The following is a 576,596-nucleotide window of genomic DNA, read 5'->3' on the forward strand; positions in this document are numbered from 1 at the left end:
TGGCACATATTCTTAACCCCTTAAGGACGCAGCCATTTTACAGCTTAAGGCTCAGTCCCATTTTTTGGATTCTGACATGCGTCGCTTTATATGGTTATAACTTTTGAACACTGTTACTTATCAAAGCGATTCTGAGATTGTTTTTTACCCACGTTGTACTTCATTTTAGTGGTAAATTTTGGCTGATAAGTTTTGCGTTTATTTACAAAAAAAAAGAAAATATGATGAATTTTCTGAAAAATTTGCCATTTTTGAAATTTGAAATCATTGCGTTTTCAGACAGATAGATTTACCACCTAAATAAATTGCTGAATAACATTTCCCATTTGTCTACTTTACATTTTCACCATTTTTGAAATGTCTGGATAATTTATTTTGATGTCACGCGGCTTACAAATCGAATAGCGCTTTTCCGGATTTTCAGAATTGACTATTTTGGGGATAAATACAGTTTTGAATGAAAATTTACATATTTAGCATCAAAACCCCCCTATATAATCAACCCAATTTCAAATCTGCACCCCTCAAGCTATCAGAAACAGATTTTACGAAGATTGTTAACCCCTTGAGATCTTCATAGTAATTACATCAAAATGGAGGCGAAATTTAGAATAGTCAAATTGTGCCGGTTATACGTTCATTTAGCCCTAAAATTTACACATTTCCAAAAGATAAAAATACAAAACCCACCATACAATTTGTTCTACAATTTCTCCCGAGTACAGAGACCCCCCACATGTGGCCGTGACTTGTTTTATGGGCACACAGTGAGGCGCAGAAGGGAAGGAGCACCCTACAGCTGCCAGGATTTTACTTTCCTCATTGGCCTCTTTTGAAGGCTGTAAAATTTTCGCTTTTGCGCTATTAGGGCCGTGTGATGCCATTTTTTTTTCCGGGATGAGATGCTTTTTCCAATGTTACCATTTTGGGGTTGGTATCACCTATTGTTGAAAATTTAGGAACTTCTTTTTGAGAGCAGGAGTAGAAAAGCATCAATTCTCTACTGTTTTTTTTACTTTTTTTTTTGTGATGTTCACCGTATAGACTAATAATCATGTTATCTTTATTTATGGGTCGATACGATTACGGGGATACCAGACACAAATATATTTTCTTGCGTTTTACTAAATTTGTAAAATAAAACCCTATTGTGGGGAAAAATCTATCATTTTTGTATTGCCATCTTCCAAGTGGCATAACTTTGTTACGTTTTTGGCTACGGAGCTGGTTGATGGCTTGTTTTTTGCGGGACACGTTTTACTTTGCACCAGTATCATTCTAGAGTACATATGTTTTTTTGATCACTTTTTATAGCATTTTTTGTGGGATTGAATAGGTAAAAATCATAATTTTTGGAGGGTTTATAACAGTTTTCTTTTACGGCGTTCATCGTGCGGGTTCAATAATTATTTATTTTTATTCTACGGGTTGTTACGGACGCGGTGATACTATATATGTGGGGTTTGTGTTATGATTTAGACTTTTTTTCAGTTATATGTCTCTTTATATGTTTTGGGGCTTTTGGGCATTTTTGGTGATTTATTACTTTATTTTTTTATTGAATAATTTTTTTTTTTACTTTTTCACTTTTTCCACCATGGGAAATGAACAAGCAATCATCTGACTGCTTGTTCATAATAATACCCTGCAATACTTATGTATTGCAGGGCATTATCAGTGTCAGCCTATGCACTTGCATAGGGTGGCACTCTGCCAGTAAAATGACGTCATAGACACCATCTTACCGGCAGTTCCTGCAGGTAACACTGGGGTCCAGATCGGACCCCAGTGATACCGTAGCAATGATCGGTGCCCCCCGAAAATGATTCGGGGGGGGGGGGGGCGATCGTGGGGGAAAGACCCCCCAGATGCAGGTTAGATGCCGCGGTCGAGATGACCGCGGCATTTAACGTGTTAATCACCCGCGATCAGAGACAACTCCGATCGCGGGTGTTACACTGGGGTGCCGGCTATCAGTCACAGCCGGCACCCCGTGTTTCCCGATGTCGGTTCGGCTCAAATCTTGAGCTGAACCGGCATCGGCTCAGCGTCCGATATATCGGACGCTGAGCGTTAAGAGGTTAATATTGAGCAGTTTGGCAATGTGTGTAGCCCATCCCTGGCCTAAATCCTTAGATCATGAACAGAAAGGATATTCAAAGAAAATTTAAGAATTTGTATCATTTATTATATATTTGTTAAGTGGGAATCAGTCTATTTCATCACAACTCCGACTCTACAGTTCTGTTTGTAAGTTTAACTCCAGCCAAATTATTTTTTGGTCCCGGTTTTTGGATTTTCAAAACGTTGGGCTATTAATTATTTACAATAAAGCTTCAATGGATAACTCTAATAGTTGATAAGTGCAGCCCAGGACTGAAGTTCAGTAAATTACTGGAATCCAGAGAGATTCACCACAAGTCTCAGTGGCCAGTAAGATTTGTATATTATTAGGAGTCGTCTTGTAAGTCAGGTGCTCCTGTATCAGATACTTTGTAATATAACTTTTCCATCTCAGCATTAATCTAATTACTCCAAAATCTGTGTTGAATTCAGTATTTCTAGCCTGGGGGGAGGTATCAAGCTGTTAAAGAATTGTGGAGTAAAAAAACTGTCTACCATACCTTGCACCACATTTATTAAAGCCTTCGTCTCCAGAAAGACGGCGTATCCTATCTGGACAAAGTGTGTGCGCCCAAAAACTAATTATTGTGGTGCAGCAAGCTAGTACAACTAATAGGAGGTGCAAAGTATAACAGTCTTATGCTACGCTAGAATTATAATAAAGCATCAGCAGAAGATTGTGGAGCAGTGATTCACTGGACTCAATATTCTCTACATCTGCAATATTAATAGTAGAGAGAATTACTTTAATAACGGTATATATGGCTGATAGGACTGGATACTACAAAATAGTCATCATGAAGAACTGACATCAGTGATCCTGCAAAGCAATAGGATTTCTGCACTCTGTAATTTTGTAATACTAACACTATTACATATAACCATGCGCTCTTCAGTTAAATATGCAGATTCTTTTAGCTGCCAAGACTTCACGCTCTGCTCTGGGACACTACTTTGCTTTCCTGTAAGCAGCACAAATCTCTCCGACGGCTCAACCATCTTCTCTTGGACTGACCCATAATTAGATGCAGGTGCTGGTGATTTTGGTTGAACAGTAAAGCAAAACCTGACTTGAACTTTTTTTTAGAGAAAGATTCTATACTGTGACATTTTGTGATTTTCTGTAAAATTGTAAAGAATAATAACCTTATGGGGATTGTGACACTAATGGCAAATATCCATCATTCACAGGATAGGGGATAATTTTCTTATTGCTTTTCTAAATTTGTCCATCTGTTTAAAGGCACAAAGGCCATTTTCACAAACATGGGCTAATTCATATAAACTTCTGGGGGTCATATCTTTTGAGTGGGTTGTCATAATTAAAAAAAAAAACCTAAACTGATCTGGTGTACAGCGCCAACCAAATGAAGTATACTTTGCATTGTAACACTTTGTCACAAGTCCCATTAAAGAGCCACTATATACAGTACCTCAATCTCGGGCCACCTTAGAATGTTTTAGAACAATTTTGAAAATTGCTCAAAACCTGCCAATAACTGTCCCCTATGTGATAAAGATACACTGCATTGCAAATGTAAAGTGTCATTCAAATTCCAAATCAGATATTTTCAGGGTAAGATCAGGGCGAGATCATGTTGGATCATCTTGTATATTTTTTTTTAAAATGAAATCTTTAAATCGATACCAAAATGTATACACGAAACACTTCTGCATACATCATATTTCACACTCCCATCGCCTTTCTTGTATAACTTTCCATCTTTTGGATAATATTAAGTAGCTGTTGAAGCTGAAACATGTTTAAGAAAACAAGAAATTAAACATTTTAGCAAGGTGGGGTAATGCTACCCAAGATGTCCTACACGCATATGATCCGACATTGACAAATGACTGTGACACATTAGCAGTCCAGAGCTGTTCCCAGACACTACGCACTCATTAGGTTTACAAATATAACATTGCTCAAAAGAACCAATTTCCCCAGTGTTTTCTTGACAAGTCAAACAAATTACAGAGGAGCAGGGACTTGTGGTTGAACATACAGTAAACTGTGTTTTGTTGCTTTCCTCAGGGAGTTCTCAAGAACTTTCCTAATTTATTTTTGGGAGTTTCTATGAGATCATTTACAAAAACAAATAAAGATGGCAAACAACAAGCTACTTATATAAAGTTACATATGAGCAGCAATGTCCTGACTACACATTCAGTTCATGACTTAACTGGTGTCAGAAGTGACAAGGTCATTTGAACTGGACGTGAGTAAATTTTATATTGTAAATGTTAGAGCCAAGAATCCTAATGAGCTCCATGGACTTCAGTTATAAGACAGAGAAGCACAAACATTTATATATACAGTAACATCCATCATACCATGCAAGCTATGGTTTTATGGTCAGCAGTTAGTAACGTAAAGGGACTAGTAAAGCAATATGTTCCCACACGACCAGGAGGCACAGTACAAGAGAGTAAGTGTAGAATGTACAAGTTTGGGAATGCATGAGCGATCGTTCTGTGTTTCTCGAATTACTGTTATTGGACCTGATGTTTGGTGGAGGGTGAACCTTGTGGCATCCCTTCCCACCTGGTAGGGCCATATGATGTAATTAGGGAGTGTTGGTGCCAAAGTGAGGTAGACAGTATTAGGCTGCATTCACACTGCCGCAAGGGGGGCGTATATATGGCCGATATACGTCCCCCATAGACGGTAATGGGCACACGGCCGGTAATGCGCTCACCACCTCCTCCTCTCCTCGCGCGCTGCCGTTGCTCGTTGTGCTACAGTACGGCGGGAAACGGCAGTGTGAATGTAGCCTTAGGCAGGGTATAGTAAAAAAAGGGCAGATTCATGACATGTTAAAGGAAGAGCATTACACACTGCAGCAAGGGGACATAAAGGACTAAAGTTTGGGGTTCCCTCCAGCATAGTGGACTTGATGAGAGATCCAGAGCTTAAGAAAAAAAGATAGGCCATCATAGGTGCAGTAGTTTCTTGTTAAGTAAAAGGCAACACAAGCAGCCATTTCAGAAAATTCAATTATGGGTGTGGCAGGGAACCTAGTGTCAGGGAGGTAGTGAGTATAAAACATATTGCAATGACTAAAAGAACCAGCATTGGTTGTTAAAAAGTTATTTAGTTATTTAAGATAGTCCAAATCAATGGTCAATGGGGGTCAAACCAGTGACCACAGGATGCGTCAACAAGGAACTGCAGGGCAGCACTCTGGGAACTAATAGATACTTAATTTTCATTCCTCTCTTCCCCCCTCGCCATCCTTTAAGTTATTAAAAGACAATGGCAACTTCTGGATTGTGGAATTCATATGCATTTAATCTGTTTCCCCAAAATAACACAAATTTTGTTTAAATTAAAAGTGAAATTGGCATCAACTCCTAAATACAATTGGATTGCCACATCAGAAGAAGACATTGAACCAAAGTTTGGGTAGATGTGTGTAGATCAAAGAAAAGAAAGTGCGTCTCCGGTATCTCCGGTAGGTCTGCTTTTGCTGTTTTGCTGGGAATAGGGAAATGTGAGGTGTGCTATGTGTATGTGCAGAAAGCTTATAGGCGCTGATTGACTCCTTTTAATGACATAACAACGAGCACCATTATAGTATGGCTAAGTAGTTACATTCCTGGGGTTGTTAATTAACCCCTTAACGCCGAAGCCACTTTTCACCTTCCTGACATGGCCCATTTTTTTAAATCTGCCCTCTGACACTATAAATGGTTATAACTAGAGATGAGCGAGCACTAAAATGCTCGGGTACTCGTTATTCGAGACAAACTTTTCCCGATGCTCAAGTGCTCGTCTCGAATAACGAGCCCCATTGAAGTCAATGGGAGACTCGAGCATTTTTCAAGGGGACCAAGGCTCTGCACAGGGAAGCTTGGCCAAACACCTGGGAACCTAAGAAAAGGATGGAAACACCACGGAAATGGACAGGAAACAGCAGGGGCAGCATGCATGGATGCCTCTGAGGCTGCTTAAATGCACCATTATGCCAAAATTATGGGCAACAGCATGGCCATGACAGAGTGACAGAATGAAGCTAGATAGCATCTAAAACATCCAATAATTGACCCTGACACTATAGGGGACGGCATGCAGAGGCAGCGGCAGCAGCGGCAGGCTAGAGAGTGGCATGGCGACATACCCTAAATGGACTCAGGCTTCAAACCAATGGGTGGCAGAGAGGAACCAAAGGAGGTGAGCAAGAAGCGCTCAAATAATATCGGTACATGATAAAAGTTTGCCAGTATATTTTGTGGATTACACAGCAGGGTGGCGACAAAGTTAACATGGAAGCCATGAAAAGAACCCAAAATTCTGCCTGACACAGCTCGTTTGATAAGGGGACCATGTATGGAGGCAGTGAACTAGTAGTAGATTAAAGTTGCTGCAGTTAAAACTATGTTAGTTGGATCTTGGCATGGAGCTGGCGCTCCGCTGCCAGGCGAGCTTTCGCCAATCCAAGCCCCTGTCTCTAGGCTACTCCCCAAACAGCACTTCTAAGAACCTTTTGTATAAGATCAAGTGTAGTAGCGTTCTTATAAGTTTAGGATATGGCGGGTGAGGGGAATGTAAACAGATGTGCAAGAAGCGCTGAAATAATATTGGTAAATGATAAAAGTTTGCCAGTATATTTTGTGGATTACACAGCAGGGTGGCGACAAAGTTAACAAGTTTGTTGTGGAAGCCATGAAAACAACCCAAAATTCTGCCTGACACAACTCGTTTGATAAGGGGACAATGTATGCACACAGTTCATGCCAGTCGCTGCACTGGCTGCCAGTCTCCTTTCGAATACAGTTTAAAATAATAACCCTCATCCATAAAGCTCTGTATAATGCTGCACCCCCCTACCTCTCCTCTCTTATCTCAGTCTATCGCCCAACCCGTGCTCTTAGATCCGCCAGTGATCTTAGATTAACCTCTACCCTAGTCCGGACCTCCCACTCGCGTCTCCAAGACTTCTCTAGAGCTGCACCAATTCTATGGAATGCTCTGCCCCGGACTATCAGACTAATACCTAACCTCCAAAGTTTCAAACGTGCTCTTAAAACCCATTTCTTTAGGCAAGCCTATAACACTCATTAACTGCATGAAGTTTTAACTCTTCTACTAACCCATCCTGTGTCGTCCTCCCATCTGTTATCCAGCAACCAACAGGCACCAGACTTCTCTGCAGTCCCATTCACCCTGGACCTGGTATATAAGATGACGGCTGAGTGGTTCAAGCGACAGCAATTCCATTTATTATATTTTGTTCTATTCCCTAAGAAGAATGGCTTGACCATTAAATATTCTTTTACCTCGTGTTACCCCATCATCTTCATAAACCGTAAGCTCTGGCGAGCAGGGACCTCACTCCTGTTGTTCCATACAAATGTTGTGCTCTGTTACATTACATTTGTATTTGTTTCCTATGATTTGTAAAGCGCTACGGAATATGATGGCGCTATATAAATAAAGATTATTATTATTATTATGGAGGCAGTGAACTAGTAGTAGATTAAAGGTGCTGCAGTTAAAACTATGTTAGTTGGATCTTGGGATGGAGCTGGCGCTCCGCTTCCAGGCGAGCTTTCGCCAATCCAAGCCCCTGTCTCTAGGCTACTCCCCAAACAGCACTTCTAAGAACCTTTTGTATAAGATCAAGTGTAGTAGCGTTCTTATAAGTTTGGGATATGGCGGGTGAGGGGAATGTAAACAGATGCGCAAGAAGCGCTGAAATAATATCGGTAAATGATAAAAGTTTGCCAGTATATTTTGTGGATTACACAGCAGGGTGGCGACAAAGTTAACAAGTTTGATGTGGAATGCCCTGTAATAGCTCTTGGCCGGTGTGCCTTTTATCGCCTAGGCTCAGCAGTTTGAGCACCGCATGCTGTCGCTTAGCGACGGCACTGCTGCTGTGCCTAGAGCTACCGACTGATGGCGCCATGCCCACAGATGGTAATTCGGAGGAGGAGGTGGAGGAGGGGTGGGAGGAGGAGGCGGCATAGTATGCCTGAAAGACCTGGACCGAGGTAGGCCCCGCAATCCTCGGCGTCGGCAGTATATGACCAGCCGCAGGGTCAGACTCGGTCCCAGCCTCCACCAAGTTAACCCAATGTGCCGTCAGCGATATATAGTGGCCCTGCCCGGCAGCACTCGTCCACGTGTCCGTGGTCAGGTGGACCTTGTCAGAAACGGCGTTGGTCAGGGCACGGATGATGTTGTCTGACACGTGCTGGTGCAGGGCTGGGACGGCACATCGGGAAAAGTAGTGGCGGCTGGGGACCGAATACCGAGGGGTGGCCGCCGCCATGAGGTTGCGAAAGGCCTCAGTCTCTACTAGCCTATAGGGCAGCATCTCCAGGCTAAGCAATCTGGAGATGTGGACATTAAGGGCTTGGGCGTGCGGGTGGGTTGCACTATATTTGCGTTTCCGCTCCAGCGTCTGGGGTATGGAGAGCTGAACGCTGGTGGATGCTGTGGAGGATCGTGGAGGCGACGATGGGGTTTTTGTGCCAGGGTCCTGGGCAGGGGGCTGACTATCAGCTGACACAGGGGAAGGAGCAGTGGTGTGCACGGCCGGAGGTGAACGGGCTTGGTGCCACTGAGTGGGGTGTTTAGCATTCATATGCCTGCGCATACTGGTGGTAGTTAAGCTAGTAGTGGTGGAACCCCTGCTGATCCTGGTTTGGCAAAGGTTGCACACCACAGTCCGTCGGTCATCCGGTGTTTCCTTAAAGAACCTCCAGACTTCTGAAAATCTAGCCCTCGTCGCGGGAGCCCTCGCCACGGGAGCTTCACTACGTGACAGATTTGGCGCTGATGCACCTGCTCTGGCCCTGCCTCTCCGTCTGGCCCCACCACTGCCTCTTCCAACCTGTTCTGGTCAAGGACTCTTCTAGGTCTCAGAAGCACTGTGTTCACCCGGCCTCTCAACCCAGCTTGGGTCTGTCACCTCATCATCCTCCGATCCCTCAGTCTGCTCCCCCCTCGGACTTCCTGCCCTGACAACAACTTCACCACTGTCTGACAACCGTGTCTCCTCATCGTCGGACACCTCTTTACACACTTCTTCCACTACGTCAAGAAGGTCATCATCACCCACAGACTGCAACTGGTGGAAAACCTGGGCATCGGAAAATTGCTCCGCAGCAACCGGACAAGTGGTTTGTGACTGTGGGAAGGGTCCAGAAAACAGTTCCTCAGAGTATGCCGGTTCAAATGCCAAATTTTCATGGGAGGGGGCAGACTGGGGGGGAGGAGGCTGAGGTGCAGGAGCTGGAGGAGTGCCGATTTCGGTGACATGGGTGGACTGCGTGGAAGACTGACTGGTGGACAAATTGCTCGAAGCATTGTCGGCAATCCACGACATCACCTGTTCACACTGTTCTGGCCTCAACAGTGCTCTACCACGTAACTTCAGACATGAACCTAGGGAGTGTAGCTCTGCGGCGTTCCCCTGCTCCCTCATCAGCAGGTGGTGTCTCACCCCACCCAGGACCACGGCCTCTGACCCCTGCAGTAGTTGGACGCTCACGTCCCCGCCCTCGTCCTCTACCCCTAGCCCTCGGGTTAAACATTTTGAAAATGAAAGTTATAACTTTAATTTTTTTTTTAACTTTTTTTTGTGTTTTTTTGTTTTTTTTTTGTGTTTTTTAGTTTTTAAAACCAAACAATGCTATCCTATTGCTATGGCTATTTTCTAGCCAAGTATGAAAGCACACTGCTATGCCAGATGAGATGACGCTGAGTTATGAAAAAATAAACGTAAAATAAAAAGGAAATGGCAGACTGTGCCTAATTGAAATCCAACCCCTAATAAATTTTCCCACTTCGGTCTTTGCGATGGATATGTGCGTCACTAAGCGCTAAACACAAAGGTCGCAAGTCTCACTACAAATTCCTCACAATTTGGTAGTAGATGCACTGCAGCAAGGACAGCCACCAGCAGATCAACCAGAAATAAAATATATATAACGCTATTGTAGGTGTAAGTAAGCCGTTTGGATTCTCCTTTGGCTATTTTCTAGCCAAGTATGAAAGCACACTGCTATGCCAGATGAGATGACGCTGAGTTATGAAAAAATAAACGTAAAATAAAAAGGAAATGGCAGACTGTGCCTAATTGAAATCCAACCCCTAATAAATTTTCCCACTTCGGTCTTTGCGATGGATATGTGCGTCACTAAGCGCTAAACACAACGGTCGCAAGTCTCACTACAAATTCCTCACAATTTGGTAGTAGATGCACTGCAGCAAGGACAGCCACCAGCAGATCAACCAGAAATAAAATATATATAACGCTATTGTAGGCGTAAGTAAGCCGTTTGGATTCTCCTTTGGCTATTTTCTAGCCAAGTATGAAAGCACACTGCTATGCCAGATGAGATGACGCTGAGTTATGAAAAAATAAACGTAAAATAAAAAGGAAATGGCAGACTGTGCCTAATTGAAATCCAACCCCTAATAAATTTTCCCACTTCGGTCTTTGCGATGGATATGTGCGTCACTAAGCGCTAAACACAACGGTCGCAAGTCTCACTACAAATTCCTCACAATTTGGTAGTAGATGCACTGCAGCAAGGACAGCCACCAGCAGATCAACCAGAAATAAAATATATATAACGCTATTGTAGGCGTAAGTAAGCCGTTTGGATTCTCCTATGGCTATTTTCTAGCCAAGTATGAAAGCACACTGCTATGCCAGATGAGATGACGCTGAGTTATTAAAAAAATAAACGTAAAATAAAAAGAAACTGGCAGACTGTGCCTAATTGAAATCCAACCCCTAATAAATTTTCCCACTTCGGTCTTTGCGATGGATATGTGCGTCACTAAGCGCTAAACACAACGGTCGCAAGTCTCACTACAAATTCCTCACAATTTGGTAGTAGATGCACTGCAGCAAGGACAGCCACCAGCAGATCAACCAGAAATAAAATATATATAACGCTATTGTAGGTGTAAGTAAGCCGTTTGGATTCTCCTTTGGCTATTTTCTAGCCAAGTATGAAAGCACACCGCTATGCCAGATGAGATGACGCTGAGTTATGAAAAAATAAACGTAAAATAAAAAGGAAATGGCAGACTGTGCCTAATTGAAATCCAACCCCTAATAAATTTTCCCACTTCGGTCTTTGCGATGGATATGTGCGTCACTAAGCGCTAAACACAACGGTAGCAAGTCCCCCTGCAAATTCCTCACAATATGGTACTAGCTGTAAATAAAAAAAAAAAAAGTATAACGTTATTGTAGCCCTAAGAAGGGCTGTTGGGTTCTTGTAGAATCACTCCTGCCTAACACTACTCTAATTGAACAGCCTAACGCTTTCCCTGACCAGCAGCAGCTCTCTCCCTAGCGGCATCCAGACACAGAATGATCCGAGCAGCGCAGGCAGGGGCTAGTCTATTCCAGGGTCACCTGATCTGGCCAGCCAATTACTGCTATCGACGTGTAAGGGTACCACGTCATGCTGGGTGGAGTGCAGAGTCTCCTGGCTTGTGATTGGCTCTGTTTCCGGCCGCCAAAAAGCAAAACGGCGGGAGCTGCCATTTTCTCGAGCGGGCGAAGTATTCGTCCGAGCAACGAGCAGTTTCGAGTACGCTAATGCTCGAACGAGCATCAAGCTCGGACGAGTATGTTCGCTCATCTCTAGTTATAACTTTGGAACGCTTTAACATATCCAAGTGATTTTGAAATTGTTTTCTCGTGACACTTTGTACTTCATGTTAGTTAAAACATTTGGTGAAAATTTGGTGAAAATTTGGAAAAATTAGCAATTTCCGAAATTCAAAATGTTCTACTTTTTCCACACATGAGTCATAACACCAAAAAACGTAATAACTAACATTCACCGAATGTCTACTTTATACCTCCGTGGTTTTTTATGCATACTGTTATTTTTGTAGGATGTTATGGGGCTTTGAACGTCACGTGCAATTTTTCACATTTTCATAAAAAAAGCAAAATCCTGCTATTGAGGGACCTGCTCAGGTTTCAAGTCACTTTGAGAGGCCTAAATAAAGTAAAACCCCATAAATTACTCCATTATAGAAACTACACCCCTCAACATATGTAAAACAACTTTTATGAAGTTTGTTAACCCTTTAATTGGTTTACAGGGGTTAAAACAAAATCGGATGCAATTTCGAAATTACATTTTATTTGGCTAAATGGATGTGTTTTTCATAAAATGTACAAATTCTCAGTGGATAGAATACCAAAACGCTCCACAAAATTTGATACCCAATCCCTCCTGCGTATAACAATACCCCATATGTGGTGGTATCCTGCTGTATGGGCACACGCCAGGGCATGGAAGGGAAGCTGCGCCATTCAGAGCAGATTATTCATGGTCACTTTATAATGGCTATACAATCTTTATTTTTTTGGCAATTTGGACATATAAGGGCTTATTTTTTGCGACATGAGATGCACTTTACAAATACTTCATTTAAGTGGGTCTGTAGCTTTTCGATGAGATTTTATTAACTCTTTAATGTATGGAGGAAAAGAAAATTGTCAATTTGGGGTTTCTTTTTTTTGTATATTTTGGGAGTCGTACACCATACACTAAAAATACTATAATATTTTCATTCTATAGATCACTACGATTACGGTGATACCTCATTTATATAGTTTTTCATTTATTTTTACAATTTTACTGGAAAAAAACTAATATAGAGAAAATCTCATTTGTTTCTGCATCGCCATCTTTTTGGGAACTTAATCTTAATATTTTTTGGTTGACAGAGCTAGTTTAGGGCTTATTTTTTACGTGTTGAGTTGTTCTTTCCATTTGGTACCATTTTGGGGCACATAACTTTTTTTGATCACTTTTTAGAACATTTTTGTGAAGGGATTTTATGAAAATTTATATTTTTGGCGAGTTTTTCGGGTTTTGTTTTTACGGCGTTCACCGTACGGGTCCAATAATGTTTCTGACTTATTGTACAGATTGTTTCGGACGCGGCGATACCAAATATGTGGGGGGTTTTGGTATAGGGAATGTTTGTGTTTAGGGGAGTTTAACTCTATTTAATTAATTATTTTTATTAAAAATTGTGTTTATTCAGTGTTTTTAACTTTTTTTTTCTTTACTTTTACAGATCCACTGATCACTTGTTCAAGCTATTCTTCACCTAATACAGTGTAATACATGCTCAGTGTGTCACAGCCGGGTCCTGCCAGAAGGCACGGACCCGGCACCCGGAAGAGGATCGCGCAGCCCCGGGCACCGGCAGTCCCGGGGCTGCGATCAGAGCAGCGGGACCCCCCCGGTAAGCGCCACGGGGGGGTCCGAATCCAGTTAAATGCCCCTAGCACACCGCGGTCAGCGCGACCGCGGCGTGTTAGGGGTTAGCATCCGCGAACGGAGAAATCTCTGATCGTGGGTGTTAGAGGAGGGTGTCGGCTATAATATATAGCCGACACCCGCAGCTTCTGGCACCGGCTCCATTTAGGAGCCGGGGCCAGAAGTTTGACATACTATTACTGCATATTGCGGGAACGCACCTCCCGCCATGCAGTAATAGTACGTCAAATGTCGGGAAGGGGTTAATAAACACACTAGGACTCTGCATCTCCCCAATATTAGCTGATCTAGGGAAAAAAAATTACCATTCATATTTTAAAATCTTTATTCTGTTGTATTTTTTTAGTGTAAACTCTAACCACTTATAAGTGGTGTAAAATGCAGCATAAAAAGTACTAGAGTTATCATCCAACACCAGCCACTGTTATAGATCTACATTGTATACTGTATTTCAGGGCCACATCTGCCATGAGGCGGGATGAAAATCCAGCATCGGGCGGAAGATTCTGGAGCCCAAAAGGGAGGAGGGTCTTGGCTGCATATATCCATCTATGGAGAGGATTCTGTCTGTATATACTATTTATGTTTTTTCCCCCATATATACTATCTATGGAGGATTTGCTTGTATATACTATATTTTTTTCCTGTATATTCTATCTATGAGGGGGAGCCTAGAAGTATATACCATCTAAGGGGAGGAGTGTCTGGCTGTATATTATCTATGGGGATTTGCCTGTATATACTATCTGTAATTTAAAAGGGTCCTGTCTGTATATTGTATTTAGGAGGATTGTATTGGCTGTATATACCATCTATGGAGAGGATACTGTATATACTATGTTTTTTTTCTTGTACATACTATCTATGGGTGGATGTCTGGCTGTATACTATCTATGGGGTTTGCCTGTATATATATGATCTATAAGGGGAAAGGGTCCTGCCTGTATATACTATCTATGAGGGAGTGTCTGGCTGTACATTCCATCTATGGAGAGGGTCTGGCTGGATATACTCTCTATGGAGGGGGTCTGGCTGCATATACTCTCTAAGGAGGGGGCCTGGATGCATATACTCCCTATGGAGGCAGTATGGCTGCATATACTTTCGATGGAGGGGGTCTGGCTGCATATACTTTCTATGGAGGGGGTCTGGCTGCATATACTCTGTATGAAGGGGGTCTGGCTGCATATGCTTTCTATGGAGGGGTCTAGCATTATAGTTCTGTTCAAATTACACATTTTCATTTAGCTTTGAAACACAGTAAACACATCACACAAAACAATATGTGTTGAGTAGTATTATGAATTGTTAATTATTACAAATTGTAACACGCTAAACGCATATGCATTTGGTGATGAGTTTTAGCTAATTAGAATTTGCATTGGGTTTCCAAATACATATATATAATAAATTGTGAGTGGTGTACATTTATTTGGGGACTATATATAGAATGTTTTATTTGTGTTGTGTTGTGAAGGGTACAAATTATTTAGGAGCACAGTGTTATCTATGTGACATTGTAAGTGACTGTTTTTATTGTGGAGCAGATGGTCAGCTGTACTTCTGGTGTGTTCCAGCATCGGCATGTGTAGTGTCAATGACCCGGTGATGCTGTGTGCTTTTGAAAGATTTGGTGAAGCAAGTATAGCAGGGGATCAGGACTGGGTTGCTAGTTGGGGTCAGCATTTAACTTTTTGCCTCAGGCAGCATAAAGGCAGGAATCAGCCCTGATGTATATTCAGCAATGTATCTTGATGCTGACAGAAAACAAGTTGAATTTAGTACTTTATTATATTGTTTCCTTACTTTTTGCAAACTCACCGTATAAACATTAGCAAGATGTAAAATATAAAGAAACGATGGATAATGATGCCTTGCATTAATAGTTAATCTGTAGCCAGTTACTTGGATCTCTAAATGAAAAATTGGTACTTGAGTTTAATTCCATTGTATTATTTTTAATAAAAGATTTTGTTGCTAAAAACACAAAATTAGAATACATAGCGGCTGCCTTTTTTAATCGGCTTCTCTGAGCACTTTTCTCTCTCTTTCTCAGGTTCAGTATAGTTAAGGATCTTTTGTGGATTATGAAAGCCTTGCCAAACATTATCTCTACAATTTGATACTGTTTTTGCATTCACAGTAAACCTCCCCTCACCATTACACTAAAAGATTAAACTTACAGTTCTGTAGCTTTGTGATTATGTAAAACATTTACACAATGAATACACTTAGTATACTTGCTCACAGGCTAGAATAATCTACTTTTCAGCAGCAGTCCATTTATGAGAAGTGAATTGCGAAAGAATGTAATGTGGGATACAGTGAATTACCGAGATTGCCATCGCACGGCCCATATTTCTATAATGTAGCATTCTTCTAAATCTGCATTCTTAACAGTTCTTAGAGATGTAAAGTGCCGTAAACCAGAAAACTAGGAGATAAGCAATGCCGGAAATACATTCTGTATTGTACTATAAGGTTTTATTTTGCAAGGGGACTGGGGACAATGTTTTCATTAAGTATACGAGTAAAATAGTTGATGCATGTATCGACCCACCTATCTATTGTTTTTTTGTTTTATTGATATGAGCTTATCGCAATCTCTGGAGCATCGGGAAGCCAATAGATTTATTTTGATTTTTAGCTATTTTGATTCCAGCACTCCAAAGGGCATTTTAAACAAAAATACAAAACAAAAATGTGACTAAAAAATGTCAATATGACTAAAAGATAAATTCAAAGCAGAGTAAAAGGACCTGTGTGTTAGGGCATGAAGCCTTATTCATGAATCACGAATGACTATATGTCAAGGTGCACTGGTTCTTTTCTCAGCTTTGTACCAAACACCTATGTTTACCAATATATGTTTTAATCAAAAGGAAAATATATATATTTTTTAATTTGCTGGAATTCCAGAATTGTCCTAATGCAGATAATATAGCAATACCCTAAAACAGATTAAGTCTACCACAAATGTTAAGATGTCTATTTTAGGTTAGCTGGGTGTGATGTGATAAAGCAATTTCTTGAGTCAGCTTTTTTGTGTATATTTTTTAAATTCTTTTTTAATCTTTATTACCGTATATACTTGAGTATAAGCCGACCCAAGTATAAGCCGAGACCCCTAATTTTACCACCAAAAACTGGAAAAACCTATTGACTCAAGTATAAGCCGAGGGTGTAGTATACAGCCAGCCAGCCCCATGTAGCATACAGCCTGCCCCAGTATGCCAAGCGAATACAAAAAAAACAAACTTAATACTCACCTTTGATGCTCAGCGCGGCTCCCGGTCCTCGCGGCGCTTCTCTTTTCATACTTCACTAGCCAGCAGTCGCACACTATGATGCGGCGGTGTCGCCACTGATGATGTCATTGGCGGCGGCACCGCCGCATCATAGTGTGCGCCCGCCGGCAGATCGCATGGACGCAACTGCCGGCTAGTGAAGTAAGCAAAGAAACCGGGAGCCGCTAGTGAAGAAACAAGAGAGAAGCGGAGCCGCCGCCGAGAATCGGGAGCTGCCGCCGAGGAACCGGGTACTGAAGGGTGAGTATTATTTTTTTTTTTTTTTAGTCGACTCGTTTATAAGCCGAGGTGAGGTTTTTCAGCACTTTTTTGTGCTGAAAATCTCGGCTTTTACACGAGTTTATACGGTATACACTTTAGCTGCCAGATTTTTATACCCCGCTTTCCACTGTTTAGGATACCCTGGGTCTATTTAAAGGAAATCTACCATTAATCCTAATCAAAATGAAACTACACATACTCACCTACACTCCTCTTCACCCCGATCCCACAGCATGGGGATGTGATGTCCGGCACGCTAATTTTTCACGCTTCTCGAGTGACGTGACGTCCCTCTCACATACTGTCACACGAGAGGTGTGTATATATCAATATGTGTATGATGAGTATATGTGAGTATGTGTAGTTTATTTTTACTTTACTTGAGTAGTAGATTTCCTTTAAACCCAGAAGCATTTTCCAAAGGTGTAGAAACAGACCTGTGTGCTGTTCAGATCCCAAAGACCGAGTTGTTACAGTGTTTTGGCCCAAGGTTGTTGCATCATATTCACTTCCACTGACCAACACAAGGGACCGTTTCCATGGACCTACTTGCATGTTTGTTGTGCCCCAGCAGAAGGGTGGCCCGTGCCGAACTCGACACCGGAGGGGGAGATGAGCTGGCATTATCCTTTTGCTTCTCACCAGTTGGGTGCAGAAAGCCTTACACTGGGATTACGTATTCTCTCGAGTCTCCTGCAGCTTCTTACAGTAGGGGACATCACATTCGGCTGTCCAATTTCTTGGACAGTTAGCTAAAACTTGTGCTATAAATACACTATTGGTGTGGGATTGTGAATGGGTTTGGGAGCACACGCTGTATACATACAATGGGAAGTTCTTTACCAGTAAATGGGTCCAAATATTCGTGATTGAAGATCTTGTTTTTTCTCATTTAGAGCCTCTAAACCTCTATAAAAACAGATAACAGTAAATAAATAATGAATATAAAAATGTAAGATGCATTAAGTCACTACTAGTTCAATATTTTTGGAAACCTATAATAGCAGAATAGAACTCAGCGTCCTACATATGGCATCCTACATATGGTGGACATATTATGTGTTTCCTATTGAGAGATAGGTATATCACAAATACAGCATGTCACTAATAATAGTGGATCCAATCACCTTAATTTAGTAAAAATATCCCTACTTAAATGTAAATGAAAATTGTCTACCAAAGGCCTATGCGTCTGGCAGCTGCTGACTTTAAAGTTGTATTTTCTTAGTTATTTAGGAAGATTTATCTGAGGAGATTAGTAAGACTAGCCTAGTGTAATCCTTTGGAAAGTACTTTATTCAGCTCTCCAGACTTATTTAGAATATTTAGCTCAGTAGACAACGTATGCTTTCTAGGAAACGTGTGACTGTTCATTGCTATTACAAGATCATTTTCTGCTGGAATGTAGGAATATATAATGTGATGTGTGTAGAAATGGTGCTGCAATTTACTATCCTGGAGCCCAAAGCTTTAACCTCACATCATGTTCTTTGAAGCTTCGTGAAGTTCCAAGCAGTTGGAGAGTTTATAGTGAGAAATAAGGACAATTTTGAAACCTTTGTTACATAAAACAATAGTGCACATAAAAGGTATATACTGTATCTTTATTTATTTCATCCTACTGCCTCAAATCAAACCTACCAGCAGCGACCAGGATAAGAAGGGGGAAAGTGCTTTTACTAAACATGAGAGATTGGGACCAATGATTCTAATATAAAAGGAGTCACAAGAAATACAGCATGAAATTCAGAGTTTGGAGAGTCATAAGGATGTTGATTTTTTATTCAACGATAAATGTAAATTATTGTTCGTGGAAAAATAAGACCTCCCCTGAAAATAAGACCTAGTACCTCTTTTAGGAGTAAAAATTAATATAAGACACTGTCTTATTTTCGGGTAAACCGGGTAGAAGCCTATGCCGAGAAGCTCTGTTTTGAGAGAAATAACAGATGCTATAGATGCTACAGATGATCCCATGCCCTATATCTCACTTCAGACTTAATTACAAACTGTTCTGAGTATTGACTTCTGTGTCTAAACCCTAGATGACTGCCTTATACGCAGTGGCGTAACAAGACCACAATGGGCCCCGATGCAAATTTAGACTCAGGGTCCCCATGTACCTAAACCCTCGCTGCCGGCACCAACCCGCCCCTAATACTTCAGAATACACATATATTATATATACACTTTACAGACATATAAACACATAGGGGGAGATTTATTGCTGCTTCTACTCCAGTTACCACCCGATGCCTGCGTGATTTTAAAAAACCTGCATTTGCAGATTTTTATGCAAAACTACGACAAGTCCTAAGTCTCTTGATTTTTCTGGCAAGATACCCTGCACTCCATCATTAAAGCAGCATAACTGCCTTCTCTTCATAGTACCCCATTAATTTATATGTAACCCTGTACTCCAGAATTTATGAATTCACCATATGAAGTCAGCATTGCCTACAGCAATTACTATGAAGTAGCTCCTCTTACTAGTTAATTCAGTTAATTTAGTTAATAAATATGATGTTTACTATCTACCAGCCTCCAATTGTCCAGCAGTATTCTATTATTATTATTATATGGTTCAGGAACCTGCCTCCCCTTATGATATACTGTCCAGGAGCCGGCCGCCCTATAATATACTGTCTAGGAAAAAACTCTTTACTTGCCTCCCCAGTCTGCACTCCCCACGTGTTCTTATGTTCTCCAGCAGGCAAAGGCACCTCTCGGCGCTTATCCTGCACACAGGCAGAGCATGTGTCTATGTTGCTCTGATCATCAATTCTATGTGTTTCTCATTGATGCACATAGGATTGACCTGTCTTGGCCCCAGATGTGGGCCCTGGAAAGGGCAGAGCCAGGTCACACACCCTGCGACCACGATCATTATGCCCCTGCTTGTATGTGACCAGGATCTATGGACCAACATAGGAAACATTTAAAGGATTCATTTTATTGAAAGTAGAGCTGCCACTGTTCAAATGAAGCCTGCAACCTTCTAAAGTCTCAAAGGCTTCATTACTGTCTATGTGAAAAAAGTAGTATTGCAGTAAATGTATATGGTATAGGCAATCAGATCACAAGTTAAACTATGATAAAGGGGCTTTTAAATACATTTAAAAACAAGTAAATACTGAATCAATGAACGTGACAGTCCATCCCTAGGAGGTTACTTTATTTCACCTATAAAAAGCAACAGGAATCCTGCATTAAATGACCCTTTACACAACACCATACCTCAAAATATAAAGAAGGGATGGCAAAATATGGCAAAATATATATTTTTAAAAAAAACTGCGGTATCTCCATGATTATGCTGACCCAAGGAAATAAAGGATGTTTAATTTGGACCTCATGGTGAAAGGCGTAACACAGTCAGGTGAATATCTGTCAGCACTGAGGAGGACAAGGGACAGGAGGAGGCTATCCTGTGGTAAACCTCTGCTACAGGCTAAATAAAAGAAAAAAAAATCCTTTAGCATATCAACCAGATAAATGGAAACTTAGGGAGTCTTACCTGAAAATTCCTTTTTTTCACCAAGTATTCAATGCTGCGTATATTTTAAATATTTTTAAAAATATGTTTCCATACATAAATTTAATAAACAGCAGCATATTTGGTCATTCTTGCTCTGGATAGCAGCAGGCTTTCACAAACTAATCCTGTAAGGGATAGTGTGCAGCAGTCATCTCAATTACTATACATTACAAGCAATACTGATACTTTACAATAGAAGATAACATCTCTATAGGGAACACCATCATTGCCTCCATTACTGGCAATACGTGATGCTACCACTTATTTACACAGAACATGTCTAGAAATGCTGCCATTGATCATGAGGGTGCTGTAAAGCAGATCACTGAATGCTGTTAGTAGAATTCAGGCAAAATGAAGGCCCCCCATATCCAAGAACAGAAAATGAAGGAAAATAAATACTAGTAAAGACAACCCCTAGTTACAGACGGACCCCTCTGCCCACCGTGACCTCTGATAAAGCTCTCTGGATGTTACTATAGTTGCAGGCTGCAATGATCAGCTGTTAGGTGTCTGTTATTAAACTTTATTGATAATCCTTGGTCCCATTACAGTAAACATTTTTGAAACTCTGATTGTCACTGGGGCAAAACATTTTTTTGTCTGGATCTACAATTATAAACTATACAGTTTTGAATTACATACAAATTCAACTTAAGAACAAACCTATGGACCCTATCTTGTATGTATCCTTGCCTGTATCCTTATTGTAACTGACCGTAGAAATGAAAGCGCTGCTGCTACACTGTGGCCAATATGAAGGAGCTGACACAGGAAAGGACAAGGGACGGAGAGCAGCACCCTACACCTCTGTATGGTCAGAAGATGCCATACTTTCACTTGTTCATTATTATAATTAACACTTTGAAGTCTTTGCACTTTATTGTGCCTTGAACCTCCAGAACATCATAAAAATATGCCTATATAAATTTCCAGGTTTTATCATTTTAGGGTAGTTAGGCATGGTCTTGTCTTCCGGTCACCTTGGAAGAGCTGCATGTATGACTTGCAGCAGGGTCTTCTGCGCTGCTGTTCATCTGGCAGGCTGGGACTCCTCACATCATATTTCTCTATGATACAAGGAATCCTGTCCCTTGTGCTGTGCTTGGCCTGTGGCATCACACCACCACATGGGTACATTTTCATCTTCTACTGCTTGTGTGTTAGGGGGCCAAAGATAGTAATTTTCTACAGTGACACCCCTGTCAGAGCAATAGTCTCACACAGATCTTTTCTAATGCTTTCTTATGTAACAGCACTTGGCGAGCAGCCCTCAACTGAGTACAGGTAATAATGGCTCTCTCTTGTGCTACACGTCAAGTTGTAGCTTTGCCCACTATGGGCCTGAGTATGCTGCTCAGTTGTATGGGTAGTTCAGTGTGTGCCCCAGAACTACTCATACAACACACATACTTTTGGAGGAATACAGAATACGCACAGAGCATTTGCTGAAGGCTGTGATTGAGGAGCATTGTCTGGCACTACACTTTGAAGCAGCCAAACACATAGAAACATAAAGGCACATGCATTTTAAAATGTCACATGTGAACGCACCCTCAGTATTCCTACCAATCTATTCTCACCGCTCCCATGTGTACTTTTTATCTATCACAGAGCATATCACGGATATAAATATAGAGATACAAGAAGACTGCATTAAACTTTTCAACTACAGGGTCCAATACATAAAGAGACAGCTGGACAATATGGATAAGCAAAAAGAAACCAGGTAACCATTAGACCAGAGACTATATAAATACACACACATATATATAGTACACATGGAGTCCTAGTATCATAAGTCTGGCGTCTGGCTTTTTTTGGTATTTTTTGCCTTTTCTGCTAGTCAGATGTATCTTAGCGGTTTTCCCTTATGGATACATGTGGCATTTTGTCTTTAGTGAAACTGTGACTTTTAAAAAGTCTCCAAAAGTTGGAATCAGTTCTAAGCTAATTTCTACACCTGTTCAGCGGCAGCCTTAGATTTGTGCCAAAATTAGCTACTTTTTAAAAAACTTGCAACTTTCACATCTGGATTCAGGTGATAACTAGCAGAAAACTAGACAACGACGAACTTGGAAGGGAGACCGTCTTAGGCGAAAAAACAAAAGGCACAAGCACCATGAAAAGTCTCATAAATTAAAGAAAAAGGCAAGCCAAAAGTTTGATACATGTGCCCCATAGTATGAAGTATAGCAATATAATTATTTACACCTATAGGACACATATATCTATAGTACAGGCTATGTACATCTCATATCCAGCACCAATAACACAATTGATGTGAACAACTTATAGTCAAAGATGTCAAATAAAAACTATATTTTTTTAATATTCCACTGTTGCTTTAAGTCTCAAACCCTTTAAATCCTAAATGTTTTCCTATCCTGTGACATAGAAAGGACATTTGAAGCTTTCCCGGCTATCAGCAGTTTCTGTCAGTGGACCCCGGCCAATTACTTGATGCACTCATGTAAAACTAATCCAAAATAAGTGCCTTATAAATAATAAAATTGTAGCCATTCCAGGGTGCCCATATAGGCCAAGCACATGACTCTCAAGCAGATTACAGATCACTGTGAGAATAAGAGGCAGAAATACCATGGTTCTTATAATGAAAACATTTATTGTACAATAGTTTCCTTGTCCTGAACCTCGCTCAGTATTGATTCCGTAGCTGATTGCTGCTTTCTTGAATCTCTTCGATAAGACTGTCCATTGCTTTCACATCATCAGCTAATTCTCCAGATACCTCACCCGTTGCCACATCTGTGAAAAGTTGCTAGGAAGAAATTGGAAAGAGACAAAATGTCATTGGCAAGATCAGAGGTCATAGAAGTCATAAGATTTCTGGACTATATCGATGAACAGATTGGGACACTCCTCATTAATGACTCACAGTATTAATGTCAGCACAAAAAGTGTGCAACAAAGGCTTCATGGGAAGTTCTTCCATAGGCAATGCCAATAGTCACATGCAGTGCCACAGCCACTAGACTCTGAAGAAGTAAAAACTGGTGTATTCAGTCTTACTTACCGCTGTTATTATAGGCAACAGCTCCACTTTTTGTAATATTATATTACTATATACAAGGAGGATGAGCATTCTTCAGTACGAGGAAGATGAAAGTCTTCTCTGAAGCTTTATTTTAGCTGAAGACAAACTCATTCAGGAAGGAACGTCTGGCTCTAAGCAGACGGAATGCTCTGGATATTTTCCTCTTTCCTTCCTATTGTTATGGAGAACAAGGACACCTCAGAAGAACTATTATTTGTTGATGTATAAATGAGGTATTTCTAAATCGAACTGATGCCCATCAGAGACATGGGGGGAGATTTATCACTACTTCTACAAAAGTTTTCTGGTATAGAAACAGTCAATTAATTGCCAATTCATGCACAGTGCAAGAATTTGCAATTAGAATTCTGAACATGCCCCCTCCACGCCATGTGGGCGTGTAGGGGCATAGAGGGGCGTGTCAGCCAGTGGAGGAGGCCCCGTGCCTCCGTTATTTTGAGAAACCAGCAAACTTTTGTTCACTGGTTTTCATGCAAAACTATGCCACGTTGGACCGGGCATAGTTTTGTACCCGCCAGGTACATCAAGGGGCCTGTGCTCGCAGGAGAGTGACCGCAGGAGCGCCAGCGTATGAGAAATCTCCCCCATGGTCTCAATGTATAATCACTTACTCTCCCTAAACTATGTTTTCAGTACTGAACAACCACAGAAACACTGTAAATCCTTTTTCTCTGTATATTTTATTTTGGATCTATTATTTTATTTTCCTTCCACCAACTCATGATTCTTAAAGGGGTTTCTATTACTATGATACTGATGACATGACCAGGCTCAAGATTGGTCCCATTTACATGAATCAAACTGAGTTGCTATAACGCCACACTAGTGGCACAGGATTGCAGTACTTCTCCTAGTGCCAATGTTTCTTCAAACAGTAGATCAATAGAAAAATGTATTAAATGGTTAATAACTTTTTCACAAACTGTGCATAAATCAGGAGTAGAAGCTAATGGATGTGTTAGATTATGTAAAAGCTCTGTGAAGAACCGAGTTACAGCTGAGAGTGCACAGCAAACTCATTGCTAAGACTACAGAGAAGGGAAGTGTTATAAGATGAAGACTTCAAGTCACATAATTTTTAGAAATGGTGCTACTCCTCATGTACACAAACTGGATTCCTGCAAAGTTTGGTAAAATTTTCCTGAGCTTTAAAGGGAATCTACCTTCATAATCAAGAATGATAAACCAGAAGCACCTACTCATAGATCCATAAATGTTATCCATGACCTCCTCCCTTCTAAGATCAACTTTTAAAATTATGGTAATGAGCCTACAGGGCTACCGTAGCCCTTCTGTGATCTGGCTTTACAGGTTGGTACACTGTCTCACCCTCCCCCCTGCTCCCTCAGCACTTGTGCAGTTAGCAGGAAGTTATCACTGCAAAAATGCCGAGGAAGCAGGCAGGAGGGTGAGAGAGTGTACCAACCTGTAAAGCCAGATCACAGAAGGGCTACGGTAGCCCTGTAGGCTCATTACCATAATTTTAAAAGTTGATCTTGGAAGGGAAGGTCGCCATGGATTACAAATATAAAAAATGACAGTCACAGAGTCCCTGGTTAATCATCATTTGATTTTGTAGGTAGATTTCCTTTATGCATTCATATTTTTGGTCAGGATTTAGCATTGATGGAACCATTGTACAAAATCTTGTCCGAGTTTCCTGAGAAGACAAAATGACTATATAGTACAATACAAAATGGCTAATACTTAATGTAAATGCACTGTTTGCGCTTGGAAATATCAAGTACTGTGATAAAAACATGAAAATATACATGGAGCAGAAGAGCAGCTCCCAGCTTTCGGGATCATAATTAGGAAACAAGACTGAGACAAAAGAATGGAATTTCCTGTTTTCTCTTGTAATTAAACCAAAGGCTTTAGTTGAGAGCCAGGGTATAACTAAGATCATAGAGCGCAATCACTTGGAGAGGCGCCACAACCTCATTAACTCGTACGGGCTAATCAAATTTTCATGTCATTAAGACCAGGGATGGTTAACCAATGAAGCCGGCGGCTTCAAACAGATGGCGGCGCATCTGGGAGCGGCGATCCGTTGCCAAGGTAGCTTCGGGTCTCACGAAGACCCGAAGCTACTTCGGGTTAACCCATTCATTACAATGTGCTATCAGCACATTGTAATGTATGAGGAGTAAAATCCCCATATACTGCCATACTGTAGTATGGCAGTATATGGTAGGATCGATCAGACAACCTAGGGTTAAAGTACCCTAGGGAGTCTGAAAAATAGTAAAAATAAAAATAAAAAAAAAGTTAAAAAAAAATTATAATAAAAAAACCTAAAAATTCAAATCACCCCCCTTTCCCTAGAACTGATATAAATATAAATAAACAGTAAAAATCATAAACACATTAGGTATCGCCGCGTCCGAAAATGCCTGATCTATCAAAATATAATAACGGTTTTTCACTGCGTTTAACCCCGTAACGGAAAATCGCGTCCAAAGTCAAAACTGGCACTTTTTTGCCATTTAAAAAAAAATAAAAAATTCTATAAAAAGTGATCAAAAGGTCGTACTGTCCTAAAAATAATATAATTGAAAACATCATCAAAAGTCGCAAAAGATGACACCACCCTCAACTCATACAACGAAGTATGAAAAAGTTATAAGCACAAGAAGACGGCAAAATAAAAAAAAAAATTTTGTTCATGAGGTTTTAATTTTTGTAAATGTATGAAAACATTATAAAACCTATACAAATTTGGTATCCCTGTAATTGTACTGACCCAAAGAATAAATTAGATGCATCATTTGTGGCGTGAAGTGAAAGCCGTAATATCCAAGCCCACAAGAATACGACACAAATGCGTTTTTTCACCAATTTCACTGCATTTGGAATTTTTTCCCCGCTTCCCAGTACATGGCATGGAATATTTAATACCATCACTGTGAAGTGCAATTTGTTACGCAAAAGACGAGCCGTCACATAGCTTTTTATGTGTAAAAATAAAAAAGTTATAGATTTTTGAAGGTGGGGAGTGAAAAATGGAAATGAAAAAACGGGAAAGGGCCCGGTCCTTAACCGGTTAAAGGTGAAATCCAGTTAAAACAGATATTCTGTTGTGTCCAGTATAGACCTGAGAGGTAGTACATGACTATAATTAACACCATGACAGAGCAGTTAATCCGTTCTACAAAATGTAATCAGTAAATGTCTATGTACAACTAACACATTTATAAAAGAGACTGCTTGAAGTGCAAAGGTGGTTTTTTATTTTAGCCTAAGGGAGCTGCCATACTCCCCATTTCAGATGAGAATCATAAAAGTGTAACCTCCACCTGTCAGACGTATGTTAATATGCTACAAATGTTACAAATGTAACAATGTTACAATGCGCTCTCTGACCAGAGGTGGTTGGGAGCTCTTACAAATCATAGATTCAAATACTTTTGGAATAAATATTGTGGTTTGGCCTTAATCCCACATCAAGTCAGTAGGCTTCCTGAAAGTCATGCTTGATGGTAAAGGGTATTACAAGGTAGCCAAAAGAGGCATTGTTTTCCGTACCCCATCCTGGAAAGGTATTTCCCAAAATCCCTCAGTGGACCATCAATGGCTATAAGTCTCCACACACTTGCAAGGTGGACTTAATTGGTAAAGGCTCCATAAAGAAAACTCTTACTTCCTGACTCTAGTTAATAGCCTCTCACTCAGCTAAACCAGTTCCCTACACTGTACGAGATACAACCACATCAAAACAGCACTGACTATAGTTAAGAATCTGTTCCATCTGGAATAGACAAACTGATTTGGCTTTAATTCTGTATCATATTACTAGGCTTTCTGAAAGTCATGCTTGATGGTAAACGTAGCCTTACAAGGTAGCCAAAAGAAGCAATGTTTTCCGTATCCCACCCTGGAAAATATAATATTGTATGTAATCTTTCTTCAGTGGTCAGTGAAGAATATTTCATCTGAAGTGAAACATTGTTCCTGTATGTGTTTTTGTTTTAATTTTTTTTGTCACTAATATTTTTTCTTTTGTAGAGACATTCTTATTAAAGCTTTGACAATGCAATATAGCCGAGGTGTAGTCTATGAGACAATATGTTTGAATTCAAATTGTAGTATACAGTAGCTTGTAGGAGCTTTGTACTGAAACCAATAAGGACTAACCTTCGCTTTTGATGACAGGCCTCGTAGATTTAGACGAGCTGAGGACAACATCTGAACAGCTTCCTGTGGGTTAGATTTATTTTTGCTGCATTTTATTGCCACTGTAAAATATAAGTATATTAGAAACAGTAAAAAAATATACAATTAGAATACATTTTTTTTTTTTTAGAAACAAAGCCGTGGAGGTTATTAAATCACTTTAATCAGGTGTGTCAGACTCAATTTTACTGGAGGGTTACTTTAGCCCTATGTTTTGCTTTGAAAGGGCTAAATTTAACACTCTTTTTTAACAAGGGGGTTGTTGAAGAGTTTGGACTCTTACTATATTTAAATATTTAGGACTTTTGGCCACATTACCAAATTAATAGATTACAGAGCTGCAGAACTACACATTTTTTTGACCTACTAGAATGGAGGATGTCAACCAGACCAAAGCAAAACTTAAGATTTTAAAGATTTGAGGATTGAAATCAGTATTTTTTTGTTAAAATTTCTAAATTTTGATATTTTACAGATGCCAGTAGAGCAACAATGTAAGGGGAAACACATTTGTCTGTTTATAATTACACTCGCCTATAAAACGAATTGTTGAGAAAGTGTTCATTCAGTAGACAAATAAACTGCAGGAGCGTGGTAATAAATGAATCGTATGCACAGAGATGACATATGGAGTGTATGCATACGAGTTGTACCATGTTACATGTTTATAATGGATGGAGTAATTAGCTATTGCCTATTCTGCTGATGATAGGTCTCAGTAACACAGGTCAAGTGAAATAAGTGATTCACTTCTGCAGTCAGAGCTGGGCAGAATTTCTGATGTGGCTGACACCGTGAACTGGGGGCAGGAAGTAACTGTAAGACATAAACTAATTACAGGATGCCTGGTAGTAGCTTTAATGAATCAATTAAGCAAGACGAATCTGGAGAGAGAGAAATCCATAACGGAAAGGTTGTTTTTTTTCCATCCCTTTGAAAACCACATTAAAAGAACCAAACACTCAAGAATTAACAGATTCCACTTTCAAATGTACCACTTTTCAGCTAGAGCTGTGAAAATTGTCACAGGAAATATTTTTAAATGACTGAAATAAATAATATTAAACAATATGATTCCAACTGAATTACATGAAATATTTCATACAATTACAGATTTCCAGCCACAATATATTAGTGGTTTGTCTACAGATAGGTCATTAATGTGGAATAATTGGGGAACCCCATACCCTCCCCCCACGTGCACTTACTTCCTACCTGCAGTAAACATGAATTACAATACCACAGTGGAGATGACTGTTTGCCATGCTGCTACACTCTGGGCAGGGCTATAAGCGACAAGTGATCTGTGTTTCCAAGTGTAATATTATTTATTCCATTGTGGCACTGCAAAATCACAGCATTTTACACATTAGAAACCAGCAGATTGCAGCTGACTGTGACACTTGTATACCATATTTTTCAGCCTATAAGGCGCACCTCTAATAAATGCCTGCTAAGACATCTAGGTTCATATATAAGGCGCACTGGAGTATAAGGCGCAGGATCAAATGCAGTACCTGAAAATGACCAGCAGGTGGCAGACCTGTGCACAGTTCAAGCCAGCTACACTTCCCGGGAAACTTGTCTTCAGCGTGTCAGAGAGCTCCGATCTCAGAGGTATGGGCTACTGGGGGTTAATGCAGGGTGATGCAGCAGGGGTTAAGCGGTCTCCCTCTGCCCCTTCTCCTTCCCTCCTCAGCCAGGGTGTTATTCCTGTGGGGTTCCTGTGGCCCCTTCTCTCTCCCCTGTTACAGGGCTGTCAGGTATGGGGGATTGTTTACTGATGATGATGATTGTCTCGTGGTCGGCACTATGGCAGCTCTGGTCTCTCCGTGATAGGGGAGGGCAGGATGGGCACAATGTTAGTTGTGGTGCCAGGGCACTTCAGGAGCCAGGGACCCTGTATACTGTGTGGGAAGGTGCAGGAAATTTCTGGGGATGGAGCTATTAAACACTGGTAAATGTACAGTACATCTTGTCTGTAGTACATTTCTGTATAAGTTCATATACAAGGCGCACTGGCCTATAAGGCGCACCTTTGATTTCTGAGAAAATTAAAGGATTTTTGGTGCGCCTTATAGGCCGAAAAATACGGTAATACCTTTGGGTTTACCACTGGAGTAAATCCAGCAGCGACTCTACTAACGTGTGCAGATACCTGAATTATTTTTGTTTAATTCAATGGGTGCGTTACAATAAAATGGATGACACACATGTTCCATTTTTCATGCATCCTTGTTGACAGGGCCGGTTTTAAACAAAGTAAGTTGAAGATATATATGATAGATTGATAGATAGATTTATAGATGCAGAAATATTAAGTAGATTATATAAAGATACTTATATGAGACAGATAGATGAAGGATATATAGACAGGAAATAGGCTATAAGCATCTTCACCCGGGCATTCAACCAGGGGGTATTAAAGGAGCAACACATCCTCTGCCCACAAAAGTCCACATGCAGGGGGCCCTGGTCAAATGCCCAGTTTGCTGCCGTCTAACACCAGCCGTGTGTTGCAAGGAGATTGGATGTGAATATCTAACACGCTCTGATGACACTCAAGTACAAGCTGGATAGCAATAGGATAGCACAGTTTCCAAAATGAACGCCATTGAGTTAACCTCTTCAAAATCATTTACTTTGGGAGTGTTTCTAAAGTTTTTGGTGCAGAATACCAGCAATAGGGAAAGCCTCCAAAATCCATGATGTGTTCCCATCATTTCACCTCTGGTGCAGAGCCCAAAGAATATGCAAGAAGCACACATAGGGCATCCCCAAATGTGGCAGAAAGATGAGAACTTGTGGCAAGATGATTTTTTCCCCAAGTGCACATACCAAAGGTGAAAAATGGCTTCAGAATCCAAATATTTTTGGGGAAATACTGAATTTTCCATTTTTGTCCTCACAATTTCATTCAATTCCACAAAGCAATACGAAATTCAAAAAGTACACATTTTCCTTTAATGAATACCTTTGGGTGTAGTTACTTTGAGTGTGTTTATAATGTTTTGGGGCCTTCAAGGTGTAAAACTAGTAAAAGAAAAAAAAGGCCTCCATAATGCACTCCAGTTATTTCATGTCTTGTGAACTGAAAAAATAGCCTGGTAAGGAAGGGGGTAAAAACTCCAGTAATGAAGTGATTAAGAACTATTATGACCTTTGATGGAGCATGAAAACATATCAATACTTACAAAACAGATGACATTAACAGCAGAAGTTAGAAATTAAGATTAGAGAATGAGAGAAGATAAGTCAATAGTTCAGGATGCGTCTGCCTAAACCAGCAACGGGCTACATACAATGTACAGTTCCCCTACCAGGAGGGTATTTACTCAAAACCCAAGCAGATCCAAAATGCAAAACAGGAGGGTTCAAGTCTCTCCATGGTTATATGTTTCCAAGCACAAATATTTAATACCGTATATACTCGAGTATAAGCCGACCCGAGTATAAGCCGAGACCCCTAATTTTACCACCAAAAACTGGGAAAACATATTGACTTGAGTATAAGCCGATGGTGGGAAATGCATTGGTCATAGACCCCCCCCCCAGTATATAGCCAACCAGCCCCCTATAGTATACAGCCAGCCCAGCCTGCCCCCAGTAGTATACAGCCAGCCCAGCTTGCCCCCAGTAGTATACAGCCAGCCCAGCTTGCCCCCAGTAGTATACAGCCAGCCCAGCCTGCCCCCAGTAGTATACAGCACTGCCCCCAGTAGTATACAGCACTGCCCCCAGTAGTATACAGCACTGCCCCCAGTAGTATACAGCCTGCCCCCAGTAGTATACAGCACCCTAGCCTGCCCCATGTAGTATACAGCCTGCCCCCAGTAGTATACAGCCCAGCCCAGCCTTCCCCCGGTAGTATACACCTGCCCCCAGTAGTATACAGCTTGCCCCAGCATTAAAAAAAAATAAAAAATTTATATACTCACCCTCCGGTGGCCCCAATGTGCAGCGCTGCTCCCCCGATGTCCACGCGGCTCTCTTCAGGCTTCCGCTCCCATCTTCTTTCTTCTGCTGGGCGCCGCCATTGCTCTCTCTCTCGGCCGGCGCCTGGTATGACTAGGCGCCGCCCGGGGGAAGAACAATGGCGGCGCCCTGCAGAAGAAAGAAGACGGGCGCGGAAGCCTGAAGAGAGCCGCGCAGACATCGGGGGAGCAGCGCTGCACATCGGGGCCACCGGAGGGTGAGTATATAAGTTTATTATTTTTTAAGTATTTTTAACTCGTGTTTAACTCTTATATGACTCGTGTATTAGCCAAGGGGACGTTTTTCAGTACATTTTTTGTGCTGAAAAACTCGGCTTATATTTGCCAACAAATATGACTTTCTTAGAGCTGGATCCTTCAAGGACACTTGATTATCATCAGGGTGTATATGCAGTGTTTAAGGCTTTCATGACAGTTCTCCTACTCTACAGAACATTAAACACTACATTTACCCTAGAACACTGAAATGACAGAAAGAAGACTGAAGAAGAAAAATATATCTTTTCAAAATGCAAAATTCAGAAACCAGATGAGGAAGATGGATGGATGTGGACAAAGACAAATGAAGTGCACGTTGAAGGAACTGACTGATAACTGAGAAGGAAAAAAGTGATAGGCAGCGGAGAGTTTCAGAATGATTTTTTTGGAAACATAACCTTTAATACATGAATGAAGACATGGAAACTGTGACTTTGTTCAAACTAAGGATGTAATTAAATGTCTATTAATGTTATCCGACTGATACAAATGTGAATGGTATTATGGTACATTTTTGCATCTATTTTCTGGTAGACTGTCCAGGAACATCCAGCTAAATTCCCATTTCAGACACTGACTGCTCATTTTCATCAATTATAACATGTATATTAGGCAATGTTATTCATTTAGGACTCAGTTTCTTATCACTAATGACACTACAATTTATAGTATGTATTTGGCCAACAAAATCTTCTGCTTACCGAGTCCTTCAACACAGACATCTAAAAATATTCATTGATGAAAAGATTTCTTAGAGTTGAAATAAAATCTAGTTAAGTCTATAGACACTACAAAGACTAAGTAACTGGGTGGCAACTCTGCAGGAATTGTGCATTTTTGGTGGTATGCTAAAGCAAACTGAAGCATTCAGATGATTACGGAAATTCTTTTTTGTGGATCAAAAGAATGTTCCAAATTAATCTACAGAACGAAGAACAGATCTTTGTCCTTTCCAGTGGGTCAATGGCCAAATGAAAGGGAAATGTCAATTGAATCGCAATTCCTAGGGATTTTTATTAATGTTTTCTTTTACCAGTTTCTTACATCTTAGTAAAGTATGGTTAATGCAGAACACATGTACACCACGCGTTCTGTATTTTATAACGTGCCCTCAAGCCTAGAATCCCCTCAGGTGCTTTTGGAATTTTTCTTAAAGATAATGACAGCAATTTGGCCTAACCAATACCTCTTTCTTTGAAGTCAACCACACGCTTATGTTAAATCTATATGTAATATTACAAATATTCAGGAGTTTTCGACTATAATACAAAAATCTTAACTAATATGTAGTGCTAGATTTGTAAGGAAATTCACTATGATCGGGTTCCTGAAGCAGCGCCTAGAGAACATTTATTCTATCAAGAAAAATAAGCTGAAATCTAATAACACAAAGAATCCCTATTCGCCGAACAGGACAGGCACATTGAGATAAGCTCCTCTTCACCTCCAATATATAATATTCTTGTTGCTCCTGTATGAACCACTCTCATTTAGGCCTTATTTTAGGCTCCAGCTAACATTCTCATTTGCCTAGGATTTAAAATTAATTATGCTATTATATTTTATTGTGTATCACAAGAATAAAAATAAGATATTTAAATACAGATATAGTATTGCCAAGCTTGTTAATTAAGTATGGTAAAGTTTGTGATATTGCAACTTTTTGTGACATTTTTGTGACATATTAAGTACAAAATATCTGAAACTATTTAAATAGAAAATGAATCAAACTCTGCATTTATTAAAAAGAGTGCTGCATCATGCAAAGCAATATGTTGATATATTCTTGGGCCTTTGGTTATTTTATATGTACATCTGGTTAAGATGACAATAATATAACATGGAAGTAAAACAAAAACATATGGGTTACTTTTTCTGCTCTTCAATCTAATTACAAAGCAAGCGGCAAATCCATTTTGTCAGGCACAATCTGGTAACATATGGCAGGAAAGTTTTACAGAGCATAGTCTTATGAGTGTCATTTATCAGGCTGTTGCAGTATCAGGGCTGCAGATTATACTAGTGATATGAATCCTCATAACACCACAATTTTTGTGCGTGTATACAAGTAGATCAAAATCAAGTATATTTTTGAGGCTTGCATAATTATTTTTCTTAAATTGTCATACACAATATCACATTTAAAAACAAACATAACAATGCCTATATTGTTGTACTCTTCTTTTTCTTTTCAAAGTTATGAGATTTTGTTTAATAAAGCTACTTGCCAGAAATCTTCCTCAGAAGTAGTGAAGTGAGCAGAGAGTAACCTCCTCCTGGCTTTGCCCTGAAGTTCTCATGATGCCTTGTGTTCTCTAAGTAATTTAGCATTAAATCCTGTGAAATTTCTACAAGTAAATGCACTGAGCTATGCATATTGGGGCCTATTTACTAAGGGTCACGTGCACACTTTTGTAGGACTGTGCATCGTTTTCGGTGCTAAAACTGCTTGCACGGGTATTTAATAAGTGTGTGCGTGAGTTGGGATTGTGGCGCACGTGACCTTGTTTGTGACGCAGCTGTGCTGGCTTCCACGCGTCATAAACTAGGTGATTAGGCTGATTCGGACTGAGTGCGGGATTTAACTTTCAAATTGTGTCGCAAGCCCTAGCAATCAAATGCACCCCCCAAAAAAATTGTGAACTCTGTCGGACTGGAGTGGGGAAGCGACACATTTATGACTTCGGTCTTACTGAATCGCGACATGGTGCATTATAGTTGAACAATGCACTTTCTGTGAACTCTGGTGACCCTGTAAGTAAATGTACTCCAAATGTGTACATACAGGACTATATAGTGACGAGCTGGGCAGCATTAATCACATGGAGAAGCACTGTGTATGTAGCCACAGAAATATCTCTTCTGCTAATACAGAAAGCATGACTTGACAATTACAATTTGCAGTATAGTTATCAGTATCTGTTACAAAAACGTTTATAACATTTCAAGACTATTCCCTTTAGGTTTGTTCTTAAGTTGAATTTGTATGTAAGTATTTTATATATAATATATTATAAGTGTAATTCCATCGAAAATGTATTTTTGTCCCTCTGACAACTATTTAAAAATGGATTGTCATTAGAAGAAGAATTGGCAATAAAGCTTCTTTGCAGACACCTTACCTTATTCTAATCTTTGCTTATAACGTAGATTCTTCTTCAGGGCTGAACAAAGTAATGGGACCTGATTCTATCTCCTTAAATCTGACCTAACATACTAATTACGTCCACATGAATGATTGATTTTGTATAAAATCCCTTCATTTCTTGACTTGACCATAACAAACTGAACTCATGTTAACACAAACTTACCATGAGCAAGGTCAACTGCCCCTCTAATTATTTCCTTAAATGCTGGAATGTCATTTTCCCAGCCACTTTTCTGAGTATCACATTTATGAGCCTTCATCAGGAACTGTAAAGCCTAGAGAAAATTAAAGACATCATAAAATGAATTATGGAATATTCCAGCTTCTAACAAGACATTATATTTAGCGCTACCTCAGATGTAGCAGTGTTACACTGCTAGCTTTATAGGAACCCTCCGATAACACTAGCAGACACTGCTGCACAGTACAATAGGAGGGGGCGGTCCGAGGAGCTGCTTCCCTATAGGCACAGCAGCAGAGGTAACGAGATATCAACAGGAAATCAGACTTGTGGTGATTAGCCAATCTTGTAGAGACTTCCCTTTAACCACCACAGAACAGTATCTTGGAGAGGGGTAGGCCCTTTCCATACAGGACAGGTGTCATCTGTATTTTACAGCAGAAAACCTGCTGTTTACTGCTGCAGTCATCATGGACAAGTCAGACGTTGATTGTTTGTCTTGATAACTGGAAGTCTCTCCAAAATTATAAGGCCTGTTATTCAACCACTTTCCGGTTTCAGACAACCGGCTTTCCCCTATTCTCCAGGTTATAGGAAAAATATGTGTATATTTTATTTATTAAATATTTGTTAAGTTACAGAGCAATGTAATTTTGAGAAAAATGGGGGTTGGGAAATAAATAATAATAATAGTTTCAATGATTAGGAAATCATGGCTGCTGTATTCCAAAAACAGCAAGACCTGCCAACAACAACTTCTTCATAATGTGTATTGCTGCACAGGGTACTTCTTATTTTTAAGCATTGAAGAGAGAGACACATGTGTGGTGACCACTCACATCTTTGGCAGGAAAAGTCATAGAGATGGGTAATAGATATCAAGATATTTTCTAGCCCAGTGTTTTAGCACTTTGAGTGGCTACTAGATCATACAGAACTGATACACAGGTGAAAAACATACAACTCATTCCTACAAAGGTTTTGGATAAACCTAACACAAACTTTCTTTCTACGTCTGTGTTAAATTTAGAAAACAATCCCTTACAATAAGAACATGTCCTGATCACTATGAACCATTGCCTAGATGAGGATTTTGATTAAGCTCTTGTATTTGTGCTTTTAATGGCTTTCAGCTTTTTATATATAGAGCAGCCTATGAAAAATATATAAAGAGGAATTGCCTAGTGCAGCTGTACAACAGATGTTTAAAAGTATACGCTGAACAGAGAAAGGATTATATGTGTGCTCCTGAAAAAAAAATAGTCTAGACGGTAAGATATGATCCATGTTACTGAACAATTACAGCTCATCAGAACAATTCTACCAAATGAGTATATGATCATTCAAAAGGTATAAGATCATATCTATAGAACTTAATGTAAAGGATGGAGACTTGAAATGGGTGTGGAAACCGGTCATAAATGTCATACCACAGCTCATCCAGACATAAGCACTAACCATCAGCTTAAGCCTCAATAATGTTCACAATTCTGCAGTCTGGGAAATACCAGAAGAGATACCTTTCTAGTGGTGAGCCACGGATTTATTAGACAGAGAGAATTAATCACTGTTTAATGGAAAAGTGAAGTGAAGTGTACATGTGACACTGAACATTACCTTTTCATTCTCTTCCGCTTTTTCACTTTCCCCATTCCCATACAGCTTGGCATATGCTTTCCAAATTTCAGCATCACTAGAATCCCCTGCAGTTATTCTTCCAAACAATTCTTGTAACTTGCTCTTCAGGTTACCTGTAGACTCCCCTTTACAATCTTCAATTCCTTCCACCACTGCTTTCACCAAAATTTTTAGAACCTACAAAAAATGAACAAGATCCCCAGTTATAGTGTAATGCATATCAATTATTTCTACATGTAAACAAGGATGAATTAAAATCTGAATCTGGTAATCCTTAATGAAGGACATTTCTATGCAGAAAAATTATAAACAACAAAATGGAAGATGAAAGGACACTTTTATAGCCTATGAGACCTTAGTTGGCTCTTATGGTGCTAGTCATTCTAAATATATGGCGTACAGAATATTTCTGTTTTGCGTTGTTCTACTCCTGAACATAGAGCAGATGTGAGCCCAATTAGTTATTTCCCTATTTGTTAATTGCTGGAGAATATGATAGTGACATATGCATAAAGGTACTTATTCTATCACAAATATTCATAACAGAAAGGAATGGGTTCATGAAGCCTTATATTTGCCCATTTAGCTGAAAGGTTGGAAGCTGGCAATTTGAGCTATAATGGCAGAATCATTCAGAGCAACTTAAAAGAATGGAAACTCCAAGTTTCTTGTGGGCTTTGACTCTTCATATGCCAAACTGTGCTGAATTTGTAAGTTTTGTTAACAAAACTTTAGGATAACCCTGGCTAAATCAAGACCGTTGCCAAACATACCACTAACACTATCAATTGACTGCAGAGCAAGAAAAGGTAAGGGGATCATCAGAGCATGTACGCTGGATAAGCAGGGATCAAACAGGCATTTTTATTACCAGTATTTATTTTTAGAAACAGTTTTAACTCCTTAATATGCGTAGCCCATATAAAGGCATCTCTGGTCAGAAATTTTTTATATTAAAATGTGGTTTTTAAACTCAAGGAGGGCTTACTTACACAAACTGCTGGCAGACTGGACATTATCCTCTGTTCCTGGCTGAATTTTAATATATGCCTCTTTCTTCATTCATACGCAAGACAAGAGTTCCTTATTCCCATCTTCTGAATGAATGATTGGCCAAATTCTATTGCACATGTGTGGCAATATATACAATGCAGACGAAAAGTTTGGACACACCTTCTCATTCAAAGAGTTTTCCGTAATTTAATGACTATAAAAATTGCAGAGTCACACTGAAGGCATCAAACTATGAATTAACACATGTGGAATTTTATAACTTTATCATTTTTAACAAAAAAGAGTGAAACAACTGAAAATAGTCTTAAATTCTAGGCTCTTCAAAGTAGCCACCTTTTGCTTGGATTACTGCTTTGCACACTCTTGGCATTCCCCTGATGGGCTTCAAGAAAAGAAAAGTTGTGTTCTAAAGAAGTCCAGTGGATACACAGCTGATGTACTACTGAATAGACTGTTAGAAGTTGTATTATGGCTAGAAAAAAGCAGCTAAAAGTATACAAAAACTAGTGGCCATCATTACTTTAATAAATGAAGGTCAGTCAGTACGAAAAATTGGGAAAAGTTTGAAAGTGTCCCCAAGTGCAGTTGCAAAAGGAATCAAGCGCTACAAAGAAACCGGCTCACATGAGGACTGCCACCAGTAAGGAAAAACAAGAGTCACCTCTGATGCAGAGGATAAGTTCATCTGAGTCGCCCACCTTAGAAATTGCAGGTTAACAGTGACTCAGATAAGAGACCAGGTCAATACCACACAGAATTCTAGCAGCAGACACATCTTTACAACAACTGTTAAGAGAAGACTGTGTGCAGAAGCCTTCATGGTAAAATAGCTGCTAGGAAACCACTGCTGACAACAGGCAACAAGCCCAAGAGACTTGTTTGGGCTAAAAAAACACAATGAATGGACATAAGACCAGTGGAAATCTGTGCTTTGGTCTGATGGGTCCAAATTTGAGATCTTTGATTCCAACCACCATTTCTTTATGTGACGCATAAAAGTTGAACGAATGTACTGGAAGAGGAGGTGTGATGGTGCTTTGCTGGTTACATTGTTGGTGATTTATTAAAAAATTAAGGTATACAGCTTATACAGGTATAAGGTTACCACAGTATCTTGCAGCGGCATGCTATTCCATTCGGTTTACATTTAGTTGGACCATCATTTATTTTTCAACAGGACAATGCCCCCAAACACACCTCCAGGCTGTGTAAGGGCTATTTGACCAAAAATGAGAGTGATGAGGTGCTATTCCAGATGACCTGCCCTCCACAGTCACCAGACCTGAACCCATTTGAGATGGTTTGGGGTGAGTTGGATGGCAAAGTGAAGGCAAAAGGGCCAACAAGTGCTAAGAATCTCTGGAAACTCCTTCAAGACTGTTGGAAGACTATTTCAGGTGACTACCTCTTGAAGCTCATCAAGAGAATGCCAAGAGTGTACAAAGCAGTAATCAAAGCAAATGGTGGCTACTTTGAAGAACCTAGAATATAGACATATTTTCAGTTGTTTCACACTTTTTGTTAAGAAGATGATTCCACATGTGTTAATTCATAGTTTTGATGCCTTCAGTGTGAATCTACATTTTTGCAGTCATGAAAATACAGAAAACTCTTTGAATGAGATGGTGTGTTTTTGGTGTATATGATTTATATCTTACCATTAAAGGATATATTAACATTTTTTTTTAAATTTCCAACAATTACGCCTCATGCATTTATCCCTCATTTACATAAACATAAAACATTATTTATAGGGAGTCTTCCACACCCTATATTTTAATAGTAATTGCCTTTTATTAAAAGTTTGTTGTTGAAAAGCAACTTTTAGTTTGTTTGCAAATGACCTAAATAGTGCAGCTTGTAGTGTCACCCAGCCTTCCTCCTTATCAAAGCCTTCCCATATCCATCCTGAACAGATGTGCCTGGTTCCATTACTATGCTCTCCATGTCAAAATCACAAGAAAGCTTGAATATAAATGATGCTTTGGTGTGGTGCTGTATGTCACGCTAGCCAAAGATCAGCAGGGTCTCCTAAACCCTGAAGGTACATCCTGTAGTAGTAGAGTATGTGGTGCTGTGCAAAACTCTTTGGATGCTTTAGTATGTCTAAAGGAGATGGTAGCTTCCACACCAAGCTCTCTAAGGGTATGTTAAATATATATTAAAAAGACACCTGACAAATCACACAACGCGCCCTCAGCTCTAATGCTTGAGATCAGTAATCCGGACTGAATTTCACACTTGATATATCAAGTTTGAGCACGAGCTTTAAGAAATAAACCTTTACAGTGGCATCAATGCAATAATTACAGACTCAATGAGTAATTACACTAATAAAAAAAGCTTTACGTTTTAGCATGAGTAATAAATTATATCAACTAGCGATCAATAATCCATAAGACATTAAAATAAAAACGGCATCAATCAATACATAGCTGAATATTTATGTGTTAATGAGCTAGGTTTTAACCAAGCATTCTCTTCCTACTGCTGAGGACCTCTGTCTTATTCCAAATGGCATGTTAAAGTAGGAGTTAGGGTTATTTTGCTCATTAAAAATAGAATTAAAAATCATGTAATTAATTATTAGAAAATAAAACATTCAGTTATCAATAAAAAATTAAGCAGCTCTCAAGTATTTTTTATTAAAAATCTACTACTGTTTTGTGCATGAAGCTCTAATATAAATATATGTGTATCCACGACTACAGACTACAAACAAACGTATGTAAAGTCTGATCATGATATTGTGCTTCTCTACAATTTTTTGTTTCTTTACTTGTTCTTTGGTTTTCAAAAACAGGAGTAAGAACTAAATAAGTGGACTACATACTAAAGAGATGAATAAACTTATGGTAGGTTGACACTCTCATATGTCCCGTGCAATACCATAACAATTTACAGATATGAGACTCGCCCCAAACCAATCAGCATGTTGTAAATTACCCTACCTGCACATCTTTATATTTGTCTCGAAGGTCCATTAGTCTGTGGTAAGCTTTAACGGTTTCAGCGAATTCTCCTACATCTGTGCTGGTTATTAGATAGTTCTCCCATATTTGCCAATGCTCAAAGTTGCACTTGATGGCTTCTTGAAGTGTGCGGAATGCCTTGTGCCTAAAAAAAAACAAGAGAAAGACATTTTTTAAACCAAAACTTTAGGGAAAAGTAATGTTTTCCATGTGCCTATTATGGTAGTCCATGTGGAGTGTTTTATCAAGCGGAAAAGAGGCAGCACTACAATAAGCAAGTGGAAAGAAATTTATAGTGTCATAATACAGTCAGGTGTTGGAGGAATGGATGAAAAAGTTTGTCTCCTCTTGAAGTCTTATTTATTTTATCACAAAATCATACAAAGAATTTCCCTTGCCATCAGTAGCTCTCACACCTGGTCCAAAAGTTACATTTCCCTCTAAAATATAGTAGAGGACATTTACTCTGTCATAGGGGTTGTCTCAATAGCATGAATTGTAGGGAGATCAATATTCTATTCATCCATGTAAAGCTATCATATTCCACATAAAAGTAAGAATTAAACAGTGGGTACGTAAAGTAAATGTACACTCAGTAATCCACCTTGACAGAAAAAAATACAGAAATGTAAATATTTCTACTATATATTTAACAAGAAAAACTGAAATCTCACATTTCTACAGAGGTATTCAGGCCCTTTGCTGTGACACTCATATTTAACTCACATGCTGTCCATTACCTTCTGATCCTCTTTGAGATTGTTCTACTCCTTCTTTGGAGTCCAGCTCTCTGATTTTACTTGACTAGGAAAGGCGCACACCTGTCTAAATTAGACGTCACAGTGCATGTCAAAGCACGTGAGAGTCATGAGGTCTAAGTTACTGCTCAAGGAGCTCAGAGACAGGATTGTGGCAAGGCACATATCTGGCCAAGTTTACAAAGGAACTTCTGCAGGACTCAAGTTTCCCAAGAGCACAGTGGCCTCCATAATCCTTAAATAGAAGACCACAATTCTTCCTCGACAGTGCCATCTAGCCAAATTAAGCAATTGTGGGAGAAGAGCCTTGGTGAGAGAATTAAATAAGAACCCCAGGACCACAGTGGCTTATCTCCAGAGATGCGAGAAAGTACCACAAAGTCAACTATCATTGCAGCCAGTCGGCCTTTATGGCAGTGTGCGCCAATGGAAGCCTCTCCTCAGTGCAAGACATTTGAAAGCCTGCATACAATTTGCAAAAAAAAAAAGAACACACACACAGAAGACTCCTATGAGACGAAGATTGAACTTTTTGGTGTTAATACTAAGCGGTACATGTGGAGTAAACCAGGCACTGTTCATCACCTGCCAAAAACAATGCCTACAGTGACATGGTAGCGGCAGCATCTTGATATGGTTTTTTTTTCAGCTGCAGGGACAGGACGACTGGTTGCAATTAAAGGAAAGATGAATGCGGGCAAGTACAGAGGTATCCTGTATAAAAACCTCTTTCCGATTACTCTGGACCTCAGACTGGGCTAAATGTTTAACAAGCTAAAATAACAAAGAAGTGGCTTCAGAACAACTCTGTGACCATTCTTGACTGGCCCAGCCAGACCCCTGACCTAAACCTGATTGTGCATCTCTGTAGAGATCTGGCTGTCCACCATCGTTCACCATCCAACCTGCGGGCAGAGAAGAGGATCTGCAAGGAAAAATAGCAAAGATCCCCAAATCCAGGTGTGAAAAACAAAGAGTGAAAAAAGGGATATGAATATTAATAAGTAATGTATCTCAGGACAATGAAGCAGAATGACAACAAGCAGAGATCTAGAAAAATGTTTTCATGACACAAATTGTTTGCAGAAAGTCCCTTTAAGTAAAATAGATTATAAATGATATGTTTATCTATATTTATATGTTCAGACATTACAAACTATTAAAATTAAAACTCAGAATCTTACAAACTCCATGTAATTTTAGTTAATCCACCCAATGTAATTGGCAGCAAAATACATGGCAATAGTGGAGATACAGGAGATAGTGAATTTTTATGTTAAAGGAAATCTACTATTTGTTTTTATGCATTGTGAACCAAACATACCTTGAGAATGCTGTAGCTACACTGATGCTGGATGCCTACAAAAATACATTACACGTGGAGCTTCCTGAACTGTCCAGACAGGACTAATCAACCTGAGCTGGATGATTCATACACAGCAGCTGGAGGATGGTGCAGCAATTGATTACTTCTGCCTGTCAGGGACAAGTGATTACAGTGTTCTCTGAAGCAGTGCACAAGTAGGGTAAGAGGAGAAGCGCTGGGGCAGCCACAGGAGCAACAGAGCCTCTTTGGCATAATTTTTAATTATTTTCTCAACTAAACCACGCAGTTCAGGGATTTAACAAGATATGTTTCTGCACCAGTGTAGCTACAGCATGCTCAAGGTATGTTTGGTACATAATGTATAAAAGCAGATTTACTTTAAATTATCAAAGAAGGGAAATGCTGATGCAAGGACAGGTTATCTTGTAGCCACAAACACATGCTAACAAAGGGAGGTTTATAACTTGTCCATATGTGGTCAGTGGATGCCAGAAAAGTAAATACCATAAACACTAGCAAAGTAACTGTGTTTTTGATGCAATTTATTTTTGCTGCTGATTTAACATAAAACAAATAAAATAAAATGATCCTCAATTACGTTGGTGTCATCAACAAATGGTAAAAAAAAAACCTTAACTTTAGAGAACTGGACCACCCTACACAAGGCTTAGGATGACATCACTATTTGAATAAGCTTACTAAATGGAGCTAATCAGAAAAAGAAAATATGGCAGGCTTACTGTAGTCATTAAAAATGAAAGAAACTAATAGTATGTAACATGTTAATTACCTAGAATTTAACATCTCATGACATAATGTAGTTTTAGACTTGTAGATTACTGTCCATGGCTCCTACTGAGAACAAATCTTCTGGATGAAATATTCACTGCACTTTTTAAAATAAACCTATATTAAAAAGGCCATGTGTTAACAGTATTTCTTATGGGTCATGTCAAGTCTCAAAACCAATGCGTCTCCAAGTACCAAGAGGGAAGATTGGATAATATTTAGAAAAATGCCGCAAACTTTGACAAAGTGAATTATAAAATACGGTAAAGGGTTTGTCGAAGACTGTAAAACATAAAACATTGGTGTCCGGGAGGAGGCAGCTTAAAAAAATAAACATGTGCTCACCTCCACGGTCCCTCCCGGCGTAGCCATCTCTCCGGTCTGTGCCCCGTGTAAACAAACAGGAGCACAGAAGCCACGTTGCTGCTCAGCTTCTGGTTGTTTAGCGGCTTCCATGTCCGTGTTTGTTTACATGGGGCATGGACTGGAGAGATGGCTGTACAGGACCACAAATTTTGCAACATATATTGCTAAAAGTAAAACTGTTACAAAGTCTGATCCGCACATTATAGAGAAGAGGGAGCTGAGCAGATTCAAAGGAACTTGACTAAATACAAATCATTTGAAATGATTGCTTTCTCTACGTTTCAGGGCCTTTCCACACAACATGTTGAGTTCCGCTCATCTGAGCCAGGTTTGGGGCAATAAATGCAGCAGACACAAACTAAGTACCGTATACCAATCTAAACATGGTTCTTGGCAAAAGCCCTAAGACATGATATTAGATCCCCACTAATCTCACAATTATGACCTATATTAAGGGTTAATTGTAGCTGATTAGCTAAATATCATGGTGACCTCTGTATTCTAAATGGTAAACCTTTGCATCTGACATACTCCTTCAATAATATTAGATGACATACAGTATTGCACCATCTTTTCCTCTTTTAAGTAGCATCAAAGTGAGATAGCAGTCACCAAAATTCATTCTTATTATTTCATCTTTTATGGCCGAACACGATTGGAACATGAGCCAAAGTAAATCTGCCTTTATAGGAAGGAGTTTAAGAATTCTGATACTTAGCAAAAGGAAAAAAAATAGCAAGATAGTCTCCATAATAATCATGTGCTAAATAATTGTTTTTTCACATGTGTAAAGCAAAGAGCTCAAAACTTTCTGAAAACTCACAGTATGCTCTAAGTGAATATTGCATCATAGTTTAAGGAAACCTATCATCACAAGCAATAATAACAAGGGACCCTTACTCATAGATCCAGGCACCATGACTGGTAATCTTCTGATATTTGTTATCCAAGTTTGTTATTCCTTCTAATATTAACTTTAACAATTATGATAATTAGCCCAAAAGGCTACTGGCACTTACCAGAGCCCCATAAATTAACCGGCTATTACTTTGTCTCACCCTGACCCACTGTTCCTGCTTAGCACTTCCCTCCACCCTCTTCCTGATGTAATCACAATACAGCACAGGAAATTTCAGCACACAGTGGGGGGGGGGGGGGAGTGCTCCTTGCACACTGTACAATCTTGTGAATCTGGAAGCATTAGCATAATTTGTAAAGTTGATTTTAGAAGAAAGGAGGCCATAGATAAAAAATAAGAAAATTACTAGAGTCACAGTGGCTGGCAGTATGATTCATCCCTGCTGGATTTTGATGATAGATTTGATGTTAGAAAAAAAGAATTTCTTTATAAGGAGTCTATACTCTATATATTGCTCCTGAGCTATTCAATGTGGACTAAACCACAGCCTGTATCATAGTCTATAGTTAGTCTCAATTGAGCTGGCTTTACACTTTACTCTGCTGGGGTTATTATGTTGGTAACAGGAAAACCTTTTAAATGAACAAGACATATTGGTATTTTCCCTTGTCTAATGCAAAGAGCACTAACTAGCTTATAGAAGGACAATGTAGATGTATGAGGGTCTGTTATTTATAGCATTTTAAGTGAGTCTACCTCCTTCACAAAGAGTTAAAATCTGCTGGCAGCATTTTGTAGAGGAATTCACTGCGATTTCAAAAAATACTTCTATAGTTTCCATCCATTGTGCGGTTTCTGAAAAATTCTCATTTTAATCCGTATGCTAATGAGGCAGTTGGTGCATCCTGGATGTGTCCCAAGTACCACTACCCTCTTCTCACATTAGCAGAAGATTTGTCTTGTGAGAAGCATGGGGCAACACTATAAAAAGAGCAAAGTGATGCACCAACTGTCCCATTAGCATGCAGATCAAACTATGAATTTCAGAAATGATATAATAATAAAAAGAAATAATAAGGGGATGCTGGGAATCACAGTGCATTCCTCTACATCAGTGGTTCTCAACCTTTCTAATGCTGTGACCCCGCAATACAGTTCCTCATGCTGTGGTGACCCCAAACCTTGCAACTCGCAGTAAAAACACAGTAAAATTGTGGCTCCGATGGCTTTAGGTGACCCCCGGTTTTTGTCGTTTGACCCCCACTGGGGTCCCGACCCACAGGTTGAGAACCACTGCTCTACATCATGCTGCCAGTAGATCATAACGCTTGTAGGAGGTAATAGCCTTATAACAAGCCCTCATACATCATCAGATAACTACTTATCACGTTTTGCAGCAGCCAAGGAAAAAAGGAAATATTGCTTATTTATTTTCATAGTTCATAAAAGGGGTTTCCCTTTACCAACATTTTTTTATTGGGATATCCTTTGCAACTCAAAACAGGCTGGTCAATGAATAGTTAACTGCAATGAAGAAAAATGACTGGCAAACGGTACTCAGCTTTGCCAGCTCTACTCTACTGGTGTGAAATAAGCAATAAAGATTGCTTACAACAAAAGATACCCCAAGCATCTTTCAGTGTATCTTTTGTATTCTATGGTACATTATTTTATTTCTAAACATGAAGCACATCTCACGCCAGTGGAGAAGCTTAGTAAGGCCCTCTCTCTTGGTCAACCTTCATCTTTCCATCATGCTCTCTTGTTATGTATAGTGTGGAAAAAAAAGTCAAAAATTGTGCAAGTTTTCACACTTTAAAAGATGAAAGAGGCAAGTAATTGACATCATAGGTAGACCTCAACTATGAGAGACATAATGATAAAACAAATCCAGAAAATTACACAGCGGAATACATACTAGCCCTCCTCTGAATGGATAAGTCGTGAATCTGCCTCACAAATCCTTCCAACGGATGGCTACGATCTGATGACATGATCTGAACCTAGCATAAGACTTGAATACTACATGCCAGTCTTAAAACCTCTGCCCCATTCTACTACATGACATTTTGAAATGTCACATTAAAAGAATAACATGTAACAAAATATAGTTGTTCTATATGAAGTGGGAATTTTTTTGTTTTGTTTTTTTATCAAGTCGGCTCATACTTTGATATGGCAGCATTGCTGTTTTGCTAATTAAAAGCCATTGTTTTATGTTGAAGTAAGCTTCCTGGAAGTTCAGGGAACGCTCACTGTTTAGCAGCCGTCTACATGCCTAATTGACATTCTTTATGCTCTGCCTCTTTGAAATGTTCCCAAGAGTGCGGGCACTGATAGGATAAAGAGAACCACTCTTACGTCTGAACGAGAGCAGACCAAAATGAGGTAATGGTACATTACATCTGCAAGATTTATTGTACGATTTAGGCTTAAACAGGGAAATACCAATTGGTACAACAGTAGTAAACGCTCTGTTCAAGTTATTCTTCATTAACCAACTCTTTACATTGGTAAAAAAGTGTATTCACGTGTTGTGGTCATAGTGTATCTGTTATCCAGATTTCCATTTCAGTAAAACAGTGAAAAAAATCAGCACATGACCACTGTATATGAATGGAGGCCCTAAGGGAAACGGGGCCGCTTGACCCGCTACTGATCCTGAGAACAGGGGTCCCTATGTAATCGGGCATAGATATTGCCATACCATTCTCTAAGGGTGTGTCAGAAACAGCTACGTGTTGTACTGCATCCTCAACTATCAGAATGTTAAGCCCTATCCATTGAATAGGGAATAAATAATGCTTTTCATACTTGGCAACTGTAGAACAAATCTAGACCCACGCATTACTGGAGCAAGTCAGAAATTGAATTTCTACCTTTTGAACAGTCCAAATTGTGTGGCACCTGGTATTTATAAAAACTGTCTTGGCTGTGTAGAGGTGGAGCCAGATTACTGTAGCTCTGTTCCCATTCTCACAAAAAACCTTTTATAATTTACCATATTTTACCTTAAAGGGCTTTTCCCACCAAAGAAGCTAGGCCCTTGCGTCAGTCGTCAATCTCCGTCAGCTCCATAGAGATGAATGGAGCAGAACAGACATGCGCAGCTGTCTGCTCCATTCATCCTGGGGAGTGAAGCAACGAGGGGTCCAACGGAGGTACACCACTGAGACCCGCACCGATCAGCCTAACTTGTTTGGTAGCAGAACCCCTTTAACAAACTTTAGTTTGGAGAGCTTACAAAGTGCCCACCACATAATACTGATATTATATTATTGTATTATTATTATTATATATTTGGGTATTTAGTAGCTGGTACAGTTTCTATAAGTAAAAATAAATTTCATAGTTCTGTTCAATTAGTAAGTATTAAGGAATATCTTTGACTATGTTATTCATATTGTTAATGTATAACTTAATCAATAAATTAGCATTACGATTTGATATTGCAGAGAGCACGGCAAGGATTTGTCCAATCATGGTCAGATAAGTGTGCGGACAAATCTTAAGATACACCTACAAATGTATTCATATGTTCACAGGAGATATAACTATGAACTGATACTCTAAAATTGTTATATCAGAAGGATTAAATTGGAATCTGATAATTAGAAAAATATGGAGCATATGTTTGTACAGAACTGTCAACAGCGGCTGGAAAGCAACCTCCATCCATCGTGTTGTACTTCTCATGAACCAACACATTACACAGGGGTGCTTTACATTACATATTTACTCCCTGCTTCATATCTGAAGGAAAAGTCAACCTAGTTTTGAAAGTTGTTTGTCTACATCATCGATCATTTTTATGGTCTGCTAGTAAAAGATATGAATCTTACAATGAAATAAGGAGGCCTTGATCCTAATACTTTTTGGATTTACCATTGTGGCATATTTTTAAAACACAATGATAAATTGTGCTGAAGAAATTGCAAGTGCAAAGAGCCAACATCTTAACATCCATGGTTGGAGACACATCTGTTGTCATTTTTATTACCACGTAAAGTGTTTCCTAGAAAATGTAATGCCAGTGTGAACAGAGACATGGAAAAAAGGCAGAAAAAGATAAATCAAAACGTTTTCAATTGGTAAGACCTCCACCCTCTGTCTGATACATGGTCTGAAAGTGAATGAAGTGAGAGTATATGGGTTGTAAGTGAAACGCTACAGCTGCTAGACATTACTGAAGAGCAACACACCTTAGATATTTTTCATTGATAATGGATCTTTCCAAAGCTAGTGATGTATGGTGGCCTTTATTATTTAAATACAGGGCCTGGAGAGAGGTGCTGAGCTCAACCCTCTCCACAGCTCCACTACAGCCTGATGCCTCAGTTTGTATACGTAGACTCAGTGGTAACTTCACCACAACAGATGCACACCTGCTTCAGCAGCAGTTGCAGGCTGTTGCAGGTGTGCACTGCTGGGAACTGGACTAACCCGGAGCACTGGAGAGGGGTAAGAATACCAGACATAATTTCCCTGTGCCCTTTATTCAAAAATTCTATCCAACTGTTTAATAGAGAAGATAAAATGTACATGTATGTGATATAAATTATCACTTCTAAAATAAAAGAAATATATGCTTTAAACCCTTTATACTAAAAACATGTGATAGTAAAAAGCTAAAGCAGTCAAATCATGTATAATATTTAAAAAACAACAAATAAAGGAATGGAGCTGGAGATAAAAAAGGTTTTAAGTCCAAAAAGACCAACAAAGTGTCGAAATATAATTAATGTGTTTTTTTCTCTGTTACATTCCATTAGAGGAGATTATAAAGTTAAGATTCTGTGCTATTTAATGTGGTGGAAATAAGAGAAAAGATGCAGGAACTGTATTTATCACTTACCATACAGAAAAACCGTGTTGCGAGAAAAAGCTAGTACAATAACTTTTTATTCCTGGACATCATCCACTCAAACCTCATAAAGGTTGTAGAATTGTCACTTATAGATGTGTGGTAGCAGCGACCCTTTGTAGTTGATAGACTGGACTACTAAATGCATAAAAATTTGTAGATTTTTTGGTTTTAGTAAGAAAATGGTAAATTCAGGACACTTACTTCTGCCTCAGTCTGATGTATGCAGATGACAAATTGTTCCAGGCTTCAGCATTCTACAATAAAATAAAAGGAGACGTAAAATGCAGGAAGCAATATGTAATAATAAGCGTTTCCCTCCATCCTCATGAATGTGACCCAAACTGCATAAAATATCACACCTATCTTATGCAAAGCCTCTAAATCATTCATATGTACTGACAAAATCTGAAATGGCTTAGTATTTAATGCATTTATTTATCCCATGGGATGTGTGAAAAGTTCAGGAGACAGCATTGCCATCATGAAGTCGCAAAACAGTTCAACACTTGCTAAAAAGAAACGCTGACCGTCTGACTGCATACCACAAGTATGGCCTACCACAAGTTATTTTTCTGCCTTTAGTGGGTCTTTGAAAAAAGCAAGTCATGCAATTACTGCCTTAAAGTGGTACTAACGTGAGAAACAACAAGTAGATGCCTTTCCTGTGATATCCCTCACTAAGATTTCTGTTGGATAAAAGTTAGAAGATTGCCCAATCTTATATTGGTAAATATAATATACCCTTAACAGTCCTGAGGAGGTGCAGTTTTGTGCAGAAAAATCTTCAATTCTATTTATATATACATGACCATTTTGGTGCACCATGGGTATGGCCATGTGCTCCAGTACACCCTTCTCTTGCCAAAAATCAGTATTTCTCTAACGCCTGTTGCCCCCGAGTTGATGTGAAAAACGTGTTCATGGTGCATGCACATAATGTCCATAATGCTAGCTTTGGTAAATGTAAAAGCACAGGCCTTTAGGCTAAATTAATATTGCTTATTTAAGGATAATTTAAAACTTAAAGGGGTTGTACTAAGTTTTCAAGTAATCCCTTATCCACAGGCTAGAGAATAAAATGGTGATAAGTGAGGAGCTGACTGTCCTTTCTTACTAATGGGTATATTGGCAGGGCGAGCTGGCATCCCACCACTCCATTCAATAGTATAAAAGTGTTGTAAGTTGCTTAGCACAGTGAATGGATCCTGCCACTTCACTCATTAGCGAGAACTGGACTCCTGTTCTTTGATTTGCTTGGAGCTTGGTTCTCTGGATTGTGTGGCAGCAGTCGGACCCTCCCCGATTTGAAAACCCGGTAGAACCCCTTTAAAAGCCAACCCTCACTGTTTCAATTGGCATGTATGTTGGTTATTTGACACATATCAAAAATGGCAATAGACTATAACTATAAGTATAAATTTATGGGATACCATTTATGGGACGCTAGGTAAAAAAGAGTGTGCCCACTATGTGTAACCCTTTAGAGCCCTTCAAATGAGGTGACAAAAGATAATAAAAAGCCCCATAAATGTCACTTTCAAATACCTAAGTCAATAATTTAAAGGTAAACGTAAGAAAGAATTTCCAGAGGCATGTTTAAGATGCTAGATCAGAGAAACATTAACTTTATGTAATCTTTGGATGAATATCAATATTATCCATTTTCTCATGCAAGAAAATGTACTTCTGAGAACAGTTTTATGGGCTAGTTAAGTCAAAATCTGGAATAACTTGGCTACTAAGAACAGAATCTCAGTCAAAGGTATATTTATGAACATAATTCCATGTCCAGGTCCAGATTCCCACAAATAAATGTTACCAAGTACATACATGAGGTATCATAAAGGCACAACATAACACAGCAACCACAAACTTCATTAAGTATCGTGGAGCATTAAGAAGAATGCCTGTGTGATCAAACTATGAAATGTCAAAAGAGTGGTCAGATTTTAACCAGGATACATTACTAATCATAGTGAAGTGATATCAGAAAAGCTTTTCTATGTTAAGAATCACAGGGTATTTTTAGACTATGCAGCACCATTCACCTAAATGTATTTTAGCTTCTTCCATTGTAAAGCAAATTTCTTTAATGAAAAAGCAGAAATCCATTTAATCAACCAAATTAAATAAAACTACATGAACATTTCAGTATTTTGATTCAACTGCAAAAAAATGTAGCACAATTTCCTACATGTTGAAGTCATTTTGTAGTCCTATGTTATACTCATATACATGAGTAAAACAGCAGTATTTTATAAATTGTATATAGAGGAGGTCCCCTACTTAAGAACACCTGACTTACAGACGTCCCCTAATTACAAACGGACCTCTTGATGTTGGTAATTTACTGGACTTTAGCCCTAGGCTACAATAAATAGCTTTTATCAAATGTGTCTGCATTAAGCTGTATTGTTAATCCTGGTTATGACAACCCAACATTTTTAAAATCCATTTGTCACAGAGAGCAAAAAAAAAAATTGGCTGGGGTTACAATTATAAAATATTTAGGTTCCAAGAAGCTATCTTGGACATAACCAGGGGACTGCCTGTATTCTAAAGCACAAAATAAAAACGTAAATGAGTTATTTGTAGTAGAACACTGATCAAAATTAAAGAAAACTTTCAGATACAGGCAGTCCCCGGGTTACATACAAGATAGGGTCTGTAGGTTTGTTCTTAAGTTGAATTTGTATGTAAGTCGTAACTGTATATTTTATCATTGTAATCCCAGCCAGAACTTTTTTGGTCTCTGTGACAATTGGATTTTAAAAATGTTGGGTTGTCATAAGAATCAATATTAACAATAAAGCTTCATTACAGATACATTTGATAACTGTTACAGCTGATCATTGTAGCCTAGGACTAAAGTACAATAAACTTGCAAGTTAATGGTATTAATCTGGTACCTGGTACTATTTTCCTTAAAGGAAACTTGTCATTAGGCCACTTTTACATGATCACAGGTGACAATAGCCTCTGCCGTTGATTAAAAAAATGCCTGTTTCGTGGATCTGTATTATTCCAGTGCTTTTTAAGTGCTTCTTTAACATTGCTTGGTTCCCTGCCAGCACTGTGTGGTGAGTCCCTGGGGGGAGCAGTTCAAATAAAAAATGCTTGTGGTAGTAAGCTAATATAAGAAGGAGGAGAGCAGAGGAGAGGGAGTGGAATGAGTGAGAATAAGGGGAAGAGAAATGGAGGAGAAGATGATTTGTGCCATATGAACTGCCCCCCTCTCACCACACAATACGATACACACTTCTGACAGGTAGCAAGGAAATTAAAAGGCATTGGAATTATTCATATGCACCACAAAGTCATATTTGCAATCTACATGCCAAAGGCATACATGCCAAAAATAACCTTCTTGATTCCCTTTAACCTCTTAACGACCTGGCCCTTTTTTGTTTTTTCATTTCCATTTTGCACTCCCCACCTTCAAAAATGTATAACCTTTTTATTTTTTACAAGTAAAGAGCACTGTGATGGCTTGTTTTCTGCGTAACAAATTGCACTTCATAGTGATGGTATTAAGCATTCCATGCCATGTACTGGTTGGTGGGAAAAAAATTCCAAATTCCGTGAAAATAGTGAAACCGACGCATTTGCGACGTTTTCTTGTGGGCTTGGATTTTACGGCTTTCACTGTTAGGTCAGTATAATCACAGGGATGCCAAATTTGTATAGGTTTTTATAATGTTTTTATATATTTACAAAAATCTCCTGTACAGTTATTATGTACTAATAACTTTTTCATACTTCGGTGTTCAGAGCTGTGGGTTGTGTCATTTTCGGCGTCTTTTGATGACATTTTTAGGACTGTTCAACCTTTTGATCGCTTTTTATAAGTTTTTCGACTTTGGGCACTTTTTTGATTTACAGGGTTAAATGCAGTGAAACCGTTTTTATATTTTGATAGATCGGGGATTTTCGGACGTGGTGCTACCTAATGTGTTTTTTATTTTTACTGTTTATTTATATTTATATCAGTTCTAGGGAAAGGGGGATGATTTGAATTTTTATGTTGTTTTATTATAATTTTTTGTAACTTTTTTAATTTTTACGTTCACTGTTTTTCAGATCTCTAGGGTACTTTAACCCTAGGTTGTCTGATCGATCCTACCGTATACTGCCATACTACAGCCACCGCATTCATTAAAATGTGCAAATTGTACATTGTAATGAAAGGGTTAAAACGAGACAGCCTCGGATCTTCGGAGGCTGTCATTGCGACTAATCACCGTTCCTCGATGACGTCACGGGGAACGGCGTTCGCCACTAAGATGGCGGATAACACCCGCGATCGGTGCAAGCTGCAATATGCAGCAAAGACTAACCGGCTATGGAGAGGGCTCAGCCCGTGAACCCTCTCCATGTACCCTCACCCGACACGCACCAGTACCGCACCAAACAGGTTAAGTATCTGTCTCGTCATACAGTGTCACTTCGTTTAAGAGCATTTGGACTGAAAGCCCAGTCTGCAGTAACCAAACCTCTCATTAGCAGAAAAAATCAAAAGGCTAGTCTCAACTTTGCTGAGGAACATGTTGTGTGGACAGAGGAGAAGTGGTCCACAGATCATTTTAGTGAAGTTCAATTGATTTAGATCTAATGGAAAACATTATGTTCTTCAACAAACTGTGGAAAGACTGAACCCAAAATTCTGTACAGAAAACAATAAAACAATGAAATGGTCATCCCAGAGTCCTGATCTAAACCCAATAGAAAACCTCTAACTTTGGTGACAAAGCTATGACCAAGAAATCCACAAAAGTTACAGAACTGTGGAAGAGACTGGAAGATGAATTAACCCAAATCACACCAAAGCAGCGTGAGAGGGTAGTGATATCCTTTGGCAGCAATTGAAGCCATTCATAGCAAAGGCCTGTTCACTTACTACTGATTGGTGACTGTCGTAACCTTCAGAAAATTTTATTATAATTGTGTACTACACTCTTTTCTGTTCTTGAATTATAATCATCACATTTTTGAAAAATAAAAGGTTTATGTTCATATACTTTTGTTATTTTGTAAAACACTGTTCAAGTGGCATTGTGTAACCCTTACAAAAACCCATCAAATGTTGATCAATGAACATTATTTCTTAAATATAATTATAATATAATATATTATATATAATATAATTATATATATATATATATATATATATATATATATATATATATATATATATATATATAATGATTTATGGGGGTGTATAATTATATTATATTCCCTGGCATCAGAGGGGGCATGTCCTGCTCAGCTGGCCACTCCTATATACTCCTTCTCATGTCCATATCTCTTCTCAGTATGTCATGTGACCAGATTGACATCATTACCGGTCCTTTAGCCCCCTAACATACGCAAACTGTATATCATGCATATATCTAATTGCTTGAAATCACAGCAGCCTCCATGGACTTCTACTCCACATCATACACACATAGGGGGAGATTTATCATACACCAGCCCCTTGAGGTGCCTGTCAAGCAGCGCAGCCATCAGCAAAACTATGCCAGGTCCGACCTGGCATACTTCCGCACAAAAACCTGTGGACGAATGTTCGCAGGCTTTTGAAAAGTATGCAAACACAGGGCAAGAACGCCCAATGCATGCCTACTCTGCTGGCGGCCATAACCCTCTAGGGCTACATGGTGTAAAGGTGGTCTAGGCGCATAATAATTGCAAATTCTTGCAGTGCGAGAGAATTTGCAATTATTTCATTGTTTCTACACCAGAAAACTGGTGAAGAAGCAGTGATACATTTCCCCTATAGTATATACACATATTATACACACATTCTCTATAGTACATGTACTTTATAAACACATTATATACATAGACATACAGTATATTCACAACCATTTATAAATATAAATGCACATACAGAACATGATCACATACATACAGTGTGTAGACATCATACACATATATAAATAGTAGATAGACACTAAACATCATATAAACACACATACAGAATATACAAAGCATATACACACCATTCACACACAGCTAAAATAAATGTATGTATATATTACATTATGACCAGACGGAGGGCAAACTAGGTGGTTGGGGGCCTGGGGGGAGCAGATGAGAGGGAACATCACTGGGGCTGGGACAGACTAGGCTTCCTTCTCCTCTCTGTAGGGGTCATGGGATGCCCGGGAGTGCCCAAGCAGCCCAAGATGAATAAATCTCCTCCTCTCCGATGGCAATAGCGGGGGGTTGTTGTTTGTGTAGGAATTTGATGCTCTGCCAGGCCCGCAAATCATTGGGCAGAGACAAATCGAAGGATGGGCCCGCAGCCTGGGAATCATAAACTTAATAGAAAAAACTGCCTGCTCCTCAACGCCAGGCCTGTGGACCAGCCAGCCCCGTAGCAGCTGAGCGGTAGTTACGCCCCTGTTCTCAGCTCTCTCCATACACCATTCATATGGACCTGTTAATTTACGTAGTAAAGGATGCGTAGAGATGGCCTGTGACATAAATATCTATCCATTTTCAAAGGTGCTCGATGGCTTTATAGTTTTGGAAATCGGAGAGGTCACAGCTCATTGGAATTCACCAATGCATTCTCCTGATATGTCTATATGATGATCCAGACCATTTTTGGGTGAACTTCCCAATTGAATAGACATAGAGGACAATACTTACATCAGGCTCCAGGGTAACACAACGCTGGAAAGCTCTTGCAGCCCCTTCGTATCCTTGTATAGTGATATAGGCACAGCCCAAAGAAAACCATATTCCAAGCTGTAAAAGCAAAATAGGAAACATGAATAATAATGTTCAAGAAGGCTATATACATGAAATTACAACAAGGGACATTGCGAAATGATATTATAATTAGAAACAGGGACTAACATGAGTGACAAACTGTGTAAAGTGCTTTGCAGTATGTTGGAGTGATGTCAATAGCGGTAAAGAAATAAACACTGATGGAAAAAAAAAAAAAAAAACAGATGTGGAAATTTTCCTCGAGCAGAAAAGTTTTAAAACCTTGCACTGTACATATTCTTGATGAAAATGCTATTTATACACATATAGAGCAATTTCCCCACTCTATAGTGGTCCAAAACTGAAGACCAAAGGCACTATCCTGAGGTCACATCTAATGTACATGCCAGTCAAAGATTACACATTACAGAGAACAGATATGCAAACTATGAAAGCACCACCATTGCAATTCACTCTACAGAGGTCAGGTTCACTCACTGAAAATACTCTAGTGAATGAGGAGTTGTCAGGATTTATAGCAGTGAGCTCAACCATGATTGCTCCAAGACACCGAATGCTGGATTAAGTGGAAACCTGATATAGCCATTTGTAAGGAAATAGTAAGTGTCATTTCCATTACTCGGAAGCCTGCAGTATGCACATCCCTGATGCGCTTCAGTCAATACCCACTGCAGAGTGAAATGACAAAAATATTCATATTTAAGGGGAGGTTTTACAGTATAGAATCAATACCCTATTTTATAGATACTTATACAAAATTGTTTTCGGTCTGACAAAATAATTTCAGTGGACTCCTGATGAAATAATAATGACTGCTTTAACTATGCATTAAACTACGACTAAAGCAGGAATTTATTCATACAATTATAAATCTCAGAAATGATAACAGCAGTGCTTTGAGGAACTGGTAAAAAAATGAAAAAAGATATTTGGGATATTTGAGGAAGCTTTTGTATTGATGACATATTTGGCCATGGGGAAGGGCATGTTCTTTGTGCCATAAACGTCCATTTGTGAATTTTCTTTCCATTGCCATCTGTGATCGCTGTATTGTGTCCAGCAAGTAAGTAAGGATAATGATATATTTAATTGAAGCAATAGAGCTGGTTCTAAAGCATATTGATCACCTAACCTTAACCCCTTAACAACAAGCCACTTTTTTGTTTTTGCTACTGGTATTATAGGTAAGTAATCTTATTGGGTAGTAATCGGGTTGTCTGTATTTTGGACTTCTAAACTGTTGAGGGATTTATGTGGAAAGTGGCCCGTTTACATTTCTTATTATAAATTTGTATAATAGGTATAGGTAGAGTAGACAGCAAAGGTTTGGGTGGGTGCTAGGAGAGAAGGTTCTAGCGTAAAGATGCTATTCTGCATAGGTGGGCGGAGTTTTATGTACTAAATTGTGAGGCTCTCAAGTGTTAGTGCACCCCATAAAGTGACCTGAGAGTAGGGGTTTGTCACATATAGTAAAAAGAATTTGAGAGAAAAATATCATAAATGGCACAAATGAAGGCAACTATTAACAAATGAACGTAATAAAACGTAATAAAACGTAATAAAATAACATAAACATACCAATATACAGGGCCGGATTATAGGCGGGGCTCCCGGGGCTCGAGCCCCGGGGCCCCCACCATCTTGCCCCCCAGGGGGCCCCCACCGGGTGACTGTCTCTGACATATTTAATTTCCCCCCGCTGCCCGTATGTGCTCCGCAGCCTCCGCTGATGCTCCTGCACAGAGAGCGGTCTCCCTCTGACCCTGGGAGCGGTGCGCAGCGGTGGTTCTGCAGAGCATCACTCCCAGTCACGCAGAGACAGGCAGCTTGCAAACACAGCAAGCTGCACAGTGCACCGTGCCCCCCCATCCCAAATAGCCAGTCCCGAGTGAAAGACAGCTGTGAGCTGTCTGTCTCTGGCTGGAGCGATGTGCTGCAGCTGCTGCAGCACATCGCTCCCAGTTACCGACAGTCAGCTCAAAGGGACAGGGCAGCGCACAGACCTCCAGAATGCAGGCAGATACTTCTACATCGCACTGGCTTCTGGAAGGTGTGATGTCACGGGAAGGGGCGGAGCTTCCCGGGACAGTCTCTTCTCAATGGAGGAAGCAAAGATGCTGTAACTTCTGACTACACGTGGATGGGAGAGAAGTGACAGACGCTGTATAGATGTGTATGGAGGTGAGGGGTTGGCAGTGTCTGTATACATGTGTATGGAGGTGAGGGGCTGGCGGTGTCTGTATACAGGTGTACAGAGGTGAGGGGCTGGCGGTGTCTGTATACAGGTGTACAGAGGTGAGGGGCTGGCGGTGTCTGTATACATGTGTATGGAGGTGAGGTGCTGGCGGTGTCTGTATACAGGTGTACGGAGGTGAGGGGCTGGCGGTGTCTGTATACAGGTGTATGGAGGTGAGGGGCTGGCGGTGTCTGTATACAGGTGTATGGAGGTGAGGTGCTGGCGGTGTCTGTATACAGGTGTATGGAGGTGAGGGGCTGGCAGTGTCTGTATAAATGTGTATGGAGGTGAGGGGCTGGCGGTGTCTGTATACAGGTGTATAGAGGTGAGGGAGCTGGCGGTGTCTGTATACAGGTGTATAGAGGTGAAGGGCTGGCGGTGTCTGTATACAGGTGTATGGAGGTGAGGGGCTGGCGGTGTCTGTATACAGGTGTATAGAGGTGAGGTGCTGGCAGTGTCTGTATACAGGTGTATAGAGGTAAGGTGCTGGCAGTGTCTGTATACATGTGTATGGAGGTGAGGTGCTGGCGGTGTCTGTATACAGGTGTATGGAGGTGAGGGGCTGGCGGTGTCTGTATACAGGTGTATGGAGGTGAGGGGCTGGCGGTGTCTGTATACAGGTGTATGGAGGTGAGGGGCTGGCGGTGTCTGTATACAGGTGTATGGAGGTGAAGGTCCTGACAAGGAAAAAGGATGATTGAAGTAATGTCAGGGGAGCTTATTAGGGACAGCATGGCAAGTGGGGAATGGGGTGTATGTTACATGAAAATGCATGGCTGGTAGGGGTTGAGGTAAATATAGATGTATTACTGTGGGTTGGCGGCTGTTACTGGGGGGGATTGTGAGAAGGAGTATGTGTACCTATGGAACATTCAGTGGGGGCCTCCACCAGATTTTGCGCCCAGGGGCCCCCACCAACCTTGATCCGGCCGTGCCAATATAATACACCAATCACTGTGCATTCACACGACTATTAGAAATTGACAGTCACTGAGCAATGGGACAAAGGAAAAGGCTCTGTGCAAAAATCCTTAAATAACCAGGTAGTAAAATCTATTGAGATAAGATCTTAATATGTACTGCAACTGACAGGACACAAGTGCAAGAAAAACAGCTTATATAAAAATCACACTCAGTGAGGCACATTCTGTTATTCCTGAATGCACAGCAGCTAATCCCACTGTAAAGTTTTATTGAAAGTTGAAAAATGTAGGCATGCCCATTGGTGCCATACATCTCCGTTTGTCTTTCGCCATAGCTCAATGTAATATCCCCATTGTTTGTACTGTGGGGCTGTGCTCAGAGTGCCACTTATTTTTGTATTTTGAAATTTTACTATGAACAATCAAATGAAAAATAACAGAGAATTACAAATATCTGCAACTTAATGAGCCACATTAATGTAGTACCTTTTGAGTATTAAAAAGGAATGTCTCAAGGACATATTACTTACGGAATATCATGTTATAAAGTCATACATTTCTCAATTAAGAGGGAGGGATTAAAAAGGAGAGATTTTAAAGGTTATTAGACCAAATATATATGATGAATTTCCGCAGTCTAAGAAAATGTCCCCCTTATGCAAACTCAGAGACATATTGAAAGATACAATAAATAGAAAAAAATATGACAAAGAATCAGAAATAAAGGAAAAAGAAAGAAACATATAATTAATAAAGAATTGCTTTTAAATCTAAGACCACCAAAACATTTCTTTGGGAATTTAGAAAAATGTATGCCAAATATTAGAGGAGTAGTACGGTACTTTATATATCAGTCTTCAGGTCCTATACTAACTAAATTCTGGGAAAATGTTACAGCAATAGTAATTCATTCAAAAAACAATTCATTAGATTCATGTTGGATATATATATATATCTATCTATATCACAAAACTACTAAAAAACTGCAGAATACAGGATAATTTTATCAAACCAATTATTTGTCACATGGTCTCCCCATAAGCCACAGGGGGAGATTTATCAACACATGATAAAATGATCTGGGAGCCTGTGTATTCATATTACAGCCCGTACAACTATTGGCTGTAATATAAATAATTTACAACTGGCAAATGATAAGTTTTTGGTGTAAATTATCATAAATCTTTGTGCCACTGAAGTCTTTCTCCCTGTTTAACAAAAAAGTAAAAGAAATGATAAAACCTTCTTTTAATTCAATGATAATGCAAGCCCTGAATAACCTGGAAGGTATACTGTCAATCACCTGAAGATGTGTCTGGTTTACATCTGTTTACATCATTACCTGCATTGGATTAATCGCTAGTGATTTCTCGAAGCACTCTATACATTGCTCGAACTCACGATTCCGCAGATAGAGAAGGCCTTTAGAGCGTTGAGCACGAGCACTGCGATGTTTGGACATTTCCCATGCTTTGTCATAACACTGATGATCCCGCAGAACATCTCCAAGTAGGCAGTAAAGATGTGGCGTCTCCTCTTTCTCTAATTCCTGTCTCAGAATTAGCTCAGACTAGTGATGAAAAAAGTGAGAGAAGATCAAAGTGATGAGATGAAAGCATAGCAATGAGGAAGATACTTATGAATATATTCAAAATCTATTGTAACTTATAGTGACTTACCTTTCCATGTTGTCCACTTCGTTCATAGCAAATAACAACATCTTCCCACATGCCCAACTTCTCAAAAATTTGTAGAGCAGAGCTAGTACATCCAAGGTCAAATAGTAAACTTGCGAGTTGTCGCTTTAAAGCAATGAGAACATTGAAATTATTTCCTATGTTTATGTAGATAACTACTATAGTGTAAGACACTAACAGCAAACCGTACATCATTATTTACTTGTAGATCCTGACATCAGACATGCCCTCTTTGTTTTGGCTACAGAAAATTTCAATTTATATGTAATAGATTATGCTTTACTGTGTAAAGAATTGAATGATGGGATATTAAAGCTGTCAGGCACCTGCTTCATAGCAATTACAGATTCTACAAATTAACTTGTACAGAATCACCACACTACTACTGTTCCTATCTTTATACTAAAACCTTGTGGCTATTTCTTTTTTCACCCTCCAACGTTAACTCCTTAACTTTTGTTATTTTTGTATAATAAGATTTTTTTTTTTTATATTTTGATCATTCTTCGAGAATGAGCTTCAAATCCTTGTTCTTAAATGGAAGGCAGTACAAGTGGGGCCCAATATGCTAAAAGCCCAAAACAAGAATCGCTGATCTTCTTCTCCACCAAGAAACCGTTAGTAAATTCTCATCAATAAGTACAGTAGTATCTGTAAAGTGCCTCTTCTCCTGCAAAAAAAGAAACCATTATATGTCCACACTACCAACTATAGACACGCTGACTGAAGTGGGGCGCTTCTTTAGCTAGTGTGCGTCACAGATGTGTTGTGCTTGTTCCCGGTGATGCGCCCTAGCCGGACACTCGGGCAGGTGCCGACCGCCGGAAATGGAGGTTACCCCACCAGGTGAGACCACTAATGATTTTCCTATGTTACACCTTGGTGTGTTGCTTCATCCCCTTAAGGAAGCGTTAATAATAATAATAATAATTCTTTATTTATATAGCGCACACAGATTACGCAGCGCTGCACAAAGCATGTCAAATTGGTCCCTGTCCCCATGGGGCTCACAATCTAAACAACCTACCAGTATGTTTTGAAGTGTGGGAGGAAACCGGAGGACCCGGAGGAAACCCACGCAAACACGGAGAGAATATACAAACTCTTTGCAGATGTTGACCTGGGTGGGATTTGAACCCAGGACACCAGCGCTGCAAGGCATAAGTGCTACCCACTCAGCCACCGTGCCGCCCTAACCATGGGTAAGATTACATATGCATTTTCTTGATATATACATACCTTGGACAATAGGCACCTTATGCACTGGATGCATTTTGCACTTTACTAGAACTTTTTTTTTGCTCTAGTCATTTGTGATGTATTGGTAGAGACTTGGATTTGTGAGGTGTAGCTTGGTTCCACCAAGAACACCCATGATTTATTGGTATTATTATATGTTTTTTATTAAATGCTTTGTTTTTAATACAAAATAAAGACTGTGTTTTTAGAACCTTATGTTTACTCCATTTTTCAGTGGGTTTTGATGTTATTATAGGAGTTGGTCTATTGTTCACAAGGGGACCTCTCAGGTAGATAATTTTTGATGCTTTCTGAATATTTTCCTCTGTTTTTGATCTTATTGGGGATTCTTATGAAATATTGCACCTTAAGTTCTTATCCTCCTGTGTGTAGCTATGTATAGAGCTTTGTATGAGCCCATTTATTATATATGCATTGGTTTTTGACGTTGTACCCACCAGTCAGAACAGACTAGGTAACCCCCAGGAGTAGGAGAACAATACATGTTTCCAGGAAACTGGTAAGATAAAACATGAAGCTTAAACTTAAATTACTAGTACTGGGCCGAGAGGTAGGCTAAATGCAGCTCATTTATGTAGAGTAAAGAGATGACTGTCAGGTGGATCTTTAGATCCAAGAATGTATATTTGGATTCCAAATGAAGTACGTAGAGTGGGGAAAGCCTCATATGTGTTCTCAAAAGGAGGGATTGATAGGGATGGATATCCTGTTATACATCCCCTTAATGAGAGACTATTTCTCTTATTCCCTTAGATTATTCCCGACCGAAATGGGGATCCCGACCGAAATGGGTTTATTGCACAATTTTATTTTTGTACCTAAAAGATTACCTATGAAATAAGGTTTCATATAGAACATGAACATGTGCAGATGACCAGAATGAACATTGATCGGTTATTAAGAATGAGAAGATGCGTAAATGAGAGGATGCATAAAAAACCATGCCAACATAAAGCAGACATTAGGAAAATGTTAGTAATCAAGTTATTTGGATGGTCTGACTATCTGCCTGAAAAGTAGAAAATTTCAAACTTTGAAAATGGATATTTTTAAGAATTTTCACCAAATTTTCATTTTTTTCCAGAATGAAATGCAAAACTTATCACTGAAATGTACTAACATAAAAGTACAATGCGTCACAAGAAAACAATCACTTAATCACCTGGCTATGTTAAAGTGTTCCAAAGTTATAACCACTTATAGTGGCACATGTCAGATTTGAAAAAAAATGGGCCTTGTCGGGAAGGTGCAAGATGGCCAAGTCGTTAAGCCAAAATTTTGCTTAAAAGTAAAAATTCAGACTAAGAATAATATTAGAATCCTAAAAGAGAACATTTTAAATAATTTGACACAGAGTCATCGAAACAAATACATATTTCTAGCGTCCCAGCATTAATAACCCAAACAGACGGTCATATCAATCAATGATATGCTATATGAGGGTGCAAGATGAAGGCATTCCACACTTCATAGCCTTTCCTTGGTAGAATTACCTTTTTAATCAGAAGTGATGGTTACAATAAAACCGAAAATTCTAATAAATTCCAAGATGTCACCTACTTGAATATCCCAGATTGGAGGCATCTGTGAGCAATAGAAAACCTTCATGCGCTCACTGGTTGGGGGGCTCTTTTCTTCAAACTGGTCTGCCAAAGCCTAATAATGAGAAAGTGGTTTATGACTTTAAGATTTAAAGGTAGTTATAAATTGCCAGTAGAATGTTATTTGACAGATCTTACTAAAAGTGAGGACACCAATTTCTAGTGCACCCCGCATAAGCGCAAACAAGGCATATGTTAATTACATGGAGAATACTGTATCTGCTTTCTCACAATAAAAACTGTATTTACTTAAATTGCACTCTTAAGAATGCAAATATTTTATAGCCTATACTGAGTCACAAATTCCAATCAAGCAGAATATGGCTTTTGGAAAGTGATTTACTACTTTTTTTTTTTTAATGAAATCTTTTTTTATTGTTTTTGTTTAACAATTTATACAGAACCACAAATCTCCAATTCCCCTTCCCACCCTCTGACACAGACACCCTCCCCCCTAGCCTGTAATAATAATAATGGCATTACAGGATTTCGATACAATATGTATACATAGCTAAGACATACATAACATTCAGCAACTACAAAATATCATAACCATTACAGTACAAACACTCTACATGAATGCTGATAGGGGATGACGCCTCAAGTGTATCAAGGGGAGTCCCGGCGAGTCTAGCCAAGGGCCCCAAATTCGTTCGAATTTTGTATTTGCTTTACATTTACAATAAACATTCTTTTCCAGCCTTATAATGTTGTTTAGTTTTTTTAACATATGCCTCCAGACAAGGGCGAAGCCAGTACATAGCAATAAGCTTCCTCGCTTGATATAGCAGGTTTACTACTTTTATCACACCAAGGCTATGTGATGAGCAATTCATGAGAAACCCAAACTAACCAAGCTTACCCAAATTGACTTTGCCTTCAAGGGTTCACTGGTAAAAGGAATTTTCTTAGTAAATGACACATAGTGGGTTAAATAGGTGTCAGTCACAGAGAAATTTCCAAATCTAGTTCAAATGGTTAGTGGGACCTTTTGGACACACAGGGAATGAAGCCTCTAATAAATCACTGGCCAAGCAAGTCATAGTTGTGGATACTGAATGGCTTCAAGAGCGTAACCCGTGTGTTGAGGAAATTAAGGACCCAATAAACATTAGCATGCCAGTGGCAGGGGATCAGTGAGTTGAGTATCACTTCTTATGTTAATTTTTAACCAACTTTGAAGTAACAGTGATAGTTCTAATATGTCTGATATGATTTAGTAGTATTGAAATTGTGATCCAGTAAAGTGGCGCACTCAGAGTAGGATTAACAAATAGAATTTAATATAAGTCTAAAAACACAACGCATTTCGGGGTTAGGAAAACCCCTTTATCAAGTGAACAGAGACTATAGCGGAGAGAAGATTCAGATACTCTGATCTCTTGATATCTCTCCTATATGATTTAGAGCTGGATTAACTCTGTAATCTTACTGTTCTTCACCATAGTCACTGTGCTATGCAAGGGACGGCAAAAGAGAAGCATGTTGAAAAGGTTCTTTTCCCAAAAGCAAGAAGAAATCTTGAGTAAATTAAGAAACTGAAACTTAGTAATTCTATATACAATGAATGTTTTTGTTTTCTTTACATAAAACGTTAAACTTATTCAATAACATATGCATTTCTGTTTCATAAAGTAGGATCTATAGACTGTCCTATTCCATAGCTTTGGTCTTTTGCTTCCAAATCATCTATTGAAATAGTTTGCTGCAGCCAATATATTCATGCTAGGTCAGGTAGGTGCTCTGCCTCTCCAAACATATACAAAATACCTCATGCGTTTGATGAGACACCTAAATTGTGTTTTGGCTTTGGGCAATGTGCTATGAAATAATCTTTTATCACACGCTCAAGCCAAACTTTTATTTCACCAGTGATTTAGTAGAAAAGAATAGTGTGAGAAAGCCTTGGACTATTTTGACATTGTGTATTACTTGAATTTCGCTTATTTGATATGAATTATTTCTTAATTTGAGTTAAAGATACACCTCTGGAACTCTCCTGTGGTCCTCCTTCCAAAAACGTATGTTTCCATTCCAGAGAATGGAAGAAAATGTTTCTGAAGAGCTCTTTATCAAGTTGAGAGCCCCCAAAACCAAGCCAGTCAGTACAAATTGAGCTATAACCTGACTGTTAAATAACACAAGCAGTCAGAGTAGCGCTTGTACAGTCTGGCTTTACTTCACAGAAATCTGACACTAATGAAAGGGAGGCTGCTTGCCTTTGCCACATCTCCCCCACCTCTGAACAAATCTTTGAGTGATACCATATGTTTGTAATACACCACATAAAAGCAATTAAAAAGTCATCATGGAGCCTGCTCTGAAAGGTAATGTATTATCAAAACTTTAATTGTCTAACTCAAACAGGAAAAATGTGCCGTTGTTAGGGCGATACATCTAGCATGGCGCTGAGCAAATTAGATGTATTTCCCGCTCTATAAAGCAGCCTTGTGCTGTTTATTATGTGCTAAAACAACGAACAACCAAGGCATTATTCTAATCACTACTGGTTCCACACTTAAGGTAATAAAACCTCAACGGGAAAGCCTCCAGCCATTTGTAAGCCAAATTTTTTTCCAACTGTGTATAACATCTAGCATGAAAGCTTGTATGGAGGCTGTAAAAACTGAATATGGTAAACCTTAAAAAAAATGAAATGTTGCTTGATGGCATCATTGACACAGAATGCCTTTCTACTAAAGGACTTCATTTTCTTTTTAATAAAACAAAATTTAGGGCACATACATAAAATTGTATATGATAACCTTTAATTGTTCTTAGTCTTATCGCCATTATTTACCTTCTGTCATGCTGTTATTTATTACAACCTTAAGACCACTTCTTTTTTGCAGAAACATGACGGAAGGGAACCACCTTTTATTAACCCTTTGTACTCAATCATAACGGCCCTTAGCAGATATCATCTTTTGTGACCGCTATCTCCATTTTTGCTAAAATTAGCATGGCCTTAATCGGGACATGTAATCCTCATCCTCACACACAAATAAGATGGGATTTTCATACTCTTGTCAAAATACACATTGTTGGCATTCAAGCTACCTATTGGTATACCTGTGAGGTATATCAATAACCTTAGCTATACTTCACCAAGTGATTGTGTTCAGACGTGGAGTTACACAACCCTGTCTTCTCATAGTACGTCAAAAGCTTAAAAGGGGTTGCCCATTGACAACAAGTTAGCCCCTATGCACCGGTTAGGGTCTATTTAGCTGATTAGTGGGAGTCTGAATGATAGAACCCCTCACAGATCACAAGATTGGGGGGATGAAGTACCCCAGATGAATAGAACAGCCAGTGGAACATGTGGCTAGTTCCGTACTCGGCTATATCCATCAGTGGCCTAGCTGGCTTTTGTATTCATTGGGGGTACAACGGATCCCCAGTTCGCATGATCTGTGTGGGTCCCATCACTGAGATCCCCACTAATCAGCAAGTCAGCTGAGGGATGGAGAGAGCTGGGCGAGTGTGGAGTAGAGGAAGAAAGCATCAAGGAGAATGCAAGAATAGAGAATGTTGTAGCTCAATACACAATACTGGCAGGGAGAAAGGTACGTGAAATAAAGTTTTATAAAGTAGTGGCAGTATTAACAATTCTGACAAAGGCATTTTTAAAATCAGCATAGCATAGGCGATTGGAACCTGTCACCAGTTAAAAATTAGTAACGATTAGTGCTCGCAAAACGACGGAGACTCTGTGTTCACTGAAAAACAACCAAATCTATGAGGTGTAAAATTCAAGATGCTTTTAAGTCTCACTGAGGGACCACATTATATAGTGACAAGATGTATAAAGTAAAAAGGATAATGTCTCAACTCTCTGTATTGGCTACTTTACTTGCTTCTTGGTTTTTGCAGATAAGATCTTTTGGCTTGGGAACTTACAAGGGTATGATTGCAGAAGGCAAGTTTTGTGACAGGTCAGTAGCCTCTCTGAGTTGGGGATGTGTCTCATGTGCCAATTGGAGTGACAGATCACCTTAATAATCTTCTGCTGGAGCAAACTGTGGTCAATAGATTTATACAGGCTAGTTTAATATGTATATTCTGAAACATTCTGTGATTTTGCGGTAATTCAAGAATGCTAGGTGAGTTTTCTGGTGGAATAAAGTTGAAATAAAAGTATTATAGATGTTTAGTAAAATATGTACATTTCATTTTAAATATATATATAATTTAGTTGTCCCTGTTCCATATGTAGTGTAAATCCTAAAGCCTAGGGTCCCTTCTAAATTACTATTTTCTATGCAAACTATACTATTTGTACCATGCAAACGACTGACTTATGATAGGAGGCAGTTACCACATAAATGGGAATTTCCTCACTTTTGACCGTATGCGAAAACACTAAAATGTTTGTGTTATTTTAATAAATTTCCCTGACAAAATGAAGCAGATAAATATACAGTAAGGGAAGAAAGGGAGGGAACTGGACACATTACACACAAGCTACTAGTGCATTACAAATAAAAATAATTCATTTCTTACAGAAGGTTAAAAGTCAAGGAACTCAATTAGGGGTTAACTCACTCCCATAAATCATTACCAGGGATGTGCACAGAAAAGGATAATTTAATAAATGGAAGATGAGTCAGGATAATAATGGACATCAAGGCAAACCATGCCAAGTCCCCCTCACTTTCTAAATGAGCATTAGTGATTTCATACAAGTTTAATGTGTATTTCTATGTACCACTATGTCATCTTCATTATACTAATGATGCAGGGAATTACTGTAGGTTTATCAAACTCATTTGTTATAGTACTAGTCATGTACATTGATGTGCAGCAATAACAAATCACCCAATAGATAAATGTCCAAATCACCACATAAACCACATGCTTTCTATCCTCAAAGTATTAGTCCAGCTGGAGAGTGGCTGCAATAGAGGCGTCAAAGGTTTCAAAACACAAAAACAGAAAACTAATCAGAAGAGCTAAGTGAGAATAAACTTCCTCAAAATGTGTAAAGGACATCTACCAGCAGCATCAAGGATTGTAAACCAAGCACAATTACATGCTGGTGTGTGTCCCCTCTGTCAGGATCTCCTCTTCTGAGTAGTCATATGCCTGCACTTCAATAGTTGCTGGTGCTCACTGCTAGGGATCCTACCTCGATACGAAAACTGGTAAAGAAAACTGAAGCACTCCTTTAAGATGCTGAAGGTTATTTTTGTTCAAGTGGCACAGCAAACTCCAGGGTAGCATCTTCGGCTGGAGTGTTACAAACCTATCCCCTCTCCATAGGGAGGTGTTCTGCTGGGCCGTACATATGGCTAATGCATGCTATCCCTTTTTTTACAGCAACCGCACAGTGGTGACGGAGACATAAAGGGATACAGACGAAGACCTTTTTTTTTGGCATTGGAAGGTTGCAGCAGCACGTGGGATCCCATATTGTGACCTTTCAGCAAAGACAGCCTTTGTCAAACAGAGCCGTGGAGGGATATAGACCAAGACCGGTGTTTTGGCATTGTAAGGGTGCAGCAACACGTGGGATCCAACGCCAAAACACAGCTCCTCATTTAAATCCCTTTATGGCTCTGTCACCGCACTGTGCAGTTGCTGGAAAAAAAAGAGATAGCGTGCATTAGCCATATGTACGGCCCAGCAGAACACCTCCCTATGGAGAGGGGATAGGTTCGGAGCACTCCAGCTGAAAATATGCTACGCCCAGGTCCTGGCCTGGGCACACAATACGTTCATGTGAAAGCCGCCTAAGATGAGACAAGCTGTCAGAAGGACATCCGGCATCACGGGTTATTCCAAATGCCCTAAAACATTAGTGGGTTGCTGCTTTTAATATCCAATGATAAAAACAGAGTATGATATAACTAAGCATATCAGAGCATTGTGAACCCCCATTTTATCCCCAATGATGTGATAACAACAGTGTAGAGGGTATTTATTTTCTACTGAATGAGTATGACAGAGTTGTGGCAGGGTTTATGATTATCTGTATTTGGTTTCTCCAATATGTTTTAATTTATCTTGCCCTTTTAGAGGCTGATTTGGGTAATACTTTTATAAGGGAACCTGTCACATACTTTACTACCACTAACTAGTTGCCCCCTAAGGTAGAGCAGGAAATATCCTTTCTAGCATTACTTCTTTTATGTGAAATCTCATGTATATAAAAAATCCTCCTAAGTGTTGTGAGCATGAGCAGATAACTATTAATGTTTCCAAAGAAGAGTCAGGCTCAGATGCTGGAGGTGGAGCGTCATTTTATATGTTTATCACTTGGTTTTATCGTAGCTATAACCAAGGTTCTGATTTCAGATAAAAGGAGAAATTAATGTTTGAAGCTGCAGGTAAATTCAGTTATAAATCTGCAGATATAGGTCCAATTCCTGTATTTTTCTTTAGCTGCATGCATCTCCGGCTCTGTAGTTCACAGGAAAATTCTTTATTGAAAGTTCTTTATTAAAAGTGTAGATCAAACACTGCAATAAGCAAAGGGATTCAGAAGTACAATTGTTTCCTTATTTCTGTACAAAGCAATGTAAATAGCAAAGCATATAAAATAATAAAAAAGAACAAAGTGCTACTTGCAGACCACAGATATACCAAGGTATCAGAATACACTCACTAAATGCTACAAAAAATAACTATATTCCACCTCATGCACAGACCCGGACTCCCCTCAGTCGTCTCCCGTCTTTGGTTCAACAATATCGTGTCCGGAAATGACCAAATTAATTCTACAATGCCTTAGAATTATTTCCATGGTTGCAATACACACCAAGATATAGGCGTCTAATGTGATGATCCCATCCAGCCTCTTTTTTTTGGTTATTTTTACATGACTTTGGAGTTTATTTTTTCTTAGAGGTAAAGAAATTTCACCTAAAAGAGAGAGAGATGCTGGATAGAATATATAATACCCTATGTGCAATGGCGGATCTTCATTAGGGCGTTATGGGCGGTCACCCGGGGCCCGATGCTCATGGTGGGCCCATGGCCGCCCATACACTTGCAATCTGCATGCGCTCCCTTAGAGCCGGCAGCTCTGTTTGTTAACTGTGGAGGAGGGGGAGGTAGCAGGGCTTACCACTGCTTTCTATCTCCATGATAGGTAGGAAGAAGCAGTCTGTGTTACACAGTAACCTTTCCTCCTCTTCATCACATCAGGAGCTTTCTGCTGTCGGTTCTAGAGGAGAAGGAGGGGAGCTCACAACACAAAGCAGCTGCCATGACAGGTTAGTATATGTTTGTGTGTGTAACCTGTAATAGCATTATGTGTTTGTGTGTATAGTGAGTGTATACATGTGAATATATGTAGGTGTTTGTCATGTGTGTTAGTATGTTTTTGTGTATAGTAAGGTATATGTAAATAATGAACTTTATGTATGAGTATATAGTGAGGTATATGTATATAGTAAGATGTACAGTATGTAGTGAGGTGTATCATATATAGGTATATGTATGAGTTTACAGTATTGAGTGAAGTGTATTTATGTGTATAAAAAGATAGGTATAGGTGTTTGTGTATAGTGATTTATATGTGTGTGTTATAGTAGTATACACTATATAGTCAGGTGTATATACATATATATAGGAGTGTAAAGTGATATTATAATAGGGTACATAGTATGTGTATGTGCATAGTATGTGTATATAGTACAGTGTACAGTATATAGTGAGGTGTACTTATGTGTATATATAGATATATATGTATATAAGATAGATATATGTACAAGTGTATAGTGAGGTATATATGTGTATATATAGTACAGTGTACAGTATATAGTGAGGTGCATTTGTGTATATATAGATATATATATATATGTATGTATGAGTGTATAGTGAGGAACATATGTGTATATAGTGTACATAATATAGTGAGGTGTACTTATGTCTATATAGATAAATAGCAGCGCTAAGTATAATCATGATAACAGTTTAGTGCGGTTATTTTGTGGAGCAGCAGGGATTCCTTGCATCATATCACTATGATACTCAGTGTCCTCTTACACATGAATGTATATGGGGGCCATCTGCTAGCTGTGTGAATGGCAGCTAGCATATGGCAGCCATATAAGTGCATTCTGCACTGCGCAGTAAGGTGATCACACACACATATCACTATACCATACCATCGCTGGAAACAAGATAGAACATGCTGCACGGCTCCCTATGGAGAGGGGAGGGGTGAGCAGCGCAAGTGATCAGGAACAAACAATACAGGTTTTGCATTGTTTACACGCAAAACACGTGGTGCATATTTCCTATTGCAAATGTTGCAGTGTAAGTGAATATAACTGAGCCAAGCTCCTTCCTACTGCCTTTGAAATGTGTTTCAATACGCAATTCAAACACAGCACGTGAATTCGGTTCAAGGGGCCCCAAACGTCTTATACAGCCCAGGGCCTATGATATCCTTAATCTGCCCCTACCTATATGGAGGTAATGCTACTTTAGGGACTGCTAGAGGTAGAACATATACAGCCTGTGGTTGGCTATATGCAGAAAAGTGCCAAGTTAATTAAATAAAATTGTATATTTTAAGAAAATCTAAACATGGTGGAGACAGAAAGAAAACAATAAGGAAAAACATAGAAATACCCTTGAATGTAACTCTGTATGCAGTCTGGTGCAACATGTGGAGAAAGCAAGTAAAAGTGGATGTTTGAAATCGAGCAAAAACTTTCCAAAGGCAGACAATGTATGATATGAAGTAGAAGCCTATACTCTTTTTCAATTTACCACTTCTCAAGGGCCACCCCAATTGTACCTTCTGCCTTGGGCGTGACCACAGTGGTAGCAGACATAGCAGCTGCTACGTGGCCCGTGATCCAAACTGACACACTAAAAAAAAGTGGAGGATCTGCACCAATATATATTCATTTTTAACCCATTCATTACAATGTGCGATTTGCACATTTTAATGAATGAGGAGGAAGGTCCCCATATATGGTATATGGTAGGATCAATCAGACAACTTGGGGTTAAAGTACCCGAGGGGGTCTGAAAAATAGTAAAATTCCCTAGAACTGATATAAACAGTTAAAATCATAAACACATTGTGCACATTTACTAAGGGTCCGTTGGACGCACTTCCGTTGGGTTTCGCTATTTTTTTCCAATTTGCCCTGAATTGCCCCGGGTTTTTGGCGCACGTGATCAGATTGTGCCGCATCGGCACTGGCCTGCATGCAACATAAATCGGGGGGCGTGGACGTCGGATAACCCGACTGATTTGGACAAACAGTGGAAATTAAAAACCAAATTGTGTCGCAAGATCAGCATTCACATGCACTGGGAAGAAGAAGGTGAACTCCGGCGGAACTCAGCAGGGGAAGCAACACATGCAGGAAATTGGACGTAGGATCTTAGTGAATTGCAGCAGCTCCGAATCCTAGTTGGACATTCCGGATCGGCGGCGTCAATGGGACAGGTAAATAAATAAAGTTTTTCACTGTGTTTAACCCCGTAACGGAAAAAAAGCCCAAAGTTTTGAAAAATCTAAAAAGTTCAATAAAAAGTGATCAAAGGGCCCACAAGAATACAACGCAAAAAGTGATCAAAGGGCAAATGCATTTTTTCACCATTTTCAATGCATTTGGAATATTTTTCCCGCTTCCCAGTACATGGCATGGAATATTCAACACCATCACTATGTAGGGTCATTTGTTACTCAGAAAACAAGCTGTCACAGAGCTCTTTACGTGTAAAAATAAAAGTCATAGATTTTTGAAGGAAGTGAAAAATGGAAATGAAAAATCAAAAAAGGTCCAGTTCGTAAAGGGGTTAAAATATTGAGATCGGCTATAACTTTATTTTACAGTTTCCTACCCTACTCAATTATTGAAAGCTCTTCTACAAACTCTTCCAGCCCAAGGCAACTCACGCATATAGAAGAGGATTGTTCTAACTACACATAAACATGTCATTCCGTCCCAGGTTTTGATAGGGATAAGCAATCAGGACTAGCGTTACATGTCTTTTACTACCTGTTAAATCCCAATTTATGCTGCCGTTAACACAGTATATTGCCTGTAGCATTATACTTCAGCAATCTTTAAAAGTCTATCAAAAGCTCCGCGATGCAGAAGAAACTGCCAGTGCTTAACATGTGCATGCACTATAAACTTACATACTTGAGCGGTTTGTTAAGGGAGATAAATATCTGCATTTACTTTTTCAATAAAAATGTTTCCTTATAAGTGGTTGTGGTTAATGAAATTTGGCAGTCATTCATTTGTGTTATGAAGTTTAGCAATATGAACAGCAGAGTTATTAACTTTTCTGAGATCATTCACTTGGTCCCACAGAATAAAAGAGACATCAAATATACCCAGCTATATTCTGAAGCCAGTTGGGAGAAGAACATTTTTTATTTATTCTATTTCATAGCTTCTGATTTACCAGTGACTATAAAATGGTAGAAATAAATTGTCTCATTACTCTCATATTGCAAATTCCATGTTCATTATAAAATTTTACGCTACTTTAAAGTCAAAGTCCACCTTTTGACATTATGTTATTTAAGATCCAGCATTTGCAATGACCGATTTCTTTATACAATTTTTACAATAGTTCTAATAGAGGGCTGGAAAATCAATGAATAGTTATAGAGGTCTTCTACAAGCAGACAGGGTGACAGGGTATCTGAACCTCTGTAACCAAAAAGCTGAGCTTAGAGAACTATAATAATCCTTTATAGTCTAGCCGAGTGATAGATGCCTATAGTCCATAACCCGTCTAGAGGTGTGAACAACGTTTAAGGTGTTTTTCCAGGCTATTTATGAACATTTATGAATGATATTTATAACCTGTGATCAATAGAAGATCAGCTAATCAATGCACAGAGAATGGAACAGGAAGCAGACAGCTCCATTATTGGTGTAGTGGTGATACATGGTTACTGCAGATCAGCTGCAATTGCTCAGCCAGGACACACAGAGAGTGTCGGCTTCATGATTTGTGCATTGACTGCTGAGGACAGATGATCAGGGGAGTGGCATGTGTCAGAGATCAACCCATTAAGTCATAAATATTTTAGAGAAAACCACTTTAAGAGGTTACACAATGGAGGAGGATACCAAGGAGCTAGAATTTAAGGTTACTTTAAAAACTTTAATTTATTTTCATTGATAACTATACAGTATAGAGAAAACTTTTAGAGGGTGTCACTTTTTTTTTTCACTTCATACATATCATTTGCCACCATCCAAAATGCATTTATAAATAAAATTCCACTTATTGATCATAGATGTAGTCTCATTTTCTAACTATCTCAAATTGAATTATTGTAAAAATAAATGGAAAACAACGCATCAATCTCTGTAAACAAAACCTCCTGCCAACTAACTATTACATCTCACTTCACTTCTAAGTACAATATAAATGCAGACTGTTTTTGGGATGTTTTCTCATCAACAGGGTAGCTACAGAAGTTATGGACAAATACATTGCTCAGTAAAATGAAGGGAACACTCAACTTACACATCCTAGATCTGAATGAATGAAATATTCTCATTGAATACTTTGTTCCGTACAAAGTTGAATTTGCTGACAAAAAAACACACCAAAAAAACCTTAAATGGAAACAAAATTTATTAACCAATTCAGTCCTGGATTTGGAGTCACCCAGAAAATTAAAGAACACACTACAGGCTGATCCAACTTTGATGTAATATCCTCAAAACAAGATGGTCTGAGGTGCAACGTGACGTTAGTGGATGGAGCGAGACATGATGTCCCAGATGTGCTCAGTCGGATTCAGGTCTAGGGAACAAGAGGGCTAGTCCATAGATTCAATGCCTTCATCATGCAGGAACTGCTGAAACACAACAGCCACATGAGGTCTAGCATTATCCTACATTAGGAGGAACCCAGGGCAAACCGCACCAGCCTATGGTCTTACAAAGGGTATGAACAGGGTCGTCGCTAGGTCAAAAGATTCGGGGCTCTTGCCCTGGATATTTTGGCTGGAGCCCCGGATCTCCCCGGGTCACCAGGACACGGACATCCTCCCCTCTCTCATCAAGATCCGTGTCCTCAGGACACAGATCGTGATGAGAACATGTGCAATACTTTCCCCTGCAGGTCCTAACCTCCGGGAGAATAAGACTCCCAGAGGCTTAAGGACCTGTGACCATGCACAGAGTTGCATTTGTGAGATGAGTAGGAAACATAATAGCGGCTAAGGGAAGGGGGAGAACATGGAGGGGTAACTCTGTGTGGGCACATTACTTAACGAGGGGCTGTGCGAGGACATTTCATACAGGGGGCTGTGTGGTGACATAACTTACTGGGGGTCTGTGTAAGCACATTACTTACTGGGGGGCTGTGTAGGCACATTACATACTGGGGGGCTGTGTGGGGACATTACTTACTGGGTGGCTGTGTGGGGACATTACTTACCACCACGTCTCTCACATGCTCCGTGTGAACCTGCTTTAATCTGTGAAGAGCACAAGGCCCCTGTGTCGAATTAGCCAATCCTGGTGTTCTCTAGCAACTGCCAAGCATCCTGCATTTTGTTGGGCTGTGAGCAAAACCCCCATCTGTGGATGTTGGCACATCATTCCATCCTCATGGAGTCAAGTTTCTAACCATTTGTGCAGACACATGCACATTTGTGATCTGCTCAACATTTACTGGACATTAGTGGCTTGCAGGGCTCTGGCACTGCTCCTCCTGTTCTTGCACTCCTCCTACGGCCCCCTTGGCGTCTCCTGGTAGCGCCTCCAGCCTCTGGACACTACCCTGACATAGAAAACCTTCTGGTCACAGCTCTCATTGATGTCCCATCTTGGATGAGCTGTACTACCTAAGCCACTTGTCTGGGTGACGAGGCAGTGTAGGGAGGTCATACAGGGACGTGGAAGCCACACACAATACTGAGATGTAAATTGTTTTTTATAAAGTTAGAGTCCGATAATGTACTACTAAAGTCAAGACCTCAGGATGTCCCCAGTTATAGACATCATGCACCAGACGTCAAGAGAGCCAGTTACTGATGTGACTGGATTCCATACCCTTTATAACAACAGATGGAGTGTTCTGAGGTTGGAAAGCTTTACCTCACTGCTAAACTATCCTTCTCCATGCAATTATACAATATTCAGTAGAAATCAAAAGTTTCATTCAAAGAGTTTTCTCTATTTTCTTTAATTAACAAAAAAGTGTGAAACAACTGAAAATGTCTTATATTCTAGGTTCTTCAAAGTAGCCACCTTTTACTTTGCATACTCTTGGCATTCTAGAGGTAGTCACCAGAAATGGTTTTCACATCACAGGTGTGCCTGTCAGGTTTAATAAGTGGGATTTCTTGCCTTATAAATGGGGTTGGGACCATCAGTTGTGTATTGCAGAAGTCAGGTGGATACACAGCTGATAGTCCTACTAAATAGACTGTTAGAATTTGTATTATGGCTAGAAAAAAGCAGGTAAGAAAAACCAGTGGCCATTATTACTTGAAGGTCAGTCAGTGCAAAAATTGGGAAAACTTTGAAAGTGTCCACAAGTGCAGTTACAAAAACCATGAAGCAACTAAGATTAGGGACTAGTTCAATGCCACACAGAGCTTTAGCAGCAGACATATCTCTACAACAAGGGGAGACTGTGTGCAGTAGCCTTCATGGTAAAATAGCTGATAGGAAACCACTGCTAATGACAGGCAACAAGCACAAGAGACTTGTTTGGGCTTAAGAACACAAGGAATGGACATTAGACCAGTGAAATCTGTGATTTGGTCTGATGAGTCCAAATTTGAGATCTTTGGTTCAAACGACTTTGTCTTTGTGCGACGCAGAAAAGGTGAACAAATGGATTCTACATGCATCGTGAAGCATGGAGGAGGAGGTATGATGGTGTGGGCGTGCTTTGCTGGTGACACCGTTGGGGATTTTTTTACTTTTTTTACTGGCCTCCACAGTCACCAAACCTGAACCCATTCGAGATGGTTTGGGGTGAGCTGGACCACAGAGTGAAGGCAAAAGGGCCAACAAGTGCTAAGCATCTCTGGGAACTCCTTCAAGACCATTTCAGGTGACTACCTCTTGAAGCTCAGCAAGAGAATGCCAAGAGTGTACAAAGCAGTAATCCAAGCAAAAGGTGGATACTTTGAAGAACCTAAAATATTAGACATATTTTCAGTTGTGTCTCACTTTTTGTTAAGTATATAATTCCACATGTGTTAATTCATAGCTTTGATGCCTTCAGTGTGAATCTACAATTTTTAAAGTCATGAAAAACAGAAAACTGTTTAAATAAGAAGAAATTATCAAAAAGCGAGAAAATGCATTCTGAATAGTTTTTAAAATAAACTTGAATATTTTATAATCCTGTAGCCTCCTACAAATGAAATTCACATTGACTACAGTTTAATGCAGTAATGGAGTGCATCACATAGGTTAAAGACAGAGCATTCTCTTAACAATAGCTTTCCCCAGTTTTCAATTTTCTAAGCAGAAAACACGCAAGTAACATCTGTTCTCAAAGCCAAAAGGAAAGAATTTCTGCTTTCCCTTTCATTGAAGGCTCCGCTATCTCCTTTGTAATTTGTAAGCTTATTAAATATTAGACTAAATTCATAAACTATTACACGGCCTGCTCATTTTGGCTTACAAGGCAAAAAGTATTCATGCCTTAAGTTTATTATGGATGGGGATGAGTAGCTCCATGAATAATAATACTGAAACATCAGAGGTTAGCATCAATACAGAACATGAATAAGTTGAATAAATAATTTTTGCAAGCAAAAACAACCTTTTAAATGCCGATAAGGAAAGTATTGTTTCCTATATCCTGGCAGGATGCAACTACAACAACATTATAAACTTAATATATGTGCCTATGCAAATTATTAAGTCTATCTCCAAAATAAAGCAGAATTAATCATGGGACACTCACTCGTAGATGCAGACACCATAACTGTGGTAATATTCTTATATCTGGTATCCCATTGCCTCCTTCCTTCTAAAATCAGCTTTTAAAATTATGCCAATGAGACAGAAGGACTATGGGGGTGTTAACAGAGCCCCTCCATGCTCTGACTTCACAGGGTTGTCTCCCCCCTCTGCTTCCTCACCACTTCCCCACCCTCTGGGGGAGGGAAGTACTCACTGTAAGAGCCTGTGAAACTGCCGAATGGTAACGCCACACACACACTTGTTGATTAGCATAATTTTGAAAGTTGATTTTAGAAGGAAAAAGGCCATGCAAAACAAATATAAGATTACCACAGTAACAATGCCTGGATCTATAGTTGAGTGCAATATTTGACAACCTACTAGACGGACATTTATTAAAGGTGCAGGCCACTTTACCTCATGTTTTTTTGTAATGTTTGTGTAAAGAGTGGGGGTAGGATATTTGGTAATTTACCAATATACATCTATTAAAAGTTCTGCTCTTCTTTCTTGAAATATAAAGTGAAGCCTCCTGTCTTTTACCTAATCAGCCAGACAATCCTTTGCATAAAATGGCTGCTGATAGAGGGTCATGTGATCTCTAACTGACGATTGTTCATGCATAGTTAGAGATCACATGACCATCCATCTGCGTCCATTTTATGGTCTGGAATGTCTGGTAAAAGACAGGAGGTGTCACTCTACATATCAAGAAAGCAGATCAGAACTTTTAATAGATGTTTGTTAATAAATTAAAGGACAACTACCACTAGAATGAAGGACTGTATGCAAATAAGCCTGAGGGGCTCTAGGCTCCATACTTGATCATGGAGCCTGGAGCCCCTCAGGCTCTTTTGCATTCCGTCTTTCATCCTGGTGGTAGATGTCCTTTAATATCCTGCTTCCCACACTTGCACATACATTACAAAAAAACATGAGATAAAGTTGCAACCCCTTTAGGTTTTTCAAAAAGTCACAAATTTAGGCATAAATTCACTCCAGTCCTCTCCTGTTGAAGGCGATACTTTGTTTCAAATATATCAAATCCAATGTAGTCATGAACACCTCCCGTCTAAGCCTCTTTGCCTCTTTTATAAATCGACCACGAACAAAGTCATTCATTTTCCCTGGGATTATTTCTCCAATGTTGGGAGTAATCTACGTTTTGAATGTTTTTACAAATTGTGATGTGATGATCTATATTTATACAATATTTTCTCCATTGATTTAAAGCACAATTCCTGTATTTTTTTTTACACCGTGTTCAGTTGATTTACTTCTAGGAATCCCACTGGATTTAATACTAAATTACTTAATGAGAAAACATTAGGCATATGGCTGCCTACATTTTACTCAGGTTCAGGGCAAACCCAAGAAGAGGTTTGTCTTCTCTCACTTCATGTCGAGAGCTCTCCTTATACAGTGCTGATACCAGCTGGCCAGGTCCCAAATTGATATAAATGAAAACATTGGCTTGTCTAGCAAAAGATCTTAAACAGCTCCTGTTAAAGATATTACACTGGACTCGGACGCCATCTTACGTATTGTCGGACATTTTAAAGATTCAGCATTATTTCACATAACTTTGTGTAATGATAACTAAGTTTGGGTGTTTCCCTCCTGCAAACAAAGACTTAGTGCTCACTAGCACCACCTAGAGGAAGGTATCCAGGTGGACATCTGGACATTTGGTTTATGTGAAGTTTCAGTATTTGCATGTAGCCAATAGTATTAGACTCCTTTGTGTGCTTACATCCAATAGTGTTACATTTCCTGGGTGAGAACACCCAATTATAGTTGCTGCTTTTCTAATTACACGCCTTATGTAAAGTGCCTTATGGTTTTCTATAAATGTCCGCCACTCAATAAAGTATCAGTCTTGTTGCTAACTTCCTGCAAGGACAGGTCTTGTCTTTTCATTCAAGTTAGTCAGATTCCAGCGCTGGACACAGACTCATTTAATTTGGAAGTCACCTTACAATGATTAGGGGTTTGAGCCCCAGATATAAATCTATAAGAATTGGCGTCTTCCTGGGTGGCCATACTTTTTATGGACATCTAACCATCGAGGTGACCTCCGCAAGAGTCCAGGCGGCCAGTGACCAGAACTGACAATGAGCGCTCGTCGGGGTAAGTCAAGTCTATTTCTGTCTACCTTGACTGTAGTTCTGTTTCACTGGCTGAAAGGGACTGGGTAAGGTCATCTCCTTGTGTGATATTATGTACTTTGCCTTACATGTCCATATATAATAGTATGTGCTCGATGATTTCGGCAAAGGATCACTTGTACGGTGACCGACAGAGACTGGACGTGACAATGTATGTTGTAGAAAAAGGTCTGCAGTGCCCTCTTGTGAATTGTTGATGTAGTTCAGAAAGTTTGTGATGGTGTTGAGATTTTGTTCATGTAAGCGCGGATAGAATCTGGAAGTTTGCAGAGACAAATTCTGGCCAAATTTACGTATCATTCCTTCGGGATTGATGCGGCCCCGTGATGCGGAAGGACAATAGAGACAAGAGGGACACTGACGGGAATTTTACAGTTGAGCATAATCTCCTTGATTTCTGAAGTATTGTGTGAAGGTCTCTAATTTGTACTTACTGATAGGTAGCGGGGTAGTCTGGAGCTGTATGTACGGAGGATATCTATAGCCCTTGAACAAAATCAGGTATTCCACAGATTCCACAAAATGGGTAGTGAGCAAAGTAAGACTGTAGCTGGACACTGCAGACCTAAAAAGACGACTGACATAGTGTCACACAGGAAAGGTAAAGAGTGGGTAAAAGGAAGTTATGAGGTATTGAAGTTTTTGAGTATGTTAGATGATCCCCTGAGTGTGCAGAGGTGGGAGACAGCACTTGATGAAAATGGTGGCTGGCTCAAAGACAAAAGTGGCACACCCAGGCAGAAGGTTGTTTTGATGTAAGTAGAGAGTTAATGACAAAGGAAAGTGGATGGGGTTGATTACTGGAGACTTAGACCAGTGACTACGGACGGACCAATGGCAGAGGGACAGGAATCCTAGAGAGTGCTCATTAAAAAAAAAAAAATCTTTTGGAATGCAACCAGCACCCTCTTAGACTCCACCCCGTATCTGGGGGTTAGAGAAGATGACACGCCCTACCATCTTTTAGTGGTGGCCATCTTAAGACAGTATATTCCCTTCAAGTCCCTGAAAGTTAATTGCCTATGATTCTACACTGTAGGCTGGTTGTAGGATAGCAGCTGAGTCACCCTTGAAGGCATCCTGGCGGACATTTGAAATATAAATAAAATGCCGGCAGGTAAATATTTTTACCAATTTCAAACATTTGCTAAGAGTCTTGAGTGTGCAACGCTGTTTGTTTATTTTATTTTATTTTTAAACTTATTTGATCTTGACAATTGCAGAAAAATTACTAGAGAAAGTGTTGCAATGTCTCTGGTACCTGCTTTCTGGAGTTGAAAGAGTTAATCAGGGGGAGATCTCTGTGCAGCTGTGCAGCTGGGCTTTGTCTTATCTAAGTCTGTGAGAAATGGCCTTGAAGCACACAGAAAGCATCTGTGTTGAGTGGGGGAAACAGAGCTGACAATCTAAAAGACTTAAAGGAATTTGCTTGTGATGAGAATACAAAGAGACACACTCTAGGAAACGTAGACGGCCCCAACAAGGCGGGACAATGGGGGGGTTGGAAATGGACAAGCATGTCAGCAAGAACAGTCCCCCTCTTCTGAAAGCCCCCCCAAATAGAGTTAGTGCCTTTCATTGTAGAACTCTTCCCTGTTGGTAAATGTTTTCCTCTCTGTGCCCCTACATGAGGATTACCAGGACCTATTTGCCTTTACCAGTGTAGTATTCCAGTATATCTGATGTAGACTCCCACAAGGGGGGTAAAACTCCCCCAGCCAGTACTCCATACTACACGGCCCTACAGGGAGTAGACTGGCAGACTAGCCCCTTACTGGATGTTCTTTTCAGTATGCGGAGGACCTACTGTTTTGTTTGCCAGGATGCATTTATTGACCTTGTGTTTTCTGTTCCAGAAGGGTTGCAAAGTTTCCGGAGACAAACTCCAGTACTGCCAGGAGAACGTGGTCTTCCTAGGCCACTGCTTCTCAGCCACAGGCAGATACCTGACAGGAAAGAAAGCTGGCAGTCCAGAATGTGCCCCTGCCCTGAGGCCCTAAGCCTCTTCACATGTTTCTAGGACTGGCCAGCTCCTGCAGCCTGGGATAAGGTCTGCTGCCTCCAGCCTGATGTTGCCCCTTGATAATTGAATTGCCTCTTCTCCATTTGCCCTTAGTCAGGAGGCAATTGATGCCTTCTATAGCCTTAAGGTGGCAAATCCTGTCTGCACCGGCCCTAGGCACATCCCACTGGATCAAACTTTTGTTTTATTTTGCACGGGGTATCTAGGCCACAGGTGTCGAGTCCAGGAACGTGGTGGCCTCCCTAGTGGCCCATTATAAGGCCCGGTTAGACTCAGTCATGAGGGGAGCCCCTCATGTGTCAGTAGCTGCAGCAGCAAGGCCAGTGAGTTGATCCCAGACCCTAGATCACTCAGTTACAGTGAAAACCCCACATACCTTGCACAGTGTCCTCACCCAAGGCAAAGGCTCCAGTGTGCACTCCTGATGCCCCAGGATACACTGATAAGGTGCACAGCTCTGAATCCTTCATTCTGTCACCAGTCTTCCAGGATTCAGAGAGGGGGGAGGGAAGGGTGATTAATGCAGATGTTGAGTTTTTTCTCATAGATGGCTCCAGGTCTGCAGGAGAAGACAGACGGTTCTACACTGGATATACAGTAGTCAGTGGCGCACATGAGGTAGTACAATCCAATGAATAAGATCAGGAAAAGAAGGGAAGGGGGGTGGGGGGGAAGGAAAGATGACTCAACCATCCACTGCTTGTGGTGGATAGTCCCGGTAATTATGATGGGACCCCTCACTCCAGAGTATCACACCAAAACAGTGCCACAAAATGACACAATAGGAACCAAAGTTACCTTCCCTGAGGGAAGGAGAAAGGCACTGATACAATTTTAGAAATGTCAAAAATATCCTTTATTGATACAGCAATACATAATGCTATTAAAATCTATTAAAAAGACCATGAAAACAGAGAATGTGGCCTCACTGTGAAGGAGGTCCACAGGATACAGTATGATACAAGGTGGTAGGACACAGAAACAGAAGCAGTGGTCAACCGATGGGCAAGGTGGAACTATATTGTATATGTATAACAGGGGGAACAAGGGTAGCAAATAATATAAACGTTGTTCATGGACAGTGCCAATGTATACAATGAACAAGGGGTGCTTGGCGAGTTGTGTGTTGTCACACCAAGTACCCTTAATGGGAGCTACCACTTCTTACCTAGATCGTGATTATGTTCCAACGCCCGGGAAGACCACCTCCCCGACGCGCGTTTCGGCTCGGGCTGAGCCTTCGTCTGGGGGTGGCGTCCTCCCGGACGGGAATCTCCTCTTAAATCATGAATGGACCAATGAAACTGCATGTGGCCGGTCACGTGACCGAGATCGTGTGAGGCCTATGACATGGCCATGTCACATGACCGATCGGTCACGTGTACCGTGTCTATGGGGAGCCGCGGTTGCGGTGGAGACTACAGCATGGAAACCGGCGTACCATGGCGCATGCGCCGATGCTGCAGTCCGACCAACAAGGTAATGGGGACATAGAAATCAATCAGACGAGTTATGATACCGGACACTCGAAAGTAGAGGTACTATGTGTTTGAGTTACTACGGCCATGGAGTGTATATTTGACACAGTTATGATTAAAATACGTTTAATGAAGTCCGTGCTTTAAAGTAACAAAATTTAAATGTGTCTAGCATGTCTTGTGTATAGCGTGATGCCCAAGGTATAACGTGCTTCGGCAAATGTGAGTATAAAGTGCTGTAGTGACGTTGTATCTAAAATATGTAGTGTATCTATAGGTGTGTCTGATGATATAGACTAGTATGATGAATCTATGGTGTAATTAGAGTAATAAGGTGCATGTGCTATAATAAATACATAAAAATGGGAAATGACATACAGAATCGACATATACTAATATTAATGTGTCAAGAGGTGACACTGCATTATACTGTATAAAAACATTATTAACAATACAACCATCCTATAGTACAACATCATCGGCTACGGTCAATCTAGTTCAATAGCCATTTATGGCTGGATGTGATACCCTTGTCGTTAGGTAAGTCCTTAATGGCCACAAAATCTTTAGTTCGTTAAATCCCAGACAAGCAAATCTACTTTGTATATATACATTAACACACTGGTATGTGTGTAGTGAAAGTGAAGGGGGAAGGGGGATAAACGTGAGGAAGGGAAAGTGAAGTGCCAAAAGGTGGGGGAAGATTGGGGTGTATGGGGTGTGATAACAGTGATGTATGGCCAAAGCAAGATTTACCATTCTCACATTCCATATACCTTTATAACGTTCCGTATAATAACTCGACATATGTCAATGTAAGCTGGACTGTAGATATAATACCTTAAACGCATATAAGACTTTTGATTATAAACTAGTGCTAACTATTCACTTTTTGTTGTTGTTAAGACCTGTATCTACTGTCACACCTTCCAGTATCTTGTTGCGACGTAACTTAGACTATATAATGCTGAGGCATTGGATGCTTGTTTGGTTCAAAGGTGGGTGGATGCCCACAGTCTGGTATAACCAATGATGTACTCATACTCAGCTGTCCCAGGATGTAGATAACCTCATGGCTCTATGGGTACATTGCCGTTTTATTTCTTTAGGTAAATGGTCCGTGATCTTCATATCTGTAGCATCGAAGTGACTCAGGAGAACGGCCGGGAGAAAAAGTATCTGGCTAGGATACAAAAATTGCAAGGTATGGTTAGTTAAAAACACTTAAAAGCTGGTGTATGATGACGCCAGTGCGCAAATGCAAGTCGTGACCCATATAGAACCAATAAGGTCCAATGGCCCAAAAACCTATGGGGTGAGGATATGGTGGGTGGTTTGCCCATTAGAGGAACGGAGCAAAGCTCAGTGTCTCATTGAGCCCCTGGGGTTTCAGAGTATTGAGGGTCCAAATCCATCGGGCCTCGCACTGTGCCAGTCTTTTTTGAACTGGACCACCTCTGATACCCACCTCAATTTTATCGATGCCGCGTACTTTCAAGAGCTTGGGGTCTGAGTTGTGTTTATCCTTGAAGTGTGCTGCCACCGGTTTACCTTCAAGGTCAGACTCTGTATCTCGAGTAGCCCTGATGTCACGCATGTGCTCCCTGATCCGAATTTTCAGAGAACGGCTTGTCAAACCCACATAGATCAGATTGCACGGGCACGTTGCATAGTATACAACTGCCTTTGTGCTGCATGTGATACTGTGTGTAATGTTGAATACTCTCTTTCCAGAGGAATCCAGAAATGTATTTGCCCGTTCCACATTCGGGTATGCGATGCATCTCCCACACGGTTTGCATCCCCAGGGTGGTCGTGGTGCCCCAAATATTGTGCTCGTTCTGCCTGATACATAATGGCTCCTTACCAGTAAGTCACGAAGGTTTTGTGCTCTCCGGGCTGTCACAGATGGGTATGGCGTTATGTATTTGTTTATGATGGGGTCACTTTGGAGTATTGGCCAGAAACGTGTCAGTATTTGGCGCATGTCCTGCCACCGAGAGTGATAGTTCGTGACGAACCTTACCTGATCTGTCGCTGGGCGTTTTTCTCTAGGTACCAAGAGAGTTATTATACGGAACGTTATAAAGGTATATGGAATGTGAGAATGGTAAATCTTGCTTTGGCCATACATCACTGTTATCACACCCCATACACCCCAATCTTCCCCCACCTTTTGGCACTTCACTTTTCCTTCCTCACGTTTATCCCCCTTCCCCCTTCACTTTCACTACACACATACCAGTGTGTTAATGTATATATACAAAGTAGATTTGCTTGTCTGGGATTTAACGAACTAAAGATTTTGTGGCCATTAAGGACTTACCTAACGACAAGGGTATCACATCCAGCCATAAATGGCTATTGAACTAGATTGACCGTAGCCGATGATGTTGTACTATAGGATGGTTGTATTGTTAATAATGTTTTTATACAGTATAATGCAGTGTCACCTCTTGACACATTAATATTAGTATATGTCGATTCTGTATGTCATTTCCCATTTTTATGTATTTATTATAGCACATGCACCTTATTACTCTAATTACACCATAGATTCATCATACTAGTCTATATCATCAGACACACCTATAGATACACTACATATTTTAGATACAACGTCACTACAGCACTTTATACTCACATTTGCCGAAGCACGTTATACCTTGGGCATCACGCTATACACAAGACATGCTAGACACATTTAAATTTTGTTACTTTAAAGCACGGACTTCATTAAACGTATTTTAATCATAACTGTGTCAAATATACACTCCATGGCCGTAGCAACTCAAACACATAGTACCTCTACTTTCGAGTGTCCGGTATCATAACTCGTCTGATTGATTTCTATGTCCCCATTACCTTGTTGGTCGGACTGCAGCATCGGCGCATGCGCCATGGTACGCCGGTTTCCATGCTGTAGTCTCCACCGCAACCGCGGCTCCCCATAGACACGGTACACGTGACCGATCGGTCATGTGACATGGCCACGTCATAGGCCTCACACGATCTCGGTCACGTGACCGGCCACATGCAGTTTCATTGGTCCATTCATGATTTAAGAGGAGATTCCCGTCCGGGAGGACGCCACCCCCAGACGAAGGCTCAGCCCGAGCCGAAACGCGCGTCGGGGAGGTGGTCTTCCCGGGCGTTGGAACATAATCACGATCTAGGTAAGAAGTGGTAGCTCCCATTAAGGGTACTTGGTGTGACAACACACAACTCGCCAAGCACCCCTTGTTCATTGTATACATTGGCACTGTCCATGAACAACGTTTATATTATTTGCTACCCTTGTTCCCCCTGTTATACATATACAATATAGTTCCACCTTGCCCATCGGTTGACCACTGCTTCTGTTTCTGTGTCCTACCACCTTGTATCATACTGTATCCTGTGGACCTCCTTCACAGTGAGGCCACATTCTCTGTTTTCATGGTCTTTTTAATAGATTTTAATAGCATTATGTATTGCTGTATCAATAAAGGATATTTTTGACATTTCTAAAATTGTATCAGTGCCTTTCTCCTTCCCTCAGGGAAGGTAACTTTGGTTCCTATGAGGTAGTACAAGCAGAACCACTCCCTCCACACAGGTCAGCGCAGGAGGTGAAGTGATGGCACTCAGGGAAGTGCTACAGCTGGTGGAAGGTAAAAGGACAAACATCTATACTCAAGGTATAGGCCTGGGGTCTAAACACGACTATGAACCCATATGGAAGGCTAGAGATTTCCTCACCTCTGCAGGGACCCCCGTTAAGCATGGCACGCTGGTTATAGAGCTCATGGATGCTCTCTTACTTCCACAAGAGGTGGGGATAATAAAAGTAAAAGCACACACAATTTGGTAACTCCACAAGCCAAGGGCCAGTATGTGGCTGACGGGATGGTGAAGGCAGCTGCACAGATGGAGCCCGGAGACCGTCCTGAAGTCTCAGCGGTGAGTTATGAGCTAAAAGTTTGATCCACAGGTGTTCCAGTCCCTGGTGGCCCGAGTGTCATCAGAAGTGAAGGGAGTGTGGAGGAAAGCTGGAGCCCAGATGCCTATGGGACCTGGATGCTGGGAGAGAGGGTGTGCCTGCCCGGAGCCCTGCACCCGACAGTAAGTCAAGTAGCCTACGGACACATACACATCCAAAATGGACATGCTAGTGCTCATAAACCGCAAGTGGTTTGCCCGGGCGTTACTACCCCTGTCACTAGACTAGTGAAAGCCTTTATAGTCTGTGCCCGCCACAACCCGGGTAAGGTGGTAAAGACCCCACAGAAGGTGACACCCAAGCTGCTGTATCCCTTCCATAGACTGCAGATGGATTTTTATCCAGCTACCAATAAGTGGTACGTAGGAATACGTGCCTGTGTGCATTGATCTCTTTCCAGGGTGGCCAGAAGCTTCTCCCATGACCAAGGCTACTGCCAGAGCCGCAGCCAAGAAGTTGGTGAGTGAGATTTTTCTGCAGGTTTGGACTTCCAGAGACCATAGAGTCCGGTCGCAGAACCAACTTCACTGGACAGGTAAAAACCTAAAGCCTTGTCCCTCCTGGGTGTAGAATAGGCCCTGCACACCCCTTGCCCTTCCCAAGTTAGTGGTGGGATTGGAAAATTAAGCTGCACTCTTAAGTTAGAGATCCATGAGGCCATGGAAGTAAAAGGGAAACCATGGCGCGAGTGCCTTCCTGCTGCCGACCATTCAGTTAGGACCACCCCCAACAGAAAGATGGGATTGTCCCCCTTTGAAGTATTTTTTGGCTGTGCACCCAGACTAGACCTCTACTAGGAAACCAAGTGGAATATGCCATACAGTTGAGCCAGGCCTTGGAAAAGGTCCGCAAAGTGTATCTGATTACTTTTTTAGGTCCAGACAGAGACCTCAGGATGCATAACCTGAAGCCTGGAGACTACGTGGTGGTAAAGAGACACCAGAGAGAGAGTCTGGAGCCTCGCTAAGATGGTCCTTTCCAAGTCCTGCTGACCAGTGCCACGTCTGTGAAGCTAGAGGGAAGTCAGCACGCTTCCCACACTTACTGTTGCAAACTTACTTATTCTTCTTGCTAGCTGGTCTCTTCTGACTGACTGTATGCTCAGGGACACCCCAACCATGACTATCACTGTATCTATAGGGCTAACCAGGATGCCCCCAGGGTAGGAGACTTTACCTACGGTTGGTGCAACAAGACAATGACCTTCTATAACAATGACAGCACAGGTAACCCTGTATTAGCAGTGTCTGATGTACTGGATTTGTGGGGATAGGAGAGTCAGGTCAGGCCTAGAGGCTGGGAAGGTGAGTGTACGGTGATAACACTTGTGTATTCCTTCTTCGTGATCCCCAGGGATAAGTTTGATCAGACACATAAGAAAAGGTGGAGAATCCCAAAGGATTCTGGAGGTCTGAGAGGAGCACCTAGATGACAATGTTTATATAGATACAGTGGGAGCACCAAGGGGGGTCCCAGATGAGTACAAGGCCCACAATCAGATATGGGCAGGTCTAGAGTCCATTATTCCCCAGAGAGCTATGAGTAAAGATGTTGGTTGGGTTAACTGGTTTTATTGTAATCAACAGAGATTTGTGATTGTATCCGAGATGCTTCCCAGAACCGCACGGCTTTGGACATGATCCTTGCTGAGAAGGGAGGAGTCTGTAAGATGGTGGGAGTGGCTTGTCGCATGTACATCCCGGATGACATCGCCCCCTATGGATCCATTACCCATGCACTTGAAGAGATTGAAGGACTGTCCAGGGAACTCAAGAGAAACTCTGGGGTGGACACTTTGTCCTTCACTTTGTAGTTGGGGGATTGGAAGGGTTTGCTTTAAGTGGGGGTGATATTAGGGATTGTGATTTTGCTCTCGTCACTTATTACGTGTTGTGTGGTCTCCCTCATCAAGTCCACCATGTCCCAGATGGCTGTCCAGGTGGTAAGAACCATGACAGGAGAAGTCCCGGTGTGGAGGATACCGTCTTGTTGAAGAACCAGCCTGTTAATAAACCCATAAACTATGTAATTTGAGTATGCAGGCCTGTAACCCCCGAGTGACTGGCCTCCAGGGGATCTGGTGAAGAGTTAACAAGTCCAGCAGGTAAGGGCTTAGCCTACCTGTATGTACCTGGAGTTTGAGGAGGTCACTCTGGACAACAGTTACAGGCCATGCAAAGCTCAAAAGGGGGGAATTGTTAAAGATATTACACTGGACTCGGACGCCATCTTACGTATTGTCGGACATTTTAAAGATTCAGCATTATTTCACATAACTTTGTGTAATGATAACTAAGTTTGGGTGTTTCCCTCCTGCAAACAAAGACTTAGTGCTCACTAGCACCACCTAGAGGAAGGTATCCAGGTGGACATCTGGACATTTGGTTTATGTGAAGTTTCAGTATTTGCATGTAGCCAATAGTATTAGACTCCTTTGTGTGCTTACATCCAATAGTGTTACATTTCCTGGGTGAGAACACCCAATTATAGTTGCTGCTTTTCTAATTACACGCCTTATGTAAAGTGCCTTATGGTTTTCTATAAATGTCCGCCCCTCAATAAAGTATCAGTCTTCTTGCTAACTTCCTGCAAGGACAGGTCTTGTCTTTTCATTCAAGTTAGTCAGATTCCAGCGCTGGACACAGACTCATTTAATTTGGAAGTCACCTTACAATGATTAGGGGTTTGAGCCCCAGATATAATTCTGAGCTCCATACACCCAAGCATGTGAAAGTTATTGATGTCAAAATATGGCGAGAATGCTTTTTTTTGTACAAAAGATTCAAATTTTTTAAAAATCTATTAAACATAATAAAAACAATATCAATTTGGTTTCTCTGTGATTGTTCTGAGCCAAAGAATAAAGAGAGACGTCATTTGGAGCACACAATAAAAACTGTACAAACAGAGCTCACAAAAAAGGCCACAAATGTGTTTTTGTCAAATTCACCACATGTTAAATATTTTTACAGCTTTTCCAGTATGTTTCATGGAAAATTAAATGGCGCCACTAAAAAGTTCCACAGATAACATGCCATCATAATAAAAATAATAAAGCTTTTAGAAGGAGGGCAGCAATAAACACCAATGTAAAAATGAGAATTTTAACAGCCAGTACAATTAGCAGATGAAAAGTACTAAATAAAAATGAAAAGAGCAGTTAACTCCATCAAAAAAGAAACTACAATGAACTAAAAAATGAACACACTTATTGCAGTCTACGTATGGTTTACAGTTTCCATTTTCTTCTAGACTATTATACACCCTATCTATTAGTTCTAGAATTAAAGGGGTCCTCACAATTAGGAAGTGTAACGGCATGACGTAGACCCCACAGCTGCTTCCGCCCTCCCGGCGTTCCCGTGCTGGCCATGATGGGATTCGTGATGCTGCCCCGAGTGCTGTGAGGCGCCGGGGTCGGAGATTTGGCTATGCTAGATGCTCTCTCTCTCGCTGTGTTCCGGAGTTTTACTGGTGCCGAGATCTAAGAGGAGCAGCGCCGCAGCTCTGTCGCATGATCCTCCGGGGTCGCGCGAAGCAGGGAGGATCCAAGCCAGGAGGAATTAAGGTCGGCGGGTCCCGAGATCCCGAGTTCGGTGGAGCGCAGGAGTTTCTGGAGCAGGTTCGGGCCACGCTGTGGAGGCAGTGTGGCTGGAGTGGGTTCCGAGACGACGGCGCAGCTGACCCAGGAATTACAAAGTGGATCAAGGCCAGGCTGGATTCCCCTTAAGAGAGCCCTGTCTTCTACCACGAGCGGCTTCCATCAAGCACCTAGAAGCCGATCTACGGGTGGTGAGATGAATTCGCAGCTTATTGATTTCTACAAGCACACTAACCATATATAACCCCTTTTCCTATCAATTTTTGCTACTTATCAATTAGAGAACCTCTGGAAGCGGTCTTTCTTTCTGGCGACTTTAGTGGCTGCATTAACTGCTTCAACGCTGTACCGCAGGATTATATTAACTTCCCTCTCCTTACTAATTTACTAACATTTGCTTACTAACATTGGCGGATTTTTGACCTTTTGAATTTTCAGTGCTCTTATTGGTGCGCCCATTGCCATCATAGTCATTATAGCTCTTTAACTGTGTAAGGGCGTCCATTCTACTTACAAGGATAGAGGCTATTTGATTTGATGTGTTGTTGATGTTTTGTTGCTTTATTGCTTTGCTTATGTAATTGGGGTCTTTTCTCCTTTGTACTTGCTGAGGGGTGCAACTATTCTGGGCCCAAAGTAGGAAGAAAAGTGGTTGGGTTCCCCCCCGCGGTGGTCCTATTAGGTTTAAATTGCTAAAAGGATAGCAGATCCAGCGTCATGGGCCCCAAAAATGCAGCCTCTGGGGACCCCAAAGGAAAAAGGAGGGGGCAGAGGGGACCACTCTACGAAAATTGATAAGCTGTGGAAGTCCCCATCTGTCAAAACTCGTACTGGCCTGAATTTGCCGAAAAACCCTGGCAATGAAGGTCAGGACCCGAAAAGTAAAGCTCAGAGATCACAATTTACGGTCTTAGAGGACGAAGGAGTTGAGGGGGAAGACTCTGAGGGAGGTGATGAGAAAGCTATGCTAAAAGAAATTCTGTCCTCTATTAACCCCTTAACGACTTGGCCTTTTTTAGTTTTTTCACTTCCATTTTTCACTCACCAACTTCAAAAATCTATAACTTTTTTATTTTTCCACATAAAGAGGTGTGTTATGGCTTATTTTCTGCGTAACAAATTGCACTTCATAGTGACGGTATTTAATATTCCATGGCGTGTACTGGGAAGCGGGAAAAAAATTCCAAATGCAGTGAAAATGGTGAAAAACCACATTTGCAACGTTTTCTTGTGGGCTTGGATTTTACAGCTTTCACTCTGCGTCCCAAATGACAGGTCTACTTTATTCTTTGGGTCGATACGATCACGTGGATACCAAATTTGTATAGGTTTTATAATGTTTTCATACATTTAAAAAAATTAAAACCTCCTGTACAAAATATTTTTTTTTATTTTGCCATTTCTGGCACCAATAACTTTTTCATACTTTGGTGTACGGAGCTGTGGGTAGTGTCAATTTTTGCGAATTTTGATGGGGTTTTCATTGCTATAATTTTTGGGACTGTGCGACCTTTTGATCACTTTTTATTAATTTTTTTATATTTTTCAAAATGGCAAAAAATGCCATTTTCGACTTTGGATGCTATTTTCCGTTACGGGGTTAAATGCAGTGAAAAACCGTTATTATATTTTGATAGATCGGGCATTTTCGGACACGGCGATACCTAATGTGTTTATGATTTTTACTGTTTATTTATATTTATATCAGTTCTAGGGAAAGGGGGGTGATTTGAATTTTTAGGTTTTTTTATTATAATTTTTTTTTTTTACTTTTTTTTATTTTTACTTTTACTATTTTTCAGACTCCCTAGGGTACTCTAACCCTAGGTAGTCTGATTCATCCTATCATATATTGCCATACTACTGTATGGCAGTATATGTGGATTTTACTCCCCATTCATTACAATGTGCAATTAGCGGGTGTTACCGGTAAGTCTTTGCTGCAATATGCAGCAAAGACTTACCGGATATGGAGAGGGTTCGGCCCTTGAGCCCTCTCCATGCACCGGGACCTGGCACGTGCAGTACTAGTACGGCGCACGTCGGGAAGGGGTTAAAACATGTAACAACGCAATTCTCCAACTCACAGATCAGATTGGTGCCCTGAGAGGAGATGTATCTCTACTGAGACGATGTAAATAAGATTAGGGAGAAACAGAAACAGGTAGATGAAAGAATAACGAAAATTGAGAAAGATGGAGGCTCTAAAAAAGGACACCCGTAGTTGGGAAAAAGAAAATGCAGCTCTTAGAAGCAAATTGGCAGATATGGAGGACCGCTCTAGGAGGTCCAATTTAAGATTAGTAGGGGTCCCAGAAAAAGCAGAAGGGGATAATGTTGTGAGTTTTGTGAAAGGATGGCTCCTTGAAAATAGGGAAAGAACACTTATCAGCAAATTTTGAAATTGAACGTGCACATAGAATCTCCGTGGCTCCACATATACCCGGTAATACCCCACGGACTATAATCTGCAAAACATTGCTCTCGGGGGACCGAAATATGATATTGAGACGTTCCCGGGAGTTAAAAGATCCAAGGCGCAAAAGTTTCATTGTATCCAGACTTTTCTAGGGACACTTTACATAAAAGAAAGAGTTTTATAGAAGTCAGAAGAAGGCTGAGGGAGAAAAGTATTATTTATTCCTTGATGTTTCCGGCGAAACTAAAAATATATCAGGGTCAGTCCCATTTTTTCAACTCCGATGAACAAACATCGGACTGGTTAGATGAGAAAGGATTCTGATTTGTAACATCGTAAAAGAATGCATTAAGTGTTGGATAGGCCAGCATGGGGGGGCTTGGGTTTGGGTGGGGGTGGGTAAGTGACTTTAGTATGAAGAGTTCTACCATGGTAGGACATGTAGGGGTCGGGGGAGAGGGAGGGCACAGTGGCAGGGGTGGGAGGGTGCTCTGGAGATGGAGATGCTATGTTTTCTTTCTTATGCTGGGGGCATTTTTTTCTTCCATTTTTTCACCGCTATAGAGAGATGGGTTCTACTAGGCTTATATCTAATAACATCCTAAGGAAAGAAGCCCAATGGATCTTCCGCAGGAAATGTGTAAAACCGGAGGGTTTAAATGACAACATTTCTTTCGCACCTTTTATCTAAACCAGTCCCCTCTTCTGTGACCTCTTGAGGACAGCACGAAAAGGGCTTTTTATATCCCATGATGTGTGCTATGGCACTTCAGCTACTGCTCTTTACTTAATACATTTGACTTGTAGACACATCCATCTGTACTGTACTGATGCATCGGTATGACGGTCTGATGCATTGATATGATGATCTGATGCATCGATATGACAATCAGATCTAAACTTCTGGATATGTACATACTGGTATATAGGGCTGCATCGTTCCCCCCTTATACCATGATTTTCACCCTGCTATTCTTTTAGTCGCGATCCACAGACATGACACCTACTGGAGTAATGACATCCAGACACGCCCCGAATAATGAAGGGATCATCCCTTCCTAGACGCTGGTGTTCTGGGCGGTTTGTTATTGCCACCGCCCCCTGCCGTGACGCCCTATCATTTTCGCAGCGGCGGTCCTACAGCGTCACAAATCAGAAAGGCGTGGTTTGGCTAGATAGTTACCACCTACCGGTTTGTGCCAACCAATCATGTAGAAGTGGGTGGGTCTATGACGTCATAAGCACCACCCATGAACTCTATGGGACGGAACTAAAAATTCCTTTCTCCAATAGCGCAACGCGCCCGGCCCACAAGGCGGAGCCTCCTGGATTTATATTCCAGCTGCCCCGCCGCACCGGCGGCTACGACTATTACACGCTGGCGCCCACCATCAGGACGCCAGCGTTCCTTTTCTTTTGTTTTTTGTATGTCCTGAATGAATTGAGGATACAAATCTTCATTCTATTTACCTCATCCTCTAGGTGTCTCCTGATGAGCCCCACTATCAGGGGCGAAACGCGTAGAGGTGGAGAGATGAGAGGCTAGGACATTAGTCTATGTAGCACACTAGGACTTGTTATATGCAGGGAATTACCCCCTAGCTGCCTTAACGTATCCATATTAGAATACGGGGCAACGGGAACATCTCCTCACATTATAGATGTACCTGCCTCCAGGCCACTGAGCTAACCAACACCTACCAATGATATTTGTAGGTTACACTCTTTGAGCTGGAACAGTCCGTTTTTACTTAACATTTGCGACAGTGCGTCACGTCTTCACCAATCCTGTACACACTTTTGCATACATTGGAGAGTCTTATTTTAATGTATATCTATTAAAAGTTACATTTTATATTTTTTCCCCAACGATACCTGTGATTCCCTCTCTTATATTTGTATCTTTGGGTGACATCAAACCTAGCTCCTCAGTGATTCTAGGCTTATATCTTGGAATATCAGAGGGTTGAAAGATCGTTTGAAACAATGTATTATTTTTGATTATATTATTAAGCAACTCCCCGCAATTATAATTCTGTTGGAAACTCATTTAGATAAAGAGACCCAGTATCTGATAGATAAGAAGTGGGCGACCCAGATATTCAATTCCGTATTTTCACCTCTGGCCAGAGGAGTGTCTATTTTGATACTATAGATTTCAAAATCCTGGATGCCCAGTGTGATGTAGAGGGCAAATTTGTCTTCTTGTTTGGCATATTAAAGGGGGTTAAATGGGTTGTGGCAGGGATTTATATCCCTCCTCCATTTAAATATGAGGTCCTGTTAAGACTAATTCAGTTTGTTGAATAAGTGGGGGCGTGCCTCGTTCTTGTCTTAGGGGACTTTAATAATGTGTTCTCAGATAAGAAGGACCGACTGGGGAAGAGTAAGTCTACTAGTATAGCTACGCCGGACACCCCCTTCTCTAGATTCTGCCACGAAGTAGGCTGGATAGATATGTGGAGATCTCTGTATGGTGATTCACAGGCATACTCCTGTTATAACAGTTCTTATAACTCGTTTTCCAGGATAGATTTCGTTCTGGCAAACGAAGTATCGGCAAGTTGGGTCAGAAAAATGAGATATGACAATCGCTCAGTCTCGGACCACTCTCCCATAGTACTGGAGCTATCCGGAAAAAAAATATTCCTGCCTGTAAATTCTGGAAACTTAATCCACACTGGCTGTCTCTTTTATCGAACGAGGACAAGATAAAAAAAGAGCTTTGTTATTTTATAGAAACAAATAGAACTGGGAAGGACCTTAGGCTATTATGGGACTCATTAAAATCATTTTTCAGAGGAATTTTAAATTCTGAAATTATTTTTTTACGTAAACAGTTTGCTAGACAGGAAAGGTCTTTAAAGGAAGTGGTAAAAAGAGAGAAGGTATTTCAGGAGAATAGGTCCCAAGCAGCCCTTGATAGCTTTGCTTAGGCACAAGATGAATATAATAAGTTTATTCCGAATAAGGCTATGCATAAACTTTTTTTCCTAAATCAGTCAGCTCACTGTGAGTGCAGAACGCCAACTAAGAGGCTTCTAAAGAAGATCAGGAAACAACAAGAGATTAATAGAATACAGGAGATGCAAAACAATTTGGGGGATATTACACGTGATGAGGGAGAGATCAAGGATATATTCTTGCAGTTATTCCAAAAAAAGTATAGGTAAAAAAGTATTATTTTACCTCAGATACTCTATGTGATTTGTAATTGTCCATGCTGGATAGACAAAAAATGGTTCGGCATCATACGTGCTATTATAAATAAGTTACTGTGGGGGAGGAAAAAGGTTCGTATTAAATTAGAAACATTAATGAGAGATAAAGGTAAAGGGGGTTTGTCCCTTCCTTCCTTTTACCACTATTTCTTAGCGGCTCAGATTCAATTTATCGTGGAAAATAAATCAGGCCCCCTTCTTCAGGTGCTTCTACGCTTGGTGGGAAGGAGCTTTGACTCCAATTTTGCCCTATTGGAATCGGGACAGCTGCTGAGTCGCAGACTGAGGGAATATCCCCTAGTACAGCCGGTTGTAAATTCCTGGAAAGATCTGAAGAAGACATTGGGGACTGAGGGAGGTTTTAAGTTCACCCCTCTCTGGGGCAACCTTAATTTTTTGAAACTTCATAAAATGGATGGGTTTTGGATAAAAAAAGGTATAACCTCTTTAGGGCACTTGGGAGATAATGGGGTGTTACCCACATTTCAGCACTGGGTGAATATGGGTATTCTGGTTGATAAGGATTTGTTTAGATATTGGCAATTTTATCACGCATTTAAGCAAGAAAAAAATCTTATAGGTGTTAAGGTGGAGGAGAATGATATCTTTACGGCAATACTGGATTTGGGGGGTGCATCTAAAACCTATATCTATAAATTTTTACGGAATAGTATTGATTATAAGTTTGATCACATTACTCAAGTAAAATGGTCCAATCAGGTGGGCCTGATCACCAAGGTGCAATGGGGTGGCGTATATAAGAATGTGTTTAGAAGTTCTATTAATTTAAATCACAGGTGTACACAATTGAATATTTTATATAGGATTTATTTTTCACCAGGTTTACTTTTTAAGATCGGGTTAAGAGAGAACTCTAATTGTTGGAGATGCAATAGTGCTGGTGCCGACATACTACATGTTTTATGGGAATGCCCAAAGATTGTGAGATACTGGCATGCAATATATGAGACAGTTGAGGCTACGGTCTAATGCAGTTTACCACACACAGCCACTTTGGGTCTGCTGGGACTTCTCCCATGCAACCTGAGCTCAGGACTTAAGTTTGATTTGCTGCTGAAACTGATGTTCCTGGCCAGATTGGTGCTAATTAAGCATTGGAAAGATATAAAAGCCCTAGGGGTTAAAAAGAATGGCAAAACCCGGTGGTGGCTGTTAAATCCTACAAATGTGCATATGAGTCCCGCTATAGAGGGGAGAAAAAATTAAAGGCCATCTGGAACCTGTGGAGATAATAGGTGGAGGGTTACATTTATGGGCTAGTTTTCTTCCTCTGTTTCTTATTAAAAAAATTTTTATGGTCTGCGGTTCTCTCCATCTCCAGAGCAGGTAAGGGGTGGGGAAGGGGGGGGGGGGGGGGAGTAAAAGTTTTGTATATACAGCCATTTTTTCCCGCATCATTACTGTTACTATTACTAGGTCACTTTGTTGGGCTAATTGTGTGATGCTGAGATAGATGTAGATTGTTATGTCATTTTAAATGGTGTATGTTTTAAATGTTAACACTCAATAAAGCTTTTTGGAAAAAAAAAAAAAGAATTTAAGGGGCTGTCTGGTCATTACAATCCTTTTGAAAATGAAGTAGCGCAATGTTCTAGACACAACAAGACATGGGGGCCCATGTATTGGCAGGAAATAATATATGAAAGTTACACTTTAAGTGTTTGGATATGGGAAGTTAAATGATCTTGTGTATGGTACTACAGTGTTCTGCTACAGTAGGAACTGGCAAGCAAACTTATATTTAGCCTGTAGCTGAGCAGGAGCTATGAAGACATGGTAGAGGGAATATATCGCCAATTTTATTTTTGACGTAAAAAGACAAGTCAAGCATGTCACTATTTTTCGAACCTGTACAGGCAGTCCCTGGGTTATGTGATAGGCTCTGTAGGTTTGTTCTTAAGTTGAATTTGTATGAAAGTCAGAACCATATACTTTATAATTGTAACCCCAGCCATATTTTTTTTGGTCTCTGTGACAATTGGATTTTAAAAAATGTTGGATTCTCATGAGAACCAGGATTAACAATAAAGCTTCATTGCAGACACCATTGATAACTGTTATAGCTGATCATTGTAGCCGAAGGCTAAAGTACAATAAATCACCAACATTCATTCATTCACAGGTCCATTTGTAACTAGGGGGTTCGTCTGTAAGTTGGGTGTTCTTAAGTAGTGGACCGCCTGTATTTATTTTCAGGTCTTGATTCTGGTGGCTGCCATCTTACATGTGTCCTGTCAAGTAAAATGATTTACAACAACCTCATGGCTATTGATCCTCAAAGACCTGAGCTGACATGGTAGTAGAGTTTTCTAGACCTGCTTTTCTTTTTTTTTTTGGGGGGGGGGGGGGGATATAAATGAGACTAGACTGCTGCAAACAGAACACCTAATGCCTGATTTATTAAGTGTTAGTCTATCATCAGGTTTGGTGGCTACTGTAAAAACTGGAGGATTACCGGTACATGGAAAAATTGACATTTAACATTTTTATTTTCTTAAAACTCCAAGATATAAAAGTAACTTTGTAAATGTATTACATATAATTACAATTAATTTCATTATTTCTTACTAGTTAAATAACATTTAGGTTTTCTTGTAAGCACAGCGGTACCAATCCTTTAATAGCTAATGAGTATAATTACATTCTTCAGATCTAATATAACCCAAACAAAGGGAATTATTTACTAAATACTAAAATGAACTTCCTTTGATCAAGATTAAAGGCACAATGGGGGGGATGTCAAAACCAACACTAAATGGAAAAAAACAGCAATGAAGGACCATGGTTTATTTAGAAAGTTAAGCCCCAGCACAATTCACAGCAGTTTCTTATTTCAATTAGTAACTACAAACACCTTTTGTTAAACTTATCAGGATGGGAAAAAGGATCTCCTGAAGTTGGGATGTTCAATAGGTAGACAGATTCATGTTCTACGATCTTTTACAATAAAGTACTTACTAAAGTATATTCAAAAATCATTTTCCTGGGCAAGGGAAACAGTGTGCAACTTCCAGAATTTTTAAAAGAACTTTCATGGCCATAAAACACATAACCTCACATATTTTTCATAGATATGACATTTACCAAATTCAAAAGATGACATGGCCCTACGGTTTTTAACCCCTTAACGCTCTGCGCCGTAGCTCTACGGCGCAGAGGTATAAGGGATGTATGAAGAGGGCTCACGGGCTGAGTCCTCTTCATACAAAGGTGGGGGTTTTTGCATATTGCACAAAACCCCCACCGCTAATAACCGCGGTCGGTGCTTGCACCGATCGCGGCTATTAACCCCTTCAACGCCGCCGGCAAAGTCGCCGGCGGCGTTTAAAAGACAGCGGCGCGCGGGCGCCGCCATCTTTTTTCCGATCGCCACGCCCCCGAACGTCATCGGGGGGCGGCGATCAGTTGCCATGGTAGCCTCGTGTCTTCTTTTGACACGAGGCTATCTGGCAGCTGCAGATTCGTTACAATGAGCCAGTGGCTCATTGTAATGAATGTGCTGCAAAAATGCCATATATTGCAATACAGAAGTATTGCAGTATATGGTAGGAGCGATCTGACCATCTAGGGTTAATGTACCCTAGATGGTCTAAAAGATAGTGAAAAAAAAAATTAAAAAAAAAGTTTAAAAAATAAAAACAATTAATAAAATATTAAAAGTTCAAATCACCCCCCTTTCCCTAGAACGGATATAAAACATAATAAACAGTAAAAATCACAAACATATTAGGTATCGCCGCGTCCAAAAATGCCCGATCTATCAAAATATTAAAACGGTTACAGGCGGCGGTGACCTCCGAGGCGGGAAATGGCGCCCAAATGTCCGAAATGCGACTTTTACACCTTTTTACATAACATAAAAAATGAAATAAAAAATGATCAAAATGTCGCACAGACCTCAAAATGGTAGCAATAAAAACGTCGCCTCATTTCGCAAAAAATGACCCCTCACACATCTCTGTGCGCCAAAGTATGAAAAAGTTATTAGCGTCAGAAGATGGCAAAAAAATTTTTTTCTTTTTTGTACACATTCGTTTAATTTTTGAAAATGTATTAAAACACAATAAAACCTATATAAATTTGGTATCACCGCGATCGCACCGAGCCAAAGAATAAAGTAGGCGTATTATTTGGAGCGAAGAGTGAAAGTCGTAAAAACTGAGCCCACAAGAACGTGACGCACGTGCGGTTTTTTTTCAATTTTTCCACATTTGGAATTTTTTTTCAGCTTCACAGTACACGGCATGTTAAAATAAATAACATTACGGGAAAGTAAAATTTGTTACGCACAAAATAAGCCCTCACACAGGTCTGTACACGGAAAAATGAAAAAGTTATGGATTTTTGAAGTTGGAGAGCGAGAAAAGAGCCGGAAAACCCTCCGTCCTTAAGGGGTTAATGACTATTACATCACTAGTACCGTATATACTCGAGTATAAGCCGTCCCGAGTATAAGCCGAGACCCGTAATTTTACCACCCAAAACTGGGAAAACCTATTGACTCGAGTATAAGCCGAGGGTGGGAAATGCATTGGTCACAGACCCCCCCCCCCAGTATAAAGCCAGCCAGCCCCCTGTAGTATACAGCCTGCCCGGCTTGCGCCCAGTAGTATACAGCCAGCCCAGCCTGCCCCCAGTAGTATACAGCCTGCCCCCTACAGTATACAGCCTGCTCAGCTTGCCCACAGTAGTATACAGCCAGCCCCCAGTAGTATACAGCTTGCCCCCAGTAGTATACAGCTTGCCCCCAGTAGTATACAGCCACCCCAGCCTGCCCCCAGTATTATGCAGCTTGCCCCCAGTAGTATACAGCTTGCCCCCAGTAGTATACAGCCTTCCCCCAGTAGTATACAGCCTGCCCCCAGTAGTATACAGCCTGCCCAGCATTAAAAAAAAAAAAAAAACTTATATACTCACCCTCCGGTGGCCCCGATGTGCAGCGCTGCTCCCCCGATGTCTGCGTGGCTCCTCTTCTTGCTTCCGCGCCCGTATTCTTTCTTCTGCTGGCCGCCGCTATGTTTTTCCCCCGGGCGGTGCCTAGTATGACGTCAGGGAGAGGTGAGGCGGTGCCCAGCAGAAGAAAGAAGATGGGCGCGGAAGCAAGAAGAGGAGCCGCGCAGACATCGGGGGAGCAGCGCTGCACATTGGGGCCACCGGAGGGTGAGTATATAAGTTTATTATTTTTTAACTATTTTTTTACTCTGCATTGACTCGTGTATAAGCCGAGGGGACGTTTTTCAGCACATTTTATGTCATACAGACTCAACATTTAAGAGCATTTGGATTGAAGTGACCAAACTTGTAAGAAATAATGAAATGGCTACAAAACAATATGTTTGTAGACAAACTGGGAAAAGGAATCATTGAAAGGAGATGGAGAAAGTGTCATGATTTCAGGAATGTTTTCTGCAGCAGGAGATGGACCTCTCATACAGCTACAAGGCAGATGAATAAGTGTATTTCAGAACCTTCTTCAACAACACATGGTTTCATACTTGTTTTACTCACTCAACACAATTTTCATGCAGGGCAATGACCCCTGTCACAATGGGTAAAGCAGTTTCTTGAAACAAAAAAATATTGAAACAATGAAATGGCCAGCCCAGAGTCCTGATCTCAACCCAAGAGCAAACCTCTGGAAAATCCTTGGTGACAAAGAAACTCACAACATTCACAGAGCTGTGGAAGACATTGGAAGAAGAGTGGAGAGTGTCCTGTAGCTGCAGATGTGCTGAAGCCATCCAAAGAAAAGGCCTGTGCACTTCCTACTGATGGTGACTGTTGTAACTATATGTAATTATCTTTCTGTGCTACAGTCATTATTGTTGTCCAATTAAGAGCACATTTTTTTGCAAAATATGCTGATATACTTTGGTAACTTTGCAAACATACAGGGGCATGGCTCCAATGGACCATAGCGCGGGACCCCGGGAGCGATGAGGCGACTTCTGGTTTATTTTCTTTAGAAAGTCCTCCCCAGCTCAGCTCTTCATTTGTTATAACAATCCATCAACCTTTTAACTACAGCCTGTGCCAGGTAATAGCTCATGTCTCATAGCTTATGATAGGTTATGTCTCTTAGTGTATCTGGAGTCATTGGTAGGAACATCAAGACTGGCACACAATGGACCACCTCTTGATAAATTGAATTCACATTAACTATTCTTTTACAACAAATATTTGAAATGACAACGACTTATGAATCATGGTTTAATAAACAATGGTACTAGTAAGGCTAACAGAACCTCATTTCTATATTACATTGCTCGCATTACATACAAATGATTATTGTATTTTGTATATTTTAAAAACTAAATCCTGTGGTAGAAAAAGGTACAGTAGTTCGTAAAAAGTTGTATATGCAGCACACAAACTGGTCCATGTACATGTGCCGTTGATAGCAGAAAATTAAATTATTTTCGACAAGTTAAACGGAAACTTCAAAGAGCTGCCTTGTGACCATATTAGGTCTCCTCCTCATCCCTCCATCAGATTCCCCTGAGATATTACTTGTTAAAAGAAAAATGTACCAAGGAACGAATGTAAAATTGGAGTAAATCATACCAATCTGGCATTTAACAGACAATCATAAGGGTAATAGGTGTCATAACCTGAGAAAGTGGTAAACCATGAATGGAGAGGCTCAGCAAAATCCTTTATGCTGTGTGAGACACTGAAGGGGTTAACTGTGGATGGGCGGTATGTTTCCCCTAGGTTTTGCTTCTATGCAAGGCCTTAGTGCTGAGGTGGGTTTGTCCAGCACCTTGGACACAGGTGATGGGTGCAGACTAATGAGCCTGGATAAAATGACTCAGCAGAGTTGAGTGGGTTGTCTCTCTGTGGAAGGAGGCTGAGAGGACACAGCTCTGACCTGTGTGTCTGGAGCAGCCACGTGATCTTTTGTTAGTGTGAGCTAGTGGACTATTGGTATAGTTAGCACCCTGACGGGTAGGTTTTCTTTTGTTTATTCAAATACCTGAATGTAAAGGCTGGTTTTATTTTCCTGCAATAAACGCAGGCGAGACCTGTTTGGACTGTACCCTGGTGTCCCTGTCTTGAACTGCATCCCAGCACCCCGCTACCACGGTCTCTACTGGGCCAAATCCTCCACATATGGTGCTTCGGATTGCGGGCAGTTCAAAAAGACACACACCTGAAAGGCTCGCTACATCCTGCAACATTGCATGGCCTGGGTGAAAGCAGCAGGCAAAGTGCAGGATAAAGCCAAGATGGAGGACTTTATTAAATACCTGCAAGAGGAGGCCAGAGCTAATCGGCAGCAGCAGCAGGCCATGCTCCAGCGGCAGGAGGAGAGGTCCCACCAGCAGCAGGAGGAGGCCAGAGCTAATCGGCAGCAGCAGCAGGAAGAGTCCCTGGCTAATCGGCAGCTGCAGCAAGCCATGCTCCAGCAGCAGGAGGAGAGGTCCCGACAGCAGCAAGCCATGCTCCAGCAACAGCAGGAGGAGTCCCGAGCCATGTTCCAGCTGATGATGGAGAAGTTTTCTGGCATTATGGCAGCACCGCAAGCGTCGGCTACTGAGGGGTCCCATACTGGTCTACAAGGGTACCCGGTTGTCCAGCGTTCCGCACGGGCTGCAGTACAAAAGGCTTTACAAAAAATGGCGGCGACCGACGACGTGGAGGCGTATCTCACAGTGTTCGAGCGAGTAGCTGAGCGAGAGGAGTTACCGGCTGAGCAGTGGGCAGATGTCCTGGCACCGTTCCTGACCGGAGAGTCGCAGAAGGCTTACTACGACCTGAGTGAAACGGAGGCCCGTGAGTACCCCCAGCTAAAGGCGGAGATTCTGGCTCGTCTTGGGGTCACCGTTCAAGTTCGCTCCAGCCGGGTCCACCAGTGGGCTTTCTCAGAAAAATTACCCCCACGCTCCCAAATGCATGACCTGATCCATCTTGTCCGGAAGTGGCTACAACCAGAGGACTGCACCCCCGCACAGATGGTAGAGAGAGTGGTCCTCGACAAATTCACCCGTTCTCTGCCCTCTCGGCTCCAGCGGTGGGTTGGACAGGCCGGTCCCACAAAAGCTGAGGAGCTTGTGTCCCTAGTAGAGAGGTATCGGGCTACGGAGGACCTGCTACTTACCTCTCCGACACGAAGCAGTGCCAGTGACAGGGTCACCAAACCAGCTGGTAAGACTGCTACTGCGGAAAAGGGGAGACATGTCAGGTTGGGAGGGGGTTCATTGGGGGGCGTGGAAAACCTGAAACCCAGTGAGGCTCGTGACAGAGGTCATGGCCGCATCCAGTGCTGGCGGTGCCATGAAATGGGCCATATTGCTGCCAACTGTCCACTGTCAGTGGAGCCAATGGACTGCAACCAGACCCGGCGAGTGTCACTGTTTGCCCGGCCAGTTCTGGCGGCTGAGTCAGTCACGGATGCAGAACCCCAAGTATGCATGGTCACAATCGGTGGTCACACAGTGGAAGCCTTGCTAGACTCAGGGAGTCTGGTCACCCTGGTGCGGGGAACTTTGGTTGATCCTGGACTATACAGTGGGCGGAGAGTGGGAGTGTTGTGTATACATGGGGACACTCGCGAATATCCCACTGCTGTCATCAACCTACATACCCCTTGTGGTACTGTTACCCATGAAGTGGGGGTGGTGGGGACCCGTTTTCATGAGGCTATTATCGGCAGAGACTTACCGGTGTTTTGGGACCTCTGGAGACGAAGACCCACCTCAGGTGCTGTTGCAGATAATGGACATCAGGTATGTCCGGCCTTGGCCCCTGAACCCTTTGAGGCCGATGTACACACACCAGCAGTAGGGGTGACCCCATGTGATGAATTCTCTCCCCTAGAGGTCCTAGCTGGTGAGGTCGAGGGCCACGAGGAGGTGGCCGACATGCTGGACCTTGAGGTTTCCCGTGAAAATTTTGGGGCTGCACAGCTACAGGACCCTACCTTGGTTAAAGCACGGGAGAACGTTAAGGTGATAAATGGGGTACTCCAAATACCAGGGGCTGATAAAATATACCCCCGAATGGTGATTATTGGGGAACTGTTATTAGGTTAATGATTAATGTGCATGATGTACGCGATTTCACCAGGGCTATGTTTTCCTGAGCCTGGCTATAGTCATATGAATTAATGGGGCTGTCCTTATAGCTGTATTGTGCACAGTATGAAGGCCACACACGTACTTTATAGTGTTGAATTTCTGCGGTATCCTATAAATAGATATACCTGGGGTCTTCTCTTTAGCCCTGTCAGTCAGGGGTACCAGCCAATACCCTTTCGTCAGGTTCTTCTCCAACCTGTGAAAGGGTATTGGCTGGTACCCCTGACTGACAGGGCTAAAGAGAAGACCGCTTTTGTTACCCCTGATGGGCTTTTTCAGTACGTGGTACTCCCCTTTGGGCTACATGGGGCTCCCGCCACATTCCAGAGGTTAATGGATCTCGTGCTAAAACCTCACCGGAGTTATGCATCGGCCTACTTAGATGACATCATAGTCTATAGTAGCGACTGGGAGAGTCATCTAGCCAAAGTACAAGCAGTGGTAGACTCCCTGAGGGCAGCAGGGCTGACAGCGAACCCCCAAAAGTGTGCACTGGGTCTGGAAGAGGCCCGTTACCTGGGGTACCGTATTGGGCGAGGGGTCATCAAACCCCAAGTAAATAAAGTAGAGGCGATCCAGCAGTGGCCACGACCTTTGAGCAAGAAGCAAGTGAGGGCTTTTCTGGGCATAGTGGGCTATTATCGCCGATTTATCCCCGATTTTGCTACCATAGCGGCACCCCTGACTGACCTGACCAAGGGTAGCAGGGCGGTGATGGTAAAGTGGAGTGAAGAGGCTGAGGGGGCGTTTCAGCGACTTAAGACGGTTTTGTGTGAGGGACCGATACTGATCACCCCTAACTTCACCAAGACCTTTATTGTGCAGACTGACGCTTCTGACGTGGGCTTGGGGGCTGTCCTGTCCCAAGTAGTGGAGGGTGAGGAACATCCTGTAACATTCCTGAGCCGCAAGCTCACACCTCCTGAAAAGAACTATAGTATAGTTGAGAGGGAGTGCTTAGCGATCAAATGGGCTCTGGAATCCCTGAGGTATTATCTGGTAGGGCGGCAGTTTACACTAGTGACTGATCACTCTCCCCTAACCTGGATGAGTCAGGCCAAGGAGAGGAACGCCAGGGTCACAAAGTGGTTCCTAATGCTCCAGAATTTTAAATTCACGGTGGAACATCGAGCAGGAAAGCTGCATGGGAATGCCGATGCCCTATCCCGTACCCACTGTCTGATGGCCAAAAATGTTCGTCCCCACAGGGTCAAACAGAGGGGGAGGGTATGTGAGACACTGAAGGGGTTAACTGTGGATGGGCGGTATGTTTCCCCTAGGTTTTGCTTCTATGCAAGGCCTTAGTGCTGAGGTGGGTTTGTCCAGCACCTTGGACACAGGTGATGGGTGCAGACTAATGAGCCTGGATAAAATGACTCAGCAGAGTTGAGTGGGTTGTCTCTCTGTGGAAGGAGGCTGAGAGGACACAGCTCTGACCTGTGTGTCTGGAGCAGCCACGTGATCTTTGGTTAGTGTGAGCTAGTGGACTATTGGTATAGTTAGCACCCTGACGGGTAGGTTTTCTTTTGTTTATTCAAATACCTGAATGTAAAGGCTGGTTTTATTTTGCTGCAATAAACGCAGGCGAGACCTGTTTGGACAGTACCCTGGTGTCCCTGTCTTGAACTGCATCCCAGCACCCCGCTACCACGGTCTCTACTGGGCCAAATCCTCCACAGCTGTTTTGGGTTAAAATCAAACTGGTGCCAAGATACAGTAATAGTGATGAAATAAGAATCCAAAAAGTAAGGTGCTGCCATTGCAATATACAGTGACATGATGCAGATTAAATGCAGTTTGTACTATATATGTTATCAAGGCAGTCAGTGTTGGCCTCCTCCTGTCGTGTAGGATGTAATCTGCTAGTAACAAAAAATTTGATATAAAAATAATATATGGGATCCAGTTGAATTTATGTTGGAACAGGTATATTTTATGATTGTAAATCCAGATTTAAAAAAAAATTGTCCATGAGATAATTCGATCTTCAACATTTTGTGCGGTCATGGGAACAAGGATTAAAAATAAAAATTCATCTTACAGCTGATCATTGCAGCCTGGGACTAAAGTAAAGTATCAAGAGAGCCTTACCAGAAATCACAGTGGGCAAAGAAGTCTGTCTGTAACTAGGGGCAGTCTGTAAGTCGGGTGTTCTTCATGTGCCTTAGGCCTTAAGTACATGAATTTGAAATGGGGCCTTATGCAGTTAGCACACATTCCGTTTTCTTTTTATGGGCTTTCCACAGCCTTGTGCATGGCCACAAAAGTTTTTGCAGCCCAGGCTGTCATTTTCTACTAGAGTTAACACATGAGCGGCGCGCACCCACCGATGAAAGATGGCCGCAAACAAGGGATTGTAAAAATGGTTTTATTCTGAAAATGAATCATATATAAAATCTTGGCACACACCATTAAAAAAATTACTTTTTAAATTGTTATCTATAACTATGTAAAAATAAACCATATTTGCTATAAAACAATATATTACTTCATAAACGGGTGCATCAGATACACTAATAAATCTGCTTGGTATGAATACATTTTTCTGAAAGCGATATCATGTAAATCTCTGGATATAAAGAAGGTCCAGCACCCCAGGTATATCTATTTATAGGATACCGCAGAAATTCAACACTATAAAGTACGTGTGTGGCCTTCATACTGTGCACAATACAGCTATAAGGACAGCCCCATTAATTCATATGACTATAGCCAGGCTCAGGAAAACATAGCCCTGGTGAAATCGCGTACATCATGCACATTAATCATTAACCTAATGATTTTCAAACACTGGCAATATATCATAATTTATTACAAGTCACTGTATGTATACAGTTATCATTTCAAAGTGGTTCAGCATTTTTAATTTAAGAAGAAAACTTCTATTTATATTATAGCGTGGGCAGCACGGTGGCTGAGTGAGTAACACTTCTGCCTTGCAGCGCTGGGGTCCTGGGTTCAATTCCCACCCATGGCTTTTACACCTGTTATTTAAGGAGTTATGTTAGGAGAAGGATCAAGTGATTTATGAGTCAGCTCAAGGATAGAGCTAGATAAGGCAACTTGGCCCATACTAGCATATAGGTAGCCCACTGTTTACCCATATATACTTGTGTATAAGGAGAGTTTTTTCAGCACAAAAAATGTTGGCTCATACAGAAGTCAATAAAAAAATAAACTTACATACTCACCTTCCAGCGTCCTGATGCTCGGCGGGGCTCCTCTTCTGTCTTCTCCGCAATGCTCTGGTCCCCGCGGCTCCTCTTTTGTCTGCTGTAACAGCCGGCGCATATTATGACGTCATCATCGGCCGCATTTCTGCAGCCACGTCTCTGCCTGCTGTTACATGAAACAGAAGACACAATGGGAGCTGTGGGGACCGGAGAATCGCGGAGAAGGCGGAAGAGGAGTGGCGCCGACCACTGGGACCACCCGAAGGTGAGTACATTTATTTTTTTTTTTAAGTGCTGGGCAAACTGGGGGCTGGATGTATACTAAAGGGGCTGGCTGGCTAATAGAGGGGGCTGGCTGGAAAATAAAGGGGGCTGGCTGGCTACTAAAGAGGGCTGCCTGGCTGTATACTCCAGAGAACTGGCTGTATACTACAGGGGGCTGACTGGCTGTATACTACGGGGGCTTGCTGGCTGTATACTGAGAGGCTGTGACCAATGCATTGGAACCCAATGGGACCCCAATTTCAACAAAGACAGGTTGCAGATTCCCATCACACCTGTATTGCAAATATGTTTTCTGCTTTCTCTTTCTACCTGGCTTCCTGAAAAAATCCTCTGTTTAGTCCCAGGTGTTGGATTTGGTTTGGATGCATTTCAAAAAACAACATGTGACTGACCTGTGCTGCTCACTCCTCAGCTCTCAGCCCCTTTACAGAACACACATGGGGGTGAGCCGACATCAGTGGGGGAGGGTGGAGCTGTACAGGAGCACCAAGGTGGGGACTGAAAGCTGAGGAGCAGCACATACAAGTCACATCTTTTTTGAAATACATCCAAACCAAAGCCAACCACTGGTACTAAACAGTGGGGTGCATATTTGCACCCCACTGAAGATTTGCAATAATCTTCGACTGCATTGGTGAGGTGTCTCTTATTCCACAATGTTTCACCATGAGGTCAATATGCATTTAATAAACATGTTAAAAGGTGTTTGCAGATTTAGTTACGTGACCTGTAGTTCTATGGACAACCAGATCTAGCAGGTCTAACTGACAATTCATGAAGCTATTATCAATAATAGACAATGAACCAACGCAGCTAGTGATATTTTTATTCCTGCTACATTCCTGAGCACCTCTCAAGTGAATTCACGTCCTCAGATTACATGAGAGTATGGAGCTGCCTTTTTAACTTCAATTTAAGATGAAAACTGGGCCCTGAGTGAAAGCAAAACAAAATACTGTCTGGCAGCGCCAAGGACTTAATTTAAAATGTTTAAATTCTTTTGCACAAAAAATTAGATACTTTATGGTTTTACTACAAACTGGCACTGAAATGTTTCTTAATCTGTAACAGTAAAGTATTTTTTTGCACTACAAGGTTTTCAAATAGCCATCAGGAAGACCTTCCTAAAGGAAGGTGGAAAGCCTAACGATTACAACCAATAATTGTGTTTATAAGGCCTTGGCATGAATACAATGGAATAGGTCAAGCAGGGCACGTCCAAATACTAAGAAAAGGAATTGCATCATTATAGTATAAAACAAACCAAAGTGAAACAGATTGAAAACAAAACCTGTTTTATACCGTGTATATATGTATGTGTATATATAAATATATATATACACACAGAGTTCTAGGAGAAGAAATCTCTCTAAAACAACTGCTAAGAGGAGACTCTGTTCAGCAGGTCTTCATGACCTGCTAGGAAACCACTGCTAAGGAAGGACAACAAGCACAAGAGACTAAATAACACAAGGAATGGACATTAGACCAGTGGAAATCCGTGCTTTAGTCTGATGATTTTAAATTTCAGCTCTTTGGTTCCAACCACCGTGTCTTTGTGTTATAGTACACACACCCCTTTGGAGGGGTCCTATCTCTGTGTCTAACACTCATAGGAACTGATAGCTCCCCCTCTCTAACTGCTTTGCCACTGTATCATTCCTCTCTGTAGTTATGGTATTCATGAAATGAATTCTGCTATTCATGAATTACAAAAATTGGAATAAATACTTCCTTCTACTCATCGCATAAAGTAAGGATTTGAGTGAGAAAATTCAAGAAAAAAAAAAATAAGGAAGCACTTGCAGTAACGAAATTTATATAATGGCAAATTGATAATCCAATCAAATCCACAGCAGTCTTCTGAGATATAACGTTAGTTCTGGATGTGACTGGAATATCAGAGATGATCTAAAGACTGCTGCTTTTGATATGACTGGAGTATCAGAGAAGGTCTAATGGAAAGGAGAAAACTGCTGCTATGTGACTGGGGAATTAGAGATAATTGAATGCAACAAAGATGGCTAAGTATCAGATTAAAAATTATATTAACGTACACGTAAGGTGTCTTCTACTAAGAATGTACTTTGATGTATATAGCAACATCAAAATTCAGAGCTCATATTAATGACCTATAGCAAAATAGAAGCTGAGCTGTGATTAGTTGCTTTATGCAACCTGATGAATATCAAATCTAACAGCCACCAGAAAATGTCTCCCGTAGTTTGGCATCAGATTACCAAGAATAATTTGGAAAGCACTATTTCCTCTCAGTCAACAGTCTATGACGTTCCATGGATTATAAATTCAGATGGATTCCTTTAGCGAAAATACATACATTTATATACACTAACATAGCTGTCGGTTACAAAAGAACCTCATCTGGGCAAATATGGTTCATAGAGAGACATTGGTAACAGTGTTGTTAGACAAAAAAAAGCTTATATTTAACAGCATAGATATTATAGAGAGGAAATGGCAGCAAGGTGAATCTTCATGATGGGTTAAATCCTGCAACTGCGGTTGCTACTTTTCTGTCCTTTTTCACACATTTTAAGTATAAGCCAAGGTACCTAAATTAAAAACAATAAACTGGGAAAACCTGTTAACTCAAGTGTAAGCCTAGGGTGGGAAACACATTGGTCACAGTATCCACCCAATATATAGCTATTCAGCCCCAGCTTCCAGCATAGAGGCAGCCAGCCCCTGCCCCCCCCCCCCCCAGTATATAGCAAGCCAGCTCCTACCCCCCAGTATATAGCCCATGCCCTAGTATAAGCCAAAAAACTCTTTTAGGTGTTCATAAAATATGCATGTAGGGAGTGTCCAAGCTATTCTCCGCCTCTCTTAGGTACACCAGGGCTATCATGTACACATATTTTAAAAGTCTTTTTCTTCAAATAGAAGGTTCCTGGGATTAAGCTTTACAGATGCTTCTTCTGCAGAACGACAGTAGTGTGTATGTGAGCCCTGCTCAAAACCACTATAGCAGTGGTAGATTTGATTTAAAATTCATTACAGTTATAGTTCTACCTAAATAACTTGGTTATTGTATCATAATGGTGATAAAAAGCTAAATTTATTTCCCAAATGTAAAATGGGGAAAGCAGAAGTCTCAACATACATACACAAAATGTGTGACATCTAAAATAACATCATCATAAAGTCATTTATGGAATAGGCACACAAACAGGCAATAAACCTGACCAAAAGGGCCCACTCCAAATGGAGTTCTTAGGAAAAAACGGAATGCTTTACCTTTTGTTGCAGGTAAAATGTATTTTGGAACATGAATCAACACTTCATTAAAACTATATGCACACAAAGTTCAGTACAGGCAGTCCCCAGGTTACATACAAGATAGGGTCTGTAGGTTTGTTCTTAAGTTGATTTTGTATGTAAGTCGAAACTGTATATTTTATCATTGTAAATCCCAGAACTTTTATGGTCTCTTTGACAAATGGACTTTAAAAATGTTGGGTTGTCATAAGAATCAATATTAACAGTAAAGCTTCATTACAGACACCTGTGATAACTGTTACAGCTGTTTATTGTAGCCTAGGACTAAAGGACAATAAATTACCAATATCCAGAGGTGCGTTTGTAACTAGGGGTCGTATGTAAGTCGAGTGTTCTTAAGTAGGGGACCGCCTGTAATACTAAGACCTCTGTATGTTTAAAGATCAAACATGATTAACAAGCTATAAAAACCTCAACATAGAAACTTAAAAAAATTATATAAGAGTTCATAAAATCATCACTTCATAAATCACGGACAGTAAAAACTATGGATAGGTTTGATGAAGGAGGTAGTCCACCTCTCAAATAGGTTTTCCATACTCGACCTGCTCAAGCTTCCGCGCCACTTCAGGACTTCTGGAAACTGGAAGCACCAGAGTGACATGGGGCCAGGGACCTGGAATGGGGTAAAAATGTGCTCCTTTTTTACTCACTTGGGCCAAAGCTTTTTTAATCTATTTATGGCATCATTTTAAGTGCCTAATGGCCCGAATTCCTCAGACCTCTCAGGCGCCACAAGAGGGTTGCTTTTGCATCAGCAAAAAGACTAGAGATTCCAAGCATAGACTATGACCCATTAATAGGAAAATATATAGATTGTTCATTGGAACAGATGATTTTTACATCTTAACAGTACATGAGCAAGCGTTGACAGCGAAAGAAGACATTCATCTATAGTGTCAGCATTAGCTAATTGAGCTTAAACCTTTCGGCTCTGTACCACACATGTAACGACAATGCATCAGACATTCCGCCTGTCATTTTCAAGAAACAAATATGATTCCATTCAATAATTACAGGGAGGAGTCATTTGTTTCCACTCTAAGTAAGACAAAGAGCGGCTGACTTGTACATGCAGAGACAGCGGACGGCAGAAATGCAGAGACGCTGGCACTGATCTGACAGAAAAAAGGACTTGAAAACAAATCTAGGAACAATGTAATGCTTTCAAAGTGCATTGAACCTGGGCCAAGTCTCTCTAATATATGATCTACACAACAGAGCAATGAATAGGCATTACATTATTATACACAGACCCCAGCATGCTAGCCAGAAATGATATCTCCAGACAAAACAAAATACTTTAAGAAAATTAAAAACAGGGTGTATGCGGAGTAAGAAGGACCTCAGCTAAACAATACAGTGCTACATTCTAACCTCATCAACTAGAAGGTCAATATTATAAGTTCCATTTTTATTTAACCTCCGACAGGTCAGTGCATTATAGAACAGTGCTAAACAATGTTGTACCTTGACGAGCTCTGAGTATTCTGGTCTTCCTGGTTCATAAAGTGAATTAAATAACTATAATGCTTACACACAACATTGATTTGCGGGCATTTGAGAGTATGTGAGAGGACAACCTGTTAGGTAATTAAACGTGACATATTTTTGAGTAAAATATAAAGAAGCCAGAATTTGAGGATGTACTTGAGGAAAAACCTAATAGGACATCTTGAAGAGATGCTAAGAGGACTTTTATGATGCCTTCTCTGCCAGTTATTTGCGGTCAAGAAATGGTCAAGGGAGAAAAGTAGAGATCTTTGATATACAGGGTTATAAGATAAGAGTTGGTTTTCTCCCGCCATAACAAGCTTGCATTAGCGGATGCACAGAGGTAACGGTTAATCATTCTCTGTGGGTGGGGTGATCAGGACTCTAAGGGCCTGTTGGACCGATCCCCTGCGCTGTACACGGTGCAGAGGATGGCGGACCCTCCATTATAAAGAAATGTACCAAACATCCGACAATATATTAACTATTACAGTTTGGTCCATAAATATTTGGAAACTGAAATTTTTTTTTTGTACCCATTTGCTGAAACATATTAAGTTATAGTTCTATAATGGACATGGTCATAAAGTCCAGACTTTCAGATTTCATTTGAGGTTGCTGAAAAGTGGATGAAGGGTTTAGGAGTTTCAGTTCCTTAACATGTGCTACCCTGTTTTTAAAGGGACTAAAAGTAACTGGATAAAGGCTGTTTCATCCGCCGGTGTGGCCAACACCTTCATTATATAATCTCAGTTAAGCAGATAAAATGTCAGCCTATTGATTAGATGTAGGGTGCTTGCATTTAGAAGATTTTGCTGTGAAGAAAACATGCAGTCAAAGGAGCTCTCCATGCAGGTGAAACATGCCATTCTTAAAGGGGTTTTCCCATTTGGGCATTCACATTTAATTTCATTCATTTGCCTTATGTAAACATTTCTTCAATTGGATGTTATTAAAAAAATGTTCCTGTGTGAAGATAATTTCTCATAAATGTTGTCCCTTAGAAACGAGATGGCTTCCTCGGATACGACCACTCACATTTTGGCAGCAATGGCCAGAGTTGCGTTATTGAGTCCTGTCTGACCACTTGGCTTCTGCATTCATCAACTCCTGGACTTTTTAAATACTAGAAAGCTTTTGTTTCTTTGTGGAATTACTCCAGCAGAAGTGGCCGTATCCAGGGACACAGTCTTGCTTCTAAGGGACCATATGACTACATTTATGAGAAATTATCTTCACACAGGTACAATTTTTTTAATGACATCTAATTGAAGAAATGTTTATGTATGGCAGATTAATGAATATGGATGTGAATGCCCAGACAGGAATACCCCTTTAAGCTGTGAAAACAGAAAATACTCTACCAAATAACTGCTACAATATTAGGAGTGACAAAATCTGGACACCCACAGAAGACAACAGTGGTGGTCGATGGCAAAATAATTTTCATGGTGAAGAGAAATCCCTTCACAAATCAACCAAGCGAAAAACCTTCTCCAGAATGTAGGCATATTAATATCCAAATTATTATAAAGACTGCATGTATATAATACAGATAGTTCATTACACAGTGCAAGCCTAAGTCTCAAGAATAAAAAAGGCTAGATTGAACTTTGCAACAATAAAATATCCAGCACAGTTATGGAAGAACATTCTTTGGACAGTTTAAGCCAAGATCAACCTCTACCAGAAAGATGGAAAGACAAAAGTATGGCGAATGTGTGGTACAGCTCATGATCCAAAGCATTATATATCATCTGTAAAACAAGCAGGAGTAATGTAATGGCTTAGGCATACATGGCTACCAATGGTATTGGGTCACTAGTGTATATTGATTTAACACAGAAGTAGCAACATGGATTCAGAGGTCTTCAGAGACATATTGGCGCGGACTTTGTTAATCGCACCGTACCCCAATCCTTGTCGGACAACGCAACGCAGGATCGCGACAAGGCCGGGTAAGTAAATCTGCCCCACTATGTGCTCAAATTCAGCCAAACTTTTCATAATACAGATAGACAATGACCCAAAAAATAAAGTCCGTAAAAAAAACATTCATGTGCAAGGGAACTAAGTTTTATTGGTAAATTTTCAGAAACAGAGCCAATATTAATGTTGTCAATCTGGTGGCAAAATAGTGATTTACTAGCCATCAGCTCCAAATAAAGCTACAGGCTTACCTGTGTCTGCATCATTGCTCGTTCCACTCGTCGGGTACTTCCCTTCTCTAATTTGGTCCTCAAAATGAGTGCAGATGTTTGGATGGCCCAGAACTTGGGTTGGGATAATAAACACTAAAACAAGAGTAGATCATTACATGCGTGTTATTAAATATACAGAAACTGATAAAACAAATTGTACAGGAAAGTTACATTTTAGGAGATGTGCGCCGAGATTCAGCATCGTGTATGTATGAGGTGTAATACTTAGTGCTCCATAGTGAGTCAATTCACATTTGTCCTACAATGTTGTTAGTTTGGATCATTAGGTTATGGTGACTGGTCATTAAGGCAAAATAAATGAAAGTAATACAATTGTTGAAAACCAGAGCATGTAAAAGGTTCTTCAGCTTTTTGACTGAAAGAGTCAAATATGTAATTTACTGGCTTTATCGGGTTCATCTGTGAGGTAGGGAAATGCTGGCAGCACTTGAGTTCCTGTTCATTGGGTGTTTTCAGTTCAGGGATATTCACTGCCCTTCCTATGGTGTCAACAGTTTTGTACTACAAAAATTCCCATGAGACTAAAAAGTCACTCACAAGCAGGACATAACTATAAAATATTACTCAAATATGTTTTATTGCACAAAACTAGAAAGTGACATCAGTGTAAAAGTTTCAGGATACAATTCTGTAATGGAAGCTGATAGGAAAGAGTATCTGTTCAGTCTGCACTGGAAACCTGGATCGTCTATCTCCATTACTAAACCAGTAGAAAAATTCAAGGTAGTCTAATACCTACCAACTTACCCACAAGTCAACATAGCATTGTGTAGAGCACTTAAAAAGCTTTCCAGAACCATAATTTCTGTTTTACAATGATATGTCATTTTAGAGAAAATTGTGTTTGAACTTTATGCAAATGAGCTTCCCGATGCACCAAGAGGTGCACCTGTTTTTTTCTTTTATGCTTCCCCAAACCAACAAGTGCGCCCCCTTTAAAAAAGACCGACATACCATACTTCGCAGAGAGAAGGTGTAGAAAGAATAATACAACAGACACTGACAATTTCATAGTACACTGAGAAGCTCATTTGCATAAAGAAACTGAAATTTCTTTAAATTGACAGCTTGCTAGCAAACAGGAAGGTGATGACTGGACATCTTTTAGAACGCCCCACACAATACTGGATTTTCTTGTGGTTGAGAGGCAAGGTGGAATTTACTTTTAAAGCCAAAAAAACTAATTGCAATTTAACATCCATTCAATTTTAGACTACGCTCATATACTGTTATTGCCTTCCTGACCAGTCTGTACAACCATGGGCTAGGACATACCCTACTTGTATGTTCATGCAGTAGGTTACATCCTGATGTAAAAGCCCCTTCCACCCTAAAAAGTGGAAGTGGCGTGAACATCGACTGTTCAGAAAGTTTCCCCAGTGATGTAACTTGTAGGCCATAATGGATTACAGTTGCTTAATGGAAACTTCACACTTGTCTTAAACCTAAAAGGCCAATGAGCCATGAATGGGAGGTGACCTACTTTTTTATATGGCCACATTATTACGGTAATTCTTTTTAATTTAAGATAAAGTAATGTTGGCAGGAGATTTTAAAATCTGACAGATTGGAAAAAGGTTCAGATATTTTTTTACAATTAAAAATCAAGAGGGTGAAAAATAAAAAAAAAAAAGCTGATGAAATAACTGTCAGTGGTTGTGGTGCTAAAACCAGGTGGAATTAGGCTGGGAACATTGTGCAGTTATATAATAATTCTTTATTTATATAGCGCCTACAGCTTACGCAGCTCTGCACAAAGTACAACCACCTGATACCAGTTCGGTATACATGTAGATACTACCGCAGATGAGAGAGGACTCTCCCCTCAAAGAGAAACTGCTCCAAGGTGCAGCACTTCATGATATTAGAGATTTATCAGTCTTCTCTCCCTTAATTTAAAAAAATGTAAAACCTCACTGAGTCAGTACACTCAAAGTGTACCTTGTTTGTTATTTTAATAATCTAATTAAAAGTTATATTTTATTGGTATAAAAGGATTCATTTGCCAAACCAAGTCGGTCCACAGTATGGTGAAACTGACACATTTACACACTTACTGAAGTCAAGCTGTGTTATTACGGATTTGGATTTAGTTTTAAAGTTTTTCATTTCACAACATAACTGATAACTCAAAATAGGTGTAAACTCCTGAAATGTGTATTCACATGTGGTAAAGAGCCTGCACCACGGGGTGATGTGCATTGATCTGGCTATAAATATACAGTGGTGTTACTGGGAGGTAATGACAGTGCTGCGCTCTTATTTCACTAAACAACGAGATGTACAGTAATTTATTACAAAGGATAACACAATAGCTTGGCCAGACTTGTTTCCATGATCGCAAGACGGGACTCGACTCAATAAGCATTGTCTCCTCCCACATCCTGACACATGTCAATTAAATGGTGAAATAGTGACCGCAACTCATGAAAATTCACAGTCTGTCCCCATTCTTCCTATAGAGAATGCAGCAGCTAAGAACATACTGGGTACAGGCTGAAAGAGAGGGAATGAAAGTCAGTGTTCTTTATCTGCCAGTCTTTCTTGTTTCTTTCTTATACACTTATAGAGTATTTCAGAAACATGCAAATTACATTTTAGCTATTAAATGGAAGAAAGTCAAGGGTCAGTTCCTTAAACTTTCCTCCTTCCACTTTGGAACTGTTAAAAATAAGTTTTACTAACAAAAGGCAGCAGTCTTCATGCCTTGTTATTACTCAAAACACCATCCTTAACCAGCCCTACATAAAAAAGAACATTTTTAATAAGGCTTTAATAAGGCTTAAAAGTTGTGTTTTGTCATGATGCAGTGTACAGATGGACAAGGCTGCTCGCAAATGCAATGAAAGTGAAGTTTGTAAGGGTAGATAAATTCTTAAGTGATTTTGTAAATTAAACGGAATGAATTTTAGAAGGTGCAAATTAAATCCAGCCTCAAAACAGAGACCTGCAAGGGAAATTATTTATTAAAAGGACGCCATTTTATACCACCATTGAGGAGAAGTCTTCCCAAGGGCACCATGTGGATATGAGAAGTTCCGCTGATGAGCTTTTGTTTGCAAGAGCTATACAAATAGTTTCAATGCAGAAAATTCCCTTGGTTTAACATTGACAATACAAAGAACATCCATTAACCAACACGAGCGTTGTTCTATACACATTAATTGTTTTTTTTTCCCCTGGTATCTAAGACTGAATTTGTAAAAAAACAAAAGGTTAAAAGCTGTGTCTTTTGTAAGAGGCTATGAAATTGGACATGCCACACACATTCATAGCCAATGCTCATTAATTGCTTTTTGGCTTCAGCAGACGCTATCGGTCACAATTACAGATCATTACACAAAGTGAGGATGTAAGACAAAGTTAAAGAAAACGGAGATCCATTTAATTCATACAAAGTGCTGCAAAGTGCCTTGATACATAACAGAAGACGTGGTTGGTAATGCCTTTTCTCTCTTAAAAGGTTTGTGTGTGTATGGGATACCAATCTTATTGGTGGGAGTCCGATTGCTGGGACCCACCAACCTTCACTAGAACCAGGTCCTGTTCTGATTAATTGAATGTAGTCAGTCTGAGCATACATTCTACTGTCCCATTCAGTAATATGGAAGAGTTGAAAATTGACAAGCACTTTGCTCTTCCTGGCAGTCTCATGCACCTTCTATGGGAGAGCTGGAGGTGGCCAAGAGCTGAGCTTGGGAAATCCGGACTACTCACATGCTATTAAATGGAACTGCAGAGTGTATGCTCAACCTGCCATTTCCTTCAATTAGTGAGGACACTGAAGGTCCTCCATCTATCAAAATTGGTAAATCTCCTTACTTTTTAGGATAAAAAAACTTTTCTAATTTTAGGTTTCTATTTTTACTATTTATTACGTTTATTTTTCCCCTTTACATGGCTGTATAATTGTATAGTTTATGTAGTGTATTGAAAAGCTTGAAAAAGAAAAGAATTCTGTTGTTATATACGGCACAAAAAAACTGCGTGCAATTTATAGTGTACAGATACTTTTACAATTAGTACAACAAAAGGTTTGTGGCTTATGAAAAGAGGACATGGCTTCATTGCAAATGTCTGTATGCAAAAATAATGTCAACATACCAGAACTTGTCAAAGCATAAACTAAAATCAGACACAGTGATAAAACTGGTGCAGCATAAGACTGTCAAGTATAACACTGCACTTTTTATATACCATTACAATCCTGAATATTACATTTGTTATGTAAAAAAACATTTTTAAAAAATATATTGGAAACAAAAACATTTTTTTACACTACTGTAATGTGTCATTTTTGTTGTACAAGCTAATGTTTTCATCAATATTATTTCTTTACCTGTAGGTCCTTTTGGGGTGATTTCAATTTTTAGGGTGCATCTTATATTAATTTTTATTTAAATGGCCTCTACCATTTATGCGCTGGAGTTGGACTCTGAACTAGGGTCTTGTCTAGGGTACCATATGACTAGAGTACTGAAGCATTTCCTTGATCAGTACTCCATTCATCTCATCAGGTCTGTTGGAGAGAGCTTTCTGAAGTCCAGAAGACATATATGTAATACTGGCTGAGGTTACACGCCAGTGCTCCATTCCTATGGGCCACTACTCTGTACATGTTTATAATTGTTTTTGTAAAATCTTGGGTTCATAGCTGTAAGACCAGCAGGGATCAGACACTTAACCCCTTTCCTAAAAAAAAAATATCCTTCATTTTAGAACATAAAACAACTGGTGGTCACCCCATTCTCAAAATTTTAAAGTCATCAGGGACCTCATTTTTACTAAAGACAGGTTACAGAAGCCCATTACAGCTGCATTGCAAATATGCCTTTCTGCAAGCATTTGCATTACAATATAATTGTGTGTTATAACTTACCTTGCACTCTGACAAAACCCTCTGTGTAGTCCTAGGGGTTGGCTTTGGTTTGGATGTATTTCTAAAACAACATGTGACGAGTCTGGGCCAAGATCTGAGCATTCTGCAACACACACACACTTTGTGCTATTGTACAGCTCCTCCCTCTCCTACTGGTGTCAGTTCACCAGGCTGGGAGCTCTGTGAAGGAGCAGGTGGGAGGAGCTGTACAGGAGCACAAAGGTGGCGACTCAGAGCTGAGCAAGTCAGGTGTTGTTTTTTGAAAAGCATTCAAGGGAGCAAGGTAAGTTATAACACACAATTACATTGTAATGCAAATGCTTAGAGAATGCAGAAAGGCACATTTGCATTGCACGTGTGATGGGCTTCTGTAACCTGTACACAAAATTAGATCCCTGGTGACAGGTTCCCTTTAACAGGTCATATACTACAAAACAAAAATTCCAAAGAAATTGTTAATTTGTAGATTATTAACACAGATTTTACGTATACCATATACCACAAATTCATATAGTAGATACAACATTTTAATATGTGGAAACAATTTGAATACAAAAATATTGGAGACTTTTCATTTTGTTTTTTATTTTAATTTTAAGGGAAAGTTTCTTCTAGCCAAGAAATGTTTCCAAATAATTATAGGAGAAAATGACCAACTTCAATTGAATATAAGGAATTATAACTATGTGCTTAGTATAGGGAATATGAGAGGGATTTTGTACAGCTCTGAGCACGCAGGTGTTGCCAAAATTGGCCAGAGGGCACCTTTACTGCATTTAGCTACATACCCTGAATGACATGGCTTTATCTTTATTGTTTACTAGATGATGACACTCAAGTACATGTTTAAGGAGAGAGGGATTACACAACTCATATCAACTACTCATCCACACAGTTTAAAAGTTTATATGACTTCATTGGTGTAATCCAAATATTCACGTGATAAAAAACAGGCGTATATATCAGTGCATGTAACACCATGGTCAATAGTGACTGCAGCATTCAAAGGACCCAAGTTTTTGTTCACCATCATCATCATGACAGAGGAGTGGCGATGCATTGTGATGGGAGTTGGGGGCCTGAAAAGTCACCTCCATTGCTGTTCCCCGTGGCTTTACCACTGTATCTTTGGAAATAAACTGATCCAACCAGCTCGTTGTGAGTGGTTATTTATTTGGTTTGTGTACACCGGACTGCTATTTCTAATTCATCCCAGGCATTCAGATTTTGATTTGCCGGTAGATTGTGTTTCTTTAGATCTTTTGTTACTATTGCCATCTTTTGTCACTCACACCTCTGTTTTTCATCAGTCTTAGTTTATACATATATTGTCATTACTGCTTTATATTCCTTCTAGGGGCGTTCTTTCTGTTAACACTTGGGGGTTTGGGAGGATCTGTGGTTTCCAGGTCTGGATGCAGACTCTTACCCCAGAACTTATGTGCAAAGCGTGAACATATTTATGTTTTTAACTTTTTTTGTATCTCTCTTTAAATAAAATGTATCTTATGCTTACAGTTGCTTGTGTCATTGTTTTATTCCAGTGAATGTTAGATCATTTAAAAAAACAAAACAATATAAACTCAGGAAAAAAAAATCCCACTATTTCTGTGTAAAACATTTTTCTAAAAAAAAAAAAAACACTCCTGGAAAAATAGTGTCCATGAAGACTGTACGATTAAATGTACCTTGCTCCTACATAAGATCATTCTGGAGGAAAGTTTGGACCCTCTTAAATGAAATACTCCTTACCTATGTCCCCTGAGGTTTGTTTGCTGGAAGTTCTAAATGAGGAAGTATGTCTGATCTAGTTAATATAGTGTATAAGCACTGTGGCTACTGACAGAAAATTTTAGAAGGTTTGAGACTTCTTGCGCTATTCTCTGATGCTTCCCTTAGATATTCCCTATATCATTTCAGGTCATCTTTCCAAGGTCTGTGATGTTTTTTTATTGTAAAGAATCCCGCAGCTACACCCCTTTCCCTCTATACTATGTATTTTATGCTGTGATAATGTATTATGTGATATATGTATCTCCACTGTTAATTTTTATGATTCCAAAAGCATTAGATATATTTATCCCATGGCTGAAAAAATGCTGCTTTACATCACCTTGCCAAAAAAATAGTAATACATTTTGTAAATTAATGATACAAAAAAAATACACAATATACACATACAAACTGTCCATAATGTAGTTATCTCAGATTTGAAAAATGCTGGGTACCAATATATTATTCTTTAATTTCCCTGAGAAGCTGTTACCCAGCTTTTACAGAATCCTGAATTTTTGCTACTCAGCTAACCTAGTTTGTGGATTCTATTAAGGTTCCATTACTCTACAGAGTAAAGGTTGTGAATATTATACCGTCTGACAAACGTCAAGCAGTCAAAAGCATCATCAAAAGGTCTATCTGTACAACTTACCCTATACTGCAATACATCTATATCTGTATATTCCTGAAAAACCCCTTTAACCTCTTCAATATGTGAGACAGAAACTGCCTGTGGTAGAATGTATTTGATAAAGGATTCTAAAGATAATCTGCGCCTCTGAGGATGATTTTTGAGGACAATTTATAACTTTGGTACTGTTTATAGAAGGCATAAAACAGAAAACTAACACTGACTTCCGATCTGTACAATTATAACATTAGTTGGTGCCCTGGGAAGTAACACTACAAGACGCAAATGGTCAAGTTCACATATGTTCATAAACACAAAACCCAAGTGCCGAGTGACATTTAAACATACAAGATCAAAAGGACGTCTATAACACCAGGGCGTATGGGTCTACTAATGCCTTCAGCAAACCCTGGCCTTTCACACTAAGTGGAAAGAAAATCCCATCCAGACTTCAAACAACAGCTTAGTATAACTGCTGCCAAACTTGTTGAAACCAGAGCCCCCTGGTGTTTCCAGCCCCGACTACCAGGCACATTGCCAGGATATCACCAATACTGCACCAGGCGATTGGCTCTAGTTTTAGAAATATACCAGACACGTGTGCTTTATATGCTTATATTTATTCACCTATGTGATTTTTATTCATAGTAGTTTCAATAACAATTCATGTATGCGTTCGCATGTGCTGCCTATTGTTGGACTAATATTACATAAAATACACCAGGGTCATAACCAGATTGTAAAGTGATTGCATCTTGACCTCTATGGCCACTACCAACACATATGATAATCCCCAGTAGCTCCATCAAGCTACAGTTTTATTTTGCAGGGCAAGCGCAGAGTGCACATGCAGTAGAGTCTTAGCCCTCCTCCACTCAAGCTTTGTTTGTGTCCATGTAATACCCTTTGATCTATGGGTACTGTGAGACACTGAAGGGGTTAACTGTGGATGGGCGGTATGTTTCCCCTAGGTTTTGCTTCTATGCAAGGCCTTAGTGCTGAGGTGGGTTTGTCCAGCACCTTGGACACAGGTGATGGGAACAGCCTAATTAGCCTGGATAAAATGACTCAGCAGAGTTGAGTGGGTTGTCTCTCTGTGGAAGGAGGCTGAGAGGACACAGCTCTGACCTGTGTGTCTGGAGCAGCCACGTGATCTTTGTTTAGTGTGAGCTAGTGGACTATTTGTATAGTTAGCACCCTGACGGGTAGGTTTTCTTTTGTTTATTCAAATACCTGAATGTAAAGGCTGGTTTTATTTTGCTGCAATAAACGCAGGCGAGACCTGTTTGGACTGTACCCTGGTGTCCCTGTCTTGAACTGCATCCCAGCACCCCGCTACCACGGTCTCTACTGGGCCAAATCCCCACATATGGTGCTTCGGATTGCGGGCAGTTCAAAAAAACATACACCTGAAAGGCTCGCTACATCCTGCAACATTGCATGGCCTGGGTGAAAGCAGCAGGCAAAGTGCAGGATAAAGCCAAGATGGAGGACTTTATTAAATACCTGCAAGAGGAGGCCAGAGCTAATCGGCAGCAGCAGCAGGAGGAGGCCAGAGCTACTCGGCTGCAGCAGCAGGAAGAGTCCCAGGCTAATCGACAGCTGCAGCAAGCCATGCTCCAGCAGCAGGAGGAGAGGTCCCGACAGCAGCAAGCCATGTTCCAGCAGCAGGAGGAGAGGTCCCGCCAGCAGCAGGAGGAGAGGTCCCGACAGCAGCAAGCCATGTTCCAGCAGCAGGAGGAGAGGTCCCGACAGCAGCAAGCCATGCTCCAGCAACAGCAGGAGGAGTCCCGAGCCATGTTCCAGCTGATGATGGAGAAGTTTTCTGGCATTATGGCAGTACCGCAAGCGTCGACTACTGAGGGGTCCCATACTGGTCTACAAGGGTACCCGGTTGTCCAGCGTTCCGCACGGGCTGCAGTACAAAAGGCTTTACAAAAAATGGCGGCGACCGACGACGTGGAGGCGTATCTCACAGTGTTCGAGCGAGTAGCTGAGCGAGAGGAGTTACCGGCTGAGCAGTGGGCAGATGTCCTGGCACCGTTCCTGACCGGCGAGTCGCAGAAGGCTTACTACGACCTGAGTGAAACGGAGGCCCGTGAGTACCCCCAGCTAAAGGCGGAGATTCTGGCTCGTCTTGGGGTCACCGTTCAAGTTCGCTCCAGCCGGGTCCACCAGTGGGCTTACTCAGAAAAATTACCCCCACGCTCCCAAATGCATGACCTGATCCATCTTGTCCGGAAGTGGTTACAACCAGAGGACTGCACCCCCGCACAGATGGTAGAGAGAGTGGTCCTCGACAAATTCACCCGTTCTCTGCCCTCTCGGCTCCAGCGGTGGGTTGGACAGGCCGGTCCCACAAAAGCTGAGGAGCTTGTGTCCCTAGTAGAGAGGTATCGGGCTACGGAGGACCTGCTACTTACCTCTCCGACACGAAGCAGTGCCAGTGACAGGGTCACCAAACCAGCTGGTAAGACTGCTACTGCGGAAAAGGGGAGACATGTCAGGTTGGGAGGGGGTTCATTGGGGGGCGTGGATACCCAGAAACCCAGTGAGGCTCGTGACAGAGGTCATGGCCGCATCCAGTGCTGGCGGTGCCATGAAATGGGCCATATTGCTGCCAACTGTCCACTGTCAGTGGAGCCAATGGACTGCAACCAGACCCGGCGAGTGTCACTGTTTGCCCGGCCAGTTCTGGCGGCTGAGTCAGTCACGGATGCAGAACCCCAAGTATGCATGGTCACAATCGGTGGTCACACAGTGGAAGCCTTGCTAGACTCAGGGAGTCTGGTCACCCTGGTGCGGGGAACTTTGGTTGATCCTGGACTATACAGTGGGCGGAGAGTGGGAGTGTTGTGTATACATGGGGACACTCGCGATTATCCCACTGCTGTCATCAACCTACATACCCCTTGTGGTACTGTTACCCATGAAGTGGGGGTGGTGGGGACCCTGTTTCATGAGGCTATTATCGGCAGAGACTTACCGGTGTTTTGGGACCTCTGGAGACGAAGACCCACCTCAGGTGCTGTTGCAGATAATGGACATCAGGTATGTCCGGCCTTGGCCCCTGAACCCTTTGAGGCCGATGTACCCACACCAGCAGTAGGGGTGACCCCATGTGATGAATTCTCTCCCCTAGAGGTCCTAGCTGGTGAGGTCGAGGGCCACGAGGAGGTGGCCGACATGCTGGACCTTGAGATTTCCCGTGAAAATTTTGGGGCTGCACAGCTACAGGACCCTACCTTGGTTAAAGCACGGGAGAATGTTAAGGTGATAAATGGGGTACTCCAAATACCAGGGGCTGATAAAATATACCCCCGAATGGTGATTATTGGGGAACTGTTGTACAGGGTTGACCAGATACGGGGTGAGGAGGTTGAGCAACTTGTAGTACCCCAATCTCACCGTAGGCTGGTGCTAGAGTTGGCACACAAACATGTGCTGGGAGGGCACTTAGGTGCTGAGAAGACCAGAGAAAGGATCCTGCAGAGATTTTTCTGGCCCGGGGTGTGGGAGGAGGTAAACCGGTATTGTAGCTCCTGCCCTGAGTGTCAACTTACTGCCCCGGTCTCCCACTTCAGGAGTCCTTTGGTCCCGCTACCGATCATAGAAGTGCCCTTTGAACGGATTGCAATGGATCTGGTTGGCCCCATAGTCAAATCCTCCAGGGGGCACCAATAGATCCTAGTTATCCTGGACTACGCTACGCGGTATCCCGAGGCGATTCCATTAAGGAACACCTCCTCCAAAAATATTGCTAGGGAGCTGTTCCAGGTGTTCTCACGCACAGGCCTCCCCAAGGAAATCTTGACTGACCAGGGTACCCCATTCATGTCTAGGGTAATGAAGGAGATGTGCAAGTTACTACAGGTAAAACAGCTCCGCACCTCTGTGTATCATCCTCAGACAGATGGCCTGGTCGAGAGGTTTAATAAGACCTTGAAGGGGATGCTTAAGAGGGTGGTCAGCAAAGATGGGAAGGACTGGGATTGTTTGTTGCCCTATTTGATGTTTGCCATACGTGAAGTTCCCCAGTCCTCCACGGGTTTCTCACCCTTTGAGCTGTTATATGGCCGTTCCCCACGTGGGCTTTTGGATGTAGCCAAGGAGACCTGGGAGCAGGAGAGAACCCCCCACCGTAGTGTGATAGAACACGTCTCCCTTATGCAGGACCGCATAGCGGCGGTAATGCCCCTTGTAAAGGAGCACATGACAAGGGCACAAGAGGCCCAGTCTAGGGTCTACAATAGGTCAGCTAGACTCAGGACCTTTAACCCAGGCGACAGAGTGCTAGTTCTGGTGCCCACCGTGGAGAGCAAGTTCTTGGCCAAATGGCAAGGGCCATATGAGGTCATGGAGAGAGTGGGGAAGGTAACCTACAGGGTATCTCAGCCGGGGAGGAGGAAGCCCGAACAGATATACCACGTGAACCTCCTAAAGCCATGGAGGGAAAGAGAGTCCCTGATGGCCATGGGAATAGAGAAGGCGTCTGTCTCCAAGAAGGGGACACCGGAGGTAGGTGTACCCAATGCCAAGGTGCCTGAAGTACGGATCTCGGAGTCCCTCTCCAGGGCCCAGATTCAGGAAGCGAAGGAGTTTGTGCTCCGAAATATGGAGGTGTTCTCTAAGTTACCGGGACGTACTTCAGTCATCAAGCATGACATCATAACCGAACCCCACATCCGGGTACACCAAAAACCTTACCGGGTCCCTGAAGCGCGCCGGCTTGCCATATCCGAAGAAGTCAGGCAGATGTTAGACCTGGGGGTTATCGAGGAGTCTAAAAGTGACTGGTCGAGTCCTATTGTGTTGATTCCCAAACCTGATGGTTCCCTACGGTTCTGCAATGATTTTAGGAAGTTGAACGAGGTGTCCAAATTTGATTCCTATCCCATGCCCAGGGTTGACGAGTTGATAGAACGACTTGGACAGGCTAGGTTCTTCTCCACCCTTGACCTGACGAAAGGGTATTGGCAGGTACCCCTGACTGACAGGGCTAAAGAGAAGACCGCTTTTGTTACCCCTGATGGGCTTTTTCAGTACGTGGTACTCCCCTTTGGGCTACATGGGGCTCCCGCCACATTCCAGAGGTTAATGGATCTCGTGCTAAAACCTCACCGGAGTTATGCCTCGGCCTACTTAGATGACATCATAGTCTATAGTAGCGACTGGGAGAGTCATCTAGCCAAAGTACAAGCAGTGGTAGACTCCCTGAGGGCAGCAGGGCTGACAGCGAACCCCCAAAAGTGTGCACTGGGTCTGGAAGAGGCCCGTTACCTGGGTTACCGTATTGGGCGAGGGGTCATCAAACCCCAAGTAAATAAAGTAGAGGCGATCCAGCAATGGCCACGGCCTTTGAGCAAGAAGCAAGTGAGGGCTTTTCTGGGCATAGTGGGATATTATCGCCGATTTATCCCCGATTTTGCGACAATAGCGGCACCCCTGACTGACCTGACTAAGGGTAGCAGGGCGGTGATGGTAAAGTGGAGTGAAGAGGCTGAGGGGGCGTTTCAGCGACTTAAGACGGTTTTGTGTGAGGGACCGATACTGATCACCCCTAACTTCACCAAGACCTTTATTGTGCAGACTGACGCTTCTGACGTGGGCTTGGGGGCTGTCCTGTCCCAAGTAGTGGAGGGTGAGGAACATCCTGTGATATTCCTGAGCCGCAAGCTCACACCTCCTGAAAAGAACTATAGTATAGTTGAGAGGGAGTGCTTAGCGATCAAATGGGCTCTGGAATCCCTGAGGTATTATCTGGTAGGGCGGCAGTTTACACTAGTGACTGATCACTCTCCCCTAACCTGGATGAGTCAGGCCAAGGAGAGGAACGCCAGGGTCACAAGGTGGTTCCTAATGCTCCAGAATTTTAAATTCACGGTGGAACATCGAGCAGGAAAGCTACATGGGAATGCCGATGCCCTATCCCGTACCCACTGTCTGATGGCCAAAAATGTTCGTCCCCACAGGGTCAAACAGAGGGGGAGGGTATGTGAGACACTGAAGGGGTTAACTGTGGATGGGCGGTATGTTTCCCCTAGGTTTTGCTTCTATGCAAGGCCTTAGTGCTGAGGTGGGTTTGTCCAGCACCTTGGACACAGGTGATGGGAACAGCCTAATTAGCCTGGATAAAATGACTCAGCAGAGTTGAGTGGGTTGTCTCTCTGTGGAAGGAGGCTGAGAGGACACAGCTCTGACCTGTGTGTCTGGAGCAGCCACGTGATCTTTGTTTAGTGTGAGCTAGTGGACTATTTGTATAGTTAGCACCCTGACGGGTAGGTTTTCTTTTGTTTATTCAAATACCTGAATGTAAAGGCTGGTTTTATTTTGCTGCAATAAACGCAGGCGAGACCTGTTTGGACTGTACCCTGGTGTCCCTGTCTTGAACTGCATCCCAGCACCCCGCTACCACGGTCTCTACTGGGCCAAATCCCCACAGTACATACAAATGACTGTGGTTTACACAGCCCTGTGGGTGAGCAGACTGCCTGAGCATGTCCTATTCGGGATCCTGGTTGAAACTTTCAAGAGTCTTCTCTAGCATCATTGGCGCATGAGCAGACCTCTCATGACAGGGTGCAAACAATGCAGAGAAGACCTGTTCTTTGCATCTTCATAATGCACATATAGGGGCACATTTACTAAGCGTCGTGCTGTGCACTTTTGTTGGACTGTACACTTTTTCGGGGCTAAAACAGCTTGTACAGGTATTTAATATGTGTGTGCGCTGGGATTGTGTTGCACGCAACCCTTTTTGTGGCACAACTTCACTGGCTTCCATGCGGCACAGTGAATTCCAGTGACCCTTTAAGTAAATGTGCCCCATAGGGTTAGTCTGCTTACACTGTGCTTGGAGTTTAATGGTCTGAGGGGAAAACCTAATTTAAATGTTTCATTGACAAGCATGTCCAACTCTGTGGCACAATTTTGCTTACATCAAGTGTGCACACTTCATTAAGAAAAATCAGCTTATTGACAGCTGATTTTTTTTAACCCCTTCCTGACAAGTGCCGTGCTAGGAAGGCGCACGCTGGGTCCCTGTGCATGGAGACGGCTCGCGGGCCGAGCCCTCTCCATAGCCGGTAAGTCTTTGCTGCATATTGCAGCAGACTTACCGGTAACACCCGTGATCGGTACTAGCACCGATCGTGTGTTTTTTCCCCGCTGATCGCCGCCGCTGGCGGCTTTAAAAAGATGGCGCTGCCATCTTGCCGAGGATCGTCGCTCCCCGAGACGAGCAGAGATCCGTCACCATGACAGCCTTGGGTATTCAGAAGACCCGAGGCTGACTCGTATTAACTCTATTATTACGATGTGCCATAAAGCACATTGTAATGAGTGAGGAGGAAAATCCCCATATACTGCCATACTGTAGCATGGCAGCATATGTTAGGATCGCACCGACCCAAAGAATAAAGTAGAAATGTCATTTGTGGCGCACAGTGAAAGGCGGAAAATCCAAGGCCACAAGAAAAAGGCTTTTTCACCATTTTCACTGTATTTGGAAGTATGAAGTACAAATTGTTAGGCAGAAAACAGGCCATCACACAGCTCTTTACGTGGAAAAATAAAAAAAGTTATAGATTTTTGAAGGTGGGGAGTGAAAAATGGAAGTGAAAAAACTAAAAAGGGCCAGGGGTTAATAAGCATTAAGCAGTATCTACTCAACCATGGTATGAAGCACGTTAGAGTCTTTGGGAGTCTCACCATTTCACTCATCTAAGTATTATTGGTTGGCATTAATAAAAGCTGTGATTGAATAAAACACAGAACCTTGAAGTTCTTCATCACTTACATTACTGTAGAATGTAGATAACAAGAAAGCTTAAATGTAATAACCATGTCATCTACTTGAGAGATTATATTCTATATCTCCCCATTTTCAATATACCGAGGGCTGTAGAGTCATTGAATCGCAATCTATACATATGCAACAACCTATCTCTAGAGAAATCAAAATTCTGCACAAAGAAGAGTTAATGGGTTAGTTGAACTAAACTACGTAGCAATGTAACATTATATTAAAGGGAACAAGCAAGATGTAAAAGTGACACAAAACAGATGCAGCCCCTGGTATGTTTTCCTTTTCTAAACTAAATCCTAAATTCTTTAATGAATGACATATTGACAATTTAAGGTTATTCCACTATATGAGACTCACACTTATTTTAATTCCTTGTACACTTTTAAAATATTTTTTTCCACTTGATAAAATTCTTTAAAATAGAAAAGTTAATATGAATCCAATACATTTTTGTGTTTACAGGTCAGAACTGAAAGTTTCTGAAGACTTATGTGTCACTATGGTTACATGCAACAAACAACATACAACAATGCAAAATAAACATGCAGACCTATACCATCTGCTTGATAGGTTCCAAGTTTGTATAAACTTTATGTAAACATGTCATACCACAAGCATAAAAACAAAGTTATTTTTCTAGTCTATCTAACCAAATCCTAGGTCATTAGCTCAGGGCATGTTAACCACTTTATTGCACTAACTCAGTTAAACAGAGACTGGAGCCTTCTGCTTGTAGCTCCTTCTCCATTTTATTCAATGAACTGCATGAAACCATGAACAGCCAAAGAAGGTGTTTGAAGTCAGACACTGCTAATATGAAATTGATATGCTATCGTACTGATAGGTCATCATTATTCCCTTATGTTCTTATGTGGAAGGGCAAATTAAACGTAAGTGTTGGTGTGAACTTTTTTTGTAATTGTATTCAAATAAAGTCTGATATTAAACAAAAAATAAATACAGTAAATGTTAGTGTCTGTGCAAGCTGCAGAATGTCTCAAAAGTATGTGGACACCTGAAAAATTGTGGTGGAAAATGCCATCCTGTGTATGAGAAGGTGACTGGCAGCGCCCAACACAGCACTATTTTGTAGGCCTCCACTTTTTAACCAAGTTCATTTTCAAATGCGAAGGTTTGCATGTTAAATTTCACAAGGATCAAAATCTGACCTGAAATGTGGCCTATCTTAATTCCTGCAAAAGTTTTTTTTACAAACACAGAAATGGCTGCAAGAACATACAAGGGTAGGAGAGAAATTTAGCTGAAAACAGAACCCGTCTCACTACCCTGCAGTTCAAGTCTCAGCACTCACACCACCCATCCTCCAAGGCACAGTTGTCCAACTGCTTGCCAAATTTTGCCAGTTTCTATGTTGGACCTGCCCCAAAGTGGCCACAAATGAAGCAGCAACAATGGCCAGTTAACAGAGTCCAAATCATAGCTCCTGCCATCAGTCAAAAGAAACAGAATTCAGAAAAAAAATACAAAATGGTGCAAATAGGGACTACACACAAATGACATCTGTAGTTGTTGCAACTAAAGAAAACTATTTTGTGAGCATACAAGATAGGTTCTGTAGGTTTGTACTTGAGTTTGTATGCAAGTCGGAACTGTATACTTTATTATTGTAACCCCAGTCAAAAATTTTTTGGTCTCTGTGAAAAATGGATTTTAAAAATGTTGGGTTGTCATAAGAACCAGGATTAACAATATATCTTAATTAGAGACACCTTTGATAACTGTTATAGTTGTTTATTGGAGCCTGGAACTAAAGTGACAGCAAATTACAAAAAATCCAGAGGTCCGTTTGTAACTAGGGGTCCTATGTAAGTCAGGTGTTCTTAAGTAGGGGACCGCATGTACTTAAAAAGGGTTATGAAAGAAAGTGCTTCCAGAGAGAAGTATTCAGCAGCAAATTTTTTAGGACATAAGACACCTATCTCTTAAATTAGCAAGTTCAGTGACAACGGAATCTTTCCCTGCGATACTTAACCCTCCACATGCTTTTAAAGCAAGCCGCCATGTCTGGGAATCATTTCCTCAGTGCAGCATAAGGCAGATTTATTTCTGTTTATATGAGAAATCAAATTATACTACAACAGGTGTGAGCTGAGGAAAGCTATCCACGTGTCACACAGGAAAGCATGGCAACTGCGTATAGGACACAGAGTCCCTAGAGATACATAATAGGTCAGTGATCACTTGTCTCTTGTGTCCAGTTCAGGTGGGGTTATCATAGTTGGATGATATAAAAAGAAGTGAAAAGACATTATTACACAACTACACCCGAAAGAACTTAGTAGTAACATATTTTTGTCTGGGATATCTTATTGTTTCTTTTTATCACACAGCATGGATACAGAGCATATCAAAAATTAGACCACAAGCTCCCTAGAAAAAAAAAATGTCATTGCAAACCTGAAGTCCCAGAGGGCCCTGCTCGCAAGAGCTTACAGTCTATGTACAGTCTATTTATAGTAATACAAAGCATATTGGAAAGCTCCCATGCCAATTAAAAGAAGTGAAGATGGATTCAAACAAGCCGACATGATATATATATCTGTTTAAAAAGTCTTAAATCTCCATGAAATGGCTTCCTGTGAGCTTATGCTGGAGATCCAGGAGCCCATCTAACGGCAATCTAGGCTCCAGTGGGAGGAGCTAGAGAAGCCAAAAGAATGTGTTTCTAAATACTGCGTCACCTCCATATGCATAAAAAGTCACCCTAACCACCGCCATGACTCAAATTTGTAAAAAAAAAAATCTTTTTTTTCTTATTTTCTAACAAGTTTTTAGATGCAAATTAAAAAACACAGAATTTGTATCGTGAACTAATACTTTTGGTGGTTTCACTTTGGTGGTTCTATTTCTGCCAGAGTGTGTGTCTCGTGCAGTATCTTCTACAGTCTTTGGAATGTAAGCAGACCGATGATTCACAGGTTTGTTGTTTGCGGCACAAGGTTGTACAAGTTTGTGTGCAGGTGCTCTAAATCAGTGGACTCTTGCACTTGCCCAACCTTCCTAACCCCTCACACCAGAACTGAATGATCTCAGTCTCGATGAGGACAAAATCTAAAAAGCAGTCAAGGTGGGAAGAAAAATATAAAAAACAAAGGAATATAAATTCTTTACAGTCACAACTGTAAAGAATGCAACTCAAAAAGTCACAACGTCTAAAAAATATTAGAGTAACAAACCGAACAAGGAAAGCTAAATTATTATCATAAAATATGAACAACTCATTCTAGCGAATAAAACACAAGTAACTAAAGTGGTCTTTTTACATTGGCATCTCATAGGTCAGTGATGGCGAACCTTTTAGAGGCCGAGTGCCCAAACTACAACGAAGACCCGCTTATTTATTGCAAAGTGCCAACACAGAAATTTAATTTATGATTTATACTCCCTGCTGTGTCACAGCTTTCATTGATACCAGCACCCTGAGGACACCAATACAGCAGAAAATAGTCCCAGGTAGAGCTGTCACTTTAAAATAGCTCTGTGCACAGCAAGTCCTGGGCTGTCTGGGATTGCAGGAAGATACCTGGAGTCATCTTTGGTGATGGCCTGAGACCCCACAGAAAGGGCTCTGAGTGCCACCTCTGGCACCAGTGCCATAGGTTAGCCATCACTGTCATAGGTGATACATAAATGGTTTACATTTTAGTACATGGCATTGAAAAGGGAAGCAACAATGATGCACATGCAGAGGATTGTAAACTATTACTGATGCACATCTATGACCATACATCATGGTGCAATTAGTTAAGATAATATACAAACCTCAATAACGTTAAATCCTACATGGTACGATGAGCCAATGAAAAATAAACAGGTTTTTGAATTATACTACAAACTGGGATTCCCAAAATCTAAGTCTGAACACAGAATGAAATATTTTAGCTAGTCCATAAATCTTAAGTGCCACCAGGAATTTCCCCGTTCTGGAAAGGAGGTCAGCAAAGTTCATGAATATACTTCTTGGCTGGGACACATGTTACATCAATATGCTGGACAAGATTTACAAGAAAAGTAGGAGTGAAGATGATTTTTCTTTTACTGAATCATCTTGCTTCTAAGTCAAATCACACTGGGGCACTAAGATTGTGATACTTCATTCACTGGCTTTTCAGGAATCTATTCATGAAACTATGACAAACTCCAATGTCTCCTATTTGAGACTGCGATTCAAAATTTGCAATACAATCTTTTAAAAAAAACATATTAGTATGTCTCCTGTGATAATATTTGCATCACCTTAAATTTATGACTGGTTAGAGGAGCACATGTTAATTACTGTTACAGCTGGAATAGCTGGAGCCAACACTACAGGGTGCTTCTCTGTGACCAGAGACCAAGTGCAGAAATTCACACCTCTAGCTCATCTCCGGAAACAAAGAGATCAAAGGAATAGGGGACACGTGTGTATGGTTTTGCCGCAAAAAAAAAAACAAGAAAAGAAATACCATAGCAGTCCATAACTGCATAATTCATAATTATGGGTCAACAGTTACACGAGACAGTTAGGGGTCTAGATACCCAGCCAATTGAGAACATCCCTAATATTAGGCTTAGACACCCTGAGTTTGGTATGGGGTAAATGGTAATAAGGTATCCGGTTGATTGGAAGCAATGGCACAGTTGTGCCATCATCCAATCAAAAGTTATGGGGTTTTAATAAAACCCCAGACCCAGAGAGTACCTCTCTGATTGGAGGGGGATAGAAAAAACTTGCCCTCACGGTGACTTGATTGCTGTCCATGCCCTGTCCTCGGGGCAAGGAACTTCTACCCATTTCCATAGCAAAAGATTTTTGTTTCCGTTTTTCCTAACTGTTTGTAAGTATCGTAAGTGTATTGTTTTTAACTTTATTTTTTTTCTGACAATTTTGTTTTGAGTGTACTGTATTTTTTATGTATATTAAAGTGTTAACTTTAATAAGCCTCTGCTTTTAGTCTTAAAGAATCTGAGTATCCGAAGGGAATTACATTGTAGTAAGCATCGCATGTTCAGTGTGAATTGATAATTTTCATAGTATAAGTAGCAATTACATGTGTTAATCATCAGTGTGCATTGTCTGTGTGGTTGAGGTGCCTACGGCCTTCTTTGTGAAAGTAACTCTTGGTTGGTGGCAGTGACTGGATCTGGGTGCCAAGATTGCACGGAGTAAATTTAGCATCAGGACGCCTTTTTGTGGAAGTGAGCGGAGCTCAAGGGCTAACTTCTGGGACTCCGTAGAGTAGGTGCACCTTGTGTTTGAACTCCAGTGTGTGGGGTTCGTGACATCTCGTAATAAAGCCCTCACATCCATCTGAACAAATAATATAAGCATTTTCATAAATTTACATGTGTAGAGCTAATTTTGTTGCTAAAATTCCTGTAGCTCAACTGGAGCAGTTAAAACACACAGGTCACATTGGCAGCCAATCATTTGCCTCAGCAGTGACCACTGTTTGAAGACACATCTATACAGCAGTCAGTCACACCGTGCTGGGTAGTAATGTCCACGGTTGGGAAACCATTCCTTTCGGGGCCAACTTACTGGTTTGGTTATTATTCCACGTTGTGTCAGTGGTAGCTAGTCTACTGGTAGCCCTGTTTTTCTCCCTTTGACACTTTAATTGCCTTACTGAGTAACTTTCCCAGCCAAAGGCCAGATGCTGCAACCTTCTAATTACCCTCCAATGTTACTATTATACAGTACAGACCAAAAGTCTAGATACATCTTCTCATTCAAAGAGTTTTCTGTATTTTCATCACTGTAAAAATTGTAGATTCCCACTGAAGGCATCAAAACTATAAATTAACACATGTGAAATTATATTCTTAACAAAAAAGTGTGAAAACGAAAAACTGAAAATATATCTTATATTCTAGGTTCTTCAAAGTAGCCACCATTTGCATTGATTACAGCCTTCCACACTCCTGGCATTCACTTGATGAGCTTCAATAGGTAGTCAGCTGAAATGGTCTTCCAACAGTAATGAAGCAGTTCCCAGAGATGCTTAGCACTTGTTGACCCTTTTGCCTTCACTCTGCAGTCCCACTCACCCCAAACCATCTTGGGTTCAGCTCTGGTGACTGTGGAGGGCAGGTCATCTGGTGTAGCACCCCATCACTCTCCTACTTGGTCAAATAGCCCTTACACAGCCTGGATGTGTGTTTGGGGTCATTGTCTTTGTTGAGCCCCTTTCACGTGGTCACTATCTGATTAGTTTTATACACCAGAATTTAAAAGCCAAAATTAGGGGAATGGGGGGACTAGAATACAATGACAGATTACAAAATTTGGGATTATTCAGTTTAGAAAAAAGACGGCTGAGGGGAGACCTCATTACAATGTACAAATACCTGAACGGACAGTACAAGGATCTCTCCAAAGATCTTTTTATACCTAGGCCTGTGACCAGGACAAGGGGGCATCCTCTACGCCTAGAGGAGAGGCGATTCTACCATCACCATAGACAAAGGTTCTTTACTGTAAGAGCAGTGAGACTATGGAACTCTCTGCCGCAGGAGGTTGTTATGGCCGACTCTATGTACATGTTCAAGAGAGGCCTGGATGACTTTCTGGAGAGAAAAAATATCACGGGTTATGGGGATAAAACATTTATTTAATTCTTGAAGGTTGGACTTGATGGACTTGCGTCTCCTTCCAGCCTTATATACTATGATACTATGATACTATACTATGAAAACCAGAAGTGGAACGTATACAGAGAAATTGTATTTTGGAAAACTTGCACCTGTTATGTCTTCTTCACCCACTACTGCTTTATTTTACAGATGCAAAATACTGAATAAATAACAACGAGGTGAAAACAGCTTTTAGCTGGGTTTACACATTCAGGTTTTAAGCAGTTTCTAAAGCCAAACCCAATATTAGAATAGAAATACAGAAGAGAAGCAGCAACTATACTGTCTCTCCCTGAACCAAGGCTAGAAACACAAGACCGTGGTCTGTCAGTGAATCCTGGACTGTGTGCTGGCCACATTTCACAGTCCAAACTCAATGCCGATAATGGGACAGTGATATATGATGCAAGGAATACCTTATTTCCTGCAAAACAGCAGTTGCAAACTGTAATTATGATTCACAGACCAATCACTGCCATGTGTTTTTAGGGTAACCCTGAAAGTGCAAACGCAGTCTAAGGGCTTGGTCACACACCACTTTTTGGAACAAATTTTCGCTTTACCATTTTAATCAACTGGAAGCCATCAAAATCTGTGCCAAGTACCGATGTATGAACATACCCTAAAAGTATACAATTAAAGTATAAAATGACACATTTTCAAAAATGTTCAAATTTAGACCTTCAAAAACATTCCACCTGTCAGCAGAAATTGACCTAATAAACCACTACCAGTATGTTTGTCAAGCAGCTGAACACCTTTCAGATCATGTTTCATGACCCATTATAGTGGAATCATTGAGCTTGAAATTGGTTGTAAAAGTGAAGTTTAACCTTCCTCTCTCTTCCTCAGAAAGGTCCCTTCACTGTAACTGATGGACCTGCATCCTGTGACATCACTAACCAGATCTCCTGAAGTCCGATGCATAATGTCAAGAGGAGAAGACGTACAGAACTTCCCACCTTGACTTTAATGTTAAACTCTCCACCTCCTTGACTTTACACAACTAATTTACATCTCACTTCAAAGATGATTTTCCGGATGATGCCACCAAAAAGGACCATGAAAGAAACAATAATTAGAAGGTGTTACAATGCTTAACAATATTCTTGCAGTGGTTTATTAGGTCAATTGGTGATGCCAGGTTCCCTTTAAGACAACACTGCTGTTTTTTCTGCCCCATCTAGTCAAAAGTTCAAAAATAACAATTTGCTGTCCCAAATTAAAAAAAAAAAAAGAGTGAAAAAATTGAGTTTAAAAGACTATTATCATTTTCAGCAGAAGTGAGATGAATGTATGACAACCATCTAACCAGCCTGCAGATCTGGCAATCTACATGTAGGCTGAGAAGATGCCTGCTCACACACCCACAGTTTCCTAGGTATAACTGCACACAGCCGTAGCTACAATATGCATGGGAGAATTTACATTTCACTCCTTGTTATTTGTCTGGTAGAAAAAAAAAATAGTTAAATTGTGCATATACATTTATACATCATCCACATGGTGATGTTGGGCTAAAAAAAACCCCAGACAACTTGATTTACATAAAAAAATATTATATTAAATGGTGGACGTTAAGTTTTACATGTAGAATTCTGCTACCAATTCATTAAAGGCAATAAAACAGATCCCTAGTAAGGCCTAGATCAGTGATGGCGAACCTATGACACGCGTGTCAGCACTGACACGCGTTGTCATTTTTGCTGACACGCGGCCGCCCAGCGCCCGCTGTCCCCCCCTCCCTGTGTAATGTGCTACCCCTATGTTAATGTCCCGCCGCCCCCGTCCTTGTGTTTCTGTCCCTGTGCAATGTGCACCCCCTGTGTTAATGTCCCTGTGTAATGTGCTGCCCCTGTGGTAATGTCCCGCCCCCGTGTTTCTGACCCCTGCTTACCTGTCCGGCGCCGCGTTGGTCCGCCCACCTTCTGCAACTCCTCCGGCTCCTCCAGGCTGCAATGCGCGCTGCTCGTCACGTGACTGAGGCGACCTGACGTCACGTCAGTCACGTGACCCGAGGCGCGCGGTGCAACCTGGAGGAGCCGAGCCGCCTGCAGTAAAGCTACAGGGAAGAAGACATCACTGGGTAAGCATGTAAGTTTATTATATTATATTTAAAGGGAGGGCGCTAGGGGTATTTTAGTAGTAAAGGGAGGGTGCTAGGGGTATTTTAGTAGTAAAGGGAGGCCGCTAGGGGCATTTTAGTAGTAAAGGGAGGCCGCTAGGGGTATTTTAGTAGTAAAGGGAGGCCGCTAGGGGTATTTTAATAGTAAAGGGAGGCCGCTAGGGGTATTTTATTTGTAAAGGGAGGCCGCTAGGGGCATTTTAGTAGTAAAGGGAGGCCGCTAGGGGTATTTTAGTAGTAAAGGGAGGCCGCTAGGGGTATTTTAATAGTAAAGAAAGGCCGCTAGGGGTATTTTAGTAGTAAAGGAAGGCCGCTAGGGGTATTTTAGTAGTAAATGGAGGCCGCTAGGGGTATTTTAGTAGTAAACGGAGGCCGCTAGGGGTATTTTAGTAGTAAACGGAGGCCGCTAGGGGTATTTTAGTAGTGAAGGGAGGCCGCTAGGGGTATTGTAGTAGTAAAGGGAGGCCGCTAGGGGTATTTTAGTAGTAAAGGGAGGCCGCTAGGGGTATTTTAGTAGTAAAGGGAGGCCGCTAGGGGTATTTTAGTAGTAAAGGGAGGGCGCTAGGGGTATTTTAGTAGTAAAGGGAGGGCGCTAGGGGTATTTTAGTAGTAAAGGGAGGGCGCTAGGGATATTTTAGTAGTAAAGGGAGGGCGCTAGGGGTATTTTAGTAGTAAAGGGAGGGCGCTAGGGGTATTTTAGTAGTAAAGGGAGGCTGCTAGGGGTATTTTAGTAGTAAAGGGAGGCAGCTAGGGGTATTTTAGTAGTAAAGGGAGGCCGCTAGGGGTATTTTAGTAGTAAAGGGAGGCCGCTGCTGGACATGTTATTAATAAGGGGAGGCCGCTGCTGGACATGTTATTACAAAATTAGGTTTTTCCTAAAGGTGACACAGCACCCGAGTTATGCTCGTTTTTTTGGCGAATTTTGACACACCTAGCTCAAAAGGTTGCCCATCACTGGCCTAGATGGTACTCAATGGTACAGCTAAAAAGTTTGTCCCAAGCACACTAGTAAATCTACAACAGAATGTCAGAAAAACAAATCAAGGAGTCAGTAGCAGTTTTTCCTTCTACCTAAATCTGGGTAGGAACTTTTTTTTTTGTTGCCTTCATCTGGAGTTTTACATGTCATGGATTCTATCACCTCTTTTTATTTGCATTCTTATTGCTATGACAGAATTGTGCTTTTTAGAGCAGGTTTGTCGGCTTTAAGTTCATGCACCCACAATAAATGTGCCCCTGGCATATTTATGTGCGCCGTCAGGCATCTTAGCTGCTGTATGAAGGTTGCTCATCTGCAAGACAAAATGTACTCTCTGGTGGCACCTTTTCATATTCTGTGCCTTGTACAGGGGAACTGAAAAAATGCAAATGTGGTGAAATTGGGAAAAACACACAGCACCAAATTATAATGGGCATTATTTTTATGTGACAAAAGTAGTAATCAAATAAAGTGGGAACATTGAATAATCAGCATTAACTTATCAAAAGAGCATTTAAATGTAACATAAAACAAACACCTGTACAACAGGAAAAAGTACAAATTGGTAACAATGAGGGGAAACTTAAAAAGATTGTGTTCTGGAACAGATTTGGCTGACCTGTAAGGGAAACACCACAGATAGGCACACTGATACAAACTGTACAGCGTAGTTAAAAGGCAGGGAGCCGATGTAAAACAATATACTGTATTTTTATAATGATTCATTAAGCTTCCTGAAATGGCTTGGAACACACTAAGTCTTATCACATGAATGAAGAGATTCATATTTGCTAAAACTTGGCTATACGAGTACCAGTATTAATATTTTGGTGCCTGCTAGGCTGTGAAAGCTAGGACACCTGGAAAATACACTGTGTAAAAAAATATAAAAGGGAAAACTAAAACAATACATCCTCGACCTCAGTGTATAAAATATTTCAGGTGCAATTCTTTACTCATAATGGAATGTGTGGAGGACAAGAAAACTTAAAAATGATCAATACAAATAAAAATTAGTATCCCATGGAGGTCTGGATTTGGAATGATCATCAAAATCAAAGTGGAAAATAAATTTCCAGGCGGATACAGTCTAGTGGAAAATCCTTAAGACAAGAAACAATGTTCAGTATTGTGTGTGGCCTCCATGTGCCTGTATTGCCTTCCAACCACTCCTCGGCATGCTCCCGATGAGGTGGCGGCTGTTCTCCTGATCTCCTCCTAGCTATGGATCAAAGCATCAATCAACTCCTGAACAGTCTGTGGTGCAACATGGTATTGGTCGAATAAACAAGAGATGATGTCTCAAATGTGCTGAATAGGATTCAAGTCTGGGGAAAGGGCTGGCCAGTACATAGCATGCATGCCTGCATCATGCAGGAACATCTGACACACTCTAGCCACATGAGGTCTAGCATTGTCATAACCCAGGGCCCATTGCACCTGCACATATGATCTTTCAATGGGTCAGAGAATCTCATCCTGGTACCTACTGGGAGTCAGGGTATGGCTCTGTATGTGCCTGCTTCCAGCTGTGAAAAGCACAGGGCATCAATGTAAAATCTGCCAATATTGGTGTTCTCTGGCAAATTCCAATTGTAATGCATGTTGTTGGGCTGTAAGCACAACACTGACTTGCGAACGTCAGGCCCTAAAAGAACCATAATGGAACCCATTTGTGACCATCTGAGCAGACACATGAAAATTAGTGGCATGCTGGAGGTAATTTTGAAGGGCTCTGGTAATTCTCCTTGCATAAAGGAGGATGTATTGGTCCTGCTTTTGGGTTGTTAACCCCTTAAGGACGCAGCCATTTTGTAGCTTAAGGCTCAGCCCGATTTTTTGGATTCGGACTTGCGTCGCTTTATATGGTTATAACTTTTGAACACTGTTACTTATCAAAACGATTCTGAGATTGTTTTTTCCCCACATGTTGTACTTCATTTTAGTGGTAAATTTTGGCAGATAAGTTTTGCGTTTATTTACAAAAAAAAGAAAATATGATAAATTTTTTGAAAAATTAGCCATTTTCGAAATTCTAAATCATTGCGTTTTCAGGCAGATAGATTTACCACCTAAATAAGTTGCAGAATAACATTTCCCATTTGTCTACTTTACATTTTCATAATTTCTGAAATGTCTGGATAATTTATTTTGATGTTACGCGGCTTACAAAAAGAATATCGCTTTTCCGGATTTTCAGAATTGACTATTTTGGGGATAAATACAGTTGTGAATGAAATTTTACAGATTTAGCATCAAAACCCCCTATATAACCAACCCATTTTCAAATCTGCACCCCTCAAGCTATCAGAAACAGCTTTTACGAAGATTGTTAACCCCTTGAGATCTTCATAATAATTGAATCAAAATGGGGGTGAAATTTAGAATGGTCATATTGTTCCCTTATACGTTCATTTAGCACTAAAATTTACACATTTACAAAATATAAAAAAAGAAAACCCACCATACAATTTGTTCTGCAATTTCTCCTGAGTACAAAGACCCCCCACATCTGGCTGTGACTTGTTTTATGGGGGCACAGCGAGGTGCAGAAGGGAAGGAGGGCGCTGCAGCTGCCAGGATTTTAGTTTTCTCGTTGCCCCCTTTTGAAGGCTATAAAATTTTCGCTTTTTCGTTATTTGGGCCATGTGACGGCATTTTTTTTGCGGGATGAGATGCTTTTTCCATTGTTACCATATTGGGGTTGGTATCACCTATTGTTGAAAATTTAGGAACTTTTTTTGAGGGCAGGAGTAGAAAAGCATCAATTCTGTACTGGATTTTTTACTTTTTTTTTTTTCGTGTTCACCGTATAGCCTAATAATCATGTTATCTTTATTCTATGGGTTGATACGATTACGGGGATACCAGACTTGAATATATTTTCTTACGTTTTACTAAATTTGTCAAACAAAACCCTAATGTGGGGAAAAATCTATCATTTATGTATTGCCGTCTTCCAAGTGGCATAACATTGTTACTTTTTTGGCTACGGAGCTGGTTGATGGCTTGTTTTTTGCGGGACATGTTGTACTTTGCACCAGTATCATGTCTGAGTACATATGGTTTTTTGATTGCATTTTATAGCATTTTTTGTGGGATTGAAAAGGTAAAAATCATAATTTTTGGAGGGTTTATACCAGTTTTTTTTTTACGGCGTTTATCGTGGGGGTTCAATAATGATTTCCTTTTATTCTACGGGTTGTTACGGACGCGGTGATACTATATATGTGGGGTTTGTGTTATGATTTAGACTTTTTTTGAGTTATATGTCTCTTTATATGTTTTGGGAGTTTGGGGCATTTTTAGTGATTTATGACTTTATTTTTTTATTGAATAACTTTTTTTTTTTTACTTTTTCACTTTTATACCATGGGACATGAAGAAGCAATCTTCTGATTGCTTCTTCATGATAATATTCTGCAATACTGATGTATTGCAGAGTATTATCAGTGTCAGCCTATACACTTGCATAGGCTGGCACTGTGCCAGTAAGATGACGTCACAGACGCCATCTTACTGGCAATTCTTGCAAGTAACTCTGGGGTCCAGATCGGACCCCAGAGTTACTATAGCAACGATCGGCGCCCCCCGAAAACGGTTCGGGGGGGCCGATCGTGGAGGAAAGACCCCCCAGATGCAGGTTAGATGCAGCGGTCGCGCTGACCGCGGCATTTAACGGGTTAAGCACGGGTGTTACACTGGGGTGCCGGCTATTAGTTACAGCCGGCACCCCGTGTTTCCCGATGCCGGTTCGGCTCTGATCCAGAGCCGAGCCGGCATAAGCGCCGTGGCGGATATATCCGCCACTGAGCGCTAAGTCACTGCGCTCCGTGGCGGATATATCCGCCACGGAGCGTGAAGGGGTTAAGGACCCCACCACATCTCCTTGTGTAGTTGCCTGTCTCCTGGCATCAGCTCCATGTTCTGGATATTGTGCTGAAAGATACAATTAACTTTGTTTCCATAGCTCACATTGATGTTCCATCCTGGATGAGCTGCACTGCCAGAACAACTTCTATGGGTTGTAGACACTACCTCGTGCCACCTCTAGGGGGAGGGCAATGAGAAAATGCAAAAGTGACCAAAACAACAGTCAAAAAGGAAAAAAAAAAAAAAGACAGTCAAATGTGATTGACTTACATTGCATTGTTTAAGTGTTCCCTTTATTTTTTTGAGTGGTGTAGGATATTTTATGAAAAAGAATTTCCTGTGCTTTTAAGGAATTGTTAGGGAAATGGAGCAAATGACACAATTCATGCCATTAAGGAAATACAGTTTCCTTCAAATTAATGGAAATGTATATTAAACAATTATATGCCTGCAGTGAGATAAGGCAAGTGATTTACTGAAAAAAACACTGATAAGCGTGTTGCCAGAACCTACACAAAGGCCGTGTGAACTTTGGCTATAAGGCCTGCATGCAGTTAAAAGCTAACTTTATGCCCAGGGAAATATAAATAAATCAGTGTTATATTGTAGCAATAATGAATGCAGAGGGAGAAATTGTATTGAAGTAGCCTTGCATAGTGTCTAACCTTCCCACAAGCTCTGCATTAATGAACAGTATGGGTTGTAATAAACTGTAAAAATTGTTCTTCCATCACTTATCACTTATCCATTTACCCTCTTCTTCCTAGACAATGGGGGTCATTTACTAAGGGCCCGATTCGCGTTTTCCCGACGTGTTACCCGAATATTTCCGATTTGCGCCGATTGTACCTGAATTGCCCCGGGATTTTGGCGCACGCGATCGGATTGTGGCGCATCGGCGCCGGCATGCGCGCGACGGAAATCGGGGGGCGTGGCCGAACGAAAACCCGACGTATTCGGAAAAACCGCCGCATTTAAGAACCGAAAATGTGTCGCTCGGGACCCGCTTACCTTCACTCAGACGGCCTCGGTGAATTCCGGCGCGTTAAAATGCTTTTCAGCGCAGCAGCGCCACCTGGTGGACGGCGGAGGAACTACCTTATTAAATCCCGGCCGGACCCGAATCCAGTGCAGAGAACCCGCCGCTGGATCGCGACTGGACCGGGTAAGTAAATGTGCCCCAATAACTCTCCAGTAAAAGGTCCCATCTCAGACATTCATTCCAGCAATGTAGCCAGATGTAGTTGGTGGTAAAGATAGATAACATTACTTTGCACCCTTTTACAGGTTAAGAACTGCCCTTAAAGGGATTTTAACTGCAAGGCCCAAGATATTACTAGAACCACTTTAACTCCCTCATATCAGGGGACAAAATGAAAATCCCATGGAAAATGGAAGTCGGATGTGCTCTCTTTTCTCCCAGGCAAAAAAAAACCCTATAGACAATCATTAACAAAGACTCCACTAGTCCCTTGTGCCCTTATTTAAACGCTAAATAATCTTTTGTTGGGTATTTTAATATATGTGCCTCTCAGATTGATAATTTTTAGTTTAATAGACACATTTACCCTCTATACTTGAATTTTACCACCAAAAACTGGGAAAACCGATTGACTCAAGTATAAGCCAAGGGTGGGAAATTCATTGGTCAAAGCCTCCCCAGTATATAGCCGGACAGCCCCTGTATATAGCCAGCCCCCTGTAGTATATAGCCAGCCCCCTGTAGTATATAGCCAGCCCCTTGTAGTATATAGCCAGCCAACCCTCTGTAGTATGTAGGCAGCCAGCCAACCCTCAGTAGTATATAGCTAGCCCCGTGTAGTATACAGCCACCCCATGTAGTATATAACCAGCAAGCCTGTAGTATCCCTGTAGTATATAGGCAACCAGCCCTCTTTAGTATATAACCTGCCAGACCCTCTAGTATATAACCTGCCAGCCCCCTCTAGTATATAGCCTGCCAGCCAGCCCACTTTAGTATATAGACTGCCAGCCAGCCCCCTATAGTATATAGACTGCCAGCCAGCCCCCTTTAGTATATAGACTGCCAGCCCCCTTTAGTATATAGACTGCCAGCCCCCTTTAGTATATAGACTGCCAGCTCCCTTAAGCATATAGACTACCAGCCATCCCCCTTTAGTATACAGCCTGCCAGCCAGCCCCGTGTAGTATGTAGCCTGCCAGTCCCCCAGTATGGCCAGCACATAGCTGCTGACACCACAATTGTGCGCTGGCTTGGCCGTGCACACCAAGCTGTTGCGGTCACGCACAAAAATTGTGCTAAAAAACTTGCGTTATTCTCGAGTATATATGGTAAGTGATATGAATATTTTTTTAATGAATAATTATACTAATTTATTATTTAAGTAAAATAATTTTGAGTAAAATAGGCACTTACTGATGTGAATGCCAGCAGCTCTTCTTCCGTTAACTTGTGCACTGGGTTATTTTTCTGGAAATCAATGCTGTGAAGAGAAAAGAAAACATCAGAACAAATAGGAGGTGCAACTCTTATTAAACCTCTTATTTTCAACTCAAATCGACACATTTCCACAAGTAGATTCCAACACTACAAAATACTAATAAATCCTCTACTACTCCCATGCCAATACTTCCCTCATCCCCTGTAGGTCTTAGTTTACCAGGCTCCAGTGATGATGTGGTGTCAACAAGTAGCCGCTGAAAAACAATCAGACAATAACTGGCTGTAGCACCAAGCCACCATCAGTGGGATCACTGGATTTTTGTTCTGTAGAAGATCAACTCTGACATGAAAAATGACAATCCTAGGCCTCTAGGTTGACAATTTAATTAAACTACCAGCGTTAATTCCTCCTTACTACCACTCTCAAATGCAGACGCAACAGCGGGTAGAAAGCAAAGAAAGATCAGCAGCATTAACCATTTAGGCGAGTCAATAAGTTGTAGTTTATGAGTCTCCGCCTTTGGGAACACAATGCCTGCATTATATTTGGTATCTAGGGGCCAGATGAAGGCCCACATGTATACCTTTGCATATGGCAATGGAACAGCCTAATATTATGCCCGTCAGCGCTGCACTGTCACAGGCGCCAAAATAAACATAAATTTCACTAAATAAGTAGTGAAATGTATTATGGAATTGATCATAAAGTCTTCTTGTGGGACTAAAAAATAATGTAAAACCACTTAAATTACATTTTTTTTAGTTTAAAAAATTACATTTTAAAAAACACTTTGCCCCCATTATATATTAAAAGTAAAAAAAAAATAAAAAAAAAATGTAGCCACCCAAATCACCTGCCGCTGGCAAGTCTGTACTGTCCATGTAATATCACTTCACCTGTGTCTTTAAGACACAGATGCAAGTGTTAGAGTGACACAGTGCAGGGCAGATCCATATTTCTGCGCTGCTCCTTTGCTCTGGAGGACACAAGTGGGATGAGATGACATCATGAACTGCAAAATGGCAAAACGGCAAAAGACCTGGGAGAACAGAAGGATGGGGTTGTTAATGGGGCTCTTGTATATGATCAAAATGGGGGGGGTGGATGTCAATTAAACTGGGGGGCTGTTATGGGGTACTGTATATAATTAAAATGGGGGGAGGTCTGTCTATAGGTAAAAGACTAATTATACATTACATATTTTATATATAAATATATATATTTATTTTCGGTGTACTCCATGATAACTTATTCAAGGGGAATACAGTATATATTATAATACATTAGGAGGGCAAAACAGTGTATGTTTTTAATTTTGTGGTATGTTTTAATATTGTGTAGTTTGGGATATATATACCATTATATATATTTATTGGATATACCGTATTTTCCGGACTATAAGGCGCACTTAAAAGCATTGGATTTCCGTGGAAATCCAAAGTGCGCCTTATAGTCCGGTGCGCCCTATGTATGGCGCTGGGCACAGGGCAGCGGACCATACTTACATAGGTCCCCGCTACCGGAGATCTCCAGCGGGAGATCTGCTGTCTCCGGTAGCGGGGACCTATGTAAGTATGGTCCGCTGCCCTCCTCCACCTCCCCCTCACCTTCCCCGCTCACCTTCCCCGCGTTCCCCGTCGCGTCTCGGCATCGCGTCTCGTCGCCGCGTCGGGTCTCCGCCACGCCCCCGGACCTCCGCCACGCCCCCGGCCGCCGGACCCCGCGCCTTATAGTCCGATGCGCCTTATATATGTAATTATTACATATATAAGGCGCATCGGACTAATGCGCCTTATAGTCCGGTGCGCCCTATAGGGCAGAAAATACGGTACTCTATGGTATTTTATTCAAGGGGAATATAGTATATATTATAATACATTTGGAGGGCTACAAAGTGCATGGTTTATATATGGGGTAGGTTTTAATAATAATTAATAGCGCACACAGATTATGCAGCGCTAAACAGAGCTTGCTAAATCGCTCCCTATCCCCTCACAATCCAATCAAACTCCCAGTATGTTTTGGAGTGTGGGAGGAAACAAATGGACCCAGAGGAAACCCATGCAAACATGGAAAGAACATATAAACTCTTTGAAGATGTTGACATGGATGTGACTTGAACCCGGGACTCCAGCACTGCAAGGCTGTAGTGCTAACCAATATTGGGCACCGTGCTGCCCAATATTGTATAGTTTGGGATATGTACTATTTAGAAGCACAGTGTTGTTATTCAGCTGACATTATGCTGTAAGTTACTGTCGTATTTTTTGGGCGCAGTGAGATGAGCTAAGACAGCTGAAGACATCTGGCTGGGAAAAGTGGTAACTCTTCCTGATGGAGCCGATTGTCACCTGTAAAGTACTAGATACCACTAATGTCTGTGTCAATAACTGACTACTAGCGTGTGAGACAGCATCAGCAGGTGTAGTGTCAGTCAGTGTAGTGTTATCTGGTGGCTCTGTGTGGGGATGTTTTAACAATGTTGTCCGCATACTTTAATCAGGTTTAAGATCAGGTTTATTTTTTGGTTTTTATTAGTTTATTTTTTCTTAGGGGGAAGGGGCAGCATTTCAATTTCCCCCTCAGGCAGCAATAAGGCTAGAATTGGCCCTGGGGTCTTGTTCTTACCCTGGTAAATGTTGTTATCAGTAACCAATTCATTCTGTAGAAAAGGGTGAGCCATAAATTCTTAGTTAACTTTAACCCCTTAACGCCGAAGCCACTTTTCACCTTCCTGACACGGCCCATTTTTTCTAATCTGCCCTGAGTCACTATAAGTGGCTATACCTTTGAAACGCTTAACTCTTGAATGTATGGGTGAAAATAAAATTGTCAATTTTGGTTTCCTTTCTTTTTGTAATTTTTGGTGGTCGTACTCCGTTCAATAAAAATACTATATTATCTTTATTCTACAGATCACTACGATTACGGTGATATCTCATTTATAAAGTTTTTCATTTATTTTTACAATTTTACTGGAAAAAAAACTAATATAGAGGAAATCTCATTTGTTTCTCCAATCTCCGATCGCGAGTGTTAGAGGCTATAACATATAGCCGACACCCGCAGCTTCTGGCCCCGGGTCCGTTCAGGAGCCAGGGCCGGAAGTTTGACGTAATAGTACTGCATTTTGCGGGAACGCACCTCCTGCCATGCAGTACTATTACGTCAAATGTCGGGAAGAAGTTAAATAGTTTACACAGGGTTATATGTGCATAAATGTGTTATATAAGTGCACTTTGAACATAACTTAAACAAATGCATCATAAATATGTTCAGAAAAACTAAATTGCATAATGTAAAATATAACAACATGCTTTCCTTGTATGAGAAGTGGTTCGTTCTAAGGTCAGATAAGCAATGGTTTTTGTTAATTTCCAAAATCTTTACACGCAAACAGCTGTAGACATATGTATGTGCACGATTAAACACTGACAGACATGTGTGCATAAACAGTGTCAGGAGTAATATCTTGATCATCTAAGAACTATTCACAATGATGTCACAGAAAGATCATGTCATAGAAGGGATTCTTTAACTATTCCCCATTGTGTCATTGAACGCTGCACTGAAACACATGGTTTATTAAAAAACATTAAAGCTGGGAAATTGTGTTTAATCATATTATTCAATTTCCTAAAAAGAGGCTCAAAATTACAGATTCACTTTTTACTTTACTTTATGTAACCGATTATCAATTCTGTGCATTTCAGATTTTTTTGATATTACGTATTCTAAGAAACTTTCTACAGCTCCCAGAACTTCCCCGTAAAAATACCAAAGTGTATTTTGGGTTAAAAAGCCATCACAAATCAATTTCAGCTCTACCCCATTTATTTAAGGGTAAAGCAGAAAACTAGGCTTTTTTGTGCAATAGCAGTGGGGCTCACAAAGGGAAACTGAAAGACATTTCTATTGAACAAATTATTACAGTACATCACTGGGAAATGTAAGACCATGTAAAAATATATCAAATATGGTAAACTTGGTCAGAAATAGTATTTAGATATGCTGCATGTTGAATCTTAGGAATCTCTTCTATCAAACTTTAAGATTTATAAAACAAAATATAAGAAAATTAGTCCAAGAATTATTTAATTGTGAAAAAACGGCAAAACAAAATTGTGATGTTTCAGAAACGTGTAGCTGTCCATTCCTTGTGTGTACTCATTATATTACTGTTATTAACTACAGCAGTGTTTGAAAAAGGTAGTCCAAAACGTCACAATTTTGATTTGCCATTTTTTCACAATAAAATAATTATTTGCCATTTTAAATTAGTGCTAGGATTTCTCATTTTCTTATTGGTAAGGGGTTGGGTACCCTAACCCTGAAGTTATTCGTGGTGCGACCGTAGAATTTGAAAGCTTATAAAAATACTCCACTTCATACAATAAAGTATTAAACTTTGCCAAGTTTACTAAAGAGCCAAGCCACGTAAGCAAATTGTAAAATTGACTTAAGACTCTTTCTTACTGCTAGAGAATAGACTTTCCTCACTATTCATTTCTAAGATCTGTATTAAAGGATACCTTGATCGCACCTTTGATGAGCTGCAAGATGATTTACAGTTTACAGCCTACAGCTAACAGTCCATATTTTAGGTCCATTGGAAATTTTGGCAGGCCCTCCCTACCTGCTGCTATGGCAATGCATCAACATTCTCCAATAGCGGCGTGGGGGTTCCTATGCAGGGGAAAGAACTTCATATAGTCTTAGACGATGTGGTTGCACCGACCACGGCCACTGCAGCAGGAGCCCGATTGTTAGTATATACCGGACTTCTGCTGCAAGCGTTCAGGCTTAGCTTCTGAGCACATACAAGCACTAGGACAGTATACTACCTTGTGGTACACTAAAGCATGCTTTACCATGACATACTATGATGTCCTGGCATACTTAGGGTAAAAACCTTAGAATATTGCATAACAATGCTAACCAGAATGTTTATTAAATACATTTAAAAAATGGTAGATAAAGTGACCATAGGCACAAAAATTTCTATTACAGGCAGTCCCCGGGTTACATACAAGATAGGGTCTGTAGGTTTGTTCTTAAGTTGAATTTGTATGTAAGCCGGAACTGTATATTTTAGCATTGTAATCCCAGCCAGAACATTTTTGGTCTCTGTGACAATTGCATTTTAAAAATGTTGGGTTGTCATAAGAATCAATATTAACACTAATGTTTCATTACAGGCACCTGTGATAACTGTTACAGCTGATCATTGTAGCCTAGGACTAAAGTACAATAAATTACCAATATCCAGAGGTCCCTTTGTAACTAGGGGTCGTATGTAAGTCGAGTGTTCTTAAGTAGGGGACCGCCTGCATATAAAGTCAGTAAGTTGACAAAATGTATGCATTTTCAAAAAGTTTCTAATTTTAAAAAAATGTTAAAAAAGGGGTTTGTCATAAAGGCAGATATGAAATTAGCCGTTAGCAGTATGAAATTAGCCATTAAACAGTCAATTTAACTTAAAATACAGAATTATGTCATGTGGTTAGGAATGAAATTTCACAAATTAGCTGCTTAATGTTCTGTTGTAATGTTTGTCATACGCATTCTCAACTACAGATGTTAATTATCCAATATTCTAGAGATGGCACAAGACAAGTATCCAGTTCAGTTACAAATTCTTAAAAGGAATGAAATAATAACACAAAAAATCATAAATACTTTTCTAGTGCCAGTGAATATGTAGAGGGTGAAATGAGTATAACACCCCAACAATTGTCAAAGTAAATTTATCCAAAGGTGCAAATAAAATTAATTTCTCAGCAGATGTTGATAATAACACAAACTACCCACACTAGAAAATAAATAAAAAAAATATCCATAAATTAAGTGTAATAATAAGAAATGACAAAGGTAAAATAATTTAACAAGCTTACTGACATCTTCAAAATTCCTCCTTTAAGGAGAAACTAGTCCAATGCAATGTAATCAGGTGTAATCTTGGCCAATTCTTAGACAAAAACACTCTACAAATCCTAAATGTTAGGTGGGCTCCTTCTATGAACTCTAAACTTTAGTTCCTCCTTTAAATCTTCTATTGGATTCAAGGTCATTCTAACAGGTTTATTTAATTTCTATAAAACTAACAGAGAGATTCCTTGGCTGGGTTTCTGGGATCATTGTTCTGCTTAAATGTCTATCTTCATCATACTGGTAGATTTTTTTTAATGAAAAAATGTCTTGTTACATTTGTTTATTCATCCTTCCTTAAATTATGTGAAGATTGCCAGTGCCAAAAGGTGAAAAAGAACTCCATACCATGGTAACCCACTTCCGAACTTCACTGCTGGAATTGTGTTTTGGTGGTGATATGTAGACTAAAATTTCACTAGCATTTCACAGGCTCGTCTAAAGTGTTGTTAAGCTAATTTTAAATGTGCTATGGACTCTTGCATAGTGAGCAGGTAATAGGTTGAATGTGTTACTATTATTTTCTTTGAAACAATTATAACTGCAGATTCCAGGTCTTTCTGTAGCTCTTCACAGGTGTGGAATCTTGCAAGTAGCACTTGGTCTTGGATGGTTTATGGTGAAATTATGTTCTTTCCACTTTCAGGTACTGGACCTTTTATTGGTTAAGAAATTCTTCTGTAACCAATGTTCAGTTTGTTGTTGTATCGATTTTTGCTGCATGAAGTTTTATTCTTAAAACTGTAATGTTGCTGACAAAAAATAGTTTTAGCACAACTGGAGAGAGCCCTTGAAAACAATTCCAACCAGTATCATGCTGCTGGCTTCTTCCTAGCCTTAGACACAGCCTGGTATATCTGTCAGCCCTTTTTATAAAATCGTATTCAGTTTCCTGAAGTTGGTGCTACTTTGTGGTTGTGACATCAGCTAAGGAATCTGAGACCAGAGCACTGAGGGCACTCATTTGAATCAGGAGAGCATGCAAATTAGAGTAAATTAGAGTAAAATTGCTTAATTTTGGTTAGTGCAGAGTTAGGCAAAACTTTTTATACTTTACAGTTTTCAGCATCGCCCGTATTGGTTATGAGCCCGACTGTGTTCTCGTCACTTTAATTTATCAGTATGTTTTACAATAAAGGTGTGTTCACATGATGCACTGAAAACCATAGCTATAATAAATCAGTTTTGACATGGTTATAGGTGCAGTTTTTTTGATTTAACAGGTTAAATTGGCCTTATTTGCACCAGTTTGCTGCCTGACTCTGCACTATAAAGAAAGTGCAAACTGGTTGCACATTTATTTATAAAGTGTCTGCGCCAGTTTTGTGTCCCGACTGCAATGTGTCCGACATGACCTTAAAGAGAACCCGTCATGCAAAATAACCCCCCTAAACTAAATATATTTTCATAAACTGCCATTAGAGAGCATTGCCTCTATCCCTTTATTGTCCCTCTACATGCCTGTAAACCTAAGCAATGAGGTCCTAAAGCTGTATGCAAATGACCTGTGAAATGTCCAATAAAGCATTAGCATATTCAAGCTGTCCATCTTATTCATGAGTGGGAGGCACAGACACACCCCCAGTGCATGACTGGCAGCCTGTATAATGATGTGCTTCCTGGTGCTGGTGCCCCCTGCAGCCTGTGTGTGCATGTGTGTGTTTAGGAGAGATACAACAGCTCCAGGCAGCCATGTTACAGCAGAACATGTCAGATTCATGTGTAGCTGATGTCTGTGTATTAGGAGGATGCAGCATGTCAGCAGATGCAGCAAACACACTAGCCATGCTTTACTATACATTACACACAGACATGAGCAGGGGGAGGAGAGGGGAGGGGTAACAGGGGTGACATCACTGCCTCTGACTATGTGACCAGCCTCATTTACATAATAAAGAATAGATGATTTTATAATGATTAATGTATGAAATAACTAGATAAAGGCTGGGATGGGATCCTTGTGAGCTGCTCCAACAGGTAGTAGTGACAGGACAAGTGACACAGACCTGATGACAGGTGTCCTTTAATACTTAGTTAGACAGTGCGCCACGATTCTGTCTGACTTGCGCCACAATTTTGTCTGCGCCTCTAATCTGCAGCATGAACAAAATGCACAAAAAAAAAAAAAAAAAAGATGCACACTTCCAGAGAAGTGAAGGAAGCACCAGATTCATGAAGAACGTGCACCACTATTCACTAATCTGGTGCACTCTGCACAGTTCCAAAAGTGCAGTATGCACTGTATTTGATAAATGTGGGCCATTAATTGAACAGGATAATCACATTTATTGAACAGTTTTCACCGACAAATTAAAATTCATTTATTCACAGTTCATTCGCAGCTAATTCCTTTTACCTATTAATTTAAAAAATTAAGATTGTAATGAATGATGTGGTAAATCCCCGTACAGTAGTTTGGCAGTATATGGTAGTATCAATCAGAAAACCCTGGGGGTATAATAAATAGTAAAAATAAAAAAATTATATTAAAAACCTAAAAATTCAAATCCCCCCCTTTCCCTAGAACTCATATAAATAATAAATATTAATATATATTAAAAATCATAAAAATGTTGGCTATTGCCGCATCCCAAAATGCCTGAATAAAATATAATAATGGTAATTCCCAACGTTTAACCCCGAAATGGAAAATAGCACTTTTTTGCCATTTTGAAAAATATAAAAAAATTCGATTAAAAAAGGTCAAAAGGCTTTACAGTCCTAAAAATGGTAGCATTCACAAAGTAATCAAAAGTAGCAAAACCTATAGAAATGTGGTATCCCCGTGATCACACCGACCCAAAGAATGCAGTAGACATGTCATTTGGGGAGCACAGTGAAAGCCGTAAAATCCTAGCCCACAAAAAAATTGTTAAAATTATTTATTTCACCGCATTTGGAATTTTTTTCCCGCTTCCCAGCACATGGCCTGGAATATTAAAGTGTAACCGTCATTTCAAAAAACTTTTGATATGTTGTAGGGCAGGTAATTTTAAGCCCTTTTGCAAATGGATTAGTTACCCGAATCGTGCTCCTTTCTCTTGTATTCTGCAGACTTCCCCTAGATGTCAGTAATCTCACATATGGCTGTTGCTAAGCTCATCCCGTCTTCACAAAGGAGCAGAGACTACGGAGGGAGAGATGCCCCCATCTCTCTCCTTGCAATCAGCTGATCACCTCATGTGTCACTGCTCCAGTCATGTGCAGGGAGAAGCCCTCACTAATGTAGTAACAAAACACCTACAGTCATCTCTCCCCTCGGCTTTCCCTACACTTGTATATAAACAAATAATCCATACAGACAGAAACTGCAGCCCCCCATCACCTCACACAAGGAAGTGGCAGGAGGGACTCTGACGGAATGATAGATGTATAGATAGATAGATATAGATAGATAGGAGATAGATAGGAGATAGATAGATATGAGATAGATAGGAGATAGATAGATATGAGATAGATAAATAGATAGATATTAGAAAGAATAAAGATAAGATAGATAGATAGATAGATAGATAGATAGATAGATAGATAGATAGATATGATGCAGAAAATAAGCAGCACTCCAGGACATATTGTGGTCCACTGCATTACAATGCATTTCATTGCATTACAATGAAAATAATGGATGCACTAGCACTTTGGATACTTATATATGCTTTTTTTTACAATCTTGTTGTATTTTCACCAACTGCACCTTTGACACCTGATGTCCTGGAGTGCTGCTTATTTTCTGTATCATATGTATCTGGAGGATCCGTAGCCCGATCTCAGTGAGCTTGCACCCACCCTTCCTTCTCCCTATTGTGTGCTGTTTGAAATTTCTACAAGTAAATAGATAGATAGATATGAAATAGATATTAGATAAATATATAGATATGGTGTCACTGGTCAGCAGCAGGGGCTTGTGATGAGGTGACAGGAGGCAGGCCCTGCCCCTCCATCTTGCCGATTGTAGTTTTTTTGAGAGCTGAAATACTTTGAGGAATGATTCCCGGGGACACCTGGAGCAGAATTATGGTTTTTTTTAGTTTTTTTTTTTGCTCAGAATGACGGTTACACTTTAAATAACATGACTATATGCACTACTAAGTGCCATTTGTTACGCAGAAAACAAGCCCTAAATAGCTCTTTAGATGTAAGGTGGGGAGTCAAAAATGGAAACGCAAAAACAAAAAAGGGCCCTGGAGTAAAGGGGTTAAATTGTTCCTGCTTGCCACATTTTAAAAGGCTTCATTATAGATTGAGCCAATAAGCAAAATAAAAAAAAAGTTTTCCACTGACTGTATACTATTTGAATTCAAATGTTGGGAGGAGAATTTTTTCGAAAAGTAAAAAAAAAAAAAAAATGAAAAATAGAAAACCCATTGAAACCTCCACCCCTTTCCATAGAACCGATATAATAAAGAATTTAACAACAAGTTAGGTAACAACGCATCCCAAAAGTTCTAACCTATGAAAATATAAAAACCTTTTATTCGTACAAAAGATTTTTTTTTAACAAATTTGATGTCTTTCATGTTTAGGCAGTCAACTGAATTTAATACCTTTGCGTAATAATGTTATTATGTCCCGTCTACAACTAGGTTGCTGAACCCTTTATCCCTCAACTGAACCCTTTATCCCTCCCTCTCCCCCAACTTCCTGTTCTTTTCTTTCCCATGTTACCCCCCATTTATAACACTCAAACTTCTGAGGGCTTAACATAGTCTGTGAAAGACAGACTTTATCTTGCAAACTTGGCTCACTATTGCCCTCACAATATGTGCACTACATAAGTTCCGCTGGTTATTATAGAAATTTCATTTGCATGTATGCTCTCTTTGATATTGCTTTAATGCTCTATATCAGGGGTCAGGAACCTTTTGGGCTGAGAGAGCCATTAATGCCACATATTTTAAAATGTTATTCCGTAAGAGCCGTACAATAAATTCTTTTTAGAGGAAATAAAAAATTCAAAATACATATTTATTGAATAGATTATTATTGTTTATTATTCATAAATTACATAGTCTAAATTACAAATATATATAAACAAGTATGATTGTGATTTTGGAACCACAAAAATCACACACCAGTTGCAATTTATTTTTCCTACCATAGCAGCTACCATATATACCCGAGTGTAGTCCTACCCTAGTAAAAGCGAGACCCCTAATTTTGCCACAAAAAAAACTGTAAAAACCTATTGACTCAAGTATAAGCCCCCTCGAGTATATAGAATGCCAGCCCGCTCAAGTATATAGCCTGACAGCCCCTGCCTGTAGGAAAGAAACAGTGTACTCACCTTCCTGCGCCCCCGGCTGGTCCTCTTTTATCCATCGCGGCTCCGGCATCGGCTCCGTGTCCTGGTCCGTCACAGGCACCATGACATCAGCCGCTCGCTGACATCATAGTGTGTGCCGATGCCGGCACATTCATTGGAACGTCAGTGTGCGGCTGATGTTACGAAGACTGTGATGGACCAAGACACAAAGCAGATGCTGCTATGTATCGAAGTGGACCTGCAGGGTGGGGGCGTTGGAAAGGGAGTACACTTTTTTTTTTCTGGACTCTAGTATAAGCCGGGTTAGGGTTTTTCAGCACATTTCTTTGTGCAGAAAAACTTGGCTTATACGAGTATATACAGTATTTTGACTTCAGCCTGCATTTTCACTGCACAATTTCAGCATATTCATGATTTGTTGTTATACTGTATATTATGAAGACAGTATCACCAAAGTAGCCCCAATGCATTCTAATATAGTTGAAAAAAAGAAATAACTGGGGTAAAAAAAGAACCACTATGTAGGTAAATGGAAAAATATCGGTGGTAAGAAGATATTCGTAAAAACATATGTTAATCTGCACATCTTTTTACCAGTAATCCATAAAAAAAATTTCACCAATGCCTTGTGAAACCAAAATAATGACAGAAGTTCAGAATAGTGACACAATGTAAAAATGACGTATACACACAGTCCGATACTTAGGCAAATTAACAGTGCAATATAAACATGCATCTATGCAGGGATCAAAATCAGTAATACTGCAGCTTAAACAATAAATATATTGTAAATTAACATTTTTCCAGTCCAATGCTTTGAATTATTCATAGGCTGTTCTTGAGAATTATTCCCCAGAAAGTTAGTTTCCAGCACTTGAAATAGTTTAACTGACATAAATTCTCCGATATGCAAATGCTTGAAATTCAGATTTTAGAACCTCTTTCAAATGTATGTCATTGTCATTTGCAACTACTTCATAAGTCAAGTCTAATCATTAGGAGCCAGAGATTGGAGCCGAATGCTCCGATAAGAGCCGAATGGAGCCGATAAGGCATGCAGTAATCTCTTCAGAACAGAAACATTTGGTTCATATCTGGAAGACCAACTTTTTAGCTGTTGAACATTAGGGCAAAAATAAAAGAAAAAAGGAAATCATAGCTCAAGTAAGAACATTCCAGACTTGCTGAAATTAAATATGGCCCTTTGTAAAAGTTAATTCTTTGGGATTCATATCCTATTTATATATTAGGCTTTCTTTATTAAAATAAGGAACCCATGTTATTTATATCATGATATTAAAATGTAAAACCAAAAGATCATAATGTAAATTAATGTATAATATTACAACATGGGCAGTATATTTCACCTTACTGGTAAATTCTAAATGGGCTGGTACAAAGTGTCCCATATAATCCACATTCAGCCTCTGCCTCCTTTTGCTTAACATTAAAGCTACTCAGGGTGCCAACCAAGAAAAGTTATACACAGCATGATTTTGCATCATTATTTAACCCCTTCCCGCCGCGGCCCTTTTTCGATTTTGCGTTTTCATTTTTCACTCCCCACATTCAAAAATCTGTAACTTTTAAAATTTTCCATGTACAGAGCTGTGTGACTACTTATTTTCTGCGTAACAAATTACACTTCAAAATGGTGGTATTTAATATTCCATGCCGTGTACTGGGAAGCGGGAAAAAAATTCCAAATGCAGTGAAATTGGTAAAAAACGCATTTGTGCCGTATTCTTGTGGGCTTGGATTTTACGGATTTCACTGTGCACCCCAAATGACATGTCTACTTTATTCTTTGGGTCGGTACGATTACAGGGATACCAAATTTGTATAGGTTTTATAATGTTTTCATACATTTAAAAAAATTAAAACCTCCTGTACAAAATTTTTTGGGGGGATTTTGCCATCTTCTGGCGCTAATAACTTTTTCATACTTTGGTGAATGGAGCTGAGGGTGGTGTCATTTTTTGCAGATTTTGATTACGTTTACAATGTTATCATTTGTAGGACTGTACGACCTTTTGATCACTTTTTATAGAATTTTAAATTTTTTTCTAAATGGCAAAAAAGTGCCATTTTCGACTTTGGGCACGATTTTCTGTTAAGGGGTTAAACGCAGTGAAAAACCGTTATCATATTTTGATAGACCGGGCATTTTTGGACGCGGCGATACCAAATGTGTTTATGATTTTTACTGTTTATTTATATCTATATCAATTCTAGGGAATGGGGGGTGATTTGAATTTTTAGGTTTTTTTAATATAATTTTTTTTATTTTAACTTTTTTTTTATTTTTACTATTTTCCAGACTCCCTAGGTTGTCTGATCGATCCTACCATATACTGCCATACTACAGTATGGCAGTATATGGGGATTTTACTACTCATATATTACAATGTGCTGACAGCACATTGTAATGAATGGGTTAACCCGAAGTAGCTTCGGGTCTTCGTGAGACATTTATGACGTCACGGGGAGCGATGATCCACGGAAAGATGGCGGCGCCCGTGCGCCGCCGTCTTTTTGGAGCCGCCGGCGATCAGCGGTAAAATATGCAGCATAGACTTACCGGCTATGGAGAGGGCTCGGCACGCGAGCCCTCTCTGTGTACCGGGACCCGACATGTGACGTACTATTACGTCACATGTCGGGAAGGGGTTAAAAGACAAAACCAGGAGTGGGTCCAACAGCCAAAAAGTATAATTGAAAAATACTGATTAGAATACTTCAGGTTAAAACTGGACTCATTTTTAGCTAGTGACAGGTTTCAATAGCCGTGGCTATGCAGATTTTACAAATGCCTTTGTCGTCAATATTTTGAATCATTTCAATAGTTTATAATAGTTTATTTCCCATAACCTGGTTCCTTGCCAGCAGCATGTGGTAAATTCCCGTGGAGGCGGGACATGGTGATGTAGAATTTTTCTTAGCCTGCCCTCCTCCACAGTCATCCCTGACCCTTTTCACACTTCCTGTAAAATGAATTGAGCACACAGGGGAGTGAGGGGGTGGTATGGAGAAGAGGAAGAATGCATGAAAAGACAGACCCATACACTGCTGCAACTGCCCCCACCTGGGACTCACATTCTGTTGGCAAGGAGCCATTCAATGTGGCATATATTATATGGGTTAAAGGGAACCTGTCACCAGGAGACCCATTTTTAGCACTCCCCCAGTCCCCACAGAGCATAGTACATACGCTGCCAAAGTGTTTTTGTATTAAAAATTGGTTTTACAGAAAAAAAAAGATATGTTATATTGTACCTTTCATTAGCATCTGCTGTGTGACTAGGCAGTTGCCAAATGGGAGGGTCTGGAAAGGAGCAGTTCCCCCCCACCCTTGGGGAACAGCTACTCCATGTGACCTTTTCAAATATATGAAAACACCCATCACTTGGCTTAGCGACGCCCCCTGCTCCTCTACAGCCAATCCCTAGTGAAGGGAGTTATTCATATATTTGAAAAGGTCACATGTTTCCCAAGGGTGGGGGGGGGAACTGCTCCTTTCCAGCACCTCCCATTTAGTAAAAAAAAAAAAAAAAAAAAAAAAAACATGACTCCTCCTCATCTCATTAAGGCATGACTAAGAGCCTGTCGCTCAAAACACGTAATCACCAATGTAATGCCTTTTAAAAAGCTAAAATAAAGGAGTTGTGTGTTTTTTACTGGCGTGCAGTGATCAACCTTTCTTTACTGGATTATCTCGCCTGCTGGTCAGCAATATATATCATGCTGCAGCGGGTCTTCTAATTAATGAATCTAGGTTTGGATTTCGCTCTATACTGGTGGAAGAGGATGAATGTCTGTGTTAGTGAGCTGCAACAATCTCTGTTTTTCACCATGTATTTGTGCTGTTACAAAAAACTGATGAAGCCTGGTCCATAAGGGAGTTAGTCCAGTTTGCCATTAGCAGTACAGTACACCACTAAAGTACTGTCAAAGGCAATTGATGGAGCAAGCTGCAACATCAATTGACAACATCAATTCACAGGGGTACGCGTATCTGAAATTTAGGTCTGTGCTCCTCCCTTTATTTTTATGCTTTTTTACTGCTTAGATGTGTCTTATGATTTTTTTAATACATCTGTGTTAAGGTCTTTAGTGAATTTGCAACTTTTTAAAAGGGGTTATCCGAGATTAGCAATAAATTTGTGACAGGCTTTTTAAGCCTTTCAGCCCATGAGCCCTCTACATACCCCCGCAGTTGGCACGTGACAGAATACTACCGTGACAAGTCTGTAAGGGGTTAAAATTACCTTCCTTTGTATCAATGAAATAGTTTTGTTTGGGGGGGGGTGTTTATATAACTTTTAAAATTTTTCTGTCAACATTGCAGTTTGGGTGCTTATTATTTGTGTAAAGACATGTAGATTTATTTGTACACACTTGAGGTTCATTAAGTATGTGTCCTGAAAAAGCTATCTCAAAATCACATGGGCATGTTAAGGGAAATCGACCAAAATCAATAAAAATCTATTTATATTGTTTTTCACTTACGGTATGTGATACAACAACAAAACGGTTAGATAAAAAAAAAACATTAATGCAGGAAGACATGCACATTCTCCCTCCTCTTATGCATCATGTAAGTGGTCCATGGACAAGTTATGAAGTAATACAATAGATCAAGTGACACAAGTATCTATGGTAAGCGTAAGGTACTTCGTAGATTCCCCTGCAGGTACCATTCAGTCAATGTAAAGGGAAGCATTACCTGTTATATCGCCTGTGTTATAGGATTATCTACTGTCTCCATTTTTTAAAAAATCCTTTACATTTTGCACTTTTCTTGCTTTCTGTTTTAATGTATTCTAAATTCGTAAGAATTATGTTCCAGAACATAATGTAGTGTGGGCACTTCCTCCTGTAACTGGTAATGCAAAATACTGCGTGTAACCACAATACTAATAACATGAAACAACTGGGGTAAGTATGTATGTGCAGTGGTCTCATTTTCGCCATCTTCTATGAAATGAAAAAGATATTCTGAGGGGCTCACTGAAAAGTCTCCAATCAACAATGATTGATATACACCCCTAACCTGTGACCACAAGGCCTGAATCCCTGGACAGGATGAAGGCTTTTAATGGGACATTATGGATTGTTAAATGGTTTATGCTTTTGAGGATAATTTCTGGGGTCCCTTTAATGGATCATTTCATGGTAGTTGTCCGAGGATATTAATGGGGCTATTGTGCTATTTACTAGGTCGTTAAAGCCTATACTATATATTTATTAAGCAATATTAATATGGCTATATTTCCATTCAATTTGGCATATGTATTAGCTTATATTATTATTTAAGTATATAGTTGAATTTAGATTATTTTATCTGTATAATAAAATAACATTGTACAAAAACAATTTAATCAATGTATAGCGTATATGGTACAGGTACTAGAGGAGTAGAAAAACCAGTCATATCAATAAACCAGTGCAAATTCTAACATATCAGTAGTCACCAGTTCACTTACTCGATAAAATTAAAAACTCTGTCAGAACTATAGGTGTAGGTGAAATGTGCATTTCACAAGTTTGCTTTTTGATGCCATTTAGTTGGAAAGAATTTAAAAAAACCTTAAAATTATAAGGATCTGATTAATAAAAGAGGTTAAAAGGTTTTTTTTCCTCCAGAAAAACACTATTGAGCAATTAATATCAGATAGATAGAGAAATGAAATCAGACCCCTATAGATCAGCTTATTTTGGCACATTCACAGCAAGGAAAGAAGTCCAGTTCCATTTTTTGTGTAGAGGCTGCCTCCAGGTAGATGAGCTTCTTCTATCTCAGTGAATAGATATGGACAAGAATTCCAAAAGCTGCCAAAGTCAGCTTCTCATGGTTGTTCCAAGTGTTGGATCTCCATGAACCTGTATATACTCGAGTATAAACTGACCTGAGTATAAGCCGAGGTACCTAAATTTAACACAAAAAACTGGGAAAAACTATTGACTCAATTATAAGCCGAGGGTGGAAAATGCATTGGTCACATGCCCTCCAGTATATAGCCAGTAGCCTCCTAGTATATATCCAGCCCCCTTGTATATAGGCAGCCACCCCATAGTATATAGCCAGTGCCTGACCTCCGTATATAGCCAGTGCTTGCACCCCCGTATATATCACCAGTGCCTGCCCCCCCTTCCGGCATATAGTCAGTGCTTGCATGCTCCATCTTTTTCCTGTGCATGTTACGGTACAGTGGCAGACTTATGAGTGCACCGTACCACGGTTGAGCGCCAAAGCCATCTATGGGGAAGTGGATATCCGTCCTCGCAAAGGCAGTGTGAAAGGGGCCAAAGTCTGCATGGCCACTATGCAAAAGCCGTCTTTTTCTGGTTCTGTCCAACATGTGGCACATTCTACCAGAAGTGCTAGAAGCGGCTGATTGGTGTGTGGAGAAGAGGACAGCAGATGTAGCTGCCCCATTAATCTCACAGATGGATAGGTCTGGAAAACGCCTTTAACCTCTAAATGTGAGAAAAGGCTGAGGAACTACAATAACAAATAAAAACTGATTAAATGCTCTTTTGTTTTTAAATGTTATTTTTACTTTTGCCAACTAATGCAAGTTTATTTAGTAAAATCTGCCAAAAGAAATGCAAGTTAAAGAAAATAAGAAATCTTTGAACCTACAAGATAAACACGTGGCCTGAAATAATAAGCTGATATAAGAAATATCTGCTCTTAGGGCAATTAAATGGCTTAGCAAGAGAGAGAGCATATTAAATAAAATAGATTTGGCTAGGTACTAGTTTGCCAAATCCAATTTCTTGTGCACATAAATTAGGTCTAGTTACATTTAATCCTTATACCTCTCAAACCTTTATAATGCTACATTCCAAAATAATTTGTCCTAGAGGGGAAAGCGAGTATTTCCTTGAACTTGGCACTCAATTCTACATTCTACACTCTACAATTATAAATCCATACATTAAGAAATGAAGAACACACTTTTGACTAGTCCATAGTGACTGTAACAGATTTCAGTTTATTTTTAAAATATGCCACTTGTTGAAATTTAAAGTTCATCATTCACTGGTCACAGCATGGAGTGAAATGTGAATGTAGAATGGTGATATACATATTACTAAGTAAGATGGAATTACTGCGACTACATCAGCCCAGGCAATCATTACCAGTCTCACTCTCCTGTTACTAAAGAAAAGTGAAATGCATAATAATTTTTAACTACACTTACAATGGATATGTCACTATACTATGCTACATTTCCTATCATATTTCCCAAAAAACAATTTCCCCAAAAGTAAGCCCTAACATGATTTTTGCAGCATTATTAAGAGTACCCTAGTTAGAAGAAGGTGCACTTCAAACGGCTAGATCTTCCAAGGTATAAAAAGGTCAATTTAAAGGGCTGATTAAAAAAAAAAAAAAAACTTTACTCAGATCCTCCAGCACCGCATTGTTCGTTTGTTGTTTGTTTACCGGGGTACGACATCTCGGCTTTCACAGCTTCCAGGGGACTGCCACCTGTTATCAGGTGGTGGGACAGAAGACGGGTGGGTGTGCCAGGATCGCTGGAAGCTGTTGAGGTGGAGAAGCCATCCCCCTGTAAACAAACAAGAGCACAGCTCCAACAGACCATGGCACGGGAGAAGTCAAGTCAAGGGTCATTGTGTTCATCAGCCGTACCCAGCACACCAGCAACGTTTTTGAAATAGAGTGCAATTTTCATATACAGCTGCCTCTCCTGACACGGTTTTATTTATCCTATTATTTGTGTCACTAGTGGTAAGGACCAATTTGGCAAGCCTTGTGTAGCGCTGTGTAATTTGTGTGCGCTATATAAATAAAGGAATTATTATAATTATGATTAGTATTATATCTTTGGCAAGGGTTTACATATCCAGGTGATTTTGAGGCTATTTTCTTGTAAAACTGTGTACTGAGTGCCATTGGGTTTTTAGGAAGCATATTGGGCATAGATAATTTTTGGATGGATACATTTGGGGAACCCTTGAGCTCCCAGAATAACGGAAAACTTAAAGGAAATCTTGAAAACTATACTCCACAAGGGATTTGACCCCACAGGTGTATCACAGAAATAGTTGCAAAAATGCTACTGTACGTCCTTTTTATCACTTTTTATGGAATTCTTTCTATTTTTTTGGCAAAAAAAGTGGCCATTACTTTCCGTTATGGGGATAAACGCTGGGAATAACAGTTCTTATTTTTTGATAGTTCGGACAATTTGAGAATCATCGATATTCAACATGTTTATTATTTTTACTGTTTATTTATATTAGTTCTAGGGAGAGGGGGGAATTTGATCTTTTAGGGTTTTTTAATTTAACTTTTTTTGTTTTTTTTTTTAAATGATAAGGGACACCCTAGGTTGTCTGATTGATCCCACCATATACTGCCATACTACAGTATGGCCGTATATGAGGATTTACCACATCATTTATTACAATGTGCAAATCACACATTGTAGTGAATAAGTTAAAACGAGACAGCCTCAGGTCTTCCTATGACCTGACACTGTCAAAGCAACTGATTTAATCCAATATGGAAGTGCCCACGTGCCGCCGTTATTTAAATGCCTTCGGCCGTGGGTATACCAGTGGGTGTTTGCTGCAATATGCAGAACTACAACCTTTAAATTATTGTTAAAGTAGTGTAGTGAGCATTTTGCTCCAACTGTTGCTTCACAGAAGTTTTTTAAAAGTAGTCTGAGAAAATTAAAAACAATTTGTTTTTCAAATGAATGACATTTTAGATCCAACTTTTTCATTTTCACTAGGAGTAATGTAGCATTTGGATATAAAGGGCTGGTTGGGCACACAGCATGGCCCAGAAGGGAAGGAGCACTATTTGACTCTTGAAATGCAGATTTATGTTGATTCTTGGATGCCATTCAAAATTAGAGAAATAAATGGTTTTATGTTTTATTATTTTGTTAACATGGATGGGCTTATTTTAATGAGAAGAGTTGTTCTTGTCTTTTGTACCAATTTGGGGCACTTTTAGAATGTCTCTTTGTAAATTATTTGAAAAATCTAATGATTAGCAAGTTTTCTTTCCTTCTTTTTAAATAGCTTTCACCTTATGGGTCAACTAATGGTTCTGATTTATTGTAAAGATTGCTATGGAGGCAGCGATGCCAGATAAGTGGAGTCTTTTATATTTACTGTTTTTTATTACCTTATTTTTATGTGGAAAGGTGGTATTTATGAACTTCAACCTTATAGTGTTTATTTTTTATTAAAAAAACCTTTTCTCCCACTTTTTAAATTTTTTCTCACAGTATGCAGCCCATGCTCACAAACAAGCACCGACGGTTACATTGACAGATCCTAGTGGTGGCAGGGCATTGGGCAGCTGTGTGCCATAGTTGGACCCCAGGGCAGTAGTTGTAGTGGGCAGATCCCCCAAAAAACTGTGCAGAGTGTCCCATTGTGACAACACAGTTTTCCAGAGTAATTGTCCCTGTAGACTTTGACAGGAAGCACTACTGGCTGCAGTGATGGCATAACCCACATGGTCAATGTAGCCAATTACTGTCCTCAGCATTCTGGTGCTATCACTGAGTGGCTAAAACAGAGATGAGATCATAGAGGCACATCATCATAGAAGCCAAGCAGGCCAATGTGGTGGTTTAAATAATGAATATAGTCATTTTTAAATGTTATCACAATTCATTATCTTGAACACATGTTGATTATGTAGTTCACAAATACGCTGATTTCCATACAGAGTCTTGACAGAAAATATATAAAGCTTCACTCCCTCTTCTGTGCAACTTGGGGCATCTCTGACTTAAAAACATGGTGCCCGACAATGGTACCCAATGTAATGTATAAAGCGTGTGTGTTTGTGTGTGTAATTTTCACCCTGCAATTTCCAAAGTACACTTATTACCCACCATATACAGAAGCCATTGTATGCTGCTGCTGTGGCAGTTAGAAGTGGAGCCTTGATTTTTTTAAAATTTTGCAACAGGTCATTAATATGAGCTCTGAGCTTTGGTTGGTTACTATAGGCAATGAGCATAAAAGACAGTTTACTGTATGTGTGAGGTAAAATGGATAGGGATGGCGACAGAGCGACAGGCAGGGGTGAGCGAGCGAGTGACAGAGCGACAGGCAGGGGTGAGCGAGCGTCGGGCAGAGAGAGGGGCAGAGAGAGGGGCAGAGAGAGGGGCAGAGAGAGGGGCAGAGAGAGGGGCAGAGAGAGGGGCAGAGAGGGGCAGAGAGGGGCAGAGAGAGGGGCAGAGAGAGCGAGAGACGGCAGAGGGAGCGAGAGACGGGCAGAGGGAGCGAGAGACGGGCAGAGGGAGCGAGAGACGGGCAGAGGGAGCGAGAGACGGGCAGAGGGAGCGAGAGACGGGCAGAGGGAGCGAGAGACGGGAAGAGAGAGCGAGAGACGGGAAGAGAGAGCGAGAGACGGGAAGAGAGAGCGAGAGACGGGAAGAGAGAGCGAGAGACGGGAAGAGAGCGCGAGAGACAAGCGGGTAGAGCGAGAGACAAGCGGGTAGAGCGAGAGACAAGCGGGTAGAGCGAGAGACAAGCGGGTAGAGCGAGAGACAAGCGGGTAGAGCGAGAGACAAGCGGGTAGAGCGAGAGACAAGCGGGTAGAGCGAGAGACAAGCGGGTAGAGCGAGAGACAAGCGGGTAGAGCGAGAGACAAGCGGGTAGAGCGAGAGACAAGCGGGTAGAGCGAGAGACAAGCGGGTAGAGCGAGAGACAAGCGGGTAGAGCGAGAGACAAGCGGGTAGAGCGAGAGACAAGCGGGTAGAGCGAGAGACAAGCGGGTAGAGCGAGAGACAAGCGGGTAGAGCGAGAGACAAGCGGGTAGAGCGAGAGACAAGCGGGTAGAGCGAGAGACAAGCGGGTAGAGCGAGAGACAAGCGGGTAGAGCGAGAGACAAGCGGGTAGAGCGAGAGACAAGCGGGTAGAGCGAGAGACAAGCGGGTAGAGCGAGAGACAAGCGGGTAGAGCGAGAGACAAGCGGGTAGAGCGAGAGACAAGCGGGTAGAGCGAGAGACAAGCGGGTAGAGCGAGAGACAAGCGGGTAGAGCGAGAGACAAGCGGGTAGAGCGAGAGACAAGCGGGTAGAGCGAGAGACAAGCGGGTAGAGCGAGAGACAAGCGGGTAGAGCGAGAGACAAGCGGGTAGAGTGAGTGAGAGACAAGCGGGTAGAGTGAGTGAGAGACAAGCGGGTAGAGTGAGTGAGAGACAAGCGGGTAGAGTGAGTGAGAGACAAGCGGGTAGAGTGAGTGAGAGACAAGCGGGTAGAGTGAGAGACAAGCGGGTAGAGTGAGAGACAAGCGGGTAGAGTGAGAGACAAGCGGGTAGAGTGAGAGACAAGCGGGTAGAGTGAGAGACAAGCGGGTAGAGTGAGTGAGAGACAAGCGAATAGAGAGTGAGTGACAGAAAGAGAGTGAGAGAGACAGGCAGAGAATGAGTGAGAGAAGGAACCAGAAAAGAAAGCAGGGAGGGTGAGTGAGTGAGTGAGACACAGACAGGGAGTGATAGATATATAGATAGATATAAAATATTTTTTTGTTAACTAATTCTATTTGGTTATAGCCAAGAACAGTTATTTAATATCCCGGGCAATGCCAGTAACCACAGCTAGTAGACTATAATTGTCATACATTTCTAGCAACAAAGCTGTTAGACATAACTTACATCTGTTAGCACTGAACTTTAAAACTTGTCACTGCTCTATAAGAAAAAGAGAATTAGATTTTGAAGGTCAACATTAAACTTTAATATAAACTTTTTGGATAAGAAAAAATCCCAATGCAAGAAATCTACATATTTTGAAAAGATGTTGTAGATTGATGGTATTGCACTGATGCACCTAAAGTGATTCTCATTAAGGAGTACAATAAAGTGAACCGAACAATATGCATGACATGCACAGCCAGGAAGGGTGCCATATAGAGAAAAATATCAGTATGGTGACACAAGTACATGCTTACAGTATTCCTACATATTTACAATAAAGAGTTTTCACGTACCTTACTCTAATAGCAATGCTAGTTCAGACAGCTAATGAAACTGTTTGGGATACTCTATTTGCTAACAATTAAGGTACAACAAGAGGAAACTTGAAAATCAAAATCGACTTATATTCATTTTGAGAATTTCAGAAGCTGAATGCTGAATAATATCAATCTTGCTATTTTCTTATGGAAAGAATCAATCTTAGATGTTAATAAGAATACTGTACTCATACACTAATAATAATGAGGACTACTACGATAAGCAGAATATGCTTAAACCATAACCTTTTAAGGACGCAGAACTTTTCCGTTTTTACTCCTCCTCATAACTTTTTTTATTTGTTAAAAATAAAATTACAAAATTCTATACACATATAAAAGCTACATACTCGGAAACTGAAAAAAAAATCTCCTTTTGGTCAGTACAATTATAAATTTGTTATGTTTTTAATACCTTTAAAAACTCTTTTTTTAATAAAATTTTAAAGCTCCCTAGGATGTCTGATCACAGCACATATCAGCTTAGCTTCCACTGCTGTTAGTGGCAGATATTAGCTGAATAATAGGGCAGTCACTTCCTCTGTGTGGAGAGGGGCTGTGGGGGCCCTCTCCATATAGGGTTAATGCCTGTGCACTGCATATGCACATTGTGCATCCTTAAATTGCTGTGCAGGTTTTCCAGGAATTTTTTAAAACAGTGTAATGGCTAGGAGGTGGGTGGCAAATCAAAAAAGAAGTGTATTTTACCTTCTCTGGAATGGCAGTGGTTATCCTCACTAATGGCTCAGCCAGAAGCGTTGCAGGTCACAACACCCATTTTGGCCAATCAGTGTCCTACTCAGACAATGGAGGAATTGATTTCATGTAGTTCGAGGAGGCCAAAGATTGCAAGAAGCAGGTCCTGTAAACCCCTGCAATTTTGGTCAAAGCTGAAGGCATTTCCCTTACCATGATAGAATACTGCCATGAAGAGGCTCTATAGGTTTTACAAGAAATCCTGGAAACCCCCTTCAAAGTGTACAAAGCTTTTAACTTAAAATTGCATAAATTGCACAGATCATTAAAGTAAACTTTGTAATATACAAAAATGTTTCTTTGTCTTGTTTTCCCTCATTTTCTTCTTGTTTTTAGCAGTTTGTCTAAATCGGCTGTCATTCATTACTTATCATAACAATGATGGTTTTGTTTGTCACTTCAGAATCAATACCTACCAGGTTAACCATATTGTGTCAGTCAAGCGTTGTAGTGGGATACAAGAGAAAGATGATGCAGCAACGGTGCATATGATTTGTAAAAGTCACCTGCTAAAGCTGACAATGAGAAATGGTTTGGGTGATAAACCAAAGATTCATCTAGACCAGGCCAAAAACTAAACCTACTGTAACCTGCTACAAGAAAATGTCAACTATGAGATTATAATATATATATATATATATATATATATATATATATATATATATATATATATATATATACACACACACCATATATACTTAAGTATAAACCGACCAAAGTATAAGCCGAGGCCCCTAATTCTACCACAAAAACCTGGTAAAACCTATATTTTTTTTCTCGAGTATAAACAGAGTTTGGGTTCTCAGCAAATTTTTTTGTGCTAAAAAACTAGGCTTATACTCGAGTATATATACACACACACACACATATATATGTTGCAAGCAGTGCTAGTGAAGTATGTATTTTCTTACCAAGAGTTTAAATATATGTATAATACACAAATACTTTTACAGTAGAAGACAAAATAAATTTTGAGGTAATGGCACTGTGTCCAGCCCATCAAAATAAATCAAACTTTCCTCAAGCAATACCATTCATTTTTCAACTTCAAGGGCATGTCACATTTGCTTATCTCGTTCATATGTTAAAACAGCTTTCAGTCTTTAGCCAATTCATTACAATCAGGTTCTGGCTGCAATCAGCGTCTGGCGAAGCTGTCATCATCACTTGGGAATGTCAGGGATCACTATCACACTGATCGGATCTCACAGGGCCTCCATCTTCAAGATTGATGTGGCTGTAATGGATTGTGTATGTTAGTACTAAGAGGGGCGGCTGCCAGAACGCTGCATATTACCGTGCTGGATCAATCTGTTGGCAAATAAACCCTTTTAGGCCTTTGCAAACAGTACACATTGCCAATTAAACCAAACTTAAGCTACATTACAGTAATCAAAATCTAATATTAAAACCAAACATCTCAACAAAACCAAAAATTATGAAGGCAAATTTTTCAATACAAACAAAGGCACAGACCAAGCAGGGGAATCTTGAGTTAAAACAAAAACTCTAGTATAGCTTTATCCCCCTAATAACCTTTAGTAATCTCACATGGCATATCTGTATACATGGCTACTCGGGTTATCTATACTGACACATATACAATTATGCTGATCTTGTACTAATCCCTCTCCCATGTTTCCAACTACCCGGTGACCCCCCCCTTTTCCTCCCCCCTTCCGCTTTCTCTCTTTTTTTGATTGATACAGTAGCTGGCTATGTATCATACCAAACTCTGTGAATTCCCCCTGCGAGGAATATGTGTTTTGCCGTGACCTATTTGTAAGGCACCATTCTGTTTTCCTTCAATAAAATTTTGTTGAAACTAAAACGAGGCACAGAGATGAGCTCTCCAAGCCATCTCTCAACCACCCCTTCTGCTGTGATTGACGTCATTCACAGACTTCAAAAGTGCCATATAATAATAACATCTCTCAATGCAGGACCATCAATTAAAGCAGAGTTAGGCCCCTTCCACACTCACGTTGCATTTCACGTAAGAGTTTGATCAGGGTGCGATCAGGGTTTGGTCAGTGAAAAACGCGCAATTTGCATCAGAGTGCAATCAGTTTTCAGTCAGAGTTTGTTCAGTGTCTCAGTTTTTCACGTGCGTTTTTGATGCAATTTCAATGCAATTTCAATTTCAAAGGACTCGGGACTGAGCTCTATCTTTTCGATGGCAATTGATGCGTGAAAAACGCATTGCACTTGCATTGCACTTGCAAGTGTCTCAGAGTGCGATGCGTTTTTGATGCGTCTCCATAGACTTGTATGGTGACTTGCAAAAGTAGAGCATGTCGAGATTTAAACGCACTGTAAAAAAACCGCCTGTGTGTGCGTGAAAAAGAATGCAAGTCTGAAAAGACCCATTGGTTACAATGGGTCAGAGTGCAATGCAAGTTCTGCGCGTCAAAAGCACACGCAGAAAACGCGCGTGAAAAATGCAAGTGTGAAAGGGGCCTTAGCATTCTGAGGTGTGAAGAGCTTCAAAGTTGATTTTCTGGATAATGCCACCACACTGGGTCATGATAGAACCATACACTGTCGTGATTTGACAACCTGCTGGTAGTGGTTTATTGAGTCCATTTCTGCCAATTTTGAGCAAGTTTTGTAAATCAACTTTGTAATCTGTACACCACTGAGAGAATATGGAACTTGATAATGTTTCATAATGAATTCACTCTTTACAGACATTCCCTGGATAGTTTTATTTCCTTAGAGAGCTTAATCATAAAGGGAAATATTCTATAGGTATAGAAAGAGTTCATTATAAGGCTCCTTTATCTGTAAGAAACCGACAGAACTCAGAAGGAGAGACACAGATACACTGCTCACTGCAGGAGAATGAAGTAGTAAAAAGGCACAGAAAATCCACTTTTCTTAATTCATTATTTTACAAAGATTACTATTATCACCTGCTCTATTTATTTCTGAAAAAAAAATGGTTTGAAATGCTGGAAAGAGCATTACTCCTCATATGTATACATAATTAATAATTGCTGCAATGTTTGTTGAAAAGTGAAATACACTTAAATTACATTAATTTAAAAAAAATTAAGTCTGGTACCAACATTTCAATGTCTTTTAACAATTGAAATCTGTGTCTGTTTATATTAGAGTGCATTCTTCTATTTCAATGGGTGTTTTCTCAATTTGAACCTCATAAACTCGGGGTCATTTTGACTGAACTTAACCTGTTAAGAAAACCTCTGAAGGCCACGTTTAATTTACTTTTCTCTGGAGACATGCACTACGAAATCACCTTGACTGACATCGCTTTCAAGTTATCCCATAAAGGAGACACAATTCCTAGAATGCAACAATTTATATCAATCTCAAGTACACTCTTTTGTGAAATTAGAAAGTTCCGGCTGGTCATATAAAACTCTGCAAATTGTAATCAAAGCCACTTGTACTGCCATCTTTTCTGAAACATAATCCCTAAATTCCCATAGTAAAAGAATATTCAGTGCCAAGTCTACTCTACAAAGGTATTTGTTGAATTAATGAGTAGGTATTATGGTATTTCTAGCAGATGGGAGGCCATTCAGAGAGTTTACAGAAAACATAGGTAAAGCCTATGGGCTCTTTCAGAAAATGTAGAAATGGGAGTAGATTGTATTCCCACTTTCACTACACATTAACAGAATCTACAGCTGACCGAAGCAGATCGAGCAGAACAAATACTGCACACGGCCCTATAATATGGCCACATATAAAATCAGTCATCTTCTGTATGATACATTTTGCTACAAATTTTTTTCTTTTGAGATTAACCTGAATGATTCTCATACTTAAGCGATATCTTTCAACATCTGAATGCAGGCACTGAAAACTTTAAAGCGTAACTGTAAAAGCTATAGTGATTTTACCAAATTATTATATGTGATCCCCCCTTTGAAATCAAACAGAACGATGCCTATTTTGTGCTGCTCGTCCTATTCTTTCCAAAGTTATGGCATTTTCTGTGCTGAAATTGTTTGACAAAAAAATCTTTTTCACCCGAGGTGAAGTGGGGGAAACTAATATCTCTAAAATGTCATTTATATATTGTTTAATCTCCAGTTGGTATACATTGAATATACTTTCCTGTAAAAGGAGAAAACAATTCCAGTAGGGATTTGATGCTCGCCATCTACTAAATCACAATTATCCACTTTTCATGGATACATCTGCTAATGTTTTTTGTAAAAACTGGAAAGATATAAATAACTTCTTACATTAAACACTCACAAGCTACAAGTAGAAATGCATATTTAGTCATACAAGAATATGGACATTTTAATGTCTGTATTATGTCCATTTAAATTCCTATTCTAATTTACAAATCCTAATGATACTTTAGGGAAAAGCAGAGATGAATCAACCTGTCATTAAACCTCTTCATGGTATCTGGTTACTGAAAGGGGGCACAGAATTCAAGGGAATTAATCCAGGTCCTGCAACTCCGTAGCGTAGCATCTCACACCTGACAAAGTCCATCTTCAAAATAGGATCAAAGGAAGGTCCATTCGTATGCAAAGGGAAAATTTGGCTTGGTCTGTTTCCGCCAAAAGGAGGACAAAGAAAAAATATATAATGTCTAATAAAATTGACAAAACCCATAGTTATAGGCCCCACTACCAGGATTCAGCTCATATCCCTTACAAATTTTGGGACTGAATCCCTCTGGGAAACCCACTAGATAACATACCCACCCCGATTTTAGGTGTAACACCCCAATTTGGTAGGCGGTGATGGAGAATGGGGTACAAAATGTACCTCACTGAGTGGGTGAGACGTTACAAGCTGTGCGTCAGGAGAAAAATCCCTGAAGTATTAAATTATTGGGTCAGTGCCCTTATTCCTACTGTTTCATCATATTAATACTCTGTAATGTCTTGTGTGATTTGTATATGTACCCCATGTTCTGTACAGTACTTTCGGAATATGATGATGCTATAGAAATAAAACTTTTATCAGATGTAGGCAGCTGTAGCTATGTATTTAAACCAAAATATTAATGAGGGCCCACAAGATTTATACATCCTGGGATCCAAGATAGCCTTGGCAAGGAAAATAGTACTAACCAGTAATTAATTGTTTTTTCAGAGGAACAATACTAGATTGAGAAATTATATTCAAATGAATAGGAGTTGATCTGCAGTGACCTGGTCCGGCCACTAAACTATGCTGAAAAGTAAAACTAAAGCGCAAAAGTAAAAAGAACATAATAACATCTAATCCAGAGGTGTTAGGTGATAACTGCATTAAACTCACTGTATACAGAAACATCTATAGTCAGAGCAGTAAAGGAATTAATGTTATTTCAAATGCAGTAAAAAGAGGGATTTGCACATTATTAGTTGTGCAATCTCTCTCCCATATATGTATGTGGATATTGTACGAAAATGACAAGAAATACTGTGCAGTAATCTTTGCAGTCTTCCCAAAGCATCTGTGACTATAGAGTGGCTCAGGCATCCATATAGCCATTTTGAAACGGGATATCTTTAGTTTCAGAAATATCAGAATGCTCAGTCTTACAAAATGTTCCACGCTTCAGAGATCAAAACCGATCATCAAATTACATAGACAGTTCATGGCATTAAAGGAAATGACCTACATTACAGAGGTCTTTTGTAGCAGACAAGTTAAAAAGAAAATAATGCGCCCAACTGTAATGTCATCTACTAGACAAAAGGGTAAGCTTTTATTTTATCTTGGGGCCTTTCCCTGTGCGTTGCATAAACGTAAAGGTCAACGCCCTCATGGCTAATATGAGCTAATTATCATATAAACTAATAAACTGAAAGGATGGACAGACCTTAAAATAAACAGGCACCTTATTGATCACAGCATAAGGTACCATTAACATGGTGACAGCTGCTCTGTCAATAATAAAATCTGCATTCATTTGTATCAGTGATTATATGCTGCATAGACATTTTAAATTAACAAAAACATGTGCTCGGCCTTGTATTATTGAGTTAAGGTGCATTAACCATATCCAATGCATACTGCCAGACAAACACTCAAAATCTGCCAGACATCCACATATTCTTCATAGACAAATAATGGCAACGTAACATGCTTCTGTTAGTCTGTGGCGTAGCTCGTCACTTTTGGCTCCCGTTTGTAGAGAGGTTGATGGTGACGGCACATTACCAGCCGTTTGCTTGCGACTGCCTAAAACTCCTGCTGTACCTGGAGCGTGGCTGTAGACAGCATATCAACGCTACAAACAGAGACCTTCAGAAACGAGCAGTGCCACGGCTGTACTGCTACATTGGGAAAGAAGAGTTTAAGAGGTTTATTATTGTTAAAGTCACACAAAGCCATTTATAAAAAGACTCTGTATCCCTGTACAACCCCTTTAAGGTCAGAGACCTAGTCCCGTTTACTGCAACTACTTTGGAGCTTCATTTGATTACTTACATATGTCTAAGTAGTTAAGTATGTCTTTTATAAGTGGCTACATCTTCAGAAGGTAGCCATTCAATGATTTATGCATCTCAAATACTCAAAATGTTTGTAGTCAAAAAACCACATATGCACAAATGTTCCTGTTCCCATTATACATTTTTTATGCCTTTCTTAATATCTTCTTTACTAAAACATATATAAAATATTCCTTTTAAATAAAAATGATATTTTTCACCAATAAATATTTTGGCTACAGAGATAACATGTTTTTCGTCCCTACCTCATATTATGAGCTCCCGTACCTTGTACATTTAGGGTATACAACAGCAGTACAATTATAGTTTATAAAAGTTTCCACTTATCTTCTTAGAAATGTAAAGTGGCTTCCACCTACATGGAGTGAGAAATAAAAAAAAGAAACCGCTTTGCCAGAGCCTTTTCCTTCTAAGCAGTGCTGGATTTAAACAGTTTTGGTGCTTTTTTTAAGCCAAAACACAATATATCTTTTAGATATTTCTGTATACAATATGGTATAAGAATTTTAACAACCTATATGCCATCATTCAGGCAACCATAAAATGAATTCTGCCTCAACAATGTTCCAAATGACCCAAACTAGCAGCAGTTGGTCCATATAGCAAAGATATATTACCAGTGTCTGAGAAATAAATCTTATAAAAGCAATAGAAATAGACTTAGAACAGAGAAACTCCAAGCAAGTATCAGGTAGGAGGAAGTTAGTCCTGAACACTTCTATTGCTGAAAAATCTGGTGAAGGAAAAAAGCAACAGATATGCAAAAATCCATCATGCCTGGTGCAATCAATTCTCGAGTCAGTCTAGTTTGCAGTTGTTCTACACTCTAGCAATGTCCAATGGAAATTTCTTAAACTTGTAGTAAAAATAAAACATTTAACAAGGAGTTGAATAACCTGTCCGCTTTAATGTGTATGGCTACCTTAAAAAATCCTTAGACCTGTTAGCATGTCAATAGTCAACGAGATTGAAAATATTTGATGCATTTTACCATGATTTGCTTTGGGGTTGAGCATCTTTGGCACCAAAAAGTATTTACAACCACGTTGATATTGACAGCCTACTCAAAGGTAACCCCCACTAGTCTGCTTATTCTGACTGAGCATAGCACCAGAAAGCAATAGCGAACACAGGTGGAAGAAAAACCATCCTATGAGTTGGAACCAAGCTGCTGTTAGCCTGCCTGGTTGCTGCACAGAAAATTAGTCTGGGAGCAAGTTAATATAAACTTTTAAAGGGTGTGGATTTAAAGCCGGGCATGCAAATTAACCCACCCGAAATAAATACTTCAATAATAATTTTGTAAACTTATATGCAACTCACCAACTTACTAATGATTGTAATGGAGTCCCGTATATACAGTGATCACTGCACTGCCCTGCCTCCTTGTTCCTGATTGACAGGTCTCTGCTAAGACATGCTGCTGTGTTGAACATTGAGAGAGAGCTCTGTTACATCATTGGCCACTTCAAGTCATGTGACCAGGGTCCTGTTGCATTGAAACGTCTACCACATGTGATCATAGCATGCCTCCATGGGGAGAAGTAGAAGTTAATCAAGGTTTTCTGTGATGTTATGTGATACATTTGAAAACTCTACCGCATGTATGCAACTGGGTAAAGGACTTAGATGACATCACCCTGGTTACTTGACATGCTGAGAAGAGGCATCGGAAATATGGAGGAGTAGATGGGATGGGCCCGCTGAGCAGGAACAACCCCCCCCCTGGTGCCCGGTGTCAGGTAATATAGCAAAGTTGATATATGGGGCTGTAATGGAAACAATTTTTAGCTAAAGGAAGTGTGTTAGTTAGTTATTAGGACTCTTTGGAAACCTGTAACTATCTGTATTTGTGAAAATGTGGTGACAGGTTCCATTTAACGCACCAAATACTGGATCGTGAACAGGGAATATACAGTATTAAGTCAAAAGGTTTCAGTGTTAGGAATAATTTGATCCTAAACTATTAATCGTGTGGTGTTTTTAAAATTATTTATAAAGTACAGCATTGTTTGTTGTATCCTATGTGGAGTTGGGGCTTTTACTTTTAAATAACTGTACCCGTAACCTATTTGTAACTATGAATTGCCTGGACTTCTGATGTGTTTCCAGACAGACCAGAAATGCTTCAGAAGTGAGCATTTAATTTTCTTGATGCATGATGATCTTAAACTGGATTAAATAAATCTACGTTTTATCAGAATTTGCTGAGAACTCCTGGACACAGTCATATGTTTTAAGATAGGTGAAGATCAGCTTAGATTTCGGGGTGGGCTTGGCTGCCATTGTCCTGTTGCTGCTGCACTATCATTCTCGTGTTCCTCAATGTTGTGTCCAGATGCTTCCTACTGAAGCTGGTCGGTGTCGCCGGGGTCCTAATTTCCCAAATCTGATATTTATGAGCTATAATATGAATAGGCCATCAATATGAATAAAGTGGAAAACTGCTTTAAATTATTAAGAACATTTTTGAATAGAAAAAAAAAGATTTCAAACTGTTTCTTGCTTTTGAAATTTGCTTGACTTGAACCAAACTTGGATCATTACGGAAAGCACAGTAAAAGCGGTGAAAAGAAATGCAACGCTATTTTGTCAATTTTACCAAAATATTTTCCAACTTCCTGCTACATTGGGCTGAATATTAAACTGGGTACAATATGTTACACAGATAACAACCTATGTAAACTGAAAAGTAAAAAAGTTATGGCTGTTGGAATGCAGGGAGGGAAAAAAATACCCCAAAACAAAAGGGTCTGGTCCTGCATTGGGTTAAAGGAAACCTACCACTTGGGATAGGGCTTATAAGCTGGACATGCAGTGCACCAGCTCAGGGTGAGCTGGTGCCGGCGCTTATCTCCGTTATGTTTTTAAACAGTTTTAAAGTGTTTTAACAGTTTATTAATGTTTATATCCTTACTGGCTTTCCCGCACCGGGGTCCGCGCTCGGCGCACCATGCGCGCTACCACTTCCTATTCAGATGCACGCACGGTCGCGCGCATGGTGCGCCGAGCGCGGACCCCGATGCGGGAAAGCCAGTAAGGATATAAACATTAATAAACTGTTAAAACACTTTAAAACTGTTTAAAAACATAACGGAGATAAGCGCCGGCACCAGCTCACCCTGAGCTGGTGCACGGCATGTCCAGCTTATAAGCCCTATCCCAAGTGGTAGGTTTCCTTTAAGGTTTTATGGCTTAACATTGCTTTATGTAACTTCAATAAAAGCCAGGGGAACATTCTTTGCCATTTATTTAATATTTAGGTTAAATATGTTGTGTGACACCATGGGGCTTATTTATGAAGGGTCCGCGGATTGCATTTCCGTCAGACTTCCCGACATTTTCGTGGATTGCGCGGCTGTGACAGCTATTAAGCAGGGGATTGTGTTGCATAGGATTGGATTTTGGCGCAGCTGCACTGGCTTTCATGCGACATAAATCAGGGGGCGTGCAGTCAGACGATCCGACTAATTTGGACTAAGCGCGGGATTTAACTTGTGTTAAATTGTGTCGCAAGATCAAGCACTTACATGCACCAGGAAGAAGGTGAACTCTGTAGGACCTCAGAGGGGAAGCAACACATGCAGGATATCAGGCACATCTTGGTGAATCATGGCAGAGTGCATTATCGTTGGAACAATGCACTTTCAGGGAACTCCTCGGACAGGTAAGTAAATGTGCCCCCATGTATCTTAAGGAACAGATATCCCCTTATCCCCTACAGTAATGTGCACCCGCAATAAAAAGGTATAGGAAGCGTTTTGTTGATATAACCTAGCAAAAATAAAATTCGTATACTAGTATGTTTTGTTTACTATTACATATTTAACCCCTTAACGCTCTGCTCCGTAGCTCTACGGCGCAGAGGTAAAGGGAATGTATGAAGAGGGCTCACGGGCTGAGTCCTCTTCATACAAAGGTGGGGGTTGATGCATATTGCAGCAAACCCCCACCGCTATTAACCCTTTCATTGCCACCGGCATTTAAACGACGCAGCCGCCATCTTTATTACGATCGCTGCGCCCCCGAACATCATTGGGGGGCGGCGATTGGTTGTCTTCGTTTGACCCGAGGCTATCTGGCTTCTGCAGATTCATTACAATGAGCCAGTGGCTCTTTGTAATGAATGAGCTGCAAAAATGCCATATATTGCAATACAGTAGTATTGCAGTATATGGTAGGAACAATCTGACCATCTAGGGTTAATGTACCCTAGATTGTCTAAGAATTAGTGAAAAAAAAAAAAAGTTTAAAAAAAGTTTAAAAAATAAAAAAAATTAATAAAATATTAAAAATTCAAATCACCCCCCTTTCCCTAGAACTGATATAAAACATAATAAACAGTAAAAATCACAGACAAATTAGGTATCGCCGCGTCCAAAAATGCCCAATCTATCAAAATATAAAAACGGTTACGGCCGGCGGTGTCGTCCGACACGGGAAATGGCGTCCAAATGAGACTTTTACACCATTTTACATCACATAAAAAATGGAATAAAAAATGATCAAAATGTCACACAGACCTCAAAATGGTAGCAATGAAAACGTTGGCTCATTTCGCAAAAAATGACACCTAACACAGCTCCGTGCACCAAAGTATGAAAAAGTTATTAGCTTCAGAAGATGGCAAAAATTTTTTTTTCTTTTTTGTACACATTCGTTTAATTTTTGAAAATGTATTAAAACACAATAAAACCTATATAAATTTGGTATCACCGCCATCGCACCGAACTAAAGAATAAAGCTGAGGTGTTATTTTGAGTGCACAGTCAAAGTCGTAAAAACTGAGCCCACAAGAACATGGGATCAATTTTTCCACATTTGGAATTTTTTTTCAGCTTCGCAGTACACGGCATGTTAAAATAAATAACATTACGGGAAAGTAAAATTTGTTACGCACAAAATAAGCCCTCACACAGGTCTGTACACGTAAAAATGAAAAAGTTGCCTGCGTCCTTAAGGGGTTAAGAATCATTCATTGTTATTTTGTGTTAACAGAGGGAACCTGAAATTATTTATGGTCACAATATGGACAGCACAGCTGGAGGGTTGCAAACTTTTATATAACTGAAGAAAATTCAAGCCCCCCCCCCAAAAAAAAATGTTTCTCATATATGACCTGTGGCCATCTACAGCGTTTTTGTTTAGACTCAGAATCAGATCCTGAAACTTGCTTGGACGAGAAAAAAAAAAAAGAAGGGAAATGGTTTACTATGCTGTTACGCTGGTAATGAAAGGGTTATGTAACCTGAGGCAGAGGCATCCAATCCACAGCAAGCAAGCTGCCAAACCACAGATTAGGCCATTTGAATGAACACATGGAAAAGTCCTTATCAAAGGGAACTCCAAAACTAAAATGTATGCCTTGCCCGAGGTAGAGAGGCTTTTTCCGTTTCACTTTACACTTCATAGTCATAAATGCTTAGGAACGCTTGCAGCTGAATACTGGATTATAATGCATAATATTCATTTTTTGGTTCCACAAAGGGGTTAAATATGTTTTCCTACAGGGAATATATCACCATGTGTCAGCATTTATTTGGCTTTATAACCAGATTGAAAGCCAGGAGGAGGTCTTAGGCCTCTTTCACAGTGCTGTATGAGCGCCCTGCCATAGTCCGGGCAAACATGGAACCATAAGCGCTGCTCACCCCTCCCCTCTCCTTAATGAGGCTTGGTGCTCGGCCGTAAACATAGGGAAATATAGGGTATGCTCTATCTTTATCCTGTACACAGTATGGAATGATGGCACACTTGGCCGGGTGCCAGAGGCGTCTTTGCTGCCGGACATACATCCCCACACGGCAGTGTGAAAGGGGCCTTATGCTTACCCTGTTGAAGTTTGCTATGAGACCCTGATAGGGTCAGTATAATATGGGTGACCATATTAAAGTTTGTCCATCACCAAGAGGAGCCATGGGTCACAATGTTGTTTTCACTTGTAGGGTGATTTTGAGAACTGGGACAACCTTCCAAGAACCTTTTATCCCCTTAAAGCCGCGGGTAATACACTGGGGTGTCGGCTAGTTACAGCTGGCACCCCATGCCAGTTCGGCTCAGATCTTGAGCTGAGCCAGCATCAGCTCTGCGTCCGATATATTGGACGCTGAGCGATAAGTCACTGCGCTCAGTATCCGATACATTGGACGCAGAGCGCTAAGGGGTTAAAATACAGGGTTAGAATACAGATGTTCTACCCAAGTTTCTGTTCCTATGCTCATGGAAGGAGCGTATTGGAGATGACATACCCAATCTTCTGAGCCCATGGAATGAGAACTTTATTTACCCTGGTATCCATGGAGCCAGTGGAGAGGCCGCTGGTGAAGGTAAGTCTTGAAGAAGAGATGCATGTAATGTGCCGGTCATTAGACCAATGTAAATAAAGAACTAAACAGTTCTCAGCTGAACCACAGTTATCTTTGTGTCTAATGCTGGATGATTAATCTGGTGCAGTATAAGACTGGTGAGTTGTATCTCCTATTAATTTATCAGTTTTGCTGCACCACAATAATGAAATTTCTGGAGTTTAGGTTATTTTCTGTCCAGTCAAGCCCCCATTTTCGGAGGGGTCAGGAAACAGGGAAAAAATTGTCTAAACCCTTCAGTAAATGTGGTGCATGACATTTCAGGTGCAAATAGACAGATTGATACATCTCCCATATCAGGTTTATGAAATTTGGAAGAGGAAAACCCCTATATGTTTGTGAAGGTCGGTACATATATGTGTTTTTTTCTTCTCATTAATTTTATATTCAGGCTTGATAATGCAATACATATGATTACTGTCATATGCATAGCTGTATTAAGAGAATATTTCTGTTATCGACCTAACATTAGTATTTTTTTTTCAGAAACATCTACTCTCTTTCTTAAAATGAAAGCTAGCTGCTTTAGCATAAGCAACATGGAGTAAACTATACAAAAATCGGGCTGGGGGCCTAAGGCAGCACAAGCTGTAAATACAGCGCTGGCTTAGGCGTGTGTGTTCAGAAAACTGCCAATGATTTGTAACAGGTGTGGAAATTAAATTAAAGGTTATATTCAAATCCACTTGGAAAAAATTTCTTAAATTCAGTCATACGAGAAAACTTTTGGTTTTGATCATTTGATTTTCCCATTCACTGAAGTGATGTATGTCAGACTGTATCAGGAATTTTTACCTGATTACTTCCTGCAACACTACTTCTCTTATAAACATGTTGATACTACATTCCCACAACACATCCATGTTATTCTTTATGGTCTCTAAATAATGGATGATGCTATGATGCTACAACGACACAAGAGGAAACATTAGAGTTTGCCTTAGAGTGGAGAAAACACTGTAGAGACTTTACCATAAGTCCACGTACATTTTATATTTAGGCATTTCCACCACAGTGCCATTTTTGGAGTTGAAACCTGTGAAGCAATTTTATTTTACACATTGAATATAATTTATTAAAAAAACGGATTCTCTTTTTGCATCTTTCTCCTGCAGGGAGCAGTATACAAAAAGCCTTCCTAGGTCCTCTTTACATACATTGAATATTTCACTTAATGAATCAGCCCACTGAGGAGATTAGGACAGTGACTCTGTAAAGATGTAATTAGAACCTGTCATCTACTTTCATCCCACTAAACTGGGGTAAAAGTAGGTGACAGGTTTCCTTTAAAACACTAACACTGTAAGGTTGTAAACCTTGAGGACTCAAAAACAATGTTGAGACCCTTAACCACACCCATCCCTGGCCAACTCCAGAGGGAGGGGTCACAGTAAGGCAGCGCTGTGTATCCTGCAGGAAGCAGGTAGACTTTGGACCAGTTGGAGAAAGTAGGTGATATGTCCCAAGAGGCCTGGAATCCAGAAGGTACTTGGCTGAGCCCAGTAAGAGCCATAGTGCTGAGGTGAGACGGTTTTCTCGCTCCTACAAGGTAGCTAGGTAGTGCCCTAATGTGGGGGCTAGGCTGTTTGTGGTTTTCATACATGCAATTATTTAAAATCTGAATAATTCTATTTTAGACATCTATACTATTTCATAGGTACTCGGCACCACAAGGTCACATGTAAGTGCAATCAAGCCACTGTCAGAAGTGTATAGGTAGAAAGCTTTTTTACACAAACTAAAATGGCAAAAATAACTGCCTATAAAAAGGAAGTAAAAAGACACAATAACATATTTCTTTAAAGAGCTATTCCTACGAAGACAAGTTTCTTAAATGTATTCCGGATACAAAACAAAATAACACATTCTCTAATGGGGAAGTGTACCATCAGGAAGGATCTTAAAGGGGTATTCCCAAGAAGACAAGTTTCTTAAATGTACTCAAGATAACATAATAACACGTTCTCTAATTCACTGATATTAACAAATATACAGTATTCCACAGATATAACTCCAACCTGTCTATCAGTCCAGGTGTGCACAATTTTGGTTGCCCCTTGTTTTTCATCTTGTTTTTCTTCCGTCGCTGAGCATCTTTCTGCTCCTTGCCTCTAGCCCCTACCCCTTTCATTCCACGAGCAGCTCACACAGACACACACACTGACTTCCTGCCAGCAAACAACAACACATCAACATAATGGGGCAAATTTATCAAGCAGTCTGAAAGTCAGAATATTTCCAATTGCCCATGGCAACCAATCACAGCTCAGCTTTCATTTCACCAGTGCTCATGAATATTTTAAAGGGGAGCTGTGATTGGTTGCCATGGGCAATTGGAAATATTCTGACTTTCAGACACTTGATAAATCTGCCCCAATGAGAGGAGAGTAAAGCTACAAGCTACTGACAGATAAGATCTTTTTATCAGGGGAGGGAGGTATATAGCATAACTGTGTATGTTATAAGTGAGTTTGCACAGCTGAAATTGTCATTGCGTGTTATATCCATCTCATGGATCTCATCATCTCTCATCCTTCTCAACTCTCATTCTGTGTGTCAGATACTAGTACAATGTTCAGAAGCTAAATGAAAGTGTATATAAATCTGTACCCTGATCATTTAGCCACATTTTCACCACAGAGAACTAGAGGAATCACGAAGTGTCTGCTTACAGTGTCCTCGTCCACACTCTGGAATCTCTGTCCATCACTGAGTGCTAAAACGGCAATAAAACTGCGTAAAAAAAAGTTAACATCACTAGTGGATTGAAATTTAAACATTTTAATGCATGTAATGTAAAGTTCTGTTTTCTTCTATCCCTTTTCCTTCTAACAAACTGTTATTTTTTCAGTGTACGTTTATGTTTGCTTAATTTTATAATTTTATAATTTTTGTATAAGCAATGTCCTTTTGTTATTAAACTTCCATTTAATAAGAGCCATCTTGTATTCTAACCATTCCATAACTCTCCTGATTGCAAGAAAAAAAAAAGATAAGGAAGCCAAAAGTTGAAGGCTATACATCTCACATATGAGATTTATTGACAAACAAGGTTGCATCATGGGAGAATGTATGCAGGGCAATGCAGTACAACACAAGAGAGCCTACCACAGTACATGTGCTCTTTGGTGTGTAATATTATTCAACAAATATATATGAACAGATGTTTACTTGAATCAGTGGCATAACTACCACCGTAGCAGTTGCTAGATCCCCGTTTCCCTGCAGTGCTTTGCCACAGACCCTGTGGTGGGTGCCTGCTGGATCGCGCCCCCGCACCCCTCCCTCTGTGTCCCGGCTACCGCCCACCTCTCTCCTGACCCACCTCTCCTGGATAGCCTACTCGCCACCTCCCTCGCCCGCCCGTCAGCCACCTCCCTCGCCCGCCCGCCAGCCACCTCCCTCGCCCGCCCGCCAGCCACCTCCCTTGCCCGCCCGCCAGCCAGCCAGCCACCTCCCTCGCCCGCCCGCCAGCCACCTCCCTCGCCCGCCCGTCAGCCACCTCCCTCGCCCGCCCGTCAGCCACCTCCCTCGCCCGCCCGTCAGCCACCTCCCTCGCCCGCCCGTCAGCCACCTCCCTCGCCCGCCCGTCAGCCACCTCCCTCGCCCGCCCGCCACCCACCTCCCTCGCCCGCCCGCCACCCACCTCCCTCGCCGGCCCGTCAGCCACCTCCCTCGCCGGCCCGTCAGCCACCTCCCTCGCCCGCCCGTCAGCCACCTCCCTCGCCCGCCCGTCAGCCACCTCCCTCGCCCGCCCGTCAGCCACCTCCCTCGCCCGCCCGTCAGCCACCTCCCTCGCCCGCCCGTCAGCCACCTCCCTCACCCGCCCGTCAGCCACCTCCCTCACCCGCCCATCAGCCACCTCCCTCACCCGCCCATCAGCCACCTCCCTCACCCGCCCATCAGCCACCTCCCTCACCCGCCCATCAGCCAACCCCCTGACCCGCCCGTCAGCCACCTCCCTGACTCTCCCATCCCCCTGCATAGTGGAACAGCCGGACGCTGACAGAGTATATGAAGGTGTGTATATATCAGTGTATAAATGTGTGTAATTGTATAAACATGTCTGTATAAGGGTTCATTCACAAGAATGTATGGGGGACATATATCTACTTCCCTCATTGACGTCTATAGCGCCTGGGCTTGGTACGGTGAGCACACGAGTACTCATTGTTTCGAGCTGTGGCCGCAAATGAGATAGAGCCTGCTCTATCTTAGGCTGTAAGAATAGCCATGTGGCTCTATTCTGTATGGAGAGGGGAGGGGTGGGGTGAGACGCGATCACCTCTCCTACTCTCCAGCGCCCGACGTGTGCCTGCCAGGCAGGCACATGTTTATGTGAATGCAGCCTAAATATGTATATATTTTTTTTACTGGGAAAGAGGGCCCCATGCAGAAATCTACTATGGGGCCCAGCCTCTCCTAGTTACGCCCCTGACTTGAATCAATAATAAACCACTGTAAAATTACCAAAAGGGAGAAGTAAAAGCTGAATACTAAGAAAAATAACAAAAATGCTGCTGTTCTGGACATCTTTGCTTATTACTTTCACTACAAATAAGCAATTGCCCCTTTTTTTATCCTCTATCTCCATCCTTTTACCTCCTCACTATGTGCTGTTGATCTCTGTGAATCCACAGAGTTCTATGACGGTAACTGTAAATGGAAGGAGTTGCTCCCTTACCACTCCTAAAGTAGCTATTTCAAAGCCAGTTTCTACTCCTTATACCATGTTGTGACACTACTCTTGTAGCCCACCCCATGGTCAGCTGCCAATCTATTTCTCTAACTAGATACTATACTAGAATGTATAGACTATGCAAAGCTCAGCAGATTAACTTGTGGATTTAACTCTGGATTGTCCGCTGAGCTGCTCAGGAAGATTTTTAACCAAGTAACTTGTAAACAGCAAATGTGTCGTGCATCTTAAAAGGAAATGGTTAATGACCCAATGAAACTCATTCCGTCTGTAAATGGGGAATCACATATTACAAATTAATTATCTGGCTTGTAGAAAAATGTAGAAAGTGTGAATTGGTTTTTATTAAATACAATAGTTGATTTCAAGCAGTGTTTAAAAATAAAGAATTCTGTTCAAAATAAAAGGAACAGGAATAATTTACCACTTACCAAATCCCGAGAACAAGAGCCAGCTCTTCTGCACACAGATCAGGCATCTGGAATTGATCTGGATCTGCCAGTTTGATTTTATTAAGGACCGTGTCATCCTGTAACTCATGGTTCTGTCGGTAAAAAGTACATAATTAAAACCATAAATGTGAAGATATTGTAACATCGCATAATTCTTCCAGAGATTTAGTCTGGTAACAGATAAACTGGATAAAGAGTGGCCTGCTCGGCCTTTCTTGTCATAAAACTAAAATGCAGACAGTCTGAAAGTGCCTCTTCCAACAACTACAGACAATAATATTACTGTGGAAAACTGTTTTTATAGACATTGCTTAAAGGGTTTTAACCATCTCACAACTTCCACACAAGTAAAACTACAATTGTGTAAGGCATTTTATAAGATTCCCAGACATATCTTTCCTGCTTTCCTACAAGTTGTCATTTTAGATGAAAAATTCAGTTTTTCAGTAAGCAAATTATCATCTTGGTGCACCACATACAGGGTGGTGTTTGCCAAGACACATTGGGGAGATAAATTAACCCATAGCAGACTAACAATAATGGAACCCCACCCCAAAAAGAATAAAACTACTAATACTACCCCCAGAAAAGGCAATTTCTAGAGACCTACAGAAGAGAATTCAGAGCAGTATGGACGTCTCAGCTTCACCCACCACTACCCAGCCTCCTGCACCAATGAAAGCTTCCATCAGTTATGGAAGCACTCATGGAACTGTGACTGTCAGAAGGCTGCGGACCGCAGCTCATGGCTTGATATGCCCCATGTGGCCGGAGGCTATGATGAGCTGTGCATCCTCTTGTAAGCTTTTAGTTGCGTTTTGCACAATATGAACATGCTCAATAGAGAAGCTCCTCTGCTACAGAGGAATAAGGTGTGGGGGAGGAATCCCCATATTTATCTCAGCACCTCTAGAGTGAGCAGGAAAACAGGACTCAAGAGTCAGATTCGGGGACCATTTTGGAGGAGCAAGGGTGGAAGCAAGAGCTAGGAAAAATTGAAGAGTTGGAAGTTTGGCGTACTGAATCCAAAGCCCAGCAAGCCAGTTTTTCTGTCAAATTATTTTAAGTCTGTGTGCCTGTGCCTCAGTCTCCCTCACCGCATCTCACCACCCTGCATACAGGGAGCAATTTTAAAATAAGCATGACATAGACTATTGGAACCTGTCATCAGCTAAAAATAACACTCCTGGTGACAGGTTCGCTTTAAATCAAAACAGTAGATGGGTTTCTGTTGGGGAAACATTTTATGAACCCGACTTGACCCCCAATCACAACGTCTCTTACATTGGCAGACTTGGCAGGTCCACTGGAATGACTAAAGTGTAATAATACTTTTATCATATTTTCCACATTCTTTTTGAAAACGCTTTCTGTTATACAATATAGCAAATATAGACACCATCAGACCACGTGTACATCTGGAGCAGCAAATAGGCCTCAGGAAGAAGATGTGTTACACATAAAAGGAAAACAGCAATCATTTTCAATATGATTATAGGACAACAAAGTTGTTTTCGGATCGCATTATGGCAGTGATGCAGGTTTACAACTTGACTGTCATTAGAAAGACATACAAACGCATAGATAAATAGATAGTGCTGATAAACAAAAATACAATGTTAGTATTTTGAACCATGGGACCTAGGACTAAAGAAACATCCTCACAAGCTTGCACTTTATGACAAAGAAAAATGCAGAGACGTTAGAAGAAAATACTGTACAGCAGTTTGTAAAATATTACCTGCATCAAAATGTGAAAGCCTTTTTAACTATATATACACACAGAAGATTCTTATTTTTTGTGGCTTAATCAGATACAATCAACAAAAACAAAAAGGATATAATTTTGAACATTAGATTATGTTATCTTTGTGTTAAATTATTTTTCTTTCCAACACTCTAAACATTACACCGTGTTCAAATTATTGGGTCATTTGTATAGTATATGTACAACATAACACAACATAGCCCAACAACATTCAGCAGCCAGTGTAAAAAATCAGCAGAGACAGATGAGGGATACAAAGGGTGGAAGGTAAAGGTGGCACGGTGGTGATGAATGGGTTAATCAAGATGCAAGAACTACTGATCATTTTTCTTTTCATACCTTAGGCAAGTTCTCTACAGGGGTTGGAGCGGGCGTCAGTCCATTGCGTAAGAAGGAATCTCCTTCCCTTTGCACATCTAAAACAAGTTGAGCCAAGTCGTTTTCCTGAAACCGTGTCCGTTTTCCCAAAGCACCTGCAGGAAATGAAGACAGAATTCACATCAATTTACTGCCTGTCAGGGAACAGTCCCAGATCCTCTTTTTTTGTCTTTTGCTTTATAGGAGAGAGAAAATGCAGCCATTGAGACAGTTAACTCTTCCAGTGTGGAAAGAAAGGAGAGTGCATGGTGCAAGCATCAAGAGAGACACTGCAGGTGACAAGTGACCAGGTCTGTTACTTAGTCACTGTGCAGCATTGTAATGTTTCTATCCGGCTCACACCTAATCATTCCGTAGGGACTCTCCCACAAAGCACAATGAGAGACGCCAGCTCGCACACTCCTTTGTTCTAAATGTGTCCAACATAAAGAATAATCACAAATTTATGATGCTACCAGTCAGCTGCCTAGGAAAAGCGCATTTTTAATTGAGAAATAATAGCTTCTAGATTGTATCTCTCTGGTGTATAGGACCATTTCTTTCTGTGCAAGTAGTAGGATAAAGATGCTGATGAAAGCTAAAAATAAAGGGCTACGACGAAGGGTAGGTGCGACGTTCATGTGATTCCCAGATATCTAGTATGGAATCCTGTGCAGTTCACATAACAATACATTTTTACTCGCATAAAGCGCTAGTTATGTGTATATTAAAAGAGGGGGGCACACAAGCGCGCTGAAAGGAGCAACTGCAGCTATTTCATGCAATACAGGAGATGCTATTACTATTTAGATGCAACCATCACACACATTCACTAGCATGTGAAAGGCAAACACAATGAAAAGGATTCTTTCTACATCACATCTATACGCAGCACCATCCCTGGTCTTAGAGGGTTCTAAGCTTAAAAAAAAAAAAAAAAAATTGGGGTACGCTGTCAGCAGAAAAAAACCCCAGATTTATTATGTAAAATGAAGAGTTTATTAAGGTTTTCAAAAATAGTAATAAAACTAAAATATTGCTACGGTATATAATGACCAGTTACATTCCCCTCAGGCTCAGTGCTGCCACTTGGATGTCTTTGCTGGATTGTACAGTTGTGATGACTACATGTCACTGTTGCAGTCAATCTAATGTCAAGTGACTGTACTGTTATTGGTCTTGAGGTCAATAAGCGGCTGCAGTGCTCCTGCATAGGCAGTGCCTACATCTTTAATGGGGGAGCGCTACTGCCATATACACCCAGGAGGATTTTGCAGCAGCGTTGTTTTGTTTTTTTCTTCCCAAAATACAAGAATGGGATCTTCAGAGAGAAATTGTAACAGAAAGATTGTCATCCTTCCTCAGGGCTCCTCAGGAACACTGGGGGGGATCATCCAGTAAGTAGAAGTTTTTTTTATTTCATAAACTGTCCTGCCTTTTGGCTTCTTTTTCACAAATCTTGTACAACCCTAGACGTCCTGAAAGAAAATCCACCTTGGCATTAGGTTGCAAATAGGCAGCGCCCTATCAGACCAAAATTCAGGTAATCCTACTGACAAAAAAAAAAAATTGGACCTTGGAATTCAGCAATGCAAAACATTTATTTCATATAAAAATTGTAAAGTAAAAGAAAACATTATAGTATTGTTAATTCATTAAGCCATATAATGAGTAGCACAAAAGGTGGCTACTTTGAAGAACCTAGAGTATAAGACATTTTCAGTTGTTTCACACTTTTTTGTTAAGTATATAATTCCACATGTGTTCATTCATAGTTTTGATGCCTTCAGTGTGAATCTACAATTTTTATAGTCATGAAAATACAGAAAACTATTGGTCTGTACTGTATATACTTAGGTATATACAGGTAGAACTACAAGTTTCAGAATGCAGTAGGTTGGTTACCTTGTGTGGGCCTAATGGGAATTGATAGCCCACACCTTAAAAGGAGTTTTCCCATCAAAGAAAATTCTCGATTTTCAATCCCAAAAAGATTATTTTTAACCCTTTACTTCACAATTTTACTCAGTTTTATTGCGGTTGTAGCTCATATCACTCAATGATGGTCAGTGCAAAATTCCAGGGTGTGGTCAGGGACTCTCTAAGCAGGCACATTATGATCCATCTAGTACTGCGAGCTGACAATGTGGTTAGATTATCAGGGTACAGGTTTGTATACACTTTCATTTAGCTTCTGAACACTGTACTAGTATCTGACACATACAAAGTCAGATGAGACAGACCAGAGTCAGAAATTACAGGTTCGCGTCTAGGGGCAATTGAAATTGTGTACACCAAGACTGATAGAGACAGGTTGGAATTATATCTGTGAAATGCTGTATTATTGTTAATAACAGTGAGTTAGAGAATGTGTTATTATGTTATCCTGAGTAGATTTAAGAAACTTGTTTTCGTGGGAATACCCTTTTAAGATCCTTCCTGCACTTGTGATGGAACACATCCCCAGAAAAAAGACACTGGGCCTCAGGGGTGCTCTGGACCCACCCCTGCACACCCAGAGGAGTGCTCTAGGGAGCCTCCTCCTTGGCATCCAGAACCCTGGATGAGTTCTATGTTCTAAATGGGAAATCATAACGTCAGGGTTTTGGTCTCATTGGATCTGGGTGAATCCCTGAATCACATTGATAACAAACCTTACCCATTTGCTATGGTTCCATTCAGAGATATTTGTCCAAAAATGCTAGAAAATATTTACTCATGGCTATACAATCTCCTGGCTATAAAAATTCCAAAAATGTATTTGCCCTTGGGCTGAGATGGACCATAACTCCATAACCAAAATATTGGACTGGGAATTTTAGGATGCCACTGTGACTGTAAAGGTCCTTTGAGGCTCTACCTCCTGGAGATTTGAGAACACTAGTTCAATTAGGCTAATCAAGATGAGGCTGGAGAAAAGAGGGGGATTTGTACTAACAGTGAGCAGTAAAAGGCCTCCTCCCCCTGGCCATATTTATTACAGTGCAAAAAATGGAAATGCAAAAACAGAAGAGAGCTTCAGCCAGCAAGGGGTAAACTTTTTCACTCAGCACCACTGAATGAAAAATAAAGAGCAAGGAGGTCCAATAAAGCTAAAAAGAAAATAAAAAGGGACAAAAAACATTTAAAGAAAACTGGCATAAAAATAAATTATTGCTCGAGGATGAGGAATTAAAAATAAAGCTAAAGGGAATTAAAGATTCTGTGAGAGGAAAAGTGGTGTTCTTCTCTATGCAGAAGTTAAACCTGGTATTGCATCTGTTCATTTATGTTTCTGGGTTAGTATTTTAACAATTGCAAACAACACACATGGACAAGAGAAGTGTTATTTATAATGTGGGAAACCCTACCACAATGGTAGCGAACCTATGGCACGGGCGCCAGAGATGGCACTCAGAGCCATTTCTGTGGGCACTCAGGTTATCACCCCAGGACAGAGTTCACCAGACAGGAACAAATCCACCAAATCTTTCTGCAGTCCCAGGCAACTTAGAAGATGCTGCTCTCAGCACTGTTTTAAAGCGACACTTCATTGAACTGCAAGAAAAATGAAAAGGTGTGGACAGGGCTGCATTATCTTTTTGAGGTCTTCCTTCTGGACCCTTCATTCTTCCTCTACAGAGAGACCATGGAGAGAAGCTACAATGAGAGTCTGAATTTGGCCTCCTTCTTTCAACTGTATTGGTGGCCTCAGGGGCTGATACGATTGAAAAATGTGAAAGAACAGGCAGCAATAAGTTACTGCTTAAAATGCCATGTTGGCTTTTCACGGTAAATAAGTGGATTTTGGTTGTATCTTGGGCACTCGGTCTATGAAAGGTTGGACATCACTGCCCTACCCTATTTGTTCAAGTGTTTTTTTTATCTTCTTTTGTGTCCTCCCAAAAAACATGTGTGCGACCCTGCAGGTTTAGCCATTGGACTGCAAAAAGAGACCGATAGCATTATTATTATGGTATTATTTTTATTATTAAACCTGTCCATGACATTACATTTGCGGAATAAGAAGGGGCCATGAAGGGGCAATAAAGGGCTTGATGGGTGGGCTTGCTGTAGAAAGCTTCTATGTTTACTTGCAGTGGATAGAAATCTGTCCATGGTCATATGATGGACAAGCAGGTGCATGAGGCGTTATCACAGAGAGTAGTCAGAGCTGTGCGATAACAATGGCTTGTGCATCTATGTGTCCATTACAAGACCAGGGACAGATTTCTATCCACTGGAAGTAAAGATAGAAGCTTTCTATATAAAGACAGCAAGCAGAGATATAGAAAACCATGAGGAACTGACACACAAAGTATATTGGAAAATTGTATAACATCTCACTACACAATCACTAATCAATATCAATTATTTGCTGAAAGTGGACAACACTTTTCATGTTCACCCCTATCCAAAGGAACGAAGGACAAGGAATAAGAACGTTAGTGCTCCACTAGTGTCAATCCATACTTTTTTCAAGTTTAGAGGAATGCCTACATATTATTAACATCCAAATCCAATATCCAAATATTAAAGAAAATCCTAGAGCAGTAATCCGGCTGACAAATGCTCTGACACATTTTTTATTTGGTAATAAAGTCTATAAATCTTAATCTACCTTCAGGAAAAATGTAATAAGCATAATAAGTGGGCTCAGCGGATTGTGTTATGTCTGGCCTCATTACGGTCATCAGGTGCAAATAACTTGAGAACTTGGGAAATGTATGGCATCTGCATTATCAGATTCTTGTGACCATCAATAGATTCTCACTTTTTAGGATATGGGAAACCATTGTTCTACACGAGGAAATATATCAGCTATAAACTGATTAAATGTATTAAACTTTATGTCAAAATCAAGACTGATAAAACAGGGACACTTACTCATAGATCAAGGACCATGACTGTGGTTATCCTCTTTGTTATCCACGGCCTCCTTCCTTCTAAAATCAACTTTAATAAAAATGCTACAGAGCCAAACGGCTTTGGGGGCATTACCAGAGCCCCCATTACCTTCAAAGGCATTACCTTCAAAGGCTGTTACAATAAGCAGAACATTCTTCACCCAACACCCTGCTCTCTACATCTCCACCCATAGCACTTCAGGCTCATGCGCATAATTATAATATATGTTTTTAGAAGAAAGGCGGCCACAGATGAACAAATATAAGAAGATTAGTTCCATGCGGTGAAATTGGTGAAAAACAGCATTTGCACCTTTATATGTGGGCTTGGTTTCTACGGCTTTCACTGTGCACACCAAATAACATGTCTCCTTTATTCTTTGGGTCAGTCCAACAGTGATACCAAATTAATATAGGTTTAGCTGAGTTTTAGTACATTTTAAAAAGTTAACCCTGTGTGAGGTGTCATTTTTTGCGGGATGATTTTTTTTGCTACCATTTTGGGGACTGTATGACGTTTTGATAAAACTTTTCATATGTTGCAAGATGGCAAGAATGTGGTGTTTTAAACATCTAGGCACTGTTTGCAGTTACGGGGAAAAACCATTAACATATTTTAAATACAGAAAAACTGCAGCACTCCAGAATTTGAGAAAAAAAATGCAGCATTTATTCCATCTCTAGCAACGTTTCTTCTATTAAAGGGGTTCTCCACATTAAGCACATTACAGCAAATAATTGATATTGTTTGTGCAATGAAAAGTTATGAAATTTTCCAATATACGTTCTATATCAATTCCTCAGGGTTTCTAGAGAATGGTTTGCCGTCATTCAATAAGAGACTTCTATCTTTACTTTCAGCAGTTAAAAGCAGGTCCATGTGATGCCACACAAGTGTATGGCTCATTAGCATCACTCAGCTTTATGTTATAACGTTCCGTTCAACTGTGTGATATCACATGACCATTGGCAATTGTTTATCTACAGGAAGTAAACTTTGAAGCTTCCTGTTGAATAATAGCTAGCATAAATCTAGAAAACTGTGACGAATTGATACAGAAAGTACCGTATATACTCGTGTATAAGCTGAGTTTTTCAGCACAAAAAATGTGCTGAAAAACGTTCCCTCGGCTTATACACGAGTCTATTACAAAAAAAATTACCCACTTATATACTCACCCTCCGATGTCGGTGTGTCCCATCTTCTTTCTTCTCCGCGGCTCTTCTTCTTTCTTCTGTCATGGACGCGGCCATGTTTTCTTCTTGACCACGCATACTATGACGTCAGCAGCGGCCGCCTCATAGATGCGCCTGCTGGAAGAAAACATGGCCGCGTCCATGACAGAAGCAAGAAGAAGAGCCGCGGAGAAGAAAGAAGACGGGACGCGCCGACATCGGGGAGCCGCCCTGACATCGGAGCGTGAGTATATAAGTTTATTTTTTTTAAGTGCTATGGGGGCAGGCTGTATACTTCTAGGGGCTGGTTGTATACTACATGGGGGCTGGCAGGCTGTATACTACTGGGGGCTGGCAGGCTGTATACTACTGGGGGCAGACAGGCTGTATACTACTGGGGGCAGGCAGGCTGTATACTACTGGGGGCTGGCAGGCTGTATACTACAGGGGGTTGGCAGGCTGTATACTACTGGGGGCTGGCAGGCTGTATACTACTGGGGGTTGGCAGGCTGTATACTACTGGGGGCTGGCTGGCTGTATACTACTGGGGGATGGAAGCACACATGCCCACATCGTATGTGTGTCCATATAAATTAATTTGTCCATGTGCTAATCCATTCAATGCATAGTGCACGGACAAAAACAATCATGTAAATGAGGGCTCTGGCTGTGTTCAGGTCCGATATTATTTGCCTTTCCTTGTAGGCATATGTTGTGAGAACCTGACATGGCATCCTCCCTGGTAGTCTTGTTCCTGAAAGTGTCCTTCCACATCCAAATCCTTCAAGGCACAGTTATCTGTTACAGAGCATGAGATCTCTAATTCATGCAGGATTTGGGGGAATAAGTAGTTCCATCTGTTAAAAATTATTATTGCTTCCTTTAAAGGAAACCTATCATGATAATTTAGGTCCACAGTCTATTACCAGACAGTATGGGGATCACGTTGATTTCCTTCTATGATGCGGGAGATTTATCCCACAGAAGATCATTATGAGCTACTTCCAGCAGTTGCCACCTAGTTTATGAATTATGTACTTGGCCTATGGGACATCCATCATCCAACATGACATGTATGATGGGTGTTTGGGGAGGTTTTTATGTCCAACTCTTGTCATCACCGCCTTCAGATGTTACTTGTAGAAATTCATGTGTTTGCCACAGAAACAATGATATCTAGATAAATGTAACAGTATTTGACCAATTTCTCATCATAAAGGCCCAACAAAACAAGGCTTGTCTATAAGATATAACTAATGATGACACCACCATGCTAAAACTTCAAATTTTGATGACTATAAGTGTATATGAAGATTCATAGAAAAAATAAACCAAAAAAGGCAATGTTGTGTGATAAACAGAAACAATGAAAGCTCAAAAGATGGGAGAAAGGGAAGAATATAATGCAAATCATTTATAAAAGAGGATTAGATGAATAACATGCCAATGGTAACCATTCCTCAACGGAGGCTTTTAGGATTAGCGCTTGCTCAAACACTAAGCATGATGGATGGTTTCATCGGAACCAAGACTGTCAATTTTTATGTCTGATGCAGACCTATCCACTATCCATTATATACAATCAATTATAATGATTTTAACATCAACTGCCTTGAAGACTTCAGTGGTAAATCAGACAACATACCGATTTCGACCATTGACCATTTTCTTCTACTAAAGAAAAAAACTGCAAACGCTACTTATCGCTACTTATCCCTTTGGGAATGTGGTTTAAAGGCGGTGTGTTACTGTCCATGGTGATACACTTTCTATACTGAGATATATGGGTCAGTGATCACAGGCCTCAGGTGTGTCACACAGGCTCCCCACAGAAGGGACACTAATATCTATAACAGTAACTAATACTGATAAGAAAGGTTACTGTAACACAGTTTTAAATAAGACGCTTAAAGGAAACCTACCACATGAAGTGGCAGGTTTCAGAAGAAAACACAGAGCACCAGCTCAGGCTGAGCTGGTGCCGGTGCTTATTTTTGTTAGTGTTTTAAACCGCGGTTTAAAACACTTTTTAAACTATATAGCCGGCGCAGGGAGGTACGCGCTCGGCGCTTACCATGCGCGCGGCTACATAGGAAGTGAAGGAGAGCCCCGCGCATGGTAAGCGCCGAGCGCGTACATCCCTGCGCCGGCTATACAGTTTAAAAAGTGTTTTAAACCGCGATACCGCGGTTTAAAACACTAACAAAAATAAGCTCCGGCACCAGCTCAGCCTGAGCTGGTGCTCGGTGTTTTCTTCTGAAACCTGCCACTTCAAGTGGTAGGTTTCCTTTAAAGGATAACAAAATAAACTCTTTAATTCACTGTTATTAACAAAAATATAGCATTTCACAGATATAATTCTAACCTGTCTCTTATCAGCCCTGGTGTACAAGAATTCAGTTGCCCCTGGTTTCCGACCCTGTAGCTTCTGACTTTGGTTCGGGAAGCCATTTTGCTCTTCTATTTATCACTGCATCAGCTGAGCTAAACTCTTCTCTGCTCCCTGCCTCTGGCGCTCACAGACACTGACTTCCTGCGAGCAAAGATATCACAGCGTGAGGAGACCTACAAGTTACAGGCAGATAGGTTCTTTATCCGGGGGAGGGAAGCACATCAGATCTGATAGTGTGTTGTGGCAGAACAGAGACGTAGCAGTACTGACAGTGTTTAACATGCATCTCATATATCTCATCTCTGATCTGTATAATCTCTCTTTCTATGTGTCAGATACTATTACAATGTTCAGTAGCTAAATGAAACTGTATATAAATCTTGTACCCTGATAACCTAACCACATTGTCAGCATATATAACTAGACGAATCATAATGGGTCTGCCTAGAGACACCCACACCTTGGAATTTTACACTGACCATCACTGAGTGATAGTTTTATTGCCGTTTTAGCTCCTGCGTAAAATTGTAAAGTAATGGGTTAAAATTATCTTTACTGTGTTATGATCACCAGGTGGCTGAAATTTGAGAATTTCAAGGCCAAACCCCTTTGAAGCTCTGCCTTCCTGGTTGAATTACTTATTGCTTTACAACAAGTAGAGGTGATTCTGTCCCTGCATGGTGATGTATGAATGGATAAGATTTGTTAAATATATATATGTATATATGTGTATATACACACACATTACACCACAATATGTCAATGAAAAGGACTTAAAGCGCAACTGTAAAGCTATAGTGATTTTACCAAATTATTATATGTGATTCCCGATTGAAAACAAACAGAACAATACCTACTTTGTGCTGCTTGTCCCTTTCTGTCCAAAGTTATGGCATTTTCTGTTCTGAAAGTGTTTAAAGGGGTTGTCCGAGTTTAAAAAAATATATATATGTGGCCGGGAGCGGGGTAACTAAAACAATAAAGCTGTACTTACCTCCCGGTGCCGTCCCGTATCCAGCGCTGCTGTCGCTCCGGTCCGGGGGCCATGTAAACAAACATGGCCGCCGGAGCAGCGCTGGATTCAGCTTCCGGCCGGATGCGACAACCTTCCGGTCCCCATACACAATGCTGTGTATAGGGACGGATAGGCGTACCAGGCCACGGCCGGCCGGAAGCTGAGTCCAGCGCTGCTCCGGCGGCCATGTTTGTTTACATGGCCCCCGGACCGGAGCGACAGCAGCGCTGGATACGGGAGGGCACCGGGAGGTAAGTACAGCTTCATTGTTTTAGTAACCCCGCTCCCGGCCACATATATTTTCTTTTTTTTAAACTCGGACAACCCCTTTAAGAAAAATCTTTCTCACTAGCAGTGACGTGGGCGGAGACCAATATCTGCCAGTCTATGCCCTCAGACTGAGGCCAGTTAGCTTGTCCACAGATCCCATGATGCCTTGTATTCTCTCTCAAAGTAATTTAGCATTTAATTAATTTAGTTTCCCACAATCCAGTGAACACTGCAAAGTGCACATACAGGATGTATATGGTGATAGCCTGGCAGCTTCCATCACATAGATGAGCAGGGAACATGTAACAAGTGAAATAAATCATAAGTAAATCGGTTACTTGCAGTCCATACCCTATGCTGTATAAGCACTAAGGGTTAATAGCTTATCTGGACAGAGCTCATGCCGCCGATGACAAGGTGGGGGAAGTGATCAGCCAGAAAAGCAGAGACAGACAAACTTCTGTAGAATCACAGACTGAGATTGGAGACTGATAGGGAACAGGGAGATCTTGTACCTCACTATTCTATGCAGGAGACATCTGCATTCACTGTTCTGTAGGATAACAAAATAACTCTTTAATTCACTGTTATTAACAAAAATATAGAATTTCACAGATACACCACCTCTCCTGTTTTATTTTTCCCTTCATTGTGTGAGTGGGCATTAGGGAGACCTTAGATTGCTCGGAATTGTATGTGGGTCTAGTGTATGTAATGGGGAGTGGGTATTGGAGGGTCAATGTTAAACATACAGTGGAGCTATAACACTGGTAAATAAGCAATGTATGAATGGGGAATGATAAATAAAATGAAGTGAAGTATGGAACATGGGGAGTTTTACTTTTCAGACAAAATATAGTTTTTGTTTATTTTTGGCTGGAAGTTTACATTTTTGCTTCAAGGGTCAAAATTTTTGAGCATGAACTTGTCCGTGTAAATGTATGCCAGCTGGGAAAAATGAAGTTTGTTATAAAATCTGTGACTTCGACATGAATCTATGACTGGAATGAATAAAGGAATTATGATCTAAGAGATTAGAAAGAATTTCTTTGTGTTACTGTGCATAACAACAAAAACACAAACAAACCAGAGGTCTTCATATTTTAGTTTTTAATCTGTATTTAATAAGGAAACTGTTTCCTCATGTTTTTTAAGGACCTAATATTTAACCCTTTTAGGGCCAGGAATATTGTGTCTTTAAAGGATTATCCAATGAATGATACATATCCTCTATGCTGTGGATAAGCAGTAAGTGAAACTCCAGCAAAGATGGGAGGGTGATGTACATGCATAATTACTGCTCACTAAACTTCTATGACACTGCCTTATAAAAAAGTGAATAATGTGGAGTATAAAAATTGCTGTTTTTGCAGGTCTGAGATGTATAAATTACATAAAAAAAGACCAAATAGTTGAAGACAACCCTATATTCTCAAAGAAAGCAGTCCATAAAATAAACCGTTAACCACTTCCTGCAGTTGCCCTTTTTGGTTTTTGCATTTCCATTTTTTGGTCCCCATTTTTTAGAATCACTAACTTTTAATTTTTTGTTTACAGAGCTGTATAAGGTCTTGTTTTTTCTGCAAAACAGTTTGCCATGTACCGGGAAGTGAGAAATGACACCACCCTTTTATTCTCTGGTCAGTACAATCATGGGGATACTAAATTCATTTAGGCTTTAATAGATTTGAGAATTAAAAGCTTTTCTATGAAGAAATAAAATTTGCTACATTGTGATGCCAATAATGGTTTCATACGTACACTCACCTGCCACTTTATTAGGTACACCTGTCCAACTGCTCGTTAACACTTAATTTCTAATCAGCCAATCACATGACGGCAACTCAGTGCATTTAGGCATGTAGACATGGTCAAGACAATCTCCTGCAGTTCAAACCGAGCATCAGTATGGGGAAGAAAGGTGATTTGAGTGCGTTTGAACATGGCATGGTTGTTGGTGCCAGAAGGGCTGGTCTGAGTATTTCAGAAACAGCTGATCTACTGGGATTTTCACGCACAACCATCTCTAGGGTTTACAGAGAATGGTCCGAAAAAGAAAAAACATCCAGTGAGCGGCAGTTCTGTGGGCGGAAATGCCTTGTTGATGCCAGAGGTCAGAGGAGAATGGGCAGACTGGTTCGAGCTGATAGAAAGGCAACAGTGACTCAAATCGCCACCCGTTACAACCAAGGTAGGCAGAAGAGCATCTCTGAACGCACAGTACGTCGAACTTTGAAGCAGATGGGCTACGGAAGCAGAAGACCACACTGGGTGCCACTCCTTTCAGCTAAGAACAGGAAACTGAGGCTACAATTTGCACAAGCTCATCGAAATTGGACAGTAGAAGATTGGAAAAACGTTGCCTGGTCTGAGTCTCGATTTCTGCTGCGACATTCGGATGGTAGGGTCAGAATTTGGCGTCAACAACATGAAAGCATGGATCCATCCTGCCTTGTATCAACGGTTCAGGCTGGTGGTGGTGGTGTCATGGTGTGGGGAATATTTTCGTGGCACTCTTTGGGCCCCTTGGTACCAATTGAGCATCGTTGCAACGCCACAGCCTACCTGAGTATTGTTGCTGACCATGTCCATCCCTTTATGACCACAATGTACCCAACATCTGATGGCTACTTTCAGCAGGATAATGCGCCATGTCATAAAGCTGGAATCATCTCAGACTGGTTTCTTGAACATGACAATGAGTTCACTGTACTCAAATGGCCTCCACAGTCACCAGATCTCAATCCAATACAGCATCTTTGGGATGTGGTGGAATGGGAGATTCGCATCATGGATGTGCAGCCGACAAATCTGCAGCAACTGTGTGATGCCATCATGTCAATATGGACCAAAATCTCTGAGGAATGCTTCCAGCACCTTGTTGAATCTATGCCACGAAGAATTAAGGCAGTTCTGAAGGCAAAAGGGGGTCCAACCCGTTACTAGCATGATGTACCTAATAAAGTGGCCAGTGAGTGTATATGTATGTAGGGGATGAGCCAACATTTTCGATTTGGACATTTGGCCGTTATATTCCCTTACATAGTTCACCACTGGGAATAAGCGCTTTTATATTTGATAGGAAGAGACTTTGGGACAAAGCGATAGCTAAGAGCAGAGGTTATTTCTGTTGAGTATGGGGAGAAAGGTCGGGCTATGAGGGTGTTGATAAAAGTAGGAGATATAGACAATTTAGGATATAGAACATATATGCATCAAATGATAGGAAGTCTTCTTTACTTTTCCTAAGGAAAATATCAAGATGGATAGCTGAAGACAAAGTAGAAGGAAAAATAGTGGGGAGAGACTTAAATAGACTTATTGATGAGAAGATAGATTAGTCCACTATTCATAGCAATGGCAAACAAAAAGGCGAAGATCAAGTGATGTTTAACATGCTCCAGTCAGGATTGATGGTAGACCCCTGGAGGATCCAAAATAAGAAGGCAAGAGAGTATATGTACTTTTCAGGGAGGCACGAGACGTGGTCCAGAATAGATTACCTACTAATATTAACATTATTGGCAAAAAAAAAAGTAGAAGATCCAGAGCAGCACCGCTAGCGGTGGGTGCAGAAGCCGGTGAGCCAGGGTCTCCAATATAGGTTCAGTGAAGAGGCAGCACTCCTTGTAGTGGTGAAAGGGGTGAAGCTTTATTCCATAAAAAGCGACGTTTCAGTGTACTGTTACATCTTTATCAAGCTTGATAAAGGTGTAACATTACACCGAAACGTCGCTTTTTATTGAATAAAGCCTCACCCCTTTCACCACTACAAGGAGTGCTGCCTCTTCACTGAACCAACATTATTGGCAAGAGATGTACCCATGCCCCTATACAGATTGAACTACAGTTATGGGAGAGGAAAAAAGGACTAAATTTGTGGCGATTTGTAGGTAGGTAGGGTAAAGAGAAGGAATTTAAAGACTTGATAAGAGCTAAGAGGGATACTTATGAGAAAATTGTGGGTTACCGAGTGAGAATCCTATACTTTAGTGGGAAACTAGTAAATTATTTGTGAGACAAGAAATAATGACAAATGTAGCAAGTAGAAACAGAAGTAAGTGTAAATATCAGGAACTGGAAAGAAAATATAGAGAGGCGACACTGACTTACAGATTAGTTCAAAATATGGAAAATAAACAAAAGGTGATGGAAAGTAAACACATATTTGAACCTTATGTGGATAAGACACAGAGAGGAAGAAAAGGGAAAGAAAAATCTGTTTAGTCTGGGTAATAAGACAGAGAAGATCTTATCAAATATGATAAAGAAGGAGAGAGGTGAGGCGAGAATTGAGGGACTGATGAATGAAAAAGGGAAAATAGTGAAGGAGAGGAAAGGGATAAATGAGATACTGGCAAATTATTAAGAAAAGTTATATAAAAGGGAGAAAGGAAAATGAAGATGAAATGGAAACATTTTTAGAAGATCTGGTTATCCCCTCACTATCTGTGGAACAGAAGACATAAGAAAAGAAGAAATAGATGATATCATCAGGAGGTTGTCTAAAAATAAAGCACAGGGAACTCATGGGTATACAGCAGACTATTATAAATTAGTGGGTCCATATACTGCTGAAACACTTACTCAGGTATACAGTACAATCACATGTACTTAGAAGGAAGTCACTTATGAGAGGGAATCTTGTGTTTATCAAGGTAATACGGAAGGCAAAAGGGGAAAAGATGAACCCAGGGGCCTTTAGACCCATTTCTTTGATAAATATGGATACAAAAATATTTTCACGAATATTAGCAAATAGATTGGCAGAAGTAATGCCTTGTTTAATTCACAGTTCCCAGAATGGTTTTGTAAAGGGGAGAAACAGGGTTAAAAATGTACATGTGGTGATGACTGGACTAGACCAGTGTATGGCCACAGGAAAGAAAGCACACGGAAATAATATCAGTAACAGAAAAGGCATTCGATAGTGTGGCATTGCCCTGGCTCAAAAAGCTCATAAAAAAGGTAGGGTTGGATGGGTTATGCTGTAAAGCAATTGGCACAATGTATAGTGAACCACAGGCACAAGTTGTGACAAGGGGAAGTTTCAAATTCAATCTAGGTAGAGGAACACATCAAGGTTGCCTACTTTCAACATTGTTATTTAATCTCACTGAAGAACCTTTAGCTAGAAGTATTGACCAGGAAGAAATTTATCATGGGATAAGTCTGGGGAAAAGACATTTGAAAATGTTTTTATTTGCAGATGACTTGGTATTATTTGTAAAAAATGTGAAGAAGGAAATACAGGGGGTTTTAGAGTTTTGGAAAAAATATGAAAAGTTATCAGGGTATAGGGTTAACACTCATAAACCACAAGTGCTGTTATTAAATGGAAATGAAGACACAGAGTGGAATAAGAGTTGGGGATTGAACATAGTGAAAGATAAGTTTAAATATTTGGGTATATGGCTAGGTAGGGACCATTCAGTGGTATATTTGTTTAATTATGTTCCCCCAATTGAGAGACTTAGTAAAGATATAAGTAAATGGATGGAACTTCCATTGTCTTGGTTTGGAAAGAAAAATCTGATAAAGATGGTGTTATTTCCAAGAGTGATGTATTAAATGGCCTTTTTCAGAAATTCTCGTGGAAAGGAAAACAGCAAGTAGCACTGATGTATATTCAGAAATCACAAGCGATGGGCGGACTTTCCCTCCCCAACTTGAGGGAGTACAACATTGCATGCATAGCCAGATTTGTGGCCCAATTGATCAATGGTCAGGAGGTATTAGTGGACCTAATGGCAGAGGAGAGTTAAGTCTATTTATGCAGGAGAAAACAGCTAATTTGAGTAATGAAGGGAAAAGATCCATACTATTGAGGGACACAAGAGTGGTATGGAAAATACTGCATAGAAGGTTTGGTTTGCCAGTTGAGATATCGGAATTCCTAACTATCCGTGAAGTCTTGGAAAATTGAATGCGAGGAAAAATGAATTCCTAAAGTATCATATATATATGATAAAGAAAAAAGAAAATTAAAAACTTTTAACCAGATGAAAATAGAATACGAAATAGGAGACTCATTTCTTGCAATACCTACAGATAGGGGGAATATTGAGAAAGAAAGAGAATGTGGTCGTTAGGGAAAGAAAGTCAAAAACGATTTCTGAAACGGCTAACTAGTAGGAATGGGAATCCGTTCATAGCAGGAATTAGGAAAGGTATTAATCAGAAAGAAGAAGATGCTTTTAGGGAAGGATAGCAAAAACAATCTAAGGAAGAGATTGGTACTTAATTGACTAGAGAGGAGGTGGGAAGGAGACTGTAAAAGGGATGGAGAGATACACAGAAAGCCACTACATGTGACATGTTGAGAGAAATGCAGTGGAGGATAGGTATAATGGCATATTGAGCCTTTAATAAGCCCTATCACAGAAAATTTCTCGAGTACATGGATGAATGCCCAATATATGGAAAATTTAAGGAAGATATCACACACCGTCTGCGATACTGTCAAGCAACCAAAAATTTATGGAAACTAACATCTCCGCTCATTGAGTTTGTATTGGGAGAATATGTGGAGATCGATGTGTGGAAGGGCATCTTTCAGTTTAATGAAGAAAGTATTAATAGACAGAAGAAGGAGCTTGTGGATTTACTGATAATGGAGGTTAAAAAGATATTGATGACAGAATGGCTCTCCACACATCTACCTACATTATTACAGGTAATGGGTACAGAGGAACTATGAATATAAAAAGAATAAACCTGCATATGGAAATTAGTATGGTACCCTATTTTTAACAAGATTTTCAACAGGAATGAAATTAACGTGTTATATGGAGAGGTATGACTTTGAATGGAAGCCATAGAAGAATGGAAGCCAGTTGCAGCCTGTGAGTGGGGGGAGGGAAGAGCCTTGGCATAATGTCGGTTCACCTGAGATAGTATTAGATGGCATTTATACTTCTGTAATTGTAAAAATGTATTTAATATTTTAAATATGATGCCCAAATAGGGGTCAACATGAAATGTAAAATGCTTTTTAAAGTATAAAAAAAATCTATAAATATGATAAAGCAAAAAAAAAAAACTTTTGTTTTTTATTTTGTTCATTTTTCTTCTCTTTTGAAGACCCAAAGGTTACTTTACCTCTAGAGGGTTTGATTTCTCCTACTTTATTACAGCACATGTGGATTTGCTATGAATCTATAACAGTGTGGCACCAGCACGCTGTTACAGATCTTCAGAAATCACAGATCCTGGAGTCTTCTACAAACTCCAGATCATCATTGCCAAGATTCCAGTGGAATTTAACAGGTTAATACCAGCTATGTTTGTGGAAACCTCGGTTTAGAATGCCATTGTTCTGTGTATGAACTCTTAGCCATTAATTTCTACCTCCATCGGCATATGAGTGGATCTCACACACCAATGACATGTATCCTTTGTTTGTGGCCCTAAAATGCTCATGTTTATGGGCAGGTATTATGGGCAGTTTATGAATGAAAGCTGAGCTGACTGATTGCTGAAAGAAACAAATAGGTTTGTTAATAAAAAAAAATTAAAATGGCTCTCATTTATCAAACTGCCCAATAGTAACACTGGTTCTGATAACCATGGAAACCAATCCAACCAGGATATTTCACAGACATTGGCACTTCTTATACATAGGCTAGATAAATACATAAAGATCGACGATAGACCAACCATTTTTCATTGATTTCTAAAAAAAAAAAATTAAAAAAAACCCCTTCCTACTGCAAAATCCAGAAAGACAGCTACACATGAAAATATATGGCTTAATACAAGAAAAGGTAACCCTAAGGCCGAATCACACTGACATATGCTCGCACGGCTATGGCTGGGCTGCAATTGATGGTCTATGGTTGACGTATGTACGACAACAAGCTTCCGGCCGTACATACGTCCCCTTATGGTCGTGTGAATGTGGCCCAATTCTAATTAGTGCCAGTGGCTCATTGTAATGAATGAGCTGCAAAAATGCCATATATTGCAATACAGAAGTATTGCAGTATATGGTAGGAACGATCTGACTATCTAGGGTAAATGTACCCTAGATGGTCTAAGATATAGTGAAAAAAAAAAGTTTAAAAAAAGTTTAAAAAATAAAAAAATGTATAAAATATTAAAAATTCCAATCACCCCCCTTTTGCTAGAACTGATATAAAACATAATAAACAGTAAAAATCACAGACACATTAGGTATCGCCGCGTCCCAAAATGCCCGATCTATCAAAATATAAAACCGGTTACGGCCGGCGGTGACCTCCGAGACGGGAAATGGGGCCCAAATGTCCGAAATGCGACTTTTACACCTTTTTACATCACATAAAAAATGGAATAAAAATGTATCAAAATGTCGCACAGACTTCAAAATGGTTGCAATTAAAACGTCGGCTCATTTCACAAAAAAATAACTCCTCAAAAAGCTTCGTGCGCCAAAGTATGAAAAAGTTATTAGCTTCAGAAGATGGACAAATTTTTTTTTTCTTTTTTGTACGCATTCGTTTAATTTTTGAAAATGTATTAAAACACAATAAAACCTATATAAATTTAGTATCACCGCGATCGCACCGAACCAAAGAATAAAGCTGAGGTGTTATTTGGAGCGCACAGTCAAAGTGGTAAAAACTGAGCCCACAAGAACGTGACGCACGTGCCGTTTTTTTTTTAATTTTTCCACATTTGGATTTTTTTTTCAGCTTCGCAGTACACAGCATGTTAAAATAAATAACATTACGGGAAAGTAAAATTTGTTACGCACAAAATAAGCCCTCACACAGGTCTGTACACGTAAAAATGAAAAAGTTATGGATTTTTGAAGGTGGAGAGCGAGAAATGAGCGAAAAAACCCTGCGTCCTTAAGGGGTTAAAAAACACATGTAGTTCATTTTGATGTGTTGTTGTCATTATACGGTCACTGTATTCCAGTTTGTTAGTCAATAAAACTCTTTGAATGGATAAAAAAGACATGCAAAAAAAAGCCACAACAAATCAGGTAGGCACACAGAATGTTGCCAATCCTACTACATACCCCTAAACCTAGATATGACTCTAACCAAAAAAAGAAACAAAATGAGCGTGCGTTACTAAAACATGAAATTTATTGATATACGTTAAAAATAAGACAATCACATAATACCAGGTGGTTACAGGGCAAACAGCCAAAATAGGTGCTGGGCAGCACAAATAGTAAATGGACAATAGGCAAGATATTACATCACATCATAAAGTGCATAGTGCAAGGCCCTAGAGACCATTCAATGCTAAATGAGTCAACAGTAAATAATAGGAGCGCAAATATGGAAGTAAAACAGTTATACCTACAATTTTAAAGTGTCAACAGCGCATAAAAGAAGAGCTGCCCAGCACCTCCCCGACACGTGTTTCGTCCTCACAGGACTTTGTCAAGGGGTGGTGCTGTGGACGGCGCAGGAAGATTAAATCACAGAAGCTGACCAATGGAAGAAGCAGGGCGCTGCCTAAAATCCACAAAAATATGACCAATCCCACTGGAAGACCCATTATCTCCGGCCGAGGTAATTGCACTGATAATATCTGCAAATATATCGACACCATTCTACAACCTTTGGTGAAGGGTCTCCCTTCCTATCTTCAGGACTCCACTGACCTTCTACGGAAGCTGGAGGGGACTCACTTGGACCCTGGCCAGCTTCTGGTCACCTGCGATGTGGAGTCGCTGTATACGTCTATCAAGCATGATGATGGTCTGAGTGCGGTTTCATATTTCCTACGCCTGTCACAATATGAACACAGTGAGATTTCCTTTATTTTGACACTCCTTGAGTTTGCACTCAGACATAATTTTTTCACCTTCAATGGGTCCTTCTACCTGCAGCTCCAGGGAACGGCTATGGGGGCGGCTTGCGCCCCCTCATATGCCAATTTGTTCCTGGGGCTGTGGGAGAGGGACCTCTTCCTGTCAGATGGTGGAGACGCAATGTGCCGCGTTCTCTTTTGGGCGCGGTACATTGATGACATCTTCATCATCTGGCAGGGAGATGAGGATGGTCTTAAATCCTTCTTTGATGTGTTGAACAATAACCAACGGAATATCAAACTTACTTGGTCATCTGATTCCAACTCCATAGATTTCTTGGATATTCATGTCATGAAGGATGCTTCAGGATATCTTCAGACGGACGTCTTCAGGAAAACCACATCGACTAATAGCTTGGTTCATGCTACCTCAGCTCACCCACCTCAGACCATCAATGCTGTACCCATTGGTCAATTCTTACGTATGAAGAGAATCTGTTCTTCTTCTGAAGAATTTGAAAAACAAGCTGAAGATCTCTCGAACCGCTTTCTCGAACGTGGCTATAGCAAGAGAAGCATTTCCAAAGCGTGCAGAAGAGCTTGTACCACTGACCGCAATTCTCTCCTCTACCCTAAGAAGTCTGGGAAAACTGTACAACCCCCTCGATTCATCACTACTTACCATAACCGGTGGAAGGACATGCAGCATATCCTTCAGAAATTTTGGCCGATTCTCACTTCGGATCCTATTCTAGAAAAGATAATAACCCCCTTTCCATCTATTGTGTCCCGCAGAGAACGCAACCTCAGGGATTCACTTGTGCATAGTTATTTTGTTCCTGATCCACCTACACGAATTTTTGGAGCACAACCACCAAAATGGGGCTGCCTTCCCTGTGGGAAATGCATCGCATGCCCAAACGTGGAAAAATCAACACACTTCTCCCGACGACACGGGAACTTAAACTCAGGGTACGTGAGCATGTCACTGGGATCTTGGCTTCATCGGCTGTGCTCCAAGAGGAGGATATTTTGAAGTTGAAACCTATACCTCGGCACTTTAAGCAAATTCATCACTCGGATCCATCAGGCTTTAAGGTAATAGGAATAGACCACGTTAAGTTAGATCTCCGTGTTGGGGCTCTCAAACGGAGATTACTCCAATTAGAGTCGAAATGGATTTGGACACTTCATACAGTGTCCCCTCATGGACTAAATGAGAACTTCGGGTTTTCTGCCTTTTTGTAAACATCTTTTACCTGTAGGCTTACCCTTTGCCTCCTTCTGCCGCTCTCTGTGTCCGCTTCTTGTGGTGCTCCTTCATGTTTTTAATTTATTTGTATGTTAAAGGTTTTTAACTTACTTTTTCTTTTTACTTTTTTTGTATTATAGAATGTTAATTTTGTGTCGGAAGATCTGGAAGCAACTTACGTTTATTGTCCTTCGGGGACATCGGACTATTGATTGAATGACTTCGTTCTTCATCTGCCAGCCATCAGGACAGCGATGCCTCGATTCTCTTAACTATTTCCCCACTACACCCTTTTTTTCACGGCCCATCACATTTGCGCACTGTGTTATTCACCTATTCGTGATTTTTGGCACTCCATGTTGCACTTTTTTTCACACATTTCTGGCCAACCTCTTGCACATCTTTCATTGGCACACTCACCTTTGTCACCAATTGTCACTTCTCATACACTACTTCTTCTTATCATGGTTTGTATTTTGTGGTTCCTTTTCGCATCTACGCACCTGCTACATTGATTACACATGTTGCACACGACCTCCAAGCACCAATTTTCTGTCCACTGTACACCATTCCCCAGGACCTTTCACCTGCACATGATCCTCAGTGCATCATCTCACACCACACCACTTCCCTATGCACATCTGTTGCACTTCATGTCCTTTTGCTCTTGCAGCATCTCATTCGTATATGGTCCCCCCCTTTTGTTTGCAGTCCATATACTTACCTATGTCTGCACATCCACTTTTGCATACTTACCTCACATCATCCAGATCACTTACTCCGTAGTTTGCACACCACCCATACTACTTACCTCATACTCATTCTTTATTTAGTTGATTGGTTCAACCTGTTTCCCCCCTTTTTTTGAAAAATGCAGTACTTAGCTTATGCATATCCTCTCTTACCACACTTGTCCCACACTAACACTTCTCATTATCACGTTTTAGGCATCATTGACATACTTTTCCATCCCACATTTAATATGGCGTCCGAAGTTCTCAGGTGTAAGGTGCGCATGCCCGCTGACCGCTGTGCGCCTGCGCGTGTGGGCGGCGGCTCATGTCGTCATCCGGATCATGTGACTTGCTCCGGGTGACGGACCTGTCCCGCCTGCCCACCGCGCGGACGCATAAGTCGCGGATCATGCGCCCAATATATTTCACCTATCGCTTATCTGGCGCAGGTGCGCCCTGCTTCTTCCATTGGTCAGCTTCTGTGATTCAATCTTCCTGCGCCGTCCACAGCACCACCCCTTGACAAAGTCCTGTGAGGACGAAACACGTGTCGGGGAGGTGCTGGGCAGCTCTTCTTTTATGCGCTGTTGACACTTTAAAATTGTAGGTATAACTGTTTTACTTCCATATTTGCGCTCCTATTATTTACTGTTGACTCATTTAGCATTGAATGGTCTCTAGGGCCTTGCACTATGCACTTTATGATGTGATGTAATATCTTGCCTATTGTCCATTTACTATTTGTGCTGCCCAGCACCTATTTTGGCTGTTTGCCCTGTAACCACCTGGTATTATGTGATTGTCTTATTTTTAACGTATATCAATAAATTTCATGTTTTAGTAAGGCACGCTCATTTTGTTTCTTTTTTTGGTTATTTGCTTTCTGAGCTTAGCAATTTGTATGTTGTTGGTGCCCTACTTGTATTGTGGCAACATTGCTGTTACTTATGGCACAAACAGTCCATATTTTGCTTTAATAGGTCTTTCTAGATATGACTCTAGATTATTACAAAGTGATGTCTAGAGTTGTATGACGCATGGATTTTTTGGTACTTTAACCAGGAATTTAGAATTTTCAATGATAGCTTGAATTAAAACGTAACTGAACTTTCACAATTTTTAATGTTCTGTGGGGAATGTAATGACTAGTATTTTACTAAAAATACTTTATGAATTAATTTGGTTTATTTTAATTAAAAAAAACACAATTTACGTTTCCTTATCAATGCCCTGAGCAACAATAGGGAACTTCTGTAGTCATGCATATACTGTGTATGAAGAAGAGTATGGGGCTGCCAGTCAGCTTCATATTTCTTTCACCTCTATGGGGCTTCTTATAGTTACTGCTAGTCCCTTCTACTCCAGTCCTTTCCTGCCGTTATGTGCTGAGAAGCCAGATCAAAGTGGAGCTAAAGTAACTATAACAGACTGTTATTAATGCAATCGGTAGGGTAGTTTTTATACAATAAGCCCTATACAGGCGGACAGAAGTGACAGGAAAAGTGTTCTGTACTGTAAATGCAAGGTTTTCTTTCACTATTTTGTGTAATGTCCTAGGGCAGTGATGGCTAACCTATGGCACGGGTGCCAGAGGCGGCACTGAGAGCCCTTTCTGTGGGCACCCAGGCCATCACCAGAGATGACTCCAGGTATATTCCTGCAGTCCCAGAGAGCCCAGGACTTGCTATGCACAGAGCTATTTTAAAGTGACAGCTCTACCTGGGACTACTGGATTTATCATTGTAGCTCCTGCTCCGGCCCTGACGTTTCTTCCTGTTTATGGGCTCCTTGAGGGAAGCTACAAAGATCATCCAAATTTCTCCTATTTTCTGCTTTATTGATGTCCTGTGCTGATATGAATGAAAGCTGTGACGCATAAATCACTAATTAAATTTCTGTGTTGGCACTTTATGATAAATAAGTGGGTCTTGGTTGTATTTTGAGCACTCAGGCTCTAAAAGGTTCGCCATCACTGTCCTAGGGGAATAACAACCTGGGCATGCTGGGACTTGTCGTTCATTAATTTTTTTTTGCCCTTAGTCATGCTTTTTGCTCCGCCCCTTACTTCATCCACACGCAGAACAATTTCCCACTTAGTGCTCTCCATCTCCCCCTCATATTGTGTCCCCCCAGATCCATGTGAAATTGTAGTCCCTATGAAATTGTGCCCGCAGCTCCCCTGCATATTAAAGACCCCTTATATAGTGCTCCCACATTCATTGTGCCCCCCAAAAGTTCCCCCTATTGCTACCCTCCGTTTGGAGGATGCCGAAAGAGTTCATATCCCAGAACATATCTCCCGCCAATTGGGACAGATGCCGCAAACTGGGACAGTTAGGAGGTATGCCATTATATCCATCTTTAAATATTGTTCTCTTATATCATGGCAATGCTGGAACTGTAGCACTACTTTTCAAGTGCGGCTGGGATATTTCATCAGCTCCCAGGAAGTCTGACTGTGGGGACCCCAAGCAACCAGAAAACTGAATTAAAATTTAGTTTTCAGTAACTTTTTTTTTTTAACATTTTTGTATTGAATTGGATTCCAAATTGTGGTGTAAAAACTTTGAATGATTGGCAGACTGATAAATATGAAATTGTACAAAAGATACCTAAAAAAACACTATAAGGAACATTACTTAGAGATTCTGGCATTACTGTACATTTCTTTGTAATTTGCCATGCTGAATTAATCACAAGACCTACACCACGCCTTGGCAGCAGGCTGGAATTCCTATAGCAATACATCCAAAAGACAATTTACACTACTTTTGTTCATTTTTGGAGACTTAAGTGAACATGCACTATACAACAACAATGATGTAGACATATAAGATATTACAGGAAAACCTAAATCTTAGCTCTTTTAGAAGAAATATGGCATCCATTATTTGCTGTCTCTTTAACCCTTTAAGGACATAGCCATTTAGTACTTTATGCCTCAGCCCCATTTTTTGTAATCAGACATGTGTCACTTTATACGATTATAGCTTTTGAACACTTTAGCTTGCAAAAGTGATTTTGATACCTTTTTTGTAACACGTCTTCATGTCAGTGGTAAATTCTGTTTGATGTTTGCATTTATTTATTAAAAGAATCATTGGTGAAAATTTTAAAGTTATAATATTTATAAATTTGATTCTAAATTATACCAGACCCTAGAATTTATCATATGGCGGTTGTTATCCAACGGCTTATTAATGGGACATACCATGTGGGATCCAAACAGTGCTCCACTCTCCGTTACCTCCCCTGGGTCCCGGCCAACCTGTGACCACCGGACTTCACCCACTCCTTGTTCTCTCCCTACTTCTTCTCCGCCTGGGACAAACTAGCAGGTAGGAATGTCATGATCAGGACCTCTTTCTCTTATGAATAGTGAGCGTCCCAGTCTTATGTGTTTCCTTCTTCCCTAATGTGTCTTCCCCCCCCTTCCCTTTCTGTCCTTCTTTATATTTAATATTTCTGCTAATTCACTGACATACTGTAATGATCACCCACCTGTAACAGCTATTTGGGGGGGATCTCATTTATGCTTCATGTTTAGAATTTATAACTTTATTACTCCTAATATAGCTGTCCACTTGATATAACATTTGATCCTGCGTGATCAGTCATATTGTGCAAATGAACAAAGTTCTCTAATTTTGTTACTTTTTCTTTTTAATAAATGTTGATTATACATAAATTATTATACATTTTTATTTATAATAAAAGGTATAAGAGACCTTGGGTGTGTCTAACTAATGTAACTATAGAAATATGGACATTTATGCCACAAAAAAGACACCCTGAAGTTCTGAATCCTCAAATCAAATTTTTTAGAGTAAAATTTAGATACTTAGATACTGGAATCAGATACTTACCAGTTAAATTAATTTGAAGCTTGACCATGTTCTTTGCTTGGTTAAGATAACCTTTTGCTTTGATGTATTCATAAAAATAGAGACATACATATCCACACTCAAGATGGAGCTGCACAAGTAAGTCTTGAGCTTCTTTTTCCAATAAAAGGTCTTCAATTTTTGGTACTAGAATACAACAAAAAATAAAATTACCAGAAGAAGAGACTAAAAAGGTTACATCTGACGTTCTCCTCATTTACCATGATCATAGAGAAAACTGTTTGGCTGTTCAATTTCAGAATTTTCTGAGATGTCAACTCTGCATCTACTGATCAACATGATCACTGCATATCAGGGAGATATAGCCAAATGTGATGTGTTGTCCACTTTCACCAAAAAATTAACATAATATAACGCTCTGTGAAAAACTATTTTCCAATATACTTTCTGTATCAAATTTTCATGTTTTCTAGATTTCTGCTTGCTGTCATTCAACAGTAAACTTTACTGTTTACTAGTTGATAAAAAAAACTGTCCATGGTGATGTGATGTCACACAGGTGCACAGCTTGTTATAACACAGCTCTAATTACTTTCTGTTACATAACAATCTGTGTATCTGTGTGACATCACATTTCTGCAGAATAACAGCAAGCAGAAACCTGACAACCATATCAATTATTTGCTGAAAGTGAGAAACCCCTTTAAGCTACCTTAAAGACACCAGAGCTATAATTGGCATTAACCTTACCACTTCTATTTACCACCAGAGAAGTGAGAATTTACCAAGAAATTAGAGTAAAAATAACTTATTGAGTGTATACTTAGCGGCGACACTGACAGGAAGCCCATAAAATGTCTGTTAAGAAAATACTATTTTTGAATGATTTTAATATAGAGTAAATACATAACATTTCTGCTACCTCTGTAAACTATCCAGAATTTATTTTTATAAACTGTCCACAACGGGTTTCTAGATCCCTTAACAGGTCAGACAAACATAATTGTCAGGAATTGTTTGTCAAGATTTAATACCTAACTGGTTTATATGGATCATGTTGTAAGGGCTTTATGGGTTATAAATTGTTAAACTTGAGATTTACATGAGAATAAACGTTACCATACTGTAACTGTGACCCACAGATAACCTATGTTCCCTAATGTCTGATAGGGCTGGTATTCTAATTTACTATAGTGACCTAATGTGCAGTTACTGGAATTTATTTTTTCTCCAACACAGAGCGCGATGGACCCTTGAGAGCTGTTCCTTAAATAAGATGAGCCGGTAAACTAACACACATCGGTGAATGATAAGTCCAGGTTTACCCGTGATTTCATGGTATTTTGCCTTTATGTGCAGATGCTTTGAAGTCCTTGCAGAATATATTTCAAAACTAAAGACTTGTAAAGCATAGTATGCCTGATGTTCTCACACTGTTTTATAAAGCCTTGAGGTGTGCTTCCAAATCTGTTAACATAAAAAAAAGAAATATGTATTTCCTGACTCTGGGGCAGCATATGGCAAGGTCAATAATAATTCAGTCATAAATAAAGTAAGGACTTATAAATGAACAAAAATATATAGGATTCAAGCTTTGTTTCGGATTGTATAAGCTTAAGCTCTACTACATAAAATGCGTTTCCAGGATCAAATGAACTCAATAAGACTCTTAAGTCCTCTTTCCCACGAGAGTTCTCCTGAGTTTTATTAATATCCCCTAATCACAGGATAAAGGATAACAACCTGATCAGTTGGGGTCCTAATGCTGGGACCCCACTGATCACAAGAAGGGGGTGAGATCCCATAATCATGAATGTATGCAGCAACAGGTCGAGCATGTGAAAAATGCTGAGCATAGCACAGATATATCTGGCTTAATCATGATTCAGGGGGTCCATTCGTTCATCAGTGAGTCCAACTGTGTGGATAGGTGATAATTAAAATCTTTACAACCCTTTAATTGGCCATATCCTACAGCACTGTGTATTATTTAATACAAATGAAGGAGCCAGTGCTATGATTCATTATGCATATCTGTATTTTAGAGTCTGTTTCAGCTCTGTCTGGTCAAACCATTCAAAAGACTTGTACGCTAGACCTGAGTGAAGTTGGCCCCCCCCCACCTTGTTCAAATCAAACAAAATTGGTGTCAAATGTTTGTGCTACGTTTGTGCTGGTTTGTGCAGCAGAAATTTTCGTTTGTGCCACTATCGTTTTTAAGATTTTAATGAAAGTTTCCAGAGGTCATCAGAGGTCAACCAGCCCCCCCACATTGCCCAAATCAAACAAAACTGGCGCCGAACAATTCTGCTACGTTTGTGCTGGTTTGTACTGCGCAAATTTTTGTTTGTGCTGCTTTTGTTTTGAATATATGAACAAAAAATTAAAGTTCAAAAGTTCAAGCAGCCCCCCCACATTAACCGAATCAAACAAAACGGGTGTCAAACGTTAGTGCTACGTTTGTGCTGGTTTGTGCAGCAAAAATTTTCATTTGTGCCGCTATCATTTTTAATATATTCATACTTTTTTGCAGAGGTCACCAGAGTTCATTTCTTCCAAAGTACAATGTGTTTGCCAGCTCCCCCTGGTGATCAAACCAGGGAAGTGTCACTAGGTTTGTTTTTTACCAGTTCATCCTAAACACCTCAAACACCTGAACATACCTTAAAAATTATAGCGGCACAAACAAAAATTTTTGCTGCACAAACCAGCACAAACGTAGCACTAACGTTTGACACCAGTTTTGTTTGATTCGGTTAATGTGGGGGGGCTACTTGAACTTTTGAACTTTAAATTTTTGTTCATATATTCAAAACAAAAGCGGCACAAACAAAAATTTGCTCAGCACAAACGTAGCAGAATTGTTCGGCACCAGTTTTGTTTGATTTGGGCAATGTGGGGGGGCTGGTTGACCTCTGATGACCTTTGTAAACTTTCATTAAAATCTCGAAAACGATGGCGGCACAAACAAAAATTTCTGCTGCACAAACCAGCACAAACGTAGCACAAACGTTTGACACCAATTTTGTTTGATTTGAACAAGGTGGGGGGGCCAACTTCACTCTAGTGTACGCTAGAGACCATCACCAATTGTAGGGAAGGATAAAAACCAAAGCATTTGCAAGCAATCTAAGTAAATACTAATGCACTGAGCAACAAGTCTGGGTTTATTCTAGGTGACAGAATCAACTGAAAGTTTTTGTGGCAGGAACACATTAAAACCTATGACGGGAATAACACCACATCTTGAGAAATCCTGTGCTGTAGAAAAGCCCCGTAACAAAATCCTCCTTCAGAGAGATCTTGTGATTTCTGGATAAAATCCTCCATTTACCTTTTACCTTCTGACAAGTATTGAAGTTGGCACTTCAATAAAAAAGGAGAAAATTAAAGATTACAATCTGCGGCAAAAGGATATTTTACATTAGGCAGCTGCTTGACATTGCTCTTCACATTGCTGAACAAAGAGATTGGGGAACAAGTTTTATATGAAATAAATTAAGGTTTGTTGCGTGATGTTTGACTTGATGCAAGTGATCTAATGTGTGTAGGATACTAGACTAGAACTGATCTAGAGATAATGTGTAGTTCTAATCTAAAACACAGAGTGAGAGATATTCAATATCCAGATTTGTCTTCAACAGATGACAGCAGTGGATGTCTTCCAAGAGACAATTCCTTTAACTCAACCCCCTACACCCCAGAAAAAAACATTTGAAATGTAGGTGGTTTGGGAAAACTGTATCATGATTAAGAAACTTAATCATACTTGCTTTTCACCTGAAGATTATTGTAAGTGAAGAAGATACCATGATTTCTATGGGCACACAGCCATGTATGAGCCGACTTCCCAAGCCATAAGACTCACAGCATGTCATACATGGGTTTGTGAGCGGACCTCACACCAATGAAAGCATGAATTTGTAAGTTTACAGGGGTAAGTACAATACTCTAATAGGGTCACTACTGCCGTACTCACCATGGTAAACTTTCCCCTTCTGCCCGTCAAAGCAACCACTTGTAAACACTTAGGCACTTACTTTGCCTACGGTAGTTCTGGAAGGTCAGGGGGAGGCGCACTCATTACTGAATGGTGATGTTCTTTGCACTCCAATCCAAGCAGTAAAGTGAGTTTTTTTTTTTAAACTGAGGGAGTGTGAATTTAGTTATGAGCACTCTGTCACCTAAACAAGCATAAGACTACACAATACGAGAAGGAGGTCCACAAGTGGCTGCAATTGGGTCATGTGATCTGCGGCTGACAGAAGTAGGGGAGAGTTCACTAGGACAAGTACAATATGACCTCATTGGGGTATTGCACTTACCATGGAAATATTTTTATTGGTGGCCAACCCCATGAAAGGAACACTCCAATCAGAACTGATTCACTGAAATATACATTGTGCAGGGCCTGAAGGGAGAAGCATGACTCTAGGTTCTAGCAAGGTTGTATAAATACAATGAAAATGAGTGAAGCTCCTCCCTTCAGGCCCAGCACCATGCATTGGTCAATAATTTAGCTATGACTGAAGCGGACCTTTCTCCACATCGCACATGTGTAGATTAGCGTAGCATCCTCCACAGCTGTGGCGATATCATTCCCAGTTTCTGACCATTGTAATCTGTGTTTGGTCAGAGAGGAGGAGCTGGTGCTGGGGCTGGAGGCGTGTGTTATGCTAATCTTCTCTCATACTGTCCAATCAGTGGCAGGCAATGTCAGAGAAGCTACTAATGTTCCGATAATAGTTTGTTGATAACGCATTTACATAATGACAATGTTTCGAAATGGAGTTCACATTGCGTGGACATTCCGTTTACATCACAAATTAGTTGTGAAAGTAAATGCGATGTTACCACAAACGCAATGTAAATGCAAACATAAAATGTAGCACTTGTGTGGCGTTTTGCTGGCAGTTGCACTATGTTTACACTTAGGTTTTCATGGTGTTTGCATTTACTTTGTGTTTGCATAGCGATGGCATTGCATTTATGTCGCATTTGTGTTTTACATGGCGTTTTCATAGTGTTTATGTGCTGTTGGAATTTAATTTAGGCTTATGTGGTGTTTGCTTTTGTAGTGTTTGCGTTAAAATTGGCGCTTATGTGGACTTTGTGTTGCATTGATGTTTACATGGCATATGTGGTGTTTGCGTCACATTTACACATACATGTAGTTTGTTGCGTTTAAGCTTATGTAGTGTTTGCACCTTGTTTGCACCATTTACGCCTAGGCAATGTTTGCACTTTGTCCACACATACATGGTATTGGCAGCGTGTTTACACGAAAGTGACGTTTGTGTGGAGTTTACGCAACCTTTGTGTCACATTTATGTGGCGTTTGTGCCTACACGGCATTTGCGGCACTTGTGCGCTTTGCCGCTTAACAGTTACACTTGCGCTCCATTTGTGTCACGGTTACACTTTTGCATGTTTGTGTCACATTTACGCTTTTGCATGTTTGTGTCATGTTTACGTAGCAATTGTGCCCCCTATGTACAAGAATATAACTACTATAATACTGCCCCCTATGTACAAGAATATAACTACTATAATACTGCCCCCTATGTACAAGAATACAACTACTATAATACTGCCCCGTGAACTAGAATACAACTACTATAATTCTGCCCACTATGTACAAGAATATAACTACTATAATACTGCCAGCAAGAGAATCTAGCGAGTCGAGGTGGGCGTATACATATGTGCGAGTCTGACCCCTTGCTAACACCTACTTTCCCTACATCATCCGGCTGTCGGCTGAATTATCACACAAATGCCTATGGCTGCCATGCGCTGTGAGGATCGGCGCATGCGCTGTTTTACTGCCAAGCTTTGCTTCCTGCAAAAGAGTAGGTATTTGTGTGATAATTCAGTTAACAGCTGGATGACGTAGGGAAAGTAGGTGTAAGAAGGACTCAGAATCGCACATATGTATACGCCCACCTCAACTCGCTAGATTCTCTGCCTAGATACCAGGTAGAGAATCAATGTTCATTTTTCCCTTTTCGGAGCAGAGATTTTAATAGATGATGAAAGGTTGTCGTTATGCTATAAAGGCTCTATAGGAACCTGCCTGCAACTTTTTTCACACAGCAGTGCCAGGTTCCCTTTAAAGCTTCAGTGTGGTGCAGGGAGAAGAAGAGGAACCAGAAAAAGAGAGGATTAATTGTTTGTCTGTTCTGGGGTTCTCCAGTATTAGTAGTTTTATGCTCTAGGGCAGTGGTGGCGAACCTATGGCACCGGTGCCAAAAGTGGACACCCAGTCCTTTACCCTAACACAGAGTAAGCCAGACAGGTTGAGTGACTCATGGCCTTCTCCAGCAGTCCTCGGTAGCCCAGAATGTACTACATTTAGTGCTATTTTAAAGCACCTCTTCCTGGGACTGTAGGAGAAGTGCAAAGGTGTGGACAGGGCTGGGTTATCATTGGAGCTACTGCCCCAAAATCATTCCTTTTCAAAGAATCCTCGAAGGGAAGCTACAATAATAATCTGAATTTCCTCTTCTTCTTTTAACTGTATTGATGTCCTCAAGATGCCAATACGAAAGCTGTGGCAGAGCAGGGAACTATAAGTTGCGGATTAAATTGCTGTGTTGGTGATAAGTAGCTTTGTCACTCGGCCACTAAAGGGTTCGCCATCTATGTTCTAGGGGCCTCCAGTATTATTATACGCTATGGGGTTTCCAGTGTATTTGTCTGCTCTGTGGGTCTCCAGTATCATCGTATTAGTTTTATGCTCTAGGGGTCTCCAGTATTATAGGTCTGCTCTGGGTTTCTTTAGTATTAGTATTTGTGTGCTATGGGTGTCTCCAGTATTATTATTTGTCTGCTCTGGGGGGTTCCAGTATTAGTATTTGTCTGCTCTGGGGGGTTCCAGTATTAGTATTTGTCTGCTCTGGGAGGCTCCAGTATTAGTATTTGTCTGCTCTGGGAGGCTCCAGTATTAGTATTTGTCTGCTCTGGGAGGCTCCAGTATTAGTATTTGTCTGCTCTGGGGGGTTCCAGTATTAGTATTTGTGTGCTATGGGTGTCTCCAGTATTAGTATTTGTGTGCTCTGGGGGGTTCCAGTATTAGTATTTGTGTGCTATGGGTGTCTCCAGTATTAGTATTTGTCTGCTCTGGGAGGCTCCAGTATTAGTATTTGTCTGCTCTGGGAGGCTCCAGTATTAGTATTTGTCTGCTCTGGGGGGTTCCAGTATTAGTATTTGTGTGCTATGGGTGTCTCCAGTATTAGTATTTGTGTGCTCTGGGGGGTTCCAGTATTAGTATTTGTGTGCTATGGGTGTCTCCAGTATTAGTATTTGTGTGCTCTGGGAGGCTCCAGTATTAGTATTTGTCTGCTCTGGGAGGCTCCAGTATTAGTATTTGTCTGCTCTGAGGGGTTCCAGTATTAGCATTTGTCTGCTCTGGGGGGCTCCAGTATTAGTATTTGTCTGCTCTGGGAGGCTCCAGTATTAGTATTTGTCTGCTCTGGGAGGCTCCAGTATTAGTATTTGTCTGCTCTGGGGGGTTCCAGTATTAGTATTTGTCTGCTCTGGGAGGCTCCAGTATTAGTATTTGTCTGCTCTGAGGGGTTCCAGTATTAGCATTTGTCTGCTCTGGGGGGCTCCAGTATTAGTATTTGTCTGCTCTGGGGGGTTCCAGTATTAGTATTTGTCTGCTCCTGGGATCTCTTGTATTTGTTTGCTCTGTGGGTCTCCAGCATTTTAACCCCTTATCACCGACACTAGTTTTCAGCTCAATGACCAGACTCGATTTTTCAAATCTGCCCTGTCTCAAGATAATTGGTTATAACTTGGTTGGAACGCTTTAACATATCTGGGTGATTTTGAGAATGTTTTCTCGTGACACATTGTACTTCATGTTAGTTATAAAATTTAAGTGATAAGTTTTGCGTTTTGTTCTGAAAAAAAGTGAAAATTTGGCAAAAGTTTGTAAAAATTCTTCATTTTCCAAGTTTGAAATGTTCTGGTTTCCAGACAAGATGTAAAACTACCCAAAAAGTTTGATAATTAACATTTACGGAATGTCTGCTTTATGTTGAGATGATATTTTATGCTTCCGGTCATTTTTCTAGTATGTTATGAGGTGCAGAACTTTAGGTGCGATTTTTCTCATTTTCATGAAAATTGCCAAAACTCACATTTTGAGGGTCAACTCAGCTTTCAAGTGACTTTGAGAGGCCTAAATATTAGTAACACCCCATAAATTACCCCACTATAGAAAGTACACCCCTCAACATATGTAAAACAACTTCATTAAGTCTATTAACCCTTTAAGTGTTTCACATGGGTTAAAAAATATGGACCTGCGATTTAGAAACTATAGAATTTTTTTGGAAAATACATTCATTTAGGCCAAAACTGACATTTTCAGAATAAATTAAATGATGAAACGCACTGCAACGCTTGATGCCCAATTCCTCCCGAGTGTACTGATACCCCATATGTGGTGGTAAACTGCTGTACGGGCGCACGGCCGAGTATAGAATGAATGGAGGCGCCATTCACAGCAGATTTGTATTGTCACATTGTACGACCTATAAATTTTTATTTTTTTTTGGTAATGCGAACATATGAGGGCTTATTTTTTATGGGATGAGATACAATGTATAGATAATTTATTTTGGGAGTCTATAGTTTTTCTTATTTTTGCTTAATTTTCCTGAGCAAAACCAATATTGGAGAAAATCGCATTGTTTTTACTATTGACAACTTTTCAGGGCCATAACTTCTGTATTTTTCTGTTGTCGGATCTGGTTGAGGGCTTATTTTTTGCGAAAACAGTTGTTCTTTTCAGTCGTATCATATTAGGGAACGTAACTTTTTTTGATCACTTTTTAGAACATTTTTGTGATGGTGTTTGATGAAAAATTGTATATTATGGGAAGTTTTTGGAGTTTTTTTTTTACGTAGTTCACCGAGCGGGTTCAATATTGATTTAGATTTATTGTACAGATTAATACGGACGCGGTGATACCAAATATGTACATGTTTTTGTGTTTTATTTACTTTATTTGCATTTTATGTGTTATTGGGGAGATTATGGGACTTTTATTTTATTTATTTATTTAATTATATTATACAAAGATTTAATTTTTTTTTTTTTAACTTTTTTACATTTTCTACTTCTTGGCTTGAATAAGCGATCATCGGATCGCTTATTCAAGCCTTTACACTGCAATACACTTGTATTTCAGTGTATAGTGTAAGTAACTGAGCATGCCGCGCATGCTCAGTTACTTACAGCCGGGTCCTGCCAGGAGGCGGAACCCGGCACAGAGAAGAGCCGACAGCCTCGGGTGACTCGTCGGGACCCGGGGCAGCGGCAGGAGGGATCGGATCCCCCGGGGGACACACTTGCACGCCGCGGTCATGCTTGACCGCGGCGTGTAAGGGGTTACACACCCGGGATCTGAGTTTTTCCGTTAGTGTTAGTGCCGGGTCTGGGCTGTGATATCACAGCCCGACACCGGCGAGACCCGGTTTCCCGAAATCTTCTTCTGACGCCCCGCCGTAGAAAGGCGTTGCATCAGAAGAAGTACCCTTAATGACCATCGTAGAAAGCCGATACGGCGGTCATTAAGGGGTTAAGTCTGCTATGCGCTCTCCAGTACCAATATTATTATATTGCTGGCGTGGCATTTTGTCCACTACTGTGGTTGTTGGTGCATCTAGGGTGCTAGTTACTGATGTGGCCCCTTAAGATTTAGCAGAATGACAGTATAGACCTTGGACCACAAAATGTTGCTCATGTGCGTTTGCTCACCCATGGCCTAAATACTTAGAACAGGAATAGAACAGACAATTAAAAAAAAATATCATAAATTTTATAATTTGATGTTTATGGAGTTGGTCTATTTTATAAAGACTCTGACAAAATTGTCACTGACTTAGACTCCACAGCCCAGGTTTATTTTTTGGTTGAGTAGACGAATTAAAATTCTGTATTTCAAAAAAAAAACTACAATATGAAACCAATGTTTCTTGACGCTTAGACTTTTCTAAAACAAATACCATGAATGTGTACTTAAAGGGCACCTGTCATCAGGTCTGTGTCACTTGTCCTGTCACCTCTACCTGTTGGAGCAGCTCACAAGGATCCATCCCAGCCTTTATCTAGTTATTTCATACATTAATCATTATAAAATCATCTATTCTTTATCATGTAAATGAGGCTGGTTACATGGTCAGAGGCAGTGATGTCACCCCTGTTACCCCTCCCCTCTCCTCCCCCTGCTCATGTCTGTGTGTAATTTATAGTAAAGCATGGCTAGTGTGTGTGCTGCATCTGCTGACATGCTGCATCCTCCTAATATACAGGAGAGAGACACAGACATCAGCTACACATGAATCTGACATGTTCTGCTGTAACATGGCTGCTGCCTGGAGCTGCTGTATCTCTCCTGTACACACACACAGGCTGCAGGGGGCGTGGCCACCAGCACCAGGAAGCACATCATTATACAGCCTCACATCATTACACAGGCTGTCAGTCATGCACTGGGGGTGTGGCTGTGCCTCCCTCTCATGAATAGAGTGGACAGCTTGAATATGCTAATGCTTCATTGGACATTTCACAGGTCATTTGCATACAGCTTTAGGACCTCATTGCTTAGGTTTACAGGCATGTAGAGGGACAATGAATGGATAGAGGCAATGCTCTCTAATGGCAGTTTATGAAAATATATTTAGTTTAGGGGGGTTATTTTGCATGACGGGTTCTCTTTAAAGGTAGACAAATAGACATCAGATTAAGACAGTAATGCATCTGAAACCAAGGCAAAAGAGTTAAATAAAATAAAAAAGGTACTATTTTGAAGTTACCTTGAGGGAGAATATTTTGTACTTGCTGACCTGGAAATATGAAGTGAGTGGCAGTCACCTTAATTACTTTCTACTGAGGCAGACTGGCTGGGTTCCTTGGGATATAAGCTTACAATAACATAGTAAGACAAGGATGTTGGAAGCCTTGTGCCATATTAATGATGTCATCACCAACACGAGGCCAACCAGAAATCTGACTAACCACAAACCTCTTAAGTGAGTGCTGCCAGCAGTCATGTTTGGAAGCCAGAAGATGCCTGATAAAAGGATTGCATCAAAGAGATTTGTTCTAATCACTGGCTTTTGAGATTAAATTAATTAAACAGGGATGCATGCTTTTTTGGGATATGGCTCAAATTATTATTACTATGTCAACAAGAGCAAATTTTTGATGAGACACGGAATAAGATTCCTTGCCGCCATGAGTTACCATACACTTCTCTGGATCAATAAGATGTCTGTTTTATTATTTACAGAAACAGAAATTTGTGCAGTGGGAGACCATCTTCGCAGCAGACAGTAAAATGAGATGTGGTGATCTTTAATTACTAATGAGGAGTCTCTCCCATGCCGACATCTGGTGGTAAATATAAAAACTGCAAATATTGTACAAAGCAAATAATTACAAATTTATTAAGAAATAAACTAATTAAAGAGCATTTAGACGGATACCGTATTTTTCGGCCTATAAGGCGCACCGGACTATAAGGCGCACCTCTAATAAATGCCTGCTAAGACATCTAGGTTCATATATAAGGCGCACTGGAGTATAAGGCGCAGGATCAAATGCAGTACCTAAAAATGACCAGCTGGTGGCAGACCTGTGCACAGTGCAAGCCAGCTACACTTCCCGGGAAACTTGTCTTCAGCGTGTCAGAGAGCTCCGATCTCAGAGGTATGGGCTGCTGGGGGTTAATGCAGGGTGATGCAGCAGGGGTTAAGTGGTCTCCCTCTGCCCCTTCTCCTTCCCTCCTCAGCCAGGGTGTTATTCCTGTGGGGTTCCCTGTGGCTCCTTCTCTTTCCCCTGTTACAGGGCTGGCAGGTATGGGGGATTTCTTACTGATGATGATTGCCACGTGGTCGGCACTATGGCGGCTCCAGTCTCTCCGTGCTAGGGGAGGGCAGGATGGGCACAATGTTAGTTGTGGTGCCAGGGACCCTGTGTACAGTGTGGGAAGGTGCAGGATGTAGCTATTAAACACTGGTAAATGTACAGTACATCTTGTCTGTAGTACATTTCTGTATAAGTTCACATATAAGGCGCACTGGCCTATAAGGCGCACCTATGATTTATGAGAAAATTAATGGATTTTTGGTGCGCCTTATAGGCCGAAAAATACGGTATATTCCCCTTCAATTATATCTTTAACAAAAAAACAGCACAATAAGTTCTTATGTCATGACTGCATTCTCTACAAAATCATCACAAATCCAGATTGTGAACAGAAAAGGCAGTGGTGAATGTATTGCAGGTACTTTTCTTTATCAGGCCTGTCAGACATCAACTCAAGAGACTTATGGCCCACTGCAACTTGCATCGCTGCCAGGGTATATATCACTTCTCATTTTAAAAGAAAATGTCTCCAATGCTTTGGGAATGACATAATGCTTTGGAGATAGACAGCGGTTTACAATTCACAGCTGTAGATAATTTGTTGCTCCCTCCCCAATGCTGTAGTCTAGGGTTTATGTATTTCTGTATATACCCTGGAGTTTTCTTCAGCATAGTCGACAGACAATGAAGAAATCTTGGTACTCTTCCTATTAAAATTATGCATATAATGCAACATAAAGTGGTTTGCCTCAGGTAAAGTTTAGCAGTGTAAGTACAATACACTAGGGTAAGTACAATATGGGTGAACCTGGTAAAATTTCCTCACCTAAGGCTACTTGATGTGTCCTTATCTGGCCATAGCCTGCGCAAGCACATGGTAGTGCACTGGAGAAGTTGAGGGATGAGCCCATGGGGAATGATAGAGCATGTTCTTCTTTTTCCCAGTTCATGGTACCACACATGTGTCGCACTGTATCACCTTCTATAGGTCCCCACAACAGCAGACTGAAAGGAGCATAACCCTAGAAACTGCATGTGAGGATGTCCTTTGCAACCAGTGACATAGGAATCGTTTTCACAACAGTGATTTGCATACAGTAATGTGTACAGTCCCTAATGTCAGACAATTTTAGTTTTACATATCAAAATAATTTTCGCATTGTTTTTTTCAATACTTGATATGATAGTTTTATTAATTAATATATATATATATAAATATATTATGATAGTTTTATTAATTAATATATATATATAAATATATTATGATAGTTTTATATATATATATATATATATATATATATATATATATAAAACTATTAGTTGATAAATCAGTTAGCCATTTTTCCATTTAAAGTTTTTTTTTTTTAATAAGCGGTACAACTGAACAAAGTTTCTGCCTTCAGATGACAGGCTAGAGGGGGAAACTTCAAACAACTATATCTCCTGTACCCTGTACCTAGAAACATAAAACTAGTGTCAAATTAAACAGGAGAATCTCCCCTTTAATATGAGTCTATTTGGATATTTCACAGAAACAGAGATCCACTGCAAGGCCCCTTTCACACGAATGTGTGATAGACATGCAAGACCCCCGGACGTTGGTTGGTTATCGATTGCATGCATTTCCACAAAGACGCATATGCGATAGGTCCAAGCCCACCCCTGTGTGGTTGCATTGCGTTTATAAATGCAACGCAAGTGCTGCGTGTAATCGCACCCGTGGCGTTTAAGTCATTCCTCTCTTTCCCAAAGAGCACATATCAAAATAAAAACAAATATATTACTATCTGTACAAAAGGCTGTACATCATATCTCACAAATAATCGGAACACAGCAAAACAAAAAAACATTCAGGACTTTATTACAATTCAAAAAATATATATATTGGCAAATTCTCATTTGGACTTTAAAGTAATAGTCATAAAAACAAAACCCATAAAAAGTTTTTGTCACTTTGGAATTTAAGCTCTCTGGGACATTAAATGTTTTAATAGGTTGTATAATTTGTGCCACAAAAAGATGTCTCTGTAAATGGAAACAAAAAGGGTTCTGGATTTTGGGAAGGGGGAGTAAAAATCTAAACCACAAAAATGGCTAAGGGGTAATTCATTGAAAAAAAATGGGAAAAAAAATTCTCTCAGAAACTAGCACTAGCTGAGATAACTGCATAGAGAGACGTAGTATCTTAATATATTCTTTTCTCAACTGTCTCAGAGTATGATCACAGAAAGCCAGACGATCGTTCTGTCCACTTGGTGAACTTGGTTTTGCCACAGTAAGAGTATAAAAAAACCGGATGAATTCCCACGGAAAGCATTAGATCATTTTTGAGAACAGAACAAGTTTGGAATTACTGATTATTTCTATTTAAATAGGATGTGGGAGAATCTCTCTCAGAAAGGGAGTTGATCTGTGTTTTATAGAAGAATTCATTTGTCATTTTGTACATTCTACCTTCAACAATCTGCTTCATGTCAACGTTTAGTTATAAAAGTTTAAACAGGAAACATATTCTGAAATGGTTAGATATTCACAGTTGCATGGAACCAATCCTGATATATTCAATTGTTTAGGTGCTTGTATAAATTAACATTTTTTGGAGCATGAGATTTTGATTGAAAGATTACATGCCTGTTAATACAATTCTGGGATTACATAAAAAAGCAAAGGGACTAGAGCAGTGATGGCAAACCTTTTAGAGACCGAGTGCCCAAACTACAACAAAGACCCGCTTATTTATCGCAAAGTGCCAACACAGAAATTTAATTTGTGATTTATACTCCCTGCTCAGTCACAGCTTTCATTGATACCAGCACTCTGAGGCCACAAATAAAGCAGAAAATAGTCCCAGATACAGCTGTCACTTTAAAATATCTCTGTGCACAGCAAGTCCTGGGCTGTCTGGGACTGCAGGAAGATACCTGGAGTCATCTCTGGTGATGGCCTGAGTGCCCACAGAAAGGGCTCCGAGTGCCACCTCTGGCACCAGTGCCATAGGTTAGCCATCACTGGACTAGAGTATATCTACATCCACAAAATTCAAGCCAAACATTGCAGCCAGTGCCAGCATAAAGTTCTAGAAGAAATAAAATGGGAAGGCTCCCGTTCCAGTGCTCCTGATGCTTGCCGCGGCCCCTCTTCTTTCTTCTCTTTGCGTGTAACAACAGGCAGCGGCACTTCTATGTACACTGCTAGCCGGCGCACATTATGATGCTGTGGTATCGCCACTGATGATGTCATAGTGTGCGCTGGTGGGCAGAGCGCATAGACGCGCCTCTGCCCACTTTTACGCGCAAAGAGAATAAATAGGAGCCGCGGAGCATCGGGAGCACTGCAGGGGGCATTTCCTCAGTAGAGGCGGGGCCTGGCTGCAGGGGCCATTTCATAACTGGGCGGCTGGCAGCAGGGGGCATTTCCTCAATAGAGGGGAGCTGGCTGCAGAGGGCATGTCATAACTGGGGGGGTGGACATTTCATCAGTAGAAGGGTGGCTGGCTACATGGGGCATTTCATTACTGGGGAGGCAGTGACCAATGCGTTTCCCATCCTAGGTTTTCCCAGTTATTTGTGGCAGAATTAGGGACCTCGGTTTATATTTGGGTCGACTTGTACTTAAGTATATAGAGTAATTTCATCTAACGCAGCAATAAGGGGAAGAAAGAGTTTAAGAAGTAGCCCTTGACAATAATTTGACCATATATTAGCATATTTTGAAAATACTGTTAAAAGTAAATTAAATTTAGAAGTGAATAGATTGAATTAAGAAAAAATAATTCTTGGCCAGGAACATCTAGGCCATATAAGGAAGAGATATAAAGGTACATTGTTCTAAAGAAAAGAAAAATGGAAACATAACTTGCTAGCACAATAAATCTCAAAAGCTTCCTCAGACATAATTATCTTAAAGAAAATGGGTGGTAATAGTAATTCAAGTGTAATCTTCTGGATGGTCTATGTCATCACCAAACTGCAGTTCTAGAAAGGCGAGCGGAGCCTTTATGATAAATGCTCTCTGTGCAGACACAGCCTTGTATTTGTAACCATCCCTTAAGTTGATATCCATCTCCACACATTCTTCATCTATCCTTATAGCATCCTCTGAGAAACGTCATACAATACCATGATATTTAATTTTCTACACTGTAACCCTTTCATAACCAATATGTCTGTTGTTCAGGTCTTGATATAGAATTATGATTGAAATAATTTTGAAGAATACAGGATCGCATTATGACAACATTATAGTCTCCATAAATCATGATGACCAAGTTCTCTTGTGGACCATGCAGTTAAGTATTTCATCGCCTGACCTTGTCTGCTCTCCCTCCACCTACACTAACACTTCAGAACATTCTTCTTATTCCTATCACCTAAACTTCAAAGCTTTACAATATTGTAGGAAAACCCGGAGTCCCTCCTGGGGGAATTTAATATCATTCTGTAATACTACCTGCTTCCTATGTCCTATATCAGTGATGGCGAACCTTTTAGAGACCGAGTGCCCAAACTACAACCAAAATCCACTTATTTACCATGAAGTGCCAACATGGCATTTCACGCCTAAGGCCACCAATACATTTTAAAGAAGGTTGGCAAATTCAGGCCATCATTGTCCAGGGAGAATGGTGGGTCCACCAGGAAGACCTTCAAAGACAATGCAGTTCTGTCAACACCTTCTCACTTTTCCCACAGCTTTAAAATAGCACTGTTGTTAAGTTGCTTGGGACTGCAGGAAGATTTGGTGGATTTGGTCCTGTTTGGTGAAATTGGGGTGATGGCCTGGGTGCCCACAGAATGGGCTCCGAGTGCCACCTCTGGCACCAGTGCCATAGGTTCGCCACCACTGTCCTATATTCTTTTACACAAATCCCTCAACTTGTACATCCTACAGTTTAGGATAAAAGTGAACAAGAACTCAAAAAATAAAACATTTTTACACATTTTGACAGCAGTTCCTACTAGCAAACACTAAATGACAGAAAAAAACATGAATATATTTAATCTTATTTATAACCTTTATGGTTATCAATCATTAACATACTTCAACATTCCTTACTTTATGTACTTTGATAGAAACGGATCATAACTATTCCTTACTTTCTGGCATAAAATTAGTATTCAGAATACTACCTTTTATCATCATCAAAAGAGACAGCTCCATCATTCACCACATATCAGACAAGCACAGCAATTCCAGCTTTCCCTATAAATAAGGAATTTTGAGACACCTCTAGATAATATCTTTAAGGGGCCTGAAGTAAACAGCTTAGGCGTAAGAATACAAGTTAACTTGTAAACACCTTATTTTTATCAAATACTTTCTATTTGTTTTTTATACAATTTTTTTCAACAACAACAAATACACACATACGACCCAATATCCCTTACCCCCCCCCCTCCCAAGATGAGCACAAACGTCCATATCTTGATATGGAATAATGAAAACTCTCCAGCAATATAGCAGCATGGACCATGTATAAGTCTAGAGTCATATGTTAGGGAGTTACCAAAATTACAAAAAGCAGAATACTCCCACCGTGAAAGAGAAAATAAATTCTCACAGGTACCGTGGTGTACAATGGGCTGAGCCCTCTTCATAGCCAGTAAGTGTTTGCTGCATATTGCTGCATATTACTAGTAACACCCGCGATTGGTGCTCGGTCGCCATGACAGCCTAGGGTCTTCCCATGATTTGAAGCTGTCTCATTTTAACCCACACATTGTAATGAATGAGGAGGAAAATCCCCATATACTGCCATACTGTAGTATCAGACAACCTTGGGTTACTATTACCAGATTGGTCCAATTCACTAATCATACCTCTGATGGCCTAGGGCAGTGATGGCGAACCTTTTAGCGACCGAGTGCCCAAACTGCAAGCCCAAACCCTCATTTATCGCGAAGTGCCAACCAAAAATTAAAGCAGTAACTTATTGCTGCATGTTCTTCAACAATGTTCAATCATACTGGCCTCCTGAGGACACCAACACAGTAGAAAGAAGAAGGGAAAATTTGCATCATTGTAGCTTCTTTGCAGTGTCATTCTGTACACAGAGAATGATGGGGCCAGCAGGAAGTCCTCCAAAGATAATTAGGGCCTGTCTACACATTCTCCCTCTTCCTACAATTCCAAGAAGCCAAGTAAGTAACTTTAAAATATCAATGAAAGTTGCTTGGAACTGCAGGAAAATTCTTTGAGTCCTGTCTGGTGTCCTGTGGCAATGGCCCGGGTGCCCACAGAAAGGGCTCAGAGTGCCGCCTCTGGCACCCGTGCCATAGGTTCGCCACCACTGGCCTAGGGCCTTCTTACCTGAACTACCAATCAGCACTCCTGGTGCCAATATGAGTGTTCATATGATTCAGGACTTGTGCCGCTAATGGTCCTGGATGTCGGCTCAAAGGCCTTAAAAAGAACTTTTTTTTTTGTAATTAAAAGCTACCGAATGCTTTGAGATAGTTTGCGGACACAAATCTACAACTAGCCAGATATGGATCCAAGTTCACAGAGACATGACAGTACTAACCTCCTTCTAAACTGTGTTGCACAATGATGAACAATTCAGGAGAACGCGCCTCCAAAAGCTGTTGGTGAATGTTCACACACCTCAATGTCCACCAAGGTAACACCTAAAAAGGCAGAAGGATACATTGTCAATAAATATTCCACAGATATAAAATCAAAGAAACTAAGTCCAAAAATTGTACTGGTCAATGACAAAGACAGTCAATAAATGTTCAGTTTGGATTGACCATAGATTCAAACTGCTAAAAATATCCCATTATTACAAAATTTCCCATTGTTAACATTTTTATGCCCTCACCGCAATGGTCTTCATTTAGCTTGTACCAGTTCAATCTTTTGAACAGTCTACTAAATTTGTTATACAGCTTTCTTAAAATACATGTGTTCGCTTTTGAAAACATACTTATACTGTACTATGTACGCAAACAAGTACAGCACAATAGACTTAGGCCTAGTTCATCCATTCACCTTCCATTTCCCATAGCACAGGTGTCCGTTATCTTAATGATAAAAATGACTTCTCTACTGTCATTGTTCTGCCATATATCATGTTTCAATAAAAGCTAAAATGGCAAGGGCTGCAGAACTATTTTTGACATTATAAACAAAAGAAAGGTATGATAAAAATGGGAACAACAGTGGGTTGAACTTAGCCTTCAAGGTGCATAAATAAATATAATAATAATAAAGTTAAACATATTTCTTTGGAATTTGCTTTACAAACATTATTTTCTGTATTTACTCGTGTATAAGCCGAGTTTTTTAGCACAAAATTGTGCTGAAAACCGTGCCCTCGGCTTATACACGAGTCATACAGTCATAAAAAATCTTTAAAAAATAATAAACTTATATAATCACCCTCCGGTGGCCCCGACCTGCAGCGCTGCTCTCCCGATGTCCGAGCGGGTCCTCTTCTGGCTCCCGCGGCCGTCTTCTGTCTTCACTAACTTCGTGCCGGGCGCCGCCATGTTTTTCCTCCAGGCGGCGCCTAGAATGACGTCAGCAGCAGCGCGTCATACTAGGCGCCGTCCAGGGGAGAACAATGGCGGCGCCCGGCAGGAAGTTCGTGAAGAAAGAAGACGGGCGCCAAAGCCAGAAGAGGACCCGCGCGGACATCGGGGGAGCAGCGCTGCAGGTCGGGGCCACCGGAGGGTGAGTATATAAGTTTATTATTTTCTTTTAATGCTGGGCTAGCTGTATACTACTGGGGGGCAGTGCTGTATACTACTGGGGGGCAGTGCTGTATACTACTGGGGGGCAGTGCTGTATACTACTGGGGGGCAGTGCTGTATACTACTGGGGGCAGTGCTGTATACATACTGGGGGGGTCTGTGATTAATGCATTTCCCACCCTCGGCTTATACTCGAGTCAATATGTTTTCCCAGTTTTTTATGGTAAAATTAGGGGTCTCAGCTTATACTCAGGTCGGCTTATACTCGAGTATATACGGTAATAGATTCTGCAATTTTATACTCGGGCTACCAGGTCTAATAGTGGAAGACAAACTAATATGCCCAAAATAAAAAGCATTATATTGAGATGATCAAAAAAGTTTGTTTCAAGAAATCAAATAGATATAGAAAATAAATAATTTACTCATATGATACAAAATTATACAGTAATGGGTGGGTATGTAAAAGAGATATATATATATATATATATATAGAGATATATATATATATATATATAGAGATATATATATATATATATAGAGATATATATATATATATAGAGATATATATATATATATATAGAGATATATATATATATATATATATATATATATATATATATATATATATATATATATATATATATATATATGGCTTAGCAGTGCAGGCAGTTGAATAGACTGACCACTGCACACACAAAAAAACCCATAGGCTCCAGGATAACCCTGTCACAACTTTCTTTAACCCCATAGCAGAATAAGACGTACCTATACGTTTTATTGCGCATAGGGGAGTATGAAGAGGGCTCACGGGCTGAGCCCTCTTCATACACACTTGGTGCTTGCTTCAACACCTGCCATTGGTGCTTGCACTGATCGCGGGTGTTAACCCTTTGATCGACCCGGCAAAGCATGGGCGTCACCATCTTGGCTCCGATCGTCGCTCCCCGTGACGTCATCGGGGAGAGGCGAACTGTTGCCATGACAGCCTCGGGTTAAACAAAGATCTGAGACTATCATGTTTTAGGCTATCTATTACAATGTGCGATTTGCACATTGTAATAGATGGTGTGCAAAATCCCCATATTTTCATAATTTTCACTGCATTCAGAATTTTTTGCCCGCTTCCCAGTATACGGCATAGAATATTAAATACCATCACTATGAAGTGCAATAAGTTAGATTTTTGAAGATGGGGAGTGAAAAATAGACAAAAAAACCAAAAAGGGCCTGGTCCTTAACGGGTTAAATAAGCTCTTCTATGATAAGCCAGGGGCAGTTTCTGATTGATCCAGGCACAGAGACTGTGGTAATATTAGTGACTATGGTCACATATAAGTCACCCACGGCCTCCTTTCTTCTCAAATCAACTTTTAAAATTATGCTAATAAAACACAAGGGCTATGGGTGGGAGTTACCAGAGACCCTCCATCTGCAGCTTCACAAGACGTTACACTCTGCAGGAGCCCTTCAATTGTGTGAGATTACAGCAGGTAGAGAGTGGGGCAAGTGCTGAGGGAACAGAGGGAGGGTGAGATGTGCTATTGCACAGTGTAACAGCCTAAGAAAGCATGGAAGGGCTCTGATAACGGCCACAAGAGTTCTTCTGGCTCATTAGCTCAAGTTTAAATGTTGATTTTTAGAAGGATGGAGGTCATGGAAAACACATATAAGAAGATTACCACAGTCATAGTGCCTGGATCTATAAGTAAATGTCCTTGGTTAATCATGCTTATTTTGGTGGTAGATTTTCTTTACTGTATAACTAGAAATATCTAGTTCATACAGAGGATAAACCCTATTACCCAAGCTAACAGTTAAGCTGAGCAATAATCCTAATACAGTCAAGGGATACTACCTGGAACGTATTATAATCAGGACTTACCAGTAGGTATAGTAAGGGGAAGCATTTGCTTCACCTCTAATATAAAGAATGCCTTAAAAATGGTTTAAAAATTGTTTAAAAATGGGGGGGGGGGGTTTATTATAACGTGCTGGAACATTGACTTCCCCTCAGGTCATACCAGATATAACAAGAAGCTCCAGTCTCTTAATATATCCAGCACACTGTAGGATATAGAGTTCTAGACATCAAATGGATTAAACTAGATGATACAGAGTTCCCTATTACAAAGTTGCTAGAACATTGTGAGCCATGATACCATATTCCAGAAAAACATCCCTATTAGTGACACAGTAAATGTGTGAATTTATCTGAAGCTGTGTAAATTAGACCTTATAAAGCATCTTTTAAGGGGCTGGACTAATAAATTTTATGAGTGTAAGTAGAAGACCCTAATAGGGTTACCCATATCAAACCTACCCTAGTAAAGGTTCTTACCAGGGGCAAACCACTTTATGGCCTGAAAATATATGGACAGACAAATGAAAAATAAGTTACTAAAAATGTAATCATGTCACAAATGCATACAAGTTATGCATAAATATAATAAGCTAAAAATAAAAGTACAAAAATAATTACATTAATCCTTTTCTTTGCCCTATCTGCATAAAGTAAACAACATATCACAATTTTAATAAATCCATTCAGTAATCTACAAAGACCAACACTGCCAGAAAGCAATTTGCACTTTAAACAGGCCGGCATCTTTTATATTTTTTGGAATATTCGTTTGCTTTTATTATTTTTTAGACTTTGCCTAAGGCTACAAAGTCATGAGCAGAAAATGAAAGTGGTATAAAATGCTCAATATGAACCGACAATCATTTGTATTCTCCTGGAGTATTCCAAGGGCAGTAGGCAAAGGGATTTTGGTTTGAAGAGAAAATCACAAAATTACAAGCCGACATACTTTACTTAAAGCAGGTCAACACACATGAGAGCATTGTACTACACAGACAGGGGTTGAAAGAAGTGACAGGAATTTAATATGATGGACTATCAGGGTGCCGTTACCCTACTGTACAGCCTTCAGGATGATATATCTGATAATGAGAGTTAAAAAAAAATATATACTGTATATATATAAGCCTTGGTTCTATATTACTATTAATATCAGGATATCATGTGATTAGCAAGCCCTAATAGCAAATACTGTTTCTAGAATTCCTTAATTTACCTATTAAACATCAGTTCCAAAGTCCATATGTAAATTTAGCTAGCCTTAAAAGAAGTCACTTTTAGAGGCGGGGGGAGAGGGGAATTACTAGACTCGTACCTCCAAAGTACTTAGAGGCCACCATGAACTCACAACCTCTGTTAGGCTCTCTCTGGTTTTACACGAAAGATAAAGGAAGTTCTTCCTCCTCATCACAACCGGGCCCATCCACGTTGCCTGATCTGCTCTCACCACTCACACAAAGACAAACCTTTCCAGCTGTCGGTAACTAGTGTGCTTCAAGTACGCCATGCGTTAGAGGTACGTGATCTTTGGTCCTGGGAGACTGGCATAATCCTGATATGAGAGGGTGCTTATGGTTCATGACCAATTAACTTAGAGACTTCATTCTTTTATTAGGACCCATCCAAACCACCACTCATGCCCTCATACCCATAGAGCTCCTTACCATTTGGTTTCATTAATCTGCAGATAGTTGCTGGGAGGTGTTCCCTACTGACTAGCTTGGGAGAACAAAATGGATAAAGTATTCCCCTTCAGGATTGGCTTAAGGCCTCTATACTCATGCACAAGTTTTCAATTTCAGCACCACTCTAGAAGACAAATTTCAAGGTGATACTGACCTCCCACAAAGTTACATATGATATTCCCCTCTATTCTGGATATATACTGGAAATGTAATGGGGCCAGTGGCTCCAAGTTACATATTTGGTGAACCTGCCTGAGGTTCACTACCTAGACCATGAGAGCATTAACTTTTTTCGATTTTAGGAATTTGGTGACTGAGGCCCCTTTAGTTGTCTCTCCCTCACACATGCAACCTCTTATAGTGTGAGACAGGAGCATCACAAGGTCAAAAGATCAATGGCACATGAGGGGCTATGACTGAATGTGAGGTCTAGAAATAAATATGAGGGCTATTAGTGAGTGTGAGGGGGCTAGAAGTGATTGTGAGAGGGCTAATAGTGAGTATTGGGGGCTATAATTGATTGTGGTGGGACTATTAGTAACTGTTAATGTCTATCAGTTAATAGGGGGGGGCTATTGGGGAGTGTGAGGGACTTATAGTGAGTTTTAGTTGCTATTACTGAGTGTAGGGGGCTCTAACTGAGTATATGATATAACTATGTTAAGCCACATTTAGGCATAATTACAAGGTCGATGGCACAATGTGGCATTACTAAGTGTGAGAGACACAAGAAAGGAGTGTGATATAAAGTATGGTTCTCTGCACTGTGTGGGGCCGTAATTGGGGTTTAATTGTAAAATGAGTAAAAACAGGTATATTACAAAGTGTAAGGGCCACAACTGGGACCTTGTAAACCAGAATGTGGAGTATGTGGAGTGTGTGTGTGGAGTGTGTGTGTGTGTGTGTGTGTGGAGTGTGTGTGTGTGGAGTGTGATGCAACAGAGGATCTTCTGTGTGTGTGTGGAGTGTGTGTGTGTGGAGTGTGTGTGTGTGGATGTGTATGTGTGTGTTTTATAAAGTGAGGATATGTACAGAAGTGGATGTGCAACACCCTCGCCGATGCAATGGCGAGGTAGTGCTTGCGAATACGTCCCACCTGTAGGTAACACCACATTACACTACATGGTCCTTATAGGATCAAGGGGAAATTGCAGTGGTTAATCCTGCCTGGCAAGGCAGAAGTTAATTTGTGATGTAATAATGCCAACCAATGTCTGTGTTACATCCTGTCTCTGTGAACTGAGAGGTAATTGGAGGAGCAGCCACCACCTGACCAAAGGGAGGTAATAAAACCCCCTGGCCAGGAATGTTCTAGAGTTCTTAGAGAGAAATCTCTCTCAGGAGAGAGACCGGTCCTAGTCAGGCCCTCTGGGTCTGCAGGACACAAGCAGTGAGTAGTTCGCTGAGCAGTAGCTTAGAGTCTCTAGCATACCAGACCAGTGCAGGAAGAGCCTAGCCCCTGCCTGAAGTGGAGCAATAAGACTAGAGTTAGTGTAGCGAGGAAAGGGGTATCATCCTACCTTCAAGGGTGATACCTGAAGAGATCCAGGACCGAGCTGAAGCATCCTCCAGGACACAGCTGCCTCCCAGCCTGCTCTTACATCCAGGCTGGTGATCTACATCCTGTGGCTCCCTCCAAATACCTCTCCAGTACTCCACCTGTTAAAGGCACGTTTTCTGCAGTTCCTGCCGGTTGCAATAAACGAACTGTAAGTTGTTTCCTTCAACTTCTGCCTCCGTCTGGTCCCTGCTACTACCCCTGCCTGCATCACCGGGCACCCTGTCCATCACCCAGAGACTCACACTCGGGACATTAAGGGGTTGCCCCAGGGAGATCCGCTATAGCAGCCTCTCCCTCATCATTTCTTGCCAACACCACCCTGCTGGAGACCTGCCAGGCTGTAGGACAGCCCTCCGGTTCCCCCCGTACCAAGCACCGTGACAATAGCGTGCTTAGGCCGCAACCGCCAGCCACTCCGGTACCGCGGGCCCCGGCTGTCTCCAGGCCTCACCGCAAAGGGCTAGGCCCCGGTGGGGGATGTTGCAGATGCAACAGAGAATTCGGTACATATGCATTGGAGTCTGGGCCCAGGATCTTCTGTGACCTTAGCAACGCCCCTGTTGAGAGACATGGCTATGTGCATCTATGTGTAATTTGCTCCTTGTTTACTCCCTATGTTCTTCTTATTCTGAACCCACTAGCAATCAGACACTAATAAGTTTATACATTCACAGGGACATATTTTACAATAATTATCATATTTTTAAAAAAATGCATTTTGGGAAAATAGATGCCATAAAAACTTTTCCCCAATCTTTATTTTCCATCTATTAAATCAATCTCTTAAATATTCCAATTTAAAAGAGACAATAGACAGAGGCAGCATTTTAAATACATTATTTTTTGTGCTCCTGTGGCATGTTACACCTTGCCAGGCAAGTCTTTTTCACATTTAATAAAGATCATTTCTCTGCAGTTTGCTGCAAATGGTTGGTCTTTGAACAGAGGAATGCAAATGGAAATCTTTCATCTCCAAGAACTGGGATCATTTGACGCTCTCTTGGTTTGTGTGATTTCTTTTTTTTTTATTCAGAGTAAAAGCAAGACATTGCTTCCTTGTTAAATGGAGTGTACTTAATTCTTCCGCTGCTACTCGTATGGCTACACCCATTAAATCATTACATAAGATGCCACAGTTACGATTACAGGCAGTCACTGTGTTACGTACAAGATGCGTTCCGTAGGTTTGTTCTTAAGTTGAATTTGTATGCAAGTCGGAACTGTATATTTTATAATTTCAACCCCAGCCAGAATTTTTTTTTGGTCTCTGTGACAATTGGATTTTAAAAATGGTGGGTTGTCATAAGGACCAGAATTAACAATAAAGCTTTATTGCAGACACATTTTATAACTCCTACAGCTGATTATTATAGCCTAGGGCTAAAGTACAGTGAATTACAAACATCATGAAGGCCCTTTGTAACTAGGGGTCATCTGTAAGTCAGGTGTTCTTAAGTTGGGGACCTCCTGTATTTGCGGATTTTCCGAGTGATACCAGTGACTGAAAAGTGCATTTACTTTTTTAAGTCAGTACTAAAAGGTATGCACAACTTTGCTAATATTTTGCAACAAATAGAGATAGATATGTGTGTGTATTGGAGAAATACTCAGAGATTCTGAGCAGCTCTCTGACTCTGACCCATGGGGTGTGTTGGCTGGGTCTTTAAGATGAGGAGCGTTGGCAACATCACACTCCTATTGGTCACAGCTCAGTATAGGCACATGGTAAACTCTACGTTACCATATGAACAAATTATCTACAGAAACAGGTGATGATACCAGGAAATTTCACAACTTTTGAGATGGATTATGTAATGGATTAATTTGATGTGTGCTCATGAAATTCTCCCCCAAAGTATGACAGTGATTATTGAATACAAGGCAGAGATCCTTTTTCCTTAGGGACATGTAGACCGTACTTTATGGTGACTTAAGTTGCTTCCTACTATACTGATCAACGTTCTAAGTTATTAATACAAATGTCCGAGTCCATCAGACCCTTTAAATAAACTAAATGTAAAATGTGTATGCAGTTTCCCTTTTGCTATTCTTTTCATGTTTTTATATATGATATGAGGATTAGAAATAATTCTGTATATGCTTATATATTGCATCTTTTTTTTTTCAAAAATATTTTATTTGATTTTCCAATAAAATTATTACAACATAGTTCCGATACTTCACAGTTTTATTTAGTGCTAGCAACACTCTGACCAACAATTTTTTATCAAAGTGTCAAATTTCATTTAACTGGACACCAACCGCCCTCTGTATATTTATGGCAGGTGATCCCAAAAGATTGCACCATAGCATATTTTTACGGCAAAGGCTTTAGTCTGACTGAAGTCAGCTGCAGGGGACAACTTGGGAGAAGACAGAAGTGGTACTTACTGTTTGTGTGTTATCCTGGTCTAATACACATTGCTTAGAGCACTATACAGAGAGAAGAGGCAGCAGCTGCTCCTCTGCCTTTGTGTATCCAGGTGGTCATGTGATAAAACACACAACCATAATTGAAAAGTCGATGTAGGGTCCGCACCTCTATGGGAGGATGTGCTTACAGTCTAAGGATCCAGACCGTCATGTATTTATACATGAAAGACTGTGTACGACTTCAATTGTTTAATTCTAAGTGTGGTGTAGGATGTATTGGGTCTACTGGGCCATTGTGAACTCTCACAGGATTTTCCATGGCAGTTGAGTGCAGCTATAGGCAGTAATGTGTGTTGGACCATTTAGGGTTTGTTCACACATTTGACACAAAGAATATTTTGACTGGTAAGCCCTATATTCAATAATATAGCTGAATAAAAAAAGACTTGGGTGCCTCCACCACATTTTACTGGGGGAATCAAACATATTTGCAAATCTGTTAACATTTTCTTCCTTCTTCAAATACAAAATACTCATAACAAAATAAGCCTCATAGGAACAGTTGCAGCAGGGATAATGTAGGCATATTGGAGGAACTTCTGAATAGACAACTGACAAGATATTTTCCATGCTGAGCACGTCTGCACACTCTGATCATTTCTTACCTGGAATGCTGTGAGTTTGCTCCGGAGGTTCACAAGGATTACTCTAGCCAGAAGTAGGAAGATTGGATTGGCTGTCAAGCTGTAGACTGATTCTCCATCAAGAACAAGCGTGCTCAGAATCGCCGCTCTCACCGTTTTGTCCTGAAAACGATTATAATACACATGGATTAGAGAAGATGAACAAAACCTTACAACAAAGGCATTAAAGATGGTTTCCAGCTCAAAAAAGGCCAATATTTATATTTTAAAAAAAAAAGTTTTGTTTAGCATAATTGCTTATAATTTTTTAAATTCTACATCACTTCTAAAGGGTACAATAAGTACATTCTTTCTGCCTAATAATGAAATAACAAGTTCAGTATGTTGCTGTGACTGTCACCCGCCATCTAGAGGCAATGAGGTTTATATACACTGCTCAGAAAAATTAAAGGAACAATTAAATGGAACCTGTCACCACACTTATCTCCCCAAGCCCACAAACTACATTCTTCTGTAATATGTATGTCCCATGGAGGTCTTTTTAGCATATTTGTGGCATGCAGCAAGAAAAAAAAATCATATTTTATTTGTTTGTAGGATGCTATCAGGGCTGAGCCAGAAGCATGTAGTGGGCAGAGCAGAGTGGCTGCACGAGGTGGGGCAACCTGGCTGCACGAGGTGGGGCAAAAAAAGATGATTTTTCATTAATGCTGCAAGCTACAAATATGCTAAAAACACCCTCAGGGGACTTACATATTACAGAAGAAAGTACTGTTTGTGGGTTTGGGGAGGGGGGGGAGGGGTTATTGTGGTAACAGGTTCCCTTTAAACAACACAATGTAAAACAATTACACTTCTTTGAGATCAACCTGTCCAGTTATTAAACAACACTGTCTACAACCCAAAGAATTTGCTTAGGTAGTCAAGCTCATCCAGGTAAGCACATCAATGTGAGCTGTGTCTGTTAGCATACTGTCCCGAGCATGAAGCAGAGGTAATGAGACCGATCGTTGACCAGGAGATGTGGAGGGAGCCCTTGAAGGAGAACAACCCAGCCGCAGAACCTCTACCTCCTCTTTTGTGGAAGAGGATTGACCTCAGACAGGTCACTAGTATCCATGTGTATGCTCAAAACATCCATGAGGGAGGTATGAGGGCATGGAGGGCATATACACCATAAGGGTTGATTGGCATTTACCAGAGAACACCAGGATTGGCAGATTCAACATTGGCGCGGTGTGTTCCTTCACGGGTGACAGTGGGTTTACACTAAGCACATATAGCAGACAAGACAGTCTGGAGAAGGCTTAGGGAACATTCTGCTGCCAGCAACATGGCATGGCAATGATATGTCTGCAGTGTGTCAGCAGCCCTATATGATGAAGGCATTGATGCTATAGTGTAGTGGTAAAGAAAAGCAAGTTGAAGGGTTTCAAACTTAAAGTCCCATCTAATCACCTTCCTTCCACCAATGCAATTTTGCACCCAGAGTATCCAGGAGTTGGCTGGTGTTTTAATCTAGGTCTAGGAGGAGATCACTCTGTAGAGTAGGGCCCTCACTTCCAGGTGACTTTTTGGACTCTGTAATGGAGTATTTTATTTGCATATGTCTCCTATGAATTGTAAAGTGCTATGGAATACGATGACGTTTTAAAAATAAAGATTACTATAGAATGTCAAGATCAGCAGCTATATCTGTGGGCAGCTGGAGCATATATATGCTCTTCTATGAATCTTGAAAATCAGTTCAACAACAGAAAAACAACTGTGACTGGATTCTCTAGGGAAAGCAGGGAGCTGTTGCTTTATGACGACCACATTTCACGGTGAGAGCGCTATTGGAATCACTGGAAAGCAGTACTGTTTTTTAATTTGAAAACAACTGGAGAGTATTAAGACTCCTCTGTACTCAGTTTTCCTAAAGCCATCTCTCCTCTCTTCTCCCAGCCTATGGCCCTGAGGCATCAACACAGCCAAATAAAAATAGGTTTTCAGAGGGAAGACCCAGCTCTGGTTGTCTCATCCTATAAAATATGAGTGATGCCTCTAGCAATGTCCTGAATTTATAGCACATAGAAACATTACAGAGAGAGAACGCACACACCAGAAATAACAATGCAGACTCAGAGCAGTGAAATCTGTTCCCAGATTGGTTTGTTCTATTTAAAAAACCATTTACATGTTTCAGTTTCTTTTATAGTACATGCTACTAATACTTTCTGTAACATGAACAGCAGCATATAATCATATTACATGGAGGATGAGCACTGAGATACTAAAGATGAACTCAAAGGTATAATAAATAGCACAGATATCACATGCAAATAACCAAACCTGTTAACTCCTAAAAGAAATACGCCACATGAGGTGCAGGCACACACATTGATATGAAAGGTCATGGCATGACAGATACTCCGTAATCTTCATTACGGTACTATTTTTTTAATTCAATAATTTCACAATACATAAAATACATAATTGACAATTACTGTATTTTTCGGACTATAAGGCGCACTATCAATAAATGCCTGCTAAAACGTCTAGGTGCATATATAAGGCGCAACGGATTATAAGGCGCACCTGATTAGAAGGATGAATGACCAGCAGGTGGCAGACCTGTGCACAGTTCAAGGCAGCTGCAGTTCCAGGCAAACGTGTCTCCAATGCAAAGAACATGGATCTCAGAGGTACGGGCTTGTTAGGGGTTAATGTCCCAAGGGTGATTCTGCAGATTAAGCAGTCTCCCACTGCCCCATCTCTTTCCCTCCTTAGGCAGGGTGTTAGTCCTGTGGGGTTCCCTGTGGCTCCCTCTCTTTCCCCTGTGACAGGGCTGGCAGGTATAGGGGTAAAATTGCTTACTCAGGCGGCCGATGAGGATTGCTGCATGCTCGACACTATGGCTCTGGTGGTACCACCGGTGGGGTATTGTGCCAGATGTACAGTGTGGGCTGGTGCAGGAAATTGCTGGCGCGGAGATCTTAAACACTCTTAAACGTTATACAGTACGTGTTGTCTGTAAGTACGGTTTATATATAAGGACTGGACTATTTCTGAGAAAATAAGAGAAATTTGTTGTGCGCCTTCTAGTCCGAAAAATACAGTACTTCAATACAATGTATAGAATACAAGAAGAGTTTTGCAGTCACATCAGTTACATTACAATCGCTAGACCTTTAGCAAACATTTTAAAATTTTCTTACAAACAAATAAAGAAAGAATAAACATGGGTGTGGTTTAAGCCCCAAGGCACAAAATTCAGGACATTCAATTCTGCCGTACAGGAGATATTTTTTTATAGATATACCATCTCCACACCAAGTAGTAGGTCTTATAGACATTACAGAAAAATTCTATACTCCAGCTCTTGATAAATACCTGTATATACTCGAATATAAGCCGACCGAAGTATAAGCCGAGGCCCCTAATTTTACCACAAAAACCTAGAGTATAAGCCGAGGGTGGGAAATGCATTAGTCACAGCCTCCCCAGTATATAGCCTGCCGGACCCTGCCCCATAGTATATAGCCTACCAGCCCATATCCCCCAGTATATATCCAGCAGCGGGGGAAGCCAGAAAGGTGAGTTTTGATTTTTTTTACTCAAGTAAAACCCGAGTTTGGGTTTTCAGCACATTTTTTAGTGCTGGAAAAACTAGGCTTATACTCGAGTACATTGCGTTTATCTAGGCCAAGAGTCAGTGCCATATTTTCAGTGTACCTACGGATCCTTTATGGTACACTTGGTAGTGGTATACCAGGTTGCTAAATTTGTTGCTATGGGTGTGCAGATACCAGTCTTCAATCTGGTAAACAGATTTGCCATAACAATATAGAAGTTACATTATAACTAAAGGACACACTGCAGTCTGTTTCTCTACAAACTAAGCAGAATGAAGTATATTAGAAAAATAGTTACACACACAATATCCAAAAACTGTCTGAAACGAGTGTTACGCTTTAAGCTTATATTCATGAATATCCCCATAAGGTCCTATAAGGGTGCAGTCACACCTGGCACATGCGTTGCATTTACAAATGTTTAAATGCAAGACACTGGTTGCTGGTTACTAAAACAAATATGCGATTGGGCCGAGGCCTGTTCCCGCAAGAGTCACGTGTGACCGCACCCTCAGGGGGATTGATCGTGGACATTTTAGGAGCAGGAATGTCTGATAGATAACGTACAAGACGGAAGACTTTACTTTACATTTTAAGAAAGCGGTGAAGAACTATTAATAGACGTATATTGGTAAATTACCTAATAGCTCACCCCTCACACATTACAAAAGAGAAGTAGAGAACCCATTTAAGTTCCCTTATGATAACAAGATAGTTTTTTCTAAAATGACAAAAAACTGAAAAAAAAAACTATCAAGTAGAAAGCTTACCTAGTTACCGATGCAATGCAGTTTATTTGTTGATGTGGGAACTCATAGACTGCATCTAAGTATCTAAAATAAGGCCAATTTTAATATCATCCCCAGTAATTACAATTGCATTTGTAGGATAGTGCTTAAAAATTGTAAAGAAAACTCACTACAATAAAAAGGGATAACATATAGAAATCCCACAAGAAAAAAATCTTTGAAAAGTTAAGGATAATTGACTTTGCTACATGAACAAAACCAAAATAAAAAGAAATATGCCGTGAAGGTGAAAAATCCTACCATCAGAAGTCTGGAGAATGGAGGCTCTTCTATCTGACTCACAGCTGGTCATTCTTTTCAATTTTAAAAGCCACAGGATGTGAATCTATTTTACGAAAATCAATTGCAGGCATTATTAAGCCCAAGTATATTTACCTATACCTTTTACAAAACATTTCTCAGCATGATTCCAAACTGAATACTAGATTTCCACCAGTTCTTTGAAAGTTTAATCAATAAAGTAAACTCACAATCCTAAACTGGATTCTAAAATGGACTCTGACTTACATGAATATCTAATAAATTATGAAATTTCATTTATGAAATATGCCCGCCAGAGCAGACAAACACTGGTGACCGCCAAAGAACACAAAAAAAAATCCTCTCCTTTCCTGACTACTTATCACACTTCAGCTTCTTCTCTCCATCATGTGCCACAGTACTCTGTGTTCAGCGCTGGTGGTATGCGCCAGCATCAGAACCCAAAGCATAACTGTGCCAGGAGCAAGAAGAGCGCCTGGTAGACCTCCTCTCTTTCAACTGGGCCGCTGTTCTCTGGGTCCAGACACTGGGCATTTAACCGGTATCAGAAGACAGGATATAGAGTGGAGTGGCAGGGAGGACTTCTCAACTGCAGTCACCATTATCTGGGCTCCTGCACCAATGAATGCTTAGAGTTCTTATGAAAGCACAGACTGGACTCTGTCAGCAGGGTTCAGACTGCAACTCGTGGCTTTACAGGCTGCATGTGACCCCACTGCCACAGGGTATACACCCCTCTTCTAGGTTTTTAGTTGAGATGAATGTGGCTGCACTTGATGTACATGCCCAGCAGTGAATCTCCTTGGCTACACATCAGAGGTAAAAAGCCATTGGGAAGAAATGCCCAATCTCATGCTGCAACTGAAAGGGTGAACAGAAAAACAGGGATGTAGAGTCGGAGTAGGTGACCAATTTGGTGGAGTTGGAGGAAAATTGAGGAGTCAGAAGCTTGGCTTACTGACTGCACCAGTTGTAAGGATGGATAACTCCCTTTAGTGAATTACCGTATATTCCGGCATATAAGACGACTTTTGAAGACTGAAAAATCTTCTGTCTTGTCTGGGGTCGTCTTATACGCCGGTAATTGACCACCCGCCGTGTATTCACGGCGGTGGTCGGGTCGCGCTGCATGGAGAGGGCTCACGGGCTGAGCCCTCTCCATAGCCAGTAAGTCTTTGCTGCATATTGCACCGATCGCGGGTGCTTTCACAGCGATGGCTGCCGGCAAAGCTGCCGGCAGCCTTAAAAAGATCCGTCTCCATGGTAGCCTCGGGTCTTCCGAAGACCCGGGGCTATTTCATTTTAACCCCTGCTGATAGCACATTGTAATGAATGAGGAGGAAAATCCCCATATACTGCCATACTGTAGTATGGCAGTATATGGTAGGATCGATCAGACAACCTAGGGTTAAAGTACCCTAGGGAGTCTGAAAAATAGTATGAATAAAAATAAAAAAAAAGTTAAAAAAAAAATATATAATAAAAAAAAACTAAAATTTCAAATCCCCCCCCCCCCTTTCCCTAGAACTGACATAAATAAACAGTAAAAATCATAAACACATCAGGTATCGACGCGTCCGAAAATGCCCGATCAAAAAATGATAACGGTTTTTCAATGCGTTTAACCCCGTAACGGAAAATAGCGCCTAAAGTCGAAAATGGCACTTTTTTGCCAGAAGTTGGCAAAAATCAGGAGGTTTTCATTTTTGTAAATGTATGAAAACATTATAAAACCTATAAAAATTTGGTATCCCCTTAATCGTACCGACCCAAAGAATAAAGTAGACATGTCATTTGGGGCGCTCAGTGAAAGACGTAATATCCAAGCCCACAAGAAAATGGCGAAAATGCGTTTTTTCACCATTTTCATTGCATGGAATATTTAATAAAATAAAAATTTAAGGTACAGTATGGTAACATTTACAGTAAAATGAACGATGGTAATGTTGTTGTTGTATGCCTTATGTTTATGAGGGACAGTTTTCCTGCTATATACCTGCATGTCATAAGAATTTAAATTAAAAAAAGGACCATGTTAAATTCAAATCTGTTTTTATTTTAATTTTTACCGGTGTTTTGTATGCGTTGGAAAAGGGGTAGTCTTATACGGCCGAATATATCTTAAACTCTATATTTTAAACAGGAAAGTAGGGGGGTCGTCTTATACACCAGGTCGTCTTATATGCCGGAATATACGGTAAATATATTTCCTGTCCTGTAGTGGATGGCAGATCAAATACAGAGAAGTCACAAGTTGTTTCCAGTTCAGGTGTTGAACTGATAACAGGTGTGAAAAAAAAAATAAATAATAATAATTCCTTTGAAAATAGAAGTTAAGTCTCTTGTACCGGGGTGGGCACTAATTATTTTTTTTTTCTATTCGCATGAGCCCCCGGGCCCTCTCCATGCATATTGCAGCAAACACCCACCGGTAACAACTGCTGTGCCCACAAGAAAAAAAAATGTTTTTTTTTTTAAATTTCAACAAATTAGGAACTTCCCAGAACACGGTATGGAATAAAATATACCGTCACTACAGAGCATAATTTGTTACACAGAAAACAAGCACTCCCAGAGCTCCGTACAGGGGGGAAAAAAACGGCTCTGTCACTAATGCAACTCCACAATGTGGTGTCCAACACTTGTCCTAGTTGTAAGGCTGATATCATTTTACCAATAGTCTCTGACACTAACCCAGCCTCTCACACATCTGTCACTGACTAGACCATTTACTACAGTGTTCAGCCAGCCTGTAGCCAGTCCCCTGCCTGACCTCATGTGGTCACACTTGTCTATGGTAGTGCTCCAGCCTCTGAGATTTGAATGTGCAGTCCTGAGGCTGGACAAGCATAGGGGGTGGTTTTTGGTAGTTCTGCGCACCGTGACCTGATAAGAGGCTGGGAGAAGTCCGGGAGGAACTGTATGTGTGTACTGCTTGGGCATACATGCAACACCACCATGCAACATGCAGAGCTGTCAAGCACCACAGCTGCTAAGTCTCTTGTGAACATTGCTATATGTGAGAAGGCACACCTGCACTACTGCATATAGTGATGCCACCTTCATTATCCTGCAAGTACAGGGAAAAGTTGTTGCATTTTAGATGCATCTGGCTTTTTGGGAGGAGAAAAACTACCTGCACAAGCATCTATGAGACTTGTACAGGTGCTAATGTGACCTCTGGCTGTAAGTATTCAACTAAAATCCTGAAAAAGCATCTACTCCTAGAAGAGAGGAGACGGTAGTAGAGCAGCATAGTGCTTAGCAAGATAAACTCAATTTTTTACAGTCCTGTACAGACTGTAAGCTCGTGAGAGCAAGGCCTTCAATCCTATTGTTTTACCTGACTATGACATTGGTCTGTTATGCCTCATTTTATTTGTTTACGTACCCCAAGATCTATGAAGAGCTGAAGGCTATGATGGTGCCATTATTGTTTTTATTATTATTACACTGTATAATCACTGTATAATGTCAGTGAAAAGAAAAGTCTTCTTGCTAAAGTATAAGCCATGTGAAATACACCCCCATTACAGCACAAATGTGTTGTAAACAGAGCCCTACTATACATAGTTAACAATGGAATCGTCCGTGTATCTTGAAAATAAAAAGACTAAACCAATGATACCAGTGTGACAAGAAGCAAACATTATGACGTGCTTACAGTAGTGCATACATGCACTATCTATAAAAGATACATTGCACCACTACATAATCCTTAAAGTATTGCTTCAACAAAAACAGAATTGGATTAAAAATAGGTTAATAACCGTGAAAATAGCAGAGGATGGAATTGCGACATAAAACAAAACATGATTCTGCCAGTGAAGGAAAAAAAAGCCATACACACACACCTGCTATACTTCTAGCAACTGAGAAAATAAAAATGTCATATTTTCTTTTTAGCAAGGAAATCAATGTGTTTTTGCAGCTAGTTCAACCCTTTATCTGGCATAAGGGACTCGCAATGCATTGCAGCGAATAAAAGCAGTTAATGGGTTTTGCATTAGACAGGCTGAGCACCAGTGAAAAGGATAAAATATTAACAAGCGTTCAACCCCGGGGTTTCCCGACTTTTATTTTTTATTTTTAATAAGGCAGGAATGAGCTGACCTGATGTGATGCAGTCTACACAGAGACACAAGATAAAGCAAGGTTTTGTGGTTAACACTTTCAATGCAATTTTTGTATACTGTGAAGTGGCAGGTTTCCGATGGCAATACCGAGCACCAGCTCAGGGTGAGCTGGTGCCGGAGCTTATTTTAGTTAGTGGTTTAAACCGCGGTATCGCGGTTTAAAACACTTTTTAAACTTTATAGCCGGCGCAGGCAGGTACGCGCTCGGCGCTTACCGTGCGCGCGGCTACATAGGAAGTGAATGAGAGCCGCGCGCATGGTAAGCGCCGAGCGCGTACCTCCCTGCGCCGGCTATAAAGTTTAAAAAGTGTTTTAAACCGCGATACCGCGGTTTAAACCACTAACTAAAATAAGCTCCGGCACCAGCTCACCCTGAGCTGGTGCCCGGTATTGCCATCAGAAACCTGCCACTACAAGTGGTAGGTTTCCTTTAAAGGAAATCTACCATGAAAATAAAGCATGATAAAGCCAGAGATGCTTATTAGCACAAATTTAAAAGTGAGCTTGATGGGCTACCCTAGCCCTTCCATGATCTGACTTAAGCGGATAAACTGTCTCACCCTCCCCTCTGCTGCAGAAAGTGATCACAAGTGTGGAGGGAGTAGGAGGATGGGTGAGACAGTATAGCAGCAAATAAAGCCAGATCACAGAGGGGCTAGGGTAGCCCCTCAGGTCCATTAGAATAATTTTAAAAGCTGGTTTTAGAAGGAAGGAGACAAAAGGATAACAAACATAAGATTTCCACAGTCACGATGCTTGGTTTTATGATTAAGTGTCCCTAGTTTATAATGCTTGATTTTGATGGTAGATTTGCTTTAAAACTGGGACCTTTATCAGATCTGGAGCTAAATTTAGAGCAAATAACCAGATAAAATCTATATTTGTGCACATTTCGTTACCCGGTCCTGTTGCGATCCCAGATTCGGACTGTCCGACGAGGATGAAGTCCGGCGCAATTCACCAAGATCGTACGCCCAATATCCTGCATGTGTCGCTTCCCGGCTGCGGTCCGCCGGAGTTCACCATCTCCGTACCCAGTGTATGCGAGTGCATGTCTTGCGACACAATTTGAATGTTAAATCCCACGCTTAGTCCGAATCAGTTGGATTGTCCGCATGCGCCAAAAACCTGTTAAATGACGGAAATGCGGTCCGCAGACCCTTAGAAAAAGTGCCCCATTCTGTTTACGGAAATTAATACTTCTTTTGATGGGTCTAAGGCAGTGGTGGCGAACCTATGGCACGGGTGCCAAAGGTGGCACTCGGAGCAATCTCTGTGGGCACCCAGGCTGTCACCCTAGCCCAAAGTTTGCTAGACAGGACTCAAGGCCTCCTCCGGCAGTCCAAGGAAACCCAGGATATTTTGCGCTCCATTCTATTTACAAACACATCCTGGACCTGAGACTATTGGGGTGGAGAGAAGGTGTGGATACAGCTTGGTGACCATTAGAGCTACAAATCCAGGATTTGTGTTTCTTACTGATCAGGGGACCCTGGAGAAAAGCTAAAATGATACACAGAATTTCTTTATACTGTATCAGTGTCATCAGTGACACTGATACGATTGAAAGCTCTGACAGAGAAGGTAGCTATAAGTTACTACTGAAATTGCCATGTTGGCACTTTGCAATAAAGAAGTGTGTACTCGTTGTCGTTTGGGCACTTGGTCTCTAAAAGGTTCGCCATCACTGGTCTAAGGAATATGAATTTGATGCAGTTATCTAGAAAAGTGAAGAGAAGGTAAGGGGTCTCCAGATTTCAAGAAGATATAGATTAAGTGCTCCATAGCCAGAGGTCGCGTCAACTCCTGTACTAGCGTCCTAGATGCTTGTACAGGCAATTTTACTCTGCACAGGGCTCTTCTCCTCCCTACTTTGCTGAAGCTCCCACTCCTGATGGAAGGTCATGTGATCAGAGCAGAGTAATCCTGTACTAACCGAGGATTCTCTGGTCGTATGACCAAACAACACATATGCCGCACCTGCAGGGGAGCCACATGCACTACTAGAAAGAGCTGTCTGTAGTACCGAGTCTAGACCCCTTTACTGATATCTTGGTGGAAGTGTGGATGTTTGGACATGTCTTCTGCCTCCACCACATGGAGTACGTGTAGCAGTGAGCTCTATTATTGTATCAAATGCATTGGGTATGGAAAGTATTCAAACCCCTTTAAATTTGTCACTCTTTGTTTCATTGCAGCCAATTGGCAAGATCAAAAAAGTTCTTTATTTTGCTCATTAAAAGGGGTATTCTTGTGAAGACAAGTTTCTTACACGTATTCAGGATAAATGAAATTACATTCTCTAATTCACTGTTATTAACAAAAATACAGCATTTCACAGACATAAGTCCAACCTGTCTCGATCAGTCCTGGTGTACACAATTTCAGTTGCCCTTAGACACAACCCTGTAACTTCTGACTTGGGGTGGGGGCCGCCAACTTGGATTCCTGTGTGACGGCCGTGCTTGTGGAGTTTCTCTGTCTCTGCTCTGTAGCTCCACCCCCTGGAGTCTAGCACACAGTCCACACTCACTGATCCACACCGAGACACAGAATCTGAACAGCAGAATGGGGACAACTACAAACTACACACGTATAAGTTGTTTATCTGGGAGGCACTGCAGGAAGGCACAGCAGATCTAGTGTGTTGTGGAATAGCAGAGATGTAGTAGGAGAGCTATTACGTGCAGTTGGCATCTAATGGATCTCATCATCTCTGATCTGTCTCATGTCTCTTTCTATGTGTCAGATACTAGTACAGTGCACAAAAGCTTAATGAAAGTGTATATATGAACATGTACCCTAATTATCTAACCACGTTGTCAGCTTACAGAACTAGATGGATCATGAAGTGTTTGCTTAGAGAAGATTTTGGCACTGACCAGCCTAGGGAGTGATAGGAGCTAAAACAGCAATAAAACTGAGTAAAATGTGAAGAAAAGGGTTAATAATTTATTGTGTTAACATCACTAGGGGATTGTAATTTGAGAATTTCCTTTCATGGAAAAAACCCTTAAATATAAACTCTGCACCCAATCTTGACAGAAAAAAAAAAAACTCACGAAATGTAGATATTTTTGCCAATTTGTTAAACAAGAAAAACTGTCACAATATTATTCAATCCCTTTGCTCAGTAGTACAAGCACCCATTTTAACTAGTATAGCCATGATTCTGCACACCTGGATTTGGGGATACTCTGCCATTGTTCCTTGCAGTCTCCAGAGATGCTCAATAGGGTTTAAGTCAGGGTTCTGGCTGGACCAGTCAAGAATGGTCACAGAGTTGTTCTGAAGACACGATTTTGTTATTTTAGCTGTCTTCTGAGAGTCATTGGGCCACATTTCTTAAAGTTTTCTGTCTCACTCTGTACTAGTAAGAACATGCAAACTGCTTGCACATGTATTTATAAAGTGTGTGCATCAGTTTTGTGTCGCGGCTGTTCAGTATTCTAAAAAATAGGCACCTAAAGGGGTGTGTGAGTACTTAGTCGGACTATGCACCACAATTCTGTACAAGTGATGATATCGTGGTTCTTCTTTACTTCTTACTTTCTCTTTCACAATTAATTAGTTTGACAGCCAGGTTGAGGAAGAGTTGTGGTCGTTACAAACTTCTCCATTTAAGGATTATGGAGGCTATTGTGCTATAAGTAACTGTGAGCACGGCAAAAATTCTTTTGGCCAGTTGTGTGCCTTACCAGAATTCGGTCCCTGAGCTCTTTGGACAGTTCCTTAGACCTAGTGATTCTCGTGTGCCTGGACATGCACTGCCAGGTTTTATATGGTGACAGGTGTGTGGATTTTCTAATCAAGTCTTATCGGTTTTAATAAACACAGCTGGTATCCATTAAAGGGAGTAGAACCATCTCAAGGAGGATCAGAAGGAAATGGAAAGCATGTGAGTTAAAGATGAGTGTCACAGCAAAGGGTCTGAATACTTACGACCATTTGATATTTCATTTTTTCTTGTTTAATAAATTAACATAAATACCTTCTGTTTTTGTTGGGGTGCAGAGTGTACATTAATAAGCAAAAAAAATGAACTTTTTTGATCTTACCAAGTGACGCAATGAAACAAAGAGTGAAATATGTAAAGGGTTCTGAATACTTTCATTATGTGTTTGTGTGTGTGCAGTGTTATTTCCAGCGGCAGATTAAGTTGGCAATGGGCCATGGGCTGTTTGAAAATTGGGGGCAATTACAAAAAGGCAGTCCCTTCTATCCTTTTTTGTTTCTGCAGTTTGAGGACTTTTGAGAGACTCAAAATGGTTCAAATGGCCATGAGCCCCCTAGAAGCATTGGGCCATGGTGGCCACCCAAGCCACCTGTATTATAATCTACTACTGATTAGGCCATATTAACAATGTTTTATTGTGTTAAGCCTGATGCATATGAATACATTTGCATTTTGCTGGCCACTAGCAATGGACAGCGGCCAGAGTCATATCTGGCAAATAATTATACAATACTCTGTATTATAGTAATGACCCACACACAATGAATCAAAGAAGCTATATTAATGAAACAAACAACCAAAAGAGGTTTACACAGCATTCTTGGAGAACATCTCCTACATTTAATCATTGGGATCTGTTCATTTTGCAGATTGTAGGTTATTTTGTGATAACAAAAGAAGCTGGATGAAAATGATAAGGACTGACAAGCTGCCACAGAGCATAATACAACAGCACATACTTGCATTATGCTGAATGTGCGTGCAGTCCCTATGCCTTCAGTATTTATAAAATCCACACTGGCACTAAAGCAGAGAATAATCAAGTCACTAAACCTTTACTTCTGTTGTCTGCAAATACATCATAATAATTGCTAGATTGTATCCTAAATAATACTGTTTTCCACACAGCTTAGGATCCTAATTTCCAGATGTTCTACTGAATGTTAAGTATCTCTACCTGTATCATAGTTATCCCCAGCTATTCACTTTTTTTTTTTAATAGATTATGAGATAAAATAAGCTTTTTGTTGTGGACCTATAGACATTCAATAAGAGCCATTGGAGGTAATCTGCCACATTGTTGAAATTTTCTATAGGAAACCAACCATATAAACCTCAGAGAATGTTACATTCAAGAATGGTTCTGTATGTTTGTTCTTAAAGAAGACCTAACACCCCCCCCCCCTCAAAGACCCCTAATTATGTCCCCCATAATCCTCTCCTAGCACTATTCTAGCAATGACATTTTTTTTAAATTTAGGTTGGCAAAGTTCGTTTCAATCAATCCGACCTCTTTCCAAATAAGAGGTCAGATCCTAGTATCCTCCGTGCTGCAGTCGGCCTTATTCATGAAGGGGCTGCCCGACATGGCCCTGTCAGTGGGGTCCTGTAAGAATAGCTGGCAGCAGCGCATGTATTGTGCAATCGCTGCGGGCTCTCTGCGATGCAGCGCCGCCGTGCTTGTTCACAGTGGTGGCCGAATGTTATATATATTGAATTTGTATGCAATTGTAGCTCCAGACACATTTATTTTTGTTCCAGTGATAATTGCATTTTAAAAATCTTGTGATGTCATTGGAACAAGGATTATCAATAAAGCTTCATTACAGACACTTTACAGCTGATCAATGCAGCCTGAGACTAAAGTAATAGCATCCAGAGAGCTTCACCAGAGGTCACAGTGGGCAGAGGGATCCCTCTGTAACTAGGGGTTGTCTGCAAGTTGGTGTCGTTAAGTAGGGGACCGTCCGTATAGGTTTAGATTACATATCTTTAGAGCAGCGGTTCTCAACCTGCGGGTCGCGAGCCCGGCGGGGGTCGAACGACCAAAACACAGGGGTCGCGATTCTATTACGTTTTTGCCGCGATTCGAGACAAAAACGGAATAAAACGTGTGTAATAAGCACTCACTGCTCTAGGACCTGTCGGCTGCAGTACACAGGGGAAGCTTGAGGACCTGTGGTGATATCATCATCACATGACCCTCCGGCTTCTCCTCTATATAGACTCCCACGGAACAGGGCTGGCAGGGAAGGGCTAGACCTGGGGGGAAGCAGGGAAGGGCTAGAACTGGGGGGAAGCAGGGAAGGGCTAGAACTGGGGGGAAGCAGGGAAGGGCTAGAACTGGGGGGAAGCAGGGAAGGGCTAGAACTGGGGGGAAGCAGGGAAGGGCTAGAACTGGGGGCAGCAGGGGAGGGTGAACTAGAACTAGGGGGCAGTATTATAGTAGTTATATTATTGTACATAGGGGCAGTATTATAGTAGTTACATCATTGTACGTAGGGGGCAGTATTATAGTAGGTGTATTCTTGTACATAGGGGGCAGTATTATAGTAGGTGTATTCTTGTACATAGGGGGCAGTATTATAGTAGGTATATTCTTGTACATAGGAGGCAGTATTATAGTGGGTATATTCTTCTACATAGGAGGAAGTATTAAAGTAGTTATATTCTTGTACATAGGAGGCAGTATTATAGTAGTTATATTCTTGTACATAGGGGGCAGTATTGTAGTAGTTATATCCTTGTACATAGGGGGCAGTCTTATAGTAGTTATATTCTTGTACATAGGGGGCAGTATTATAGTAGTTATATTCTTGTACATGGTTTGGGGTCATAGCAACATGAGGAACTGTATTGCGGAGTCACAGCATTAGAAAGGTTGAGAACCACTGCTTTAGAGGCAGACCACCCAGTTCAACTTTTTGAAGCAAAGGCGAGGTTGTAAGGAGTGGGAAGAATGGGAAGGGTGATAAATTATTTCTTGGAAATTGGTTCTTTCGCTAGAATACTGTGAAAGAGTAAAATATCGGTCACTTACACCCTAGTTGGGTACCTTTCTGTTTTATTATTATTTCTATATTTATTTTTTTCCTTTTTTTCTTTTATTCATCTCTGTCCATGGGGGAAGGCAGGGTTTGTGGTAAAGTATTGGGTGTTAAAAATGAGAAATGAAAACTTTTGAAATTGTATATTTATAAGAATATTTAACTCCTCTCTGCTCGCCCACTGACTTTACACGTCAGCGGGTGCAGGTCAAGAATCTGCAGCTAGTCACAGGAGCAGGACCCGGTCTCCGTGTGTCAGAGGCATAAGGAGACCCTAGGGAGAAGGGAGATGCGGTTCATTACCGCTTCTCCCTTCTGTGCACTTGGGAGCAGAGCCATAGACTCAGTGGTCACGTGACCTCCAGGCCTAAAGGAGTTAAACAGAGCTGCTGGGTCTAAGTGAAAAAGCCCCCAGGGGTCTTTAATGACCTCATGGGGGACATATAAAGTAAAAACACACACACAAAAAATATTAATAAATATTAATAAAAATGAAATGACATCGCCATAGTCGCCTTGTTTGCCTAAGACTATACATATTATATATCAAAACGACCGAAACAAAATAGGGAATTGATTAATAATTTTGAGTTAGTTTAAAAATGACCAATTAACCCCAAGTAAAAATAAAAATGGAAAAAAATGTTTAAACTTTTATTACCTTTTTAACTAGTTCTATGTGTCCCGAAAAAAGAACACAGCAAAAAAATTTAAGGTAGTACGCAAAAAAAAAAGTTATGGCCCTTAAACCGGCACTTACGAAAATTCGCTAAAAATGCCCGGTCACTAGAGCTTTTTCAGGCTGCGTCACTAAAGCGTTAAGGAATGTAAGGGAGGAAAATAAATAAAGTCCAAGTCTTTGTAGTGCCTTATATTTAAGTGCACCATATTTAAGGGAAGAATTTGTCTAAAAAAATAAATAAATAAATACTGAATGCTCTCATAAGAATTAAAGGAAATCTACCCTCAAAATCCATCATGATAAACCACAGACACTTACTCATAGACCCTGGCACCATGACTATATTTGTTATTCATGGTGTTCTTCCTTGTAAACTCAAGTTTTAAAATTCTGCTAATGAACCTGAGGGGCTCATGAGGGGCACGGTCTTATCCTCCTCCCCTGTTTCCTCAGCACTTGTGCAGTGAGCACTTCAAGTGCTAAGGAAAGGATAAGATCTAGTAACATTCGGCAAAGCCAGATCTTTATTAATTGAGAATGCATGTTTCTGTATTGACTGAAGGATTTTTTAGATAATTTGAGTTACATATTTATTCACGCACAAACACTCAGTGGCCTGCTCCGCTCAAGAGAGGAACTTTAAAATTCCCTCCAGATGGTATAGGGTCCCATATCTGCTGGTGAATTTGATGTATCCCTTAGTCCAGGACACGTGCAGGAGATGCGGACCCGACGGAGGTGATACGCTTCACATTTGGTGGTTGTGCCCAAGAATCTCTCCCTTCTGGGAGCAGGTATTTGTGGTAACGTCTAAAATCACAGGCTCAGTGACTCCTATGACCCCAGAGGTGGCACTCTCCATTCTCCCAGGCCTTATCCGAAAACAAAAGAACACCCTTCTAAGATTTTCACAGATTGCGGCACGAACAGTCATCCTCCATAGATGGTGCTCTGCTTCGCCCAAGAATTGTTGCTCATCCATAAAATGGAGGAATTGATGGTCGATACTCTGGGCACCTCAGATAAATGCATAAAACTGTGGCTACATTGGATGGCTTTATGCGAGTCCCAGAGCTCCAGAGACATTTTGAGCCCAGACTCTGACGGTTGCCGTCCCTCAGCCCTCTCCACTATACTAGAGACCGACCCTTTCTTTCCCGCCCCTCCTGTTCCCTAATGTTTTGTCCCTAGCCTTCTCCTCCCTCTCTGTACAATTCTCCTGTTTTCCGCCTCATGCCCTTCTTAGTGTATGCCTAAAAATGCTTCTCTATGTGACAGTTCCTCCAACCCCTCTCCTTAGCTGTGCACAACCTGGTAGCCCCTACCTTTGCCACTATTCGAATGAAGAGATCATGAACATGTTCTCTACCTTAGCTCTATGCCGATTGCACCCGGGGTTGATGAGCCGGGGTTTAGTTAGCCCCCTCCAGGTGTTTGGTGACCGTCTTGATCATTTACTCTGTGGCAAATCTAAAGCAATTCTACTGTATAATGTTCATACTGTCCTGTTCTGACTGGTCGGAATCGGAGTTCTCACAACTTATTGGAGCAGTTCACCATTTTGTGCTGTTTTCACATTTATTGTAGTTTTCTCTGTCTTTTATTTTTAGTATGGTTTGTGAATTTATTGTGCTTGTACAAAAACGTTAATAAAATAATTGAAATATAATTTGAGCTACATAAATCTATACTACATAATACAAGAACACAAATACTTATAGAAGCATAAAATATTCTTCACACACAGGGAGTGATTTAACCAGCAGAGAAATGATGAAAGAATAATGATGTATCCTTGCAAAACAAACAGCCCTATGTACTGCAAGTGCGATTACTTAAATGTTCTATTTCCAGCACAGCTGATTATATCCACCTAGGCTCCATCCAAAAGCCTAATTTTTAATCCACCAGACATTTTTACAGCTTATTATCAACAGTTTATTCATGGGGGGACTCACCACTCTTGGCAAACAAAGTATTGAGATAGAGCTTGCTCAGAATAAATTAGACAAGAGAGACCTTGTGGATATGCACAAGAGCAAAGTGATAAATCATTTTCATTTCACTAATACAAAGTTTCAATTAAGTATAATCAAAAGCACTGAGCGTTCATCAAAAAAGGAGATTATTCACTTTCCAGATAAGGTTAATTCAGTTTTATTCCAGCTGGGCTCATATGGAAATTGCACGTCATGGTTCGAGACCTTCTTAGCCTTTCTGGTGTGCTGGGATGTCCTATCTCGCTCAACAAACAAGTCATCAAATATACGGTACTTATCGTCGCCTTTTGGTTCTATATCATTCGTCTACTACGTCTCTGCTACGTGGGTACCAGGCGGCTGTGTGTTTGGACTATTAATGACCAATCCAAGTCAACAGAGGAGAAAAGAAGCTTTTCCTATATATCAGGGCTCCTGACATCAAGAGCTTTTAGGAACAGCAAATATGCAGCATTTTAAACAGTGATCTATGATATGAAGATTTGTGTCCGTCTGCTGGTATGTGCTGTCTGGTGCTTCTGAAGTGGCACTCTCTCCTTCAGAAAATATTTCACCACTCAAGACAAAAATACAGCTGCTATTTAAGCAGGAAAATTTAACGGATACCAATTTTGTAATGTATAGGAGACTTTTTTTTAAAGTATACCTAACCTTTCAGGTAACTTACAAGATAAGCTGCAGTTTGCAAATTCACTGAAAAAAAGGAAATTCAACAGCACATCTTTTCTTCAAGCAAAACTTTTAAAATTCGAATTACACCGGGAAAAATTTAGTATGCAGCTTTATTTCTTCAGATTTTCTCTCTTCAGTCTCCGTCCCGAATGCTTAGTTGTACCAGAGTTGGTGGGTATAGACATTGTTGCCAAGCTGTCACACTCAGAATGCAGAGGAGATTCTGCTCCCTAAACCTCCCACACTGACCCAGACACAACATGTCTTTGTAGCTCTCCTTCACTACGCTCCTTCTTCCTCTTCCCCACTCCATAATAATTCTTTATTTATATAGCGCACACAGATTACGCAGCGCATGTTATGGAGTGTGGGAGGTAACCGGAGGACCCAGAGGAAACCCACGCAAAAACCAATTGAATATACAAACTCTTTGCAGGTGTTGACCCTGGGACTTGAACCAAGGTCACCAGCACTGCAAGGGGAATTGTATTTTAGGTGGTATTTTATTTTTGAAAAATAATGTCTGTACAAAGATGCTTTAGAAAGATATGTCATTTAAAAAATGTGCCAATTGAGCTGTGCCATGATCTATAAACTTTTCCACTTTTAGTGTGAAATCCAGGGAAAAATATCCAGTACTGTACTAGAATTATAGCTCCTTTAGCAAGTGATTCATACAGATCCATTCTATACAAAATTGAATAAAGAGGTATGTATGACAATCCTTATTAAAATCTCTGCAAGTTATAATACTCTTCAAATAAGTATTATAACCTGTCAATTTCAACAGGTCTCCTCCCAATACACAAAATAGTTAAAGATCCGTCTATCAAACCAAGTCAGGAAGAGGGCTGCCAGGAACAGAGGTCGCACTAACATTTTTCCAGAAGGGTAAAAATACTCCTCTCACCATTTTGAGGAGTATTTTTACCCGAGGAGGAGTATGAAAAATTCGGTAATACACTGCACACATAGCACACTACACTCACACAGAACAGCGCGCGCACACTACACTCACACAGAACAGCGCGCGCACACGCGCACACCAAGCGTAACTTTACGCATGGCAATTATTTTGGGGGGTAATGGCGCCTCATCACGCGTCTATGACGCGTGGTGAGGTGTTAATGCGACCTCTGGCCAGGAAGATCATTCATTCTATCCCTGATCAATGGAATTTCTACACCAGGTTTAAAGGAAACCTACCATCAGAAATCTTCCTATTAAGATATATCTAATGGTAGGTTCTTATTAACCGTGGTGTAGTTTCTCTGGGCAGTGGGAGATTTCTGATGGAAGGTTTCCTTTATAGAGCAGGTTTCTTTTACCCTTTATTTTTGAGTCCCAAAGTGGGACAAATGCATTTTTCTTTAAGAACGAAATAAGTGTACAACCTGCATTTTCACAACATTTTGCACACACATTCAAGAGACTTAAACACATCTGCACTGGAGGACCATAAAAGGGGTTGGCCACTTTAGCTCATGTTTTTTGTAGTCTAAGTGTGGAGCAGGATATTAGGTAGTTTACCAATATACCTATCAGTAGTTCTGAATAAGTTTCTTTTTCTTTTACCTCATCAGCCAGACGTTCATGTCCATAAAATGGCCGCAGATGGGGGGTCATGTGACCTCTAACTGGCGATCGTTTATGGATAGTTAGAGATCACATGATCCTCCATCTGCGGCCATTCTATGGACAGGAAAGTCCAGTTTAAATATCAAGAAAGCGTTGCAGGACTATGAGATTAATACTGGTAAATTACACATACACACTTTACACACTTTATGCACACTTTACAAAAAACATGAGTTAAAGGACACCTGTCATCAGGTCTGTGTCACTTGTCCTGTCACTACTACCTGTTGGAGCAGCTCACAAGGATCCATCCCAGCCTTTATCGAGTCAATTCATACATTAATCATTGTAAAATCATCTTTTCTTTATTATGTAAATGAGTCTGGTCACATGGTGATGTCTCTCCTATTACCCCTCCCCTCCCCCTGCTCATGTCTGTGTGTATAGTAAAGCATGGCTAGTGTGTGTGCTGCATCTGCTGACATGCTGCATCCTCCTAATACACATGTGAGAGACACAGACATCAGTTACACAAGTACCTGACATGTTCTGCTATAACATGACTGCATCCTGGAGCTGTTGTATTTCTCCTATACACACACAGGCTGCACATCATTATACAGCCTCACACCATTATACAGGCTGTCAGTCATGCACTGGGGGTGTGACTGTGCCTCCCACTCATGAATAAGCTGGACAGCTTGAATATGCTAATGACTTATTGGACATTTCACAGGTCATTTGCATACAGCTTTAGGACCTCATTGCTTAGGTTTCACAGTCATGTAGAGGGACAATGAAGGAATAGAGGCAATGCTCTCTAATGGCAGTTTATGAAAATATATTTAGTTTAGGGGGGTTATTTTGCCTGACGGGTTCTCTTTAAAGTGGTTAACCCCTTTCAATATTTTTTTGTTTGACAAGAGAAAAAAAGTGTTGCAATCAAAAGAAATCACTTCTTAGCATTTTTTCAATAAACGTGTTTTGTATCATAGACTGTCATAGACTGTAGTTATCATCATACCTCTGAAAAGTGCTCAAGCAGAAGTGATGGCAAAAAGTCCTGAGGTACCGACAATACAGGAGGTCCAGTCCAGTTGCTCTGCACAAACAAATTAAGGCAGCTGACTCCCAAAAGAAACACCAGCAATTGTCTACAAGGCAAAAAATAAAAAATAAAAATCGCCAATCAATAAATAACTGCCATGATATTCATTCCCAAATGGACACTAAATAAAGATGATCTTCCATCAGTAATTTAAAAAAATTGTACTTATACGCTTTTGCAAAACTTAAAGCGATTGTCCGAGGGTATAAAAAAACCCATGGGTGGCCGGGAAGGGGCGGGTAAAAAAAAATAAACCTCTCTCTCGTGCGGTCTCTCCCGGTGTCCAGGGCTGCAATCTCTCCAGTCCATGCTACATGTAATAAAACAGGGCAGCTTCTGGACAGCCAAGGTATCCACTCCCACCTGTCCCTATTCCCAACATTGTATCATACGGGATAGGTGTGAGTGACCAGTCACCTTCGCCGGCCGGAAGCTGAATGCAGCGTGGCTTTCATTCCCCATTTTGTTTACAAGGGGTACGGATCGGAGAGATGGCAGCGCTGGAGGCCGAGAGGGACCGCGGAGGTAAGTACATGTTTAAGTTTTTTAACCCCGTCCCATCCCAGCCACCAAAGTGGGTTTTTATAGCCTCAGACAAGCCCTTTAATCAGAGGAACACTACACATAAAATGGAAAGATAAAAGTAAACATGGGTTAAACATTCTACTTAGACAGAATGCATGGAAGATGCTCCGGCTCCAGTCAGTGCTTTTACAGTCAGACACAGAACACTGAGAAGCCTTGTCCCACATCAGGTCTACTACATTTGTCTATATTTCATGCTCATACATGGAAATGCAAGCGTAAAAATGAACAGTTACCTTTATTCAGCAAATCATTACAATTTTACCAATAAAAAATTTGTATATGCTTCACTGAAGAATGTATAAATTTACTGCATTGTCACATGGGGAAACTTGCAGAACATTATGGGACTTTTTACATTTTATTTTTAGTCTTTCTAGTTGACTTATTATAAAATCATATTCCTGATTATACATGACTATAATCTGACTTCATGGCTTAGTTCAAAATACACTGCCACCAGAGGTCGCATTAACACCTGTACAAGCGTCAGACATTTGTACAGGCAGTTTTACTCCTTGGAAAAAGCTGCAATTGGATAAATGCGCTTTCCCCCTGTGCTTGCAATGTGAGCAAATGCACAGCAATACTGCTCCTGAATCAGCAATGCAAGAAGGGGCAGTATTAGCCGGCTAAAATTAGTGGACTACGGCCCCAGAGTGAGCTGTGGCCTTATTGTCCCCTGGACTCCTGTAACTCTCCCCTGAATGCTGAGGCTGAGGTGAGCAGTTACATCAGTCCACATACTGTATCTGTAAGAGTGCTGTGGCCTTATAGTCCCCTGAAAATTGGACTGGAGTAACAACAGTAACAATGCAGTAACAATATAGCTGCACTGCATTTCAAAGCACAGATCATTGATGGGTGTATACTCAATATGAGTGTCTATACAACAATAAGTAACTAAAAATAGAAATCCTTCTGATAATAAGTTGTCACTTCTCCATTGATAACATAGGGGCTGTGGGACAGGGGCAAGTATTACATTCCAAAAAGTGGCCAAATTATAGGTATATTTGTCATATATATAATTTTGTTGCCCTCTTCCCGCAGCCACTCTCCATTCAACTCTATGGGAACAATGACAATAGATGAGACACTAGGCACTGAAGAGTTAAACAGAGTCTTGTCATGGAGCGCTGTATGATAAAAAGATTTGCTGGAAAACACCCTTTATTTGCAGAGTGGGCAGTTGCCCGGTTCATGGTGCATGCATTATGCCCATACTGTGACTGTGCCCAACAGAAGGCTATAGGGCCATGGGTTATCTGCAGTTTGTGCAGCTAGCTCATGAACGGAGCACAAGTTTTTTGTGCATGAGGCCATCAGGTTAGATGAAGCCACTTTTGACTGACCTCTCATTTCCTTGGTCCCAATTGACCATGTTGAGGGTTAGGAAAACAAGGTATATTTGGGGTAATGTAGTGTTTCAGAAATATCCCTGAATTCGACAAGTTTAGAAAATTCTGTCAAAATTAGAGATGAGTTGACCCAGGTAGCAAGTCTTCCGGATTGACTGCTCTGCAGCAAATCACACAACATATCTGGGTATGTACAGATCAGGCAAAGAGTGCCAAACTTAAAGTTTGGGTCCACTCATCTCTAGTCAAAATTTTAGCTCCTGACTTCTACTGTATGTGAACGGTGGATATTAGAAAGGGGTTAATGGACACAACAGGAATATGGCCGAATGTGGCAAGCAATTACAGAGATTGCATGAAGTCAAATCCATATATAGCAAATAATTCTATATATCTTGAGGCATTCATAAGAATTTATGCAAAACAAATTCAAAGACCAAATCCACTAAATAATTCAAGACTAAGTAGGAATTAGAATTGTATGACCCATGCCATAAGGTAGCTGCACATAGCTTGTGAAATTTCTAATACATATACATTTTCTATTTAATAAGTTGCTCATACAGAATGCTAACTCCATTTATAAATAGCCACCAAGCTTATTATTTTATTTTTTTGAAGGGAACTCGTCAGCTGGTGAAATAAAGGTTTTCCTCAGCTCCGATGGGCACAATGCACATGTACCAAAGTTGGCTGTTATTCACCCTTTAATATATGCATTTATTACAGTATTTTTCGGACTATTAGGCGCACCGGAGTATAAGGCGCACCATCAATAAATGCCTGCTAAAATGTCTAGGTTCATATATAAGGAGCACCGGAGTATAAGGCGCAGCTGATTATAAGGATGAACGACCAGAAGGTGGCAGACCTGTGCACAGTTCAAGGAAGCTGTTGTCTGTAAGTATGGTTCATATATAAGGCGCACTGGACTATAAGGCACACCTTTGATTTCTGAGAAAATCAAAGGATTTTTTGTGTGCCTTATAGCCCGAAAAATACGGTACTTTTAAAATTGTAGCAATTAGCTGATCTTCAGGGGTGTTGATTTCCAGGAAAAATTGCTGCCACGGAATTATCTTTAATTTGTGTATTATTAAGTTGGAAAAAGTATATTTTATTCCAGAGACTGTGAATAAGTTTTAAAGTAGCTTAGAGATGTTTAAGGGTTCACTAGATTCACCCCCTTGTGGCAAAATAAAGCTTTACCTTAAATTTTTGCAGTTGGAAGTGGGGTTCTTACGGACACTCTCTAGGACTATATAAGCTTTCACAACTGAATGATGGGAATGAAGATAAAATTGTTCTAGCAACTACCACACAGCTGTTTCTATAGGTATTTGAAACCGAGGCACACATTTGAGGCAAAACAACGTCCGACTCCTTTAGACCCTCCGACTGACACAATTCTATCATATATGGTTACTACTAACTATGTGGCTGGACCCATACCGTTATTAAACCGCCTTTTGTTAAACACATTTCAGGGGGGGGGGGGGGGTAGCCTCTTAGGACACAGCAAAATGTGGGAAAGGGATATAGGTGCCATTACTGATGAGCAGTTAAATAGCCTGCTAGAGGCAATCGTAATAATGTCACTTAGTGAATCTGGTAGGTTGTCACAATTGTATATTTTACAGCAAGTTTATCGTAGGGGTCTGAGCTGATGCTACCTGCCCGAAATGTGGGATCTTCCCCGCGGATATGGCCCTTATGCTCTGGTCGTGCCCACACTTCCAGTCCAACCTTTAAGAAAAGGTATTCTCTCTACCCACTTGCCTATAAGCATGTTGCTCTGTGTGCTATGGTGTCTGGAGGATGTGCCACTGATTGCTTGCGAGATTCTGGACACTTATTGTTAATGGAGAGAAAGACAATCACTGCTTGCTGGATCCAAACTGTGTTACTCTTAGAATTTCTTGAGAAAGTGAATGTGTTAACTATTGAATTAATGTGCAGTGTTTAAGAAGGGGAAACCCTGCCTAATTTGGAAAAACATAGGAACCATAGTTAAATACACCAGAACTGGCTTCCCAAGTGTAACTTTGTGACAGAATTGTACTGTCAGGTCTGAAAACCAGAGTATAATTCATTTTTGTTGCCACAGGCCAATTTCTGACTGCTGGGGTATAAATAGTATGACTATGGGGCAAGTTTGATTTGCAAAGACGACTTGATACCAGTTGCACAAGGGTGGGATCTGGTGGAGGGTTTTTGGGTGGGGTGGGTTTTTTTGGCCATTCTGTACTTGTTTTTTTACAAAATGTTAAATATTTCAATAAAAGACCAATCTGATTAAAAAAAAAATACCTGTCATTGTTCAACTCTGCTGGTGCATCCAAGAAGGAAGCAATCTGTCTTTGTAGATACAAGTCAAGTTTTTCTTCTGGTTCTGGAGCCCCAAAGATTTCTTGTACCAATGGACTTAGGACAACGCCCTCATAGTTAGAGTCAAACAGCAAATGCAGCAGGCCTATGATTTCTGTGAAAAAAAAAGACCGTCAATATATTCCTAGTCCGTGACAAAAAGAATGTGAAGGAATCTCAATCATTCAGATCCCATTCTAGAACAAAAGTATCAAAAAGTTACAAGAAAAAATAAAATAAAATATATATTTGTGATACTGTTTAGCACAAAACATGAAAGAAATTTCAATTCCCTAGTGGTGTTTACAAAATAAAGATCATGTTTAACCCCCTTTACTATTTTATTGCTGTTTTAGCTCCTATTACTCAGTGATGGTCAGTGTAAAATCCCTGCTGAAAATTTGGTGAGATTATCAGGGTACAAGGTTTATATACACTTTAATTTACCTTCTAGTACTAGTATCTGACACATAGCAAAAGAGATGAGACAGATCAGAGATGATGAGATCCATAAGATGCATATTATACAAAATGGCATTCTTAGCTCTGCTACATCTCTGCTCTGTAACATCTCTCAAACAAAATTGGTGTCAAAGGTTTGTGCTATGTTTGTGCTGGTTTGTGCAGCAGAAATTTTCGTTTGTGCCGCTATCGTTTTTAAGATATTAATTAAAGTTTCCAGAGGTCATCAGAGGTCAACCAGCCCCCCCACATTGCCCAAACCAAACCGGTGCCGAAGAATTCTGCTACGTTTGTGCTGCTCAAATTTTTGTTTGTGCTGCTTTTGTTTTGAATAAATGAACAAAAAATGAAAGTTCAAAAGTTCAAGCAGCCCCCCCCCACATTAGCCGAATCAAACAAAACTGGTGTTAAACGTTAGTGCTACGTTTGTGCTAGTTTGTGCAGCAAAAATTTTCGTTTGTGCCACTATCATTTTTACGGTATGTTAAGGTGTTTAGATAGGTTAAAGGTGTTTAGGATGAACTGGTAAAAAACAAACTTAGTGACACTTCCCTGGATTGATCACCAGGGGGAGCTAGCAAACATATTGTACTTTGGAAGAAATGAACTCTGATGACCTCTGGAAAAAAGTATGAATATATTAAAAATGATAGCAGCACAAACTAAAATTTTTGCTGCACAAACCAGCACAAACGTAGCACTAACATTTGACACCAGTTTTGTTCGATTTGGTTAATGTGGGGGGGGGGGCTGCTTGAACTTTTGAACTTTAATTTTTTGTTCATAAATTCAAAACAAAAGCAGCACAAACAAAAATTTGAGCAGCACAAACCAGCACAAACCAGCACAAACGTAGCAGAATTGTTAGGCACCAGTTTTGTTTGGTTTGGACAATGTGGGGGGGCTGGTTGACCTCTGATGACCTCTGGAAACTCTCATTAATATCTTAAAAACGATAGCGGCACAAACGAAAAAATTTTCTGCACAAACGTAGCACAAACGTTTGACACCAATTTTGTTTGATTTGAACAAGGTGGGGGGGCCAACTTCACTCAGGTCTCTGTAACAACACTCCATCAGATCTGATGTTCCTCCCTCCCCCGGATAAAGAACTTCCTGTAGCTTGTAGCTCTCCTAAGGCTGTGATGTGTTGTTTGCTGGCAGGAAGTCAGTGTGTGTGAGCTTGTCCTGGAAAGCCGGGGTAGGGGCTACAGGCAGAGAGCAGAAAACAGCTCAGCTCTGCAGCACCAGACAAGAGGTCTGCAGATCCTAAAGTCATAAGATCCAGGGTCGGATCTGAGAAAATGCTGCATTTTTGTTAATGACAATGAATTAGAAAATGTGTTATTTTGTTATCCTGAGTATATTTAAGAAACATCTACCACCAGAATGAAGGATTGTACACCAATCACCCTTACATACTGGTGTGTGCCCCCACGGGGTTTGCTGCATATTGCAGCAAACACCTGTCGCCAACAACCAGGATCAATGCTAGCAACAATTGCGGGTGTTAACCTCTTGATTGACGCCAGCAGAATTTCAAAGACAGTGGTGCATGGGTGCTTCCATCTTAGTTGAGCTCACGGGAAGCGGTGATTGGTTTCCATGACAGCCTTGGGTCTTTGTAAGACCCAAGGCTGTATGGTTTCTGCATATTCATTACAACGTGCCCTAATTTTTTTAAAGCATTTTTAAAAAGTTAAAAAATAAAAATTCACATTTCCCTAGAACTGATATAAAACGAAATAAACATAAAAAAAAAAATCAAACAATTTAGGTATTGCCGCGTCCCAAAATACCCAATCAAAATATAAAAACGGTTATTGCCCGCAGTGAACTACATAACGGAAGTGAAGCCTGGGAACAGGCCACCAGCTTGAGGCCTGTGCAACGTATGGACATTGTGACTTTGTTTTTGGTGCAAGGTATTAGGATAGGCGCACTGGGATAGTAAGGTATCCTGCTGCATAATCTTTTACGTTTCGGAGTGCTGCTGGATGTTTGCAACATAAATGTACAGTTTGGATCTTAAACCTGCTTTCTGAAAAAGCTGTGACATTACCAATCCCACCGTCTGAGCGGAATTCCGTACAGTAACCATAGGTTATACAGCTGAAAAAGGCACATGTCCATCAAGTTCAACCAAAGAAGAGAAGGAAGTGAAGGGATTGGGTGAGGAAGGGATTTAGGGGAAACATTTCTATATAACATAATTGTCAATGTTATTTATGTGTAAAAAGGCATCTAGATTCTTCTTGAAGCTCTCTGCTGTCCCTACTGTGACCAGCGCCTGAGGACTGAGGACAGATTGACAGTTCTCATAGTAAAAAAAAAAAAAGCCTTGTTGCCTCTGGTGATTAAACCTTGTTTTCTCCAGATGGAGAGGGTGCCCCCTTGTCTTTTTATTTAATCTTTAAACTTTCCACCATATTTTATCTATGGACCATTCATATATTTATATAAATTAATCATGTCCCCTCATAGATCTCTCTTTTCCAGTCTAAATAAATCTAGTTGTTTTAATATTTCCTCATAAATGAGACCCTCCCCCCTATAATACCCCTTTATTTTATGTGGCTCTTCGTTGTACCCTTTCTAGCTTCAGGGCATCCTTTTTATGGACTGGTGCCCAGAACTGGACAGCATATTCCAAGTGAGGCCGGACCAATGCCTTGTACAGTGGTAATATTAAATCACTATCCCGAGAGTTCATAGCACTTTTGATACATGACAAGATCATTGTTTTAATTTTTTTTAAAAGGTTTTAAAACACAATAAAAACCTATAAAAATTTGGTACCACTGTGTTCGCACCGAACCAAACAATAAAAGTAAATGTATAATTTGGAGTGCACAGTGAAAGCCGTAAAAAATGAGCCCAAAAGAAAGTGACACAAATGCATCATTAATAAATAATGTCACTGAGAAGTAAAATTTGTTACACAAAAAATAAACCCTTACATGGCCGTGTACACAAAAAACAAAAAAGGTATAGAAAAGGTGCAATGTGAAGGGGGTAAAAATTTAAAAAAAATTAGCCAAAGGTGCTCCATAGTTCTTAACTGAGCCCCGGGCCCCTCAAGCTCATTTCCATAATTTGTAAAGCCTTTTTCTTAATAAAAACAATGGCATAAGAAGTTAAAAGAAGACCAGATCCTGCCAGAGGGGGCACATACCAGTATGTCAGTGTGCTGGATTTACAATCCTTCATTCTGGTGGTAGATGTCCTTTAGGATTTTATACTGTACACTGCGGGCTAGTAATCTTATATTACTGGCCGTCCCCGGGTTATGTACAAGATAGGTTCTTTAGGTTTGTTCTTAAGTTAAATTTGTATATAAGTCTGAACAGGAATATTTTATAATTGTCACTCCAGACAAAAAGAAATTGCCCCATTGACAATTGGATTTTCAAAATTTTGTGCTGTCATGGGTACAATGATTATCAATAAGACTTCATTACAGACACCTTATATCTGATCATTGCAACCTTGGACTAAAGTAAAGCATCCAGAGAGCTTCACTAGAGGGTAGAGAGGTCCTTCTGTAACTAGGGGGTCATCGGTAAGTCAGGTGTCCTTAAGCCGAGGACCACCTGTACTTTATAGAAAATACACCAAAGGTTGTCAGTACAGAAAGTCCCAAACTTACAGATTTATAGAAGACTCCTAGTTACAAACTAACCTCTCTGCCCAGTGTGACCTCTGATGATGTTCTCTGGATGCTGGTCAATTACTGAACATTAGTTCAGGCACAAGATTCTTCAAAGGTGACTACAAGGAAGCTTTAATTGTTAATCCTTGTGGCCATGACAAATCCTATTGTCACAGGATCAAAAAAAAATACTTTGTCTGTAGTTACACTTACAAAATATAGCAGTTTCTGCTATACAGAAACTGTACAAACTTACAATACTTATGTAAAAAAAACCAATTCCCCAGTGTCCTAGACTGTGGAGTTGGTGACCATTTTGGTAGAGTTGTAATCATGAAAAAGATGGACCAACTCCAATTGCACAGATATAATAAATTGTAAATATTATGAAATTATCCTTGAAATTTTTGTTCCATTCCTTATCTAAGGATTTATGCCAGAGGAGAACAACATTTATTGGTCCAAGGGCAACAATGTCATATCAATTTTAAGGGGGCACACCAGTAACCAGCAACCTAAATACACCAACCTCCTGCACAACTGAATGCTTCCATCAGTTATGTAAGTTCCACCACTACAGATCAGAGGAAAAAGGCACAGGGAAGCAATACTTGCACTCGTCTTAGAACTGCTAGAGTGACCAGGAAAACAAGACTGCGTAGTCGGAAGAAGAAGTCAGAGGATTTGAAGTTGAAAGTTTGGCTTACCGACTCTACAGCTCTGATCTTGTCAAGGTCTGAACGGTGACTTATTGTTGGGGCGGACATTTGATGCAGAACCTTCATTGTGTTTTTGAAAGGAAGTAGTAATTTGTCTTCCAGTTGTAGAGCTTAAGTTAAAAATAAAAATACTTTTGTGGGCAGGAGGAACAGCCCAAAGACTGTATAATCTCGATTTCAAGGTAGAGGAGGTGCAGCTGCACAAAAAAGGTTTATACATAGTAAGTCCATAAGAAAGGACCTTCCTTAACACTAAAATAATAAGTTACCATACTGTGTTACAGTATGATAAGAATATTACGGTAATCAGTTTGGACTGGACAGCTCCATTGGCTCCTAAGGGAAGACTTTATAACAAAAATCTGTTCCCTAGGGTCAGTAAAGAAAATCTAACATTATGACAAACTCAAGGGCCCTGGAATAATGTGTAAGCATAATTTACATCCACCTGCCTGCCTGCCTGCTGCTGGAGTAGAGCACTCTGAAAAATAGCGCTATAAAAAGAAATGTCTCGGAGCAATTTAAGATGATGATATACAACAGTTTTATCTGGAGCAAGAGTGGCTAAGGATCACTAATTTTACTATGTCTATTTAGTATTGCATGGTGCAGGGACATTAATACCATGAAAATATTATAATTTTAGATACAGCTAATTCCTAAATTCCAAAAATTACTAATACAAAATTGGTTATCCACAATCACAGAAGGAAGTTTTTATCTAGGCAATGAAAGAATTGGAAGAATTGGATCAGGCAGAATCACAGGACATGTACAGACTATGTGACCAAGCTAAAGACAGGGGAACAGCTGAACTGGTATAAATATCATAGTATCTAGTAATAGTAATATTACCACAGTCATGACACGTGGAACTATGAATAAGTGCCCCTGGTTTATAATGCTTCATTATGATGGTAGATTACCTTTAAGAATCTAGCAGCAGAAATCACAGTTTCCCAACACAGGCATTAAGGTACTCAATGGATTTATAAATCAGACGTCTGAAGACTACTTTAGCATGTTTATTTTCAAATGCACAAAAAAAAAAATTATACATGAAATATACATTTTCATATGTATATTAACACCTTAAGGACACAGCCTAAAATGGCCTTCAGGACACAAGCCTATTTTTCATACCTGACGTATCATTTTGTTTGATAATAACTTCAGAACACATTAACTTATCTGTGTTATTTTGAGATTGTTTTTTCTTGACACACTGTGCTTTATGTTCGTGGTAAATGTTAGTTGATATGATTCAGGTTTTTTATTAAAAAAGGGGAAATGTAGCAAAAAAATTAGCAATTTTTCTCATTCTAATTTTTTTCAGACAGACAATCTTACCATCCAAATTACCGTATATACTCGAGTATAAGCCAACCCGAGTATAGGCCGAGACCCCTAATTTTACCACCAAAACTGGGAAAACCTATTGACTCGAGTATAAGCCGAGGGTGGGAAATGGATTGGTCACAGACACCCCCCCCCCCAGTATATAGCCAGCCTGCCCCCAGTAGTATACAGCCATCCCAGCCTGCCACCAGTAGTATACAGCCACCCCCCCTGCCCCCAGTAGTATACAGCACTGCCCAGCCTGCCCCCAGTAGTATACAGCACTGCCCAGCCTGCCCCCAGTAGTATACAGCACTGCCCAGCTTGCCCCCAGTAGTATACAGCACTGCCCAGCTTGCCCCCAGTAGTATACAGCACTGCCCAGCTTGCCCCCAGTAGTATACAGCACTGCCCAGCTTGCCCCCAGTAGTATACAGCACTGCCCAGCTTGCCCCCAGTAGTATACAGCACTGCCCAGCTTGCCCCCAGTAGTATACAGCACTGCCCAGCTTGCCCCCAGTAGTATACAGCACTGCCCAGCTTGCCCCCAGTAGTATACAGCACTGCCCAGCTTGCCCCCAGTAGTATACAGCACTGCCCAGCTTGCCCCCAGTAGTATACAGCACTGCCCAGCTTGCCCCCAGTAGTATACAGCACTGCCCAGCTTGCCCCCAGTAGTATACAGCACTGCCCAGATTGCCCCCAGTAGTATACAGCACTGCCCAGCTTGCCCCCAGTAGTATACAGCACTGCCCAGCTTGCCCCCAGATGGGAAATGTTGTCCTGGCACAATTCTGCTGGCGTGACTAGTATGGGATGTGCTCGCACCCTCTTCACCCTCTGGGAACAGTAATTGCTTTATTACTTGTTCTTGGTATGCCAAGTATGTTACTTGTTGGCGGGTCTTGCGGTAAATGATAAAACAATTATACAATGCAGTTTGCACTAAATGCACTGCAACCTTTTTGTACCAACTGCGGAACTTGCGGATCGCATTATATGGCTGTAGTATTTGATCGGCTAGATCAACCCCTCCCATGTGTTGGCTGTACTCCTGTATGCAGACTGGCTTGAGGACTGTGGTATTGGTTCCTCTAACAGAGACAGGGGTGCTGTAATCTGCATGGATAGATGTGAGGACAAACACATCTCTGGTCCTTATATTTTGTCAGCATGATGTTACTCGGACACAAGGACTTGCTTTCACCCCATCTCAATTTAAGGTCCACCAGATTTTTTGGGAGGCCTCTTTGATTCCTCCTTATTGTTCCGCAGGCCACTGTTCCTTTTTCAAGGAGGCACTGAAAGAGAGGGACACTTGTATAGAAATCAGGGGGGAATAAAATCAGGGGGGAATAAAAGATCCCATACAATTTTACCGCTTGTGGTTAGGACAGGGGGGCACTCAGGTGGACAGATCTGGGAGTCCTTTCCCTCATAGATACGGAATTTGTAGGTGTATCCGCTTTCACTTTCACAGAGCTTGTAAATTTTGATTCCGTATCTAGCTCTTTTGCTTGGCAGATATTGCCGAAATTTAAGCCTACCTCTAAAAAGTACAAGTGACTCGTCGATGGCTACATTTTTTTGTGGGGTGTAAACTTCCATAAATTTCTCTTTAAAATGAGTCACTACTGGCCTAATTTTGTACAATCGGTCTTGGGCATGGTCACCAGCAGCAGGACACTGACTATTATCGCTGTAATGCAGAAATTTTAACAGCGCCTCAAAATGTGGTCTTGTCATTACAGCCCTGTACATTGGTGTGTGGTATAAAACGTCACTGGACCAATATGACCGGATGCTAGGCTTTTTAACAAGTCCCATATTAAGAAAGAGCCCCCAGAATTTTTTTAATTCTGTGGCATTAGTTGGGTGCCAACTCTGGCTTCTAGCATAATAAGATGTGGGGTGACCGGCCAGAAACTGTTCTGCATACAGATTTGTCTGTGTAACCATTAGGTCTACAAATTCCTCTGTAAAAAAAAAAAAAAAAAAAAATCAAGTTCCTTGTACCCATCTGTATTAATATTTATTCCTGGGTTGGAACTGAATGCTGGAATTTGGGGAGAAAACATATTTGGGGGCTCCCAACCTGGGTCACTTGACTGCTCTTCACTCTGCCTACTGCGCCTTTGTGAGGTTTCATCACTGTCACTAGAGGAGGACATTAGAAAGTGTTCTTCATCACTTGCAGTGTCTGTATCTGAACACATGAAGGCATAGGCCTCATCCGCAGAATACACCCGTTTAGCCATGCTAGAAACTATATTTTTTTGTATTTTTTGTTTTTTAGTATTTTTTTAATAGTTTTTTTTATTTTATGGTAAAACAAAAAACTAACTGAAACGTTAGCGCAGGAAGGGATACAAACGCTGAAGATCTGTGTAGGTGTAAGTATATGTAATAATGTACCCCTACAGTACTAAACTGATACTATATCTATAAAACTAGAAACTATATTTTTTTTGTATTTTTTTAGTTTTTTTATTTTTTTTTAAATTTTATGATAAAACAAGAAACAGTAACTGAAATGTCAGCACAGGAAGGGATACAAACGCTGAAGGTCTGTGTAGGTGTAAGTATATGTAATAACGCACGCTTTTATATACTGCTTTTGTGTATACAGTATATATCCCTAACATCTAGCTCTGATCACTAACCCTAATCGCTGACCCTAATCACTATAGATATTCAGCAGCCCTAACCACTATTCCTAATCACTATCCCTGATCACTAGCCCTGATCACTAACCCTAATCACTGACCCTAATCACTATAGATATTCTGCAGCCCTAACCACTAGCCCTGATCACTAGCCCTGATCACTAGCCCTGATCACTAGCCCTGATCACTAGCCCTGATCACTAGCCCTGACCACTAGCCCTGACCACTAGCCCTGACCACTAGCCCTAATCACACGAAAAAAAAATGACAGCTCCGGCTGTCACACTGAATAAAGATGAAGAACAGGGGTGTGGAGGGGGTCGGATTGGGTTTTGGGGGGTATTTGTTTATGAGGGGGAACTTTCCACACACTGAGGGGACAGAGCTTCGGTTCGCGGCTCTGATCCTGTCACTTCTGTCACGAAATATGACAGAATCAGCTGGGAACCAGCTCTCCCCTCCCTCTTTAACAGTGATTGGTCAGGCTGGATCCCCTGACCAATCACAGTGATCGTCGGGCAGGGACGGCTGTAATAGGTCCCTGGCCCGATGTCCGTGACGATCCGCTGTCGTTGACAGCTGTCGTCACGGACTTGTCACCATGTGTTTACACATGGTGACAGTTTCAATGTATGACGATATAGATCGTCTTTTTGCGCGAAGTACTCGCGAAAAAAGACGATCTATATCGTCTAGCGTCGCTAACGTGTTAATATCAATGTTTCCATCACTTAGAATTTCCTACTCAATTTTCTACTCAACTCAAGATTTTTTGCCTCTTTTCTATTTGTTAGAATTGGAGATTGGAGATATTTCATCACCTCTCCACTGATGTGCAGGTCTTTAAACATGAATACAATTAGATCAAGGATTTTGCATCTCTTTTGAATATGCAAGATACAAGCCAATTAAAAGGTAAAGTACTAATAGGTCAGTACAAGGAAGCACGCTCCACTGACTATATATATTAAGCTCAACTTCTGGCCAAGGTTGGGCCATGTTTATCTTATTTGATTCCAAATCTAATGTTCTTATAAAATAACTAGAGGTGACTTAAGGACTCTTCTGTGCTGTCACAATACAGTATTTGTCTGCTTGCACAGCACAAGCTTCAAAGCCTCAAATGTTCAGTCATGCATTTTTTCTATCCAAAAAAAAAAAAAGACCAGCAAAAACATTGTCAGTTCTATCATGTCTCATGTTGTCTGAACTTCTCAAGCAGCAAATGGCTCCTTAAAACAAGTAAATTGGAAGAAAGCAAGAAGAAATTAACACACTTCTGTGAAAATACCAGAAGATGCGATTGTTTATCAGTGTAATGAATGGATTTAACTTGATATAATGACGGCTTAAAGCTACTGATAAGGAAAGCTAAACAACAATATGAAAAGGTTATTGCTGTAGAAAAGGCAAGTGTAGAACTGAAAGGGTAGGAACATTAAGCCTTTATTAGCAATTTACATCAGATGCACTACAGCAGTGGTGCACAACCTTTATTGGTCCGAGAGACGCATACTCCTCAACTTTAAGGGGCTACATTAGTAACCATCACTACAGATGCCCAAACAACCACAACACAGCACAAAATACCATTCCAGATATTATAAATCACAGGACATAAATACCACCAATAAAACCAAATACTGCATACAGACAATAACTATCAAACTAATATTACCGGAGACGGGATAGTGGCCTGGCTATGGAGGTGATAGGACGGACACAGCACTACCTCCTACTACAACCTGGACTGTCTTTAAATATACCAAATGTTTCTAGAAAAAATAGTCAGCTCACCACCATGTGAATACATGTTGTCCACTATGAAGTGCAAGGAGAGGAGGATCCCTGTTTGCTTCAGTTTGCAGTCAGGAAGTTAGATCGCTTTCTACGGATGTACATCTCTAGTTTTTATCTAAATAAAGTAAAGTTTTTATATTTTACTGACAATTGAAGTGATGGAAATTCCTTTTGCTTCCCGTCTCCATGTAAACCTGCAGGAACCAGAAAATTCAAATTCAGCATATGGGACCTTAAACGCAAGAACACCTTCAACTCTTTGTTATTTCACCCGAGGCATCAGCTACTTCCTTTCCAGTTTGATGGCCGAAATCACAGCCAAGCGTGATTCCAACATGGACAACTAATAACATTGGAAACCTCAAAAGCACTAGCTCCTGCTACAACCTGTAATTCCACCTGAGGCATCAACCACTATCCTTCCAGCTTGATAGCCGCCACCACCATAGCCAAGTGTGATTCCAACATGGCGGCTCCATGTGCTACCTCAACTCGCCAGTAGTGTGCCTCTACTGATTCCAACACTGATGCCACCTGCATCCCTCGCTCACACACCGAAGGTCAGTGCTGAGGTCCACCGACAGCCGGGACCTGCAGAGTAGGTTCTAGCGAAATGGGACCTTAGTTGGATGGCGGGCACATAGAGAGTCAGCCCCAGTCATACCTCTTATGCTTCACGCAGTCACAAATGGGGTTGGTAAGACCTTTGTTCCTCCTGTCGGGTCCCAGAGAGAAGCAGCGGAGGGACATCATAGGACACTATATACCCCCCAAAAGCACCTCTTCCTTACCACTGGTGGAGTAAACCTCTCAGCTGACTGTTTCGGACACTGCATGCCCTCGTACAAGATTCTCTGCTGCCTCAGGTGCACACAGCATGACATTCAAAATGAGGCCTACAGTGCATCGTCCTGCAGCTGATCTCCTAGGTCAGTGATGGCGAACCTTTTAGAGACCAAGTGCCCAAACTCCAAACCAAAGTCCATGTAATCATCTCGAAGTGCCAACACGTCTATTTAGCCAAAAATCACACCATACCACTCTATATGGGACATATAATACTGCTACATGATGACCATTACCAGTACAACACTACCCCCATCCGGTGAGGATCACAACCCCCATCCGGTGAGGATCACAACCCCCATCCGGTGAGGATCACAACCCCCATCCGGTGAGGATCACTACCCCCATCCGGTGAGGATCACTACCCCCATCCGGTGAGGATCACTACCCCCATCCGGTGAGGATCACTACCCCCATCCGGTGAGGATCACTACCCCCATCCGGTGAGGATCACTACCCCCATCCGGTGAGGATCACTACCCCCATCCGGTGAGGATCACTACCCCCATCCGGTGAGGATCACTACCCCCATCCGGTGAGGATCACTACCCCCATCCGGTGAGGAACACTACTCCCATCCAGTGAGGAACACTACCTCCATCCAGTGAGGAACACTACCTCCATCCAGTGAGGAACACTACCTCCATCCAGTGAGGAACACTACCCCCATCCAGGGGCAATATGAAGGATTTTTTAATTCGTCAGGGGGTGTGTAGGGTAATGTGCGTGTTGTAGGGTGGAGGGTGGGTGCACTGAACAGCAAATCTACATGGAACCAGGCAGGTGAATTTACCATCAAATCACCACATATGACACTTGTCTGTGGCCACACACACACATACATATATACATATATATATATATATATATATATACACTTCCCTTGGTCCAGAGCTCTGGGCACCTGTGCCATGATGTCAGTGAGGGCAGTGTAGTGCACCCCAGGGTCACTGGCAGCATAGCACAGAGACCAGAGATCTGGACCAGGGGCAGTATATCTGTGGCCACAGACATGTGTCATACAGGGCAGTTTGGGACACTAAACGATAAGCACCTATAGTTGTTTAGTGTCCCAAAGCTGCCTGACTGCTGCCTGTGTAACACACACAGCAGCTCCAGCCTCCTGCTGCACTTCTCTACTCACTGGGCACCGGCTGCTGCGTGCTCCGGGCAGTTCTCTCTCACTCTCCTTGTGTTCCCGGGCTGAAGGGGCAGGAGGAGGGAGTGGAGGGGCGGGCACTGACCTGCTACTGTGTCTCTAGGCAGCACTGTTGAGCACAGAGCAGGTCTAATGCAGCCCACAGTAAGAGAGATCGCTGGAGTGATCGGCAATCAGCATCTTTTCCTGCCTGGCCAGTTCTACAGAGACGGCAGTGGAGATGGTGTGCGTGCCCTCTCTGGCACACATGCCATAGGTACACCACCACTGTCCTAGGTGATTCTGCCTTGGATGTAACCCCTATATCATCAGACAACTGCCCGATGTGTATAAAATGCTGTGAAATTTCTGTTTCATGCATAACATCATGTCTGACGAAGAGAACTAGTATTCTCAAAAGCTCACCACCAAATATATTCAGTTAGCCTCAAAATGGTATTGCCAGTTTTCTTCACCCTTCTTCTGCTCTATAAGGCTAACACAGTACAAATTACTAACCACTGATATTAGAAATTTCTTAGTCTGGATGCTACTGGATCTTGACCTCTGGTGTCATAACTCTTACTACTACTACTACTACTACTACTAGGTCACATGTCAATAAGGGGTTAATACAGGATGGCTTGGAAGCACTTTGTTTTCAACAAGTTTTCGTAAGTCGGAAATTGCACTTTTTCGTCATTTTGCAACATAAACAATTTTATAAAAAGTGATCAAAAGGCTGTACAGTCCTCAAAATGGTAGACTCGAAAACATCATCTCATCTCTCAAAAAAATTACACCACACACCACATCAACGTACACTACAGTATGAAAAAGTTATAAGCACCAGAACATGGCAAAATATTTTTTTTTTCTGTACAGGAGGTTTTAACTTTTATAAATGTATGAAAACTTTATAAAACCTATATAAATTTACCATCCTCGTGATCCGACCCAATGAATTTAGGACACGTATCATTTGGGGAGCACAGTGAAAGCTGTAAAAATCATGCCCACAACAAAATAACACAAGTGTGTTTTTTCACCAATTTCACGGCTTTTGGATTTTTTTTTGCCACTTCTCAGTAGAATTTATGGAATATTAAATACCATCACTATGAAGTGCAGAAAAGGAGCCCTCACAGAGCTCTTTACATGAAAAAATAAAGTAGTTATAGATTTTTGTGGGTGGAGAAAAGTGGAAACGCAAAAACAAAAAAGGGCCTGGTCATTAAAGGGGTATTCTCATCTGGGCACTCACATTCAGTTTCATTAATCTGCCATATGTAAACATTTCTTCAATTAAATGTTATTAAAAAAAATGTTCTTGTGTGAAGATAATTTCTCATAAATGTAGTGATATGGTCCCTTAGAAATGAGATAGCTTTCTCGGTTACGGCCACCTCTGCTGGAGTGAGTGCACAAAGAAACGAAAGGTTATTGTATATAAAATGTCCGGGAGTTACTGCAGGTCCTACAGCCGTCCTGTGGCAATGAACGCTGAATCCTGGTGGTCAGGCAGGACTCTATAGCGCAAGTCTGGCCACCGCTGCCAGAGTGTGACGTGGTCATATCCGTGGAAGCTATCTGGTTTCTAAGGGACAACATCACTACATTTATGAGAAATTATCTTCACACAGGAACATTTTTTTTAATTAACATCCAATTGAAGAAATGTTTACATAAGGCAAATGAATTTAATTAAATGTAAATGCCCAGATGGGAATACCCCTTTAAAGGTTGAGATATTGTGGTTTTGGTGCTTGTATAGATATTATTACAACTTTTGCTTAACCAGAGTCCTCCAACATAGGGGCCATTTTTCACAAGAGTGTTCTGCTATAGCCAATATTTGGCTACGCTAATTGGAACCAAATAGGGCATGCAGAAAGTAGATCAGGTAGGACAACTTCTATATGATTCAACATGTACATTGAAAACTTAAAACGTACAGACTTTAGCTAATCAAGCTCGCAAGCGCAGAGTAAGTTTGTCCAAATACACCGGGCATTAGGCTTTAGACACGTTGATGGAACATAAATTGCCAAGTTTACCATAAACTGTAAATTCCCAATATGTAAGGGCAGTTTCTCTTACCAGCATTTGCCTCTGACTCGTACTGATGAGTTTGCAGGGAGGGTTGAAAGCCCCGGAGAACATCTAATTCCAGAGCGGTCCACATTCAAATGGAGCAGTGCAGAATGACACAGACGAGAATTCAGATGGGGGAGAATAGACAGGTGTTAACTGTATTTTTCACTGATAATTCAGATGCCTGCAATGAAGATACAAATATAAACAGTGCACTATGAGTATATGCATAACATCATTAAATGAAGTTCTTGAATCAGCAGCTCTTATTGTCTGGTTAAAATTTAACAATAGTTATAGACTGGTGGCACAAAAACATCTTTATAAATTAAATTGTTATTAAAACACATAAGATATTAGATTATAAACAGTCTAGTTCAGTGATGGCAAACCTTTTAGAGGCCGAGTGCCCAAACTACAACAAAGACCCGCTTATTTATCGCAAAGTGCCAACACAGAAATTTAATTTGTGATTTATACTCCCTTCTCTGTCACAGTTTTCATTGATACCAGCCCCTGAGGACACCAATAAAGCAGAAAATAGTCCCAGGTAGAGCTGTCACTTTAAAATAGCTCTGTGCACAGCAAGTCCTGGGCTGTCTGGGACTGTAGGAAGATACCTGGAGTCATCTCTGGTGATGGCCTGAGTGCCCACAGAAAGGGCTCTGAGTGCCACCTCTGGCACCAGTGCCATAGGTTAGCCATCGCTGGTCTAGTTGATATAGTATAACTCATGTATCCCTGTATATTTATTACTTTGTATATATGTATATGGTTACACTATATTTATATCATCTACTTTGCCAGTGATGGCGAACCTTTTAGAGACCAAGTGCCCAAACTACAACCAAGACCGACTTATTTATCGCAAAGTGCCAACACAGAAATGTAATTAGTGATTTACACTCCCTGCTCTGTCACAGTTTTCCTTCTTATCGGCACTTTGAGAACACCAATAAAGCAGAAAATTAAAAAAAATGTGGATGATTATTGTAGCTTCCCTCCAGGGTCCCATAAACAGGAAGAATTGTCAGGGCAGGAGCTACATAATGATAATACAGATCTGTCCACACCTTTCCGCCCCCCAGTAGTCCCAGATAGCACTGTCACTTTAAAATAGCTCTGTGCACACAAGTCCTGGCCTGTTTGGGACTGCAGGAAGATACCTGGAGTCCTCTCTGGTGATGGCCTGGGTGCCCACAGAGAGGGCTCTGTGTGCCTCTTCTGGCACCCATGCCATAGGTTAGCCACCACTGTACTATGCTATTATTTGTGTGGGTTACAGTGGTATTAGATCATATGGGATATTTTACCAACAAGGTAATAACGATTGCCCCATAAATTTCTATCATAATGCGTTTTACCATTTGCTACATTTCAATTTTATGGATGAATTAATAAAGATTTGTATTTTATCTATAGATTGAGATTGTTTTTTGGGGGGTCAAGCTTTCAATTACATAAATAATACACACATAAAAGGTACAGCATGTTTGTACTATTAATAACAGAAGACCTTTATGGTGGGTGCACTTTTTTTGGCAGTACCAATGTGGACAATGCTGCAACTGTTAATAAAAAAAAAACATTTTTTTCCATTCGCTGGATGTAGATGATGGTAGTTATCAATAATAACCTCTATATATTACGTCCCCACAATAATACTGTAAATACACCCCTGGTGTGAAAGGATTATGATGTCACAATGTAGAAAAAAAGACATGACGTCACCCAGGGAGCACACAAGGGTCCAGTAGTCAAAGAAACATCAGACGCTGGATGATCAAACTCTATAAAATCACACAAAAATGTTCTACAACTTATCAATTTATAGCAGCACCATCCTATCTGCTGCACCTACATTACCACATGTCCCTGCAGGTAGATCATTACATGGCACATTACAGTAATAAGCGATAAGGTATGAGATGTGTGAGTGCTCCGCACATTACACCCCTGATGCTGCTGAGTATAGGCTGTCAGTCTATCATCCCTAGTCCTCCATGAAGAGCTGTCATGACACGTGACGCTGCCTCTCTCTCTCTCACCTGTACACATGTGCGGCTTCCCTGCATCAGCGCGCTGCCATGACACTGCCGCGGAGCACGCTGGGAGCGGTCATGTGACAGCAGGGGAGTGCGCAGTCGCGGAGCAGTCTCCTGAGAGCAGTGTGTGTGTGTGGCTGTGGATGCTGCGAGTTCGTAGAGCCTGCGGGGAGAATGAGCTGTTGAGGGCGTCTCTGAGTAGAGCCCAAGCTTGTGGTGATACTGCTAAGAGTTGTGTTTGCAGAACCAGCCTTTAGTCCTTAGATTAGATGTGACCGAATCTTCCGTCGTTGCAGACAAAGGACCGGAATATAGTTTCGAAGGGTTTTCTTCTGGTATAATAGTTACTCACTATCAGATTGAGGATTAGCGGGACCGGGATGAGATTTGATATTCCTGCTATTGCCCAGTTTCATGTTGTGCACCCCAGGCAAGGTCAAATGAATGAGGCTAACGTGCAATACCTAGCACAGCCTCTACTCATTGTGTGGCGCTGTGATTGGTGAGGAGTGACCTTTAATAATTATTATTATTTATATAGCGCACACAGATTACGCAGTGCTGCACAGAGCTACCAAATCAGTCCCTGTTCCCCATGGGGCTCACAATCTAATCAACCTACCAGTATGTTTTGTGGGAGGAAACCCATGCAAGCATGGAGAGAACATACAAACTCTTTGCACCTTTCGAATTATGTACCTTTTTAATAGATGGTGATGATCTGTAAATCCTCAGCTAAGATACTCATACATGGCGCAGCCTGGCCAAATGAATTTGTGATCATTTACACAGCTGCAGAAGCACCCTTATTGCTAAAACAGATGACCATGGTTGGTTTATCAATTACAGACTTGCAGGGGGTAGAATTCACAGATCGACCACATTACCAAGGATAATATAGTGAGATATGATGCATCCATGCGTTCCACAATGCACCCACCTGCCCCTGCAAGTGTGAGCCCTATCTTGCTTCTATTGTTCTAGCACATTGCAGTTAAAGGTGGTTTCCCATAAAAGAAAATTCTTGAATCCCAATCCCATTGTGCTGCTTACAGAATAAAGACAATTTTTCACCCTTTACGTTACAATTTTACTCAGTTTTATTGCTGTTTTAGCTCCAATCACTCAGTGATGGTCAGTGTAAGATCCCAGAGTGTGGGCAGGGACTCTCTCTAAGCAGACACACATTATGATCCATCTAGTTCTATGAGCTGACAATGTGGTTAGATTATTAGTGTACAGGTTTATCTACGCTTTTATTTAGCTTCTGAACACTGTACTAGTATCTGATACAAAAAGATGAGATGCCTATTACACACAATGGCACTCCGTCAGTACTGCTTCATATCTGATCTCACACTATGAGACTCCCCTCCTAAGGATAAAGAACTTATCTGCCTGTAGCTTGCAGCTTGCCTCACAATGTTCTGTGTTTGCCGGCACAAAGTAAGTTTCTGGGAACTTGTCCTGGAATGCAAGTGTGGGGGGCTAGAAGCAGCTCAGCTGCAGCATCGGACAGGAAAGCAAGATGTCCTCCCGACCCTAAGTCAGAAGATACAGGATCGTGTCTAGGGTCAAATGTGTACACCAGGACTGATAGAGACAGGTGGAATTATATCTGTGAAATGCTATATTTTTGTTAATAACAGTGAACAGAGAATGTGTTATTTTGTTATCCTCAGTATATTTAAGATTGTGGACAATGTTGTCTTCGTAGAAACACCCCTTTAAAGAGAAAATGTCACCTAACTTTTTAAAAATTGCTGCATAGCTCCACAGTACAAGGGAATATTAAAAAAAATATGTATTTATATATACAAATGACAGAGGAAAAGTCTTCCTCCGGCACACAGCTATAGCATTTTATTCTTCTTTTCTTTCCTAAGCTGACTGGCTTTCATTTCAATAGCAGGACAATCTTATTACATAAAAGTCTATAGCAGGGCTCCCCAAACTGCGGACCGTTTCTCTGCGGCCCCCGGCAGTCGGGCAGGGGCTTCCGTCCGTCCGGACAGGAAGCTCCTGCCCGTCACAGTATAGTGCTCGATGCGGCCGGAAACGGCTGCTCGAGCACTATTATTGCAGGTGAAGCGATGTGACCGGAAAACCACCCCGGCGCACATCGCTCCTTGAACCTGCATTCGCGGCCGAGTGATGACGTCAGCACGCGGCGGCGCACCTTTTCCTGTCCGGCAACCGCAAGAAGAAAGAAGACGCGGGAGCCAGAGGTGAGTATAGGATTTTTAAATTTTTTTTAAGCAGCAGTAAAAACATTGTGCCAGCGGGGGGCCCTAATATATGAAATAATTCATTATGGGAGCATCATATAAAATAACTAATGGTGGGGGCAAATAAAAAAAATAACAACTAATGGTGGGGGGACATACAAAATAACTAATGGTGGGGGTAACTAAAAAAAATAATAACTAATGGTGGGGGGACATATAAAATAACTAATGGTGGAGGACATATAAAATAACTAGTGGTGCGGTGGGGGGCATATAAAATAACTAATGGTGGTGGGGGGAACGTAAAATAACTGATGGTGGAGGGGCAGAATTCTCCACCTTCCAACTTTGGAAGAACTGAAAATCATACATATGAAGATGTTATGTAATGGCCAGAAATAATTTTACTGGGGTGTGGCCTGACTGTGTATGTGAAAGGCCATGTTCTGCTGAGCTCCTGCCGTCCATCCTTGAACCTGTCCTGAGTCTCCTCATCCCTATTTATTTACCCTGTGTTGTCCCTGGGGAGTTGTTATGGCCGGTGGTAGGGCACAGAAGAAATCTGCCAAGCTGCAGGAGAACATTCCTGCACTCTATACCACCTTACATGTCCCCGCTGAGGAGTACTAATGAACCAGAGACACCTGAGGTACTGAAGGAGGAGAGGATAAGATGGGAGCCCAGGACTGGCCTGAGCTGCCAATACTGTCGGGCAGTATAGTGCCTGCCACAAGATCTAGGATGCCGAATACTGCTCGACCTCAGCACCTCACTCAAGTCGTCACTGTAATAGACACACCCACCGACTAACTTCTTAAGACCCTGACATAGTTGCAAAAATGCGCCAAAAAATCAAAAAAGCCGCAAAAAGAAAAAAAGGTCAAAATAAAGATACACATACCCCAATGACTCTGAACATATAGCTAAAGCTACAACGGAGTAGTTTGAATCACAGCATATTCATAAGTAAATATGTCTAGTATTACTTCAAGGGGTTGTCTGAGAGATATAAAAAACTGAGCGTTCTTGTCTCGGGAAAGGGGGTTTTGGACATCCGTAAGCTGTTCTGAGCGCAGCTTTCATCCACCTATAAACAATCAGGGGCACTGGGAGAGACCGAGAAGGTAAGTACCTGTTTATTTTTTTAAGCAGCCCTCCCCTCGGCGACACTGTTTACTTTTTTTTCATCTTTCGACCAATCCCTTTAAAGAAGACCTGTCACTTATAAAAACGGCACTAGGCTAGTGCTACAACAGACACAGCAGTGTTACACTGCGAATGTTATCGGAATCCTCCGATAAGGCTATCAGACATTGCCGCAATGTACACCAGAAACACTGAACCACGCTAGAAGTGGACCCGCATATCAGCCCCCTCATGACCGCCATAAGCGCTCCGGCGTTTCTAGTATACATCACGGCAGTGTCTGGTAGCATTATTTTCCGATAATGCTAGCAGTGTAACTCTGGTGCGTCTGTTTTAGAACTAGGAGCTGCTTCCTTTAAAAGAAAAAACTTTATGGGGCACATTTACTTACCCCCTCCTGCACGATTCCCGATCTGCAATGTCTGCCGGAATGCACATCTGCTGCGATTCAAGAAGATTGTGCACCCGATTCTCTGCTTGTGTAGCATCCCCGATCAGGTCCGCCACAGTTCACCATCTTCCTCCCTGTGTATGTAAGCGCATTGAATGCATCACAAATGTAAAAGCAAATTTGGTAAAAAAAAAAAAATGATCTGTTTTAGAGTTTTTATTAGAAGGTTTATTCTTAGGATGACGTACAATTCTTGGAAATGAAATCTGATGCATGAAGGCCAATGAGATTCTCTTTGTCCCCAGAAAGATTTGGTGCAATGGGACTTGCTACTACAGTTTTCCAGCCAGCCTTAGGAAAATATTTTCTAAATTTACTGCAGTGGGGTGACAGTAAAAATGCCCTTCTACCATAATTAATTTAAGGTTAAACGCTACATGCATTAATTCAAGTAACAGAATGAACAAATTCATAACTTACAATAGATTCTTGATGGTGCCCAATGCATCTGTAAACTGTCTCATTCAATAGATTTTAGTGATTTATTATTCCATGCCGTGTACTGGGAAGCAGGAAAAAAATTCCAAATGTGGAAAAATTGAAAAAAAAAACGCATGTGCGTCACGTTCTTATGGGCTCAGTTTTTATGACTTTCACTCTTCGCTATGAATAACACCTCTACTTTATTCTTTGGTCGGTACGATCGCGGTGATACAATCTAATAACTTAGATGATAACTTAGTGTACGTAGCTGTGTGAGGTGTCATTTTTTTGTGAAATGAACCAACGTTTTCATTGCTACCATTTTGAGGACTGTGCGACATTTTGAACACTTTTCATTACATTTTTTATGTCATATAAAAAGGTGTAAAAGTCTCATTTCGGACATATGGCTAAATGGGAAGCAGACATTGGTCAGACAATTTCCTGGCCGAAAAGGATTATATTTGGGTAAAATCCCACTGTACTTTACAATCTCCCCAAGATCCATAAGGACCAGAAAAATCCCATTATTTCAGGGATCTCCTCAATTCCTTGCAATCTGTCTCAATATGTTTATATCCTTCTACAGAATTATGTAGTCCAATTGGAATCCTATCTACGTATAGATAGCGTATTGTCTACATTCAAAAATATCCAATGGAAACCTTCATACAAATGGGCCACTCTCAGCCCTTTACTCAAACATACCACATGACAAAATAATTTAATCCTAGATGCCATGAAATATATCCTTTCCCCCAATGTATTTATGTTCCAAAATAAGATCTATAGACAAACAGGAGGTTCAGCCACGGGCAATTGATTTGCTCCAAGTTTAAGAAATGTCTATGTGGAAGAATTTGAGATAGAATACATTCAAGGTGATCAAAGATGGGCAAATAATATCATCTTATTCAGAAGATATATCGATTTGCTTTTTATCCCGGATAGTACAGAGGATGACATCCGCTCCTTTGTCACCATTATCAACTCCAATGATTGGGGGTTAACTTTTACCCTCAACATGTCAAACATCCTCAACAAGCCAATTGTAAATGCTGCCTCAACATTTGCAACAAACGGAAGACTCTTAAGAGCAACATCACGGGTAAAGTTTTTCACATCATTACCTTTATGAACTCCTTACCTTCATATGTGATCTATCTCTTGGAGTGTACCTTTGGCCTCCAGTATGTTGGCCGACCACCCAACATCTAAATACCCAGATGAATAACCATTGCAATAACACTACCAACGGTTATGTCAAACACAACATTTCCAGACATGGAAACACCCACCACAATAGAGATTTCATGGCCTACTCCATACTCCCAACAGAACTAATTCCAGAGAATACAGATTGCTTCAACATTTTTGTCTCAATAGTTTAGCAAATACAAGCTATTATACAACACGTATAGCCCAATTGACATCATAAATGTAGCACAGTTTATATACCTTAAAAATTCATATTCTCATGGTTATTTTTGTGTCTATTTCCAATAAGATACATGTGTTGAACAACAAAATAACAACAATCTAAACTGTGGAACTATACATTCTCTCACAGACACCTCTTACTGTATGGTTGCTTCCCCAGTCTCCCTGCCCCTCATCTTGCACCTTCTATGCCATTGCAGGTAGTTATTTAGAACTATTTGCAGCCTAGAGTGGCCTTTCATTGGTTCTTTGACTGTACCATTATACTATTGATATTCTCATATTTGGCTAGATTGTTGCTATTCTGCACTATATTTGCAGCTTTATACTTTGATATTCATATTGTCATGAAGGTTTGGTGTCAGTAGTAGGAGCTGGTGTGTTGAGGACGACCAACACTATTATATGCTAGGTCCTCCTGTTTGGGTGTATTTGTCTGATTCGTTCACACTTTTAGATGTTTTTACATCTTTTTCTGTGGTATAAAGTAATTGAGTCTTGGTCATATAGCATATGTCTGTATCTTTGTTTTCACCCCTGTATGTCCATAGTCTGCAGGGCCGAGAAGGCGTACAACGATGAATGTGGTCAAATGCCATAGAGCAGTGATGGCGAACCTTTTAGAGACCGAGTGCCCAAATTACAACCAAAATCCACTTATTTACCATGAAGTGCCAACATGGCATTTCAAGCAGTAACTTATTGCTACCAGTTCTTCTACATCATTCAATTGTATTGGCACTCCTAAGGCCACCAATACAGTTGAAAGAAGGTGGGCAAATTCAGACCATCATTGTAGCTTCTCTCCAGGAAGAATGATGGGTCCAGCAGGATGACCACCAAAGACTATGCAGTTCAATCAACACCTTCTCACTTTTCCTGCAGTTTCAAACAGCCAGCAATGTGTCGCTTTAAAATACAACTGAGAGCAGCATCCCTTAAGTTGTTTGGGACTGCAGGAAGATTTGGTGGATTTGGTCCTGTTTAATGAAATTGGGGCGATGGCCTGATTGCCCAAAGAAAGGGCTCCGAGTGCCACCTCTGGCACCCGTGCCATAGGTTCACCACCACTGTCATAGAGCCAGAGGGCTCTATGGTGTATCAGGTTGAGGATTCGCCTCGTGTGATCTGCACCTTGTCTGTTCTTGACAAAGCCGTTTCTTGACAAAGCCGTTTGATCTGCTGTGATTAGGCAGGGAAGGAATTTAATTAATTTGTCAGAATCTTAGCATACACTTTTATATCTACTACTTTCAGATCGACTCTGCCGGCTCCACACTGAGAACAGTCAACACGCATGCATGGCTCCAATGCATACTGACAGAACCAGGTTTGGGCAAATCCCTGACAGTCCTCAGCACCAATCTCTTTTACTTGAAAAAGGGGTGAAACATGTTGTGCCTTTGAGAAGATTCTATAAAAGCCATAAGTTCCTTCTACCACTCATGTGATTCTTTCTCAATACCGGTGTGTGCCTACCATACCCATTTGTGATTGCTTCATAATTCGATCCAGGAAGGCTACTGAGCTTTGAAAATCCCTTGGAAAGCAGCACCAATTTGTCATCCACAAGAGGCGCAATTTAGAGTTGTGCCTAAAACCTAACACATCCACATCTGGTGAATCTCTTTCCACTTCTTTTGAGCATAATCTACAATTTATTACAGAAACTACTACTCTATGATCATTTCTGTCTCCCATCTTTTGCCTTTTACAAATTATTATGTAAAGGATATGTACATTGTGGTGCTCATAAAAATCAAGAAAATAGTTACACCTGAACACCCATCCATGCCACTGGTACAGTAAGAAGCTTATTTTCTTAAATATAAAATACATTTTCTCCAAAATGAGCGATCACTGATAAGTTGTACATCAATCTAAAATAAGTTCACCGTTCCTTTGGGCATCCTTTTAGCATGTCTCTTAGACAAATGAAAGATCCAAAAAACAGCATCACTGTTCATCCAGGAGGTTATCTATCACAAGCCAGGGCTTGATGTAAACCTGCCACCCTCCCTTTCCTCCCACATGTATCTAGATCTCTATCTTACTTCCTTATATACCCAATGTGAGGCGGGCAGTTCTATGCCAGGTCCTGGGACAGAAAGCTGCCATTCAAACAAAAATCTGCCCCCATGTTTTAATGTTCCTAGAGCCAGAAAAGTAAATGACTTATTCATGACATTTCTTTTTTTTTTTTGCTCTCCTGTTTTTGTCTTAGAAGTATATACAGTATATAGTTATTGCTATATATAATTTTCATTATATCAGTATATATTTCATTATATATATTATCTATAAATTTCTAAAGTCTGGTGTAGCCAGAAAATATGCCCTTTTCCTGATAAGATTATTTTATATACAGGTACTTCCTCTAACCATGAAGCACTAGAAACTACTGACTCGGACTTAATAAAAAAAATAATGATTAAACATTAAAGAAATGGAATGTCTGCTGCCGCCATTGTAATATCCAACACAAAAGGACACAACAGGCTAATTTAATTTAGTGAACTGCCTAATTTTTTTCTTAAATCATATATTTTGTTATCATGAAGGAGCATTGAAGATTGAATTGCATTACTATTTCAAGAGTTAGAAAGGTAACCTTGTGTAGAATAATTATACTTTAAAGGAATATAATTTTTCCATTTATTGCTGTTTGACTTCATGAAAAGAATAGAAAAAGAGAGACTTCAGCAGCTCAGACAAATTCCTTTCCACAGAAATGCCCCTAAGTTTCTAATTTGGCAATACTTTTCTAAACTATTTTGTAGCCCCAAAAAGTACAACATGGTGCATTTTAAAGTAGTTTCTGCTTGTAAGTTATTTGAAAAGCAGTTTATTTTCTCTACATCTTGTCCTTAAAGAGATTTAACCACAAACACAAGTTAGGCCACAGGATAGGGCCTAACTTACTGATCGTTGGGGATCTCAGTGATGAGACCCACACAGATCAGGAAAACGGGGGGTCTGATGGGTACTCACATACCTCCGTCGGACCCCTCATTGCTCTGTCAGAGTGATGGAGCAGACAGTCACTCAGCAATCTCCATCAGATCCATAGAGATTAATGGAGCAGAACGTTCGTGCGCAGCCACCTGCTCCATTACACTGACGTACCTCCGATGGAGGTACATGGGACCCCATCGGACCCCTCATTTTCGTGATCAGCAAGTTAGGCCCTATCCTGTGGATATGGCCTAACTTGTGTTTGTGGGAAAACCCCTTTAAAGCCAGAGGAATTTATTATTACAAAGTCTAATGATGCATCACACGTACCATCTTCATCAGACAGTGAAAAATCTGGTGTACTATAGACTTCTTAAAATTAGGCAGGGTCAGCACCCGAGGACATTGCACAGCCCCGGGGTCTTACCAGTCTGCCATCGGAGGATCCACTTCAGAAGCCCCTTACATGCAGGGGTCATGCAAGACAGCGGCATGTAAGGGGTCAACAACCGAGATCGGAGGAATCTCTGATCGCCGATGTTAGAGGCAGGTGTCAGCTTCTGGCACCGGCTTTGTTTAAGCTGGAAGTAGTCTTACATAACATGTAGGCAAGTCACTACTGACCGTGATGTACTACTATGTCAAATGTCGGAAAGGCTTAAAAGGAGGCAGGGGAAGCTTCCCCTGAAATGCTTGTGATTGTTTTGCATATAAACAATGCAGAACATTTGGTCCTGATCGGGCTAAACTTTTCCCCACAGTTTTTAACCTGCATTTCCAAATGCTGCGTGTGAATGCGGCCTCGAAATATACTGTACCATTCACATTGCTTCTAAATTAAAGCTGTTTATGCAGGAAGGATGAAATCCGACATGTTAGACGTTTCTCCTTTAAAGTAAGTTATTGGACAGACATTGAAATAAAGAACAAACTGTTCTCCGGTGAAATAAAACATGAGGACTAGTGGTGCTGTAATCAAGACTTTAATTAGTCATTCTCATTTGTCTATCACAAATATCAAATGTCCTTGGAAGTGCTAAAAAAAAAATCATTTTTTAAAATAAATCAAAACTTAGTTGTGTTATCTGGTTGGTGTATTTATTATACATTAATAATGATTATGTCACTGATGAGGTATCTGTCAGAAGAGCAGATGATTGGATTGTGTTTGCAAATGATGTTGAGAACCATGCAAAAAGATGACAAATGATGCAATTTGTTTGCTCTTGATAAGTAACAGCAGTAAACTTGCCCCTCAACCAATATAAATAATATTGTGGCAATAGCTTCAATCCTTGTCTACTGACATATCGATGGTGAAGCACATTTTCAGTAATTGACACCTTGTCACTAGCCCAGATCTACCCTGCTGCCGGTGCATTACCATCAGACAAACAGAGCTACTACGCATGCAGGCACATCTCCAACAGAAAAACAGGTGCTATTGCACTTGCGAGACGTGCAGTGAAGTGGACGCAACGATTAGGGGTGACTGGGGGGGGTGGAGTAGCCTTCACTGCCGGAGCCCTCTGAAGATACTCCATGCCCCTAGTAGACTAAATAATGAATAAGAATTATTTCAGTAATGGATGAATAAAAGATTTAGATAAACAAGGTCGCCAGATGCTGCACTAAGGGGAAATCTACATTGGGAACTTCTTAAGAAAGTAGTTTTCTTCTTTAAGCTGAAGCTTCTGGTTTAGAAATCAACCTTCGCAAAAGTTGCGCACCGTTCCAAGGCCAAAAAAGTATTGTAGCAGCATACGATATGTTAAAATGTTCCTGTATCCCTATTGTGAGAAAGTGAGAGGTGTTGTGTGGGAAAACCGCTATCTGTCTTACAGGCAGATGAAATGCTGGTGGTAAAAGCCCTGGGTTTGTCTGCAGTAACCCAAGGGTTAATGCAGACATGATAAGCAGGAATAGTCTGTTTTGTCTGTGTTGGCCTAGCTAACACAGACACATTTGTAATGTCCGTACTGGGCCTGCTTATTATGGAGTAGGGGTAGGCTGGTAGTGGGACTCCTACTCCACCCGGACTTCGGTCCTGGGCTTTTGTATAGCCCAAAGGTGCAGGTCACAGGCCTCGTTAGGGTCTGATTTAGTCTGCAGGCCAGAAGCAGTAGGGGAGGCCCTACCTGGAGAGCTGAAAGCGAGATTGCATTCTCACAGCAAAGGTAACTGAGGGTCTCCTGTCTTGCTGCTGGCCAAGAGCGTGTGCCAGGCAGCCTGGTACCCGGATAGCTAGGGTCCTCCAAATGTATTAGACAGCGCCTAGCCGGGCAGGAATTACTTTTATAATGTTTTTGCATGTGCCTAAGACAAGGCTGAATTTGTGTTCTGTTTTGCAAGTGTGAATAAACACTTAAGTTGGACTTTTAAACCTGCGTGTGTCACTGCTTCCTGCACTGCTACCTGTCAACTACCAGAGCAATTCCCCACATATGGTGGATTGGAGCGGGCAAAGTGCAGTGAAGTATACACTAGTGCATGTCCTGGAAGTTGACAGCACTGAAGCTGCAAGCCACAGCCATGGAGGAGTTAATCAAGCAGCTTGTCCAGTCCAATGTGCAGCAGCAAGAGACAAACAGATTGCTGCTCCAGCAGATAACAGCCCTGACCGCTGCTCAGCAAAGGACTGTCCCAGCAATGACGGTGAAGGACGCCAGGAAAGAGGTCCGCAAAGCTATGACCAAGATGACCGCCGAGGATGATGTGGAGGCCTATCTGACAGGCTTTGAGAGGGTGGCCACCCGAGAGAGGTTGCCACAGCAACACTGGGCAGAGGTGTTGGCCCCCTTCCTCGTCGCTGATCCCCAGCAGGCATACTACGACCTGAGCGAGGAGTATGCCCGGGACTACTCCAAGGTAAAGGCAGAGATCTTGGCCCAACTAGGAGTGGATCAGCATCTACGCGCTCAAAGAGTGAATAGCTGGAGATACCAGGAGGCGCTACCACCGAGGGGGCAGATGCACCAACTTGTTCACTTGGTCCGCAAGTGGCTTCAGCCGGAGACATCAACCCCAGCCCAGATGGTCGAGAAGGTTGTTTTGGACCGTTTCCTGAGGGCCTTGCCGGGTGAGATCCAACAATGGGTGGGACACGGGGACCCGTCTGATGCCGATGCGCTGGTGGGGTTGGTGGAGAGGTTTTGTGCCACTCAGGCCCTAACAAAGAAAGCCCCTTATACCAAGACAGGCCTTAAGGCACGGAAGGTCTTGTCACCCACAAATTCCCGGGGCAGGACAACGCCCAATGTCCGGGAAGTACCCCAGGGGAGGAGGAGGGGGGAGGCTCCCACCTGTTGGACCTGCCATGAGCCAGGTCATATTGCAGCCCATTGCCCCAATTCCTCAGAGCCCATGGACTGCAGTTCCGCCAGAAGGGTTTCTCTCTATGCTGCCCCTGTCTACACAGCTACTAGCCCCGACTCTGCTGATGAGCGCCACCTGTGCCGGGTGACTGTGGCAGGGCATCCAGCGTTGGCCCTGCTGGACTCAGGCAGTCGGGTGATCTTGATTAATGGGTCCCTCACAGACCCCAAGGCGGTCACAGGGCGCACAATTGGAGTCCTGTGCATCCATGGGGACGTAAAGGACTACCCCACCACAGTTATTAACTTCCAGTCCTCTTGTGGAGAGACACTACATGAGGCAGCGGTTGTCAAGAACTTGCCCCATGACCTTATCTTGGGACGGGACTTCCCCATGTTCTGGACTCTATGGCGGGGAAACCAAGAGTTGGGGGGTTGTTCTCCTGTGTTGTCTGGTCAGATCTCTGAAGCCGAGCCTGATGACCCAGACTCTGGAGTTCCTGCCGTAGGGGTGACCACCACAGAAGATGGAAGTGTAATGTTTCCCCTAGATGTTATGGCAGGCGAAACTGAGGAGGTAGTGACAGGACCGCAGTTGTCTGATTTGGAGGTATCCCGTGACAACTTTGGTACTGCCCAACTCCAGGATCCCACTCTGGTCCGCGCCAGAGAAAATGTGGTAGAAATTAATGGCGTACCTCAGCACCCAGGTGCGGATAAGTTGTTCCCTCGTGTGGTGGTAAATCAGGAGTTATTGTACCGCATTGATAAGGTCCACGGTGAAACCCGGGAGCAGTTAATGGTGCCTCAGCCATATCGTCAGATGGTGTTAGACCTTGCACATAAGCATGTGATGGGAGGGCACCTAGGTACCACAAAAACTCTGGAACGCATCTTGCAGCGTTTTTACTGGCCAGGAGTATATGATAGGGTAAAAAGGTATTGTGAAACTTGCCCTGATTGTCAATTGCATGCTCCCATGGTACACTTTCGAAGTCCGTTGGTACCTCTGCCCATTATTGAGGTACCCTTTGAAAGGGTCGCCATGGATTTGGTCGGTCCTTTAGTTAAATCTGCTCGGGGGCATCAGCATATCCTGGTAGTCATGGACTATGCTACCCGATATCCTGAGGCCATCCCACTGCGGCACACCTCTGCGAAACTAATTGCTAAAGAGTTGTTTGCCATGTTCTGCCGGGTGGGACTTCCCAAGGAGATCCTCACAGATCAGGGGACTCCTTTTATGTCAAAAGTCACCAAGGAGCTATGTCGGCTCTTTAATATTAAACAGTTACGCACCTCTGTGTACCATCCTCAGACGGATGGATTGGTAGAACGGTTCAACAAAACTTTAAAGAGTATGCTAAAAAAGGTGGTAAACAAGGATGGGAAGGACTGGGATGTACTATTGCCATATTTAATGTTCGCCATCCGAGAGGTCCCACAAGCCTCTACTGGGTTCTCACCGTTTGAGTTAGTGTATGGCAGACATCCCAGGGGTCTCCTGGACATAGCCAAGGAGACATGGGAACAAGAGCCCACCCCCCACAAAAGTGTAATAGACCATATCGCAGATATGCAGGACAGGGTGGCAGCCGTCATGCCCATTGTCAAAGAGCATATGGAGGAGGCACAAAGAACTCAAAGCCGGGTTTATAACAGGTCAGCAAAAGTAAGGAGCTTTAGTCCCGGTGATCGTGTGTTGGTGCTAGTCCCCACTGTAGAAAGTAAGTTTCTCGCTAAATGGCAAGGACCGTATGAGGTTATAGAGAAAATAGGAGAGGTGAACTACAGGATACGTCAGCCCGGACGGAGAAAACCCGAGCAGACTTATCATGTAAATCTGTTGAAGGCCTGGAAAGACAGAGAGAGTCTGCATACAGAGATGGTTCTGGCTAGTCCACCTCCTGCGCTACCCTCACAGGCTGCAGATAAGCCTGTGCCGGAGGCAGAACTGCGAATAGCCGATACCCTTACCAAAGAGCAACAGCGAGAGGCTCGAGAGTTTGTAGCAAGAAATACAGATGTGTTCTCAGAGTTGCCAGGCTACACATCTGTAATTAAACATGATATTGTCACTGAGCCAGGGATAAAGGTAAGATTAAGGCCGTACCGAGTCCCTGAAGCACGTAGACAGGCCATATCAGAGGAGGTTCAGAAGATGCTGAAGCTAGGGGTTATTGAGGAGTCCAAAAGTGAGTGGGCCAGTCCAATTGTTCTAATTCCCAAACCGGATGGGACGTTGCGATTTTGCAACGATTTTAGAAAATTGAATGAGGTGTCTAAGTTTGATGCCTATCCCATGCCCCGGGTGGACGAGCTTATTGAGAGACTAGGGGGTGCTCGGTACTTCACCACCCTGGATCTAACTAAAGGATATTGGCAGGTACCCCTGACAGATAGGTCTAAAGAAAAGACCGCCTTTGTTACCCCTGAGGGCCTTTTTCACTATGTTGTGTTACCGTTTGGGCTTCATGGGGCCCCCGCTACCTTTCAACGGTTAATGGACATAGTGTTAAAGCCACATAGGAGATACGCCTCCGCCTATCTAGATGACATTATCATCTACAGCCAAGACTGGGCGAGTCACTTGGCCAAGGTACAGGCCGTAGTGAACTCTCTAAGGGCAGCGGGCCTGACTGCAAACCCCAAGAAGTGTGCGCTGGGAATGGAGGAGACACACTATTTGGGGTATGTGATGGGTCGAGGTATAATTAAACCTCAGATCAACAAGATTGACGCTATACAGGGTTGGCCTCAACCAGTGAGCACAAAGCAAGTCAGGGCATTCCTGGGCATTGTAGGGTACTACAGACCGTTTATACCAAACTTTGCCACCATGTCCGCTCCCCTGACAGACCTGCTGAAGGGTAAAAGGCCTGTCATGGTGCGGTGGAATGAACAAGCAGAAGGTGCTTTTCAGGCATTGAAGTCTGCGTTGTGTGGATCTCCCATCCTCATTGCGCCAAACTTCAAGAAAGAGTTTATTGTGCAGACGGATGCGTCAGATGTAGGGCTGGGAGCTGTCCTCTCTCAGGAGGTGAATGGAGAAGAACACCCCATTACTTACCTGAGCAGGAAGCTCACGCCAGCTGAAAAAAATTACAGTATCGTAGAGAAGGAATGTCTGGCGATAAAGTGGGCATTGGAGTCCCTACGGTACTACTTGCTGGGACGACAGTTCCGTCTCATAACTGACCACTCTCCTCTCACGTGGATGAGTAGAACTAAGGAGAAGAATGCCAGGGTCACTAGGTGGTTCTTGTCCCTCCAAAATTTCAGTTTCATGGTGGAGCACAGAGCCGGGAAGCTACAGGGCAATGCGGATGCCTTGTCCCGAACGCATTGCTTAATGTCAGGAGTTCGCCCCGGTGGGTCTGAACTGAGGGGGAGGGTATGTGAGAAAGGGAGAGGTGTTGTGTGGGAAAACCGCTATCTGTCTTACAGGCAGATGAAATGCTGGTGGTAAAAGCCCTGGGTTTGTCTGCAGTAACCCAAGGGTTAATGCAGACATGATAAGCAGGAATAGTCTGTTTTGTCTGTGTTGGCCTAGCTAACACAGACACATTTGTAATGTCTGTACTGGGCCTGCTTATTATGGAGTAGGGGTAGGCTGGTAGTGGGACTCCTACTCCACCCGGACTTCGGTCCTGGGCTTTTGTATAGCCCTCAGGTGCAGGTCACAGGCCTCGTTAGGGTCTGATTTAGTCTGCAGGCCAGAAGCAGTAGGGGAGGCCCTACCTGGAGAGCTGAAAGCGAGATTGCATTCTCACAGCAAAGGTAACTGAGGGTCTCCTGTCTTGCTGCTGGCCAAGAACGTGTGCCAGGCAGCCTGGTACCCGGATAGCTAGGGTCCTCCAAATGTATTAGACAGCGCCTAGCCGGGCAGGAATTACTTTTAGAATGTTTTTGCATGTGCCTAAGCCAAGGCTGAATTTGTGTTCTGTTTTGCAAGTGTGAATAAACACTTAACTTGGACTTTTAAACCTGCGTGTGTCACTGCTTCCTGCACTGCTACCTGTCAACTACCAGAGCAATTCCCCACACTATATAAAACAAATCTGCTCCAGATTATCTTTAATATGATACCAAAAGTATGGTTCGAGGTGCTATCCAGCCTAAGATACGAAAAACAAAAAATAGGCAGCACACCAATGTAAAAAATAAAGTGGGTACTTTATTCACCCAAGCGCTACGTTTCAGATTTGATCCAGAATCCTTTCTTAAGCCAAGTGTTAAGGATACAAGCTCATTTTTATACAAACATCATACAAATAATGTGATCAAATATGTGTTTATACAAATGACATTTTATCATTGTGTGCGTTTTCAAAGATTCATCTGTGTTCTCCGCTAAGACATCATTATATTTACATGGCATCTATTTAACTGTAACATAACAATAGTCAGTATATTATACCTGACACAGTGGGGCAGATTTACTTACCCGGCGCGATTCACTAACATCGTGCGTCCGAGTTCCTGCATGTGACGCTTCTGTGCCGAGGTCAACTGCTTCTTCCTGGTGCATGTGAGTGCTTGATCTTGCGACGCAAAACCTGTTTTAAATTCCGCGGTTTGTCCAAATCTGTCGGGTTGTCCAACGGCCCGCCCCCCCCCCCCATTTCTGTCACGTGCAAGCCGGCGCTGGTGCGCCAAAATCCCGGGGCTTAAAATGTAAATATTCGGGAAACCTGACGAAAGTGCGGCGTTCGGACCCTTAGTAAATGAACCCCAGTGTACGGCTAGTGAATCACACTCCCTGGATTCCTAAATACCCTAATGTGCATGTCTGTTATTTCAGAAAGAAATTCCTAGTGTTTCCAGCCAATCAACAAACCCCTAGTGTTCCCTACCTTCCCCAGTGACACATTTCATGCCCGCTGCCTGCCCTGGTCATACATTTCATGTTTCCTTCCTGCCCCAGTAACACATTTCACGCCCACTTTCTGCCCTCGTCATACATTTCATGCCCGCTACCTGCCCCAGTCACAAATTTATGCCCCCCTGCCTGCCCTATTCATACATTTCATGCCCCCACTATGTATAATTAAAAAATAATAAGCAGCAGTAAAACTATACCGCTGACCGGAACATTTGGGGCACCGTTACTTTTGACCTAGTAATGCCCCTGAGGGGAGTATAGGGACTGCATCAAATTATATTATGGTATTTAATATATACTCAACATTTAACCCATAAGGCTTCATAGCATTTAGTTTCTTAATCCATTGTAATTCTTTCATCAATAATAGTTTCTGTCTGTCCCCTCCTCTGCGTGGGGGTGGTACATGGTCAACCATTGTAAATCTGAAATCTTTCCCCTTTTGTCTTGCATCAAATAAGTGTTTAGATACCTTTCTTCTCTTTTCTAATAATATACCGGCGTTGGTTTATTCTTTCTTTGAATTCTAGTGTAGTTTCCCCTACATATACCATTTCGCAAGGGCATTGTAAGACGTATATTACAAATTTTTAATTGCATGTTAATAAATGTGTGGTCTCAAACCTTTCTCCTGTTTTGGGATGCATAAAATGGGTACCTTTATTCATATATCTTCAATTAATGCAATTCAAACAAGGGAAGCTACCACATTATCCTTTTGTGAAATAACTTTGTTTCAACATTTTTCCGTACACTTTGTTAGGTATAATATACTATACTATATGTCACTGGTGCTCTCCATGCCTCTCCATGTGCCCCCGCACTGCGCCACAGATACTCACCCGTCCTCGCTACTGCTTGCGGGTCCTCAGCCGTGCGCGCGTCCCCGTCTCCTAGGGCACGCATGTTAGCTTCAAAAGATTAAATGAGCCAGTGCTGCTAATTGGCGCTGGCCTTACCCAAAATCCTATTTACCCCAGCCTCTCCCGGATCTTCGTGCCTTGTGCTGTGGAAAAAGCTTGTTCCCTGATGCCCTGCATTCCTTGTGTGATTTCCTGTTATGACCCTGGTTCCATATTTGTCTCTGATCCTGTTCCGCCTGCCCTGACCTATTGCTCCGTCTGTCCCAGACTACGATCCTGCCTAAGGTCGCACCTATGAAATGACCTGGTGGTACCACGCTGCAGCAGTGGGCTCTGGTGAAAACCGGGTGCCACTTAGATTCCAATCCCAGTGGTTGGCTTACATCATCGCCCGTGGTGGTTCAGTGGCTCCACTACCGCTGGAGCCTGACAATGCACACATAGATGGGTACATTCTAATATAAGCAACAGCTCCGATCACTTGACAAGGCACGGGGCTGCTCCACTTCCAGTATCCATCTGAAGTGGGGCAACAACATGACATTCGATAAGCGGCTCAGCATAGGAGATCCCCCCACAGCTCCCATAGTTGACGAGTCATGGGCACATAGCATTTCAAAAAGAGTAGGGAGGGGGCAGGTTCAGAACCCAACACCATACAAAAATGGGGCTGAAAAACTGGTCTTATACTCTGGTATATATGTTAAGCTGCTAGTGGTTCAATGCTGAAAACATGCAGCAGTGGGGAGAGCAGACAACCCAGACAAGTACCATTTATTATGGGGAAGTGAGCATGTGTGAGTCATAGCACTGCACAGGGGAATGAATATAACCATTGTATTACCTTGATAAAAAGACCTGTTAAAAACTTTGAAGAGAAGACATCATAAATGTCTAGTTCAAACAATTAAATGCTTTTAATGTGTCCAAATTTAGCAGGCGCACTCTCCCCCCTTGGGTACGAATGACTTCTAAAAAATCAACCACCTGTTGTGTATTATGTTCAGCTTGACAGTACCGAACAAAGTCCACTTGATCATTGTAAACCAGCTGTGGAAACCAATGCCCAAGCCTAACTAGCGTAGTCAAGCGGATCTTTGCCTAGCTTGTGTACAGCCGTTTTGTAGGAGGGGAACACGGTTTCAGGAATAGAATTTCCTTCAAGAAAAGCATTTAATAACTTAACAAGATAGAGCAAAAGAATAAATCCATAGATTTTATAATATGTATATACAGCAGGCCATCAGGGTTGGAGGCCTTACCAGTTGGTTAAGAAAGGGCCCTAAGTACCTACCTTAACTTACCTCTACATTAACATCCTGGTTCAGGTGGGATAGAGTCTCTACAAGCAAAGTTGGTAGGTTGCATTGGGCTAGATATTGACGCAGGAGCTCAGAGACCTTGAAAGAACCGCTGGTACCTGCTGGAGGATATAGATTATAATATTCTGCCCCCCTGCATGTGGACTTTTGTGGGCAGAGGATGCATTACTCTTTAATAACCCTTTGGTTGAACATCTGGGTGAAGAAGCTTATCATCTAACTCCTGTCTTTTTTTTTAACAAAAATTTATATATATATAACTGTCTATGTAACCATTTTTTAGCTTTTTGTTTATCTACATATCTTCTATCTACCTATTTATTATATATCTATCTATCCATCTATCTATCAATCAATCAATCTTCTATCTCCCACATCTATAAATCTATCATCAATCTCCCTCTCATCTGTCTATTTCCTATAAAATTCTCCTACAGTCCCATATAACAGATTGCCTTACCAAACTACTGTGTGTAACTACAAAGTGTTATTATTATACAAGGCTAAAGGGAGCCTCTTACTGACTGTGAATGCTTATAAAATAGTTTTATTTGGGGGCCCCACTTTGCCCAGGACCCCACTTTGTCTAAAACCGGCTCTGATGTAAACATTTGAATTAAAGGGCTTGGTCATTTTTTAAAAATATATCTTTTCCATTAAATATGTCTCTGCATGTATATGTACCTGTAGCTTTGCCTCCTTTGAGAGCTTCAGTCTTTCCCTGTTCTCACCATACACAGCTTCCTCTCTCTTACTGCTCCAGCCTGCCCTCATGGCATCTACCACTGTGTCTCTCTTTCTCTCTCTCTCTCTCACACAGTACATCCTCATTGACAGACACAGTAAGAGGAAAAGGGAAAAGTCAAGGAAAGGCCAAATCTCCTGCTATAGCTCCTCATATTCATCAGTGCTCAGACATGTACAAAGAATTATGGAAGGTCTGCAGACAGCACAAATGTAAGTAGCATGACTGCTGAATCACTTAATGAACATTCAGGGATTATTATTAAGGCAGTAAAGGCAACTTATATTAAAGGGCTAACGCCTTTTCACAGGTAGGGTCCCCTCTAAAAGGATCCTTTGGTTGACTAGATGCAAAGATAATATGGGAAAGAGCTTTTTAAAACTGATGACAGTGGAACTGTTACATCTGAAACATTTTAACTTAATATAGATTGTTTTTAAAGGGGTTATGAGATTTATGATATGGAAAATCCTCAGACAGATGTAGGTTCTCCCTTTGAGTTGCAAAAACCCATTTCCAGGATGGTGGTGCAACACCCTCGCCGATGCAAGGCAGAGCTGTGTTTGCAAATACGTCCCACCATGTAGCTTGCAGCCTGTGTAGGGTCTGATTAGCCTCACAGCATGTCACTACATAACACTAGATAACACAGATGAACTCTGCAGTGGTAGATCCTGCCTGGCAAGGCAGGGGTTCATTCTTTGATGTGATGTAAGATGTGTCATCCAATCACATGTGTTATCCTAATGTATTGTAAGCTGGGATGTAATTGGAGGAGTAACCACCAAATGACCAAGAGCTGAGAAAAAGTGACAGTTGGAGATTTCCAACAGTCAGTTCAGTCAGAGAAGTGAGTCTGACAGGATTCAGTCAGAAAGACTAGCCAGTCAGACCAAGCAGTGAGACAGTAGAGTGTAGTGAATTAGACAGAGAGAGGAAAGGGGTATCATCCTACCTTCCAGGGTGATACCTGAAGGACTCCAGGATAAAGCTGAAGCATCCTACTAGGACACAGCTACCTCCCAGCCTGCCCTTGCATCCAGGCTGATGATCCCTCCTGTAGATCCCTCCAAATGCATCTCAGCACTCCACCATTTTGTTAAGGCACGTTGCTGCGGTTCCTATCGGTTCCAATAAAGAACTGTAAGTTGTTTTTGTTCAACGTCTGCCTCCGTCTGGTCCCTGCTACTACGGCTGTCACCATCACGGGCACCCTATCCACCACACAGAGACCCATACTCTAGACACCAAAGGGTTGCCCCAGGGAGATCCGCTATAGCAGCCTCTCCCTCATCATTTCTTGCCAACACCACCCTGCTGGAGACCTGCCAGGCTGTAGGACAGCCCTCCGGTTCCCCATACCAAGCACCGTGACACTAGCGTGCCTAGGCCGCAACCGCCAGCCACTCAGGTACTGCGGGCCCCGGCTGACTCCAGGCCCCGAGAAAAGGCTAGGCCCCGGTGGGGGATGTTGCAAGTGGCGTCACGAACACAGGATCATTACTTCTGTGCCTTATTCTGGCACTAGAGACTATCCTTTATTGAAAAACTACTGTGCTGCCTAACCCTGCTACCATTCGGGTATAGGCCCAAGTGATTTTGTGCTATATTTCACATTGACTTTATTACTGCTGTCAAGCATCGCTCCAGCAATCAGGGGGTTAATCCCTGCCAACGGACTCTGTTAGCTCAACTACAGTTGGTGCAGAGCGGTTGAAGCATTTACCTCACAAGGCTGTGGCGCAGCAAGTATTTCCAGCCCGCCAAATCCTCACTGGCGGGAACTCCAGAGTCGTCACTAGGCTCCGCCCCCTGCGCGAGTGGCGCGAAGCACCGTGGAGGAGGAGCTGGAGCTGGAGCGTGTGCGGCCGGCAACGAAGAGGGTTAATCGGCCATCTTGGATTTCGGCGCAGGCCGCGCCTGAAGCCTGCCAGCAGCGTGCGCCTCATCCGGTTTTCTGGCGCATGTGTCCTGCGACTGGAGGAGAACACCACTGAGCATCACCGAGCCCCGCTGCCTGCCGGACATCGGGAACAGAGTCCTTCATGCACCGGAGCTGTCCTGTCACCGCGGCTGATCCTGAGTGAGTACCGCTGGGGAAGTTAAAGGGGGGTAGAGATTGTTTCCGATGCTAGGTTATTGGCTCACCTCCCAGGGAATAGTGACTGTGTCTTAAAGTGCCCACGTCCCATTCTAGCCATCGCCCATAGCAACGGACATTGTGTAACCCTACAGACTTCCCTCAGCTAGGCCAGTCATGTCCGCCCAGGACGAAGATACGGGACTGGAGCAGGTCCCCTCCCCTGGTCCCTCCTCAGGGTACCGGAGCATGTTAAGCCCTCCAGAGAGTCCTTTCACCCCTGCTACAGTCAGGGTCCCTGGGACCCCCACCATGATGCCTCTGACTATGCCATACTATCCAGGAGCCCCCTGGTTACCCCACTACGAGGGAGAATCACACACTCTCCCTGAATTCAGGGACAAGTTGTTAGCCACCTTCGCCCTGTACCCGTTCACAGAGGAACAGAAAGTGGGCATCCTAACCGGGCAGTTGAAAGGACCCGCTCTCCGGGAAGTCAAGTCTTGGCCCCAAGAACAGTGTCAGAATGTGGTCCAAATTCTTGATAGGCTGCGCAACACCTTTGACAAGTGTACTGCCTCAGAGTTGAAGCAGCAATTCTTCGGGAAAAGACAGGAGCCCCAAGACTCCCTCCGAGACTTTGCCCTCTCCCTACAGGAGACATGGAAGGCCATAACCCGTCTTGATCCCAAAGACGCTGAAACCTCTGATCAAACCCTGAGAGAACAATTCATTAATGGACTTGTTGATAGAAATCAAAGGTGTCAACTAAAGATCATCTCTTCTCAACATGCCCAGGCCTCCTTTCTTGAGTTTAAGGAAATTGCCATTGACATATTAGGGAACCGACCGCCTACTGGACCGCAGAAAGAGCCTGAATCCGTGGAAATGGAGGACTATGCTCTAGCTTGCCATCCAACGCAGTCAACATCACCTACTCCTGCGGCTACGGAAGTTGCTGGCTTAGCAGGACTGATCCCTAATCTGGCGGACACCCTGCATAAAATACTCGATCGGTTGACCCAGTTGGAAGTGACTGTCTCCGCTATGAGGAAGAAACCTCCAGAGAACTCTGTACGGTCAGCTACCCCTCGTGACTCTCCGTCCAAACAGCGCCCAAGAGAAGCGAAGTCGTTAAGCACCTGGAGTCAGAAGAAACCCTGCCAGCGGTGCAGCTACTGCCATAAATATGGGCATGAAGAGGATGGATGTCGTCAGTTAAACGACAAACCCTTGGAGCTAAGGGACGACCTCCAAGGGAAGAACCTGTAAGTCCCCGAGATGCTAACTGGATGCCCAGGTTCGTGGGGACTCGCCCCATGGTTCATGTAACCATCAACGGAGTTACCCTACCGGCCTTAATTGATACCGGCTCTCAAGTGACCACCCTCCGGAGTGCTGCCTTCGAGAAATGCCGAGGAGGAGCATCCTTAGTCCAGCCTCCCAAGGCTTACTTGAACATTATTGCTACGAACGGAAAACCCGTACCCATCCGTGGCTACTGGGAGCCCACGCTAACCATTGGAGACACTGAGTTAACCAGACAGGGCGTAGTGGTGACACTAGTGCCCGAAAACGGTAACTTCTCCCTGGTACTGGGTACCAATGTCCTCCGCCACTGCTACCCTGAAGTGCTGAAGGCTCTCCACGACTCCCTGCCAACAGTGCCCAACGGTTCCCGGGAGGTAATTCAGGAGACTATGCAGGTTCTAGCGGCGCAACAGAAGTTTGCTGGCCCTAATGGTGAAATCTGCAGAGCCCGGATCAAGGATCCCCAACCTGTCCGCCTTCAACCTGGGACTGAGACGTTAGTATGGTGTCGAGCCTGCATGGGCGTCCAAGGTCAAGACTACCAGGCGATAGTAGAACCTCTACCAGCTGATGAAGACCTGCCCATTCTAGCCGCCCGGAGCCTAGTCACTGTATCCCGAGGACAAGTACCCATTCGAATACTAAATGTGGGAGACTCAGTGGATCTGAGAAAGTACCAGGCCGTAGCCACTCTCTTCAGCGTCCATCCTGAAGACTTGGTGGAAACCTCTCTGTCTGCCTCCCAACAGTTGGAACTGAAGCAAAGTGCTGAAGGTGAGCCTGCCGAGCAATCCTGGTGGCTTGAGCTCAATATTGGAGACGACGATTTTACTCCTGCAGACCAAGTACAAGGTGTCCTGGATGTCGTTATGAAGCACCACCAGGCCTTCAGCAAACACCCACTGGATTTTGGGCAGACTACCCTGATCCAACATACCATCCCTACTGGCTCTCATCCTCCTATCAAGGAACGATACCGGCCCATACCTCCAGCCCGCTACCAAGAGGTGAAAAAGCTGGTACAAGAGATGAAGATAGCCAACGTTATCCGAAAGAGTCACAGCCCATGGGCTGCCCCGCTGGTCCTTGTGAAAAAGAAGGATGGAACCCTTCGATTCTGTGTTGACTATAGGAAGATCAACAATATCACCCACAAGGATGCCTATCCTCTGCCTCGGATCGAGGAATCCCTCGCAGCCCTAGGGTCAGCTGCCTACTTCTCTACCCTGGACCTGACCAGTGGCTACTGGCAAGTGGCCATGGCGCTGGAAGACAGAGAGAAGACGGCTTTCACCACCCCAATGGGCCTGTTTGAGTTCAACAACATGCCGTTCGGACTATGCAACGCCCCAGGCACATTTCAACGGCTGATGGAGAGATGTTTGGGTCATCGAAACTTCGAGACCGTCCTGCTATACTTGGACGACATCATCATCTACTCCAAGACTTATGAAGACCACCTCCACCATCTGGCTGAAGTCTTCCAAATCCTGACCCAACATGGGTTGAAGGTCAAGCCATCCAAGTGCCACCTGCTACAACCTAGCGTCACATGTGGTGAGCGCTCATGGAATTGAGCCGGATCCAGAGAAGATTGCAGCTGTCCACGACTGGCCTACCCCATCAACCATACGGGACATCAAAAGCTTCCTGGGATTTGCCTGTTATTACAGGCGTTTCATCCCGAAGTTTGCCCAGCTGGCGGCTCCCCTGCAAGAACTTCTAAGGGGCCTGCCAAAAGAGAGCCAACGTTCCCGAGTATCCATTGAGTGGACAGCTGAACGAGAAGCTGCCTTCCAGATGCTCAAGCAACGGTTGACTGAGCCTCCGGTGTTGGGATATCCAGACTACAGTCTGCCTTTCACCCTATACACTGATGCCAGCAAGCAAGGCCTAGGGGCTGTACTATCCCAGCTCCAAAACGGAACTGAAAGGGTCATAGCCTACGCCAGCCGTTCCCTCCGAGAACCGGAGCAAAACGACCAGAACTACAGTTCCTTCAAGTTGGAGTTTCTGGCGTTAGTCTGGGCTGTGACCGAAAAGTTCAAGGACTGCCTGGCTGCATCCTTCTTCACTGTCTTCACAGACAATAACCCCTTGGCGCATCTGAACACCGCTCGTCTTGGAGCACTGGAACAACGGTGGGCCTCCAGACTTGCCAACTTCAACTTTACCATCAAGTACCGGGCTGGTAAGACCAATGACAACGCCGACGCTCTGTCCCGTCTCCCTGACCAGTGGGAGGGACCCTCCACGGATGCTCAGTGGGAAGATGTCAAGATGCCAGCGTTCTATGCCCGGTTTGTGCGTCAAGATGCCCAGAGAGTTTACTCCTTACCGTCAGAGGCAGCGCCAGCTACTCCTCAAGAAGTGTCAGAGCCCCCTGCGGAAAAGGACCTCTGGATAAGTCTTCAGGCTGATAGCCGCGCCATAGGAGAAGTAATGGACTATCTCTCTAGTGGGCGAGTGCCTGAAAGAATCCGCCGCAGAAGAGCTGAAGGAGAACTGTCTCAATTGTGGCGCCAGAGAAAGACTCTGAACATGCACCAGGGTCTGCTACAGAGAAGAACTCTGGACCCTATCACTTATGACCGGCTGTACCAGATTGTGATTCCCAGGAGGGACGCCAAGATAGTACTGGATATGTACCATGACCAGTCCGGACACTTTGGCGCTCAGAAGACTGAAGCCACCCTCCGAAGGCGCTTCTACTGGGTCAACATGAAGCCCGACATCGAAGCCTGGTGTCGGGAATGCCCAGCCTGCGCCATCGCTCGAGGAGAGCGACACAATCAAAGGGCCCCTCTACATCCCATTGTGAGCCAACGGCCCTTAGAGATCCTGGCATTGGATCATGTGAAGTTGGAGCCCAGCAGATCTGGTCACAGTTATGCTCTCACGATCATCGACCACTATACCAAATTTGTGGTTGCAGTACCTGTCAGAGATCTATCTGCAAGGACCACCGCAGCGGCCCTGTGGAAGAGCTTCATCCTCCCCTATGGCTGTCCGGACCAGATCCTTACGGACCAAGGAACAGCATTTGAGTCCCAAGTCTTCCAGGAGCTGTGCACTCTATATGGCTGCAAAAAGCTGAGGACCACAGCCTATCATCCCCAAGGCAACGGGCTTTGTGAAAAGATGAATCAGACTCTAATCAACATGCTGAGGACCCCTGCAAAAAAGGCTGACTGGCCAAAACTGTTGCCCGAATTAGTGTACCTGTACAACAATACCACTCATTGCTCCACAGGAAACACCCCGTATTATATGATGTTCGGGAGACACGGCCATCTCCCTGCTGATATGACCTGGGACATGGAGTCCCCTGATTCCCAGTCTTTACTCCCCCAGACTGACTGGGTTCACGAACTCCAGAGGCGCCTGGCGGATGCCAGAGAAGTTGTGGATCTGCGGTTGGAAGAGGCCCGAGAGAAACAAAAAAGAGACTTCGATCGTAATGCCTGTGCTGAGCCTCTTGCCCCAGGAGATCGAGTGTGGCTGCGCAACAACCATCCCACCAGTAAGCTAGATGGGCGTTGGGAGCGTGAGCCATACCTAGTTAGGGACAGTCTCTCCCCTGAAGTCTATGAGATTTCAAGAGGAGACCGTCCACTACTCCGGGTACATAGGAACCGGCTGAAGAGATGTCTTCGTCCTTTGGCCCCTATGTCCACACCTCTCACCTCGACCCCCAACTTACAGACCTCCTTGTGTTCACCTACCCCCAGTTTCTTAGAACTTGTGACTGTGCCTCAACTCTGTTTTGTTGTTTCCACTCCAGTAAGAGGTACCCCAGAGAGACCATCATCCCCACCGCAGTCTCCAATACTGCTGCCTGTGGAGGATGATCCGGCTCCAGTGTCTGCAAAACCTGAAGCATCAGAGGCAGCTGAGACTCCGACTCCAGCGCCTGACTCAGAGGAGGACGATGAGGAGGTTGTTATCTTCTCCAGGCCGGAACTTCGGAGGTCTCAAAGGGAGACAAAAGGTAAAGCTCCTGCGTACCTGCAGGAGTACCAACTGGTGTCACACAGAAGGAGGAGGCAAATACGCTTTTCTGACACCGAAGTACTTACCACCGAAGAAGATACTGAGTAACCCCTGATGGGCTGTAGCCCACTTCAGGTACTGTGAATACTGTGTACATATGTAAATATTATTTCCGCTAACCCTATAGAGCCAGAGACTTTCCTGAGACTCTCAACCTATTTATTTATTTCAGTCAAGAGACATACCTTGAACTGCCCACTGTCATGTGCTATGATAGCACCCCTACAAAGGACTCTGTCCCTCTACACAAAGAGGAGACCCTTTGCATCTTTATTGCACTTTTCCCACTTCAAGGGCTGTACCCAGAAGATGGACTTTGCTATTAAAGACCTTCTGAGAGACTTTTGCCAACCTCAAGGAAAAGTTGCTACTTTATTTATTTTTATATTGCACTTAATGCCTTCCTTTTAGGTACGGACATTCTACATGCACTTTTATGCCTTTCCTTTTCAGGTAAAGAGACATTCTATGCTGCTACCCTGAGTAGCCTAACTATCTGTAACGTTTGTAATGTTATAAGATGTGTACCCATTGGGCTCCTAAGCCAATGTGAGTTTACAACATGTTTGCACACTGTCAATATATGTCAGTAGTTTGCACTAACCTTTGACAGGCTTTTCAGATTGTAGCGTGACTGTGTCGGATCGTCTAATCTGTAAACCTTGACCGCTATCTTATGCCTCAAACCAAAGCTTTGCAAGTGGGGGTAGTCCGTAAACTGCGGGTCCTTAGGGGACTGGGGGTGTTAAAGATATAGCACCTGGATGCCACTCACACAAGGGTAAGAATGTCAGTCGGCAGGTACTTGTACATTGTACAATGTTTTATTGTGTCACATATGCCAATGTAATGCATATATACACTATATATTTGTCGCAAGGGAAGAAGTGTTTATATAACAAATATACAGGCAAGGAGTGGATTACAGTACATGACACCACACCTTTCCTACTGTACAGTTTGGTTTAATGGCGTCAGCAACCAACTGTCACACATGTCCTTGTCTTAGTCCGACACCAACCCGGGTGCCTGTCTCCAGGACCATGGGCGGTTTGTCCCTACAGATCATGTAGCCTGCACTTCACAGAAGTGCCCCCATCTACCTCTGCGCCCCAATCAGTCTGTAGTCGAGCCGAGGGCGGCTCTTTCAATTGCCCCAGGGGTATGCAACACCCTCGCCGATGCAAGGCAGAGCTGTGTTTGCAAATACGTCCCACCATGTAGCTTGCAGCCTGTGTAGGGTCTGATTAGCCTCACAGCATGTCACTACATAACACTAGATAACACAGATGAACTCTGCAGTGGTAGATCCTGCCTGGCAAGGCAGGAGTTAATTCTTTGATGTGATGTAAGATGTGTCATCCAATCACATGTGTTATCCTAATGTATTGTAAGCTGGGATGTAATTGGAGGAGTAACCACCACATGACCAAGAGCTGAGAAAAAGTGACGGTTGGAGATTTCCAACAGTCAGTTCAGTCAGAGAAGTGAGTCTGACAGGATTCAGTCAGAAAGACTAGCCAGTCAGACCAAGCAGTGAGACAGTAGAGTGTAGTGAATTAGACAGAGAGAGGAAAGGGGTATCATCCTACCTTCCAGGGTGATACCTGAAGGACTCCAGGATAAAGCTGAAGCATCCTACTAGGACACAGCTACCTCCCAGCCTGCCCTTGCATCCAGGCTGATGATCCCTCCTGTGGATACCTCCAAATGCATCTCAGCACTCCACCATTTTGTTAAGGCACGTTGCTGCGGTTCCTATCGGTTCCAATAAAGAACTGTAAGTTGTTTTTGTTCAACGTCTGCCTCCGTCTGGTCCCTGCTACTACGGCTGTCACCATCACGGGCACCCTATCCACCACACAGAGACCCATACTCTAGACACCAAAGGGTTGCCCCAGGGAGATCCGCTATAGCAGCCTCTCCCTCATCATTTCTTGCCAACACCACCCTGCTGGAGACCTGCCAGGCTGTAGGACAGCCCTCCGGTTCCCCATACCAAGCACCGTGACACTAGCGTGCCTAGGCCGCAACCGCCAGCCACTCAGGTACTGCGGGCCCCGGCTGACTCCAGGCCCCGAGAAAAGGCTAGGCCCCGGTGGGGGATGTTGCAGTGGCATTAAAGGAAACCTACCACTTGAAATGGTAGGTGTAAGCTGTAAATACAGAGCACCAGCTCAGGGTGAGCTGGTGCCGGAGCTTACTTTTGTTACTGTCCTAAACCGCTGTATCACGGTTTAAACACTTTTTAATGTTTATATCTGAAGCTGCTTCGGTGCACAACCGTGAGCGCACCTACATAGGATGTGCGCAGTCGCGCGCTTGGTGCGCCGAAGCTGCTTCAGATATAAACATTAAAAAGTGTTTAAACCGCGATTAGGACAATAACGAAAGTAAGCTCCAGCACCAGCTCACCCTGAGCTGGTGCTCGGTATTTGCAGCTTACACCTACCAAAGGTTTACTTACCTACCTACCAAAGGTTTCCTTTAAGTATGCTCAGCTGTTTTCAGACCTCCATAGACCTATGTATGCTTAACCATCTCTCCATTGACAGAAGCTATCTGACTAGAAGATATGAGGGATCCAGCGACCACGACAGAGACAGGCACTGCATATTTCTAGGAGTGACATATTGGGGGTCATTTACTAAGGGCCCGAATCACGTTTTTACGGCGATTTACCCGAATTTTTCAGTTTTGCGCCGATTTTCCCTGAATTGCCCCGGGTTTTTGGCCCACACGAATGGATTGTGGCGCATCGGCATGCACGTGACGGAAATCGGGGGGCATGGCCGTACGAAAACCCGACGATTCTGAAAAACCGCCGCATTTAAAAAAAAAAAAAAGTGTCGCTGGACACGCGCTTACCTGCACTCGGCCTGCAGCAGCGACACCTGGGGGACGTCGGAGGAACTACCTTAGTGAATCGCCGGAAGACCCGAATCCTCCACACAGAACGCGCCGCTGGATCGCCAATGGACCGGGTAAGTAAATCTGCCCCATTCTGTTATATACTCTTAACACAGTTGCTGAACATTATCATGAAGTCACTGGCTATCTTAGCAATCAACGGACGGACCCAGCTACAATAAACAGCCGGGTCATGCATAAATTAACAGCAGAGTCAAGAGGCTCCTCTGGATCATTTGCATCATTGTGTAAACTTGTTTTCAGAAGATTTGTGCCATTTCAGGATATAATATAAAGGTTCCATCACCTAGGAAATATAATGAGCAAGTATGTAAGGGCAGTCTACATCAGTAAATCTACTGGGAGATGTAAAGCCAAAAATAAACCAGAAGATAACATTTCTTTATGGTTCATCTGGTCTAGATGTAGAATTATATACAGCATATAAGTCAATGCACCTACTTCTCTTCTATATTATCTATTAGATAAATGGGATGACTGACATTTTTGTGTTCTCTGTATTATATTTTAGCGACACTCAATATTTTTCAATGATCAATGTAAGTACATCTTGTCCTTTACACAGTACATCAAAAACTGAAGTACAATGAGAGTTGCTGTGATGTCAGGAATTGAGCAATGTCTGCCTTTGACACCTAATAACCAATGTGAACATGCTCCTTTTAAATGTTGATTCTTATTCTGTGTCTGTATCTGCAGAAATCTTATAAAGGTGACTTACTTATACGAAAGTATGTCTGTTCAAGGACGACTCAGGAGAAAACATTGCATTGAATTAGAATGAAGCAAAATCTGATAAGTAAAAAGAAACATGCAAAAATACATTTTCAGAACAGTGATAAAAGCCTTTCTACTTATCTTTTTCACTGTGTTTCTATACACTAGTATAAAAAAAAAAAAATCAAACACACTTCAATGGCTTCCTCTGATCGTATATGTTGCTCAGCAGGAGAAAGAAGGATGGAAAGATAACTTACTAAATCTTTCTATCCTGTGTTTTCCCATAGTATAAGACTTATACTGGTCAGACAGAGGCAAACAGGATGCCTCTGCCTGCCTGTATAGGTCTATGGATACACTCAGCATACTTATATTAAAAGCTTAAGCCTAATGTAACCTTCGCGTTATCATTTAAAGTGAATTCTGTATTTTCCAGCAACATTTTCCTCTTTGCAGTCTGTATCTGCAATTTGCAGTCCTTTCAGAGCCGGCGAGAAGAGACCTAGCTAGAGACGATAGGCGTCAAAGTACAGAGTTTCTTATATTCACTTGTACTACTGATTTATACAAAGTTTGTTAAAAAGGTAGTGTGCAATTAGCTGTAATTAAAAGACGGCAGTGGGGCAGATTTACTAATGGTGTTTAAATGTTAGACAGTGAAGTCTGATGCTGGAAGATAAATCTGGCTAAGTTATAGCCTGGATAGAGCTTCAGGCCCCACCCTAAGTCAATAACAGGTGAATGTTATACATACTGTATAGCTTTATGAAGGCTTGTTATGTGTGGCACAAATTGTAACTATTAGTATCAGTATTTAAAGGTGTATTCCAAGAATATGAATGTCTGATACAAAAACCCATAATGCTATAAATAAATGAATGTAACAAAACTTAATGTCATTTGTCACAAAATGGAGCTTAAATAGTTTGATTTTATAATTCACAAAATGATATGTGCTCTCTAAAGTTATCACCAAGATGGCTGCCACTGGAAACTACAAGTCCCAAGATCCTTTAGTTCTCAATAACTCGCCCTACCTCTTATGTTCTGCTCCCAGTTATGATCTAACAGGTTTTCTTGCTCTGTTACCATAGTAATGATGTGTAACTGCCATCACTACAACACCGGTCATACTGGATGCACTGTATCCAACCAACCGAAGCCAAACCTAGTGGTCATCACATGACTTGCCCAGGCAGGTGCAGGACATCTGATGTGGACATGTGACCAGCGGCCATCTTCTGTCCAGTGTATGCTCTGCAACGGACCGCGTGGAGGAAATTAACGAACTGATTAAAGGGACAGTAGCATTTTAATTCTTCATTACAGTCTATGTCATCAGCTTTTTTCTGCTAACGGGAGCAAAATTTTAAATAACAACTAATTACATATAAGCTTATTTTTTAAGGACCCATTTGTATAAAAATTATGCAAATTGACAAAAATATGCAATTACTTTCAGTTATGGCTTCTGCTGTTATCGCCAGTATTCTTTGGCTCATAATGATCACATACTAAAATGAAATATATTTTGTTATGTCTTATTTCCAGCAAAATTTATTTATATTTCGATAGATCTGGCACTTTTGGCAATACTTAACATGTTGATTTTATTTTTTGTAGACAAAGGCAGTGATTTAAACAAATAGGTTTTTAAAATGTATTTTTTATTTAGTTATTTTTAAGGGGGTGATATTGTATCGCTTATACAATATGTTTTGCAGTTTTTATACGACATTAACCCCTTCACAACTGCCATACAGCTATATACCTTCTATTCATGCCCCGTGCCGAACAGAGGCTTATAAACGTATTGACAATGACCAGCTTCAAACGGCCATGTATACTGAACCCTGGCACCTAGAAACATAATTTTTATGCTATTTTAAACAGTGGAGATTCCGCTTTAACGTGTTTGAAGTTGAGGTTTTGTATGGATGCTTAACAGAACTGGAGGTATCCACCCTTAAATTCCACCCCAATTTTAACTTTAAGAGTGGACATCTCCAGTACTCTTAAGCATCCAAGCAATCAATAAGATATAGGCGTTTGAAGTCTGCTCCCTCCAGCCTGTCAGCTGAAGGCAGAATATAGAAGAAGCGCATAGCAGAACGTCAAAAATTGACCTAGACATTCTGGCACCGATGACCATCGGTCACGAGGAGTTGACTGGATTTAGGTTAGACACAGATCTTCCTATGAAACACAAGGGACCTCGGTAATCCTGGCTGTCATAGCAATCAAACAGTGCCAACTCCATGTAAACCTGCATTTTATTACTATGATCTCTTTTGAACGTACAATTTAAAAGGAATCTACCATCAAATTCAAGCACAGTATCATAATATATAATGCTTGAAAAGGAAGCAAATCCATCAAGCCCAACCTTTAAGAATTAAACAAATGTTTATTCCCCATAATTCATGATATTTTGTCTCTCCAGAAAGGCATCCAGGCCTCTCTTGAACATGTACATAGAGTCCGCCATAACAACCTCCTGCGGCAGAGAGTTCCATAGTCTCACTGCTCGTACAGTAAAGAACCTTTGTCTATGGTGATGGTAGAATCGCCTCTCCTCTAGGCGTAGAGGATGCCCCCTTGTCCTGGTCACAGGCCGAGGTATAAAAAGATCTTTGGAGAGATCCTTGTACTGTCCGTTCAGGTATTTGTACATTGTAATGATCTCCCCTCAGCCGTCTTTTTTCTAAACTGAATAATCCCAAATTTTGTAATCTGTCAGTGTATTCTAGTCCCCCCAAATTCCTTATAATCTTGGTTGCTCTCCTCTGCACCTGTTCCAGTTCTACTATGTCTTTTTAATACACTGGTGCCCGAAACTGTCCACAATTTATCATGTGTGGTCTGACCAGGGATTTGTATAAGGGCAAAATTATGTCTTTATCATGAGAATCTATTCCTCTCTTGATACATTCTATAATTATATTTGCTTTAGCAGCAGCTGCCTGGCTCTGGTGACTTAATTTAAGTTTACCATCCACCAATACCCCCAAGTCTTTTTCATATCCAGTTTTACCAAGTAATTGACTGTTTAGAACATAACAATATCTTTTGTTTCCATGGCCCAAATGCATAACTTTACATGTATGTAGACCAGGGGTGTCACTAGGTCAAAAGATCCGGGGCTTGTGTCCCGGATCTTTTGGCCGGTGCCCCGGATCTCCCTGGGTCAGCAGGACATCAGGTCCCGCTGCCCGGGCATCCTCCTCCTCTCTCTCTTCACGATCAGTGTTCACTGCTTTCCCTGCAGGACCTGTGATGATGTCATGATCACATGACCTGCAGGGGAAAGCAGTGCACGGAGAAAATCTATATGGGCACATAACACAGGGGGATCTATATGGGCACATAACACAGGGGGATCTATATGGGCACATAACACAGGGGGATCTATATGGGCACATAACACAGGGGGATCTATATGGGCACATAACACAGGGGGATCTATATGGGCACATAACACAGGGGGATCTATATGGGGCGCGTGACAGGGGGATCTATATGGGGCGCGTGACAGGGGGATCTATATGGGGCGCGTGACAGGGGGATCTATATGGGGCGCGTGACAGGGGGATCTATATGGGGCGCGTGACAGGGGGATCTATATGGGGCGCGTGACAGGCGGATCTATATGGGGCGCGTGACAGGGGGATCTATATGGGGCGCGTGACAGGGGGATCTATATGGGGCGCGTGACAGGGGGATCTATATGGGGCGCGTGACAGGGGGATCTATATGGGGCGCGTGACAGGGGGATCTATATGGGGCGCGTGACAGGGGGATCTATATGGGGCACGTGACAGGGGGATCTGTATGGGGCACGTGACAGGGGGATCTGTATGGGGCACGTGACAGGGGGATCTGTATGAAGCACATGACAGGGGGATCTGTATGGGGCACATGACAGGGGGATCTGTATGGGGCACATGACAGGGGGATCTGTATGGGGCACATGACAGGGGGATCTGTATGGGGCACATGACAGGGGGATCTATATGGGGCGCGTGACACGGGGATCTGTATGGGGCGCGTGACAAGGGGATCTATATGGGGCGCGTGACAGGGGGATCTATATGGGGCGCGTGACAGGGGGATCTATATGGGGCGCGTGACAGGGGGATCTATATGGGGCGCGTGACAGGGGGATCTATATGGGGCGCGTGACAGGGGGATCTATATGGGGCGCGTGACAGGGGGATCTATATGGGGCGCGTGACAGGGGGATCTATATGGGGCGCGTGACAGGGGGATCTATATGGGGCGCGTGACAGGGGGATCTATATGGGGCGCGTGACAGGGGGATCTATATGGGGCGCGTGACAGGGGGATCTATATGGGGCGCGTGACAGGGGGATCTATATGGGGCGCGTGACAGGGGGATCTATATGGGGCGCGTGACAGGGGGATCTATATGGGGCGCGTGACAGGGGGATCTATATGGGGCGCGTGACAGGGGGATCTATATGGGGCGCGTGACAGGGGGATCTATATGGGGCGCGTGACAGGGGGATCTATATGGGGCGCGTGACAGGGGGATCTATATGGGGCGCGTGACAGGGGGATCTATATGGGGCGCGTGACAGGGGGATCTATATGGGGCGCGTGACAGGGGGATCTATATGGGGCGCGTGACAGGGGGATCTATATGGGGCGCGTGACAGGGGGATCTATATGGGGCGCGTGACAGGGGGATCTATATGGGGCACGTGACAGGGGGATCTATATGGGGCACGTGACAGGGGGATCTGTATGGGGCACGTGACAGGGGGATCTGTATGGGGCACGTGACAGGGGGATCTGTATGAAGCACATGACAGGGGGATCTGTATGAAGCACATGACAGGGGGATCTGTATGGGGCACATGACAGGGGGATCTGTATGGGGCACATGACAGGGGGATCTGTATGGGGCACATGACAGGGGGATCTGTATGGGGCACATGACAGGGGGATCTGTATGGGGCACATGACAGGGGGATCTATATGGGGCGCATGACACGGGGATCTGTATGGGGCGCATGACAAGGGGATCTGTATGGGGCGCATAACAGAGGGATCTGTATGGGGCGCATACGGGGGGATCTGTATGGGGCGCATGACAGGGGGATCTGTATGGGGCACATGACAGGGGGATCTATATGGGGCACATGACAGGGGATCTATATGGGGCACATGACAGGGGATCTATATGGGGCACATGACAGGGGGATCTATATGGGGCACATGACAGGGGGATCTATATGGGGCACATGACAGGGGGATCTATATGGGGCACATGACAGGGGGATCTATATGGGGCACATGACAGGGGGATCTATATGGGGCACATGACAGGGGGATCTATATGGGGCACATGACAGGGGGATCTATATGGGGCACATGACAGGGGGATCTATATGGGGCACATGACAGGGGGATCTATATGGGGCACATGACAGGGGGATCTATATGGGGCACATGACAGGGGGATCTATATGGGGCACATGACAGGGGGATCTATATGGGGCACATGACAGGGGGATCTATATGGGGCACATGACAGGGGGATCTATATGGGGCACATGACAGGGGGATCTATATGGGGCACATGACAGGGGGATCTATATGGGGCACATGACAGGGGGATCTATATGGGGCACATGACAGGGGGATCTGTATGGGGCACATGACAGGGGGATCTGTATGGGGCACATGACAGGGGGATCTGTATGGGGCACATGACAGGGGGATCTGTATGGGGCACATGACAGGGGGATCTGTATGGGGCACATGACAGGGGGATCTATATGGGGCACATGACAGGGGGATCTGTATGGGGCGCATGACAAGGAGATGACAAGGGGATCTGTATGGGGCGCATAACAGAGGGATCTGTATGGGGCGCACACGGGGGGATCTGTATGGGGCGCATGACAGGGGGATCTGTATGGGGCACATGACAGGGGGATCTGTATGGGGCACATGACAGGGGGATCTGTATGGGGCACATGACAGGGGGATCTGTATGGGGCACATGACAGGGGGATCTGTATGGGGCACATGACAGGGGGATCTATATGGGCACATGACAAGGGGATCTGTATGGGGCGCATGACAAGGGGATCTGTATGGGGCACATTACAGGGGGATCTATATGGGCACATGACAGGGGGATCTATATGGGCACATGACAGGGGGATCTATATGGGCACATTACAGGGGGATCTATATGGGCACATTACAGGGGGATATATATGGGCACATGACAAGGGGATCTGTGTGGGGCACATAACAGGGGGATCTGTGTGGGGCACATTACAGGGGGATCTATATGGGCACATTACAGGGGGATATATATGGGCACATGACAAGGGGATCTGTGTGGGCACATAACAGGGGGATCTGTGTGGGGCACATGACAGGGGGATCTGTGTGGGGCACATTACAGGGGGATCTATATGGGCTCATTAAATTAATGCAAAACACCTGCGGCTCATTGCCGATCATTCCCAAACACAAACAAAATAGCAAGTGTGCCACCACCCTTAGGGTGATGGCACACGTGCTGTTTTGAACGTGTTTTTGGCCCCTTTTTAATCAATCCGTTTTTGAAAACGCATCCGTTTTTGACAGGTTTGATCAATTACCTAAATTCTGCTTAAAACGAGCCAAAAACGCATTCAAAACGCCACGTGTGCCATCACCATTAAAGTATTTTGGGAGACTGTTAGGGTCAGCAGCAGGACAACACTGTCATTGTGCAGTCACACGTTGCAGTTACAACTGCATCACAATCAGTTTTGAGGTGGTTTTAGGTGCAGTTTTGTTAATTTAACAAGTGAAAGACATGAACTTGTGAATTTAAGTTTGAAGGGCACTGAGGCTCAAAAAGGTTCGCCATCACTGCCCTAGTCCCAGCAGTCTCATTTTACGTACCAACCTTTTATACAACACGGTGTCAAATGCCTTGGTAAAGTCCAGATATACAACTTCAGTGTCCCCCAGAGACAGTCTGGAAATTGCCTCCTCATAGAAGCCAATCAGATTAGTCTAACAGGACCAATCTCTCATAAACTCATGCTAATGCCGGTTTATAAGGTTATGTATAGTGAGATATTCTAGAATAGCATCTCTAACAAACCCCTCAAATATTTTCCCCACAACAGAAGTAAGACTCACAGGTCTGTAATTTCCACGATTGCTTTTTCATACTTTTTTTTGTATATTGGTACCACATTTGCTATGTGCCAGTCCTGTGGAACATAACCAGTCCTCAAGGAATCTTCAAATATTTAGAATAATGGTCTGTCTACACTCTTTACCCCTGATGAAGTGTCACCGTGATTGTATGCGTGGGGTGGCGGTTTTAGGTGTTTTGTTCTCTGTTATTCTCTGTGAATAATACATCTGACAGGTTGTATCGAGAAGGCTTTGATCTGTTTACATTGATTGTATTAACTTGTGATGTTCATTTTATTATATGTATACACATTTGTTTACAAACACCTGGTGGATTTGTTACAGCCAGAGGGGTGTGACGGTGAACTTACCGCATTCGCCTTACTGAGTCTTTCTAGTGTATGTGGTTACACTTTTTAAGTGTTTTTAATACTTTTTCTGGTCTTGTTTCTATTAATGAATTTGTTTAAATAAAGATTGTCTGTTTTTGGAACTGTATGGTTGCTGTGACATCTTTTTGCTTATGTTTAATAATGGTGTGTCTATCACAGTACATAGTTCATGCAGAACCCGGGGGTTGTATGCCATCTGGCCCCGGTCTCTTCCTGGATTAAACTAATGAGGAGAATTTACATAATTCCTCAGAATGTCTTCCTCCAGGGATTTTTCCTGGGTAAAGACAGTTGAGAAGGCAACATTCCACCATGACCCCCAGGTTATATCTCAGAGGGACCACACTGTCCATTTTTAGTTTCTTTTCATTTATATACTTGAAAAATAATTTGGGATTATTTTTGCTATGAAAAACTCTCGACAGTCCAGCCAAATTCCAGGAAAACTTCAAGACTTTATTTAGTCAAATCCATACATCCACAGCATTGTTTCCAATGTTCCCTTCACAATCCAACGCGTTTCGAACGGATTAACCGTTCTTAGTCATGGTGTATCTGAGGAGGAGACGTCTCACATGAGGACCGCCCCAGGAAAGGAAGACAGAGTGTCACCTCTGCTGTGGAGGATCAGTTCATCAGAGTCACCAGCCTCAGAAATCGCAGGTTAACAGCAGCTCAGATTAGAGAGCAGGTCAATGCCACACAGAGTTATAGCAGCAGACACATCGCTACAACAACTGTTTAAAATACCAGCTAGGAAACCACTGCTAAGGACAGGCAACAAGCAGAAGAGACTTGGGCAAAAGATTCCAATTTGAGATCTCTGGCTGCAACCACTGTGTCTTTGTGCGACGCAGAAAAGTTGAACAAACGGACTCTTCATACCTGGTTCCCACCGTGAAGCGTGGAAGAAGAGGTGTGCTGGTGTGGGGTGCTTTGCTGGTGACACTGTTGGGGATTTAGATTAAATTGGGGATTTAAATTGAAGTTATAACCAGCATGGTTACCACAGCATCTTGCAGCAGCACACTATTCCATCCGGTTTGCGTTTATTGGACCATCATTTATTTTTTGACAGGAATCGACCCAATCGAGATGGTTTGGGGTGAGCTGCACCGCAGAGTGAAGGCAAAAGGACCAACAAGTTCTAACCATCTCTGGGAACTCCCTCAAGACTGTTGGAAGACCATTTCAGGTGACTACCTCTTAAAGCTAATCAAGAGAATGCCAAGAGTGTGCAAAGCAGTAATCAAAGTAAAAGGTGGCTACTTTGAAGAACCTAAAATATAAGACATTTTCAGTTTTTCACACTTTTTTGTTAAGTATAAAATTCTACATGTGTTAATTCATAGTTTTGATGCCTTCAGTGTGAATCTACAATTTTTATAGTCATGAAAATACAGAAAACTTTTTGAATGAGAAGGTGTGTCCAAACTTTTGGTCTGTACTGTACATACAATACAAAAATAACAGTTTGCTAAAAGAGGGGATAAAAACAGAATATACTAAATACGAATAAAAACTGTATATACAATTAAATACAGAACATAATTACATCACGTTACAAGTCTGGTGCCTCTGGAAGTCTAAATACACAAACAAATCTATCTGCTAGGGGTCCCCGAAGAATTACCAATTTCTATGGAAACTTTCACCTAAGAAGGATTACAAAATTCCAAATCTGCCTGTAATGACATAAGGAAGGCTTGTTGTATGTAAATGGCCTTTTACTACATCTTTAAGCCTCAAAATTAGTGAAGGATGATATCTTGCCCTGCAGGCATCCTACAAACTTGGTCTTACACTCCGTTATTGGACGGAAAAGCATGTGTCTGAAATATGAATTATGCCACGTATTTCTATGATGTGTATAGCAAGATGGGGGTTTCTAGATGTGACCTCCGCTATACAGGGTATCACCTTTTACTGACCACTGTAATGGATGTTGATGGAATCCCCCCTCTGGACAAGTAGGTTTTATGGTCGTGTCTGGTTCTCGTGGATACTAGTTTTATGACCCAAGCATCTTGGCCTGGTTTAGGGACAAGAAGAGGAATTTTAAGGGTGTGGGCACCTACCGCTCATAATTTTGATGTTTCCCTACATCCCCAGAATCATTAGCATAATTTTAAAAGTTGATTTTAGAAGGAAGGAGGGCATGGATAACAAATATAAGGATATTACCACAGTCAGGGTGCCTGGATCTATGAGTAGGTGTCACTGATTTATTATTATACTTGATTTTGGTGGTGGATTTCCTTTAATCATTTAACTCCTATGATTGGTGCTGCAAAAACACCTGTATGAAGAGGGCTGAGTCTAAGTTCAAAGCTTTTAAAATAAATTATAAAACCAAATTACAAGCAGTCTTAGACTCCCATTGAAGTGATGTTGTGGCCTTTCTTAAAAGAGAGGCAGATTCCATGTATTTGACATTAAATATTAAATTTGATATTACATGCAGGAATAGTTACCTAGACTATGGGTAAGATGAAGACTCTTTGCTTAATTCCTTTTGGATTGTATGATTTAAATTTTTTTGGGGGGAAAGCCATTTTATTTTTATTATTATAAAAATAATTAAAAAAAAATAAACATCATTATTAGATGCACTACAATTGGTTCTGACACTGGCTTAAAGAGGTTTGCCTATGAAAGAAAGTTTCAAATTTTAATCCGATAGTGATGTTTACACAATAAAAATAATTTATAACCCCTTTACTTTACAATTTTAATCAGTTTTATTGCTGTTTTAGCCCCTATCACTCATTGCTAAATTCCGGAGTGTGGGCGGAGACTTTCTAAGACACTTCATGATTCCTCTGTGCTTTGAGATCCTGAGTGCTGAGAATGTGCTTATATTATCAGGGTACATGTTTATCTACACTTTTGTTTAGCTTCTGAATATTGTACTAGAATCTAACACATAGAAAAAGAGATCAGAAATGAGAGATTATTATTTCCATGAGAAAACACAATGACACACTCTGCTAACTCACTTATAACACACACAGAGTGAGCTCCGCTACATGCCTCCGTCCCAGAATAAGTCCTGTAGCACTGCTGCTTACCTGCAGGAAGTGCCTGTGTCTGAGCTGGTGGTCTTATGCATGGAGAAGGGGCAGGAGGCAGAGAGCACTGCAGTGTACTGACAAGAGAAGCTATTCATGAGAAGAATCCATAGTCAGAAGATTTATAGTGGTGGGCAACAGGACTGATAGAGACAGGTTGGAATTATATCTGTGAAATGCTGTATTTTTGTTAATAACAGTGAATTAGAGAATGTTGAGTATTTTAAAAATCTTGGCTTCATGCAAATACCCCTTTAAGTGATTAGATATGTTACTTGTTAACACTTATATCTTCTTCAAGTCAATGCAATTAACAACTTTGGAATCCCAGTTTTATTGCAGCAGCTATAATGTGTAAATAATGTGAAGAGAGCCGAGAAGCTGTTCTTCTACAGGTAGCAGATGTTTTATAGCCTATTTCATGAATGCAATATATCACTGTCCAACTAAAAATAATGAAGTGGAAAAATTGGCAGGTGCCACATTCTCCACCTCTGTTTCTCCTTATGTTAGTTGTTTAACTCATGCAAAGCAGCAAACCAATAAGAGGTGAACAGTGGGGGATATTTGTGAAATTGTCATTGGTTTCATGGAATATTATTAGAAGTACAATGTCCTGAAAGTGTCAAGTGGTGTTGAATCCATGGTGGTAGCTTTTGTTTTGACACTTTTCCTGCTCTGGATGTTGATGTACACGAATAATAATAAAATAATGCATTTTTTATATATAACTATTACACTTTTATACTCTGACAGTTAATATACACTAAGTATTGCTCAGTTGTTCTAGTCCAACTGTGAAAAAAAATTTACTTTTTATTAACTTGAGTATTTCTAATGACACCATTCAACATGCTGTGCCATGTACTGGAAAGCTGGAAAAATTGAGATACCAAATTTAGATGAAACAAGGTCTTCCCATCTATAGGGCCAGCACTATAACAGAGTTATTTAGAATGCCAGGACTTAAAGGGGTTGTCTGGAGGCTTAAAAACATGGCATCTTTCTTCCAAACACAGCTCCACTCTTGACCATGGGTGGTGTGTGGTATTGCAACTTAGCTCCATTTATCTCTTTACAGCTGAGCTGTAATACCAGCACAAACCATGGTCAGAAGTGGCGCTATTTTTTCATGAAAGCAGTAATGTTTTTCAACCTACACACAACCCCTTTAAGTATAGGCTACTAGGTGCACAGTCCCTAGAATTGAGCAAACTACAAGCAGCACATGATCATACGCAGGAGGTTTTAGACTGGGGTTTTGGATACCATACCACTGGGGCACATTTACTTACCCAGTCCTGTCGCGATCCCCACTGTGCATTCCCCGACGATCATGGACTCCGGAACAATTCACTAAGATCATGCACCCGATTTCCTGCATGTGTCGCTTCCCGGATCAGGTCCGCCGAAGTTCACCTTCTTCTTCCCAGTGCATGTAAGTGCATCGTCTTGTGGCACAATTTAAATTTTAAATCCCGCGCTCAGTTCGAATCCGCCGGATCGACCGACGACCCGCCCCCCAATGAAAGCCGGCGCCAAAATCTGATCACGTGCATCACAATCCCAAATCTGTAATCTTCGGCATATCCAACGTTTGTGCGGTCCGCGGACCCTTAGTAATTGATCCCCACTGTTTCTGAACTACTGATCTGTCCTTATAATAGAATTCTTTTAGACCTGACCCAATTTTGGTAGGTAGGAGAAATTAGGGAAAGAGGAAATTAAAATATAACTTTCATTTCTTTAGTATAAAATGAAATGGGGATAGAATAAATAAAAAAAAGCTAAAATAAATAGCTAAGGCTTACAAGGTCTAAAAATCAGCACAAATTGACCCCTTTTATTATGTCTTCTGTTATTTTATTATAGTGGTTTCAGGAACCTTGATAGTTGGTAGCTCAATTGATGTGCCTTAAACTCAATGCCTCTTAAAGGACATCTACCACCAGGATCAAGGAATGTAATTCAAGCACATCGGGGCACATTTACTTACCCAGTCCCATCCCGATCCCGTGTTGCGTTGTCCGACGAGCATTCGGGTCGTGCGCCCGAGTTCCTGCATGTGTCACTGCTGCGCCGAGGTCCGCCGGAGTTCACCTGCTTCTTCCCAGTGCATGTGAGTGCTTGACACAAATCCTTTTTTAAATTCCGTGGTTCTTTCCGAATCCGTTGGGTTATCCGACGGCCCGACCCCCGATTTCTGTTGCGTGAAAGCCGGCGCTGATGCGCCAAAATCCTATCACGTTCACTAAAATCCTGGGGCAATTCGGTGCAAAACAGAAATATTCGGGAAACCCAACGATACTCCGGCGTTCGGACCCTTAGTAAATGAGCCCCATTGACATACTGGTGTGCGTCCCCTCTGGCAGGATTCCTTCTTCTTTCAGCCTCTATTTTAATTTGCCCTCCTTTCCTCTTTCCCCAATTTCCCCTACCTAGTGTTACATATTTGGTGGTGTACACCAGGGCCAATTTTCTCTGTGAACACCATATGCTTAAAGGGGTTTGCCTATTTAAGTAAATTCTCAAATTTCAATCCCCTAGTGATGTTTACATAATAAATATAATTTTGAACCCCTTACTTTACAATTTTACTCAGGAGCTAAAACAGCAATAAAACTATCACTCCGTTTTATTGCTGTTTTATCTTGTATCACTGCTTAGGCTGGTCATTGTAAAATTCCAGAGTGTGATCCCTGTGTGCTGACAATCTGGTTACATTATCAAGGTTGAGTTTTATACACACTTTAATTTAAGATTCAGAGTCGGGTCCAGTGGCAACTGACATCGTGTACACCAGGACTGATAGAGCCAGAGCCAAACCCTCTCCATACACAGTGGTAGTCAACTTGTTAGGTGCCATGGTTAAAGCCGACCGTGGCACCTAACAGGCATTCTGCAGGGTGCCGCCATCTTTAATTAGGATCTCTATATTACAGTATGTCTGAGACAGACTGTGATATAGAAGCAATAAATCTACAATATATTGAAATACAGTTGTATTGCAGTATATTGTGCAAGTGATCAGACCCCCAGGGTTCAACTATCCTAAGGGGGCTAAAATAATAGTAAAATATATATATATAAATATATACATTATCACCTATAACACTCGTGACATATATTCATATATTAATACTATTCTTGTTCCCTCTGCAAAGTGGTTAATGTTTAGCCTTGTTCCATTGTAAGGCAAAACAAAATCTAGTGGGAAATAAAAAATCTGAAAAAAAAATTCAAATTCAAAATCACCCCCTTTCCCTAGAACACATATAAAAATAAACTCAAAAATAAAATCAAACATTTTAGGTATCGCTGCATCCCAAAATGTCTGCTCTATTAACGTATGAAAACAATTATTTACGGTGATGAACTCTATAACAGAAAATAGCGCCTAGTGTCATACAGTTTTCAAAATGGTATCAATGAAAACTTCATCCCATTCTGCAAACAATGACACCTTACACAGCCCCATGAACTAAAGCATGAAAAAGTTAAGCGTGCCAGAATATGGCAATCCAAGACATTTTTTTTATTAATGGTAGTCCATTTCTTTGTGAAAGAAGAGCTAAGATTACTACAACTAGTAAACTGCTAGTCAGCACATGGCACATTGCTATTGCATAGGTAGCAAAGAAGCAAAAAGATGAACTGTCCAATATTCATCATCAGAGTGAAAAGGGTAATTACCCTTCCAGTATCAGCAAGAGAGAAAAGGTTAATGATCTCATTACTACTATGAGCGGTGGCAGCTTAGGAGTTTATTTCTTTCACGAAAAGGCCATTGATGTCTCACTTTCCTCGAAACACAAGACCCAAAGTATGAAGCCAGAGAACAGAGGCATGGATATAGTGCTCAGCTTTCACATACACAGCGTTTACCTTGCATTAAAGGAAACCTACCACTTGAAGTGGCAGGTTTCAGATGGAAATACCGGAGCCGGAGCTGATTTTTGTTAGTGTTTTAAACCGCTGTATTGCGGTTTAAAACACTTTTTAAACTTTATAGCCGGCGCAGGGAGGTACGCACTCGGCGCTTACCATGCGCGCGACCGTGCGCGCGGCAACATAGGAAGTGAAGGAGAGCCGTGCGCATGGTAAGCGCCAAGGGCGTACCTCCCTGCGCCGGCTATAAAGTTTAAAAAGTGTTTTAAACCGCAATACAGCGGTTTAAAACACTAACAAAAATCAGCTCCGGCACCAGCTCACCCTGAGCTGGTGCTCGGTATTTCCATCTGAAACCTGCCACTTCAAGTGGTAGGTTTCCTTTAATAACTTTTCTACAAAGTAAGGTTACGTACACTGTCTTTGTTGAAACAAAACAACCTTTTGTTTCCCCCCTCTACTATACTGTTATGAGCAGAAGCTTTAGGTGCTTACATTCAGGGTTGAACTGGAATGCCTGGGGCCCACCAGAGAAATTGTTTCTGGGTGCCCAACCTGTTGATACATAGAAAAATTAACTACATTGCAAGAGTCTGAGATCAGGGACGTTTCAGGTACTGGTGGGGAGGCCGGGAAATAACAAATACAGAATTCTCCTCCCCTCTATTCCAGTGCACGGCTCTCTGTTTGTAAACTGAGGCTGCAGTGACCATATGTCAGGGCATTAATGCTGGGGTATGTTATACGAGTTACCCCTGGTATTGTGGGCTTGCTTCTGGGGGCCGGGCTGTGGTCAGGGATGTAAGTGTCAGCTCCAATGGGATCAGTTACCTCAGGTTGTCTTATCCTTTGGATCCGCAAGTGCTGATGACTACTCCCTATCATGACTTATGGCTGCAGGATCTTCCACCAATTGTTTTTGTCTCCATCTTTGTGTAACCACAGTCACTTACAGTATGATATCACCTGGATTACAATGTACCAAAATGTGCTCCTACACAATATCCACCCACCCAATATCCACAACTGACTACACTGTGCCACCCCACAAAAGCAAACACACACCCTCAATAACAGAACCACATTGTGCCCTCTGCATATATCCAATATTACACTGTAACCCCTCAATATATTTCAACACATAATATAGCCCCTAAAAAAATAATACTGTACTGATAATTGGGGGGCACACCATGATTCACCTGTTAGTAATTTTATATATAGCGCTCTCTAATAAATTACCTTGCCTATATTATGTCCCCTCTCATACTTATACAGTGCCCTTACTAATGAACTGTTATATAGCCCCTCTAATTAAGTAGGTTACCTATATATTAAATTAATTCGAATTATAAATTAATTATGTTATACATTGTCCTTTTCCCCAGATGTCAGTCCCCCCTGTCTTCCTCACCACTCCTCTGTCCTCTCCAGACCCTTCTGGTCTCCTCCTCCAGACCCCTTGATACTCCTATGTCTTACTCCTGACTCCCCTGTCCTCCGCCTCCAGACTCCACCGTTCACCTCCAGACTCCTCTCTCTTTCGCAAGACCCCTCTGTGCCTGTCAATAGCCATTGATCATCTGGCAAGAAAAAATGTTCACGTGTTAGTGCTTATTTGGAGTTTCCGCCACATTTGTTACTGACATGCTTCATAATTCTGTCCACAATTGTGCAACATGTACAAAGTGCAAAAAAAAAAAAAATGGTGCACACTTCCCGAGCAGTGCAAGGTGCACCAGATTGATAAAGACCGTCCTCTATTCTTGCACATGGTGCAGTTTGCCCTAGTTTTGATAAATGTGGGCCATTGTGTTTTGAGCATAACGCATCCCAAAATACATAATTTATGTGATATGCCTGTTGATAGTCATAAATTCATAGGGAGAATGGAGTTTGTACAGCTAAAGACCAGATTATTGAATTGAAAAACACTGGGGAAGGAGGATTTGCTTGTGAACATTGGGAGCTCCCGTCAGAGTTAAAAATCTTTTTTTCTCTCTTTCCCTTTAAAGTGTCCAGTGGTGTGATTCTTACTTAATCATGACATATAGATATCCAGCCCTGTCCTCATCAACACCCACACCTGTGTTACTGGAGCAATCACTGAAACGATGTTAGCTGCTCCTTTTAAGGCAGGCCTGCAATGAAGTTGAAATGTGTTTTTTGGGAAAAAGTTCATTTTCTAGGCAAATATTGACTGCAATTAATTGCTGTTAAGCTGATCACTCTTTATATCATTTATAACAAATGACCATTATAAAACCTGATGCAGTAGACTTTGTAAAAATTAACATTTGTATCATTCTCAAAACTTTTGGCCATGACTGTACATATTTTAATGGAAACTATTATATTTTACACAGTTTGCTGCAAAGTTGAAAGAAGATGGTTGTGTGTATTAACCCCTAGGCGCACCAGGACGTTATAGTACGTCCCCGGGGCTAGATGCTTAGCGCACGGGGACGTTCTATAACGTCCTGCTTCTGGCACCGGCTCACGAACGGAGCCGGTACCAGAAGCAGCGGCTGTCAGCTGTCTAGTACAGCTGACAGCCTGCGCTAACACCCGCGATCGGAGCCAGCTCCGATCGCGGGTGTTAACCCCTTACATGCCGCAGTCAAACATGACCGCGGCGTGTAAGGGTGTTTGCGCTGTGGATCGGATCCCCCGTGCTGCTTACCGGGGGATCCGATCCACTTCTGGGCAGCTCCGAGGACTGGCATGTGCCCCGGAGCTGCCCGGTCTCCATGGGTCTGGCAAGCTTGCTCAGACAGTTTACACTGCTCTACAATAAAATAGTATTGTAGAGCAGTGTATTGAACTTAAACCAGTGATCAGAGCATCACTGGTTTAAGTTCAAGTATGTATAAGTAAAAATATGCAAAAACACTTAACACTACACATTATAATAAATAAAAAATAAATACATAAAAATATAAGCCCCTAAAATGTCACTTTCCCATAAAAAAAACTTAATAAAGTATAAAAAACATAAAAACACAAAAAAAACCCGCATATTTGGTATTGCCACGTCCGTAACAATCTGCATAATAAAACAGAATTGTTACTGGACCCGCACGGTAAACGCCGGAGGAAAAAAACGCAAAAAACATTCCGAAAAAAGATAATTTTTAATTAATACCCTATAAAAAATGCTCTAAAAAGTGATTGAAAAAATGTTATGCACTCCAAAATAAGCCCACTAAAAAGAACAACTGTTCTCGCAAAAAATAAGCCCCTAACAAGATTTATCTGCCAAAAAATAAAAAAGTTATGCATATAAAAAGATGGTGATGCTAAAATGAATAAGATTTTCTCCAAATTAGTTTTTATTCAGTACAATTGAATAAAATACACAAAACCCCCACATATTTGGTATCCCTGCGTCCGTAACAATCTGTATAATAAAACAGAATCGTTATTAGATCCGCAAAGTGAACCCCGTAAAAAACAACCTAAAAAAACTCTCTCTGATAAAGATGATTTTTTATTAATGCCCTTTAAAAATGCTCTAAAAAAGGGATTTTAAAAAGTTACGCAATCTAAAATAAGACCACTAAAAAGAGCTATCATTCTTGCAAAAAATAAGCCCTTAAACAGATTTGTGAGGTGAAAAATAAAAAAGTTATGCATATGAAAGACTGTGATGCTAAAATTAACAACAATTTTGCCAAATTACTTTTTATTCAGTAAAAATGGGAAAAAATAAAAAAATATATATAAATGTATTATAAAGTATTTTCATAAACGTGGCGACCCATAGAATAAAAATAATATACTATTTTCATGGTATGGTTAACGGCCAAAAAAAAAAACACATAAAAATTTTCCTAAAAATTGATGATTTTCATTTCCTCCACCAACAAAGAGTTAATTAAATCTCACCAATTAGCTATAGATGCCCCAAAATTATGTATTAGAAAAGTGCATCTCATGTGGCAAAAGAAATAAGCCCCTATAGGTCCTCAATAAAAAAAAGAAAAAAATTATAGCCTGTACAATGTGACATAGCAAATCTGATTTGAATGGCGCCTCCTTCCCTTCTATGCCCAGCCGTGCGCCCATACAGCAGGTTACCACCACATATAGGGTATCGGTGTACTCGGGAGAAATTGCGTATCAAACTTTGTGGAGCCTTTTTTCATTTTATCCATTACAAATGTTTAATTTTCCCCCCAAAATGAGTGTATTGTGAAAAAATATTACAATTTGCAGACTCCACCTCCATTTTGTTTTAACCCCTATAAAACACGTAAAGGGTTAACAAACTTCTTAAAAGTGGTTTTTCATACGTTGAGGGGTGTAGTTTCCACAATGGGGTAATTTACGAGTCTCGCTATTATTTAGGCCTCTCAGTGTCAATTAGAAACTGAGCAGGTCCATCTAAATACAGGTTTTGGCGATTTTACAAAAAATGTGAAAAATGGCACCCAAATTCTGAGCCTCATAACATTCTAGTAAAATATGTGGAATCTGAAAAACCCATGCCAACATAAAGCAGACATTTGGGAAATGTAAGTTATGAATTTATTTGGGTGCTATGACTTTCTGAATCAAAAGTAGAGAATTTAGAACGTTGAAAATAAAGAATTTTTCAAAATTTTTGCCAAATTTTTTTTTTTTCATAACTAAACGCAAAAGATTTCATCCAAATTTTTAAACTAACTTGAAGTACAATGTGTCATGAGAAAACAATCTCAAAATCCCCTGGATATCTCATAGCATTCCCACGCTATAACCACTTATAGTGACACAGGCCAGATTTGAAAAATGGGGCCGCGTCCTTTAGGCCAAAAGATGCTGTGTCCCGTAGGGTTTAAAACAGTTTTATTTTTATACATGGTAGGTTGTATTTTCAGGGAAAAAATAATTTTGACAAAATAGGACTTTTTTAATTTGTGTGTTATATATTTTTAAACACATTTGTGAATTGCAACCAAAATTGCATGGCTTTTGTACCGGCATATTGAGCCACAGACTCCCGGAAGCCTCTCCTCAGTGCAAGACATATGAAAACCTGCATATACTTTGGGGAAAAAAAAACATATGAAGGACCCCCAGACTATGAGAAATAAGATTCGCTATTCTTACTAGATTGATCTTTTTGGTGTTAATTCTATTAAAAACAACAGACACTGCTCATCACTTGCCAAATACAATCCCGATAGTGAAACATGGTGGTGGCAGCTTTATGCTATGGGAGTGTATTGCAGCTATAGGGACAGGCAAACTGGTTACAATTAAAAGAAAGATAAATGCGGCCCAATACAAAGATATCCTGGCTAAAAAATAAAACCCTTTTCCAGAGTGCTCTGGACCTCAGACTGGGCAAAGGTTCACCTTCGAACAAGAAAATGACCCTAAACACGTGGCTAAAATAACAAAGCAGTGGCTTCATAAAAACTGTGTGAGCATTCTTGACTGGCTCAGCCATGCTAAGGGCCATGTAAAGGCTAGAAACATGTCAGCCATAATGCGCTTACCTGTGGGAAAAAGGTTTTAACATTCGAAGAATAAAGTTTGAAAACTTTTAACACAGTGCTGGATGACCTTCATTTCTTCTTGCATTATTGGTGGATACTCTGGAGTCCAGCCAGCAACCATCCTTGCACAGTGACGGCATTCAACTCAATACTTGGAGGAGGGGGTAAGCGCTAACGTTTTTTCATCTCTTGGATTTTTATTGGCCCAGCCAGAGCCCTGACCTAAAACCAGTTGAGCATCTCTGAAGAGACTTGAAATGGCGTCCACCAACTTTCACCATCCAATCTGTGGGAATTGGAGATCTTCTGCAAGGAAGAATGGAAGAGGATCCCCAATTCCAGGTGTGGAAATCTTGCTGTATTATACCCAAGAGGACTCATGGCTGTACTAGCTCAAAAAAGCTGCTTCTACTCAATACTGAGCAAAGGGTTTGAATACTTATGACTTATGTGATATTTCAGTTTTTCTTGTTTAATAAATTATTAAAAATATCTACATTTCTTTTTTTCTGTCTGACAAGATAGGGGTGCAGAGTATGCATAACTGAGCAAAAAAAAAAAAGAACTTTACCTATTGGCTGCAATTAAACAAAGATTGAAAAACGTAAAGGGACCTGAATACTTTCCATACTTACAGTAAATATGGCCCTTAGAGTTGCTTTTAGTAGCTCCTCTGTGCTATACCTAAAAAATCAAGAACCCTCCTCTATAATGAGGATGTCATAATGGGATGTCAAAAATAATAGAGCGGGATCAATGACTCCTCATACATGACTACACCTGGTATGACTGTTGCTCAGTTTTCTTACTTTGAAAACAGTAGTCTTATTAGAGTGTGCTGTAAAATCCTTTTAATGACCAACTTCTATTACCCTAAGGAACAGCAACACAAACATAGCTACAGTAATGAAAGATGTCTCGCTATATGAGATGTTGTGTCTCCAAGTGTCAATAGTAATTAGTCTTACTTTTACCCAGTAAGACTGAACAGGTCTCATAAATATTCATGCTGAATTACTCACCAGAGACTTCCGCTCCTACCTATGGCCATAACAAACTAATGACAAGGGATAGCTTAACAGACTAATCAATGGATCAGTCAGCGGTATAACTCACTCTCTTCTTAAGTCCTACATCAAAATGATTGAAATGAAGTATATATTTTGGAAAGCAATTAATACGTGTTTAATTAGGTTTGTAATTTGTGGACTTCAGTAACCTAATGGTATTTTACAATAGGGTAAAGCTGGCCATACACATTAGAGGGCATGAACTGTAAAATGCTGTATTTTTGTTAATAACTTTGAATTAGACAATGTGTTACTTTATCCTGAGTACATTTAAGAAACTTTTCAAACTTTTTCTCACAAATTATGCCAATTCTTTACTCACTAAGAACAGAAACATGCATGTAAGTGCTATACATCTACCATCAATGAAACTGATAGTAGATGCCCTTTACATTCTTTAAGAAGAAATCCATTGTCACATTGACCCAAAGAATAGTAAAAAAAAAAGTTCTAGCCTTTTAGAGAAGGGGAGCAAGCAGAAACACAAAAAGGAAAAGGCTGCAGCGACAAGGGGTTAATATGACTGCATGGGTGCATGTTTTCAATTTCATGGTCCAATACTGAAAATAAAGATTTGGTCTTTGTGGTCATTTGACCTTGTGAGACATAATCATTCAGCTATAAAATTAATTGTCCACCAATGAACCCCAGTAGAAGACGTTGCTTCAGGATCCATCTATAATATTCCCCTGTTGAATACAGACGTCTTCAGTGCTTGCTAATATTAGACAATAAATCAGACAGTGGTGCCTCCGTCCTCTAACACACTATAACTGTTCTAATCATATCTGGTGAATAGGAAGATTGATCGATGGCTAAATGTTTAAGCATTCTTCAGACAAAAAGACATTCGCGCAACATTGAAAGGATATTTTTAATCTTGTTATGCCCGAGAATGCGCCTTGCATCTGCCACCAAGTCCGTGAGCAAATTTGCAATGTTAGTTTGGGCTCGGATACTGAATATTTGGAATGAGGTAAAACAATAGAGGTGAAGTGATTCAAGGAGTCATGGAGAAAAACATCACAGAACGTGATTTGCATGATATGTCCCCAGACACAGCCAAGCAGCGCATGGAAAAGTAATCAATATGTCCTTGCCCTTCGCTGCCGGATACAAGTGATTGGAGACAAGAGAACACCTCAATTTACAGCATTACGATTCTGTTGTGTTCCTTATAAACATATTATTATTACAAATATTTTATAGATATGTTTAACTTTTAAATTATTTAGAAGTCGGTTTTTTTTTAATCTCTTTCACTCATGTATTCTTTTTATTTTGAATAGACAGATAGTAACAGATTGTGAGACTATTGGAGCTCTTGAGCTGAGTTGAGACGTTCCGATTGAACCAGATCCAATGTTCCATATTAAGGGGGAAAATGTTGACAAGAGTAACGATAAATACTTGGCAATTTCAGAAATACGAGTGCTTCATATTGATAGTAGAACTATTCTGTTTAGGTAGAAGGGAGTTAAGTCCCCAATTACAGGAGAAAGCATAGAAAACTGGCCGCACTGGGGCACATATATTATTTGAGTGATGAGATGGGGTAAATGGAAATCAATACTTGATGAATAGCGAATATAACCCCCAACCCCCGATGGTGGTTTAGGGTGGATATAGGTGATAAGATACAAGATAGGATACAATCTTGGCTAAATCTGCATAAGCGTTATTTTACAGTGTAGATGGCTTTTACAATAGTTGGAAACTAGGTAAAAAATATTAATTTCTGGAGGGTGGGTTGATAATCTCAGAATAACCGGTACTGGAGGAATAGGGGTTTTATTAGGGCATTTTTCAGATATATTAGTGGAGATGATTTATAAGAAGCGTGGTGTGCTTGAAGTTTTTTTGTGGTTATGGATTTCTCCCTGGTTTTGAGATTAATCTAAGAATCTAAAAATAAAACAGTTAGAGGCTGAATAGTAGCTTGGATATTAGGTTGGGCATGAGGAGGATAGTCCTGCAACAAGAGATCCGAGACTGGGACAGTTTCACTAGAGGTTAACAAAAAGAGTCTCTCATCCATGAATTCTCCAAAATGCCTAATGGAAATGTGTCCTGATGTGCCGTGGAGAGGGCAAGTTTCCAAAGAGTCTTTAACAGCCTTGGTCTAATGATTCAATTTATTGATTTGAATACTTGGCAACATCCATGATAATTGATAGGACGAGTGAATGGAGGTTTCATGTTACTAAAATGTACTATATTTTCAAGGCATTTTTATTTCAATATAAATTGAGGAACGTAAATTATTTAAAAATGAGATTGGTATGGGCCCAATGGTATCCTTCAATCCATTTTCAAATTAATAAATGTTCCTCCATTTATAAATAAAAATGCCTTGGAGATATAGTACATTTTAGTAACATGAAGTCTCCCTTCACCTTTATGTGTAAACAGTATTTTTCAATGCTAGAAATGGCAATGAAATTTATTTTTGATATAATATATGCTGGTTTAAATTCATGGAGAAAAAGTTAAACTGTTTTACTGTATTTTGGGGCAAAAACAAACAAGTAATTACTTTATATTCTTGAGTACAAGACAACCCGAGTATAAGCATCTAATTTTACCTAAAAAAAACCTGGCAAAACATATTGGCTTGAGTATAAGCCGAGTGTAACATGAATGCCTGAACGTCGCTCTATCCGCAGTTGGCTGAGTACATGGCGGTTATTTGTGTGTGGACTGTGGCTTAATTCTTGTGTTTGGATTAACTGAGCCACACCCTGCTCCTTGCATTTCTGTCCTGCCCAGCAAGGGTTACTAGCCTGATGGACAGTTTCCCAGTGTACTGGGGGCGTGTCCGGGAACGGCCTTACATGCCTGCCCATTCCCATCATACCTTGCTGGTTATTTTGAGTCTTGTCTTCCCTGTGTTTCTAGTTCAGTTTTACCTGTCTCCGTTTGTCTGCCTGTATCTGTACCTGATCTGTATATTACCCGCTTGATCTTGATCTGACCTGTATATAACCCGTTTGATCTTGACCTGACCTGTGTATACCCGCCTGGACCTGTATCTGGCCTGTGATTATCTGCCTGAAGACCTGTATATATCTGTTGTTTTGTCCCTGTCTCAGTCCTGTGTTTGTATTCTGTGCACCAGTGTGAACACTGGTCTATTCCGGTTACCTGTTCAGTCCTGTGTTGGTTTCTGTGCGCCAGTGTGAACACTGGTCTATTCCTGTATTTCCGGTTACCTGTCTGCTCCATCATCCAGCAGCTGCTAGACAAAGTAAATTTCCCCTGTCATGTTGTAGGGTCGCTCAGGGACTGTCAGATAGGTTCCTGATAGTGGGTTCGCCCTTGTCAGGGCGGTTTATCAGCTTTAGGCAGGGCCTTAGCCAGCTGGGACGTCGCAGGGTGAGTTCGCCACCACTTATCTAGTCTGACAGCTAGCGCCAAGCCTGGTTGTGGTTGCACGTTTGCTGGACAGGTGCTGACACCAAGGGTGGGAAATTCTGCTCTTTAATAAAATGTCCATAGCAGCCCCTCGAATTAATATAATATTAAGTAGAGTGCCCCCCATTAATATAATGTCCAGCAGAGTGCCCCCATCAATATAATGTCCAGCAGAGTGCCGCCTTGAAAAAATAAACTTAGTACTCACCCCTCGGCACTGACCCCCAGCGTCGTCTTCTCCGCGTAGCACCTCTTTGGGTTCCCGGACGTGCAGACAGATGCACGCCTATGCGATCTGCTGGCACATAAACTATGACGTCAGCAGGCGACACTGGTGCATCATAGTTTCTCTCCCAGCAGATTGCATAGACGTGCCAGGAAACCGAAGAGGTGCCAGGGGTTTTTAAAAAGTTAGTTTTTTTTCTTTATATATATATACTCGAGTATAAGCTGAGTGGAGCTTTTTCAGCAAAAACAGCTAATACTCTAGTACAGTGGTGGCTAACCTATGGCACTGGTGCCAGAGGTGGCACTCGGAGCCCTTTCGGTGGGCACTCAGGCCATCACCAGAGAAGAATACTCCAGGTATCTTCCTGCAGTCCCAGACAGCCCAGGACTTGCTGTGCACAGAGATATTTTAAAGTGACAGCTCTACCTGGGACTACTGGAGGAGTGGGAAGGTGTGGACAGATCTGGATTATCATTGTAGCTACTGCTCCAGCCCTGACAATTCTTCCTGTTTATGGGACCCTGTAGCAAAGCTACAATGATCATCCAAATTTCTTCTATTTTATGCTTTATTGGTGTCTTCAGGGGGCTGGGATCAATGAAAGCTGTGACAGAAGGGAGTGTAAATCTCAAATTAAATTTCTGTGTTGGCACTTTGCGATAAATAAGTCGGTCTTGGTTGTAGTTTGGGCACTCGGTCGCTATCACTGCTCTAGTAGGTAAAAGAAACGTTTGATTCTGATGTATTTGTATTTGAAAACCTTTTAAAAAAAAAGTTAAATAGTAACCGATAGGCAAGGAATAGTTTAATGATTTGTTTCCTGCAATACCAACATGAAAGTCAACTGGATAACATACCTTACTCATGACATAATTTAGGTTCCAGGTGCAGGACTCTTTTAGGGGCTCAGGTTCCCCTAAATGACTGCTGATTGAGTTGCTGAATAACGTTCCATGTTAACTCAGAAATAGAACTAGAACAATAAGACAGTTGGAGGCAATGTAGAAGTAACAACAACCTCCTTCCAAGATCAATTTTTGGAACTACAGGCAGTCCCAGGGTTAGGTACAAGATAGGTTCTTTAGGTTTGTACTTAAGTTGAATTTGTATCAGAACAGGTATATTTATAATTGTAACTCCAGTAAAAAAAAATGTTTGTCCCAGTGACAATTGAATTTTTTAAATTTTTGTGCTGTCATGGGAACGATTGTCAAATTTTCATTACAGACAACTTACAGCTGATCATTGCATCCTGGGACTAAAGTAAAGCATCCAGAGAGCTTCACTAGAGGTCACAGTGTGGAGAGATGTGTGTCTAGGGGTCATCTGTAACTCGGGTGTCCTTAAGTTGGGGACCTTATTTAATGTTTCCGGTGGTTAGGTAAGTGATTCTTGATAATGTTTGATGTTAGAAAGCTACTGTGGAATAGGTCATGGGGTTGTAAGAGAGGTGTATAAAACCAGTAATTACTCAACAGTAATTGTGTTTCCTTAAACCACGACAGCACCCAACCAGAGAGAGGGATCCACCTCCAGGGACAGGAAACCCAGGACTTTAAAGGCGCGGCCCGCCCTTCTCCTTCAGTGGATTACAGAGACTGCATGGGACTCAATGCTTGGTTATTACTGACCACCGTACTCAAACACATAACAGAACCACCCTTTACCACTGTTATAAAAACACCTCTGTGCCACCGGTGTCCCCCTCTCACCACGACAGCACCCAACCAGAGAGATTAGCATAGAAAATTAGGGAGGAATACTCTTCGCCCGAAAGACAACTCTTGTGCACCTGCCACATCCAATCTATAGTGCTTGTAGAAGGTGTGTGGAGAAGACAGATTTGGCTTACTGACACCTCTCTAAATTCTGTCCATGAAGAAAAGACTGCTGTAGTAGAATGGGCTTTTAGTCCCTTCGGCATTGGTTGTTTGCGGCAACATAAGCCGTACTAATAGTCAGCTTAATCCACCTGGATATGGCCGTAGCTGAGGCCTTTTTTCCCCTATTCTTGCCTCCAAAAAGAATAAACAGGCTGTCTGAACTCCTCCATTCTTCCAACCTAGCTAAGTAGATTTCAATAGCTCTTTTAACATCCAGCTTACTATATTCTCTTTATCTGTAGATGGATTATTACAGAGGGACGGAAGCCTAATCTCCTGCGACCTGTGAAACTTAGAGGCTACATTAGCTAGAAAAGCCGTGTCTGTTGTAAGCACCACTCTATCCTCAAATATTTTAGTAAAAGGTGCTCTGCAGGATAGGGCTGAGATCTCCCCTTCGGGCCGAAGTTATTGCCACCAGGAAGACTACTTTAAGAGTTTACGACTTTAAAGGTTCAAACGGTTCCTTTAGTAAATAGTTTAATAACAATGTGAGGTCCCAAGGAGGCACTGTACATCTCTTAAACGGGGTCATGTGGGATGCTGCCTTAATGAACCGGGCTATCCAAGGATGAGAAGCTAAAGAAGATTCGAACAGAGAGCTAAGGGCTGATACCTGAACCTTAAGTGTGGCTATTTGCTCAGGACTGCAAAAATTAGAAGACACTCTCCAGACCCTAAAATAAATCTTAGAGTTAACTACCTTCCTACTTTTTTGTAGAGTTTTAATTACCTTGTCTGACAGCCCCTTCTCACTCAAGATGCACCTCTCAAATTCCAAGCCGTCAAATGGAGACTCGCAATCTGCGGGTGGAATACTGGCCCCTGAGAGAGAAGATCCTGTCTCTGCAGAAGAATCCAAGGATCCGACACAGAGCTCCCTTAGTATCAAGAACCATTCCCTCCTGGGCCAAAAGGGTGCTATTAAAATGACCCTGGCCTGATCTTGTCTTTTTCAGAACTCTCAGAAGCACTGACAGAGGAGGAAATGCATACGAGAGGCTGAGAAGGCATCCAGACTCATTGGTTGATCCTTTGGGTCTAGGGAGCAGAAGAACTTGACCTGTCTGTTTTTTTTGTTTGTAGCGAACAGGTCTATCTCTGGCCACCCCCAGAGTTTCGTTATCTTGTAAAACACGTCCTTGTGCAGGGACCATTACCCCTGCCACAGTAAGTGACGGCTTAGGAAGTCTGCTTCCAGATAGTCTTTGACTCTTATGTGGACCGTTGAAACTGATCTCAAGTTGGTCTCTGCCAACCTGAAGATCTGATTCGACAAATTCATCAGAGGTTCGCTCCTGGTACCTCCCTGGTGATTCATGAAGCTGCGGTCACACTGTCCGAAATAATCTTTAGATCTGTCCACTGAATTACTGACAAAGATTGTTTGATTGCTTCCAGGATGGCTCTCAACTCCCTGTAATTCAAGGACATCCTCTGGGACTCCTTGCTCCATGCCCCCTGGAATAGGAGATCCTTCATCTGGGATACCCAACCCCAGGCACTTGCATCTGTAACCTCAGACAGAGGTTTTTCCTCCATGGTCTGCTTACCTGGAGGTTCTTTACCTTCAACCACCAACTTAGAGATTCTAGTATCCCCTGAGGAAGTGGGATCTTCCAATCTAGAGTGGCCTGGTCTCCGTCCCAGGCTTTCAGCATGTGCAGCTGTAAGGGTCTTGCGTGGAACATTGCCCAAGGCACCGCTGGTATAACTGCCGTGAAGAGGCCTAGAGCTTTCATTATCTCTCTTATTGTATGAGACAATTTTCTGTACAACTCCTCCACTGAGGCTCTTATCTTCAGAACCTTCTCACGAGGAAGGATCTTTGGCAACTGGAATCCAAATGGATTCCCTAAAAAGATCTTTGACTTGGAAGGTGTAAGGGAGGACTTCTTTAGATTCACCATCCATCCTAGACGGTGTAAGATTTCCAGATCAACTTTCATCTGGATCTGGATCCACAGAGCTTCCTACTAGAACAGTGGTGGCGAACCTATGGCACGGGTGCCAGAGGCGGCACTCGGAGCCCTTTCTGTGGGCACCCATGCCTTTACCCCAGCACAGAATTTGCTAGACATCACTCAAGGCTTCCTCCTGTGATCCAAGACAGCCATGGACATCCTATGCTCAGTGCTATTTTAAAGCGACACCTCCTTGGCTGACAGGACTAGACAAGAAGCGGGAAGGTGTGGACAGAGATGGATTATTGTTGGCGTTCCTGCTCTGGGTCCCCTGGTTCTTCCTCTTCCGGGAACCTTGGAAGGAAGCTATAATCCAAATTTCTCCATCCTCTTTCTATTGTGTCAGTGTACGATTGAAACTTGTGATACAGCTAGGATTAATAGGTTACTGCTTAAAAATTGTCATGTTGGCACTTTGCAACATAAAAGTGGGTTTTGGTTGTAGGTTGGGCACTCTGTCTCCTTCTTTCTTATCTCCAGATCTCTGTGGTGACCTAAACCTCCTTAAGGGGCGAAAAAATCTTCTCTCCTGCGATTTTACACTTAGGTTGGGAACCCTTTCTTTCTGTCCGCCGCCTTCACTAAGATCTTATCCAGTTCCGACCCAAAATGGAATTCTCCTTCACAAGGGATATTGCACAAATGACTTTTTGATGTCAAGTCTCCATACCAATTCTTCATAGACAAAGCCCTTCTATCAGAATTTGACAATGCAGCTGACCTTGCTGACAGCCGGAGAGCAATGAGTCAGCTAAGAAGGCTGAGGCCTTCTGTGCTGTAGTGACTTCTGTAATCAGATGCGATCTTGAAGCACCTGATTTAATCTTTTCTTCCAGTTGAGTAAGCCACACGAAGAGTGATCTGGAGACACATGTTGCAGCAATATTAGGTTTAAAGGTTCCTGCTGAAGCCTCCCAGGAACGCCTCAGAAAACTATCTGCCTTCTTGTCCATGAAATTTTTAAGTATGCCTGCCGGAATCCTCTACTGGGTGTGCCCCTTTTCTGGAAACCTTGGATACAGCTACGTCCACCTTTGGCGCTTTATCCCATGCCTCCGTATCCTTTTCTGGAAATGGATATTTTCTTTTCATAGCCCTGGGAACAAATACCTTTTTATCTGATCTTTTCTATTCCACTTTAATAAGGGAGGAAATATTCTCATGAATGGGAAAAACAAATCTCTTCCGTTCTCCTAAACCTTGGAACATGATGTCTGTCACTGACCGTTCCTCCTTCTCATCCTCTAGTTCCATTGTTGCCCTCACCAACTTTATAAGATGGTCAATATCCTCTGCTGGAAACAGAGGCCTGCCCGACTTAATCTCCTCTTCATAGTTTGACGACAGTTCCTCTTGGCTTGAGTCCGAGTAGTCCCACTCTCTAGAGGTGCTCGGGGAGTTCTGGGTTCTGAGGGATTTTTTCTTTCCCTGCATAGAACAGCGCACCTCCTGCTGAATAAAAGTGTGCATGGATTCAAATAAAGCTGACTTATCCTATCCGATAGCTATCATACGCTGGATACACTGATCACAGTTTGGCTTTAAATACGAGTCGGGCAGGTCATCACCACAAATCCTACATACACGATTTTTAGATTTAGTAAAAGATTTAAAGGCTTGGTAATTCTTCATCAATCCAAAACAATATATTCCTAACATCCTCATCCTCATACTACTCATACTGCTATCTTCTCTTATAGTTTTGTAGCAAAAGTTAGAAACAAGAAAACTCCAAGCCTGTCTCAGGCACAGATTTTTTTTAATCAGCCAGACTTTTCTGCATTCTAGTTCTAAAACCAGTCAGTGGATCACTTCAGTACCCCCCCCCCCATCCCTCTTTTTTTCTTTCTCTCACTCGCACCCATACTAAAGAAATAGATTGCTACAGTATATACATCTTATATAAAAATAATAGAATGTGAATAGGAGCCTATTGTGGAGTAGAGCACTGACACTTTCTTGCTTGCTCCTTATGACCGAATGTGAATAGGAGCCTATTGTGGAGTAGAGCACTGACACTTTCTTGCCTGTTCTGACTTTTGGCTTTGGGGAGTGTGCCTAGTCAGTAGCTCCTCTGGATGCAAACTCTGTTTCAGGAACCAAAACGTTTCTTTTGAAGACTAAAAGGAGAAGGGCCGGGCAGTGGCTTTAACCCCTTAAGGACGCAGGGTTTTTTCGCTCATTTCTTTCTCTCCACCTTCAAAAATCCAGAACTTTTTCATTTTTACGTGTACAGACCTGTGTGAGGGCTTATTTTGTGCGTAACAAATTTTACTTTCCCGTAATGTTATTTATTTTAACATGCCGTGTATGGCGAAGCTGAAAAAAAATTCCAAATGTGGAAAAATTGAAAAAAACCGCACGTGCCTCACGTTCTTGTGGGCTCAGTTTTTACGACTTTGACTGTGCGCTCCAAATAACACCTCAGCTTTATTCTTTGGTTCGGTGCAATTGCGGTGATACCAAATTTATACCGGTTTTATTGTGTTTTAATACATTTTGGTGCACGGAGCTGTGTGAGGTGCCATTTTTTGCAAAATGAGCTGACTTTTGCATTGCTACTATTTTGAGGTCTGTGCGACATTTTGATAATTTTTTATTCCATTTTTTATGTGATGTAAAAAGGTGGAAAAGTCGCATTTCGGACATTTGGGCGACTTTGCCGGCGGCAATGAAAGTGAAAGTGCAAGCACCGACCGTGGTTATTAGCGGTGGGGGTTTGCTGCAATATGCAACAACCCCCACCCTTGTATGAAGAGGACTCAGCCCCGTGAGCCCTCTTCATACATTCCCTATACCTCTGCGCCGTAGAGCTACGGCGCAGAGCGTTAAGGGGTTAAAGTCATGGGTTTCCTGTCCCTGGAGGCGGATCCCTCTCTCTGGTTGGGTGCTGTCGTGGTGAGAGGAAAATATATGTTAAACTGCCCGCATATTTCATTTTATTTACTAGGTGCTCACTAAGGGTGGCAGTGAAAGATGTTTTTCTTTGTAAAGTGAAAGCTGATGTTCGGGTATTGTAAGCCTGCTACCCTAAGGTCATAAACATGTTAGTCAAGGTTTGAAGTTCATTTCAGCTATTGGCCGAGTTGGGTAAATGTGCTTGAATGTGCTGCCATGGTGCAATGACATTATGGAAACTTGTATTTCCATCTGTCATGAGTGGCTAAATTTGTATGACTTAATTTTAGTGACAACATAATTTTGGCCTTCAGGATGTGGCCACTTTTTCCTTTTTTTCCCCCATTAATTTCTAAAAGCCGTAACTTTTAATTATTTTTTTCTTGATATGTTCATTGAAGCCTCTGTCTCATGAGCCAGACATTCCTGTCCATAAAATGACTGCAGATGGAGGGTCATGTGATCTCTATCTGTCCATAAACAATCGTCCTGCCAGGACCTTATGATAGTTTTTATGAACATAAAATTATGATCCTGGCAGCACAATTGTTCATGGACAGATAGAGATCACATTCATCTGCAGTCATTTTTGATTCTGGGAAACATGCAAATTTATTTTAATGTTAAGGGGGCTGCCTTACAAGGTAGAAATAGAGGTGTGGTTTTCCTTGTGCCATCCTGAAATGCCTATTGGCTTATTGGCTGATTAGGTAAATAACAGAAGGCTTCACTTTACATAACAAAGCAGTACAGAATTTTTTAAAGATGTATATTGGTAAATTACCTTATATCCTGCTCCCCCACACCTACACTCACAGTATTTGGCCAACCTCTAAGTTACATTTGTATGCAAGTTGGAACAAGTATATTTTATAAGTTTAAATCCAGGTAAACAATTTTTTGTTGAATATTTTGGAATTTATTTTTGGAGTTTGAATATTTTGGGTTGTCAAGGGAACAAAGATTAAAGGCTTTAGCCACTTTTCAATAAATCTCTTCCATTAGACAATTCTCGGTGTGTATATTTACCCGTGCCTTTGGCTCCTTTGAAAGCTTAAGCCTTTCCATGCTCTCACCATGCTGCCTTCTGCATATATACACATTTTTCTCTCTGGCTGCTCTAGACCATCCTCATGGTGTCACCCACTGTGCCTTTGTTTCACGGTTTGCCCTAAAGGAGACTGGGCGAGGCGGAGGGAGCAGGATAAGACTTAACTCTCCTTCTACAGCCCCTCCTATACAGACATGTAAACAAAGAATCACAGAAAGTCTGAACACCGCACAAAAGTAAGTAGAAGGAATACACATGGGCAACTTATGTAAAATAGTGACCAATCCATTTAAAAATAAATCATACCTCCCAACTGTCCTGGATTTCAGGCTCAGTCCCACTGTCATGGTTAGTGGGAGGCATGAACAAGGACATCAACTTTATCAGTGCCGGATTTTGACAGAGTTAAATACTGAGTGAATTTATCATTGTCCCTCTGCTGGTGCTGTGTGTAGCAGAGCTGGCCTTGTAATCCTGTCTGCCAGTTGTGGGGGGGAATAAGGAGAGGTAAGCATCTGTGCTCATTAATTATTATTATTTTTTTTTTTATTATTAAGCAGGAACTGAGGGGCACAATATAAGGAGGAGATTCAGGGAAATATACTTTTGGGGTGGAGTAAGGGGTGAGTAAAAAGGGGGACTTTTTGTCTGTTCTGTGCAGAAGTTGTGAGGTATGATAAAGTTGCATTGCTTGGAGTTGATCATTGCAGCCTGGGGCTAAAGTTCTGAAAATTATCAGCACCCAAAGAGTATCATCACAAGTCACAGTTGGCAGAAAGGTCAGTTTATTACTAGGAGTCACCTGTAAGTTGGGAGTTAAAGTCAGTGACTGCCTGTAGTCCCAGGAAGGGATGAGAAGGTGCAATACTGTAATCAACCTTCAATATACTACAACACAATAGTATTTCATTGTGTTATGGCTGTCAGTCTCTGGCAGTACCTATTATAGTGATAGCTATGACAGGCTTGCGGGTCTTCTCTAGGTCCCTGACTTCCATGTGAATGCATCATCATCCACTGTGTCTAAAGGGTTAAATGGCTGCGATCCATGTTTCCATCTACCGTGGCAGGAGCCAGGCTGTTATTATATGCTGGGCTCTGCATCTGACCCTGTGCCATCACCACAGTGGTATAGGACCACAGAGTAGGAACTGTAAAACCAAGCCTGTAAGAAAATGCTGCAACCACATTTTTCTCGTCAATTTCACCACATTTTTTTCCAGCTTCCCATTACAAAGCACAGAATATTTTTTGGTCATTAGGAAGTAGACATCCTAGTAGTAACCTTCTATAGCTCTGTAAACAAAAAATTAGCATGAGGAGTACAAAAGAGAAATGCAAAAACAAAAAAGGCTGCAGTGTAAAGAGGTTACGGATGGTCATCATAGTGTTAATACTCTTGCACATAACAGGCTCATATAGGACTGTTGGGAGTTGAAGAAGAAACGAGCAATAGAATGAATCAACTGGCTGATTGTTTTAGTTACCTCGGATAGACGGCTGCCTCTTACAGTAAAATCAAGCATGTTATACTTCCCAGAGGCTTTGTTCAGTAACGCGGGATCACTCCTAGGCTCCTTCACAATTTACTATAAAAAAATAGAAGGTTCTTTGTAGTCGCTGCCACACAAGCAAAGAGAAACAAACAAGACCATGATAAGCTTCATCCAACCATCTGATACAAAGAATAAGCAACTGAATAGACAAGCATTGGGAAGTTTTTAGTGTAATGAAAAGTTATACAGATTTCCAATATACTTACTGTATCAATTCTTCACTGGTTTCTACATCTCTGCTTGTTGTCTTTCCATAGAAAGCTCCTATGTTCACACAGATGCATCATAACAGAACCCCACAATATTAAATTGTCTGCAAGGGCAGCCACCTGACGCATTTACATCCAGCACGGCAGCAGGGTTTAAACCATACAATTATTCCCCCCCCCCCATGCTATTGATTGGACAACTATTTTATACAGAGTTGTATTGAGTTTACCAAGGCTATGATGTCCATATTGCACAAAGAGCTAATGTACAGGGGTCGCACTGATGAAATTGTCTTACTTTGATTTTGTTCACATCTACCTTTGCTGACCATTGATAATCACCAGCTCTTCAGTGAGAACTCAAGTCAATGTACTCTCAATATTCCATGTTCCTCGAGCACAGCAATGTTTTACTAGCATTTAGCTCAGCAGAAAGTACAAGTGCCAAATATGTCCTGGACATTAATGTGAATAAGTATTGCTTCAAGCTCTTGGAGATTATTTCCTGATTATGTATAATACCTGTAGGCCATGCATACATCTGTTAAACATGTTCTGGACAAAGATTAGGTTTGTTTACTGCACTGACCCTATACAGTCCCATTGGCATCCTTGAACACGAAGTCTGTAGAGCAAAGGTTTCACTATTTTTACTGGCTAAACATATTTTATTCATTGAATTGTAAAGGTTTTCCCATTTTTTTTTAAATAAAGGTATAGCAAAAATTCTTTCCTTTAAAACCACACTTCCACAATCATTTTCATCACATCTCATTTTTAGTTTTCATTCCTGTATTTTAAAAACCAACTATTTATACACCAAAAAAAAGATCATTTTTATGTCATATGCAAATTAGCAGGGAAGTGTCACACACGGCTTTTCATTGGAGTGGATAAAATCATTCAGATGTTGAGAGCATGATGGGAAGTGTAATTTATGTCGTCTCATCTTGGGCTCCATACCTGTCGTTCTCACCTATAATGAGGCCTACTATTGCAGAGTCATCAGAGAACTTCTGGAGGTAGCAGCTACATGAATTGTACCTGAAGTCTGCTGTGTACAATGTGAAGAGGAAGGGAGCCAGAACTGTACCTTGAGGTGCACCTGTACTACTCATCACAGTATCCGACACACAGTCCTGGGCTCTCACATATTGAGGTCGGTTTGTGAGGTAGTCTAGGATCCAACTAGAGAGATGGTGGTCCACTCCAGCCAGATCCAGTTTGTCCCTTAGTAGCCCTGGCTGTATGGTATTGAAAGCACTGGAGAAATCAAAGAACATTATTCTCACAGTGTTCCCAGGTTTCTCCAAGTGAGAGTTCGGTGTAGAAGGTGGATGATGGCATCATCTACACCAATGCCTGGCCGATAAGCAAACTGTAGGGTGGTAGCTGAGAGGAGGACACTGTGCAAGTTGAAGTCTATTCTGGAGAATAGCTCCCATCCCTTGCATGAGACTGTGGTGGCATTGGGGAGCACATTCAGTGACCGACTACTTCACCCCAAGTGTGAGAGGGAGCGCTATCGTAAGTCATTCCTCCCCGCTGCCATCAGGCTGTTCAACAAACAAGGCCCAAACAGAAGTAACCTGCGCCCCCCACCTAACCAGTCCCTGCAAGTCCCATCCACAGACTGAACATCAAACTGCCGATCATTGCTTTTCTCTTTTTTGTCTTTTTATCCCCCTTTTCTTTTTGTTCATTTATCCCTAATATTATTGTTGCCATAGTTTGTACTTCACTCTCTGTACCCTCTCTGCTGCTGTAACGCTGTAAATTTCCCCACTGTGGGACTAATAAAGGATTATCTTATCTTATCTCATCTAGAACCATATCTCTGGTATAATGTTAAAGATCAGCATTTTAACCCTAAAAATGGAACTTTAACTCATTGTTGGGGGGAGAGCTGCAGATACAGAACCAACTCCCATCTAAGTCTTCCAATTTCTCAGTTTCATCTTCATCAGTGGAAAATGTTGGTTAAACTACTTACAACCCTTTGGTGACACAGTTTCCACTGGGGGTCACTTGCTGGAGATTTCACTACACTGGCACCTGAGAAGTTGTATTAAAGGGCTAGGTCCAAAAACCAAACCATCCACATCTGTGCTCAAAAAGCTAAACAGCGGTGTTTCCTTTCTGCGTCCAAGAAGTACTTCAAGTACTAAAAATATCACAGATGATACACCTATAATTTATAAATGTAGGAATAAACTTAACCCTCAGCAGAGAACAAATGTTATTTGGCTTCTGGATCGGTTTTTGAATGGCAAGCCGCTTATGCAGAACCATTGAGGTGCCAGGATAGTGAAATTTCCAGCAAGTGACTTAAGTTTTGGGTACCACCTACTCAAAAAAATGAATAAAGGGGTGCGGTGTGCATTTGCACCTCCAGCTATAGTATTCACATATACAGCTGAAGAATGAAAAGTGAACACTAATTTTCTGTGAAATGATTTCAGTGTGCAGCATGTTGTCCCCTGTGTGTCAATGTGACACCTGGGAAGTCCCTCATAACAGAACTCAAACATATTAAGCACCAAAATGGAGGTAAATCCGGACTTTTGGACTATCCCTTGACAAATGCTTTGAAAGTTACTAAATTTGGTATATTATTGTGCTCTTTTTACCCACAAGCGACACGTCCTGACATAGTGGGCAATTGACCAGGGCCACCAGCCTGGGTATTCCTGTGGGTAACTCCAGCAGCCACCATAAGTACAGACCCGTTGCCGTACATATATCAATAGCATCTGTGTTAAGAAACAGGTGCCATTGATATGCAGAGCGAGGCAGACAGCTCTGTAGTGTGGAGGATCCAGGCAGGGAGTGATAACGTCATCACACGTTGCCCACATTCCTGTACTGAGCCGGGAGAACAGATTGCTGCGATGTGGTAAAAGGCAGGTAAGTATTTATTTTATTAATTGCCGCATGCAATTAGGGTGATTTTATAGAATTAATGGGGTTGGTGTGGCTATATATAGCCTTTGGGAGGGAACAGGTTATAGGGCTATGTTCAGATGATGCACTTCTCTCAATGTGTTTCAAAACACAAGTGTTGTACATTTTTAATCCTTTTAATTTTCATTTTTATTGATGTTAAAACACAAAACACATTTGTTACTTATATTAGGCTAAATTACACTACGTCCGTTTCTTACCTGCATTAAAAAGTAAAGGTAAAGAACGCAGTTTTAATATATCAATAAAAAGTCTCATTGACATCAACGTAAAAAACATGGAAAACGGATACTACTCAAACTAAACATAATGGATGACAAAATTTACAATCATGTTCTTTACTTTTTTTTTTTTTTTTTTTTTTTAACGGAGATAAGAAATTGAGGTTTGAATGGTGAGCTTAGCCTAAATAAGTTACACATATATGTCTGGTGATTTATTTTGCCTAGGGTGTTTGCATTTGGTTTCCAAACACAATGCATGTATAGGAATAATTAGGGGTTCCTGTATGTGAGCAGGGTTATGCAGGTGACATACTGTAAGTGACCGTTTTATTATTTGGGGCGCAGTGTGGAAATGTGTTGGACAGAGCTGAAGACATCTGGTGGGAAATTCAGCAGTGATGGCCAGGAGAAGTTGTAATGAAGGTATTTTCCTGATGAAGCAGATCATCACTTGTAGGTACTAGATGCAAATAATGTACTTGTCCCCGATTGACTACTATCGCGTGAGACGTCAACCTGTGTAGTGTCAGTCATTAGTAATGTTGTTAGCATTTTCTGATCATGGTGTGGCCGCTTTTTAAAGATTTGTCTGTTAATTCAGTAGGATGAATATAGCAAGGGATCAAGGGTGAGGGGCTGTATATCTATATATTTATCTTTACCTACCTACCATGTATCCCATATCTAAATAAATAGAAAAAAAACACAGCAGCACAGCCAATACAACGATTATATGGGTGCCCACCAACAAAACCTGGCTTGGTTCCATGTAGTCAATAAGGAAAAAAAAATGTCAGCACTCCAAAATTCAATTTCCAAAAATATAGCTGCACTCCCGTCCAGGTATAAGGTGGTATAAGGTGAAATAAGCTGTGGTCTTTATTTCAAGCTGTAATATTTCAGTAGAGTAGCCTTTTCATGCTTATTTCATCTATCTCATATCAGATTTTCCTTAAATCCCATATTAAAGAGTACTTCACCATATTATTGTTTGGAAAACTGTAGGGTGCCATAATTGTGCAGGGCTCAAAAGAGTCTCCTACAGAATGTGACGGTTCATTGAGACAACAACACATACAAGTACAAAAACTACAGTGATCAGGGAGCAAGTTGAAGGAAGATAACAAGTGGAAGGTAATTGGTTCTCATTTACACTCAGAGAATAATAAGAATATAACATGTCAGGTCAGGGATGCTCCCAGCTGTTATAGCCACTGATCACCAGAATGGCAGCAGGGAAGGTGACCAGTTCAGGCATTTAATATGGAGAGGGCACCACAATACAATACATGGCAACTAAAGTCTACTAGAGCTATTTGGAAGCTATGTTGAAAAAAATAAATAGAAACAGGACAAAGCATGGCCATATTTTAACGCTTCACAATTTACTGAAATTTTAAGTCACAGCAAACCCTATTCTGTTTTAGAATCGTAGCAGATTTTCCATCCCCAATTTTTGTGGTGGATTCCTTTAATTACCATCAAGTTTTAAAAGAGTATGGGGGCATCTATCAGCACTTCTATGCCAGTTTCAAGCCAGCACTGAAATTGCATTTTCTTGCACACTACAAGAAACTGTGATTATTTTTTGCAGCTACGCCAGCTACATGCCATGTAAGCATGGTTGTCAGCAGAGTGCACTGGTATGTTCCTGCCCTGTGCCTGCTTACTTTCTAAAAGTCTACAAACATTCCAGGTTGGACCTGCTGTCCGGCGGCGTGCAGCATGATGGATAAATCTTATGTCTACATAAAGCATAATCTTCTATACAGGACTTCGACATCTACAGAATTTTAAAATAGTAAAATACACGCCGCAGCCTGGAAAAGGGTTAATATAAAACACTTTTACATTATATATCTAGATAACGTTACACTATGTATATGCAAATTAAAAACTTAAAACGGTTCAAAACTGAATTTCTATATGGCACTGTTTCCTATTAGTAAACTTTTTTTTTATGCATGGGAAGAGTGCAATCTCTTACAGATCGGATACTTCTCATAAAAATTCAAGGAGCTTGCTGGGGAGACATCCGTCTGTTCCATAAACCAAGACCATTTGAATTAATACATGATTTCTCCTTGTACATTCGCTGTAGGGTGAATATGAATGAATGAAATGGCTCTGAGGCAATGTTAAAAGAGGTCACTAGAAATGATGCATGTTAACAAAATAGTAAGTAGGGGGCCGCCGAGTGTACCGCGAACCATGGATAAACTAATAAATGTTATGCATGTGCTTTATCACCATCTATATTTGCCATCAGCTATTTAACCGGTTAAGGATCGGGCCCTTTCCCGTTCTTTCATTTCCATTTTTCACTCCCCACATTCAAAAATCTATAACTTTTTTATTTTTACACGTAAAAAGCTATGTGATGGCTCGTTTTTTGCGTAACAAATTGCACTTCATAGTGATGGTATTAAATATTCCATGCCATGTACTGGGAAGCGGGAAAAAAATTCCAAATGCAGTGAAAATGGTGAAAAAACGCATTTGTGTCGTATTCTTGTGGGCTTGGATATTACGGCTTTCACTTCACGCCACAAATGACGCATCTAATTTATTCTTTGGGTCAGTATGATTACAGGGATACCAAATTTGTATAGGTTTTATAATGTTTTCATACATTTACAAAAATTAAAACCTCATGAACAAAAATTTTTTATTTTGCCGTCTTCTTGTGCTTATAACTTTTTCATACGTTGGTGTATGGAGTGGAGGGTGGTGTCATCTTTTGCGACTTTTGATGATGTTTTCAATGATATTATTTTTAGGACTGTACAACCTTTTGATCACTTTTTATAGAATTTTTTTTTTTTTTTAATGGCAAAAAAGTGCCAGCTTTGACTTTGGACGCGATTTTCCGTTACGGGGTTAAACGCAGTGAAAAAACGTTATTATATTTTGATAGATCAGGCATTTTCGGACGCGGCGATACCTAATGTGTTTATGATTTTTACTGTTTATTTATATTTATATCAGTTCTAGGGAAAGGGGGGTGATTTGAATTTTTAGGTTTTTTAATTATAATTTTTTTTTTTTAACTTTTTTTTAATTTTTACTATTTTTCAGACTCCCTAGGGTACTTTAACCCTAGGTTGTCTGATCGATCCTACCATATACTGCCATACTACAGTATGGCAGTATAAGGGGATTTTACTCCTCATACATTACAATGTGCTGATAGCCTCGCCCTCGCCCATGTGCCGCCATCTGTTTGAAGCCGCCGGCAAGAAAACACCCGGCACCGATCGCGGGTGTTACCGGTAAGCCTTTGCTGCAATATGCAGCAGAGACTTACCGGCTATGGAGAGGGCTCGGCCCGCGAGCCCTCTCCATGCATCGGAACGCGACCGTCGCCGTGAATACACGGCGGGCGGTCGCGAACCAGTTAATGAAATGGACCAAGCATTTTCACTGTACAGATGGAATCATTTTAGGGTTTACTTGTATTGAAATAAAGATTTAGAACATACCGGTAAATCAGTTTCCACTAGTCCACCATGACGGTCACCTGGAGGATGCCCTTTGACCTCTGTGGGAATAGGAAGGAGAGAGGTTAAAAGTCCCCTCCCAGCATCCTCCCACCAGTGTCTACCAAATAACCACACCTGGAATGGATGCAACTGTATTTATTTAGTATGTTAAGTCACACACCAGAATACAACAAAACAATCAATATTAGGGAGGGAATAAATAGGCCGTCATGGAGGACTAGTGGAAACTGATTTACTGGTAGGTTCTAAATCTTAATTTCCAGCACGTCCCCCATGACGGCCACCTGGAGACTTATCAAATGAGATGATAAGTTAGGGTGGGATAACTGATTGAAGCACCTTCCTTCCGAAGGCCAGATCTTTATTCTTAGGAATGTCCAATCTGTAATGTTTAAGGAATGTATTTTGGGAAGCCCAAGTTGCTGCCCTGCAGATTTGGTCTAACGTAGCTCCCCTTCTTTCTGCCCACGAAGTAGACATAGCTCTTGTGGAGTGGGCCCTTATGTTCGATGGTACTGGCTTGTTCTGTAGACTGTAACACTTTCAAATTGCCATCTTGAGCCATCTAGCGATAGTGACCTTAGATGCCTTTTTTCCCTTGTTGGGCCCCTGGAATTGAATGAAGAGGTTACTATTAGAGATGAGCGAGCACTAAAATGCTCGGGTACTCGTTATTCGAGACGAACTTTTCCCGATGCACGAGTGCTCGTCTCGAATAACAGCCCCATTGAAGTCAATGGGAGACTCAAGCCTTTTTCAAGGGGACCAAGGCTCTGCACAGCATGGCCATGACAGAGTGACCGAATAAGGCTAGATAGCATCTAAAACATGCAATAATTGACCCTGACACTGTAGGGGACGGCATGCAGAGGCAGCGGCAGCAGTGGCAGGCTAGAGAGTGTCATGGCGACATACCCTAAATGGACTCAGGCTTCACCAAAGGAGGTGAGCAAGAAGCGCTGAAATGATTTCCTATGTGAACAAAAGGTTGACGGTATATTTAGTCGATAACACAGCATGGTGGCGACATAGTGACCAAGTTCCATAACGTATCTGGTGAAAAACCCGAAAAATGAGCCTGACACAGCTCTTTTGATAAGGGGACGACATGTGGAGGCAGCCATGGAGACGACTTCCATGATTAAGAGCAACAGTATGGGGCATTCATATTGCGCTGCTATGATTGCAACTTCAGGTCTCCAGCATGGTGGCGACAAATGGGCCGAGTTCCACTATGTATCTGGTGAAACACCTGAAAATTCTGCCTGACACAGCTCGTTTGATAAGGGGATGATGTGCTGCATATCCTCTCGTGCTCCAGCGTCTGGGGTATAGAGAGTTGAAAGTTGCGCATGGAGACATTGGTGGACGCTGTGGAGGATCGTGGAGGCAAAATGGACAGGAAACAGCAGGGGCAGCATGCATGGATGCCTCTGAGGCTGCCTAATCTTGGGATGGAGCTGGCGGTCCGCTGCCAGGCGAGCTTTCGCCTGTCCAAGCCCCTGTCTCTCGGCTCCTCCCCACCCAAAATGGGCCTGGGGGCCAGAAGCGTTTACTTTAAAAAAATTATAATTTTCAAAGCAGGCCGGGTCGTTTGAATATTTCACCTAGGAATAATGGAATAGCATAGTGGTTCTATTTTTAATTGTTTTTTTGGAAATGGTTCCATGATTAAGAGCGAAGTAGTAGATTAAAGGTGCTGCAGTTAAAACTATGTTAGTTGGATCTTGGGATGGAGCTGGCGCTCCGCTGCCAGGCGAGCTTTCGCCTATCCAAGCCCCTGTCTCTCGGCTACTCCCCAAACAGCACTCCTAAGAACCTTTTGTATAAGATCAAGTGTAGTAGCGTTCTTATAAGTTTAGGATATGGTGGGTGAGGGGAATGTAAACAGATGCGCAAGAAGCGCTGAAATAATATCGGTAAATGATAAAAGTTTGCCAGTTTTGTGGATTACACAGCAGGGTGGCGACAAAGTTAACAAGTTTGATGTGGAAGCCATGAAAACAACCCAAAATTCTGCCTGACACTGCTCGTTTGATAAGGGGACCATGTATGGAGGCAGCTATGGCGATGACGCATGGAGGTAGCTAAAAAGACGACGTGTGGAGGCTGCTATGGAGACAATTTAATTTGGATAGTGCCTGTATGTGGCAGTCCAAAAAAGTTTTCAAACCAGAGGAGCAGGTAGGTGGTCCTCCAGAAAAATTAAATACATAGAGTACTATAGCTAGAGCCAGTTGGCCCTGGTAAAAAATAGCCAGTTTCCTCTGCTTTAGTGTACAAAGAGGAGGAGGAGTGCAAACATTATTTAGGTTGAGCTTCTTTCACCTGGTGGAGAATGGAAATCCTGAGAAATCCAGGCTTTATTCATCTTGATAAGCGTCAGCCTGTCAGTCGACAGGTGTGTACGCTTATCGGTGATGATGCCACCAGCTGCACTGAAAACCCGCCCGGACAACACCCTAGCGGCAGGGCAGGCAAGAACCTCCAAGGCGTACAGCGCCAGTTCGTGCCACATGTCCAGCTTTGAAACCCAGTAGTTGTAGGGAGCTGTGTGATCATTTAGGACGATGGTATGGTCAGCTACGTACTCCCTCACCATCTTTCTGTAAAGATCAGCCCTACTCTGCCGAGACTGGGGACAGGTGACAGTGTCTTGCTGGGGTGACATAAAACTGGCAAAGGCCTTGTAAAGCGTACCCCTGCCAGTGCTGGACAAGCTGCCTGCTCGTCTACTCTCCCTCGCTACTTGTCCTGCAGAAGTACGCCCTTTGCCGCTAGTGCTGTCAGAAGGGAAATACTGTTTCAGCTTGTGCACCAGGGCCTGCTGGTATTCATGCATTCTCACACTCCTTTCCTCTACAGGGATGAGAGTGGAAAGATTTTGCTTGTACCGTGGGTCCAGGAGAGTGAATACCCAGTAATCGGTGCTGGAATAAATTCTTTGAACGCGAGGGTCACGGGATAGGCAGCCTGGCATGAAATCTGCCATATGCGCCAGAGTACCAACGCGCAAGAATTCACTCCCCTCACTGGCCTGACTCTCCATTTCCTCCTCCTCCAACTCCTCTTCTTCTGCCCATACACGCTGAACAGTGAAGGACTGAACAATGGTCCCCTCTTCTGTCTCGCCAACATTCTCCTCCTCTTCCTCCTCATCCTCCTACACCTCCTCCGATATGCGCTGAGAAACAGACCTGAGGGTGCTTTGGCTATCAACAAGGGAATCTTCTTCCCCCGTCTCTTGTGACGAGCGCAAAGCTTCTGACTTCATGCTGACCAGAGAGTTTTTCAACAGGCCAAGCAGCGGGATGGTGAGGCTGATGATGGCGGCATCGCCACTGACCATCTGTGTTGACTCCTCAAAGTTACTCAGCACCTGACATATCAGACATCCACGTCCACTCCTCATTGTAGACTTGAGGAAGCTGACTGATCTAACTACCAGTTCTGGTGGAAGTTGACATCTGGCAGTCTACAATCGCTCTGCGCTGCTGGTAAACTCTGGATAACATGGTTAATGTTGAATTCCACCTCGTGGGCACGTCGCACAACAGTCGGTGAGCGGGCATTTGGAGGCGGCGCTGCGCTGCCCTGAGAGTGGCAGCATCTGTGCTGGACTTCCTGAAATGCGCACAGATGCGATGCACCTTTGTGAGCAAATCAGACAGATTGGGGTATGTCTTGAGGAAAACGCTGAACTATGAGATTTAACACATGGGCCAGGAATGGCACATGTGTCAGTCTGCCGAGTTGCAGAGCCGCCACCAGGTTACGGCCGTTGTCACACACAACCACGCCTGGCTTCAGGTTCAGCGGTGCCAGCCACAGATCAGTCTGCGCCGTGATGCCCTGTAATAGCTCTTGGGCGGTGTGCCTTTTATCGCCTAGGCTCAGCAGTTTGAGCACCGCCTGCTGTCGCTTAGTGATGGCATTGCTGCTGTACCTAGAGCTACCTACTGATGGCGCCATGCCCCCGGATGGTAATTCGGAGGAGGAGGTGGAGGAGTTGTGGGAGGAGGCGGCGGCATAGTAGGCCTTTGGGACCTGGACCGAGGTAGGCCCTGCAATCCTCGGCGTCGGCAGTATATGACCAGCCCCAGGGTCAGACTCGGTCCCAGCCTCCACCAAGTTAACCCAATGTGCCGTCAGCGATATATAGTGGCCCTGCCCGGCAGCACTCGTCCACGTGTGCGTGGTCAGGTGACCTTGTCAGAAACGGCGTTGGTCAGGGCACGGATGATGTTGTCTGACACGTGCTTGTGCAGGGCTGGGACGGCACATCGGGAATAGTAGTGGCGGCTGGGGACCGAATACCGAGGGGGGGCCGCCTCCATGAGGTTTCAAAAGGCCTCGGTCTCTACCAGCCTATAGGGCAGCATCTCCAGGCTAAGCAGTTTGGAGATGTGGACGTTGAGGGCTTGGGCGTGTGGGTGGGTTGCACTATACTTCCTTTTGCGCTCCAGCGTCTGGGGTATGGAGGGCTGAACGCTGGTGGATGCTGTGGAGGATCGTGGAGGCAAAGATGGGGTTTTCGCACGGGAGGTGTTTGGTCAGTGGGCTGACTAGCAGATGACATAGGGGAAGGAGCAGGGGTGTGCCCGGCCGGAGGTGAACGTGCTTGGTGCCATTGAGTGGGGTGTTTAGCATTCATATGCCTACGCATACTGGTGGTAGTTAAGCTAGTAGTGGTGGAACCCCTGCTGATCCTGGTTTGGCACAGGTTGCACACCACAGTCCGTCGGTCATCCGGTGTTTCTTTAAAGAACCTCCAGACTTCTGAAAATCTAGCCCTCGCCGCAGGAGCCCTCGCCACGGGAGCTTCACTAGTTGACACATTTGGCGCTGATGCACCAGCTCTGGCCCTGCCTCTCCGTCTGGCCCCACCACTGCCTCTTCCAACCTGTTCTGCTATAGGACTCGCCTCCGTCTCAGAAGCACTGTGTTCACCCGGCCTATCAACCCAGCTTGGGTCTGTCACATCATCCTCCGATCCCTCAGTCTGCTCCCCCCTCGGACTTCCTGCCCTGACAACAACTTCACCAGTGTCTGACAACCGTGTCTCCTCATCGTCCGACACCTCTTTACACACTTCTTCCACTACGTCAATAATGTCATCATCACCCACAGACTGCGACCGGTGGAAAACCTGGGCATCGGAAAATAGCTCAGCAGCAACCGGACAAGTGGTTTGTGACTGTGGGAAGGGTCCAGAAAACAGTTCCTCAGAGTATGCCGGTTCAAATACCAAATTTTTCTGGGAGGGGGCAGACTGGGGGGAAGGAGGCTGAGGTGGAGGATCTGGAGGAGTGCTTATTTCGGTGACATGGGTGGACTGCGTGGAAGACTGACTGGTGGACAAATGGCTAGAAGCATTGTCCGCAATCCACGACATCACCTCTTCACACTGTTCTGGCCTCAACAGTGCTCTACCACGAATCCCAGTAACTTGAGACATGATGAACCCAGGGAGTGTAGCTCTGCGGCGTTCCCCTGCTCCCTCATCAGCAGGTGGTGTCTCACCCCGCCCAGGACCACGGCCTCTGACCCCTGCAGTAGTTGGACACCCACGTCCACGCCCTCGTCCTCTACCCCTAACCCTCGGGTTAAACATTTTCAAAATTAAAGTGCAAACTGTAGATTTTTTTTTTTGTGTTTTTTTTTTTTTTTAACAAAACGATGCTATCCTATTGCTATGGCTAGTTTCAAACCTACACTGACAGCACACAACTGGATTTTGTGCTGTGCCTGATGACTTTGAGTTATAAAAAGAAATATAAAAAGAAAAAAAAATCAGCAGACTGCCTAATTCTAATCAAACCCCTAATAAATTGTCCCACTTCGGTGTTTGAGGTGGATATGTGTGTCACTAAGAGCTAAACACAAGTCTCCCTGCAAATTACTCACAATATGGTACTAGCTGCACTACTAGTGGCAGCAAGCCCAGCCACAAGCAAATAAAAAAAAAAGTAAATATATAGCGTTATTGTAGCCCTAAGAAGGGCTGTTGGGTTCTTGTAGAATCTCTCCTGCCTAACACTATTCTAGTAGAACACCCTAACGCTTTCCCTGACCAGCAGCAGCTCTCTCCCTAGCGGCATCCAAACAGTGAATGATCCGAGCAGCGCGGGCAGGAGCTAGTCTATTCCAGGGTCACCTGATCAGGCCAGCCAACCACTGCTATCGACGTGTAACGTCATGCTGGGTGGAGTGCAGAGTCTCCTGGCTTGTGATTGGCTCTGTTTCTGGCCGCCAAAAATCACAACGGCGGGAGATGCCATTTTCTCGAGCTGGCGAAATACCCGTCCGAAATACTCGGGCGAGTATGTTAGCTCATCTCTAGTTATTATCTACTCGCCATTCCTCGGTGGATTGAAGGTATTTTAATACCATGCGCCTTACATCAAGAGTATGCCATTCAGCCTCCCTGGAGGATGTCGAATTATTGCAAAAAGACGGCAGGATAATTTCCTGGTTTCTATGGAAATCCGAGACCACCTTAGGAAGAAAAGCAGAGTCAAGAGTTATAAAAATTTTAGATGACAGAATTATAAAGTAAGGCTCTTGTATAGAAATGGCTTGGAGTTCTCCTAGTCTTCGGGCTGAGGTTATAGCTATCAGAAAAACTGTTTTTAACGTCAGGTTTCTGATATCAGTACTTTCTATTGGTTCGAATGGACCTTTAGTTAAGGGATTGAGAACCAAAGTAAGATCCCATGTAGGGATTTTAGTAAGGACCTGAGGACGGATCCTAGAAGAGGCGGTTATGAATCTTTTTACCCACCTATTGTCCATAAAAGCAGCAGTCATGAAAGGCACCGAGGGTAGACACCTGCACTTTTAAAGTGCTTGTGGATAGACCCTTTTCTAATCCAGCTTGCAGGAACTCCAACACCTGAAAGACATTAGGGTTATCTTGTGATGGAGGTTTATCCCCACAAAAGGATACAAATTTTTTCCATATTTTATTATATATGGCAAATGTCACTGGTTTTCTGCTCGACTGTAGAGTGTTCACCACCCTTCAGGAAAGACCCTTCCTTAACAGGAATTCCCTTTCAGGATCCATGCCGATAGGTCAAAATAGCTCGGTCTTTGATGAAAGACTGGGCCTTGGAATAGAAGATCGTTCTCTGGAGGAAGTAGGATGGGTTTCCTTAAGAGCCATGGATCTCAGAAGAGGGTACCAACTCTTCTTTCTCCAGTTCGGGCAGATTAGTATTACTCTGGCCCTGTCCAGGTAGATCTTGCGTAGCACCTTTGAAATCATGGGAATTGGGGGAAAGGCTTATGCTAGTGGTTGGTCTCAAGTATGGCTGAATGCGTCCAGAATCGAGAATGGTTCTCTTGCATCTAGAGAATAAAAATGGTTTCACTTTGTATTCTCTCTTGAGGCAAACAGATCTATGAGTGGCTGCCCCCATAGGGTGATCAGATGGTCGTAAATCTCCTGCTTTAGGCACCATTCGTTTGGTGAGAGCTTTTTCCTGCTCAGGAAGTCGGCTGTTAGATTTTCTCTTCCACGAAGATGAGTCGCAGAGAGAGATTGGCAATTGTCCTCTGCCCATTTGAAGATCTTCTGCGATAGGGCCAGTAAATCCGGAGACCTGGTTCTTCCTTGTCTCCTCAGATATGATACAGTGGTGATGTTGTCGGATAATATCAGGTGGTGTGAATTCCTTAGGTGAGACCTGTTGGATCCCAGTGTCTCCCAAACCGCATGTAACTCTCTGAAGTTGGAGGATTTGGCACTGATTTTCTGAGTACATTGACCCTGTACCAGCTGATCCTGGAAACAAGCGCCCCAACCTGACTTGCTTGCATCCGTCTGGATGGTAATCAAGGGCTGTTGGATCCATGGGACGCCGCTTCCCAGGTTCTTTGTACTTAGCCACCACAAAAGATCTCGTTTCACACTCAGTGGGATCTAGACCTTTTTCTCTAAGCCTCTTGGTGATCTGTCCCAGGATGAAAGGATTCAGCTTTGGAGTGATCTGGAATGGTTTTGGCACCATGATACTGCTGGGATATTGGCTGTCATCTGTCCTAAGAGCTTCATAGCTGTCCGGATTGAAACACTTGGCTTTTTCCTGAATGATATTATGAGGTGTCTGATGTTGTCCTTCTTGTCCTGCGGAAGAGAAGAGATTTGACGACATGAGTCTAAGATTACCCCCAAGAATTTTATCTGGGTAAGGGGGGAAAGATTTGACTTCTGAAAGTTGACGATCCACCCCAGACTTGTGAGTGTAGAAATAGTGAAATCCCAAGACCTGGTTAGGTCTAAGCTGGTATTGGCTATAATCAGGAAGTCGTCTAAGTAGGGAACAACAGACACTTTCTGATTTCTTAAGAAAGCAACCACCTCTATCATCAGTTTGGAAAATACCCTGGGAGCGGAAGAGATTCCGAAGGGTAGTGCACAAAATTGAAAGAGGTGAGTTACCCCCTCCAAGGAAAGAACAGAGAATCTTAAATATTTCTGAGAGGAAGGGTGGATAGGAATGTGATAATAAGCGTCCTTTAGGTCTATGGTGCACATAAAGGAGTTTCGGTGGATGAGGGTTATAGCAGATCTTACCGACTCCATCTTGAAGCGTCTGTATATTATGAAGCGATTTAATCCTCAAATTTATTATGAGGCGGTTCGATCCGTTGGGTTTTTTCACTGTGAACAGAGGGGAGTAGAACCCTTGTTCCTCTTGATTGAGCGGAACTCTCAGAATGGCCCCCAGTTGTAGCAGGTTCTGCACTTCCTGCCAGATGGTGACCTATGTAGAAGGAGAAGATGAAGATGGACAGAAGTATCTTTGGGGGAGGGGGGGGGGGGGAGAATTCTATTCTGTAACCATTTTTTACAAAGTCTCTTGCCCAGAGATTTGATGTTATCTTCTCCCATTGAGAAGTATAAAACGTGAGTCTTCCCCCAACCCTGGCGTCACTGCTTCTTACTTTTTGATGGTTCACTATTAGAGGAGAAAAAGAAGCCACGACCTCTGCCTTGTTTGCCCTTTCCTCTGTAGCTCTCCCTTTGGTCCTTGGGGCCACGAAAAAATTTCCTTTTGGTGTCGGGCCGATTTTCAGGAAATCCCATCTTCTTGTCGACAGCTTTCTCAAGAATGGCATCGAGGTCCGGGCCGAAGACTAACTCGCCGGAAAAAAGGACTCCACACAATTTTGTTTTGGAACAGATGTCTCCTCCCCATTGCTTTAGCCAAAGCACTCTCCTGGATGCGTTGGATAGGGCCCCTTCTTTAGCTGAAAATCTGATGGACTCTGCTGAGGCATCAGCTAAAAAGGCTGTTGCTAATTTAAGGAGAGGAATATTCTCTAGGATAACTTCTCTGGGAGTATGGTCTTTAACGTGGTTTTCCAGCTCCTTCAGCCAGAAGAGTAGTGTCCTGGCTACCGAGGTAGCCGTCAGGTTAGTCTTAAGATTTAGCATAGATGTATCCCATGCTTTCCTGAGTAGTGCCTCGGATTTACGATCCATAGGATCCCGTAGCTGCCCTGCATCTTCAAACGGTAAATCCATCTTCTTGGATACCTTGGAGACTTGTACGTCCACTTTAGGACAGGCGTCCCAAATCTCCGAATCGTTCGGCTCAAACAGAAGTCGTTTCCTGAAATTTTTGGAGACCGTTATTTTCTTTTCAGGTTCTTGCCATTCTGCCGTAATCAGATCTTTCAAGGCATCATTGACAGGAAAGACCCTTCGCTTTTTATTCCTCAGTCCTCCAAAGAGATCCTCCTCGACTGATCTAGGAGGGATTATGTCTTCGATGTTTAGTGTATCCCTTACTGTTTTGAGCAGTTTTTCCATTTCCTCAATAGGAAACAAATACCTGGCTTCAGAGTCTTGTAAATCAAAATGTGTTACTTCTGAATCTCTATACGAACATGATGAAGATTCAGAGACATCTGAATCTGATGCAGGAGTGGCTAAATCTGGATCCATACGGGCTCTTTTAGGGGAGGGACCCTGAAGAACCTGAGAGGTTGAAGCGAGGGATACAAATTTTTCTTCAATAAACTCCTTAATCTCATCCATAAAGGAGGTTTTTTCGCGTCTCAATAATTTATCTATGCAAGATTTACATATCGGCTTCTTATGCGTATCGGGTAACTTGCTAATGCACATATTACATCTTCTGCTCTGAACATCAGATGATTTTGATCTCGCCACTTTGCCTCCTTTCTCCTGCTTCTCCTCCTTGCCTTTCCCCTTTCCACCAGATTCCTCCTGGAAGGGAAGGAGGAGAATTTGTTGCAGGAGACCGTAATAAACACAAATATACACATATATACCAGGTGGAGGACACCTCCAGCGCACTTACGCGTACCAGCGGGTGGAGAGAGCCTGCATCTGCCTCTTCAGACATGGCAGGGAGACAAAACACACGGCTGCACGAGAGTCCAGAACAAACTTTGAACTTAGACCTCAGATCAACGTGTACCCGCAAAAACCTGACTTAAATACCTTCTAGGGGAGCCCATCCCCCTGTTGAAGGCTGCAGCCGGCGTTCATGCTCCGGGACCCGGCCTCGGAGCATCACTTCCGGTCGTGCCGGAAGTCGTCATCTGCCTCCGCGCGACACACCGGGATCTTTTGATTCAAGGCGCACGGAGCGCCACCGCTCTCCCTTAGGCGCCGCTGCCAGAGTGACTAGCGGTGCTTACCAGGCCGGACGGGGATGACCAGGGAGGGCCGGAGCCGCCCGTGGACCCGACCTGCGTGGCTTGGTCGAGGACCGCGCGACGGTGAGTGTTGTCGCCCCCCCCCCCTTACACCTGGATGATGCAAGGAGGAAGTGGCCGTCATGGGGGACGTGGTGGAAAACAAGGTAATCTGGAGGATCGTTTCTGAGCACACTAGAGCATATTTCAACAGATACAGAATAGACAGTGTAAAGTTATTCAGAACGTCAAACTGCATCATATTTATCAGAATAGCCAATGAAGAATCAATCTACACAAGATGGCCTAAATTAACTATTTTTTTTTTAAAGCTTGGTTTACACCAAAAATAAAATGTTCCAGCCGCATTTGTGTAGTTTTACACCCAACTTCGTACACTCCCCATTCGACAATCCCTTGACTAAAGCATGTTCCCTTTGTCATATAGTAGTGAGGCTGCTTTGACACTTTCAGATTATTTTCCTGTCAGACTTTCTTCTCAGTTTTTCACACACTATTTTAGCAGTTGCTGCATTTTTCACACCCAGCAGTAAAGAAACTTGGTCTGTGTTTTCTTTTCATACCAATGATTCAATGAAAAATGTGTTTAGATGCCTCCCCATCGATTTTAATGGGGTAATTAATGTTTCAATTTCAGGGACCAATGAGAGGGACTCGCTTGAGAAATACACTGTATAATCCCCTTGATAAATGTAGTGCAAGGCATTTTTGAGGCTTTTTTGAAGTTACCTCACGTCTTGGTAGGAAATAGATTGATAAATAAGCGTCACTGCATTGTGCCCTTTCTCTCGTTATAGTATTGGAAATGAACTACTGTATGTTACTATTTCCTCAGGTCGATCAGGTCAATCCCTTCACAATGGGTCACTGACAGCATGCACTGGATGTGTAGGGACAAGTCACATGGATCAGGAAAGTGGTAACAGACAGTTTTCATGCCATTAATATGTTATCAAACGAAACAAAGGATCACTACAATTAAAAATCTAATGCAGGACGCCGATTGTAAGAAAACTTATGAAAGCTATGACTTGTTTCATAAGTGCAAAATCAGAGGTTTATTTGTAGCAACTCACCTGCACGATCCACTGGAAGTTCCCCTGTATATTTCAAAGCCATGGGAATAACCTAAAGCAGCATCTGGCACTGTAGGATTTGGCTGTAGCTTGTGGATAAGATTTGTAGAAATCATAATTAATGGGGCATGTGCAACTTTGTTGTGGCTTTGTGCTCTTGGCTTTTTCTGATGGTCAGAGGTGTCTTAGGAACTTTTTTTTTTTTAATAAAATAACACGAGATTAGGTCTTTTTGTTCAAAAATTAGCAAAATCACAACCACTTTTCTATGCCCGAGAAGAGCTGGTAGTGATTTGCGGCTTTTTACATAAAGTTGCAATTTTAAGAATCTCAAGAGCGATAACTCACTGCAGAAACCCAGACAATAGTGAATGGACGTCACCTTAGGTGCAAAAAAAAAAGTGGCAAAAGTGCACATACACCATAGACAAAAAAATGACAAAAAAGAAAAAGCCAAGCCAACAAAAGTTAAATGTGCCCCATTATGTTTCTACTGTAGACCACAGCAGATTAGATGCTAATAAACTTCAAACAGTTAACCCTTTGCAATCAATGTGTCCCCTACCTTAACAGCTTTCTTCTATTTTTTCAGATTGCGCATCTATGATGCATGATGAGCGGTTTGCAACAGCTTTCTTCTAGGCCATTATATCAATGTTTTATTGTAAAACAATCTAAATGGAAGGTGGTTGACCTAACTTTTCATATAATCTGAGAAGCTGCAACAATGTATTTGAAAGATCTTTTTGCTCTTTCGATTCCTTTAAAAAAAAAAAAAAAAAAAAGTGGTTGGCCACTGTATGGTAATTTTCTTCTTTATCAGGTGCATGATATTAACCGGTTAAGGACCGGGCCCTTTCCCGTTCTTTCATTTCCATTTTTCACTCCCCACCTTCAAAAATCTATAACTTTTTTATTTTTACACGTAAAAAGCTATGTGATGGCTCGTTTTTTGCGTAACAAATTGCACTTCATAGTGATCGCATTGAATATTCCATGCCATGTACTGGGAAGCGGGAAAAAAATTCCAAATGCAGTGAAAATGGTGAAAAAACGCATTTGTGTCGTATTCTTGTGGGCTTGGATATTACGGCTTTCACTTCACGCCACAAATGACGCATCTTATTTATTCTTTGGGTCAGTACGATTACAGGGATATCAAATTTGTATAGGTTTTATAATGTTTTCATACATTTACAAAAATTAAAACCTCATGAACAAAATTTTTTTGTTGTATGGAGTTGAGGGTGGTGCCATCTTTTGCGACTTTTGATGATGTTTTCAAAGATATTATTTTTTAGGGCTGTACGACCTTTTGATCACTTTTTATAGAATTTTAAATTTTTTTTTTTAAATGGCAAAAAAGTGCCAGTTTTGACTTTGGACGCGATTTTCCGTTACGGTGTTAAACGCAGTGAAAAACAGTTATATTTTGATAGATCAGGCATTTCCGGACGCGGCGATACCTAATGTGTTTATGATTTTTACTGTTTATTTATATTTATATCAGTTCTAGGGAAAGGGGGGTGATTTGAATTTTTAGGTTTTTTTATTATAATTTTTTTTTTTTTTTTTTACTTTTTTTTAAGTTTTATTTTTACTATTTTTCAGACTCCCTAGGGTACTTTAACCCTAGGTTGTCTGATCGATCCTACCATATACTGCCATACTACAGTATGGCAGTATATGGGGATTTTACTCCTCATACATTACAATGTGCTGATAGCACATTGTAATGAATGGGTTAACCCGAAGTAGCTTCGGGTCTTTGTGAGACCCAAAGCTACCATGGCAACGGATCGCCGCTCCCCGATGACATCACGTGGAGCGGCGATCCTTGGAAAGATGGCGGCGCCGGCACCGATCGCGGGTGTTACCGGTAAACCTTTGCTGCAATATGCAGCAGAGACTTACCGGCTATGGAGAGGGCTCGGCCCGCGAGCCCTCTCCATGCATCAGAACGCGTTCGCCGCCGTGAATACACGGCGGGCGGTCGCGAACCGGTTAAACTTAGCAATACATATTCAGATTAAGTTCTACGCCATTTTCATGAAATCAGAATCCATGGTACTAGTTCAGAAATGCCTTTCTGCTCTGCAGCCTATTGCTCCCATCACATGGCAAGTCAAGTGAACACACACAGCCATAAACACTTTCTCCTACAGCGTCTTGTGAGCCATTTGTGCAGTGATCCTCTTTCTCTATTACACAGCCATCTCACTGGAGCTCTTATGGAGGAGAAGTGTGCAGGAAGCACTGCACTGCTTCTCCAACCATGGGATGTCCCCACCACCCCTTACTGCAATGATGGCGAACCTATGGCACAGGTGCCAGAGGTGGCACTCAGGGGCCTTTCTGTGGGCACCCAGGCTGTCGCCCCAGGACAAAGTTCACCAGACAGGATTTAAATCTTCCTGCAGACCTAGACAATTGAGACGCAGCTCTTGGCACTCTTTGAAAGTGACGTATCCTTTACTGATTGGAACTGCAAGAGGAGTAAGAAGGTGTGAACAGGGACAGAATATTTTTGGAGGTCCTACTACTGGCCCCACGATTCTTCCTGTACTGAGACACCCTGGAGAGAAGCTACAATGATGTCTGAATTTGCTTTCCTGCTTTCAACTGTATTGGTGTCCTCAGGGGGCTGATACGATTAACGGTTGTGGAACAAAAGAGAGCAATAAGTTACTGTTTAAATTGTCAAGTTGGCACTCGATGGTAAATAAGTAGGTTTTGGTTGAAATTTGGGCACCCGGTCTCTAAAAGGTTTGCCATCACTGCCCTACTGTTTAGGCTGATTCTCCTTCCTTTTACCAAAGCTGAAGCACTGCAAACTCCTCAGTCCAAACAGAGCTGCACACAGCTTTTCACACCAGCCCCATGTTACACAGCAAACGACAGACTAACAGGGAAAGGAGATCACTGCACAGATATCTCAAAAAACATAGGGGAGTGAGGGCCCAGTGGAGTGTATGGTCTCACAACCCTCCAGGAAGGCATTTCTGAAGGAGAGTTGTGGCTTCTGATTTCATGGAAATTGTTCAGAACTTTATCTTAGTATATATTGGGAAGATGATTCCAATTAACCAAGTGGCCAACCCCTTTAACAATTCAAAGTGCAAACCTTACAAAATATACTATTCCCTAATACAAATATTGTGTATTTTGTAGTAGATGTGTTCATTTAGTCCTTCAGAGAAGAATTAAATTACTAGAGTCCAAACCTAATTTGCAAACTTACAATCATACTGTAAAACTGCAAATACTCTAATGCCCATGTCCTCTTTAATATGGTGAATAGTAATTTGTAATATTTAATGGTAAAATGTACAATAAAACCAGAAATAATTGGTGTGTATTGGGTGCGGCACAAACTAAGAGACAGATAAATCTAGAATTGAGCAAGAACTGGAGGTAAAACCATGTCCATTTATTACATGTGCATTAAATGAAACAGACTGTGATAAATTCAGTCTAACAAGAGCAAGTCTCCAGTTCTAGGGTCTTTTCCATAGTAGGTATATTCTTTAAAAAAAAAGAAAAAAATGTACCAGTAATTGACTTATTAGGGAGCAGGTCTGTTTAAAGTTTATTGAAGAAGAATGCAGGAGTTTTCTGTAGAAATCAAATATGAGAATGAAGGTATGGCCAAAACCTATCAAATTCTGTGAAAATTTGCAGTCTTTAAATAGTTATAAGAATGACCAATATATATCTTTGTTACAACGCCCTCAAATCGGTAAAAAAACAAAACAAAAAAAAAAAAACATTCAGTAAACATTCTTTCGTAAGGAACATTTCCCTTATTTCAGTGATTTCACCAGTTTCTTGCTAAACTTACCAATCAGTGGTTCTCACAAATGAAAAATAAAAGCACAAAAAAAAAGTTTACACTCTTTTACAGGTAAAAGATCATTATGAATTATCTGTATAACCTTAAGGGCATAGAATAGTTTTAGCTTCATTAACTATTACATAATTAGCTTCTTACATACAAATATGGACATATTTGGCTGTGCTTCAAAGCCTGTGTGTGTAAAAGTCCATGCCGATGCAGCTCAGAATTTAAAGTCACCAGGGTTGTCTTTACTGCTGCTGGGTTTGACCTGTTCGTGCAATGATGCCTCCTCGCAGCTTGCTGTAGCAAGGCATTTTTCTGTAGACTCATCAGCGTCTGGGTCCAAGCCTTCAGGGCACTGGAGCTTTAGGAGCTCTTCCCGGAGTTGAGCTGTATGTCGCTGCACACAAAGCAAAAAGAAAAGTATGGTCAGCATGTTACTGTAATAAATTGTTCTCTCTAGAGCCACAAAGCACAGGGCTACATGGGATTCGCTGTGTATCAAAAACATTCTCCGAGGAGCCCCAGGGAATTCTTCCCATCAACAGGTGATGGTAGGTGCTGGTCATCTAAGAGGAAATTCTGGGAAAGAATTGACTTAACCCTTTCATTACCGGGCCCTTTCCCATTTTTGCAATTCCTTTTTTTACTCCCCTCTTACCACAAGACATATAGACTTGAAAAAGTGGCAATACAGACATTTAGGCGCCATTTTCTTTTACGCGATTCAACTGTGGGAATAACTCTCTTTATATTTTGATAGATCATAGTGTTTGGGACAAGGGGATACCTCAAGTTTAAAATTTACTTTTTTTTAATATGTGTGGAAAGGGGGCGATTTGAATTTTATTTCTTTAATTTTTTTTTTTTTAAACTATTATTTCAGGCCCCCTAGGGTGCTTTAACCCTCAGGGGTCTGATCACACATACACAGGTGGACAAAAATTGTTGAAATGGAAAAAACAAAAACATAATGGCCACAAAAATAACTGACAAAACCAAAAATAAAATAACATTTTTACAAAAATTAACAATTAAAGGAAGTTATTGATTTTTAACCATGATATAACAGAATTAAAAAAACAAACACACAGGTTTGGACAGATATGATGGTTCCCTTAACTTTATATTTTGTTGTACAACCTTTTGAGGCAAATCGCTGCAATTAAACAATTTCTCTAATTGTCACAGAGACTTCTGCACCACCTTAACAGGTATTTGGGCCACTCCTCATGAGCAAACTGCTTCAGTTTTTTGGGGGTTTAAGGGTAACTTTTCCAGATGGCTATTAAAGCTCCTTCCAAATCTACTCAATAGGATTTCAGTCGAGGCTCATAGAAGGCCACTTCAGAATGGCTAAGTGGAAAACATTGGACTAATCTTGGCTGTTTTCAGCTGTGTGTTCTGGGTCATTATCCTGTTACAAGACCCATGACCTGCGACAGAGACCAAGGTTGACACTGGGGAGCACATTTCTCTCTAGAATCAATTGTTAGTCTTGAGATTTCATTGTACCCTGTACAGATTCAAGACACCCTGTGCCAGATGCAGCCCCAGAACATAACAGAGCCTCCTCCCAGTTTCACTGTAGGGATAGTGTACTTTTCAAGATATGCTTCATTTTTCTATCTGAACATAGAGTCGATGTCCCATGGACATTCTCCCAGAAACTTTGTGGCGTATCAGCATGTAGTTTCAATCTTGCTTCTTTATGATTCATCTTTAGCAATGGTGTCCTCCTTGGCTGTCTTCCACCAAGTCCTCTTTGGCTCAAAAAACCATGGATGCTGCCATCTGACACTGATGTTCCTTGAGCTTGAAGTTCACCTTCAATCTCTTTTGATATTTTTCTGAGCTCTTTTGTTATTGTCATCAATATACCTCCTGTGGCCCAGTCCAGGGAGGTTGGCTACAGTTCCATAAAGCTTTCATTTCTATGCAGCTATAGTCAGAGGAACATCAGTCTTCTAACATTTACCTTTAACATGCTTGTCTTATTTTTTTTTTCCAAAGCTGAGACAACTCTTTCATTGGCTCCCTCTGGTCCATGTTGAGAGTGGTGCACACCATGTCACCAAACAGCACAGTGAGTAGCTGTAGCTCTATATAAAGGCCCACTGACTGATTACAATGTAGACACCTGTTCCTGTGCTTAAATCAGGGGTACCATCATTTCTGCCCAGGCCGGTTTCATGAGTTGTTTCATCACTGCAATTTGACAGAAGTCCATTATTGTCCGGTATTGAAGTTAAAAGGGGTCTTCCTACCAAACAATGTAGGCCGTATCCAATGGACTTGATTGGTGGAAGTCTCTGGGAGCAATAAGGGGTCAACAGAGGTACCTTGAACTCTCACCCCTTCTCACCAATCCGCAAGTTAAGCCCTATCCTGTGGAAAGGGCCTAATTGGCCTGGTCATAGAATCCATTTAATGAAGTAAAAATAGCATAGAGCTCCACATGTAAAAGTCTTACCTTTAATGCTGCTGCGTGGTGGGACATCGTCCTGCCAACACGTTTGTCACTGCTGAATTGCTGAATATCTACTATCCAGTCTTCACACTGAGCCATGATCTCCGCTCGCTTCAAGTAAAAGTGTTTATGAATCACCTGCAATGAGCAAGAAGTTATTATTACTACTTTACTTTATTTGGTCAAAACCCATAACCTGAAATTTTTGTGACACACAAGTCAGACCGGGAATAGGTTAGTGTCTCTTGTACGGCCCAAGGTATAACACAGGGCATAAGCTGTGAACCAGACATAACTACGAATCAGGGAGATGCTTTTTCGGCTGTTAATCACATTTGGGAAACTGATAATATGGTCATCCCATGTGAAGACACTCATCTTTCCTGAAAAGTCTGTTAACAGTAAGTTTGGCCACTTATAAACTTTACCAAGTTTAAATCCTAAAAAGGGTCCCACACATAAGGGCTTTGAAAAGGCTAGTGTCTGGTCCGAGTAGATAAACGGGTATGTTTAGCACAGCAGTCTGATAGAAGTAAACAGCCTTTATTCCATGTGTGTGCCAGGTCTCCTCCGTTCTCTGTGCCACCCAACCCCAATCCTTCAATGAGGGAGAGTGATAGCATCTGCTGAACAGCTTGACTGACACATCCATCATAATAGTAGTGTGTATAAACTTTATAAAGCTTTATTAGAGTATAGATCTATCTGTGTCACAGTGCACAAGTGTATTTGTGTGTGTATTATCTGTGCCCTTGGCCTCCATGCCCTTGGCTTACGTCCCAACCAGGAAGTGCTCGCCCACTTCTGGAGCTAAAGATTATTTTATAAGAAGGGTTGATAGATATCAGGATGGAACTCATGCTATGAAAAAAGCCAGCAGCTTTATATAGAAATTGCTGTCAAAAGGTTCTCTCCAGCTGTGCTATATCTATTTTGAGACAATGCTCCAGAACAGTTATCTAGCCAAAATATTGCCAAAACTGACATGTCAGGAGAGAGACATATCCTCTGTTACTAGTCAGTGAGCTACAATGTATCCTTATATGTATGTGGGGGTAACACTATCGTCTTACAGGACTGGTTCGGTCACTGAAAAAGTTGATACCTGTACACAATAGTCTGACTTTTATAACCTTAAATATAGTATTCTTTAAATCAATAAGTAAGCTACAGATATTTTCAAGGTGACCCAGAATATCCTTACATTACCATTTATAGGAATTCCATGTATATATATACAGTCCCAGATTTAACACCTGCCTCACAGACGACCCCCGTTTACAAATGGACCTCTCTGTATGCTGGTCCCAGGTTGCAATGATCAACTGTAAAGTGTCTGCAATGATGCTTTATTGTTAAATCTTGTTCCCTTGTCAACCCAAAAATTGGAAAATATAATAGTCACTGGGACCAAAACATACATTGGCTGGAGTTAGACCAACTAAATATATCTGTTCTGACTTACAAATTCAACTTGAGAACAAACCTACAGAATTTATCATGTAACCTGGGTGTATATGGGAGACAAATACTGCTACACTTCCCATAGAAATGTGAACCTCCTTCACTCCACCCAGCAGGGCTTTTGCTACTGAATTCAGATTTGGTAAAACAAGTGTAAAACAGATAAAGAGAAAATGAATAATAAGTTTAAGATCTTACAAGAAGGAATAGTCAGAGCGGTAGGCAGCCACCACCTTAGTGCCTCCCTTGCATCAGACTACCAATTAAACCTGTGGGATACTTGTTTACAGTTGCAAATCTTCACCCCTGACATCAGGTGACACGTGAAAACGAAAACAATTACACAAATGTTGCTATAATTGATGGCATGTTGCTTCATCTTACAAAGCAGGATAGAGGAAGAGATAAAAATGAAAGTTTCACATGAACCATCCCATTAACCTGGAACATTGAGAAACATTGCAACCTCTGCTCCGATACACAATACAGACATGACCAGAATGTAAATCCAGAGGAAGGGAACATGATTTTATGGGGTTTTATCTATAGCATCCATAGTGTTACTCTGACTTTCACCACAAATTGCAAATAAAGCAATAGTTGCAGCATTATTAGAAAATCTAGAGATGACCTCAAAAGGGAAACTCCATACAGGCAGTTCCCGACTTACAGATGACCCAGTTACAAACTGCACCCTCTGCCCATTGTGACCTCTGGTGAAGCTCTCTGGATGTTGGTAATTTACTGATCTCAGCACCAGGTAGCAATGATTAATGTAAGAGTTATGAAAGGTGTCTGCAATAAAGCTTTATTGTTGACCCTTGTCCACATGACAACACAAAATTATGAAATCCCTACCGTCACAGGGACACCTACTTTGGAGTTACAATTACAGAACATACAATTTCTGACTTGCATACAAATTAAACTTAATAACTAACCTACATAACCTATCTTATATGCAACCTGGGTACAAAAAGTCTTTACCATCAAGTACAAGGGTTAACTTTTTGTAAAGTTTTTTTGTCAATTTGCAGATAATGGGGGACATTTACATAAAGTGTCGCTGTCTGCATTGGCTTTGTTACAGACCTGCTATCGGAAAGGAGATACACATTGTGGAGCTGTGCACATACATTTCTGGCGCCAAGACCATTTTCTGTCCGTGGGACCAAAATCTGCCCCGAGCACCAGAAATGTGTCCAACAGTCTGAGAATAGGGAACAGTGCAATAGCACTGTTTTGTGTCCCTGATAGACCAAATTTCTTTTGGTCTACTTTCCGCCAGTTTACAGCGCCCAAAAATGGCTGCGACATATTAATTGTGTCTGAATTTCCACGCCCCTTTTCGGAGAAGAGTCGGAGCAGGCGGGAAAAGTTATTTTTTCTCGCGCCACCAGCTAATAAATAGGACAGAGAGCAGAACATGCGGTGAGAGCCCCACAAAACTGGCGGAAACACCATAGTAAATGTCCCCCAATGTGTTACCCCTTTTGTACAAAGTGTTGCATTCCTTATTTTACACGGAAGGGACAAACTTATTTTCTATGGAGAAATCAAACATGCAGCCATTCCCATATTACACAAGGAGTTTGCAGACTATCAACACACCATTCAAGTCTAACATATAAGATCTGCATTATTGCCCCCTGAAAGTACAACAGGGGTCCACATCACAGGAAATTAAATAACTACTGTCTTTCTGGGCAGTCAGGACAGAAACAGGAGGGATGGCAGAGGGGCTTTAAAAACCTTAAAGGGGAATTTCCATCAAAGACATTGATGACATTCACAGATTACTCTTCCATAGCCTATTGTATGGGTATGTGGGTTCCATATCCAGGTGGACAAAACTTAAAGAGAACCCGTCATGCAAAATAACCCCCCTAAGCTAAATATATTTTCATAAACTGCAATTCGAGAGCATTGCCTCTATCCCTTCATTGTCCTTCTACATGCCTGTAAACCTAAGCAATGAGGTCCTAAAGCTGTATGCAAATGACCTGTGAAATGTCCAATGAAGCATTAGCATATTCAAGCTGTCCACCTTATTCATGAGTGGGAGGCACAGCCACACCCCCAGTGCATGATTGACAGCCTGTATAATGGTCTGAGGCTGTATAATGATGTGCTTCCTGGTGCTGGTGGCCACGCCCCCTGCACCGTGTGTATGTATAGGAGAGATACAGCAGCTCCATGCAGCCATGTTACAGCAGAACATGTCAGATTCATGTGTAGCTGATGTCTGTGTCTCTCACATGTGTATTAGGAGGATGCAGCATGTCAGCAGATGCAGCACACACACTAGCCATGCTTTACTATACATTACACACAGACATGAGCAGGGGGAGGGGGAACAGGGGTGACATCACTGCCTCTGACCATGTGACCAGCCTCATTTACATGATAAAAATAGATGATTTTACAATGAATAATGTATGAAATAACTAGATAAAGGCTGGGATGGGATCCTTGTGAGCTGCTCCAACAGGTAGTAGTGACAGGAGAAGTGACACAGACCTGATGACAGGTGTACTTTAAGGTAAAATAATAGAGCTACTGTATATATGTACAGAATAAAAGTAATTGGCCAAAGTATAGAGAAAATAGATAACCTTTGTGGTCAGACCGCTGAGATTTTAGCACGCCCAGCAACAGCCAGACTAATAGATTTGTGGAGTATAGGACGTTTCTAGCATCCAATCATCTTGCTAATGTTTGCTGTGACCTCCCATGAAGTACATGAGGTCATCTCAATCCAGTACAAAGCACTTGATACTGTTTCCAGAGCTCCCCCTCACTGATCTGAAAGACCTGTAAATATCAGAAAACCCTAGACATGTTCTCTCCTTGGCTGTATGTACTAATAAAACAGAAAAGCATGTCTGAGTGTAATGCAGAGTAGTGACCCTTATAATTATTCTGGACATAAATCAGGGAGAGACTACTTATTTTTAGATCTCTGGAATAAATGTGTGCCCTTTTCAAAGTCAGACCTGACAAGAGAAGTAAAATGGAAGGGTTATGTGATTGCGGGAAGCGGGATAAAAGGAATGAGTAAATATCTGGAAGCTCAGCCTCATCTTGTCTGTGGAGAGAGACATTAGACTGCTGCACTCTGTGGGAAGAAAGAATTTACAGGTCATCATGGCCTAAATGGACTGTGCATCAATGAAGTGTATGTCTACCCTTGAGATGCACTGCCAAGAATGTGCTACATTTACCGTAGTTAGGGAACATTCTGTAGCTACAGTACAAAACCTTACAAAGATTTGTGCCATATGGTCAGGGGACAGATGGGAATTCAAATAACATGGAAATAGGGGGGGGGGGGGGAGGGATATATCTGGAAATAGGAAGGACAGAGACACACCATATAGACCAGATCAATCCTATACAGGCAGATCCCCTATGGCAGTGATGGCAAACTTTTTAGAGACTGAGTGCCCAAAACCCACTTATTTATAGCAAAGTGCCAACACAGCTATTCTAGCATTAAATTAAAATCTTCTTGCCCCATGCTATATCACAGCTTTCAGCGGTCCTGAGGACACCAATATAATTGACAGAAGGTGGGAAAATTCAGATTGCCATTGGAACTTCCCAATGAACAGGAAGAATTGTGGGGCCAAGAGCAGAAGCTTCAATGGCTTCTCTTCCTGCAGTCTCAGGTATACACCCCTGGGCTTCCTGGACAAATCCTGTCTGGTGAATTCTACGCTGGGGCAACAGCCTGAGTGCCCACTGAGGGGGCTCAGAGTGCCACCTCTGGCACCCGTGCTATAGGTTCGCCACCACTGCCCTATGGGACTCTAATACATTCTTACATAACTTGGGGATCCTGGAGTTGCATTTAAAGGGAACTGGTTATAATAAATAATAATTCCTTAAATTTATATAGGGCTCACAGATTACGCAGCACTGCACAGAGCTTGCCAAATCAGTCCCTGTCCCCATTAGGCTCACAATCTAATCAATCTACCAGTATTATTTTGGACTGTGGGAGGAATCCAGAGGACCCGGAGGAAACCCACGCAAAGACGGAGAGAACATACAAACTTCTATACTACCTAGGAACGTAATCTTATGGTGTCATATTAAAGACAAGAATCTTATGGTTCAGGCTTGTACATGTGCAAGCTACAAAAACGGAGATACATACAGTTAAAACAAAAAGTTAAATGTAAAATTGCAGATAAAAAAAAATCTAATTCCTACCAACTCTTTTAGGGTGTGTATACATATTGCAGTTAAAATTTTATCAACTGCAGTAGTTTCCTAATTTAACTGAACTTAAATTCGAAGGGGAACCTGTTCAATAAATGTTATTCCCCTGTTCAGTCCAAGGGGTATTCTCATCAGGGCTTTGATATTTAAATTTAATTCATTTGCCATGCAGATACATTTCTTCAACTGGTTGTTCAAATTTTTTCCCATAAACATGGCCATGTTGTCTCTTAAAAATTAGGTTGTTTTTGGATACACCCATCACTGCTTTAAGGATTGCACAAAAAAAAAAAAATATATATATAGTTTTTGCATGAAATGGCTAGGAGTTACTGTATGTCCCACAACCGTCCTGTGGCAACGCTGAAGCTGTGTGGTCAGACAGGGCTCAATTATGCAAGTTCAGCCACCGCTGTCTGGGTGCCAGGGTGGTCACATCCAAGGACAGCCATCTTGTTTCTAAGGAACAACATGGCTACATTTATGGGAAATTATCTTTACACTGGAAAGTTTTTATTTAAATCATCCAATTGAAGTCCTCTACTGGTTGTAATGAAAACGAATAATACATGCTGACCCCTTCTTCAGACTCGGGAATACATAGTATTATTTGCAGAGGCTTTTCTTCATTGTATTTTATTGGCAGTGATTAGGATGTAATTATGTATCAAGTTCACCCAACTGCTCTGAACTATTTTCCACTAATTGTTATGCTCGTGATAAGTCATTCTCACTCTCCATTATAGAGAATTATGCAAGACACTAATAAGTGCAGCAGAAATTACTTCAATTAACCAACATTTATGTCAGTGGATTATAAATCAGTCCTCATTCTTTCCCCCACTCTTTGACAGGCAACATGAAGCGAGAAACCTGGCATTTTCCCTCTGCTGGTTGTTCCATGTCTAACAAGTTTAACATACCATTTTATTTTTAACCCGGATGGCAATAATTCATATTTCAATTTTCTTGGTTGAGCTCTTTCTTGGAAGAGGGGCAAGAAGTTATCAATTATACCTTGGGGAAGATATAAACCCGAGATTCCTGACACTCACGCACCTTTACACTCAATTAGACATGTGAAATTGCCCAGGAAAATTTATTGCTGGTGTCAAACTAACTTTGGTGGTAGCATAATTACTGCCATTTACTATAGGCTGAGCATATAAATAAAAATACCGACTTGTTATCTTAATTTGAATCAGAAAATAAGAGAATATACAGTGCAGCTGCTCTGCCATGTCTGTCATAGGCAACAAATCTTCTGTTCTCTGCGACATTTACATATAAGCAACCAGCAAAACCAGATTGTGTAGCAGGCTGTAAAACATTCAGATAAGAGGGGAGGGGGGGGGGTTGTTGAAGGGGAATTGCATCATGCATACTTCTTTCCACAATGTATATTAGAACATGAATTTATCTGACAAATAAAACTAGATAATTTGTTTCCTGAAACAATGATGCACTCTTGGCTAGCATAGGGCCTGACCACATTTTACATTCCAAAGGCGGCCTCTTTTGGGCCTTTGTTCTCTAAACCATGTACAGTCCCTGAAAAAATTGAAAATTAATTTCATAATGAAAATATTTTAAAAGGTCTTTCAGGTGAAATATACAAACTATAGCACTAAGAGCAGATACCTTTTACCTGCAGGTAAAAATAAAAATACTACAATATGCAAAGTAAGTATCAAAAGCTCTAAACATGGTTTTCCCACCTACTCTTTACAACACGTAGACACTTTTTTCTTAGACAATATTTATTGTATATGGAATACTGTGCATGCCCTGGGGCGCCGCCATTGTTCTCTCCCGGGCGGCGCCTAGTATGACGCGCCGCGGCAGAAGTCATACTAGGTGCCGCCCGCGAGAAGAACATGGCGGCGCCCAGCACGCTGAAGCAAGAAGAGCAGCCGGGAAGCCAGAAGAGGAGCCGCAATGACATCGGGGGAGCAGCGCTGTGCATCGGGGCCACCGGAGGGTTAGTATACAAGTTTATTATTTTTTTAGTCCATTAATTAATTAATTTTTGGTAGTACAGGCAGTCCCCGGGTTACGTACAAGATAGGAACAAACCTCCAGACCCCAAGTTGAATTTGTATGCAAGTCGAAATTGTATATTTTATAATTGAAATTCTCGACAATTTTTTTTTTTGCCTCAGTGACAATTGGAGTTTCAAAATTTATTGCTGTAATGGGGCCAAGGATTATCAATAAAGCTTCATTACAGACACCTTACAGCTGATCATTGCAGTCTGGGACTATAGTAAAGCATTCAGAGAGCTTCACCAGAGGTCACAGTGGGCAGAGGGGTCTGTCTGTAACTATGGGTTGTCTGTAAGTCGGGTGTCCTTAAGTAGGGGACCGCCTGTATTGACTCTTGTATAAGCCGAGGGGATGTTTTTCAGCACATTTTTTGTGCTGAAAAACTCGGCTTATACATGAGTATATACGGTACTTTCGGACTACAGGCGGTCCCCTACTTAAGGACACCCGACTTACAGACAACCCATAGTTACAGACGGACCCCTCTGCCCACTGTGACCTCTGGTGAAGCTCTCTGAATGCTTTACTATAGTCCCAGATTACAATAATCAGCTGTAAGGCTTCTGTAATGAAGATTTATAGATAATCCTTGGTCCCATTACAGCAAAAAAGGTTTAAACTCCAATTGTCACTGGGGCCAAAAATTTTTTTTGTCTGGATCTACAATTATAAAATATACAGTTTCGACTTACATACAAAATCATCTTAAGAACAAACCTCCAGACCCTATCTTGTACATAACCCGGGGACTGCCTTATAAGACACAGTTTTTAGCAAGAAAAATTCTTGCAACGAAATGCCTGCATCTTATAGACAGAAAGTCAGGCCTGCCAGACCTTTCTGAATGATGTAACAGAGATGGTGAGAGAGAAGAGCCTCTGAACTGCTCTGTCTCCCTGCCGCCCCAACAACCAAGGACCTTAGATGACATCATTGGGTCATGTGATTCTCAAGTCCAATGCCCCAGAGCAGAGATTCTGCATACATAGGATGAAAGGTCTGTGCCCCGCAGCTACACGAGAATGTAGGTGGCTGTAGGGCTGCTGGATGGAGTTGGAGAAGATGGAAGGGAAGAATACTGAGGGGATGAGAAGCTGAGAGGATTGTTATACACAGAGGGGATAAAGATGTGATGGTGAAGAGGGAGTTATTAATTATAAGTGATTGGTATCTGATGGTATGTGAGGAGGGGGGGGGTAAACTGAGGGGGATGGGAAGGTGATAGGACTTAGCAAATATGGTGGGTAGAAACAGCAGGGTACGGAATGTGGGTTAGTAGTTAGAATTAGGGTTGAGCGCTTATGGTGTGTGTTTGGGACGGCATACATGTAACAGGACTTGCGTGTGTATGCAGCAAATGCAGCACATCTGACTGTGTGTGCATGTAGCTGAGATAGATGTGTCCGACCCCCTTTTTATGATGTCCAAAACTAGGGAGAGAGGAGTAAACACTCCTCACCCCTAACCTCTCAATAGAGACGCGAGTGGCCGGCACCGTAACGCAGCAAAATATAGGACATGTGCATGGTCAGTGCGGTAAGACAATGTTCACTGCACCGTGACTGGGCGGCCCCAATTACGTTAGTCTGTATGAGGCCTAAGGTGTACACCAACTAAGGGAAAGTTTCCTAAGAAGCCATTTACCATATGGAATTTTTAGAGTGCAGGAGCTGAGCAGTCTATGGAGAAGTAACATGCAAACTCCTTATAAATGTTGCCCTTGAATGGATGTTTCCCATGGATACTAAAGACTGTGCCATATCAAAGCTTTATTTTAATAGTAAATGAACATCTGATTTCCATTCACCTTTAGATTCTTGTACCCCACTTATACCCCTTAACTACTACACATTAAAGGTTTATACATTATATCAAACTATTTCTGCATCAGAATAGTCGCTTTTCTCATTATTAAGTAGCTTTGCAGATCACTTTGAGTGCAGGGCTGCAAATAAAGATGTCAGCCGAGGAACTTGAGGAAACTATAAAATGGGACTTCAATTAAGAAAAATAGTAAACGTCCCTTTATTTGGCATATATTAATTTTCTCAAAACCTGGCAAATTTATTTGTGAAATAAAAGTGTTAACCAACAGTCAAAGAATATTTCCTTTGGGAAATGTCGTGTAATTTAAGGTCTGAATTGTGAAGCCTATGGTTCTGCGCTCAGCAAAGTGTATTCCCATCAAATCCAGTTCACAGAGGCAGGCAGCTGGAGAGACGAGCACTTTGTAAAAGTCATTATCTGCTCGCAGTGAGCAATTGCCTTACCACCAGGCTATATCCATCTGGATTTATCTCACTCCTCCACCTTTCTAAGGGAGAGGCCGGGTGTCAGCCGCACTTGTACAAGTTATTAAGACAACCAGCAGTACAGATGGCTACAAAACAAAGTGACTTGACTGTGTTGGCCTCCTGATCCTCATTTACATGCTGACAACAACAAACATAGCGCAGCATTACAAGACTACTTTGTAATCCTTTCAGCACATTCACTTGTCATTATCCGCTAAGTGCTACCGGCTTCTAATGTCCTGTTGCGGTCTCCACCACCATGGAAGCACCCTTGGGAGTCAGATGTGGTGCGGTGCCTTGAGGCTATATGGAATTTGGTATGAATGGCTCTGCTAATTCAATCTTGATTGCGGTGACCTTAAAGGGGTTGTCCGAGTTAAAAAAAATAAATAAAATATATGTGGCCGGGAGCAGGCTGCCAAAAATAATAAAGATGTACTCACCTCCGGTGCCCTCCGGTATCCGTGGCCGGGTACGCCTATCCGTCCCTATACACAGCATTGTGTATGGGGGCCGGAAGGTTGCCGGGTCCGTCCGGAACCGAGTCCAGCGCTGCTCCGGCGGCCATGTTTGTTTACATGGCGCCCGGACCGGAGCGACAGCAGCGGTGGATACGGGAGGGCACCGGGAGGTAAGTACAGCTTTATTGTTTTAGTCAGCCCGCTCCCGGCCACATATAGTTTTTTTTCTTAAACTCGGACAACCCCTTTAAAGGGCATTTAATACCTTCTAGAGACTATTTTTATAGCTTATTACTGCATTCCCCACTTAATGGGTCTATAAGCAGGAATCAAAAGCCCAGATAAAAATGTCTACAGATTTTTAGAGATTTGTACAGTGTTTCAAAAGACACTTCGCAATTTTTCAAAGTAGCACAATGACACAGTCTTTCACACCATTATACTTCAGTGTCAATCCTTTATTCTAAAAAAATCTATATAACAAGATTAAGTAAGATATGACCTTGTACGCAAAATTCACCAGTTTGGCGGTACGGGGGGGGGGGCACTCTGCTGTGGACATGACGCTACGGCGGGGAGGTGCACTCTGCTGTGGACATGACGCTACGGCGGGGAGGTGCACTCTGCTGTGGACATGACGCTACGAGGGGGGGGGGCACTCTGCTGTGGACATGACGCTACGGGGGGGGGGGGGGGACTCTGCTGTGGACATGACGCTACGGGGGGGGGGGGGGGCGCACTCTGCTGTGGACATGACGCTACGGGGGGGGTAACTCTGCTGTGGACATGACGGTACGGGGGGGGGGGGGGGGGGGGGGTAACTCTGCTGTGGACATGATGGTACGGGGGGGGGGGGGAGGGGACGACTCTGAACATTTTATTGATTGGCTAGACTACTGGACATTTTATTGATCAGAAGACACTGCTAGGCTTATACGGTATTTGTAGGGGTTAAGTCTATTCAGGGACTGTAAAAGGGACACTATTAGCTTCCTTTATCTCTAAACTATCAATGCTGTAAGAAGAATGCCAATTTAATACTGCTTAAGGAAATCTACCACCAGGATGAAGGATTGTAAACCTTACATGCTGGTGTGTGCCCTATCTGGCAGGATCTGTTCTTTTAGCTTCTATGTCCTTGTTTTAAAAGAAAAATGGCGCTATAGAGCTTGGAGCCCCTCAAGCTCATTTGCATATTTCTTAAAAAAATATAAGCAAAAATAAGAGCAGATCCAGCCAGAGGGGGCACACACCCTCTGCAAGTGTGCTTGTTTTACAATCCTTGTGGAAAATTAAGGACAGAGGAACTTATTTCTTTAATAAAGTAGATCATCATTTGCACTATTCATGTTAAAAGTTTAGTTACTCATTAATAAAACCAATAAATTCTGTACACAAAAAAAAAAAAGGGAACTTACCTCTTTAAAACACGGTGAAGGATTCCGAATTTGTTCTAGCATGGCCCACTTGACTGTGGCCTGTCTAATATTGCCATCGTATTCTCTGGAGCTCTGCGTGCCACTTGGTGTGCCTCTTGATCTCTCGTATCCAGGCTCATTAAAATATGGTTCAGAAACAAGGATAAGGGACTGGACAGACACCAACACCTGCAAAGCAAAGAACAATTAACAAAGATTCCACTGTGAGGTCTAAAATCACATGGGACAGCTGATTCCCTGCATGTCACATACTGCTGTGTTCAGGGAGAGGGAACTGCAGGAGCGCTGGTGCCAAGCTGGTGGAAGAAGGTAGGGACTTCTCAATGTAACCGGTATATTCACCATTCACACTCTCGTGTAACTACTAATCAGCGCAGCGATGCAGTCAGTAATATGGATTACCTAAGCAGTTGGCATGTGGAAAATATTGGAATGCAAGTCACACACTCGTTTAACAAATGATTCCAAAGTTGGAGCAAGACAGCAGAAATCATAAGCTCTTCTCCCAGAATGCTTGGGGCAAGAATATAAGTCATCATTATGAGCAGATTTCTGGATAGACAGCTGTAAGTTCCAGCATGATATACATACTAAAGAACTATTAAAATGAGGGAATAGCAATCGCTGACAAATTATTCATTCGGGTTCAATTCCTTCTGCAGTGGAAAGCAATGAGAGAGTGTGTGGGGCTTAACACATTATCATTTATCAGGTTTATAGTGTTTGTCCCCCGCTAGCTTTCACACAGTCAGTTCATACACCAAATACAAAAAGTCTATTCAATTGTTCGAGATACACCATGAGCCCTTCTTCTAGAATCCATAGTAACCTAAATGAAAAATAAAGTTAATATGTTGGAAAATATCCATTGGCTATACAGACTACAAGCTTGTGACAGGCAGAATCCCATAGAAGAGGTCAGGATAAAGTAAAGATATTACTTTATATTAACATTCATTGAAACAGTGGAAATAGAGGTTCAATGTGAAATCAGAAAGATTACTAGGGAGATTTATCTGGCACCAAAACCATTGAGTTTCAAGCTTTGTCACAGGCTTGGTTAAAACATGCATTTTCGGCAGATCTATAACCCTCACAAGTACGGGGCAGGCACTAGTAGAGAAGGTGCGGCCTCCAGAAGATTCACTAAACATAAAATCTCCCCCAGCTCCATGAATACACATCTAAAATAATGTACGTTATCTCCAGCAGAAGGGAGGTCAATATTGGCACAGGGAGCCACACAGACACGTCCCAGAACAAAGGGGATTGAGTTTTTTTTCTCCCCGTTTTAAAAAACATTCCTTTTGTGATAGAATGTAAGAAACCACAGTAAAGAAATGTTTACATCCCATTCATGGTTAGACTAATGCAAGTAAGACCTGCTATGCTAAAAAAAATCTGCATGCATACAACTGCTTTTTGTACAGCCAATCAATGAACATTGCAGGAAGACCACTTAAATAACCACCCCCAGTCCTCTGCCAAAATCTACTCTTTATTTTGTGTTGTTTAGGCTGGGTTCACACTTCGCTTTTAGCATATGCTCAGTGCATTTGACGTGAAAGCTCCCAACGTACATGGCGAGTGTACCCATTGCCATATACTGGTAGACAGAGACAAAGGTCTTTCCATTCTGTCTTTTTCACGGGATACGTTGACAAAGGCAAGAAATTGGCAGCTTTCCATCCTGCTCCCTCCTGGACATGATACTCTCATCAGAGGCATCAGAAGCCAATGGGGAGAGGATTCAACTTCCACAAGCCTCTGCTGAACAGATACGTCTCTCAGCAGGAGGGGGGACCTGGTGATGTCACAGTCCATATAAGAGCACTGGGGAAACACCCCGTACATCAAAAGTAACTCCTGTTCACTACTCACCCTACATTCAGGGGAGAGGAGTCGCTGCCCGACGTAGCCCACCATATAAGCATACAGTAGGATAAATCTCTGCCATATGTTGTAAGGACACGTTGAGAATCCAACCGATGTGTCCTTGCAAAAAACCCAACCTAAGTGTCTTTATAAATATAGCTTTTTATAAAAAAAAAAAAAATGATGCAGAAAATGCCGGAAGGGGACCATGTGAATAATTTTTAATGTAATACCTGCAAAAAACTTGAAGTCTGTGGATTCCATTTCTCCTCTGGTCTCCCGTGCCAAGTGTTCAGTATACTTAAACAAACCTGAAGAAGGGGGGGGAAGACAAAAGGTATGTGGGTTACCTTAGTACACAACTAAGGGTGTATGCATGAAGTATATTTATGGTGATAGATAAAATGTCTGCACTGATCTTGTACAATGACTTGTGTGTACAGAATGTAGAAAGTGCACACAAACCTCTCTATAATTTATTCCAGCAGCTGCACAGCTAGCTCACCCTGCCTTCCATAGCTTGCTGGAGCTGACAGAGAACGGATATAATAAACCGCGATTGCAGCAAGATTTCGAAGGAATTTATCCCTGGATAGCTGTCACCTGAACATTAAACGCATTGCCAGCTCTATTTTTAATTGGTTTGTTAAACACTTGAAGGCCTGCTGTTATGGAGAGACCTCTGCGCTGCCGCTACTCCCTGTAGCTCGGCGAGGTGGAGGCTCTTCTAAATATAGCAGAACCAGGCATTTGCAGTGAAAGCGTACAGTCAGCAAGCAGGCTGCAGGTGCTATATTCTGTATAAATGAAGACAATACTTGGAGAATACCACATTATTAGGAAACCCTTTGTTGTGAATGAGGAATGGAGGCTGATGGTGCGGAGAGAACATTTCTGTCAGGAAGAGAAAATCTTGTTATGTAACATGGCAGCTTCATTGTGCGGTCTGCAGTGCAATGACCCTAATGAAGCATAGCACCATGTCATGGATTTCTTATCTAGTAATATAGCCTCCCCTACATACAGATAATGCTGACAACATGGATAGGCTCACACATCCTCATGGAACATAACGGAAGGGCTTACATTACCATCATATCATACAGTGTATATGTATGCAGTGGGGTGCCAACAACTGTTTTTAGATTATTGTGTTTCATTAATTTCGGTAACAAAAAACTTAATTTTACTGACTTGGTATAGCGTTATTATTCAGTCTTGCCTTTTCTCCCCTCATGTTAAGGGGTACCATAGGTTCTTTCTATGTATGCAGAGGACCATAGTGAATCCGTTAGGACTGGGAAAAATATAACACTACTAATGGTAATTGTAGGGATAGTGCAATGTTCACAACTACCCCTTATCGGCTATAACTTTGTAACGCTCACTGTTGCATTCTTTCTAAAACAAATGCTGTGCCACTTAGGTCATGAAAACTTGTGACCTAGCAAATATTACATGTATTTGTCATTTCTTATCATAAAGTAATAATAATATATATGCAGCCTCCTGATTAAATACTTCAAGTCTCTTACATTTTGTAGGAAATTATAGTGAGAAATGCTACTACGCTGCCCCCCAGCCAATTGAAGATGGTACATGTAGGGCTCAGTCTACATTCCCCCCTCCTCCCCCCAGCCGGTTACTGCTGACATCATCAGGAAGGGGCAGGGAATGAGTACTCAGCAGCGGGCAGGTTAAAAGCGCTGCAGTTCTGCGGTGTGTAGCTGAAGCCCGCAGGGCTCCGCTGTCGCCCGAGAAGACCTTCAGGCTATTAACATAAGGATTAAAAGTATATTTTACCAGCAATCAGTCTTTTATAAAAGTATGTGTTCATATACACTGAGTGTTAAATGATGTGGTAGATTTCCTTTGAAAGTGTCCTTTTTTTCCCATAAAGTGGAACGGATTGTTTTATTGATACCATTTGAGGGTACGTATGGGAACCAACTCTTTAAAACACAAGCTTTGTTGCTACTTGCTATATAAGCCTGACTATAATGAACGGGGACTTGTGGTGATTGTATAGGCACCGTTGACATACTAAGATACCCCAAAAGAAGCATGTGAAACAAAAACATTACAAACCACCTTTTACAGCACTATAGACCTCTACATTACCCCATGTCTGAAAAAAAACAAATTTGAAATTGTAAAACTCCACAACTTTTTGATAATCCCACACAAGGCTTCATTCACACATCCGTCGGGGGATGTCATACATCGTATATACATCCCCATAGGCCGACATGTCCTATCTTTCCCTGGAATATGGCGCCATGGGCCACGTTTCTCTATGTAGAAACCCCCTCCTCCTCTCCCGGGCGCAGCTAGCACACGTTCATTTTAATTTAGCCTAAAACTGAAAATGGAACACATACATTATTGAGAACTAACAACCCTCATACCTTTCCATCGTTGTAAAGGTTTGGATTAAATCGAACACTGTGTCCGCCTGTTGTCTCCAGATTCACAAGCGGAGGTGAATTTGGGTAATCTTGAGGAAAGTAGACGTCAAATTCAAAACATCCATTAGCATATGGGGTGTCTGCTGGTCCAGTTATTAAGACCTGTAGAAAGCAAATAAAATATAGCATGTATAAATCATTCAGGTGCAGCAATATAAGCAGTGATGTTAATTTACGCAGTATGATACTTTACGCTGGTCTGCAAACCTAAAAGTAGTTGTACTACAGGGACTCCCACTGGATCATGAGAATGGACCCTTAGTAATCCGGAGACTCTGTGTCCTAGTCTCTCTCAAAGTTGCAGACTGAGCTTGCATCCTGCTGCTACATCAAACAATATAGGAGATATATAAAAAAAATTGCAGAGCACAGTGCTTGCACATCTACAAACACTCCCATACTACTGAATGGAATAGCAGGATGAAACATAGACCTACTGGTCCATGCATTAGGTGAGAATGGGACCTCAAGGGTTCCATTCTCTGGATTGCTAGGGGTCACAAAAGATGGAACCTCAACATTCAAGACACATACACATGCATACATGGTACAACCACTTTAAAGAGAGACTCCAAAATGGTCTGCTGAGGAGGAAAAAAAAAAAAGTGTAAAACACAGTGAATCCTTTTTTCTGTGACAATTGTTTAAGCCAATAGGAGCTGTAGAGCCCAAAGGATTGTCACATTGCATTACTCTTTTAATGAAAATACAATAAAAGAGAGTTAAATTATGATTCCAATACCTGGATGTTTGTAAAAGGATTGCAGAACTGGTGTTTGGCTAATGACAAAATTGATTGATTGCTAAAATACAAAGCAGTGTTGTAACCAAGATCCTTTGGAATTTGAGAACCACCCATCTTACATGATTAACTGGCAGTAACGTTAACATTTGTATTACTTTAAGGAGAATACATTACCTTCATGATGTCTAGCCTTTCTTCATCACAGCGGACAAAGACGCTGGATGAGGATGACAGCGGTAATGATGTAGAAAGCGTCACGGCCTCCTGGGCAAGGCGCCTGGCTCGTGCTGCACTGTTTGCATCGCTCGCGTTTTTCACCTGAGACATGTAGTGGTAATTCACTTTAAACATGAGTTTTCCGTCATCATCTTCAGAGACCATCTCAAAAGTATCTGAAAACACATAGGAAAACGTGATCAGATGCTATTACCTACTGTTGAAACTGGAATGAAAATGTTGTCAAAAATACAGGAATCTGAAGTATATAGCCCTATTATATAAAATGTAATGTGCATTTACAGGAATGGAGCCTATAATAATATAATAATGAGAGTCTTCTAACCAATGAGTTACTGCATTGCAGTGTGTTAACATGTTGAAGATGGAGCGCAATACCCCATCTTATGAGAATAAAACTTTCAGTAAGTAGTTTCTGTTGATCCAGGGAGTTATTCTGACATGGGGTCAGGAAGGTAGATCCCCTACTATGGGCCAACTGGTATCAGCCTTGCATGTTTTTTGCCTTCCCCTGGATGAAAACGGTAAAATGTAGGATTAATAGGTTGGACTTTGTGGACTGATGTCTTGTACTATAATATACAAGTAAACAGGATTCAGTTCATGCAAATTTGCAATTATAAGTGCAGTGACCAACGTTGCCAAAACAGCCAAACAATACTTTGACCTCATTCTGCCCATTAACACACATGGAAAGTCTGCTGTTGAATTTCTGCACCATTGTATAAGAGAGATAACAAGACGTCAAGTAACTGGGTCATACTGAGATTTCCCTTTGTTAGAAAATCTTCAGAGAAATGAGCTACCCTATGCATTCCCATTGTTAGACAATCTCTAGGGATACATAGCAGAAAATGGGAAAAGCGAACACGTGATTGACAATGTGATAAATGAAAGGTTTGATTAGCAAACGCATCCTTAATGTTTGACGGTTTTAGATCATATTTATAGGACACATGTTGGAAGTAGAAGTGGATCCACAGTTTTCCTGGGAGGGTGTCAGTCAGAGTCTCTGTATGAGTTATGGTATTAGTGAATTTTATACGTAATTGAATATCACCATCACCATCGGGTGATTAAGGCGCTTTCTAGCACTAGATTTAACATAGGATCTGTTCTCAGATACAGTTTTTGTATATTGGATGAGCAAAGGAACTGCAGCTTTCACACTACACATAGAAGGGGGATGTACTCCCATCTTTTCTCCCCTTGTCAATTTTAGCCCAGAACCAGATGAGATCAGTTAATCATCTCCAAAAGACTTGGCTTAATAGGAGATGCCTTTATTCATTTATTTAGTGAAGGGAAACTGTGACCAATGTATCTCCCACCCTAAGCCGATACTTAAATGCTTCCCAGTTTTTGTTGTGGTAATACTACCTCAGCTTACATTCAAGTCGGTTTATGCTCGAGTATATACATTATACTAATAACACCACCACTTGGGGCCTTTTTCACAGATCGAATGTTGGAAGAATACATCACAATGCAGATGATAAACCAGTGAAAAGAATAACCAATTAGATAAATGCCAAGTAGCACATTTATTTTCTTACCAAACTGTAGCTTTTTCATGATTGCAACATATTTCTCTTCCAAGGAACGAAGGACTGAAAAAGGTTTAGATTTCACAGAGACTTTTTTGGAGAATTCAGCCATCTTCTTTTCTGAAGGAGGAAGAAATTAACCACATTACTATTTAATACGAACATCAATACATATAAAATTTGTCAATGACTATAACAGTCCCTGAACTGGTCCTACCTTGGTTTGCTTGGAGGAGACTGGTGGTAGCAGTATACACTATCTCTGCTGTTCTCTGAATGTCTGGCACTAACAAGGTTAGTCCTTCTGGCTCTGGATCAGATGCATCTGGTTTCACTCCAGCTTTGGCCTTATCTTTCTTGGACCTATAAGTTTTTGGGCAGAACAAAAAAAAACAAAAAAACTTGACGACATGCCATTTTTCTAGAAATCCGAGTACAACACAAGATTGAAAAATAATAGATATATTTACGATTTTACTCTGAAAAATGGATTAACCACATCTTTAGTTAACACTTTCTGCGGCACCATAACCATAATCTTCAGGATAATTAAGAATGTGGCAGGGTCAACTTTACATCAAATCTGCAGGATAGTGAATAAAAATGAGATGACAGATTCCCAATGAGCTGATCAGAGGGTGCAGCAATAACCTGAGAGGTCAGGCCTCTCTCTGCAAGTCAGTGATGTCAATTCTCTGACTGAAGTTATGGTTGAGACCTACACAAGACCCTGATCGGCCAGACCTAATATGCCAGTGGAGACCGGTAAGGCCTAATAAAAGCAGCCTGTGTGCCGTCTCCTTGAAGGTTACAATTTGCTTATGGCTGTGAAAGACTGAAAGATAAATACATACTAACTCTGCATGTGCCAGACAAGAAATTATAGAGGGCAGTGGGGGTCACAGGACCCGCTTAATCTAGTGAGTGGCGGCCTCTGACTTCACTTCCCATGTTTGTCAAGGAGGCCACTTATAGGTTTAAGTGACTTACCCAGAGTTACGGATGTACTGGAGCAATACGAGAACTGGAAACTGGAACAAGCTATGCAAAATTTTTCTTTCCTTTGCCTCCCACTGGGAATTTATCATATCTATGGGAAACTCCTATAAATCACAGCTTTCTTACACTGCATCACTATTTTTTGCTAAAGAGAGTTTTAAATGGAAAACCACCCCAACTGTGCTCGTCCATATAAGAAATTATAAAGGTGTAAAGGCAATAACCACACTACAGCTGATTGGAAATCCATTACACATCACGGACGGGCATAACTGAAAGATGCAGCATATAAATTACAGATATCACTGTGATTAGGGATTGTGAAACTGTTACAGCTATCCCTGATATGAAATTACTAGAGAAATATGGAGTTTGTAAAAATGCTGAAATATTAAATTCCTGCTTTAGGAAATGCAGAGCTATCAGATCCTGTAATCTTTGGGGTGGACGAGGAAGTCGCAAATCACATCAGCATTATATTCTCAAATCACATTAGCAGATAAATTCACTTGCTGTATGATTAGGTGTTGAACCCATGAGGATGAGAGAAGACGCAGGCAAGGTGTATGGTGGTTTCAACGCTACCGGCAATAAATTATATTACCTTATTCCCTGGCAATCAGCTTTTTAGTTTCCCTGCATTCAGCACATTATCGGTTTGCTGATATACAGGACTTTTGAGGCATTTTCTTAGAAATCACAGAAACAGCTGTCAGGGCATGTAGTTTTCTTAGGCAAGGTAGATACAAGCAAACAGCGGTAATGTCAGCTTTACAAAAGTTGCCTCCCTTGCTGATCAATATCACAGAGTCATGTGCAATTTAATTGCACTATTCAGCCTTTAGGAAGGGATTAAGGCCATAGACATCTACAGCACATGAGCCATAAAAGCAAAATCTGTAGCCTAACATTTTGTGGTCCAATTTGGCATCGGTCATCATGAGGTGGTATATCCTTTCGTGACAAGGGAACAATTTGGCAAAAAGGGTCTTTTTTTATAGGAATAAACACAAATATGATTAGGGATTAGACTAAAGGAGTTAATTGACTAACAAACCACTTTCCCCTTGCACAGCACTTTTCTTTGCGAGTAGATTCCACAGAATTTCATGCCAGAAAGCAGTTATTTTTTTTTTATCCGACCCCTTTTGTTGTAAGCAGATAGCTGGTGCAGCAAAAAGTAGCTTGCATCTGTCTCTTGAGATCAGACAAGAATTGTATTCTGCCTTTGGGAGTTTAAAAAACAAAAAAGAATGGATATATATAAATATAAAAGAAAGACTCCAGTTTGCCAAGACTGCTTCACTTGGCTCAATGGGAAACGTTCTCGGTATAGGAGAAAATTAATCATATTCTACTCTTTACAATGGGCTCTGCAACAAATTGTCACAACAAACATCAGCAACAGAAAAGGGCCATTTATTTTATGTTCAAACCAAAGTCGTATCCCAGTGTGTCTTCAGATTAGGCTAGATTCACATCTCGTTTCCCTCCTCCATTGTAAGGATGTGTCCGCTCACGTTCCTACAGTAAGATATTTTCACCTGAAAGCAGGAGGAGGAGGAGCGAGCATCGTCAGCAGCCAGTGGTTAACTGCTGCTGTAGCTCTGGGTGTCTCTCAAGTGAAGTAACAAGGGGTATTCCAGGAATCAGCATAATTCATATACAAATGGGTCCTTGAAATATAAGCTTATAATTAGTAAAATGCTGCTCCCCTTAGCAGAAAATGCTGCTGACATATACTATAATGGAGAATTAAAATGCTACTGGCCCTTTAATTAGTCCGTTAATTTCCTCAGCGCAGAGAAGGCACAGGACAAAAGATGCTGTTGGTCACATGTCCACATCACATGTCCAGCACCTGCCTGGGCAGGTGCAGTGTATCCAGTATGGCCAGTGTTTTGGTGATGGCAGTTACACATCATTACTATGGTAACAGAGCAAGAAAACCTGTTAGATCATCACTGGGAGCAGAGCAAGGGAGAGGAGGAGTTACTGAGAACTAAAGGATCTTGGGACTTGTAGTTATCAGTGGCAGCCATCTTGGTGATAACTCCTCATACTTTAGAGAGGCTATAAAATTTTATGAATCATAATATCAAACAAATTAAGCTCAATTTTGTGACTAATGGCATTGATTCTTGTTACATTCATTTACTTATAGAATCAAGGGTTTTTGTATCAGAGGTTCATATTCCCGGAATACCCCTTTAAGTCCTTATATTGACAGTTAAATCACTTGTGAAACATTCACTGTGTATGCATAGAAGAGGCTGGAGATGGATGCCATAAAGTTGCATCCGTTCCTCATAGCCTCCCCTGAATGTATACTGCACTCTTCAGCAGGAAGCAGTTTTAAAAAAAAAGTGAGCCAGTTGCATTTCTAGCTGGACTATATTCTACTTTCCAAGTGTTACTTTAATTTTAAAGAAACTCTCCAAGCTCTTTACAGGATGCTGTTACAAATAATAGTTAACCATGCAATCTACACTGTTTTCCTTCTGTGGTTTAATGATCATGTCACACGATGAGCTTTGAATTGCTACTAGAATTGTATTTCAAGCACATTGGGAGAACCATCCCCATGAAAGCATATATGTTTATACAAATACTTGCATTCACTAAGTAGCAACATGGGATGTGCCTTATTTTTTTTTAAAACACATACAAAAAGTAAGAATAGAAACTGACATGTAATTTCAATGTACAGTGACACTGGCAGAATCAAAAACAAGGCTTACCTTAATCTGTTGGTATAGGTGTCTACACATGTTTTCATTTTTGCCAGCAACGTCCCCACAGATGCTTGTGACTCAGACTGTTCCTCCTCCTCTTCTCCATTAACACCAGAGAGTGGAAGCAGCAGAGGTACCAGGGCTACACATGAAGCAATGGCTCGAAGCAGCTCCAGCAGGGCACGGTACAGGGGCACATGTCTAGCCATGTCCAACACTATAAAAGAAAAAAACAACATTTTAGTAATCCACTATAAGCCCCAACTCCTTCAAAGTAAGCCATAAATTACATTACATAGATACAATTGTACCATGTTGTGATGTAAAAGGGTTCAAACATTGTGCAAAGTTACCAATTCTACTATAAAAACTACAAAAACACATCTGAACATTGCCGGAAGGAAATCAACTCTGAGCGTCCACCTAACAAAGGAATTCTGGCTCAACTTGTGACAAAGCAATGGCCTACATGTTTTCAGTCTACACTAAAGTGTCCTGTGGAGGGGAGAAGATGATACTCAATAGAAGCGGTACACTATAGCATGTCTCGCCATTAGCACAGGACACATTAGCTGGATGTTCAGAGGGAAGATACATTGTGAAATAGAAAACTAATCACAATGATCCCGAACAAAGAACATCGCAAATCAATCTCTAGGCCAAAATGGCTGCTATATGAGAGAATATTCCCTGCGTATATCAGTTGAAGATTTTAGCTGCAATTTTTTACCCTGCTTTCCCATTTTAGTGTTGTGGATATACGCAGAACAAAAAGTGTAAGACTTGTGTCCATAGACATGTACTGGCAGCCAGAGGTATCCTTTTTTCCTCGGTCTTACCATTATACTTCACATCCAGCAAGAAACACTGGATTAAGAAAATGCAGGAGTCTTTACTTCTTTACCCTTCTTCCTCCTGGAGAGAGCCGTATTTGCTCATTGAATGCCCATAGGGACTATGACAGCATGGCATCCACCCCAAGCCTCAGCTGAGCATATGCTGTGGGTATTTTCCCAGTGATGAAGCTGCCCAAATATGGAAAGTTAAGTCACTCAGGAGACACCGTTAACTTTTGCCGATGCCATTTAAACAGAGGATGTATCCGACTGTATGAGCATGAAGTGGGATATGCTGCTGCCTTCCCTTTTAGAGATATGTCAGAAATCTTGAGGAACAAACATGATGCGAATCTGACTTAGCGTAGTTTTGTCCGCCAGCACAGCATGACCAGCAGATACAACACGAGGTAGAAGCCCCATGATATATGAGCTGTGGCGGCAGGGGGTGGAGCTTCTTCCCATGTCGGTGCACAGAGCACCGGCGCATGATAAATCTCCCCCCTGGAGTTTTCAACATTATCTTCTAATGGAAGTATCTGTCAAACTACTCTGAACAGGTGATGCACAGGTCACAGAGCAAATCTAGAAAACACTCAATGAAAATTTTCAGACTATGGCTCATGTGGCTGCTGTAACGGATGAATCTCTCCAAATTCATTATGAACAGAAAACAGAATATAAATAACTATAAGTTTTTAAATAGGGCCAGGGACAAGAAAAAACGCTTTAACTTTTACAGAAGGAATTTTCTATGTAGATAAGTTACCTACTACCTTCATGCTTACTGCTCTGCGTAGATGTCAATACTGGTCATAGCATTAATAGCAGGTAGCAGTCAATGATTTTAGAGGCAGTGGTGGGTAATTGTTAGTTTTATTTCTCCACCGAGCCACGACCCAGCTCTTTCCCCTCAGATTCAAGCAAAGCAAAATTACAGGCAAAGAGGAAAGTAGCCTGTGCAGCACACGGCATGATTTTATTACATGCTGTTAAATGGTACAAAGCCAATCAATACCACCAACATAGGTGGCTGTCATGCCCCTGTAAAGGATATTTAGTCCCCCTGAGATGCGTCATCCACGTTCTCATAGGAGAAAAAGGAATAAAAAAAAATTATATTATAGTAAATACTATATATAATACATAAATATAATATCTATACTCCATCTATATCTAATATCTCTCTATATATAGCTTTATCTATATCTATATCAATGCACCACTATGTCCACGTAAAATATCACAATGACATTTACTATAGTAAATGAATATCTGGTAATCAAAAAATATACAAACAAAAAAATGTGACCATGGATTTAAAAACGGGATAGTTTATAATTTATTTTTCCCGCTTTAAGATAGGCAATCAATACTGATCATCTTTACAGGACTGCCAACAGGCCTGGTACTATACAGTGTAGAAACAAAGGTCTGTACACTGTATAACAGCCATGCACTGTTACTGTATTATCTCACTATATAAGAGGTTATGACTAAGGATGCTTATTCATTCGAAACACATCAGCCTTGCATGTTCTGTGTACACAATGTATTTTTTTAAACTAAACATGGAAAAGTCATGCAGGGCCACATCGACTTTTTTCCTGCCATACTCACCTGCCATTTCCTGGAGTCCGACATACCGATATATTGGTGAACAGTGTCCTGCTTTTTGTTTTTCCTATCTACATGAACGCATACAAAGAGAGCTGTGTACACGAAACAGTGGCCATGTACTGTTACTGCAGCTCTGCTCCAATTGAAATTAACGGGAGCTGTGGTTGGCACCTCCCACCACCAGTCACATTGATGGCTTATTCTGACAATAACCAGGTTCAAAGGGAACTGGTCTGCAGAAATTGACCTTATAAACCACTACCAGTTTCTTTTCAGAGGGTTCATTATGTGGTGGTGGTATAATCTAGAAAATCAACTTTGAAGTGAGATGTATAATGTCACAGAGGTGGAGAGATCAGCAGTAAAGTCAAGCTCTCCCAGCCTCACAACGCACCCAGAGATTTTAGGAGAGCTGGTTATAATGCCTCTGGATGCAGGACCGTTAATGTCAGTTACACTGAGAAAGGGGGGTGGGGACGAGTTTGAGTGAAGCGGCAGTATAAAAAAACATACGTATATATTTTATATATACGGTAAAAGATGGGGGGGGGGGGGTTGCCAAACCTAATGGGCTGATAAAATGGATAACATCAAGCAGCACCAACTCTTTTACAAATCGTTTAGCAATCTGAATGAGGCTTAATTGAATGAGGACGACGATCCCAAAACATTAAAGCCATACAAAGGAGACCGTTCACTGCAGATACTTTCTGCGTTACTACCAGCACTGGAGCTGCTGGGCTATTTTACACCATTTCAGTTGTGTATTTTAATAATTCCAGTCCATCCTAGTGTTAAGAAACTCATTAAGATTCAGAGCTATGTAATAAGGCGGCACAGCAGGACTACTTGCATGAGTAACATAAAGGTATAGCAGCTATAGTACAGAGGGAAACCACAGGCACAGTACAATACAAAGCCGTCTCATTTCTAATTAAAAGCCTTAAACTCTGCACAGTTGCTACAGACACATAAAAAAGCTCAGGTAGTTCATTTCCTGAAGGGCTCAGCTTTTCCTCCTACTGTTGCTAAATAATTCAGCACTGCAGGCTTTCCCAGCCCTCATCACTGTACCTTTCCAAACATATGAATGTGGTTGTGTGCGCTCCCGGCCATCATGTCACTTCGGCGCGTTTTATGCTCTGCTGCATTTTAAACTCATAAGTCACGACTCTTCGTCACAGGCTTTTGCCGAAGTGTGTCTAAAGCTTCTGAGATTGTGGCTCCCAGGGGCTCCGTTAATGTCTAGTGGCAGTCACATGGGGTATGCCAACTTCTTCTGAGGTATAAAAATACAGGAGCGCTAACAAAATACAATTCATCATAGTCAAAATAAAACCAACCTCACCTAAAGAAGCACATGCCTCATCTTTATCATTATAACCATACACCCCGTTTTCCTAAATGGAGTACAGGCAGTCCCGGGGTTACATACCAGATAGGGTCTGTAGGTCTGTTCTTAAGTTGAATTTGTATGTAAGTCGGAACTGTATATTTTATCATTGTAATCCCAGACAGAACTTTTTTGGTCTCTGTGATAATTGGATTTTAAAAATGTTGGGTTGTCATAAGAATCAATATTAACACTAAAGCTTCATTACAGACACATTTGATAACTGTTACAGCTGATCATTGTAGCCTAGGACTAAAGTACAATAAATTACCAATATGTATGTAAGTCGAGTGTTGTTAAGTAGGGGACTGCCTGTATAGCAAAAACCAAAGGAAATACTGTACCCAGCTCCACCCGTGTCAACCAGGGACAGGGCATCAATCTCATGGTGGGATATATGTATTCTGTTCAGTCTTATGTCTAGTTTTTAAAAGAGTAGAATGGAAAGGCCCTTGATGTCAAATTGTCAACCTGTTGATGTGCAATGGGGAAAAGGACATTTCATATTCGGCATTGATTTAGGCTGTACCCATGCACCGACATCACATTGTCATTTGAGGGAATTCTTGTAAAAACATTAGACATGAAATAGAAAGTCAAATCACATGATGCTGAAAGGGGATCAACAATCATTTGGAACATTTAATTTATTTTTTTAAACCCTGCAATGTAGTGTATACTGCACTGTGTTGTAAAGGTTAATGCAGTTGGAGGCAAGTGACATTTGGTTTATTCTATGGACAGCAAAATAACCGTTTTTCCAAAGTTCTACACGGAGAGCGCAAGGACAATAAGATGAATCATTGTGACAGGTCAAAATAGATTTAATGAACAGAAATAAGTCATATATAGCACAAAGATTTTGTAACTGCAACGAATGGTTAGAAGTGTCGGCTATGATTAGCTCCAATATTATAAATCATGTCACAGAGGAAATTAAACAATTCACACAATTTGCCACGTTCACAAAGCATCTCAATTAGAAAATCAGAAATCCAGAAAGTACTTGCTAGATACTTCAGTGATTTTTTTTTTTTTTTTTTTTTACAAAGGGAAGGGATTCCAAAAGCAAGTTCATGTGGTTGCAACCAAAACCACGTTGGGGCATACAGAGTAGTAAATTCTCAATTCTCCTATTGTGTATTGGCTACCAGAGCATCTATAGCATATGTATAATCAGTGTTAAATCAAAAGCTGACCGCCAATTGAGTTGGGGAGAAGTCCATTCTAGTTCAACAGAGCAAGGCAGTATTGTATGGCTAAAAAATCAGCAAGACAAGTCGCAATAGATAATGCAGGTGCAGTGAAGCCCTGAAGATGATCCTCTGCGGCAAGATCAACAAGGCTATGAAGGGCATTTATCATTGCTTCTATGCAAGTTTCTAGCGTAGAAGCAATTAAATAATTACAATTTCGAGTGTAATGCGCAATCTTTATCATCAGCCCACACAAGATCAAGGGCTTAAGATAAATTCCCCCACTATGCATCTGTCAGGTATGTGATATGGGCAGAGTCCTAACAAGAAAAGACAGGGCCCCATAACAAAATTGTGGTCTGGGCCCCCTACATATGAGCATAAGCAACACAAAAGTATGTGTCCTATGGGTGAGATTTAGATTGGCTTATTGTGGTACATTCATGGTACAGGGCCCGATATAGAATCGATCTGGGCGCAAAAAATATAGTGAGGCCGGAGCATCTTCGTATATATAGCACCACATGCGTTGGCGGGGGAATGTGAAGACTGGTGCACAATGCTCCAGCGCTTAACAAATTTCCCCTTGGTGTTCATTTATACAGACGGTCCCTGACTTAAGGACACCCAATGGACCTTACTGCCCACTGTGACCGCTTCTGGTGAACCTCTCTGGATGCTTTGCTTTAGTCCCAGGCTGCAATGATCAGCTAAAAGGCGTCTGTATTTAAGTTTTATTGATGATCTTTTTTCTAATCATATCACAAAGTTTTAAAAATCCAATTCTAACCAAGGCAATTCTAACCAAGGAAACAATGCCCTTTTAAATATACCAGTTCCGACTTGGATACAAATTAAAGTACATACCTAAAAGAACCAAATTTTTTTTCCACACGTTTACTTTTACGTTGTGGTGTTATATGAGGACTTAATTTCAGGAAGACCAGACATCATTAATTAGGGCCATTTACACTTGCTTTGACGGGCTGAGCCCTCTTCATACGCACAGGGCGTTTGCTGCTACACAGGTCTCACTGCTACCACCATGCTGCTGTATGGAACTACCATATATACTCAAGTATTAGCCGTCCAGAGTATAAGCTGAGGTACCCAAATTTAACACACAAAACTGGGAAAACCTACTGATTCCAGAATAACCCTAGGGTAGGAAATGCATTGGTCACAGCTTCCAGCAAGTATAAGGGCCCATGCACACTAGTGTGTGGCCCCATTGCTACGGCCAGGCGATCACATGTCGGGCATGTTGGAGAGGAGGAAGAGGTGAAGCAAGCACTGTTCGCCCCTCCCGCGTTCTTACGGCCAAAGATAGAGCACGCTCTATCTTTTTTGTGGCCACGGTACGGTAAGCACACGTTGTCCTCACTGTACCGAGCTCCACAGACAACTATGTGGGACGTATATCCGGCCATATGTATGTCCCCCTGGGCCCTTAAGCTGACCACACCAGTATTTAGCTAGCCGGCCTTCCCCTGCCATCCACAGTATGCAAAGCCTTAACACTGTACTCGCCTTTCTTGCTTCCGCTCAGTCTTTGGATCCCCGCACGGCTGCCACACACAATGACGTCAGCCGCTTGCCGTTGTCATTGTTTGTACGCCAACAGCATTGCGCAGGGACGCGAAGCAAGAAGAGGGGGCGTCGGAAAGGTGAGTACACAGTGTTAAATTTTTTTTATAGACTTGAGTATAAGCCATGTTACTTTTTTTCAGCACAGTTTTTGTGCTGAAAAACTCAGCTTATACTCAAGTATATACGGTAATACTTACAGCTGTCCGCCACAAGGAGGATATATGTGACAGGCTGTGCTATAACATTAACCACTTGTTTAGGAAGAGAAATCAACCTTCCTCAGGAATTCTCGCCAGGGAGTTACATGTCTGTCTCATTCATAAGAGGCCATGGGTTAGCAGTGTCAGCATCAGAGAAGAGGGCAGGCTAGCTTGACCGTATACACCACTGGAACATGTGTAAGGACAACTAAAAGTTGGGAGGGGGGGGGGCAAAGTTATTGTATACATTTCTAGATACATTGCAAATAGATTTTTGGTTGCATTAAATCTGGTACATATTACATCCCCCTAAAATATAAAAGTAAACTTATTAAAAACCAAAATTATCTTTAGGGTCTCCAACATAAGTAAAAAATAAATTCTGTTTCAGTAGCTTCCTCAATTTCATTGTTATTTCAAAGCACAAGATTCATTACAACTAGAGGCGCTTGTGCAGCACGCCTATTGAATTAACATGAAGCGCTGTGATACAGAGAACGTGGCTGGCAGAATATTAAGTAGCCCGTCTGCTGATCTTGTGGAGCGGCTTCTTGATAGAAACAGATTAGCCGTTAATATGTACTTCAGGAGACTGTACATTATAGTCCACTTTAAAAACACACTGAGTATGTCAATATGAGTTCAGAAATCTCATATCCATGTTGTGGAATTCATCCGCATGGAAAATGACATGACCTACAGAGTTTACAATACACATGTTATACATGTCAATGGGAGGGGAGACTTATCAGTTCTTGGTATATCAAGATTCTTAAAACCATTATTAACAATGCTTTGTAGGGAAAATGTTGCTCAGGAGGCGCAATTAAAATTAACACATCTTTTAATACAGCAAAAAGCACTTTTAGAATAAAATGCCCCTTGTATCACCATATTTTGGCACCCATAACTATTATACATCGTTTATGAAGCAATGTAAGTTTTAATAATTTGTCGAAAGATCTGTCATTTGCATCTGTATTTTAGAAATTTGTGAGTTATTTCCTTTATGGCTTTAACACAAATATTTTAATATAGCAGGTATAATTATTTTTTTTTCCTCCTAAGTTGTTTGAACCATATGGGTCCACTCATACAATATATTGTAATTTACTTGTGTGTTTTCTGGGTATAACATAAATGGTTATAATCATAAAGAACAGGCTCCAAGCTATCATATAAGACAATCAACACCCTGTCAATGAGGTCACTGGTGTCAGGGCTGGTTTGGGCAAAACTAAAAGCCTCTTTTAGATGCCCCAAAAGTCACTTTTAGATGTGTGGCATTGTATTAGTTGTGCAATAACAGAACACTCCGCGGTTCATAAGAATTTGGTCTAAATAAATGAGGATGGTGTGAAATAAAAACTGTATTCTGGAATGCGTGTGTTTGGTTTTACATGTAACTTTACGGACACGTTCTGGGTCACAGTGTTAATATGTAGCCACATAAGGCGAAGGTTCATCATATCACTCAATTTCTTAAAAAAAAAATTATCCGTTATCAAAATTTAGTAACACAAAATTACATTATCTGTAAAGTGTCAGCAGCTCCTGTGTGCAGTATCCTACAAATTCTCCCTGTAGACTTATGGATTAGAAACTTGAAGGGGGGACAATTCAGAAAGCTAAAACTTTGGCTCTGTGCCATCTAGAATCTCACTAAAATATAAAATATAATCTCAGGAAAATATTAAATCTAAAATGGTGTTTATAGGTGTCAGGAAAAGAGTTAAACTGTGCAATCAGGAGTGATATTTATAAATAAAAATTGCACCCAAAATTCTAAACTTTAAACGTGAAGAACTCTGGTTCCTTGACACCTAGAAATTCTCCTCTTTCAGGGGGCCCCTGGGCAAACCCAGTTTGCCACCCCCTAGCATTGGGGTGGCCTACAGCAGTATGATGTCAGCGCCTATGCACCAAGGCCAGGTCCTTAGCACGTAAAAGGTTGACAAGCATATTAATGCCATAGGATTTTGATGAACAATTATGCATGAAAAATCATGACCCGTTACGTTAAAATCAAAATGAACCAACAGTTTGGTGTTCCCCTCTACCATAGGCTTTCTGTAAATTCATACAATCATGAAGCATTGTAAGTAGGCAACACATTTTTGCATTGGATAAAAGCAATAGTGTCCATCACTTATACAGTATATTGTGACCACACTTTCATCTTACCAGACAATAATTATCTGGATAATTATGGATATTGTGGACAAGACAAGAAATACTTTTAATATCAGCACATTTACTGTATACAGCACATCGGCAATATGTTCTGCTGAAGTACATACTAGGTAAAAGGTAATTAAAGAGATCAATGAGGGGAACTGAGTTTTCATTAGGCTCCTAGAAAGAAGCTGTAAATAAAATTTACTATCCTGCCCCAAAGAAACAACAAAAGTAAGTTTCCTTAAGATTGATTCCACATAAATTTGATTATTTAGCAGGAATACCAATAAAAATGTGGTCAATGAATGTAAAACATGCCTGTAGGGTGAAAAAAGAATCCAACTAATTTATGTAATAAGAGTATAAATCAGTGTTGAGGTTCAGATAGACAGATGGATACAAAACATGCAAATATTACAATTTCTTCTTAAAATAATAAAAATACCTGCAAATACATGGAACAATTAACAGTTTAAAAGATTATTAAACAGATCATGTCCAGAAAGATCAAATCCGGTTGGAGTTGCAGTAAAGTCATCAACAGAATTTATGCCTTCGTCAATACCAGCGTATCTCACGAGTTGGAAACTAACACATGAATATATATGATCATAAAAACCAACGTATTAGTTCACACATCAGATCTGGGTAAATTCACAGAAGCCAGATTCCCTTCAAAATATTTTGCAATTTTTACTATTATTTCAAACCCTCTAGGGTGCTTTAACCCTGCACAGTCTGATTACTCATTCCATATACTGCAATACTACTGTATTGCAGTTTATAGCAATTTTACAGATACAGGCAGTCCCCGGGTTACTTACAAGATCGGGTCTGTAGGTTTGTTCTTAAGTTGAATTTGTATGCAAGTCAGAACTGTATATTTTATAACTGTAACTCCAGACAAATTTTTTTTGGTCTCTGTGACAATTGGATTTTAAAAATGTTGGGTTGTCATAAGAACCAGGATTAACAATAAAACTTAAATTTCAGACACATTTGATAACAGTTATAGCTGTTTATTGTAGCCTGGGACTAAAGTATAGAAAATTACCAACATCCAGAGGTCCGTTTGTAACTAGGAATCGTCTAAGTCGAGTTTTCTTAAGTAGGGGACCACCTGTATTCTCTAATAGCCAGCCATCGACTGGCTAACGAAGATGGTCATAGACAGTCTCATTGAGACTTTAGGCTGCCATGGCAACCAATCGTCCCCTCCAATGTTGTCAGGGGGGAGGGCTGCGATCAGCCATCCAAGATGGCTATACCCATAGGCAGCAACGTTAGGTTGCAGGTTAACTGCCGTGACAGGTGGATGTCAGCTGCATTATACAGCTGACACCCACTGTGTATGGAGAGAGCTCAGCCTGTGAGGGCTTATTAAATATAAGAATCTTTTAGATAGCATCAGAACTGGCGTTATGGGCTGAAGTACATAGTTGAAAATGTGAGCTGCAGGTTTAGATCCAGTTCCAGCCTCTCTTTTTAAATGTCCATATAGTCTGTTTTATAGACACCACAAGAAGTTATGCGATCAGGAAAATGAGATTCTTAACCTTAAAATGATACCAAAAAATATGTTCCTAGGTATTACAGAACCCCAAAAAGGGGCATCTGACATGACACGGTCCCTGTAACCTCTAAACTTCACTAAACGTGACTCTTTTCTGCTTATTTTCACAAGCAGCTAATTTTATAAATAGGAGACATTTCATGTAAAAGAGGGAAATTTAGGATACACCATTAGCATTTTAATAGTGAAAAATCTGATGACCTTTAAAGCAACGGTTCAGTTTTAAAGGGTCATCTTTAATACGGACATACATTTGAAAGTGGTGCCCACAGATGCATGGAAAAGTGGTGCTTCAAGATGCTGGCAATGCAATGACTTGCCATGCTGCATTATACCGAAGATGCTATGGGACCCGTGGGCACCTGCAACTGCTGGCTACCCTGTGACTGATTAGGATTCTTAATAGTAGCAAAATTACAGTTATGACGTACCCACGGAAAGTGGGTATAGTTTTATGGTTGGGGGGGTGGTCACCACAACACGAGGAACTGTATTCAAGAGTTTCATGAGAACCACAGTTTTTAAAAAGGAGAAGCCTAACAGGTATGGATACTTCTCCAGTCTCTCAATTGTCAGATTGCCAGGTAAAGGTTTTGGAAGGGAAGGAAGCAGAGGGAAGGAAGCAAAGAAATAAAAAAGAAAAGAAAAGAAAAGAAAGAAAAGCAAGAAAAGCAAGAAAAGAAAGGGAAGGAGAGTGAGATAAAAGAGATGAATCACTGGTGGTTACTGCTCCTTCAGCCATTATAGATTTGGGTTGATAGGAAAACAAACAAAACACACCAAAACACCAAAAAATACTAAAGGGGTAGGCAAAATTCTTAAATATATTCAGGATAACACATTCTCCAATTCACTGTTATTAACAAAAATACAGCATTTCACAGCTATAATTCCAACCAGTCAATCAGTCTTGGTGTATACAACTTCGGTTTCCCCGAGATCGGGCTGTAGATATTCTGACAATGATTGGGCATGCAGTATTCACTACGCATCCAGCCCCTCCCCCCTCCATTACAAGATGAACTCACACACAGACACTTCCTGCCGGCAAGCGGCATAATAATAATTCATTTATATAACGTGCACAGATTACGCAGCATCATGCAAAGTTTCTTCTATAAACTATACATAAGATAATGTCTTTACCCAGAGGAGGTAGGCACAGCAAAGCTGAATGTGTGTGTTATATCCAAGTTGTAGAAGAGTGGACAGTATCATTGTGTGTTACATCCATCTCATGGATCTCATCATCTCATCTCAGATGTCTCATCTCTCTTTTTCTATGTGTCAGATACTAGAAGAATGTTCAGAAGCTAAATAAAAAGTATAGATAAACATACCCTGCCAATCTATGCATGTTAGCACACAGCACCTCACTCATAAAGTGTCTGCTTAGAGATTTCCTTCCCACACTCTCTGAAAGAGCAAAAAAATTGGAAAGCAAGGGGGTTGTGTAAACATTGCTAGGGGATTAAAATTTGAGAACTTTATTTCATGGGTCCTTTAAAGCAACGGACCGCACGGAGGAAATTAACGGACTGATTAAAGGGCCGGTAGCATTTTAATTCTTCCTTACAGTCTATGTCAGCAGCATTTTTCTGCTAACGGGAGCAAAATTTTAAATAACTAATTACATATTACATTATATTTTAAGGACCCATTTGCATATGAATTATGCTTATTCCTGGAATACCCCTTTAAGTAATTTTATACATCATAGGTATATGTTAAAGTATTTATATCAACTGGAAGCATTTTAAAACTTATGGAAAAGTTTTTATTCTGGACTGGTTTTACCTTTGAACAGAGAATGAAGTCTATGCTTTCTCAGGTTTGGCATCTTTCTGGGTTTAAATAAGTCTGTACTTAAAGGGGAGTTTCCATCCGGAATTAAATTGATTATTTGCATTCATACACATTTGTTTCTTCAATGTTATAAAAGAAAATGTAGCTGCGTGAAGATAAATTCCCACAAACGTAGTCATGTTGTTCCTTAGAAACAAGATATCTATCCTTGGATACGACCACCCTCACACTTTGGCAGTAGTGGCCATGTATGCTCTTTTGAGGCGCCCGACCACCTGGATCCAGCAATCATTACCACAGGATGAAATGTGCAATCACTCCAGCTGAGGTGGTCGTATCCAAACACAACATGGCTACCTTATCTTCACACAGGCAATTTAAAAACAAACAAAAAAAAAACCATCCAGTTGAATAAATGTGTATTGATATATATGTATATATGGCAGATGTCAATCTGCCCAGATGAGAATATATGTGTACAAGAAAATAGATATGGATACAACGGTGAAAATTATTTTTTAGTGTTTTTAAAACTACATTATTTCCTGACCAATTTACACCTGCATATTGACTTGTTAAAATGTCCATTGATTTTTGAGATGGAAAAGATAGCTCTGCAGCATCTGTCCAATTTTCCGCTCAAATAGCCAACACACTAAACATATCTTTTTGTGCTTAGAAAGTCACTGAAATCAGGGACATGCTACATTTTTCAAGCTGTCTAGGGCTAGAACATATGATGATAGTTGCAATACAAGACAAATTAGAAATGAATGGGAGGAGTTGAGAGCAAACCTATCAATGCAGAATTTAAAGGCATCTGTGTATCCTAGCATAGAAGTCACGCACATAGATTGTTAAAGGGGTTCTCCCAAAGTTGAAAAAACATGACTGCTTTCTACCAAAAACAGTGCCACGCCTGACCATGGTTTGTGCAGTTATATCAGCTCAGCTGTATAGAAACGAATGGAGCTTAGTTTCAATACCACACACTATCCATTGTCAGGCGTGGTGCGGTTTTTGGAATTAAATAGCCATGTTTTCAACCTTGGGAGATCCCCTTTAAGCTTAACTATTTCATCACGGACTCCCCTATCCAGGTCAGAGGAAAGAAACAACACACTACAAGATGCAGAAGGGGTTATCCACTTTATTTCAGGTCAAGTCTGATGGCAGCATATTAGGTAATTCGCCAATATACATCTAGTATAAGTTCCAACCGGTTTTCTTGAAATGCAAAGTAAAGAATCTGGTTCAGAAATGTTCTCATCAGCCGCCATTCCAGTACAAAAAAAATGGCCGGAAATGGAGGGTTTACATTTCAAGAAAATGGTACAACATTTTAATAAAATGTAAATTGTAAAATTACCACACACACATTACAGAAAACTTGAAGTGACCCCTTTAAGATTTTCACAGTGCATTTTGAGTAATGTTAAGTACATTAAAAAGTTAATATGTATCCTGACAGGAAATTAAATTATTTAATCCAATGTGTCCACACTTCAAAGAATTTTTGATGCATTCATAAAAATCTTGTCAGCATAAAATATTGTATAATAATTGTAAAATGAGACAATAGAAGTTTTCCTTTATTGTGATAACGAAAAAAAACAAACCAAAAAATTATTATTCAAGACACACGTGTAGCCATTATTCAATTACTGATTTAGATGGATACATTGAGAAATGGAGCCATTTCATAGAAAGCAAGTCAGCATATTTATCTGACCTTTCCATTGTATGGCAGTAGTACTGCTCCACATCCTCCATCATTACTTGCTTCTATGAAGCTTTAATAAAGACCTGGATATACATTCCACACTGCTGGAGTCTACATGCAAAAAGCTGCATAAAAATGCTATAGAAATTTCTCAGACGACATCAGCTCTCACACGCACCCAGGCGCACACATCCACTTTCTAATTTTCAGAAGGTTAGTCCAAATAATTGCTTTCCATAAACAGATGCTCCAGGGACATTACCCTCCAGTCATCAGCATTGGTTACAGCTTGATGACGCACGCACTGTGACCCATCTGATTTGGGTGGCGAGCTTGCAAGGAGTGACTATAGACAAGTAGTGCCTCCTTTAAAACAATACGCCTGGCGTGACAAAGCGTGGTAAAACAAAAAACAAAAAAAAAGGAACCAAAAAAAAAAAAAGGTGGAAGCAGCTTTTCAGCTTCAATGCCCTAATGTCACCATTTGTCACGCAGCTTTCCCTTAGAGCTTCCAGGACAGGGGTTAACTCTCACCCCTCATCCCCCCTCCCCTGCTGTATGTACAAGCTACTCGCTGGAATGGTTGCAGATTTCAAATGTGCCTGGCCTGACAATGGTGCTGCTGCGCATTGTTATGCAACTCACTGTCTGGGAGGGCAGCTTGTAGCTCCTTCTGCAAGTGCCAGGTGCGTGTTTAGTCAATGTCACGGCTCACTACTGTAATGCAACCCAGAGCACGGCCGCTCGTCTCCGCTGGGGCCAGCAACTGAGTTAAGCCATGCCTTGGAATTATCTGCCACTAATGCCTGCTTAGCCACTACTGCGAACTCCATCCACTGCTCACAGTACACAAACCTTCAGCAAAGCCTAGGATGGAGCTCACAGGCAAATCTTGCTGGACCTAAAACCTTGTTACCAGGAATTAGAGGAGAAAAATGAGCAACGTCCAGTTTAATTACAAGAGAAAAGCCTGGAATGGAATTCCATGAAGTCAAAGAAAGCCCAAACTATATATAGTGAAAAACACAACAAATCATCCATCAATAGACAGTGGGGGCTGTCTACCGAAGAGGGGGAAAAAAAAAACAAAAACACAACTTGGATTGGAACTGAGGACAAGCCTGTTCTCACGCTGTGGATCAATACAGAGAGTAGCATCTTTTTCACGTCGCCTGGATTCATTGGATTAATGACAGACTGAGCAGCCGTGAATTTTGTTGCGCTTTGCCATTCATTATTAAGAAGGGAGCACGAGAGGGACAGTACATGTATACATGTGTGCTACAGCTCTGCTGGAGGATACATCCAGGGCTTTCCATTGTGGTGAGGACACAGAAGCATGCCTGATGCCACCGTACTCCTGATGCAGAGTAGGGTAAGAAGCCTCTCTCATTTTCAATGTATGCATGCCAAACAGAAAAGGATTTCCTCCACCAATTGTCAATGGAGGGGTAGAACAAAGCAGACGCTCCGGCTGAACTACAGTACCCTCAGCAACGGAGACAAAGCTTTACATCCAGCCTACACCTCCCACTAGGAAGCTTTATTAATGCTAGCCAGCCTTAATTATTCATCAACGGATGCTTATAATGAAGCGGCATGGTCAGGTGCACAGAGAAATCTTGTTACTATTGCTATTTTTGTGCCAAATTATTTATTTTCACTCCCGTGTTAACCATGAATAGACTGTATGAAATGGAGCCTTCTAATATGACAATGGCTACATATGCAGCTGCACAAGATGATCTGAAAGGCTACATGTTAGCTGTCACTAGCAGATCTCCCAAAACATTAATAACATTTTTTTTTAAATGATGTGAAAGAGGCACTTACACATATAATACATTTGTTTTAATGTCTAGTGTTCTGTCATTTAACTTCCATTTAGACAAAGAACATGTATAGAAAGCATGCATGAAATATGTGACTGCATTAAAACATGGCATGGTTATAGATGAAATGGCTGCAGAAAATGAAGGAATGGGTATGAATGTGCGATTAATGGTAATTAGGTAAACACTTGTAATATAATGATATGATGTGGCACAGCAATGGCTATAAACAGTACTAGCCCTCCATGCTATAAAGCTCCCCCCAAACCTGAGCTCCATCTGTATCTCCAGCAGTGCAGAGGGTTAATTGGCAATTCAATTCCAAGGGTACAAATGGATTATAGAGTACTCAATTTATCAGAATGTCAATAACCACGTCTACTACAAGGGATGGGACGATACATTAAATACGAATACAGTGGATGACCACCTGCACACGCCCAGTCCAAACTATTACTTTCTACAATCCTCACAAGGGGATTGACCTACTGAGCCTTCGTTAACCCTTAGTTCACTGTAGAACTCCATCGATTTTAGCATAGTTGCCATTTTAATCGAGCTCAATGGCCACAATCCTGAGAGGTTTGTGACAGAGATCCAAATTGGACGGCGTGGATTGCATGTTAGTATGAGTAACTTTTCTCCCGAAACTTCTATGACACCTGCACGAATGCAAATCAGACTCTGCACAATACAGCACATGGTAAAAGACAATCTTTCTTTTCAATCCCTTTTCTTTCAGATAGTCTTCGGAGGATTGCTGAAGACATTTCTGGGAAACATGGTCACGTCTGCTATCACAGCAGCAGCAGCAGAAGTGAGGAAGCAAGAGGAGAAAGAAGAGAAAGAGGAGTCCATCTTAGCCATGCTGGGAATTATAGGAACTGTGCTTAATCTCTTTGTCATTGTGTTTGTGTACATCTACACCACCCTCTGATGGACTCTACGCCAGGTGTTATCCAAGGAGGGTGACCCCGCAGCAAATACATTAAAAAATGGCAGGGGATAAGAAGATTTGTAGAAGAGACTCCCCAGACCATCCAATACATTCCAGTGCTAAGTGCCTAGGTGGACCATGGTCAATGGAGCGCATTTGCCAATGTAGATAGGAGTTCAATACCAAGATGAGCAGAGACCACTCATGTACGGAGGTGCAACCATGCATCAACTTTACAGAAGCCCATGAGTGCCGTTACTGCCATAATCCTCAAGATACAGGAAATATTTGTACAGATGTGTCCATGTTATGGTATCTCACTCACTCAACAGGGAAAGAGAGACTTTCAACATCTTCGTGAACTTCATGTATAACTTTAATATATGCTTCCATATAGGCACAGTCATGGCTGGATTATATTTTAGTTGCAACTCATTTTCTCTTTTAATATATTATTTCGGAAAGTCCCCTACCTATTTTTTTCACCTTCATATCGTTCAGATTTATTTATTGCCATGGAGAACAAGGCAAAAGCGGTCTCATGAAGCCATTAATGAGGTACCATACAATCTGAGCCTTGGGTAGACGATGTGTCCAGGGTTTGACAAGGTGATTAACTAGGCTCATACATTAGGAATACCGTATATATGTGGAATATATAAAGAAACGGAGGTGAGCTTTGTTTGGCATAGAAATTATAAATTCAAGGCCTAGCTTCTTGCACATGTGTAAATTAAGCAAAGTGTGGACTTCCACATTCGACTAACAGATACTTCACCCATTGTAGACGTCACTTATAGCTCTGACTCTACTTAAGGAATAGTCATATATTCAATTATAACCAAGTCCGCATTTTCACAAAGCGCTAGTTCCATGAACATGGACCACGGAAAGGTTTGAGATGCACACTGCTTACTAACAGAGCATGTATCTTGAAGAGACAGAGCAAGATTTGCCATATTGTTCTGGGTGTAGCTATCCCGTTACAGTATGTGTGCCATATTGTCAGTAAGGTCATTTTGTGCAATGCAAAACGTATAAATGTGACTTGTTCAGCGAAGCTGGTGCTTTCTATTAGTCACCTAAGGACCACATACAGACTTGGTAAGATGCTAGCTGAGCAGTCACGTCTCTACTCTTTCATTGCTTTGGTTATGTAACTTCTACACTCCATACAAAAAGCCATGTACCTATCAACAATATAACAAGGGTTGAGATAAGACGGGTCAACAAATTCAAGGTCTTTTATGGAGATTTCAATACTATACTCACACACTGTGGCCCTAAATGTGCAGGCCAAGATAAGTGACCAAATAGATAGATGAATATGGTAAATGGTGGGCCCTTACTAAAATTTTTCCAAGGTTTATGGAAACATTCAGATAAAGGACCATACATTTTCTTAAGTCAGAGGTGCTCATTTCACCAAGCTCCATGTGCTGTGGATATGAGTGTAATGCAGAGTATGAAATAAGGTCTATCAACCCATACGATAAAGAGCTACTTGTACCCCTCAGGTCTAATCATCCCTAACTAGGCTATAATATACACCATAAATACACTGCTTTGACTTTTATAAAACAAATGTGAATTTGTAAATTTCAACTTTTGATCAAATTAACAGTAAAATATTTTCAAAAAGACACCAAGTGCCCAAGTATACACTTTGCTAGAAGCAATAATGTGTGAAAACTAGGAAGATAAATTCATGCCATATATCAAGTTTTCAAAGTCACTTGAATAACATGTATTAATACATTTATAAATCATGACAATTTAGAGGATTTAATCCTTGATATACTCATGTTTTTAGGTGAGTTGTAAAGATGAAAGAATGTCTGCCTGTAGGGCAACAAGTCACTTATAACATGATTTTTAAGGGAATACAAAGTATAAAAGCCAGTAAGTATAAAATCTTAAAAACTTAATGTATAGAATTCTAGTAAATCTTAATATACAAGGCTCATCCACATCAAATAAACAATTAACCTTATGGAGAAGGTGAACAATATATATGATTCAAGACAGAACAATAAAACTGACATTCATGTATGGACACACACACACACACACACGTTGTGTTATAACGGTCTCAAGTTTACAAATATGAAACTTAAATCAGGATTGGACAAAAGAAAGTTCTTAGCCATAGTTCATGAGCCCCTTTAGCTTTAAGGCCTGTGAAGGTGAAATCTGTGGTAAAAATCTGAGTACACCTATCTTATTGCAAATGAGAAAAGCATATGATATGTCTGGGTTGATATTTGTTCATGTAACAGGGCTGCCCAACTATGAAGGTCTGGGTGTGTCCAATCTGTCTTGGAATCATTAACCAACCCCATGTAAGGCAACTGATGACAGCTCCTCAGGGGCAGTTCTAAAGTAGCAAGTTCTAGAATGGCACCGACAACATGTCAGAAGTTGTCACTTCCCTTCCCACACTTCGTATACATTATATAATTGGTGGAGACTACGGGGAAAGACCTCTTGAAGGTCATTGATGTGTGTTTAGCATCATTAGAAATGGCCAAAGTGAAATAAAGAATTGAGACATTTAGCACAAACCCTGTTTGGAATTTACTTCTCCATCTAAAAACTTGGGAAGATTTAGCGGTGTCCATATCAGTAGTAACTGGTACTGCTCTTAGAACTAATGTGACTGGTGATAAAGTCAAGGCTGGTAGGGATTATATTTTTTCTATGAGCCATACAAAATTTGAGGCATCCATCAGAGCCTAGAAAATACTTTGCTTTTTTTTTTTTAAAGTTTATTCCCCTTTAATAAATGGAGATGAACTAAAGCCTATAAAAACTAACAAAGTTAAAAATGTATTGTTTATTATCTTAATAAAATAATCATCTTAAGTCGATTCCTATGAGCGTTTCTATATGTGTGGTAATGGGAACTTTTGCACAGGGATGTGCAGCTATTGATGATGGGCTATATAATGTGGGGGAGAAGGATGTTATTTAACACACGTAATGACATAGGTTGTGATCCATTTAATGTATTAAAAGGCTAAATCCACCTCAGGCTGCATTAAAGAAATCCTCATTTAGCTCCCATTTCTCAGGAGCTCATGCCGCCTCTTCCTCAGGGTTGTAACATTATAATTATATAGACTGTAATGGAACATATTTTGCAGTCAGATACACTGCTCACTACTGGAGAAAGAGCAGAAACAAATGCTTCTTTGCTTAAGCGTGTATATATTTATCACTCATTTCTGAAAATAAAAACACTTCAGGAGGTTTAGTTATGCTTAATTTAAGCCATTTCTTTTTCAAAACTTAATATATTTAGGGAAAAAAAAAACCTCTTCTGGATTCTAATTTTGTATTTTAAAAAGTTTAACTCCTACATAAAATTTAGCTATATATGGAGATAAATCAAGTTACCATAAGGAAGCGGTCACCAGAGAATCTATTTTAATCATGTTTTTATTGTAAATGTAGCGTCTTACATATTCTTGATGGCTGCCTATGGCCTTAAGGGTACTATAAAGAAGATCTGGAAAGAGTTATTAGAGCACAGGAAAGATGGCAGCCCCATGATCATACAAAACCATTGGAAAACGTGATCCATTTAGTTATTCGATTTTAATAACCTAAATTAAAAATCGGAAACATTCCTTTTAAAGTTACTACAAATTCACCTTATCCATAAAAGTAGATTTAGACATAATGCTAAGTACAGGTAGAAATAGAAAGAAATATAAGACAAAGTATTTTTCCTCAATAAAGTGTGCAGTTTCCTCTAATCCTATTGACCAATATGAGAGTTGCCTACTGCAACTGATCTTTGATGTACAAGTATTTATTTCTAGGCTAAAAAGAGAGCCGGACAGACCAATTTACAACCCTAAACCAACTACATGTCCTTAAGGACCTGTGGTTTAGGGTTAAAAGTCAACCTACATAAAGGCCTAGGGTGGGCAAAAATTTAAAATAAACTTTACTTGCCTAGATGTGAGCGAGATGAGGCAGATTAGACTCACATTTGCAGATTTCGCACCTCTTCTCGTGATGCAGCAATTGAACCAGGCTTCCCTTTGCATGCACCATACACTGAAGAGGTGGTGAACAACTCCAGCTTTTTATATACCACAATACATATATTTACATAGCATCACATAAAGTAGGTAGGTAAGGAAGCAATGGGGACTATAATGCCTCGTTTCCATAGCAACTCATGTTCAATGGTCCCCTAGAAAATATTGATACTTAAATTGTGTTAACAATTACTGTTGCAGATCAGGCCAGTAAATTTACAATGGATGTGCAATATAAAGGGTACAATGCACAGGAAAATTAACCTGTTAACGAAATATCAAAATCTGGAGCGGAACAGAGAATGCTGCCAATTTCTAAACCTGCGTTGTATCCTCAAGTCTGTGCCATACATACTGACTCAATGAGAATACAACTTCCATGTTCCATCAAATCTGAGTTTCCCCTACAGATATGGAAAGTGCATCATCAGGTTTACGATTATAACAATACAAGGAACTGTTAAGGAAAAGTACCTGAGTCATTTCGTAAGTATGATGACATCGCTGGGATAAGACAGGACTGACTTAGAAGTTCCAACAAGACAGATGGAAGCGCATTACTGTTTTGCCCGCGACACTCATTGGTTGGAACTTCTCCATTGATGGCACACCCAGATGGATTTATATAGCTTGCAAGAACCTAGAAAAAGAAACCATAACATTCAAGCATGCTGCACAAATGTAATAAAAATTTACTTTTGTATTAAAAAAAATTTGCACAAAATGTAAAACACAAAAATGAAAACAATCCACTGATAGATAAATGTACAAATTGAGCAGAGTTGTACTAGTGAAATTCCAGGTGGCTCATCACTTCTATTACATAATATTAACCCAGAAACATCTGCTTACACTTTATTAAAATAGAAACCTCTCCGACAAGACTTCATTTTTATTTATACTTTACAATATATTTTTTTTAATAACTATACTTTTATAATTCTGATCACATACATTTTCTATACTAGTATACAAGAACCAATCTTTACAGTAGAACAGAAGATGTAGTACAACTACTGGTTATACACATGAGATCTACATAAAGCAATAGTCATGAGAAATCCTTGAGGGTGGCAACTTGGTTCCTTACAAGACAAACACATTCATGGGATAAGACTTATGAGTGAAACAGAACTTGTGGAAAGTGGATAACAGTTGAACCCAAAAAAATACAAGCTCCAAGAACTTATTTGCATTAGGTACCATAGAGGTACCTGAAGACACAACTAGTTTTTTCAATCTAAGGAACTGGTTCGCTGCTTTTCAGTACAACTTTTGTACCTAATGACTTTTAGACTGCTATTCTACATGTGTCATCAGAGACAATTGGTAGGAACTGACTCCACAAGGAAATAAAATAACTTGCTGTGCAGAACTCTTTTGTGGATTTGCCCCGTGTGTTAAATCCACAATAGAGTTCTGGTGGTTGGAAGAGGGAGGCAGGATTAAAAAATGGTTTCAAAACTTCAGAAGTAAACGCAAACTAGTTTCACAGCAAACGGAACAGGGCTGTGCACAAACATGTGAGGCAAAAAGCATGAAAAACACATTAAAAAGGAAAAAAAAAAGTGGTGACACCATGATATTAATCTCTTTAACTCAACTGTATGGATCTGTACAAAAGCAATCCAATCTTGCAGTCCGTTTCCAAATCCTCATACTGTATTTTAAAAAGATTAAAAGAATTTGTCAAGCATGAAGTTTATTGAATCTGCTTCTCCACACACCACTGCTTTCCTTGGCTGCCTTTAAAATAAGCGCGATTCTCGGATGCCGCTACACACTGAAGTGCCGCAATGTATTTCTTGTTAGAAATTTTATGAACTTTCCCAATAATTCTTACAATATTACCATTCATGTGTGCACAAAGCTAGGGAAACATCTGTGTCAGAGGCTTCATCTCTGAACGGTGATGGAATCCAAAAGACCCCATTATAAACCAATAATGTAGAAGTGCTGTCACTATTGCAGTCCCCGTATACAGAGACTGGCTGTAAAGGTTTATGCAGTTATAATTTTTTAAAGCTAGCAACCGGCCAAAAATGAATATCTCCTGGAAACCTCGGTTATCTCTTTAGAGGCTGCAAGTCTTTTGGGTTAGTTCATATTTTGTGACTGGAAAATCCATGACCAAAATCTGTGACCTGTTGAGAGGTCACTGAGCCATTGAACATTGGAGGGGAAAAAAAGTGGCATGTTTCCGCAAAACTGGATGATTACAAGAATTCATTCACAATAAAAACAGTATTTGGGCTCTCCATAGATATTTGTTTGACAATTGTTATACAGAACATTTTATCAAATAAAGTGAGAAGAGATATTTACCAGTAACAAGCAGGTTACATGCTCTTCTTCCAGTCTTTGTTTTGTAAGGGCCTGCTCAACATCCCAGCCAGAAGCGGTAGACCCTGTGCCAAATCCAGTGCCCTTTGCCCAATAAAGTTGCTGTTCTTCACAAGTGCCACTGCTATGAGTGCTGGAAACCTGTGTCTTAAGGAAAAGTTTGGATGAGTAGAACATATGACATGATGTGTAACAAGACAAAAAAAAAAAAAAAGCTGAAGTCTAGACTTTATACAACTTAATGCATTGCATAGACTGCAATTACAGCTGGTAGGTGGGTGTAAGGAAGTTCCATGCAATTGCAACGTTTCGGTGTAACAAAACCTTTTTTCAAGCTTGACATCCTAATGACAGAACACCCTTTACCCAGAAACACAAACAACTTCCTTCCTTTAAGGGAACCCGTCACCAGGTTTTACCTCATTAAACTACTTGTAGGTACGGTATGAAATGTACTGTCTAGAATTTCCTTTAATATGAAATCACCAGTTTACCTATAAAAAAAAAAAAAAATCCCCCCCCCTTCTCCCCAAGTCAGACAAAGACTCTTTTCATTGCATTTTCACACGACTCGAGTCAAGTTTAGTGGTTACAGGGGAGGGCCATTATGGAAGTCCATATATTTGCTTCTAGAAACATTTTCATTAACATGACACAAAAAGTATCTCATCTTTCTCCGCTTACACAGGCAGGAACTGGATCTTTATCTGCCGTTTGTATTTCAACTATTTCTTTAGCTGCATGCATCTCTGGTTCTTTAGCTCTGAGAACTACAATCCTGATGTGATCCTAATCTTTACTATCACACATAGTACATAAGAACAGAAGACAGAGGCTTCTGAAGTGACATTACCCCTGCAACCACTAATCTTGACTCATCTCGTGTAAAATTGGGATGAGGGGAGTCATATTTGCCTGGCTTTTGGGGAATTTTTGTATAGCTAAAAGGGTGAGATTTCTGATGAGAAAGATTTATACAAAAGGACAGAGGGGAATGGTATTTTAGTGGGTCAAACCTGAGGACATGTTTTATTTAACAAAAATCCCAAGCTATAAGATTCTAACAAGAGCTGGCAGCCATAAAAATAAAGATAAAATAACAAAAAAATGTATCAATCCAATGCAATTTATTTTGCATTTGTATAATTATTGAAATTTCCAAAATAGGACAAAACCTGCAATTACTACGGAAAGTTGAAAACTGTATCCCATTAGTAACGCTGACCAAACAAAGATTGAAAGGTCAAGAAATTCCTCCTGGCAATAAGATGACATTTCAGAGCCCATGTGTTTAAAGGGATTTAATACGGATACTCTATAAGAATTTAAAAGAAAAAAAAAAATCTACATGTACAAATTGCAAAAATTGGCATGGAAATTGCAAGCCACAGATGGGATTGCAGCGTACAGCCTTATTCCCTGGAATGCTCATGTGCTGCTTTTCCTACGGCTCCCGTGTCTGTATATTTTATTAACAAACATGAATAAGATCGTAATAGATAATTAGGGTAAGACTTTATACATTTACAGCACATACATCGTCTGACTTGGCCGCTGCCCTAGCAGATTCTTCTTTTTTGGCTGCTACATAAAACCAGGAAGTTAAGCTACCTCTATCAAATGGGAAATGGCTGCCAAATAGGAGGGCATGAGCCAAGTTTGAATCAACTGTGTATAACCTATTCAGTTTCAGAAAATAAAGTACCTTCCTAGTGCGAGAATGCTTTGGCTCAAAGTGAAAATAGTTTGTGTAGGTCATAGTCAATTTAACGCTCATAAGAGGAAGCAGTACATTATAGCAGTATTAAGCACATTATGGGACTGCTTAAACAACTAATAAATGCATTTATTTTTATAAGCCCCTTTGTTTCCCACGTCTTTAATAAACCAGAACAGTAGTAGGCAGTCTGTGTGTCAGTGACATTAAAACCCACATAACGCCGAATTTGGGCATAATAGCCTAATAAAGACTGCCACATATTATACCTAGTCCACTTGTTCTTGTTGCTGGACACAATACTGCAGTATGGCTACATGTGAGGGTTCGGTTTAAGGTATATGCAATTTTTTAATGTCTCACACATTTCAACATGCTCATCCAGTGCATAGGGCCTAACTTTAGTTCATGGGAAAACCATTTAAGAACAAACCTTCAACATCTATCCTGTACATAAACCGGGGACTGCCTGCAGTGAGATTTGAGACCCTCTGTTCCTCACAATAGCTGCACATGTGTGTGATATGCATCTGTAATGAGGAGGGGTTTGGTCTAATGACATCAATACCCTATATAAGGTGTGCTTAATTTTTAGGCAACTTCCTTTCCTTTGTGTCAAATCTCAGTCAAAAATTGTGAGGTCTTGCAGAGGGATGCAGTCTTGAAATTGCCAAACTTTTGAAGTGTGATTACCGAATTAAGTGTTTCATGGCAAATGGCCAACAGGGTCGCAAGAAGTGCGTTGTAAAAAAATAATTTAAAAAAAAGGCACAAAATAAATGCCGATGAATTGAGGAGAATCAAGCGTGAAGCTGACAATATGCCATTCGCCACCAAGTTTACCATATTATACAGCTGCATCGTTACTGCAGTATCAATAAGCACAAGGTGTACTATACTCAGGGACATACCCAAAGTAAATAAGGCTGAAAAACTACCACCTTTGAATAATAAAGATTAGGTAAAACGTCAAGACTGGGCCAAAATATATCTTAAGACTGATTTTTCTAAGGTTTAATGGACTGATGAAAGGAGTGCGACTCTTAATGGGCCAGATGGATGTGCCCAAGACCGGATCAGTAATGGGCAGAGACACTCAAGACACCAACAAGGTGGAGGTGGAGTACTGGTATGGGCTGGTATCATCAGAGATGAACTTGTGGGACCTTCACAGGTTTAGGATGGAGTGAAGCTCAACTCCCAGACCTACTGCCAGTTTCTGGAAGACACCTTCTTCAAGCAGGGGTACAGGAAAGACAATTCTCCATCACATGCATCCAAATACTCGACAGTATTTGGCTGACCAGTAAAGGTCTAAAAGAAGAAAAATCAATGACATGGTCCCCTTGTTCACCTGATCTAAACCCCATAGAGAACCTGTAGTCCTTCATAAAATGTGAGATCTACAGGGAGGGAAAACCGTCACCTCTCTGAGCAGTGTCTGGGAGGTTGTGGTGGCTGCTGGACGCAATGTTGATCGTTAACAGATCAAGCAACTGACAGAATCTGTGGATGAGAGGCTTTTTAGGGTCATCATGAAGAAAGGTGGCTATATTGGTCAATGATTTGGTTTTGTTTTTAAATGTTAGATATGTTTATTTCTACATTTTCTGTTATATTGGCTTACCTTGTGAAAATAAACAGGCGAGATGGGTATATATAGTTGCCTAATAATTCTGCACAGTAATAGTTACCTGCACAGACCGATATCCTCTTAAAATCTAAAAAAACCCACTCCAACTACAAAAATATAAAATTTTGATATTTATGAGTCTTTTGGGTTGATTGAGAACATAGTTGTTCAATAATAATAAGAATCCTCTCAAATACAACTTGCCTAATAATTCTGCACACACTGTATTCCAATGGGTGTGGTAATAGAAGTCCATTAATGTATTAATGTAATTAGACATGTATTTTTCCAAGGATTCCAACAGGAATCATTTTCCATGCCTAGCTCAAAAATGCAAATAGATGAACCAAAAAACCAGTCTCAAGTACCAGTCTTCACCAGTATATTACATATAAGTGGCTTTAAAAAGAAAGCCATGGTAAGTGACAGGTGTCTATATACTTACCTCTGTTTGATTGGAGCTAGAATTGGGTATCCTGGGAGCATGGTGACTCAGGGCAGACAAGCAGGCTAGTATCAGATGTATAGCTCCTATTTCTAGTGCCATGCGTCTCAGAAGCACACCGTCATCTGTGGTGAGGGGCATTGTGCTGAATAAGGTGCGTAAAACATGAAAAGGAAGAGTAGGCAGAACATTTGCAGATGGGGACTGTAAGATGTGACCTAAAAGGGAAAAGCAAATAAATAAGTCCAATTACATTACTTGGTGACAATGGAAATAATCAGTAATTTTACACTAAATTAATGTGACAAGTTAATATAAAATATCAGACAAAATACATGAATATAAGTCTTTTGTGTCCTGTATAATCCTGCTGCTTCTTCTGAGAGGGTATTGGAGACTCGGATTAGAAAATGAAATTTGAGTTTGCAGTATGTGGGGGAATGGGAAACTTCATACAGAACAAATAGCATGGAAGTCCAGCTCTGTACTTGGAAACAGCCAAGGTAAGTCCACAACCGTTTCTGTGGGACCTAGGGGGTGGTCAGACTTATTTTTAAATGTTTATTGCGTACACTAGGAAAGCTCCCAGTATATTAACTGTGTGTATCCATAGACACATACTGGCAGACAGAGTCCACCTTTTATCCTCTGTTTCCTTCGGACTTATACAGAGCGGACAAAGGTTGAGAAAGTGAAGCAAACTTAGTTTTTCATCCTGCCCAGGGGGAAAAATATATACTTTAGAGTAGGCCAATAGAGACAATAGGGGACAAGTGCCACCGTATGTCATCTATCCCTGGCCTCCAATGAACATATAATTGTGTAACTATCCATATAGGGCTACCCTAAAAATAAGCAGCAGAAAAAACACCTGTTACTAATGTTCACTCCTCCTACCGCTTTAAGGGCGGAGGAGCTGCTGCGTATCATGTGATGTAAAAAAAAAAAATAATAATAAAGAAATGAATGTGAATTAACTGCCAAGTTAGAACGTTGGGTCACCAACTGCACTATATGGTTAGGATTAGGCAAAAACTACCGTATTTTCTGGACTATAAGACGCACTTTTTTTCCCCAGAAAATGGGGAAAAAACAGTAGTGCGTCTTATAGTCCGGATGTAGCCTGCAGGAGGGGATGGAGCTGCGCTCTGCCAGCTGATGCTGGTAGTAATCGCAGCCCTTCACAGTGGAGCGCAGCGGCTGTGCTAAGTGCCGCTGCGCTCCTCTCCTCCTCTCAGCCCTCCACTGCTGGAGGGAATGGAGGGCAGCTAAAGCTTGCAGAGCGCAGCGCTTTGTAACTCATATATATATCGATGTCCTCCAGCTTTGTGGCAGAGCAGCAGCAGTGGAGAGAGAGGGGGAGGAGAAAGGCACAGACTCTGGCCAATCCCCGCTGGGCTTGTAAGTAGCCCGGGAGGTTCAGAGTGAAGAAGAAGATGAAGGCTGCCGGCAGTGTGTGCAGAGGAGCATGTACATGGCTGCTGCAGTGTCTGACCTGAAACTTCTCTCCGGAGCACAGGATCAGATAAGCGATTAGTGCTCCCTTCCCCCGGTCTCTGCTCTCACACTCTTAACCCCTTGTTGCCTGGTATGTAGTGGCTGCTGTCTTTTGAAGGTACCTTACCCCACAGACCAAGCTCTTGTGGCCATTGTACAAGGACTGTCACCTCCTGTGTCCCCTCCCCATAGATTGTAAGCTCTTGTGGCCATCGTACAAGGACTGTCACCTCCTGTGTCCCCTCCCCATAGATTGTAAGCGCTTGTGGCCATTGTACAAGGACTGTCACCTCCTGTGTCCCCTCCCCATAGATTGTAAGCTCTTGTGGCCATCGTACAAGGACTATCACCTCCTGTGTCCCCTCCCCATAGATTGTAAGCTCTTGTGGCCATTGTACAAGCACTGTCACCTCCTCTGTCCCCCTCCTCATAGATTGTAAGCTCTTGTGGCCATTGTACAAGCACTGTCACCTCCTCTGCCCCCTTATCCTACTCATAGATTGTAAGCTCTTGTGGCCATTGTACAAGGACTGTCACCTCCTCTGCCCCCTTATCCTACTCATAGATTGTAAGCTCTTGTGGCCATTGTACAAGCACTGTCAACTCCTCTGTCCCCCTCCTCATAGATTGTAAGCTCTTGTGGCCATTGTACAAGGACTGTCACCTCCTCTGCCCCCTTATCCTACTCATAGATTGTAAGCTCTTGTGACTATTGTACAAGCACTGTCATCTCATGTGTCCTCCTCCTCCTCATAGATTGTAAGCTCTTGTGACCATTGTACAAGCACTGTCACCTCCTCTGCCCCTCTCCTTCTCATAGATTGTAAGCTCTTGTGACTATTGTACAAGCACAGTCATCTCATGTGTCCTCCTCCTCCTCATAGATTGTAAGCTCTTGTGACCATTGTCACATATGCGCATACCTATACAGCCCTGGTAACTCTTGAGACCCCCTGACTACATGCCAGCATAATTCTATCTAATGATAGACTGCGGTGTCCGGGAGAGGAGGAGGGGGTGACCGCTGCTCGCCCCTGCCCCTCTCCAAAGAGGAACATGGCTGCACCGCACCGTCCAGTTACTTTATTAAAAATTTTAGCATACTATTTGGGGGAAAAAACATTTTTTCTTATTTTTCCTCCTCTAAAACCTAGGTGCGTCTTATGGTCCAGTGCGTCTTATAGTCAGAAAAATACGGTATGCTTTCTTTCTCAGAAAAAAAAAAATTCCACCATAGTTCACAGTAGTTAAATAAATATGCTACAAATATATCAAAGTGTAATGATAAAGACTATTATTGCACAGTCACAACATAAAAGCCATGGAAGTGGAAGTCAGATGAGCTGCGCACAATTGCTCAGTGCTTAAGAAATGTTATATTATTGCACATTAAAAAAATAATCAAATAGAACAATTTTAAAACAGATTTTGCCTCTGGGTTTAATAACCTTAAACTAAAGCAGGTCATTGGAAGGCGATGTGTCATTTTAAAACCCTGTAGTGCTTATATTAGCATAGAAAATTCTTCAGATATTAAATCAGAAAAGTATTAAAATTTAAGACTTAACGCTCATTAACATCAGGCATTGATACTTACTTCCTTCCCCATCATCGGTCACCCCCAGCACCAGACGTAGTAGGCACTGTGCATGCTTCCTCTCCTTCAACAGAACTTCCGCATAACCAGGGAGACGGAGAAAGAGTCCAAACGCGGCGAGAGAGTGAGCTGGAATGGGAGACATAGTCTGCACGGCAGACTTGATGGGAGGGGGCTCGGCAGCAATGGTTTCTGGGGCCTCATAGACCAGCTCCCCTGATTGTTCGATGGTAACCCATTCAAACTGATCACTATCCTTTGGTTTTTCTTGGGTTGTTGAAGTAACCACAGGGGCACTGACCTACAGAGATAAAGGTTACATGTATCACTGTAATGGTTAATGTATGGATAAATATATTCTTCTATATAATCTCAAAATATGTGATCACAAGAAAAATTTAACAGTTGTGTGCTGGCATACTCCCCAGCACCTCATGTATCAAAAAGCATGGAAATCTACAGTACAGATCTATACCGTACATTGGGGATATCCATTTGGACCACAACTAGGCAAGTACACAATGGAGCAGATTTATGAAAAGTGTTATAAGGAGCCCATGGATGGACAACAATACTCACCCCTTCTGCTTTCCTGTGCCGTAGCCCCTTAAAAGGACATCTACCACCAGGATGAAGGACTGTAAACCAAGCACATTGAAATACTGGTGTGTAACCCCTCTGCCAGGACCTTCTCTTTTAGCTTTTATGCTGTGGTTTTAACACCAAAAAAGAGGCTACATAGGTGTTAATTAAACCTGGAGCCCTTAGGCTCATTTGCATAATTTTAATTTTTTTTTTCTTAACAACAAGGGCATAAGAAGCTCAAATAAAAGCAGATCCTATCAGAGGGAGCACACATCTGCATTTAAGGGTGCTTGGGGTACAATCATTGATCCTGGTGGTAGATGTCCTTTAAATGCCTTTTTTGTAATCGGAACACTCTTTTACATGTTTGTGTCAGGTAGTCTGGAATAATGCACATTAGATGCTGTTGCCTCGGGTGGGGGTTAGAGTTAGATTTAGTCTAGACAGTCTTATGTTGCAGAAGATTAATACAAGAGTGCAACGCTGGATGATAAATCTATGGTAGTACAAGACTGTTTACACCAGAAAACTGGGACAAAATTCTGTGGGTTAATATTTGTGGCCACGCCCCCAATTCATTGGCCACAGCCCTTTTGTCATACTAATCTTAGACGTACCAGAAAACAGTCTTAAAATCTTTAAATTTGGTTCAAATCCTTACATGGCTGTACATTATAGCCTTGTGTTTTAGAAGAGCATTGCTCTTTCAGCAAAGCCTTTCAGAAAATGATCCCCTCTCCTGCAGTCTTTAATGAATATTGGTTACAATTGAGAGTCAAGTCTTACTTGCTGAATGACGTCAGGATAAAGCATGGGAAGACGCTCGGCAATGAGGGCCAATCCACCCATTCCTGCAAACACCTGCAATGGTGATTGGATGGGACAGGTTTCCAGAAAAGACTCATCCAAAACAGATTCAATGCATTCATCCCCTGGGCTCAACACCTCATCTTCTGGACAGGCACCAAGCAGGTCTGCATGTTCTTTTGTAAAAAAAAAACACAAATACTAAATATAAGTAATAATAATAATAATTAATAATAAATAGCTTTATCGATGTGCAGTAAACTTCAAAGGGTTTTCCCATGAAGGCAAGTTAGGCCCTATACACAGAATAGGGCCTAACTTGCTGATCAGTGGGGGTCTCAGTACTGAGGTGTCTGACCGATCCCTCGCCGCTCCTCAGACTAATGGAGCAGACAGCCGCGCATGAATGTTCCACTCCATTGATCTCTATGGAGCTGACAGAAAGCTCCATTAGTGTGAGGAGGGGCGAGGGGGTTGGTTGGACACCTCGTTCTCGCGATCTGTACTTTTTGTACAATCTGTGGGATCCTACCATAAACCTTCAGATACTACCGTACATATTTATTTTACAGACTTTATTGAATGAATTCCACCCCCCGAAAAAAAAAACCACCACATACACTTTTAAAGACAAAAAATTAAAACAGCCATAATGAATTTAGCCATGAGATTGCATCTTGACCATGGTTGAAGTGTACTGAGCTAGTAAAATAATAATGAGGTAACGTGCAGTATGTTCAACAGAATTGTGTACAAAATAAGATCCAGTAGTCTGGTAACTTTTGGTAAAGCAAGAGGGTATACATCCTTCAAAGACCCTTTTATGAACACAAACTAGTTCCTTAACAGTCTTCAAAAATTAATGTATGCACAAATCCAGTTTTACGCTTAAATAAAAGGGCAAACAAAACTATGACAAACAATAGCCTCTGGTTGTAAGTGTAATTTCCTGTTACTATTCTAACTGTACTTAAAGTGTTGCTTGTGAACAGACAGCCCTCCAAGCCAACTCTGTTCCCAATTAAGCGCAAAAAGATAAAACATTTTATAATTAAACTTTCCATTTTTAGAACAAGGACATAGATCAGTAAACATATTTCTTAATGACTTTTTACACAAGATTATTTAATAGAAGATCAGGCAAAGGCTTAAAGGGAACCTGTCACCAGGAGACCCATTTTGAGCACTCCCCCAGTCCCCACAGAGCATAGTACATACACTGCCAAAGTGTTTTTGTATTAAAAATTGGTTTTACAGAAAAAAAGATATGTTATATTGTACCTTTCATTAGCATCTGCTGCGTGACTAGGCAGTTACCAAATGGGAGGTGCTGGAAAGGAGCAGTTCCCCCCCACCCTTGGAAAACATGTGACCTTTCAAATATATGAATAACTCCCCACACTCAGGATTGGCTGTAGACGAGTAGGGGGCGTCGCTAAGCCCAGTGATGGGTGTTTTCATATATTTGAAAAGGTCACATGGAGTAGCTGTTCCCCAAGGGTGGGGGGGTGGGGGACTGCTTCTTTCCAGACCCTCCCATTTGGCAACTGCCTAGTCACACAGCAGGTGCTAAGGAAAGGTACAATATAACATATCTTTATTTCTGTAAAACCAATTTTTAATACAAAAACACTTTGGCAGCGTATGTACTATGCTCTGTGGGGACTGGGGGAGTGCTAAAAATGGGTCTCCTGGTGACAGGTTCCCTTTAAGAAGAGAACCTTCTACCTTTATGTCATGGTGTTATTTTCTTCATTCTGCTTTCTCAGTATTACCACTAGAGATATGTCACCAGAATAGAACACTGTGGAAGGATATGTAGAAGCAGCACTTGCATAACGGTCTCAGTGAATTACATAAATATGCTCAATCTTTTTTCGGCCAATGGTAAAGTAGGCAATACGATGGTTCAAATGGTTGGTCGTAATGCCCATTAAAGTGAATGTGGCCGTGTGCTACCCGTGCTGAAAGGGCTCGATACAGGTAGCAGAGGGTAGCACAGGTGGCTGCGGTATTAACACATTTCTCTGAAAGGAGCCTAAGAGTTATGATATAGTTGTACAAGATTGGAAATTGTATGCATCATGCTCTTCACATACAGCATCATACTTGTCTATGGGATGTATATGATAGAAGGATCTCATGAAAAGGAGACCCATTTTCAGCACTCCCCAAGTCCACACAGAGCATAGAACATACACTGCCAATGCGTTTTTGTATAAAAAAAAATTGGTTTTACAGAAAAAAAGATGTTATATAGTACCTTTCAATACCATTTGCTGTGTGACTTGGCCAAAAATATACTGCTAGTCCCTGCTATTCCATTGCAATTCATAAACTACTCAGACCGTACACAAATTCAATTCTCATTTTATATATAAATTCATTCCAAGACATTAGTATATCACCTATCTTCGGCTGAAAATTACGTAGTCCATATATGAGTCCACGATAAAATTCCATGGCTTCCACTGAGACACCGAATGCACGGTGTGTCCTGTGATGTTTCGGAGGAGGTTCCTCCTACCTCAGACATGCGTGGTGCCGGCTAGGGAAGACTTTAAATACCTTTGTAACTCATACTTGCATGTCCCAAGTTACGCCAATATTTTTTATGGCTTTTAAGAGGACAAATATGTGTATAGTTGTCAGTGGTCTGAATCTATTGCATTGTGGACGGTGTCTGCTTATTGTGGAAAGGCTCAGAACAGAATTTGGAGGAATTTATTTCATAATTTAAATAAGTGTACAAACCAATTAATTTTTCAGCAGAAAATAATACACAGTTTTTACATTACCTAGATGTTGAAATCAAAAGATTCCAAGATCTGTTTGTGACTAAATTATACACAAGATCGGGATAATTTGCTAAAATATGACAGTTATCATGCTCCTTAAACATTCAGAGGGATCCCCAAGGGTCAATTTGTATGTGTTCTGGGAATTTGTAGTAATGATGAGGAATATGACATTCAAATGAAAAAACTAGTTCAGAAATTTACAGAGCGTGGTTATCCCAGAGCTGAAGGTGGAAAAAGTAGGGCTGGAGGTTGCCACCTTGTCAAGAGGAGATTAAATCATCCAACCAAAAAATATCTAGGGAACATTCATCTCTTACTGTATATACTCATGTAGAAGCAGAGTATTTCAGCACAATTTTTGTGCTGAAAATGCCCCACTCGGCTTTTACTCGGGTATACATACACATTTAAAAAAAAAAAAAAAACCTCCGTACTCACCATTATGACAGCCCGGGCAGGCCCGCTTCCATCTTCAGGCCGGCGCCAGCCAGGTCAGCGCACTCTGTGATGCCGCCATATTCCCACAGTATATTTTTCCCTTTTCGGTGGAACGAGCTGATAATTTAATTTCAACCATTTTTGGGAATGTACGACCTTTCGAGCACTTTTTATTCAAATGTGTGTGTTGCGAAATTGCAAAAATGTGGCGATTCGAAAAATCTGGCACTATTTTCCAATACGGATTACAAAGTGTCCAGAGCAGCAGTTTAAGGCACACCCAATTATAGTTGCAAATAAAATTCACAGAATGTTTTTCGATAAAATACAATTTTATTAAAATATTAATGTACTAGAGGTCCAAAATCCCACCCCTACCAATCGCACATGCATATATCAAAATAATATATCCAACTAATACGCCTAATAGTACACCTAAGAAAATCACTAGCAACATACATGAGAGTATGGCTACATACCCTGGTTGGTAAAAGACTTGTAGTGGTCCCTGAAACACTTGTGTGATTGTGCAGTGTTCACACTGTTGAGGTATTTGTTACTTGAACCGTGTTTCTCAGAAAAGTCTTAATCATGAAATAAATACAAAATTTAAAAGTCAAAATCTTCTTTTCTTTTTTGCATTCTTATACGTACTGTCTCAATTTAGACGCAATAGTTGGATAAAGTGTAAAACACATTTGTTGTCATTTTAGTTGGATAAGACAGTGCACATTGGTCATCACTTTGGTGTCTTAGTTGAAGCATGACACACATATTAACAGTCTCTTATCTGGCTTGCAAATGATTAAGAAAGCAAGATTGTAATATTAAGTGGTGTTCGCTAAGTGTTTGAACAGTGTGAGTATTATATGATCCTACATTTCTCACAGTTTTCACTCTACTTGCAAGCGTGTGTCTTCTTCGGCGTCCGGTCAGATTTACTGCGCAGGTATGAAGCCGATGTGTGTTTAATAATCCGGAGCTCCGTACCAGCTGGTTCCTTTTAGCGATGGCGCTTCTCCAAGGGCGTGCTCTGCTCCCACCAAAGTTCACCTGGCCAGGTGTAGTAATTTCCTTTGTATAAATGGTACAAAGGAGATTCTTAACCTTGGTAGGGTTTAAAAATGCACTTGTTCTTTGGTGTCTGTGCATATACGTCTTCTGTGAAGTCGCAGTGGAGTTTCATTATCAAGATGCAATAGGATTCAGTCGCATTCAAGTTCACTCGCCAAGCTAGACGCGTTTCAGAGGTTATCCCAGGATTTTCTTAGGTGTACTATTAGGCGTATTAGTTTGATATATTATTTTGATATATGCATATGCGATTGGTAGGGGTGGGATGTTGGACCTCTAGTACATTAATATTTTAATAAAACTGGATTTTATCAAAAAACATTCTGTGTATTTTATTTGCAACTATAATTGGGTGCGTTTTAAACTGGTGCTCTAGACACTTTCTAATTTGTTATTGTTTGATGCGGATACTTCAACTATCCATGAGCACATGTTTTTGGACCCCTATTGGAAGGAATGATATCCGTTCTAATAGCCCCAACTTTTAAAGTGGATTTTCTTCAGACTTTTTTCAATCTACGGATCCTGGTGTGGAATTAAACCTTTGAAATGCTATGGTTGAGTTCTTTTTTCCCCAGACGTGGCAAAAATCAGAAAATGGATGATTTTGTCTGGTTTCTGACACTTGTTGAATGGCTGCAGGATACCACTGATGTGAATCCAGAAGACACCCTGCAATGTGTGTAGAGATGCCCTAAAGGCTTTTGCACACAAATATGTGCAGCCCATGTAAGTGATGCAGTGATAGGAGTTCTTGCATTATATACAAATATATAAATATTAACTATTACAGTTGCGGCGCAACTGTTTGGCCAGCAAATGGGATACCCTTGCATTATATTTTTATATAATCGCCCACTGCACATGTGCAGTCCGTGGGAATCGGGCCACAACTACATAAGCAGTTTAGTTTCCTCCTTGACCCAATATAAAAGCTTGGTAATTGGAGGACTTGGTCAATTAAGAGATGGAAGAAGAGCCGTAGAGGTCTGCCTACTTTATAGTCTAGAAGTAGAGCAATCATATGAAGAGTGTAGTGTATCCACATCATCCATGTCAAATTATAAATGTCTTAAAGATTGTCAAGGGTTCTACAGGTTCTCCTCGAACTACTAACCAGTGTATAGCAATCATCTCCGACATTAGAAATTACATATAACTTTACATAAAATGTTTAAATAGTGTCTGTGAAGCTACACAGGAAGAGGAAACAAGCAGGGAGTGAATGACTATCACTGCGTCTATTCTCCGCACAGAACGGCAATAAAATGCTATAAGGCCTATTACTTCCATATATAAAACAACATTGCTGAATGTTATGGGGAAATTAACATGTAAACATTTACAGGATGCATGATCCATAAATCAGCAGACATTTTACTTGTTAAATATTTAACAGCCTCAAAGCATTTCAGATCCTGAAAACTAAACACTAATGCTCTGATAATGCTCAGAAAAATCTCCACAATATGTATATTCTTAAAATCATTTATGAAAGCTACCCAAAATACCCCTTCCTTTAGAAGACACTTCTACAAACTCCAGCACATCGTATACTAACTGACCACCTCTTTCACATCACCATCTAGAACAGTGATTTTCAACCAGTGTGCCACGACACATGGTCAGGTGTGCCGCGAGGAAAGTTCCCCAAACTATGGTGCCCCCTGTGTTTTGTTTCCCAGAGAAATATAAAATGAGAAATACTATAGTCATGAGGCTGGAGTACTACAAGTACCAGTATATGCTGAGTATATGAGCTGGCACTTGTACTCTGGCCTCATGGCCATAGTACTTCTCATTGTACCCCTTTATTTTGCAGTCTATGAGGCACATAATAATCAGCACCATATACTAAAACCAGGGAGAAACTGAGAACTGTTGAGGAAGAGCTTCGTGTGTGTCTTTCCACCATTCCTGCCAGGATATCCCTGCCCAGGTTTCACACTGAGTGAGTAAAATAAATTTAGAATCTATATTATTAACTATATGTATAATATAACAGTTTTAGTGTCATTTTGTGCTATTTTGGTTGGTGGTGTGCCCCAGGATTTTCTAAGTATAAAAAGTGTGCCAAGGCTCAAAAAAGGTTGAAAATCACTGATCTAGAAGACCGTTTGCAATATTGACTGATCAGCTCATAGGAGGAAAATACTGTATATTATCCATATACACATATGGGCACAAAGAGTGGGTCATTATTAAATTAAGTCAATAGGAAGTACAATTTGTTAGGCAGAAAAGAAGCCCTCATACAGCTTTGAACATATGGGGGGGGGGGGGTTGTAGACGGAGTTGTGGATTTTTGAAGGTTGGGAGTCAAAATTGGAAAAAATGGAGCATCCCCACCCCCACCAGGCCTGCTATACACTTTTTGTAAAGCTCGGACAACATCTTTAAGGGATTTAGTGGGAGCTTGTCTCTTGCAGAAACCCAGTCATAATGCGACTCAATGTCTCATCTTTATTAGTTGGAAACCTTTGTTCAGATTGTGTACAGTGCCTAAGATACAGCCATCTAAAGTAAGGATTCCCTCCAGCTTCTAAAGGCAACTCATCTCGGGATAAAAGGTACACTTCTTAGCTCATTTGGCTATGGAGGCACATGAGTGGGTTAGTTGCTTACTGGTGTAAAGGCTGGTGACAGGTTCCCTTGTTTGTAAGGATGCCTGTATGTGGCCATAATTGTATGAGAGATAAAGCTAGCTTTGATTATGTATATGAGGTTGCAAGTGTCCAAACCTGAGAGACCAAGCCTGGGAAATGCTCCTGCTCTCCTACACGAATGTTCTCAAACTCCACCTCCATTTTTACTAATTGTAAAACCTGCTGAATGGTGGAGCTATAAATGTAGGCCGTGTTACACAGGGTTCACTGAGGAAAGCTGGATATTTTTTCGAGTTTGGGACCACCCTCAGTTCTCCATTTCAGGTTGCCAGTACTCTAAGAAAAAAGGGACTCCTACGGCCAAGCATAAAAAATAAAATACATTGCTCATTGTTGCCTTTGTATCAATAGAAAGCTTACCTTTTTCAGTATGAAGTCTCTTAAAGGAGTCCGTTTTTGACAAGCTTGGGTCAGAGATGACCTTGGAACCAAGTTTGACTGTTAGATCTACAGAACGAAAACCTTGAGGAAGCTTTCTGTCGTACAAGAGGGTGAGTAGCTGTGCGAGAGTCATTTCAGGAGGTAAGGGCTGACCTATACAAGAGGAAAAAAAACACCACACAAAATACATCAAAACTGCACTTCCTATCCAGCTTATCTACTCAAAATCACCTTAAGTGTACATGAAACGTCACCTGGCAGCAATTTATGGTATAGGTGGAACACAGGGATGCTAATGGTCTTGCTTGAAGAGTCTACTCCTGAGGAAGAGCCACCTACTTTATCAGTCATTACTCTTCCTCGTCTAGACGGTGGTCGAGGGGGTGTGGAGGAGACGGCCCGTTTTGATTGAGATTTTAAACCTTTTTTGCAAAAACAAAAAAATATTTAATTACACATTTCTTCATTTATACGACTCTTCTTAACTCAATATTTACAAAGAAAAAAGAAAGAAAGAAGGATATTGGAAATACAGAGAAATAGAAATAATGTTTCATGTTATAAATGGAAATAATATATCATCTATACACAAGTTAAAGTCATTACAGTTTTCAACATTTGCATGGCAGATCCTTCTTTACTGGGATGGTCCCCATTGAAGAATAGCCGTGGACAAATGCTAACAGATTTGTCAAAGGCTTTAATCATAATTGTACGAGCATCTTTAATGCCCTTACAACATCCATATCCCTACCCATTAGACAGCTGTAGAATGTAACATACAACATACAAACAGTCAAGACATTCACTGCCACCTAGACAAAGAGGCTCTACTTTTTAGCACAAGTGCAGAACAACATTGTCCCTCACAGACCAGAATTTGGGCATTGAAAATATGGCTACAGATTACAGGCAACGGGAACGCTCATAATGTCCATGTACTGTAAATTAAAGCGTATTAGTATTTGTTAATACGCTAATAGTATTAGTCAAAAATGTATCCTACAAAAAGGCCATGAACAAAACGTATTTAATTTTTCTGTAGGATTAACAATGTCCAACAAACAAAGCTGTGAAATACTGACCAAAATACTGCAGTATGGAAATTGTTTTACTGTCCAGTTTACCAAAACATACTCGTATGATATCTTGTCTTCCTAGTTTAATATATATAAAACAAGTTGTGTTTCAGTGCAATATTTATAATCTGACTTGCTGTGCAGACATTTCGGCCCACCCAGGACTTACTCAACAGGTAGTCCCAAGTAGAAGGGAGGACTTGCCAATCAAATGAACCCAAAATAGATAAAAAAACAAAAAAAAACCCTCTGTTTCTGATAGACAAGTCTCACTACTACAAAAATGCTGCTTTATTGGGACTGACTGCCAATATTCAACTACGGACATACAGCTTCCTTTCATTTTCCCTTGCAGGGGTTGCAGGAAAGGTAAGTAGGAAGTTGTATTGTACACAATCCAGAGACAGAGGCTGTGTGTGCCCCGCACTGCTACAACACAGGAAGGTGGGGCTGAGAGACATGGCTATGTGAAGAGAAATCAGTGGAACATGTATATAGACTTCTAGAAAGTACAGTGGTTACAGGTTCTCTTTAAAACGTGTAAGTTAATGGCACTGTAATTTAGGTTGTAACAAAGAACAGAAGAATGACAGAAACTACTATTTTGTACATGGAACACTATTTCACCTTCTGCATTTAGTTATGTTCTGGTATAACACAAGAACGTCTGAGAACATGGGGTGCAGCGTCATGTAGGGGGATGAGATGGCCTTTGACAATGATCCATACATTTACCTGAAGCAACAACAACGCTGTAATTATCCTGGAATCCATTCTCTGCTTTCACCTTCTCTTTCTCCTCATGGTTCTTCTTTTCTTTGTCATCTTTCTGCTCACTTATTAATTTAGCAGTAATGCTTGGTGTATCTTAAGTGGTAGGATAAAGGAAAAACAAACAAAAAGCAGAGGTCACATTGGAAATCTCAAGTGAAGTCTTTACTTTTTTCTGCATATTCAGCAGGTGAAATACGGACTGAAGCAACCAATTTTCTAAGTAAAGGCATTTCGAAAGCTGCCATTGACGTGAAAATCTCACCAGAAGTTGGTAACAACTCATCCAATTCACATTGGCAAAGAACTCACAGTGATGTCCATACATTACATGTCCAAAAAGAAATGGCAGATAAAGAGTATTGCACATAACTGACATTTATTTAATGCTTCATACAAAATCCTTTGTTGGGGATGACAGACCGCTGCAGAAGAACTAGCCCCATGCATTGCTCAGGTGGGATTCAGGTTTCTTGTGTGCCACCTTGGTTATGAGATACCATTCTATAAGCATTTAGTTAAACTAGCTGATATAAGGGGGAAGTGTAGCAAGTTGAACTAAAAGCTGTATTGCATATATTTTCTGATATGAATGACGGAAATGACAATGCCACTTTAGTTTATTATGTATTCTACTTCTATTTTGTACTGAAAAAAAAAAAAAAAATTTTAAATTTATCTAGAAAAAAAAAATCAAAAAGATAATATTCTTCACAAGTGGGAGGATTGCTTTCTAATTACTGATCGATTGATCGTGGTGAGATGCAGCCAAGTACTGTAACAACACAGTACTTGGGATTGGGATTCTAAGGATCTGTGAGGATGCCACAAGTTAAACCTTCACGAATCATAAAACGATAGCACTGTGCCATCCATTACTCACTAAATTGAGAAAAACTTAATGAGGAGTGTAAGGAGGCCCTTGTCTGCATCATCTTACTTCACAACATTAAAAATCATCAGAAAAATAGACAAAATGAAAAAAAAAAAAAGATATAATGATACAAATAATATAATCAATAAGCAACATTCCTACCAGAGACCCGGTCAAGAAGTTCTGCCAGTGTGGTAGAGATGGGCAAGTGAAGAGTTCGGAACTTGTGTCCTGCTCCATACATGGGATGTTGGATCATGTGACTTGTAGCATTGATTCTGCCTTTGTACAACTGTAAGGAATATATAAAGTTACGGAGGACAAAACCAACATTTATGTAACCAGGTTTTATAAAAACTGAAAATTTGCAATTGAACTCTTGCATGTTTTATAAAATTTGTTGCCTAGATACTTCTTGTTTCCTCCAGTAGAAGGGCCATTATTATGCTTTCCCTTCTATTACTGTATAAACCTACCTTTGAACAATAACCTGTACTGAGAAGCAAGAAAGTGTCCACAATGACGTTGATCCTTTAGTGTTTGCTGCCATCTTTTGGTCGCTATAGTGTGTGTAAACCGCTATCAAGTAAAAACAGTCTATAGATTGGATCCATGTCAGGTTTCAACCAATGTGCCATTAAATCCCATTAATCCATATTCAGATACAGATGGTGCATGTACTTCTGCAAACTGTAAACTAAGTCTTTCCTCCAGCTTCTTCTACATTCGGCCTTCCGCTGACAGACTGGAGGGAGGCACATTTCAAATGACTACATCTCCTGAACCCTGGCAGCTAGAAACACAATTCTGGTGTCATATTAAACAATTAAAATAAAAAGAATGTCCCCTTTAATATGATATAAAGATTGTGTATGGATCCTTCACAGAACCAGAGAGATAAGTTTTTAAAATTAGCCATCTCAAAAAAAAATTGAAGTACAATTTTAAGAATAGATCTCTCTGTTTCTATGAAGCATCCATGCACAATCCAGATAATGTATTAAAGTGAATATTCTCCTATTTAATATGAATCTGTTTGTAGGTTCGAGGGTTCACAAGATACAGCCGTTTGAAGTTGGTCACTGTCATGACCTTTATAAACGTATTTTCTGCATGGGGCATGTGCAAATAGGACATAAAGGCCCCTCGGGCTCATTTGCATTCAGTCTGTCATCCAGGTGGTAGATGCCCTTTAAGGGGTTAAACATTTAAGGTGGACACATCCCTGCTAAAATCTTACAGGACACCAACAAAAAAAAAGAAAAAAAAAAAAAAGGACAATTTACAACTATTTCCATTTGTCCTCAAAAAAAATCCATCTTGGCCAAAGCTCCTGAGCCTACAAGCCCCACTCCCATACATTACATGATAAAGAGCTTTCATCTCACTGAATCTAGCTTTCATAGGCAATTTGCTGGGCCAAACGTGCAAGTGTAATAAAATGGAGGCACATTCATTGGGATACCCCCTAACAAAAGGAGGTAACTCGTCTGATCTTTAAAAGGTATTGACTTGGCCCCAGGGGATGTAAATAAAAAAAACATGCTAAAATCTGCCTTCCTTTGGCACAGTGCCCCTCATCACCGGTCTCTGATGTGATGTGTTGTCTATCACTAGCTTGTTATAACCTCGCTTTGCAGGTACTCGGCTGTAGGGAGAGCTCACTGGGACCTTATTGCTGAGCTGATGGTGACTGGAGGCACTGCGCTGGGTCAGAGAGGCGAGTAGTGAGAAATATGCCATGCTATGCATCTAGCAACATAAGCTTCCATACTGGTACTATGGTATGGACCTGGAAGAACTAGAGGCCCAACTGCTCAGGAAGCACTTCTTAGAACATGGAACAGGACTTCATTAAGGGGGGGGGGGGGGGGGGGACGTAGCAATGGATCTGTAGGAGTCATCTGCAAAAAGGCTGCCTTAGAAGCTACCCAAGCCTTACAAGAGACCTCAAGAACAATGAACGCCAGATCCATGGCTACAAGAAAGCCAATCTTACAAGATCAGAAGAGCATCATACAGTATTCAAACGGAGAAGTTTGCATAATAGGCTTGACCATATTAAAGGTGATGAAATGAAAATGCAACAGTTCTGCATAGCTAATAATGACAACAATGACCTTTTACCAGGAAAATAAATGGAAAAAAAAAAATCTCACAAGAGGGGTTAAACAAAAAACTTGGAAAAAATAATTGCCAGCTAGTATATATTGATACGACATGCACCTGCAGTTATGTAAACCCTTCCAGGAATACTTACAGGGCAGGGAGACTGAAGGAACATGGTAACTTTTTCATCTTCCAACATCAGTTGCAGGAAGAGTCTTCGGATAAAGCCAGAGATATTACCAGAGGCAGGTAGATTCCCACGCTGGGGAGAAGATTGGAAAAGCTCACAGAGAACCTGAAAAAGGTAAGCAGAAAAGGTTTACAGGATATAAAGGCTCACTCTGCAACTACAGTCATCATAATGCTAAAGGGGAACAGCACATCCATCACACAAGGTCTGTGAGTGCTGGAGCTGCTACACCAACATCATGGGGACTTTTTCATCTCCTAAAATGGTTTGATAAATCATCAGTATGAAATAAATGCAAAAAAACACAAAAGAGGAGGGAGGAAAAAAAAACAGTATATAACTCCCCAAGTACCAAAGTATCATTCTCCATGTACCAAAGTACAGAAACCTTATTTATGTGGTTGTTAAACCTCAAAAATCAGATGAAAACTCAAACAAACATGCGTCTCACCATAAAGCCATTCAGTAGTCACAACATTGTTAAAAGAAACATACACGTGTTTAGTGGTCCACTATATAGGAAAGGGCAGTACACCTTTTGCTTGTCTTGTCATCAACTATTAGAATTCCTGTACAATTCAATAGTCTTAACAGGAATGTGCTTCTACGGGAGTCAAATGGTTCAGAGGGGTGTTGCTTTTGCAGTAATTCACTTTCAAACACTGTATACAAGTTTTATATATGTTTTATATTAAATCTCTTTTCAAGAAAATAAAATGTCATACACTAAACAAACAAGTTGTGACTCAAGCCCAGGTTACCACAGATAATTACTAAAAGTTTTATTAACACCAAAGCTTGGGAGTCCTTACATTAAATAGATATACTGTATAATGCAAGAACATCATTTCTGCCAAATGCAGCCCCAGCAATGTATTAACTGTTACAGTGCCGGGGCTGCAGTTTGGCTGGCAGACATAACGTCCTCGCATTATATATCTGTATACTGCCCAGCGGATCAGACCCCAACGGGAAAGTTCTCGTGGGTGAATGCAGATTGCCTAAGGTGTACACATTCAGTGGCAGGCACGTCTCATGACCACATTTTATTGTCATAAACTAGGCACCCAGTGAAGGGCAGTAGGGTACTAGAGTCAGTTGTAGCCAGTTTTCATGCCAGAAAACGGTCTATAACATTCACAATTCTGATGGAACCTGAAGGGGGCCTCTTATGAATTTTGCCCCTGGGCCCAGTGGACTAGTTACGCAACTGCCCCTCATCGTTTCTGACCATGTTATTGCTCTGTAATGTCCGTTTATATGCCCCATGATCTGTAAACTTATGTGTAATATGTTCATGCTATGTAAAGATTTATTATGCTGCACTTATTATGAGTCAGGAGTTAACTAGTTATTGCAGTAATCCTGACTTCTGATTAAGTTTTAGCGTGAGGAGCAAAAACTTTTCTGGTTTTATGAAGTCTTTTGTTCAGCCAAAGATGAACTAGATCCCATATTTCATTGTATAGTTTCTGGCTCTGAACTATGGTCAGCATTAGTGAAGAGTCTAATATTATTACTTAGAAGTTGGAGCTTTTATTTAAACTCTAAGATGTATTTCTTATTTATCCTAAACAAGAGGTTCTCTTAACTAAGGGTTAGCCCTCGACGCCCCAAATAGGTTTTAATTTCTTCATACATTTCAAGGAGGAATGACATGTTGCAATTCTAGAGGAACAATAAACATTTGTCAGGCGAGGCACACGGCCCCCTTCATGTAACAGTAGGACTATATTCTACCCATAAACTCCCGGGCGCACCTTACCTGTGCCATTAATCGCTGGTTATTTGGATGACAAGATATGCATTGCAAGAAAAAGGCCACGGTTGCATTTTCCACAGCAGTTCTTTGCTGAGTGGTGAGACCATTTCCAGCAGCGGAGTTCAGTAAAGTGCATCTGGAATTGGTCTGCTGTGAACCACTCACGTGACCCGTTGAGCTGGCACCAGAATGACAAAGTAAGAACAAAAGTGCTGTCCACAGAGGGTTTACTTCAGAACCTCCAAGCCAGTCCTTCATCACATGGCTATTGCCAACTTCTGTCAGAAACCTGAGAATAGGTGCCACCAAGTCTGCCGTGACTGGCATCCTACTAAAGTGCTGAGTTGAGTGCTGCCGTCTGAGTCTCTCCTGTGAAGCGTCCGCAGAGGTTGCGGCAAAGTCTGAATTAGATATGTGATTGAAGCAAAAATTAACTAGGCTCCTAACAAGAAGCGAGGGTAATCCAGAGTCCAGCAGCTGCTTGATGGCTTCTGGGGACTGTGAGGAAGCAGCAAGAGTAGCCAGGTGAGACTCTGTAAGTGCAAGAGGTGCTTGTGCATTTTTAGAGTCATCTGTCAGAGCAGCATTAAGGTCTTGCTTTTTGCTATCATCTGTAATAGACAGTCTGTGCTGGCTTTGTATAGGAGGAGGGGTAATTCCCATCCAGCCCATAAGCAAAGAAAAATAACTAGGATGGATGTGACACATGGAGCACAGCAGTCCATCTACAGCCTTCTTCAAGACCATGTTGCAAGGCAAAGACATGGACCATTTATACAAGGACCTGGAAAAGAAATTTAGTATTAGATATTTTAGAAAATTAGAACAGACCCTGCCCTCCAAATATGATGCCTTATGCAAGGACAGAACATTACATCTACAGGTCTATGCTGCCAATAGTCCAAAAGAGGTGATCACACACACCAAGTCGCTGCCTTGAAGAAAAGGAAACATCTCATGGAAACATCTTACTTGTAAAATTGCTTTTCTTTGTCTACTTAGCAATTTTATTGTGCCATTTTGGCATCTAATATCAGAGATCTGCGGTGTAACATGCTGACCTTACATAGGGAAGCATACTAGGCTAAAAGGTCAAGTATAATGTACAAATAAAAGTTAAAGATATAGATATAACAGCTTATCTTGGCTTTCCACTATGTACTGCACAGGATGGAGATTATTTTCAGACAAGTCTAGTAATGGTCATAACTGGAAGAATACAGAGCACAAATATTACAAGAGGGTTGAGCTCCAGAACTTACTGATAGAAGTCCAATATTGTAAAAGTTAGTAGGACCCCCTGACAAATATCAAGACTTTTTAGGATTATTTAGAAACATCATGCAAAGTTTGACAAAATGCACACAAAATAGAATACTGCTTACAGAGATCTGTAAAATCATTAAGATAAGAAAGTGAGTTACGTACTCAAATAGATCTCTGTTGAGCAAACCAGGCAAGTCATATTCCACCGGAAGCTCGTAACTGTGCCACAGGATGGCAGCTACGCAGTGCAAATGAGAAGGAGATGGCATCAAGAGACCAAACTCTCTGGGTGAATTGTTTGGTGGATTGAAAGTGCTACGTCCACTTCTTTTCAATGAAGCAACTCTTGCAGAATCACTCACCCACTTTAACAGAGCTTGTATTCTAAAGGGATTCAAGAGAATAAAAGACAACACATATCAGCACTCAGAAAACAACCCCCCAATTTCCCATTTCTAATAAGAGAATACACTAATCTTCTGTAAAATATTTTAAACTGATGGTGTGTCTCAATGTAAACTCAAGTAAAGATTTTACAAACTGACTTCCCCAACTTGTAAATCACATAGAAGTACAAAATGAAATAAAAAAAAAAAAATAACATTTAAAAAGTCTCTTGCTTGTCTTTTCCTGTGTGTATAGCAGGACCAGAATGCATAATCTTCATTGCTGATCAGCATTACTACAGTGTTGAGGAGGACCTGAAACTAGGGACAACCAAGTGTCTTTACAAACAACCGGAAATCATTTAGTATTATTGTCTTCATTTTATTTCACCTATAATACATCCTTGGTATGCATCCAAAAGTGTAGTACACATTATAAACTCTATCCAGCCCAATGCCATACCTATCCTTGGTTCCAGGGTCCTGGGTAGTCCCCAGCTGGTACAGAATATCTATTGTGGAATCTGATGACAAACCATTGAGCCTTCCAAATAGCAGAGGGCTATTTAGGTCTGTCAAATACAAGGAAAACAAAAAGGATAAATATTACTTGCTAGATTTTTATTTTACACATTGTAGATAGGGTAGGCACATACCTGCAGGGTCACTGCCAGATGCAGCACAGTTGCGAAGTAGGATGTCAATGAGGCGAAGTCCTATCCTGGTAGACTGAAGACCGATCTTAACCAACACTGCCTCAATGTTGGGCGAATGCATGCCGCAGTATGGAGACATCAGTAAGGCAGCACATGTCTGTAACAGATTGGCTGTAGGTGCTGCAGCGCTCGCCATCATTGCTTCCAATTCACTGATATGAGTTAGGCAATGGTGTAAGAGCCGTAACCAACCAATACTAAAATTGAAAGTTAATAAACAAATCACAAAATTGATCTAAAAAAGCTACATTGAGAAAAGGCAAAGAAAATATACAGTCAAAGCTTACACAACAGTTCTAGTGGGTACATGACAATACAGACTGCAATATCATATATTATTATAGCCAAGTCACTCTCCTCAAATCCAAAAAAATACCAAGTATTATTACTTAATGTAATTCATAACATGCAAGACATTAATCTTTTAATTTAGCATTAATTTTTTGCATTGGTGCAGGTAACACCATTTAACCCCTTCAGGGTTAGAGACCGTTTTGGGCCATAACATAAAGGGCACAAAATCACCTTTGGGAAAGTCAATAACAGCCCCTGGTGCTTTTATTGCAGGCATTGCCGATTGTAATATCATAAGTAAAATCATAATTGCAAGAGGCTGATTGTAATATCATAAGGCACTAATTATGTGGTCATAGGGGAAAGTACGTATCAAGCAGAGTTGCAGTATGGAACACTAACTGCAGTGTGTGCATATATAATTATACACCCTTATAATCCCTTATTGTCCACAGTTTTGGTATATATTTATACATACTTTCTATACCACAAAAGTTTGAGGTAAATCCCTCTGCAGAACCTTTAGGAGAGCATTGCACTTATCAATACGCTTTCACTGATGTGTTACCTTGTTTTGGACACCTGATCCTCAGAAGGAAGGAATGGGTTGTTAACAGTTGCTGATGACGTGTTTCCAAAAGCCGTCAGGCCAAGTAATTTAATTTGAGAAAGTCCAAGAGTGCTGGCATCACGAGGACGGTGGAGGCGAAGACACACAGCAGATGCCACCTCTGCTTTTACTAGTTGAATTTTGATGTAGGTGAGTCCACTAGTGATAACAGGAGTAGACAGTGGCAGCATATTGACTCCATCTGCACTTATTTCCACAGAGACCGAAGATGGACAAGCTAAGTAATAACAAAAGCCATGGTAAAAAGTGGACACATTTGTTTTCTCAAATGTACAATGATATCACCACTAAGTGGTTACTTACTGGCAAGGGATGCAAGGTGAGGCTGAATATGGATCTCTTTCAGGAGAACAGCAGCTGGCAGATGAATAGTGAGATCACACCAAGCTTCCTCCGGTAAAAAGATGTAAGACCAGGCAGCAGATCGCGCCCTCCTATGCGGTGGGGTGGCTTGTAAAAGGACTTCAGCTGGTTGAGCAGTTGGACTACTTGATGTTATTGTACCTACCAGGGAATAGTGATTGATCAATGTACTATAAGTATTCAAAAGAAGCAGTCAACAAGCATGCTGATAGACACAACCTTAACCACTAATAACGGAGCTGAAAAATTTTAGCCCTGAAGGCCGCTGAATGAAGCCCTGGAAAACAACTTTGGACAGTCTTGAGTACTACAGGACAAGTAAAGATTTACAGGTAAGGAACAAGTAACAGTCATTCCAAATACTCTAAGCATAAATTAATAGTTAACAACCTGTCCCTTTTGTTTTTTCATTTTTCACTCTCCACCTTCAAAAATCTATAACTTCAATATTTATACACACAAAGAGCTCTGTGATGGCTTGTTTTCTGCGTAAAAAATTGCACTTCACAGTGATGGTATTATTGTATATCCCATGCCGTTCCCCTGGGAAGCGGGGGGAAAAAAAATCCAAATGCAGCGAAATTGGCAAAAACCGTGTTTGCACAATTTTCTTGTGGGCTTGGATTTAACGGCTTTCACTGCGCTCCCCAAATTACATTGTTTTGTTCCAAAAAGAAAGATCAGAGGGAGGGGATAGGGACCAAGGAATGATCAATGATACATGATACTAGATCCTTTTAATCATGGCCAAAGTGGCCCCCCTCGTGTAATCTACGCATGAGCCTAGAGTCCTCAGACAAAATATGCATAAATGGTATCCCTCAAGGCAGAACCATGGGGGAAAGGAGGAACAACTACTACAGAGAGTGGAGATATATAAAAGTTTTTTTATTTCAACCAATGATAATCATAAAAACAAACAAAAAAACATATAAACATAGTACATATGGTGCGGTAAGACACAAGGAAAGAACGGCATACAGAGCCCAAGACAATGTAGAAACATAGAACTGTACGTTGTTGTACAGAGCCTAGGTGGACCGTGTATGGTGGGGAAACCTCTGGAGTATTAGGCTACACAGAATTAGCATAACAAATCATGTAACACCAGTGTGTGGGTCTGCCCTGGAGTATTAATGGTGGAACCTTTTCTAAAAATAACGGGGGGTGGGGGGGGGGGGTAATTGTCACAAAAATAGGGAACCCCTATCCATTAATACATCCCTGGATGTCATTATACATCCGACTTGGCCTGGATTAAGTATGACAATAAAAAATATCATACTAGTAAAATTATTAATTATTACTAAATCACACACTTTTTTTTTTTTTTTAAATGAATTAAAAGTTATATTTTATTCTCTTACACACACACACAACTTTTTCTATACTCCTCCTGTTTCCCCTTCCCCATCTGATGCAAACAATTTCTAGTAGGTGGTGTACACCATGAGTGTTTTCTAAAAGTGAACACACAACCAATCGAAGCCTGTAAAGTATGTAAGTAGTGTTAATCACCAATTTCTATGTTCAGAAGCAGAGAGCCTTCTGGAGCTCGTCTTTCTGCCTTCAGCTGGAAGGCGGCTCGCTTCAAAATGATCATATCTCTTGAACCCTGGCACAATTCTGGTGTCCTATTAAAGAGGAGAATCTCTCCTTTATTAGAAACACAACCTCCATATTATATGGAAGTTGGAAATAAAGTTCTATAATTTTTTTTTACTGTAACAGTGAACAGTTTTCTGATTATAGAATATAGAAGGGAAGATCATCGCCTTTCATACGACACCAAATGTGTGTTTCTAGGTGGTACGGTTCAGGAGATTTCACCATTTAAATTTTATATACATGCTACATGAATAGGGCATGTGCAAATAGGACTTATATATAGCGTATAGCAGTCGTGAAGGGGTTAATGATCTAGTTTAAAAATCTACATACCAAGAGGAGCAAAGTTGTGAATCCCCTCTGCGTTGTCAGGCTCAGAAGCCAGCACTCTTGCCTTTAAACTGCTGTCCAAGGTTTTACTGGGACCCGAATCAAGAAACTTCATAATGGTAGACACCATGCTCCTGGCTGTGTTAACAATGGCTCTTGTGCTCGTCACCATGTTATTGCAGATGAGCTGTACGCCACCTAAAAGATGAACAAAATAATAAAATACATAATTATGCAAAATTAGAAATATACAGATAAATTTGTGAATGACGGGTTCAAACTTCTATAATGCTAGTTGGGAACTTTATACTAAACCCCTTAATGACCTAACCCTTTTTTGCTTTGGGTTTTGTCTTTATGACAATTAAGGACACTAGGAAGTACAATTTGTCCGCAGATAATTAATATTCCAGGCAATGTATTGGGGAACATGAAAAATTACACAAAAATACACCTATTTGTTCTTTGGGTCAGTACACTGCGAAAGCTAATTTATATTCTGTTTTAAAATATATTTTTTTTTAAATTAAAATCTTTGGCAAAGTAAGGGGGAAAAATTAGCAAAATTGTGATGCCAATTTTTTAACACTTCGGTGTATGGAGCTTTGCAAGGTTAAATATTTTGCCTGGGCCCCCTGGCTGTTCTTGGTGTATCTTACCCTCCTGTTACACCCTGCCTGTGCTTGGACCTACTTACCTTGTGACATAGGCTTTTGACAGGTTATATAGTGAGGGTTGCTTCACTTGTTTGTTATACTCTTGTATTGCATGTTAACTTTTTCGTTTACAAAATTTGTTAACATAAATACCATGTAAATGTCTAACAGCCAGAGGGGGTTTGTGAGGTTGACTATATTGTACTCACCTCACCAAGTCGTGTACAGTGTGCTTCATTGCACCTTTTAAGTGTTTTTATGTTTTTGAGCTCGTGTCGTTATATTTGTTCTAATAAAGATTATTATTGACAATTGCTGGGCTGGTATGACACTTTTTCGCCATGTGTATTATTATAGTGTCTATGGCCTAAATATAACATCACTTGTGGGGCAGGACTCCACTTTTTGTATATGCAACTGTAAAGTATTGTCTCTACAAGAAAGAAATGCATACCCATATCATGGAAAGCTTTCAAGGCCTCACTAGTATCCAAAACTCTCAGGATAAACCACAGCAAAGGCTCCGACAGCTGGCATGTAGATAGAGAACCCTGAAGAAACAGAAGACCATATAATCTTAGCAATTATCAATGGTAGATGACAGCAGGAACTAAAGACACACATTTGGGGCAACAAGTGATGAGCAGACCCGAAGTGCAAAGTTCGGATTCATACCAAGCTTTGCAGGTTTGCTTGCTGGTTAGGCCAGTTGTTGGTGTTGGCAAAGATTGTAAGCCACAGGTAAAGCGTTAACACCCACAATTCATATAATCGCAGCTGGTGCTAGCATGCCGGCCATTTTAGGGATGATGACTACGATCCGAAATGGCGGTGTGGAGAGCATGCACCAGTGTTATTTAAAGACCACTGGCAACTTTGCCAGCGGCCTTTAATCAGCACCTGCAATCAGTGCCACGGGTGTCACTGGCGGAATTGAAACCAAATTTTAATGTGTCCGCTCATTACTAGTAACAACCCTTCCTTAAAGGGGTTTTCCCCACACACCAAGTTAGGCCCTATCCACAGGATTCGGCCCAACTTGATAGGTGGGAGTTTCAGTGATGCAACAAGGGGTCTGAATGTGTTACCTGGGACCCCATCGGACCCCTCATTTTCGTGATCTGTGGGAGTTTCATCAGTGAGACCCCCACCAATCAGCAAGTTAGGCCCCAACTTGGTTTGTGGGAAAACCACTTTAAATTAGGGCTAAAGAGTTCAATTAAATCCATAAGATGACTACAGTAGCACCCTGAGAAGAGAGAGGTTTCTGAAATTACTTATTGCAGAGAACAGTTCAGCCTGAGAGACCATCCTTACACTTGAGGGAGTGATCTACACTAGAATGAAGCATCCTTTTAAAGTAATGTTGACCACAAAAACACCTATGCAAGTATGACTGATTAGGTTTGTCAGGGTTATCCTAGAATGGCCAGAAGTAATAGATTTTTGGTGGCTAGAGATATGTATATATTTACAATTATATGCTACATAAAATAGTTTTAAATAAGAAATTTACCTGTCGGCCCATATATCCACACGCCATGTAAGTTAGAATAGGCTGCAGCATCACTTGAACACTGGTGGCCTTCTTACTGAGAGTAGTAAGAATAGTGAACAAGCCATCACCTACTGATATAGCATCCAATCCTCCATGAAAGTTTTCGTGTTTCGTTAAATGTAGACCACTTGCACCTACAAATAAACGCAGAAACCGAATATAGAAGATTTGCATTATTAGGATTTTCTTCAACGCCAAGAAGGAAACACTATAATACTCTATACCTCAATACCCGAGGCGAAAAATTCCTTTAAGATAATATAGATATGCAAAGTACAAGTAATGTATGTCCTAACTGCCCTGATTATTTACTTATTTCAAATGTTTTATGCGCAAACTATATATCATGTAGTGCCTCCATGATGAGGTTTCTTTTTTATATTCTTAAAGTTTTTAAATATTAAATCATTTTTAGATGGATCCACAGATCTATAATCATTATTCCTCCAGACAATCATGTGCATTATCAAAACAGAACCTGAGAAAAGTAACCTGAAAGCGGTCCCAGACGTAAGACTTACCAATAATCATAGCCATTGCACTGCTGTTGCATTGGCCCAGGGCAGAGAGAATTTGGCTCATAATCTGCTGGTTGGCTAGCACCAAATCAGCCACATATGCGGTAGAATTCTGTGTAGCTGAAGAATTGCTGTTGCCATCTTTCCCACCATAGACTTTCTCTTCATCAGAAACACTGTCTGTTGTGCTGCTGACAACGGGTGCACGGGCACTAAATTCCTTGTTACTCGACAGTGGCAGCTGTACCAGAATGTTCACCAACTTTAATAAGTCAAACATCAGCTGATCACGTGTCATTTCTCCACAAACGGCTTTGGCATCACCAGGTCGTATGATGTTTGCAAACAAACCTCCAAAGCAGGCCCGAGCCCCGACAGAGCTGTCAGATCCACTGCGAGATACCACTTTGTCAGAGCAGGTAATATAGTGATGAACCAGGAAAGTAACGGATTCTATGACAGCAGAAATGGTGCTGACTGAGACCACTTCAAAATTTTGTTCCAGAGTGAATTCTAAGAGTTTCACCTGAGCGTCTAGCGGCCCTTGTCCGGTTTGAAAAGCACCTCTACAAAAGAAGAAAAGCCATCATCCGACCCAAGTCATTTACTAAAATAATAAGTGTCCATTTTATGGGGTTTTATATATGATCAATATGTCAATATAAATAAAATGGGCCACATTTTTTTACAAGTTCAAGAGTATGTTTTCAGTGTTTAAGCAAGGTAATCTCCAGACAAATACGCTGAACATATAAAACAGCCATATACTGGCAGACAGGCATCCTTTTTGCCTCCGTCCGCACAATATATATATACATACACAATGCTGAAGGAAACACAGGCTGTAAAGACATTTAAAGCTGCATCTTTCCATGCTACTTACTCCTTTTCAGAGACTAATACTCAGAAAAACACAAAAAAACTTTTATAAAATGATATGTATACCATGTATTTTTGTATGTTATTAGGGACATACTATTAAAATAGGGTGAATCTAATATTATATTGTGTTCCATCTCTGACCAAACATGTATGCATTATATTCTACAAATCATCTATTTTCAGCAAAAGTCAAGGGTGAATCTTGCAATCTTCATGAGTAACAAAATACTTTTCAGAACTTTTTACACATTATATTGTCACCATTCTCCTAGGTCTGCCTGATAACAGTACATAGAAACATTCCCATTTGGTGACAGCCATTTATTAATTTATTCAACAATTTCTAGGTGGAATAAGAAAAACCACAATGCAATAAGAAAAGATTCTCCAAATTTGTCAATGAAAATACAGACCAGTCCGGAGATTGAATTGCTTGTCTTTAGTAGGTTAGTCCAGTCTCTTAAAACTGCTGCAATGCAAAGTGTTGCCTACCTCTCAGTGGAAAGTATGTGAATAAGTTTCAGTAAGAATTCACTGAACATCTGTGGGCTGGTAGCAGAAAGATGGACTTGTAGTCGCGTCAGAAATTCCTGCATTGCCTGAGTAGCAGTAGGCCCAACCTAAATAGAAGAACAGTGAAAAAACAATTTGCTGAATGAGGATTTAAAAGTTTTTGTACAAATATGAACCAGTCTGCCCCCAAATCCTGAGAGTTTGGCCCAGAAAACGCACTTTGTGTACATTCAGTAGAGTAATAAAGTTGGAGTCATTCCAAAATCGTAGGTAATAAGTATAAGCATCTGGTAATAAATATTTACTAATGTGCATTACATGTATATTTCCTCCATGATAATTAGCCTAAAAGACTGGCAGGGGAACAAACAACCTACAGAAGAAATAAGCAAGGCTTCGATTAATCCAAAAATACATACATTTTATTCACATCTCAAAAGGAGGGGGGAACAAACATCTAAAAATAAGTACACTGTACTAGAGGGACACACAGAAAAATACACCAGCAAGATAATGCACAACTCCCAATTCCATTAAAAAAATTCATATATGTACAAATCCATACATTTATATTGGCAAGGAAGGGGTCTGTATGCACCAGGTCCTATCCAACAAAAAAAACATTAAGGTAACAGTATAAGGCAGTGATGGCTAACCTTTTAGAGCCGGAGTGCCCAGACTTCAACTAAAAGCCACTTATATATTGCAATGTGCCAGCACAGCAATTTAAGCAGTAATTTATTTCCAATTTTCAATTGTTCAGCCTCCTAAGGACACCAACACAGTTGAAAGGAGGAGGGCAAATTCGTCTAATATTGTAGGAAGATTCTCCAGGAAGATTCTTTGAGTCCTGTCTGTTGAACTTCATTCTGGGGTGATGGCCTAGGTGCCCACACAGAGGGCTCCGAGTGCCGCCTCTGGCACTAGTGCCATAGGTTCGCCACCACTGGTATAAGGTATAATCAAGATAATCCAATACTAGCAAATTCAATATGTTCAAATGTTGAGGTAGACTACCAACATGGGAGACAAGAACCTGGTGCCAAGTCATATAGTGCTATTATATTATAGCTTATCTTTTACCTGGAGTAAGAGAGCTGGCGCCCACCCGGATGACTGACACACCTTGATGGTGTGACCCTGAAGTATTTTTCTGTGTCCCTCTAGTACAGTGTACTTATTTTTAGATGTCGGTTCCCCCTCCTTTTATGAGATGTGAATAAAATGTATGTATTTTTGAATTAATTGAAGTCTGGTACATTTCTTTGTTCTGTAGAGAGAACAGAATCTCTGAAGAGAGTTCAGCATGTCCATTTCAGATCAGGAATTCTAGGTTCTGACCGGTAATTCCTGCATGCATACAGAGAGAGTGTCCGAACAAGCAAGTTTGTGGGCTACCTGTCTATACTTCAATGTTATACCAGGTAACTCCATTTATGTGACAATTTTAGTTTTTGCATCCATGGGTAAAGTTAGTCAAGGAAAGGGACTCCATATTGCATATGTCTAACTCCTATGTCCCAACAATAGTCATGCTAGGATAAATTCAGTGCTTTCTATGGACTGCCAACATAAGTTGCATACATATTCTGATGGTTGACAATCTTTTAAAGAGCCATACTAAAACTTTCAACATCCATGTGCTTAGGTCCCAATGATCTTAAGAATCCTAGCATGAAACCTGTGAACCTAATATTGGTTAGCTGTGGGGAGCTGTGTTTAAGTTACTGGACTGCTATGCACCAAGAGATTGGAGGAAAATACGTAAACCGTGCAGATATTAAAACTTTGCTATGCAGACTTATGTATGGTTACCTGGGGACTGTGCTGGTTGGTCCCATGAGGGTTTGTTCCTGAGAGAAATTTCACAAGGACATGGAGGAGGTTTGGATCTGAAACCAGCAGCTGGGCAGTGTTTTCCTGAGCTCCAATAGAACTGCTGGGTCCAGCTAGAAAATACAATAATGCTCACAATAACAGTGCACATGAAATGTGGGGACAACAGACATATGACCATCAACTTCAACTCACAGTTCAGTTGCATGTTTGTCATAAGAGTGAGGCTATGAAGCACAAGGCACCACGTCCGCAGTAAAGTATTCGGATGCCAGGCGAGTACAGTTAAAAAGCTTGTAATAGAAGCTGGAAATAGAATACAAACATACTGGGATTATTATCTGAACAGAAGACTAATACATGACAAAATATTACTTAGGAATACTATTTTTGTCAGTTCCATTCAGCTTGTTTGAATTACTTTGGTTTAGGATGAGTAAATTCAATTAATTATGCTTTAAACTTATATGATCAAAACAAAAAAAAATAACACACAAAAAGAGGAATATGCAAAGTTTGAGGATGTAAAAGGAATACATCCAGTGCCATTTTAAAGGAAACCTACCATGAGGAATCTACCAATAGAAGTAGAGCTGATGGTTGATTCCTCCTGCCTGCCTCTGCCCTAATCTGTAATTTCATAATTAATGACAAACTTTCAGAAAGCCTATCCCCTATGACAGTGATTGCAAACCTTTTAGAGACCGAGTGCCCAAACTACAACCAAGACCCACTTATTTATCGCAAAGTGCCAACACAGAAATTTTATTTGGGATTTATACTCCCTGCTCAGTCACAACACCTTCCCACTCCTCCAGTAGTCCCAGGTAGCACTGTGACTTTAAAATAGCTCTGTACACAGCAAGTCATGGGCTGTCTGGGATTGCAGGAAGATATCTGGAGTCCTCTCTGGTGATGGCCTGGGTGCCCACAGAGAGGGGTCCGAGTGCCACCTCCGGCACCCATGCCATAGGTTCGCCACCACTGCCCTATGACATGACTTCACAGAACAGACAAACCAGTAAGGATTCCCATGTATTAGTGGTCTCTAAAAACACAGATGGAAACTGATATAAGTTAACAGGTTCGAGTCGGAATGTACTCCAAACTGTACTCAGTGCTAGTCGGTACAATGAAATTATGTTGAATCAGTGCGGTCTAAAGTTCGGCGCCTATTCTTTAAGGAAGAAACTTCCTGGTTTGACCATTAGCCTTCTTACCTGCAATCATGGATTAGTTGCTTTGTCAGCTTTGTGTAGCCATCAAAGACATATTTTATAGCATTATCCGAGTGCAAATGATACTGTATTCCATGTTTAGACATGCATGTGCATATATATAATTTGCTAAATGTAAACTGCTGCACTCATTTACTGTGCATTATCTATGAAGGTCTGTCATTATATATTTATATATGTGGTAATGTCTAGTTACACTTTTTATAACGGTTGGGCTTTGCTACCTGCAAATACCTATTGTCTCACCTGGGATACACCATTTAATGTGTGTAATTTTAGTCATTTTTAATCATTGCATTTCATATATTTTTGTGACAAATTGTGATCAGACTGTTTTTCTCTTAATGTTTTTTGTGGTTAAGTATGTGTTATATTAGCCAACGTAGCCTGAAATTTGGGCATTGAATTATAGGGAGCCGTGTACCCATCCTGGAAAACTTATTTGTAGATTCCTTACCCAGTATCCTTAGAGGAGCATGCATGGCCTTTAAGACTCTGTATGCCTGCACATAACCCCCTTACCACCATAAGACAATAGAGCCCGAGTTTACATCTGAATCAGTTTTTATTGAAGAATCTGTCAAAAATGGCAGACAAAATAGTAAAGCTTGTTTTATTTCCCAGCAAGTCCAGCTGGGATTAAAATACACTGTTAATCGACCCGCACAATGATAACCAGCATGAAAAGGAATATTTTAGGATATATAAAGCTTCTCTCCTCTTTTGACTTTCATTTTATTACCTTGATTCAGAGAGACGACTGGCACTCTATTAGCATGGTATAAAAACAGGTCACTTCCATTTTCCTTGCCCCCGTTGGAGCTAGAATTTAGGCTCAATGTGAGCCATAATTGTAAAAGAGACTCCAGCTATAGTAATTAAAAAGAACAAAATTGGTGTATGAACAAGTATCTACCATTAAACAAAGTTTGCATATACACACTCAATTGCTTGGCTTTAACAAGATCACTTGTCTCTTGTACATAACAAAAAGTCAAATTGACTAAACCCTGCCGAAATCTCTCATCAAAATACACAAAGAATTCACTGTGACATGGTTCAGCAGCATGTCAATTATATGCTACTTTGTTGGAATATTTCTAGTGTGGATCTCAACATAAGGCTGGTTTTACACAAAAGTATCCATACACCCATGCTGGAGAGAGGAGGACGAGTGCTGATCATCTCTCCCCTCTCCATAGGGAGTGTGGCACATCAGTACTTACGGGGAAATATAGGGAGAGCTCTATCGTTTATCCCCTGTATGGCAGGGCATGGTGGGCAATATGTCCAACAAAATGGAGCAGCCAAATCCTGTGTCTATATCCAGAACACAATTAGCTTGTCAACTTTAAAACCTACAGGATCCCATTTTCAGCATGGAAAATGTATGCCAGAAGTGACAGTAGCTTTAAAGGACATCTACCACCAGATTACTGGTGGTAGACTGTCGACACAATCTTGCTACCTTAGGGGGTTGATGCCACTGTGTTTTCATATTTCCATGGGGTCCAGTATAAGTAGGAAAATAACTTTATAAAAATATGTAAATGAGCCTGAGGCGATCAGGCTGATGTCACCTGAGTGCCTTATGGCTCTGCCATGGTATAATCTGGCTAATAACAAAACCTAGCACAATCTGGCTAAATCTACAGCCTACACAAAACCAACCTGGACATGATGCACTTGCAGCATTGAAAAGAGCTTGTTGAAGCAGGCACTGAGCATTGGAATGGAAGACGACTGAACAATGAGTTGGTTTGCCTGACTGGAGGCATGAAGCCCTCGTAACAAGGAGTCGTCTGTTCCACTGGAAGGCTGTGGTACTGCGCAGGAAGAATACATTCAACAACAACAAGCAACAGGTCACAACAGTTACATTTAGTGTGAAATATACTTCCTCTAATTATAATTATTTAAAGGGAATCTGTCATCAGGAGCCCTTTTTTCTGGCTCCCCCATGTCCCCATAGAGAATAATCGGTTTTCAGATAAAGATTCCTACTCCTGTCATTCTGCTGCCCCCACCCTCTCCCCTGACATTTCCTATCTGAACTTCTGGGTCAGCTGTGTACTATGAACGGTTATATATGTGCAGCATAATATGTATAGAATGATACACATCCTCCATTATTTAGTGTGTCTGTTCAGATTCTGGGGCATCATAGCAGCTGCTGTAAGATTGGGGATAAGATTCTGATTGGTGGCTAAGTGTCTGAGATAGTAGCAAAGGATAGGAGTTGAACACCCTACAATGTGGCAGGTATCTCCCTTCCATAACAGGTAATCAAAGATCTTGAAAATGATTAGAAATTAAAATGCAAGAAATATTGGAAACTTAAAGGGAACTCGTCATCAGGAGCCCTTTCTTTGGCTTCCCCATGTCCCCATAGAGAATAGTGTACACATTGCCAAGTTGTTAAAGTAAAACTGTCTTTTTCCGAAAAAAAGATAAGTTAGATAGATGAAAGTTTACCTTACTGTAAGCAAAGCTCTGGTTCCCTAGACCCATGAGGGGGCCAATGAGGCATGCCCCCGCCCACCCTTGGGAAACCACTCCATTGTGTATCCATTTCAAAATTTAAAAAAAACCCTCCCATGTCTTCCATATCTCCTCCCCCATGGCAACCCCCATCAGGATGTCAAACATGTCTGCCCCACTCCTCACTGGCCACTCCCAGGGGACTAGGGACACAGCTCTGTTTACAGAAAGGTAAATTTTCATTAAGTTTACCTTTCTGTAAACAGAGCTGTGTCCCTAGTCCCCTGGGAGTGGGGGACCAAAGAAAGGGCTCCTGATGACGAGTTCCCTTTAAGTTTCCAATATTTCATGCATTTTAATTTCTAATCATTTTCAAGATCTTTGATTACCTGTTATGGAAGGGAGATACCTGCCACATTGTAGGGTGTTCAACTACTATCCTTTGCTACTATCCTTTGCTATGGGGCCCCTGAATCTGAACAGACACACTAAATAATGGAGGATGTGTATCATTATATACATATTAGGCTGCACATTGCACAGCATAATATGTATATAACAGTTCATAGTACACAGCTGGGCATGTATATACAAACATGTATATTTTCTGAGGGGGGTAGGGGGCCCCAGTGAGATGTCTGCTGTGGGGCCCTGTCGCTTTAAGTTACACCACTGGACACTAAATTTAACTTTTGACAATGCCTTTAAAAGGCATAGTAGACTATATACTTGCCCCTCTGGTCCAGCACTGTGCCTCCAGTCACCACCAGTCTCTAAGCATTGAAAGGTGCAGCATGGATGTTACAACCACAGAGTGCACCGTGCTGGACCAGAGAGGGGCAAGAACATCATCTTCGTTTTTATAGTCTATAGTCTAAAAATGAAAATAAAATAAAAGCCCGGACAACCCCTTTAAATTCATCACTTAAAACACTGTGGGGCAGATTTATCAAGTGTCTTAAAGTCAGAATATTTCAAGTTGCCCATGGCAACCAATCAATACTCTACTTTAAAATATTCATGAGCACTGGTAAAATGGGCAACTAGAAATATTCTGACTTTCAGACACTTGATAAATCTGCCCCAGTTTGTAATTTCCATTAAAGTGATTATTCATTTTGCATGCTTCTTAGCATCAAGCCTATCCACATATTTTTCATCCAAGATTATGAGTGTCTACATAAAACATCCAACCATTCACTTACGTGTAGGTGATGAATTGGTCAATGCTTGCAGAATGGAATCCGCTTCAAGGGTGGACATCATTTTCAACATTAACTCTGCTTGCTGTTCAAGACCAACTTCCAAACGAGCATCTAATGCTAGAGGAAAAGACAGCAAGAATCATCAGAATACATGATAATGATAATACACAAAGGATAAGAACTATTTTCATTGTTGAATATCTTTTATTAACTTTTGCATATACACTGCAAGAATGTCTCATAAGAGCTCATTAGGAGCATGTGATTTATTAGAACCTTTGTGTGAATAAAAGATATGCATACAGAATACCACTTATCCAACAGAGTTATATAGCAATTAAACATAAAAAAGAAAGGTAGTGACTTCTCCCGCCTTCTGTATAGATGAAGTACAATCGCTTCCACAAAACACCTTGGAAGACAATTTACCACTATAGTATGAAGTGCACAAAAACACATTTATGAGTATTAAGGTGCTCACCTTGAGAGACAGAGACCGTCACAGTTTGGGTACCATTTTTTTCTGTAGCTGCTGCTGGTTTTGCTACTGGAATTCCAACACCTCCAATGTAAGGATTGTAATTGTAGGTGCCATAATCTGCACCCCAATAATCATACCAGGTGCTGCTGATGGGCTATGGGTGAACAACAAATTCACATAACTACATGACTTTCAATAACAATATATGGTGTGCAACACAACTCAAGGCTTAGCCACAAATATACAAGTCAACCATAGTCAAAAGCCTCTCACTCTAAATCTAAAACAGTTCCCTACACTGTATTGACGAGAAGCAAAGACATTGAAACAGCACAGTTCAGAATCTGTTCCTTCTGGAATAGATATACTGACTTTAATTGCACATATCATTGAGCTTCCTGAAAAAAAAAAATCATGCTTGATGTTAAAAGGAGGCTGCCTTACAAGGTAGCTAAGAGGCAAGGTTTTCATTACCCATCCAGGAAAATGTATTAGCATATTTCAAGGAACGCCTGAGCAGAGCTTAAAAGGCTGCATCTACAAATGCCTGCAAGTCGTCCTTAATTGGCAGCTGTAAGGAGAGCTCTTACTTCCCTTGTGACCCTATTATAAGGGATGAATTAAAAAAAAATAATAATAATAATAATAATAATAATAATACTCTTGTAAAAAGTTTTCCATGGTAATCGACCATGGGTAAAGCCTAATGATATTTTTGTGGGTAACCATTTACATAGTTTATTTTTACCTTCTACATAACAATCTAAATGTACCATTGCTATAATCGTACTGACTGCATAGTTTGTTATGTTTGAATACTTTTACAAAAGAAAAAAAAAAGTACAGAAAATAACTTCAAATTCGGACAGCCAAAATTTGTAGTTCCTTGGTCTAGCAAAGCTCACAAAAATCTAAGGCTTTTTGCCTAGAACCCTGTCTTTTTTATTGGTACCATTAAAGTACAGGCAGTCCCCGGGTTACGTACAAGATAGGATCCGGGGTTTTGTTCTTAAATTGAATTTGTATGCAAGTCAAAACTATATATTTTATAATTGTAGATCCAGAAAAAAAAAAAAAAATTTGGCCCCAGTGTCAATTGGAGTTTAAAATATTTTTGCTGTAATGAGACCAAGGATTATCAATAAAGCTGCATTACAGACACCATACAGCTGATCATTGCAGCCTGGGACTATAGTAAAGCATTTAGAAAGCTTCAGAGGTCAGAGGGGTCTGTCTGTAACTATGGGTTGTCTGTAAGTCGGGTGTCCTTAATTAGGGGACCGCCTGTACAATGTAAAGTATAAACTTTTGCCTAACTATACAGTAAGCAAAAATGAGCAATTTACTAATTTACTATAATTAGCATGTGTTTAACAGAAAGCAGAGGTTTAACCTTGTCCCCCACAGCCTTTTGTCCTGCATTCTGGTAACCATGGGTAACCGTACAGAACAGATAGAGAAGAGGCTTATTGGGAGAGGAGTAAAAGAAAATAGGACCTGGAGTGATGCCACAAGCATGCGACTTATCACATGCTTCACGTGGTCCAATTACAAATATTCTGTCCTGAATGCCCTCAGTGATCTGGCTTCACTGCTGATCTCACAACCAGGATGTGCAGCCCACTATAGGAATAGGTGAATATGATTTTATAAGCAGGGACGATAGATAAATATGAGGTTATATCTTAGGATAGGAAGAAGCCAGAAGGATGATCCAAGTTGGAATTGTTATAAAAGACTCTCTGCAAAGAGTTAGTATGTGCTCTCAGTGTTTGCATGGGTTTCCTCCAGTTTCCTCCCACACCAAAACAAACATACAGTGCTGCGTAATTTGTAGGTGCTATATAAGAATTATCATCATCTCTCCAGCTGTGCTAAAATTAATTTTTGTCAGTAACTTTACAGTTACGCATTATGTACTACATAAAGCGCTTTGATCACTTTGATTTAAAAAAAAAAAAGATTACAAAAGTGAACTGAGAGGAGGCTTTTTTTTTAACATATCAAATGCAAGTTAACTACAAACTGTCAAGATTCTGATTCAAATGCAAGCAATTTCTACCATTTTCCATGTGTACATGAAAAAAACACGTACAGAAAAAATAATATATAAACAGAGCAAGATTTTAAGTCATAAAGATCAACTTACCTTGAAGACTTTGGCTGCGAGAGGATCTTTTTCCAAATCAATATCTAAAGGATCAATATCAACTTCCATCAGGTCTTGCAGTAATTCAAGGTCAATTTCTTTATCTTTATCCAAAGATGATAGAGGAGGAGCACCTTTGGGTGATGAAAACAGCTTTAATACTGCCAAGTATTGAGGTCTGCACCTAAACCCCTAGGCCATGAGGATGATTACTGGGCAATCTTAAGGCTGTACTTTCATGCTTTCCACTTGACATGTTAAGTAACCACTTCATAGAGAATTATCGTGACATTGCTTGTAAAGTTTTAGATCTAACACTATAGATATCTGGGGAATATAATAATTTGTCTAACTTACAAGATAGATATGTTCAAACAAATATTAATCCAATAATACAAGAAAACAAAAACTACCTTAAGAGTAAAGTGGAAACTGCAATATATGGAATGCTCAAATTAACACAAATATGGGAATATAACAAGAATATAGTGAACATGCTAACCCATAACTGAACCTTCAGAAGGATCTTCCTTTCCACTTTGCCTATTACCTGTAATGTCAGTAGTTAAAGGCTCATCCACCGCTTCCACCAATGGTATGAGGGAGGACTGCTGCAAAGAATCATCGGAGTCCCCAGCCGAAGCAGCTGCCTCATCTCCCATTGCACCTTCATCCAGGGCTTCAGCTGCTATAGGGGCCAACAGCTCTCCTGCAAGGCCACAGTAATGCATTTACTTGCATTAAGAAAAAAATTTCTCTAGTTCTTATAAAATTTGATACTAGCTTCTACATAGCCTCTTTAGCACTGCTGGCATTTTGCTATTAGGGTTTCGTTTTTTTGTTAAATATATGGATGGTTAACAAAGCCAAGTCACCTTATCAAGTATGGTGTGAAGCGCTCAAATACTAAACTTATACAGAAAATATTCTCAGTTGTGGAATTTTACTTTCAATTGCAAAAACCACAATAAATGAAACAAACCAGAAACATTAGTCCTGTACCTGCCAAGATGTCCTGTAGCATGCACGTCAACGAGTATTGTGCCCAGGCCCCGCCCCAAGAAATGTCTCCTCTGTTGAAGTCGGTACCAACCAAAAGCAGTAGAAGTCTTTCCAGCTGCTGTTCATTCACCACCTCACACAAATGTATAGTTGGACGGGTAGCATTCGCTATTCGGGCAAGCACCTGACAATACAAATATGAATGCAAATGGCGATTATTAAAAAAAAAAAAAAAAAAAAATCAAGAAATCATGGCTACTAATATTAAAGTACATGGGGAAACTGCCCTGTGGAATTGATAAAGCTTGTTTGCACAAGTTCGCAAAAGCAACCGAAACACCAAATCTGCACATTTGGAGGTACATACACTGTGGGGCTAGCTATCATGTTTTGAGCTTATGCCATCTGTACAGAAGTCTACACAGTAGAAGTGCAGTAGAGGTATTCACAGCAGGGATTGCTGCAGTTACTGGATCAACCCCTAAAGTATCAAGCATCGCTTATTATCCCATTAAGTGCTTAAAGAGAAATACATTTACACCTAATGTGCAAAAAAGCTGCTGCTGCTTAATTGGCAAAGTCTCCGTAAGGAGTGCTCGTACTTCCTGTCCCTAGTCATAAGCCACTCACTCAGCTAAACCAGTTCCCTACACTACTGAAGAGATGCAACCACACAGAAACAGTGCTGTCTACAGTTGAGAATCTCTTCCTTCCGGAATAAATATTCTGGTTCGGTTCACATTATGTAATGAGACTTCCTAAATCATGCTAGATGTTAAGAGGGCTTCCTTACTAGGTAGCTTAGAGGCAATGTTTTCCTTATCCCATCCTAGAAAATGTATTTGCATATTAAACCAACCACTAACTGGTCCATGTTTTCCAGCCTTCTTAGCTCTGATTTTTAACTGTAGCATTTGAGTATGGTTCATCCTGACAAAGTTTGCTCAGCCTACATTTCTGCCGCATGGTGAACTGTTAATGTATGCCATCTTCAGAGACTTCATAAACAGAATGGGGGGGATTTATCAGTGTCAGAGCAGATTGCTCTAGTTGAAGGGATTTCCAGGCTATAAATATTAATGACCTATCTAAAGGTCATTAAAAGGCAGTTGTGAGAGTTGGACAACAGGAAGCCCCACAATGGGCTGATAGTAACACTTATTTATTGCGGAGGTCATTAAAATAGACAAATGGAAGGAACGGTACCTTGCAGACAAAAAGGAGTAGATCAGCATGGCAAGTGAAGTCCATAGATAAGAGGAAAAGAGCTAGTTTCTGCACAACAGAAATACAACGCTCATGTGCCAATGTGAAAGGCAGGGGCTCAATTTCTGGGCTCTCTTTTGTTGCAGATACTTCTGTGTCTTGAGAAGACCGAGGCCACTCAGCAGTGCGGCGCAGTCGTATTAAATCTTTAAAGTGCTGTGAAAAGTACAAAAAAAAATATATGGGTTTTAAGACTTAGATTACATAATGCACAATCACATTACACTATCATTTAAAGGGAACCTGTCACAACGCAAACACCGCTAAGCCCAAAAACAGTAGCTTCTTCTGTAAATTGTAGATCCCCTGGAGCATATTTCTAGGTTGCAGCATGAAATGAAGTGAAAAAACATAATTTATTCTTTTGTACAATGCATTCAGGAAACCCAGTGTCCTGCAGTCAGTCTGCTCTTCCCACACCATGCATCTGGCGCCTCATCGCCGAGTCCTAATTGTGACATAATTCTCTGGCGACCCAAGAGGCAGGACTGGGAAGCCAAAGCAGGTAGAGCAAACTGACTCCATCCTACAAAATCATTGAAAGATGATATTTCATTCATGCTGCAATTTAGAAATATCCCAAAAATACCTCCAGCAAACAGCAGTCTCATGTGCTGTACTATACATATAATATATATGTAATGATAGTTTGGGGCAAACGGGCAGACTATGGTGATTTTTCATAGTGTAGCGGGGGATTTTTTAAAAATTTTATTGGGAAATATTAATGTGCATTTTTAAATATTTATTCATATGTAAGGTGTGGTTGTGTTTTAACTATATTTATATTTTCCCGATGAGGTCATAAAACCCCCCCTGGTGGACACTTCCACATTCTTTATAAACATCTGTAAGACAATTAAAGCAGAGGAGCTGATTCTGCAGGTATCTGAAGTGTGTTTTACAAGTCTTGTAACAATTGTAACTGCCTGCTGTGCCACTAGACTGCTCACTATCGGCAGGACATAATAAACTGACTGCTCAAGTAGAACAAGTCTAGTCCTGTCTGTCTGTCTGTGCTCCTAACGTGTGCATACAAGGACTGTTACATCTCCATATTAACAACTAAACAAACTGAACTGTGGCTTAACCCCTTAAGGACGCAGCCATTTTACAGCTTAAGGCTCAGCCCCATTTTTTGGATTCTGACTTGCGTCGCTTTATATGGTTATAACCTTATCAGAGCGATTCTGAGACTGTTTTTTCCCCACATGTTGTACTTCATTATAGTTGTTTTGGCTGATAAGTTTTGTGTTTATTTACACAAAAAAAAAAAAGATGAATTTTTTGAAAAATTTGCCATTTTCGAAATTTGAAGTCATTGCGTTTTCAGGCAGATAGATTTACCAACTAAATAAGTTGCTGAATATCATTTCCCATATGTCTACTTTACATTTTCATCATTTTTGAAATGTCTGGATAATTTTTTTTGATGTCACAAGCAATCATTAATTGCTTGTTCATGATAATACCCTGCAATACTCATGTATTGCAGGGTATTAGCAGTGTCAGCCTATACACATGCATAGGCTGGCACTCTGCCAGTAAGATGACGTCACAGACCCCATCTTGCTGGCAGTTATTGCAGGTAACTCTGGGGTCCAGATCGGACCCCAGAGTTGCTATAGCAATGATCGGCACCCCCGAAAGCGGCTCGGGGGGGGGGGGCAATCGTGGGGGAAAGACCCCCCAAAGCCACGTTTAATGCCGCAGTTGCGCTGACCGCTCCGATCGCGGGTGTTACACTGCGGTGCCGGCTATCAGTTAAAGCCGACACCCAGTGTTTCCCGATGCCAGTTGGCAGTCACTTCGCTCAGCGTCCGATATATCGGACGCTGAGCGTTAAGGGGTTAAAGTGGTGTAGTAAACCTACATGGAAGGTTATAGAAGCTGGTAATAGGATTCAGCTTTTAATGTGTTGGGTACAATTTTATATCACTACCATCAATGCAGCATGAACTAATGCATTTCATTACTCAGGCAGGCGGTGGCCATTGATTTCATACCCTCGGCTTATACTCGCGTCAATAAGTTTAACTTTTTTGTGGTAATATTAGGTGCTTCTGCTTATATTCGAGTATAAAATTGTAATAAGCCGAGGAGGATCTGTGTAATCAAAACAATCAAGCTTTTTTTTTACCATTATTAATTTGAATTGCTCAAATTATTTTGGGGGGTACCGTATATACTCGAGTATAAGCCGAGACCCCTAATTTTACCACCAAAAACTGGGAAAACGCCTGCCCCCAGCAGTATCCAGCCTGCCCCCAGCAGTATCCAGCCTGCCCCCAGCAGTAAAAAAACAAAAACAAACAACTTATATACTCCGGTGGCCCCGATGTGCCGCGCTGCTCCCCCGATGTCTGTGCGGCTCGTCTTCAGGCTTCTGCGCCAGTCTTCTTTCTTCTGCGTCATACCAGGCAACGCCCGGGAGAGAGCAATGGCGGCGCCTAGTATGACGCGCCGCTACTGATGTCATACAAGGCGCCACCCGGGGGAAGAACATGGCGGCGCCCAGCAGAAGAGAGAAGACGGGCGCGGAAGCCTGAAGACGAGCCGCCCGGACATCGGGGGAGCAGCGCGGCACACCAGGGCCATCGGAGGGTGAGTATATAAAAGATTAAAGTATTTTAGGGATTATTGACTTGTGTATAAGCCAAGGGGACGTTTTTCAGCATTTTTTGTGCTGAAAAACTGGGCTTATACACGAGTATATACGGTATTTTGATGCTTTAGTGGCAATTTAAAAAAAAATAAAAAATTCTAATTACTAAAGGAAGCTGCAGCATTTCTCAATGAAACAGCCTAGAAATTGAAGCCAATCTTATTGCCTATGCTGAAGCAGTCATCAGGATCTGTGATGACATCATGATGGGGAGGAGCCTTCCTCTTATAAGCTCCAGCGCATCCCGTGCAGACTGAATAATTTTTTTCTAGCCGCCTCCATTTTAATGTAAACATTGGTTCAGATTTGCCACTAAATATAATTCATAGGCTGTCTATTACCGTATTTTTCGGAATATAAGGCGCACTAAAAATCCTTTTATTCTCTCAAAAATCAAAGGTGCGCCTTATAGTCCAGTGCGCCTTATATATGAACCTTCCTTACAGACAACAGCTGCCTTGAACTGTGCCCAGGTCTGCCACCTGCTGGTCATTCATCCTTATAATCAGGTGCGCCTATAGTCCGAAAAATACTGTAACTAGTGGGCAGTGCCTGCAAATGCGCTTAAAATCAGGACTGCCCTCTAGAACAAACAGCCTATTTAACAGATTGGTGGCATTCATTTTCCTATGAAATCTGCTTACCTTAGAAATCTGCTTACCTTAGAAGTGGCTTGTTTAAGCTTTGCTTGTTCCACCAGCAGCTTGTAAGAGGACCCTTTGTTGCTCTGTATTTTCTCTTTTTCTATTTGCTCTACTAAAGCCTTCTGTTTTGCCTTTAGTAGGTTAAGTTGCTAGAAGAAAAGTTAATTTATTAAATGATATAAATAACTTTTGTCAGTTTACACAAGTGACCCCAAGCACTCTCTCAAAATGCTGGTTCACATGTGGCAAAAATAGAATTACCTTATATACTCGTCTATAAGCCTAGTTTTTCAGCACAAAAAAATGTGCTGAAAACCCAAACTCTGCTTATACTCGAGTAAAATAAATAGGTTTTACCAGGTTTTTGTGGCAAAATTAGGGGCCCCTGCTTATACTTGAGTCGGCTTTTACTCGAGTATATACGGCATGTAATTATGGTTAAAATAAAAAGTCTCCACAGCTGTGCCTCCAAGAGTATTGGTGGGCGGCAAGAATACACAGCTTGTTATGTTCATATATTACTGGTTTCCATAATAAAAAAATTAGAATTCAGCAAATTATTGCTCATATATTGAAAAGTTATACAAAAAGTATATTGGAAGATTGTAACAGTTCCTCGAGTTTTTCTAGATCTCTGCTTGCCGTCATTCTAGAGAAAGCTTCTATGTTTCCATCCAGTGGATAGAAATCGGTCCTTGGTCATGTGATGTCACACAGGCGCATGGCTCATTATATCACACAGCTCTGATTACTCTGAGCTCACCTCCATAATTAAAGACTGTGTACGAGGATGCACGGATATCAGGCAACACCTTGCTTTTTTCTACTTCATGTCACCCCCCACATGTATTCCACAATTTACCTGAAGGTGAATTTATACAAGCAAAATTTATCTGCTTCAATGATGACCTGTATAATCCCACTGTTGGTCACATCACAAAAAGATTAAAATCCAGAGGCTATAACAAATTAACCTACTCATATCAATCCTTCCCTTAAAAATAAAACCAGACAGGAAATGTTACACACTAAATCTAACAAACAGAAAAATATTACGGGGGCGTCCCATCCGATCACTTTTAGCACCACATACAGTCCCCAATACCAAGATGTTATACATATAATTTAAAAAAAACACAATTCTCCATCAAGACAAAGTTTTGTCTGAAGTATTATATAACTGGGTTCGTTATGTATATAGAAATGCAAAATCATTGCTCCCAATATGTTTGTTACACAAACTAATAATACATCTTGATTAGGGTATAAAGGAAGCGCTAAATGTGGACATACTCGTTGCAATCTATGCAGATATAACTTAAACTCCCAGTTTAACCCTTTCGTTACCATGAAATCTCTCAATATAAACACTCACTTAAATTGCTCAAGTGACCATGTAGTTTACTTGGCCGCCTGTCAAATGTGCAATGTCCAATATGTGGGCTGCAATATACGGAGTTCGAAAAAAAAAACCTCTGACAGGTACCTGTTTAATTCTATTTAATTCTATTTCCAGCTTTAGAAATATAGCAAACCTGTTTCAAGCCACTAAACAAGGGTCTACTTTACCTTCAGGAATAACTATTATCTATACATTTCTACGATGTCCACGGTTGTGATGTTTCTAATTTGTCTGTCATTCCCATTGAGCGAGTGTCCCGCCCCCCACGGGGAAGTGACTGGACAAGGTTACTACGTTCCCGAGAATCTTACTGGATTTTAACTCTCCAGACTATGTTCCTATGTGTATCAAGAACAGTAGAAACTGCACACTCACAGTGGTGGTGCTCAATGTGAGATTCTTAATCCAATCCGTATCAAATCAGATAACATGGCACATGTTCTTTATTCTTATTAACCTCAACAAGACCCTAGATCTGGATGACCGAAACGTCGTAATTTTTGATATGTTGCTTAAACGTCCTCTTTATTTCACATAGTATAGCCTTCACCATAATATAGAAATACTCACTAAAATAAAATTAGGAAAAAACAACATTCTATGTGCCATGTTTTGTAATTGAATTCCCACGTGGTCTTAGTAAAGAAACATTAAATCTGTTTTACAGTTAACTATATATGCCATTTATATTTCCATGTTTAGCTCTCTTATTTTTTCACTTCAAGAGGTTTGCCCAATTTGTCACGTAACCACTTGACTATGGGTTAAATACTCAGATTGACACTCATAATGGACATAAGATTATGTATGTTTTTTGTAATAAAGTGAAACTAAACTACTATTTCTGGATATGACTGGAAGCTGGACTCACCCATTTTATCACAATTATGGACAGATTTCTATCCACTGGACCCAAACATACAAGCTCTTTATAGCAGGACAGCAAGCAGAAATCTAGAAAACTGAGGAATTGCTGCAGAAAGTATATTAGAAAATTGTATGACTTCCTTATACAAACAAAATCAATTATTTGCTGAAATGGGAATAGCACTTTAAAGTTTGTAAAGCCAACATTTATACAGAATTGTTTTCTGTTAACTAGAACCAGATCCAAATCCAAAAAATGTAAAGAAGCAAAAACACAAAAAGCAGTCTGTATATTCCACACCATACAGATTACCTGTTTGTGGTGAACAAGTTGCTTTCTGATCTTCCTGGAGTACAGCCTATCCAAACTGCTGTTACCTTTGGTAGACCGGCTTAGACTTTGTGTGTGAAGACTATTATTGATAAAACTCCACTGATTGCCTGCAAAAAGTTACAAAATTCAATAGCTAGTGGCTATTTAAAAGTTAAAATATGCATTCTTATTAAAAAAAAAAATTAAATTCAAAATAAAAATTAAAAATGCATTAGGAAGGCCAGATGCAGGTTTTGTGGAGGATAAATAAGCTATACGTTACAAATACCTGAGAGGAACCTCTCCCTTTCTTTGCCATTCAATGGTTTTTTTGAGGCTGCAGCTTCATCTTCTACAGTGGCAACATAATCCAGGAGACGAGAAACTAGCATGACCACCCAGCTTATCATAGGAATGTCTAGGACACCTATGAAAAAGCACAGAAAAAAAAACCCACATTGAATTATGTTGATTAGAATACTGCTGAATAGTGTAAAATAAGAACCCCATAACCCCTTAAGGACGCAGCCATTTTGTAGCTTAAGGGTCAGCTACATTTTTTGTATTCTGACATGCATCACTTTATATGGTTATAACTTTTGAACACAGTATTTTTCCCCCATGTTGTACTTCATTTTAGGCTCGTATGATCCAAGGTGTTAATATTTTTGCAAGCTAAATAGGATATGTGCAAATTATCATGCTGCTATTTACTATGGAACTGACAAATGTTCTAACAAAGAATGCATAAGCTGAATTTTTTGAAGTAAAAATAACTTATTCTGCTAAACCGCTGGTGTGGTCATTGTATTGGACACTGTTCATAGAATGCGGTAATAGGGGAGAACTGGAGGATCTCCCGTCCTAGACCACTGCGTTTATATATAATCAAAGAACTCCACATACTATTTCTTTTGGTGTATGAAGTTTGCCTATACAGGTGCATAGGCTGACACTTTGCATTTAAGATTACGTCATAGACGCCATCTTTCAGGCACTGCCTGCAGGCAGCCCTAGGGTCCTGATCAGAAATCAGGGCTGCCATAGGAACGATCGGCGCGTGAGGAGATCAGGATGGGGCCATCAAGGGCCAGAGACCACTAGAAGGCAGTTTAAATGCCACGGTCATGCTGACCATGGCATTTAACGGATTATACACCCATGATCAGAGCCCACTCCGACCACGGGTGTCACACTGGGGCGTCAGCTGTTTGTTACAGCTGGCACCCTGTGTATCAAGATGCAGGCTTGGTTCCGATCTTGAACTGAGCCGCCATTTGTTTAGCGTCTAATATATCGGACGCTGAGGGCCAAGTCACTGCGCTCAGCGTCCGATAAATCAGGTGCAGATTGGGAAGGGGTTAAACACTTTTTATGCAAGTGTGAATGCAGCCCAAGAGGCAGAAGTATAAATGTAAATGTAAAACAGGAGGAGTGCTACTTACCTTCAACACGCCGGTACACAGGAAGATGTGGTTGTAGAGGTGACAGAAGACTGTCTAAAAGATTTAATAAACTTTCAAGAACTCCACTGTTACTAAGTGATCTTTGGCCTATGCAAGAGAGTAGCATGAAGACTCTGAGGGGAGAGAAAACTAAATAAATAATCTACAAATAAAAGATACATTAATGACAGCTCTGAGTTCTAATATTTTATTCAAAATATAGTATAGGGCAGTGATGGCGAAACTTAATGGCCGAGTGCCCAAACTGCAACCCAAAACCTCCCTTATTTATCTTAAGGTGCCAACCAAAAATTAAAGCAGTAACTTATTGCTGCCTGTTCTTCAACAACTGTCAATCATATTGGCCTCCTGAGGACAGATACACAGTGGAAAAAAAATATGGAAAATTTGCATCATTTTAGCTTCTTTACAGTGTCCCTCTGTACACACAGAAGGTCCTACAAAAATAATTTGGCCCCGTTTACTCACTCTCCCTCTTCCTACAGTCCCAAGTAGTAAAGTAAGAATCCCTTTAATGACTGAAAGCCGCATCTTTTAAGTTGCATGGAACTGCATGGAGATTCTGCCCATGTGCCCACAGAAAGGGGTCCGAGTGCCGCCTCTGGCACCCGTGCCATATGTCTGTCACGACTGTTATAGGGAATACTTGCAACACCAAATGACAGAACGGAAGCCTCAGTATATACTATAATCAATTATTTCAAATCACCTAAACATGCTGCTGCATTAACTGCCTTATACATTTCTGCATCATGCATGCTGTGTGCATATAAAGCTACTTGCACAAAAAAGTGCTGTTCTCAGTCTGCAGACACATAGGGGGATATTTATCAGCCATTATATGGCAGTTTCTGTTATAGAAGCGCTGAAATAATCAAAATCTCTTGCGCACTGGCCAGAAATCATATTTGAGGTCACGCCACCATGTGGGTGTGAGGGGCACAGCAAAGTGAGCAGGGACAAGTGTCACTGCCCGTTTACTTTCTAAACTATTCCAGGTCTGACCTGGAGTACTTTTGCAAGCCAAAGCCCCTCGGTTATCTGGCGGGACAGGGGTAGGAATGACCATCATAAGCAAGATATAGGCCATGCCCCCTGCACGCTCTGATTTTTGCAACTGTCAGTTTGGTCATACAAAAGCATTTATCAGTGTGCTCTACATTGAATATAAATATTCTATACGTGTATATATGTGTGTACAAATATATGTGCGTGTGTGTAGGTGTGCATGCGTGTAATTGTGCATGTGTGTAGCCTATATCAGTCACACAATTACATAAAAAAAGCAACTACCAAGTCAAAAGAGAAAGCAAATAATAAATGTACACAAATATGACGTTGCTCATAGATATAACCATACCGATCTTGAGGGAAGATCAGAAGTTGTTCCGAGTTATAGAGTTCCTGCAGCACATTAGAAAGAAATTGTCCCCACCACCTCTCTGCTCCACAAAGTTGAACCAGCAGGAGACCTGTGTGCAAGCGTATTTTTGGGGTTCCACTTATACACAAATGCTTGAATAGCTCTTCACAGGCCTGAGCGTGGAAAGTGTTCTGAAGCACTGCTGGCACAGAATGTCCTGCAAAGAATCGCAGATTTGTCAATCAATATTGTCAGGTTTGTCCCTAAACATTTTATTGAGCACTACAGTATCTTTGTTGATGTAACGCTATATTCACACTGCCGTTGCCCGCCCGTACCGTACCGGGCAACGGCAGTGTACGGGGAGAGGAGGAGGAGGTGAGCGCAGCTCACCCACGCCCCTCTCCATAGCAACCTATGGCGCACGGCGCCGTATTACGGGAAAAGATAGGACAGGTCCTATCTTTTTCCCGGGTACGGAACGGTACGGTGCCGCACCGTACCGCTCCCGTAGGGTGCCGTGCGCCCATAGGAGTGTATGGGGGACGTATATCGGCCGTATATACGTCCCCCATACGTTCGTGTGAATATAGCCTAAGAGTCATTGAGTGCTTGATTTCCCCAATTGATCACAGTTTGGAGTTGCTTTCGTCCACTGTACTGCCGTACAGTGGACCAAGACATCCATACGACGTGTAAGGAGAGACCCGTTCAGAAGTTTGCAAGAGGGACAAGCATCTACTTATGACCCTGATAAATGGTGTTCTACATACTGTATAAAAATGGAAACAAAGCTTGGTACACTATGTAGTAAGCACATAGACCATTTCAGCTCATTTGCAAATAAAATAAATGGGACAAGCTGTAGTATGATGGCAAAGCTACTGCAGAATGAAGGTAGCCAAATGCCATCAGCTCTGTACATCTGCTGATACGATGATAAGAACCCCTCCCAATCTCCAAATTTAAGTCTATCCGAAAAACAGACCGTTATAAGTCTAACAATCTTAAGAGGACCTGAGCAACTAACCATTGGAGGAGTGAAGGAGACTAAGCAAAGTGTCCAAAAGGTAACGGATGATCGTGCGAAGTTGCTCAGTTGAAGACGTATGAATCAGCTCCCTGGAATCAAACTGTTCCTTCAATGTTTTCCTGCTCATACCCAGAGCAACTTTAAGTCTCTGAACTGCGTGATGGGCCAGGTTCAGCTGGAGTTGAAGCTGTATGCAGTCTTGATAAGCAGAAAATACTCTGCTGTCCTCTTCAACAGCTTTGTCGGGTTTTCTTAGAAAATACTGTGCGTTGTTGGCGCTGTTCAGCGGTGGGAGATCAATGCTTTGTAGCAGAGTTTCTAATCGGTGGCAAGCCAAATTATACCTATAGTTGGAAGAAAAGCAGGCACATATAGAAAGCAGTTCCCCTAAAGAGCACTTTGGATTGAAATATCAAAGCAACGCAGTGGAAGAACTAACCTGCACTGGATGTCTTCCTGTAGGGCCACCATCATGGTTAGATGCTGGTCAATTTCTGGTTGACTTGTAGACTCGCTTTCACCTCGGAGTGGGTCATGCATAAGTTTCAGCTCACTTTCCCAAGGCAAAATATAGGTATGACCATAATAAAAGCCGAGCGGGATCTTTGCCCGAGCATTTGTACTACCATATCGCCCAATAACGGTTATCTGTGAAAACAAAGTATGCTCAAGTATGTCTATATTCACAAAGACATTTAGATGATTGAAAACAGAAACCTTCACCCACCAAGGAACTCAACAATAAGCTTCCCAATAATAATGTTCTCTGTCACAAAACAGAGAACACAGTATCTCAGTTATTACAGCCAACCAACCAGTGAAACTGCTGATTGTTGGGTTCCCGAATGCTGGTCCCTCAACAAGATTACGTTGGAAAACCACCTTAATCCGGATTCTTCCAACAAACAGAATAAGACAGAAAAATTTGCTCCAAATATAGGCTTCATCTTTACCTTCATAAACCTGCAGACTGGTGGTGGTAACAAATCATGTAAAATGAGTGAATGGGTGCTGATGTCAGTGGCAACAACTAATCTTCGACCATCAACTTCTTCGCCCAAGCTCCAAATATCAATTGATAGAGAGGCCAAATCACCACAAGTGGGAATAAGAATATCTGTAAGGAGCACTGGTCTGCCAAAATCTAAAGTCACAAATCTTCTAGCACCTGAAGTTGCAAAAACATGAAGACAAATTGAATTATAACACATCAAGCTCTTGAAGGGGTTTTCCCACAAAAGAAAATTCTCACATTTCAATCCCCTTGTGATATTAAAAAGAAATTTTAACCCCTTACTTCACAATTTTACTCAGTTTTATTGCTGTTTTAGCTCCTATCATTCCTTCAGCTGTCAGTGCAAAATCCTAGGGTGTGGTCGGGGACTCTAAGCAGACACATTATTAGCCATCTAGTTTAGCGGGGTGACAATGAATACAAACAAGCGGGGATCCTGCACAGCCAAACATCAATAGTGGGTATATGTGGTTACATTATCAGAGGACAAGGTGTATACACACTTTCATCTGCCTTCTGACATTGTACTAAGACACTGACACTTTGAAAGATTAGACAGATCAGAGATGCATGAGATTACACAGAGGCATTACAGACACAGGCTGAAAGACTTTGACATGGTTACATTGTGAGTTCTGCTACATCTCACAGATATGTGCTTGCCTCCCCCTTCCCCTGGATTAATCATATCCTTGTAGTTTGTAGCCTCACTCTCTGCTCAGATCTCCTGGCAGGAAGTGATCAGTGAGTGTCTCTGAGCTCCATGCAAGGGGCGGAGCTACAGACTCAGAGCAGAGAGAAATAAAACTCAACTCCCTGATCTTACACAGAAAATCAAGATGGCGATGCGACCCGAGCCCAAGTCAGAAGTTACAGGGTCGTGTCTAGTGGCAACTGAAATTGTGTACACCAGGACTGATGACAGGTTGGAATTACAACTGTGAAATGCTGCATAACAGTGAATAAGAGAAAGTGTTATTTTGTTATGCCGAGTACATTTAACAAACTTGTCTTCGTGGGAATTCCCCTTTAAGACGTAAAAAAAAAAGTAACTTAAAAACATATCAAAATGACTAAGCAGGTCTTACCGGAATGCATTCTCTCAATAATAATTGACTGATGAGGAGGTGGCTGCAGGAAATGGGAAGCATGTGAGATAGCCAGCGCAAGGCCCGAACCCAGTTGATTCTGAAATAAAACAAGGCAAAATACTCAGGTCACAAAAATGAAATTTAGATAAAGCAAAATAATTTTAAAATAAATCTTAAATAATGTAAGTAGTCAAAATGAAATCCTAATTTGACTTCTTGAATTGGTCAAATGTGTTAATACAAAATGCCAATTATTTACCCCTCTAGATTTGATAGCGTTTTTGCTATGTCCAGCAAGAATGGCAGGAGGAGAATCAATGACAGTGCCAGGAAAGAGTTGGGCAAGCTCAGCATTGATGGCAGCTGACACAACCTCATTAGGCGGCGTGAGTGGTGGGGTCATGAAGAGCGGAGTAGTTTTTGGGGTGGGAGGGATGACATCAGATGGATGGATAAAAAACCCTGGTGCAGATACTGGGTTGGAAGGCACAGAGTTGTGAACTGGGCCCACGGCTGAGGCAGCTGCAGCAGCGGCGGCTGTGGTCTGATGCAACTTGGCTTCCAGTTTGGCTTTCTGGAAAGATATGTAAAAATAAAAAAAATTATATTAAAAAGTAGCCTGTAAAGAAAATTACATTATACAACTAAGAACAGCTTTCTAGCTTCATAACCACTGAATACACAATGATTGGCACATTGATCAGTTCCCTAGGATGTAGTGTGGAATGTGTGAACCGACCCATATTTTACTTGCTGTGGACAAACAGAAATCATGTATTAAAAACAGCATGCTAGTTTCAAATCTATCTACTATTCTGGACATCTAACCCAGTACTGCGTATGAAGAGGAGACCGGTGCTCGAAAATACACTTGAGACTGAAGCATATGGTCGAACACCGGAAACCTTTCCATACTCACTACTGTGAGTAATTTTCCATCCCGGCAACCGGAGGAGGGTGAGGTAGTTTCTTCTGAGGATACAGGCAGCCATTTATCTTATTCGGCACAGTCAATAGCATCATTTTGTGTGTAACCATATTACACTAGGATAGCCTTGTTTTTGTTAGTCTGTCTCTACCTGAAACTGGAGGGCCCAGCTTCTTGTAGCCACAGATTCTTTCCCATGTACTTATCCATCCAATATGCTGCAACTCTACACTGCCGTGTGTTTGCCTCTGCCATATTGGCAATGGCTAACCATGTGATGATGCCTGATATTTCCCCAAACAAATGTGGCCAAGACATTACTAAAATTGAGTAGTAGCCTATCTCCCTCAGTCAGATGAGAGTTGCGTGCTTCCACACCACAAGTTAGATTTTCTTTTATTAAAACCAAAATTAGTTTTGCAAAAAAAAAAAAAAAAAAAAAAAAACACACACCATAAAATACCGCAAGATACAAAATGAATAGAGATATATAAAATCGGAGGAATAAAAATCCCATGAAAGAGTAAAATCATTAGTGGAAGCACAATATATTACATTCATTGTGCAAATACATCAAAGGACTCATTTAGACTGCCATGTGCCCGCCTGGACCGGAGGTCAGAGGGGTAAGTGCACAGCACCCCTCTTCCCATCCAATGATTTGCATAATTTTATAATGCCTTGTTAAAAACAAGGGCATAAGCAGCATAAAGAAGAGCAGATCCTGCCAGATGGGGCACACACCAGTATGTCAGTGTGCTTGGTTTACAACCCTTCATCCTGGTAGTAGATGTCCTTTGATATTTTGTTTGAGTGTGTATACAATATTAAACACACTGAGTGTTGTGGGAAAAATAACAATTTGTACAACCAGCCTAAGGAGGGGCTATTCCTAGTATTACAATTTTATGACATCCAAGTGACTTGAGTGTGCTGCATCAATGGACACAGTCTGGTAGCCCTCAAAGTATTTCCAAGAGCTAGCCCCTGCCAAATCTTATATTGTAGACCTATACTAACTTTGTCCATAATGTTACTCTATTACATTGCAGAAATGTAAAAGAAAAGTAGCAAATCTACATGTAATACCTAACATTTACAGACACACTATAGAGTACGTCTAGTTTTCATTAACCCAATCATGTTTATGGGGAATTAAAAAGGAAACTAGAAGAGCTGAAGCAGTTTTGTATCTAGACTAGACTTTTGCCTATAAATAAGCTAAGCATCTATACACTTTATACACCTGACCATGCTTAACAACCAACTAAAAAATGGAAATTCAGAATAATAGAGGTTTTATGTTCCAAGTCCTGTTAGGAAAAAAGATTTTATGAGGCCAGGATAATTCCCAGACGGCATTTTCCTCTTCTGAATAACATGAAATAGGCAATGCACAGACAGTTGCCAGTATAAACTGGTACCATACACATTGGCAGTATCTTCGTGGCATGCATGTCACAGTACCCAGAAGAGACCTCTAGTAAATCTGAGTGAGCAGATGAGATGAAGGAACCCCACACACCATGCTCACCAAGTTCACACTATATAAGAGAATGATTTAAAAATACTCTTTTGGTAGGTTTGTGAAATGGAAACCTCCAGAAAACATTTCACGTAAAGACATGAGTATTTCATTGGCATTTTGAACAAGGTTCTCAGCATGTGGTGTTCAAAGTGAATGTGGGGAAACGTCCTCCCACCTGTTGCTGAAGCTTCAGAAGCTGCTGCTGTTTCTCTTGCAGTACCTGGAGCTGCTGTTCGGCTGAAGCCATTGCATGGGAGAGGGACTGTAGGGCAACCTGGGCTGCAGAGCTCAGAGCGGTCGAGGCTTCTCCCACTGTACCAGCAGACAAGCCACCCACCGCTGGGGTCACACCAAACGTGCTCACTGGCATGGGGCAAAAGAAAACACAACAATGTCAATGTCACTATTCTATTACACAAGCTTTAAAAATCATCATGGTGGATGTTCCCCAAAGCAGAAATATAGTAAAGAAGTATTCCCATCTTTAACCTAATTAAAACATCCACAGAAAAGTCCATTCATGTGGATGTGGATCTGCTACTGACATCTTGAAAATTCAAGTCCCCCACCTTGGATAGCACCAAGTGAGATAGCAAGCTCCTGGATAAAATATATGGTCCTAAAAGGAGATGCCCTTATTAACGCGGTAGATTCATTAGGAAAAACACATCAAAATGGAATGGATTCTGCTTACTCTAATCAGCATGTACAAAGTCATGTAGTAAAAACTGAAGACCATGGATATAAAACCTACCTGTACTTTTAAATGAAGACAATCATTTTTAGTGACAGATGACCATGTACCACTTAAAGGAATGTATCAAGCTTCGGACCACACAGCCTCACAGATTAAACCTTAATTGTTCTTTTTTCCAATGCTTTAAGGACATGGAACCGCCCTTACTCGGTTGTGTAGTCACATTGCCTCATTATTGGAGCAAGAATCCCGTCCCAGGCATTCAAAGTGGGTGCACTGGAATTCTTTCCTTAAGTTTTGATGACAATGTACCACATATCACAAGAACAATCAATTTGTATATAGATCTACACCATGAAACCCGATTTTGCTGGCGAGCTAGGGTTCTATGAATAAGAAATTTGTGCCAAATTATATTCAAACAATTAAGCTTGATGTCTGCAGGTTAGATATGTCTTGAGTACATCACTTTCTCCCGTGGAGGCAATTCACCTGCACATTGAGGAAGATTTATCAAACTGGTTGGCACAAAATCAATTTTTTGTCAGAAAAAAAAAACCTACCACATTAAAGGTTTAACACTTTTCTGACTATGCATGTACAATACAGTACTGTAAGAAAATATGTTTCATTGATATATTAAAAGGAAAAAAAATTGTATATACCAGTAAACGTACTTGCGTCATCCCTCTCAATTCTGGTTCCGTCACTTGTGGAAACGCAAGTAAAGTGCAAAGGTTCAACTTCTAGCAGCCCGGTGAGAGAGGTGAAGCTTCCCTCTGCAGCCGTGCTGCTGTTCACCTTTCCACTACCTGTCAGGACAGATGGGTAAAAGTTAGAGTTTACCTTTGTGACAAAGGTTTCCAGGTACGTAGAACACATAAAACTAGCAGAAGTTATATTTCTGATATGGATCAAGAAGAGTTAACCCCTTACTGCCAAAGGCACTTCTCACCTTCCTAGCCAGACCCGATATTTAGTGTCCCTATATATGGTTACAACTTTAGGAGGCTTTAACATATCCTGGGGATGAGAAAGTTTTCTCTTGATGCAATGATCATCAAGTTAATTGAAAAGTTTGGGCAATGTTTTGCATTTCTGAAAATTTTCTAAAAACTCCAAATTAACTTTGAGAAATGCTAACATAGAGCAGTTACCAAGATGTTACGAGGCTTAAAACTTTGTATGTAAATCTTAATTACTGAAGGTTCTGCACAGCCGGTAAGCGAATTCAAAATGCCCAAATAGTAAAACAACAAAAATCACCCCATTCTGAAAACTACAACAAAGTTTGTTAAACTTTTAAGCACCTCCAGGTTGTTTCACGGTCAAAAGAGAACAGAGTTGCACTAAAGACATTGAACAATTTTTGCAAGAATACATTGGGAATGTGTCATTTTGGGGCCAAAATCAATAGATTAAATGAGAAAACGCACTGTACGTTTAAAACCCAATTCTTTCAGAGTAGGCAGATACATTAAAGTTTTTTGGGGGTTTATTTTACCAACAATGCTTCACATTTATTCCACTGATTGTTAGACACCCCCAAACATATGTTTTGTTTTTTAATTCTATATTAGTCATTTCTATGAAAATGAGGCATTTTAGGGTCCGATTGCTCAGGCCACTGTACTGCAGTACTAATATTGCCGATGCAAGCTCGGTTGGTTACAGTCAGCTCCTGCCGACATCAGGCAGCCCCATGGCAGACATTAGACCTCGGTGCTGCCAGGGGAAGGATCAAAAGGACCCGGTAAGTGGCACAAAGTTGTCCGATTCGGGGGATGGGGGGTCCTGAGGAGACAGAAACCCCTTATAGACCAGTCATGCTTTGTGCTTTGGTCGCGAGTATAAGAGCAGGATCTTAGCTGTAATATCCAGGGTTAAATATGGATATACTCTTCTATATTTATATTATATACAGACACAGACTTAATTAAGGACATCTACCACCAGGATCAAGGTTTGTTAACGATGCCCCCTGTGCTCTTCTTAGCTTTCTATGTTTTTATTTATTTTTTTTTTTAAGAAAAAAAGGCTTTCAAAAGTTATGCAAATTAACCCTATGGCGCCCCTCAGGCTCATTTGCATAATTGTAATCGCTTAAAAAAAAAAAAAAAAACAACCAGGGCATAAGATGCTTAAAAGGATAGCAGATCCTACCAGAGGGGACACACCAGCATGTCAGTGTGCTTGATTAACAATCCTTGATGCTGGTGGTCCTTTAATATATCTTACAATATCCAAATACAGATTTCACCTAAAATGTGCATCATTTCAGTGTACTAAACTCATATTCAAGCTGGAAACCAATAGACAAGAAAGTTGCCAAACCTTAAAGTGTAACCGTCATTTCAAAAAACTTTTGCAATTGGATTAGTTACTCGAATCTTGCTCCTTCCTCTTGTATTCTGCAGACTTCCCCTAGATGTCTGTAATCTCACATATGTCTGATACTAAGGACACTCAGTCTTCAGAAAGAAGCTGAGACTGTGGAAAGAGACACACCCCCATCTTCCTCCCTGCACACAGCTGATTACCTCATGTCTGCAGCAGTCATGTGCTGACAGGAACATTGACTAATGTAATAACCAAACACCTACACTTATCTCTCCTCAGCTTTCCCTACACTTGTATACTGTATAAACAAATAATCCACACTGATAATCCACAAACTGCAGACCCCTCCTCCCCCCATTACCTCACACTCCACAGGAAATGGCAGGAGAGAAGAGACTCCAAGCTGTGCCCTCATGTGCTGTGCTGAAGTTTTACTTAGATAGTAAGTACATAGATAGACAGACAGATAATGTAGCTATATAGATAGATAGCTCTGGTGTCATTGGTCAGCAGCAGGCGCTTGTGATGAGGTGACAGGATGGCAGGCCCCGCCTCCATCTTGTAGTTTTTTGAGAGCTGGAAACCCTGGTTGCTATGGGCCAAAAGAGGTACTAAATGAGGACTGAGAGGCAAAATACTTTGAGGAATGATTCCCAGGGACACCTGGAGCAGAATTATGTTTTTTAGTTTTTTTTTTTTTTTTTGCTAAGAATGACGGTTACACTTCAAAAGCAATCTACACCACACACTAAGCAACCATTAAAATACAGTTTATTCAGAAGGGCCAAATACTATAAAAGGATCTTTTCAACTTTAATGGGACACCGTCACCAGCATTTGCCACTCTAAGCTACCAGCACCCTACCTCAGGGTGCTGCTAGGTTAGTGGTGATCTTTTAAATCACGTAGAATAAAAGCCGTTTGGTCAAACGCTAGGTTTGTAGACCAAAGCCTACATAATCTTTATTGCCTTTATCTTTACTTGCCTAAAAGAACATCGGAAAGGTCAATTTCATCTGACTGTATCCCAGAGCTGCTGTTATATATGTTTTTACATGAGGAGCCGCTGACTTCTAAATCAAAGAGTACTGGATCAAAAGGAGAACTGTACAGTCCATATCTAGAAATAGAAAAAAAGTGTTTATTAAGCATTGACTAATTTGGAAAAAAAAAAACTTCAAAATCATCAAAAACAGTTTTCCATGTGCTTCAGAATTAAATGTGTTACCTAGTCTGAAGAAGAGCCTCCATGGGTGTAAGCCGGTCCTGCAGCTGTCTGGATACAGCTGTAAGCAGTGACGCACAGGTTGTACTACAACCAGCCAGATCTTCATCCTTAACATAATTTAACAAAACAAAGTACCAGAAGACAGCGCCTGAAATAAAGAAAAAAAATTATCAAATTTGGATCAATGACCCAAACTGAAATTTAAAATGTAGCTATTGGACATTATACAAAGCACATACCACCAGTTGCTGCGGAGGGAAGGTAAGTCATATTTTCCAGCAAGGCTTTCAAAAGAACAAAGCCAAAGCCTTGTTGATTTGGATCACATTTTCCATTGCTACGAAGGGGGGGGGGAAAAAGGAATAGATGTTCAATAATGCATAATATAAATAAAACATTCTATGCTGATAAATTGGAGTGCAATAAAAAAAAATTGCAATACATAACTATTACGCATTTACTTTGTGCCACAGTCTGTGTATATTCTAAAAATTAAAGGGAACCCGTCAGCAGAAATTGACCAAATAAACCACTCCCAGTATGTTGTGCAGAGTTACAACTTCCAAATCAAGTTTCTTACATTCTGGAGTGTGGTGCCATAATGCAGAAGATCAACTTTCAAGAGAGATGCAAATTGCTCTCCCTTACTTAGAACATCCCGGCTTCTTTGATTGACATCACTCACCAGAATTTAGGAGTGCTGGATATAATATTCTTGAATGCAAGGTGTATATCACAGCAGAGAGGGCATATGGAGGTGGGGATAGCTGGACTTCAGTACTAAACTCTGACTTTATACATCTAATTTTCTTCAGGTTGATTTTCTGGATGCTGCCACCACAATGGACCATGAAAGAAACATGATCCCAAAGGTGTTAATCTGCTTGACAGCATAGTGGTAACCGTTTATTAGGTGAATTTTTACTGACTGGTTCCCTTTAACTTGCTGATCCTTCTTGAAGATGTTAAATTAAATGTTACATACTGATAAACCATGCCAAAATCCTTTTGTCTAGAAGCTGGCGGCCTAACAACTATTATTAATACTATTCAATCAATATAATACATAATTCCCTAAATATTTTTACTAATGGCCAGATAGAGAACTTTATGAAGGAATCTTAAAGGGTACACAGTGTGTATTATGCATGAAATATGGAAATGTGAACATATCCAATATATCTGGGACCAGGTTAGGAACCATAGGTCTTCTGTCTGGCGTTTGTTAAAATTTCATGTAAAAGGAAGAAAACTTCAATTCATCATTTTCCATTACAATACACAGATACACAGACTTACACACTACTTTACTGGTAGTTAAACTGTGCATGATGAAATATTGATTTATCAGATCAGTGCATGTGGGACAGTACTTTGTTAGATATGAGAAAACTTCATGTCCGCGTTCTGCCACCTGACATGACATAATACCGGACTGGGGGCCAAACAGTCAATCCAGCAAATTAACTCCACCTGGCCATTCATAGCCATTGCTAAGGGAGGTCATTTGCTGTATTGGCCATTTGATTGCCAATCCGGAACTACGCCTGGGTCAGGCGACCAAACCACTGAACTCTGCTCATCTCTACTATTGTCAGAGTAGTGGGGACAGAGCAGATTGGTTGGAAACGTTGAGACATAAAGAGAAACAAAATAGTTGAACTGGTGACACCAAATCGCCTCACACAATGGTACAACACTGATAATTTAACCCCTTAACGCCGAAGCCACTTTTCACCTTCCTGACATGGCCCATTTTTTTAAATCTGCCCTGTGTCACTATAAATGGTTATAACTTTGAAACGCTTTAACATATCCAAGTGATTTTAAAATTGTTTTCTCGTGACATTCTGTACTTCATGTTAGTTGAAAAATTTTGGTGGTATGTTTTGCATTTATTTATGAGAAAATCAGATATTTGGTGAAAAGTTAGTAAAATTCTCGATTTTCGAACTTCAACTTCTACTTTTTCCACATAACAGCAAAAAAAACGTAATAACTAACATTCACCGAATGTCTTTATGTGGACATGGTTTTTTATGTATACTTATATTTCTAGGATGTTATGGGGCTTTGAAAGTTAGGTGCGATTTTTCATAAAAACGCAAAATCCTGCTATTGAGGGACCTGCTCAGATTTCAAGTCACTTTGAGAGGCCTAAATAAAAGTAAAACCCCATAAATTACCCCATTATAGAAACTACACCCCTCAACGAATGTAGAAAAACTTTTATGAAGTTTGTTAACCCTTTAATTGTTTTACAGGGGTTAAAACAAAATCGGATACAATTTTGAAAGTAAATTTTTTTGGGCTAAATTAATGAGTTTTTCAAAAAAATGTACAAATTCTCAGTGGATAAAATACCAAAACGCTCCACAAAATGTGATACCCAATCCCTCCCGTGTATAACAACACCCCATATGTGGTGGTAACCTGCTGTATGGGCACACGCCAGGGCATCGACGGGAAGCTGCGCCATTCAGAGCAGATTATGCATAGTCACTTTATATTGGCTATACAATCTTTATTTTTTTGTCAATTTGGACATATAAGGGCTTATTTTTTGCAACATAAGATGCACTTTACAAATATTTCGTTTTAGTGGGTCATTAGCTTTTTAGTTCGATTTTAGTCCAATGCTTGTGAAATGTCAGCATGACCGCGGCGTGTTAGAAGTTAACGCCCACGATTGTAGAAATCTCCAATCGCGGGTGTTAGAGGCAGGTGTCGGCTTTAATATATAATCGACACCTGCAGCTTCTGGCTCCGTTCAGGAGCCGGGGCCAGAATTTTGACGTAATACTACTGCATTTTGCAGGAACGCACCTCCCGCTATGCAGTAATATTATGTCAAATGTTGGGAATGGTGTTAAAAAGCTCCTTGGGAGTTCCTAAACTACGATCAGGTTGATCTTCAAACTCTGAAGTGTCTCTCTGAAGAGCGCTCCTACTTTCAATATCTTACCAATCTGATTAAACAGAGACCAGAAGTGACAGGAATTAACATTTTTACAGCCTAGCCATATAAATTCTCATTCTGGGACTAGCCCTTTAACAGGGTGATATCTCTCTACGAACTTAAAGATGCATTTAGAGGCACACTGAGGAGAACACTTTATAGAACTCCAGAATTGTAGCCGACATGGTGTTGCAAATTCTATGGTGAGATGCCATAAGCAGCTAGCACAAACAGAGAAGGCAACTAGTTTAACCCCTTAATGACCGCCGTATCGGCTTTTTACGGCGGTCATTAAGGGTACGCCTTTCTACGGCGGCGCGTCAGAAGATGATTTCGGGACACCGGTGTGCTTACCGGGGGATCCGATCCCTCCTGCCGCTGCCCCAGGTCCCGACGAGTGACCCGGGGCTGTCGGCTCCTCTCTGTGCCGGGTTCTGCCTTCCTGGCAGGACCCGGCTGTAAGTAACTGAGCATGCGCGACATGCTCAGTTACTTACACTATACACTGCAATACAAGTGTATTGCAGTGTAAAGGCTTGAATAAGCGATCGGATAATCGCTTATTCAAGCCAAGAAGTAGAAAATGTATAAAAGTTTAAAAAAAAAAAAAAAAAAAATTTTATAATATAATTAAATAAATAAAATAAAAGTCCCATAATCTCGAAAAACTTCCCATAATATACAATTTTTCATCAAACACCATCACAAAAAATGTTCTAAAAAGTGATCAAAAAAAGTTACGTTCCCTAATATGATACGACTGAAAAGAACAACTGTTTTCGCAAAAAATAAGCCCTCAACCAGAAAAATACAGAAGTTATGGCCCTGAAAATTTGTCAATAGTAAAAACAATGCGATTTTCTCCAATATTGGTTTTGCTCAGGAAAATTGAGCAAAAATAAGAAAAATTATATAAATGAGGTGTCACCGCAATCGTAGTGAACCAGAGAATAAAATATTATTTTTACGTTACGTTGAGCGGGGGAAAAACATGCTAACAATCCAAAATAAAAATTGATGATTTTGTTTGTGTCCCCCTTGAAATAGTTAATAAAATCTCATGAATAAGCTTTAGACTCCCAAAATAAATTATCTATACATTGTATATCATCCCGTAAATAATAAGACCTCATATGTTTGCATTACCAAAATAAATTAAAATGTATAGGTCGTACAATGTGACAATACAAATCTGCTGTGAATGGCGCCTCCATTCATTCTATACTCGGCTGTGCGCCCGTACAGCAGTCACCACCACATATGTGGTATCAGTACACTCGGGAGGAATTGGGCATCAAGCGTTGCAGTGCGTTTCATCATTTAATTTATTCTGAAAATGTCAGTTTGGCCTAAATGAATGTATTTTCCAAAAAAATTCTATAGTTTCTAAATCGCAGGTCCATATTTTTTAACCCATGTGAAACACTTAAAGGGTTAATAGACTTAATAGAAGTTGTTTTACATATGTTGAGGGGTGAAGTTTTTAGAGTGGGGTAATTTATGGGGTTTTACTATTATTTAGGCCTCTCAAAGTCACTTGAAAGCTGAGGTTTCCCTCAAAATGTGAGTTTTGGCAATTTTCATGAAAATAAGAAAAATCCCACCTAAAGTTCTGCGCCTCATAACATCCTAGAAAAATGACCGGAAGGATAAAATATCATCCCAACATAAAGCAGATATTCTGTAAATGTTAATTATCAAACTTTTTGGGTAGTTTTACATCTTGTCTGGAAACCAGAAGATTTCAAACTTGGAAAATGAAGAATTTTTACAAACTTTTGCCAAATTTTCACTTTTTTTCAGAACGAAACGCAAAACGTATCACTTAAATTTTATAACTAACATGAAGTACAATGTGTCACGAGAAAACATTCCCAAAATCAACCGGATATGTTAAAGCGTTCCGAAGTTATAACCAATTATCGTGAGACATGTCAGATTTGAAAAATCGAGTCTGGTCATTGAGCTGAAAACTAGTGTCGGTGATAAGGGGTTAAAAGAACACAAAAAGACATGATTGCGATAATACCGAGTGTTTGTATACAAACCTTATGCATAGAGCTAGGAAGCGAGCGCATTTATGGGCAATACTTCTTCCAGCTTCAAAAAAACATGTGCGCACAATGTCGGACAGACACCTTCTGGTCTTAGACAACAGGCTCTCTTTGCCTTCACGTAAACTTGAAATTAAAAAGGAGATTGTTACTAGACTGATTTGGCAAGCTCTGTGAAGCTGCAGAATCTGTGTGTGCTATATTATGGAATTATTATTACTATAAAGAAAAGGAAAGGGTAAGAACCCTTACATCAGCCTACGGATTTTTTAAAAATATTTTAGTGGAGAAAAACTACTGTTAAATATGCTAAGGCTACACCACTTAAAAAGCTCTTAGAATACTTTGTTGTCCCCATAAATACTGTAGTGTAACGTTGACCTTTTCTCCAATATTTTTATTTATTCAGTGAGTAAAAGCCAAAAAATATGAGGGTATTTACTAATACTACTACTGGTTTTGCAATACAAAAAGAAAATACTGCAAAAGAAAAAACATACACTATCATGTTAAAATGACCAAATGCAAACAGTTGCCATAAATCAAAGAGTTTGGTCAGAGTTGTAAATTGTATGCAACATTTCTTATGCAAGCATTTCTAAATACAGAATAGATATAGTTTACAATATGATAGCCTGCAGCTTGAAGTACCTTCCCGGGCCATTAGAATGTACACCGGCCAACCAGCAAAGAATATCCAGGACCAAACTCTGCGCATGTTCTGTAGCTAACCCATCAGCTGCCTTCTTACAGAGGGTGTTCAAAAGCTTCTCATGAAAGTCTGAGAACTGCAGCATGGCACATCGCTGGACCCTAAGGCAAGAACATTGAAGAAAAAAAAAAATTCACCACAGAACATATCCTCCATAGCGTGATGGAACCACAGCCACCATAAGGACAGGCTTTCTAACACCCTCCATCTCTTCCCCAGCCTATATTAATATAAATTAAAGGGAACCGGTCACCAAGAACACTCAAGATAAACCTTTCTAGAATTCCCTCTTATGTGAAATCTGTTTACCTATAAAAAAAGGGCTTCAAAAGTCACATGAAAATGAGCAGAGTCATTTTCCTGGAAATGGGAGTTGCAGATAAAGCATGGTTCTATATAGTGTAGAAGTGTCATCTAAAGAGTTATCTGCAGGTGAAAAGGAGGTGAGAGGAGTCCTTTTTAAAAAGGCAGACAGAAAACCAGGTGAGATTTCACACAAGGGAATTCAACAAAGGATATTTCATACTCTACCTGAGGGGGCTACTAGTTTAATGGAGTAAAATCTGCTGGACAGTGAGATCTTGTGAATTAGCTGCTGGAGTGTAAAAGATCCCCTGCTGACCAATCAGCATCAAATTAGAACCGAACTGAACAAACCTTTCTTTTGGGATACAGGTTTTCTTGAAGCGCCGTATCGTGACCGACACTTCCTGGAGAAGGTCACACCCTCGGAGGTTATCAATTTTCCGGGATGTAGTGCTGGTATCAAGTTTTGATGTTGACTTATCCTTTAAAATAAAAGGGCAAAAGGAAGAAAAATAAAATCACTTTGGTTAACTGGAAAACCAACATTAGCCACGGTAAGGTTATGTTCACATCACGTTTTTGTCTACATCGTGAAGTAAATAAAGATTCAGTGCAGCTTTTGACTTCCATTGATCAAATGTAATGCAAAAATAACTACACTGATCCGTAGACAAAATGGCTGTCTACAACACCAATCTTTTTTATTTTAAAAACAAAAATAAACAAGCACTCAAGAGGTTTAATATAACCATTATAGAATTCCCTTTCATGTAAAAAAAAATCTCCCCACTATAATTCACATATTTTTAGGACCCATTTGAATAAGCAAATATGTAACTAGTTGATTAAAATTTTGCTCCCCTTAGCAAAAAAAAAAAAAAAAAAAGGTTGTGGTCATACACTATGATGGAGAATTAAAACACTAAAGGCCCCTTAATGAGTCCATTCATTGGAGCAGACACAGTACAGAAGATGGCCACTGGTCACATGCCCACATCATATGTCCTGCACCTGTCTGGGCAGGTCATGTGATCACTACTGTTTGGCTGTAGTCTGTTGCTTGCAGTGCATCCAGTATGGCCACTGTTGTGGCAGAACTCATCAGTGTGAGATAATGTGCAGTGATGCAGTTACACATTATTATGTTAACAGACCAGGTCAGTTTGTAAGATCATAACTGGGAGCAGAGCATAAGAGGGAGGAACTGTAAGGAGAGCTGTGGGATCATGAGAGTTGTGATATCCTGTGGTGCCCATCTTTGAGGTGACTCAGACAACTTTAGAAAGCCCATAAAATTTTGTCAAGCATAAAAGCGAAACTATTAAAGCTCCATTTTGTGATTAATTACTTGAGTTTTGTTTTATTCATTTATGTAAAGTATTTTGGGTTTTGGTAGGATGTTCACATTCCGGGATACCCTTTTAAGGTCCCTACTAGGTTCTGAGCCAGCCTATGGCAAAAGGTGACATTTTCATTAGACTTTGGTAAAGTTTTTTTAATTTCACAATAAAAACAAATGAGATTTCACCAAGAGGGAATCCTAGAAAGGATACACCATAACCCACCTGAGGGTAGGTGGCCCCGTTTAATGAAATAATTTTCAACTGCTTTTGCATATATAGTCAAGTGTAGACACCCAAAATGTACAAAGTAGTATTAAAAAGCGATATATGTTATAGTCCAATACCTTGCCTGGCACGACCTTAGCCAATAATGAAGCAAGAGAGTGCCCCTTCACACTCTGGGGTTTTAAAGAGGGCATCCTTACAACTGGTCTGGTTCCACCATTGCAAGGGTCTTCTGACCCTCGGTCATTCACAGCCTTCACGTGAATTAAAAAGGAACGATACTTGCCCCCAGCCATACCTACATATAAAATATACTGTTCAGTACAGAGCAAATTGATGAAAGATGACATAAACATTATATACATTTATAAACGGCCATGGTTTTCGACAAGCCTTAGCATATGTGGGTAAAGTTATTGCAGTCCTACCTTTTACCAGCTTAGGACTTGTCAAGGTCAACATTCCTGCATGTCCCGAAAGATCAAGACCACTAGCGAGCCACACAGGACCACATAAAATGTCTTCTTTGTGTTCTTCTAAAAATGGGCATAACCTTGAGCCTGAATCAGAAAAAAAAAAAAAAGTATTTATATTAAAGTTAAAAATACATACAAACTACTTTATGAAACACGAAAGTGTTAAAAAATGGATGCACAAAATAATTCTATTATTGCAAAAACTTTCAAAAGACTGAACATAAAAGTGGTAGCAGAAAATAACCAGCCATGACGGGAGTTGCCTGTGATGTAGATATCACCCAGCTCTACACCTTGGAAACAGTCATCTTCTGCTAAGTGTCTATGGTTTGTGACAATTCCCTGGTCAAGTTTCAAGACTCCAATAGGTATTACACTGACTTAGGCCTCTTGCACACTAGCGTTGCGTTTCACGTCAGGGTGCAATGCGTGAAAAACTGACGTTTTTGCTGCGTTATTGTTTCATTTTTGTTCGCGTTTTTTTGCGTTTTCGGTGCGTTTTTCACGCACGTTTTTTAAGTCAATGGGACTTTTTCAAAGGGACCAAGGTTCGGGAATAAAATGTTTTATTTAATTGAAAAATAATGTCTTCTGATAAGTTGCAAACATCTGCGATCTATTCTTCTCTGTTGCGCGCGTATATTATCTCCCGACAAGTTAGCAGATGTGAAGAACATTGAAGAATAGAATAAAACCAGTGAACACAGTGAAAACAGTGACCACAGGATCATTTAAGAGAAAAACACAGTGCAGAACACAGTGCAGAATAGATTACAGATGTTCGGCACATCTGCTTACTTGTCGGGAGATACGCGCGGAGCGGTGCGAACAAAATAGCATGTGAAGAACAATATATATGTGTGTAAAGAACACATTGCAGATGTTTCCATACATCTGCAATGTCTTCTTCACACATATATATTGTTCTTCACATGCTATTTTGTTCGCACCGCTCCGCACGTATCTCCCGACAAGTAAGCAGATGTGCCGAACATCTGTAATCTATTCTGCACTGTGTTCTGCACTGTGTTTTTCTCTTAAATGATCCTGTGGTCACTGTTTTCACTGTGTTCACTGGTTTTATTCTATTCTTCACTGTTCTTCATTGTGTTTTTTTAATTAAATGATCGTTCGCGAGCAGGGGAAATACTGTTATTCTGGTCACCTAGCAACCCTTACGTTTAAAACGCATTGCACTCGCATTGCACTTGCAATGATTGCGAGTGCAATGCGTTCTTGATGCATCTCCATAGACTTGAATGGGGCGTGAAAATTGCGCGTGACTCGCAAAAATAGAGCATGCTGCGATTTTGACGCGCGTGCAAACGAACGCAAGCATGCGCGTGCAAAACAACGCAAATGAAGAAAGACCCATTGAATACAATGGGACAGAGTGCAATGCAAGTTCTGCGCGTCAAATGCACGCGCAGAACTCGCGCGTGAAAAACGCCAGTGGAGAAGGGGCCTTACTGTTTAGCTACAGATAGAAGAACTTCTATCATCGAGAGCTGCACTAACGCCTGTGTTCACACGAACTTTAACTGCGTATACATGCAAAACGTGGGTCTCGTTCCCTATTGCACTACCGAGACTCAGACGTTACTGGGTATACTTGAGCAGAGGCTAAATAGTTGAAGACATGACGGGAAGCAAGACTTCAGAGGCTACAGGGCGCTAGCCTTAGCGCTTGGCTGGAGCAATAACCTCATTTACATACAAAAGAAAGTTATATAGAAAAGATAAAAGTAAAGACAGTGTAGGGCTTAGAAGGGACAAAGAAATCTACCGTCAGGAATAACTCAGTGTATTCCTGATGTAGGTTTCCTTTAAATGACCTATTGTATTATGCAGTTCTCAAAAGACTAATATTCTTTTCCCAACCAGAGTATGAAACTCAGGTTCATGGACCGACTGATAGAAATACTTACACTGCGAATCCTCCACATCCATGTTCTGCATGTCGTCATTCAGATCCACCAGAGTAGGCTTTCCATTTCTCTGCACTTCAACATTGAAGGCTTGGGACAGAGGAAAGGATATGTGTCTATCAACTGGCGTCTCTAGAATGGGAAGAAAACAAATAATATTTTGTAGAGTTCCACAAACATGTGCTCTCTCTGTGCAATGGAATAAAAAGGCCTATCAGCAAATGACCACATTAACAGATTTATTTTAAAACGGGAATAGTTCTCATACTACAGACAGACCCAGGCAAGGTGATCTGGGAGAACCCAGGCTTCAGTAGAAAGCCTTCCACTCTGCTCGGTACAATGTCCTACATCTTAGACAGTGCCTCGAGACCTATCAATATTTAAGATAAAAGATACCCCAAGGGCTCTATCACGCATTTTCTAATCAGTAGTTTTTCACCTAAGCCATTTTGGTTTATGAACACAAAGATTGGTTCAAGAAGTTATCTGAAAAATCACTGAAGCCAGGAAGAGAAAAGCACTCTATTCAATCTGCTTTCTCGCACTTCTGTCTCATCCCCCCCCGAGAAATTTTACTGATGAGTGGGGAAAAAAAAACTGAAGCAGCTCACTGAAAAGAATGGGTCAGCAAGGCATCCATGAGAAATTACCAAAACCAGGAAGAGAAAACATAAGCAAAAATGGCTTGAGTGAAAGAAAAAAAAAAACTCAGACACACAATAACACCATGAATCAAACCTAACCCAGCTCATTAAGTTGGAGGACACCAGGTGCCAATACTAGATAAAACGTAGCAACCTATTGGTCTCCGGTGAAGACCACTTAAAATAGCAGTGCGATGGGTGTGCATATTAACAGCAAGTATACAGACTCCATCAACCGCTTCCTCTTCTGCATCCTTACTGAGGGCAATAGAAACCAGTCACTACTCAAACCTTCAGAAATGCCCCATGAGAAATCTCTCAACATGCACACTCAGCTACTCTGAGCTTGTAAGGGGCCAGGGGAGTAACTAGTCAGCCAGGATAGGTAGCTTATTTTTATGGCGAATTGTAAGCCACGCAAATAAATTACAAACAAAAAAGGTAAAAAAGAAATTCAATGAAAATGTATTACAAAAATAAGCAAGGTAAACCATTTATTTACGCTCTTACATTTGAGAATGTATGGAATTATGTAAAACACGAAACCTGTGGTCTGTTTAAACCTGTGAATCTGCGCAGGTTATCAAGGGTTTGATAATATGGCAAGACTTCAAGATTAAATGGGTGGTCATAAGGTTGAAAAACGTGGCTGCTTTCATCAAAAACAACTCCTCATCTCGCCACGGGTAGAGCACGGTACTGCAACTATGCTTCATTGATATCTATACAGCTGAGCTGCAACTCTCTATAACGCAGCCTTTTATTGTTAGATTTTAGAAGGTGGAGAGAGAAACTATAACTTCTCCATTTTTCCCATGTCGAGAGCTGTATGAGGGCTTAGTTCTGTGTAACAAATTGTATCCTTAGTCAATGTATTTATTATTCCATGCCTTTTACTGGGATGCTAGAAAAAAAATCCAAATGTGGGGAAAATAGATGAAAAAACACATTTGCGCCATTTTCTTGCGTGTACAGTTTTTACAATTTTCACATTGTGCTCCAACCACCACCGCTACTTTATTTATTTGGATCAGTACAATCACAGGGATACTAAATTTATTCAAGTTTTTATGTATTTTAATACATTGTAAAAAATTGAAACCTTGTGTATGAAAATTTTTTTTTTTCCTTCAATTCGCCATCTCCTGCAGTCACTAAATTTTTCATATTTCGGTACACGGAGTTGTGTAGGGCATCGTTTTTATATTACTACCATTTTGAGGACTGCATGAACTTTTCATCATGTGTTCAATTTTTTACATCTTGCAAAAGACCTTCTGGACATTTTTCGTTATGAGGTTAAACTCCAGTTTATTAAAATATAATAATGGTTATAACCGGACAGTTTGGGACACTGATACCTTACATGTTTAGGATTTTACTTGTTTATTTTTATATCAGTAATCGGGAAAGTGGGGAAATTAGAATTTTTACGGGGAACGATGATCAAACAAAGATGGTGGCAATCAATAGGCAAAAAAACCCATGTCTCTATGAAGAGGGCTTATGGAGAGAGACAATACAGGTGGTCCCCTATTTAAGAACACTCGACTTACATACGACCCCTAGTTACAACCGGACCTCTGGATATTGATAATTTATTGTACTTTAGTCCTAGGCTACAATAAACAGCTATAACAGTTATCAAAGGTGTCTGTAATTAAGCTTAAATGTTAATCCTGATTCTTATTTCTGGCTGGGATTACAATGATAAAATATACAGTTCCGACTTGCATACAAATTCAACTGAAGAACAAACCTACAGACCCGATCTGGTATGTAACCCGGGGACTGCCTGTAGTCAATAAGCTCTGGAGCAGCAAGTATCAAACATTTTATGTTACTATTGTCCCCACGTGATGTATAGAGTACGAACTGATACTTCAGTCCTTGCCTCAGGTACAAATGTGACACCTGTAATCATACCCAGCCTCGGTCAGCATACAGGGGCTCAGTGGTGAAGATAAATCAACAGAGTGCTCCCACTACAGGCTTTGGTCTATGTTATAGCAGAGCATGTTGTTGATATGACAGCACAGTGAACCAGTGCCTATGACGTGAGGTGCCACCCTGGAGCACAGGTAAGGAATAAGGCAAGTATTTTTACACCAACAGGGCCCAATGGTAAAATTATGTTCAATCAAGGAAACCCCTTTTAAAGGGAGTCTAACAGATAGTGAACCAGCTCACAAGTAAAACACCATTAGGTTGTGATCCAGATAGCAGTAATCTGTAGTTTTAGAGAAAATAAGTGTCTTTTTGTGCTCATACAGTGGGTTACATCCTCATGTTGGGCCCTTTCCCCTCTTTGTACAATAACCACTGTTTGCATGGATTTGATAATGCATTGGAACTGCCATCCTTTATGCAAGAATTTATTAAAACTGGCAGACCGAGGACTGATCCTTGCATAAACTGCTCCCCTATAGAACGTTATATGTATTTTTTTGGGAGGAGTGTTACGCATACTGAAGTGACATCAAGGTATTGATGAAACCCTATTTACCGTCCTAGTAACTGGGCTTCTGTACATAAATGCATCCTCGACAAGCTCTTTCATCCCACAACTTTGAGAAGGATGTATACACATAAATGGAAAAAGGTTAGGAATTATGAACTTTACCATTCACTTTAGCTAATCCTGGTGCTTTGTTCTTCAACAACGTCACTTGGATTTGTGGTATGTTGGTGATGTTGGAGTTCAGTAAAAACTTGAAGTCAACGTGTCCCACCATACAGGCTTTTGGCAAGACCAGTTCAAAGACATGTTCATCCCAACTAGTGCTGAGGACAAAAGAAAAACTAAATGTAAACAGAAAAGTATAACAAAAATGCAATGACATGGTAAAACCCAAAATAATTAACCTGTCATTATTATTATTATACAGCCTCACGTCATTTAACCCTCCTGCCATCAGAACGTCAGGGCTCAGATCACACAATAAGGTGGTCACACGACTGTCCCCATTTTTAGTCTTCGTAAGTCTGTGGATGCGTAACCCAGGACTTTAATTATATTATCCAGAAACATTTCTGTTACTGGCTGGTAAAAGACAAAGTGTGAGCAGAAATACAAATGAATCTGGATTAGAAAATTGAGGGATACATGTTAAAGGGGTATTCCCACGAAGACAATTTTCTTAAATATACTCAGGATAACAAAATAAGACAGACATTCTCCAATTCACGGTTAACAAAAATACAGCATTTCACAGATATAATTCCACTATGTTTCTATCAGTACTGCTGTCCACAATTTCAGTTGTCACTAGATCCGACCCTGTAACTTCTGACTTGGGGTCAGAGCAGCCATCATGGATTCCTGTGTGATGGCGTGCAGCTGAGATTTCTCTCTCTCTCATTCAAACTATGTGCTGCCCACTGGCAAATGTTATGCAGGTTAAAATGATGTTCATAATTTTGTCCATTATGAACATAGGTTTGTTTGCAGGCGCCATCTAATGGCCAAAGTTAATAATTACTTACATTCTGTTTTCCCCACCCACCAGCAGATACAAAGGATTGTGGGTAGGAGAAGGGCAGTTCTCCTATAAAAGACCTATATTCATCCATCTTAACCCTTGTTGTAGTATAGCCGGTAAGGAGACTGTCTATAAGAATCTCTAGCTACTAGCAGTTATAGGGCCACTCTGTGCAATAACAGATCTATACATTACACTTCTTATAACAAAGGTTATACAAATAGGCCAAACCTCATGGTCGTACATGTTTGGTCCCAGACTGTATACGTATCAGCTTGTTTCCTGCTATATGCTAATCTTATGTATGGAACATGCTCCTGTTATTTTATTCTACTATTCTAATAGCTTGTACATTCCTGTTTATCTTCAGTTTCACCCTAATACTACATCAGTTTAATAAAGCTAAGGACTTTCACCCAGTCGTTTAACTGCCTGTCAAGCTCCGCATAGACCCCGGGGGTACGTGAAGTGGGGGTAGGATATTCTAGAAGCACATTTGTGGTTTCCCCAAATCTAATATTTTTTCTTCGTTTGCCTTCTTGGACAATACTAGAATTATGTAATGACAACTGTTATAACACATACCAATTAGTCCAGAGACGAGTATATTTTGGGCTGCTGAGGATCCTTACATTTTTCCCCATTAAGTCATTTTTTCTTAAAAGTCAGATGAGGAAGAATCTCCCAGCATTTATAGACACTGCAATCCTTTATGAAAACCTTATAAAAGGCAGTCCCTGCCTTAAAAACACTGGGCTTGTAGATTATATATAAATATTGTAAACTGTTAATTGTCAAGGGTGTTTGCAATAATATTTTGTTTTTAATCCCCATTTCGATGAGAACCCCATTTTGAAAAACAATTGTCATATGGACAAAAAAAAAAAAAATTAAATTTGTAGTCAAAATAAATATCTGTTCTCACTTGCAATCAAATTCAATTTAAAGCTATAGAACCTTCATGTACCTAACGCAGCAGCTGTATATAAAATATATCATAAAGAGACCAAAATAATGCCATGACACAGGTGCATAAATACAGGATAGGACCCACTACCATCATGTATTTATGACATATCCTGTGGATTAGGGCAGCTTCCCACTAACCAAGTACAGTCCTGGAGCCACGTACTGCACAGGGCCCAATTTCACTGCCTGAACCCACTTTTTGGGACCGGACTCCTAACACTATCGATATAATACACAGATTTCCTGTGTGTGAAGCCGCCCTAAATCATTAGCCAAAAATATGGCGATATCCCTTTAAGTTTTAGTACTAGCCATCACAATATCAAGGCTGCAGAGGGTAAAATAAAGGTAGCCACTTTATAGGTTAACCCCTCCACCCCGAAGCCACTTTTCACCTTCCTGACACGGCCCATTTTTTCAAATCTGCCCTGTGTCACTATAAATGGTTATAACTTTGAAACGCTCCAAGTTTCACATATCCAAGTGATTTTAAAATTGTTTTCTCGTGACACTTTGTACTTCATGTTAGTTGAAAAATTTTAGTGGTATGTTTTGCATTTATTTATGAGAAAATCAGATATTTGGTGAAAATTTGGAAAAATTCTCTATTTTTGAACTTTAAAATGTTCTACTTTTTCCACATAGAATGTCTACTTTATACCTCCGTGGTTTTTTATGCATACTCTTATTTTTGTAGGATGTTATGGGGCTTTGAACGTTAGGTGCGATTTTTCACATTTTCATAAAAAACATAAAATCCTGCTATTGAGGGACCTGCTCAGGTTTCAACTCACTTTGAGAGGCCTTAATAAAAGTAAAACCCCATAAATTACCCCATTATAGAAACTACACCCCTCAACGTACGTAAAACAACTTTTATGAAGTCTGTTCACCAAAACTGTTAACTAAAACAAAATCGGATACTATTTTGAAAGTACATTTTTTTTTGGCTAAATTAATGTGTTTTTCAAAAAATGTACAAATTCTCAGTGGATAAAATACCAAAACGTTCCACAAAATTTGATACCCAATCCCTCCCGTGTATAACAATCCCCCATATGTGGTGGTAACCTGCTGTATGGGCACACGCCAGGGCATCGACTGGAAGCTGTGCCATTCAGAGCAGATTATGCATTGTCACTTTTTATTGGCTATACAATCCTTTGTTTTTTTTTTTAGCAATTTGGACATATAAGGGCTTATTTTTTGCGACATGAGATGCACTTTACAAATACTTCATTTTAGTGGGTCATTAGCTTATTGATGAGATTTTATTAACTCTTGAATGTATGGGTTTAAAGAAAATTGTCCATTTTGGTTTACTTTCTTTTTGTATTTTTGGGGGGTCATACACCGTACACTAAAAATACTATATTACTTCATTCTATAGGTGACTACAATTACGGTGATACCTCATTTATAAAATTGTATTTTTACAATTTTACTGGATAAAAACTAATATATCATTTGTTTTTGCGTCGCCATCTTTTCGGAGACGTAACTATAATAATTTTTGGTTGACAGAGCTGGTTTGGGGCTTATTTTTTACGTGTTGAGATGTCCTTTTAAGTGGTACCATTTTGGCGCACATAACTTTTTTTGATCACTTTTTAGAACATTTGTGAACAGATTTTATGAAAAATTAACATTTTTGGCGATTTTTTCGTGTTTTGTTTTTACGGCGTTCACCGAGCGGGTACAATAATGTTTCTGAGTTATTGTACGGATTGTTACGGACCAAATATGTTGGGTTTTTTGGCGATTTTGTGGTTTTTTCACTTTATTGCATGTATATAGGGAATATTTGTGTTTAGGGGACTTTAACTTTAATTCTTTTTATTAAAAAATGATTTTATTTAATGTTAACTTTTTTTTATTTACTTTTACAGGTTAGCTTGAACAAGCGATCTACTGATCACTTGTTCAAGCTATTCTTCACCTTACACAGTGTAATACATGCTGCGCATGCTCAGTGTGTTACAGCCGGGTCCTGCGGTCGGAGCAGCAGATCCACCGCACCCCCAGTAAGTGCCGGGGGGGGGGGGGGTAGTTGTTCCGATTCTTTTCAAATGCCCCTAACACGCCGCGGTCAGCGAGACCGCGGCTTGTCAGGGGTTAACACCCGCGATCGGAGTAATCTCCGATCGCGGGTGTTAGAGCCGGGTGTCGGCTATATATTATAGCTGACACCCGGCTCTAACACCCGCGATCGGAGATTTCTCCGATCGCGGGTGTTAACCCCTGACAAGCCGCGGTCTCGCTGAGCCAGGGCCAGGGCCAGAAGTTTGACGTAATAGTACTGCATTTTGCAGGAACGCACCTCCCGCGATGCAGTACTATCAAGTCAAATGTCGGGAAGGGGTTAAACTTAAGAATAGGAGGCATCTTTTAGTGTGGCACTACATTATTGCTTGATACCCTTCTTATAATGAGTGCTGAAGTCTTTAAAGGCTCCACATGAATACAATGTTGATGTGTATATTAGACCAGCCATCTCCTGTAGTCCCATTGTATCGTGAGAAGTATGTGCAACAATGCTACAAGTGAGTACTCTGTGGTACTTTAGGGTCCCAGTCAGATGTGATTTGGGGGTTTATCTGAAGTGGGATAATACCTGTCATTCTGCAGCTTCCAGGTACGGGTGTGCTGGGCAGCATCACCATGGTGCTGTTGGTGTAAATGTTGTGGATGGCGTCTTTGTTGTTGCTCCTGCTGGACTTCCACCCAGCAAGGCGGCACAGTTGCAGAAAACCTCGGGATTAAAGTCTCAAAACGGGTTAATTCAACTAAGCATGTCAACATTTCCAAAGAAAATGGTTGCTCTACTAGAAGGTCCACACCTGAAAGAAAAATGTTCAAATTACAAGACAGATTTTAGCCAAAAAAAAAAACTCCCATGCACGTGCATCGAATTCCATATTCCAAACGTGGAGACATTACATATATGTGCACCTACCTGTGATGCCAGGACTAGAAGGGTTTGACAAGGGCTTGATGCCTTCTGTTAACTGCTCTACGGCCTTTGTTAAGGATCCATCTACGAGAATATCGGTTTCATCTAGATCGTCACAAGTGCCTCCAATCTGGAGAAAATGAAGTTCTCCACCTAAAAAAAAAAAAAAAAAAAAAAAAAAAAAAAAAAAAATATTATAAAAAAAAAGCGAACACGAAGTTGTACATGCACTTCAGGCCATTATCCAAACTGCATAAATTTTTCCTTATTATAAGAGACATATTCCCTTCTGGCTTCTTTGGAAACAATCCTTTGTATTCTGGGAGAGAGAAGCAAACCACTGACATCCAGCACCAGTTTATGGTTTTTCAAGTTACAGAGGATACTCTAAAGCATAACTAAACGTTATTATTTCAGAAATGAATAGGCCATAGTAAAAACCTACCATCACAGATCCACCTACTAAGGTAGATCGGGGCAGGTTACTGTAATGTGGTGTAGCCTAATGCTTTTTGTAATAGAACTTTGTGCCCAGAAATTAATGAAACTTTAAATCTTATGTACAGGCAGTGCCCTACTTAAGAACACACGACTTACAAACAACCCCTAGTTACAAACGGACCTCTGGATGTTGGTAATTTACTGTATTTTAACGCCAGGCTACAATGATCAGCTGTTACAGTTATCAAAGGTGTCTGCAATGAGGCTTTATTGGTTAGCTAGCTTCTTTTGACAACCCAACATTTTTACAATCCAACTGTCACAGAGAACAAAAAAAATAAACTGACTGGGGTTACAATTATACAGTTTACAGTTACGACTTGCATACAAATTCAGCTTAAGAACAGTCCTACAGAGCTTATCTTGTACGTAACCCGGGGACTGCCTGTATATGCAAATTTTGTTAAGAGCGTTGAGTAGCTATATTGTGGAGCGAAAGCTATGGCTTCTCCAAAGCTTAGTAGCCTCTTAACCCCTTCCCGACATTTGATGTAATAGTACTGCATGGCGGGAGGTGCGTTCCCGCAAAATGCAGTACTATTACGTCAAGCTTCTGGCCCCGGCTCCTGAACGGAGCCGGGGCCAGAATCTGCGGGTGTCGGCTATATATCATAGCTGACACCCACCTCTAACACCCGCGATCTGAGATTTCTCCAATCGAGGGTGTTAACCCCTAACACACCGCGGCGTGCAAGGGGCATTTGAGAAGAATTGGACCCCCCTCTCGGCGCTTACCAGGGGGGGGGGGTCCGCTGTTCCGATCGCAGCCCCGGGGACTGTGCGATCCTCCTTCCGTGAGCCGGGTCCTGCCTTCTGGCAGGACCCGGCTGTAACACTGAGCATGTGCAGCATGCTCAGTGTGTTACATTACACTGTGTAAGGTGAAGAATAGCTTTAACAAGTGATCAGTGTATCGCTTGTTCAAGCTTACCTGTAAAAGTGATAAAACACAGTTAAAAACAAAAACCTTTTTTAATAAAAATTAAATACAGTTAAAGTCCCCTAAACACAAACATTACCTATACTTTATACTGCAATAAAGTGAAAAAAAAACACAATCGCCAAAAAACCCCACATATTTGGTATTGTCACGTCCGTAACAATCCGTACAACTCAAACATTATTGGGCCCGCTCGGTGAACGCCGTGAAAACAAAACCCGAAAAACTCGCCAAAAATGTAAATTTTTCATAAAATCTCTTCACAAAAATGTTCTAAAAAGTGATCAAAAAAAGTTGTGCGCCAAAATGGTATCAATTTAAAAGACAACTCAACACGTAAAAAATAAACCCTAAACTAGCTCTGTCAACAAAAAAATATTAAAGTTACGTCTTCGAAAAGATGGCGATGCAGAAACAAATGAGATTTCCTCTATATTAGTTTTTTTCCCAGTAAAATTGTAAAAATAAATGAAAAACTATATAAATGAGGTATCACCGTAATCGTAGTGATCTGTAGAATAAAGATAATATAGTATTTTTAGTGTACGGTGTATGACCCCCCAAAAATGCAAAAAGAAAGGAAACCAAAATGGACAATTTTCTTTTCAACCATACATTCAAGAGTTAATAAAATCTCATCAATAAGCTAATGACCCACTAAAATGAAGTATTTGTAAAGTGCATCTCATGTCGCAAAAAATAAGCCCTTATATGTCCAAATTGCTAAAAAAAAAAACAAAGGATTGTATAGCCAATAAAAAGTGACAATGCATAATCTGCTCTGAATGGCGCAGCTTCCCTTCGATGCCCTGGCGTGTGCCCATACAGCAGGTTACCACCAAATATGTGGTATTGTTATATGCGGGAGGGATTGGGTATCAAATTTTGTGGAGCGTTTTGGTATTTTATCCACTGAGAATTTGTACATTTTTTTGAAAAACTCATTAATTTAGCCCAAAAAAATGTACTTTCAAAATTGTGTCCGATTTTGTTTTAACCCCTGTAAAACAATTAAAGGGTTAACAAACTTCATAAAAGTTGTTTTATGTACGTTGAGGGGTGTAGTTTCTATAATGGGGTAATTTATGTGGTTTTACTTTTATTTAGGCCTCTCAAAGTGACTTTAAACCTGAGCAGGTCCCTCAATAGCAGGATTTCGCGGTTTTTATGAAAATGTGAAAAATCGCACCTAACGTTCAAAGGCCCATAACATCCTACAAAAATAAGAGTATGCATAAAAAACCATGCCCACATAAAGTAGACATTCGGTTAATGTTGGTTATTACCGTATATACTCGAGTATAAGCCGACCCGAGTATGAGCCGAGGCCCCTAATTTTACCACAAAAAACTGGGAAAACCTACTGACTCGAGTATAAGCCGTGGGTGGGAAATGCATTGGTCACAGCCCCCCCCCCCCTAAGTATATAGCCACCAAGCCCCCAGTAGTATATAGCTGCCAGCCCCTGCCCCCTATATGTAGCCTGTCAGCCCCTGCCCCCTATATGTAGCCTGTCAGCCCCTGCCCCCTATATGTAGCCTGTCAGCCCCTGCCCCCTATATGTAGCCTTTAACCCCCTGCCCCCTATATGTAGCCTGTCAGCCCCTGCCACCTATATGTAGCCTTTAACCCCCTGCCCCAATTTGTAGCCACCAGCCCCTGTGCCCTCTTAAAGAGCCGGATCCCCGGCCCGTTATGGAGCCGGACAGTTAATTTAAAAAAAAAATAAAAAATAAAAAAATCGAAACTCACCTTTTCGGCGGCCGCGCGAGTCTTCTATGCGATCCCTCTGGCTGCGGTGCCAGGTCCGTGCTGCGCGCAGCTCTGACGTCAGCCGCAGCGCTGACATCACAGTGTGTGCCGGCTGCAGTCAGTGACTCTGACCTGGTGCCGCAGCCAGAGGGATCGCATAGAAGACTCGCGCGGCCGCTGAAAAGGTGAGTTTAGATTTTTTTTTTTTTTAGCTTTGTGACTCGAGTATAAGCCGAGTTAGTGTTTTTCAGCACATTTTTTTGTGCTGAAAAACTCGGCTTATACGGTAAGTTTTTTTGCTGTTATGACTACGTGTGGAAAAAGTAGAACATTTTGAAGTTCCAAAAAACGAGAATTTTTCCAAATTTTCACCAAATATCTGATTTTCTCATAAATAAATGCAAAGCATACCACCAAAATTTGTCAACTAACATGAAGTACAATATGTCACGAGAAAACAATTCTAAAATCACTTGGCTTGTTAAAGCGTTTCAAAGTTATAACCATTTATAGTGACACAGGGCAGATTTGAAAAAATGGGCCGTGTCAGGAAGGTGAAAAGTGGCTTCGGCATTAAGGGGTTAATGGAACTTTAATCTGATGTACGGTATAGGCAAAGTTTAAGTTCTGGAGAACAAAGTTTTATTACAGAAAGCATTAGGCTACACTACATTACAATAACCTGCCAGTAACCAACCTTAGTAGGTAGATCTGTAATGGTAGGTTTAAGTAAAGCAGCTTCTCTGGGTGCAGCTATGAGGTGTCCGTTACAAAATAATGGGCCTGCATGTTAGGGGATTTTGGGAATTAGAGAGTTGTATTTACATAGAACTATGTTGGATGGATTCACATAATGCCTTATATGTAGCACTGTATGTTGGTCAGGAAAATTTTTTTTTTAGTTTTGCCTGTTGGTGTATTTAAAGTGTTTGGCTAGAATTTGACAAACATGTCTGCTGCCTTCTATAAACAGGTAATGCATGGTATTGTAGCTCAACTATATAATTTTTTTTTACAGCTGAGCTGCAATATCAGCACAGACTGTAGTCTGCTAGATCACTGTTTGTTAACCTTTAAAGGGAAGAATAACTTTTTTTTATGGGACTGTATGTTGGAGGGGAGAGAGGTTTTTTTACATGGAAGGGACTGGATCATGATGTAAATGGATGCAATCAGTACATGGCAGGTCATACAAATAAAGGGGGTAGGAGGGATGTATCATGTGTTGGTCCACGGTGCGGCAGTAAATTGTGACGCATCAAGCATTGCCAGAAAAAAAACGTAGCAGGAGACCAAGGCTGCATCCGAACAAAATTACCCCACGGTCAGACTTCATCATGCTCACTGCGAATGCTTATTGCTCATGTTTTTGCCACGTAAATTACTCTTTAAAACTTAATTAAAATAATTTGTTATTCAGCCTCAAAGAGGCCACATGCGATCGGGCGATTCCATGTAATTCCATTTTTAAACTGAGTCAAAGCACTTTGTGTGACAGCACTGAATGGCTGTGGTCACAGGTGACGTTTGCATTTACAAGACATTTGCAAACGCCTGGGGGCAGGGCTTTGCCCAATAGCAAACGTCCATTGTCACGCTAGGAGGACCATAGCACTAGCCTTTCTATGCATTCTTCTATAAGTCCTTTGCCTTACCAGGGGTATGCCCATTTAAAATGCTGCATCAGTTCTCGTCTCCTATGATGCGTTTCTGACATCTTGTTTTCTATTCTTGGACCTGGGCTGTCTAGTAATTGCAGGCACTAGTATTATATACTTTACTCCCCAGGGTGCGTTCAACAGAGGCATTTACATTGCATTCTGAAAAGCAATTCATCAGCTGTGGAAGGAAGGTTTGCCTAATTGCATTACGTTAACATTGATTTTAAGTTACCTCCATGTAAAGCGTTAACATACCATTAACACAGTTTTTAAAATGCAATGCCATAAAGCCAATCTCCTCTCCCCAGCTGTTGAATTTTGTTTCAAAACGCAATGGGGGACATTTACATAAAGTGTCGGTGTCTGCACTGGCTTTGTTACCGACCTGCTCTGGGAAAGAAGATACACATTTAATATTGTGTAGCTGTGCAGAGACATTTCTGGCGCCGAGACCATTTTCTGTCCCTGGGACCAAAATCTGTCCCGAGCACCAGAAATGTGTCCAACAGTCCCTGCTAGACCAGTTTTCTTTTGGTCTACTTTCCGCCAGTTTTCAGAGCCCAAAAAGGGCTGCGACACATATTAATTGTGTCTGAGTTTCCACTCCGCCAAAGCCACGCCCCTTTTCGGAGAAGAGTCGGAGCAGGCGGAAAAAGGCATTTTTTCTGGCGCCGCCAACTAATAAATAGGTCTGAGAGCAGAACATGTGGTGAGAGCGCCACAAAACTGGCGGAAACACCATAGTAAATGTCCCCCATTGTGAAAGCCAAGTGTGAGCGCACACTCAGCTGTGAGATATCTAGACACTGTTAACTGAACTAGTTCCAATAAGCTCACTGTGTGCGCACGTGCAGGATTCGCTGGCCTGAACATCAAACTGCTGAACGGACGGGTTCAGGCCGGTAAATCCCGAAGACACAAGTTTGTCAGACCAAACGGACATGTGTTAAGCCTCTTCTTCTATGCCGACCTTGATCCAGTCTATTTAGGCAAGTGAACCCACTCCAAAAGTTTTGGAAATATTATTATGCCAAAAATATATTATTTTCCCAAAATGTTGTCTTCTAGTTAGAATTGAAATCTTCCGTGGTCTATATCCAAATACATCCAGCACCCAAAAAGTTGGATGTGGCAGGAGTCTACCACAAAATAGCAGACCATACAAAGTTGCAGACAGTGTTGGTTAGCAGCCCCGGTAATCTGTGTAACCATACCTCTCGTCTTGTTAGTAGTGTCAGGACAGTAAAAAGTGAAGTTATAATCCTGCTCTGCAGCCCTTTCACAGGCTCTGGGTTGGTCTTTCATACAAGCTCCTTCAATGTGCTACAAATAGGAACTATATCATGTTTTTAGTTTATTGCAAAGAGCAGGAAGCTCTTCAGATTGAAAGACCAACCCAGAGAACTTTGAGGAGTAGAAAACCTGGTTAAACCCCTTAAAGGACTGCAATCATAAGATATACTGATAGTACCCTACCCTAACTTACTTGTCTACAGAGGATGGCACTGTTTTTGATTAGGTTTGGAGCAGGTTCCCTTTAAAGGGTTTAGGTTTTTTTGTTTTTTTTTAAACCAACAGCTCCGCAGTGCCTCTACCTAGCAAGGTTTGCAGTTTATTTTGGTCATAATTGAAGACTGATTACCTCTAAGTTTCTAATATAAATCTTTATACACAAAATTGAGCATTTTATTCTTTGATAAACATATGAGAACAGGCTCTGCGTATTCAATATTCATTCTTACCTTTAGTACAGGCACACAATCTGTCAGTCCCAGAGCAGTAGACAACAGAAACAAATGGGTCAACATCATCTGCGCCTTCTTTTTTAGGTGGGTCCACTTTAGCCATGACCTCAAATGTTGAAAGATCTAAAATTTTCACAAATCCACCTTGCGTTGTGACCACCAAATGTCCTAGACTATGCAGCTCTGACTTTTTCTCTTTCGCAGCAGGATTTTTAGGAGCGAGTGGGGCGTCTTCTGAAGACTCCTCACAGTCGTCCTCCCTATTATCTAAAATATCAGGCTGTAATAGAATTAGTGAGGTAATGGCATCCTGAGGATCTTTAATATGCAGGATTTTGACCGGCTGCTCCTCCAGAGTCACTATTCTGGTAGTGTAGTTCATTTTGTAAATTAACAAGTATCCACCGCTCACACTTCTCTGGACTGGCTGAATAATTAAAGGATCATGAACATCTGCTGAAGACTCACAAGGGATAACATTGATACTTGTTCCATTCACACCACTGAGACTACGCTCAGCTTCTCCTTTCCTCCTACTGCAAAGAGCAGAATTTAATTTGTTTAAATTATTCAAGGCCTCTACTTGATTTATTGCACTCAAGGACTCTGCAGAACATTTCTGTAAACCTATTAAAAGATGGACACCATCAGAGCAAGGAATAATGGAATCTACACAGAGGTTTTCCTCCTCTGCAAACTTAGGCAGCCGCATACACTGTACCAGTGTCCCAGGCTTTGGGACCATAGAAGTCCACTTGTCTGTATCAGGGGATGTCAGGCTAGCTGTGGCCTCAGCAAACTGCTGGATGTATGTGACAGGGGGGTCTTGAAGAAGCAACTGCTCCTGGTTATCAAGTTCCATTTCAATGATTTGTGGGACAGTAAAACCATCATCGTGTAGACTTTTACTCATAATATTGTTCATATGAGAAAAAAGTTTCCCTGCTTTTTCGTCGGACTCTTTAATGCTGTAAAGCAGCAAAACGGGTAGCGTCCTTTTCACCAAAGGAGAGTTAAGATCAGAGTTCGTGCCAGATTCATTGTCAGTGGAGCCCTGCTCTGAGGAGCTCTCGCCTGGAGTCCTGTTTAAAGCATCAAGTGACCTGCGAGAATTGCTACTTGTGGGGGAGGAGACCGGGGACTTGTACATCAATACACCACCAGTCAGTAAGCAAGGAAAGGGAATGTTGTGCTGTTCTAAATGTTTTTCCTTGGTCTTTTCATTTTTACAACTAACTAAAGAAGGATTTGCTCCCAGTTCCTCCAAGTCCTTTACAGTATCTTCCAGAACATTTGCCACAATCTCCCACTGTAGCTTCTCTGGCTGCTGCAGTATACTAAGAGCAGTGACATCCAGGCTCATCTCTAGAGTCTCCTTCTGAGAAGTGTGTCCTGTGAAACACAAAAACCACTATGAGAATACAAGTTAACAACAGCCAAATATATCTAAACTTAAATGGGGTTTCAAGTAAATTGCTGTATAATAAAAAGTTATGAAAGTTTCTAAAATTCCTTTCTATATTTTCACAGGCAGGTACCATAGACCCTTATGCTTTCAAAGCAACTAACCAGCTGTGATAACTTGAAGGCTTTTTATTTATAAAGTTATATCATAGGCACCTGTGAAATGGTGGTTTACAGAAAAGCTTTTAAAAGGGAATCATTTTAAAGGTCCTTATGGACATGTGGATTAGGATCCCAAATCGCCATGTTAGAGCTCCTCAAAGAGAAGTCTCTGGTGCGGCCTGCGCCGTGTTTCAATGAAGCTGGAGCAGTAGACCACCTTTTCATTTTGTTTGTGCCATACCTACAGCATATGTGCAGTGAAACCAGGGTATACTTCAGTGGCTTCTCTGCACAGGCACAGAAAGCATGGGACCGAGGTAAGCTTATAAGATTTTTCTCTCTGAGCAAGGGGGTAAGTTACAACTGTATAACGTACCTGTTACTGAGTCAGATCTCGATCGCTCTTCGCTATCCGAATCATCAAGCAAATCATCACTAAAATAAAATACTTTAACATTTTAGGTGCAAAACAACAGAATCTTAAGAGTTCACACTAAACTGCACAAAAGATAAGTAAAGGCCAACAGGTCTTCCAAAGTATTATTCACTTTGTATCAGCAGGGATTCCAGTTCAGCGCTGCTGTTTATTGGGAACGTAGGGACTACAGTGTGGTAGTCTGAAACCGCAAGGTCTGGGATTCATAAACCAAATATGACCATGTGTCACTTTAACAGCTGAAACAAAGTTAAAAGGCTCAATTCTCCTTTACTTTCTGTGTGCAATGCATGGAAGACAAAATTGCCGCTATAGTCCCTACACACTTACTTTGATTGCTCAGCACTTTTCCCCTTGGTTGTCTCAAAGCTAAAGTAATAAATCCAATAACAAAAATATAAAAATATGGATATAGTACCTGTCTCCCTCTAACTTTGGGATATCTGAACAGCTGGAAGAATCCTCCAACCAAGCGAGTGTTGGTCTCCGGGTCTCCACCGTGGTGGTGGTGGCACTCGAGTCACCAGCAAGAACTAGGAGCTGCACTATGGCAGGATCATAGGGATTTACCTCAAATTTTAAGTGCACCTTAAGAAACAAGTAAAAAACATGAAACACAACAACATTATATACATAATACCATTTAGTTATTGATTATACATGGAATTGTAGATTTAATACCTTCATAAGCTTAGATACATCCCACACACAAATTTTTCCTCTTTTTGTTGCAGCAGCTAGAAAGTGTGGACAGTTCCCCACCCCAAAACAGGATATCCTATCTGTGCCATCTGTGCAGGGGTACTGGGCAGGACATGTAGCAAGAGTAACCGAGAGGGGTACATTCTGAGTATGTTCACCTTTCACAAACGGGCAGTTTGGGGAATGTCTCTCATGTTCAGACCTTGAAGGGGGGAAAAACAAAAGCTCTTCAAAATGTTCTTAATAAGCATTACCACCTGATTGCTTACATGGTTACATAACCAGAAAAGTGACTGTGCATTCAATGGAACATTAAACCCAGTAATACATTATACACCTTAGGGGTGTTTTACACAAAGGTGAGCAGCCCGTATAAACATGCCGTATGGTGGCACAAACATAGGGGCTGCACAGAGCAGGGGATGGGAGTCCCTGCATTATATAGAAATATTGCTTGTAAGTACACAGTCCTGTAGACATCATACAGAAAACAAAAAGTCTGCCAGACCTACCAATTTTAGGGGGACTAGCAAACCATCTAATGAATATTTATATGTGGAGCTCGTGGCTTTTCTGCAAGATGATGTTTGTGTAAATGCACACAGCCAGTCCAGGCCAAGCATGCAAGTGGGAAATAGCAGTCAGGTGAATAATTGTTTGGCTAACCACCATCGATGTTGTTTGGCCAGCCATAATCTTGACAATCTGTTACATTTTTGGCTAGAGATTGACTGATAAGGGACTTTAAGGGAACCGGTCATCAGAAATTGACCCAATAAACCACTAGCAGTATGTTGTCAAGCAGTTGAGCAGCTTTTAGATGTTTCTTTCATGGCCTAATGTGGTGGCATTATCCAGAAAATCAACTTTGAAATGAGATGTAAATTGGTTTTATGACATCAAGGAGGTGGAGAGTTTAACACTAAAGTCAAGCTTTCCCCGCCTCAGAATGCCCCCTTCACTGTAATTGATGGTCCTGCCTCCAGGGGCATCATTGATAAGATCTCCGGAAGTCCAGCACACGATGTCAATAACATGGGATGTGATGTTCAGGTGCAAGGAAAGCTTGATTTCAATGCCACCAAGCTGGTTCATAAAAGAAACATGATCTAGAAGCTGTTCAGCAGCTTGACAACATACTGGAAGTGGTCTATTAGGCCAATTTCTGATGACAGGTTCCCTTTAAAGGCCTCATTGCTCTACTATAGACAAATGGAAACTGCACCTCCCTATACAGTCAGCCATCTTACACACAAATACAGGACAGTGACAACGGGAAGATGGGACTGGCTAGATTCCCTTGCATTTATGGTTTTCTTACATATGTTTTAATAGTAATAAGAAAGGAGTGTAAGGGGAGATCAGATCGAAAAAGTGGGGAAAAAAAACAAATTTTGTTTAGGGGTTTTAAGAATGTACAACATCCTAGTCATTCTAGTAAAGCTTGAAGAAAAAGATGACAATTCCTGGAATATTGTACATGCAGTCTACTCTATAGGCCTCTAGATAAAAATATTTATCTCATATCAAGGCAGTTAGATATTGTGATTATACATCAACCAGAATCAAAAAGTTTCTTACTCAGAATAAACTAAACCAAGATGTACTTATAAGTGTTCAATGAATAAAGGATAAATAAAATCAACTACAAAACCACTACTTACTAGGTCAAAGTAGTGACTAAAACTAAAATAATCCATTAACAATTATTTTGAGAACAAAATGTATTTTCACTTGCCATGGTTCGTCTGTAGGTTCCCAGCAAACTAAACACACACTACATGTGAAGCACATGGCTCGATCATCCCCTGAGGATGCTGGCTGCAAAAACAAAAGAAAAAAATTCATAACAGGATTACTGATACAGTGGGGGTCATTTATCATGCATCGGCAGAGGATGTAAGCCCTGCACCACAGCTACATCAGGAGGCTGCGACCTTGTGATATATTGGGCAGGCGGCTGTGCTTGCATACTATTCTTAGCCAAAGTCCGACATGCAGTAGAACGCTGTTATTACTTGTGACCATTTAGGCCTCAACGCTCACAGGCTATACCGGGTGTGCATGTGCAGAGGAGGAACGCCCCACACCAGCCCACACTTCCTTCACACCACTCATTGAGCACTTGCCGTGGAAGTGGCATAAAAGCGGAAATAATCACAGTGCCTAGTTTTTAGCAAGGAATTGCAATTTCAGGGCTTAAAAAAAAAAAAAAAAAAAATACCCTAGGGTATATGCCCTAATAAATGTCACCCAATAAATTATAACTTACCTGATGGTAAAAACCTGCTTGAGCCATAGGGTCAGGTTGAGCCCACCTGTAGCCAACATGTGGCCAAGAAGTGAAGGTCTCCCGTCTGTTTGCCTCACTGTACATCAAGGACCTAGCAGACAAATAAAAGATACTTTCATGGGGTCCAGATGTGATGTCCAATAGTCTGCTTTATTTAAAAGAAACCTGCCACTAGCTTTTACCCCATCCTCAGGAAGGGCATAATGTGTCTTTTCTATAACACCATCTCCTACAAATTCTTGCGAAAAAGAGGGGAGAACCGTCATCTTTTGCAAGAGAAGAGTCATGCTGACAGGCAGGGGGTTGTTCTACAGAAAATGATTGTGGTATCACTTTAAAGGAAATCTACCATCAAAATGATACATGATAAATCAGAAGCACTCAGACTGGTTATGGTAATATATCCGTTATTCTGGGCCCCCTTCTAAAATTAACTTTTACAATTATGCTAATGAGCCTAAAAGACTCTGGGGAAACACGTTACAAGAGCCACTCAATGTTGTAGCTTCACAGGCTGTCACACCGTACAGTAGAAATTCTCCCCTCCCTCTGGGAGAGATTAAAGCAGGCGGGGGAAGAGAGTGGTGCCAAAGGAGAAGGGGAAAGGTTGAAATCGTAACAGCAAGGAGAGGCTCTGATAATGCCTTTAAGAGCCCATTTGGATCATCTGCAGATTTTAAAAGTTGATGTTAGAAGCTTGAATATATTGGCCGTTATAAATATGATTATACTTGATACTGCCCTACTGCAGAAAAGAAAAGAATACTTTGTAGCTTGTTTTGTTATTTAGTTTAAATTTATTGTAATTGTATAAAATTCAAAAATGAATACATAAAAACAAGAGGAAGGAGGAAGGAGCTCATGGATAACAAATATAAGAAGTTCACCACAGCTACAGTGCCGAGACCTATGGGTAAGTGCCCATTGTTTATCATGCTTAATTAGGCTGCAGCTTGTATTCCCAATTAGGACTTTACCTGCCAATATCTCTGGCTCTGTAGGTCATGATGAAGTACTGTACTTTGTGCTGCATCTTAATATGGATATATGTCTTGTTTCTAATGCCTAACCTATATCCTCAATTCATGTAGACTAGTGTTATACACAGACTTTAACACATCAGCGTGTGTAAAAATCTGTTTAGAAAGCATCTAGTGTAAAGCTGTGTGATATGTACACGGCTAAATTGACACTACAGTTTCTTCCCTCTGTTAAAAAAGTGAAGAATGGATGTTTAATGTATCTGTTTAAAATCCGGTTGACATCAACGTAAATTTTTAGTGACAAGTTAAAACTCCGATAAACCTTTATTCTTTACTTTTTTCGACAAAGGGAAACACAGTGAACTGAGCCTAAATTTAGACAGTTGTCAATTAAGTAAAGCAAAAAGTGAAAAAAGTATATAAAAAAATAAATAAATAAATCAGTTAAAGCATATGCCAGTCTGAATGAGTACTAAAACTTACCGATCTACAGAACGCCCAGGTCCCACACCAAGCTCAGGCCTTGCACTAGGTAACAGGTAAGATAGCCGGTCCATTATAGAGGATGCTACAGGCAGTGCAGCAATGTTTTGATTTATCTTCTTTAGCTCATTTACGATGGCACCAGTTACCGACTTTAACACATGATGAGGAAGATGAAATGTGACAGTGGCCCACTGGAGAAAGGAAATTTTACATACACATTACATTTCTGTGATATTGCAACACATGATTTTCCAAAAGGTTTTTTTTTTCCATTTGAATTCTCAAATACATGATATGACACCCGATGTTCTCATTCTGAGCAGCTGATGAAAGCAAATGTATTATCTGAACTTTACTGGAATTTGTGTACACTAGAATCAAAAAAATGCACTGGAAAAACAATGTGAAAATTTAGAAAAGCAAACACTGGAGCACCAAGGTGCCATAACACCTTCTATAACAAAAAGGAGGACTAAACTGTAATAGGAACCTAGGGAGACATTTAATATACACCAATGCTTGTCGATGGCATATGATAAAGTCTCTTCCCTTGTGATGACTGGAGCTAGGTCCTCCTGATGTCCTCCAAAGCCTAAACTGCCGATTTATGGCAAACATTCACACTTTTCAGCTTTATCCTTACGCTGCATTTACACGAACGTATGCATGTCCGCCACCATGGAGAGTGATAGGGTTTACCTGTCCTGTCTTTTCCCCGTATGCGGAGCGGTACGGTGCTGCATGTGTGTTGATCCATGCATCCATTGCCAGCCTACGGGGGACGTATATACATCCCACAACAATTCTGTAAATGCAGCGTTGGGCTACACATTCACACGATGTATGACTGCCGTACTATAGTACGACGGGGAGAGGAGCAGGAGATTAGCACTGCTCACCCCCTCCCCATAGGAATTCACAGCGCCGTATTCAGTAGAAAGATAGGACATGTCCTATCTTTCTATGGGCTACGGAATGGTACGGTTCGGTACAGTGCTGCACCGTACCGCTCCATGAGGCCATAGAAGTGTATGGGGACGTATACAAGTCTGCTGTATATACGTCCCCCATACGTTCGTGTGAAAGGAGCCTTAGTTTGTACTGACAGATGGAAATATTTTGAAAACATATTTTCTGTATTCACCTAAGATAAGACCCCATTTTTACAGCAAACATATAGCAGTAATGGAACTTGTTTAAGATAATCCGGCACAGTATGAGACTGCCTAGTCTAACAGGGCATTGTCTTAACATTGAGACACATTTAATAAATCTGCCAAGTATGCTTCTTTACTATACTCTTCTGTATTATTTGTGGTATAAACCATCTACAAGTTGGTAGCCACTGTTATGGCAACCACCAACATATCAGAACCCCAACTTACAGACGGACCTCTCTGAATGCTTTACTTTAGTCTCAGAATGTAATGATCAACTGTAAGATGTCTGTAATGAAGCTTTATTGATAATCTTCATTCCCATGACAGCACAAATCCTATTGTCACAAGGACAAGGACATTTGGAGCGACAAATGTGAAATCTACCCATTCTGACTTGCATACAAATTCAACTTAAGTACACACTTAACGTACAAGGTAGTTTTTTTTTACCTTGTAATAAATTCTCCACAGCACAGGGTACATGTACACTGCTGGGGAGCTTTATCAGAAGCATTCGTGGTAAAACCGTTTAAGTTGCCCATGGCAACCAATCAGAGCTCCTCTTTCATTTTTCATGCAGCTGTTCTGATAAATCTCCCCCACGTGTTTTGGCAAGGAGTTATAATCAAATGCTTCCTTCAATAGAAACCCATGACATGATCACAGGTTCTTACCTTGGCAACCTTATGATTTGCTGCCGTCTCATGTGAGGTATTTTTAAAGCCATCTTTGAGCTGCATAATAAACAGATCATAGCCTTCTGCACTAGATACATCTATCTTCTCCAGACAAGCCGATAGCAATTGCTGCACCTGGAAATAAACCACAGAAAATTTTATTGTGTATCCATATAAAAATGAGAACATGAAAGGTGGCCAAACAAGAGAACACAGATAACCCCCCTCTGGGCCTGAATGATAAGGCAGACATGGAAAGCTGCTCCTGTTGTGGTGGACTCAACTCATCTTAATATAACATGAGAGTTCACTCATCTGAATGACTAGAGTATTTTCTATAGCTGTATTCATACACACCAATGTCAACTCCTGGGTTTTTGTCCTCCCTAATACCATGGCACCATTTTGACGTCAAGAATATCTAACCCTAAGATGTACAAGAGTATTATAAAGAGACAAGTAGCAGACAGAAAAAGCATCTTCCGTCTCCTTTTCTACACTTGAAGTGGAACTACAAAAGATCTAGGATTATCAGAAGCTGCTACATGGGAACATGGATGAAACATGGATGCACTTACCTCCGTAACTGGCAACTCAAGCTGGACTACATCATCTGACTTTGAGACTGGAGTCTGAAGCGCGGTATCTAATAATAAAATGCCATTAAGGTCCTTCCGACATCCCACTGCATAGTCATCCACAAAGATTACTTTATCCACAGTTGGAAAATACTGACACTTCACCCGAACGCCTGGCTTTCCTGTTTAAAAAAAAAAAAAAAAAAAAAAAAAAGCAAGGTTGAAATATTGGTAGTAACGTGACAATACCAAATACTGAGGTATTCTAATGCAAAAGCATGAAAGTTTCACAATTACAATTCCAGGAGACTGGCCATGTTTACTCCCTACTACATCACCACATCCTGTAATGACTTGCTGAACAAGTGGCTGGAGCAGGAGACTCCCAGCAGCGTCCTGTCTGCAGAAGGCCAAAAAGGGGCAGTTTGCTTTTAGCCAACTTATCAGTACACAAACAAGACACATTTTCCAATATACTTTGTGTCCATTCCTCATGCTTTTCTAGATCGCTGCTTGTTTTCATTTAACAGGAAGCTTCATTGTTTTCTTCCTGTGAATAATTAGTGGTTCATGATCATGTGATGTCACACTGGTACATGGTTCGTTACAGCAATCAATGAGCCATGCACCAGAGTGACATCACATTACCATGGACCACTTTTTATCCACAGGAAATAAACGAAGATTCCTGTTAAATGATAAATAGCAGATATCTAGAAAACCATGAGGAATGGACGCAAAGTATATTGGACACGCACAGCAGCAACCAGCCCCGATCGGTGCTGGCACTTAAAGAGATACTCTGGGAATATGAACGTCTAATGACTGAGTTTTGTTATATTCATTTATTTATAGCAGCATGGGTTTTTGGATCAGTCACAAAATGGACTTAAATCAAGCTTAGTTGGATTTTATGATTTACATAATTTTATGACCTCTCTAAAGTAGGCAGAGTTAGCACCAAGATGGCTGCCAGTGGAAACTACAAGTCCCATGAGCCTTTAGCTGTCAGTAACTCCTCCTCCCTCTTATGCTCTGCTCCCAGTGATTATGTAACAAGCTACCCTGCTCCGTTACCATAGTAATAACGTGTATAAAGTTGATTTTTTTGGTGTAATAGATGCTTAAGAAAACTGGTGCCAGTTAACCCCTTAACAAGCATGACTTTGGTGACAGTGCCACCAGTAAACTTGGTGGTAGATATCCAAAATGACAAAACAGTGATCAAAAGATAGCAATGAAAAAGTCATGTCCTGCTAAAAATTACACCTTACACTGCTCTATATGCCAAAGCATGAAAAAGTTATTAGTGTCAGAATACAGCTATACGAGTTATTTTTTGTACAAATAAATCTGGTATTCCCGTAATTGCACAGACCCAAAGAATAAAGGGGAGGTGTCATTTGGAGCATACTTTGAATGCTAAAAGTCTACAAGAAAATGTAGCGCAAGCGTTTTTCACTAAAGTTCATTGCATTTCAAATTTTATTCCCAGTACAAGGCATCAAAAATTAACCACCACTAGGAAGTACAAAGGGTTACACAGAAAACAAGCCCTTAAGAAGCTCTGTACAAGGAAATATAGAAAAGTTAGGGATTTTTAAAATGGGGGGCGGGGGGCATCATCAGGAAGGAGTTAATCTACACTCAGGTCATCAATACTAAAATTTTAGTTCTAAAATTGTCATTTTAAGGCAGTTTTAAGTTAAAAATATGCCAATAAAATATATTTTTGTACATGAACAAGGGAAACTTTTCTAAAAAAAAGTTCTTGCTAATATTCAACTAATAAAGCCAATTGCGTGCTTGGTACAGTCTAAAGATCTCTATGGGAGGCACCCGTTTTGTGAAGATTATATGCAATTCCATGTCAGCATACGGTGATTCACAGTATGCTGGTTACATTAAGAGGATAAACAACAGATTTCCAGGGGAGACATTACAATAGCAGACACAGGCAGGAATTTCTATAAGCTGCGCTGGTTTGACACGCGCTCAAAATCACAGGGATTAGATCACCCCTTCTCAAAAACCCTGAAAAGGATTTTTTACATATAGCGTGTCAAGCCAGGGTATTTGGAAGTAATACGCAATATAGTCATTACATAGACACCCAAACTAGAAGTGATTATTGAGAACACGGTCTGCAAACCATTCATTAAACAAGTCCACAAAGTGCAAGCACAGGAGGGTTGTCCCAGCACAATCAATTGCAACATCCCGCACCAGGGGGTAGCCTTTTCTTGGGGCGTGGAGGCAGCCTGGGCCCAGAATACCGGCTGACGGTTGCTATGGAGACCAGAGGGCTGACCTACAGCCTGGCAGGTCTTCAGCAGGTGGTGTGTGCAAGAAATATGGAGGGAGAGGCTGATGTACTAGCTCTCCCTGGGGCAATCCCTGCGTGTCGGTAAGATAGGTCCCTGGGTAATGGATGGGGAAGCCCGTGGTAGACAGCCGTATCCAGGGATCAGATATAGGCAACATTGTGCAAATTAACTCACGGTTCTTTACTGAACAACAGGAAGCAGGCAACGGGCCTAAACAGTCAACAGCAGATTCTGGTACTGGAATGATCGTGGAGAGAGTCCTCAGGAATAGTGCAGAAGCCTGATAGTAGATGCAGGTTGGGAAAAAAAAAGAGATGGAGCTGTGTCCAAACTGTGGAAGCTGCAGCTCTGGATTAGAGTCTCCCAACTCTGGGTTATGTGACAGCACTGAAGGTGCGCTTGTGCACCGTCTCTTTTCACTAAGTCCATGTGCTTAGAGACCTGGTGGTAAAGAGCATGTGCTCTCAAAGACAGACTCTGCTCTGTGGAAAGACCATGAAGTCTGGACCATGTGCTCCCACTGCACAGGGGTTTTATACGTTCGACGTACTGTGCGTTCAGAGATGCTCTTCTGCCTACCTTGGTTGTAACGGGTGGCGATTTGAGTCCCTGTTGCCTCTCTATCAGCTCGAACCAGTCTGCCCATTCTCCTCTGACCTCTGGCATCAACAAGGCATTTGCGCCCACAGAACTGCCGCTCACTGGATGTTTTTTCTTTTTCGGACCATTCTCTGTAAACCCTAGAGATGGTTGTGCGTGAAAATCCCAGTAAATCAGCAGTTTCTGAAATACTCAGACCAGCCCTTCTGGCACCAACAACCATGCCACGTTCAAAGGCACTTAAATCACCTTTCTTCCCCATACTGATGCTCGGTTTGAACTGCAGGAGATTGTCTTGACCATGTCTACATGCATAAATGCATTGAGTTGCCGCCATGTGATTGGCTGATTAGAAATTAAGTGTTAACGAGCAGTTGGACAGGTGTACCTAATAAAGTGGCCGGTGAATGTATGTTGTATGTAGCCAATGAAAATGGAGATTGTAGAACTCCTTTGGTTTTTGTTATAGCTGCATTTAAAAAGTCTTGAAAGACCCTTAAATCTGGGAACTGCCAGAAGTGTGCAAAGAAGATTTTTTTTTTGGTTGTTTATTATTTTGTGCCTTGAGGAAAGCGCCTGTATGGTAGGGTATGTATGGTATGATATACACAAGACAAATTGTCAGGAAATGAATTTGTAATATTTCTAGTGATTACCGAGGTCATCGCATGCAGGTGTGTTTAGACCTTCAAACTAAAGACTACTTTTACTTCTGGATGGAGGCTCTAGTGACTCAATTACCAAAGACAGGACCAAAGTTAGAGGCAAGCCGAAGAAGGCAAAACGAAAACCAGTATGCGGTTTGTTTGGAAAACAAACCGCTCAGCTTGTGATTTTTATGGGACGCTTATGTGCATTACATTTATCAGGACACAGATTTTCTACTCCAGTGAAAGGTATTGTGCAATGTGTTTTGTGCTGTTATTTTTCCAAGCGCCCTCCCACTCCGCACATGATCACATCTACCTGAAATAAGGTGGAATTCAAAGGGCAACGATAAAAATAGCCCAGAAAAACACTTAATTTGGAACCATTTTACTAGTAAATATCGGCTTCACAATCTGTCACTGTAAAAAGAATGTCTGGGCTTTTATCTTTAAATATGCATTTGTTGTTTACATGTACATAAATATTTTTAGCTAAACACTGCATTTTAATGTCATTTTATCTAATAAAATCTTCACACATTAAATTTAAAAGTTTATAACAAAAACCCAAAACAGTTTTTCACAAGTGGTCAGTGGCCTACTAACTAACAAGATGGGGCAGACAGAGTCCTATCATAGATTAATTTACTAAATAGGAGGTATATATGAAATGCTGGCGCACGGTGCGGCAGTTTATGATTAAAGGGGTATTCCCACCTGGGCATTTACATTTAATTTAATGGATTTGCCATATGTGAACATTTCTTCAATTGGATATTATATATTTAAAAAAAAAAAAAAAAAAAAAAAAACCACTTCCAGTGTGAAGATTATTTATCATAAATGTAGCCATGCTGTCCCTTAGGAACAAGATCAGCTTCCTCAGATACGACTACCCCACACTCTGGCAGCGGCGGCGGTCAGACATGCGCAATTGAGTCCTGCCTGACCCCCTGGATTCAGGGATCATCACCACAGGATGGCTGTAGGCCATACAGTAACCCCCAGACATTTCATATACAAAAAAACTTTTGTTTCTTTGTGCAATCACTCCAGCAGACGTAGCCGTAACCAAGGAGGCCATCTAATTTCTAAGGGACAACATGAGTACATTTATGAGAAATTATCTTCACACAGGAACATTGTTTATTAATAACATCTAATTGAAGAAATATTGACATATGGCAAATTAATTCAATTAAATCTAAATGCCGGATGGGAATACCCCTTTAAGCTCCACCCCTCCAGCTAGATCAAGAGGCTGCTTTCTTTTATTTCTGGCTAGAATTGCACTATAATCTTCACGAGAACAAGTACAGGTTATAGCTAGAGTGTAGGCTCGAGGTGGACTGATCTACGATAGGCTACTCCACAAATAATGGCCACCTTCATCCCCCTCTACGACTACTTAGCGCAAGGAGGAATATAATAGCAATTCCTGATGGTTCTCAAAGAATTCCGGTCGAGAAAACTCGATTACAAGTCTTAAAAGAAATATCCCCCATTGACTGCACAGAGCTGATATTTTGGCGATTTAAGCCCCATCGTCTACTCCTTTTTTTTACCGTAATTTGTTTGACATTTACTCCTCAGATAAAAAGTACAAGTGGTGACGGACCAATTGGAGCCTTCTAGAATGAAGTACTACAAAAGGAAAAACTTAAAAATGTAGTCTGTCATGATTACACAGCAGAAAAGATAAGAAACCTAAAGACTGGCAAGTGTAGTGTTTATCTTGGTGAAGTCTTTGGGACCTGCCTGGATACTCCTTAGTATGGCTTCACTTTTCCAAAAAAAATAAATAAATAAAGTTCAAAATGCTAGCTTTACGTCATAAGGAAAAAAAGGACTGCAAAATTATTTTTGGATAATTTGGCTTTTACTTGGATGTTTTTTTTTGTTTGTTTGTTTTTTTTTAAAGCTGGACTTTGATTTAGCAATTGTCTTCACCGTCTTCAGGGGGCAGCGATTGTTTCTATGGCAGTCCTCAGGTCCAAACAGCACTCTAGGGCTGTCCGCAGGCAGCTGCTTAGACACAGTGTCAGCCTATGCATGTGCTAATACTAATGCCTATGCCAGGGGTCCCCAAACTTTTTATATAGGGGGCCGTTCACTGTCCCCCTCAGACCGTTGGAGGGCCGGACTTAAGTTTAAAATTAAATTGCGGTACATGTGACCGCATCTGTAATACACTGGGACCCCCTCAATTATTTATTTAATATACTGCACTCCTACTGAACTATTTTAAATATACGCTGCCCCTCATACCATTGATTATTTCCTACGCTGCCCCTCATACCATTGATTATTTCCTACGCTGCCCCTCATACCATTGATTATTTCCTACGCTGCCCCTCATACCATTGATTATTTCCTACGCTGCCCCTCATACCATTGATTATTTCCTACGCTGCCCCTCATACCATTGATTATTTCCTACGCTGCCCCTCATACCATTGATTATTTCCTACGCTGCCCCTCATACCATTGATTATTTCCTACGCTGCCCCTCATACCATTGATTATTTCCTACGCTGCCCCTCATACCATTGATTATTTCCTACGCTGCCCCTCATACCATTGATTATTTCCTACGCTGCCCCTCATACCATTGATTATTTCCTACGCTGCCCCTCATACCATTGATTATTTCCTACGCTGCCCCTCATACCATTGATTATTTCCTACGCTGCCCCTCATACCATTGATTATTTCCTACGCTGCCCCTCATACCATTGATTATTTCCTACGCTGCCCCTCATACCATTGATTATTTCCTACGCTGCCCCTCATACCATTGATTATTTCCTACGCTGCCCCTCATACCATTGATTATTTCCTACGCTGCCCCTCATACCATTGATTATTTCCTACGCTGCCCCTCATACCATTGATTATTTCCTACGCTGCCCCTCATACCATTGATTATTTCCTACGCTGCCCCTCATACCATTGATTATTTCCTACGCTGCCCCTCATACCATTGATTATTTCCTACGCTGCCCCTCATACCATTGATTATTTCCTACGCTGCCCCTCATACCATTGATTATTTCCTACGCTGCCCCTCATACCATTGATTATTTCCTACGCTGCCCCTCATACCATTGATTATTTCCTAAGCTGCCCCTCATACCATTAATTATTTCCTAAGCTGCCCCTCACCATTAATTATTTCCTAAGCTGCCCCTCATAACTAACTAGTGGCCCCCGCGCACCACAACCTTTTTACTGCCCATTTTAATAAAAAAATAAAAACCCTGTACTCACCGCCGCGTCTATCTTCTTGCCGCGTCCGGGAAGGAAGGGGTGCGCGATGTGCACCGGGGTTGTATTCCGGCCACATCGCTCCAGTAATAGTGCTCGAGCGGCCGTTTCCGGCCGCATCAAGCACTATACAGCGACGGGCAGGAGCTTCCTGTCCAGACGGACAGAGGCTCCTGCCCGACTGTCGCAGGCCGCGTGGTCCCGGCGCTGCCGCGGCAAACGTCGGGGGCCGGATCGAAACAGTCCGCGGGCCGAATGTGGCCAGCGGGCCGTAGTTTGGGGAACCCTGGCCAATGCTATGCTAATACCCTGCAATAAATTAGGAAATAATCATGAAAAAGCAATCAAATTTTTTCTTGTTCATGTCCCATGGTGGAAATAAAAAGGAATTTTTTTTTTCTCCTAGAACATATAAGTAATAAATGCCGCAAATCCCCATTAACACATAAAATGACATATGTGCAAAAGGTCAAAATCATAACAATCCCCACACATATAGTAGTATCACCGCTTCTATAAACAACATGTAGAACAAAAATTAATTAATGAACCCGCACAATGAACGCCATAAAAATAGTTTTAAAAAAGCCCTAGGCTACAATTAACAGCTGTAACAGTTATCACAGGTGTCTGTAATAAAGTTTTATTGTTAATTCTGGTTCTTATGACAATACAATATTTTTAAAATCCAATTGTCAGAGACCAAAAAAGTTCTGGCTCGGATTACAATGATAAAATATACAGTTCCGACTTGCATACAAACTCAACTTAAGAACAAACCTACAGACCCTATCTTGTATGTAACCAGGGGACTGCCTGTACAAAGTGATTAAAAAAACCATATGTACTCCAGAGTGAGTGCTGCTTCATTTATTTACTCTGCTGCTCGCTCCTGTACTCCAGAGTGATACTGGTGCAAAGTATTACATTTCCTGCCACAAACAAGCCATCAAGCAGCTCCGTAAAAGAGTTATGTCACTTGAAGACTGCGATGCAAAAAAGTTGAATTATTTTCATCGTTTATTCCTTTTCCATTAGTCCACCTTGATGGCCCCACTTGGAGGACGACCCTTGGCTCTGCAGGGTCAGGAAGCGGAGAGGTTAAATAGCCCCCCTTCCTGCATCCACATACCAGCGGCTTCCAATAACACAACCAGCCAGTGGATACAAACCATTTATCATAGGTTTAGATCACATACATAACAGATAACAACATGTTACATTATATATTGAAACATAGGGTGGGAAAATACATGGGCAGTCATAGTGGACCAATGGAAAAGAAATCAACGGCTAGAATAAATCGACTTTTACCACAGCGTCCCCCATGACGGCCCCACTTGGAGACATAACAAATAATCCTTTTTAAGGGGGAACAAAAGTCAGATGGCTGCACCAAGTTGCAGCCCTACAAATCTCTTCGATTGAGGCTCCTCTGGTCTCTGCCCAGGAGGTCTCCATAGCACGGGTCAAGTGTGCTTTTATTGATTCTGGAACAAGTAGATGTTGTGATGCATATGCTGCCTTTATGATCATCTGGATCCATTTTGCAATGGAGGCTTTGGATGCTTTTCTGCCTTTATTCTTTGCCCCATACTGAAAGAGAATGTTACAGTCTTTCCGACAAGGTTCGGTTTGCTCTAAATATTTTAATAACGCTCTTCTGACATCTTGATTGCCATGTAACTTCTTGTTGAGATTCTGGTTCTTGGCAAAAGGAAGGTAGGATAATCGAAGAAAATCAGAGACCTTAGGAACAAAAGTTTTATCTAGTGCAGTGGTTGTCAACCTGTGGGTCGGGACCCCAGCGGGGGTCGAACGACCAAAACTGGGTCTCGCTTAAAGCCATTGGAGCTGCAATTTTACTGTGTTTTTACTGTGAGTTGCATGGTTTGGGGTCACCACAGCATGAGGAACTGTATTGCGGGGTCACAGCATTAGAAAGGTTGAGAACCATTGATCTAGTGTTATTGTTATTCTGTCACTAGCCATTTTAAATGGGGTTCCTTAGCTGATGTGATTGCCTTCAAAAGACTCGAGTAGTTCGAGGGACTAATGAAAGATCCCAAGTTGGAATTTTTAGTTTGAACTTTGGTCTTAATCTAGAAGTAGCTTTCCACCTGTGTTCTGCAAGCAATACATCAAAGAAAGCCCATAAGACCGAGATCTGCACATTAAGCGTACTAGTTTTTAGCCCTTTTTAAAATCCTGCTTGTAGGAATTGCAAGACCTGAGAAATATTGGGAGATAATTGATTAGGAGGAAAGACAGAAATCTCTTCCATATTTTTTGCCTTTAACGCAGAAATCCCCCTTTCTGACAAGACTAGATTTTAAAAGGATTCAGGCTAAAAGATTAAAAGTGAGGGTTTGGATGATATACCAGCCCTTGATGAAGAATATCCTTCCGGGGTGTAGTAGTATTGGTTCTGCTGTTGATAAGTCTTTAAGGGCGGAAAAACAATTCTTTTCGGCCAGAATTGGACTATTACAATCACCTTCCCTCTGTCCGTTGGCTGAAAAGCATACATTAGGGGAGAATGCCATTTGTGACTGAAAGCATCCATCTGGGATACATAATCTGCTTTGTGTAGCAAGAAGAAAGGGTACGTTTTGAAATTCTCTTTGGTGGATTTACCCTCCTCTGTATTATCTCATTGTTCAGAGACCACCCGTGTTTGTCTACAATTATCCGACTCAGAAAACATGCTACATTTTGTTTCCCCTTTAAATGTCAATTCTTTTCGATTGGTGTAGCACACTAGGGACAACTTTATGGAAGGCGGTAGATGTATCTTCCGATCCAGATGAAAAGGATTTTTGTCCCAGGAAGAAAGGATCCATCTCTGGAAGGTTCTTATGTGACTGCCTGTATAAACTGTGTACAGTGGAGCTAGATGACCCAGGATCTTCATTGCCTCACTGTACAGCTTTGACGTTCCAGAAAAGCTGTTATTTTTTGCATCATAATATGTTTTTTCTGCAGGAAGAAAGGACATCTGGGAGGCTTGAATTTAATAGTGTCCCTAGAAAGAAGTTTTCCTGCTGGGTGAAAGTCTGGACTTCTCTCAGTTGATAATCCATCCCAACTGTGATAGCGTTGAAACGGTTAGGTTTCTGTGCGCAATCAATTCCTCTTTTGTCCTTATGATTAACAGATCGTCCAAATATGGAATGATTTAGACTTTCTTCGTTCTATAATGGGCCACCACTTCTATTACAATTTTGGAGAATGTCCTTGGGGCTGATGAGACTGAATGGTAGGGCCCTGTATTGGAAGCGAAGGAAGCGCAAATCTGAGAAACTTCTGAGACGGTGGCTAAATTGGCACATGATAATATGCATGCTTCAGGTCTAATTGAGGAATGAGATTGGTGGCTGAACTGATCTTCTGCAGGGTCAAGGGTCATCATCCAAGTGGGGGAAGCTGTGGTAAATAAGATTCCCCCCCCATATTTGGAGGTTTGTGAGAAATTTAGTAAAACATATCCACGTCATCATACTGACCCATAGAATAAAAATAAGACATCTATTAACCTATTCACGGCGGCGGTCGCATTCCGATGCATGGAGAGGGTTCGCGGGCCGAGCCCTCTCCATAGCCGGTAAGTCTAAGGCTTACCGGTAACACCCACGATCGGTGCCGGGTGTTTTCCTGCCGGCGGCTTCAAACAGATGGCGGCGCCATGGTAGCTTCGGGTCTCACGAAGACCCGAAGCTACTTCGGGTTAACCCATTCATTACAATGTGCTATCAGCACATTGTAATGTATGAGGAGTAAAATCCCCATATACTGCCATACTGTAGTATGGCAGTATATGGTAGGATCGATCAGACAACCTAGGGTTAAAGTACCCTAGGGAGTCTGAAAAATAGTAAAAATTAAAAAAAAAAGTTAAAAAAAAAAATTATAATAAAAAAAAACCTAAAAATTCAAATCACCCCCCTTTCCCTAGAACTGATATAAATAAACAGTAAAAATCATAAACACATTAGGTATCGCCGCATCCGAAAATGCCTGATCAATCAAAATATAATAACGGTTTTTCACTGCGTTTAACCCCGTAACAGAAAATCGCGTCCAAAGTCAAAACTGCCACTTTTTTGCCATTTAAAAAAGAAATTTTAAATTCTATAAAAAGTGATCAAAAGGTCGTACAATCCTAAAAATAATATCATTGAAAACATCATCAAAAGTCGCAAAAGATGACACCACCCTCAACTCATACAACGAAGAAGTATGGAAAAGTTATAAGCACAAGAAGAAGGCAAAATAAAAAAAAAAATTTTTGTTCATGAGGTTTTAATTTTTGTAAATGTATGAAAACATAAAACCTATACAAATTTGGTATCCCTGTAATCGTACTGACCCAAAGAATAAATTAGATGCGTCATTTGTGGCATGAAGTGAAAGCCGTAAAATCCAAGCCCACAAGAATACGACACAAATGCGGTTTTTCACTGCATTTGGAATTTTTTTCCCCGCTTCCCAGTACACAGCATGGAATATTCAATGCGATCACTATGAAGTGCAATTTGTTACGCAAAAAACGAGCCGTCACATAGCTTTTTACGTGTAAAAATAAAAAAAAAAAAGTTATAGATTTTTAAAGGTGGGGAGTGAAAAATGGAAATGAAAAAACGGGAAAGGGCCCGGTCCTTAACCGGTTAAGATACATGTTGAACTCCAAACATGAATTCCAACAATTGTTGTTGTCAATAATGGGGCATAACAGCCCCAAAAATGTATTACTGAAAAATACAGCTCATCATGAAAAAAAAAAAAAAAAAATTGCCCACAAATGACCAAAGAAAAAACTAAAATTTTCCAATGAGGAAACTAAAATCCACCAAGTTATTTAAGATCGAACTGGCAGCTCCTTTCATTTTGCCGGTCGCTGTGCGCCCACACAACATCCACATGTTCCACAAGTTCTTTTGGAAATGTGTAAATTATTATTACTACAAACAATATTAGACCATTCTAAATTTCATCTCCATTTTGTTTTAATTACTATGCAGCGTTCAAAATCTTCCTAAAAGAAGTTTAATAATTTGAATGGCGTACTTTTGAAAATGAGGTGGATTCATGGAGGGATTCTAATAGTTTTATATTTTAAACGCATTTAAAACTAGAATGATTCCATAAATTTCAATGCAGAAACAATGATAAACTGTTCTATTTGTAAGCTGTCTAAGGTCATAAGAATTAGTTTGTGACCTTATTTGGGGCCTTTATTTAAAACACAACAAAAAACACATGTCAATCATGAAGGATAAACTATAAACTTATATGGCATTTTGCAAAAAACAGTGACAGCCACCTAACATTGTAAAGCAGCAGCCAAGTACCACAAGACTCGGAAAGCCAGAAATGGCTCTAAGGCATGAATAGGGGTTTACCAGGGCTTACATACTAATAGTCTATCATAAGGAAAATCCCTTGAAGTTAAACTTCACACATATTTTTGGTTCTTTTCCATCAAGTTTCCAGAGCTAGTTTGTTTATGGTCAAAAAGTCAGAACCACGAAAGGAACAAAATAAATAAATTAAAAAAAAAAAAACCTGTAGACACACATACAGGGAATGTATGGATGCTAGGATGGGGGACACTGCACATCAGCACATTAACTGTGGCCTGCGCCATTGTCATATCACAACAATATGCCAGACAAGTTCTGGTGATTAAGGCTGGATCACGTCTGGAGCGTTGCACAATGCCCCAGGTCTTGAATGCAGTGTGTGAAGCCGTGGAACTCACATACCAATGACACAGGGTCAGTTGTTCGCGGGCCGATATTGGACACATTTGCGTGCAGGTAAGTTACCACAGCAGGACATTATTGGTATATATTAGCCATCCAAACCAGTATCAGGTGATGGTATTGCTTCTGCTGATCAATTATACATTAGCAAAAATAAAATACCCCTTCTAGTGTGAATAATGTCTAGCAAAAATCAAAGCAAGTCAAACTGTTGAATAAGTTGAAAGTCTTATAACAATGTGATAAAAATCTGTTTATCAAGTACTTTTAATGGAGGCCGTGAAACAAAAACGTCAGTACTATGGAAAATGCATCTTTACACGCATAACAAAATAAGTGAAGGAAGCAAAAATGATGAATAGTGATGAATAGTGTTTATTATAGTGGAAAGGGGGGGGGGTGTTAGTGGGGAGGAATAGAAATCCCAAGACAACATTTGGCATACATACTCGAGGAGAGGTGCCTTCCTACAAGTGCATGCCATCTCAATATACCCAGCTCAGAAGTCACTGTCTCACTCTGCAAATCTTGCGCATGCGTGAGAATAACATTACTTGCACTACCGATGGGAATAGAGGCTCTCTGAACACACTGTAGCTGGGGTCAGGCTACAACCCTCTATGTCAGGCCGGGGACATGAATAAATAATTACAGTACAGCGGAGCTTGGAGGTGCTCTGTAGAGCACCTCAGGCTCATTCGAGTATTTTTAAAACTTTTTCTCAAAAATGGCAGCTTTACAAAATAGAACAAAATTAGGTTATTGCAAACAGAACAAGAAAGAGAAAGCAGAGGAAATCTAAAAATCATGCAAAAGACTAAGGACAGTATGTAAAAAGAATAAGTGTAGAGTGAGATATACCGGCAAGTTAAGTGTGGGGGAATGGAAGTTGTATAAGCGACTGTGGAGTTCTACTACTTATGCCACTAGTGATGCACACGCCTGCACACCACTGTGTAAAAGCTGAATAGCACCGCTTGACCAACTCCATCAGACCTGTAAAAGTGAATGGAGCAGCAACGTGCACAAGACTGTTCCCATAAGTATCTGAACATTTTAGCTCTGACCACTTATCCATTATCCCTCATGCTCTTTATGTAAAATCTGACTGCACTGCTCAAGCCAAAATAAAAAATGTAAAAAAACCACTACCATGGAACTATTTATGCAGCAAAACACTGAACAGTTGATTGTTAAAATAATAATACAATATATGCCCTACATGTCAAGGAGCACTGGGGAGCCTACATCTTCTACAATCCCCACCAATAATGCATCAGCTCTAATAAATAGACGTTGGTGGGCAAGATGAAGACTTTTTTAAGACTTAAGTGTTATTTTTTAATTTCCCATTAAAGACAAATTCCTAAGATGACACTATACGACAAATGTTATACATGTCAGTCTGTGCTTATTACAACGTCTAGGAAACCTTTCTTGCCTGTAAAAGGATCAAGACAACCAACTAGCCCAAATGACTACCGTGAATGCTGGCCAATTTGCCCTTTTATGGGTTAATATTGAATCTGAACATGTAATAAAGTGTCCAGAGCACTTGGAGTATGCTCTGGACACGGTTACAAGTTTTGCTTATTTTTGTCTTTGATACTGTAGATTTCCCATGAGCACAGTTTTAGGAACCCCATTGGCTTAAGTGGAATCCGTTGAGTAGCCCTAGTTTTTCTTATTTTTAAATATTGAATCTACTCTTCCACAACCTTCCACTTTTTGCCAGATGCTTTCTGGGACCAAGGCGCTCTTCCTCCCGATGTTCATGCTACCACCACCTACACCTTCTATTCTTTAAGACTCACTATGACTCTGCTCTACCTTCTTGCGAATTTCCCATCTAGACTTCTACCCATTATCCCACATAGGAGCTTTGCCCGTCAGCCCATCCTCACTCCTACCTATGGTGGAAAGCTAAGAGACTGGATCGCTTGAAGCATTTCCTCGGCGGCGTCATCCCAGCCACTAGATTTATCGAAAGACAACTTTCTCCAATAAGAATATTTTGTGTCATGTCAAATACTGCAGTTTGCCCGTTGACTGAGCACTGCCCCGGAACTCCCCACTATGACCCCCTACGATGCAAGAACCAAGAATTATTTTCTTACTTTATACTACATTTAATCATCCCCCCTAAAGAAACTTCCATTTATGCTAAACTGGCAAAGAGATCTAGGTATACAGATGACCCTACAAACATGGCAGCACTGCTGCGAGATGGTAGCAGTAAGTAGCCATAACGTGATCTGGGCAGAGCTACATAGGACACACCTAGTTCCTTCCAGAATTCATATATTTTTCCAAACAGCCTCCCCCCTCTGCTTTTAGAGGCTGTGGTGAAACAGGGACACCATTACACATCCGGTGGACCTGTCCTAGAATCAAGTACTTTTGGAATAGTATTATCTTCCTGGTATTGACAGTGCTTTGCACCCCTATAGCCCTTGCCAAATTTGTTTGACTCCAGAACCAGACACACAATTTGTGCCATTCATATTTATGGCTGCTAGAATGCATGTATCAGCTTATTGGAAATCACCACTCCTCTCAGTAACCAGGGCCACCAAAATGATGAAATCTCAGTGGTTAGGGAGGACAGGAAGAGTGGCTATACCAAAACTCTGGACCGACAATTGTACTCAGTTTAATTGCAGTTTTAGCTCCTATCACTCCCTAGGCTGGTCAGTGTAAAATTCCAATGTGGTCGCGGACTCTCTAAGCAAACACTTTATGATCCCTCTAGTGCTGTGAAATGATGTGTATCGACAATGTGCTTCGTTTATCAGGGTTCCGGTTTATATACACTTTCATTTAACTTCTGAACATTCACTAGTATCTGACACATAGAAAAAGAGAGGTTAGAGATTAGGAGATCCATGAGATGCATATAACACACATTGACATTCTCAGTTCTGCTATCTCAGCCATAACATGTACCATCAGCAGTGATGTGCCTCCCTCCCCTGGATAAAGACCTCATTTGCCTGTAGCTTCTAGATTTACTCTCTTCACGCAGCCGGCAAGAAGTGCGGTTGTGTGCATGAGCTCTTTTTGGAATGCAAGGGGATGGGCGGAAGCAGAGAGGAGCAAACTGAAGCGTCAGAGAGGAGAACAATATGTCTACCCAACCCTGAAGTCAGAAGTTTCAGGGTCAGGTCGAGACGCAACCCGACTAACATGACTGATAAGAACGGGTTGGAATTACATCTGAAAAGCTGTATTTTTGTTAATAACAGCGAATTAGGATAACAAAATAACACATTCTCTATGTATATTTAAAGTTGTCTTCATGGGAAGCCACATATGGGGGGAAAACAGGCTGTCCCAGATGGAAAATTGGACCAAACACAGAGTACCCACGACCCCCCCCCCCCCTGCGTATGCCCTGGAGTCAAAGCGTGCCGAATTTAAATATTGAAAAGTAATATATCCGACAATAGGACAAAAATAGGGGTAAAGTGACAATAGTTCAATGAACACCGATGATTAAATAAACCGGAGGTACCTTCCGGTGTCAAAGGTTCCAGGAATCCATGTCACCCATAGTGAAAGGCAGGCAAAGAGCAGTCAGAGGGAAGGCCGAAAGATACACCCTGGTGCGCATTTCGCACAGATGCTTCGTCAGGAGGTCAGCAAGCCTATAAGCTGCACATGACACTCGTGATGCTCTTGACCTTAAATGCACTTCTTCAGATACCACACCCTACCAGCAACCACAATTACCTACTGCTAACAGATGTCACATACCGACTGATCTGCCAGGTCCTTACATACTGTCATATACCATGCTTTCTTGTGTTCCTGCCAAAGCTGTAACTAGAACAGAAAGACATTCTGCCCAGTCATACATTCTGTATTAGATGGCAACATATGAACAGCAGCACCACTAAGTATCATTTAAGTACTATAGTAACCTACAATGGCCTGCATTTATTTATAAAGGTGTGTTTTGCACCAATGATATTGGAGAGAGAGCACATCATTTATTAAAGGGGTTGTACAGGATTAGAAAAACAACAGCTTTTTTCCCCAAAAATCAGTTGCTGCTTATCAGTAGTCATTGATTTAAATTCTGTACATTTTTTTGGCCACATTCTTATTTCAATATCCAGCATCTTTCAATCCTACCACCAGTGACAACATTATGAGAGTCTTAAGATAAATTATTACACGTCAACAAGACCAGGCAAAGTGTTGTGGAACCCGATGCAAAAGTTACCCACAATGTCAGTGTTAACAGAGATTTCGTGAATGTGATCTATCCAAATCTCTTTAGAAATATGGCTTTTATGACTCAAAAGGTGATCAACAGAAGTAACTAAAACCTCAAAAGGAGTTGTCAAAGAATAAGATAGAGGAATTATCATATGAATTGGTGGGACCCAAGACTAGACACTTCCACAGATGAGATGAGATCAGGAGCCATGTCTGCTGGAACTGCACAATGTACTGAGCTGGAAGAAAGAAGCTCCTTACACATGGTAGTGGCCAAGCTGGAATATTGCATCTTAGCTCAAATAAAAACCATTTGAAAAACATTATTAAAAAAGGACATCTACCACAGGGATTAAAGTGTTAGCACAACTGGAGAGAGACTTATAACAATTCCAAGCAGTATCATGCTGCTGGCTTGTTCCTAGCCTGAGATATTTCTGGTATAAATAAAATTAGATTCAAATTCAGGCAATTCTTATGTAGGCGACAACTTCCTGGTTGTGACATCAGCGCTACCCACTGGAGCCAGAAGAGGAGATTAAGTTTGGAATTGGCCGATCTGAAGCATGTGACGAGTCACATGCTTGTGACATCACTACAGGCCCTACAGACCATCCCAACAAGCCTCCTGCAGATAGCTAATTATAGTAAATTAGAGAACTGCTTATTTTTGCTTAGTGCAGAGTTAGGCAAAAGTTTTTGTACTTTGTAAACCAAGCACGCTGACATAATGGTGTGTGCCCGCTATAGCAGAATCCACTCTTAGCTGCTTATGTCCCTTTTTTCCCCATTAAAAAAAAAAAAAAAGCTTTTTAAAATCATGCAAATGAGCCCGAGGGGCTTCAGGCATCATAGGTGTTAATGGACCCTGGAACCCCTCAGGCTTAATTTGCACAATGTTTCTTATAAAACAGGGCATAAGCAGCTAAAAGAAGTGTGGATCCTGCTAGAAGGGGCACATACCTCTGAACACAATATGATAGTGTTATTAGCATCAGAAGAAGGGGAAACCAATTGATTTTCGTACACATGTTTTAATTTTTGAAAATGGATAAAATAGATGTACTGTATCATTTGGAGCACACAGTGAAAGTCGTAAAAACTGAGCCCACAAGAAAGTGACGCAAAGTAGTTTTTTCACCAATTTGATCACATTTGGAATTTTTTTTATACAGCTTTACAGTACAAAGCATGGAATAGTAACTAACATCATTAGGAAGTGAAATTTGTTATGCAGAAAATAAGCCCTCACACAGCTCTAAATAGAAAAATAGAAAAATTAAAAAGTTATAGATTTTTGAAGGTGGAGAGCGAAATATGAATGGAAAGAGTAAGGAACCTTTTTGGTTGATAGAGACATGAATGACATATTTTAAAAAGTTATTCCGTGAAAGCTTCACAATATGCACATTCCCCCCAGTGGCACAGAATAATAATAACAATAATAATAAACTTTCTGTATGACTCAGGCTCCATTAGTGCTGCAAATGTTATTAAGCGATGGCACCTAGGTCATAGAGAGGAGTGGAAGCCCTTCGCCCTCCTGCATAGATTGCTTGTCTTCCTTCAAAATTGTAAAAAAAAAAAAACCTTACAGGGAGGAAGAAGGGCATTTTACACACGCGGGGTAGGGGACTTGGCTCTGATGAACACATCCAGGGGACACAATTGGTTGGAAGCGAGCTAGGTAAAGTTTTTGGCGACAGGTTTCTGGTGACAGTTTCCCTTTAAAGAGAAACCTGTAATGCAAATTAACCCACCCAAAATAATTAAAAACTAATTCAAAAGCATCAGATAGATAGATTTGTAAAGTTTGTAATCTTATACACAACTAAGCTGTCCAATGTCACTACTGGAGTACTAGGAAGCCCTGCATATTCATGAGTTACTTGAATTGCCCTGGCTCCTAGTTCCTGATTGACGAGTCTCAGTATTACAGAACTGCCATGTGGAACATTGACTTAGAGCTATTGACATGTATGTATCTGATCTCATGAAATCACAGCAGCCTCCTGGTTTAAAGTTTGCCAAGGTTATTGGGCTAAAGGACCTCTGTTGATGTCACCCTGGTCACATGACATGCCGAGACATGGGGAGGTGTAGATGGGAGGGACCAGTCGAGTAGGACACACCCCTACTGATGACAGGTAATATAAGATCAAGTTTATTTATAGGGTTGTAAGGTAAACTATTTTAACTAATAGAATATCTAAAGTAATCTAAGGTATCCTGCCTGGGTTTCTGGGTTTACAACCTTAATCTCTTAACAACCTGGCCCTTTTTATTTTTTTTACTCCCCACCTTCAAAAATCTAAAAACTTTTTTATTTTTCCACATAAAGAGCTCTGTGACGGCTTATTTTCTGCGTAACAAATTGCACTTCATAGTGACTGTATTTAATATTCCATGCCGTGTACTGGGAAGCGGGAAAAAAAATTCCAAAACGCAGTGAAAATGGTAAAAAAAAAAAAAAAACGCATTTGAGCGGTTTTCTTGTGAGCTTGGATTTTACAGCTTTCACCGTGGGCCCCAAATGACACTTTATTCTTTGGGTCGGTACGATTACAGGGATACAAAATTTGTATAGGTTTTATAATGTTTTCATACATTTACAAAAATTAAAACCTCCTGTACAAAAATATATATTTTTTCATTTTGCCATCTTCTGGCACCAATAACTTTTTCATACTTTGGTGTACAAAGCTAGCTGTGTGTGGTGTCATTTTTTGGGACGTCTGGTGGCGTTTTTTATTGCGATCATTTTTAAGACTGTGCGACCTACATTAACCCTAGGTTGTCTGATCAATCCTATCATATACTGCCATATTACACTATGGGGACTTTCCTACTCATTCATTACATTGTGCTGATAGAAAACAGTAAGTGTTAAATTTACACCACAACAGGCAAAGAGGTAAGACCCTAGCAATTCCCTAGAAGGGTATATGAAAATTGTTTTCCAAAGATTTCACATGTTTTTCTGGAGATCTCAAACAGGCTGGTCAAATACTCAGTTACGTTATCATAAAAGGATTTCTCATTTTAAGATCTTATTGCATATTTGTTGGCTATGAGTGTCCTGTGAATATGCAATAAATGTTGGAAATAATAACTTTTTAATATTATCAAGGAGTCCAATAGGGCAACATCCCCTTCATTCTCCAGGCTACAATCCCTTACACAGCTACTATGTAGCACACCAGATTGGTGATGGTGTCTGTAATTAGATGCACACAGCGGAGGTTGAAAGACCAACTATAAATATTTTGAGATTTAAAGTTTGTGGACAGGTCACAGGCCCATTTAGGTCTATGGCACCCACTCAGTGTAGTGAGCACACAGTCTCAGCCTTGTAATCAAGCCACTCAACTCACCCCATTCCTCCTCCACCCAGCTGTGTGCTTAAGGCCTGGCTTAATCCAGCGCTATAATTTCTGTTATGCTTTTTCAGTATAAAAATAATAGCCCAATGGGAACATAATACTGAAAGTTAACAGAAAGTCTTCCACTCAACTTCCATTCCCCCAATAGGGTAACATCTACAGAACGTAACCTCCCATCGGGTGTCCATCCATTATAACAAAAACTAACAAGTGCTACTGCACCAAAATAGTGACAGAAAAAGGAGAAATCTGATGTCAACTTAGCCCCATCCTATGTCATTAGGGTATTTGTCATGCAAGTTTTGGACCTCACAACCAGAAAATTCATTAATTTCAGTTTTCACCCTTAATAAATTCTGTACATCTCTGCTGCAGTGAATTAGAAAAGAACACAATGACTAGATTGCGCTGACAGCAGCAAGAAGTGAAAAATCAAGTATGAGCTTATATTAATTTTTAGTCCATGATATATTACAGTATAATATAAAGGCGGTCCCCGACTTAAATATGACCCCTACTACAAACGGACCTCTGGATGTTGGCAAGTTATTGTACTGTAGCTTTATGCTACAATAATCAGCTGTAACAGTTATCACAGGTGTCTGCAATTAAACTATTATTAATCCTGGTTCTTATGACAATCCAAAAGTTTTAAAAACCCAATCGTCACAGAGCCCCAAAAAAATATGGCTGTGTAGAATTATTGTTAGAATATACAAAAAAGAAATAACCTCCCAGAACTGGGGTAAAAAAAAAAAAAAAAAAATATTGAATCTTTATTTAAACTATCTAAAATACATATCCCCCTCTAAGTAGGGCTAGCCGATGCGATTCAGGCAGTAAACTTTGTGCCCTCAGTCTTGGCATGAGACTAACGGAACTATTTTTCTGGGACTGAAAAGTGTCAGCTAGCACTACTTTGTGGTGGATATGCATTTTAAAATATGTTTAAATCACGATTCCAAAAGATTTAAATCATAGCGCTGGAAAACTCTGTATTAATTTTGTATTTGTAGCATTGTAACATACAAGCAGTCCTAGCAGGATCCTTCCCATTGCACTGTGTAGTTGTGGCTTACATCCAATGTGAAGTAGAGTGGGCGAGTTGTACTTTTCACCAATTGCGATTAAGCAGAATAGAATAGTTACTTGGGACACTAAATCACCGGTCCATAAGAACCTGCAGGTGGTTTAGAATCAAATATTAGTGACAAAATCAAATTAAAACAATTTTATGAAGGGCCTTGATTTCATTACTTTTTGAGTAAAGAAGAAGTGGTAAAAATAAGTGCTAACAGTATGTGACAAGCCAATAGTGGACAATATCTAGAAGCTGTCCAGAACAAGGTTTAGCCGACAACCATGGACAAGGAGTGTGCTACAACGGGCCCAAGGTATACTTCACGAATTAATAAAATTTATTGTAAGTACACAAAATACTAACTTTTAAATCAATTAAACTACACAGAACAAAGGAAGAAGAAAATTAATACTTATTTTCTCCCTCCACCACCCCTGACCAAATGTGTTGGTCTAGACAAATTAATCATACATCAAAAGGCAAGTACCTACATCAACCCAGTGCGGTAGCCATAATCACAGTATGTGCATCATACATCAATGACCTGCTAACTACCCTACAACTGTATCACATGTATATATAAAGTGCACGTGCTGGATATCCTTTCCTGTATTGACAAGAAAATACAGATGAACAAACCAAGGGTTACCATGTGAAAGGGCACCGAGTCCCACCAACACTACACCTTGGACAGCCCATAAGGCACCCCGCTCGTGTCGTAGCTAAAAAGAGACTTCCTCAGGGGTAACCCTCATACCCTTTCACATGTTTGTTCTGTTGCTTGTACCTAGGTGCTAGGCCTGGCACATGGCAATCCTTGGTTTGTTCATCTGTATTTTCTTGTCCATACAGGAAAGGATATCCAGCACGTGCACTTTATATATACACATGTGATACAGTTGTAGGGTAGTCATTAGGTCACTGGTGTATTTGCACACACAAACTTGCACATACTGTGATTGTAGCTACCGCACTGGGTTGATATAGGTACTTACCTTTTGATGTATGATTAATTCATCTATCCCAATACATTTGGACCAGTGTGGTGGAGGGAGAAAACTAGTATTCATTTTTCTTCTTCCTTTGTTTTGTGTAGTATTGGTATACTTTTAATTGATTTTAAATGTTGGTATTTTGAGTACTTTTATGAATAAAATTTATTGCATTATATTTTAGGCCCGTGGTAGCACACTCCTTTTCTTGCATGTTTATTTTTATAATGTCCCACACATGTTTGTGTGGGACGGTTTATAGACCAGTTAGCTGTGCACGCCCAATTTTGTTTGCGGCCAATGAAGGGAAGGGTCGGGGAGTTAGACAGTTCACATTTACTTTCCGACTGCTCTCTTCCATCACTAGAACGAAAATAGAAGTTGGATCTGTTAATGCATTGACTATAAAGGACTTTTAACGGCTTTCGTTGGCATCACTGCCATCAGTACTAAACGTAGGTGCGTACTGGACGTTAATCTCATGCATTAGGTCACTTTCACACTTGTGTATTCAGGTGCGTATTCTGCATTAGAATTTGCAGGCCAAAATCAGAAATCGATGTAAATTGTGAAGAAAGCTGAGGAGTGAATGTGGCTCTAAAGTGGTCTTTACTGACCAAAAAGTGCTATACCACCCCCCCCCCCCACCTACCCAGAGCTCCCTTCCCTATAAATGCTATCCTTTCAGGAAACCTTTATAGTAAGTGATCATCATGGATAAACATCTCCTTCTGTGAAAAGGAGATCTGAAAAAAAACACCTTTTTGTTATAGAAATGTCAACATGACGCCACATGAGCATTTTTTTTAATTTCTCACCAATGGGGATCCAGTCCTACTTGCTTATAAGTGCGACCTGGAAGTAATACCCAACAGTGATATAAATCTGACTAGAGTCAGGAATGCACGCCTTCCAGGTCACCCATTATCACTTACAAGGATCCAAGTCCTTGCCATGAACGCTCTCCTTATCACACATAAAACTGCGCTTCTCCAATGAGAAGTATAATGACAGTGACCCTGGAAGATGCATAATGGCAGAGGTTCTCTGTTCAGTGTCTATGGAGGGACACTCAACTTTATTTCACTTCTCATCAAATCCATTTCTTCCCAAAATCAAAATACTTAAAGAAATCCATTTTATTGATGACAAGGATCTCCTCCAACCACTATAAATATATAAGCGGGGACATGGGACCTGTTCCTCTTTACATTAGTAATAGTGACTGCGATCCATGATGTCCCATCTATGAGGATGTATCATGACCCATCATGGCTCACAGGATCCCCTGCTACAGACTATGATCACAACCAGTGATGGGGATGACAGGGATGACACTGCGCTGTGTACAGACATCAGCCATTGATGGCAGTCTATGCCCCCGTGTACTGAGAGGGGCAGGCACATCACCGGCGGCCCGGGCTCTGCACTCACCGTGTACGGCGGACGCCTGGAGGATGGCCCCTGACGTGCCATCGATGACTTTGATGCTGCCCCGTGTAGTGACGGCTAGGATGGCGTTGAGCGCCGGATGATAGGACAGACTGCTCACACCTTGCTCGTCACAACGTAGACATCCATCTCTGAGGACCAACCACTCCGAGGATCCCGCCGCAGCCCCCGCCGCCATCTTCGGCAGCCGGGCCCCGTCCGGGCGGGACACCGGGGCGGGGAGGCCGGGGGAAGAGCGAGGCAGAGAGGTTGACAAGCTGGCGGTGCGGGGGCAGGAGGAAGAGGATTCCAGCACAGGAGCGGGATGAGAGGGAGGTAGAGGAAGAGGGCCGCCGGCCGCTGCGTCAGGTGACAGGAGAGCAGCAGCCGCAGCAGCTCCGCTACCGCTATACACCATCCGGGGCAGCAGCCAGGAAGCCGCACGGACAGGAGGAGGAGACCGCGGAAGTGACGACAACTGACGGCCGTGTTCCGTACGTATGCGCGGCCAGGAGGAGGACAGATCGAGCTTTCTATTTTTTTTATGCTTGTCAGGTCAAGCTTTATTGAGAAGACAATGACAGAGTGACTCAGACTTTATAAGCCGGGTATCAGCGCACTGTCACTACACTGCGGCTGTCACGTCTCCTCAGGTTGTATTCAGGTGCAGTTTCTAGAAGTGAAACATATTGAATCCGCCATAAATCACATCAATTGTGACGCAGTTTTTATTTGCTTGTTCGAGTAAAAAGTTTTTCTGCTGTGAATTCTGTTAGGGAAAAAAACATATTTGGTGGGCTTTTCACTGATGGTGTTTATTCTTTGCTGTCTATACTGCTGTGCAGGATATGAGCACAGCACTCAGCGAAGGTATACAGGCGGTCCCCTACTTAAAGAAAACCTACCACTTGAAGTGGCAGGTTTCCGATGGCAATACCGAGCACCAGCTCAGGGTGAGCTGGTGCCGGAGCTTATTTTTGTTAGTGTTTTAAACCGCTGTATTGCGGTTTAAAACACTTTTTAAACTTTAAAGCCGGCGCAGGGAGGTATGCGCTCCGCGCTTACCGTGCACGCGGCTACATAGGAAGTGAAGGAGAGCCGCGTGCACGGTAAGCGCCAAGGGCGTACCTGCCTGCGCCGGCTATACAGTTTAAAAAGTGTTTTAAACCGCAATACAGCAGTTTAAAACACTAACAAAAACAAGCTCCGGCACCAGCTCACCCTGAGCTGGGGCTCAGTATTTCCATCTGAAACCTGCCACTTCAAGTGGTAGGTTTCCTTTAAGGACACCCGACTTACAGACAACCCCTCTGCCCTCTGTGACCTCTGGTGAAGCTCTCCGGATGCTTTACATTAGTCCCCTGCTGCAATGATCAGCTGTAAGGTGTCTGTAATGAAGCTTTATCGATAATCCCTGGTCCCATTGCAGCTCAAATTTTGAAAATCCAATTGTCAATGGGGCAAAAAAAAAAAATAATTTGTCTGGAGCTACATTTATAAAATATACAGTTCCGACTTGCATACAAATTCAACTTAAGAACAAACAGATGGACCCTATCTTGTACATAACCCGGGGACTGCCTGTATAACACATAGTATTTTATCTCAACTCTGTTGCCTATGAGCGGGTTTGCTCTGGAAAAGTTGCTCCGTGTAGGATTTTTCCTACCAAAAGGCTCATGAGGAGACATTTATCGTGCGGCGGCGTATGATGAAACCCCGCCCTTTCTGGGGACACCAGATTCGTCAGGGGGCGCCTGTTTTAAACAGCGCTGAGCTGGCATATAGTTTGTGATTTTCACTATTAGCAGGCTACAATAGGTGCACTCCGTTGCTAGCCGGGCCCTGTTAAACCCCTCCACACTCACTTGATTTGGAGGTGGCATTAAAGGTTATGTCAAAGTGACTTTCCATTGTGTCAAATGAACATGGAAGTCACAAAACAGCATATGTATCACAACTGTGCCAAAACAACGCTAAACATAGACAAACAAACAACGATAAAATACTCCCAGTGTGTGTATATCATCTGAGTGAAGGGAGGCTTCTGGGGCCACAAGATTTTGCAACTAAGTAGCTCACAGTTCTTAAAGTGTTTGCAACAGTTTTCTGTCTGACTTTGCACTGAAAAGAACATGCAAACTGCTTTCACGTGCGTTTATGAAGAGTTTAAGTCAGTATTGCCAATTCTGCACTTAAAGGAGCATTCCAGGGCAGAGTTGGACCATGTGGCACTTATATAGTGATTCGACAAAATTGTGTCACGCACTCTACGTTAAAGGTGCCCCAAAAATAAGTTGTTGAACACTTCCCGGGCAGTGCAGATTGCACCATAATGAAGACCCTACGCCACTTCTGATTAATCTGACTGCACCTAGAGCAATAAATGTGATAAATGTGGCCCGATGTGTTACACTGGCGACAGATTCGGCTCCTGGCCACAACCTTTGCCGCATGGGTATTTACAGCTGCCCTACTTGACAACATTGGTATTTATTATATATAAACAGTTTTAATAATCTTCATCTAAAATTAGAAAGGTTTATTCTGATTTCATCTCTCAATGGGAGCATGGTAAGTGGTCATGTTTGGTTTAGAGATCCAGAGAGGTTTGAGGAGACCATGATCCTATCAACCCCTACTCCATTGAGAAGTTAAAACTCATTCAAGGTCCTGGATCTGATCCAAGGTGGGATGTTTTCTAGAGCCATCTAGGGGATGTGAATGGGTTGTGTACATCTAATATAAGCATGTCACCCCTTCTGCCCATTGTCTTTTCGGGGGGGAATTATTTACCATCACGTCTAAAGCAGAAGTTTGGACTAACCTTTTTCTCCACTAGTCCACCACAAGGTAATCGACCCACCCAATTGTTCATACTTGTAGTACAATGCCTGTAATATGCACTCTATATATCTAAAGATATCTATCTGTTCCAGCGCTGTATTAGGCATTGTTCTTTTATTTTGACCCATGTCCATGTCTCGGTTGTATACATACTACCTGGTTGACTCCTCACCCGATATAAACTTATTCCGGACAGGGCTTATATCAAACAGGCAGTTGGTGGAAATCTACCGTACTGACAAGGCTCTGTTTTTCTGAGGCTATTGAAAGGGGACTTTCAGCCGTTCAGGGCTTTGGTCGAGTGTTGTGCCATACCGGAAGTTGTGTGGGTTCTTTCCACTCCCGGAACCCTTGCATTCAGGAAATGTCAATAAAGACAAAGTTTGATTACCCTTCAGGGGTAGGAAATGTCACAAGGGAGTTCTGTGGTGGACATTTCATTATTAAGAGTGTGAACATTTTATTAATGAGAAGGTTTTCCCCCCTGCTGTGGATCCTACCACAGGAAACATGCTGAAAGTAGTTTCAAAATGCAATCTATTATATCACTAACACAGCAATTGGCAGAAGATTTTTGGCAATAACAAAAGACAAATACCTGTCATAACTGGTATAAGACCCAACAAGAGGGGGTGCACTTTAGAACCTTATCTTGACCAATAAACATGACAGGGTATGAAAATTACAGGTTTTGTGTCGACTAAGTAACAGTGACAACAACAATAAACGCTTAGAATTTTTCTTCAATATGATTTTCAGAATATAGGCAACAGGAATTTTAAAGGGCAAATTTTCAACAGCTAAGGGAGACCCTTAAGAGTATAAGCTGGGGCAATGGGGGAGATTTATCAAGCTGCCTAAGAGTAAGAATTTGCTTAGTTTCCCATGGCAAGGAGAGCAACCAAAATTATTAGGGAAATGGGGGACTAGAATAGAATGATAGATGATACTCATGTATTGCAGGGTATTAGCTGTGTCAGCCTATGCACGTGCATAGCCTGCACTGTCCCAGTGTCTATAAGATGACATCACATCTACACCATCTTACAAGCACTGCCTGCAGGCATCCCTGGGGCCCTGATCAGACCTCAGGGCTGCCATAGGGACGATTGGCGCCCCCAAAGATGGTGAGGGGGGAGGGCGATCGTGGGGGAAAGACCCTTGGCAGGCAATTAATGCCGCGGTCACATTGACTGCTGCATTTAACAGGTCAAACATCTGCGTTCGGAGTCCACTTCGACCGCGGGTGTTACACTGGGATGTCAGCTACTGGCTACAGCTGACATCCAGTGCATCCCGATGCCTGTTCCGATCTCAAAGTGAGCCAGCATGAGCTCTGCATCCGATATATCGGCCGCTGAGCACCAAGTCACTGCGCTCAGTGTCTGATATATCGAACGCAGAGTGATAAATGGTTAATATTCATTCAGATTTTTATTACAGGTTATTCTCTGACTTTGTATAAATTGTTAGACATAAATGATAATTAGAAAAAATTTTGTGTCAATAGTTATATACAATGTCATTTTTATGTAATGAGAAAAGTTTATATGCTAATTGTCAGAGCTGGGAGTCTGTGGACCATCTGGACCACCGCGGGAGATGGTACTAGCCGACACCTGGGACCGGAGTCTAAGTGGCACCTCGTCTTCACCAGAGCCCGCTGCAAATCGGGATGGTCTTGCTGTGATGGATCAGGAACACAGCAACGGACTGGCACACGGATCAGGAACACAGCAACGGACTGGCACACGGATCAGGAACACAGCAACGGACTGGCACACAGATCAGGAACACAGCAACGGACTGGCACATGAATCAGGAACACAGCAATGGACTGGCACACAGGATCTGGAACAGACTGGCACATGGATCAGGAACGCAGGATACACAGGAGCGCAGGATATACAGGGGAGCTTTCCCTCCCCCCCATTACATAGCCCAAGCCCCCCGTGACATGCGCATACCCCCCTCATTATATAGGCACAGGGCCCCCTCATTATATATGCACAGGCCCGCCCCCCATTATATACACTGAGCCCCCCCATTATGTCTGAGCTCCTCATTAACTAAATATAATGGACCCCCATTAATTTCACACAATGACCCCCTTTCTTTCTCCCCTCTCTGAACTGTGGCTTAGAAAAAAAAAAACTATGTACTCAACTGGGTCCTGTCTTCTGGCTGCTGCAATCAAACCGGTAAGGGATGAGAGGCTGCGCAATGACGTCATGACGCGGACGCCCATCGGGGGGTGGTACAGGAACAGTTGCACACACAAAGTTAGCTGAGGTAATGGTACTCGAGCGGCCTATTTTGGCCACATCGAGTACTATTTTAAACACAGACAGGTCCCTCAATAAGTATGGACGGAGGGTCTTGCCACGGCACCAGGTGTCAGGGCCCACCGGGGGATTCACCGGCCCCCTGGCAAGCCAGTCCGACCCTGTCGCCACAAGAAGATCAACCTGCTTTGCGGTGGTGAAAACACCACTTAGATTCCGCTCCCAGGTGTTGGCTTACATCATCACTCGCGGTGGTACAGTTGGTCCACTACCCCTGATCCTAACAATAAGATCCGGCCATGGATCCTGGGAAGGTTTCGCTACCTGAGCTGGCTGATCTCGGCACCATCGTGACCCAGCAGATTGCTGTGCAAGGCGAGCAACTTTGACAACTCACCACCATCTTGCAGCAATAGTTGGTTTCCCAGCACCAGCGTCCAGTACCTGCAGTACATCCCGTTACTACGGCTGCATTGTCTACTGCTAAACCCAGGCTGTGTCTTTCTATGCCCACCAAATATGACGGAGAGGCCAAGTTGTGCAGGGGCTTCATTACTCCGTTCACCTTGCATATTGAACTGATGCCACAGTTCGCCACAGAACGGGCTAAGGTGGCTTTCATGATCAGTCTCCTCCAGAAAAGCCCTGGCAAGGGCCACCCCTCTCTGGGACAGGAACGAGCCTGTCAGGGCTAAGTTCACTGCGTTCCTCGTCAAATTCCAGTCGGTCTTCGAGGAAGTGGTCTCATCCGGTTCTCAGAATGCTTGGAGGAACAGCATCTCAAACAGGCTCAGAACAGGACCCGTCAACTGCCCACTTTTGGCATCAGTCTTTCAAAGGAGGCCATGTTTTCTTTGTCTGCTCCAGAGGAGGCCATGCAGGTGTGGGTGCATGTCTGTCTCCCCAAGAATGCTCCAGATGTCGTCAGGAGAATCTTTGCCTTTATTGTGCCAGCCCAGAGCACTTCCTCAGGAATTGTCCACTCCGCCCACAGCGTCCCGTAAATTCATGCACCTAGGGTTCTTAGAAGAAGCATCCCTAGGTGAGAACATACCTTCTCTATGCCTAAATATCCAAGTTCTACTCAGCTCTAGAACAAATCGGCGGTTTCAAGCTTCAGCCTTCTTGGATTCCGGTACTGCAGGAAACTTCATGGATGCTGCCCTAGTCTCCCAGCATCACCTGCCTGTGGTTCGTCTGGAAAAGCCATGGGTTATTGGGCAGATCCTCTGCGATACAGTACAGTACCGCACCAAGCCCTTGTGCCTGGGTCTCCCGTGGTTGCAACATCATGCTCTGTTGCTTAACTTGCGTACCGGTGGGGTTCTTCAATGGGGACAAGAATGCCAGCCCCGCTGTTTGGTGGCAACTCATCCCATGTCCACCATGGATTCTCCTGAGTCCACCAACCCTCTGGTGGGTCACTCCGCTACATACATGGACTTTGCAGATGTTTTCTTGGAAAAGCAAGAGGCCCAATGACTGCCCTATAGACCTGATGTCGGACATAGCCTCGGCTATGTCGGCTTATGTGAAGAAGAAACTACAGAAGGGGTTCAGGCGCAAGTCCTCCTCCCCTGCCGGTGCTGGATTCTTCTTTGTGGCCAAGAAGGATGGCTCACTCTGCCCATGCATTGACTATTGCGGTCTTAATAAAGTTACGGTGAAAAAATGTTACTCACTACCACTGATCACGGAACTCTTCGACTGTCTAAGTGGTCCCAAGGTTTACACCAAATAGGACCTATGGGGGGGAAACATATAATCTCATCGGCATCCATGAAGGAGATGAATGACCGCCTTCAATACTCATGATGGGCAATTCGAGTATTTGTTCATGCCCTTTGGACTCTGTAATGCACCTGACGTGTTTCAAGAGATTGTCAATTACATTTTTAGAGACTTGCTTTATACTTGTGTCATGACGATATCCTGGTGTTCTCTACAGACCTTGAATCTCATCAGGTCCAAGTAGGACAAGTTCTCAGGCGCCTAAGGGCCAATCGACTGTATGCCAAGCTTGAGAAGTGTCAGTTTCACCAAAAGAGTCTTCCATTCCTCAGTTACTTCATCTCTGACAAGGGACTACAAATGGATCCCACAAAGTTGTCTGCGGTACTTCAGTTGTCTGAGCTTTGTTATTTACTACCAGCAGTTCATTCTGCATTTTTCCTCCCTCGTGTCTCCCATTGTGGTGCTAAGAAGACCACCAATCCTAATCTGTAGCCTCTGGCGCCTGAAGCAGCTTTTTCCAATCTGAAGTCTGCCTTTGCCTCTGCTCCCATTGTCACCCAGCCTGATACTGAGAAACCGTTCCTGTTATAGGTTGACGCCTCCTTGGTCGGTGGGCCGTTGGTGGAGCCTTTTTCACCTAAAAAAGGGCCTATGGGTCAAACTCTTACGTGCAGTTTTTTCTCTAAAACCTTTTCATCCGCAGAGAGGAATTACTCCATAGGTAATCGGGAGCTTATGTGCTTAAGGCTTGCTTTAGAAGAGTGGCATTATCTTCTGAAAGGAGCTCGTCATCCATTCAGTATCTACACAGATCACAAGAATCTTCTATATCTCCAGACTGCTCAGTGTCTTAATCCACAACAGGCTCATTGGTCCCTTTTCTTTTTCCACTTTAACTTCCTCATACGTTTTCCGTCCAGCAGAAATGAATGTCAAGGCCAATGCCCTCTAACGTGCCTCAGATGCCATTGGGGAAGAACCAGCTTCTCGTCGTATTGTTCCTCCTGAACGCCTGGTTGTTGCTGCTCCTGTGAACCTATGGTGGTTTCCTCCTGGCAAGATCTATGTCTGACCAGCTCTTCGGAAGAAGGTTCTCTAGTGATGAAGCGCATTAAAACTTTGGCTTATAAGCTTCGTCTTCCTCCCACCATGTGCATCCCGAACTCCTTCCACGTCTCTCTTCAAAAGCCTGTCATGCTGAACCATTTCTCCCGGCAAGTACCTCCTCCTGCTCCTATGGCTGATTCCACCAATGTCTTTTGAGATAAAGGAGATCCTTGACATGAAGTCAGTTACAGGCAAACGGTTCTTCTTTATCGACTGGGAGGGGTTTGGGCCAGAAGAGAGGTCCTGGAAGCCTGATGACAATATTCGGAACCGTTCTGGTCTTCGAAGGTTCCTTCAGGCTAAGAAGAGGAGTATGCCGAAGGAAGGGGGTACTGTCATGGCCACCCCTGTGACCCATGTCTCGGGTCACAGATGCACCCGTATTCCTCACTGTATCCCTCCACGCCAGCAACGGCAGCTCTTACCTCAGCAGCCCCCTCACTCCGCAGCGCTCTGGTGAAAACTGGGTGCCACTAGTGTTGGCGTAGGTCATCGCTCGCGGTGATACAGTGGGTCCACGACCCCTGGTCCTGACAACTATGAGTATCATCATTACTATAATACTATAATTTGGGAAATAAAGGGGTCAGTTTAAATGCAGGAGTGTTTTGAGGAGTTATGTTACTTTGAGATCATAAAGTAGCTACTGTAAGGCCCGTTCCACACTTGCGAGTGTGATGCGATGAACTCGCATCACACTCGCAACGCATGCTGCCGGGAAAGCACGGCACGAACGCTGCACCGCGGGAGTGAACTCAGCATGTCAGTTCACTCCCGCGGTGCAGCGTTCGGGCCGTACGATCCCGGCAGCATGCTTTGCGAGTGTGATGCGAGTTCATCGCAAGTGTGGAACGGGCCTAACAGATTTGGAGGCATTGTGTGGAGCTCCAGGTCTCTATGTTGTGCATCATGGGTGGTTAGTTTGTGCAGTGAATAGGGATTTTATAGGAAAGTGAAAAGTCAAAGCTAATTCTAAAGTTCTAAATCATCATGTCTTCCTGGGTGACATCAAGTCAGATGAAAAGGGAAAGTGAATAGCTCCAATCAGAGATGGCATCATTTGTAAGTCACTTTAACCCCTTCATGTCCGATGGTCAATCGTGCCTAAATGTCCAGGTCAATTTTTGATGCTCTGCTATGCGCTTCTTTAAATAACGATATCTCTGGAAAAGCTTTACATATCGTAACATTTTTACTTTGTTTTTTTTTTCAAGGCATGTGAGACTTTAACTTAATAGGATAGTTTTATTACTTACATATTTTTTTCTTTATAAAATTTGACAATAATTGACTACACATGTGAAAAAAATTCCAATTAAAGTTTTTTAAATAAGTAGTACCTTTTACCAAAATATGTTCTAAATTTGTACAGCATGATTCCATCACCCTTTCCCAGGTTCAGCTACAGATTCAGAGGGTGCATGTACTTCTGCAGAGTGAAAGTGAAAGTTTCCTGCAGCTTCTTCTGTATTCTGCATCCAGCTGACAGACTGGAGGGGGCCTCACTTCACCTAAACCCTCACACATAGAAACACAATTTATGTGTCATATTAAACAGGAGAGTCTTCTCTTTAATACTTAAGAGAACTGGAGATATTCACTTTTAAAGTTACAATTGGGAATAGAAAGATGTACATAAAAATATTTTAGTACAACTTTAAGGGTGGATATCTCCATTTCTCCTAAGATTCTTCTGTTTAAAATGACAGAAAAATTGTGTTGCTATGTGCCAGGATTCAGGAGATATGGCTGTTTGAAGTTGGTCCGTGTCAAGACATTCATAGACATCCTTTCTGCAGGGGGCATGTGGAAATAGGATGTATCTAGCCATATGGTAGTTGTGAAGGGGTTAAAAATACCAATATCCAAGTGATTTAGTTTTTTCGTTACATATTGTACGCTATTATAGTTATAAATTTTTATTGTAATGTGATGTGTTTATTTATGAAATAAAATTAAATTTACCAAATATTCTGCTTTGTAGACAAATAGTTGATGGTAGTGTAGATTTGTACCGTGTTAGCCATGGAGAGCAGAAGAAGAGTGAAGAAATCAGGCGATACCTTTTTGAGGCTAATTGAGTATATTTGGTGTTCGTCAGACATGATGTTATGAATGAAACATAAAATTTACAGCATTTTATACACACTAGGCAGTGATCATTAAAGGATATTAAAAAAAAACTTTAAAACAACAGATTGATAAATACAGGATCATCTTATTTACGACAGGATGCCATCTGAGACAGCTTTCGCAACTGTTCTATCACCTTGTCTTTACACAGGATGACACTTGAACTGCATGACAATATAGATTGCCTAAATGCCACATAGCTGGCTAATCATGACAAGTTATCTCGTCCTCTGTCTTCAACAAGTTAAGACTGTCTAGTACTTTGCACCCCCTATTAGTTGTCTTAGTTTACACCAGGAAACTATTTTGTGCCAAAATACCGGTGCACATTTTTTTGGTGCATATACTTTTCCTTTTGAAACCTTACCCCTTTTCAGAGGCCATGCCCCCTTTGTCATACCAGTCACTGTAAAAATGTTTGAAAAAGTAAAATTGTATCATAAACACTATGATAAATCTGCCCTAATGTCTTGAGAACTAATTAATAAAGCCAAAGTAACAACCAAAGTAACAACCAAAAAAATCATCTTATTCTTTATTTGTAGCATAATAGCCAAACAAAAACATCATGGAGATAAGCACATATAAGAAGAATAATGTAATAATGTGTAATAGTTTACAGATGCACAAAGAAGGGATCCAGTTTTGCATCAGAATAGTTTCCCTAGATCCCAAGATTTAAAAATAACAAATTCATTTTGGACTATTTCCTAGTTCCTGGTTTAATGGGGTTAGCCAAGAATATCCGTGGCTTCCATGGCTCCTGTAGCAAATGTTAATCTAAGACTTAATTGGACACAAATCAACATAGAATAGAGATGTTGAGAATGGATTAGAGCACCACTCCCTGAATAGGCTGTTTTAAATGGGGTAAGAGTCCTATCATAACTCCAAGGGCCAAGTGAGGATAGGTTTGCCTCTATTCCCCTCATTTGACATTGACATCAGCAGATAAAAAAGAGAATGGTCAAGCCTCATTGGTTTACCTACTTATGTCAATATGATCAGATCTGTGTTTAGTTTTTGAAAAAAGTAAAACATCAGTCCTATCAGTAACATTTGTAAGTATAGCATGATTTGGAGAACTTTCGTCTTATAGATTGTGCACTGCTGTCAGGATCAGTGGATCCTCTGGACCACCGCGGGAGATGGAACGAGCCGACACCTGGGACCGGAGCCCAAGCGGCACCTGGTTTTCACCAGAGCCCGCCGCAAAGCGGCTTGGGCTTGCTGCGGCAGGATACCACTAGGTCGTTTTACAGGTGCGACCAGCCCGCGGTGGCAGCCGAGGTCGAGGTACCTTAGCGGATGACAGTCTCGTAGTCAGGTCCAGACAGGGTCAGGGCAGGCGGCAGAGATGCAACGTCAAGTCCAAGGTCAGCAACGGGAGGTCCAGGCAGGTGGGAGCGGGAACACAGGCACACGGAACACAGCAACACGGAGGAACTCGGGTAACACAGGACTCAGGAGCGGGAACACACAGGAACGCAGGAATACACAGGAACGCAGGAATAATCGCTTGGAAGCTTTCTCTAAGGCTATGGGGCACAAAGATCCGGCAAGGGTTACAGGAAGAGGCAGGCTTATGAAGAATTGGGCAATATGGCCAGCACCAATTAATGGCGCGCTGGCCCTTTAGATTTGGAGAAGGTGCCAGTCGGGGACGCGCACGCACAGCGGAGGGGAGCGAGCCAGTAGCCGGGACGGGTGAGATGCGCTGGCGGGGGCAGGGCGGCACGGGTGGGCCCGCGACCCGTGATGTGGGTCGCGGGACCACCCGTGACAACTGCCCAAACCACATTTATGATTTTTGGATTTTAGCAGATGCTCACTCATCCACCAAGTAGCTGGTGGTAATTACAACTGAAAATCTCTCCTAGTGCACTCATAGGGACAATTATTTTTTGGGATTTGCAAAAACAAATTTCTAAAATGGCCATCATGGTAGGTAGATTATAAATGCACTAACCTGACAAAATTCAGAACTGATGGCTGTAGGTAGAGAATAAAACTCTGCTGCTTTTGTAGCCATGTGTCCTAAAAGAAGTTGTTCCACTTGTAGCACACGCCAGCAAAGTCTCAGGTGTACAAATCTGAAATAGATATTACCTTGGGTGATGATTACCACATGTGCAATGTTCATACAGTTCACTTGAGAATGCCCCAACCAGTGGATTCTCACATGGTTACTGTAGAGCAAGTAGAGGTAAGAGAAGGTAAGGGAAAAACAAAGACAGTTATGCAACTTTATTTTATGAAGTCTTTACTAGTAGAAACTACAAATAATATATAAACCCCAGTATTTTGGCCTCTTAGACACAGCCCCATTTTTTAAATCTGCCTTGTGTCACTATAAGTGGTTATAGCTTTGGAACACTTTAACATATCTAGGGGATTTTGAGATTGTTTTCTTGTGACACATTGGGGCATATTTTCACGCACACTTTTGTCAGACTTTCCAAGGCTTTCAGGATTTGCACGGCTTGTTAGCTATTTAACAGATGTCTGCACTGGCATTGTATCGCACGCACCTGTTTTCCTGCGACACAAATTGGTGGCCGTTGGAAGATCCGACTGATTCGGACTAAACGTGGCATTGAACTTTCAAATTGTGTCACAAGGCAATGCACTCACATGCACCAAGAAGAAGAAGAAGGTGAACTCCAGCGGACCTGAGCGGGGAAGTGACACATGCAGGATATCGGGCACATGAGTGCATTTTTGTCGGACAATGCACTTTTGGGGAACTTCATCGGACAGGTAAGTAAATGCGCCCCATTGTACTTCAAATTAGTTAAAAAATTTGGATGATATCTTTTTAATTCATAACTTGCATTTCCCAAATGTCTGCTTTATGTTGGCATACTTTTTTAACATTTTAAGTATTTTACTAGAATTTTATGAGGCTTAGAATTTGGGTGGCATTTTTCACATTTTTTGGAAAATTGACAAGTGGGAGGCCTAAATAATAGCAAGACTCGTAATTTTATACAATTATGGAAACCACAACCCTCAGCATATGAAAAAGCACTTTTAACCCCCTACTGACATGTGATGTAATAGTACATCGCATGTCGGCTCCCGTTGTATGGAATGGACTCACGGGCTGAGCCCTCTCCATACAAGGTGGATGTTTGCTGCATATTGCCAGCACCCTCCGAGGGATGTTAACCACGTAACTGTGTCTGGCAACGTTTCTGGAGGCATTTAATTCGCCGGGCTCCATCAGGGGGGGGGGGGGCAGTCGGTTGCTATGACAGCCTTGGGTCATACGAAGACCCGAGGCTGTCTCATTTTAACTCATACATTACAATGTGAGATTTGTACATTGTAATAAATGATGTGGTAAATCCCCATAGACTGCCTAGAATGGTATTTACTATTGACTGTCTACTATATGAACCAGCAAATATATGCTGATTCATAGCCTGTGATCAAATCAGGTTAACCGCAGCGCAAGGAAAGAAAGCCAAATGGAACTACAGGGTTCAGTGCACCAAGGAGTGTGTACAGCGCAGGTGCGAACAATCTCTGTACCTCGTTCTGGCGGATGACAAACTTCCTTCAAACTTCCTTCCCGAGGCACGAGCGGGGAAACACACACTGAGGCAGACACGCTATACCAGAATGCCGTGTGCTTGTTACAAAGACTGGGTATTGTATGACATATTTTATTGATTAAGGAAAGACCATATCTTTCTTTAGGAATCTGAATAGAATTCCCATTTTTAGCTACAACACTAAAATTGGGACATTTTACTGATCAAGCATTTTTATAAGTGGAGAATTTTTTGGCACACACAGTGAGTGTATGAATTGAACTAAGATCTAGAGATACAATCCCATTGGTTATGATCTATTGTGCAATAATTCTTACATTCATGTTACAATCTATTGTGCAATAATTTATATATATTTTAAACATATATATGTTTTTGAGTTTTATATAATGAGGACCCCACAATATTTGTTGTTTATGTTTTATATGGCATTTATGCTTGAATAAATAACTAAAGGAATTTTTTATTGCCTGGAGAAATATTGGTGTAGCAAGACGCTTGTTTTGTATTCTATACAATTTTTGTATATTGCCTATGGTACCAAGGCTAGTCTTTTGCATCCAGCTATCTCCCCATATCTAAACTGGTGAGCACCTCCATGCCCGTTTTTTATTATGTTATTAACCCAGTATAAAATTACCCTAGGGGGGTCTGAAAAATAGTAAAATTAAAAAAAAATTAAAAAAAATTCAAATCACCCCCCTTTCCCTAGAACTGATCATAAACATTTTAGGTATTGCTGCACCCCAAAATATCCAATCTATCAAAATATAATAATGGTTATTCCCAGCGTTTAATCCTGTAACAGAAAATAGTGCCCAAAGTCGAAAATTCAACTTTTTTGCCATTTTGAAAAATATAAAAATTCAATCAAAAGGCCGTACAGCATTGAAAACGGCATAGAAAGTCACATAAAATGACACCACCCACAGCTCCTTACACCGAAGTAAGAAAAAGTTATTAGCGCCAAAAGATGGCAAAATTAAGGGGCCTAGTCGTTAAGAAATCTGTTAACCCTTTAGATGTTTTATATAGGATTAAACAAAATGGAGGTGCGGTCTACAAAATGTTATTTTTTTGTACAATTCGTTTTGGGCAGAAAATTAAATTCGTAATGTATTAAATGCTTATTTTTGGCCACATGAGATGCTCTTTTATGGTACATAATTTTGAGGCATCTATAGCTAATTTTTAAGATTTAAATAAATTTGGGGGTGGAGGAAATGAAAATCATCAATTTTTGGTGAGATTTTTTTGTTTTGTTTTTTGGGGAATTCAGTTAATTTTGAGTATTTTTATACTTCATGATAACTGTTTAACATTTGGGTGACATATTTTGTGTTCATGAAAAAAGATAATTTACAAAAATGCACAATTTTCAAAATTGTAACTTTTATACTTTTCAAGTTCAAACTGACCAAATTACTTAGTTACCGTATTTTCCAGGCCATTAGGCCCCCCCGGAATATAAGGCGCATTAGTCCGATGCGCCTTATATATGTAATAATTCCATATATAAGGCGCATCGGACTATAAGGCGCAGGGTCGGGGCGTGGCGAAGGTCCGGGGGCGGAGCGGAGACCCGACAGGACGCGACGCGGAGAAGAGACGCGGCGACGCGGGGAAGGTGAGTGGGGAAGGTGAGGGGGAGGTGGAGGAGGCCAGCGGACCATACTTACATAGGTCCCCGCTACCGGAGACAGCAGATCTCCAGCGGGAACTGCAGACCACGCGGCAGAAGTTGTTCGTGCCGCGTGGTCTGCAGTTCCCGCTGGAGATCTGCTGTCTCCGGTAGCAGGGACCTATGTAAGTATGGTCCGCTGCCCTGTGCCATACATAGGGCGCACCGGACTATAAGGCGCACTTTGGATTTCCAAGGAAATCCAAGGCTTTTAAGTGCGCCTTATAGTCCGGAAAATACGGTACTAACATAAGCATGTATCTGCTATATGTTGACATTACATTTTAAGCATCCTTTACTTTTTTCAGATTTTATGGTTCAATAACGTTTTTATTTAATATGCACATGAACATGTATAATAAATTGTGACAAGCAATCCAAGAGTAGAGGTATCATTATGTTGAATGCTTAGAATGACAGAATTGAGTGCATAATGAGATTCAATGTATTGAAACAGAAAAATAACAACAGAGAAAATCTGTCACGGTCCAGAACAAGAGAGACCATGAACAATAACTCAATTAACATGCACAGACAACATAAAGACACAAGACAACACGAAGGGTAGGATACAGAGGGATGTGTGTGGAAAGGCGGGGACGGGGACGGGGACGTAAGAGGCTGCCTTATATCCAGGAGTAGAGCTTTAGGGTGCTGGGTCACTAGCCTGTAGCCAAGTTTCCATGGCCGGTTGGGTTCTAAAGGAGATCCAGGGACTCCATGTTTTATGGAAATTGTCTTGCTTACCCTCATCACTAGCCTTTAATTCCTCCATATGTAAGATTGCATTGAGTGCTTCACCCACTGTGCTTTAGTAGGCGGGTTGGGGGATCTCCATAGCCTTGGGATTATCTGCCTAGCTGCCACCAAAAAGTGACGAAGTAGACTTTTTTTTAATTTGGAGATATAGAAAGAAGGGCTAACTCAGGTGACGGATCTATGCCTGGTGGGCATATGTCTTTGTACAGGTTGAAGATTTCCCTCCAAAGTTTATGGATCGGAGGGCAATCCCACCATAGGTGTAGCTTGTTTTTTGGGGAATTCATCATACCATAAAAATATGTTATTTCTATTCAATGGGTTGGAATGATTACAAAAAATGTTTTTCCAATTTTACAGAATAAAACTAATTTGGAGATAATCTTGTTGATTTCAGCATCATCATCTTTTCAAATGCAGAACTTTTTAAATCTGGTTAAGGGTTTATTTTTTGAGAGAAGAGTTGTTCTTTTTAATGGTCTTATTTTGGAGTGTGTATCATTTTTTAAATCCATTTTTAGAGCATTTTTTAAAGGTACTTATTAAAAAATTTTATTTTTCCAAATTTTGTTTTTATGGGTTTGAATAACAATTCTGTTTAATTATAGATTGTTACAGACTATTTGATACCAAATATGTGGGGGTGGGGATGTTTATTTGTGTTTTTACACTTTTTTAAGTGTTTGTATGGAAATGTGTTATTTTAGGGGCTTATATAAATGTCTTTATTTTTTATTTATTTCAATGTTTTAACCCCTTAACGACTTGGCCTTTTTTAGTTTTTTCACTTCCATTTTTCACTCCCCACCTTCAAAAATCTATAACTTTTTTATTTTTCCACATAAAGAGCTCTGTTATGGCTTATTTTCTGCGTAACAAAATGCACTTCGTAGTGACGGTATTTAATATTCCATGGTGCGTACTGGGAAGCGGGAAAAAAATTCCAAATGCAGTGAAAATGGTGAAAAAACACATTTGCAACGTTTTCTTGTGGGCTTGGATTTTACAGCTTTCACTGTGTGCCCCAAATGACATGTCTACTTTATTTTTTGGGTTGCTACGATTATGTGGATACCAAATTTGTATAGGTTTTATAATGTTTTCATACATTTAAAAAAATTAAAACCTTTTTTTTTTTTTTTTTGCCATCTTCTGGCTGCAATAACTTTTTCATACTTTGGTGTACGGAGCTGTGGGTGGTGTCATTTTTTGTGACTTTTGATGGCGTTTTCATTGCTATCATTTTTAGGACTGTGCGACCTTTTGATCACTTTTTATTAATTTTTTTATATTTTCCAAAATGGCAAAAAAATTTCATTTTTGACTTTGGACGCTATTTTCCGTTACGGGGTTAAACGCATTGAAAAACAGTTATCATATTTTGATAGATCGGGCATTTTCGGACGCATCGATACCTGATGTGTTTATGATTTTTACTGTTTATTTATGTCAGTTATGTCAGGAAAGGGGGGTGATTTGAATTTTTAGGTTTTTTTATTATAATTTTTTTTTTTTTACTTTTACTATTTTTCAGACTCCCTAGGGTACTTTAACCCTAGGTTGTCTGATCGATCCTACCATATACTGCCATACTGCAATATGGCAGTATATGGGGATTTTACTCCTCATTCATTACAATGTGCTGATAGCACATTGTAATGAATGGGTTAAAACGAGTCAGCTTCGGGCCTTCGTGAGACCCGAAGCTGTCATGGCAACGGATCACCGCTCCCCGTGACGTCATCGGGGAGCGATGATCCGCGGCAAGATGGCGGCGCCCATGCGGCGCAATCTTTCTGAAGCCTCCGGCAGCATTGCCGGCGGCGATCGCAGTGAAATATGCAGCAAAGACTTACCGGCTATGGAGAGGGCTCGGCCCGCGAGCCCTCTCCATGCACCGGGACCCGGCGCGTGCCGTACTAGTACGGCGCGCGTCGGGAAGGGGTTAAACTTATTCTTTTGACTTTTTTTTACATTATACAAAATTGAACTTGAATAAGCGATGCTCTGATCACTGGTTCAAATCCAATACACTGCTTCTGGTGCCGACTCCATTTGTGATCCAGTGCCAGTATCTTCCTGCAAGTAAGTACTATTACGCACAAGTGCGCCTGACAACATATCCAGAGCCAATATAATCATTAACTCATAAAGAGTTGGAATAATGTATACATAATTAAAAATACTAAATAAGTACAAATTCTGTTACATCTGTGTCTTCTGATGTTCGGTTGAGAAGGCTCTGAATTCTATTCAGTGCTCTCCAGTCAGCAATCTGGACCGTGCTCTATAGCCTGACTGCTGGAAATCTGTAACCTTTCTGCTGCACCAGCAAGGGTTTAGGCTTGCACACCTTCAGAGTTCTACCTCTCTCACACTTGGTGAACCATGATTTAACCCCTGATCTAACATTTACTTCACATGTTGGTTAAGGATGTACTGAGCCTGCTCTGTACACAGCATGTGTTAGCTGCATTATGCAGCTTACAACCATGGCTAACAGCACTGCCAGCACTGATTGTTGGTGTTAACCCCTTACGTGCCGCCATCAAAAGCGATGACGGCACTAAAATGTTGGTGCTAGTTGGGCGCCGCTATTTTGGATCCAGTTGGTTTCCCATCTAATGTCATTGGTGTGCATCTGCCAGTTGCTATGACGGTCGGGATCTTTACACAGGGTTCTGTGTCTGTCATTGCAGGGTCTGTAAACAGATCCAGTGAATTTACAGTATACTGCAATATTGTATAAGTGATCAGACTCCATAGAGTTAAAGTACCCTGGGGAGTCTAGAAATACAGCAAAAAAAAAAAAGGATAAAAAACTTCAAATCACCCCCCCCCCCCTTAGCCTAGCATTGATATAAAAACAAACAATAAAAATCCTAAACATGTTAGGTATCACCGTGTCTTAAAAAGTCCAATCTATCAATATATTAAAACGGTTATTCCCGGCATATAACCCTGTAACTGAAAATAGCGCCCAAATGTCTGAAACACCACTTTTTGTCATTTTGCAACATAAAAAAGTTTCATAAAAAGTTGTACAGTCAAATTGAAATGTTGTACAGTCCCCAAAAAGTATGAAAGTACAAAAAAGTTATCGGCGTCAGAATTTAAAACTTCTTTGTACAATTAGTTTTAATTTTTTCAAACCTATATGATTTTGTATACCTGTAATTGCACTGACCCAGAGAATAAAGGGATTTCTCACATTGAAAGTCGTAAAAACAGAGCCCACAAGAAAATGGCATTTAAGCATTTTTTTGGCAAGTTCACAGCTGGAATTTTTCTTCCGCTTCCCAGTACACAGCATGGTATGTTAAATAATGCCACTAGATAGTACAATTGGTTATGCAGAAATCAAGCCCTTTCCGTATATGGGAAAATTAAAAAGTTATGGATTTTTAACCCCTTAATGACCTGGCCCTTTTTTGTTTTTTCATTTCCATTTTTCACTCCCCACCTTCAAAAATCTATAACATTTTTATTTTTACACGTAAAGAGCTCTGTGATGACTTGTTTTTTGCCTAACAAATTGCACTTCATAGTGATGGTATTTTATTTTCCATGTCGTGTACTGGGAAGCAGGAAAAAATTCCAAATACAGTGAAAATGGTGAAAAAATGCATTTGCGCCGTTTTCTTGTGGGCTTGGATTTTACGGCTGTGCACCCCACATGACATGTCTGCTTTATTCCTTAATTTGGTGCGATCACGGTGATAACAAATTTGTATAATATTTTCATACATTTACAAAAAATTTTGTACAAATTTTTTTTGTATTTTGCCATTTTCTGGCGCTGATAATTTTTTCATACTTTGGTGTACGGAGCCATGGGTGGTGTCATTTTTTGCAACTTTTGATGACATTTTCAATGCTACCATTTTTAGGACTGTAAAACTTTTGACGTCTTTTTATTGAATTTTATACATTTTTTAAAATGGCAAAACAGGGCCATTTTCAAATTTGGTCGCTATTTTAGGGGTTACGGGGTTAACTGCAGTAAAAAAACATTATTATATTTTGATATATCATGCATTTTCGGATGCGGTGATACCTAATGTGCTTATGATTTTTACTGTTTATTTGTATTTATATGACTTGTAGGGAAAGGGGAGTGATTTGAATTTTTGTTTTTTTTATTATAATAGAAATATAGTATAACCTTAGGTTGTCTGATCGATCCTACCATATACTGCCATACTCCAGTATGGCAGTATATGGGGATTTTCATCCTCATACATTACAATGTGCAATAAGCACATTGTAATGAATGGGTTAAAACAAGATCTACTGAAGACCCGAGGTTGCCATAGCAATGGATCGCCACTCCCCGATGACGTGACGGGAGCGACGAACTTTTGAAGCCACGGGCAGCGATCGGTGAGATAACACCCAAAATCGGTGCTAGCAGAGCAAAGACTTACCGGCTATGGAGAGGACTCAGCCCGTGAGCCCTCTCTATGCACCGGCACCCATACTATTACAGCGCGCGTCGGTAAGGGGTTAAGGAAGGGGAGCAAAAAACAGAAACTTAAAATCAAAAAAGGCCATCAGTGGGAAGGGGTTAAGCAATTATCACCCCTAATTGTGTTTTACGTTTGCCATTCTGCAGACACAAAACAGAATAGCACCCAGTTATTGGTTACAGGTTACGGCGAACAAATACGTTTGCGGGTGACTGCTTAAGGGCTCACTGTCTTGTCTGTCTTTCCTGTGTTTAGTATACCTATTACAAATTCATCATAAAAAAAATCCATCATATAAATGCATCATGTGAAGATCACATACATAATACATAAACTTTGTGGTACTGAGAAACATATGATACGTTGTGCTGTCTAGACAAATTACAAACTTAATTAGCTGTGAAAATTTAAAAAAAGTGCATGACAGTGTGTATACAAATCCGGAACAAAGGTACCATATAAATTTGAGTGTAAGCCAAGGTACCTAATTTAAGAACTGGGAAAACCTATTGACTTGAGTAAAAGCCTAGGGTGGAAAATGCACTGGTCACTGCTACCACCCAGTATATAGCTATTTAACCCCTTAACCCCTAGAATATAGCCAGCCCATTTCCTCTAGTATATAGCTATTCAGCTCCCTTCCCCCAGTATATAGCCAGCCCATGCCCCCTAGTATATAGCCAGCCCATACCCGCCCAGTATATAGCCTGCCAGCCCATGTCCCATGTATATAGCCAGCTAGCACATGCTTCCAGTATATGGTCAGCCCCCTGCCCTCCAGTATATAGCCAGCCCCATGCCCCCTGTATGAAGACAGCACATGCCCCCTGCTATATAGCCAGCCCATGCCCCCCAGTATATAGTCAGTCAGGCCATGCCCCCAGTATATAGACAGTCAGGCTATGCCCCCAGTTTATTATCTCCCAGTTTATCAGAAGCAGCAAAAGCTGATTGGTTGGAAGCACAAAAACAGCTGTCTGATCAATTATTGCTGCAAACTGCCTGCAAACTACGCAAAATGAAACTGTTAAGGCTGCTGCGGATATTAATAAGGAACTCTGTGATTTCTTTTAAGCTGTATACTCGTCTAGACTGTCTAACAATAGCCAGGAAATAGTAGAATATCTAGATGAGATTGAGCTGCCAACTCTTACAGCTAGTCATGGAGAAGTATTGGAGGCACCCCTCACTTTGGAGGAACTGGAAGAGGCGCTTGAATTGTTCCAGAATAACAAAGCCCCAGGTTTTGATATCCTGCCGGCAGAGCTGTTCAGGGAGCGAAAAAAGTGTTTCAATCTGCCTATGAATTGAGATCCCTGCCTAATACCATGAGAGAGGCAGCCATAGTGGTATTGCTGAAACCGGAAAAGGATGGATGATTGTCTGAATCCTACAGGCCGATATCTCTCCTACCGGTGGATGTAAAATTATTAGCAAAAACCTAGGAGATTGATGAATGTTGTTACCCACTTATTACACGAGGATCAATTGGGCTTTATCCACTGCAATAAATTAACGCCAACTTTACCTAAATCTACAGTTGAGACCCAACATCCAGGGGAGAGATTGGTGCTCTCACTCGACACAGCAAAAGCCTTTGATAGCGTCGAGTGGGAGTATGTATGGGCAGTGATGGACAGGATGGGGTTTGGTCTGTGTATAAAAAATGGGTAAAATTACTGTATACATCCTTTGGAGCATGCGTAGGGCAAATAGGATAATATCTGAACCATTTGAGTAAGAGAGGGGGACTAGGCAAGACTGTCCACTTTCGCCTCTTGTTATTCAACCTGGCGGTGAAACCCTTGACCCAGTTGCTCGGGATACAGAACTTGTGCAAGGCGTTGTTTATGGTCAAAAGACTGAAAAAAAACGCTCTCTATGCTGACGATATTTTAATGTTTCTAGGAGACTCTGGCCACTCCCTGACTAAGGCTATGGCAATTATCAAAACCTTCAGAGATTATTCTGGGCTCCGGATTAACTGGAGAAAGTCTGTCCTCCTCTCATTGAACCCCGTCACTGCAGAGTCGTCTGTGCACTCTACACAGCTACAGGTATTAAGGGAATTTAAGTACTTAGGGGTTAGGATGTCGGCTGATGTGAGGTCATATGTGTCTCTTAATATACTCCCTCTGCTTACCAAATTCACTACTAAGATCAATGTGTGGTGTAAACTTCCACTCAGTAATTGGTGGGATGAACCTTACCAAAATGATTCTATTATGTATCATTCATAATTTCCCAATCTCGGTCCCAATAAAATATTTTTATAAATTTCAGGCTGTATTTTGAGAGCTAGTATGGAAAAAGGTGTGCCTCACATTAAGTATGAAATGCTTCAGCGACCGAAGGATGAAGGTGGTTTGGCTGCCCCTAACCCCTGGCTCTACTTCAGCTCCAACATTTTCACAGTTGGGGTGCGGAAAAGGCACCAGGACCTGTAAACTCACTACTGACCTCTCTGGTAACTCACACCCCACTCTTTTCAGCACTGGAGGCAAATTCCTCTGATTTCCCACTGTAGACCTGATGGTTAAAGTCTGGGAAAAAGTGAAACAGCTCCTTGATATTACAGGCTACTTCTCCTTCACTCCACTGTGGCATAACCTACAATTGCAAGAAATTTTTCGACTGGATTCAGTCCCTCTGAAGGATGGGGCATACGTTACGTAGCTCAGCTAGGTGATGCTGGTGTTGTTAAAGGCTTCTCAGATTCATAATCAACCTTCCAAGTACCTCATAGCCAATTCTACAAATATCTGCAATTGCGTCATGCATGACAAGACAATCACAATCTGAACAATTGGCAGTGCCAATAGTTTATTTAGCTGCAGTTAACATGCTGGCAACTCAGGGAGATTACTTTAAACAGTATCACCTATCTCTTAAACAAAAACGGGAGCGGGATATTGGCCCAGTCTCAGAGGTACAGTGGGAGACGATTCTGGCAGCAACCCAACATATTTCCACTAGTGAGAATCTCCCCACTATATCTAATCCATAGAGGGTATAGGACCCCGGCCTTTCTTCATAAGATTGGTGTCAGAGCAAATCCTGACTGTCCCAGATATCATCTCCTCCACTCTGTCTTTGAAATATCTATACCTGCCCTCCGAATGCACTGAGATTGGGGCTTGTAGAAGAGCTTCCATGTAATAATTACACGTTGCCATCCAACGTTCTCTCTATCAGGCGAGGAAGCTGATAACTTCTAGATGGTTGAACTCAGAACCCCCTACTCTGTGAGAATTTCAGGACAAAATGGTTATGTTAATTTAAATGGAGAAGAGAGTGTTCATAAAACGTAAAGCTATGTCTAAGTAAGACATGGGGAGAGTGGCCCGGACGGATAACAAGGATGTAGGTAGCCTGTATTAGGGTGGGAACCTAATATGTGTATAGGGGGCATGTGTAAGATCAATCTTGATGGTGTATTATTTGCCTGAACTAGTCTTTTGCAATGTACATTTTCCTTTGGAACCAGAGGGGTGGGGGAAGGAGGGGTGATTGTCATGTTTGTTGTGGGGAACAAAAAAGTTTGTAAAAAGTTCTCAATAAAAAATTGTATTGACTAAAAAACTAAATACTGAGGAAACCTATTGACTGAAGTATAAGCCTAGGGTGGAAAATGCACTGGTCACAGCTTCCACCCAGTATATCTCTATTCAGCCCCCTGGTCCCCAGTATATAGCTAGTCAGCCCCCTAGTAAATAGCCAGTCCAGTGCCCACGAGCATATAGCCAGCGCATACCCCCAGTATATAGCCAGTCAGACCATACCCCCAGAATATGGTCAGCCCCCTGTTCTGCAGTATACAGCCAGCACACGCCCCTTAGTATATAGTATAGTATATGCCCCATTTTATATAGCCAGCCCCATTCCCCCAGTATATAGCCTGCCAGCCCATGCCCCCAGTATATAGCCCGCATATGCCCCCCGGTATATAGCCAGTCAGCCCTTGCCCCCAGTATATAGTCAGCCCCCTGCCCTCCAGTATATAGCTAGCCCCATTTGCCCAATATATAGCTATCACATGCCTCCAGTAAATAGCCAATCAGCCCATTCCCCCTGTATATAGCCAGCCAGCCCATGCCCTCCAATATATAGTCAGCCAGTGCAATGCCCCCCAGTATATAGCCTGCCAGCCCATGTCCCCAGTATATAGCCAGCCAGCCCATGCCCCCCAGTATATAGCCTGTCAGCCCATGCCCCCCAGTATATAGCCTGCCTGCCCATGCCCTCCAGGTTATAGCCTGCCAGCCCATGCCCACAGTCTATAGCTACCTCATGCCCAAAGTATATAACCTGCCAGCATATGCCCCGCAGGATATAGCCAGCCCCCTGTGGCCAGTATATAACTAGCATCTGCCCCCAGTATGCCTAGCACAAAAAATAAAAACCTCAATACTCACCTTTCCGACGCCCTCCACAGGTGGACGCACACACACTATGACGTCATAATAGTGTGTGTGCCACCGTCATACAGGGGCCTATCATTGCCAGCGCACAAAATTATGTCCGCCGGCAGCTAACGTCACAATGGGGCAGATTTACTTACCCAGTCCTGTCGCGATCCAGCGGCGCGTTCTCCAACGCTGATTCGGGTTCTGCTGAGACTCACTAAGGTCGTGAGCCCGATGTCCACTAGGTGTCGCTGCTGCGCTGAAGTCCGCCAGAATTCACCTTCTCCGTCTCTGTGTATGTGAGTGCTATTCTTGCGACACAATTTTTTTTTTTAATTCCGTGTTCTTTCTGAATCCGTCGGGTTTTCCAATGGCCACACCACAAACTAAGCGGTGGAAGTCAGTGCAACCTTTTTTTTTTTATAAACTAAGTAAGAATATTGGTTTTGCAAATCAAATCAATAATTAAAGGATATGACTATAACATGTATGTTAACTCCTCCTTTTCCAGTTGAAGGGATATGCCTGCATGTATGTTCACTCCTCCATTTCCAGTTAAAGGGATAAGTCTCCATGTCTGTGCATTCCGCAATGCTCCTCCCTCCTGATGAGCGAAGTAAACGCATACATTGCTCTTGTGAAGGCTGCATGGTAGAAAGATGTAGCTTTCTAACTTTTGTCAGCATGCATTTTGTGTTTGATGAGAAGTTTTTGGGACAGATGGAGTAAAAAACAATGCCTCCTTCTGCAACCATTTGTCAATGTATACACTAAGCATACACGTCAGGTGCTTTAGTGACATTCAGCAGACGCATTTCATGAAGCATCTGCTCGCCAATGGACATCTGCTGACCCTCGTCCACTGGGCGACCTCTGGTGGCTGGACCTCTGCTTGCTGATCTTCCACAGGTTCCAGCACCAGGGTAACCATCTACTCTGCATCCGGATCTACTGCAAGAATCTGTTAATAGTAAAGGCAAGAAAACATGAATACATTTAGAGATATTGGGGCTCATTTACTTACCCGGTCCAGTCGCGATCCCACGGTGCGTTGTCCGACGTGGATTCAGATTCTGCCGGGAATCACTAAGGTCATGCGCCCGATATCCAGTAGGTTGTTGCTGCTGCGCCGAGGTCTGCCAGAGTTCACCTGCTTCTTCTCGGTGCATGTAAGTGCTTGATCTTGCGACACCTTTTGTTTTTCTGAATCCGTTGGGTTGTCCGAAGGCCACGCCCCCCAATTTCAGTCGCGTGAAAGCCGCCGGAATTTGGCGCAAAATGGAAAAATTCGGGAAACCCGGCGAAAGTGCGGCCAAAGTGCCCTTAGTAAATGAGCCCCATTATATTTTCACATCTTTCATTTAAAATAAGATGTCGGTTTTTGCCTCCTGGCCAGGCGGCACAGGGCTTGGTGGAGGAGTAGAGTCATCCCCAATATCCACTACAACAGCAGCACCAGAGGAAGAGGCCCCTTCCCCAGTCGGTTCACTCTCCAGGAGGAAAAATAGAAAACATCACTAAATGCATAGACATGTCAGTACGTTTAAAACGCTGTTGTATTTTCTAACCTTTTGCAGAACGGTTCCATCTTTGGACATTTTCCAAAAGTTGCTCCTCCCTGACTTTTATGTCCGAATCCCAATTTTGCAATTGCCGGACTGAATGGAACCGACGTATTTGGCGAGCTGATGGGCTTGGACCTTCTCCATGATTTTGGTTTTATCTTCCAGTCTCACGGAGCAGGTTGTAGCCCCACTCGTTGCAGATAGTAATGATTTCGATAAGCTCTGCTCGCTTAAATGGGGCTCATCTCTTCTGTCTGCTTCTGCCGCTGCTGGTGCCTGCCTGGCTTTCATCTGTTAAATACAAGAAGCCAGGATATGTGTTAGTTTTTCAATTTTGTATGTTCACAGTTAATTTTTTTAATAAAAAAGTACATTTTTTGTTTAGCATGTAATATGAGGTGTCTTTGTGCAATTCAGTTCTGAAAAATCTATTGTGTTGACTATCACACATATGTGTTCTCTGAAGTTGGGCAGCGCTAGTGCTGCGTTTCAAAGTGCAAAGCGCTTGCGGAACAATGCAAAGCGTAGCGCTAGTGAATCATGTGACCATGACCTTTTTTTTGTGGTTGTTGCACTCTCTTTAAATAAGTTGCTTTTGCCTCAAATCCACTATTTGTGAAAGCTCAGGGTGAACATTGCAAATTTCTGTATTTATGCAAATTTTCCTTTTTTTTTTCACCTGAAGATGTGGTCATCTTGCTCGTTGAAATGGTATCCTTTCCCGTGATTGTCTCCTTGTTCAGGTGGTAGTGATCTATGTGAAGAGATTAGAAGTGATAATGTAAAAGAATGCAGTGTAAATAGTACAATGCAATCCCCCTGCAACATGTGCTTTGCTATTATCTGGATTTTCTGCTTTGTGGTACTTTGATCTCTGCCCTAATATGCATGATTTGGACCCTTCTATGGTTGTTTTAAGTGAATTTAAGCTACTTTTATGTACTTATATATTTCTGTAATGGTTGCTGGCTTATGATTCCCCTTCAGTGAAGCAGGCGTGGCTTAGGTTTGTGCCACAATACCTGGCTTCTGCGCATGAGCCTAAAATAGTGTGTGACACATTGTGGTGCAAGGCAAAACCTGATTACATGAAAGTCTATAGTAAATTGTTAAAGGTGTATGTGACACAAACCGAACCAAACATAAAGAAGGTGACAGGTGAAACATGATGATATCACAGGAAGCAGCGATCGCACCACCGGCTTTTTACTGCCACTGGCAGCTTTTCCAGTGGAGATCAAAGGGTTAACACCCAAAACTGTTGTTTTACCAGTGGGCATTACATTATGCAGCAAATACCCACCTTGTATGGAAAGGGCTCAACCTGTGATCCCTCTCCATACACCTGCAGCCGACATGTGACATACAAATTTCTGCTGCAACAGAATTAAGGGTCATAGAAGTAAAAATGTCATACTTTATTTTTCTACAAAAGAGCTTTAGAATTACTCTCTAGTAAGCTCCTGAATGTTGAATATAACTTTACGTGGTGCCACACTGCCATCTAGCATTTGAATTGAGTTTACTGCATGAGAGGAATTAAAGGAAACAGTTTCATGCTATTTCAAAAAAATTTATCTGAGACAGGTTCCCATAGAGCCCTTAAGTCCTAAGGGCTCCCCTTTTTAACTTACAACAGCGATGCTCAGAAAAGAAGAAAATTAAGTTTTATTCTCTACCTGGTAACTAGGCAGAGAACCCAGCGAGTCGAGTTGGGCGGGTCACCTCAGCTTGAGTCCGAGGCCTTTCTCTCTGCACGTCAGCCAGCACACGCCTCCATCTTTCATTTCCTACTCCCCTGGCCGAGTTCCCGCGTGTGCACGCTTGCGCAGTGAGCCGGCGGTCTTCGCGGACCGGTGCAATGCTCACTATCTGAGCATTGCTGGTCTAAGTTAAAAAAGGGGAGCCCCTAGGACTTAAGGGCTCTATGGGAACCTGTCTCAGGTGATTTTTTTGGAAACAGCGGTGACAGGTTCCCTTTAAACCACTTCTTGGACGCTTCATCATGACAGACTATTAATATAACATTAACTTAATGCAACAAGATATCGAAATGTGAAGAACTGGAACTCATCTTCTTTACCATCCATTCGTGAGAAAAGGAAAACAAGTAAAATGTCCGTAGGCAATGTTATTTTATTCCATTTTCTGTTTATTAAAAACCTGTATGTTCCAACATGTATAAATACATCATCGTCTTTCCTTGCTACAGGCCTCTGCTCAAACCAAGATCCAGGCTGACAAGAAACGCAGGCCTGCTCCCATCTTCTCTCCAGGTGACAAAATCTGATTATCAACCCCGTATGCCCAGCTAAAGATCCCTGGCTACAAACTTGGTCAGTGTTTCCTTTTGAGGTGCTGAGGTATATCAATCCTGTGGCCTATAAGCTGCGCCTTCCTCCCACCAGGCAAATCCCGAACTCCTTCAACGTATCTCTACTCAAGTCAGTCATCCTGAACCGCTTCTCCCGGCAAGTTCCTCCTCCTGAGGCTGACTCCACCGAAATCTTCGAGGTAAAAGACAGTGAGGGCTAAGCAGTTCTTCTTGGTTGACTGGAAGGGGTTTGGGCCTGAGGGGAGATTTTGGGAGCCAGAGGACAACATCTTAGGTCACGGGCTCACCTGTGTTCCTCTCTGTGCCCTGTCCTCCCGTCCCACCTGACTCACCTGTCCATGTTCCTGTGTCTGCTCCGTCCCCGCCTCCTAGGGCACACACGCTCCCGGAAATTTAAAGGACCATTCCCAGGATCCATTGTAATCCAGCCTCTCACTGCACTCCCCGCCGGATCTTTGTGCCTTGTGCCTTTGAGAAAGCTTTGTTCCTGATGCCCTGTGCAGGTGTTTTGAAACCCCGTTGTGACCCCGGGTTCCGTTCCTGACTACACTCCTTTGCTGCCTGGCCAGACCACCGCTTCATCCCCGACTCCGATCCTGTGCTGCCCGTCCTGACTCCTGCCTGTCTCCGGCTACGATTCTGCTCAACGTTTCTGTACCTCGCTTTGGCCACCACCACGGACAAAGATGCACCTGTGGACCGAGCTGGTGGTACCACACCACAACAAGTCCAACCTGCTTTGCGGCGTGCTCTGGTGAAATTCAGGTACCACTTAGACTCCAGTTCCAGGTGTCGGCTTACGTCATCGTCCACGGTGGTCCAGTGGGTCCATTACCCTTGGTGCCTGACATTATGTCACATGCAATATACAAGTCCTGTTTGTTGTAACTTCTGAAAGAAAAGTGGAACATCATGTCTGTGGTTTGGGGAGAATAATGGGTTCAGTATAAAAAAAATTGTTGAAAACCTTCAGGCCTTTAGGTTTTCATTGCATTTTGAAATAAAATTCAAAGACTGCTATTGCGCTCACACACTGAGCTAATATTGAGTTTACAAGAGTTTATGTAAATGAGATGTAGACACAATGGGGCACATTTACTTACCCAGTCCTGTTGCGATCCCCGATCCGGACTGTCCAAAGAGGATGAAGTCCGGCGCAATTGAAGATCGTGTGTCGCTTCTCCGCTGAGGTCCGCCAGAGTTCAGCTTCTTTTCATAGCACATTGTAATGAATGGGTTAACCCGAAGTAGCTTCGGGTCTTCGTGAGACCCGTAGCTACCATGGTGACAGTAAAAGGTTATGAAAAGTTAAAAGCGGAATGACGCATTTCGCGCTTGAACCAAGCGCTTCCTCAGATTCCTATACATATAATTAGCAGCTCGAAATTTATAGGGGACAAAAAGTGAAGAAATTCCCGGTCTAAAACACATGGAGATAGGTGAAACAGAGATACTGCAGAAAATAACATCAAATTCTTACTTAAAACATGTCAGAAACTTAATCATGTAGTCTCAGATGAAATATATAACACAATTCTACTGTTAAAATTAATTATTTATATACTTGTTGAGTAACCTTCACGGGAGTCCTGGACTTCAAAGATGGAACTGTTCATAAGACTACAAAACCGGAGGCCTGGAAGGGTCAAACTTGTGCTGATTGACGTAACTGAGGTTGTATCTCCTTGTATCAAGGAGATTGCTTCTCCTTGAGAAGCAATGTGCTGGGCGACAACGTGGGTATGAGGCATGGATTGCGGGGACACCGGTGACAGCCCCCACTAACACATATATACAGAACCCCCACCACCAGTAACAGTTATATACATAGCCCCCACCCCCCGTAACAGATATATACATGCCCCAACCCCCAGTTACACATATATACATGCCCCCACCGCCAGTAACACATATATTCAGAGCGCCCACCACCACTAACACATATATACAGTGCCCACACCCCCAGTAACACATATATACATGCCCCCACACGCAGTAACACATACATGGACGGCACGGTGGCTGAGTGGGTAGCACTTCTGCCTTGCAGCGCTGGGGATCTGGGCTCTAATCCCACCCAGGTCAACATCTGCAAAGAGTTTGTATGTTCTCTGGTTGTACTCACCTTCCCCTTTTGCGCAACGACCTCCTCTTCCCTCACGGTGTTGGCATACTGGCGCAGTGTGTGAAGGTAATGTGTCGCCAATGGATTGATGCCAACATCTTGTTTGTGCTCATAGTTCAATGGCAGAGCAGGGAACTTATTGTTCCCTTGCTCTTCCATACACGGAAGTTTCTTGGTTACCACCCGTTCTCTGATCCGGCTGTTTCAGAGACAAGACGAGGTGCCGGACCCGCAGAAATTGGGGCGATTCAGGCGGGGATTCTCTCCGTGGACAATATGAAGCAATCTCCGAGCAATGGATCAGGGCTCCTCAGCTACATACAAACACTTCAAAGAACAAGAGAGTGGTACCCACTGGTAGCGGGTTCCTATGACCTCTATCCATAGTGGTTTAATGACGTTGGTTGACAACCAACAGTAACAGGTTAAATCGCTCTCTAGAGCTGCTATGTTGTTGTGTAGGCTGTATTCATAGAATGCACTTGGATTCTGGTTTTAAACACATTGCAAGTGCATTGGGAGAAACTCATCATCAAAAACCTATACCTTTTGGCCAAAATACATGCCTTCAGTAAATAGCACCATTTTTTGCACATGGAGGGTTTTATTCGACTGCACTTCTTCGTGGGCAGACTGACTAAAGGCTGAGATGAGTTCAGCATTTCTAAGTTTATTCTGGTAAATCCAGAAATGGAGTGAGTTTGTCAGAACAAACTTGCTTGAGGACAACTGGCCCAAAGCAGACACATTAAGAAATAAAGGGAAAGAGCCAATTTGGGCTGGGGGTACATTGCTACTGGTTGTTATTTAGTCATGTAAATTCCTTGGTTTTCTTTTTATGTTTACTTCAACCAAGTATTTTTTCCATTTCATATATAATTTGTGGTCAAGTACCCCTTTTTGGTAAGCTCTGTGTTATAACAGTCACGGTGCCTAGAACTATGAGTGAGTATCCCTGATTTATCATGCTTTCGGGAGGCTCCGATTTCAGGGTTAGGATTACACTCAGGTGGAGTTTTATCTTTGATTTTCCATGGTTTTTTGGCTTCAGAAATGGGACTTTTATTAACACATAGAAGCATATTGCAACAAATTTATGAATCTGTCACCATGTGCATTTATGGTCTGCTACATTTTAAACAGACCATAAAAAGTTGCAAACCCACTTCGCTCTCTCCCACCTGCATATGGAAAGAATTAAAGGGGTTGTCTATCCACTCACTTAAAAAAAAAATCAGGCTTTTCCATATCCACAGGAAGTATCTTGCTGATCGGTGAGTGTCCCAGTTATGGGACCCCCAGAGATCAGGAAAACTGGGATCCATTGTACTCCAGGTCACACATGCTTCCTGTTGCTGTATTTCATAAAATGAGCGGTAAGCAGCTGACGCCCTAGTGTATGTGACTGCAGCGCGCAGGAACCTAAATACACGGAAAATCGTAAGAAAGAAGACGACCTGCGTCAGGGGGTCGAAAGGGGAGCACATAGTTTGTTTTTTTTAGACTCAAGTATAAGCAGAGTTAGGTTTTTCAGCA

At 41.2% G+C, this 576,596-nt stretch overlaps 2 protein-coding genes across 10 annotated transcripts; both read right to left on the reverse strand.

Moving 5' to 3' along the window:
* Positions 1–23,116: 23,116 nt before the first annotated feature.
* On the reverse strand, positions 23,117–289,047 carry TTC27 (tetratricopeptide repeat domain 27). 3 transcript variants are annotated; one of them, XM_072140844.1, is made up of 21 exons: positions 289,028–289,047; positions 286,637–286,814; positions 271,859–272,030; positions 267,519–267,648; positions 245,978–246,118; positions 236,659–236,761; positions 218,273–218,437; positions 192,911–193,044; positions 190,783–190,895; positions 148,850–148,916; positions 117,704–117,817; positions 64,356–64,451; positions 61,518–61,640; positions 61,181–61,408; positions 56,596–56,694; positions 50,140–50,192; positions 40,952–41,117; positions 36,966–37,163; positions 35,331–35,442; positions 27,728–27,828; positions 23,117–23,293 (listed from the first exon to the last, which is right to left on the reverse strand). In XM_072140844.1, the coding sequence occupies exons 2-21, from the start codon at positions 286,719–286,721 to the stop codon at positions 23,171–23,173; spliced, it is 2,523 nt and encodes an 840-aa protein (XP_071996945.1). In that variant the 5' UTR covers positions 286,722–286,814; positions 289,028–289,047; the 3' UTR covers positions 23,117–23,170. The 3 variants fall into 3 exon arrangements, with proteins under 3 accessions (XP_071996945.1, XP_071996943.1, XP_071996944.1); XM_072140842.1 differs by lacking the exon at positions 289,028–289,047 and adding an exon at positions 288,679–288,818; XM_072140843.1 differs by lacking the exon at positions 289,028–289,047 and adding an exon at positions 288,492–288,511.
* An 86,639-nt stretch (positions 289,048–375,686) lies between these two features.
* On the reverse strand, positions 375,687–544,564 carry BIRC6 (baculoviral IAP repeat containing 6). Of its 7 annotated transcripts, none has more exons than XM_072140848.1 (74): positions 544,058–544,564; positions 520,338–520,519; positions 519,757–519,894; positions 517,920–518,113; positions 516,433–516,544; positions 515,899–515,981; positions 514,140–514,362; positions 513,877–514,046; positions 513,399–513,457; positions 511,454–512,848; positions 504,861–505,010; positions 504,519–504,744; positions 500,077–500,237; positions 496,807–496,938; positions 494,831–494,962; positions 494,522–494,700; positions 493,186–493,316; positions 492,468–492,629; positions 491,811–491,942; positions 487,043–487,140; positions 486,804–486,951; positions 486,562–486,695; positions 483,913–484,047; positions 482,714–482,901; positions 480,342–480,656; positions 480,080–480,179; positions 478,930–479,144; positions 478,416–478,624; positions 477,974–478,320; positions 476,941–477,160; positions 475,560–475,693; positions 474,404–474,541; positions 474,115–474,242; positions 471,550–471,681; positions 468,164–468,379; positions 466,958–467,141; positions 466,506–466,664; positions 465,956–466,089; positions 463,807–463,960; positions 463,326–463,442; positions 461,311–461,465; positions 460,382–460,508; positions 458,597–458,707; positions 458,381–458,514; positions 456,545–456,672; positions 455,174–455,736; positions 454,611–454,786; positions 453,549–453,645; positions 452,442–452,636; positions 450,441–450,641; positions 450,075–450,354; positions 449,153–449,409; positions 448,960–449,068; positions 448,273–448,494; positions 446,848–447,628; positions 445,044–445,187; positions 442,946–443,075; positions 441,874–442,005; positions 440,314–440,481; positions 440,039–440,212; positions 432,679–432,875; positions 431,308–431,608; positions 428,214–428,431; positions 424,401–424,565; positions 422,550–422,715; positions 401,146–401,356; positions 397,623–397,768; positions 397,415–397,525; positions 395,796–396,013; positions 394,817–394,978; positions 392,642–392,719; positions 390,513–390,701; positions 378,606–378,740; positions 375,687–376,532 (listed from the first exon to the last, which is right to left on the reverse strand). In XM_072140848.1, the coding sequence occupies exons 1-74, from the start codon at positions 544,470–544,472 to the stop codon at positions 376,353–376,355; spliced, it is 14,742 nt and encodes a 4,913-aa protein (XP_071996949.1). In that variant the 5' UTR covers positions 544,473–544,564; the 3' UTR covers positions 375,687–376,352. The 7 variants fall into 7 exon arrangements, with proteins under 7 accessions (XP_071996949.1, XP_071996952.1, XP_071996951.1 ...); XM_072140851.1 differs by having other exon boundaries at positions 482,759–482,901; positions 483,901–484,047; XM_072140850.1 differs by having other exon boundaries at positions 471,550–471,663; positions 483,901–484,047.
* Positions 544,565–576,596: the final 32,032 nt, after the last annotated feature.

This window comes from Engystomops pustulosus, chromosome 3 (assembly GCF_040894005.1).
Source record: "Engystomops pustulosus chromosome 3, aEngPut4.maternal, whole genome shotgun sequence".
Classification (NCBI taxonomy): Eukaryota; Metazoa; Chordata; class Amphibia; order Anura; family Leptodactylidae; genus Engystomops; species Engystomops pustulosus.

Coding starts and splice junctions, on each gene's coding strand:
- TTC27 (XM_072140844.1), bottom strand. CDS start 286,721: ATGTGGACCGCTCTGGAATTAGATGTTCTCCGGGGCTTTCAACCCTCC. Junction 272,031..286,636: donor CGAGTCAGAGGCAAATGCTG/GTAAGAGAAACT, acceptor TTTTTTTCACAG/AAATCATAGGCCTGCTGCAT. Junction 218,438..236,658: donor GCAACACAGTTTAGAAGGAG/GTTAGTACTGTC, acceptor GTTGTATTCTAG/TACCAAAAATTGAAGACCTT.
- BIRC6 (XM_072140847.1), bottom strand. CDS start 544,472: ATGGTGTATAGCGGTAGCGGAGCTGCTGCGGCTGCTGCTCTCCTGTCA. Junction 496,939..500,076: donor AGGATTAGCTAAAGTGAATG/GTAAAGTTCATA, acceptor TTCCCATTCTAG/AGACGCCAGTTGATAGACAC. Junction 458,708..460,381: donor AGTCGTCTCTCTGAATCAAG/GTAATAAAATGA, acceptor TTCTATTTCCAG/CTTCTATTACAAGCTTTTTA.